The sequence below is a fragment of the Vipera berus genome (genome assembly GCF_964194415.1).
Source record: "Vipera berus genome assembly, chromosome: Z".
NCBI lineage: Eukaryota > Metazoa > Chordata > Lepidosauria > Squamata > Viperidae > Vipera > Vipera berus.
This window is the reverse complement of record NC_138205.1, coordinates 70,604,495-71,181,210: the sequence shown is the minus strand read 5'-3', so window position 1 is coordinate 71,181,210 and position 576,716 is coordinate 70,604,495. Positions and strand designations below refer to the sequence as shown.

General features: G+C 39.2%; 5 protein-coding genes across 8 annotated transcripts; 3 read left to right on the top strand and 2 right to left on the bottom strand.

The window, feature by feature from the left end:
• Positions 1-50,832: 50,832 nt before the first annotated feature.
• On the bottom strand, positions 50,833-56,850 carry YAE1 (YAE1 maturation factor of ABCE1). Of its 2 annotated transcripts, XM_081345174.1 has the most exons (4): positions 56,835-56,850; positions 56,378-56,581; positions 55,801-55,922; positions 50,833-55,436 (listed from the first exon to the last, which is right to left on the bottom strand). In XM_081345174.1, the coding sequence occupies exons 2-4, from the start codon at positions 56,492-56,494 to the stop codon at positions 55,040-55,042; spliced, it is 636 nt and encodes a 211-aa protein (XP_081201300.1). In that variant the 5' UTR covers positions 56,495-56,581; positions 56,835-56,850; the 3' UTR covers positions 50,833-55,039. The 2 variants fall into 2 exon arrangements, with proteins under 2 accessions (XP_081201300.1, XP_081201299.1); XM_081345173.1 differs by lacking the exon at positions 56,835-56,850 and having other exon boundaries at positions 56,378-56,820.
• A 55,301-nt stretch (positions 56,851-112,151) lies between these two features.
• On the top strand, positions 112,152-118,141 carry RALA (RAS like proto-oncogene A). Its single transcript, XM_081346497.1, has 5 exons — positions 112,152-112,347; positions 113,531-113,678; positions 114,891-115,099; positions 115,524-115,698; positions 116,416-118,141. Exons 2-5 carry the CDS (start codon positions 113,565-113,567, stop codon positions 116,536-116,538), a joined length of 621 nt encoding a protein of 206 aa, XP_081202623.1. The 5' UTR covers positions 112,152-112,347; positions 113,531-113,564; the 3' UTR covers positions 116,539-118,141.
• Positions 118,142-130,625: 12,484 nt separating this feature from the next.
• Positions 130,626-181,004, top strand: CDK13 (cyclin dependent kinase 13). 2 transcript variants are annotated; one of them, XM_081345171.1, is made up of 14 exons: positions 130,626-133,040; positions 137,495-138,103; positions 138,467-138,637; positions 139,417-139,556; positions 141,639-141,809; positions 154,183-154,372; positions 155,506-155,562; positions 160,566-160,667; positions 164,331-164,408; positions 164,885-165,001; positions 169,547-169,678; positions 172,498-172,697; positions 176,734-177,327; positions 178,298-181,004. In XM_081345171.1, the coding sequence occupies exons 1-14, from the start codon at positions 131,803-131,805 to the stop codon at positions 179,155-179,157; spliced, it is 4,659 nt and encodes a 1,552-aa protein (XP_081201297.1). In that variant the 5' UTR covers positions 130,626-131,802; the 3' UTR covers positions 179,158-181,004. The 2 variants fall into 2 exon arrangements, with proteins under 2 accessions (XP_081201297.1, XP_081201298.1); XM_081345172.1 differs by lacking the exon at positions 164,331-164,408.
• Positions 181,005-187,653: 6,649 nt separating this feature from the next.
• MPLKIP (M-phase specific PLK1 interacting protein) lies at positions 187,654-193,949 on the bottom strand. The gene is made up of 2 exons (XM_081343597.1): positions 193,545-193,949; positions 187,654-188,437 (listed from the first exon to the last, which is right to left on the bottom strand). The coding sequence occupies exons 1-2, from the start codon at positions 193,899-193,901 to the stop codon at positions 188,231-188,233; spliced, it is 564 nt and encodes a 187-aa protein (XP_081199723.1). The 5' UTR covers positions 193,902-193,949; the 3' UTR covers positions 187,654-188,230.
• A 980-nt stretch (positions 193,950-194,929) lies between these two features.
• SUGCT (succinyl-CoA:glutarate-CoA transferase) lies at positions 194,930-536,585 on the top strand. Of its 2 annotated transcripts, XM_081345169.1 has the most exons (14): positions 194,930-195,243; positions 200,241-200,292; positions 201,296-201,369; positions 209,690-209,775; positions 216,397-216,447; positions 218,169-218,289; positions 228,825-228,916; positions 245,015-245,158; positions 261,976-262,071; positions 338,514-338,585; positions 339,701-339,798; positions 345,559-345,661; positions 491,176-491,239; positions 535,635-536,585. In XM_081345169.1, exons 1-14 carry the CDS (start codon positions 195,045-195,047, stop codon positions 535,796-535,798), a joined length of 1,416 nt encoding a protein of 471 aa, XP_081201295.1. In that variant the 5' UTR covers positions 194,930-195,044; the 3' UTR covers positions 535,799-536,585. The 2 variants fall into 2 exon arrangements, with proteins under 2 accessions (XP_081201295.1, XP_081201296.1); XM_081345170.1 differs by lacking the exons at positions 491,176-491,239; positions 535,635-536,585 and adding an exon at positions 352,492-352,718.
• The last annotated feature ends 40,131 nt before the right edge of the window (positions 536,586-576,716 follow it).

Sequence of the window (576,716 nt, the reverse complement as noted above, 5' to 3'; positions counted from 1 at the left end):
AAAAATTTATCTATATCTTCCATTATTTCATCTGCTGGTCGTCTCAGCACCCCTTCCAAAGCCTCAGAAACCATTTTCTTCAAATTTTCCTTAGGATTTTCTTTTAGGCCTCTAATCCTTAAAGCAAACTCCATCTGATAATACTGTGTCGAAATCAAATCATAATCAATTTTCTCTACCATATTTTCAGTTTCTGTCATTTTTGCTTCCAGTCTAATATCATTTTGACTGAGATCTTCCACTCTTTTGTCCAAATTATCAATACATTTAGCCATGCCTTGCAATGCAGATAAAATGTCTGCTCTCAGTTCTGTTAATTTCTCTGTAATCTTTTCATCCATAACCTTAACTAGTTTTTCTGTTAACTTCTCCTCCAACTTTTTGTCCATTATCTCAGCAAATTCTTGCATTTGCTTTTCCATAGTCTCTTGCAGCACGTTCTGCAAATCTTTTGCTGTAAGAGCTGATGCAGATACGGGTGCAGGAGACAATAAAGTTTTCAACGAAGACTGCTGCACCAGAGCAGGAACTTTAGAAGATATAGCCGCCATTTTCACCCACTATTGTTAGCTACACACTTCCACTTACAAGCTCAGCAAAGTCCATTGAGTTAAAGATCAAAACACCATCTTCACCAAACTCTCCTGCATCGCTCTGCCTGCGTCCTCGTTCTCAAAAGTTCTTCCTTGCTAGCAGGGATGGTTGCAAACACCCTGTTCTGCTCCAAAAAACCCGGAGCAGAGGCGCCTCGCAGTCCGGAGCATGCCCAGGCTTCGGGGGGGCCTCAATCCTTTAGCCGCCAAAACTTTAAGTTCTGGCGGCCCCGGAGAGCTCTACCCCTACCTGGGCGCTCACCCCCTCCTCTTCTCCTGAGGAGGGGACTTCCGAGCCACCGAAACAGCTGATCGGCGCTGTTTTCGGCGGCTCTACGGAGCTGCGAGGCTGACAGCCAAAAAATGGCTGCCTCCGGCGACGCCTTGCCATCCGGAAGTCCCCCGTCTGGGTAAGGTCTTGATCATCCTTGGGGATCAGTGATATAAAAGCCCTTCTCCAGGATGGAGGCACTTCCCCTCCAGCCTGGATATTATTAAATAATTCCTTTAAAGGTTCTACCATCTCTGCAAGTAAAATTTTATAATAATTTGCTGATAAGCCATCTGTACCAGGAGCCTTACCCACTTTTAACTGTTTAATTGCTGAGATAATTTCCTCAGAAGTAATTAAATGATTCATCCCTTCCCGTTGTTCATGTGAAAGCATAGGAATATGCGCTTCCTGTAAATACCTATCTATATCTAAAGCTTGTATATTCTCACTAGCATATAACTTTGCATAAAAATTTAAAAAACCCTTTTAAATCAGATTTTGTTGATATATTTCTTTACCTTCGCATATCGCAAGTTAGTTGCAACCTGATTCGCCATTAACATATTAAATTGCTCTTTCAACAAATTTATTGAGATCCTTAGTCTCTTGTCTGATGGATTCAAAATAAAAGCTTTCTCCTCCAATTTAATCTCTTCTTCCAATTCTTTACGTTTTTTCATCTGCTTATACCTATGACTATTATTCATATGAATCAAAACCCTTCTCATATAAGCTTTACTAGCATCCCAAACCATTTCAATCAATGTACCTTTATGCATATTCAAGACAAAAAATTCTTTCAAATAATCTCTACATTTCTCTGAGAGCACATCATATCTGAATACGTTTTCATTCAATCTCCAAGATCTTCTGATCCCATCTTCTCTAAACAACTCCATCCATACAGGACTATGATCCGACAAAGTCCTAGGAAAAATCTTGACATTCTTGACCCTGGAAATAAGATCACCAGTAATTAAGAAAAAATCAATTCTAGAAAACGATTGATGCCTGTCCAAGAAAAAAGTAAAATCTCTGTCCTCCAAATTTCGCTCCCACCAAGTGTCTCTTAATTCCAAGTCATCTTTCAAATCAAAAAAAGCTTTAGGCTATCTAGAATGATTAGGAGAATTTTTAAAAGAAGCCTATGGAACACCGCCTGAAGATCTGCCATTGGTCTCTTCGGTCACACCCCTCCCACCGGCTCCGTAGTAACAGGGCCTTGTATCATAGGCCCAGAATCTATCTTCTGTTTCAATTGCTCCTTCTTTTACGTTTATGCACAGCATGCGTCATTGGAGCAAGCGTCTTTTAATTTTGTGGCTACAGTCCCCATCTGTAGTGATCTTGGAGTCCAAGAAAATAAAATCTGTCACTACCTCCATTTCTTCCCCATCTATTTGCCAGGAATTGAGAGGGCCGAATGCCATGATCTTGGTTTTCTTAATGTTTAGTTTCAACCCAGGTTTTGCACTCCGGTTCTAGCTACTTTTTTGTTGCCCAGGCCCAGAATGGACTTCTAGAAGCAGCATCCACACAGAGAAACGGTTGTTCACACATTTGAATCCCACCACTGGAATACTCACCCCCCAAATGATTCAGCAAGCACTCACTCTTTTAACCTTTTGAAGGCTGTCAATACCTGGGCTTTTACCTACCGTATTTTTTGGCGTATAAGATGACTTTTTAACCCATGAAAATCTTCTCAAAACTCAGAGGTCATCTTATACGCCGGGTGCTGAAACTTTAGGGACAGGGCTGGCTGGAAAACCTGGAGCAGATCTCCCATTTGCTCTGCACAGGGAAAGCGGGACCAATTGGAGAAGAAGCTGCAGTCTGTGACTTCCGGTGGCTGCGCGGCGCCGGAGACAGCCTTCCCGGGCTGCCCGTGGCTCAGCTGAGTAATTTTCGCCCGAAACAGCGCCGATCAGCTGTTCGGGCGAATTTGAAGCCCCCTCCTCGGGAGAAGAGGAGGGGGTGAGGCCCCAGGTAGGGGTCGAGTTCTCCGGGGCCGCCTGAGCTTGGAGCTTGGGCGGCTGAAGGATCGAACTCCCCCGTAGCCTGGGTCGCTCCCAGCTGGTCAGCGTCTCTGCTCCGGATTTCTTGGAGCAGAGCCAGGCGTCTGCGACCACCCCTGCCTGAAGGAAGGACTATGGAATAAAAAGATCAGGCAGAGCGGTACAAGAGGAAAAGGTGAAGAGGATTATTTTATTTTACTCTCGAGCTTGATGGACTTTTTAAACTTAAAGTGAAAGTGCGTCACAATTGAAAGTAAAATATGGCGGCTAAACCTCCCCCTAAAACTCTTCGGAGTGGTGGAACTTCTCCGGTGCAACAATCATCATTGCAGGCGTTGCATCCTCCTGATGTATTGACACCGAAGGATTTACGAGATGCTCTTGAAAAACATGCCCGGGTAATTTTGGAATCAATGGGTGATAAATTTGCACAGATGGAGGAGAAATTGAAGAAGCTGGAGGAGAGAATGGAGGAGAGGATGGAACAGAAGTTCAGTGTGATGAAGGTAGACATTTTGTCTTCAGTGTATAAAGTGGCTGAATGTGTGGAAGATTTGGATGAAAAAGTGGAAGATTTGACTCAAAAGAATGCCATATTAGAAGCAAAAGTATTGGAGAATGAAGATTTAAGAGACAAAATGGATAGAGAATTGAGTCTTGCTCAATATTACCAGATGCAGTTTGCTGTTAGAATCAGAGGCTTAAAAGAGAATATTAAGGAAGATTTAAAGCAGCTGGTTTCTGAGGCTCTCGAAGTGGTATTGAATCAGCCAGCATCTGAAATAAAAGGAGGTATGGATAAAGTGTTCCGTGTGAATTCATGGATTGCTAGACAGAGAAAGTTGCCTAGAGATGTGGTGGTTTATTTTGCAAAAAGGGAAATTAGAGATGAAGTTATACAAGCTGCCTATGATGCTAAAGTTGTGATTGCTGATCAAGAAGTTTTGGTTCTAAAAGAAATTCCTCCAAAGATTTTAAGGAGAAGGAAGGATTTTACATTTCTTGTGCAAGAGCTCAAGCAACGAGATATAAGGTTCAGATGGGAGATTCCAGTTGGGTTGATGGTGATGCATGAAGGTAAAAGGTACCGTTTGGTTACTGTGATGCAAGCGCGTGATTTTTACAATAACGTTTTAAAAGCAACCCCATTAACACTTCTGGAAGCTGCAAAGGGATCTGGAGAAGGAGAATATGAAGAGGCTGAAGATGGACAGACAGAGGAGAACGGTGCTGGAGGAGATCAAGCTATAACTTCTTTGGATGATCCTAGAGAGCAAAGGGTGACGCGTGCTGCTTTAAAACGATCAAAAAAAATAAAAGAACAAGACCAGCAGAAGTCTTTGGTTCCACAACGTACTTACAGCCAAGCAGTGGGAGGAGCACGGCCTAAAAAAGATAGTCCTATCAAAGCAGTGCTCCAAGAGCTTTGGGATGATATGCATGGCAACTAAATTTTTAACTTGGAACGTTAATGGACTAAATTCACCACAGAAGAGGAAGAAAGTTTTTCAATATTTAAAACAATTCAAGATAGATGTTATATGTTTGCAAGAAACGCATATTAGGGTTGTGGATCAAAAGTATTTATCGAACTCAAGGTTGGGTACGCAATTTGTTGCTTCTGCAATAAATAAGAAAAATGGAGTGGTTGTTTATGTTAAAAGTGCTTTAACAGCAGACTTAATTGAAGCAGATAAGCATGGAAGATACGTTATGATAGAGCTGCTGCTAGAAGGTAAAAAGACGCTTTTAGTTGGATTATATGCTCCTAATCAACAACAAGCTGACTTTTTTTGTTTACTTCATACAAAGCTTACCCAGTTGGACTATAAATCTTTTATTTTTATGGGGGACTGGAATGGTGTTTTGGATGTACAGATGGACAAGGCTGGAGCTTTTAAGCGCGTCCCAAGTCATGCTAGACTGCCTAAATCCTTTTTTGAAATGAAGGATGACTTGGAACTGCGAGGTATTTGGCGCGAGAGACATTTGCAGGAAAAGGATTATACTTTTTATTCTGACAGACATCAATCTTTTTCTAGGATTGATTTTATTTTGTTGACTAATGATTTTTTTTTGAGGACTAAAAAGGTGAAGATTTGTGCAAGAACTATCTCTGATCATAGTCCAGTTTGGCTAGAGATTGACAAGGAGAATAGAGACAGGCGCTCATGGCGCGTAAATGAGAATTTGTTTAGAAATCAGAGAAATGTGGAAGAATGCAAACAGCGGATGAAGGATTTTTTTGAAATTAATATGAACAAGGGCACCTCTATGGATATGGTTTGGGATGCTAGCAAGGCCTATATGAGAGGGGTTTTGATATATATGAATAATAAACATAGACGTGCTGTGGAAGCTAGGAGGAAAGAACTGGAGAATGAAATAAAGGAAAAAGAAAAGGCTTTGATTTTGAATTCAGAGGATGTGAAGACTAAGGAGGCTATTAAATTGTTAAGAGGACAATTTGATAAATTAATGGCTGACCAAGTGGCAACCAATTTGCGGTTTGCCAGGCATAATACTTTCTGCAACGCTAATAAACCAGGTAGATGGTTAGCTTATAGATTGAGGAAAAAACAAAGGGCTTCTAATATAGACAAAATTGAGTATAAAGGAAGGGTTGTGTTTCAACAGGACCTTATCAAGGATGCTTTTGTGGATTTTTATTCTAAATTATATGCTAAGGAGAAGATTAATGAAAAAGACATTGATATACAGTATACTTGGAGAATGCTAGCATCCCGGTTCTTACGCAAGTACAAAAAGAGGAGATTAATCAATTAATTACAGAAGAAGAAATTTTTACAGCAATTAAGGAATTGAAGGTGGATAAAGCACCAGGTACGGATGGCTTGTCTGCGGCTTACTACAAAAATTTACAATTAGAGATGATGAAACCGTTAAAGGAATTGTTCCAGACAATCCAGAGGGGGGGAAAGGTGCCACCGTCTTGGAGAACAGCTTTTATTTCTTTGATTCCGAAGGAAGACCAAGATGCTACTCAAGTTAAAAATTATAGACCGATATCGCTTTTAAATACAGATTACAAGATATTTGCTAAGGTTTTGGCTAATAGACTGATGAGGGTTCTGCAACAGGTGATTCATGGGGACCAAACGGGGTTTATTAGTGGTAGGCAAATGAAAAATAATGTGAGGCATATAGTTGATGTGTTAGAGTTTTTGGAAAGGAACAACCAGATCCCTGCGGCGCTAATTTTTCTAGATGCTGAAAAAGCTTTTGATCAATTGAATTGGCAATTTTTGATTAAAGTTTTAGATAAAATGGATTTTGGGGGAAATTTTTTACAACCGATTAGGGCATTATATCAAAAACAAACTGCCCGAATTATAGTTAATAATAGTCTGACAGAAGCATGTAATATTGAGAAGGGCACAAGGCAAGGGTGTCCGTTATCGCCCTTGTTATTTGTGTTAACATTAGAGATATTATTGGTTAAAATACGGAATTCGGAAAAAATTAAGGGGATACAAATTAGAGATCAGGATTATAGATTGAGAGCATTTGCAGATGATCTGGTTGTTACAGTGACCCAGCCAGAGAACTCTGTTGTGGACCTGATGGAGATAATAACACAATATGGGAAGGTTTCTGGATTTAAAGTTAATACACAGAAAACCAAAATTTTGGGCAAAAATATGACAGTTTCGCAAAAGGCTCTCTTAGAAGGATTAACTGGATTTGAGATTGTTAAAAGGGTTAAATATTTGGGGGTGCTTTTGTCGCCCTCTAATACAAAGTTATATAAAAATAATTATGAAAAATTATGGGGGAAAATTCAAAAAGAATTGGAGAGTTGGGGAAAATTGCAATTGTCTTTGTTGGGACGGATCGCAGCAGTGAAAATGAATGTCCTGCCTAAATTTTTATTTTTATTTCAAATGATACCGATTTTTAAGAAAGATTCTAATTTGGAGGAATGGCAGCGAGGTATCAATAAATTTGTTTGGGCAGGGAAAAGACCACGAGTTAAACTTAAGATTATGCAGGATACTCGTGAGAGAGGTGGTCTCAAAATGCCTAATTTTAAACTATATTATGAAGCTGCTGCTTTAGTAGGAATAAGTGATTGGATTAATTTGACACAAGAGAGATTATTAAATCTTGAGGGCCACGATTTGTTGTTTGGCTGGCATGCATATTTGTTGTATGATAAGAAGGTAGACAACGTGTTTAGGGTGCATATTTTAAGACAGGCATTGTTGAGAGTTTGGAAGAAGTATAGACATAAGTTAGATTGCAAGATACCATTGTGGGCAATTCCAAAACACGCAATAGAAAATATACATGCTGGCTTCAAACATGATGTGACTACGTACAAGGAGATCCTAAGCTTGGAAAGAAATGTTTGGTGTTTGAAATCATATAGCCTCTTGCGAGAAGAGAAGGTTGTTCAAAATTGGTTTCAATATACTCAGTTACGGGCCAGGTGGAAAGAAGACCAGAAAAATGGTTTTAGAATGACTGATGAAAATTTGATAAAGCAAATCAGAAATCAGGGATCAGCACATATTAAACGGATATATCTTGCGTTGATAGAGATTGACTCAGAAACAGAACTTGTTAAGGATTGTATGATAAAATGGGCCCAAAACATCCAGGAAGTTATTACAATGGACACGTGGGAGAAGGTTTGGGTGAGGAATGTAAAATTTACACAAGCTCAAAATTTAAGAGAGAATTTTTACAAAATGTTTTATAGATGGCATTTAGATCCTAAAAAGCTTGCAAGTATGTATCCGAATTATCAGCCTAAATGTTGGAGGTGCAGTGATGAAGACGCAACATATTTTCATATATGGTGGACTTGTAAAAAGGTTAAGGCTTTTTGGATAAAAGTCTGGTGGAATATGCAGAAGATTTTTAAACAGAGGATAAAGTTTTGTCCGCAACTTTTTTTGTTGGGAATAATTATAGATGCTACAGTTGTGGACACTAATTTGATGTTGAATTTAATTACGGCAGCGAGACTTTTGATAGGCCAGTACTGGAAGAAAGAGGAACTGCCGACCATAGAAGAGTGGACTTTAAAGGTTTCCGACCTGGCTGAGATGGCGAAGATTTCGGCCGATTTGAAAGATCACTCGCAAGAACGCTATATTATGGAATGGAGAAAATGGATTGAGTTTATCCAGAACAAGTATAGGGTTAAGAAGTTTCATGTAGCATTTGAATAAGTCTTCTTTCTTTTCTTCTTTTTCTATTTTTGTTTTTCTATATATATTTAATATATATATATATTTATCCTATATAAGCTAGAGAGTGATGGATTTTAGAGTTTATGGTTGTTAGTTTATGGTTGTTTATGATTGTTTTTTTATATATACCTTGTATTTAGCTCTGGGAAGTCAGGGGGGGAGGGGGGGAGGGGGGAGAGGTAGGGGGGGAGGGAGAAGGGAGGGGGAGGGGGGATTTTTAAAGGAAAAATTGTATGTTAAAACTTTTTAATAAAAAAAAAGAAGCTGCAGTCTGTGATTTTTTACAGGCTGGGGTCTGGGCGTCTTTCCTTCTAAAGTTGAAGAGCAGCTGCAGTCTATCCCAACTTGAAAGGCAGGTGGGGAATGCAGCAGCCAGAGCAGCTGCTTAGCTCTAAGGACACATTTGACTCAGGAACTGGGCGGGCTGGCTGGAAAACCTGGAGCGGATCTCCCATTTGGTCTGCGCAGGGAAAGCTTTAGAGTGAATTAGGAAAAGTTTAATCCACTTGCACTGTTTTATGTTTACATGTTTGATGACAAACAGCCTTATGTTTATAAGTGACAGTTTTCCTACTAAGTACCTGCATGTCATAAGCATTTGAATTAAAATTACCATATTAAAATCAAATCTGATGTTTTTTAATTTTTATTTGGTGTGTGTTGGAAGAGGGGTAGTCTTATACAGCGAGTATAGCCCAAATCCTATAATTTAACAGGAAATGTAGGGGGTCGTCTTATGCGCCCAGTCATCTTATACCCTAAAAAATATGGTAAACTCTGAAATAATACAATGGGGGGAAAGATAAGTTTGTGTACAACAAAAGGCAAATTTCCATGGGCTTATTTTAACTGAACATTTAAAACAATTTTAAAAATGTAAATCAGGACACTTACTTGTTGAAAGCAGTAATCTTGAAGTTAACTCATGGAAAACCTTTTGTTCCACTAAGCTCCCTTCCAATTATATTTATCAGTGCTTTTTTCTCAAAAAAGGTGCTGGAACTCTCATCTTGGTGGGCGCAGGAGGCAGGGGTGGGTGGGGTGGGGTGACGCTGCTGTGGTCACGGGTGTGAGGGGTGTTGGTGGCAGGATCACCCCCGGGGACAGAGCTGACACAGTTTTTGCTGTGGGAGCAACAGGGCCCGCTCTGTTATCAGTTTTGGGAAGTGGGGGAGGGGGGCCTAAGGGGGGGTTGGGGATGGGATAATATTGTAACCTTTTATAAAACTTTTCAATAAAAAAACAAGAGACTGGACAGCCATTTGTCTGAAATGGTATAGGGTTTCCTCCCTGAGCAGGGGGTTGGACTAGATGACCTCCAAGGTCCCTTTCAACTTATTATTATTAAAACTCACAATGTGGATTGCATACAAATATTATATAATTGGTAAATAAAGGTAGAACATATGTTAAATATACATCAAATGATAATATGCTTCCCTACAAAGTCAATTCTTGCTCAATGACAGACCAAGGAGTTAACTCGCAAAGGCAAGAGGAAAATCTAGAACAGATCTGTGCAACTTGTAGAAGGGAAAGGCCCAGACTGATAAATTAAAAATCTTTGTGGTCTGCAAAGGAATGCTGCTGGGCTAATCAATGATTTGGTGACTAGAGGAGCATCTACAGTGTTGGAGCTTGTGGTCATGGTAAGCCATGGAGGCACTAGGCAACATGACTTTCAGGGCAGTGGTGGTGATTTTATTATTATTTTTTTAAAGTCTGTGCTCTGTCCATGGGTGCTTGGTAGGCTGCATGTACAAGCCTGGTCTAGAATTTATTTTGGAGCATTCAACTATCAAGAACAGGCACGTCAAACCCATTTTGTTTGAGGCAACTTCTTATAAAAGAATTGCCGTTAATTTGTTTTAATAAAATAATTTAAATTAATTTTTCACTTGATTTCAAATTAAATGAATTATATTGGTTGACAATGAGATTTTTTTAGTACAATTGCCAAATGCAATAAACTGGTTTTAGGTATATGTTACTGGAAGGAAAAAGCAATCCCTGCTGCATTACTGATCCCAGAGAAGCATTTGCACGTATGCAGGTATCCTTAGGGTGCCATAGTTATGGATGAGAAATATTGGTTGCAAAGTTGGCATTTCTGGATGTAATACAGATATTTTGGACTTATTTTTGTTTCTTTGCATGTTTGATATTTTTAAAAAGGCATATGCTACTGACTACGCTTATGCACATATGTAACATCTTTTGCTAGGATACATGACCATTGCTTGTCCAAAATTTTAATATACAGATATTATCACCAGAAATTATTTTAGCCTTTTTAATAAATGTTGTTATTGATGTTTAGCTCACCAGGGAAAACATCATATATTGTTATGTATATACTAGGTTAATTATTTAAAGACTGAAGTGCAATATAACTGGACTCTAAATAATCTATTTTTCAAAACACACAACAGTCCAAACAGTAAAAGTAAAGTCCAAATTAAGAATATTTCATTCTTAAGACTTTTTTAGATTCAAAATAGTTTTCAAGAGTGTACAAAAGATACTATTTTTTTAGAATCAGCTAAATTAAACATATTACATTGAGAAAAATGTTTCTCATTTCTTTCCTGTTACCTTTGATTTCATTGCAGAGATGTTAACATAAGAAATAGATTATTTTGTTATCTAATTTTACCTTCCAAAAGACAGAAGCAGATGAAAAATGTGGGGTTCTTTCCTGTTGGCTTTTTTGAATTAGCTGTTTTAGATTCTAAAAGTTTAGTTCCTAAAGAAGTAATCCTGTAAATAATTTTAATGTCCTCATCTAGTGCAGGCTCTTTTATGACTCAAGGACTTCAACTCCCAGAATTCCTAAGCCAGCATGGCTCAGCTTGGAAACCTCTCCCTTTCCCCTCAGCGTAGCTGGCTCAGGATTTCTGGGAGTTGAAGTCCATGAGTCATAAAAAAGAGCCAAGATTGCTAGCCCTGCAATAGGCTTAGGAAAGCCAATAATAGAACTGCGGGGGGGGTTCCTGCAAAAAAGGGGGCGGAATGCTGTTCTGAGTGTTCTATGAGAATAAAAGCCCTATCCATATCTATGGCACCCTAAGGATACCTGCATACATGCAAATGCTTCTCTGGGATCAGTAATGCAGCAGGGATTGCTTTTTCCTTCCAATAACAGATTGCTGGGAAATGCCAAACATGGCCTTAAGAATTCCAATGTTTGTTACAAATTTTTCTGGATGTGGTTGGAAAGAGGCCTAGAAATGCTAGCACAAATACATCACGCTTGTTGAACATGTACATGCAACTAATTACAATCTTCAATTATATGTGATATATGAGATGTCTCAACTGCAACTTGCAAACTGTTCCGTTTTGTGGCAAAACAATCCAGGACAAGCTGATCAGCAGAGCTAAGAGATGACTCATTAACACAATTTCTGGGAAGGAAAGAAACAGAAGGACAGTTTAATATCTTCCAGTTGATGTTATGTTATGTAACATCTTCTGGGAGTTGAAGTCTACGAGTCATAAAAGAGCCAAGGTTGCCTACGCCTGGCCTACTGGCTTGCTGCTGAGTGTGCCAAAAGACCTGGCCAACAAACGTTGCACAGGCAAGTTGTCTGCAGCGAAGGCAGAAACATTGCATGCCTCCCTGCTGCCCAACTACACCATCTTAACTAGGTAAGTAAGAGAGGACAAGGAGTGGGAATTTACTCCATAGTACTTCTCTATTTACCATATCAAATGCTGCTGTAAGGTCTATGAAAGCAGCAAACAGTGGTCTCCTCTTATAGGCATATTTGGCAATTAGACAAAGCAGTTATCAATAGTAGATCTGTTTTGTCTAAAACCTGCTTGTTCTTCTGTGAGGATGTTGTTTTCCTCTACCCAGATTCAAATTCTGTTCAAAAGGTACCTAGCATATATTTTTGCTACAATGTCAATCAGGCTGATGGGCCTGTAATTACTAGGATCTTTTTATTCCCTTTTTTATATATGGGGACAACTATTGCCATCTTCCACCCATCTGGTATATGACAGGTGTTATTTATGTGTGTAAAAAGACCTGCTAATACAGGGCCCCACCAATTGGTTAATTTCTTAAATAATTCTGCTGGTAAAAAATCCTCACCTGGGGCTTTATTGCTCTTTAAGCTTTTAATGATGGACTGTATCTTCTTTTCTGAGACTGGTGGCCAGGGGGGGAGTTCTAGGGTTTGCTAAATCACTATTTAAAAATAGTTTCTTTACTGGTTTGGTGGGAGCAAACAAGCACTGATAATAATTCTCCCAGTCCGCAGCAGAGATTGGTACGTTGAATGCAAATCTCCGTTCCTTCAGGATACCTGCTACAGAGTGCCAAAATAATACTGAGTTATGACTTCTGGCAGCCAACTCGAGTTCTGACCAGATTGAAATGGCAAAACTTTTTTTCTTTAATGTTATAGGGTTTTTTATTTTCCCTTGTGTGCAGCATTTTAGCTTGTATATGGGCAGTAGGATTCCTCTGGGCAAGGCTCATGGCTGCCCTCAATTTCTTTTTCAGTTGCTGGCAATCAGGATCAAACCAGACAGGTCTACCCACTCAGGCTCTTTTTGTAGCAGGTTTAGCTGTTAGGTGTTTCTTCAGTATGTTACAAAGATTGGAGAATGAATTGAAGGCTGACATCCAGACAGTAGTAGATGACTGGATTGTTCTAGCCCACTTAGTAGCATTCTCTGTTTTAAGGCATTCTAATATTGCCTTAGTATCAACTTTGGCCCAAATTAACCTTTTATTTTGGGTCTCCTCTACCTTTTTGGTGAGCCATCTGTCAGCCATGTTATATGGTCTTAAATCTGAGTGGCCTCGCAATGTCACACTTACAGGCTGATGGTCGCTATTGTCATTAAGGTGTACTGTGACCTCCGAAAAGAGAACAGCCTTATCTCTAGACACACAAAAGAGATCCAGCACACTACTTGAATTGGCTGAGTGGTATGTATAAGGGTATGTGTAATTCCTATCCTTACCTCCCAAAATTTGGAGATTACCCTTAAAAATTAAGGAGACTAGGAGCAGTCCAGCGGCATTACTTTTACAGTCTCTCGAGAGCCACTGAGGATGAGTATCAAAGAACTCCCCTGGGATTCCCTTCTTCTGGGCAAGCTCATACAGAGAGGAACCCAGCCTAGAATTCAGATCTCCTAGTAATACCATTATGGACTGAGGGTACAGTACAGATATATCTTCTAGGATAACTTCCAAGCCCATCCAGTATTCGGAATTGTAGTGCTGGGATATGCTTGGAGGAATATACACATTTACCAATATTAACTCAAGCTGGTCATATTCAAATTTGATAGCTAGGAAGTACGAATACTTATCTTCGTTATATAATTTCTCCCCCTGCCATTGCAACTCTTGCTTTATAAGAATGCATAGCCCACTAGAGGGTCTCCCTTTGTTCTTTGTTTTTTGGGCTGTGGAGGCCCATCCCTGAAAGCCTGGCAGTTGTACTGGTTCATCCACTTTGGTTAGCCAGGTCTCTTGAAAGGCTATTACGTCAAATCTAGAGAGAAAGCTCATTAGTCCACTATCAAACATCTGTTTCCAACCAGCTATGTTCCAGGTCATCAACTGTATGGGGTTCTCAGAAGCAAGGTGGTCTAGCTTGGTTGATTGGTTAGATCAGGCATGTCAAACTCACGATGTCACATGACGTTGCGCGATGTATCGGAGCTTTTTCCCCATTGCCGGCAATGGGGTGGGCGCAGTTTCATTGTGACGCCTCTGGCCCATGGGCCGGCAGTTTGACACCCCTGGGTTAGATGGTGAAAATGCCAGATGTCAACTTCACATTGGACCCGGGTCGATATCATCTATGCTTCCCATATAAACAAAGTTGTTGTGAGGTTCGATATTTCTCCTCGTGGGTTGCAGAACTTGTTGTTGCTCCTCTATATCTCGGTTGCCAGTGTGCTCCTGCTCTTGCTCCAAGAATGATTTTTTTTCAATGGGCAGGTACTCCAGCTTAAGTCTACAAATGTAGATTTCTGTCCATTTTTGGAGGGGCATAGCTGAGGATTCATCTTGTGAAAAGATGTTGTGGCAACTTCTAAATCAAATGAGGATGGAAGCTGGATTATATCCTTAGTGTTTGTCAGCTTAGGGGGCACTGTATGATGAAGCCCTTTCTCTTTCAGTTGTTTGCCCTCCAGTTGGGTTTGTAAGTCCCATTCCAACAAGTCACATAAATTAAATTTATCTGATAAGGTACCTGCGAATAAGTTACTTACTGGAACAGACTGTCTATTTGCAATATAATCTTCCATTTTCTGCTGCTTCAATTGCTTGGATAAACTCTCTGCTGCAGAGTGCTGTCTCTTCCTCCTTTTCCCCATTCAGGTATGTTAAAACAGGTTTAAAAATAAGTTTAAAACTAGATTTAAATAGGTTAAAATGGGTTAAAAATGAGTTTTAAAAGGTTTTAAAAGGTTAAAATAAATTTAAAAGGGTAGGTTAAAAATACAATATTAAAAGAGGTTAAAAAGTTAAAATAAAAATAAAGTAAAATAAAATAAAGCTTTTACTTTTGGAGGAGCTCTTTACATCCTTTGCTGCCTGTCCACCATCTTGGCTCCTCCCCCCTCTATATAGTAGAACACACATCTATTTGCCATGGAAAAACGGACTTCCCAAGATGCTTTGAAGGAAGTCATGGCAGATGAGGCTGACAGAGGAGCAATGTAGGTTCTCTGGCCACCAAAAACACACACCAGTCCCACGACGATCCACCACAAGACCACAGATGGACCGGGGAAGACCGATGAAGTTGATGAGATTGATCGGTTGCAAAGAGAGCCACTCAGACGGCAATGCTCAACAGAGCAAACAACATCTCCACAAAACTGCACTAGCTGCAGGAGACAGCATAAAAGATCAAAGGGCAGATTTCATACAGCTGTTTGCTGCACCTGTGGGAAGCAAGGCCACATCGCCAGAGTCTGTAGAGGTCGCCAACAAAATACACGAAGTGCGGCTCTACAGCAGAAAGGTAAATAGGCCCCAGGGCAGAACAGGGTTGGATACTGCTCAGGGAGGCGAAGTATCTAATGAACAAGAGCCCAACGCCCGCTCAAGGAGAAGTTAAAACTTGAAATTAGACTTCAAGGGGTCCTATGCTCCATGCAGCTAGACACTGGTCAGCTCTATCAATTATTTCATACAAGACTTTTCATTACATTTGCAGACAAGGCAAAGGGTGAGTTCCGCTCAAGCCATCAAGCCTCATACTAATCAACTTCCACAATGGTGGTGTTTCCATAAGAGGGGAAGCCACCATTAGGTTTAGGTTCAAGGAGTTCGAGGGTCCCCTCAGCGTTCTGGTTGTAGATGGACAGCGCACCAGCCTCATTGGACTGGACTGGTTTGAAGCCCTGGACATCACACACAGAGGGGCATTCAGAGTGTGCCACCTGCAGTTTGGGGTAAGTGTAGTCCCAGGTTGTTCCAAAGCATCATGGAACAGACACGTAAAAACATACCCAGTGTCTGTCCATACCTTGATGATGTCCTGATTGCAGGGGAATTGGCGGCAATCCTGGCCATTCCTGGAAAATGCCTCACCCCACATCTTAGTTCCCAGGTATACCTTTTTACCCCTTCATGGTTTACTGCCTTGTGGTGAAGGGGCTTGTGTAATTCAATGAAGCTATGAGCTATGCTGTGCAGGGCCACCCAAGACGGAAAGGTCATAGCACAGAGTTTTGACAAAACGTGATCCACTGGAGAAGGAAATGGCAACCCACTCCAGTATCTTTGCCATGAAAACCCTATGGACAGTACCAAAAGGCAAAATGACATGACGCTGGAAGATGAGCCCCTCAGGTCAGAAGGTGTCCAATATCCTACTGGGGAAGAGCAGAGAGCTAGTACTAGTCATGCCAGAAAGAATGAAGCGACTGGGCCAAAGCCAAAAGGACGCTCAGCTGTGGATGTGTCTGGTGGTGAAAGGAAAGTCCGATGCTGTAAAGATTTTTTCTCCATAGGAACCTGGAATGTAAGATCCATGAATCAAGAAAAGCTGGATGTGGTCAAACAAGAGATGACAAGACTGAACATTGACATCTTAGGTATCAGCGAACTAAAATGGACAGGAATGGGTGAATTTAATTCAGATGACCATCAGGTATCCTACTGTGGGCAAGAATCCCTCAGAAGAAATGGAGTAGCCTTCATAGTCAATAAAAGAGTAGAAAAAGCAATACTGGGATACAATCCTCAAAATGACAGAATGATCTCAGTTCGAATCCAAGGCAAACCATTCAATATCACAGTAGTCCAAGTCTATGCCCCAACCACCAGTGCTGAAGAGGATGAAATTGACTGGTTCTATAAAGCCAAAGAGGCAGAGGAACTAGAGATCAGATTGCCAACATATGCTGGATCATGGAGAAAGCTAGAGAGTTCCAGAAAAACATCTACTTCTGCTTCATTGACTACGCTAAAGCCTTTGCTTGTGTGGATCATAACAAACTGCGGTAAGTTCTTAAAGAGTTGGGAGTACCAGACCATCTTATTTGTCTCTTGAGAAACCTATATGCGGGTCAAGAAGCAACAGTGAGAACTGGACACAGAACCCCTGATTGGTTCAAAATTGGGAAAGGAGTCCGGCAAGGCTCTATACTGTCGCCCTGCCTATTTAACTTATATGCAGAGCACATCATGAGAAAGGCAGGGCTAGATGAATCAAAAGTTGGAATTAAGATTGCCAGGAGAAATATCAAACACCTAAGATACTGTATGCAGATGATACCACTCTAATGGCAGAAAGTAAAGAGGAACTAAAGAGCCTCTTGTTGCGAGTGAAGAAGGAGAGTGCAAAACTTGGGTTGAAATTAAACATTAAGAAAACCAAGATCATGGCATCCGGCCCTCTCAATTCCTGGCAAATAGATGGGGAAGAAATGGAGGTAGTGACAGATTTTATTTTCCTGGGCTCCAAGATCACTGCAGATGGGGACTGTAGCCAAGAAATTAAAAGACGCTTGCTCCTCGTGAGGAAAGCCATGGCAAATCTAGACAGCACACTAAAAAGCAGAGATATCACCCTGTCAACAAAAGTGCATATAGTTAAGGCTATGGTCTTCACAGTTGCAATGTATGGCAGTGAAAGTTGGACCATAAAAAAGGCTGAGCGCCAAAGAATTGAGGCCTTTGAATTATGGTGCTGGAGAACACTCCTGTGAGTCCCTTGGACTGCAAGGCAATCAAACCGTTCAGTCCTAGAGGAAATCTACCCTGACTGCTCTTTAGAATGCCAGATCCTGAAGCTAAAACTCAAAAACTTTGGCCACCTAATGAGAAGGAAGGACTCACTGGAGAAGAGCCTAATGCTGGGAAAGATTGAGGGCATTAGAAGAAGGGGACGACAGACAATGAGGTGGCTGGATGGAGTCACTGAAGCAGTAGGCATGAACCTAAATGGACTCCAGAAGATGGTAGAGGACAGGAAGGCCTGGAGGAACATTGTCCATAGGGTTGCGATGGGTCAGACATGACTTCGCAGCTAACAACAACAATGCCTTGTTAAGTGGAGCGGGATGCTCTCCTCTCGAGCAATTGAGCCTGCCTCCGTTGTTCTCTCCTTCTCTCTGCTCTCCTTGGTCTAGGATCGGGGGGGGGGCTTGCTCCTCACCTGCACTATGCCTTTCCTGTTCCGAACCTGAAGGGCCCTGGCCTGCCTCAGCCTGATAATAATAATAATAATAATAATAATAATAATAATAATAATAATAATAATAATAATAATAATAATAATAATAATAATAATAATAATAATAATAATAATAATAAAGTTGGAAGGGACCTTGGAGGTCATCTAGTCCAACCCCCTGCTCAGGCAGGAAACCTTATACCATTTCAGATAAATGGCTGTCCAGTCTCTTCTTGAAAACCTCCAGTGTTGGAGCATTCACCACCTCTGGAGGCAGGTTGTTCCACTGGTTAATTGTTCTAACTGTCAGGAAGTTTCTCCTTAGTTCTAGGTTGCTTCTCTCCTTGACTAGTTTCCATCCATTGCTTCTTGTCCTGCTTTCAGGTGCTTTGGAGAATACCTTGACTCCCTCTTCTTTGTGGTAGCCCCTGAGATATTGGAACACTGCTATCATGTCACCCCTCACCCTTCTCTTCATTAAACTATACATACCCAATTCCAGCAACCGTTCCCTATATGTTTTAGCCTCCAGCCCCCTAATCATCTTTGTTGCTCTTCTCTGTACCCTTTCTAGAGTCTCGACATCTTTTTTACATCGTGGTGACCAAAACTGGATGCAGCATTCCAGGTGTGGCCTTACCAAAGCATTGTAAAGTGGTATTAGTACTTCACTTGATCTTGATTCTATCCCTCTGTTAATGCAGCCTAGCACTGTGTTGGCTTTTTTGGCAGCTGCAGCACACTGCTGGCTCATATTGAGGTGATTGTCTACTAGGACTCGGAGATCCCTCTCACAATTACTACTATTGAGCAAGGTACCACCTATACTATACCTGTGCATTTGATTTTTCCTGCCTAAATGTAGAACCTTACTTTTTTCACCACTGAATTTCATTTTGTTAGATAGTGCCCAGTGTTTGAGTCTGTCCAGATCCTTCTGTATCTTAAGCCTATCTTCTGGAGTATTGGCTATTCCTGCCAGCTTGGTGCCGTCTGCAAATTTGATGAGTTCCCCATCTATCCCCTCATCCAAATCGTTAATGAAGATATTGAAGAGCACTGGGCCCAGAACAGAGCCCTGGGGCACCCCACTACACACTTCCTTCCATGTAGATGCAGTCCCATTGAGGACCACACGCTGAGTATGGCCTGTCAGCCAGCTACAAATCCATCTGGTGGTGATGCTATCTAACCTACATTTTTCTATCTTATCAAGTAGTAGGTTGTGATCTACTTTATCAAATGCCTTACTGAAGTCCAAGTAAATTATATCTACAGCATTGCTCTGGTCCACTAGTTTTGTCACTTGGTCAAAGAATGCAATAAGATTTGTCTGGCATGATCTGTTTTTGACAAACCCATGTTGACTTTTAGTGATAACTTTGTTTGCATCAAGGTGTTCGCTGATTTGTTGTTTGATTATCTTTTCCAGAATCTTCCCTGGTATGGAGGTCAGGCTGATAGGTCTGTAGTTTCCTGGTTCTATTTTTTCCCCTTTTTTGAAGATGGGAACTACATCAGCTCTCTTCCAGTCCTCTGGTAGTTCCCCAGTGCTCCAGGATCTATGAAAAATATAGTTCAGTGGTTCTGAGATCACGTCTGCCAGTTCCTTGAGAACTTTGGGGTGTAATCCATCTGGTCCTGGTGATTTGAACTCGTCTAGGCTGGACAGGTGTTCACTTACCATTTTTTTGCCTATCTTAACTTGCGTTTCTATTCTGTTTTTTATGGCAATGGTTTTGGTAGGTTACTTACACCAGCCAAAGCATTATTATGGAGCCTTCCCCTTTGAGGGGCATCTATACAAGCCACTTTCTTTTGTCAGCATTGCATCACAAACTCTACTCATTTTGTGCATATATACAACATCATGATGCACATACAAAAGGGGTGGGGCTTGTCACATCATTGCTTTAGACATTCTGCCCCCAAATGCTGCAGTCTGTTCTGTTTGCAAACTCCCTGGGGCTCTACAACTAACACATTTCCGACCCAAATTGTTTCTCAACAGGTTCTCTTATTTCAGTTGTTATAATAATATATTAAGACAGCCCAGTGTTTGAGGAGCGGCACACATTGCGTCAGTTATCAAGCATGAGAACAAAGAAAAATGGAGCCTTGCTCTTATGGGGAAAAGTGAAACTGAGCCTAGGGTGCAGACTTTGTTAAGTATATGCAAATCTGCATATATAACACAGACACACATTCATTGCAGTTTAGCTGAAACTTGCCCAACCTTCATTTTAAGAAAGTAATCTACAATGAGGTCATACGGTTTGTAACTCAGGCTGTTATATGAACCCAGACAATTGAGCTAATTTAGTAAAGAGTTAATTAACTATGAGCTATATACTATATACTATATATTATATGCTATAGAAAGATAGCAATAAAGTCCTAAGGATACAGTCTCCTGAATTGAACTTGACTCTTGTTGACTCAGTTTTCTTAGCAACAATACCAAAGTACTTTGCCATTGCCTTCTTCCAGCATATTTTTCCATTTTCCAAGCTAGCCTACAATCCTGGGTTTCCCTGCAGGAATTCCATTCAAGCACGAAGTGGACCTGACCAAATTCAGTTGAGATAAGCCAAGGTCAACGGGATGCTCCCACCTAGCTGGAGCAAAGAAAGAAATAGGAATAGAATAGAATAGCAAACCGTTTCTTCTGCCTACCCAGAAATGGAAAAATATTGGTGATGGTTTGTTATTGTATTGGGCAAGAAGTTATTGTCTTTCAACAATTCCAATTAATTGTTTAGGGAAAATGGTTGATCAGTAATATTAATATCATATCATGAAATTATATATTATGTTATATATTATATATTATTATGTTATATAATATTACATTTGTAACTATAGCAAGATTATTGTAAGCAGAAATAATGAAATAGCCACAGTAGAAGATTGGATTATAAAACTGACAGAGCATGAGGAAGTGGCAAAGCACCAGTTTAGCCAGAGAAAAAGCAATAAAGATGTTTTTGAAAGCCATAAATATATGGACTTTTTGATGAAAGAATAAAAAACTGAATTGAAGATATATGCTTCTGGGGATTTTAAAGATCAAAAAGGAAGAGAAAGAATAAAATGGCTGTTGCCTGATAGAAGGGCAGAAGTAATCAATTTGTTTTTATTTTATTTTTCTTATTCTCTATATTTTAGAAAAGATTTAGAAAAATTATATCTTAATTTTTTTAAAATTTTGTATATGTTGTATTGAAGAATTCTAATAAAAATAGAATATACACTTATATTTTACAATGCTAATAAACGTTTTTTAAATAAATGGTCACTCTTCATAATTCTTAAGAGCAATTACAAGCAGATAAATATGTTCTGTAAAATAAAATATATAAAATAATTAAATAAATTACACTCAAATAAAAAGGTTCTAGTCTGCACCAACACATGCTGCAGTCATTTTTATTACCAACTCAATGTGTAAACTGTGTTTAGTGGACCTACTAGTAAGTATTTTGAAGTTGCAAGCCTGTGTTCTAAGTATGCTGGAGGGTTTGGCAACAGACAAACTATTAGTAAAAAAACTTTCCTCAGTAGTTGAAAACTTATTTTTTAAAAATACAATCCAATCTATATTTGTTGTTAGCTCATTGGGTGTCTTTTTAGCCTTTCTAGAATACATTCATGTATGTTTTTTTAAAAAAATCTTCATAAATATATTCTCTGAAATGTATCACTTCAAAATAAACTGCATTAGCTCTACTTCAGAAAAATAATTGGAACACAAACTGACTGAGTCATCTCCCAACAGACTACAAGTATGAAAGCAACTTAAAGTTGTGGGGCTCAAACTTGTTAAATATCAGGAAATGACTGTCCTAACATCACTTGATTTCTTTCCAGTACTGGCACAGTTGTTTTTAATTAGTTTGAGTTTAATTTAAATGTATTTTAAAAAATAAAAGCTAATTTTGCATGCCTCAGAAAAAAAGAGGGAAAGGGAATAATAACAGATAAAATTATTGCTGAAGTAAAATTAATACAATGAAATAATGCTGGAATAATTGCTTTACTTTTATTAAGGAGCCTTCGTATGTTCCAGAAAGCTTGTGCTATTTATGAAGATGATTTCTGACATGTGAAAGCCATTAGAGTTCTCCCTTTGGGAGATCATATAATGACTTTTGGACACAGGCCAAGTTGAAGTACTATTCACCAGTCCTTGAGTTGGTAGGAAAATACAGTAGCATAAAATTTGTGGCTTCAATTAACAAATTCTATCCTGCTATATTAATGAGGCTGGTGATTAGTACTGTTCTTACTGTTTTAATAAGGGGCAAGTTAAGAAAAGCAGTTAGTAGATTTCCCCAGCTTAGTTCCCCTTCTAACCAGGCATTGGCTGTGCGTAAGAAAATAACAATTAGTGGAATGGAGCAAGGTTGGATGAATGTAGACAGGTGTTTGCGATGGCATGCTAAGTTTTAGGTGTGGAAAAACTGCATACCTGTAATCTCTCAGTGTGGGTTTCTCTGAACATGGGTCTAATGCTTTTCTAGAACAGCATAGAACCTGCTATTTTTTGAATAGATGGCAGGTATGATAGAGGGACACAGAATAAACTGACAGTAATAAAGAGAGGGCTAGTACTGTTTTACAAGATCCAATACTGTTTCAAAAAAGGATTAAGGTAGCTTAGAAGTTGCCTGCATAAGATCTGATAAGGTGTCTAGTCTCTCCTATGATTCAAGCCAAAATAGTATGAAGATCAATGTAAGGAGAGAGAATCTTAAGAACTGCAGTAGCCTTGAGTGGATAATATGAGATGGACAAATCCCGCCTCTGGCTACATAACTGATTGCTAGATTGTCTTCATGGAAAAAATGGTGTCAAGGGAAGAGGGAAAATATTATAACTGGAGTGGCTAAAGACAACTTTAGGCTGATAGCTATAGGAAGGGTGGTTCAACAAGATTTTAAGCATATGGCAGACATAGTCCTTACAAGGTTTTTTTGTATCATGTAAGTGCATAGCTGTTTGCTGGGATAAAATATGATTGGTTACTTGTTCATTAACAATCTGATGCATTATGCCAGACATGTCAAACTCACAGTGTCACATGACGTGCAACGTATCGGGATGTATTTGCCATTGCTGGCAATGGGGGTGACGTATCCGGCCCAGAGGCTGGCAGTTTAACACCCCTGCATTATGCAAATCCAGACAATTTAGCTGACAGATCATGGTTCAGTTAAAATATGTTAATGATAATGATAAAAGCAAGTTTGAGACAGAGGAGAGAAAAAGGCAGAAATCATCTGAAGTCTGAAACCAAATCTCATAGGAGAAAATCATATTTATGCCAAATGAGAAGCCTTCTTTCAAAATGAAAGATAATCTTGGAACTCTATATGGTTGGTGGCTTCCTTCTTCTTTCTATATATCTGTATATTTCTGTTCTTTCTATCTGCATTATTTTTAAAAAGCAATCAAAATTTTCCCCACAAACATATTTGCATGGCTTATTCTTTGGGTTGGGCAATGACATCTTTTTATTCTGACCAAGGAAGCTGGACTGAAAAAACGGAATCTTTGGCTCTCTTTTCCAGTTGGCTCTCTGGTCAGAAAAAAACTAGGGTGCCAGAGACACAATAAGACTAATGGACATCTGATTATTATTGGGGGACACTTGGAAAAAAGCGGTTGTGAGTAGGGAAACCACTCCATCTTGCCAGAAGCTTCACCCTGAAGTAGAAACCCCAGGAACATACATAGATGGATTAGATTAAATACAATCTTCAAATTAGTAGGAGCAGTCTGGAAGCTTTGTGTTATATATTATTACTGTTATCATTACATTATAGTTAAGCATTATAAACCGTGAGGTAAACCAATAAGATTCAGGCACCGGGGCAGCCGTTTGACAGCTGACAGCTGTCAAAGGCTGCTGCCAGCCAATCGCGCATGTGCGGTGGCCGGCCGACAGCTGACAGCTGTCAAAAGCTGCTGCCTGCCAATCATGCATACGCGACAGCCGGATGACAGTTGACAGCTGTCAAAACTACCGACCGAGTCACGCAGGCGCAGTTACACGGAGCTGTCAAACCTGCCAGCAGCTGATTGGCTGCCGCAACAGTGGTGGGAGAACGCACCACGGGGATTGGGCGAACGTTTGACAGGACCTGTATAAAAAGAGGATTCCTTCCCGCTGTCAGCTGTCCGGTGTTCCCCCGAATAAATGCTTCATGAACCAAGCCAGCTGTCTCTAGTGATCCTTATGCGCTGGACTTTTCACCTGGCGATGAAGGTGGGATACGCGGTCACTTCAGAGCTAAGTCACTGAGCTAAGTCATGAGCCAAGGAAGGAAAACCGATTCTGCCAGCCGCTGTAGTCACTTGCTGAAGTCACTGGCTGGAGAAAAGGAACCCTTCACTTCTCTCAAAGCTGAACCGCGGACCCAGATAGCATGGCTAATCTCGGTCACATTCGGGAGTTTGACATCAGGCAACGGGAAGGCTGGGAGTCACACTGGGGGCAGGTTGAAGGCTACCTCCTAGTGAATAAGATCACCGAAGACCGCCTTAAAGCCGCGGCATTGCTATGCCTCAGCGGACCAGCGGTCTACGACATTGCTGTTGGACTCTGCAGCCCGGACCCGGTCGCCACCGTACCATACACAGAACTGACTGAGCGCCTCAGCAAACATTTCATGCCTAGGCGGCCAGAGTTATACTGGCAGTTAAACTTCACCCGCCGATGTCAGCAACCAGGCGAGTCAGCTACCGCCTTCATCGCGGGGGTGCGTCATGCCGCCCGTAGATGCCAGTTCCCCGACCTAGAGGACTGGATCTGCAACCAAATAATAGCTGGGCTGCGGAACGAACGGTTGCAGTGGAAGATAGTGGCTAAACCAACAATGGACCTTGCTGAAATCACTCTGGAGATCATGGTGTATGAGGACAGTCACCGAGAAGACTTGTCCTCGCCTGGCCATGGCCCCAACGGATCGGTCCACCAAGACAGCATAAAAGAACATGACAACAGGGATCGTGAGGACGACACTGGAGTCGATGCCATCCTCCCAAGGTTCAACAAGCCCCAAACACGTCGCAACGGAAACAGAAGGCCAGACAGACCTCGGGCCGCAAACAAAAACCTCAACCCCCCCGGCGCAAGGTCAAGGTGTGCCAGCTGTGGCGGGTCCCACGCCAGAGCCACCTGCCTTTTCAGAAATGCCAAGTGTCACGGATGCGGGAAGACTGGACACATCAGCACCGTTTGTCGCAGCCAGAACCAGGAGAACCTCCACGAATTAGAGGCATCCCCGCCAGGTAGGACAAAACCACCACCCCAGCCCAAGGAGTTCCCCTGGCCCTCAGTTCTAATTGTCCTCTCAGACCAGGGTTCCCTAGCCACCCACCATTTAAGGCCAAAAGTAAAAATTTGGGTCAGATTGCAAGGGGTCCCCTGTGAAATGGAGGTGGACTCAGGGTCCTCAGTCTCCATTATTTCGTGGGACACCCTCCAGGGAATTAACAGCCACAGCAAGCGTCAAATTCCCCTTCAACCTTTCTGAATCCTGCTCACCGATTTTCAAGGGGCTCCCATAAAGCTAAGGGGGCAAACCAATCTTAGGGTAGAATTCAAAACGTTCCATGGGGAACTCACTGCCCAGGTCACCAAAGGGACACGGGCCAGTCTCATTGGCCTCAACTGGTTTGAAGCCCTAGGAATTCGATTAGAAGGCACAAACCTTACACAAACCCGAGCCCTCAAAGCCGTCTGCAAACAATTTGCAGACGTGTTTGACGGCTCTTTAGGCAAATACTCTGGCCCCCCAATAGACCTAAAACTAAAACCTGAGGTCTTACCGGTCAGGATCAAGGCCAGGAGGGTTCTTTTCACTCTCAAAGGGAGCATTGAGAGCGAACTGGACCTGCTGATTAAACTAGGGGTGTTAGAACCCACAGATGGGGGAACCTGGGAAACCCCTATAGTTACCCCAATTAAGCCAAATGGAGAGGTGAGGGTCTGCACTGACTACAAGGCAACCCTCAACCGCGTATTAAACCCCCACGCTTACCCGGTCCCCGCTGTTAAGGACGTCCTCTCCGAAATCAAGTCAGGCACCATCTTTGCCAAGCTTGATCTGGCGCATGTGTTCCTTCAGCTCCCAGTCACCAAGGAAACGGCGGATGCCCAAACAATTGTAACTCACCACGGGGCTTTTAAAGTAACCCACCCGCAATTTGGCATCTCAGTGGCTCCTGGCATATTCCAGGAAGTCATGAAAAAAACACTTAAGGGAATCCCTGGGGTTTGCCCCTATTTCAATGATGTATTAATCACAGGAGAAACCGAAGATGTTTTAGCTGAAAGACTGCAGGAGGTGCTAAGCAGATTCCGCACCACTGGTCTTAAGCTAAAACAGGAAAAATGCTCCATAGGGGTGCCTTCCACTGAATTTTTAGGTTACAAAATAGACGCTCAGGGAATCCACCCCACCGATTCAAAAATTCTAGCCATCAAAGCTGCCCCAGCCCCCAAGAACAAAACAGAGCTTCAAGCCTTCCTAGGGCTCCTGAATTTTTATCATGCCTTCCTCCCAAAAAAGGCAACAATCACGGAGCCACTTCACAGATTGCTGGACAAAGGAGCCCCATGGCCGTGGACCACAGTCCATGAGAACAGCTTTAGACAACTTAAACAATTACTTTCCAACAACTCCACAATCACCCATTATAAGGAAAACAAACCCCTGTGCGTAGCTTGCGATGCCTCCCCATATGGAATTGGAGCAGTTCTGAGCCACCTGCAAAAGGACGGAGCACAATCACCTGTCGCTTATTACTCCAGAACTCTCTCAAGGGCAGAACGCAACTACGCACAGATTGATAAAGAGGCACTAGCAATCATGGCCACCGTAAAAAAATTCCATGACTACCTATACAGCCGCCCATTCACAATTTTCACTGACCACAAGCCCCTGTTAGGACTGTTTACTTGGGACAGGCAGACCCCTCAAATCCTGTCTCCCAGGATGCTGAGGTGGACCACATTCTTATCTGCCTACTCATTTAAGCTGGTCTATAAACCAGGGAAGAAAATGTGCCACGCAGATGGGCTAAGCAGACTGCCTATACCCAGCACAGACCCAGACCCAGACCCAGACCCAGCAGGCCACATCCTAGCTATCCAGGAACTACCAGAGTGCCCCCTGTCAGCAAAAGATATTGCTGCAGCAACAAGCAATGACAAAACCCCCAGTAGAGTATTGGCATGGGTCACATCAGGGTGGCAGGCCATCAGCCCTGGCGCAGAATTCCAGGCTTACTTCACAAGGCGACATGAATTATCCTCCCACCTAGGCTGCATACTGTGGGGCAGCAGGGTAATTGTCCCACACAAACACAGAACAAGGGCTTTACACACATTACACGATGGTCACCCAGGCATTGTTAAAATGAAGGCATTGGCCCGGAGCTACATCTGGTGGCCTGGCCTGGATAAGGACATAGAATCACATGTGGCTGGGTGCTACCTATGCCAACAAACCAGACCCTCCCAACCTCAGGCACCTGTACACAAGTGGGAGGTGACTCAGAACCCCTGGTCCAGGGTCCATATACCGTATATACTTGAGTATAAGCCGACTCGAGTATAAGCCGAGACCCCCAATTTCACCCCCAAAAACTGGGAAAAGTTGTTGACTCGAGTATAAGCCGATCCGCCGTTCTGCAAGCCTCCGCTGCCAGCGGAGGCTGGATCCGCGCTCTGCAAGCCTCCGCCGCCGGCGGAGGCTGGATCCGCGCTCTGCAAGCCTCTGCCGCCAGCAGAGGCTCGATCCGCCATTTTGCAAGCCTGAATACACAGGAATACCCTGTGTGGCCGCGGCTCTCGGGGAAGCCCTGGCTGTCCGCTTCCTCGCTCCACGCTGCCATTCGGGGCCCGCGCGTTCCCCGGGCAAATCGCGGCGCCCAGCAGGCGAGGAAACACGCCCGCTCCAGTCACCCCCCCTTCCCTCAGGAGACGCGAAGCAAGTGACCGCCCGGAGCTTACCGAGGACTTGCGCGCGGCCGAGGCTTCGGTGCTTCCAGGATCGCGCGCACCTCTCCCAAGCCGTCGCCGTCCGGAGACCTGCCGAAGTTTGGGGAGGTTTGGGGAGGTGCGCGCGCACCTCCCCAAACCTCCCCAAACGTCGGCAGGTCTCCAGACCTCCGTGCCCTGCCTGCCTGCTTCTTTCCGCAGCGGAAATAAGCAGCCTGCCTGCTTCTTTCCGCTGCGGAAAGAAGCAGGCTGCTTCGTTCCGCAGCGGAAAGAAGCAGGCAGGCCTCTGTCGCCGGCGGCTGGATCCGCGCTCCGCGGAGCACGGATCCAGTGGGGGGGAAAAGCCCTTTAGCAGGATTTGCCTGCATGCCGGCGGAGGCTGGATCCATGCTCCACAAGCCTCTGCCGCCGGCTGGATCCGCGCCCTGCCGCCGGCAGAGGCTTGCGGAGCGCGGATCCAGTGGGGGGGAAAAGCCCTTTAGCAGGATTTGCCTGCATGCCGGTGGAGGCTGGATCCGTGCTCCACAAGCCTCTGCCGCCGGCTGGATCCGCGCCCTGCCGCTGCGGAGCGCGGATCCAGCCTCTGCCGGCGGCGGAGGTCTAGGGGTAGTGGGGGGGGGCTCGCGGACATAGATGGGCTCAAGTGGAAGCCAAGCAGCCCTCCCGAATCTGGGCTTCTGGACGGAGCAGCCGGTGGTGCGTTTCAAAAAGCCAGATAAGGCAGACAGGGAGATGAAGAGTTCAACCGAGTTTCCTCTTTTGTTCAGGCTCCCCGATCAGACAAAGAACTACCCAGCGGCAGGTTTCTCCCCTTTTCCCTCCCATCTCTCTTCCCCCAACCCTTGGGTCCCACAGCAACTCAGGAACTCCAGCCGCCCCTTCTCCTTCGAAAGGTCTAGATCCCGAGATAAGATATATACAGAAATATACATAAAGAGAGACGGACGCAGGCTGTTGGTTTCTCGCCTCATCCCACGCACGCACGAGGGGGAGAAACAACACTCTGGGCGGCAGAGTCCTGGAGAAGGAAAAATCGGCCGCAGCCTCGGGGTAGGCTTCTCCGGGGGCGCCGCCGCAATTCTGCAGGGGCCAGGTAGGGAAAACTCGCCGGGGAAAACGGGTGCCGTTGCAGCGCCCGGCGAGTTTAAAAGCAGCGGGTGCAGATGCCTGAACAAAAGAGGAAACTCGGTTGAACTCTTCATCTCCCTGTCTGCCTTATCTGGTCTTTCAAGAGGAGGGTATTCCTTTCACTTCTTGAACTTTCCCAAAGACTTGCAAACTTTTCCAACCATTACTTCCAAGGATCTTTGATTTTTATTTTTCCCCTTGCAACCTAGAGGAAATGAAGGTGAGCTGTTGATCTAAGTTTCTCTCTTCTTCCTTTGTAATTAAACTGGAAGTTTTACGTGTGGAAGGGGTAATCTGATTTTTCCTTCTCCAGGCCTCTGCCGCCCAGAGCGTTGTTTCTCCCCCTCGTGCGTGCGTGTGTGTGTGTGTGTCAGACAGAAACGGGCGGCAGAGGCCTGGAGAAGGAAAAATCGGCCGCAGCCTCGGGGTAGGCTTCTCCAGGGGCGCCGCCACGATTCTGCAGGGGCCAGGTAGGGAAAACTCGCCGGGGAAAACGGGTGCCGTTGCAGCGCCCGGGGAAGCGTAGCCTGCTTGACCCACGGCCTCTGAAATGTTCAAAATCCAACTTTTCTGCTTTTTGAAACGCACCACCGGCTGCTCCGTCCAGAAGCCCAGATTCGGGAGGGCTGCTTGGCTTCCATTTGAGCCCATCTATGTCCGCGAGCCCCCCCCCACTACCCCTAGACCTCAGCCTCGGTCCCCTGTCCGACCCGGAGGAGTATTTTTTTAAAAAAAACTTCCATCGGGATTTGTTCCTGGAGTTTAAATCCTTGCAGTCCGAAGCAAGAGAGAAAGCCGCGACCTCCTCCTGCGGGAGATTCTCTGCCGGCTCTGAAGAGCTCGACCACCAGAGGCTTGCAGGGCTGGCAGAGGTGGCGGCAGTCCAGCGTTGTTTCTCCCCCTCGTGCTCCCCCTCGTGCGTGTGTGTGTGTGTGTGTGTGTGTGTCAGACCCGCAGGAATGGCTAGTAAAGGTGGCGGCAGTCCGGCATTTGCGTTTCTCTGTGTGTCAAGCCCCGTGGGCTCGACACACAGGAAGGGGGGGAATGCCGGAATGCCGCTTCCCTACCAGCCATTCCCGTGGGTCTGACACACACACGCATGCACGAGGGGGAGAAACAACGCTGGACTGCCGCCAGCTCTGCAAGGCTCTGCCGCTCCCTTCTCTCAGCAGCCTGTTCCGAACGAAGGGACAGTTCTTTTTTTTGTTGACTGGAGTATAAGCCAAAGTGGGGTTTTTCAGCCCGAAAAGTGGGCTGAAAAATTCGGCTTATACTCAAGTATATACGGTAGATTACGCTGGGCCCTTTCACGGACAAGTATTCCTCATAGTTGTAGACAGTTTCTCTAAATGGCTAGAGGTTATCCTGGTTACCAGCATGACTACAGCTGCCACCATACAGGGGTTGAGAGGAATTTTTGAAACGCATGGCCTCCCGGACGTCCTGGTCTCTGACAACGGCCCACAATTTACCTCTCACGATTTCCAGATTTTCACCAGGAACAACTCTATTAGACACGTCACATCAGCCCCTTTCCATCCATCTTCAAATGGCCTTGCAGAGGTCATGGTAAAGACCACCAAAGACGCCCTCCGCAAAATCATCACAGGGGACTGGCACTGCTGTCTGGCCCAGTTCCTCCTGGCCCATCATTCCACACCCTGAACAACTACCAGGAAGTCTCCTGCTGAACTGCGTTGGGGCCGCCGGCTAGTAACAAAATTGGATAGACTGCACCCAGACAGGGCAGCGGCCAAAGAAGAGCAAACCATCACCCCTAGAACATTTGCCACCAGTCAACTCATCTGGGCAAGGAACTATGGGGGAAGGGACAAATGGATCCAGGGAGTCATCCTGGAACAAACCGGGCCCATATCCTATATTGTGGACTTAGGGTGTGGGAACCTCATCAGAAGACATGTAGACCAGCTCCGATCCAGGGGGATCCAGAACCACCACCCCATGACACGTCTCCTGTTCCAGGTTCCAACAGGTCACTAAGGCATAAGGAATTCACTAAGGAATTTTTTTTACATATTTTCTTTGTCCTCCCCTTTGTCCTCCCTCCCCCCACCCAATGACTGTTTTCTTCCTCAGTTTTTTATACATGCTATAATACTGTTTCTGTGCTGGTCAATCTGCCTAATGTTAAGTAAGTATAATACTATTTCCTGTCTCTTTTAATTACTTCTGAAATGCTTTGTGAAATTTCCTTCTGAAATGTTTGTCTTTCTTGATTTTGGCTTCTCTTCTCTTCTTAGCAATTTTTTTAGTTGATTCTAACATGCAGTTTGCTTTCTTCTGCTTCTTGGTCTTTAATAGTGTCTTTTCACATTTATACATAACAATTTCAATTTATTTTCATTGCATATCTCCTTTGGTTTTCTATCAATGAGATTCAGGATGGCTAGAATGGCTACAAACCACTCTACCTGCAGCATTACTTTCTTCCTTTAAAAATAAAACCAAATCCTTCACAGTTCTATAGGAGATTGATGTGAGGGGTCAAATACCTCCCCTCCCAATCAAACATCAGTTCCCAAATTTTTATATATTTAAACTTTAAATTAAAAAGTCACAGTAAGTGCTAACAAGTCATGCACTACAAAAATATTTGACCTATGGGTCAAAATAGCTATTATCCATGGTTTGGAATAAACCTAACTAAACATGAAATCATACTTACAGAACTTCATTATGACTTTTGAGGGATTGGCTCCCTCTGGAGGAAGAACAATGAACCTGCTTTATGCGCATTCTATCAACCACGAAAAATCAGTTGCTGAAACAGTGGCTCTACTGTACTCGTGATACAGAATATAGCCTAGTACAAATAATAGATAAGATGATTAGCGGTTTTGATGTAATAATGGGGTTGGTGTAGTCATGCATTATGGTACTGGGAGTCCTATTTGTTTTATTTGTGTTTGGGTAGTATTTTTTATTTTAACTGTTTTTATGAATTGTATACTTTTGCCACCATTGATGTTGGGCAGTTAATAAATTTGAACAAACAAACAAATGAACAAATGAATGAAGTGTTCTAGTGGCAAACATTTCTTAAACCCAATGCCTAGAGAGCAATTATTTTGGAACATATCCCAGCCACGTGCAGTAACTGAATGGCAATTCTTTCACCATTAATAAACAGCAAACAATAATTCAGAGTGACTTCAAAGTTAGATATTAAACACCACAGAACTGGGCAAGATCAAGAAAGCAAGTTAGAAATATTTTTAATTCTACTCTTATTGTATGTATACATTTTATTCAAATTGTATCTATCAGTGTCATTTGTTTATAATGTATCACACATAAACAGGTGAATTGTAGTTTATTATGTTTAAGAACTATTCATATCTCTATCAGAGAGGGTGCTATACAGTAAAATATTAAAATCATAAAAATATATACAATTTAAAAGAAACAAGGAATGTTAAAAATTAATTAAAAGCAGAAGGGGACTTTCCAGGGCACTAACCAGCCCCACAGCTGCATGCTTCTTTGTGTGACCCAAGCAAGGTCGCAGAACTGTATTTTTACCTTTTACAGAAGGCCAAGAGAGTGGGGGCCCATTTCAGCTCTGGGGAAGTGCCCCACAGGTTGGGGACAACAGTAGAAAGGTCTCCTTTTCCAGACCCCACCAGTTGGATTTTTTTTGACCAAATGGGTTTGCACCATATCTTTCCTGCCTGATCGGGTGGGATGGGCTGATGTAAAGGGATGAAGACAGTGCCACAGGTAACTTGGTCCCCTGCCATGTAGGGCTTTAAAGGTCATAACCAACACCTTGTATTGGACCTGGAAGCAGACTGGCACCCAACACAGCTCACACAGAAGAGATTTACATGTACCAAAGTTCCTGTGCAGTCGCATTCTGTATCAGCTGAAGCTTCCGGATACTTTTTAAGGTCAGCACCATATAGTACATTGCAATAGTCCAAGCAGGAGATGGCCAGGGCATGAATGACCAAATAGACAGCCTCCCTATCCAGGAAAGGGGGCAACTAGTGCACAACACATAATTGAGCAAAAGCCCTCCTAGACATAACTGCCACCTGTTCTTCAAGCAGGAGTCATGATTCCAAGAACCCCAGAATACCCACCAGGTCCATCTGGGTTGGTGCAAGCCTATCCAAGATGCCAAGCTCCTGGATGCAGAAGCATGCCCTACTCACAGCCACTTCGTCTTTCCAGAGTTCAGTCTGTTGTTCCCTACCCAGATCCTCACAGCCACAAAAACTCAATTGGGTCATGAATCTGGGAAACACTACAGCCAACCCTGAGATGGCCTCCAGCAGTTCAGGCACGGACGGCACAATAGCAACAATCCCAACTTCTTCCATGAAGCTAACTTCAGAAATAGGGTATTATAACTGGCAACTTGTGGAGCAATGCCCCTGACGGCTGCCTGTGTTTCAGACCTTTCCTCTCCTGCCTTTCTCTGGAATCTTGGGTGGTGCCAAACTCTAAACCCAGTGGAGCATATGAGAGGGGGCAACTTCCCTCTGAGTTCAGCCAGCTCTTGTAATACATAGTAACAATCCCCATCTTGACTTTTTTTACTGGTAGATATGCAACAGATCAACTTCTCTGGTAAAGCAATTGTTGAAGTAAGGGTGCTCTAACCTCTGTATAGCTTACCCTATTTTACCTGCTTGGTTGTGCAAGACATAGACAGCCCTCAACTTACAACCATTTGTTTAATGAGTGTTCAAAATTACAGTGGCATTGAAAAAAAGTGACTTACAACCAGTCCTTGAATTTATGACTGTCACGACATGCTAGTCATGTGATCAAAATTCAGGTGCTTGGCAATCAGCATGCATTTATAATGGTTTCAGCATCCTGAACTCATACGATTGTTGTTTGCAATCTTTCCAGCTGGTTACTGACAAGCAAAGTCAATGGGGAAAGCTTGGATTTACTTAATGACCATGTGATTCACAACAACTGCAATGATTCACCTAACAATTCTGATAAAAAAGGGTCATAAAATTGGATGTGACTCACTTAATAATTGCTTTGCTTAGCAATGGAAATTCTGGGCTTAATTGTGGTAGCAAGTTGAGAACTATTGAAGCCAAAATGAAACAGAAATAAGACGAGTGAGAGCAAAGCCATCTCTACCAGTTTTTAGCGATAGACCACAATATCTCCTTGCCAGCAATTAACATCCAGATTAATAACAAGATTAATATTAGACCAACAATATAATATCCCAATATCCCAATCAAGGAACTACCACTCAGATAAACAATCAAACAGTAAACAGCCTAATCAAGGAAACACCAAGAACACTCTCACTAAAACTGAAAGGGCAAACTATTTGTATATAAAATGATCAAGCCCATTTCCCTCTAACACTGATAATGTTTCCTAGTTGGATAATTAAATGTCTGCAAGAAAGCAAAAAAGCTGAGAGAGCACCAAAGACCCCTCAGTCATATATCTCTAGCTGTTCAGTCAAGAGTAAGCTTCACTAAATTCATTGGGATTACATTCTGCGTAAATGTATAAAAGATTGTCAGTTTCTTCTACAGCAATGTTTCTCAAATATATTTTTAATGAAATATTTTATTATTTAATTAATTTCTTTAGTATCACAATCTGTGATAACACCCAATAAAATAATTGTGGGGTAAACTTTATCTTTCTCTTAAAAAATTTTTGAATGTTCCACCAAATTTTAATCCAAAAAGCTTTTATATTTCTACAAGTCCACCAAATATGAAAATAAGTAGCATCCAAACTACCACATCTCCAACATTTGTAAGTTGGGATACATACAAGACAGCTTTTTAGGATCCAGATGCCATCTATAAAACATTTTATAAAAATTTTCTCTTAAATTTTGAGCCTGGGTAAATTTTACATTTCTAACCCAAATTACCTCCCATGGGATCGGTTCTTGAATATTTTGAGCCCACTTTACCATACAATCTTTAACTAATTCCATTTTGGAATCCAATTCTATTAAAGCATTATAAATTCTCTTTATATGTGCACGATTTTGATCTTTAATCTGTTTTACCAAATTTTCATCCATTAATGTAATACCAACCTTTTGATCTAACTTCCACCTAGCTAGCAATTGAGTATACTGAAACCAAGACTGCACAATATTTTCTTGCTTTAACTCAACTAACAATTTTAATTGCCAATCATTCCCTACCAATCTAAGTAATTCCTTATAAGAAATCCTATCCAAATTCACACCCATAGATACACTCTCTATCGCGTGTCCAGGAATCCCCCAAATTGGTATTTTGTATTTTGTAATTCAACTTATAATAATACTTTTTCCAGACACACAATAAAGCACTTCTTAAAATATGGGATTTAAATACCTTGTCAACTTTTTTGTTATATATTAAATATGCATGCCACCCATATAATAAATCCCATCCCTCAAGATAAAGTATTCTTTTATTTGTTAAATTAAGCCAATCACTAACCAATGTTAAAACCACCGCATCATAATATAATTTCAAATTAGGCACCTTAAGTCCTCCTGTTTCCTATGCATCTTGTAAAACCTTAAGTTTAACTCTTGGTTTTTTCCCTGCCCAGATAAATTTATTAATACCCTTCTGCCATTCATCCAAATTAGCATCTTTTTTCAAAATAGGTATCATTTGAAACAAAAAGAGAAACTTTGGTAAAACATTCATTTTAACAACTGCAATTTTCCCCAACAAAGATAATTGTAATTTTTTCCAATTGTTTAAATCCTTTTGTACTTTTGACCATAACATCTCATAATTATTCTTATATAATTTCACATTAGAAGCTGTAGGAACGTCTTTGAGTTCCACCCACTTTGTGGTGTACCAACTTATCGGGCACACCAGGTGAGTTCGTGCTCTCCTGTGCTGGAGAGTCTGAGGATGGAGGATTGCTCTGGCTGGCCTCACCCGGTGGGCCCACCCCAGAGTCAAACCTTGAAGCAGAGTGAGCATAGTGGTCACCAGAGTCTGGCTGATCCGACTGATCAGGGGTTCCATGTTGCACCTCCATGCTGTCCTGGTCCTCTTCAGGCTCGAAACCTGCTGTGTACTGAAAACACTGATAGGGAGGATAAGAGCTAGCTTGTGTGCCAGCTTGATAACTACGAGAGGGACTAGTACCCCCATACTCACTTAGTGACCGTTCTGGAAATCTCTTCCTTAGTTGGTCCACATGCCGTCTTACCAGACGCCCTCCCTCCACCCCTACTGTGTAAGATAGGGGCTCTGATTTGTCAACCACCTTCCCCGGAACCCACAAATGTCCTGGCCCATAATTTCTGGCCCAGACCAAATCACCAGGTTGTAGCCCCCTCAGGGGTTTGGGTTGAGCAGCATCTGACGCCACTCTGTCAGGATGAAGTCTGTCCAGCTTAGTGATGAGGCGTCTGCCCCAGCGAAGCTCCGCAGGACTTTTTCCAGTGGCTGTACAAGGTGTGGAGTGTTGACAAAGTAAGAAGTCTGCTAGTCTGTGGTGCCAGTCACCTGTGACGATGCGCTTGAGTGCATCCTTGGTCGTTCTCACCATTCGTTCTGCTTGTCCATTCGACAATGGATGAAATGGTGCAGATGTGGCATGTCTGATCATGTTTGCTCTGAGGAAAGCCTGAAACTCAGCAGCAGTAATTGAGCCCCATTATCTGAAATCACGACATCAGATAATGTGAAGCAAAAAGTTTCCTCAGCACCTGGATGGTCCTAGCAGTAGTCATATTGGGGACTGGAACTACTTCCAGCCATTTTGAGTGGCTATCCACTACAACTAAGAATAGCTGTCCTTGAAAAGGCCTAGCATAATCAATATGAATCCTGGACCAGGGCGTGTGAGTTGCCTCCCATCTATGGACAGGTGCCTGAAGCATTTCAGGTCTTGATCTTTGGCATATATAGCAACCGTGTACCTGCTCCTCAACAGCCTTATCTAAACCAGGCCACCACAGGTAGCTTCTAGCTAATGCTTTCATGCGCACTATACCAGGGTGTCCCTCATGCAAGGACTGTAGTACTCTATCCCTCAAGACTGAGAGAATAATGACTCTATTACCCCATAACAAACATCTTTTGTGTACAGATAACTCATGCCTACTGATAAAATAACTCTGGAATTCAGGACCTGGACTTCTGTCTTGCCATCCCGTGAATACCCATGACAATACTCTGCTTAGAATTCTATCTGTAGCAGTTTCAGCAGCAATGTCCCCAGCATGGAGGGGGAATTCAGGTAACTCCTGTATGGACAGTATTTGTGCAGCAGGGGCTGGATCAGGATCTATAAGAGCTAAGGGTAGCCTACTGAGGCCATCTGCATGGCCCATTTCCTTTCCAGGTTTGTGAATCATCTTGAAATTATAAGCAGACAAAAATATGGACCACCTGAGCATTCTAGGTGATAATATGTGGGGGTTTGCTTATCTGTTGTGAATAAGCCCAAAAGAGGTTTGTGATCAGTAAATACAGTGAATTTTCTTCCATATAAATAATTATGGAATTTTTTGACCCCAGCCACTATAGCTAAGGCTTCCTTATCAATTTGTGCATAATTTCTTTCAGCAACAGATAATGTTCTAGAATAATATGCTATGGGAACTTGCTTCCCATTTTTCTCTAAGTGGCTTAGAACAACTCCCACTCCATAAGTAGATGCATCACAAGCAATGCAAACAGGTTTAGATTCTATATAATGTGTGACAGTAGATTTGTCTGACAACAGGCCCTTAAGGTCCTGAAAACTCCTCTCATGTACATTAGTCCAATTCCAGATAGCCTTCTTGTCAAGTAGCCTGTGGAGGGGCTCTGCTATAGCTGCCTTATGAGGCAGAAATGTATTATAAAAATTCAATAAACCCCAAAATGCTTGTAATTCTGCTTTATTCTTGGGACTAGGAGCCATTTTGATGGCCTTTACCTTTGATTCTGCAGGGTGGATTCCACTGGCATCTATACGGAATCCCAAAAACTCTGTTAAAGTGACTCCTATACTGCATTTGTTTCTTTTCAATTTAAGGCCCGCGTTGCGTAGCCTGTGCAATACAGCCCTGAGCCTACTGGCCAAAACCTCTTCTGATTCTCCTGCGATGAGAACATCATCAAAGTATGGGTAAACACCCTGAATGCCCTTGAGTGTGCATTCCATGATTTCTTGAAATATGCCTGGTGCAACGCTTACGCCAAACTGCAACTGTTTGACTTTAAAAGCTCCTTTGTGTGACTATAGTTTGAGCAGCTGCTGTGGCCTCGTCTACTGGCAGCTCCTGATATGCCTGCACCAAATCGAGCTTAGCAAAAATGGCGCCTCCCTGTAAAGAGGAGAGAATATGGCTCGGGTAAGCATGCTGGTTTAAAGCTTTGTTTAGGGTGCACTTATAGTCCGTGCAAATATGAACTTCTCCATTTGGCTTAAGTGGGGTAATGATAGGGGTTTCCCAATCCCCCCCTTCAACAGGCTGCAACACTCCTTGTTCCACTAATTTGTCTATTTCAGCTTCAATTTTGTGTTTTAATGCAAACAGAACTCTTCTTGGTTTTATTCTGATTGGCATTACATTAGGGCAGACATGTCAAGCACAAGGGCCGGGGGCCGGATCCGGCCCGCGAAGTGGTTTCATGTGGCCCACGAAGCCATCCTGGAAACAGTGAGGGAACGGCCCCCACTGCCTTGGCCCTGGCCCAGAGACCCTCCTTCTGCCAGAGACCCTCAGATCTGTCCCACTCCTGCCCAGGCCCCCATAGGCACCCTTGATGCGAACGATGTAGAGCTGGCCACGCCCACCCAGTAGGCCATACGCACTCTAGCCACGCCCACCCAGTAGGCCACGCCCACCCTGGCCATACCCACCCGGCCCCTTGAGGGCAACCACAATGCTGATGTGGCCCTCAATGAAATTGAGTTTGACACCCCTGCATTAGGGTCTAATTTAAACGAAAGAGGCGGCCCTGTGTAAGTTCCCAACTTAGAATCGAACACATCTGCAACTTTCTCACACACAGTTCTGAGGTCAATACTTTGTGTTCGATTTATGCCTGTTATCTGGATTCCCAATGCCTCAAACCTGTCAAGTCCTATCAGACTTGTTCGTTGGCCCTCTACCACTATGACATCCAGGTGTCCTAGAAACTTTTTAAGTTTTACTGACAGGGTGGCCTCCCCCTTGATTTCAACATGGGCATTCTGAAAGTCGGTCAGAATAATGCTTGAGGGCCTCAATTTCACCCAGTGATTGCTGTGGCTGTAAACATAGTTAAATGTCTTTGTGAAATGATCGAGACTGCTGAGCCAGAGTCTAATTCCATTTTACATGGAATGCCTTGTAATTCGATTGAAAGTTTAAGTTTGGATTTAAGGGGACGACAAGCCCCTGTGTGGCAAATACTCCTCCGGCTTTTAAAAAACCCCACACTGGTTGGACCTGGGCCCCGGTACCTCTCCTTGTCGGCTCCCCTGACTGCTGCTTGTTTGAACCTCTCTTTGACAAGCTCGGCAAATGACCGCGATGTGTCCAGTCCTTCCACAGGCCTGACACATGGCGCCATCCGGAACCTGCAGTTCACATGAGCATGGTTGCCGCCACAACCCATGCATCTAGGGAAGAGAACTGCCTTATAATTGTTCTCTTTTTGTTGAAGTCCGCGTTCTTGTGTTCCTGCTTGCTTCTGCAGCTTGTCTACCTCTGTTTCTTCCTCAGCTGTAGTTTCGCCGCCATATTTTGCAACATCGTGGTGAATTGACTCTTCAGTTTTGGAAGGTTTGGTTGTTTGTACTACTTCTACTGCGCCTCCGGCTGCTTCATCAGCCATTATTTTGTCTTGTGCCTCCAACAGTGTTAAATTTGGTTTTGCGAATAGTCTTTGTTGGAGGGCTTTATCTCAAAGGCTGCATACTAACCGATCTCTCAGGCGTTCTTCCAAGTTGGAGAATTTGCAAAGACGTGCAGCCTGGAGCAGGCCTGTGATGAACTCCGACGCCATTTCTCCTGGGCGTTGCACTCTCTGATCAAATTTGAATCTTCACGCCATTTTGGACATTCTTGGTTTAAAATGTCCATTCAGCTTTTGCTTGAGGTTGGTAAGCAAATAGGCTCTCCGCTAAATCAAACATTGCAGGTCCGCATATGCAGAGCAGTGTTGCTGCCTTGAGTCCTTCTTCAGTGATTTGATTTGCCTGTAGGTAATTTTTGATCTACCCGAGGTACGACGGCCACTCTTCAGGATGGAGGACGTCGAACTCACGGAGCTTGCCGACTTTTGGCATCTTCTCAACTTCCTGCATTCTGGATCCTGCTTCATGAGCTCAGACGGGTAATTCTGAGCGTGTGGCCGCTAGCGTATTAATACTAGCCGGCCAAAAGGGGGGGGAAAGATGCCTCTTTCCACCGGCATGTAAAGCCGACCCCTTGTGACTTCAGCTCTTTGCGAAGCAGGATCCCACCTTCATCGCCACTGTATGTGTCAGTTTTGGACGAGCAGGAAAGATGCCAGGCAGATGAGTACAGAAGAATGATTGCTTTATTCATACGTATAACTGTACTGAGGTTTAGGGGTATCCATGCAGTCTTTATATAGTTTCACATAGTCTGGACAACCAATCAGATTGAACCTATCATTCCCACCAAGTTGACTGTAGCCCGGACTGGAAAGTCCCATCTGTGTTACTGGAGAACCATTAGCATTCCAGCGTACACGTGATAAGGTCTTCCCAAAAGCTCAATACATAACAAGTTCCATGAGACTTTCTAACTTTCTTCCATGAGATCTCGCGAGAAGTTAAAAAGTCTGATGGAACTTTTTTTCTTTTTTACCGATAGTCCCATAAACACGTGGCGAAGGCAGAGAAGCAGAGAAATGGAATGCAGCTAACAGCAGGTTAGTAAAAAAATGCTTGGGGTGGTGAGGGCATCTGGGCGGGGGTGGGGGCAGCAACCTTACCCTGCATGGTGGTGGGTTAATGGCAGGCACGAGGGATCCAGGAGGAGCTGCATAAAGCAGGCAGAGGGGAGGGAGGGCAGTTTGCAGGTGCCGGCAGGGTTGGAGGACAATTTCACACACAAATGAGAGAGCTGTACGAGGCAGAGGTACTGCCCAGGGCGGGAGGGGGGCTGAGCAGTTTGCGGGCGCCTGCAGGGTTGGAGGACCATCGCACATGTGAATGGGAGAGCTGCATGAGACAGAGGTGCTGCGCAGGTAACCTGCTGGTCCTGGGGCTTCACATAGCAAGCAGCAAGCAGCCGGGTGTGTTGCATGGCTGGCAGCTTTGCGCGGCACTGCAAGGGTGGTGGCCAGGCAAGGGGGGCTTCTCCCTATGGGGGTGGGGGGAGAAAGATGCATTCTCCAACCGGCTCTTCCTTCCTCTTCTCTGGGCTGGGCTGCAATCTCTCCCGCTGCTTCTGCGCCTCCTCCTTCCTTCTCCCCCCCTTGCAGAAAGAAAGAAGACAGGTGGTGGAGCAGGGGGTTTTCCCATCCAGGATACTGTCTTTGCAAGAGAGGCAGAAGTGATTGCCCTTTTGTAAGCAGGAAATCTTGCATGGGAATTGCAGCTGGGGATTCTCCCCCCCCCCCACACACACATACAAACTCTTTCCCTGACTTGCTCCGCATCTGGGGTTTTCTTCCTTGTGAGGAGACCCAGGGTGGTTGGCTGGGCATAACCATTAACTCTCTGAGCGGCACTGGCTAAGTAAAGTTGGCGATCATGCAGTTGGGAAGGTGGACAATCGGAGCCTTCAGCAGCTCCACTCTTTCTCCAGGATATTTGTTCGTCTGTCTGGGGCTCATTGCCATGCAAAGTGGCTGACATCAAAGCACCTTTTGTTGCTGCAAGCTTTTTTTCCTGCAGAGAGCCCGAACTAGGAGTCATGTGGAGTTGGGAGAGTCCATGTTGGGAAAAGGGCAGAAAGCGAGAGTCACAGTACCGACAAGTGGAAACCTAACGCCTAGCCGGTGCCCAGTTTCAGCTGGCAGAACCTGGCTAGGCTTGTTCCATTCATCCATCCAAACGTCTTTTGCGCTTGCCGAAAAAAGGGAGGGAGCCTATCTTTCCTCCCGAATGCTCGAGTGGGGTTTCTACGATCACCCCTCCACAGAAAGCAGGTGGTTCGCGCCTCGCTGGGCTCTGCCATCCTGTTGCTTGGCCGTGGAAAGTAGTAGACAAAGTTTGTGCAGGACAGGGAGGCCCTACGAAGACGGGAAAAGTGACCTGCATGGTGCGCCAGGGGCTTTGGCATCCTCTTTTGAAAGGGGACACTTGGGGACAAAATGGGCCATCCCGAAGAGTTGCCTTGCTGGCGGGAGGGGGCTGCTGGTGGGGGGGGTTGGATCGGGCGCACTGGTAGGGGGGGGATGTTTGTCCAGAAGCAGCACCTCTTTCTTTGCATGCCAATGCTGCTTCTTGGCCATCTGGATCCTGCTTAGCTTGAGCAACCCGCCCAGGAGGGTGTTGGGCGGGTTAGGAAATCCTGGCAGTTTGTTTTGTTTTGGTTCCCAAAGCCCCCATTCTTGTTCTGCAATGGAAGAGGACAGTTTTGGGCGGGTTGAATGTATACGCTGAATGTATAAGTTTCAACTTTGCACCAGCATTAAAAAGGAAAAGGGAGGGAGGGAAGGAAAGAAGGGACAAAGGGGAGGGAGGGAGGGAGGGACAATGGAGAGGAGGGAGGGACAAAGAAAGAGGGAAGGAAGGAAGGAAGGAAGGAAAGGAAGGACAGTGGGAGAGAGGGAGAGAAGGCACCCACCCCAGTCCCACCCCCCCTCCACCAAAGACTCACGGATTTCCCCCACATACATAGGAACCATGCAACCTGAGTGAAGAACTGGCCATGCCGCCCCAGCCATTGACTTTGCTTGTAAAAAAGTTGCAAACGTTGATCACATGACCCTGAGACACAGAACGTCATAAGTATGAATCAATTGCCAAGCATCCCAATGTAAATCACATGACCCTGGGGATGTTGCAACAGTCATAAGTGTGAAAAATGGTCATAAGTCACTTTTTTCAGTGCCATTGTAACTTCGAACAGTCACTAAGCGAATTGTTGTAAGCTGAGGACTACCTGTACTTTATCATATTTTCCTCTTTTTTTTGGTCAAGTTTTTGACACCTTGCTGGGTGACTGGTGATACTCGGACATTACCTTATCCTAAAATTGGAGAGATGAAAGGAACGTTTCATGCAAAAATGGGCATGATAAAGGACCAAAATGGCAGGGACCTAACAGAGGCAGAAGAGATTAAGAAGAGGTGGCAAAATTACACAGAAGAACTATACAAGAATGAGCTTAACGTCCCTGATAATCACAATGAGGTGGTCACTGACCTCGAGCCAGACATCCTAGAATGTGAAGTGAAGTGGGCCTTAGAAAAGCTGAGCAAGTGGAGGTGGAGTATTCCAGCTGAGCTATTCAAAATCTTAAAAGACGATGCAGTAAAAGTGCTACACTCAATTTGCCAGCAAATTTGGAAAACTCAACAGTGGCCACAGGATTGGAAAAGATCAGTTTACATTCCAATTCCAAAGAAAGGCAGTGCCAAAGAATCTTCAAACTATCGCACCATTGCACTCATTTCTCATGCTAGTAAAGTTATGCTTAAAATTCTACAAGCTAGACTCCAGCAGTATGTGGATCTAGAACTACCAGAAGTACAGGCAGGATTTCGAAGAGGCAGAGGAACTAGAGATCAAATTGCTAACATACGCTGGATCATGGAGAAAGCTAGAGAGTTCCAGAAAAACATCTACTTCTGCTTCATTGACTATGCTAAAGCCTTTGATTGTGTGGATCATAACAAACTCTGGCAAGTCCTTAAAGAGATGGGCATACCAGACCATCTTATTTGTCTCTTGAGAAATCTATATGCGGGCCAAGAAGCAACAGTGAGAACTGGACACGGAACCACTGATTGGTTCAAAATTGGGAAAGGAGTCCGGCAAGGCTGTATACTGTCGCCTTGCCTATTTAACTTATATGCAGAGCACATCATGAGAAAGGCAGGGCTAGATGAATCAAAAGTTGGAATTAAGATTGCCGGAAGAAACATCAACAACCTAAGATATGCAGATGATACCACTCTAATGGCAGAAAGTGAAGAAGAACTAAAGAGCCTCTTGTTGCGGGTGAAGAAGGAGAGTGCAAAACTTGGGTTGAAACTAAACATTAAGAAAACCAAGATCATGGCATCTGGCCCTCTCAATTCCTGGCAAATAGATGGGGAAGAAATGGAGGTAGTGACAGATTTTATTTTCCTGGGCTCCAAGATCACTGCAGATGGGGACTGTAGCCAAGAAATTAAAAAACGCTTGCTCCTCGGGAGGAAAGCCATGAGAAATCTAGACAGCACACTAAAAAGCAGAGACATCACCCTGTCAACAAAAGTGCGTATAGTCAAGGCTATGGTCTTCCCAGTTGCAATGTATGGCAGTGAAAGCTGGACCATAAGAAAGGCTGAGCGCCAAAGAATTGAAGCCTTTGAACTATGGTGCTGGAGAAGACTCCTGCGAGTTCCTTGGACTGCAAGGCGATCAAACCGGTCAGTCCTAGAGGAGATCAACCCTGACTGCTCTTTAGAAGGCCAGATCCTGAAGCTAAAACTCAAATACTTTGGCCACCTAATGAGAAGGAAGGACTCACTGGAGAAGAGCCTAATGCTGGGAAAGATTGAGGGCAATAGAAGAAGGGGACGACAGAGAATGAGGTGGCTGGATGGAGTCATTGAAGCAGTAGGCGTGAGCTTAGATGGACTCCAGAAGATGGTAGAGGACAGGAAGGCCTGGAGGAACATTGTCCATAGGGTCGCGATGGGTCGGACACGACTTCGCAACTAACAACAACAACAAAAAGTGGCACAATGGGTGAAAAGGTTGAAAAGCCCTGGTATAGGGTTTCGTGCCTAAGCAGGGGGTTGGACTAGATAACCTCCAAAGTCCCTTCCAACTTTATTATTGTTATTAAAAGTTAAAATCAATTCTTTTTACTATTTACCCATAATAACTGATTGAAAATGGCCTTATAGTGGCTATTTGTTCTGTTTAATTAAATACTTAATTTTTAGGACTTTTGCATCCCATTTCACAAATTAAACTACTATAACTGTGAAATTAATTTAAATTAATTGACTATGTATGTGTCCTCTGTAGCAAAATAGGAGAATTTGAAAACATGAAGGTTATTCCATAGGGGTGTAGTGATCACCAGCTTATTATATTCCAATCTACTGGCTTTGAAGATAGTGGAATGTTAAAAATATATAAGATCACATACCTACTCTAAAACTTTCAGGCTCAAAAGAATTAAATGGTCTGTTAATTTATCTGATAAAATCACTACAATATTTCCCTCAAACCATCTAGTGCAGGGGTGTCAAACTGCTGGCCCACAGGCCAGACGCATCATCTGGAAGCCACACCCACACCATTGCTGGCAATGGCAAAAATGCTCCAATACGTTGTGCAACGTCACGTGACAACGCAAGTTTGACATGTCTGTGTAGCGCATATTCAACTTAATTGATTAATGCTGATCCAATTCTCCCAATTACTCTGAGCCAATAAATAGTTGAAATATTTAAAATCAGAATTAAGGCGGGACATCTGTAATTTATCAACAATACAGCCACAGTTTGATATGGAATGTAGAACTACATATCGAATGGTTAGGAATTTGGCAAGGAGAGCAAAGATTAGCCGCATGGACAATTACAAAAATGTTTAGAAAGAAAACTTTTTCTAGAAATTTGCTTCTGATCCCAATCCAGTTAAGTATTTGTTTGTATCCCACTTTTATCATTTTTACAAATAACTAAAGCCACTGAACATATCCAACACACCTTCCTCTTGTAATTTCCTCACAACAACCCTGTGAAGTGTGTTGGGCTGAGAATAACTGATCCAAGGTCACTCACTGGCTTTCATGGCTAGGGTGGGACTTGAACTCATGGTCTCCTTTCTAGCCTGGTGCCTTAACTACTATTATTCTGCTAGTTGTTGATATTTGCTTCACTCTAATTTTATTTGTGTTTTCATTTTTGGTAGTCATTGACTGAATAAATATTGACTGACTGACTGATCCTTCAATTATCTACCTTTCATATTACTTTGCAAGCAAAACTAGACCTCTCAATGCCTGAAAATTGAAATTATTCTATTTTTCTACCTTCTTGATATTGTAAATTTCAGTCACAACTATAGTATATTAGTGTATTTTTTTTAATCCCATTTATATCCCGCCCTTCTCTGAAGACTCAGGGCGGCTTACAATCTAAAGCACAAATCAATGTGCTTAGCAATAGCCTTTATTCTATGTATATGCCTGCATATTAGGGCTTTCGCGCCCCCCCCAAGTGGCATTATTACAAAGTCAGCTTATTGCCCCCAACAATCTGGGTCCCCATTTTACTTACCTCGGAAGGATGGAAGGCTGAGTCAACCTTGAGCCTGGTGGGACTCGAACCTGCACTAATTGCAGACAGCTGGTGTTACTTAAGGAGGCATTAGCCCACTGCTCCACCAAGGCTGTTATAGTTTGAAAAACTATTAAAAGTATAAAATCCAAGTACTGCTCCTTGCCAAAATCAAAATTAAAACATCCCAGACAAATGCTGAAGCATCCACTAGAACAGGGGTCTCCAACCTGTGGTCTGCAGCTTGCTACCAGGCCGTAGCCTGTTGGCCATCAGGCAGTAGGAATGGCTGGCATCACGTGGGTGCTAGAGGCCCATTTCGTGTGCGAGTGGGCACTAGCAGCCCACCTGCACATGTATGCATGCGCGCAGGTGTTAGTGCCGCTGCTGTGCACATACCTATTTGTGCTTGCACACATGCACATTTCCCTGCTCTTCCCTTTCCCTCCGGGTTGCCAACCCAGAAAGTTTGGGGAGCTCTGCACTAGAAGATATCTAGTAAAGGGAAGCCCATCAGAGTAACTGCTGTCAAAATGCTCCTTCTGTTAGCACTTTTCCCCTAATATTAAGTTAGAATCTGCTTTCCTGTAATGTAAATGTGTTATTCCTTATACAGTACTCCTGGATGACAGACATTCTGATTGCATGATATCCTTTTATATATTTGAATAATGCTATCATTTTCCCCACATCCCCAGTATTATTTCTTCAGAACTAAACATTCTTATTGCCTTGAATGTCTTTTCATAGACTTGCTTCCAATAAACTTATAGAATATATTGGAAAAATGAAAACTTTCATGCATAAAACTGTTATGAAATGTCTTTTTATATCTGGACTTGATAAACTTTACACTTTAACAAAGTGCAAAAGAGTAAAGCTATTTTTAAACTTTCAATTATTGTCAAGACTGGTTTGCACCTACATTCACCTACATTCTGCTCACAGCCCGACAAAGAAAAGGGAGGAGGTGGGATGGAATGCAAGGGTGGGGGGAATTGCATCTGAGCATCGTCAATTCCCGTAAGCCAGTGCTTCAAGCCAAGGACACGAGCAGGTGTTTTAGCATAGCTCGCTGCTTCCCATAACAAAATGAACAGAGGTGATTGGTGGACATAATGGGCGGTGGGCGGCCCAAAGGGAAAGGGGGAATTAACCATCCTAGCTTTTGCATGGGAAACCAGAGTTGGTTTCGCTTTGTCTGTGCCAATATAGTTTATTCAATAAAGTATACTCTTGATAGAATAATGTCCCAGGAATTTCTTTTTCTGGATCCACCAACCATACAGCTGACAATTATATTTAACTATAGAATCATTTGCTGACACTGGTGGCACTGAAAGCAAATAAATAATTTTTGATCTATTCTGCTTGCATCACACACACCACACACACACACACACACACACACATATATATATATATATATGTGTGTGTGTGTGTGTGTGTGTGTGTGTGTAAATTACTAACAAAGAATTAAAGGAGACTGAGATGCATTTCTGACTCTTTAGTCTTCATCAGTCAGCCATACCCTTCTGAGATTCGAACCTGGGCTGATTGCATATTAGGCAGTGTTATTTACCTCTTGAGCCACAGGATCTCTCTCGCTCTGTTAGCTTTCTGCAAGGGAAGATATGTGTCGAATGTTAACTATTTAGATTACCTATCCTGAAGGCCATCGACAGGCAGTAGTCACACCAGTGACAGCTCATATTTGTGTAAATTTTTAAATTGCTAACAAAGAATTAAGGGAGACTGATATGCATTTCAAACTTATTTACACAAATATGAGCTGTCACCGGTGTGACTACTGCCTGTCGATGGCCTTCAGGATAGGCTGACACAGGAGTTAAAGATTTGTCCCATGTTTGGGGCCTAGCAAGGTAATCTAATAGTTAACAAGCATTTGTCATATATCTCCCCTTGCTTCTCTGCTAACAAAGCGAGAGAGATCCTGTGGCTTAGAGGTGAAAACAACTGCCTAATGTGTAATCAGCGCAGGTTCGAATCTCGGAAGGGTATGGCTGACTGATGAAAACTAATAAGTTTGAAATGCATATCAGTCTCCCTTAATTCTTTGTTAGCAATTTAAAAATTTACCCAAATATGAGCTGTCACCGGTGTGACTACTGCCTGTCGATGGCCTTCAGGATAGGCTGACACAGGAGATAAAGATTTGTCCCATGTTTGGGGCCTAGCAAGGTAATCTAATAGTTAACAAGCATTTGTTATATATATATATATATATATATATATATATATATATATATATATATATATATATATATATATATATATATATATATATATATATATATATATATATATATATATATATATATATATATATATATATATATATATATATATATATATATATATATATATATATATATATATATATATATATATATATATATATATATACACACACACACACACACATACACACATATATACATGTACATGTGTATGTGTGTATATATATATATATATGGAACAGATATAACCTAATTGATTGAAAGAGTTGTTGAGTAGAGAAGGATTTTTCAGAATCCTTTTAATCACATTACTCATGCCCCCAGAAATCCAATGGTGGTAAATCATGTCATAAAAGAAGGAAGAAAATAGATGAAGTTCCCTGGATGTATGAAACCTCTAAGGATGTAGGCACAGAATTCCAATTGATGCTAGTTGTTAAATTTTAACTTAAACAGGGAAAATGGAAATGTTGTTTCAGAAATAATCTGAATTATATTAAGCACTCAATTTTTGTTGTTATTTTATCCATCCAGTCGTGCCTGATGCTTTATAGGCAAGAGCTCTCCATTCTACCCTATCAAACAGTTTTAGTTGTTGGATGTTCATCATTTTATCAGTTTTGATGTTACCAAGCCAGTCTGTTCTTTGTCCCTTGTTCTTGTTCCACTAACCATGTCAACACTGCTAACATCAGATGTTCTTGATTTGACAATAGATGGAAATGCAGCCATTTTACTCTTTTGCTTTTAGAGTTAGTTGATGCTGGAAGGGAGAATGTGAATGAGAGTCCAGTTAGTCATAACAATAATAACTCAGCTGTGGGAATCCAAGGTTATTGATGATGATGATAACTTTATTGTCACTTTGAATGTACACCAATCGGCATACATCAAAATGAAATTTCGTTGCATACAGCTCTCAAAGGGTCACCACCTCCAATATATACTCCTTGTAGAATCGTGGCCCGCTCAAATTTCACATTGTCCATTTTAGTCTCTAGGGAGTGAACGATGGCACACAGGACCTGACAACCTCGCCTTCTTTCCTTTTTCTGATCCTGACTCTTCCACCTTTTCCTTTAAGAGGCCTTGCTTCTTTTCACCCCTGGAGCATGCTGCTGCCGCCGCCACCAACTCCTCCAAAAGCCTCTCTCTCTTCCTCTGGGCCTGCCAACAGCCTCATCCAGTTCCTTCGCTCCATAAGCTCCAGGTCCTCTCCTCCTCTGGAAACAGCCCTGATTTGCAATACAATCCATCACTAGGCCAACAGTCAGATCTTGCTGCTGGTAGAACAAATTCAAACAGTGCCAACGACTTTTAACGGTCTCACCAACAGTTCCAAAACAACTAGAAACTCGCCATGCCAGCAAAGATTGTTGGTCGTATGTCGTATGTTACCTTAGTTCCACCATGTTGCTCAAACACATTAAAATCTTCCTGATCATGTGGCCTATACTAGCCCTTAATATCCCTCCCAAAACTATTCGCCTTCAAGAGCCAATGCAGCCACAGCCATTCCAGGCGCCGCCACCCAGAGTTGATAAAGATTTGGCGGGCTGGGGAGAAAACTTACACTTCAAGCTAATTGGGAAATGTGATTTATGACTGTTAATTCAAGGAGGGAATTGTGCTTTGTTACTTTGTGCTCAGGGGAGGGGAATTCAGTTTTTGGCTTTAACTATGTAGTGCCAATACTTGTTTCTCAAATAAAAAATTCTTAAAGGTAAACAATGGCTCAAAGTTCTTTTGAAGAGTTTCATCTGTCGGAACCATGACAAACCATTCCTAGTATCATTGACTTCTCCAATGAATTTGCATGCATGACATGGCCAAAGTAAATCAGATGTAGTCTTCTTTTGGGTTTTAGTGAAGCATCTTCACAGAGATCCTTATTTTATATTTATTCAAAACTGGCAAACTCTTTTCTCATTGTAACTCCCAGATTGTAATAACTTCTTTAAAAATTGGATTATTAAATATTTTGTGGTATTAACAGCTTATGTGTATTCTGAAATGTGCCTACTAGGCAACAAAATCCCAATTTTGAACTGAACTATTCTGGAATAAACAATCCATAAAATTCTGAGTATCCTCTCAAAATTCTTATGTTCCTTTGGGATGCAAAAAATTGTAGGAACTACCAAGCAAAATGAAAGAAATGAATTGGGGTAGGACTTTCATCATACAAGCTGAGTTTTGCTTCTCTTCACTAAAAAATACAAATAAGTGCAAAATTTCATTTTTATTCACCACAGAATTTTGAGGATTGCTTGAATATGTAGACATATGCAGACACTTTGAATAGAAGTTTAGTTTATTCAAAATTGGTAGTAAATGTTCAAAATAACAAGCACATTTTAGTAAATTATGCATCTTGTCTGAGCCAATTCTCAATATGCAGAAAAGCAGCAAAATAAGCTAATGAAGCAATTGAAAACACAGAATCTTTGAATAATGCTAAAGCTGAGAATAACATTAAGATTTTCTTTATAAAATTTACAAGTTTTTTTATAAACCTCTTGAATAATGCTGAACAATTTTTCATTTGCTTGTAAACATTAGAAGAAAAGACAAAAAATAACCTGTAGCTAATCTTAACATTTAGATGACACAAAAGAAATTACATGTATGTAAAGCAATGGGATCTCAGTAAATTAAGACAATTAGATATTGCTTCTGCATGGATTTCCCATAACAGTAGAAATAAAGTGTCCTTATTGCATGAATGTATAGACTGTATTCATTAACCCTGTAATCTTGTAATAATCAGTTATTACAGACAGGCTACTGCTAAGCTTGTAAGCCGCCCTGAGTCTTCGGAGAAGGGCGGGATATAAATGGGATTAAAATAAATAAATAAATATACTAGTCAAAATAATTAACTCTATTTTTATTTTCTATGATTTTTGTTGTTTTATGTATGGAAAAACATTGTTCATTTTTATTGGAGCACTGAACTAAAAAATTAGCATTGTTTTTTATATTAATGACTTTTCAAGATCTCTCTTAGCTCCTGAAAGGATAGAGAATTTTGAGCTTCTATCTATAAAGAAGCAACAGCTTCTTTACAAACCATAACTCTTGAAAGTGACCTATAGATTAAGAATTCATAATAAAAATATAAGTATATCAGACAAAAAAGGATTTCAAGAATTTTTAATAATCCATGAATAATATAGTCTTATATATAAATATGAAGCTCTTCAACCATGATCTTTTGCATTTGTGGGATAACTGCATAGTTATTTAAGAACTATACAAATAGATGTATTTGCAAATAGCAAACACAGTATATTCACATGTTCACAGTATAAAATTGTTTCAGTTTTGTAAAATTTCAGTAGAAGCTGTAACCTAGGAAATCTCTAGTTAAAATGCTTTTAATGTCAGAATATTTTCTGAATGAGTTTGTTTCAGGAAAATGGAATTCTAAGTCCTTATATGCTTTTTGCATAAAAATGAAAAGAAATGAATTTGTGATTTATAGCTTTGATGGATGGAAAACAATTTTAGAAATCACAATCCATGTCAACAGTTTCTACAGCAACATTAATAGCATCTACATGATATCTAATGTAATTAATGTAGGATATATTAATATATATAACATAATATATATAACATAACACCAGCTGCCTGCAATTATTGCAGGTTCGCATCCCACCAGGCTCAAGGTTGACTCAGCCTTCCATCCTTCCGAGGTAGGTAAAATGAGGACCCAGATTGTTGGGTGCAATAAGCTGACTTTGTAATAATGCCGCTTGGGGTGTGTGTGAAAGCCCTAATAAGCAGGCATGTACATAGAATGAAGGCTACTGCTAAGCTTGTAAGCCGCCCTGAGTCTTCGGAGAAGGGCGGGATATAAATGGAATTAAAATAAAAAAAATAAAATAAAAAAAATAATATATAAAAATAAGAAATTAGAGGAAGGAAAAAGGGGAGAAAGAAAATGTGGACTGGAAAAAAGAAAAAGGCTTTGACTTCTGACTCTTTAGCACAGTACAAGAACGCTCCAGCTCAACTTTTTGCTTTTATACATTAGTATATAACTAGCCATTTCTGTAACAACAAATCTAATTGACAAAACCAAAGTCAAAATTTCATTTTTTTTCATCACAAGCACAAAATCCAGAAGTGATATTTAAGTGAAAAACATAACTTAAATGTATTTTCCTCTTTGAATAAAATGTTCAATTTAACCATTCCTGCTGGATCCTAGCTCCAGTTAACTCATTAAGTTTAAGTCACTCCTTCCAGCTTGTCTTCATGGAGTAAAATCTTTTTCTTCACTGGAAAATTTATTGTAGTTTTAAGACTCCCTTTTTATCAAGGATTTCTCGACCTTGTTAATGACCTAAAGAAAAAGTCCCAAACTTGTCTTTTTAAGAGTTGTAGATTTTCTTGAAGCTCTTTTTTCAGTTGTGTTGAAATAATAAAAGTTAGTGTCAGTCAGGTTTATATTCCAAAATTGCAGTTAACTTCTTTGTATTTTCAACTACTTGCAAAGTTGCCTCAGTAATTTGGTAATTTTCTACACATTTGCATCTCTAAAGTAGTTTGAGAAGGTTTTTTTTAATCATTCTTGGAGCACAGATAGTCAACAAAGTGGTGGATTTTATTTAGAGAATTTTTAAACCTATTTCTCATAATTTGCTCCTCCATCTTGATTCCCTCTTTAGTCAAAGAATAGCTTTTTTTGGAAGTCACTTAGGAATTGCTAGCAATTCAGGAATCATAAAAATCATAAGAGTTTTAGTCACCCACAGCAAAGAGACTAAGCTACAAGTTACTACAACTAAAACTACAGCTTTAAGTCTTTGTTTCTCCATCAGCTTTTTTTCTTTAATTGCTCCACATTTTGTTTTGGCTTGCCTTAGCAGCCTTCTGCTTTGTTGTGCGAGAAATCTCCAAAATGGCGCAGATCTTCAAAAAGGCGTAGCAGGCTGTGACGAGAGCCTTTTTTAACTTAACTTAGTAAAGATTAATAGTTCTTAAAGGTGATTAAGAAATGCAAGGCACAGCTTACTATTTGAAAGATAAATTTCCAAAATGGTGGCTTGTTCAACAACAGATTGCAGCCCCTCCCCCCCAGCATTTGGCATGCAACAACTTCAAAGTGCAGCTCTGAAGTTGCTTGCAGACATCAGCTGTTTCAGAGGCTCTTGAAGGATAATTCTTAGATTTTCTCTGACACAGTGGGTCATAGAAACCAAAGGAATGTCAGTCTCTTCAGTTAGTAGTTGAAGAGCTACAGCCCAGGGAAAAACCTTCAGGGAACCCTCCCTGAGCATGTAGTTAGTCAGCCATCTTCATCGGAAGTGGACACAAAAATTTCTTGAAATCATTTTTTATTAAATTTATATGCCACTCATCTTGCTGTCCAAGGCAACTCTGGACAGCTTTCAAAAACAGGGATACAAAACAATTCTAAACATAAAACAAATTAAAAATACAAAAGATTAGATACAGACTAAAAGACTGGCTCAAAGCTGTAGTAGGTGGATGATGCAGTGTCACTGCACCATCCACCTTTGGTTTTCAGATCTCCATCAAGGCTCCATGGCAGTCTAGTTTTAAGATCGTTCCAGAGAAGTGGGGGCAGATCTCTCCTCCAGTGGCAAGATACTTCAAGGGAATGGCTAGGAGGGTCTGCAGTAAGGAATTTCTGCCCGATCAAATGGGCAGACCAGTTCCATTGGGGCAAGGCAGTTCCTCAGATATCCTGTGGGCTTTAAAGATGATAACCAACACCTTGAACTGGACCCAGAAGCAGCCAGTGCATCTTGCATAACATTGGTTTTATATGTGCCACCCTAGGGCCTCAGAACTCTCCATACTAATGCAGTCTGGGCCAAGTGTACCTTCTGAATACTCTTCAAAGGTAGTCCCATGTCAAGTGTGATGCAATAAGCCAAACAAAAGGTGACAGGGCATGAGTGACTGAAGACAGGGCAGGGCCTCACAATACAGAAAAGATCAGTTTGCACATAATATGAAGCTACATAAATGCTCTCCTAGTCATGACTGCCACCTGCTCTTTAAGCAGTAGTTGAAGTCTAAGAAAACCCCCAAGCTATGCAATGGGTCTGTCTGGAATAGTGCAACTCCAACCAGAACTAAAGATAAAGCTCTGGATTCCCAGGCTCTGCATATCCACAAAAATTCTTATCAGAGTTTAGCTGCAACCTACTGTCCCTTATCCAGCCCCCCACTCCACCCCCAGCCTCCAGGCACTATGAAAGAGCAGCATCAGGATTATTCATAAAAATAATAAAGGTGAAATATAAATAATTACCATCATCTGTTGAAACCATACAGTCTTACCAACTGCCTTGTGCAATGACAGCTTGAAATTAAGACAATATTAACTGTCCAATTCTTGTATTTATGACCATTGCAGTGTCCTGTGATTGCCAAAAAGGATATTAGAAATAAATATAATTTAAAGCAACACATTTGTTTTGCAGCAGCTATATAAGTTTAACTCTGTCTGGAGACAACCCAAATTGTTCCATGATATTGACAGTTCTTTCTTTAAGCCAAGAAAGAGTTGGTCTTTCAGAACCTTTGTAACTTTCTCTCCTGCCACAATATTCATTTTGAAATGAATCTGTTCCATTATTTCGGCAATCGTTTTTAGTAACCTCAGCACAGGTTCTACTACATTGTTCAACAGCACAGCATTTATGATCAAGATCCATGTCATTAAGAGTATGTAGCAAATCCCCAACACTGGGTTGTAGGTTTACACAATTTAAATTCTTAAGCATATGTTCTTCATATATTCTTAATTGATTCAACAGATCAGTCATCTCATTCAGCACCGCAGGGCTGTGTTTACTGTGATGATACGAAGACAGAAGAGCACTGCAATGTGGATATTTGAAACAACAAAATAAAACAATGTTTACTTTCAAAATGCTAAAATAGACTGAATTTATAAATCACCATTGTATCAATAAACATTTCAGAATGGATTCTATTTTCCAAAAAATGAGAGGTTTAAACAAAAGCCCTAGTGTTTACTGTGGCATGGCAATCCTTAGTGTTATTCAGTGGTTCCAATTTACCACATTTTCCACCTCTTACCTTGCAAACTACAGAGTTGTCAAAGATTAGTTCTAAGTTATTCAGGCTATAAAAAAGATGACAGTTATACATTTAATAAAACTCACTATGAAGGTTGGTCTCGGGGTGGGAGTGGGTAGGTTATCTTTATTTTTCCACATACCTTATGGCTCCTTTGAGCTGGCCACATTCAAACATCACCCTTACTGCTTCTTTATAACCCTGATTGAAGCCTTGTTGAAGTGTTACCACTTTCCCAGCTTCAACACCTTCCCTATAGCCCTCCTTTAAGTAAAAAAGATAAAGTACAGTTTGTTAGCATTTGTATTATTTAAATATAGCACCAACTAAAATAAGTTAAAACAAAGCTAAAAGAATATATCCTTCCAAATGATTACCAAAAAGAAGAGAAATGAAATTTAATTTCAGAGCCTGACTCAGAGCACTTTATTTTAAAGAAGGCTCAGTCATGTGGTAATATATAAGTGTTCTTGCTAATTACAAAATCAGTTTTGTTCTATAAGGTCATTACCAGAATACATTTCCAAAATTCAATTCTGAGATAAATTCTTACACCTGGCACCTAATTTTTAAGAATCCCTTTAAAGAGAGAACAAGGTTGATTCTCCTGATTCCTATCAAGAATTAGGTCAGCATTCCATTTGCATCTAAGTTAATACAAAAGAGACAGAGAAGAGGTAATAACATCAATATTATAGAGGTACCCCAATTACTTTTACCTTGACTCGTTTCTCCATTGCACTCTTCCATTCTTTCTGGGCTATGTCCATCTCATCTGCATTTTCATCAAATACATCTTCACTGTTCTGGCTAACTGCAGACTGTAGCCATGACATTTTGTTTGTGCTACTGACCCAAAAGAAGCTAAGAATCAAAGCAGCGTAAACAGAGCATAGTAGGAAAGCAGGGCGAACGGACTAAACCTGAAGAGAAACAAGAATGATTTTAGAAGCACTGGAGACATTAAACTCTGCGACGAAATGAATCGACTCAGAAAGAAAACGGTATTAAGTTCTCTCCTAGCAACTAGCGAACGAGGAAGGCAAAACAAATCGGAGATGTGTCCGTTCTACAAAAAAACCCACTGCTTTTCCCTAAATGACATAACGCATTTTCCTCCTTCCCTTCAATCACGGACAGACCCGAAGACAAACTTAGCGCTACCCCTTCACTAACCTTCCTTTCTCTCTCGCCAGACAACAATCCAAAGTCTGCTTCCGGGGTCGCAGAAGAAACAGCGACACGCGCGAGGGAGACGTCGGTAGCAGAGATGGAAGTTTGCGCCTGCGCATTGACTACATCACCTTTTGTTCTAAGGTCGGGATTGTTGAGAGCAGGCGAAGAGAAAATTGCCCACCCCCGAAATAGCTGCAGATAAAACTCTGAAGTTGTTGGTGTCAGGCTAGCAAATGTTCAGCTGCTGAATGTTCATATCGCCAAAAGAGAAGGCCGGAACTGCCATCAATAAGCAATGGCAAACTATAAAGACTCCGTGGGACCGAATTCGGCTCCCAGCTGATCATGAGTATATCCTCGTGCCTTCTGGAAAACAGTAGAGAAATCCTGTGATATTTGCCTTCCTCCAGGATTTAAAAAACTTAAAGTTGACAGTATTTATACCATACTTGGCCGACTACCACGTAAAGATTTTCGCAGAATGAATGCGATAACATAATATGTTGATGGCGTGCAAAAATGGAAACGGACCCTAATTATTGAGACTGTTTTTATCATTTCGGCCCCATTGTTTATGCCTCCCCTCTGTATGCTTTACTTTGTGTGGGATAAATGCAGCTGATTTATTATCCTCTCCAGAAAATATGCATTCTAAATGAGTATGAGAAAGAATGTATGTTTGGGTAGAAATGGTGTTGCTTAATAGAAATTCAGTAACAAATCTCCATGGATAATTGCCAAGTCATTGTTTTTAAACCCAAGCATTAAATCACTAAATTTAATGGACTTGGTGAGTATATATATCTATAAAAAGCAACTTTTTCATAAAAATATAAGAATGAGTTACAATTCCACCAATAGGATTAGAATTCTTGTTTTCCAGCGAGTCCTGAACTTCAGACGCAAATCAGAAGACTTTAGAAATAAAATAGTTGTCAATCCAAAACAGTAGTTTCTAAGGGGCTTATATGTATGTTCTAAATTATTTTTAAAAAATTTTTGGTTTGCTAACTATAGCACAACAAGGTGGATTCATATATCCATTCCTAAGTGGTATCTCTAGTAAAATTCTTGTTTTTAGATAATAAATGAGATGTATCCTCTGCCCAAAATCTAGCAATTTATGGCCATATAATGTTGCCAAGATTAAGATTTTCTTATTGATTTTTATATATAATAACTGAATTTAAATATCACACTAAGTCATAAATCAGATTTTACCGTACTGTGGTTAGGTTTATACATTATTTATGCATTTTACTACTGTGGTTAGGTTTATACATTATTCTAGTCTAAACCAAGTTCAGCTGGTATGGTTGATCTTGGAGTTTCCTGGATTTGTGGAACTTCCACAGGGCAACTGCTTTGTGCCCTGCTGTAGAAGCTTCCTAGCTGTTCAGCCCTTCATAGAAGGGGGTGGTAGCTGATTCACACTGTGCCCTTGGAACTTCCCCAGCATTTAAAGGTATATAAACAATACCCTTCCAGGCATGTCAAACTCACGGCATCACGTGATATCACATGACGTATTGTGACTTTTTCCCCATTGCTGGAAATGGGGTGAGCGCAGTTTTTGTGTGATGCATCTGGCCCACAGGCCGGCAATTTGACATGCCGGCTAGACAATGCCTGAATGTGGAGTGAGTTATAGTGGCAAGTTGTGAGTCAGGGGTGTCAAAATTTCATTGAGGGCTACATCAGCATTGCGGTTGCCCTTGGGGGGTGGGGGTGTGTGGCCAGGGTGGGCATGGCCTACTGAGTGGGCATGGCTGGAGTGCGTATGGCCTACTGGATGGGCATGGCCAGCTCTACATCATTCGTATCAAGGGTACCTATGGGGGCCTGGGCAGGAGTGGGACAGATCTGAGGGTCTCTGGCAGAAGGAGATGGGACTGGGGCAAGTGCCAAGGCATGGTCCACTGGAGGAGCCTCACTGTTCCTCTCAGGCCATGCAGGGAGGGGGGGCTGGATGGTGGCGCGGTGGTCAAATGCCCAGCCCAGCCCTCAAGCACCCACAGCACTAAGCCCAGCCCCACTTCCCCAAGGGGATGCCTAGCTGCACTTACCTCCTCCTCAAGGCTGCTGCAGCTGTGTTTGCTCTCCTTAACCAGGTTGCTCATGATGGGTACGAGGGCAAAGCTTCCTTAGCAATAGGATGGGAGACCCCCCTAAGATAGGCCAGGAGGAGGGGGCAAGCGGATGGTGAAAAGGCAGCAGTGAAGGACTAAGGCAGGACTTCTCTCAGACCTTCCTTCCTTCCTTCCTTCCCTCCTTCCTTCCTTCCTTCCTTCCTTCCTTCCTTCCTTCCTTCCTTCCTTCCTTCCTTCCTTCCTAAGAACAGAGTGGTGGGAAAATATTTGAGATGAGGGAGGGAGAAAAACAGACAAGAAACACAGCTGGGGAAGTGTCCTTCCATCACCTGGAAGTGGCCAGCATATGGCCCTCGCCTACTTCACATATCTTGCTTGGTGGGAGGAGATGCCATGAGCAGTGTGAGAATCGATGTTACCTGCACAATGCTGCCCAGCCCCCAGCCTGCCCAGTTTTGGTAGGCAGCGGGTCGCTCTCCTCACAGTGCCGAGAGGCTGAGCTGTTCTGTACCAGCCTGCTACCGGCCCTGCAGAAAAGGCAGGGACAACCCCTTTTACAAGAAGGCAAGAGGCTGTAACTAAGCCTGCCAAATTTATGGATACAAAAGCAAACAGAACAAGACACGAACCATGAAACAGGAGCTATTCAAGCAGTTGCCTTCAGCAAACCAGCCCTCCCACGCATTCCCCTTTTTATACAGTTCAGGGTGTGGCTTCTGTCTGCCTCCTTCCGAGGTGCCCCATTGCCTTCCTCTGTTTACTCCTGATTGACTGCCTCCTGCGTCGGACGTCCTTGAACAGGGCCAGCTGTGGGTCATCTTCATCCACGCTGTCAGGCTCACACAGCTGGGTCTGCATCGTGACCAGGTGGGAGGGGCCTGGCTGAGGGCTCTGTGGAGCCTCAATATTATTCTCAGCAAGCTCTCCAACACCCCCCTCCTCCTCCTCTGAATCGTCCGACCCAACTGCTGAACCCACAGGCTGACCCTGAATCACAACATGAGCTGGGTGGCATGAATCTGAAGAGAAGCGCAACGCTGCCCAGCCCCTAGCCTGCCCGAAGTAGGCAGGGCCATGTGCTGGCCACTTCCAGGCGATGGTGCATTTCTTTATTTCTCACAAAGGGTGATACCTCCCCAGCGCGCCCGCCCAGTGGGTAGGGCCGACGCAGCATGGGCCGGTCCCTCACTGTTTCCAGATGGCATTGTGGAGCTAAGACTGAATGTATTTCAGCATACATGACCACCATGAAATTGTACATTGGCTCCTAGCCAGCCAGGGCCAAGGCAGCGGGGGCCGTTCCCTCACTGTTTCCAGGATGGCTTCACAGGCCACATGAAACCACTTCGCGGGCCAGATCCGGCCCCCAGGACTTGTGTTTGACATGTCTGTTGTAAGTGGAGGCGGGCTGCCAAGCACCCAAACTTTGATCATGTGTTTGTGGAGAGGCTATAATTATAAGTACCTTTGTTCAGCACCAACTGTTGTTAAGTGAGGACTACCTGTAGTAGAATGTTTCCATGCAAAGAGGATTTAAGGCCAATTACCAGTCCTCATATATTATGTGCATAAAAGCTACTCACAGTTGCTGAATTTTTCTTTTTGGAAAAAGAAGTGAAAACATGTTGCCACCTAGCAGTGATCCATATATATGGCTATTAAGCAGCAGTTAATAGCTGCTTCTCTTGTTACTGAATAAATGTGTTGCTGTTTCACCATTCTGCCTAGTCAATGCCTCACCAAACCAGGAACATAGCAGTGCCGACGAAGGTGGGATGTGTTGCTTAAAGAAGAGAGCCAGAAATCACTATGTGGTGAGGCCAGGCATCAGAGCCCTGGCAGGAACTACGTTCCCCCCCTCTGTTCCACCCCCAGATCCTAAGGATCCGTCCTAGGGCCAGCACAGAAGCATAGCAGCACAAGGCATTGCGAGGACGAAGAAAACTCACCATGGCCAAAGTTGCCAAATTGGCTGAATTCAACATGGTTCATCCCAAGAGGTGGAGTTCTTTCATCTCCTGGGTCGAGAACTATCTGTGAGCTAACCAAGTTAGCGATGATGGCTTGAAGGCCACAATGCTCCTGTGCATGTATGGCCAGGTGACATTCAATATAGCCAAAAACCTAGTTGTTCTGGCTACACTCGAGTCGGTCACCTACGCAGATCTTAAGAAGAAGCTCAAAGACCATTTTGAGCTGAAACTCTCCGTCATTGCATGGAGGCATGCATTCAAGCAGAGAGAGCAGCAGCCAGGAGAGTCTGCTGCTAAGTTCATAGCCGTCCTACGACAGGCATCCCAGCTTTGCAACTTTGCAGATCTTGAAGAAAGACTGAGAGATCGATTGGTTTGTGCGTTGAGGAACTGAGATCTCCAGCAGAAGTTATTTGCAAAAGAAACTCATGTTCCAAGACACCCTGAAGTAGGTGATAGCTGACGAAGCCTTTGGAGAAGCCGTCAAGGCCTTACAGCCCTCTAAGAACACTCCCAGCCCAGAAACTGTCCACCACGAGGATGCCGAAAGAACAGAAGACTCCGACACAGACCTTGAGGTCGATCAGCTTCAAAAGCACCCACAGGGGGACTTTCAGGGTTAGGCACCTACAATTCAGGGTCAGTGTAGCCCCAAGGCTTTTCCAGGCAGTGATGGAGTGTACGCTCAAGAACATTCCAGGTGTGTGCCCCTACTTCAATGATGTACTCATTGCTGGGGAGTCAGTGGAGATTTTGGCAGAATGGCTCAGAGCCGTCCTTCAGCATTTCCACGAAGCGGGGCTGAAACTAAAAAAGGAAAAATGTAAGATTGCGGTAGGTTCAACCGAGTTCCAGAGGTTTCTGCATAGATGCTGCAGGCATTCATTCGGCAGACTCCAAGCTCAAAGCAATTCAGCAGGCTCCCAGCCCTAAGTCTAAGGGGGAGCTTCAGGCCTTTTTGGGACTATTAAACTTTTACCTTGCCTTCCTTTCACCCAAGGCTGCTGTGGCAGAGCTGTTATACCAGCTCTTGGACAAAAAGGCACAGTGGCAGTGGACGAGTGTCCACGAGAAAAGTTTCTCGGCAGTCAAATCTCTGCTGTCTTCGAACTCAGTGCTCACCCATTATAATGAAAAGCTGTCTATCTGCATCGCTTGTGATGCATCTCCATACGGGGTAGGGGCTGTGTTGAGCCATTTGATGGCTGACGGGAGGCAGGCTCCCATCGCTTATTATTCTAGGACTCTGACTTCAGCGGAATGCAATTACACACAAATAGACAGGGAGGCATTGGCCATAGTGGCTGGGGTAAAGAAGTTTCATGACTACTTGTATGGCCATCACTTCACGGTCTTCACGGACCACAAGCCACTTCTAGGGTTGTTCACCACGAACAAGCAGACACTTCACATTCTATCTCCACGAATGCTGAGGTGGTCTATCTTCCTTTCAGCCTATAGCTATAGGCTGATTCATGAACTGGCTGCACACATCCTGGCTATCCAGGATTTGCTGGAGTCTCCCCTTCATGCTGGAGATGTGGCTGCTAAGACAGCCTCTGACAAGATGCTTAGTCGCATGTTGAACTGGGTGCACACAGGATGGCTGGACAAATGTCTGGGGCCAAATTTCCAGAGTTTTCACATGAGGAAAGATGAGCTTTCAGCTCATAAAGGTTGCATCTTTTGGGGGAGTCGGGTCATAGTCCTGAGCTCTTTAAGGCCCAGGGCTTTAGAGTGTCTGCACAAGGGACATCCAGGAATAGTCTGGATGAAGGCACTCGCGAGGAGCTACCTTTGGTGGCCTGGGCTGGATAAAGAGATTGAGGCCCGAGTACATAGCTGCTTCACATGCCAGCAATCTAGGCCTGAAATGCTTCAAGCCCCTGTCCACAGATGGGAAGCTATGCATGCACCGTGGTCAAGAATCCACATTGAATAAGATTGGAAAAGAAATATTTCAAGGGGCTTAATAAAATAATCCAGAAGTACATTTGGCAGGGGGAAAAAAGGCAAGCATTAATTTAAAAATGTTACAAGTTACAAGTCCCAGAGGTGGGTTTGGTCTACCTAATTGGGAATTTTATTAACAGGCTGCAGCATTATCATGGATGAGAGAATGGATCTTACTGAGGAACATGAGATTATTGACATTAGAGGGACATGATTTGCAGCTGGGATGGTATGCTATCATGTGGTACGGGAAAAATAGGATACATAGCTATTTCCAGAGACATCATATAAGGAATTCTTTATTTGTGGTTTGGGAGAAAATAAAGAGAAAGCATTATTTGAAGATTCCAAATTGGCTCTCAACTATGGAAGCACTATTACACCCCAATATGTTTAATATAGGAAATATTATAAGATATAAAGACTTACTAATGGACACGGGGGAGCTGAAAACCAAACAACAATTAGAGGAACAAGGAATAAAGATGGATTGGTACATGAGAAAGCAAATACAATCTAGATATGAAAAAGATGTTAAAATAGATGGTTTTAACTTGGGGACAACAGAGTTAGATGAAATACAGGAACTGAAGAAAAATGGATAAAAAATGTATAGTTACTTATTACATATGGAGTTAGAGGAGAAACAAGTAAAAGAGACAATGATAAAATGGATACGAAATTTTGGATATACAATTGAATTAGATAGATGGCAGAAAATATGGGAAAGAAACTATAAACTGACAATGGCGACAGCGTATAAAGAAAATATATACAAAATGTTTTATAGATGGCACATGTCTCCAGAAAGATTAGCTAAAATGTTTAAGGACAGATCTATGAAATGTTGGAAATGTCATCAAATACCAGGCTCTTTTTATCATATGTGGTGGACGTGTGTAGAAGCTAAAGCGTATTGGAATACAATTAGAACAAGGATAGAAAAGATGATACAACAACGTATAGAACTAAGACCAGAAACATTCCTGTTGGGTATTTTACCAGAGAAATATTATAAAGAGAAAACATATTTGATTATTCATATAATCACCGCAGCTAGGATTGTGTTTGCACAAAATTGGAAAACACTGAAAGCCCCCCCCCACAGGGAGAGGTGATTGGGAAAATATTGGAATGTGCGGAAATGAACAGATTAACAATGATGATTAAAGATAAGACAGAGTCAGAGTATTATGAAATTTGGGGAAAATTTTATGATTGGGTGAAAAGAGAATATGCTTAAAAGATAGCTAACACTAATTTAGATAGAAGAAAAAGGAAGAGATAAGGAGGGAGACCCAGGCAACAAAGTATTGAATAACCGGAGGTCATATAAATATTTATAGAAGTATATACTGAGAATGTCAGACTAATAGAAGTATTAACATAATAGAAAATTAATCTTATTATATGTAATATAGATATTGAAAATCTAGGGAGAGGAGATGCTCAGACATTAACCCTGAATTGTATCTGAAGAGGAATGAAAGGGAAGAAAGGAGAGAAGGAAGAGAGTAGAGGAAGAGGGAAGGAAGTAGGAAGGTTGGAGGAGAAGAGGAGGAGAAGTGGAAAGAAATGGAAGGGAAGCAATGAAGGAAAGAGGAGAGGAGAGGAAGAAGAGGGAAATAGGGAAGAAAGAGAAGAAAGGGAGAAAGAAGGTAGAGAAGAGGGAAGAAAGAGAAGGAGTGTGGATACATTGAAAGGGGAAATGGACGAGCAACACCAAAATTTATGTGTATGTATTTATTTTATTAAGAGTATCTGATAGATAAGAATGTAAAAAGAATGTATGTTAATACTTGATAAAATATTACGGTATATTTGTTGATATGTATGGGGCAGATTTGGAAAAAGTAAAAAAAAATAAAAAGGGGGGGAAAATCCACATTGACTTTGCCGAGCCATTTCAGGGACAGCTGTTCCTCACTGTGGTGGACAGTCACTCCAAATGGTTACAGGTTGCACCAGTCCCAACTATGACTACTGCCAGGACCATCCAGGAACTGTGCAGGATCTTTTCAACACACAGATTACCTGACGTGCTAGTCTCAGACAATGGGGCTCAATTTACCGCTGCAGAATTTCTGTCCTTTCTGAGGGCTAACTTGATAAGGCATGCCACTTTGGCCCCTTTTCACCCAGCCTCAAATGGCCAAGCAGAACGCATGGTTCAAACAACCAAAGAATTTTTAAAGCGGATTGTAACCAGCGACTGGCAGCACAGGCTGGCAGATTTCTTACTCTGCCAACACACAACACCCTGCACTTCCACGGGCAGAAGCCCAGCTGAACTTAGATGGGGATGGTGATTAATTACTAAACTGGATTGGCTGCATCCTGATCAAGCTGCCTCAGACACAACACAGCCAAAACCACCGTGAAGTTTGCAAGTTGGTGACCAGGTTTGGGCCCGGAATTATGGTCATGGGGCATTGTGGGTGGTAGCTGTAGTTGCTAAGGTGTCAGGTTCACTCTCATACAAAGTGGTCCTGGAAGATGGGCAAGTAATTCATCGGCACATTGACCAACTGCATTGGAAGCTAGCAAACCAGTTGCTGGCTAAAGGCTCTAGTGAGGGTCAACCACAGGGGCGGGTGACAGCGGACCAACAGTGAAGTCTGTATGCACCGATGAGATTATCAGCCGAGGAGATGGGGGGTTAGCTGTAGGTGATTTCCCCCTGGAAACAGATACTGCTCCCACTGAGTGGAACTGGCAAGCGGCTCCAATTTCCAGCCTGGCAGAGACTGTGCCCCCAATAGACTTTGGCTTGGGTCTACCAGGACAGGCCAGCCAAAGGGACTTGGGTCAGCTCGAAACAATCGAGTCTCAAAGTCCTGGTCTACCCAGCCTGGCAGGCAAGCAGGTAGACCAGGACCCTCCAGCGGCTCCGAGACATTCAGAATAGTCATGAAGGCTGCCTAAGTATTTATAGGACTATGTTCAATACTTGAGAACAAATGCACTGAAAATATTTAGTTTGGCTAAATCGGAGGTGGGGGAAGAAAGCCCTAGAAAATTAATTACTAATGCTTGTGAGCGAGGGAGGCTAGGTCTAGTACTTTTTTTTAAAGGAAACTTCTTTTCAGTGAGAATGAACACTGTCACTAAGTTATCTTTCCCTCCTTCTTCTGAACCATTGACAGGACCACCACAAACTCTCCATCATCTTTACAAAGCTCTTTCCCTCCACAGATAGACAGAAACGCAATTCTGGAGGAACATTTTGGGTTACATGGGAAGTAGAGAAACCTAAGGATTAGTTCTGGAGCAGTTGGGAGAGGCAGGGACATGGAAGTTGTGCTGCGCATTGACTCAATCACCTTTTTTTAATCTTGAATTTGGGAATTGGGATTACTATGAAATGGTGCTATTGTACATTTTGTAGGTTGGATCAAACAGGAATACTATAATTTGGGGGGCGGGGTTTAATGGAAATTGCTCATAGGTAGGAATGTAAATTTGTCAGCATCAAATTAGCAACATTCCTTAGCTATTTTTGTTTTCAGCATCGTGGGCCAGGTGAGTAAGCCACCCTTACCTGGCTTTTGTGGCCCTTGTTTTCAGTGTTGTACAAAGAAAGCTTGGTTTTTGGTTTGCTCATTTCATAAAGTAAGCCAACAAACATACAATGTGTGCAGCTTTCAGTCTTAATATTATTTGTTCAGAAACTCCCTTTACTGTTAGTAAGATCAACACAGTTCATATTAAATAACATTAAAAAAGACCCCAAAGAGAATTAATTACTTTTACATAAAGTTGCATATGCTTTTTTTTCTTAATGTAGTAAACATTTTGGCTTCCTGAAAATTGATAAAGAAATTTGCGTATACAAATAGTCCTTGACTTAAAACCATAATTGAGCCCAAAATTTTGGTTGCAAAGCAAGACAGTTATTAAGTGAGTTTTGCCTATTTTGGTATCTTCCTTGCCACAAGTGTTAAGTGAATCATTGCCGTTATTAAGTTAGTGACACAGTTGTTAAATTAATCTGGCTTTCTCATTTACTTTACTTGTCAGAAAGTGCAAAAGGGGATCACATGATCCAGGAGACTGCAGCCATCATAAAAATGAGTTAGTTGCCAAGCATCTGAATTTTGATCGTGTGACAATGGGGCTGCTGCGACGGTCATAAATGTGAAAAATGGTCATAAAGCACTTTTTCAGTGCCATTGTAACTTAGAAAGGTCACTAAATGAAATGATGTAAAAAAAATTAAGAAAATTTTATTAAATATACATTTAAAAACAAAAGTGGACATGATTCAACTTCCCTAGCTACTACACTACTATTAGTATTACCTTATGTTACAGAAAGAAATAACAAAAACCTAAAATACAGTTAGGACAGAGTATAACAAACTGTACATATAACATCTGTCGTTTTTTTTTAGTAAACTGTCATTCAGTCCTCAGCGTTATATTTACATATCTTTTACTTATGTCCATTATATAGATGCAAATAAGAAATCTTTACATTATCAACCAATCAAACAATGGTCATCTCAGCAATCCTCCTTAACTCTAACCAATTGTACAAATTTTGCCAAATTTCATAATACTCCATTTTGTTCTTATTTTTGATCTCTAGGGTTAACCTGTCCATTTCAGCGCAGGATAAAATTTTATCTGTTATTTCTTCTTCAGTGGATGTTTCCTTTCTTTTCCATTTTTGGGCATATGCCAGTCTTGCTGCGATTAAGATATGTACTAATAAGTAGAGAGATGCTTTACTGAGATTATCATTAATAATCCCTAATAAAAAGATTTCTGGTTTGAAATTAATTATTTGTTGTAATATTTCTTCCAAGCAATTTTTTATCTGCTGCCAAAAGTTTTGCGCTTCTGAACATTCCCACCACATATGATAAGAAGTCCCTGGAAGCCTTCTGCATTTCCAGCACATTGGTGAGATTTTTTATCTATTTTTGCTAACCTTGTAGGGGGAAGATGCCATCTATAAAACATCTTGTACAAGTTCTCTTTATAGGAGGTGGCTAGCGTTAACCTCCTATTTCTATCCCATAGTAATTGCCAATTATCTAAGTCAATATTATAACCAAAATTTTTACTCCAGGTTAACATTGTTTCTTTTACTTGTTCTTCTAACAAATCCTGTTCTAATAAATATTGATATATCTTTTTTATCATTCGATCTTCTGTTCCTAGAAGAATTTTATCTAATTGTATGCTCTAATTTTATCCCTGGTTCTTTTTTATCTTTTCTGTATCGTGACTGTATTGTATGCCCACCATTCCAACTCTACACCATCTTCTGATAATCTTTTTCTTGTTTTCAGGTCTCCATTTTCGTCTAAGAGATCTTTATATGTAATTACACTTCCTAGATTTATAAATTTGGGGTGCATAAAAATCTCTAATATAGATAGCCAGTTGGGAATTTCTATATAGTTAAATTTTTTAATTTTTATCCACACATCTAATAGTGCTTGTCTAATATGATGATTCTGAAAGTACTGATGAGCACTATGTTTTCCATCCGACATTATAGCATGCCACCCAATTTGCATGTCATGACCTTCTAATGCTAGTAGTCTTCTGTTCCTTAAACGAATCCAATCCTTTATCCATACCGCTATTGCTGCTTGATAATATTTTTCCCAATCTGGGAGGCCGAGCCCTCCTCTTTCCTTTGCATCCTGTAATAATTTTAACTCGATTCTCGGTTTTCTACCTTGCCAGATAAATTTAGATGTAATTCTATTTAAATTTTCAAAAAAATCCTTACCTAATTTAATTGGTACACATTGGAATAAAAAGAGTAATTTGGGCAGTATATTCATCTTGATTGTCGCTATTCTTCCCATAAAAGAGAGCTGCAAGTTTTTCCATCTATCTAGGTCTACTATAATTTGGTCCATTAACTAATTTTCTCTTTTAAGTGTAGTACATCTTGCTGATAGTTGGATCCCCAAGTACTTTACTCTTTTAGATGTCTGGATGTTAATTTTTTCTACTAGCTCAGTTTCTTGTAAGTTGGACATATTTTTAACTAGCATTTTAGTTTTTTCCTTGTTGATTTTTAATCCCGCAACATCTCCATAATTTTCCAGCACCTGTAATAATCTTGTTCCAGATTCTAAAGGGTCTTCCAGAATGAAAACTAAATCATCCTCATAAGCCTGTAATTTAAATATATCTTTTCTGATTTTTAATCCTTTAATCATCTTATCTTTTCGGATTATTCCTGTGAGTGCTTCTAAAGAAAGAATGAATAATAAAGGAGATAGTGGACAGCCTTGTCTCGTACCTTTTTGTATTTGAATGCTATTTGTTAATTCTCCATTTATGATTACTTTTGCCTCTTGCTTGGAATAGATTGCTTTAAACATATTTATAAATTTTTCTCCAAATTCCATCTGTTTAAGTTGAGTCAACATAAAATTCCATTTGACATTATCAAACACTTTCTGAGCATCAACAAAAATTAATGCCACTTGTTTTTCACTATGAAATTCATAGTATTCTAAGATGTTTAGTATGATCCTGATATTATGTCTAATTTGTTTTTTAGGCAAGAAGCCGTTTTGGTCAGTATGAATAAATTCAGCTAAATATTTTTTAATCTTTCTGCCATTATAGTTGTGAAAATCCTGTAATCCGTGTTCAGTAAAGAAATGGGTCTATAATTTTTAATACATGTCAAATCCAAGTTTTCTTTAGGGATTAGTGAGATGATTGCTTCTTTCCATGAGTTTGGAATTTTTGCTGTGTTTAGTACCTCATTAAATAAATCCAATAGGGTTGGGACCAAAAGTTCTTGGAGGTTTTTATATATTTTGGACGGTAATCCATCAGGGCCAGGTGATTTATTACTTTTTTGTTTTTTAATAGCTTCCATAATTTCCTGGACTGTTATATATTTATTTAATATATTTTGAAATTCTTCTGAAACCTTCAGTAGGTCTGCTTTCATAAGATATTGTGATATTCTTTCCTCAGTGATCATTTCCTCCTCTTTATAAAGATTTTTATAGAATTCATACATCACCCATTTTTTCCCATCATTTTGATGTACTATCTCCCCTGCTTGATCACGTAATTTACTAATCCATCTATTATCTTTTTGTTTTTTCAATCTATAGGCCAGCATCTCCCAGGTTTATTTGCCTGCTCAAAAAAAATTTATCTAATACTTTTTATTTTTTGTGCCATTTCTCCCTTTTCTATAATATTCAATTTATGCTTATTTAAATCCAACTGTTGTTTTAAATCTCTACATTGTGGGTTTTTTGTAGTTCTAATTCTAATTTTTTATGTTCATCCTCTAAACTTTTTCGATATTGCCTTTCTTTTTATATTCATTGGCCATATACGCAATTGCAGTTCCTCTCATAACTACTTTGGCTGTATCCCATAAATTTTGAGTGCTAGTCTCCTCTTTCTTATTTATCTGGAAGAATGTCCGCATTTGTTCCACCATCTTATGCTTAAATTCTGTTTAGTTTAGAATTGCTTTTTAAGAGTCCACCTCCTTGTTGTTGTCTTCCATTCTTTCCATTTAATTACAATGGGATTATGATCTGCCCAAGTATTAATATCTATTATTATATCATCAATATCTGAATTTAGTTCTTTTGTTGTCCAGACCATATCAATTCTGGACCATGATTGATGCCATCCTGAATAGTATGTAAATTGCTTTTCATTCAAATTTCCCTCCCTCCAACTATCTTGAATATTTAATTCCTCCACCATTTTAAAAAAAGTACCAGGTAATATTCTCCTGGTTCGTTTCCTAACTTCCTCACTCTTATAATCTAATTCTCTGTCTATAATTGCATTAAAATCGCCAATTATACAAATGTTCTCATATTCCATATCAGCAATAACCTTATGCAATTTCTTATAAAATTGTCTTTGTTTTTCATTGGGTGCATAAATTCCTACCAGGGCGACCTTTTTTTTATTCAAGGAAATTTCAATAATCAATATTCTACCTTCCTCATCTCGATAAATTTGTCTTGCTGGGATTCTTTCTTTAACGTATATCACAATTCCTCCTTTCTTCTGCTGTGAAAGCGATACAAATTTAATTCCTAACTTAGGGTAGTTTAATAGATCCTGATCTTGAGTCTTTATATGTGTTTCTTGTAGAATTGTTATATCTAAATTTTTCTTACTGAGCTTATTCAAAATTATATTTCTCTTAGCTGGGGAGTTTAGGCCATTCACATTTAATGATAATACTGTTAATATTTCTATATTACTGCCTCTGTTTTGATCTTGTTGCCCTTGTCAGTCTATCTTCCTTAACTTCTTTGTGTCTACTCTCATCATTGTTGTCATGGTGCATTCTCATTTTTTCTCTTCTCTCTGTTTCCTGTTCTTGTGATTCCCATCTCTTTTTATTATATCTCTCTGCATTGTTCCCTGTTTCTTCTAGTTCATCTTCTTTGCCTAGATGCTGCTGGAAAAACTCTTCTGCTTTATCAATCGAATCTAACCTATATCTTTTTTTTTTTTTGCCAGGTCACCACAATCCCTTCCGGCATCAATCACCTAAAATTAATATTTTGTCTTATTAATTTTGATGTAATATGTTGGTAGGGCCTTCTCAGATCTCTTGCCCTCCTAGGGACTTGTTTAACAGGGGTTTTATATTTTATTCAAGGACTAAATTTAATTATTTTAATTGTTCTTAACTTTTGTAATTTGTATAGTTATTTTAAATACCTTGTGAACCGCCCTGAGTCCTATGGGAGAAGGGCGGTATATAAGTCCAATAAACATAACATAAAAATGATCACAATTAAGACTTACTACCAATTGTCCTTGCTTATCAGAAACTGGCAGTGAAGGTTGCAAAGGTAATCATGGTTATGGAGGTGCTGTAATTGCCACAACTTTGAGGACTAGTCATAAGTCTCCAAATTCAAAGCTATTATAACTTTCATAGTCACTAAATCAATTATTGTTAAGCGAGGACAAGCTATATTCACCTTAAGGCTTTCCTAATAAACAATCTTAACCAGTCAATGATTTTCTGTCAGGCACAAAAAAATCAGGATAGCTGAGAAAGCCGATCAGAACAGTATACTTATTGCTATTTGTCATTGACAGAAATCTCACCAAATTAATGTACTCACTATGGTTGCAGATAAGAACTGCAAGATTTGTGGAGGATCTGCTTTCTACTACTTCCTGAGCTACAAATATTACTACTTCTACTACCTCCCACCCAAGCTACGAATATTTTCCATCATGTCTACTACTTCCTCCCTATCAGCTATCCAGTGTTTTAACTGCTCCTCTCGCTTCTGCTCCAGGTTCTACCACATCTTCAACAGTGTGGGATTTATGACTAATCATGAAAACAATTCCATAAAAGTGCTAGTTCATAAAACATGCTACTAAAAAGCATGATGGTTAGGATTATGCAATGTTTTGAATGCAAAAGTGTTTTAGTATAGGGGTACATCTTGAAGAAGCTGCATCTTTTCCTGGGCTCACATGATGTAGGCAGTAAAGAAGATAACTTTGATATTAGTTGCATTCTCAGAGCAACAAAACAAAAATTGCAACTCAAGCCCGCAACAATATGAGGGGAGAATTTGTTTGTTTGTTTAGTCACCCATCTCACTGCAAGGCAACTGGTCATATGGCCAGCATGTCTATATTCACATGGAACACTTACATCAAAATAAAACCATAAACATAGATACATAGATACATACATTTATAATCACAATAAAATACAGTTTATAACTAAAAGATGGAGAAGAAAGGAGGAACATGTACCGGGGAGAACAGGAACTACGTGTTTCCCCAAAAATAATCAGATTTGCAAGATTCTTTTACAATAGTTCATTTTAATAAAAGTAGTTTTAGATTTCCCTGAACTCTGTTCCTAGTTTGAATCACTTTGTTGGGCTGTCACATAGGTGATTCCAAATCCAAAATAAAATGACTGTTTGGAAGCAGCTTGTTGCATCCTGCGACCTTCTCTTTAATTAAAAAGACTCATTTTCTGAGATTGCAATTGATGTGCAATTCCAGGAAATGAGGCAACTTCAATAAGATGATGACAAGCGTGGCCATCATATCTATGCCTATTTAAGAGTATCTTTCTTGCATCATATATCCTTTATAGAGTTATTGATAGATTAGATGATAATAATGATAAAGATATATGGGTGTAGGTGTGCACATACGGTACTTACTATGCAGCAAATTTTCTGTGGTATTAAGAATGGCTTAATTGTACCATTGAAGATGTAACTAATAAAACAGGTCGAGAAACCAAAAATTACTAGGCAAGATAAACCATTACATCATTGGGTTTCTTTCAGTTTCATACTATGAAGAGAATGGCTATATATCTGTTGACTCAAAAGGACAGGAGAAAACAGCATAAAATTTAAATACTGGACAAGACATATAAATATTGTTTCATTTTTGCATATTACAGTAGGCCACTCTTCTGCTGTAACCAAATACTTGATGTTTGAGAGGCATGTCTTATGTTGGAAATTGTGTAATTGGGTAAATGTGATTTTTGTTTGAGTAACAATATACAAAGGCATTGCCCAATTCAAGACATTTCAATTTTCTTAAGTGTTTTATCCAGATTACCCAAGTGATTTTGAGTGATGAAGGAAAATCTTTGGGGAGCACTGCCTTAAATGATTTAAAATAAATAAATTTTGATTTAAAACAAAAACACAAAGACTTGCAACCTAAAAAAGAGAGAGAGAGCTACAAACAAATATGACCAAATCATGAGAGTCAAAGAGTCCTCAAATTCCTTGCAATGCCGATATATATTTTCTATGGTGGCACTAGGGATACTTCTAAAGCAGAGTAATATAGCCATCAGCAAAGTGGGCAACTCACAAAAAGTATTGAAAGCATTGCTAGATGTGATATAACTCTTGCAGATTTCATTAATTAGTATTAATTTTCTTAGAGTAAAAGAACAGGTACCAGTACTTAAAAATGGGACTTATTTCCTTCATATTGTAGCCCAATTCTTTTCTGCATGTTAGGTATTTATATAAATAGTGTAACAGAACTCTAAGGTGATCTAGAATGCAATTTTAGGCAAACTGATCTGAGAAAAAGTCCGTTTGGGTTTAATGAGATTTATTTCTGAATATACTGTAATACTGTAAATGTTCAAGCCTTAATAAAATGTCAATTATCTTCTAGCTTCAGAATCCTAAAAAACCACTTCTGTTGTGGAAATGGAAGTGTTGCCATTAAAAATTCATCATTGGTTTAAAATTAGACTATGCTACTTCAAATTTACTATGTGCAGTGCAATAAGGAAAATAGCAGTTATTTATACTTAGCTTTCTGTTTGTGGTTATAGAAAGTGAAGTACAAACATTTTAGAAAAACCAATTCAAACAAATATATAATAGAAACAATATTTGAAAAAAACCAACGGAAACTGTTTTACTAGAAATATGAGAATTGGGGGGGAGAAAGTTACAAATAAATGTTTGGCTGTAATCTTATATGCTTCAAAATTACATGAAAATAAGCTCCATAAAGCTCAGTGGATCAGAGTACACATAGTCCTTGACTTATCTCCATAATTAAGCTCATAATTTCCTAAGCTAAGCAAGGCAGTTGTTATGTGAGTTGTGTCCCATTTTGTAATTTTTTTGCCACAGCTGTTAAGTGAATCACTACAGTTAAGTGAACCATGTGGTCATTAAGGAAATCTAGTTTCCCCCACTGACTTCACCTATCAGAAGCTCCCTGAGAAGATTAAAGATGACAATCCCAGGACCCCAGGATGCTGCGGCCCTCATAAATTCATGCTGGTTGCCAAGCATTCGAAGTCTGATCAGGTCACTGTGGGAATACTGCAATGGTTCTAAGTGTGAGAACTGATATACCGTAGTTTCCGGCGTATAAGACGACTTTTTAACCCATGAAAATCTTCTCAAAAGTCAGGGGTCATCTTATACGCCGGGTGCTGAAACTTTAGGGACAGGGCTGGCTGGAAAACCTGGAGCGGATCTTCCATTTAGTCTGCGCAGGGAAAGCGGGACCAATTGGAGTAGAAGCTGCAGTCTGTGATTTTTACAGGCTGGGGTCTGGGCATCTTTCCTTCTAAAGTTGAAGAGCAGCTGTAGGCAGGTGGGGAATGCAAGAGCAACTTGAAAGGCAGGTGGGGAATGCCAGCCAGAACAGCTGCTTAGCTCTAAGGACACATTTGACTCAGGAACTGGGCGGGCTGGCTGGAAAACCTGGAGCGGATCTCCCATTTGGTCTTTTTTTTTTAATCCCATTTATATCCCGCCCTTCTCTGAAGACTCAGGGCGGCTTACAATTTAAAGCACAAATCAATGTGCTTAGCAATAGCCTTCATGCTATGTATATGCCTGCTTATTAGATCTTTCACCCCCCCACACACAAGCAGCATTATTACAAAGTCAGCTTATTGCTCCCAACAATCTGAGTCCTCATTTTACCTACCTCGGAAGGATGGAAGGCTGACTCAACCTTGAGCCTGGTGGGATGAGAACCTGCACTAATTGCAGGCAGCTGGTGCTACTTAAGGCTCTGCGCAGAGAAAGCTTTAGAGTGAATTAGGAAAAGTGAAAAAGTGAATTAGGAAAATAGGAAATGGTTGCTGGAATTGGGTATGTGTAGTTTAACGAAGAGAAGGGTGAGGGGTGACATGATAGCAGTGATCCAATATCTCAGGGGCTGCCACAAAGAAGAGGGAGCCAAGCTATTCTCCAAAGCACCTGAAAGCAGGACAAGAAGCAATGGATGGAAACTAGTCAAGGAGAGAAGCAACCTAGAACTAAGGAGAAACTTCCTGACAGTGGAACAACCTGCCTCCAGAAGTGGTGAATGCTCCAACACTGGAGGTTTTTAAGAAGAGACTGGACAGCCATTTGTCTGAAATGGTATAGGGTTTCCTGCCTTAGCAGGGGGTTGGACTAGATGACCTCCAAGGTCCCTTCCAACTTCTTCTTCTTCTTCTTCTTCTTCTTCTTATTATTATTATTATTATTATTATTATTATTATTATTATTATTATTATTATTATTATTATTAAGTTTAATCCACTTGCACTGTTTTATGTTTACATGTTTGATGACAAACAGCATTATGTTTATAAGTGACAGTTTTCCTACTAAGTACCTGCATGTCATAAGCATTTGAATTAAAATTACCATATTAAAATCAAATCTGATGTTTTTTAATTTTTATTTGGTGTGCGTTGGAAGAGGGGTAGTCTTATACGGCGAGTATAGCCCAAACCCTATAATTTAACAGGAAATGTAGGGGGTCGTCTTATACGCCCAGTCGTCTTATACGCCGGAAAATACGGTAATTGATATGTTCATTAGTAGGTAAGTGTCTTTTATAGTCATAGTGGCAGTTTAATAGTTCAGAAATTTAGAAGGATACGGTATATAAATAACTAGTATGTCATGGTTCCGTTAAATGAGGCCAGTAAAAAGAACTCCAAGGCAAAGAAGTTTCCTTAAAGAACATATTTATTTGACTACATAGTAACAGCACAATCAAAGGTGAACCCAAGACTGATTTTTCCCCAAAGGTTACAATGTTACAAAGTAATGTGTCATAAATCACAATCCCCAATTAACTACTTGTGCGGGCTTTCTAATGGAAGCTTTAGCCCGCCAAAATGCAACCAGCAATGACCTTGCTAACAGGCAAATGTAGACATCTGCTGTTTTCTGCAGGTGGAAGAAGCATTTTCACTTAATAATATAAATAAAATGCTTAAGGTAGGAGCACTTTCTGTTTTTGTGTAAACAACAATTTGAACTTCTAGAAGCTACCCAAATAACTGCAGATTTTGGGAAGTAAACATAAAGACATTTGGGAACCACAGAACACAGGGAAGCAAAACAACAGGGATGAAAATAGATTCATTGTACTCTAGGCTATGTCTTTAAGAATGGAAGGTGGTCACTGGTCTCAGAGGAGAAAAAGTAAGGTCTGATTCCCTTTTCCTGCTGTTCTTAAAAACTCCATTTCTTGACAATCAGACTTTCAGAGTCAAGTAAGGCTAAGAAGGAGTATGGAAGGAGACTATGCTGATTGGGAATTATGGGAACCATAGCAAAATTGACTCAGCCTTCCATCCTTCTGAGGTAGGTAAAATGAGGACCCAGATTGTTGGGTGCAATAAGCTGACTTTGTAATAATGCCGCTTGGGGGAGGGGCGAAAGCCCTAATAAGCAGGCATATACATAGAATGAAGGCTATTGCTAAGCACATTGAATTGTGCTTTAAATTGTAAGCCGTCCTGAGTCTTCGGAGAAGGGCGGGATATAAATGGGATTAAAAAAATTATCAAGCCATAATAGCACATTTTCTGACTAACAAAATATATTAAAACGCATAGGTTTTCAGCAGCTAAACATACTTGGAAAGCATTAAGTTGTGAGTTGGTATGCTTACTTAAAATGGGGACAAGTATGCAAAGAGTAGAAGGGATTATAAAAAAGTGAAGGAAGAAAGAAAACTCAGGAAAAACTGGGTTTTAACTATGGGTCACTTATGAACATTCCTTCAGATCCCAACTCTGTTATTCCAGATTTCTACGTCACTTCCCAAGTATCTTAAATAGAATTTAGTCAATGATTTAGATTGCTATCCAGATTGAAAAAATTGGGGAAAAGGATGCCATGTAATTTAGGAATAACATATTATGATGCTAGATTACATTCATCAAACTGATTATTGGGAATACATTTTTCTTTTTCATGCAGAATAAGCCAGTGGTGGGATTCAAATATGTGAACAACCGGTTCTTTATGTGGATGCCACTTCCGGGAGTCCATTCTGGCCTGGCCAACAGAAAATTAGCTACTGTTTCTGCCAAACTGGTGCAAACTGGCTGAATCCCACCACTGGAATAAACACTGAGAAAGGCATGACTTTTGCCATGAAAAGCCAAATTATTATATCTGAAGCTGGGAAAATGAGAGAATATATGGTATTATCTCCCAACAGCTCTAATAAACAGCTGGAATTATGGATATTTGGGGGAAAGAAATATGGCCCCAAGATCCAGGCTGTTTCTGAGGAACAGGTAATTGTTTTTGTTATGTACTGTATTGTAAATATGCTAAGCCATTGACCTCTGCCTATTGTGGAGAAGCTAAGTGGGTATTTCCTGCCAAGCCGAGGCTAGCCCACAGGGGACCCTGACGAGTAGTCCCAACCATTTCGGTGGGAACATTCATATTTGGGCGAAGATTCCAGGTAGGTAATTGGGTGAACAACTGAGGGCTTAAGTGTATAATACCGACCAGTACCTGTCGCTCTTTCAGTTTTGTTTCTGTTGCCATAAAGCTATAGTATGACACTGTGTTGCTCCTTGCCTAACGAAGTAATACACTACATAAAACTGGCAGTGAGGGTGGGATTCTGCAGGGAAGAGGCTGCTGCTGATTAACGGACCAGTGAGAGATCAGGCTATGAGCCCTGGTGGGACCCACTCCCACCTGCCTGCCAGTAAGACACACTGGAGGCACAACAGACCTGAGGATCTGTCCCCATGACCCCTAGGATCAGCAAAGCGCGTGGCACTTTTGGACGCACAGGAAGAGATCTCTCCCTGCTGTCCGATCCTTCTTCATTGGAGGACCCTGAAAAGGGTCGAAAGTCCACCGCAAGGAGGCCCTCCTGTGATTGTGGAAGGGTGGCAGCCCTCCGCTTGAATCTGGAGCAGCTCCTTTTGGCCCGAAGAAGAAGAGACCGGCCATCAAGATGGCTGATCATTAAGCCATTCCCTGCCAAAAGCCAAAAGCACTACCTAGCACAACAAAGCAATCTGGAGGACCTGGGTGAGACCTTACCTTTCTTATCCCATCTGCCTGCCTGTGGGACTTTTCTGAAAATTTTCTCCCCCCTTTTTTTTGAAACAGCAGCATTTGTATACTTGGGGAATAACATTTTAAGCCTTAAAGTGTAGAAGGGGAAAAATCATCTGATTAAGCAAAGAAATTAAGCAATCTTATTTTTACTCATTAAAAAGCTCCTATTTTTGTGGGGATCTACTACCCTATTTTCTGTTTAAGATGTGAATTAAAGAAAAAAGAATGGACTAATTATACAAAAGCTTTATATTAATTTGGGGGGGAAAAGAACTTTACAACTTATTCTATATGCTATTGATGACATCTTGTAGCTAAACCTGGAATTGCAAGTAAACCTTTTGCTTATTGTGAGAGCTGACTGAATAACAGAGCTGTCCTTGATACTATCTTCAAAGATAAGTGTGGGAACACCTGGCACTGAAAACAACTTTTAGGAGCATTGGAGGTGGAAAATTATTGACTCTTATTAAAATAGCCTCCATGGAAGACTTATCTGTAAACACCAACGAAATGGATGACTATATCCCACCACTTAACTACAAATTGATATTGGACACAATCTTGGCTATAACTGAGCAAATTAAAGCCAAATTGCATGATAAACCTGACAACTTAAAGCCACTAAACCAAACTTTGACCTTAAATGATGAACTGACAATTCAAAAACAAATAGAAGTGGAAATTAACATCAAAATAGGAGACTTCAAAGAGCAACAAACACAGCCTACAGAGAACCTTGTAGTCCAAACTCCAACTTCAACTACAAAACTTAAACTCAAAAAACAACACCTGAAGAAAGCAACATTAAGAGTGAAAATATCAAAAGCCTTCAAATACAGTATGTTGAGGATTCAGCTAATCAAACGATAACAACATTGTTGTTGTTGTTGTTAGCTGCGAAGTCATGTCCGACCCATCGCGACCCTATGGACAACATTCCTCCAGGCCTTTCTGTCCTCTACCATCTTCTGGAGTCCATTTAAGCTCAGGCCTACTGCTTCAGTGACTCCATCCAGCCACCTCATTCTCTGTCGTCCCCTTCTTCTCTTGCCCTTGATCTTTCCCAGCATTAGGCTCTTCTCCAGTGAGTCCTTCCTTCTCATTAGGTGGCCAAAGTATTTGAGTTTTAGCTTCAGGATCTGGCCTTCTAAAGAGCAGTCAGGATTGATCTCCTCTAGGACTGACCGGTTTGATCGCCTTGCAGTCCAAGGGACTCGCAGGAGTCTTCTCCAGCACCATAGTTCAAAGGCCTCAATTCTTTGGCGCTCAGCCTTTCTTATGGTCCAACTTTCACTGCCATACATTGCAACTGGGAAGACCATAGCCTTGACTATACGCACTTTTGTTGACAGGGTGATGTCTCTGCTTTTTAGTGTGCTGTCTAGATTTGTCATGGCTTTCCTCCCCAGGAGCAAGCGTCTTTTAATTTCTTGGCTACAGTCCCCATCTGCAGTGATCTTGGAGCCCAGGAAAATAAAATCTGTCACTACCTCCATTTCTTCCCCATCTATTTGCCAGGAATTGAGAGGGCCAGATGCCATGATCTTGGTTTTCTTAATGTTAAGTTTCAACCCAAGTTTTGCACTCTCCTTCTTCACCCGCAACAAGAGGCTCTTTAGTTCTTCTTCACTTTCTGCCATTAGAGTGGTATCATCTGCGTATCTTAGGTTGTTGATATTTCTTCCGGCAATCTTAATTCCAACTTTTGATTCATCTAGCCCTGCCTTTCTCATGATGTGCTCTGCATATAAGTTAAATAGGCAGGGCGACAATATACAGCCTTGCCGGACTCCTTTCCCAATTTTGAACCAATCAGTGGTTCCATGTCCAGTTCTCACTGTTGCTTCTTGACCCGCATATAGGTTTCTCAAGAGACAAATAAGATGGTCTGGTACTCCCATCTCTTTAAGGACTTGCCACAGTTTGTTATGATCCACACAATCAAAGGCTTTAGCATAGTCAATGAAGCAGAAGTAGATGTTTTTCTGGAACTCCCTAGCTTTCTCCATGATCCAGCGTATGTTGGCAATTTGATCTCTAGTTCCTCTGCCTCTTCGAAATCCTGCCTGTACTTCTGGTAGTTCTCGATCCACATACTGCTGAAGTCTAGCTTGTAGGATTTTAAGCATGACTTTACTAGCATGAGAAATGAGTGCAATGGTGCGATAGTTTGAACATTCTTTGGCACTGCCTTTCTTTGGAATTGGAATGTAAACTGATCTTTTCCAATCCTGTGCCCACTGTTGAGTTTTCCAAATTTGCTGGCAAATTGAGTGTAGCACTTTTACTGCACTGTCTTTTAAGATTTTGAATAGCTCAGCTGGAATACTGTCACCTCCACTAGCTTTGTTGTTGCTCAGCTTTTCTAAGGCCCACTTCACTTCACATTCTAGGATGTCTGGCTCGAGGTCAGTGACCACCTCATTGTGATTATCAGGGACATTAAGCTCATTCTTGTATAGTTCTTCTGTGTAATTTTGCCACCTCTTCTTAATCTCTTCTGCCTCTGTTAGGTCCCTGCCATTTTGGTCCTTTATCATGCCCATTTTTGCATTAAACGTTCCCTTCACCTGTCCAATTTTCTTGAAAAGATCTCTGGTCCTCCCTATTCTATTGTTTTCTTCTATTTCTTTGCACTGTTCATTTAAGAAGGCATTCTTATCTCTTCTAGCTATTCTCTGGAATTCTGCATTCAATTGGGCATATGTATGTTTTTCTCCCTTGCCTTTCGCTTCCCTCCTTTCCTTAGCTATTTGCAAAGCTTCCTCAGACAGCCATTTTGCTTTCTTGCATTTCTTTTTCTTTGGGATGGTTTTGGTTGCTACCTGTTGTACAATGTCGCGAACCTCTGTCCATAGTTCTTCAGGCACTCTGTCTATCAGATCTAATTCCTTAAATCTATTTGTCACCTCTACTGTATATTCAACAGGGATATGATTTAATTCATACCTGAGTGGCCTAGTGCTTTTCCCTACTTTCTTCAGTTTAAGCTTAAACTTTGCAAGGAGAAGCTCATGGTCTGAGCCACAGTCAGCTCCTGGTCTTGTTTTTACTGACTGTATAGAGCTTCTCCATCTTTGGCTGCAGAGCATATAGTCAATCTGATTTCTGTGATGACCGTCTGGTGATGTCCATGTGTAGAGCCGTCTCTTGGGTTGTTGGAAAAGAGTGTTTGCTATGACCATCGTATTCTCTTGACAAAATTCTATCAGCCTGTGCCCTGCTTCATTTTGTACTCCAAGGCCAAACTTGCCTGTTATTCCAGTTATCTTTTGGCTTCCTACTTTAGCATTCCAATCCCCCATGATGATAAGGACATCATTTTTTGGTGTTAGTTCTATAAGGTGCTGTAGGGCTTCATAGAACCGGTCAATTTCATCCTCTTCAGCACTGGTGGTTGGGGCATAGACTTGGACTACTGTGATATTGAATGGTTTGCCTTGGATTCGAACTGAGATCATTCTGTCATTTTGAGGATTGTATCCCAGTATTGCTTTTCCTACTCTTTTATTGACTATGAAGGCTACTCCATTTCTTCTGAGGGATTCTTGCCCGCAGTAGTATACCTGATGGTCATCTGAATTAAATTCACCCATTCCTGTCCATTTTAGTTCGCTGATACCTAAGATGTCGATGTTCAGTCTTGTCATCTCTTGTTTGACCACGTCCAGCTTTCCTTGATTCATGGATCTTACATTCCAGGTTCCTATGGAGAAAAAAATCTTTACAGCATCGGACTTTCCTTTCACCACCAGACACATCCACAGCTGAGCGTCCTTTCGGCTTTGGCCCAGTCGCTTCATTCTTTCTGGCGCTACTAGTACTAGCCCTCTGCTCTTCCCCAGTAGCATATTGGACGCCTTCCGACCTGAGGGGCTCATCTTCCAGCGTCATATCGTTTTGCCTTTTGGTACTGTCCATAGGGTTTTCATGGCAAAGATACTGGAGTGGGTTGCCATTTCCTTCTCCAGTGGATCACGTTTTGTCAGAACTCTCGGCTATGACCTGTCCGTCTTGGGTGGCCCTGCACGGCATAGCTCATAGCTTCATTGAATTACGCAAGCCCCTTCGCCACGACAAGGCAGTAATCCATGAAGGGGGATAACAACATTAGCTACTACTTTTTACCTAATCCAGATGGAAATGGAAGAAGAAAAAGATCAGACTGAATTAATGACAATTATATTGCATCAAACATCAAAAACTGAGCTATTAAAGCAATATTTCAATGATTATAAAGGGGACACAAGCCTGGCAAAACTGTCATTTGGATGGTCTCGCTTTCAAATAAGAGGTGGAGGAAGAAAGGGAGACACATTTAAAAATTCAAAGGCACTAAGATGGAAGCCTGATTGGCACAAAAGGAAGGCGAGAGTTAGATTTAAAAATTTAGACTTATCTCTTTTTGGGGATTTGCAAGGACAGAGCTTAAAAAATCTCTTTTGATGGACTAAGGCAGGGGTGTCAAATTGCCGGCCCGCAGGCCGGAGTGTCACGGAGAAACCGCACCCATCCTATTGCCGGCAATGGGAAAAAGTTCCGATATGTCGCATGACGTCACAGGTTTGACATGTCTGGACTAAGGGGAATCTTTAAAAAATATATATAAACTGATTTTGCATTTAGGTTTTAGATCTTTAAAGGAAAACAAAATAAAGCTTTTAGAATAAAATTTTGAACTATACTATAGAATTTAGAATCTTATAACAAAAGATAGTATTTTAATAATTGTTGAACAGTTAAGACAAAAAATATTTTTTTAATAATTGGTGATTTGTTAAGATGAAAATTAGACTTTACTGGTAAATCATAAGAATGTTTTGTAATGAACAATGTAAGTTTTGTAGACAAGAGAATTATTCATTATTGAAATAGGGAATTGTGGGTTTCCCAAAAATTAAGCTTTTTTCTGTATATTGTAGGCTACTTTAGAGTATTTTATTGCAGTTAGGTAAAATTTAAAAACCGGATTTTGATATGTATTAGTGAAATTATATTGAAAATTTTGTTAATTGACTAGGTCACAACTAGAAATGTATTAACTTGATTACTTTGACTATGTGAAAACTAAGGGAATCAGAGAGGTGATGCAACCTGAACTATTTACAAACAACTTTTTATTTGTTACTTTTGACTACCCAACTACTATATTGCTTCACAAATACATGTATATGTAAATATTTAAAAACCAATAAAACTTGTAGCAAAGCTCCAACCACAGTGGCACAGGCAAGACCCCACACACGCAACCTCCCAAAAATGGCCAAATTGGGAAGAATTCAAGAGTTCAACATAACCCACCCAGAACAGTGGAGCACATATATCTCCTGGGTGGACAATTATCTCCGTGCAAACCAGATCCGGGACGATGGGCTGAAGGTGGCAACTTTGCTGTGTGTCTGTGGGCAAGACACATTTGATGTTGCGGAAAACCTAATAGCCCTAGCCAGCATAGAAACAGTCACCTACACCAACCTAAAAAGAAGACTCAGAGAATATTTTGAGCCCAGTTTATCAGTCATCACCTGGTGCCATGCATTCGAGCGACATGACCAGAGATCAGGGGAGTCAGCAGCGGAGTTTGTGGGAGACCTTCGCCAAGCTTCACACAACTGTGAGTTCCCTGACCTGGAAGACCCTCTCTGAGACAGGCTTGTTTACGGGTTGCAGAACAGAGAACTGCAACAACGACTCTTCACCATTAAAAAATTGACCTTCCAAGATGTGCTGGAGGAAGTCATGGTAGACGAAGCTGCTGGAGGAGCAATGAAGACTCTCCAGCCACCTAAAACACACACCAGCCCCGCAGTGATCAACCACGAGATCTCTGAAGTCTCTGCGAAAGCCAGCGAGGATGAAGAGATCAACCAGCTGCGATAAGACTCACCCCGATGGCCATGATCCATGGAACAAGCAGCTTCAGCACTGAACTGTGCAAGCTGCGGGGCCCAGCATGAATGGAGTGCAGATTCCTCACAGCTGTATGCCGTGCCTGTGGAAAAGATGGCCACATCGCCAAAGTTTGCAGAGGCCAGTGGCGGGACACAAAAACCCCAATGCAACAGCCAAGAGGGAAATGGTCCCCAGGGCAGACCCGAATCGAATACTATTTGGGGAGACAGCGGATCCAATGCAGAGGAGCTAAATGCACCCTCAAGAAGAAAATCAGATTACAGCCAAGGCTGCAAGGCGTCCCATTCCCCATGGGAATGCCAGAATCCACCCATCAGATGCAAAGCTGAAGGCGATTCAACAGGTCCCCAGACCCAAGTCCAAGGGGGAGCTGCAAGCATTCCTGGGCTTGCTGAATTGCTTCCATTCATTTTTGCCACATAAGGCTGTGCTGGCAGAACCACTTCACCACCTATTGAACAAAAAGGTACCCTGGTTCTGGTCAAGCACCCACAATAGGGCATTTAAGGTGGTTAAGTTGCTGCTATCCTCCAGCTCCATGCTGGCCCACTTCAATGAGAAGCTGCCAGTAACATTAGCCAGCGACACTTTGCCATACGGCATTGGGACAGTGTTAAGCCATCAGACGCCAGATGGTCATGAGGCCCCCATTGCATACTATTCTAGAACCTTATCATCGGCTGAGAGGAACTACGCACAAATCGACAAAGAAGCTCTCACCATTGTTGCAGGTATTAAGAAGTTCCACAACTTCTTATATGGGCGACCCTTCACCGTTTACACAGATCACAAAGCGCTGCTTGGCCTTTTCACGGATGACAAGCAGACTCTGCAGGTCCTGTCACCAAAGATGCTGCGATGGTCAATCTTCATGGCTGCCTACTCATACAGGTTAGTCCACAAGCCAGGAAGGGAAATGGGCCACACCAATGCACTCAGCCAACTGCCCCTACCACAGATGGATCCAGACCCAGCTCTGGCATCGCGTATCCTGGTAATCCAGGACTTACCAGAAACCCCGTTACATGCAGGGGATGTAGCATCTGAGACCGCCACTGACAGAACACTCAGTCGTATTCTCAACTAAGTGTTGAGAGGATGGCCAGAAACCCAGCCAGGCCCCAAGTTCCAGCACTATGCGTACAGGAAAGACAAACTGCCAGCTCACAAGGGTTACATGCTGTGGGGGAACAGGGTCGTCATTCCACCCAACCTGCACTCCAGGGTGCTGGATTCCTTACACGAAGGGCACCCCAGAATCGTGAGGATGAAGGTGTTAGCCAGGAGCTACTTGTGGTGGCCAGGCCTGGACAAGAACTTTGAGGACCGAGTTAGGAGTTGCCAGGCATGCCAAGAAAACCGACCAGAGATGCCACACACACCAGTGCATTGCTGGGAGACCACACACACACACCCCATGGTCTCGCATGCACAGACTTTGCGGGCCCGTTCCAAGGGCAGGTATTCCTCATCATAGTGGACAGCTACTCAAAGTGGCTGGAAGTGGTACCAGTCTCATTGATGACAACGACCAGAGTCATCCATGAGTTGCTCTGATTGTTCACCACACACAGTCTGCCATATGTGATTGTGTCCAACAATGGAGCACAATTCACAGCAGGAGAGTTTCAGGCTTTCCTAATGCCAACATGATCCAGCATGCAACATCTGCTCCATTCCTCCCTGCTTCCAATGGCCAGGCAAAACAGATGGTCAAGATGACAAAGGAGTTGTTCAAGCATATAACCATGGGGGACTGGAATCAGTGCCTGGCAAATTTCTTGCTGTGCCAACACACAACCCCCTGCACCACAATGGGTCGCAGTCCAGCGGAGCTAAAGTGTGGTCGCTGGCTCACGACAAAGCTAGATAGACCGACTTCATCCAGATAGAGTAGTGGCAGAGATGGCTCAACCCAAGCCACCCAGGAACTTGCAGCTAGGTGACTTGGTCTGGGCCAGGAACTACAGGGGTGGGGCAATTTGGGTGGCGGCCAGGGTGACCAAGATAAAGGGGCCCTTGTTGTACGAGGTCATGTTAGGTGATGAGCGCATGGTTAGATGCCACATGAACCAGTTACAGCATCAGCAAATGGAGACCACTCAGGGGGCAGATTCTGAGGAAGTGCCAGATATTTCCTCAGACACCCAGGGTGATGTTTCCCCAAAACTGCCCCGGTCTACCATGGCCGCCTCTGGCGAGATGGAGGCACGAGGGCCAGGAGAGTCGTTGGCAGATGAGGGTGACTTGAACAGACAGCATGAGTCTGTTAGACTGGAGCAGGATCATACCCCCACCAAGATGGATGCCTCACAGATATTGTACCAGTCCACCAGGATGCGAGGTCCCCCAGCCTACCTCAAGGACTACAAGTGCTGAATAGACTGAGGATGACGGCCATATAAGGGGAGAGGGGTGTTATGTACTGTATTGTAAATATGCTAAGCCACTGACCCCTGCCTATTTTTTTTTATTGAAAAGTTTTACAGTACATTTTATCTTTAACAATCCCCCCCTCCCCCACCCCTACCTAACCCTCCCTATCCCTCCCCCCCATTCCCCCCTCCCCCCCGACTTCCCAGAGCTAAGTACAAGGTATAAAAACAAAGAACAATCATAAACATCCATATGCTAACAACAATAAACTATTAATTCTATCGCCCTCTAGCTCATATAAAATGACTACAAGCAATACTAATATTACATATAAAAAGAAAAAAGAAAGAAAAAAGAAAAGAAAACTTATTCAAATGCTAAATGAAACTTTTTAGTCCCATATTTGTTCTGGATATAATCAATCCACTTTTTCCACTCCATAATATAACGTTCTTGCGAATGATCTTTCAAGTAAGCCGAGATCTTTGCCATTTCCGCCAGGTCAGAAACCTTTAGAGTCCATTCTTCTATAGTTGGCAGTTCCTCCTTTTTCCAATATTGACCTATTAAGAGTCTTGCTGCTGTAATTAAGTTCAACATCAACTTAATGTCCACAACAGTAGCATCTGTAATTATGCCCAGCAAAAACAATTGCGGACAAAACTTTATCCTTTGCTTAAAGATCTTCTGCATATTCCACCAAATTTTTATCCAAAAAGCCTTAACCTTTTTGCAGGTCCACCATATATGAAAATAGGTTGCATCTTCGCCACCACACCTCCAACATTTAGGTTGATAATTCGGATACATACTTGCAAGCTTTTTAGGATCTAAATGCCATCTATAAAACATTTTATAAAAGTTCTCTCTCAGGTTTTGGGCTTGCGTAAATTTTACGTTCCTCACCCAGATCTTTTCCCACGTGTCCATTGTAATAACTTCTTGAATATTCTGGGCCCATTTTATCATACAGTCTTTAACAAGTTCTGTTTCTGAGTCAATATCTATCAATGCAAGATAAATCCGTTTGATATGTGCTGGACCCTGGTTTCTAATTTGCTTTATCAAATTTTCATCAGTCATTGAGAAACCAATTTTCTGATCTTCTTTCCACCTGGCACGTAATTGAGTATATTGGAACCAAGTTTGAATGATCTTCTCATCTCGCAAGAGATTGTACGGCTTCAAACACCAGACGTTCCTTTCCAAGCTTAAGATCTCCTTATACGTAGTCACATCATGTTTGAAGCCAACATTTATGTTTTCTATTGCATGTTTCGGGATTGCCCACAACGGCATCTTGTAGTCCAACTTATGTCTATACTTCTTCCAAACTCTCAACAATGCCTGTCTTAAAATATGCACTTTAAATACATTATCTACCTTCTTATCATACAACAAATATGCATGCCAGCCAAATAACAAGTCGTGGCCCTCAAGATTTAATAATCTCCCTTGTGTCAAATTAATCCACTCACTTATTCCTGACAACGCAGCAGCTTCATAATATAATTTAAGATTAGGCATTTTAAGACCACCTCTTTCACGAGTATCCTGCATAATCTTAAGTTTAACTCGTGGCCTTTTCCCTGCCCACACAAATTTATTGATACCCCGTTGCCATTCTTCCAAATTAGAGTCTTTTTTAAGGACCGGTATCATTTGGAATAAAAATAAAAATTTAGGCAGGACATTCATTTTCACTGCTGCAATTCGCCCCAACAAAGACAATTGCAGTTTTTCCCAGCTCTCCAATTCTTTTTGAATTTTTCCCCATAACTTTTCATAATTATTTTTATATAACTTTGCATTGGAGGGTGACAAATACACCCCCAAATATTTAACACTTTTAACAATCTCAAATCCAGTTAATCCTTCTAAAAGGGCCTTTTGCGGTGCTGTCATATTTTTGGCCAAAATTTTTGTTTTTTGTACATTAACCTTAAATCCAGAAACCTTCCCATATTGCATTATTATCTCCATCAGGTCCACAACAGAGTTTTCTGGCTGGGTCACTGTAACAACCAGATCGTCTGCAAACGCCCTCAATCTATAATCCTGATCTCTAATTTGAATACCCTTAATTTTTTCCGAGTTCCGTATTTTTATCAATAATATCTCCAATGTTAAAACAAATAATAAAGGTGATAATGGACACCCTTGTCTTGTGCCCTTCTCAATATTGCATACTTCAGTCAGGCTATTGTTAACTATTATTCGGGCAGTTTGTTTTTGATATAATACCCTAATTGGTTGTAAAAATTTATCCCCAAAATTCATTTTATCTAAAACTTTCATCAGAAATTGCCAATCCAATTGATCAAAAGCTTTTTCAGCATCTAAAAAAATTAGCGCCGCAGGGATCTGGTTGTTCCTTTCCAAAAACTCCACCACATCAACTATATGCCTCACATTATTTTTCCTTTGTCTACCACTAATAAACCCAGTTTGATCCCCATGAATCATCTGTTGCAAAACCCTCATCAATCTGTTAGCTAACACCTTAGCAAATATCTTGTAGTCTGTATTTAAAAGTGATATTGGTCTGTAGTTTTTTACTTGAGTAGCATCTTGATCTTCCTTCGGAATCAAAGAAATAAAAGCAGTTCTCCAAGACGGAGGCACCCTTCCCCCCCTCTGAATTGTCTGAAACAATTCCCTTAATGGCTTTATCAGCTCCAATTGTAAATTTTTGTAGTAGACCGCAGTCAGACCATCCGTACCTGGCGCTTTATCCACCTTCAATTCCTTAATTGCTATAAGAATTTCTTCTTCTGTTATCAATTGATTAATCTCCTCCTTTTGTTCTTGTGTAAGAACCGGGATGCTAGCATTCTTCAAATATACATCAATATCTGTTTCATTAATCTTCTCCTTAACATATAATTTAGAATAAAAATCCACAAAGGCTTCCTTGATAAGATCCTGTTGAAACACAACCTTTCCTTTGTATTCAATTTTATCTATATTAGAAGCCCTTTGTTTTTTCCTTAACCTGTAGGCTAACCACCTACCTGGTTTATTGGCATTACAAAAAGTATTATGCCTAGCAAACCGTAGGTTAGTTGCCACCTGATCAGCCATCAACTTATCAATTTGTCCTCTTAGCAGGTTAATGACCTCCTTAATCTTCACATCCGATGGATTCAAAATTAGGGCCTTTTCTTTTTCCCTGATTTCATTCTCCAGTTCTTTCCTTCTAACTTCCAAATTACGTCTATATTTATTATTCATATATATTAGCACCCCTCTCATATAGGCTTTGCTAGCATCCCAAACCATGTCCATAGAGGTATCCTTATTCATATTAATTTCAAAAAAATCCTTCATCTGCTTTTTACATTCTTCCACATTTCTCTGGTTTCTAAACAAATTCTCATTTACGCGCCAGGAGCGCCTATCTCTATTGTCCTTGTTGATCTCTAACCAAACTGGACTATGATCAGATATAGTTCTTGCACAAATCTTTATCTTCTTAGTCCTAGAAAAAAAATCATTAGTCAGTAATATAAAATCAATCCTAGAAAAAGATTGATGTCTATCAGAAAAAAAAGTATAATCCTTTTCATGTAAGTGTGTATCTCGCCAAATGTCTCGCAATTCCAGGTCGTCCTTCATTTCAAAAAAAGATTTAGGCAATCTAGCATGACTCGGGGCACGCTTAAAGAAACCAGCTTTATCCAGCTGTACATCCAAGACACCATTCCAATCTCCCATAAAAATAAAAGATTTATAATCCAACTGGGTAATCTTTGTATGTAGTAAACTAAAAAAATCAGTTTGTTGTTGATTAGGAGCATACAGTCCAACTAAAAGCGTTTTTTTGCCTTCTAACAGCAAATCTATCATAACATATCTTACTTGCTTGTCTACTTCAATTAGTTCCGCTGTCAGAGTACTCTTGACATAGATAACCACTCCATTTTTCTTATTCATTGCAGAAGCAATAAATTGCGTGCCCAGCCTTGAGTTCAACAAATACTTTTGGTCCATAACCCTAATATGCGTTTCTTGCAAACAAATAACATCAGTCTTAAATTGTTTTAAATATTGAAAAACTTTCTTTCTCTTCTGTGGTGAATTTAATCCATTAACATTCCAGGTTAGGAACTTAGTCGCCATTCTTGGCATCCCGAAGCTTCTGGAGCACGTCTGCCAGGACCCCTTTAACTTCTTTAGGCCGCACCCCTCCCACAGCTTCACTGTGAGTACACTTTGGAGGTTCCATAACTTTCTGATGATCTTGCTCTTGCTCTTGTCTCACTCGTCTTGAGGCGGCACGCGTTATCCTCTGCTCTCCAACAGCTGCCGATAAAACTGTAATTTGATCCCCTCCAGCGCCATTCTCCTCTATCTGTATTCCTTCAGCATCTTGAGGCTTTCCCTCGCCATTTCCCTTTACAGATTCCAGAAGTGGTAGAGGGGTTGCTTTTAAAACTTTACTGTAAAAATCACGTGCCTGAGTCACTGTAACCAGACGATGTCTTTTACCTTCGTGCATCACCACCATGCCCACTGGAATCTCCCATCTAAACTTGATGTCACATTTCTTAAGTTCCTGTGCTAGAAAGGCAAAATCTTTCCTTCTCCTTAAAATCTTGGGAGGAATCTCTTTTAAGACCAAAACTTCTTGCTCAGCAACCACAAACTTAGTATCATAAGCAACTTGAATAACTTCATCCCTAATTGCTCTCTTTGTAAAGTAAACCACCACATCTCTAGGTAGCTTCCTCTGCCTTGCAATCCATGAGTTCACACGAAAGATTTTATCTATACTTCCCTCAATTTCAGCTGCTGACTGGCCCAGTACCACTTCCAAAGCCTCGGAGACCAGCTGCTTTAAATCTTCTTTAGGATTCTCTTTTAAGCCCCTGATTCTGATAGCAAACTCCATCTGATGGTACTGGACGAGGCTCAAGTCTCCATCCATTTTATCCCTTATATTTTCATTCTCTAGTACTTTTACTTCTAATATAGAATTCTTTTGACTAAGATCCTCCACTTTTTCATCCAAGCGTTGCACACATACAACCACACCTTCAATTGTAGACAAGATGTCTGCCCTCATTGCTCTAAACTTCTCTTCCATCTTCTCCTCCAGTTTCTCCTCCAGCTTTTCCATCATATCTGACATTAATTGTGAATGCTTTTCGAAGGCATCCTGTAAATCCTTAAGCGTCAATGCTGGAGCAGGTACAGGAGGGAGCAAAGCTTGCAACGAAGTCTGTTGCACCGGGGAAGCCCCCGCACTCCGAAGAACTTTGGAGGCTTTCGTCGCCATCTTCCCCTACTTTCACTTGTTGCGCACTTTCACTTTAAGGCCATAAAATCCATTGAGCTAGAGAGTAAAGATAAAAGTCCACTTTACCTTGACCTCCTGTACCGCTCTGCCTGCGTCTTCATACTCAAGAGTCTTTCCTTCTGGCAAGGGTGGTTGCTAACGCTTGGCTCTGCTCCAAAAATCACGGAGCAGAGACGCTGTGCAGCCCGGAGCAAACCCAGGCTTCGGGGGGGCTCGATCCTTCAGCCGCCCAAACTTAAAGCTCAGGCGGTCCCGGAGAGCTCAACCCCTACCTGGGGCCTCACCCCTCCTCTTCTCCTGGGGAGGGGGCTTCCGAATCACCAAAACAGCTGATTGACGCTGTTTTCAGTGATTCAACAAAGCTGCAGAGCGGACAGCCCGGAGATGGCTGTCTTCAGCGTCGCATCACCACCGGAAGCCTCCTCCACTGACACCTGCCTATTGTGGAGAAGCTAAGCAGGTATTTCCAGCCAAGCAGAGGCTAGTTGTTCTGTACCAGCCTGCTACCGGCCCTGCAGAAAAGGCAGGGACAACCCCTTTTACAAGAAGGCAAGAGGCTGGAACTAAGCCTGCCAAATTTATTAACATAAAACATAAACAGAGCAAACAGAGCAAAGAGAGCAAACACGAACCATGAAACATGAGCTATTCAAACGGTTGCCTTCAGCAAACCAGCCCTCCCACACATTCCCCTTTTAAACAGTTCAGGGCGTGGCTTCTCTCTGCCTCCTTCCGAGGTGCCCCATTGCCTTCCTCTGTTTACTCCTTATTGACTGCCTCCTGCGTCGGGCGTCCTTGAACAGGACCAACTGTGGGTCATCTTCATCTACGCTGTCAGGCTCACACAGCTGGGTCTGTGTCATGACCAGATGGGAGGGGCCTGGCTGAGGGCTCTGTGGAGCCTCAATATTATTCTCAGCAAGCTCTCCAACACCCCCCTCCTCCTCCTCTGAATCGTCCGACCCAACTGCCGAACCCACAGGCTGACCCTGAATCACAACACTATCCCAAACCCCAGGGCCCTTCTCCCGGGTCTGCCGATCCGGATGTGGTCGGGATGGAAATTTTTCATGAAAAGCGGACACCAAAGCAGGGGCATGAACGGCGGTCGCGTCCTCCCAGGTGAAGTCCTCTGGTCCGTAACTTTCCATTCAATCAGGTACTGGAAATGACCTTTCAACCAACAGGAGTCCCTGATGCTGGCGACCTCGTACTCGGGGGTGCTGTCTCCATCACGAAGTCCTGATGGGGGAGGTTCTGCTCGGTGGAGTGGACAGGCCGGTTGCTCGGGGACCAACAGAGACTGATGAAAGACTGGGTGAACGCGCAGGGAACGTGGCAGAGTTAAGCGATAGGCGACCGGATTGATGACAGCCTCGATTGGGAACGGTCCTAAATATCGGTGATCTAACTTTCTCACCGGCCGTGTTGACGGTAGGTTCCTGTTGGACAACCAGACCCGATCTCCCAGCAATAGTGGAGGCGTATCCCGTCTTGACCAATCAGCAAACCTTTTGTAATTGGCCTTGGCCTTCTCTAACTGACGTCGCACCAATCGATGGATCGCCTGTAACTCTGCCATGAAGTTGTTCACTGCCGGCTCCAGTGAGAGGGGAAAAAACCGAGGGTGATATCCCACATTGGCCAAGAATGGTGTCATCTGTGTGGAGGTGTGCTGAGAATTGTTGAATGCAAACTCAGCTATGGCCAGATAGTCCACCCAATTGTTTTGCTGCAGATTGACGTAGCAGCGCAGATATTGTTCCAGAATACCGATGACCTTCTCGGTTCCCCCGTCAGTTTGAGGATGATGCGCGGACGAGAGGCAAATCTTGATATCCAATGCATGCATCAACTCCTGCCAGAAGCGGGCTGTAAACTGGGCCCCCCTATCAGAGACGACTCTATCAGGGAGGCCGTGCAGCTGAAACACCTGCTGAATGAACATACGACTAGTGGCGCGGGCTGACGGTAAGCCGCAACAGGGGATGAAATGCGCCATCTTGGTCAGCATGTCCACCACCACATACAGTGTCGTAAAACCAGAGGATGGGGGTAAATCCATCAGAAAGTCCATGGACACAGCCCCCCAGGGTCTTTTGGGTGTCGGCAAGGGCTGCAGTAATCCAGGCGGGGCCCCTGTCGCTGACTTGGCCTGCCTGCATGGGATGCAGGAAGTGACATAGGACTGGACATTGTGTCAGACTCGGGGCCACCAGAAGGTACGGGAGACCAGGTTCAGGGTCTTGAACAGGCCAAAATGCCCCGCCGCCGGGTTATCGTGACACTGGCTGAGGATGAGTCCCCTGAGTGGCCCTCCCGGAACGTAGAGCCAGTCACGATAATACAAGAGTCCATCCGTGACCGTCCAAGGAGAATCTGGCCCCACCTCCTCCTTCCGCTGAGTCACCCACACCTCCTGCTGCTGTGCCTCCCGGATCCGAGCCCGTATATCAACCAGCTCCCGCACCGCAGCAAAAGACTCGACGGGGATCACTGTCCTGGGCAGAAGCTTGTCTTCCACTTGGGAATATTTGGGCTTCCTGGACAGAGCATCCGCTCTTTGATTGTGCCCGCTAGGTATGTACTGAACTCGGAAGTCAAACCTCACAAAGAAAAGAGACCACCGGATCTGGCGTTGGTTCAAATTCTGAGCGGTCTGCAGGCTTTCCAAATTCTTATGGTCCGTCTGGACCTCGATTTGATGCCGCGCTCCCTCTAGATGATGCCTCCAGGCCTCGAATGCCACTTTGATGGCCAGCAGCTCCTTCTCCCAGATTGTATAATTGCGCTCCGAAGGGTTCATTTTTTGTGAATGGTACGCGCAAGGGAAGAGGGTACCGCTGGGCGTCGTTGCCTGGAGTAACACCGCCCCAATGGCAATGTCGGAGGTGTCCGCCTCCACAACAAATGGCCGTTGCGGGTCAGGATGCTTCAAGATGGGCTCCTTCATGAAGGCTTCCTTCAAAGTCTGGAAAGCCTGTTGTTCTGGAGCGTTCCACTGGAACCGAGTCTTCTTCTGCAGGAGCCGGGTGAGGGGGGCTGTCAAGGCAGCAAACCCAGGGATGAAAGTTCGGTAATAGCTGGCGAACCCAAGAAGTTGCTGAACATCCTTCACGCGACGCGGGGGTTGCCAACTCTGCAAAGACTCGACCTTACTCAGCTCCATGGCGATGCCCTCAGGAGAAATGTGGTGACCCAGGAAATCGATGGTCACCCGGTAGAACTGGCACCTCTCCAACTTGGCAAACAGCCGATGTTCTCAGAGTCGCTGCAGGACCTGATGGAGATGTTGATGGTGCACTTCACGCGATGGGGAGTAGATCAGGATGTCGTCCAAGTAGATCACGACAAACTGATCCAACAAATCCTGGAAAATGTCGTTCATGAAATGCTGAAACACGGTGGGGGCATTGGTCAGGCCAAACGGCATCACCGTGTACTCAAAATGTCCATAACGAGTACCAAACGCTGTCTTCCACTCATCACCCGGCCGAACCCTGACAAGGTTGTAAGCTCCACGCAGGTCCAATTTCATGAAGATCTTAGCCTCCCAGAGTCGGTCCAAGAGTTCGGAAATGAGGGGCAGTGGGTAACGATTGCGCACCATGATGGCGTTGAGTTTCCTATAATTGCAGCAAAGCCGCAATTCGCCGGACTTCTTTTTAATGAAGAGCACGGGTGCAGACACTGGCGAGGACGAGGGCTGGATGAAACTGCGAGCCAAATTCTTCTCCAGAAAGTCCCGCAATGCAGCCAACTCGGGGTCCGACATGGAGTACAAACGCCCCACTGGGAGAGGCGCATCAGGGACTAAATCAATGGGGCAGTCATAGGGCCTGTGCGGGGGTAATTGATTCGCCTCTGTCTCGCTGAACACATCAGCAAAGTCGGACAGTTCGGGAGGCAAGGAAACCCCTGGGGAACCCTCCACCTGGCTGGCACAGATATGGCAGGTGTGGTCCATGCACTGCAAGCTTGGGAAGGTGACCAGGTTCTGTGACCAATAGATCTGTGGATCATGTGCCCAGAGCCACGCCAGTCCCAAGACCACGGGGAAATGCAGATCTGAGGTGATATAGAACTGGATGGCCTCCACATGGGAACTGATGGCCATACATAATGGTTGCGTGGCGGCCATAATTGGCCCAGACAGGAGCACTCGACCATCGATAGTCTCCACTAACATGGGCGGATCCACCGGGCACTAGGGAACAGCCCATTTGGCCACAAATGCTGAGTCCATAAAATTTGTGGTGGCCCCTTTGACTTGCCAGGAAGGATCAGACGTGCCTCCAATATCAGATGCTGTGGAGGTCCACAGGCAGCATCGGAAAGATGTCGCTCAGTGTTGTTGTGGGACGCCCGATCTATCACACCGTCTAGATCGGGCTCGGGGCATTTCCCAACAGAAAAGTAGGGGACTTTCTCGGGGAAGACTCGGTCACTGATGCCCGCTGTCGCTTCTTTGAGCAAAAAGCAGCCAAATGCCCAGGGTCCCCGCAGTAAAAACACAACCCCCCCGATCGTCGTCTGTTCATTTCAGTCACCGATAGACGAGACCTGGCGGCACCCAGCTCCATTGGCTCCTCCCTTTGAACTGGGGTCTCATGCACAACAGGGGCTGCAGGGGTCTGTGGGGTGGCACGGCGACTCCTTCGCTGCTCCAACCGAGCATCGATCCGCAGGCAGAGATGGATCAGCCCATTCAGGTCTGAGGGAATATCCACACGGGCCAGCTCATCCAACATCTCCTCCGACAATCCATCCTGGAAGGCATCCACAAGCGCAGCCTCATTCCAGGCGGAATCCTGGCTAAGCAGCCAAAAATCGCTGATATAGACCTGTAGGGGGCGTTGACCCTGCCTCAGAGTTTTCAGGCGTCGAGTAGCAGTCTGCGTCTTTATAGGGTCCTCATACATCAGACACATATGATCACAAAACCCCACAAAGTTGTCCAATAATGGACTAGGTTGAGCCAGCAGAGGCGTGCCCCAACGACCTGCATCTCCCGAAAGAAGGCTTAACACAAACCCCATCTTATCCCGGTCAGTGGGGAAATCAGCTGCTCTCACGCTGATAAAGAGCTGGCATTGTCCCAGGAAAGCAGGAAACAGTTCTGGATTTCCAGTAAATTTATCCAGCATCGCAACTTGGCATTTTCTCCTGGGTGGTGGTGATGGTGGGGGTGCAGCATGGACCTGAGCTTGCAATTGAGCCACCTGAGCTGCCAACAAAGTGAGTTGCTGGGCGAGCTGGGCATTCTCAGCACGTAGCTGCTCAATAATAATAGTAAGGGGTGGGAGTCTGAAGGCAAACTGTTCTGTACCAGCCTGCTACTGGCCCTGCAGAAAAGGCAGGGACAACCCCTTTTACAAGAAGGCAAGAGGCTGGAACTAAGCCTGCCAAATTTATTAACATAAAAACATAAACAGAGCAAACAGAGCAAAGAGAGCAAACACGAACCATGAAACATGAGCTATTCAAACGGTTGCCTTCAGCAAACCAGCCCTCCCACACATTCCCCTTTTAAACAGTTCAGGGCGTGGCTTCTCTCTGCCTCCTTCCGAGGTGCCCCATTGCCTTCCTCTGTTTACTCCTGATTGACTGCCTCCTGCGTCGGGCGTCCTTGAACAGGGCCAGCTGTGGGTCATCTTCATCCACGCTGTCAGGCTCACACAGCTGGGTCTGTGTCGTGACCAGATGGGAGGGGCCTGGCTGAGGGCTCTGTGGAGCCTCAATATTATTCTCAGCAAGCTCTCCAACACCCCCCTCCTCCTCCTCTGAATTGTCCGACCCAACTGCTGAACCCACAGGCTGACCCTGAATCACAACACTAGTCCTCAGGGGACCCTGCTGGGTAGTTGCAACTGTTTCAGTGGGAACATTCATATTTGGGTGGGAGATTCCAGGCAGGTAATTGGGTGAACATCTGAGGGCTTAAGTCTATAAGTACCAGCCACTACCTGTTGCTCTTTCAGTTCTGTTCTTGTTGCCATAAAGCTATGCTATGATGCTGTGTCACTCCTTGCCTATCGAAGTAACTCACTACATAAAAGTTTTAGCCAAGAATCTGTTTTAAACCTTTAATTTATTTTGCATAGCATGTACAAGCATTCTGGGTTTGCTGCTTGTACCCTGTATCACCTGAGATTGATCAATCAGTACTGTAACTGAGGTCCCACTTTGCTATTGATTGTCCTCTTTTTCTCCTTCCTTCCTCCATCCCCAGCATTAGAGCCTTCTTCAGATGGCTACGTCTTTGCGTAATGTGTCCAAAGTAGCTTAATTTGAACCTGGTGAGAATGTGGGTTGATTTGTTTTCTTGGTTGTCCATGGTATCCTCAGGAATATTCCCGACACCAGAGTTCAAAAGCATCAATGTTCTTCTTCTTCACATCCAATTTTCTCTACCATAAGTGTCACAGGGAATATCATTGCTTGCATGATTCTGATCATCAAAGAACAATGTATAATTTTCATATTTATTAAAAATTTTGGATTGTGATCCTAAAAATATATCATTAGAGTCTTTATGTCATTGTTTTACTTAATAGATATGGAAGTTGGTAAAGTCCTGAACAAGTAAAGATGAACACTTAATTTTGCTGATATTGAAGAGAGTTGGATTAGGTATTTTTTGTGGTCCCTTCCAAATTTATAATTCTCTTGATTCTGGATATAGATTTTTTAAAAATCTTTTTTGGAAGAAGCTTTTTTTGAGAAAGGTCTGCTTTTCTTTTCTTTACTAGTATGGAGAGAATTTATCATAATTCTAGTTTAAGGTGCGCTGATCCATGGTTCCTGATAATTCTACTTTACTTAGAGCTTAATTTTTCAGTAATTCATAATCAATCAGTGATATACAATTGGTTTCAAATATGGTTTGCTGGTAAGTCATAGTAATTTGATTCATAAACAAATATAGCCTCAGTAATACAATCCATATTCACTGGCATCACAATTTATACTAAATTAACCAACCAAAATTTTAACAAATGAATCATTTTATGATTTAGTAGTGTGTGAATGTTGGTAATTCTTCCAATGAGTGATTTGCTTAATTCTTTAGATAATTTTGGCTTTCCTTTTCTGCACCTTTTTCAGATCCATAGTATCATTTCTGAGGTATATTAATTTGACTACACATAGAATTCTAAGTACAGATAAATAATAATTTATATAAAATCTTTATGATATTGCAGGGTTTTTTTCTTATCCATGTAATGATTCTTTTTATAATAATCAAAGAGTTTATATTTTTTAATAGTAGCTGTATACTGAGTCAACATTTCCGTTGAGTTTTCTATCACTTCTCTGATTTTTTCCTGATCCTTAACTAGGTGGAGTTACATAGAAATAAATGCATATGTAATAGCAAATTTAATGCACTCCTCCCTGGCTTTAGCAGAAAACTGGCTTTTGTTATTCCTGTTTTATTCTTTCTGCGTGTGTATAAAGAAAACAGGATGGAGAAGAAAGTCTTAGGTCAAATCCACTCAATTTTATATCAGCAGTCATATGATGCTGGCACCTGATTGAGTAGAAGGCAACTGATTTTTCATTCATCTATACAGTGTGTTTGACACAATATCAACATAGAATATGAGCTCAATGTCCCTGCTCAAAACACCATCCTTCATTTTAGATTTCCAGATGCTGTCCATTGTATTGTATGAGAATCTTTTCAGAAGATTAGTGAATAGTTATCACTGTGGACTCTTGTACAAAGTGTTCTATCACATAACATAATCGTGTCAGTGTGACAGTATTCATTCCGAAGATGCTTTAGGGACTGGGAATTCATACACCACATGACTGCTAGGACTTGTGTATGCCAGTGATTTGATGAGGTGAAAGTGATGTTGTAGTTTATTTTCCAGTTGAGCCACATGGTAACTCTATTGGACAGGAGTTGCCTTGCTTCCTCTTCAGTTGCTGTTGTGTTTTGGGAAACCTAGAAAGGCAAGGCTATGAGAACCCTGGCCTATAATTCAAAAGAGTCAAAGGTGATTTCTACAAGCCTCCTGGTCCTCAAATATGAGGAGGTTATAGGTTATATAGGTGACTATTGACTGATCAAGATAAGCAGACTACTCAGCTGCAACTATGTACACCTGCACATAGTGCTGATTTATGGCTTAATAATGGGGCTATGATGCCATCTGGCAGGTTACAGTTTTAATGCTGCACACTACATGTTGATGTAAGTTTTTATTCCCCAATTGTAGCAATGTATCCTGTGCAAATTCTCCAGGATTTGTTTCTGGGCAAAGAGATAAGGCTTGTGTTATTTCTCAATTTGTGGAATTTATCTGGCAATTCTACAGGACTAGGATAGTAAGCATGATTTTTTTCCTTAAAAAAATTAAAGCAGCATTCACTTTTCTCAATTCTTCCGGCATTTTCCTCTTCTAGACATTCTCAAAAATTGGAATCAATAGTTCTGAGGTCACATTGGCCAGTTGTTTTAACATCCTGGAATATATCGTAACAATCTAGCATCTGCAATTTGAATTCATTTATTCAAAGCAACTGGATGGTCTCTCCTTACTTCTTTTCTTAATTTGCCCTGAATGTCTCTTCTGCATCCCACAGTGCAGTTTCTAGCAGGTCGGACTTACTTTTTTTATTGGAGTATTTTCAGAAATAGAAAGTAAACAGTTTAGCCTATTTTCTCTCCTAGATATGTCTGGACTACTGATTCCTTACTCTGCTTTTCCCAGCAGTGAGTGAGCCATTACCACCACATGGCATTTCCTCTCTGGGGCAAGTGTAGGATCTGAAACGATTGTGCATTCCAGTGATAGGAACTTGGTCCTCAAAGTTACATGCTCCCAGTATTGTACACTTTGTGTTTCTTGCACTGTTTAAAAATCCAGCTATTCTTCTCTGCACATGTTTGTGCAGGGGCGGGGCACGGGGGGGGGGTTAAGATGGAAAACAAAGACATTCAAAATATACCAAGTAAACTGACTACATAATCCAGTAGCACAATCATTGGTTGTAGGTTTATTGAGAAATAAACCTTACAAAGTTCAGTGGGAATTATCCTACAAAAGAACATTGTAGCAAGCTGAATAAATTAGTTTCTCTGCCATGGGAATTTCATTTTAATATTCTCTTATAAAAGACAACAGTTTAAAAAACAAACACTGAGATAATCAAATTACACAAACCTATACTAAGCTTTTAGGATAAATAAGTTCATAAGCCTTAACCTTTGAGAGCATCTCTAATATTCCAGATTTTATGGGGTATGGAAATGGATGTCTATTTTGCTAGGCAAAAGTGTCAATATTCTGCATTTTCTCACATGCCCTGTAGTTCAAGCTGTTCACCCCAGGTTGATTATGATTGGTTTGAATGGACAACAATCTAACTGGGGAATTAGGAGTTGTGAGTATGCTTCATAGTTGGGGATATTTAAGACTCTAAATTTTATCCTAGTGAATGATTTACTTTTCTATTTATATAAATGTGTGTTCTGCCAAATGTCGGGGCAATGATCAGAAGCCTAAGCAATTGGTTCTTCTGAATCCAGAAAAACCCCAGTAAATAAAGGAATTAAGCTTTATTATTAATTTGAGCATAACAAAAAAAGCCATATATACCAAGTGAGATGATATCCCAACATCTCTTATATAAGCTGCCAGCAGTTTCATCATAATGACAGTCGATGTACCCCAAGAGTGGACAGTTTCCACAGTACCCATTGTTAGGTTCCATGTAGAAATTCCCAACAAAAACAATCCAAATGGATTTTTCTGGCATCATGTGATCAGGAGCCTGCAAGATCTGATTTGACTGGGTGGCACAGAATTATGGTAAGGGAATTGAAAGTCTAAGACTTTCACAGTGAGAAAACCTTTGAAACTATATGAAAATTCTCTCACCTTCTCCTTTATTTAGTCAGCAAGAGTGAAAAACCCGAGGTAGCTCAGAATGACTTGTAAACTTCTAGACTTTTCTTATGAAGGAGAAATCAAAATACATCATTCCTCAAAATAACATGGTCTGCATTCCATCCCTGATAAAATATATAAAATATATTAAAATATAATATCCCTTCATATTTTTCCTCACGAGTTTCAAGTCTTCAAGTAATAAATTGCACATTAACAAACATTTAATTTTAACATACAAAATAGACATCATTATAGTTATTGGATGCTATACCAAATTTAAAATGATGATCATAGTTGTGCTCCATCCTGAAAATACTAAACTCCTTCAGCAACTTCTTGGTGTATGGCCCAGCTCTGTTTCCTTAAACTGTGAAGCCATTAGTAGGTAGACTAGTTGTGATTGCTTTGTTTTCCTCCCTATTTTGTAGTAAACTATCAGAATATTTTGAACAGCTGTGAACAAAATCCTATGGCCACTTTTTTATTACAGTCAGTTCATGACAGATCCCAATTAAATTCATGCTCTATGACTTCTATTGCTAGTTCTAAAAGTTTCCCTCATTAGAATTCATTGGACTCATTAGAATTGGTGCACACCCTCATTGCATTCTCTGTTTAGATAAAGATAACATTATACAATTTAACTACAAAAAATATTAATTCCCCAATAATTTTCCAAAATTAAAACTTATAAAGGTGGGAAGAAGAAAAACTATGCATATATCATGCTTGAACTGTTTCTATAGCAGACCATACCAGTCCTCAGAGGTTCTAAATATATTTTATTTTCAATAATAATAATAATAAAGTTGGAAGGGACCTTGGAGGTCATCTAGTCCAACCCTCTTCTCAGGCAGGAAACCCTATACCATGTCAGACAAATGGCTGTTCCAGTCTCTTCTTAAAAACTTCCAGTGTTGGAGCATTCACCATTTCTGGAGGTAGGTTGTTCCATTGGTTAATTGTTCTAACTGGCAGGAAGTTTCTCCTTAGTTCTAGGTTGCTTCTCTTCTTGACTAGTTTCCATCCGTTGCTTCTTGTCCTGCCTTCAGGTGCTTTGGAGAATAGCTTGACTCCCTCTTATTTGTGGCAGCCCCTGAGATATTGGAACACTGCTATCATGTCCCCCCTCGTCCTTCTCTTCATTAAACTAGACATACCCAATTCCAGCAACTGTTCCTTATATGTTTAACCTCCAGTCCCATAATCATCTTTGTTGCTCTTCTCTGTATTCTTTCTAGAGTCCCAATATCTTTTTTATTTCATGGTGACCAAAACTGGATGCAGTATTCCAAGTGTGGCTTTACCAAGGCATTATAAAGTGGTATTAATACTCCACGTGATAATAATAATAATAATAATAATAATAATAATAATAATAATAATAATAATAATAATAATAATAATAATAATAATAATAATAATGTTGGAAGGGACCTTGGAGGTCATCTAGTCCAACCCCCTTCTCAGGCAGGAAACCCTATACCATTTCAGACAAATGGCTGTTCCAGTCTCTTCTTAAAAACTTCCAGTGTTGGAGCATTCACAGCTTCTGGAGGCAGGTTGTTCTACTGGTTAATTGTTCTAACTGGCAGGAAGTTTCTCCTTAGTTCTAGGTTGCTTCTCTTCTTGACTAGTTTCCATCCGTTGCTTCTTGTCCTGCCTTCAGGCACTTTGGAGAATAGCTTGACTCCCTCTTCTTTGTGGCAGCCCCTGAGATATTGGAACACTGCTATCATGTCCCCCCTCATCCTTCTCTTCATTAAATGAGACATATCCAATTCCAACAACTGTTCCTTATATGCTTAACCTCCAGTCCCATAATCATCTTTGTTGCTCTTCTCTGTATTCTTTCTATATCTATATCTATATTCTTTCTATATCTATATCTTTTTTATTTCATGGTGACCAAAACTGGATGCAGTATTCCAAGTGTGGCTTTACCAAGGCATTATAAAGTGGTATTAATACTTCACATGATCTTGATTCTGTTTCTCTGTTAATGCACCCTAGCACTGTGTTGGCTTTTTTGGCAGCTGCAGCACACTGCTGGCTCATATTTAAGTGATTGTCCACTAGGACTCCAAGATCCCTCTCACAGTAACTACTATTGAGCAAGGTACCACCTATACTATACCTGTGCATTTGATTTTTCCTGCCTAAATGTAGAACCTTACTTTTTTCACTATTGAATTTCATTTTGTTAGATAGCGCCCAGTTTTTGAGTCTGTCCAGATCCTGCTGTATCTTAAGCCTGTCTTCTGGAGTATTGGCTATTCCTGCCAGCTTGGTGTCGTCTGTAAATTTGATGAGTTCCCCATTTATCCCCTCATCCAAATCGTTGATGAAGATGTTGAAGAGCACTGGGCCCAGAACAGAGCCCTGGGGCACCCCACTACACACTTTCTTCCATGTAGATGCAGTTCCATTGAGGACCGCACACTGAGTACGGCCTGTCAGCCAGCTACAAATCCATCTGGTGGTGATGCTGTCTAACCCACATTTTTCTATCTTATCAAGTAGTAGGCTGTAATCTACTTTATCAAATGCCTTACTGAAGTCCAAGTAAATTATATCCACACCATTCCTCTGGTCCACTAATTTTGTCACTTGGTCAAAGAATGCAATAAGATTTGTCTGACATGATCTGTTTTTGACAAACCCATGTTGGCTTTTAATAATGACTTTGTTTGCATCTAGGTGTTCGCTGATTCGCTGTTTGATTATCTTTTCCAGAATCTTCCCAGGTATTGAGGTCAGGCTGATAGGTCTGTAGTTTCCTGGATCTATTTTTTCCCTTTTTTAAAGATGGGAACTACATCAGCTCTCTTCCAGTCCTCTGGTAGTTCCCCAGTGCTCCAGGATCTTTGAAAAATATAGTTCAGTGGTTCTGAGATCACATCTGCCAGTTCCTTGAGAACCTTGGTGGAGCAGTGGGCTAATGCCTCCTTAAGTAACACCAGCTGCCTGCAATTAGTGCAGGTTCGCATCCCACCAGGCTCAAGGTTGACTCAGCCTTCCATCCTTCCGAGGTAGGTAAAATGAGGACCCAGATTGTTGGGGGCAATTAAGCTGACTTTGTAATAATGCCGCTTGGTGTGTGTGTGAAAGCCCTAATATGCAGGCATATACATAGAATGAAGGCTACTGCTAAGCTTGTAAGCCGCCCTGAGTCTTCGGAGAAGGGCGGGATATAAATGGAATTAAAATTAAAAAAAACAAAAACCTTGGGGTGTAATCTGTCTGGTCCTGGTGATTTGAACTCGTCTAGGCTGGACAGGTGCTCACTTACCATTTTCTTACCTATCTTAACTTGTGTTTCTATTCTGTTTTTATGGCATTGTTTTTGATAGGTTGGACTGTTTTTTCCCTTTGTGTAAAGACAGATGCAAAAAACCGAGTTAAATAGTTCTGCTTTCTCCCTGTTGCTTGTCACCTTCTTGCCACTTTCCCCCACTAACGGACCAATTATTTCTTTAACTTTTTTCTTGTATTTTACATGTTGAAAGAAGCTTTTTTTGTTATTTTTAACTTTGGTCACAAGCCTTAGTTTGTTTTGAGCCTTAGCTTTCCTCACTTTAAGGTTTAAGATTTAAGGTGCTGGTACTTACCTTTAAAGCCCTACATGGCCTAGGCCCGGGATATTTGCAGGACCGTCTGCTGCCGGGAACAACTTCCCATTGCCCAGTGCGCTCACACAGAGAAGGCCTCCTCAGGGTGCTGTCGGCTAGACAATGTCGGCTGGCGACCCCCAGGGGGAGGGCCTTCTCTGTGGGAGCACCAGCCCTGTGGAACCAACTCCCCCTTGAGCTCTGGATGGCCCCAGATCTCCGGTCCTTTCGCCGCGGCCTTAAAACATTCCTTTTCCATCAGGCTGACCTGGACTGACAACAGTGATTTTTAAAATGTTTTTTAATTTTTAATTTATTAATTTAAATTTATTTTATTGGGGCTGTTAATTTAATTCTTTTTAACTTTTGTATTGCTGTATTTTATTGTTGTTAGCCGCCCTGAGTCCTTCGGGAGATAGGATGGCATATAAGTCCCAGAAATAAATAAATAAATAAATAAATAAATAAATAAATAAATAAATAAATAAATAAATAAATACTTCATCTTTGCAGGCTCAGACAATTTGTTGATATTCTGCTTTAGTTATGTGCCCCTCTTTCCCCTTTATTATACTTGTCCTTTTTATCTTTCAATTTATCAGAGAGTTCTTTATGCAGCCATGCTGGTTTCTTTTGAGAGCTGTTATTTTTCTTCTTTGTTGGTATTGTCCTAGACTGGGTTTTTATTATCTCACTTTTCAAAATTTTCCAAGCTTCTTGAGTTGTTTTCTCTTTGAGGATTCTCATCCATGGAATCCTTCCCAAGCTCTAAGTTTATTGAAATTAGCTCTCTTAAAGTTCAAGATTCTAGTTTGACTGTGTTCTAGTGCTTGTGCTTCCATAATGTTGAATTCCAATATTGCATGATCACTTCCCCCAAGGTTCCTGGGGCTTCAACACCTCCTATCATTTCATCTCTGTTAGTGAGGATTAGATCCAATATGGCTAATCCCCTAGTTCCCTTCTCTACTTTTGGTGAGACAAAGTTGTCTGCTAGGTTTGTCAGGAATCTGTTTGATCTTCCATTTGGTGCAGAGTTTGTCTCCCAACTGATGTCAGGGTAGTTAAAGTCCCCCATTGCTATTGTGATGTGCTTCCTACATACCTTAGTTAGCTGATTAGCAAAAAGTTCATCTATTTCCTCTGCTTGGTTGGGTGGCCTATAATATATACCTATGGCAATGTCATTTCCCCCCCTTTTATATTGACAGAAATGCATTGAAGACAGTTTTTATCATTGTTGTGCTCTATTTCTCTAGAGATGTAGTTATTTCTTATATGGAGAGCAATTCCACCTCCTCTTTTATTTGGTCTGTTTCTTTTAAATAATTTAAATCCCTCTAGCTGTGTGTTCCATTTGTGGGTTTCATCCAACTATGTTTCCGTAATGGCAATAATAACATATCTGCCCTCATTTACCTGAATTTCTAATTCACTGTTCATATTCTGTGCATTGGTATATAGACATTTGAGTCCTTTATGACTGACCCTGTGTTTACTTTCTACATAACCTGTGTGATGCCTGAGTTCCCCTATTTTCTTACCACCTGTTTGGTTAGTGCACTTTGTGTGGCACTCACTATTAAAAGCTTGATTTTGCTTGACAGCAAGGTTGATATTCTTGTCCACACACACATCTATGTTACATGCACTGTTAACTCTATAATTTTTGCTTACTGGGGACAGGGATGTTCTGTATCAATTAACTCACTGTCCCCGTTGTTTAGTTTAAATATTCCTCCAGAAAATCTGTGAATTTATTGCCAAGTAACTCAGTCCCTTTCTTTGATGGATGCAAACCATCTCTTTTGTACATTTTTTCATTGGACCAGCTACAGACATCATGACTAATATAACCAAAGCCTTCTCCTTTACACCACTCCTTTAGCCACATATTGAATTCTGCTATACGCTGGCCTTTTCCATTTTGCTCCTTATACATTGGTAAAACCTCTGAAAAAGTAAGCCTACAGCCTATCCTGCTAAGTTCCTGCTCCAAGCTCTGGAAATCATTCTGTACAGAGAGTACGTCTTTTTGAGAAAGATCATTAGTGCCACGATGTACAATAGCATCCACATCACAGTCCTTGCTAGCATTTTTGACTATTTTAAAAATACACTTCTTGTCCCTACTGGCAGTAGCACCTGGAAGACATCTGACCTCATTCGAAACCTCTGTGTCCTTTCCTAAATTTACATCCCTTTTAATTGAATTTTATTCATCATTTATTCATCATGTGCCATGTTGAGGGACAAATTAAATCCAATAAATTTCTTCTTATAATCCATATAGCTTTTGAAAGCTAAAACACATGACGCCATCACCCTTCCTTCCTTCCTAATTTACTTTCATTCATCAGTGAGAATTTTCTTTTCTCTTCCTTTCAAAACACTATGGCAGCTGTAGGTCTCTGACCCCTACACTGAATAAGATTGCTGACCTCTGCTCTAAACTATGCTGTATCATAAACATGGTCCTGGAAATGAATAGTAATTGTCCAGTTGACTTTCCATGGAAGAGCAATAGAATAGGAATTGTCAACATCAATGAAATGAAATAAATGTATAATGTTTTTGTGGAATTTGCTTTCTACCAGTCAACCTGAGTATTTTTTTAAAGAAATAGTAGTAATAAAAAGACCTCTGTAGAAATGATTCCTTAACCTGGCTCTTGCCTAGATAAAAGCAGAATGAGTGCATGGACTGGGATTGGGAAAGGAAGTTATCTAAAAGCCCAGTGATAGAACAATTGAAGGCACCAGCATTAGTTATTAGTAGTCACCATACTGCACAGGAAAATCATTGTATAAATAATTTCAGCAGAAGTCAAACTGTGACTAAGGTGACCAATATTCCAGCTGAGCTATTCAAAATCTTAAAAGACGATGCAGTAAAAGTGCTACACTCAATTTGCCAGCAAATTTGGAAAACTCAACAGTGGCCACAGGATTGGAAAAGATCAGTTTACATTCCAATTCCAAAGAAAGGCAGTGCCAAAGAATGTTCAAACTATCGCACCATAGCACTCATTTCACATGCTAGTAAAGTTATGCTTAAAATTCTACAAGCTAGACTCCAGCAGTATGTGGATCGAGAACTACCAGAAGTACAGGCAGGATTTCGAAGAGGCAGAGGAACTAGAGATCAAATTGCTAACATACGCTGGATCATGGAGAAAGCTAGAGAGTTCCAGAAAAACATCTACTTCTGCTTCATTGACTATGCTAAAGCCTTTGATTGTGTGGATCATAACAAACTGTGGCAAGTCCTTAAAGAGATGGGCATACCAGACCATCTTATTTGTCTCTTGAGAAACCTATATGCGGGCCAAGAAGCAACAGTGAGAACTGGACACGGAACCACTGATTGGTTCAAAATTGGGAAAGGAGTCCGGCAAGGCTGTATACTGTCGCCTTGCCTATTTAACTTATATGCAGAGCACATCATGAGAAAGGCAGGGCTAGATGAATCAAAAGTTGGAATTAAGATTGCCGGAAGAAATATCAACAACCTAAGATACGCAGATGATACCACTCTAATGGCAGAAAGTGAAGAAGAACTAAAGAGCCTCTTGTTGCGGGTGAAGAAGGAGAGTGCAAAAGTTGGGTTGAAACTTAACATTAAGAAAACCAAGATCATGGCATCTGGCCCTCTCAATTCCTGGCAAATAGATGGGGAAGAAATGGAGGTAGTGACAGATTTTATTTTCCTGGGCTCCAAGATCACTGCAGATGGGGACTGTAGCCAAGAAATTAAAAGACGCTTGCTCCTGGGGAGGAAAGCCATGGCAAATCTAGACAGCACACTAAAAAGCAGAGACATCACCCTGTCAACAAAAGTGCGTATAGTCAAGGCTATGGTCTTCCCAGTTGCAATGTATGGCAGTGAAAGTTGGACCATAAGAAAGGCTGAGAGCCAAAGAATTGAGGCCTTTGAACTATGGTGCTGGAGAAGACTCCTGCGAGTCCCTTGGACTGCAAGGCGATCAAACCGGTCAGTCCTAGAGGAGATCAATCCTGACTGCTCTTTAGAAGGCCAGATCCTGAAGCTAAAACTCAAATACTTTGGCCACCTAATGAGAAGGAAGGACTCACTGGAGAAGAGCCTAATGCTGGGAAAGATCGAGGGCAATAGAAGAAGGGGACGACAGAGAATGAGGTGGCTGGATGGAGTCACTGAAGCAGTAGGCGTGAGCTTAAATGGACTCCAGAAGATGGTAGAGGACAGGAAGGCCTGGAGGAATGTTGTCCATAGGGTCGCGATGGGTCGGACACGACTTCGCAGCTAACAACAACAACAGGGAGGACAGTCCTCCTTTTGTAAGTTCTGTCCTCTCTCAAAAAGTGTCCTCCTACATGTCCTCCTTTTTGATATTTGAAGACTAATCCAGGGCTTTTCAACCGATGGTACGCGTACCACCAGTGGTACGCAAGCCCCTGGCTGGTGGTACGCGAGCCTAGCCTAGCTAATTACAGTGGGGGAGGGAACGAGTCAAAACGGAGTCACACAGACCTGGAGATCAGCTGGACCTGCAGAGCTTGCCAGAATCCCCAGGATCTGTGGCGACATGCTAATTGGAGCTTCCGGTGCACCCGGAAGAGAAGAGGAGGGTGGAGAGAAGAAAAAGTATAAAAGGGGCAGACCGGCCTGTTTTCAGAGGAACAACGAGCGGAGCAGTGAGCGAGGAAGGGTGAGTGAGCAAGTGGTGTGTTTTGGGGGGAATTGCTAGCAAGCGAACAGCTCCTGCTCAGCTCGCTTGCGGAAAACATACTGCTTGCTAAGTGAAGCCCCAGGATCAGCGCTGGGTAGCCCGCTGATCCTGGGGCTTCACTTAGCAAGCAGCCTATTTTTCTGCAAGCAAGTGAGCCGGGCAGAGTCAGAGTGCAGCTCAATTGAAGCCCATTTTGCAAAGGGGAAAAGCGAGATCTGGAAACCCCCCCCCCGGGGGGGGCTCGACACAACCATTGCCACTGCCTTCCCCACTTGCCCTCTCGCAGGACCCGGACTGCCAGGAAGGAAACCTCAGATGCGGGGGGAAGCCAGGGAAAGTGTGTGTGTGTGTGTGTGTGTGTGTGTGTGTGTGTGTGTGAGAGAGAGAGAGAGAGAGAGAGAGAGAGAGAGAGAGAAATCCCCAGCAATTCCTGTGCAAGATTTCCTGCTCGCAAAAGGAAGGGACAAAGAGGGAGGGAAGAAAGGAAGAAAGTAGGGACAGTGGGAGAAAGGGAGAGAAGGAAGGAAGGGACAAAGAGGGAGGAAAGGAAGAAAGGAAGGAAAATAAACACATTGAAATTGATAAAAGATGGGTGGAAATATTCAGCCATTTCAAAAATGAACATATTCCATGAGAAAATTTATTTATTCTTGTTCAATTTACGTTGTGCTGCCCTGGAACTAATGCAGCAGTTGAAAGGGTTTTTTCAATTGCTAATGATTTTTTGGAAAAGTGAGAAATCGAGATTGAATGTTGATACTCTAGCTGCAGCACTTGCCGTAAAATTCAATATGAAGGATATTTCTTGTTCAGATATTTCCAGTATATTGTTAGAAGATGACACATTGACAAAAATATTGAAAAGTACTCATTTAAATAATAATTAATAGGCATGTAAGCATAATTACAATATAAATGTTATTGTTACAAATGTTTTTATTATGCATTTATCATATTATAGTGTATTTGTTGCAATGAATAAATTGTTTCTTTTATTTACTTTTTTTCCCTTCAATTTATTTGTGTCCTCCTTTTCATTGTAAAAAAACTTGGTCACCTTAATGGTGACAGATAATTGGCAAAATAGTATTCCTGAAACTCCAGCAAAGTATTCAGGAAGAGTGGCTGTAAAGTATGAGTGGTGGCATTTGACTTTGCATTCTGGCACTGGTTGTCCTTGCATCAGGGTCAGGAGAGGTTAGTTGCCAGTAGGAGCCATTAGTGAAATCTTTATGAATGTTAAATTGAACTAGTGATTTTGCTTTTAAGATGGGAAGGGAGTTACTCGCTTTCTAATTTAGAGATTATTTCGAACTTCTCAGAGTCATTCCCAGGCGAGAACAATTGCCTTTTGCTCAATCCCAGGTGAGAACAATCACATCGAAGAGTCCTCGGCTCCGAAATTTCTCTTGCGCTGTATAGGGCATTCACCATAGAGATAAGGGAGAAAGAATGACATCACCATGTCCTCAGGATGTATAACCAATGGAGGCCTCTTAATTTAAAAGGCACTTGGGGCTCTTCGCGCACCACCACGCCCTTTCTACATTCGCACCCTGAATCATCCTCCTCTCTCTTCGGAAAGCACGTGAAGCCCATTTCAGGCCCCGCCCACCTCCCTTCCCCCTTATCTTTCTCCTCTGGAGGAGGAGCCGACTGCCTGATGAAACGCGTCTGCCGAGCAAGCGCTTGTGGTCTGTGTCGCTCTTAATCCAGCCGTCCCGGTCTCGCCCTAGCGGGTCTGAAGCTGAAAAGGCAAGCGGAGACAGCCTCTGCAAGCCCGGTGATTCCTTCTCCTACCTTAGGTGGGCCTGACCCATCCTTTGCAGGTAAGTATGTGCTTCCTTCCCCACCGCGGTCAGTTGGAGGCTGCCTAGAACTGGGCGGATGCGACCTGCTGAGCCTTTCAGCTTCTGAGCGGGGAATGGGAGGACCCTTCCAAGCCCAGGGCGGTTTTATGGGAAGAAGGAGGCCTAGGGTAAGCGTGGCTTGGCGTGCCTTTGGAGGCCGACGGCGGAGCCCTTGCTTTAGGAAGAGCTTTTCCGGAGCTCTTGCCTTTCTTTCCTGCTCGCTTGTTCTTGCTTTTCCCTCCTGAACTGGCCGCCGGGGCGCTCCCTTTTCCCATACCTTGAACGCAATGGGCGCGCCGCGCTGCTTGTGTGGGCGGGTAGCTGGTTGGTCAGTTAAAGCAGCTTCAGGCTGCTTTGCTCTTCGTTATACTGAGGTGCATCACTGAAAAAAAGTGATGGAAGCTTTTCCGTGTAAGGCGCTCGTTTTTCCCCTGCAGTGCTAAACTTATTCAAAGCTGGATATGCTGGGCCTACCTGGAACTCCATCATATTTATTGAGTCCAGACAGACCTGTGATTGGCCTTAACTGGGAAGGGGTGGCAATTCCAGTAAAGAGAAGAACTTATCTGGCCTTATTGAGATGAAGCACTAAGCAAATCGCTCTGTGGGACTGTCTTCAGATTTCTGAAGTCAGCAGCTTTCTTCTGTTACATATGCTGCCTCTAAATAAGGTTCTGTTATTGGTTATGATGGATGCTTATACACATTGCTAGATCTGTTCACCACTTGAGAGCCAGTGTGGAATAGCTGTTAAGGCACCAAACTAGAAACTGGGGGATCCTGAGTTACTTCTTAAGTGCAAAGCAAGCTGGGTGACTGAGCCAGTCGTCAGCCTAAAAAGGGAAAGGTAAATCACTTCTGAAAATTGTAGGGACTTGTTCAGCTGTTCACCCAGATGACTTACTTGAAAGTGCACACTCAATATTCTCTACTTATTCAATTCTTTTGAAGGTTATTTAGTTGTGCTATTTATACATTTAGGAGTTAAAATTTGGTAATACAAAGCAACAATTCTTCAGGAAAGTGTTTAATTTGCTTGTGTGTACAGCATTTATCAATTTACTAATTTGAAGGTTCTTTTATAACTGTCAATCTGAGTTGAACAGAAAAAAACCTGAATAGTTTAAATCCTTATTAATGCAAACCATTTTTCTTGTTCTAGGTCTTACCTCTGTGTGAAATATCTGCAGATAAAAATGGCAACAAATAAGCCTAAAAGTCAAAATTCTTTGGCTCTGCATAAAGTAATTATGGTAGGCAGTGGGGGAGTAGGAAAATCTGCATTAACTTTACAATTCATGTATGATGAGGTAAGAATTAAAAATGTTTTTCAATTTATATATATATTTTCAAGGTATTTGTGAAAGCAACTGAAACAATATTACAAAACATTAATCAGCAGTACTTAATACACTGTTATATCAGTGGTTGAAGCAGTTCAGATACAATCTGAGAGAATTACTTAATAATTAAAAATAGCTGAGGGGTGTGTGTTATATTTGGAAGAGTTGAAATTTAAAACAAAATTGGTATCTTGTTTCCAGTTGCTAGGTTTAAACAGAAAATATTGTGATTAAAAACTTTTTTTTGCATAGGGCAACTATACAGGTTTTGGTTTAAGACTGGCTAAGGGTTTTAAGTCCTCCCCTTCCCACTCAAGAGATTTTCCATCTCGAACACTGCCTTGGAGTGCAGTTTCCTAATCAGAATTTGTGCACTACTTCGGAGTGTTCCCAGACTCGTGGCATCTGCTTAAGGAACAGGTGCAGCTGTGGCTAACAGATCCTTTTGCAAGTCCATTTTGTGCATTACTTGTGCCTGTTTTTGGACTGAGGTCTTACAGCTGTGGCTCATGGCTTAATAATCCCCATTTGGGTTATTGTAATGCACTATGGAGCTGTTTGAAGCTGCCACTGGTCCAGAATACAACGATGCAGGCAGTTTTTGGCTTCTCTCACTAAGCCTAATAATACAGCTGCTCTGAAAGCTGCACTGGCTCCTTGTAGGCTTCTGAATGAAATTCAAGGTGCTGGTTGTCATCTTAAAGCCTTGCACGTAGGCCAAGCTGTTCATGAGATTGCCTTTCTCCAATTGTTTGTCCTACCAGATCTTATAGAATGGGAAAACTCCAGTTTTTTTCCATGAAATTCATTTTGTTGGACTTGGGAGTCCTGCCTTCTCTGTCATTGCCTGCCTTGTTGAACAGCATCCCACAGATTGCTTTGGCTCTGTTGGTCTTTTATAAGACTCTGGCTCTTTCTCAGGTGTTTGGGTTTGTAGTGGTTTGAATTATTAGGACTGGAACATGGTACCTCTTGTGTGATGGGTTATTTTTAACTGACAAGTTTTTAATACTTGTACACATTGAGTCACTTCTATAAGATAAATGGCCTTATACATTTCATTATACAAATACCATATTATCTCCCACCAGTGTTAAGGTATGGCTGGACAAGAAATAATAGTTTTTGAAATGACTAAAATTTTGTTGTTTAGAATGGAATTGACTATTTTATTAACAGTTTGTAGAAGATTATGAACCTACTAAAGCTGATAGTTATAGAAAAAGAGTGGTCCTGGATGGAGAAGAAGTTCAGATTGATATATTGGATACAGCAGGACAGGAAGATTATGCTGCAATTCGTGATAACTATTTTCGAAGCGGAGAAGGTTTTCTCTGTGTATTTTCAATTACAGAGCTTGAATCTTTTGCTGCTACAGCTGACTTCAGGTAATTGCATGTTTTAATATTTTGACTGATGGCAATTTTTGTCTCATAAGTTCCTTGCCTTTTTATAATGGTAATTCTATAAGCATCCATCAACTGATAAAAATCATATAAGAAAGCTACATGTAACTGAAATGCCTAATTAATGCTCCAGATAACCATGTGTAACCTGCTGTATCACTTCACAGATCTGGTGAGAAATGACTGTTTAACAATTTGGAATTAGGATGGCTTTGGAAAGGATGCTTTATAATCCGTAAAGCTCTTCTGCTGTGGCAAAACATTGCACTACCACCCCGTGATTACATGATGATCTACATGCTTGGCAATTTGTTTACATTTACAACAGTATATTTAGTTCAAAATGTTATCACAGATAAATAATTCATGAGTGTATAGATTAAAAGTGTGTGATTTTTTTTCCTAGAGAGCAGATTTTAAGAGTAAAGGAAGATGAAAATGTGCCGTTTTTGCTTGTTGGCAATAAATCGGATTTAGAAGATAGAAGACAGGTTTCCGTAGAAGAAGCAAAAATTAGAGCTGATCAGTGGAATGTTAACTATGTGGAAACATCTGCTAAAACACGAGCTAATGTTGACAAGGTAAAAGCTATTTCCCATTTTGCATAATCCTCTTCACATAAGATTTGCCAACACAATGTATTTCCCACAGTGGCTAGAAAAAATCCCTGTGCAGTTTAGAAATTTTAAAATCTGAAAGATAGGTTAAAAATATGGATAGAAGTAATGAAAACCTGTAATTCCACTTTTCAATATTACATGCTTTATTTTCTGCTGCAGTTGTTTCCTTCCAGAGCAGAGTTTGGGAAATAAATAACAACCTTAGCATGGAAGAGAATAAAACTAATGGTGCAGATGGTCCATTCTCTTCATGCTTAGATCACCATTTTCCCCCCACATCTGACTTTCTGAGTTACTCTGCTCTTCATTGTCCTTTGCTGTGCAGTTAGTTGCAAAGCAATTTCTGTCCTATGCTCATATGGAAGAGAAGGGAATATTTGGGAGTGGGAGATGGAGAAGTATGGCCCTTTCTCTTTCTGGCAGCATGTGGCAACAGCCCGTTTTCTGTTTTTTCTCATTAGCATCTTTTTAATACAAGGAAAAAATAAATTTAGGGAAAGGAGGAGCAAAAGAAGAAACTTTGTTTTTGCTGTTGACACATAACAAAAATAATTTTCTAGGTTTCAGTATATTATTTGGAATTAAAGATACATCACGGCTTAATTAACAGCTAAATGAAATTAAGTACGTTATATTTAAGCATTCAATCAAATGTATTGATACTAATATTTCTCCTAGGTATTTTTTGACTTAATGAGAGAAATCAGAGCAAGAAAAATGGAAGACAGCAAAGAAAAGAATGGAAAAAAGAAAAGGAAAAGTCTAGCCAAGAGGATCAGAGAAAGATGTTGCATTTTATAATCAAAGTTTCAAACTCTTTTCCTACTTCGTCCATAGTAAAATCCATTAACATAGAGCATGCTATTTGGAGGCTGTTATGGCGGAAATCACTCTTAATAGTTGGGGAATTCTAATATACCACTTAAAGCATGGTTGGGACAACACTGAAAACCTTCATTGAAAAAAATAGTTTCAAGAAAAGCAGAATTCAATCCACATAACTTGTTTTCTTTTACCATGATTCTTCTGAATGTAGAGGATTCTTTCCCCCCCATGGGCAGTTTCTTGAACTGTGAATGAAAAAGCATTACTTTTTATGTTTCTCTTTAAAGCATATACTTTTATATCAAATTTTTACTTTATATGTTACTGCCTTGAAAATTACAGTGGTGATGAAAACTATAGTAAATAAGCTTTCCTTTTTGCTGTTAAAAATTATGCAAATTAGAGAAGAGAAACTATCTTCTCTGCTTCTATTGGAATCATTTATACATGGACTTAGATTAATGGTATAAACTTATGACAATATTTGAATATGCCTTAATTTAAACTGAGAGTTTAACATAGTTAAGTGTATATCTTCCTTGCAACACAGTAAATTGTATGTGTGTATCATTGTGAAATAATACCTTGTAATGCAGTTTTTGAGTATTTTTACCAGCCAACTAGCAGTACAGTTAATCAGAAAAATGTGCCATACTCTGGATCTTGAATTATCCAGAATGTACTGTGTTTCCTTGTTTTAGTGAAAATTGCTTAAGTAAAAGTCAGCTGATATATTAAATTTAAAAATGAAGTGGGTGGAACACATTTCAATTAGAAATATTAATTCAGAGATACTGACATTTACTTTTGTAAGTACTTTATGTTTTCCTATTTGTGAAGGATATTTTCCTCAGGTAGGGTAGCACTATGGATTTCAAAAGCACAAATAAGGTTCCATTCTGAAAAATATGTAAGTTAAGAGTTTTTTTCTTTTCTAGGTTTGAGAACATTTACTGTATAATGTTTAATGGAAACGTACTCTTCTGGTTTATATCAGTCAGTTAACTATCTTCCTTTGCAATATCAAAATACTGATTATATGCTTCCAAAATTCTCATTAATGTATTAAAAACAGATTGTCTTCAGTTCTTTATTGTAAGGAATATCACCACACCACTGACGTGTAAGTGATCTAAAGATAAACCTCCATCTGAGGCTTTTAGGAAATTGGGGTTTCAATATAAAAGATGACTTCCAAAATGCTTTTTAAATATATCTGTAAGCCTACATCTGAACAAAATAGACAGCACATGTATGTAATGTGCTAGCTGATAGGCTTTATTGATATGACTAGAGAACATTTGTTCATCAAGAAATTTTGTTTGTACATCCTGCAGTAGATGTTATCATGTGCAGAATTAGTTCTTGATGTGGCTGCTAAAGCATATTGGCCCTCATTGTGTATTTGTTTTAGTCTGACTAACCAAGGGAGTTCAACCACTAGCATCCTGTTTGTGTAATGGGAATCAAGGTGTTATGAAGCCAATGGACACATATAATTGTCATAGGCGGATGCCTTACCAAAGTTTTTATTTGCTATTTGAGCCATTGAATAAAGTTTCATTTTTTTAAAAAAAAACCTCTTGTAGAACATTAATTATAAAACATTGTTGCAGAATAATGATCATTATTAATTTTTCCATTAATGTGTCTATAAACTGATAGTAAACAAAGATTTTCTAATAGAATTCTGAGTAATTTGCAATAACGTTTTCCCAATTATTTAGTGAAGATACTTAATGAAAGCTTTCCATCTTCAAGAAGGATGCTCTAGAGCACAGGTCGGCAACCTGCGGCTCCGGAGCCGCATGCGGCTCTTTGAGCCGTCTCTTGCGGCTCCCAGCCGCCCGGTGCGCACGCACCTCTTCCAACGGGCAGTGGTGCGCGCGCACCTCTCCAAATGGAGAGTGGCACCGCCCGTTTGGAGAGGTGCACGCGCACCTCCCCGAATGGGCGGAGGTGCGCGCGCACCTCCCCAAACCTTTGGAGAGGTGCGCGCGTACCTCCGCGCGAATGGGCAGCGGTGCCGCTCTTTGAGGAAGCTGCTGCGGCCCGTCTACGAAGCTGCCGCTTTCGGCAGCTTCGCAGACGGGGCGCGGCAGCTTCCTCAAAGAGCGGCGCCCCTGCCCATTCCGAGAGGTGCGCGCGCACCTCTCCGAACGACCGGAGGTGCGCGCGTACCTCCGCGCGAATGGGCAGCAGTGCCGCTCTTTCAGGAAGCTGCCGCGGCCCGTCTGTGAAGCTGCCGAAAGCGGCAGCTTAGCAGACGGGCCGCGGCAGCTTCCTCAAAGAGCGGCGCCCCTGCCCATTCCGAGAGGTGCGCGCGCACCTCTCCGAACGACCGGAGTTGCGCGCGCACCTCCCCAAACCTTTGGGGAGGTGCGCGCGTACCTCCGCGCGAACGGGCAGCGGTGCCGCTCTTTGAGGAAGCTGCCGCTTTCGGCAGCTTCCTCAAAGAGCGGCGCCGCTGCCCCTTCGCACGGAGGTACGCGCGCACCTCCCCAAAGGTTTGGGGAGGTGCGCGCGCACCTCCGGTTGTTCGGAGAGGTGCGCGCGCACCTCTCGGAATGGGCAGTGGTGCCGCTCTTTCAGGAAGCTGCCGTGGCCCGTCTGTGAAGCTGCCGAAAGCGGCAGCTTAGCAGACGGGCCGCGGCAGCTTCCTCAAAGAGCGGCGCCCCTGCCCATTCCGAGAGGTGCGCGCGCACCTCTCCGAACGACCGGAGGTGCGCGCGTACCTCCGCGCGAACGGGCAGCGGTGCCGCTCTTTGAGGAAGCTGCCGCTTTCGGCAGCTTCCTCAAAGAGCGGCGCCGCTGCCCCTTCGCACGGAGGTACGCGCGCACCTCCCCAAAGGTTTGGGGAGGTGCGCGCGCAACTCCGGTCGTTCGGAGAGGTGCGCGCGCACCTCTCGGGATGGGCAGGGGCGCCGCTCTTTGAGAAAGCTGCCGCGGCCCGTCTGCTAAGCTGCCGAAAGCGGCAGCTTTGCAGACGGGCCGTCGCTGTCGGGCAACCGGGAACCGGTTCCATCTCATTTTTAAAAAAATGGCAGCCGCGTGCGTCCGCGCATGCGCAAAAAACCTTTTTGCGCATGCGCGTGCATGGACACACGCACGCGGCTCCCTCTTTTTTTAATTTGTGATGGAACCGGTTCCCAGTGGCTCTTTTTCTTTTTTAGGTTGCCGACCCCTGCTCTAGAGAAATCTTGAGGGAGACTTGCAAATGAAATTCGTATAAAATTGTTCTGAATCTAATAATGAAACAAAAATGTTATTTTAAATGGATGTTTGGGTCTTCTGAGCTATTGTGTACTGAGCTATTAATTTCAGGTTCTAAATCTAATTCTGAAAAAAAATCAGTTTTCCTATAAACAAACTATTTTTGCTTATTTACAATGCATAATGAAATTCCAGGAGTGTTCACAGATAGAAGCTTTCAATCTATTGCAATGTATGTAGGTAACATTTGTGCAAAAATGTGCTAATAACATTTCTGATGAATAATGTTAACATAAAGCTGCCTAACTCCCTATTTCAACATTCATGCCTCAAACCTCACCTCTTCAGCCGTTCATCCCTCATAGCCCTTGCCAAAATTGCATCTAAGTAGGGAAAAAAAGCTAGTTAAATATAAGGTAATTTTTTAAAAAAACAATCCAGTTTAATTGTATTGCTGTAAACATTTATGGCTAAACAAAATATTCATTTTGCTTGAATTATATTCTTAGCTGAGTCAGGTTATCATAATGCTGATGTTTTCCTCTTTAGCCATGCTCCATGCTATAGTTTTTATTGCCCTGACATTAAAGCTACAAATATTTTTCTCCAATCATATTCTATAGTACAGCATTAATTGCCTGAATGAATGATATAGCTTTATGGTAGATATTGTTTCTATTAGTAACTTATTGGATGTGCCTCACTGATTCTTTCCCCTTATGCCCATTGTTAGGCTAGATAGAATGATAGTTTAAAAGCTATGAAGATTCATGAACGTGTGGCTGACTGATGAGAACAAGTTTGAAATAGCTATATCAGTCTCCCTTTAATTCTTTGTTAGCAATCCAAAAAATTTACGCAAATAATGATTGTCGCAGTTGTGACTGCCGTCTGTGGACGGTCCGAGTTTGGGCTGATACAAGCAAAATGACTTGGCCCATATTTGGGCTGACAAGGTGTTCAAAATACTCAAGACATATCTCCCCTGTCTCTTCCCTTCCCAATGCAGGGAACACACACACACACACACACACACACACACACACACACACACACACACACAGAGGAATCTCTTCATAGCTTTTAAACTCATTCTATCTAGCCTAACAATATATAAACATTAGCAATTATATAGTCTTCTACAGTTTGTTCAGAGTTATAAGTGTGAGATAATAAAGGTTAACATAAAAATAATTTGGGGCTACAAAGTACCCATCCTTTTGTGGGTGCAGGGAGAGAGCTGTTTTCTGATGGGCTTCTTGACTTGGGAATATTCCACCTAAAGATAATCTAATATTTTTAATGCTAAATTACAGCAATGCATTTGTCCTGACATTTCAAACATTGTTTCTGTAATTTGTAATAATTTAAATTTTGTTGTTTAATATTGTTATTCAAAGTTTGACATGTTCTATTGTACTTATTGATACCTTGGTAATCAGGATTAAAGCAATTTAGATATTTTTGAAAATGGTAATACTTAACAACTGTATTTTTCAAAGCCAGATTTGTAAATAGATATTTATTTAGTCATTAAGAAAACTAAATCTTGTGCCAGATAAAGGCAAAGAACTTGCACGTTATACAGTAAAGCTGTAATATTGTTTGCTTAGTTTTGACTTAACTTGTTTTATAAACTTAGCCACTGCAGTTTGTGGTTTATTGTGATATATGAACTCTAAAAATATATACTTACACTTTCCTATTGTGAAAGTTTATTTATACAACAGTAATAGCAGTAACAATAGTATTATTTGCCAATTGTATAATCTAGGAGTCTTCAGCAATCAATTGCACAGTGTAGGCTTCATGTCAAAAAGATTTTTACAACAAATTATTTGCACCCATGCTGCCACTATAGATTTTAATTACCTATGGCCATTCATTCAGCAACCCTGTGGATATTATGGTGTTGAACAAAGGGATTTAACGACTGAACGCAAAATTGTGCTGCTGCAGTAACTCAAATACTTTGGCCACCTAATGAGAAGGAAGGACTCACTGGAGAAGAGCCTAATGCTGGGAAAGATTGAGGGCAAGAGAAGAAGGGGACGACAGAGAATGAGGTGGCTGGACGGAGTCACTGAAGCAGTAGGCGTGAGCCTAGATGGTAGAGGACAGGAAGGCCTGGAGGAACATTGTCCATAGGGTCGCGATGGGTCGGACACGACTTCGCAACTAACAACAACAACAACAAGTAACCTTGCACTCACATGAACAAAATTTGAGTACTTAGTAATCTGCCTACCCTTACAAATGACCATAGGGATCCTGTAGCTGTCCCCACCCATCTATCTTCCCCCTCCCCCATTCTATCCACTGGACCTTTTGGCCTACCTCCCTATTCTATCTTGGTAAAAGATAAGAGGCATGATGGGGAGGGGTGAGGACCACAGGGTGCCTCAGGAGGGAGGGTTGTCTTCGCAAAAGCCATTTTAAGAACAATTTAATGACCATAATTCTGGGCTCAACTGTAGTTGTTTATTGAGGAGTATCTATAGCTAATCTTTGTTAAGCAGTTTTTATATTTTCCATTATTTTCTCTGAATTATGAAGGACCTGGCACATGGGCCATCAAAGGGCTACAAGATCTGGGTAGCACAACTCCAGTGGTTCAGGTGATGTAGCTGCAAAAAGATACAGAAAATTCTTTTATTTTTGTGGTTATCCAATTATTTGCAGCCTAGATAAGGAAGACCTACTCTAAGGTATATGACAAGGCTTGATTTTGGACAAGATTTTGAAGAATTCATAAGCTTGTACAAAATGTATATATTAATTCTCTGACAAAAAGTCCAGATTTAAGTGAGTAGTAGTGTGGAAATAGAGATCACACTCTAATCAGAAACATAGTGAATAGATAGCAGATAAACAAAATGCTTGGTATGAGTAACAAGATTTTTAGCTTGTCTTTTGGGGAGTGTAAGTTATGTCTGAAAGAAGGCTGGGCAGCACAGTGCTTTCCTTATCCACCTTATATATTGGCATCCTTCAGTCTCGAGAGACTATGGTATCATGCTCTGGAAAGAGGTCCTAAAGCAGCATCTAGTGTGGCAGTTAGGATGATATGGGAAATGTTAAATAGAGCAAGATGCCCAGGAGTTGGGAGGGGGACAATGTATGTATCCAGTAACTGCTCATCAACTATTCAATTTTAATGCAAAAGACATTAAAAAAAAATTACATTATGTATTTTTTAATCTCACATCCATTCTTCATTTTTACCATTTGCCTGTTCATATGGTCACTGTTATATGCATATGAATCTAAAAGAACAAGGGATTTTGACCAAACTCTTGATTCTTTATTGTGGGAGAGGTTTTATTTTTTTGCTTTACCCTCCTACATCTTTTATATCTGACACACTGGTGCAGCAAAAACTATTATGAATTGTTTCTTAATTCCAGTATGCAAGATGTCCCCTTTAGTATGACATCACTTTAAAATTTTGCATATCTAACAGCTCACTGACATCCCCAATTTCATTTGCTAGTTTTGAATTTCTCTTATAGAAATTTATGCAATCCTGTATGTCTTAGGGAGAGGCCCATTGCACTGGATTGCAACTTGCAGCGCTAACTAGAATAACAACACTGAAAAAGTATAAAAATCCAAGGATTCTATCTTTCTATTTGTTGTAATTTAAGAAATTATTTCTAAACAGGATTTCACCTCTGAAGAATTCTAAAAACATTTGATAACTTGAAAAAAAATGGATGGTTAAAAGTGGTAGAAAGGAAATGTTCAATGAATCATATATAGATAATCGTCAATTTATGATTACAATTGGAACTAGAAATCTGGTCATAAGTTATTGCAATTGTAAATATTCCACATGGACATTTTTTGCTGCAAACCAGCAAAAAAGTTGCAAATTCTCTTTATGGAGCTGCAGGATGCTGCAAAGGGTTGTAAAGAAGTGTAGTTATGTGACTAGGGAATCACAAGAAGTGTAGTTATGTGACTAGGGAAGTGGAGAAGATATTCTTTAACAGCCTGAACTGCTTTGTCATAAGGCATTCGTGAGGCCATCAAAACTCTGATCATAAAACAAGTGGACATAAGTTGAGGACTACCCATATATTGGTAGATGTACATTAAGGATGTCTATCTGTTGGTCCACCCACCCACCCATTCATCCATCCAGATTACATACCGGTACTTAATTTTGGAACCTATTACTGGGTAGGGTCCAGATAATTACTCCAATAAGATGTTAGCAATAATTCCCTCTCCTTTTATAAGTTATGTACACAAATGGATTCCTATGTTTTGCAGGGGCAGCAAGATTTGTACTGTTCAACATTTTACAGTAATATGAGTAATCTTCATATATTAGATTTATGCATTTCTATAAATGAAGTTACATTTTATGATATGCTAATATTGAATATTATAACTAAGATCATATAGTTGCTAATCAAGCAAATGGGTTTACTGAACTAAATTAACTGCCTAGATTTGACAAACACATTTTGCATAAACTAGCTAACTGTTGCTTAAACGGAGCCTAGCTAGATCTCTACATGCAGGTTTCACTGAAATCTGTAATTCTGTGCTCCATTGTAATTGTCTAGATAGATAACTAAACTTAGATATTGGTGAGTGATGACACCTATGCTAACAACCTATAGGACTGGAAGCTGTTCATGTGTAACAAATAAGTTAATAGCTTCATATGGAAAATACAGAAATCATACATATTAATGAATTTGTTTTTAAAAGTGATTCAAATACAATGGCAAAAATAATATGTTAAAATAAGAGAAAGATGTATGTATGCATCTTTTTTCAAATGGAAAAGTGATTGTTTTCTCAAAGTAACATAGAGACTTTGCACATCTATAGAATGTATTTTTCACCAACACTGCATGCTTGTTACTAGATGCATATCAGAAACAAAAAATAAACAGCTTAATAAACAGAAGACTGAATAGTATTCATGATTAAAATTCAGAGTTATGTATGCAACTGTTTTTAAAGCTGAAATAGGGCCTGCTATTATCTTCTGCTTTTATCTTTTTCAACCATTTTTAAAATCTGAGATGGTAATAGAGTGCTGAGGTGGATTTATGTGTTAATAGCTCATTTCATGTAGTGGATGTTAGATTATAAATAATACTTATTTTTCCATAGTGTGAAAACTGGATGGGTAACTTTGTGTTATATATTTCTATTCCACCTTTATAATTTTTACAAATAACTTAAAGTGGCAAACATACCGAATACCCCTTTCTCCTCCTATTTTCCACACAACCACCACCGCTGAGGTGGGTTGATCTGAGAGAAAGTGCCTGGCCCAAGGTCACCCAGTTGGCTATCATGGTTAAGATGGAATTTAAACTGTATCCCAGTTTCTAGCCGCTGCCTTAACCATTGACTAGAACAAACTGGCTCTCATACCCTTTCTTAGGCCTGACGAGCTCACAAGGTTCTTATTGTGTGGAAAATTGGGGCATTATATATGCTGCCTTGAATTTTACAAAATATAGGCAGTATAAATGTAATAAACAAGCATTATTAATCATATACTTCTCTTTTTCTTTAGTTCTTAAGATTTGTAATCTGTCTTGGAATTGTAGTTTTGCCATGCATTAAATAAATAAAATTGTAGTTTGGTATTTAATATTTATTTTTTTTAAAAATATTACATTTCATAAAATAAAAATAGTTAAAATACAAAATTACAACAAAAAGGGAAAGATGGGGAGGAGATAGATAGATGATAAATAGATAACCTTTATTGTCATTTTTTACTGTGGGCACAATGGCACACATTAAAAATGAAATTTAGTTGCTTGTTCTCAGAGTGTACACTTACATAACACACTACTAAACATGCTATATACAACATATGTATAGACCTACACCCTTACATATAAATATTAATCACTGTCCCTCTTGAATACATAACAGAAGGAAAAATTTAAAAAGTGACATTAAAAAAATCAAAAACTAACATTAAAATTACTTCCAACTCTCTCAATACAAATAGTTATGTAACAAAATAAGCTCGTTTTAAGAAAAGAAAAAATATATAAAAGTATGAAGATATGTACATCAAAAAACAAGAGCAAAAATATATATCACAATATCAATCTAAATAAACCATCTAAACCATAAATGCATATCAATTCCATTAAAACATATATTATTAAATATTTCTGTAATCAAAATCAATAATACAACATTCTCTACTTTAAATTTAAACAAATTATACAAAAACCTAAGCTAAAAATGTATACCTGTTTAAATCCAATAGTACAGGCATTTCTAAAATTAAAACATTTAATTATTAAATCTAAGATCAAAACTTAGTTTTTTTAACCAAGCAAGAAGTCCAAAAGTGATTTACAAGTACAAAGAAAAGCAATTGAGCTTTTATCTTTAATTAAAGTAATTTTGGCATCACATTAATTTCATGATCCATTCATCCGTTTTGGGAATTTGTACTCTCAGTCTAAAACACCTCACAGGGTTGTTGTTGTGAGGAAAATAGGAGAAGGAAGTTGTGTTGGATATGTTCTCTGCCTTGATTTATTTTTAAAAAAACAAAGATGGGATACAAATAAAATAAACAAATATCCTTTTATTTCCGTGCATATAGAGGCCTTGCAGCAGTTATAATATATAAAAACAAAATCCTGTATTTTCTTTCAGTCTGTTTATCCATCAAACCTAAAAGGAAAACTTCTGGTTTCAAACTTTAAGAGTCTTCTGTATTAACAAATATATCTAGCATTAGTTGGTAAGTATTTCTTAGCACTTGTACAAGTTCACCATAGATCAGGGGTCCCCAACCCCCGGGTGGTGGACCGGTACCCGGCTGCAGCATGCCAGAAACTGGTCCGCACAAACAAGGAAAGCCCCATCTGCGGGATGCAGGCAGCACACAAAACCACACACTCTCTGGTCCGCGGAAAAACTTTTCCCCACAGATCTGGTCTCTGATGCCCAAAAGGTTGGAGACCTCTGCCAAAGTTGATAAAAAGTATCCTCAATCCATTTATTCATATATTTACTATTATTCAAGCATAATTATCACATCCATTTTTTGTTCTTTTAACCATACATTCTTTAATATATTCATCTATATTCATCTTCAATTAGGGATTTTATATATTTTAGCAATGTACCATTGTTCAACGTTGGTACATAGATGGATCTCAAAATCAGTTCTTTCATGTGTAAAAGAACTGTCTTTTGAACAGTTAGCACAGGTGAAACCGCCCTGAGTCCTTCGGGAAAGGGCAGTATATAAATCCAATCAAATAAATAAATAAATAAATAAAACCATTGATACATAAAATCTTCCTGCTTCAGATTTTCTCTTGTTTTTAAGATAGATTCTCTTTCAACAAATGTTAGTAGCTTGATATAAGTCAAGTAAGTGATTTAATCATCATTTCTCTTCTCTGCTAAGCTTGTAAGCCGCCCTGAGTCTTCGGAGAAGGGCGGGATATAAATGGAATTAAAAATAAAAAAATTAAAAAAAAATAAAGAAAGCCTCCTCTGGTGAGAACCATAGAAGAGATTTTGGATTTTTAATCTACAAACTCACAATATGGCATGTCTAAAAAACTAATTATTAAAATATATATTAAACTTCAACTTTATCATGCCATAAATACCTGTGCCATCCAAAACTCAAGAGATGACTTCTAGTTCCAATAAATTCTATTTTGAGGGGTCTTGTTGCTCTCTCAGCTTGGTTATTTTTTTAGACATTTCATTGCCTAAATTAGGTAACCTTATCAGTGCTAGTGATAGCACCACTAGCACTGATGAGGTTACCTAATTTGGGTAATGAAAATCTGTAAGAAAACAACCAAGCTCACAGAGCACCAATGACCCCTCATTTCAACCCTGAGCTACAAATATTCTGTTATTGGTAATCTCTTTTTTATCAAGTTATCTTTTGCTGCATCCATACCAAGGAACCTACCTCAGGATATAGTTTTCAATTTGATTTATTTATCATATGGCATATCATAATGGACTAGCAATATATATTAACAATTCACCTAGATAAGTAAAACAAATGAAATATAAATGTTAAAAATGCCAATGTTCAAATACCAATGCTTAGGCTATCTAATCATTGAAGCGTGCCATCATTTTATATTTTTTTCAAAAAATCAGAAACTGGACCAGTGTATGCCCTCAGCTTATAACCGGTCACAATGTGATCTACAGTTTAACGTGGGACTCTGCAGTCACACTGAGGGGAAGATACTATGCTCCATTTATACAGAGATGCGAATCTTATTCAGGATTGTCCACTGCTGAGGGGCGGTCATTTATGTCTTCCTATATCTGGGCATTCAGCAACTCATTTGGCTTTCCATTGGGAATCGATGTTAAAATTGTAGGAAAGACATCGTACAGGTGCCTGTGGCGGTTTCCTGAATTTGAGTCTTCAACCTGATGTGAAAAATCGGCATGCACCAGTAGGAGTGAGTTGTTCATAATTTTTCTGTGTTCTCTCACTAGTGCACCCTGCCTTCATAAAGCTGGTGGTGCTACCAGGTTTCCCTGAAAGTAAACTCTACTCAAAAAGCTCCAGCTGATTTTCAGGGGGGGGGGTGGACCTAGCATGGAGCGGGGCGAGTCCGACCCAGGTCTTTCGTGTAGCTGCCAGAGTGCCCCCCTCACCGGCGGAACCGACTGCTGCCAGCCCCTCTCCATCCCACCACCTGCTTGCTTGTGGCCACAACGAACCAAACCCTCAGCGAGTCCGGCCTCTGCCCACCCTGTCTGCTGGCCCTGCAGCTGCTGGGACATTTCTCGGCTGCATCAGGTCCCATGCAGCCACCAAGTGGCTGCCCGTGCTGCTGGCCTCGCGGGGCTCTTTGCTCTCCTGGCTATAGTGCTCTGGGCTGCTCCTGCCTGGCACAGGGTGAGTCGGCCCAGATCTTCCGTGTGACTGCTGGAGCAAAAAAAAAAGTTCAATCAGACTTTCTAACTTCTTGAGATCTCACGAGGAGTTAGAAAGTCTGACTGAACTTTTCGGGTTTTTTTGTCCCACAAACATGTGGCGAAGGTGAGAAGCGAACGGAGAAACACAATACAGCTGAAAGGCAAGTTATTAAAAAATAGCTTGGGGAGGCAAGGGCATCTGGGCGGATGTGTGTGGCAACCTTACCCTGCGTGGCTTTGGCAGGTGTCCAGCAAGCAGAGGGAAGCAACTCCACACATACCCCGCCACCTGCTTCACCTCTTTATTTCATAGTGAAATAAAGCTGATCTGGTGGGAGCAGCCAGTAGAGCCCAAAAGCACCCACCTGGTATGAGAGGTGCAGTGCCCGCCAAGGCCCGAAGAGTGCCAGGTTCAGCCCTTAGTCTGGCACCTGCAGCACCAAGTAGGCACGCAGGCTGGTGGCCCTCATCAGCCCAAAGGCAGAGGCATGGTTGGCACAGTCTTACCAGCGGCTGCTAGCAAAGGGCCCTGGCAGGCCGGCAGTGTGTGTGTGTGCTCCGGCAATTGCACAGAAGATCTGGGCCGACTCGCCCAGTGCCAGGCTTTCTGCCACTGCCTATCACGACCACACCGTACTGTACCTGGTCTGCCACCACACTCTTGCCGAGTTGCTTCTCCACCGCATGCATAGGCCCTGCTCAATCCTTGCGCGCTTGCAGCCTACTAGTGCGAGTATCAGCAAGAAGCCCTCCCCGAAAATAAAACTTTCTCCTTATTTCATAGCCAAAAGAAAGTAAGACAGGGTCTTACTTTCGGGGAAACATGGTATATGGCTGAGAACAGGAAGTCAGGAAATTGGAGTGATTTTAATACATCTCCATATAATTCTGATAGTGTCATTTGCTTGGCGTCTAACTTACTAGTATGACAGCTGTTTAAGCCATACAGGGGAATAGATTAACCTTAGTGCTGATAATTGAGAGTGGGAGCTGTAGCTCCCTATTTAATTCCACAAAATTTTTGGAGTAGTTGTTCCTAGTATTGATTTTTGATGCCATGTGTTAGAGAGAGAGAGACAGAGAGATTATCCTTATAGATAATCCCAAAAAAGTTTAATTCCAATAGCTTAGCCTACATAGAAAATTATTGAGTCTATCACTTGTACTTCTGTAACTGGTTTGATACAGCAACCAAACAGGCAAGGTACAGACTTCAACTTATAACTAGATTGCAGAAAAAAACCAATTGCAACCAGCCTGCTTTTCATTGATGACACACTGGGTCAGCGCTGAGAAAATATCTATTGATCCCTCACATCCTGGACATATAAACTGTTTCAACTCCTTACCTCAGGACGCTGCTGCAGAGCATTGCATACCAAAAGAACTAGACACAGATAGTTCTTTCCCTCGTGCCATCACTCTGCTGAACATCTAATTCCTTAGTCTTATGTCTAAGTATGTAGTATGTAACAATGTTAACAATGAATATTTTTAACTCTGCCATTTTTCGTTTTTGGATTGGAGAGGCTGATTTAAAGCAAATTAAAAGTCTCCGCCACCGTTTCCCAATTACACTTTTCCCCTTCTCTAGCGTTTTTCTTGCAAATAGGCTTCGCTGCCCCCCCCCCGCCCCAAATCAACCGAATGTTGAACCCTTGGTTGCGTAGGAATTAAGCGATTGCTTGTCCCCGAGTCTGACGTCCTAGACCAGGGGTAGGCAACCTCGGCTCTTTTATGACTCATGGACTTCAACTCCCAGAATTCCTGAGTCAGCTATGCTGACTCAAGAATTCTGGGAGTTGAAGTCCATGAGTCATAAAAGAGCCGAGGTTGCCTACCCCTGTCCTAGACTGAGAACGAGCCAGTTTTTATGCCTAAACCAGGACTACCGCTCACTATTTCCTGGAGCTTACAATCAACTGGTTTATAGCCTGAAGTCTTAAACAAACTGTCTCTCCCTCCCAAATTCCATAGATGCGTACGCTAATTTTTACTATTCCCATTAAAATAGTAGCTTTCTGGAGAACAAGGTCATGTAAGGTGCTACTTAATGCAGCAAAGAAATAATAAAATAAAAATAGCACTAACAAGTCATTCCCATTCAGTTTCCTTTAACTATCAAACTTTATAAAAAGAAATGACTTCATTTCAGTGCTTTTCTTGTAAAAGAAAAAGGTGCCGGAACTCACACGTCATACAACCCTCCTTGCCTACCCTTCAAGGTTCCGTCCAAAAAAGGTGCCGGAACTCCGTTCTGAGTGTTCTATGACAAAAAAAGCCCTGCTTCACTTGATATGAGTGGCTCAATCCATATAATACCGCCTCTCTTCTCCGCACATGAAATATTGAACTATCAATGCAAACCGGAACACTCGCGAGATTACCACCTAGGATTGTAGTATCTCTCATCTAGAGAAACAAGGACACGTTCGGGAAGTTGCCTGTCGAATGTTCCGGTATAGAGGGGAGAAAGACGTGTGAGAGAAAGTCTCGCGAGTTCTTGTTGATTGCGTTTGGAAAAGGAACAAACCGAACTCTCCAGCTTAGAGATAGGCTCATTGCTTCTTACTTCAGCGCAGTGGCGCACGCGCAGTTGTACTGGCTGCGCCGGCCGTCTCCCTTCTGTCTCTTTCTGTGTGCGCGCCAGTGGGAGAGAAGCGAACGCAGAGGACGACGGAGACTATTTAGCAATTGCTCCTTCTCATCCCTTATTCGTTCTCCTGGATACGGAGCGAACCAACGAGCCGGGGAAAGCAGAAGGAGCGGTGGGACACGAAGCGTTCGGCACGGCCTTGAGGGACCGTTTGGGCATAAGCACCGAGAGGGAGGCGCGCAGGCCTAACTCGGGGCCCAGCCGGGAAATGGGGCCGGTTTGTGTCAGGCGAAGAGGCAGCCACCATCTCTGGTTTTAGGAGCTCGTGGAAGCTACAGCTGACGGTCCCAGCCTAAGGAACTGTCTGTCCTTCTATGTGAGGAGACAGAGGACGGCAGGAGAGACTCGTCCTACGGAGCCGAACCTGGCAAAGGGCCCCAATGGCGATTGCTTCTTTCTCCTCCACCTCTTGGGCGCCTTGACGGATTCTTGTTTGCCAGAGAGAGATCCCGATGCCGAGTACCTCAGAGGCGGCGACGTCCGGAGGCGGGAGCGGTATCCGGGCCTGGGCTGGCGGCTCCGAATCGCCAGCGGCAGAAAAAAAGCGTTTGCATCACCGGAGGCGGAAGCGCTACGCTTCGGCGCAGCAGCCGCCTCCATTGCCTCCGTCACCTGTGGCGGGCCCTCCGGCACCTTCGCTGCTGTTCCCGCTGCTGCAGCCCTCGCTCCTGCAGCCGCCGCTGCCGCCGCAGTCTCTGCTGTTCCTGGCGGCCACTGGCGGCGCCGCCTCCTCCTGCTGTGGGGAAGGGGGGGAGCGGAAGCGACCGCGAGGCAAGCGGCGATCGGGGAGTCGGGCCAAACGGCGGCGCGGCAGATCAGGGGGTGCAGGTGGAGGTAACTCAGGGGCGGCCCTCGCAGCCTCGGAGCGGCGCGGGACTGGGGCGGGCTTGGGGCCACTAGTGGAGGGGGCGGCCGAAGAATACGACGACGTAAGCTCCCAGTCCGAGGGACCGGTGGGATGCGGGACGGCTGGGGTAGGGAGCGGCGGCGGGAGTCCGGCGTCCTCCGGTGGCGGCGGGGGCAACCAACAACGCTCAAGTCGCGGTGAGGCGGATCGGAGCATCCGGCGGCCGCGCAGGGAACACCGCAGCAGCAGTGGGCGTCGCTCTCGGGAGCGGCACCGGGAACACCACAGGCGGGGGGTGGACAAGGACAAGGCGTCGCTACAGCAGGAGGGGGTGGCCCCGGCTGCCAGGGGGGGAGCCGAGGCCTCCTCTTCTTCATCCAAGTCTCGCAGCCGCCACAATCACAGCGGTGGCCAGGACCGGGATGGCTCCCGGGGCGGCGGCGGTGGCGGCAGCGACGGCCGCAGGAAGGGCTCAGCTGCGTCGCCTAGTAGCAGTCGGAAAGACCGGGAAGCTAAAAGCCACCGGAACCGGACGAAAGCAGGCAAAGAGCCTCCCTCAGCTTACAAGGAACCGCCTAAAGCCTACCGGGAGGATAAGACAGAACCCAGGGCCTACAGGCGGCAACGATCGTCCTCTAGTCCTTATCGAGATGACAGCCCAACTAGCCACAGAGCTTCACAAGGCCAACGGAACCGCAAGTCCCCCAGTCCCCGGTCTTCTCTTAGCCCTTATTGGCGTCGGTCACCCAGCTACAGCCGGCACAGTTCTTTCGAGTGTGGTGGGGATGTATCACCGAGTCCTTACAGACGTCGCTCGCGCAGCCCTTATAGTCCAGCCATCAGGTAATCATAAGGTTGAAGTTTCTTTAAAAACGCATTATTTCAGGCTATACTCTCAAAATAGAATAGTCCGATAATAATGTGTGTGTTCCAGCTGGTTAATCAAATATAAGAGAGTGAAATGGGGTGAGATGGAACATAAAATAATGCATTTTTGAAAATTGGGCAACTTCTGAAACAGAAAAATTCTGAGTCAACCTATTTTATGCATATGAACCATTGATCACAATGACATTAGAAATGGGCATTTTTAAAATAAGTTGTTCTTGCATTAGCTATTGCAGCTAGAAATGAATAGTTATCTTGGAATTAGGCAGTGTTTGAGGAAATACAGCCTTTACAGTGATGTTCTGGTATTTAAAAAATCTTTGCAATTAAATCTCTTCCCAGTTATTGGCTAATACTATAAATTTGAATATTGGAGTATAATTTTCAGATTAAATTGTGAGTTTTGAATAATCAAGCTCTAGAGCAAAATCAATATTTGAGGAATATGTACACTTAATCAGTTGATTTTACTTGAAAATACAGATTTGAGAATTGTTTCCTAACTACTGTACATTTGAGTTTGCATATGTATATGGACAAATACTCAAAAGTAAACGTTGGGCTCAATAGGATTTCTAGAAAAAAGTATGTATTTCCTAACTGTATTCAACTCTGCACATTAGCTTTCAACAAATAAACACATGATGGAACACTCTATCACTAGATAAACAGAATTATTGAAAATAAGTAAGCTGGTATCCAGCAGTTTAGCTCTAAAAAGAGCTACAAGGTAAAATAAAAAAAATAATTGATTACAAGGAGAATTAGATCTCTATTTCTCAAAGATAATATAGGTTTCTCCATAAATATCTTACAAAATTGTAAGGGCTACAATATAAATAATATAAAATGAAATAAATTATTATAACATAATATAAAATTAAATAGTAATTAAAACATAATGAATAAAAACCCACAGAAGCTTTGTAAAATTATGCTCAATTAGTCAGTTAAGTAACCTGGGAAAATAAAAAAGGAAGTGGCTTATTTGAATAAAATAAAAAGTAGCAGCAGTTAAATATTTTAAATGCAATTTTAGTTGAAAAGTGATTTTCATTTGTTGGTAATTTATCTTGTTGAGATCCTGGTGCATAGACACAGGCCTTATAAAATGAGGTTAGTATATGTAAATTTCATTTGGAGGATTGTTTCTTCACGTGTTTTTGTTGTATGCTATAAGTAGTTTTACTTCAAATGTTAGCAGCACTTTGAATTATGTTTGGATAAAACTAGGAGCCAGGGAAACTTAGATGATTAAAGTAATAACATTTTGGTTTTTAAGGGTCATATTGGGGTCATTGAACCTTAATTTTATTACAGGATATGGGTTTTTTCTTTTATTCAATTGTATTTGATTCTTAGAGACTACATGGACCAATCCTTGCTGTTTTCTTGGCAAGGATTTTCAGTAGTGATTTGCTTTCATCTTAGGACTGAGAGAAACTAACTAGCCTAAAATCACTGGTTTTGTGCCTAAGGTGGGACATAATGGTGTCTTTTTCAGAAACCTTAACCACTACTACAAGCTGATTTGACAGGATAGATAATTATGACTAAAATTTCCTTGTTCAAAAGCGTCTCAGTTTTTGAATTTGATGAAGGGTATTCTGCAGATATTCTTGAGCATCCAGTGAGAAATCTGAATACAAAGTACTTGCTTTGATGAAATATTATGATAGTCTCTAATTTACTTGAATCTGTTAATGATTCTGAAAATAATTCAGATAGGATTACTTTTAACAAAAAACATTTCTTAAATAAACTGGATTTGATTTAAATTGCTAGTCAGAAAGATTTTAGAATTTCTCCTTTTGACGTATAACACTTTGGTATTTAAAATCTGAACTGATATTTTTCAGTACTTTGATATTGTTATTTTGTGAGAGTATAGAAAGTTGAGGTAGTTCTCACTTTATGACCACAGTTGATCCCAAAACTTCTGTTGCTAACCAAGACAGTTAAGGGAGTTTTGCCCAATTTACCACCTTTCTTGCATAGTTAAATGAATCAGTGTAATTGTTAGTAACGTGGTTATTAAGTGAATGTGTTCTTCCCCATTGAAGACAACCTTGTCAAGAAGGTTGCAAAAGTTGATTACGTTACCCTAATACAGTGCAACTGTCATAAATACATGCCAGCTGCCAAGCATCCAAATTTTGATCACGCAACCATATATATGCTGCAACAGTTGTTAGTGTGAAAAACAGTCATAAATAACTTTTTTCAGTACTGTTGTAACTTCGAATGGTCAGTAGATGAATGTAAGTTGAGGAGTACCTGGTCTCTTTTGTTCCAGATTAATTTTTAAAATATTATATAACTATATTGATATATCATATTACAATTATATAAATATTAGTAATCATCAACAGTTCAATTAACTCAGTGAACATTTGGAAACATTTTTCTATGTCAAGAGTAATTATCCCAAACAAATAATAAAATAGTTCATTAATAGAAAATATGCATTTGATTTTTGTTTCTTAAAAATAAGCAATTTCAGCCAGGTTAGTACTAGTAACTTATATGTTGTTATAGTTAATGAATACTTTGTATCTTTTTTCAGTATCCTGTGGGAGAGGCAACTTTTCTGCTTTTTTACTTCTTAAATTGCTTTTCAGTTATGAATCGGTTATTCAAAAAAAATCTTCTCAATCAGTAAAAGAAACAATTGTGGTTAATAGTTGAATTAGTACTCAAAAGATTTTCAGTTTAAATTAGTGCCTTCTACCAATATGATACAGTTGATATACCTTTAGCAAATATATGTTTAATAGTCTCACTCTTTGTGCTGCAGTTGATCATAATTAGTATTATAGAACAATGTAGATGGCCATTTATTGTAAAGCCCTCTTTAACAATCCAGCAATAATCCTGATGCTGAATGTTTGCAAGGAAATAAGGTGGTTCAGGTTACTATGCATTTTTATAGTTGAATTGTCATTGTTTATATCTCTTCAATTTTAAATTCAGCTTCTCCCAAACCTCAACAGAAAGAAAATGATTGCTTCTTTGAACTTTTTTGAAAACCGTAGAAAAGATGTTGTGATAACTATCAAATATCCATATTTTATTTTTTTGGACCAGTATTGAGAATCTTGTCATTCTGACATTTTCCATGATGATCCATTTTTCCTTTTAAAAGTGATTTGAGAAGATCTTTGATAATATTTACACTTTATAAACATTATTACCCAAATCATAAAAATCCAAATCATATCTATTCTTGAAAAATCTATGTTTTTCATAAAATAAATATATTCTTTTCAGCAACCATTTTATATCTCTGGCAAACAAAATGCTCCAAGTAATCTATTAAATTAAAAAAGGGTTAATTTACCCTCTGTATCTTTAATATTTTTAAAGGTTCTTTTTGTGGAGAAACTATTCGATTCTAATCCCCCAATTTTTATATGTAAAATCCAATAGTTTAGCCATGACCTTTATCAAATGCTGTTTTAGCTTCATTTGGGACATAAGTTTCCCGTATCAAAAATTTAATCTACCTGTTTACCATGACATATGTGCCATAATCAACAGTCAGTATAAGTTTTGGATATAGCTGCAGATTTATATACAAAACAATTTTTTTTCAATTCTGCTGAAATAGATTCAGATTTTTTTGACTTAATATATTTTATATTTTTTCCCAAATAAGTGTTTCTTGTTAAACAAATTACATCTTGTTTTAAATTTTTAATGATTTTTTTTCAATTTTGAGATTTTCCCATTTATATTCTACACTGAACATTTATAATTCATGCCAAGATTTTAGAAAAGTAAATGCCTATAAATCTAACTTGAAACCCTCTTTATGTCTTATATCTACTATTACGTTTGCCTGGTCATTTTTGCAGTTGTCACTCTCATTTGTATTTCCTCCAGTTATATAAAGTTTTTCAAAAGATTTCTTGCTTTCTGCACAGAGGTCAAATTTAATCTCTATTGTTTAAAAGTAAAAATCACCCCTTCTAACCTATCCCGTCTAAATCAAACTTTCTTCTGTTTAACTTTGTCTACTCACCCCCCCCCAACTCTGTTCTTCTGTTTAGTGTTGTAATTGGATATCAAAATGAAGATTTAATTTTAAACCTTAAATCTTTCACTAACAAATCATTTCAAAGCTTATTTCAATTTTTTTTGGTTGAAATCTTAGCTTTGGATGATATTCTGAATCAGTAAGTATTCCGATTTATACAGTCAAAATTTGCTTGAAGTATTCTGAAATATAAACACACATTAAAAATTTGTTAGGTAACATAGCGACCTCTTGCTGTTATTAAAGCTTTTTGATTAAAAAAAAGCCACTTAACCAGTAAAAATATTAATGGAATGGCTGTAAAAGGTGTTCATTGTAATTTAGCACTATAACAATATTTACTCACTAAAACTTGTATTTTTGTAAGCAGAAAATCAGCAAAATCCAGAAGCAGAAGTCCTTACTCATCAAGACATTCAAGATCTCGTAGTAGACACAGATTGTCAAGATCCAGAAGTCGGCAGTCCAGTATTTCTCCAAGTACTCTGACTCTAAAAAGCAGCCTGGGGGCTGAGCTGAACAAGAACAAAAAAGCCAGGGCAGCAGAGGCAGCTAAAGCCAATGCAAAAGTTTCAAACACCTCTACACCTACTAAGGGAATTGACATAGGAATTGCTGTACAACAAGTGAACAATGTAAAGGAAGTAAAAAAGATAAAAATAGAAAATATATCTTCCTCTTTAAATAGTTCATCTTTGAAAAATGATAAAACAAAAACAAAAGTTTCTATTCAGGAAACTAAAGTGAAAAACAATGTGACTGTAGAGAAAGTGGCTAAACAGAAAGTTTTAGAAGCAAAAGAAAATAAATCAACCCTTGTGAAACCAACAACACAATCTGTTGCAGTAAAAGAGAAGAATAAACCTCATATCCTAACTGCAGCATCTAAGGAGAAAGACTGTACTGTTGCGCCAATCACTTCCACTCTGCCACCCCTGCCTCTCCCTCCCATGCTGCCTGAAGATAAAGATACAGATTGGTGAGTTGTGAAATATAATTTTTAAAGATCAATGTCAACCTGCAAATGCCAGATGGGTTTAATGAAATTAAATACTTTTTGTTATGCTAACATTAACTTCTAATCTTGTGTATGCTTAAAACAGTGTTTGTAGCCAAAACCTTCACCAATCCATTTTGATGGCTACTTAGTAATGTATACAAAGTACATGGATTAGTACTGATGTTCACTGTCACTTGTATTTTATCAAAAGTCTAGGTTTAACCTTTCCCCTTATGTTTACATGAGTATGATTTTGGAAAAATGTGTTAGAACCTGATACTTTGTTTTAGTTAGAAATTTGTCATTTATGCTGACAAAAAACGTATTTTTATTTTGCTATAGTTTGCAAGGTAACATTTCAGTAAAAGCAGTGAAAAAAGAAGTGGAGAAGAAATTACGCCATTTGCTTGCAGACTTGCCATTGCCACCTGAGTTACCTGGAGGAGATGATATATCCCAAAGCCCAGAAGAGAAAAGGATACTAGTGCAATCACATCATAAAAAGAGACCGAAGTATGTGCATTTATTTTTAATATATAGATCATAATAAATATAAAGTACAAAAATCACTTTAAAATTCTTGTTTCAAGGAAATTGATAACTGATTCATTATAGAATTCTGTTAAGATTGCTTTTTGTATTTTGTGCACGAACAAGTTAGAAGAATTAGATTTTAAATTATCAGTATACTTGTATGTTCTTTAACAGATACATTCTCTGTACTCTCATTTTTGTCTTGCATCCAGAATTATAGTATTTGGGCAGAAATATACCAATCCATAGATAAATCATTATGTATTGTTTTAAATGCTAAAATAAGATTATGTCTTTGTTGTTCTCTCATTTATATGTTAATTTAAGAGTAATTTAAGAATAGTATTTGAATTAAAAAAACTAGGTATATTTAAATGTTTCTGGTTAGTATTCCAGATCATTCAATTTCCCTATTTTACGTGTAAAAAAATCTGCTCTATTTTATTTGAACCGTAGAAATAGGCAATCTTCACAGTATACTATAATCTGCTTTTGAATAATACATCCATGGAGGGGGGGAGGATTTAAGGGAAACATGAAACCAAAGCAGCCAATTATGGTGAAAATTGTTGCATAAGATTTGTAGCATAGCACTGCAAGGAGGATATAAAATGCTAATTCACTGTATGAGTGACTGATATTTTAAAAAATAATTTAATATGTAATGAAATATTTACCAAGAGAAATGTACCGAGAAGTAACATTTTTAGACAAAAATATATTCTTGTGGAACAAAATTTTATTAATTGTTTGGTTAGGATATGTGGACCACGTCATGGTGAAACAAAGCAGAAAGAAATTGACTGGGGGAAACGTTGTGTAGATAAGTTTGATATCATTGGCATTATTGGAGAAGGCACCTATGGGCAAGTTTACAAAGCCAGAGATAAAGATACAGGTAAGTTTTAAATTATGATTCACAACAAAAATGCTGATGTTATAAGTAATTGTTGCAGTCTCTACTAGTACATGGTCAGAATGCATACAAGTAGACCTTGACTTATGATCATATTTGAACCCAAAATTTCTGTTGCTAAGTGAGACAGTTGTTAAGTGAATTTTATCTCATTTTATGACCTTTCTTGCCACGGTTGTTAAATGAATCACTGCAGTTAAATTAATAACATTGTTATTGAATCTTAACACCCCATTGACTTTCCTTGTCAGATGGCTGAAAAGCCATCATAAATATGAGTCAGTTTGCAAGCATCTGAATTTTGATCATGTGACTTTGGGGATGCTGTAACACTTATAAATGTATAAAACAGTCATAGGTCATTTTATTCAGTGCCGTTGTCACTGAATTGTAAGTCAAGGACTATTTGTACTTAATTCTTTAACATAGGTATTTGGAAAACTTGTATTGGTGATTTTATGGTTTCTTCATTTGTTCCATTTTCTGTTGGGAAGGGAAATTCATATATATATAGTAGGAGATATTAAGATAAGCATTTGTGCTATCAAAAACTGGAGACAATTGGTTTGGCAATGCATGTACCTCATAAAAATGAATATATTCTGGAATTATGGTTCAGGGTATATCTGGAGACATGAAAGAAGACATGAAAACTGATTTAAGATGTATTAATTCCACTTAGTTAATTCTATTCAGTGCTGACTCCTGGCATTTTTCTGGACTACAGGTAGTGCTTAAAGCCATTTGTTTAGTGACTGGGTGCTTGGCAACTGGCATGTATTTATGACAGTTGCTCTGTCCTGTGGTCATGTGATCACCACTTGCAAGCTTTTTTGCTGGCTTCCAACAAGCAAAATCATTGGGGAAAGCCAGATTCCTTTAATGACTGCATCATTCACTTAATAGTTGCAGTGATTTGCTTAACAACTGTGGCAAAAAATGTACATAAGACATAACTCACCTCACAACTGCTTTCTTAGCAATGGAAATTTGGAACTCAGTTGTCATAAATTGAAAATTACCTGTAGTTTCGGCAGCTTACTTGGCAAAATTTTGGAAGGGGCTTGGCATTGTCTTTCCTCAGGCAGAGAAAAAAATGATTCGCCTAAGATCATCAGGTGTGTCATTATGTTTATGTTTTGATTCCTAGCCATTTGACTTAATTATTGTACTAAGCTGGCTGTCCAGACTTTTAAAGTTAAGTCAATCTTGATTAATTGATAGAATACTTGATTTGCTGAATCAAATTGAGCTTGGTCGCCTGCATTTTCTGCATTGCATGAGAAAAGTACATTTCCCTTCCCCTGTCCTTACCATTTTCTACAGAAGGATGATCAAGAGTATTGTGTCACATTGCATTACTGCCTGGTTTGGAAGCATTACTGCTTCAGATGGGAAGGCAGTGCAGAAAATGGTGAGGATGGCAGAAAAGATTATTGTCAGTTCACTCCCTTCTCTCCAGGACATAGCATATAAGCATTTCTTGAGCAGGGTCCACATTCTTTGGGATGCTACACATCTTCTTCATGACCTGTTTTCCTTGTTATCTTCTGGGAAGAGGCTTCATGGTATCTGAACCACAACATCCAGATTCAGTCACAATTTTTTTCCATACAGTATCAACCTTGTGAATTCTCAAACTTCCCCTTTCCGCTGTGTATTCAAGATGGATAGTGATTAATATTTATATGTATTTATATGTAAGGGTGTAGGTATATACATATGTATGTATACGACATGCTTATATGTCTTTTATATATGTGTACACTTGAGAACAGGCAGCAGAATTTAATTTTTAATGGGTGCCATAGTAAAATGGGTGCCCACAGTAAAAAATGACAATAAAGATTATATTATTTTATAAAATGAAAGGCCTTGGTGAACTTCACATTTTGATAAATATAGATCTTTGTAGAGATTTTTAATTCAAAATACTGTAGTTTATTAGTTAGCGACAAAGTGGTTTTTTCTATTTCTATATTCTATATATTTATAATATGAAATTTTCTGTATATGTCAGTATTTTAGTTTTTGCTAATAATAGTTTGACTAATATTTTCCTAGGGGAAATGGTGGCATTAAAGAAAGTACGGTTGGATAATGAAAAAGAAGGTTTTCCCATTACAGCTATTAGGGAAATAAAGATTCTTCGACAACTAAATCATCCAAGTATAATCAACATGAAAGAAATAGTGACAGATAAGGAAGATGCTTTAGATTTCAAGAAAGATAAAGGTATGTTCATAAGCATTATTTTGTCAGTACATAATTGTAGAGTAATTTATAATTTCTGGAAAAAGATAGCTGATTTTAAAACACAGCATGTTTTCAATTGTATTGTTTTAATTCTTATATATAAAAGTAATATGTTAAATGCATTTAACCATTTCCTGCATTAATTCTATTTGCACCATGCTAGTACATGGAAGACCATGAGTTGTGTTCCAGGCTGCCTAGGTAACGTTGGTCAGTCACTCTCTTTCAACCCACCTTACAAGGTTGTTGTTGATGGGAAATAGGAAGATAAAGGAGTATTAGCTATGTTTACTGCCTTGAGTTACTTATAAAAATGGGGATAAAATAGATAAATCTCTCTAGTTTCTTTCCTTTTTGTTGGCCCTATTTGTTATACATTTTATATGAAGTTCTTGACTTATGAGGAGTTGCATAGCTCCCTTTCAAAGTTATGATACATACCCCCCATCTCTGAAAGCTACTTATGACCAAGCTTCGAAGTTACAGCCACTGTAGTGCCCTTGGGTACATTCACCTTTACCACCAACTGTAGGGATGCTGTAGCAGCCCTTCCACTTGTCTCTCCCCCCCCCCCGTCCTGCCCTGCTGGGTCCCCAGAAACCTTGAGTCTGCCCCACTGGGTGCCCCACCTCCTGTCATGGATAATTGATTTACCTTTCAAAGATCTCCAGAGTTTGTTTTAGGAAAGACAGGCAGGCATTCTTCCCCTCAGCTTTCCTGGACCTTATGGCTATATCCTGGAAACAACTACTATTTTTGGAGTGGTTGCAAGGAAATGTGGCTGCTCTAAAACATTGCAACTGCTTCCAGAATGAAACCATGCAACCTAGGAACAGACCAAACTGCTCTGTTTCCTCAGAACATCTCTGGATATTTTTGAAGCATTCCAGAGATCATGTTAGAAAAACAGAGTAAGCTGTGAACAGAGTGATCATCTTTGCTTTCCTGATGTGAGCTCTGGAGCTCTCCAAAACACTCTGGAGACACATTAGGAAAGCAGAGGTGACTGCAAATAGGGGGTGGGGCGGAAGGAATGGGGCCTGGTGGGATGGGAAGGAATACCAAGGTCTGTGGAGATCCAGTGGTGGTGCTCGGGAATGGGGCAAAAATCAGGCCTAAGGCTTGTGAGGTCCCTGAATGACAGGAAGTGGAGCACAAGTTGCCTTGGGTTTGGGGTTATGCCTTGGGAGGCCTGGGACAGGTGGGCCTGGGCTTGTGCTGGGACTTCCAGGGGTTTCCTTATCCCTGAAGCACCCCATATTCTGCTTAATGATCTGTGCAGTTGCTTAATTACTTTATCAGGGAGAGCAGATGTGTAGGCCATTAAACGAGGCAATCATATGGTCACCTTGCTTACTGACCATCACGACTTGCAATTGTAATGGGCAGGTTCCATTATGATCATGAGTGAAGGACTAGCTGTATTGAAATATTTTTTATCTTACTATGCCAACTGGAAAGGTATTTTTAAAAAAGAAAAAGATTCACAGATACATTAAAACTTCCAAAATTACAGTTTATAATAATAATTCATAGTACAAGAAAATGACAGAAAAATGTCAAGTTAGTAAAAGTTGATATACAAAGAAAAATGATTAATTCATAATTCATAAGGATTTCTTTGCTGCAGTAAAATGTGTTTTAATATTTTAAATAGAGCATAATAGGGCAACTAGACAAATGGTTGTATACTTAAATTGACATTAAAATATTTCTGGACTTCTTCATAAGATGCAAAGAAACTCTGGAATTAAACAAATGACATGATTCTGCCCATTTGGTGTTCTTATCATTATTATTCTGCTTAACTATGGTTCACCTTAGAAGTATAGAAATGCAGTAACAATGATATGGAAACAAATGTTAGTTTATGAATAATGGTGCAACTTCTGTTATCACAGTGCTAGGATTTTTAACTCTGGCTTGCAAAATGGCTAGTTTAGATTGCAAGACTAATAAATGGCCATGTTAGAATTAATCATATAACTGAAGATTTAATGGTATGCTTAATGGATCTCATTTTTATGTTATTTTTACTGTATAAATTTGTCTTTCTGATATAATCCAGAAGTAAGTTAAACAGATTTTTATCATAGGTTTATAAAGTAGTTTGGGATAAGCTTTAGCAGAACTAATTTAAAAATATATTCCAGAAGAATGGAATGGCAAACCATTTTTGTACTGTTATTGAGAAAACTATGTGGAGTGTCCCTGTAATAATATTTAATGGACAATTTCCTTTTATCCTTCATAATAGATTTCCAAAAGTAAGATAAATTAGACTTTAAAAATTTTCCAGAGAAAAAGTAGATACAGAAGATAATCTATATATGTGTCAATTTATGTATAGTAGTTATCAGTAAATTTGTAATCCTACTGATTTTGGAGAAAAAAAACCCCATCACCTTCTGAGGTATAAATTATTAAATTTAATAAATAATTATTAAACAAATTCTATGGGTAGCTTAAGAAAAAGTAAATTGAAAAATGCATAAGTATTTAAGTGGTTGAATTAAACTTACTTGTTTAGTACAAATAATCTAAGGAGCTTAGGAAATAAATAATAATAATAATCGCCTGATGGATTAGTAACTGGCTGACCAACCATTCTCAACAAGTCCTTAATGGAACTGTATCTTCAGGCAATGAGGTATCACAGGGCTCTATTTTAAATCCAGTACTTTTTAATATTTTCATAAACAATTTTGATGCGGGGATAGAAGGGGAACTCATCACATTTGCAGATGACACAAAGCTGGCAGAAATAGCCAGCGTTCCACAAGATAAGCTCAAGATACAGAAGTGCACACTGGGTCCTATCTAAAAAACGAAGTTCAGTGGTGAGAAACGTAAGATTCTACAATTAGGCAAGTAAAACCAAATGTACAGGTATAGAAAGGTGGTACCTAGCTCACTATAATAACTGAGAAGGATCTAGACATTCTAGTACAGAGGTCCCCAATCTTTTGGGCAGTAGGGGTCGGTTCCGCGGAGAGAGGTTTTTCCACGGACCGGAGGGTGTGTGGTTTTGTGTGCTGCCTGCATCCCACGGATGGGGCCTTGCTTCTTTGTGAAGACCGGTTTCTGGCATGCTGCGGCCTAGTACTGGTCCATGGATTGGGGGTTGGGGACCCCTGTTCTAGTAGACAACCACTTAAATTTCAGCCAGCAGTGTGCTACAGTTGCCAAAGAAGCCGAAATAGCCCTAGGGCATAGGTCTGCAACCCGCGGCTCCGGAGCCGCATGCGGCTCTTTCAGCCATCTCTTGCGGCTCCCAGTCCTCTGCCATATGCAGTCCAAAAAAAAAGTGGGACTAAAAAAGTTCAACCAATCAATTCAAATATGCAGGGTAGGTGCATATCTCACCTTGGCTCCACTCTTCAGTCAAACCCTGTTCTGCGCATGCGCACATGTACACGCATGTGCACACATTTTTTGTGGCTCCCAGTTTTTCCTTTTGTGAGGGAACCGGTTCCGAGTGGCTCTTTCACTGTTTCAGGTTGCTGACCCCTGCCCTAGGGTGCATTAACAAAGGGATAGGATCCAGATTATGTGAAGTGTTTTAATAAGCACACTTGAAATATTGCATCCAGTTTTGGTCATCATGATATAAAAAAAAGACATCGAGATTCTAGAAAGAGTGCAGAGAAGAACAACAAAGATGATTGGGGCTGGAGGCTAAAATATGAAGAACAGTTGCAGGAATTGGGTATGTCTTGTCTAGTGACAAGAAAGAGTGGGCTAACATGATAGCAGTGTTTCAGTATTTAAGGGGCTGCCACAAAGAAGAGGGGTCAACCTATTTATCAAAGCAGAACAAGAAGCAATGGTTGGGAACTAATCAAGGACAGAACCAACCTAGAATTAAGAAGAAATTTCCTGACAGTTAGAACAATTAATCAGTGAAAGGGCTTGCCTTCAGAAGCTGTGGGTGCTCCATCATTGGAAGCTTTTAAGAAAACATTGGGCAGACATTTGTCTGAAATGTTATAGTCTCCTGTTTGGGTAGGGGGTTGAATTAAAATACTTCCAAGGTCCTTTCCAACTGTTACTCTGTTTCTGTTAATAACTCTCAAAAGTTATGCCTTGAAAAAACAGTGTCATTTTAAAGGCTCTGGATGTGGAAAAGAGAATTGCTTCACTATTATGGCTAATATTTAAGTACAAGCTTCTAGTTTTTAATGGCCATTTGTTCTGATTTTGTAAACAGCTGTAGATAGAATGCTCTATCTTGAATATGTAGAGTATCGTCTGTTGGATATGTAATGCATGCTATTGTCCATCCGTTTTAGTACATAATTCAAGTTGTTTGGAAAAATGGATCAGTTTACCCCCATCCCTTAATCTCCTGAGATTCCTGCTTGTCTGTTGCGGTGAGATACTGAAATATGTATATTTAATTAAACATGAAATAGTTGACATTTGCAATAAACAAAATAACATTTCCCTTGAAAAATATTGACATATGCATTTGTGTGATATCATTATGTCAGTGTTTTCCTCTTGCAACCATGACTACTGATTTTTTGATATTTTCCCTTACCACAAAAAGGAGTTTTTAAAGAATGCAAAGAAAACAATAAAACAGAAAAAACTTTAAATAAATTGTCATAAGAAACCTATGTATAAAATGTCCCTTGTTATAGTCTGAAATTAGGTGGAGATATTCAGAGGTCAGCAACCAAACTGTGGTAGTTCAGTTACTATTTGTTTTTGTTCATTGTGAAATTAAGCATTCAGTAAGTTCAATATATCTATCTTAGATAAAGCAAACATTTTTTTACCTGAAGATGCTTCAGAAATGAAAAACATGAGATAAAATTTTATCCATAGTCCTTTAGTGATACTGCTTTTGTACATCTAAGTACGTAGCTCTCAGCTGAAGATATAAAAATATAACTGAGAGCTAGTTTGGTACAAGGCTAGAAATCAGGAGCTTGTGGGTCTCATCTTAGGTATGAAAGCTGCCACAGGGACTTTAGGCTACACACACTCTCTCAGCCCAACTGAGTTCAAAGGGTGGTTGTTGGGAAAATAGGAGGAAGGAATATTAGATATGTTTGCCATCTTGAGTTATTATAAAAATAATAAAAGCAGGCTAAAACATGTTTTTTAAAAGTGCAATCCATGGCCATAATAAGGTTTTCCATCTCTGTAATAAATGAATCTGCTGCCGGCATCAACTTCCCTTCGTCCAGTGCGCTCCCACAGAGAGGGCCTCCTTAGGGTGCCGTCGGTCAAAGAGTGTCGACTGGCGGCCCCCAGGGGGAGGGCGTTCTCTGTGGGCGCGCCAGACCTTTGGAACCGTTTACCGGTGGAGCTCCGGACGGCTCCCGACCTTCGCTCCTTCCGACGTAACCTAAAAACATATTTATTTGAACAAGCCGGCCTGGTCTGATGGGTTTAGGGGTATTTTAACATTTTGTATTAATCTATTGAATTGGGCTGTTGTATTTAATATTTCTTTTAATTTTTATATATTGTATTTTATTGTATTGCCCTGTACACCGCCCTGATTCCTTCGGGAGAAGGGCGGTATAAAAATTAAATAATAATAATAATAATAATAATAATAATAATAATAATAATAAATAATAATAATAATAATAATAATAATAATAATAATTATTATTATTATTATTATTATTATTATTAATCCATTAATAAACGTATATGCTATTAAAGGTACGCTCCAAATTTAATAGATATGAATTCCAGAGGCTTAAGTTTCTGAACAGTTTCAAGGGATGCAGGAATGCACAAGAGATAATATACAAACAGCAAGCATGCACCTAAGAAAGAAATATATGAACAGTACTGCATTCCCAGCACACTTGGTTTTATTCATATCTAATCTATCCCTGTGTCTAGATTTTTAATATTCTATGCTATGGTACTCTTGTATTTAACTAAAAGAATTATTTTGCTGAAGTGAAGGCAAAATACAATCAACTTTTTAATCTCACTATAAAAAAACCTCCCACCTTTTCCATGATGTAAACATAAACATAGCAGTATTTATTTATTTGAACATACTAATACTATGATTTTAGAGATTTTACAAATTACAGGTTAACATTGGAATAATATATCTTCAGCCCTTTGAACCCAAACCAGAAGACTGAAATATTACTGATTTTGCTTATAGAAGGGTTTGAACATTTTCTATATGAATTAAATTGAAATGTCATTCTGTAATTCTTCTTGTTTTAAGTGGTAGGTCCGGCTTCTGCCCATGATGTCTTGAGTGGAAACAGTGAATCAGGAAAATGAGGTTTAAGAGATCTAATTAATAGTATTAATTAATAGTATTAATGGGGATTAAAGTTATATCACAGAAATCGAATGCACACTCTAACTTCAAATTAAATCAGGGTGGATTTGATTTAAATTAAGTTGATTTAAACCACAATTTAAATCATGATTTAAATCACTAGTAAAAAGGCTTGATTTAAATCAACTCGATTTAAATCATAATTTTAAAGAGCAACTGTCATCTCTCTCCTGCAGTGGCTCCTCCTCTGACCTGCTGTTGACTCACCAACAGTCCCATTCACTTTAATGGGATGGCAGTGACACAACAAGGTGAGGGACGGAGTGGGCAGCAGGTGAATGGATGCCATGATGGATCTGAAATGACAGGTGCTTTTTAAATATAAGGACTCAATCTTGCTGGTAGTTAGAATCTTTAATATTATTTGCAAACAAAATGAAGGTTTCCTATTTAAAATAATAAGCTGTCAGGTTAGTAAAACAGCAATATCAGAACCGATTTTAGGTGAATAGATTAATCACACATAGTTGGAGAACTACTCAAATTCTTTTATTTAATTAAAACAATAACATATTACATATTCTTGTATTTGCTTAAACAGTGTTTAGTAACTGAAGTGCATAAACAATATTTTTGAAAAAAACACAGAAAAGCTTAAACTGAATAGATCAGCTGGGTCCACATTAAAAAAAAGCTTCGAACACGGTCTTCTGCAGCTCACTCATTTTTATCTTCGTTCTCTTGTTTGTTCATGAGCTGGAAATAAAAACAAACTTTCTTGGTTTATCGGGTCCCAGACGATTTCTCAGTTTAAAGTGAACAAGTCCAAAGGAAGAGAATATTCTTTCAACGCCTGCAGAAGAGGCCACTGTGGTTAAAGTGAAATCATTACTTCAACACTTTCTGAATCCACGTTACCTCCATCAGCAAACATATATTTCTTGAATGATTCCCCCTTAGCTCTGAAGCTCATTGTAGTTGGCCCTAGAGATGGATGGTTGCTGGATACCCATGTCATGGCTAACTCCTAAGCACCTACGGTTTGACCCTGGTACTGGATATTGACAGTGTTTGCGAGAAAATGAGCTGGAGACAGTGCTTGTCCCATTTACTTTTTAAAATCTTGTAATATCTGCTTGTCAAGTGTGTAGTTCTGTTTTTAAGTGATTACTCAGTTCCTTCCAAATTTCAGCATCCTCAGCAATAAAACAACTGTTTTTCTGGATTTTGTTTAAAGCTTCAGAAACGGGTTTCAGGATGCTCAGCATATGGTCAACGTTTCTCTTAAACCCAATGTTGAGGATTTTGCTCACAAACGATAATCAGAATAGGCCAGTTTTTTATATATTGTTCAAAACAGTCCACTACAGAATTCCATCTAACAATTTGTGGGAGTGTTAGCTTGGTTGTATTATTTTCAGAGCTGATGCTGCAAAATGATTGTTACAGAAGTTTTTAGCAATTTCAACATTACTTTTTATTTCTGGGACACAGAAATCTTTGGCTAGGAGGTGTATGAAATGAGTGCTACTACCATATGTTATTAGTGTGGTAGTTTCTTCATGTTGCTCTAAATATCTTCTCATATTGGACACATTTGCAGCATTGTTTGTGACCAAACTGTGTATTTGACATTTGATTTTTTTCCTGCATGATATGGTAACTTTTGCTGCTACTTCTTCTAAGTATGCTGAAGTATCAATTGTTTCTCAAGGAATACAGATTATGCAAGTATCCATAAAAGCTCTGATGCAACTGAAAGCTTTTTGTCTTTCCTTATCTCCTAGCAGCCAAACTCAAAAGTTGACTCCTATCTTGTGGTTTCCTCATGAGAGGAGGCAATCTCTCAACCTCTCCTTACCTGGAGCAGTTCAAATCTTTTTGAACAAGTGTGTTTGTTCCAAAAAAAAACAACCTATTGTTAGAGTTCAAAATGTTTTACATATATCTACTTTTTATTCACTGTAATTTATTATGCTATCTGTGCTAATATACTTGTTTCATACCAGTCAAAATATAATCAGTGGAACTGCCTTGTGTGTTGTATGTTTCAAGTACAAAAAACTCAAGAGTGTTTCAAGTATTCTATCATAGGAAATCTGTGTGTGTTTAAATAATTTTGGTTAAAATTAATTGTATTTTATTTTCCAGACCCAGAACAGTTGTTAATTAAGAATGGAAGTGAAAGCTTCCAGTTGCCTCCTCTTGGCCATCTGGAAGGAGGAGGATAGGACTGTGCAAACCTGAAGTTTGCTATGGCTTGTTTCTTTTTCATACACATGTTTACAACAGAGTACTCTGAAGTTGGAATACAATCTTGATTGTGCCTCCCAGATCTGTTTAATGGAAATAGAAAAGAAAATAAAAGGTGCAAAATACATGTAGTGGACTATCTTAAGTGAGTTTTTTAAGTATGTATTTGCTGATTTACTGTCTGGAAGAACTTATTCTATTTTACTATTTTGATGAAATTCTTGGGTTTGTCAAAATACAGTAGCGTACACTGAAAGCATACGTTGTTAGGTTGGGCTTATGCATCTGTTTTTGATTAAATGAAAGATTGGCAAGGAGCAAGGAATTGTGGTAAATACTTATTTATTTATTTTATTTATTGTTGCAATAGCACTTAGACTTATATAGCGCTTTACAGCCTTTTCTAGGCAGTTTACAGAGTCAGAATATTGCCCCCAACAATCTGGGTCCTCATTTTCCCACCTTGGAAGGATGGAAGGCTGATTCAACCTTGAGCCGGTCAGGATCGAACCCCTGGAGTGATCAGTGAGTTAGCCTGCAATACTACATTGTAATCACTGTGCCACCACAGCTCTGCATTGGTACATATACATTGTATTTAGCATATGGCATCTATAGTGATCATGCAATCACTGATACACAAATTTAAGTAAGGCATCAGCATACAGATACAGGTAGTCCTTGACCTATGACCACAATTGAGCCCAAAATTTCTGTTGTTGAAGTGAGACACTTTTAAGTGAGTTTTGCCCCATTTTACAATCTTTCGTGCCTCAGATGTTAAATGAATTACTGCAGTTGATAAGTTAGTAACTTGGTTGTTAAGTGAATCTGGCTTCCCCATTGACTTTGCTTGTCAGAAGGTTGCAAAAAGGGGATCACATAACCTTGGGACAGCAACAGCCATTAATATGAACCAGTTGCCAAGTATCCGAATATAAATGATGGGGATGCTGCAAAGGTAACTGTGAAGAACGGTCATAAGTCACTTTTTTCAGTGTTGTTGCAGCTTTCAACAGTCACTAAATGAACTGAGGACTACCTGTACATATACATGATATGTGGATAATACAGTATAGGAGATAAAATACTAAATTAAGATAAAAGGTAAATTCATAGACTTATTTTTCATAAAATAGGAGAAGAGAGTGATGTTTTCAGATGACCTAGTATTTGTCCCCCAAACATTTGTCTTTAAAATAATATGTGGTGATCGTACAGACAGGAGTGGGGAGAATCTTGGATCTTTCTTGATGCATGAAGAAAGCAGTTAATCCTAGTTCCTAATATTGTTTGGATTGGTTGAACTATTTTTGACTAAAATATCCAGAATTTAAAATTACAGAAACCTGTAATTACAGATTTTGAGTTTTTATTCAAACTTGAAAATAATCCTCATATATCTTTTTATTTTCATATTGCAATAAGGACTGTTCTCCAGATCTTGATAAATTCCAAGGTGGAAAGTGGGCTGGAGAGGAAGGGGTATAAGGTAGAATTTATTCTTGTTTAACCAAGGGATAATGATAAAATTCAGAATTATTTTTCTGGAACTTGAACATATAAATGGTGATGATGCAGTAGCTGCTCTGAAATGAGAAAAATCTTATGTTTAAGTAAAACTTGAAGTGGAGGTTTTTTCAATTTAGTGAACAATTGCTTTATCCTCACATGGAGGCAAAAGATTAATACTGTCTGAAGAGAACTGGATTGCCTATTTTTAAGGTAAAATAATATAGTTAATATTTTAATTTACAAACTGATAGATCTAAAATTGAAAGCTATACTTTAGAAAATGTTTACCTCAGTCCATTAGCTATCCCCAACTATATAAGCTACTCTGTCTCTTAAATATAAAGGATATAATGCAATACTGTTGAAACTTGCGAAAGAGCCATTTAAGTAATATTTTATGATTAGACATTATGGCCGATTTTCTAAGGTAACCACTGAGTCAATATTTCATAATCTGCTGCATTGGGTATTATGCTAGGATTTGTAGTAAGTTTGGATACATTCTTTTCCTGATGGCCGTCATACTTTATTTGGAGACATCTCCACTGAAATCTTTAACAATGTGTTAAATATTGATAAATTTTTCTATAGTTAAAGTCAATAACTTTAAATTTAATAGTTGTGCAGTTTGTTTTTCAGAGACTGTAAAAGGAGAGGCTACTTAGTTTATTATCTTGCTATTGCTCTATATGAATCTTATGTGTGTATAAATACAGGTGGTTCTCAACTTATGATCACAATTGAAGCCAGAATTTTTGTTGCTAAGCAAGATAATTGTTAAGTGAATTTTGCCTTATTTTATGATCTTTCTTGCCACAGTTGTTAAGTGAAATCACTGCATTTTAAAGTTAATAACATGGTTGTTAAGTGAATCTAGTATCTGACTTTGCTTGTCAGACAGCAAGGTGGAAAACGTGATCACCTGATCTCAGAACACTGCAACTATCATAAATGTGAGTCAGTTGCCAAGTATCCAAATTTTGACCACGTGACCATGGGCATGCTGTTATAACTTTGAACAGTTACTAAATTAACTGTTGTAAGTTGAGGACTACCTCTACCCATAAACATTATTCTATTTGATATTATTTTCCAGGTAGTCCTTGGGTTTTGATGGCAGTTGGCACCAGAATGTACATTCACAATGTCATGTGACTGTATAGCTTAGTGAGAGAAGTCCCAGTTGCCAACTCATTAAGTATGAAGAGGCAAGAGCCCTAGGTGAAGTGCACCAGGCAAAAACTATGGAATGGAGGGGAATGCATGGATGCCAGTTATAGTTGCTGTGAAATATGGGTGGGTTGGGGGATAACAGGCAAGTTGAATATATGACTCTGGGATCTCATACTCTGTAATAGGTTCCTTAGAAATAAAAATGGCAAAAGCAATTTACAGGAACAACTTGCAGCCTTATCTGCCACCTTTCCTTTTGACTTTGCTTGTGGGAAACCAGCAGGGAAGATTACAAATGATGTCATGTGATTGTGGGGCAGTGCAATCATAAGTCTGAATTGGTTGCCAAGTGCCCAAATTATGATCCCATAAATATGGGAGTATTGTGATAGGCAGAATTTTGAGGACTGGTCATAAGTACTACTGGCTCAGTCCCTTTGTTAACTTTGGATAGTCACTAAATAAGTGGTTGTAACTCGAGGACCACTTGTGTTTTCCTTGTTACTTTATCTCAGTTTTCTTCCATCAATCCATCTTAGAAATACTTATTTTCCTTTTCTTTTTAATTTTTTTTAATTTATTTTAATTCCACTTATATCCCGCCCTTCTCCGAAGACTCAGGGTGGCTTACAAACTTAGCAGTAGCCTTCATTCTGTGTATATGCCTGCTTGTTAGGGCTTTCGCCCCCCCCCCCCAAGCGGCATTATTACAAAGTCAGCTTAATTGCCCCCAACAATCTGGGTCCTCATTTTACCTACCTCGGAAGGATGGAAGGCTGAGTCAACCTTGAGCCTGGTAGGATGCGAACCTGCACTAATTGCAGGCAGCTGGTGTTACTTAAGGAGGCATTAGCCCACTGCTCCACCAAGGCTCATTTTGTTGTGATTTTATAAATAAATTCTTAAATCAGAATATATTTTGTATTGTTTTTAAGATGATTGATAAGGATATTTAAAAATTACATGTCCTCTCTTTTCCTACAAAGTATTCAGGGAAATTATGTTGCATATGGATTAAAAAAGTGGTAATATGTATATGAATTGTGATAGCTAAGCAAGATTTACAGCTATCATCTCAATAAACAGTGACATTCTTTAAATAAAACTAGATATATAAATTATCTTAATTTCTTCCAGGTGCTTTCTACCTTGTATTTGAATATATGGATCATGATCTCATGGGGCTTCTGGAATCTGGCTTAGTTCATTTTGATGAAAGTCATATTAAATCTTTCATGAGGCAATTGATGGAAGGCTTAGATTACTGCCATAAGAAGAATTTCTTACATCGAGATATTAAATGTTCTAACATCTTACTAAACAACAGGTAACCATCGTTTTTAAAAAATATATTTCCAAAATTTAGAAATGAAACAAAATGTAGTTTGTAAATTCATTTTCCAATACTGAAATAACATTTTATTGGCACATGTGGTGCATTTTTTTGGTTAAATATACTGGAGATATTGAAAATTATTAATATTGACCAGCATTTCATTTATTTGAATGCATAACTAATATGAATTAAACAATCAGAATACTTTTAGGCTAAATCCAACCGGTAAGTCTTCTACAGAAGCCTTCTGCTTTAATTTTAAGATTAGAGATGTTAGGTATCTTCCATAGGATCAATAAATTATGACAAAAATAAGACATTTCCCGTGTGTACTGAATCGCTGGATTTGAGTAGTAGGATTGTGTTTTTCATTTCCCAAGAAACCTTTTTTTCCCACCTGTACATAGTGGTACAGGCACATAGAGCTAGATTAATGACATACCATATATATGGTATTGGGATGGTTTTGCCATTGCCGGCAATGGGGTGGGTGCAACTTCTGGATGACGCATCCCACCTGCAGGCCGGCAGTTTGATACCCCTGCCTTATAGTCCCCCAGTGTTCACAGTAGGATGCTAAAGTGCCATTCCTGGTGTTGTTCAGCAATACCTATTCTGGTAGGGACTGTTGGATTTAACTAGTTTACCATCCGTGTAAATTCTATAGTAATTTTTAGAAACTTTTTTCTGCTCTACTGTGAATATTTATTATATTTGTATTTTATGTGCTCTTAAAATATTGTTTTAAGTGTATAGCAGTTTGAGAAATAGTGAAAAAGTGGCATGTAGTAGGTGTTAAAAATATTGATAATTGCAGCATTAAGTTATAGAAATCAATGGATATTTAATCTTATTACAATAAAATGTTTTTAAGTATTAAAATGATTTGTTACATTGTAATGCTTTATTTTTCTCATTTTTGACTGCATGTTTGTAGCATCTAAACCATGAGAAGCAGAATTCATGAGTAAAACTTAGGTTTTGAATTTTATGCATGAGGACTGTATTGCAAAGAGTTTTGTGTGGGTCCAAGGCAAAAAAATAATTCCTTAAAATTGAATTAAATATAATTGCTATGGATATTATTCAATTGTACATCAAACAAAATTTACTGTTTCCACTAGAGGGCAGATCAAGCTTGCAGATTTTGGTCTTGCTCGACTGTACAGTTCTGAAGAGAGGTAAGTTTAATATTAATCTAAAACTATGTGTCTCTGTTTTGGAAGTATTCTGAAAATATCGCATAAACAAAACTTTAAAATGTAATAAAAGATGCTGAATTAAAAAAAATATTCCATGGCCTTTAAGGATGTGGTTATACTTATTATTTTAATGTTTTCTAATCTGAACTAAAATTTAACATTTAATTTAAACATTTTAATTTTAAGTTGGTTTACACCAGATTAGCTTCAAACTTATACTTAAGGTAGCTAATTTCAATCAATGGGTTTAAATTAACAAACATTAATTTATAGTTCTTTTTATAGGATTTGTTTTTCATAATATGAAAAGGAAGCAAGAACAACATGAATTATTTCAAAGTAGTTTCTTTATTGCTGTTTGCCTGTAGACATAAATTTTGCCAGATTAAAACACTTATAACTATTAAATACCAAAGATTTCATGCTTTTTAGCTGGAAAAGAGTCCCACCTTCCTGCGACTGGCATGTGTTCCACCACAGTGATATCTTTGTTCAATATTATCTAAAGTGTATTGCACAGTTTTGTTTAATTTATTGTAATGGCTTTGAACAATAATTTAAAAATATATACCTTTTTGGTAACGGTACTTCAGATGCAGTGTAAAAATCTGAATAAAACTGGAAACATGAATCTTTGATTCTTGTAGAATTTAAATGGAGATAATTAGTTGGTAGCACCAGTGCATTAACTCAAATCACCTAGTTATCATGAAGATACAAGTAGTCCTTGTTTAGTGACTGCCTTGGACTGTGACCTTTCACAGTTGTGACAGTCATGAAAAAGTAACTTTGGAACCAATGCCTGCATTAATGAGGAATACAGTATCTCTCTTAATTATGAGTTTTCCATTATAACCAGTTAGTACCTGTTGTCCTATGCATAATCTCTTTTGTTTTTCCTTTACTCCACTCTCACAGAGTGGGGAGATTACCTAAAGAAGCTATCATTTCCTGAGCTGTTTTTCTCTGCAGTGCAGCACATCCCTAAAACATGCTAATGGCAAGTTAACCAGCTCAGCTTTGTGACCTTATATAGTTGATTAGAACAAAACCAATTTCACACCAAGGAGTAGGGGTTTTTTTTGCTCCTAAGGCAAACAGTCTGTACCAAAACCATTATTTCAGTGTATATTCCTCATAGTTTGCCTGTTTACTCTCTTGCAATCCCTTCATCTCTAATAAATATAAATAAGCATACCAGTGCCAGCATGATAATTCCAAAGGTCAGGGGAGATTTGCTCTTTTACTCTGCTTCCTTGTGAGTCTAGTTATGGAAATCTTCCCTACTGCTTGGGTTCATTTGGCTGTTTGGGTTCATATCCTTCTGATTCTCTAAAGGAAAAAAATTATAAGCACAATAGCGATTATGTTATTTTTCACTTAGTGATTGATTTGCTTAGCAAGCAAGTTGTGAGTCCCAATTGCACTTTCTAAATGAGGACTGTAGTAAAAATCTTTCTGCATTGCACCACTGTACTAAATGTACTACATTCTATTTTGTAATGAAATATTTTTCTATGCATCATAATATAAGGCTATTTAGGTGCAGTCTTCTACATAAGATACCATGTGCTAAGAGAAACAGTGGCAAACCCTTGAAGAATAGGGGCTCATTATAATATAGTGGTAGCTTCATTTATATTTCCTAAACTTACTTTTGATCTCAGTGGTTGGTGTTAGGCTACCCTACAGTCATTGTTGAAGTAAAATATGATTTGACAGGCTGACTGATTTATTACATAGCATAGCATGCCATATTGGCTTTTGCTTTGGGCAGCAAAAATTGATTCAGCCCCAATCTTAGTTTGAAAGGAAATCTGACCTAGCAGTGACATACTAAGACATCATTTTCTGAGGTCAGAATTACTCTTCCATGGAAACTGATTAAGGAAATATTACCAATCATAGGTCACTCAATTACTTTGTGTAAAAATGTAATTGTATTTGAAGAAAGTGCTATTTTTTAAATTCTTTTTTTTATTGAGCTTTTATCCTTGTAAGTCATCCAGACTCACTGAGAATCAGTTGGGTGGCCATATAAATTTATCAAATAAATATAAAGGGGAAAATGGTGAATACTGAAACAATCAATTCCTTATGGAAATAACTTCAAGAATCTGGCTGAAGACAGTCATTACAAATACCTCGGTATTCTTTAAGTTGACAATATTAAGTACACTGAAGTCATATAGGCCAGAAATGAATACAACAGTGAGACTGAGGAAGATCTTAAAATTCAAACTCATAGGAGGAAATACTATCAAGGTGATTAACATCTGGGCAATTGCAATATATGTGCAGATGGAATAGGAAGAATGAGGAAGATCTTAAAAGTTCAAACTCATAGGAGGAAATACTATCAAGGTGATTAACATCCGGGCAATTGCAATATATATGCATATGGAATAGTGAACTACATTCATACAGGGGAAAAAACCCTGGGAAATAATAACAATGAATTATGCCCTTTGTCAATGCAATGATGTTGACAGATTCAGCTTTGCAGGAAAAGATAAGATAATCTTTATTGTCATTTTTTACTGTGGCCACAATGGTGCACATCAAAAATGAAATTTAGTTGCCTGCTCTCAAAGTGACACACATACATGACATCCCCCAAAACATTCTACATACAATATATGTATAGACCCACACCCCTACATATACATAACAATAAAATATTAAATGCTGTCCAACTTGAATATATAACGGAAAGAGGAAGACTGAGAGTTCACAAGGTTAATGCTGTATGGAATGAAACTATGGCTGAATCTGGATGTTCTGCTACGGATACCACAAAGCCTCCTCCCAGAAGGTAACAAGGAAAACAGGTTGTGAAGAGGATGAGTAGTGTCCCAGACAATCTTGTGGACCCTGTTCAAGCAACGCTTCTGTGCTATGTCCTGGATGGGAGGAAGGGAACTGCCAATGATCTTTTCAGCCATCCTCACCACTCTCTGCACCGCACATGGAATGTTGCAAGTACACTAGAGAAAGTGCTTTGGAAGAATATCTGAAGGACAGTGAAGAAGATGTACTGAAGGTAGTATACCAGGAAGGCTTGCTGAGGCCAAACTGGCCTAAAGGAAAGACTAAATGATAGAAAATAGCCATGACAAGGCAAAGCATTACACGGCCATTATAGAAAAAAAAAATAGGCATAGCAGATAACAACACATGACAATGGCTAAGAATAGCGGGGGGGGGGGGGAGATGGGATAATTCTGGCCACACAAAATGAAACCTAAAGAAAAAATGCATGCAAAGCCAGAATTGAATAGACAGCCACAGACAGCAAATGAAGCCTCTGCACAGAAATGGAAGAAACAGTGAACTATCTAGTTTGCTGTTGCAAGAAGATCACAGGCTGATTACAAATAAGACAGAAAATAAGAAAGACAAAAAAGTTTGGATAGTGGACATGGAGACAATAGAAGAGAAGAGAAAGAACGGGGGGGACGGACACAAAGTACAAAAGCCTGTAAATAGAAGTAGAACTGTGGCAAAAGAAAGCAAAGGTAGTACCAATAGTAATAGGCGCCCTGGATGTAATCCCAAAATAATTGAAGCATCACTTGAACACCATCAGCATTGACAAAGTTACCATTGGCCAGTTGCTAAAGATTTATGTGGATCAGCTAACATCCTTTGACAGTAACTTAACACCCTAAAACACCAACACCTGGCCATCCCAGGTCCTTGGGAAGGATTCAATAGGTGGATAAAAATGCCAATTCCAGTATAAACATCTGGCTGCCTGTGTGATTAACTATAATACATTTACTTAATGTCAAACTGTCAATTACTTCATGTCAAACTGTTGAATAAAAATGTAAAATACGTAAAAGTTAGTCATGAAGCATTGATGCAAGTTAAAAACTTTTGACGTACAGAAAACAAAAAGTGTATCAAAATAATTTAATGAAATGAACAAAATTCTGGCAAGCAAAAGTATTACTTGTAATGTAACTTACGTTACATCTACAAAGATCATGGGGAAAGTAGATAAAGATAAATCCTGACAGTGACTTAGAACTGGAAGATTAAAAAAGAAACTGAAGGCTTTGAGTATGTTTGCTCAAACGCAAGTTCTTTAAATTAATGTTGTCAAGGCCAGAATTGAAAAATTGTCAAATGGCTCAAAGTACAAATTATGTAATAGGCAATAGATGCAGTAAAACATATATCTAGCTCAAATGATCTGTGATCACAGTTATAATAAATGACATAAGATAGTTACGAAAATTATTTACTGGAACACCTTCAAAAATTATCATGTGCCAGTAATGAAAAATTAGTGGGAAAATATAATTGAAAAAGTACTTGAAAATAGCAGATTAAAATATTGTGGGTTTTCAGAATACAGACTGGTGTGTTATCTGGCTCATAACATATCAGATATAACTATGGTTGCAAAGAAGAAACTGGAATAACCGATGTAGCAATACCAGGCAATAATAGAACAAAGGACAAAAAATTGGAGAAGGTCACAAAAGTATCAAGATCTGAAAATCAAAACGGAAAGCTTATGGCATAAATGGGCTGTGGTGGTCCTAATGTTTATTGGCATGCTGGGTGGCGTACCAAGAAATCTTGGATGGTACTTAGAGAATTTACGCATTGACATTTAAGCATTCAATCTGTCAGTTACAAAACATCATACTATTTGGATCTTGCCAATATATTACGGTATCCTAAGTTCTTGTGAAGAACTTGATTCATATAAAGATAAACACAAGCTAAAAAAATGGTTGTTTTATTTAATGCTGTTGTGTAGAAAATAATAAAATGTATATTTCACTTGACTCCCAACAGTTCAGTACCAATTTAGGAAGATAAATTTTGGGAAAGAAATCTGTAATTCTATTGAAAAGTAAGCTTGAAGACCATAGGATGATTTAATTCTTTTTGATATTTGGAAAAATGTTTAATGGGAAATTATGTTTGAATACAAATGCAAAAATATTCTCTTTTTTCCCCAGTCGCCCATATACCAACAAAGTTATCACTTTATGGTACCGTCCCCCTGAACTTCTGCTAGGAGAGGAACGATACACACCTGCCATTGATGTTTGGAGCTGTGGGTGAGGCATTTTTTGCTAATGAACTTTTTGCAGCAAAGTAATTTGGAAAAAGGTACAGATAATGTGGTATAATGTTTTAAGGGTACATTTGAACCAGAGACCAGGATACATTACACCGTAGCAGCAATTGTTTTATTGACAGTTGCTGGAGATTATCTCTAGATTGTCCTGAAAAGGAGTGCAGTCCCTGTTTATACTTATGCACATAAAATGTGACTGGATACAACAGCAGTACCATATTTCCCTGAAGATAAGACGTATCCCGAAAATAAGCCCTAGCATGATTTTTAGGTGTGTACTTAATATAAGTACTACCTCAAAAATAAGCCCTAGTTAAGACTCTGCCCATTCTGTCCCATCGTCTGGTTGCACAAGGTGGGACGAGAAAAGGGGGTGGGGGTGAAGCTGCCCCATGTCCCTGCACCTGTTTACCTCGGGGCCCATGCAGCCAGGCCTCCCATGCCCTGAACCTTGTCTTGCCTCACAGCAGTGGCACCAACAGCCCCGTCCAGTAGGAGCCCATGTGGTGCAGCATGCTAGTGCTGCCACCATGAGGCAAGGCAGGTGGGGGCTGCCCCATGCACCCTGCAACTTCTTACCTCAGGGCCCCCTTAGCCAGGCCTCCCACATACCACCACCTGCCTCGCCTCTTAGAATTCCAGAGCTAAATAGTACAGAGGCAAAGGGGCAGATGGGGCAAAGCTGGTTCACCAGATTTATTTTTTTAAAAAGGTGGGCGGTGATTCCCTTTCTTCTGCACAGGAATTTGCAGAGCAGTGGCCCAGGCCGAGTGTGGTGCTGCAGCCCTTTGTTTACAAAACATACCACAGGCAGCTTCCTGAAGTGGCCCCTGCTTCTTCCCACTTATAGCTGGCAGCCAGCTGGGTTTTCTTTCATCCTTCAGGCCAGAGAGAGCGGCGTCACAGACCACAGCCATTCACTGGCAGGTTCCATTCACCCTCCCTGCTTGTCACCCCCTCAACACACCCACGTCTGTCCTGCAAAGCAGCCTCAAAGTCACCCTACATATTTTGTTTGCAGGGTTCAGGGACTGAATCCGGGTTTTGCTCCTAAGCTAACATTTCCCATGCCCAATAGATCTTGATCTCTTGGGAAGATGTCATGCTGCCATCCCCCTTCATCTCCCCCCACCCCAAATGTCAGCATGCATTTGCCTACCTTGGTGACAATGGCTGAGATTGACATTGAGGCTAGGCTCCAGGTTCCCAGAGGAGAAATAGAGCAGGGCCTTGAGGTGATAGCAGCTGCACCGGCTCTACACCTGCCACCCACTGTGCTTCTTCAGGGGGATGTTAGCCTTGACCCACACCATATTCAGTTTGGTGTTAGTGGGTACCCAGCACAAGTGCTCAGGAGTGGCTGCCAAGAAAGACAGCGGACAGCCCCATGTAGCTATTGGGAATGATGCTGGCGCTGAACAGAAAGATGAGGCTCTAGAAGGGGCCCCACTCACCTAGGAAGGCGATGGCCTTGTCATAATTGAACATAATTGGTGACAGGCAGGCAGGGTGAATGCAGAATGGGGAAGGCAAGAGGAAGGGGGCCGGCAGCATCACAGCCTCCCAAGAGATCAAGAGCAACTGGGCATGGGAGATGTTAGGAGTGAAACTCTGATTCAGTCCCCGCATAGCCCAAAATTTGTAGGAGGACTTCAAAGCTGCTTTGCAGGGCAGATGTGGGTGTTTTAAGGGGTGACAGGCAGGCAGGGCGAACAGTGAATGGGCTCAGCTTCCAAGGAATGGCCATTGCCCGAGACATTGCTCTCTCTAGGTGTTGTGGTCCATCGGCTGGCAGAGGAGGAGGAGGAGGAGGTTAACTTAGAACCTTTGGAGGGCTCTGATGAGGAAGCAGAATCAGAGGCAGATGTAGAGCCTGGGCCATCCATCTGTATCCAAGGGGAGAGCTATCTTTGGGGCCTGAGCTGAGTGAGGGGGAGGAACAGATGGGTGTATGTGTAGAGAGGAGAGGGGAGGAGAGGAGAGGAGAGCAATGGAACGCAATAAGCTGGCTCTCAGGAAAAAGAAGTCGTAGATGCTAGCCAGTTCCTCCCTGGCTGGGAAATAAATAGGGGTTTAGGAGTGGCCTGTTGTCACAGAAAACTGATCATTTTCCCGGGTACATCAATCAAGTCCGATTCCTTTGCCAGAACCAGGTTTGTTGGGAGTACTTGCTCTGTATTTGAGGCTCCATTGAGGCTCCCTGCTGGGAACTATTAGGTAGTGAATTTTCCTCAGCCAGTGTGAACAGGGACTGTTTCTGCTTGGCTTAATATTTGAAAGACTTTCTATCTAGAGTTCTCAAGTGAACAGAGACTGTTCGTGCCCTATGTCAGAAGGGGAGAAGACTTTCCTTTATGACGACTTCTTTTTGATTTTGTCTACCCAACGTGAACCCTATTTACTTGTGAGTAAGCGGTTTCTCATTACCTGCGAAGGCTGGGTCAAAACAGTAGCACATGCAACAGTTCCTGCTGGCCTGGGCGAAGGAAGGCCAGAAGAAAACCCAGCCGGCTGCCGGCTTTAAGTGAGAAGAAGCAGGGGCCACTTCAGAAGATTGCCTGTGGGTGTGGTTTGTATACAAAGGGCTGGAATGCAACACTTGGCCCGCCGAAAACTCCGGACTGTGGCTCTGCAAGTTCTATGTTGGAAGAAAGGGAATCACTGCCCACCTTTTTTTAAAAAATAAATAAATTTGGTGAACCAGATTTGCCCCATCTGCCCCTCTGCCTTTGTACCATTTAGCCCTGGATTTCTAAGAGGCAAGGCAGGTTGGGAGGCCTGGCTGAGGGGACCCTGAGGTAAGCAGGTGCAGGGTGCCTGAGGCAGCTCCGCCCCCACCTGCCTCACCTTGTGGCAATGGTGCAATGCACCATGTGGCCCCTGCCACAAGCGTCTTTGAACAGCCACAGAAGGGCCAGCGGCAGCGATGCTCACGCCTGCCGGATGGGGCTGTTAGTGCTGCCACTGCAAGGCAAGGCAGCTGTTGGGATGTGGGAAGTCTGGCTGCGTGGACCCTGAGCTAAGTGGGTGTGGGGCACCTGGGGCAGCTCCACGCCCTCCTTTACCTGCCTCGCCTCGTGACGGATTGGGGCGGCACACCTCACAGCTCCTGCCGTGAGCAGCTACAAGCAGCCGCAGAAGTGGGCTGGTTGTGGCCACACAGGCTCCTGCATGATGGGACTGTTGGTGCCACCACCATGAGGCAAGGCAGGTGTCAGGAAAAAAAATAAAGGCATTCCCCGAAAATAAGACCTAATGCATCTTTTGGAAGGAAAAAAAATATATAAGTCCGGGTCTTATTTTCAAGGAAAAATGGTATGTGCCTAATGGAGTTAATGAGGCCATTAAAATGTACTTGCAATGCAGTTAAACAGGACTACAAATAAAGTAGGGTTTTCAAAGATTTCAAAATATTTTCTGAATATAGTTTTTTTAGGAGTTGCTTCTGTTTTTCTCGAACTTTTGGCTTTCTACATATTTTAAGCTGAGAGTAGTTTTTCTAGGAAAGTGTTATTAAGGGTAATTGCATAATTTGATACCATAAAGCTGAGCAGTGTTTCGTTCCCCTAAGAAAATGTATTTGGGTTAGGGACATTTAGTTTGGACCCATAGTTTCCTAGAATTATTTGCTCTGTTTTTGTAGATGTATCCTGGGTGAACTTTTTACTAAAAAGCCAATATTTCAAGCAAATCAGGAACTTGCTCAGCTGGAACTGATAAGGTCAGTATATCCTAGGTCTCTGAAAAATGTACTTTTCAGCAAATAGCCTCCAATTATTTCTCCCAGTCCAGTTAAAATATATTACTTGCCATATTTTACAAAAATAAAAAGAACTTTACACGAACAAATTATTGTTTAAAAAGTGAGGAACTGGAGTTGCAACAATGTAGATTATAGATTATAGATTTCAACTCAGAAAATTGAATGGTGCTTTTAAAGTACTTACAATTTTTGTCTTCTTTCTATCACAGTACTTTTTAATGAAGAGAAAATATTGTAGCCAACAATCTATAGTTTTACTAGGCAAACATAAATTTTTTACTGGTGGAATATTCTTACAATTTAATGTTAATTTGGTTTTTTTAAGTATCTCTAATTGTGTCGATTTGAGTGGCATTGTTTTAATTAAATCTATGTTCGATTCAATAGCCTTTGTGGTACTTGTTTATTTTATGACATATATTGTTTTTACATAGCCGCATATGTGGGAGTCCTTGTCCTGCAGTATGGCCTGATGTTATAAAATTGGCATATTTCAATACCATGAAACCAAAGAAGCAGTATCGTCGAAGACTGAGGGAAGAATTTGCTTTGTAAGAATTTAACTATTTAAATATAATATGTTTTCTCTCCTATTCTTGAATTTATTCTGTTCTTTATGATCTTTGTATTCTGTATCTATGTATTATCGAAGCAGAATTTATAAACATTAAAAGGTATTCCTGTCTTTATTGACAGCCCTATAAAGTAGATTAGATCAGGAAACCACAGAAAGATTGGAACTATCTTTTATTGGGATAGGCTATAGTAATACAATCTTGCACTTCTGCTTGTGTTTTATGTTCTCTTTCATCCAGTTGAGGCTTTTCCCAAGCCTTCTCAGAGATTAAGGAATGTTTTAGTCTTTATTTTATGTGGGTTGTGAATATTTACTTTAAACCATTTTCTTAGGTCTCTACACATATTTCTGTATGATTCAAAAACAATTTTGAAAAATGGTCTTTATTTAGTTGATATTCTCTGAGACAAACACTATTTTATGTGTGTTATGTATGCTTCCCAGAGTAACTTTTGAGATGGGTAGCCATATCAATTTGATAAATAAATAAGGATATTTTAATGCATGTAACAGGAAAATAATTCTTGAAATCAGCCGTTTATTTATCTGTATTTACTTATCTACATAATTCCATCATTTGTTACACACTTCTATCAGTGATGGATGAGCATCTTAAAGCCACTGCAAAATAACTCCATATCCTATCTCTCCAATCTGTAGTCCATTCTGCCTCTGAGTAAAAAAAGATGTAATAAAATATTCCTTCTATATTGAGAAAATATGGCATTTGCAATTGCTTCTTGGCAAAATATCATAACAAAATTTCCTTCTTTTACTTCTGAACTGTTTAATGGATGTTTTGGGTGTTGGTGACAGATTCCAAGAAATCTATGTGATCAAATGTAAATATCATTTACATCCCCCAAAATGGGAACCATGAATTTTCTGGTCCAAATTTGGGTTTTGAATTTATTCCTCATGAGTGAAGTTCTATATGATACTGCTTTGAGTAACAATGTGTTTCTGGATCATAATTATGAACCCATATTTGATCTGCTGTTACAGTGTTGTAAAGAATTTGAAATTCCTGACTTCTATTCTTATAGAATAGTAATAGTTGCTGGCAAATCTCAGTTCTTATGGCATTCATCTCTGCCATTAAGCATGAAAAGAACCTATCTTGCATAATCGTTTTTTAAAAAAAGTTTTATTGATTTTTTACAATAACAATCCTTAGTGCCTGGTGTACAGTGTGTTGTTTTGGTTCATAATTTTTTTTTAAAAAACACACAATTTTTATACTTCTATAATTAGTATATTGATTAATAGTATATTTCTTTGATCTTCTCTTCTCCCAAATGTATTCTCCTTCTTCAACCTTAAACAAATATAATTTTTAATATTTTCAATGCATAAATGATTAAATATGAACATTTTCTTCCATGTTTGTACCAACAATAATAGCGTCCATATGTGACATTTTTTCTTATCAGCTTGTGTTATTTTTATAAAAATCATCTTATTGGTTCACCATATATCCTATTTTCATAAATCTTATTTAAGTTTAATTTCTCCTTAATTTTCAAAAAAATTCTTAGTCATAATTTTCTCAGTATTTAACACCTAAATATCCAAATTTTCCATTTAAATACATCGTCCTAATGTTTTCATAAAGTAGGGGACGCGGTGGCTCGGTGGGTTAGGACGCTGAGCTTGTCGATCGGAAGGTCGGCAGTTTGGCGGGTCGAATCCCGAGTGCCGCGTAACAGAGTGAGCGCCTGTTACTCGTCCCAGCTTCTGCCAACCTAGCAGTTCGAAAGCACGTAAAAATGCAAGTAGAAAAATAGGGACCACTCCGGTGGGAAGGTAACAGCGTTCCGTGCGCCTTTGGCGTCTAGTCATGCCGGCCACATGACCACGGAGATGTCCTCGGACAAGCGCTGGCTCTTCGGCTTTGAAACGGAGATGAGCACCGGCCCCTAGAGTCGGAAACGACTAGCACGCATGTGCGGGGGAACCTTTACCTTTACCTTTTTAATGTTTTCATATTTCATGTTATAAAAATACTATACTGCTTATCTTATGATATCTACCTCTAACATCTTTTTTGATCAGTTTATATTTCACTTATATTTGTAAAAGTTAATTTGTAAAATCACTATATATTCCTTTTTTCAAAGTTCTTATTTAAGCTTAATTTCCCCTCAATATTTCAATCATTCCTTAATCCTAATTCTTTTCAAACTTAATTTATCTTTGAATTTCAAAATTTTCATTCACATACATCATCCCAATATTTTTACATTTTATGTATTATCAAAAGTACTAAGTTACTTGTATATCTAATCCCTCTTATTGTAAGGCTCCTTGATAGCCAAAGTTTTCTGTTCATTTAACTGTATTCAAACAAGTATTTGCTTGTGTAATACTCCACCTGTTAGGGTGAATCAAATCTCTTGAATCTGTCTCTGGCCTTCTTCTTTTGCCAAATAAGTTTCCAAATTGATATTTTCGGCTTGCCAGGAAGTTCTTGTATTTTTGTAAGTGTTGCGAGTGGAGAAGACAGTACGTAAAATATATGCTTTTTGTCTCCCAAACAATGATTCCCCTGGCAGTGTCCATTTTGTTAAGTCTTCTTTCTTATCCTCAGGTTTATTTTGACGTTCTAATAAACAAGGTATTTTTTCCATTTTTGTTGTTATGTCCAAGTCTTTTAAGTTTTTTCCTGTTTGTATTAAATTATAATTCTCTTCACTTGTAGCTTTGCTGATTAAGTCATTTTTTTCTAGTTTAGTTCTGTTATCTGATTTGTTTGTTCATTCTTTATCATTTTCTGGGTATTTTTTGATTGTGAGTTTAGATTAGAAATGCGCTCATTTATGTCGTGTTTAATCTCCTTGTGGTTTAAGGCTATTGTTATTTGTATCTGTCATAGCATTACATAAATTTCCTCTTGGAGAGTATTTGAAATGTTGAAATGTTGCTTCTGGAGGTCTTTTTGATATTCCAGGCTGAGTCCTTCAGGAGTAGATATTAAATGTGGTTTTCTGTCATTTTTTTGATAACTATGCCATATCCATGTTGTCTCCCCCTTTCAAATAATCCATCATCAGTACCGTAGTCTCTGTAATTAGCCTTGCCAAACCAGCCAAACTCAAAATCCAAACAGTATAGTTCTTTATATATAGTTTTTAATAATCCACTGCATTTCCAATTCTCAAGGCTTCAGTAAAATAAATGTTTTGTAACAATTCTTTCATTTGGGGTCAGTTGTCAACCAGTCAAAATTGCAGTTGATATATTTAGCCATCTTGAATCCTTCCTGTAACTTTCCCCCTAAAAGATTAGTCAAAAATCAAAAATGTTCTTTTTCTTGAGTTTAGACGACAATCAGAGTATTTCTTTTCCTTCAGACACTTTCTAATCTTATATCTGGCCCAGTATGTATTCTTTTCTTTGTTCCCAGCAGCTGTCTTCTTAAAGGGAACAGATTTTTCTTTGTTTCTTGAGTGTTGTTGTTAATGTGCTATATTCTAATTCTCCACTAGGTATCAGTAGTTGTTTGCTTTCCAGCTTTTTCAGGCAAGAAATTATTCTTATTTTTTTTAATAATTTCATCGAAACCCTTTAGAGTATAATCTTAGCATTTTTTTGTTTCTAGATTTAGCCAGACTGTAGTATTTTAAATTTGATTTCTGTATGTTTCTTTCCCCCTTAAAAGTTAATTCGCCATTTTTGTCTATGGGGGAGTGGGGGTGTAGTCCCCTTCCCTCACTTTTGGAGGTTTTCTTACTTTGGGGATCTTTCCCAGGGACTTAATTGCAGAGTAGAAAAAGAAGATTGATACTCTCACCAGTTCCAAGCATGCTGTTCACTGTTATTCTGGCTTGTGCTCTTGGACTTAGGCTGCAAGTAGCTTGGGCTAGACGCTGATGTGCAGCTTGCTTTTCTCTTGCCGGGTCAGAGGGCTTCCCCCAGATTGAACGGAACGACCGCTGTCATTCTGTGATCAATGGAGCACCCCTTTTTCTATGCTGCTTCTCCGGGGCGACATCAGACCCATTTAGGGTCCCCTGGCAGGACGAAATCAGCCGTGGGATGCGGGGCTCCATAATCCTGTGACCATTCACTATGGCACAAAAACCAGAAATCTTGTATAATCTGATAATGAAGAAATCAGTAACATGACCCATGTATTCCTGTGAAATGTCATGTTTGAGAGCAATTCCCCTTTGAGTGTCTGCTGATTATTCATCAGTTCATCTACATTTCTCATATGAAATTCATTAATTGTTCAGTTCAGGTTGTGCTGTTGGTCAAGCAAATCACTTTTGCCCAGTATACCATTTTTACATTTTTTTGGTCCATAGTTATCTATGGCATTGTATAGATAACATGTATGGATTCTTATAGTATAGCATTAAAACTGAACATATTAGTTTATGTGAAAAAGGTCAGTTTTTTTTGAGTTAATGAAACAATATAACTCTAAATGCTAAGTCTGAAAGGGAGGACAAATTTTAATGTTTTTGAATAAACATTACTTTGTTTTCTTGACTTCCATTTATTTTTTTTACAGTATTCCTGCAGCTGCACTAGATCTCTTTGATTACATGCTTGCTCTTGATCCCAGCAAACGCTGCACAGCAGAACAGGCACTTCAGTGTGAATTTCTGAGAGATGTGGACCCTTCAAAGATGCCTCCACCAGAGTAAGTGTTTCTTAGTTGAGTTTATTTTTCACAAAATAAAATTCGTTTCTACTAGCAGAAGTCAGATGCTACATATACAGGTGAAACTTGAAAAATTAGAATATCGTGCAAAAGTTCCATTTATTTCAGTAATGCAACTTAAAAGGGGAAACTAATATATGAGATAGACTCATTACATGCAAAGCAAGATAGTTCAAGCCGTGATTTGTCATAATTGTGATGATTATGGCGTACAGCTCATGAAAACCCCAAATCCACAATCTCAGAAAATTAGAATATTGTGAAAAGGTGCAATATTCTAGGCTCAAAGTGTCCCACTCTAATCAGCTAATTAAGCCATAACACCTGCAAAGGGTTCCTGAGCCTTTAAATGGTCTCTCAGTCTGGTTCAGTAGGAATCACAATCATGGGGAAGACTGCTGACCTGACAGTTGTGCAGAAAATCATCATTGACACCCTCCACAAGGAGGGAAAGCCTCAAAAGGTAATTGCAAAAGAAGTTGGATGTTCCCAAAGTGCTGTATCAAAGCACATTAATAGAAAGTTATGTGGAAGGGAAAAGTGTGGAAGAAAAAGGTGCACAAGCAGCAGGGATGACCGCAGCCTGGAGAGGATTGTCAGGAAAAGGCCATTCAAAAGTGTTGGGGACTTTCACAAGGAGTGGACTGAGGCTGGAGTCAGTGCATCAAGAGCCACCACACACAGACGGATCCTGGACATGGGCTTCAAATGTCGTATTCCTCTTGTCAATGTCAGAAGCGTCTTACCTGGACTAAAGAAAAACAGACCTGGTCTGTTGCTCAGTGGTCCAAAGTCTTTTCTCATGAGAGCAATTTTTGCATCTCATTTGGAAACCAAGGACCCAGAGTCTGGAGGAAAAATGGAGAGGCACACACTGCAAGATGCTTGAAGTCCAGTGTGAAGTTTCCACAGTCTGTGTTGATTTGGGGAGCCATGTCATGTGCTGGTATTGGTCCACTGTGCTTCATTAAGTCCAGGGTCAACGCAGCCGTCTACCAGGAGATTTTGGAGCACTTCACGCTTCCTTCCGCAGATGAGCTTTATGGGGATGCTGACTTCATTTTCCAGCAGGACCTGGCACCTGCCCACACTGCCAAAAGCACCAAAACCTGGTTAAATGACCGTGGGATTACTGTGCTTGATTGGCCAGCAAACTCGCCTGACCTGAACCCCATAGAGAATCTATGGGGCATTGCCAAGAGAAAGATGAGAGACATGAGACCGAACAATGCAGAAGAGCTGAAGGCCGCTATTGAAGCATCCTGGTGTTCCATAACACCTCAGCAGTGCCACAGGCTGATAGCTTCCATGCCACGCCACATTGAGGCAGTAATTGCTGCAAAAGGGGCCCAAACCAAGTACTAAGTACATATGCATGCTTGTACTTTTCAGAGGTCCGATATTGTTCTATGTACACTCCTTGTTTTATTGATTGCATGTAATACTCTAATTTTCTGAGATTGTGGATTTGGGGTTTTCATGAGCTGTATGCCATAATCATCACAATTATGACAAATCACGGCTTGAACTATCTTGCTTTGCATGTAATGAGTCTATCTCATATATTAGTTTCCCCTTTTAAGTTGCATTACTGAAATAAATGAAGTTTTGCACGATATTCTAATTTTTTGAGTTTCACCTGTATAGTCATTTTTGTCACACATTGGATCAAAGCTTACTACATATTATGACTGCATTGTATGAGCATACTGTTGAAATTGCATTTATTAATTTCCTAAAGACTTTACAATACCAACAACCATAGAACTGAGCCTAGTGAAGGAATAAACATTCTCAGTAGGTTAACCTCAACATATCACATGAATTTAGCAGCAAAAATATATCTGGAAAATATTTCAAACTTTATCTGAAAAATTCTACAACCTAGCAGTGGGTTGTAATATGCATTCTCTACCCAAGGCACACCTTTGTATTTGTCAGCCTTCTTAGAAAACATAATTCACACAATTCTGAACTCTTAATGACTCAGTAACAAAGGATTTAAAAACAGCAATAAGTTTAGCTAACAAATAGCAGTCTTTTGGTTTTTGCCCACGTTTTATTTAACTGAAAATGATGGAATCAAGATCAGCTCCATTTGTCTCCAAATTTGGTTTTGGAGTGGTGGAATTAGTTTTCTTCATCTTACACAACTAGACTAGTTTTATGAGTCCTACTTATAGTCAAGCACTTTATTTTCTCTGATGTTCAAGGATGTGCTCAAGTTTCTCCCATTTGCTTTGAGCAACTTAGTGATTGAGTGCCTATTTTGCATGGTTGGAAAAAAAGATGAGATTTTATGATAAGACAATACGCACACATCATTTAGTGGAATTCCTTTTCCTAATTTTCTGAAAGTAATAGGTAGTAGTAGAAAAGTGTCAGAGAGTGATCAGGTGCCGGGGTAATTAGTTCTTTTTGATCCAGAGACAATGAACACTTCAGTAAGTAAGGGTTTTTTAAGCATTATTAGCTAAAAGCATACAGAGTTAAAAGCATACATATTAAGTCTTTTATAGCTCCTTAGTAATAACAGCAGAGGTACCCCCAGGATGTCAATATCCATAGTACTTAATACTAAGTTCTATGCATAAGCTGCAACAAACAACAACAACCTTACAGTTTTGACCAAATCCTGGTTTGGTCTGTCAGCTGGCTGATAGGTTGACATGCCCCTCTTGTTTCCAGATAATGGCTTCTTGAGCTCTCTTTCATAGTTGGCTCTTTTAAGTTTTGATACTCAAGGTCCTTGTGGTTACTATTCTGTGCTGAATAACTGTAATTTCTTTTCTTGATAGTCTTCCTTTATGGCAAGATTGCCATGAACTGTGGAGTAAGAAACGTAGAAGGCAAAAGCAAATGGGCATGACCGATGAAGCAGCTAAAGTTCCAAGAAAGGATTTATCTTTGGGGATGGATGATAGCAGAGCCAACACCCCCCAGGGTTTGCAGACCTCTTCACAAATGAAGATGCAGAGCAACTCTAATATAGCTCTTGGTATTTTTTTTCATTTTTTAAATCAAATAGGTAGTCCTCATTTAATGACTGCTTGCTTAGTGACTATTTGAAGTTACAATGGATCTTCCAAAAGATACTTATGACAGAGTTCTGATGTTCTGTTGGCAGCATCCCACTGCAGTTATGTGATCACATTTTGGATGCTTGGTAACTGATTTCACCTTTGCAGCATTTCATTGTCACATGACACAATCTGTGACAGTTTTTGCCATTTTGCCAGAAGCTGGCCTTTCCAGTCAATTTCTGGGGAAAAATTACTCATAGAGTTCATTGACTCACTTAGCAACAACTACAAAAAATGTTCTGAAACTGGTCCACGTGAATGCATCAACTTATGACCATTATATGCTATGATGTAAATTCCAGGCTCCCTTATGGTCATAAATAGAAAACTTCCTGTAACTTCAAGTTGGACATGATTTTTTTCTAGGAGAGGTCATTTAGACCAAAAGAAGCACTGGAAAAGAAATAAATTAGATAAAGTACAAAAGGATCCAAAGATCTGGCTTTCAAAACTTAGAAGTTGGCCTGAAGATTAATTACTATATACTATAAGATATTTGTCTAGTTTATGTGATACTTTTTATAATAGGAATCCTGTTTTATATAAATGCCCTAACTGGATTTTTTTTCTTCTATTTTCCTGTCAGTTACTTCTTCACTTTATTTTATTCCTGTCCTAGATTTCATTTCTCAGTGCAATTAACTACTATTTCCTCTTGCTACTTTATAGTAAAAGGAAGGAGAATATGTGATGAGATAAATTGCTTGATAAATGGAAATTAATGTTTAAATAGGTAACTTTATTTTAGAGGCAAGTAATATTAAGCACTAGTTATTATTTCAATTAATGTACATTTATTTATGCTTGCTTGCTCCCTTTCTTTGCATAATACTATCAGTACTCCCTTCTTTCCTTGGTCTTCGCTTTATATTTTTTTAGCTGGTACTGTTGATATTGCGTTTTCCCCATTATCTCCCATCTCAGAATATTCCTGCCTGGAATATATTTTCCAGGTAAAATCCAAATCTGGCTGTTCTTTGCACCTGTAAATAATATATTTTGACTTGAAATTAGATAAATCCTTTTTTTCTCAATAGTTGTGATGCTGGAAAAGAATCCATTAATTGCTGTTCCTAAGACATTATCAAAATAGGTTATTTTAGATATGTGCAGTATCTTCCCATTCTTAATGATGAATCCCCAAAATAAAGAATTGTAGCATCTATTTCTTAGGGTTGTCCATAACATTTCAGATTCAAAATACATTCAAAATAACCATTTAATAATTTAAAAATATCCCAAAAGTGATTCTGCCTTGGAATAGCTATTTCAATTTTATATCATTTTTATTAGTTTATCATAATATAAAATATAAAGGAAAATGAAAATAATGGGAAACTAGCAGAGTTAAAAAGGAAGAGGAGAAAGTGTAGGGTAAAAGGGAAAAAAGAAAAGCATTGACTTCCAATGCTTTTTAGCACAACAGAAAATAGTAACATTAAAGCCTCAACTTGTTACTTTTACACAGGACTATATATTAGCCACTTCTATAATAACAAACCTATCTAATCAATTAAATCCTAAATTAAAGTTTCATTTTTTCCATCTCAAACACACAATCCAGAAGCAGTTTCTAAATAGAAACAAAGTTAGATTGTTCTTTTCTTTGATTACAACAATCAGTTTAGCCATTTCTGCTTTTTTCCTGTTATGGGAAGTAATAAATAGTTCTATTTACACTTATTAGTCTTCGCAGATTATCATCATTTATAGTAACAAAACTCATTATACTCTTTCAAATTCTTTAACCTTAATGAGAAAACTTATTTCTGTATCTATGTTGAAACTCCAAACTCTTCTTTAAAAATATTTCTAAAGTCATTGAAGTCTAATACATCTTTTAAAAACTTTTTTTAACATGCATACTTTAAAATATACTTTCAATAATATTTTACAAACTTTCAAAATTACTCAAACATTTCAAGAGAAAGTAAGAAAAATCCCATTTTCAAACCCACCACATAAACACAAAACTATAGATTAGAATTTTTGATTACATATATCAGATCAGTAAAAATTCATCCTAACTCCTCTTAAGTTTACGTAACTCCTCCCAATTTGTCCTTATAGAATAAAATCTTTTTCTTCTCTGAGATGTCTATCAAGTAATATAAATTTCACTTTTTCTCAAGAGATTCTCAACTGAGTATCCATGAAGAAAAAGTCCCAAACTTGTTCTCTTAAGGATTGTAGATTTACTTGAAACTCTTTTTTCAATTGTGCTGAAGGTTTATGTGTATTTATACCATTGGTGACACGTTTATATTCCAAAATTGCAGTTGTCAAATACTTGTGGAATTGCTTCAGTGGTTTGGTAACTTTCTACACATAATTGCACCTCTGAATTATTCATCTTTCTTCTTGAATTTGTTTATCTTGCTCTTTTTTTGTAACATCCTTAGAAGATAGTTGATTTATATTGTTTTATTTAAATATTTCTCACAACTCTGGCAGTCTGATACATTCAATATTTCTTGGTTTCATTCATCTTCTATTTCTTTAACTCCCTCTTATGGAATTTTTTATAAATCAACTGTTATTTCCTGGCCAATCAGAATTCATAAAGATTGGGATTTTAGCTACCCACAACAAAACAGACCAAAGCTACAGATTACATAAAAATGATAAAATAATGCATTTTTTTAGATTCTTAGGTTCTCTATCAAAAGTTAAAGAAAGGGACTATGTGCTTCTTTATTTTATTTCTCCTCCAGTAAGCCTTCTTCCTTGACATTTAGCAATAACAAAGTCTAAAAATGGTTCAGATCTTCAAAAAGGAGTAATATGTTGTGATTTAATAAAAATAATAGGGTGTTTAAGAAGTGGAAGGTACAACTTACTGCTTGGTTGAAAAATAAATTCCAAAATGGCTGCTTTTTCAACAATGAAATGTTGCAGCCCTGTCTCCCAGCTGAACAGCTCACTGCAGAAACGAGGTCTTACTGCAGAATTTAAACAATATTTTTTTCTTTTGTAATAGGGCCATTTTCAAGCTTGAAATGCTATCATTATGCACAGAATAGCCACCTGCAAACTTAGGATAATTATTATAAACTCAAGATGATACATCCCTAATATTTCAGAACAGGTTGATGTTTATATTGGATCTGTAATGTAGTAATTGTAAAAGAAATTTTCCTGTAAAGCAATTCCCCCCCCTCGTAGTTTCAAAAATATATTAATTATTTCTTTTTTCTTGGGTTTTCCCTTCAGCCTCTTTACTCAGGGTGCTATACTACTTTTATTTAAGAAAGATTTGCAAAGGATGCAACTTAGGGCATCCCTTCTCCTTGTTTTTAATTCTTGTTCTGTCTTACCTCAGACATTTTTTTTATTATATTTATGTGCTGCCCATTCTTGTATAAAGGTAGCAACCTTTAGTTTCAAACAGTGTTCCTCAAAAATGTATCTTTTCTACCTATTGTACATATACATTTGAAAGGTTTTTTTTAGTTTGCTTTATTTATTTGCTTTATTTTTTCAAATATATTTTGCCAGATTAGCCACCCATAGTCACTCAATAGTGAGATGGGCAGTATATAAATTTAATAAATAGATAAAATTTAAAAAACAAACAAATAGTTCACTTTATTGCCTGGAAAATATAATCTATGTGATAGATATATACAATCACTTTATTTGTATTTTAATTGATTGCAAAAAATATACAGAACTTTCCATTGAAGTGGAAGACAGTAACAGTGGTTCTCATTTTAAAATAAACTTTATTTTTCCAATTTTAATTTGAAAAACAAACAAAAATATGTAAAAATCTGCCTCTAGGATGAAAGCAGAATGTTCATTCTCCCACACTGAGGAAAAGTCAAGAATATCCTTCATATCTAACCACTGTTTAAGTAATCATTCAAATGGGTCATAGTCAATTGAATTTTGCTTTGGACCTTAAATATGAGCATACTAAGTGCTTTATGTTTTTCTTGCTACTTTCAGTGAAAGCAGGCAGTGGTCAGCCACTAAATCAAAATGAAGTGGCAATTCTTCTAAACCTGCTCCAGTCTAAAACTAGTATTAGTATGGCACAATTTGCTCAAGTGCTGAACATTAAAATGAATCCTGAGACTGAGCAACAACTGAATAAAATAAACCTTCCACCCGGCATTTTGGATGTGGCTGAAAAACAGCCTGAGCAACAAGAACAACAGCAACAACAACCGCCACCGCCACCACCACCACCTAAGCCACCACTGCCTCCCTCACCAGATCAAGAGCCTTTAAAACAAACAGCAACACCACAGCTTTCTGTGCAAGCTACACCATTGACCCAATCTAAAGTTGACACAGAAGTTACCCAAGCAGCTGTGCAGAGTGCATTTACAGTTTTGTTATCTCAGTTAATAAAGGCTCAACAATTGAAGCAAAAAGAAAATTTCCTAGAAGAAAAAGAAAATGGATCAGGACATGACATGTCATTACAACCAAGACAGCCTCCAGAGCCAAGTACACCAGCATCTGGCAATTGGGAAGATGCTGAATCACCGGCATCTGTTTATCCCCATCTGATTAAATCATTATACACATGTGCAGGTATGAGTTTTGATGTTGGGAAAATTAAATTTAGGCAGGTGGGTAATTTATATGATTGAGAATGTCAGTCTTATTGCTTCTCTCAAAACAGTTGGAGTAGAAATTATTTTTTGGGTAATTTTCTCCTTAGGTTTACAGACTGCTTCAGTTGCTAATGACTTAAGTGGCATGTTAAAGTATTATATTCTGTAATGAAGGTTAACTTATTTTTCAAAAACTCCTGTGATACCAAATGAAGAATACATTAAGAATTTATAGAATTTCCTTATTTTTGTTTCATTGATACATATACTTTCCTTTTAGTTATAGTTATTTGTAATCATCATACAAATATGTTTTCCAGAATAGAGGATCAATGTATTTCTGTGTTCACACACTGAATTGGCTCTAGAGGAAATTGAGCAGAATGGTATCTACACCTTGCTGATTCCTACCCTCAAATCCCATGTGCTTTTTCATGGGAAGTCTAAAGTCTCAAGAATAATGTGAGATAGGGCAAAAAGAACTTCGAATAGAACGTTGGAGAAATTTGGCAGATGCATTTCCCATGTATTTATTTTAAAATTCATAAGGCTGCCAGATTCCATTGAGACTTTGGGCAGAGTGTAATATTAAAACAATTAAAAATGCAATAATAGGGATCTGGAAATAACCCTAGCCCCCCCTTCCTCCTCTCCCCAACTCTAAAAATAGTCATACAATACTCACTTTAGTCTAAGACCAGAGAAAAGATCTTTTAAGACAAAAGTCAGGATGAGGCTAAATGAATTTTTGGGAGAATATTGATTTGGACAGCAGGCGCACACTTAGATAGAGAAGCATACTTCTAGAAGTAATTTTGTTCAAACAACTTTGCTTGATCCAGATTTTTAACACTTAATAAATATTCTGTATTATTAACTGCATATTTAATCCTAAACTGTAGTTCTAGCTGCATATTTAATTCTTAACTATTTCAAAATTAATTTAGAACAAGATGACTTGGTGAGACCCCCTGAAATGAAACCTCAAACCCCAGAAGAACATCCTCGTATCTTGCCACCAGACCAACGACCCCCTGAACCACCAGAACCACCACCAGTTACTGAAGAAGACCTTGATTATCGGACAGCAAATCAACACTTACCTTCAATTAGTAGCTCTTTGGGGATGGATCCTCATGCTGGAGTAAAAGCAGCTCTTTTAGAGCTGCTGGCTCATCACCAGGCTCAAACATCTGAGAAACCAGCAACATCTAATGTGGAGTTCCAGCCAAGAGACTCCTTTGTGGCAGGTCCAGACTATAAAGATAGTTTTGCATCTACTACATTCTCTTGTGCCCACTATAGTGGTAGTGATGGAATAGGAAATGTATCATCTGGGACATTAGAAAGGGCAAATTTTGTTGGAAATTCAGATATTCAACCCCTGGAGAACTATAATATTGCTTCATCTCATTCAAGTAGTGCCCTTCCAGCTCCTGCCTTTTCAGAACCATTTCATAGCTCAGTAACTCGTTATGGAGACATTTACCTCAACACTGGTTCCATGCTATTTAGTGGAGATAAGGATCATAGATTTGAATATAGCCATGGTCCCATCACAGTACTGGAAAACAGTGGCAATTCAGTTGGAAGGTCTGGGTCTGAAAGTACTCATTCTCATTCTTTGTCTTCAAAGATGCAGAACTATAGCTATGGAAGTAATTTACAAGAACCTCCTGCCAGTGCCAGCCACATTCATGGACAAACTTGGACTTCTCCTGCTCAAGGACCTGGATATTCACAAGGATACAGGGGACATATTAGTACATCTGCAGTCAGAGGTCGAGGCAGAGGATTGCCATTCTGAGCTGCTGTTCTTTTCTCCTTCCCCCTTGCCCTCAGGCACGTGATTTGTATTTGGAAATACTTTTTAGCTGTGATTTCAAACAGCAATCCAACAGACTTGAATAATGTTAATTCAGCAGCTTTATTTTTATTCAGAAAAGGATCTTGCATACAGTAGGAAATTGCTTACAACTCATGCTGTTCTGAAAATCCAGATAATTATTCATCTTTCAAATTCTAGCTATAAATTTTATATTTTGGCAGTTCTAAGTCAATGCTAAATTTAGGGACATCAGCTTTTTAAGGCACACTACTAAGATCTGAACTATGCACACACTTTGTGCTTTTTTTTGTAAGTTTGGACCAACTTTTATGTAAACATTTTACAAAACCAAAACAGGGCACTGATTTATTTGGTATTTCTTTTTACAAAACTACCTTTAGTCAAGAAGTCACTATCAGTCTTTGCACTGCTTTCAGTGTTATCTGTGGAAATGTTTGTGCTCATTTCAGACAATAAAATAGTCACTCTTGATACTGTTTATACATACTTTGACGTTGAGTTGATTTACTTTCAAAGTTGTTTGTTTAGTAAAATATCCAGTCCATTTTCCCAACATTTGTATAAATATCTGTTTTACTTGAATGGTAAGTGCCTTAATGATGTAATCTTAAGGTCTGAAGAACATTTCATTAAATTCATAAGGCTGTTTGAAGATAATTTGTATTTTGGTACAAAGTATTAATATTTACACTACAACGACACTAACTTAAGGACAAATGGGACACAATAGTGTCTTAAGAATTTTCATATCCTATTAGGTGAAACATTTATCTTGTTTTTCCAAAATTATAACTATCCCCATATTTAATTAAATGAAATTACATGAGAATATATGGACAATAATGAAAAAGGGTAGGTTTCCTTCAATTTTCTGTACCTTTTAACTACTTTACCAAATAAAAATTAGTGTCCTGTTTTATTCAAAACAGTTTTTTTAAATTAAAAATAACATTTTCTCACTATCTTCTAATAAGTACTTCGCTCATTTTAAATGCAGCTGCTGTAGAATGTAACTGGTTATATAAACAGCAATCAATGCAACTGAAATTTAAACAAATTTATGGAAATGACGATGGTGCCAACCAGTTCTGTATTATATTATTCTACTAGCCTATTTTCATTTCATTTCATTAGGTTTTTAATTCATTGTATGTTCAATTGCAAAGGAAGGGGAAAACAAGTTTCTTGAAAAATCTTATTCTGGCTTCCGAAGATGCTTTATGGCTTTCTGCCTTAGTTTCTTGAGGAGGAGGAGGAGGAGGAGGAGGAGGAGGAGGAGGAGGAGGAGGAGGAGGAGGAGGAGGAGGAGAGAAGCCCCTCCCTGTAGACCAGCCACTGGTTATGGTTTCCTGGTACTGAAATGTTTTTAAATAGCCATATTAAAAAAGGCTTCCCAACTGACTATTCAGTTGACAAGCTAGTGCATATATGTAGCTATTTTCTAAAAATGTAATTACATGTAATTTACATGTATTGTTCAGCTGAAACTTATTAGAAGCAATTCAACCAAACATTGCTTCTTTTCTGAGTGAGAACTGCATTTGTAGACTGTCAAATGTGTCTGAACTCCCTGTAAATACAACTATAGTCATCCTTTAGATAATTCCTGACTGAAAATAAAAACAGCTAAACTGAAATAAAATATTTTGTAATTTTAGCTGTTAATATTGATATTTCAGATAAAAGTATAGTGGCCTGAAATGGGTATTTCTGAATAATCCTGTTTAGTAAAAGTAAAAATTAACAATATCACTGATAAAATTTATTTGATATTCAGATTTGAATTAAATTCCTAGTGATCCGTTTGATTGTTTATTAGTGACTATTATATATTACAAGGACTGTGTTAAGAAAACATGTCAGAGGTTCCAGACCAGACAAAATGTGCTGTTTTTTATTTATTTATACAGTATTGGTCCTATATAATAGTGCAGCGCTAACAGGAAATTCAGATGTTCTAACATAGTGCATTTCTTAAAATATATTAAAATTAAGGCCAGTTTCTCTCACAATACATTACGTAGACTATTTCCATTTTTAGTGCCCTGTTACAGCCTTGTTCTAAACAACATCAGATCCCTACTGTCTACTTGTGAAATAAGTAGGTTGAATCAACAAATACACTATTTTTATTTAAGGAAAGACATAGTTTTTACCTCTTACTGATCAGATCACTTGGTTTCCTATTTCAATGTTTCAAAATTCAAAGCAGGTAAGTGCAACAGAACGTAAGGTAGAAGATAGAACAAACGGGCCTAAAGGTCTTCATCTAATAAAGTTATTTTCTGTGTTCAAGACAAAATATTTTAAGATATTCGTGTTCACATAGATAATTAGAATCATTAGGAAATGGCCTGCCAAAACTTGTGATTTTACAGTGTTGTATTTTAGTCATTTCTCTGACTAAAATCCCTGTTTCAAATAGTTCAGGGCTAATTTCCATTATTTTCAGTGGATCCATTCTAAATAGTAATGCAAAATTAAAGATGCAAGTTAGAATTTAAAAACTCTCTACAGACAAAAAAAATCCTATTTATAGAAAAATGTTCCACGATAATTTCCCCCCTCTTCTGCAAGCATGAGAGCCCTCTGAAAAACTTTTAAGACCCTTTGGAAAACCTAGGGCCCTAGTATTGGAAACTATAATTACAAGGAAGAGTTGATAAGATAACACCATCCTCCATCCTTCTGCAAAGTCCTAAACTTGGGGCATATATTTATCTACTAATAGGTAAAAAGCTAGATCTATTCTATAATTTGGGATTCATTATTTTAACTTAATGGGAGGAAACTGCTGCTTGCAATATGCCATTTTTGCATCGAGGAAAAATACATGACAAATCGTTTTTTCAATATTTATAAAGTATCCTTATTAAAGAATTCAATAGCATTTTAAATTCAGAAAAAATAATGTTGCAGCCTTGGCACTCATTCTATTTTACTGAAGAAAGTTACTGAATTTTGTTTAATAGGACAGGAAATTAAGGACTGAATCTCGTATATTGTCTACCAAGTACACATACCATGCAATCATATATACACTTCTTTAGCAGAATTAAAAGGACTTCTAAATCAGAAAGTTGTTTTAAGACCTCAGCCTTCTATGTTCTCTTATTTCATCTTTTACACATATCTATTACTGGACTTTCCCACATAGAGACTTAATTTATGTAACCTAATTGCCTTTTTTGGAAAAAGATTAGCAGTTGGAATTTTGTAATTGCAAACCACTGCTTTGTTTTCATTTGTATCCTCCAAAACAATTCTGTATCTTTAAAAATAAATATAATCAACTGCTTGACTTCAAGAAAATACATCTGGCTATTGGGGAGAAGCCCTAGGTGATGATAGAGAATAGTACTTGGATCCTTAAGGACACATCCCTTGGTGCCAACGAGATACCATTTTTGAGTTTCAGTTAAAAGGTATCTATCATTTTTATTTCCATGAATATTTCTAGGGTTTCCGATCGATTGCAGGAGAATAAAAACAGTGGTAGTTACAATCTAGTGCCATGGTGATGAACCTATGCCATGTGTGCCAGAGGCAGCACGCAGAGCCCTTTCTATGGGTACGCGCACCATTGCCCCAGAAGGACACTCCCCCTCTTCACATGCGCCTGACTAATGGGAGCAGGAGAAGGCAGGGAAACCAAATCCAGCAGCACTCTTGCTCTTTCTCTACACTGGGAGTCCAGGAACAGCTGTGAGAGCTGGGTGGGGAGATGGGAACCTATAAAAGGGTTTGGCAAGAGAAGTGTAGTGAGCAAGTGAGAGTGGAGTTTGGGAAGGCGAGCAAGAAAATTAGGACGCGCAAATTTGGAGTTTGGGAAGGCGAGTGAGGGAAATAGGATGCGTGAGTTTGGAGTTTGGGAAGGTGAGCAGGGCCTTAACATAAAAAGCTGGTTCTGCTTTCAAAAAAAGAGAAAGGAGAGAAGATTATTGGGCTCCTTGCATTATTCCCACTTGAAGCCATTCTTTGCAAAAATCCAGTCTATCCAGCACTATCAACATTTCAAATCTGTGTGCACTGAGAGGCCAGCTATTTTTAAGGTGCCAGTCCTGCACATCTATAAGAATCTCATTAAACTCATGAGGCTGTGAAACACAGAATGCAAACACACACACACACACAAAACACAGAGCTTCCAATTTTCTGAGCAATTCCAACAGCTAAACTAGTCTGAAGAGAAATTCCAAATCTTCTCTTGCTCCCTTGAGAGCATCAAAAGAAGAAACTGGAAACCGACCAAACCTAGGGAGGCTGGTGCAAGACAGCCCTTGCTTATTCGTTCCCGCTCTTTTCCACAGACCACAGGAAATGGGAGGCGAGATGGGCACGCAGTTTCTTTCACACACACACACTGACGTGAATTCACTGAGTGAAGTGGGGACATTACATTGCTATTAAATCCCAACATGACTCCCATGGAAGATGCACAATGGAGGGGGGCAGCAGGGGTCTGTTGCTGCGCGGAGTAGGATTAGAGAGGGAGATCCAGCCTCCTCCTTCCTCCTACCAAACTCATTCGTGATAAGCATGCACACCCACCAGCTGCTGAATGAATCTTGGTCTTCCTCTGCAGAGACATCTTCAGCGCCTTGTTGAGGCCGCGGGGGGTTTGTCATGCTGCAAGTCTGTTCTCTGCTTGGTGCCTGCTAAGGGCTGGCCAATGGCAAAGTGTGCAATAGCCTTGCCATGTGCTCCTTGCCTGTCCGCTCCTGCACAAACTCTCCCGTTGAAGGCGCCGAAGCAGCAGTCACCTCACCAATGCGACTGGCATCCTTGGCTTTCCTGCTCTTTGCAGCAGGAGCCGAGCAGCGTGGGGGCCCTGTGCTGAGTGGACTTCAACTCTCAGCTGCGAAACTCCGGGGATTTTATCTGCGGGATGCAGCGCAAAACAGAGTTAATAGGCCCTGCTGAGAGGGAAGACTGTCTGGGTACCTGGTGCATCTTGTCCTGTAGGCTGGGCTAAGCACTTGCTTTGGCTATCCTAGACCGACTCTGTTCAAACTGGTTCCCACAATCCACGAACTGGCCAGGCCTTGTTTAAAGGCAGCCCTTTAAACATGGCCTGCAATTCCCAACCTGGTCTGGGAGTTGTAGTCTATGACAAACCAGGAATTGGTTTGTCAAACCACAATTGTTTTTTGAATTTTGGGAATATAATCACTATTCCCACAGAGTAACCCTTAAGAGGAGAACAGATCTATGGCTGCTGTGGAGAAGTGGTGGGATGTAAGTCATCAAAAGCAAGTGTGCAATAAATTGTACAATCATTTTGATTGGCATTATGCAGTAGTGCCTTCAAGATGTCTAAGATGGCTAACCTCTTTGAAAGACTGTTTAAATCCAGAGTCTATAATTATCTAAAGACATGACTTGTTTTAGTACCAGTGGTCTACAAAAAGAATCTGTCTGTTGGCCCATGAACTGTGAAATTTCTTATTACCTTCTATTTTCAAGAAGTGATAAAGGAGCAGGAACGTATTCAAGCAGATCCAACCTGTTCATACAAAATCAAGAGTAGCACTTCCTGAGCTCAGTTTTTGGCTACATCCTTAGAAAAATATCAATCTTTTCTGCTGGAAGATCAGTACTACCACATAGTGATGGGACATGGGCAGCCCAAGAGCCAAATAGGAACAGTAAATTCAAGAGTAGGTGCTTGCCAAGATTTTCAAAACCAGCAAAGGGATCAGTGTCCCATTACCTTGCACACACTGTTTAAAAAACCAGATGCCACTTAAGCGAGCCTTTTATGTACAAGTTTATGCATATTGTTATTTACTTTATTGCAGAACAGGAAAGAATGACTGGGCCTGTACTGAAGGACCAATGGAGATGGATTTTTCCTTAATTTAAAATTAATATCCATCTCCATTGGTCCTACACTTGGAGATGGAAAAGATGAATTTCCTTACAGATGAGCATTTGGAATTTTCTCTCTCTCTCATCTTTTGCAAAGTGGAGTCTTCTGAAGGGATCTAATATTATCTTCTAGGCAACCTGCTGCTTACTTTGGATTGGTTTCCCTATGTGTCTAGAAAATTAGTACAGGTCCTGAAATTCAGTATTTAATGAATGAATTTTTATTTTTATTTATATCTCGCCTATACTATTTTTACAAATAGCTCAAGGCAACGAACATATCCAACATACCTTTCTCCTCCTATTTTCCTCACAACACACCTGGGAGGTGGATTGGGCTGAGAGAGAACGACTGGTTATTTAATCCTGTATCATACATAGAGCCCTTTCTGTGGGCACGTGCGCTGTGAACAGGGCTAGCGAGGGAAATAGCACACACGTGTTTGGACTTTGGAGAAAGGGGGAGAGAAAGGAGGAAGGAGATGAGAATGAAAAGGAGGAAGGCAAGGAAGGAGGGGAGGGAGGATGGAAGGAGGGAGGGAGATTGGAATGAGAGGGAGGAAGGGCCTGAGGGAAGTCCTGCTTTAGCACTTGGCCACCAGCAGCGCTTTGGCCCTTTTGCCATTCCCTGGTGGTCTCCCATCCTATTGCTTAGGATGCTTTGGTTACAAAGCCAGGTCTCCTCGCATGGATAGGGAGTGGGCCTCCCTCTGACCCACGCACTTTGCCCTCCTGCACTCACCATGCCTGCACAGGTACCTGACATGACATTGAGCTGGCCATGCCCACCCCAGTCATGCCCAGCCACTGGCTCATGCCCCCACCTCTGAGGGCACCTTAATGCTGATGTGGCCCTGGCACTTTGCGATAAATAAGTGGGTTTTGGGTTGCAATTTGGGCACTCGGGCTCTAAAATGTTCGCCATCACTGATCTAGTGCTTCTGACAAGTGAATTCTTTTCAGGTAATCTTGCTTATATCCATTGTTAAAATGACATCACTTTCATCAGTAATGCCAAGAATGATAGTGGTACAACGGCTTATGTATTATTGAATCAATTTTTATCTATCAGTATGTGGACAAGATGCTTGGATGAGTTTGGGCCTAGTTCCTGTTTGAGTAATAGTAACCAGGAAAGTTTGGTTGAAGGATGCGTTATTTTTGATCAACAGTGCCTCCCTCAGTAGGTAGAAAATGCCATCTATGTAAAAGATTTTAAGAAATGTTTGTCCCTGAAAATACAATCAATAGATTCTCCATGTCTCCACATTAAAATACCTTTAGACTTGTAATGAATTATGAATGTATCATTCCTCATCAATGTGGTTGAAACAATGGCAGCAGATGGACTCTAAATGTTCCCAAATGAAACTGTTTCTGGAATTGTTCTATTCAATTTCAGACCATGTCATCCTATGGTTAATGAGTGAACAGGATAGTCTTTCCTTATAATCCTTGATCTCAGCTTTTAACACTGTCAACTATAACATTCCCAGATCATTCTAAAGATAGTTGGGAGGCAGGACCATAGGTCTATGGTAGTTTTGTTCTATCTTAAAGATAGAACAGAGGGATTCCTTTTTTAACTTGCAGCCCAACATTTCATCTTGTGCATCTATGGCACAAAATTCTGTTGTAGAGGTAGTCCTCAACTTACGACCACAAGTGAGCCCAAAATTTTTGTTGCTAAGCGAGAGTTAACTGAGTTCTGTCTCACTTTATAACATTTTTTGCCACAGCTGTTAAGTGAATTTGGCTTCTCCATTGACTCTGCTTGTCAGAAGGTTGCAAAGGGCAATTACATGACAGAGGGACTTTACCACCATCATAAATATGAATTAATTGCCAAGCATCTGAATTTTGATCACTTGACTATGGAGATGCTGCAAGACGGTCATAAGTCACTTTGTTCAGTGTTTTAACTTCAAAGTCACTAAACGAATGGTGGTTAAGTCAAGCAGTACCTGCATTGCCATGATGCTCAACATCTATATGTAGATACTGGAAGGCTACCAGCGATTGTAGGATTGGGTGTACATTTATAACAATGACACTCAGGATTACTGTTCTTTTTCATCAATTTCAAACTCCTTGACTTTACTCTTATTTGGACCAGACTGCATATTGCATTCGACCAGTATGATGAAACTAACAGGTCAAAGGAACTGATAAGTAGGGATGTCTCAAAACTGAATAGAGATTTTCTTGACTTCAATAGGGTTATTTTTCCCAAAAGGATTAGGTACCTAGTTTACAGGTGTATTTTGATCGTGTTGTCCCTTTATTGCTTATGTAAGTGCACTGGCAAGTGGACATGATTTATCAGATGCATCTCTTAGGTATTTCTATTTGAAGGAACAAGATTTTTACTGTATTCACCAGAAAATCTTTTATATATTCCAACCAGGAGAGGTTTAAGTGCAGTCAAGTGGTATCACCTTTTTTGGTGGTGCTTCCAATGCTGGGGAATTCATTCCATTAACAATTTGATTAGACCATTCTTAGGAAAAATGTGAAAATCTACCACTTTATGTTTCATGCTCTTTGTTTAAATCAGCTATCTTGAACTATTATTATTGCTATGTTTCTGCTTTTTTCTTTTCTGATTGCATCATATACCTATGATGTATATTTTCATATCTATTATTAGGATATAGATTATAGATTTCACTGTAGCTTAGCTTTCTTGGGAGCATGCAATGTACAAAAATGTTAAATATTTCATCACTCACAACTATAAAAAAACCCAACCCAAAGGATTTTAATAATGTAGGTTGAAGTATGATTAACAAAAACTACTAAAATATTTGTAATACAAAATGATCTACTTTACTTTAAAATTCTCCTTGTTTTGACATTTTTTTCAAGAAGCTTACAATCTTAAAATTTGCCAAGGAAGACTCTTAAAAGTCTCAAAACAATTCAATGATCGCTAAGAATATACTCTTAGTATTTCTCTTTTGTATATTCAGAAATGTAAAGTATCTTCTTTCTTTTAGTATAAAAATATTCAATCTTGTCAAAATGACAGAGCAAAAATATGGAAATTAAAAATATACCCCTTATACTTGCGTAATGATCATCTTAAGAAAGTCAATTCTATTTCAGTTTCTCACAAACATATCAGTATCTCACAAATATTATTTAACTTGTAAGTTCTTTAACTGAAATATCTTCCTTTTCTACCACAATGTGTTGCTTGTTCAAGGTTGAATTGTTGGTTAACATCAGTAACAGACACAGGTTCTAGGCCTGCCCATGGGTCCTCAAGCATTGAAGATTTATAATAATTCTCCACATCATCATTGGACAGTGTTTTCTCTTTCCCATGTGGTGTACCAAATGGAGTCAATATTCGGGGTGATCCCTTTGAGAAAAGTTATGAAGAAAAAGAAAAGAACATGTATATGTATATATTTTTCTCATTCAGTATTAAGTTCTTCAATACTTCCATCTAGCCTAAAATATGTAGTTTCTACACAGTTATTACCTGTTTTTTTATATTCTCACTTGAAAATTATAACCAAACAAAAATACTGAGATGATGAATGCCTAAAGGACATATTAAAACAAGAACAGAAAGTTATAAATACCTCTATTTTTAATATTTCAAAACTAATTAGTTGATATAAAGATGTATATATTTTTCTGGTTCCCTCATATTCCTCCTTCCTGATGCTGCTCTCATTTGGCACCACTACAGTGATCTGGTCCTTATCAATTACCATGTCTGACAGATTGGCTAGTCTGAAACTGGAAGTCCCACAGGATCTTAGCCTTCTTAGTCTCCACAGCCTTCAATGGAATTTCCCATCTGGACTTGGGAAGATCTAGCACTGTTTATATGTGCCTGTACAGAATGCATTATTTTACGTGCCTGACCAGAATGTACAACAGAGTGAGAATAACTTTCGCATAGCTGCCTCTAAATGAGATGGCAGCAGCTTGGGATCTTTGCAGTGTCTCCTTCAATTGTGTGTTTGCTTAGCAACCATTCTGATTTAAGAATTGGATTGTTGTCATTAAATAAGGAAGGTTGTACAGGTAGTCCTTGAGTTACGAATGAAATGGAGCCTGCCCATTCCATTCGTAACCCGAGAATTCATGGGAGTGAATCTCGTATCTTGAACAAGATCACTCCCTGCTTGTTAACACTTGCATGGCTCGTTAAGTGAACATGAGGTATCTCAGGGTAGGGAAGGCCATGGGGGGGCATAGTGATGGAACAGGCCCCCAAGGCCTCCCCGACTATGATAAAATATCTCATGCTTCCCACTCCTTTCCTGCCACGCCGGACTCACTTACCTTGAAAAGGTCCATCTTCTCTCTGTCACGATTTCTGCCTTTGAGGGAGAGGAGAGTCGATGGAAGTTTCTGGGTGCCCATAATATCGTGCGAGTTCAGGCACCCATCCTCTTTTGCAGACAGTGGCAACCTGAACTCTTGCCGTGTTTTCAGTGCCTATGTTCTGCTCCCGCCCCCAACTCCTTTCCGCCACTGCCAGAATAATTTTCACCAGGACAGAGATCTTGGGGAGACTGAAAGCTCTGTGAGCATGCAAATGCAGCCAGGTGGAGCTTCCAGTGTCTGTCAGGTCTCCATCTAGGTAAAAAGAATTTGAGTGCCTGTGGAGTGCTTGGAAACGAAGCATCTGCTTCATTTTCAAACACCCCACAGGTGCTGATACACTTTTTATCCAGAGTCCTGATTACAAGGAGAAGAGTGGCCAGATTTGTGCCAGCCAGCCGGTCAGGCAAGGAGTGGATCGGGTGGGGTGGCTGGCTGGGGAGATGGGATCATGGCTGTTCAGATAGTCACTGCCGCCAGCAGCGGCTTGGACGCATGTACAAGGGGCCTGGCTCTGCGATGCCTCCCCCCTCAGCTGAAAGCTTCATTTCTGCCCACAAACTAAGGCCAGCGCATGCGAGAGAGCAGCACACCCGGGCAATGGACAGCATTGTTTCCTGCACCCGGCCAACTCCGATTCCATGCTTTGCCCCACAGGCATGCAAACAAAGAATCCCCCCCCAAGAATGGGAGCTTCTGGGGGGCATGATGTCTTTTGCAGAGAATTTGTGTTTGAACGTGTGCAATATTACGGCACCCAGGAGCTTCCATTGTCAGCGCAACAAGCATTTCCAAGCTGACTCTCTTTTCCCTGAAAGGGAAAGAAACTGCAAAAGAGAAAAGACAGATTTTGCAAGGTGAGTGTATCTGGTGGGGCTTGATGGGAGGGTGAAGCAGTTGTGAAGAGTGGAAAGGAATAGGATGAATGTTGCAGAGCAAACAACTGCTGTGGTGCTGCAATATTCATGATTTTGGGACTTGCTCATAAATACTAGGGGGCGCTTGTCATGTAACTTTGAATGAGTGTTAAGTGAATGCTCGTAACTCAGGGATTATCTGTATTGCGGTCTGTATGGTTTTAATTTATTGTGTTCTATGAAGCCAATCATTAGTTGGAATAACATACTTTTTGGCTGTGGATAATATTTTAGCTCAGACATTATGTTGATAAGTCATAGTTTATGGTAACCATGATATGGTAACCTAGCACCTATATTCAACTTTTGCCATTACTAGATACAGCACAAAGTACTCCTGAAATATTGTATGTTGTCTCATAAAACAGATCGAAGTAATTTCCTGTATTTCATCTATATATCTGCATACCTACAATATTTAAACAAAACAATAACTTTTTTAGGTAGAGGATTCAGAATCTTTGCTGCCTTTCAAAAACAATGATCCTATTCACAATTATAGAGAATAATGTTTTAAATAAATTTGTGAGAAAAATGACCTTGGTTTAAGGTTTATTTTTATTAATCATTAAAAGTTGTGTGCACTAAAATAATATGAAATGTCCTTCGCATATAGTATCAACTCAACCTAATAAGTATCTTATTTTCCTTGGGTTTAATTGCATAATACTACTGCCAAGACATTTGATGTTTGGTTATTAAATGAACAGTTTTGAACCCTTTAGAATTATTACAGTCCTGCACTACTCTGATCTAGAATATGATGATAGCTTCATCTAAATATTATCTACACTTTATTTAAACTTAGGGCACACTTAACACCATGTACTCCACAGATAGTCATAATAGGATTTGAACTTTTAAGTTAAATTATAATACCTCCTTATGTATTTTTCTTCCTTATCAATGCATCATCATATATGTCTAGTTACAATATTAAATACAATTCCATGGATTTTTAGTATTTGACTTTTGGGTCAGTAATTTGACTATTCCTTTATTCTAAATAATTAATCTCTGTCGTGGGGAGGTGTGTGTTTTTTTTTTAATTTTCTACACTGCGTTTTTATTGCTTGTAGGTCACCTAGAGTAGCTGTGAGTTTGTGGCCATATAAATTTCCTAAATAAATAAATTTAATTGCCTTATTACACTGCGAACATATGCTGGATCATGGAGAAAGCTAGAGAGTTCCAGAAAAACATCTACTTCTGCTTCATTGACTATGCTAAAGCCTTTGATTGTGTGGATCACAACAAACTGTGGCAAGTTCTTAAAGAGATGGGCATATCAGACCATCTTATTTGTCTCTTGAGAAACCTATATGTGGGCCAAGAAGCAACAGTGAGAACTGGACACGGAACCACTGATTGGTTCAAAATTGGGAAAGGAGTCCGGCAAGGCTGTATACTGTCACCCTGCCTATTTAACTTATATGCAGAGCACATCATGAGAAAGGCAGGGCTAGATGAATCAAAAGTTGGAATTAAGATTGCCAGAAGAAATATCAACAACCTAAGATATGCAGATGATACCACTCTAATGGCAGAAGAAAAACTAAAGAGCCTCTTGTTGCAGGTGAAGAAGGAGAGCGCAAAAGTTGGGTTGAAACTTAACATTAAGAAAACCAAGATCATGGCATCTGGCCCTCTCAATTCCTGGCAAATAGATGAGGAACAAATGGAGGTAGTGACAGATTTTATTTTCCTGGACTCCAAGATCACTGCAGATGGGGACTGTAGCCAAGAAATTAAAAGACGCTTGCTCCTCGGGAGGAAAGCCATGACAAATCTAGACAGCACACTAAAAAAGCAGAGACATCACCCTGTCAACAAGTGTGTATAGTCAATGCTATGGTCTTCCCAGTTGCAATGTATGGCAGTGAAAGTTGGACCATAAGAAAGGTTGAGCGCCCAAGAATTGAGGCCTTTGAGCTATGGTGCTAGAGAAGACTCCTGCGAGTCCCTTGGACTGCAAGGCGATCAAACCGGTCAATCCTAGAGGAGATCAACCGTGACTGTTCTTTAGAAGGCCAGATCCTGAAGCTAAGACTCAAATACTTTGGCCACCTAATGAGAAGGAAGGACTCACTGGAGAAGAGCCTAAAGCTGGGAAAGATTGAGGGCAATAGAAGAATGGGACGACAGAGAATGAGGTGGCTGGATGGAGTCACTGAAGCAGTAGGCGTGAGCTTAAATGGACTCCAGAAGATGGTAGAGGACAGGAAGGCCTGGAGGAACGTTGTCCATAGGGTCGCGATGGGTCGGACACGACTTCGCAGCTAACAACAACAATTGCCTTATCCAAACTGCATAATGACCCACCACATTAATTTTTACTTCCAAAATTTTTATAATTTTAGACGTATTGCTATATACTTTATAGTTTGTTTAGTCAATTTCTATGTTGTCTAGGCTACATTGACACTGGGCCAGATAAATGTGACTTTTCAAAAGATTTGTGCTGCTGAAATAAAATGACAGACTGAATAAGACGGATTATTTTAATCTCTTCTATAGTAGTCACATACTGTAATGGAATGTGGGAATGACTTTGGGACACAGGAGGAAGTTCTGCAGCCTACGAGAATGGTCTGTAAGAGGCAGCTCGGTCTGCAGGTGGGGGGGAAAAACATAGGAAGCCTTTTGGTCACAAAATGGAAGTGATCAGAACCTTATACCACTGGGCTGAAGGTTTGCCTACCAACCAACAGGAAAAAGAAAAAGAATTAAAACACATCAAAGAAGCCCTCAGAACTTGTGGCCATCCCAACTGGTTATTACATATTTTATGGAATAGATTGCCTAGGTTTGTTCTTTATATCTATTTATATCTAATGGACAGATCCTCCAGGTCTTGAGAGATCAATAAATACGGTGATTCTCCTCAGTTTTTTTGCAGAGCCCCAGCTTAACAAAAACCCGTTTATTCGTAAAGACGGCTTACTAAGTTCCGGACTTTTAGAAGTCAGCTTTTAGAATGACAGTAGTTGGAACAATTGCGATCTCATGTTAAAAGGCGTCATTGAATGTAACATGTCTGCTGACTGGAAATTAAACAGGCGTGCAAAAAGGGCATGTTTAATTCTACGCGCAATTACCAAGCTCAGAGAGCACCAAGGACCTCCTCACTTCAGGCGCGCAGGGCCCGAACGGCTGAACCGTGAACGGCCCCGGTTATGTCTACCCCCCCCGCTCCCCCACAGCAAATACCTGGTTGTATCTCTGGTAGCTCCCCGAAGGCGGCTGCTTGAAGAGCTGGTGGTGGTGAAACGCTCCTCCGGGGGACCTGCCGCCACTGTAGGGAGCCAGGTACCTGGGGCTGGTACTGTGGGGCCTACGGGGTGTGTACGCCGCAGCCGAACCTCCAAACCAGCCTCCACTATCCCCGCACGGTTGGAAGCGGGGAGAGCGAGGAGAAATGTCGTACGGCCGCGAGCGGGATCCGTAAGGCGACCTGTGGCGAGGGCTTTGGTAGCCTTGTGGAGAAGCTCCTCCAGAGGAAGGGCTCAAAAACCCGGAGCCACCCGAAGACGGCGGGGTGGGAGGCCGGAAGCCCTGCCGATACATGGCGATCTCGGGAACGCAGTTACAGCAACCGCCAATTTCCTTCGGCTAGTAAACTCCAGAGGACGAGGAGTTCCGGGTCAATTCGATTGCTGCTCTCCTTCGAAACTGCTCCGCCGAGAGTCTTCCGTTTCGTGTGTAAGCTTTACGTCACTTCCGCGTAAATTAGAAATCGAGACCTTTGACTTGCGTGTTCTTACTATATTGTAATACGTAGGATGTATTAGTCGAATCTAGATGGGTTTACGTTCATTCAATGAAATTTTTTAGTATAGGCGTGCAGTAGAAATCTAAAGTTTCAATATAATTATATTACAATTTATATATTCATTTATTAGAATAGAATAGAATAGAACAGAATAGAATAGAATAACTGAGTTAGAAGGGACCTTGTAGGTCATCTAGTCCAGAGATCCCCAACCTTTTGAACACCAGGGACTGGTTCGTGGAGAGGTTTTTCCACATAATCTAGAGTGTTTTCTTGTAGAGAATTTCTCTTTAAATTATTCAATACTTGGACCTCGCATTCCCAATCTACGCACTTGATTTTGGAACGAAAGTGTGGATGATGGAGGGATTAGCTTCCAAGTTGCCCGTGTGTGGGCTATAAGTTCCGTTTTGCATGTTTTGCTGCTCGATCAGTCTGGAAGGAAAACTACAAGGGGACGACAAAACTGCAACCATATTTTTCTATTTTTCTTCGTTTCCTTCTAAGCTCCCCTTTATACTTTGTCGTGGGTGATGGGTATAAGGCGCGGATTGTTCCCGATTATGGGGAAACTTGATGGAGAAACAACCTATCTGCTTTGGCATGCAGTTGCCTCAAGAAAAAGTAGCATTTTTTTCTCAGGCTTGCAGGCTATTCCATCCTAATGGTACCTAAAACGGATAGATCTCCAACGATGTTTAAAAAAGGAGAGGCGGGAACCATTTCTTAGCAGATAGCTTTCTAGACACAGCTTGAAAACTCGCGCTTGCGTCGTTTCACTGCTCCCTGTCTTGCTTAGTTCAGCTGAGGCTGAAACGAGGTATCCATCACGGCTGCGCAATGCATGCCTCTGAAGACTTGGTACAAGAGTCCAAAGTTTATTGGAATGCTGATGTCCGCCCTCCTGTAGCCCTGCGAGTCGGTTTCAGCAGTGGCCAATGTCAGCTGCCGGCATGTTGGGGGCTAAGATGGGAAGAAGCAGCCGCACTATATATCATCTGAGGAAACGCCTGTGCTCGCCGCTGGCTAATGGCGCTGGCTCCTTTCTCGGTCCCTTGGGCTTCCCTCAACTCTTGCGACTTCCCTCCTGTCCTGGCATTTTCAGGGGGCTGCAACAGAGAAACTGCCCCCATCCAGGTAGCTTTTTTCCTTAAACATATTTAAACATTCCAGGTAGCATTAACATTTTTCGTTCAGTCAAGCCATTGCCAAAAGTTGTGACACGATCATAAGGAACTGTACACGGCTGCAGAGGAGAGCTTAGAGAAAGCATTCAGGAGAAACCCCATTTCAGAACGTTTCATTTGCAACAGAATATAATAAATTGAAGCAATTCATGAGGAAAATCTTAGCTGTGTGGTCCCTAGGGTCGGAAAGGACTTGATGGCGCATAATTAATCAAATTCAAACGAGATCATAATTGTTGCAAATTTGGGGGAAGTTGAGCAAACCTTATTTTGGAAATGCAAATCGTCGGGCTAGTCCTCTGTCAGCAAAAGATAGGATTTCTATAAAAAAGAAAGGGTTCTCTTTGCTTACATTTTGTAGATTATCATCTCTGAAATGTGTGCTGAGGGTAACTGGATATATTGAATAGAAAATAATGCTTTACAGTTGCTACCTAAAAAAACCCTGCTTTATCTGGAGAATTATTTCCAACTAAATTACAATGTTTTTACAAATTACATGAAATGGCTTAATTATTCATTGCAAGAAAACAAATAATTAAATAATAACACAAGTTTATGCCCGATTAAGTCTCAGCATAAAGCTAATCTTGACTGATCTAAAAAAGCTAAGCAAATACTTGGCTTTATTTGGCTGGAAGATCTTTAATGAGATCCTAATGTTGTACAGAAGTCTGAAAGCTGGAAAAAACATCTGAAAAGAAAGCAGTGGCAAGCCACTTTTGTAAGATGTGTCTATGGACTTATGCGACCTTGAAGTCATCAGGAGCTGATTTTGACTTGTGGGAATCTTTACAGCACTGCACTTTGTAATAGAGACTGACATTTTCAACATGACTTGTTTATTAATTTTATTATTTTATTAATTCTTATTCCCACTTTTCCTATAGAAATTTAAGCAACTTTCTTTTAGGCCTCTATTTTATCTCTCTCCAGAACACTGAGGCTGGGGCTTCTCTTGGCGAGAGGCAGAGGATAGCAGTAGCAATAGCAACAGCACTTAGACTTACATAGTGCTTCATAGAGCTTTATAGTCCTCTCTAAGCCATTTACAGAGTCAACATATTGCCCGCAACAATCTGGGTTTTCATCTTACCGATCTTGGAAGGATGGACGGCTGAGTCAACGTTGAGCCGGTCAGGATTGAGGAAATTGAACTCCTGGCAATATGAGCAGAATTAGCTAGTAATACTGCATTCTAAGGGATGCGGTGGCTCAGTTGGTTAGGACGCTGAGCTTGTCGATCACAAGATCGGCAGTTTGGCGGGTCGAATCCCAAGTGCCGCGTAGCAGAGTGAGCGCCTGTTACTCGTCCCAGCTTCTGCCAACCTAGCAGTTTGAAAGCACGTAAAAATGCAAGTAGAAAAATAGGGACCACTACTGTGGGAAGGTAACAGCGTTCCGTGCGCCTTTGGCGTCTAGTCATGCCGGCCACATGACCACAGAGACGTCCTCGGACAAGCGCTGGCTCTTCTGCTTTGAAACGGAGATAGCACCGGCCCCTAGAGTCGGAAACGACTAGCACGCATGTGCGGGGGAACCTTTACCTTACTGCATTCTAACTACTGCATCACCATGCTTGATAATAGATTTAAGTGGTTACCAATGCTGCAATTAAACCGATTCATTTACAATACATGAAATTTGCCTTATTGAATCAGAAAACTGGTTTATCTAAACTGATACTCCAGTAGAATCAGAAAAGCTGTGCAAGTCCTATGGCAGAGGTCTTTATTATGTCTCCTACATACTATCCTTATAATACAAAACTACATAATCTAAGGCCTCCAGGTTTCATGTAGTCTCAAGAAATGTTAGGTCTTTCCATGGAATTCCTTCAAGAGTTTCACTGAACTGAGATTTTCCAAATGTAGTAAAAAGTAAAGATTTATAAAATATGGATAGAATACCCATATTAGCAATACTTAACTTTAAATATATTTAAATTAAAAGCAATTAAAATTATTGTCAATTATTTGCCATGCTCTTGCTCCCAAGCATGTAACTCAAAAACTGTATGCATCTCTTGGCTTTAGAAATGTTGGCTGATCTACATTTTAACAGTGGATCCAGATCTAACCATTCTTATACAAGAATCTACAAGGTAGATTCTTCCGATCTGCAATGTAATGCTAGACCACTTACCATTCTGGAGAAACAGGAATTGATGACATTTTCCACATTCTGCCCTTAAGCTGCTAGAAAGATGATCTTCTCTGAAATTATATTACTTTTTTCCCCCAACAGTAGTGTTTCAATTCTTTCCACTGGCATAAACAGGGCAGTTTGGTCCTCTTATACAATTCCCACTTTCACCCCGTTCCTTTTCTGTGTTCTGAATAACATTTTATACTGAGCTGTCAGTCTTCTTTCCATAAAAAGCTGGATCTTTTCTTTTTTAAAAAATTGCTTGGTTTAGTGAAATGCTGGCTATTTCTTTGAGTATTTAAGTATAGTAGAACTTTGAAATACCTTTTTTTTTGCTTAAGCTGACAAAATCAACAAGAATACTGTCAAGTTTCTCCTTTCTTTCAGGTGACCTAAAAAACTTTTTTTTAAAAAAACCAGTCTTCCAAAAATCTGTCGTGAAAAAGGGAAAGCAATTAGCACTTGATTTTTTGGCATATGGGGGAGGGGGTAAAATCAGGAAAGTCCGTCACATGTGTTCTCTGTTAACCATGGTTCAGATACAATAACTTGCCATTGTTGTTGTTAGCTGTGAAGTTGTATCCAACCCATCGCAACCCCATGGACAACATTCCTCCAGGTCTTCTCTACCATCTTCTGGAGTCCATTTAGGCTCACGCCTAATGCTTCAGTGACTCCATCCAGCCACCTCATTCTCTGTCGTCCCCTTCTTCTCTTGCCCTCAATCTTTCCCAGCATTAGGCTCTTCTCCAGTGAGTCCTTCCTTCTCAGGTGGCCAAAGTATTTGAGTTTCAACTTCAGGATCTGGCCTTCTAAAGAGCAGACAGGGTTGATCTCCTCTAGGACTGACTGGTTTGATCGCCTTGCAGTCCAAGGGACTCGCAGGAGTCTTCTCCAGCACCAGCTTGCCATTACTAAGGCCCAAATAAAGGAGGAGGTTACAACCCAAAAAGGATTTCTTAACTTTGCTTCTTCTAGCATGAACATTCCATCTTTCAGTTTTTGAAACTTTTTTTTTCTGATTTGAAGGAAATTTTCTTCAATCCTTGAAAAAAGACATGTTAAAAAGTTAAAACAGTTATGAGTTTAAGAAAAATCTATATGAGAGCAATACTTATAGATTAGCTCAAGGTTCACAAAAATGTTTAAACTTTTACAACAGGGGTGTCAAACTGCCGGCCTGTGGGCCGGACACGTCATCAGGAAACCATGCCCGCCCCATTGCCGGCAATGGCGAAAAAGCTCCAATACATTGCGCGACATCATGTGATGTTGCGAGTTTGACATGTCTGTTTTACAACTTTCAGATTTGTTAATCAGATAGTATGTTACAAAAAGGAGGGAAAGCAGAGGTAAGGAAAAATGATAATGATGTTTGCAGAATTTGGATTTCAAAGTGGAAATTATGTACACTGGTTAAGAGGAAAAGGCAGTTCTGTTTTTTTTTTCAAATGAACTGTATGTGTATAATAGAATAATTAAACTATAGAGTACCACAGTCTCAGTTTCAGTTGGCATCTAGAACTGCCTCTGAATTACTAACAAGAGCAAGTATTCTTGGATTTTATCAAAGATATGACACAGAATTATGCAATGGTTCCGCTTCTAAGGGAAAAATGTACTTTGTAATTGCAACACAATTTTACCAGAAAAATGTTTGGTTTAAGAAGTTGACATGCATGCCTGTAACAGATATGTCAAACACAGGGCCCGGATCCGGTCCGCGAAGTGGTTTCATGTGGCCCGTGAAGCCATCCTGGAAACAGTGAGGGAACGGCCCCCACTGTCTTGGCCCTGGCCTAGAGACTCTCCTCCTGCCAGAGACCCTCAGATCTGTCTCACTCCTGCCCGGGCCCCCATAGGCACCCTTGATGCGAACGATGTAGAGCTGGCCATGCCCACCCAGTAGGCCATACGCACTCTCGCCATGCCCACCCAGTAGGCCATGCCCACCCTGGCCATACCCATCCGGCCCCCTGAGGGCAACCGCAATGCTGATGCGGCCCTCAATGAAATTGAGTTTGACACCCCTGCACATTCCAAATTATCTTTTTTTCCCTTCAGATTTCTAGTCCTGAAAAATCCTGTTTCCTAATTTAGATCAAATACAGTACTACTGGAACCCATCTCTGTGCTTAGGTGAAAGACATGGTTTTAGATTTTATCCCTAGGTTGCAAAAAGAAATGTAAAGTCTGTATCTCCGCCCCCAAATAAAGCTACCTGTTTCAGCTACTCTTGGTTTTCTTCTTCCTATCAAAAAATACTCATTTTTTAAATCTACAATGAATGTGGATTTAAATTTTCCATTTAAATTTTCCAGTTAAATTTTCCATTTAAAAAAATGTTCATTTGCTGATACACAAATGTTTAAATGTAGTAAACATTCTACTTTTTAAATCATAAATCTCTTAAAAGTCTTTGATAGGTTAGCCAATTTATACTCTTGTGCTAGAAAAACTATTTTGCCTCCCCTAGTAAATAAGGCGCTCAAAATATTTAAACAAAAGAAAGCCTGACGGTAGATTTAACATTAGCACATGTAACAAAAGCATCTTTCCAAAGGATGGCAGAATTGGATTAAAAATCAAGTTTTCTCTCTAAAAGAAGTAAGTAAGTTTTTCAATACAAGAGACAATTGTGGTCCAAATTGATAGAGGTTTTCCCTGCTTCTGGTCTTTGAGGAAATTTGCTCTTTTGCAAATTATGCTAATTAAGGTAAACAATTTCCCCCCCTGAAATATGACCTTTGCCTGACAATGAAGTGATGATTATAATAACATTTTCCTATTCATAATCAGGTGCTGATACAGTGAAGCCACTTGATGGTGTAAGAATTCTTGATCTAACAAGGTTTGTGCTGCTTTGGATGCAGTTCTGAGAATTATTTAAATTGCCTCATGCAAAGTCTTTGACAAAAATGACATTTTTAGGGGAGGGACAATAAGATTGTAATTAACTGCTGAAATGAGGTCAGAAGTTTTTTCTTTTTTCTTCATTTCTTGTATTTTTTTGTTTCTTGTTATTTTTCTTACTTTCCCCCTCTATTTTTTATTTTTGAGAAAATTCTTGATTTTTTTAAAAAAAAGATAATATTTTTGCTATTTTCTGGATTGCCTAGGTCAGTGGTGGCGAACCTATGGCACGCGTACCAGAGTTGGCACTCAGAGCTCTCTCTGTGGGCACGTGCACTGCCGCCACTAGCAGCTCGTGCAGGTCCATTAGGCCGCCGCCCGGAGCAGCAGCCCCGCCCAGCACAAAGCAGGCAAAACGGCCGGCTAGCAAGCTCGAGTAGAGGTATTAGAGCATCAAGATGGCCATGCCTACCTGGCCACACCACCCAGTCTGCTGTGACCACCCTGGCCATGCCCACCCAGTGGGCCACACACCCCGCCCTCTCTGAGGGAATCACAATGCTGATGCGGCCCTGGCACTTTGCAATAAATAAGTGGGTTTTGGTTTGCGGTTTGGACACTCGGTCTCTAAAAGGTTCGCCATCACTGGCCTAGGTTAGATTGAATGGATGTGTTCCACGTATATTCCCTTAAATGTTGCCATTTGATGAGATCTCAGAGATGTACCTTGGTGGCTGCTGCAGGCCTTTGGAACAACCTTCCACCTAAGCTCCCAAGGATCTCTAATGAGGAGGGCCCTGGGCACCTGGCTCTTCCCCAAGTATTGGGTTAGGATGTGAGAGGAGTCTTGATCTAGTGTCGGGAAAGGGCTCTTATTTTTAGACATGTTTTATGTATTGTTATCAGCTGCCTAGAATAATTATATGAGATAGATGGCCATATAGATCCTATAAAAATAAATGTATACATACATGCATAAATTTCATTATTAAATGTTGCAGAGTACTTGCAGGACCTTTTGCCACTATGAACCTCGGGGATCTTGGAGCTGAAGTAATCAAAGTGGAAAAACCAGGTAAAAGTGGTATATTTTTGTTGTGAAAGACACTTATTATGGGGTAACATTTTTTTTACAAGTTCTAGACCAGGCATGTCAAACTGCAGGCGAGTGGGCCGGATGCATCACACCGAAACCACGCCCACTCCATTGCCGGCAATGGGGGAAAAGTCGCAATAAGTCACGTGACATCACGAGTTTGACATGCCTATTCTAGACTAGTTTCTCAAGAGAAGCATATTAAATAAAACTAATGTTAGAGAAGGAGGGAAGAGTAAACATAAAATTATGATAGTAATATTGTATGGAAATATGAATAGGGATTTTTCATCCTGTCTCAAAATTGGAAAACATGGGATCATACAGTGGTCACAGTTCCACAAAGACATACATTTAAGATATTTTATCTCAAGGTTTTAAATATGCTTGGTTGTGGCAATAGATTTCTCTCAAGGGTGAGAGCCTTGGTGGAGCAGTGGGCTAATGCCTCCTTAAGTAACACCAGCTGCCTGCAATTAGTGCAGGTTCGCCTCCCACCAGGCTCAAGGTTGACTCAGCCTTCCATCCTTCCGAGGTAGGTAAAATGAGGACCCAGATTGTTGGGGGCAATTAAGCTGACTTTGTAATAATGCCGCTTGGGGTGTGTGTGAAAGCCCTAATAAGCAGGCATATACACAGAATGAAGGCTACTGCTAAGTTTGTAAGCCACCCTGAGTCTTCGGAGAAGGGCGGGATATAAATGGAATTAAAAATTAAAAAACATACATTGGGGGAGCCTGATTTTACAATATTTAGATATACAAAACAATATTTAAAATAAAACCAAATAAAGAGAAATGAAACATCCTTCAAATTCTTGAAACATAACAGGATGATGGGAAGATGACAGCCCTTGACTAGGACCCGTCAAGTCCAGAAAAGCTTGCTAGAACTTAGAAGTGAATTAAACCCCTCTGTCTGAAATTATGCATTGTGGGGCACCATGAAATCAATATACGTTTTGCACAAAGAGTTTAGCTAAAGTCTTTGCAGTTGGGATCTTAGGGCATGGAATGAAATGAACTTGTCTAGAGAACAAACCCGTTATGACACAAATTACAGTGTTTCCAGCACTTTCAGGCAATTCCACGATAAAATCCATAGAAATCTCTCTCCAGGGTGTTGACAGACTTGTTACTGGTTGTAGCAGTCCTGAAGATTTCCCTTGCCAGCATTTAGCTGCTGCGCATGTGAGGCAGCTGGCTACATAGCTTTCTGTGTCCTTTTTTAAAGCAGGCCACCAAAATTACTTCTTAAGAAGATGTAAGTTTTAACAAATCCAAAATGTCCAGCAGTTTTCAAGTCATGCCCTGCTTGTATTACTTTAAGTCTTAGGGCATCTGGGACATAAAGCTTTCCTGCAATCCAGGCTAATCCATCTTTTAACAGACACAGGTTATTCTGGTTCCGAAACCAATCATCGGTCTCTAATGCAGTTTTAAAGTCCTGCAACAAGTTTTTCCGATAGGAGCCACAGGTCTTGACTAGGCCTTGGTGGTTACAGGGGCTGCTAATTGATGAGGATGTAAAAATGGTTTAGTCACTTCTGCTTTATTGCTGTTATGTTGTAGTCTAGACAATGTATCTGCTAAAAAATTCTTTCCCCCAGGAGGTAATGGATAGTGAAATCAAAACAATGAAAGTGTTGGGACCACCTTGCTTGTTTGGGTGAGAGTTTCCTGGGAGTTTTCATCGCTTCAAGATTCTTATGATCAGTCCGTGCTTGAAACGATATTTTATTCCCTTCCAGGAAATGCCTCCAAGTGAGGAGAGCCCATCGTACAGCATAGGCCTCCTTCTCCCAAGCTGCCCACCTGTGATCAGTCTCTGATAATTTCCTAGAGGTGTAAGCACAAGGTTGCAATTGTCCCTCTTTATTTCTCTGTAATAAGACTGCTCCTACAGCCACATTGCTGGCATCAGCTTGAATTATAAACAGTTGTTCTGGGTTCGGGTGTTTCAAAACTGGCTCCACAGAAAAAAGTCTCTTTAAGTCTCTCCAAAGTGGCTTCACATTCCCCGGTTGACTGGGCTTTGGTTTATCCCTCTCTCTGGTTTTTAACAAGTTTGTAATGGGAAGGGCAATTTGTGCAAAAGACAGGATGAATTGTCTGTAAAAATTTGCAAATCCTAGGAAACATTTGAGTTGTTTCCTGGTTTTTGGAGGAGCCCACTCCAAGACTGCTCACACTTTCTCTGGGTCCATCTCTACCTCCTCATTAGATATACAATAGCCCAAGTAATCAATACAATCTTTGACAGTTTGGTGTACAGTGTGGCTGAGCATAGTTTTTTCAGTACTGCTCTGACTAGCTTAATGTGTTCATCTTTAGTTTCTGTGTAAATAAGGATGTCACCAGGTAAACCAAAACCTCTTATACAGGTGTTCATGCAGAAGTTCATTGATTAATTCGATGAATACTATAGGGGCTGCTTGTAGTCCAAAAGGGAGAACTTTAAATTGGAAACAACCCAATGGGCAGTTGAAGGCAGTTTTCTATTCATCCCCTTTTTTATTCGTATGTGGTAATAAGCTTCTCTCAAGTCTAGCTTGGAAAAATTTTTTCCTATTGACAAATGTGCTAACGTATCTTTCATTAAAGGTAGTGGATACAAGTTTTCCACACACACAGTGTTCAGACCTCTATAATCTACACACAGATGAAGAGAGCCATCTTTCTTTTCTCTGAATAGTACAGGGGCTGCTACCGAGGGTCTAGCCGGTTCTATAAAACCCTGCTCTAAATTCTTTTTGATAAACTTCCCCAGTTTGTCCAACTCCCTGGCAGTCATGGAGTACATCTTTGGCTTTGGCAGTTTCACCCCTAGAATGATTTCAATAGCACAGTCTGTAGGTCGATGAGGGGGGAGTTTGTCTACTCTTTCCTGGCTGAATACCTCAGCCATATCTCGGTATTCCATTGGGAGGCTCTGCAAGTTTGACTCAGAGGGCAGAGTCAAGTTCGCGGTGTAATCCACATCTCCCACCATTTTCTTTATTTTCTTTATTATTATTTTTTATTGAAAAGTTTTACAATACATTTTTAAATACAAAAAACTCCCTCCTCCCCCTCCCCTCTCCCCCACCCTCCCCTCCCCTCCCCCCTCCCCGACTTCCCAGAGCTGAATACAGGGTATAGTAATACAAACATAAGCTAAAATATGCTAACAACAAAAATAAGACGTTAAATTCTATCGCACTTTAACTCTCCATAGTCATAATTATATTACTAACAGATAACAACTAATAATACATCATATAAAACCACTACTTATTGAAATGCTAAATGAAACTTTTTAGTCCCATATTTATTCTGAATATATTCACTCCATCTTCTCCATTCCACAATATATCTCTGTTGCGATTGTTCTTTCAAATATGCTGAAATCTTTGCCATTTCCACCAAGTTAGAAACTTTCAAAGTCCACTCTTCTATAGTCGGCAGTTCCTCCTTCTTCCAATATTGCGCTACTAAAAGTCTTGCTGCCGTAATTAGATTCAACATCAACTTAGTGTCTATAACAGTAGTATCTGTAATAATACCCAATAAAAACAATTGCGGAGAAAACTTTATTCTTTTCTTAAATATCTTTTGCATATTCCACCAAATTTTAATCCAAAAAGCTTTAACCTTTTTACAAGTCCACCATATATGAAAATACGTTGCATCCTCACCACCACACCTCCAACATTTGGGCTGGCAATTCGGATACATACTTGCTAATTTTTTAAGGTCTAAGTGCCACCTATAAAACATTTTATAAAAATTCTCTCTTAAATTTTGGGCCTGCGTAAATTTTACATTTCTAACCCAGATCTTTTCCCAAGTATCCATTGTTATAACTTCTTGAAAATTCTGGGCCCACTTTATCATACAATCTTTAACAAGTTCCGTTTCTGAATCAATTTCTATCAATGCATTATATATCCTTTTTATATGTGTTTGACCTTGATCTCTAATTTGTTTTACCACATTTTCATCAATCATCGAGAAACCAACTTTCTGGTCCTCTTTCCATCTTGCCTGTAACTGCCCATACTGAAACCAAGTTTGTACAATCTTTTCTTCTTTTAAAATATTATATGGCTTTAATTGCCATACATTCCTTTCTAAACTTAAGATCTCCTTGTACGTAGTCAATTCTTATATAACTTCACATTTGAGACTGACAGATAAACCCCCAAGTATTTAATCTTTTTAACTATTTCAAATCCCGTTAGCTCTTCCAGAGCAACCTTTTGTTCTATAGTCATATTCTTAGACAGTATTTTAGTTTTTTGTGTATTTATCTTAAATCCAGAAACTTTCCCATATAACATTATTATCTCCATTAATTCCACAACTGAATAAACCGGTTGAGTTACTGTAATAACCAGATCGTCCGCAAACGCCCTCAATCTGTAATCCTGATCTCTTATTTGAATTCCCCTAATTTTATTTGAATCTCGTATTTTAATCAGTAATATTGGCCACCATTTTCTTTAGACATGGGCAGAGCTTCCCCTGTGGGAATTTTAGCCGTCTTTTCCTCTAGTTGATCATGGGGCTCCATTTCTTTAGCCAAGCCTGTCCCAAAACTAACAGGCACTTCATCCCTGGGGCTAGAATAAATGCTAGAGTCCTCCAAGTCCTCCAAGTCAATATGTAAAGGTCTGGTGGGAAAACTGGCAGACGCCCTCCCTACAACCGAGCCATCCGTTTGACAAAAAGTAATAGGAGTTTTTAATCTCCTGAGGGATATCCCCATTTTCCCCACTAGTTTTAGGCTGATCATGCATCGGGTGCACCCTGAGTCCAGCAAGGCTGCTAATTTTACTGCCCTCCCAGTGCCAGGTATGGAAAGTTCTAGCGGCACTGTTATGGGGTTAGTTGGCCCACTCACTAATGGCTCATTTTCATAATCGCTTTCCGTCCCTTCTGGGTCATCACAGCATGAAGTTGGAGTTCGACCCTCTCTGTCATGACCATGGGGGAGCTGTACAACTCTTCATATCTTATCGCAGTCTCTCTCGGATGCGGTGAGGTTTTGGGGGGTCTTCCAGCTGGTAGACGATCCCATTTCTTGGCAGGTGTCTTGTGCGGCAATCCATGGGTTGATGTCCTTCTTTACCACATTTGAAGCAGGCAGGTGAAGCTCAAGTGGTCTTCCCCTCACTTATCTCACTGCAGTCTGAAGCTTGGTCTCACCGGGCAGTGTAGGTGCTTGTGTTGAGCGATCTCCACTTCCTCAACTAGCAGGCACCAATCATACAGTCATCCCGGGGCTCCACAAACTATGCAGGCATTGTACAACTCTTTGTTGAGCCCATCCTGAAAACAGCTTATCAGGATGTCTTCTGGTCAGTTTAGATGGCTGGTCAATTCTCTGAACTGTTCAATATACTCAGCCACCAGTCTTCTTCCTTGCTTCACCGTCTTTATGCGTTCCCGGGCTCTCTTGTCTGCCAGCCAGTCTTCGAAAGTCTGTGGAGAGCAGCCATAAAGCGGTTGAAATTCCTCAATTTGGGTGTGCTGCAGTTGTACAGGGTCACCATCCAATGGGCTGCTCCTTCCAAAGTTAGGGTAACTACCCGAAACTTTTATACATCGGTAGACAGTATTCTACGATAGATTTGCATGTAGGTGAACACTTCTGCCAAGAAATACCCCAATCGCTTCAGATCTCCATCAAACTTCACTCCGATCAGAATTGGCTTCACCTTGGCCAGTTTAGGTGGTCTACCCCTGGTTTCTTGAGATGGACGGCCTCACCACAGTGCTGCTGCTGGGGCTCCAGCCGCTGCTATCTCTTAGACCACAGGTCTGCAACCCGCGGCTCCGGAGCCGCATGCGGCTCTTTCAGCCGTCTCCTGTGGCTCCCAGTCCTCTGCCATGTGCAGTCCCCCCCCAAAAAAGTAGGACTAAAAAGGTTCAACCAATCAATTCAAATATGCAGGGTAGGTGCATATCTCGCCTTGTCTCCACTCTTCAGTCAAACCCTGTTCTGCACATGTACGCGCATGCACAGACATTTTTTGCGGCTCCTAGTTTTTCGTTTTGTGAGGGAACCAGTTCCAAGTGGCTCTTTCACTGTTTCAGGTTTCTGACCCCTGTCTTAGACCTTTGATTCCTCTTTCTCTGATTCACCCTCCGACTCTTCCTCCGATTCAGAGTGCTCTTTCAGCTGCACCTTGAATTCATCGAGGGTCTTTTTCACATACTCCATCACCTCTTCCATTGTCTCCGACTTCGATTCTTCCTTTTCTCTATCTTTATCAGGAGGGGCAGGTTCTTGATTTTTCTTCTTCACCTTTTCTTCCCTCCACCTCAAGTAAGGGTGACTTTTGGGGCTTTTTCTTCCCATCCTTCTTTTTTCCTGACCCTGAGTAACTATCTGGCTCAATCTTCTTTACCAAAAGGACCAGCTTCTTCCAGATCCCTGGAGAGGCTCTCATCGGGTTTCAAACAGAGGAGGTCTTTGGCCCATTTCTCTGCCTATAACTCCTCCATGTGGAATTCAGTTGCGACTCCTCCAGCAGAGCAGCAGCTTCTCCACATTGAGTACTATGCAGATTTTTCCCTATGTAAGGACCCACCTCAGCTAACCACCCAAGAAAGCAGAACTCTTGAAACAGACATTGTCTTTAAAGGAACTTTTATTAGGGGTTAGTGACAGTAGGGAAGTCGAGGTGAGATTTGGGGAAAAGCCTGCCTAAATGGTATAGTTAAACTAGCAATTTTCCTCCTCCCATCAAAATCATATTGTCCATTTGAAATCCAGCCAATCCACAGGTGTTATGATATTTGGGTAACTGGCACAGTTGACGCACATCTCACGGTCTTCTCCTGTTTCTTTTCTCCATAGCTGCCTCCCTGATAAGGGAGACACAGTCTTTTCTCAAGTGGATAGAGGTGGGAGAGGAAAAGCAGAAAGTGAAAGTTATCCCAAGCGAAAGTAAATTACCACCAAACCCACCTCCCCAGCAGAATGGCAGGCCCCAACAAGAGCGCATATGCAGAGAAAACAATAAGGATTTGGGGACCTAACAACTGAATAATATTAACATCCACTTTAATTTTCTCTAAAAAAGATTATAAATATATGCATACATGTTATATATTTATCTGCAGCTTATAATCAGTGTAGCACAGATTTTTAGATACGTACATACAGCTAAGTAGGATAGATATTTATTAACAGCATTGGTCTGCAAATTTGCTTGAAGTTACTATAGATCCAAAATTAGCTATAAATATTGTTAGAAAAACATAAGAAAACCAGTGTCATTGATAAAAGAAATTAGTGTTGTGTTAAGTTGATAGTGCTTAATTTGTGTTGTCTTGTATGAGAAAGATTTCTATGCTTCCCCAGGCAATAGATGACTATACAAACTCATTTAACTTCTGAAAAGGAATACAGTACCTGTTTTTAGTTTTCACATCTGCGTTCCAGACTTCTGCTCTGGAATGATAAATGTGCGTGTGTTGCTTATCAGAATTCCAGATGTTGAAGTAATTGCTATAGGTGTTTATATTATGCATATCTATTATTGTAGAAGATTCTTTGCCTCTATCTGTTTATGTCTGTTGGTGTGTTTATATGTTAGTCTATCTGTCCATCCATCCATCTGTCCTCTATCTATCTATCTATCTATCTATCTATCTATCTATCTATCTATCTATCTATCTATCTATCTATCTATCTATCTATCTATCTATCGTGTGTGTTGCCTGTATAAGTGATTCTCTATATAAATTAGTTTTTGCACAATAGATAATTTTCCAGATACAAATCTAAAGATTCAATATGTACCTTTTAGAACTTAGCACTTCAGAAATATAAATGATTTCCTAATTTAGAAGTTCATCGTTATTAGAAAACAGCATATCAAAGAAGGCCTTTAATCAAGTTTGATCTTATTTTGCATAGGAGAATTTTGTGTGGGTCTGGATTACTTATAAATGCATAGTCACCAATACATATTGTAGTGTAATCTTGAGGACTTGAATCATAAGATTGTGTGAATGCGGAAATATTTTCTTACATATAGTTGCATGCTTTTCTAAAGAAGTTGTAATACTTTTCTTTTATATTAATAATATTTTCATATTGCGTTAATTTAATTGGACTGAATCCTATGCAGCCATAGTTGTCAGTACTAAAACTTTTGACATTTAAAAAGAATATTTTTATAGGCCACTAAAGGTTTGAAGGCTATAATTTAAGCTGGAATTTGGGATAGCAATGTGATTTCTAATCACATAAGTATACAGAATGTTTCTGGAAATTTGTTAATGTTAGCCATTCTTACTTTTAGGATCTGGGGATGACACTCGATCCTGGGGACCACCATTTGTTGGAAATGAAAGTGTTTATTTTCTCAGTGTAAACAGAAATAAAAAGGTAATAAAAAGTACTCCTTGTAATACTAAATGTTTTAAAGTATACAATTCATTGTTTCTACTTAGGCAGTTGCATTAGTAATACAGATGTGGGCCTTCTGGTACACTTTTGAGAATTAGCCCCTTCCACAGATGAGTAGTAGAGATGTGAGAATTAGCCCCGCCCATCATGGGATATTCCCACGCCCTGCACACGAGTGCAATTCAGTAGTAGAAATGTGGGAAGTCCCCATGCCATATTTTTTTCTTCTATCTACAAAAATGCAATTCTATCCATTCTTTATGAATGGATAGAAACCGATATTACAAGGCAGCAGCAACTGCATAATTTAGTATTTGTGTAGAGGAGCCTTGATATTTTGGCAAGATATTTTGCATATTATCTCTCTTTAACCAAACATGAGTTTTACATTCCTAAAGAATACACCATGAAAGTTCACACTAAGCTTGTTGACATTCTTTGGGATTGTAAATCAGAATACAAAAAACTTGAGCATACAATGGTTAAAAAAACCCATCATGTTGCAAACAGTAGAGCCCTAAAAGGCATTAAAAGAATTTCCATGTAAAAAAATGTCCATCGACAAATTTGAATGAAAAGATACCGGTGTCTCACAAAGAATAGTTTCCAGAGGAGTTACTTTATCACAAGTTCATAATAGTTTCTAAGATTATTAATGTAGCAGATCCAATCAATGCACAAGATGTCGCATCTAAGAGCTGTATGGATGCTACTAACAAAGTGACCAGTGACCTGCACCTGAATATTGGCTCTGGCATAGTCAGGTGTCTGGGTTGTACAGATCTCACATCTGGGAAAAGATTTGCCTTTGCGCTGGGAAATTTGCAAAGCCAGTTGCACTTTACTGTTGCTGTTGTTCTTTACCAACAACGCAGATGCTGGTTACTCTGGAAACCACACAAGGATTTCTGGTCCGAGCTGCTGACCAACTGCTGTGCCAGCTCGGTACTACCACAAGAACATTAGCATGACCAGTCACTTGTCTCACTTTCCTCCCGGAGCCTAGTGACAGTTAAGATGTGGCAACAAAAAACTATGTGGAGACTTCGCTCATATGCAACATCTACACAGGCAGTATTGAATCTTCTAGCCTGCTATCAACCTGGCAGTCAGTCAACTTAAACGCCACTTGCAAACTGTGCATTAGCTCGTTGTTTGAACACACTACTGATATGATTGGCTCCTGGAGGCTTTCGCTTTTCGGTAAAACAGCAAACCAAGAAACTCATCACAATAGTTCATGTGACTGTATTGAGTTTAATTGTAAATTTTATTAGAAATCAGTTCAAGTTTAGCCACGCATTAAACCTATTCTATCATTAAAGTTATGGAATGGAATCATAATGATGCTGGTAATTTGAACCTGATTGTCTCATTATTGATTGAGAAACTAATGTTTTCAAACGCTATTTAGGTTTGGAAACCAATAACCATAACAATCAGTATACTACCAACATCTTTTACCCATCAGACTGAAGGTTTAGCATCCTGTCTGAAATAACCACCACAAAAGCTTCTGTTGCAGCTGGTACCTCCTCATAGAATGTCAACTTGATTTGAACATCTACAACCGACAATTTTAGTCTGCTTACATTGAACACCATGATTAGGAAGAAATATTTGAACTCTGCCGGGGAGATGTTGCTCTGCATAATTAAGTTGATCCATCCCATAGTAATTCTCTTGCCATCTGACGGGCTGGCAGAGGACACTTGTATTTGTGAATAAACATATATTGTCATGCCATATTATCTCGGCATTTTATTAATATTAGATTATCATTACAAGCAGCCATCCTCTCAGTGGCATGTTCGAAGTAGCTCTTGAAATTTGTGAATCACTGGTTATCAATCCAGATGCAGTAATTGGAACAAAACTGCCGCTTCCAGATTTGAGGAAGAGTCCATAATCCATTATTTCCGATCCTTTCTGGTATGGTCAAAGATACAATCCAGAAACATGTGGGACAATCTTATATACAAAACTTCCCTTTTTGATGTAAATTGCAGATCCATTGATGAGTTTACTGCCACCAGCACCTCCTATACCTGTTAATGTCTCGGTAACGAGTGATGGTAATATGCTTGATAGAAGGAACTTGCCTGCGGAGCTAGCATGGGCAAAATAGCTCCAATAAATCCTTCCTCAACTTTTGCGTTGTGCTCTATACTTCTTTGGTATGCCTTTGCCAGTTTGTTAACGGGTTTGAGTTAATGCCAACACATGCTCTTCTGACAAATTGGAATGCAAAAGGTGAATAGACACCGCCGATCCTGATTGAATAGCACATTTGATCTTGTCCTTTTGTCCTTCACTAACATTTACTTTCACGTTTACGTATCCACTCATTTTGTAGGTGATTTTTTTCTCTTATGTGAAACCTTATTTATTTTTTATTTTATTTTATTTTAATTCCATTTATATCCCGCCCTTCTCCGAAGACTCAGGGCGGCTTACAAGCTTAGCAGTAGCCTTCATTCTATGTATATGCCTGCTTATTAGGGCTTTCACACACCCCCGCAAGCGGCATTATTACAAAGTCAGCTTAATTGCCCCCAACAATCTGGGTCCTCATTTTACCTACCTCGGAAGGATGGAAGGCTGAGTCAACCTTGAGCCTGGTGGGATGCGAACCTGCACTAATTGCAGGTATAGTTCTTTGCCTCATAGTTTGATAAGTTTCCCATCTTGATCAACGAGCTTTGTTTCCATCGCTGAAATCGTGCTCGTGATTGCAAGGTAAACCAAATTAGCCGTTTCTTCGATGATCTCAGGAAGAAGTTATATATAATATTTTCTGTTGTGCTATTGGTCTACGGTGACCCAATTATATCTTTGGTTATTCTCATGCTGCTTATATTAACTATGTTAACGAAGTTCTCTGACTTATATCCTTCTGTGTACAAGTTGCAAGTTAAAGCCTAATACAGATTTAATAAAATTTGCTGTCATAAAGTCGACTCTGTATTTAAATGCTCTTATCATGTACAGACTTTAGTGTGTTGTTTTTTGGCTCTATGGATATGTAATAATTGTCTGCAACAGAGTTATAGTGTCCTTTTTCTTTCACAATTTTCTGTATGTAACCGTTTATGTCTATAATTTTGTATGACCCTTCCGGCATGTTTATCTCAAGCCACGTTATACTGTTATATGGTGATTACATTACTTGCGTCAATGTTTGGGAACAAATTATATGTTTCGAGATTCACTAGAGCCATTTCATACTTTTTGTTTTTATCTAACTGGGCAAGCGGTCTAAACTTGGTTTTAATTTTAGTGATTTTTTCACTCAACAATATGAAGAATGAAGATTTTCGTTCGGTGTTGTGAGCTGTTCTTTCTGTATTCGATGCAGTTCTTTCCAGAAGCGATGTATCCATTTTTTAATGGGGTATATAAAACTTGTCAAATCCTGATCTTGTTGTGATTCAGTGTCAGCCTGTGCTCCCAGCAGCTGAGTCCAATGAATCTGAGGTGTCAGAGGGAGGCGCTGGTGCACTGCAGGACTCTCATCTGGCCCCTCCAGTCATGTTCCTCATGATGCTCAGCTGTGTGAGCACGAGGTGTCGAACTCAGAAGAGTCACAGCTGAATCTGTTCAGAGACGCTAGAAGCAGAAGGCAATCCAGCAGAGCAGAGCAGAGAAAATCAATGAGGCAACTCAGTGAGAGGAGGAGAAGGCAGTGAGAAGCCATGCCTTGGGACTGATAATAAAAGTGGAAGGTGTGGGCGGGGCTGGTTGCTGAAGGCAACCATTTGGAGACATTCTAAGAGAATCCTGGTCTGTTCTTGCTACTTCTGTTTAACTCTTGTTTGTTGACTCTTGTTTGATATTTTGATTCATTTACTGAAGGAAATATTCTGTTGCTTTTTTGTTTGAACTATAAATAAATTTGGGTTGGGTTTTTCCAGCCTGTTGACTGTAAAAAGGAAAACGGGGTTGTTCCTGACACACAAACAGGGCCGGTCGTAGGCTGGAACAGAACAGATCTGTATTTACCCCTATCTTTCTTGCTCAATAAATCTATAATGACAAACCCATGCAGCTGCTCCCACGCGGTTTCACAAAGCCTTCTAAACTGTGATCATAATAGATATGAGTAACACTTTTTTGTCTTGTGGAAATAGATGAAATTTGCATTACTTCTGATGGTTTGTCTTGGAAGTTCGAAGTAGTCTTGTGCGAGGTAAAAGCAGTCTACATTGCTATGACACCCCCTCGTGTAATACGCTTCACATTTGTTTTGCTTTTCCAGCAGAAGATCATAAAACATCGTTTGTACCAATTAGGTCTCCTGGGTCTGGCACATCATCCGCCATTTCAAAGAACTTGCATTCTATTTTGGCCAATCTAACTGAGTCTTTGGCCATTTCTTCAATTAGTCATGATGGGGATAGATTAAGACTATCGATCTCATCTTGATTAACAAACAATCTAATGATTTGTTCTTTTGACAGTTTCTCTTTGAATGCTTTCTTGATGATCCTGTACTTTGGTTGAAACAGAAATGTGCCAAATATTTGTAGGTTATTGTAGTCTTACCATCTAGGGCATAAGAGAAGATTCAACATACCGGTAAGAATTTTTTCCCCCACAGCTGCTCCTTCCAATGATGAGACCTCTTATCAATCCCGGAAGAAGAGGACTGTTAAGCCTTTTCGACTGTCTAGCACTCCATGACAGACCTATTAGTTACATTTTACATATAAAATAAATTATATTTAAAATGTATTGTATAAGGTGTAGAAGCAAGACTGCAACAAACGACCTTCAAAACAAAAACAAAAAAGACAAAAGACCTGGTTTTAGTTGCTACCTCTTGTACAATGTTGCGAATCTCCGTCCATAGTTCCTCAGGCACTCTGTCTATCAGATCTAATTCCTTAAATCTATTTGTCAATCTTATTTCTGTGTTGGCCGTCTGGTGATGTCCATGTGTAGAGCCGTCTCTTGGGTTGTTGGAAAAGAGTGTTTGCTATGAACATCGTATTGTTTTGACAAAATTCTATCAGCCTGTGCCTTGCTTCATTTTGTACTCCAAGGCCAAACTTGCCTGTTATTCCGGTGATCTTTTGGCTTCCTACTTTAGCATTCCAATCCCCCATGATGATAAGGACATCATTTTTTGGTGTTAGTTCTATAAGGTGCTGTAGGGCTTCATAGAACCGGTCAATTTCATCCTCTTCAGCACCGGTGGCTGGGGCATAGACTTGGACTACTGTGATATTGAATGTTTTCTTTGGATTCGAACTAAGATCATTCCCTCATTTTGGGGATTGTATCCCAGTATTGCTTTTCCTACTCTTATTGACTACGAAGGCTACTCCATTTCTTCTGAGGGATTCTTGCCTGCAGTAGTATACCTGATGGTCATCTGAATTAAATTCACCCATTTCTGTCCATTTTAGTTTGCTGATTCCTAAGATGTCAATGTTCAGTCATCTCTTGTTTGACCACGTCCAGCTTTCCTTGATTCCTGGATCTTACATTCCAGGTTCCTATGGAGAATAAATATTTACAGCATCGGACTTTCCTTTCACCACCAGACACATCCACAGCTGAGCATCCTTTCGGCTTTGGCCCAGTCGCTTCATTCTTTCTGGCGCTACTAGTACTAGCCCTCTGCTCTTCCCCAGTAGCATATTGGACGCCTTCCAACCTGAGGGGCTCATCTTCCAGTGTCATATCTTTTTTCCTTTTGGTACTGTCCATGGGGTTTTCATGGCAAAGATACTGGAGTGGGTTGCCATTTCCTTCTCCAGCGGATCACGTTTTGTCAGAACTCTCTGCTATGACCTGTCCGTCTTTGGTGGCCCTGCACGGCATAGCTCATAGCTTTATTGAATTACGCAAGCCCCTTCACCACGACAAGGCAGTAATCCATGAAGGAGTGCTTCAGGGTAGGAAGTGAATATTTCCTTTTAAGGAACTGATCCTTTGGGTTCACAATCTTTTGTGGCTGTTGCGGCTTTGTGAGAGCTTCAGCGGCAACAAGCTTTCTTTCAACAAGAAATTTTAAGATCTATGGTTTGTTCATAGTCTTCATGCCTTTGATCTTGTTCTTTCATTATCTTCTTCAACTTTGGAAGCAAATTTTTCTTTACCATAGACATGTCTCTTTTGTTATATACAGAAATAGATTTTAATGCATTTCCCTTTTTTATGGCTGGACAGCACAGAGTTTTCTGGTGTGGGGATTTCTCACATTTCTACTACTCATCTATGTTTGTGTGCGGATGGGTGAGGGAATTTCTCATGATGTCATTGGTGGGTGGGTAGGGGATTTCCCATGATGGGCATGGTTAATTCTCACATCTCTACTACTCTACTACTCACATCTCTTGTCTGCGCTCGTGCATGGATAAGCGAATGTGGATGGGGCTAATTCTCAAAAGTGTGCCAGAGGGCTGCTATCTGTATTACATGTATGCATACACACAGCATTGTTTAAAGGTGTAACAGTTATTAGATGTGATTGATTCATTCTTTCATTAATGTTCTATCTAAGTGGATTTTCCCTCCAATGTTCTGAGTTGATAACTGAATAGAAAGTTGTTTTTATATTATTAAGAGAATTACATTTTTTCTTTTTACTAGAGTATAGCTGTTAATATGAAGAAGGCCAAGGGAGCAAAGATAATTAAAGAGGTGAGTTTAAATTGAAAAATAAATCCTTGCATATCAAAGGAAAGTTTCTGAGGGGGAAAAAAGGTCAATCAATTCCAACTTCTCACACACAAAAAAAGAACTTGCAAAGTTGGAATTGATTGACCTTTCCCCCCTTCTTTTGTTTCCCTGCATGCGGCGGCGGATCATGAAGGAGAAATGGCACAGGGCTGGGAGTCAGATAAGAAAAGGCATGGGTGCTGACGGCAGGATGCCTGCCTGTTTCACCACCCTCTCTCACCCAGCCTCTGGCACTCCACCTGCCATCTCAGTGCCCTTCCTGCTGCCACCCAGCATGGACGCCCATGGACTGCAAGGGCTGGCCTGGCACGGGAAGGGCACGTGTGCCCCGCCTGCCTGCTTCATCACCCTCCTTCCCTGAGCCTCCGGCACCTACCACCTCAGTGCTCTACCCACTGTCACCCAGCATGGCCACCCCAGGGCTGCAGGGCTGGCCTGGCGTGGGAAGGGCGTGCGTCCTGCCCGCCACCCCGGTACCGTACCTGGTTCGCCACCACGCTTTTGCCACTACATTGCTTCTCCAATCCATGTATAGGCCCCGCCCCATCCTCACGTGCTTGTGACCTACCAGTGTCAGCAAAAAAGGGAGCCCTCCCTGAAAGTAAATCCTAGTGCTTGCTTCAGAGCCCAAAAGAAAGTAAGACTGGGTCTTACTTTGGGGAAACACAGTAGATTGTTGTCAGACCTGCCCCAGTTTTCTCTCTCAGGAAAGTAGGATTTGCGACTCCATGTAATTGAAACAGAAACTTTTACTGAAAGTAAATGGTTGCAGTAAAGTCAGGCAGAATATGGTGTTCCTGCACAAAATGCAAAACTATTCTTTCAAGCTCCCAATCCCTCCTCTCATGACTAGTCCCGTGGCCAGCCAATGTGATACTGGTAAGGTGTTTTGAGAAACTCTGAGATGTGAAACTGATAACATTCTATTCTCAGAGCAAAAGGCCTTGAAAATCCTGGTATGAGCCGGTTTGGTCTTGTCACTTCCCCCTCCCCATTTCTCCCCACCATCTTCCTATTTCCAAACATTTAATGCACAGGTGTGGATTGCCCCAAATGCTTCCCCCCTGTCTTCCCCTTTTATGGCAGGAGCCCAGGAAGGCGCCAGGCCAACAATGGAGATCTTGACAATTGTGCCCATTGTGAAACTTTTGAATCACTAATGCCGCTGTTCAGATATTAAAATAAAAATAAAAATATACCGGTACCTTTAGTACATCATGAGTGGCTATCCAACTAACTCCAAAATTCACAGTAATGTATATAGGTTAATTCTACCAGTAAAAAAAGAATACCATTATAATTATAGGTATAGTTTTTTCAAGCATCCTGGAATTAGAATATTCTCTAAGCTGCTGCATACAGGATCTATGGATTAGAAATTGTTTATGCCTTGGTTCCATAATCACAGATTAAATGTGATTATTACAATGTAAAGAAATAATTTAAATGAGCAAACCAGTCAGCTCTGTTAGGCTCTTCTTATTCTTGAGTTTCAGTTTCAGGACTGATATTTTAAGAACTAATTGCTATGTTTTATCTCCATAGAGATAAATTGGACTCTATAGAACACAGATATGCTAAAACTATCTCATTTACTGAGATTTTAAATTTATGGTTTGTTATTGCTGCTGAATGCTTGGAAATTTGTTAAGAGTCTGACTCATTTCCACTTTAAATTTCAGCTAGCAGCTATCTGCGATGTGCTTGTGGAAAACTATGTCCCTGGAAAACTGGCTGGAATGGGTCTGGGCTATGAAGACATCAACAAAGTTGCACCTCAGATTATTTACTGCTCAATAACAGGTATTTAATTTCAGTAGTACAGTATTCTGTCATTAGCTTTATTTTCTTTGAAATTTTATATGGTTTTATTTTTAATTGTTGTTATGAAAAAATGAGATGATATTCCATTCCCTATTCCCAAAATGTCAAATGCAGGAAAGAGCAGGAAAATATAAATAAGTTTTAAACTATAAATTATTTTAAACTATGATTTTAGACCAAATTTGTATTATACTTATACAGGTAATCCCTGAGTTATGAGTGTTCACTTAACGCTCATTCAAAGTTATGTGATGAGTGCCCCCTAGTGCTTACAAGCAAGTCCTGAAGTTATGAATATTGCAGCACCACGGCAGTCATTCGTCCTTACGAGCGACCGCAATGGATCTGCAACATTCAATCTGGATATTCTCTCTCTCCTGACCCCTGCCCTGGGTCTCCTTAGGCACCAGGTTTTCAATACTCACCCTGTGAAGTTTGAAATCCTTCGCTTTCTTGGCTGCTCTAGGCCTTCGGTGCATTTGCAGAGAATGAAGGCCTAAAATAACATAAGATCATGCAACATCAGAGGGGCGAAATCTCATGCTACTGATCTTGCATGATCTCATGGTACTTTAGGCCTCAACAACAACAAAGAATGGAACCGAAACTAGGGGATCCTTCCATGTACCTCCAGAGGCTGGATTGGGGCCTTAGAGGCATTTTCCAGGCCACTGACACCCAGATCTGAGGCAGGGGAATGTTTCCATGCCCCTTCATGGCTCGATCTGGGATCTGGAGGCGTTTTCCAGGCTGCTGCTGCCTAGGTCTAAGGCTGGGGAATGCTTCTGCACCCTCCAGGTAACCCAATCCAGGCTCTGGAGGCATTTTCCAGGCTATTGCTGCACTGATCTAAGGCCAGAGAATGCTTCCACGACCCCCCACAGCTCAATCTGGGCTCTGGAGGCCTTTTTTGAGCCGTTGCCCCCGGATCTAAGGCTAGGGATTGCTTCCGTGACCCCGTGGCCCAAACTGGACTCCAGAGGCATTTTCCAGGCCACTGCTGCCCAGCTCTGAGGCTTGGGGGACACTTCTGCTCCCCACCATGCCCTGATCTGGGCTTCAGAGGCGTTTTCCAAGCTGCTGCTGCCTGGATCTTAGGACAGGAAATGCTTCTGCAGCCCCCCTCCCCCCCGTGACCTGAGCCGGATTCCAGAGACCTTTTCCAGCCTGCTGCTGCCTGGATCTAAGGCCTGGGAACTCTTCTGCACCCTCCTCAGCCCCGATCCAGGCTCCGGAGGCCTTTTTCAGGCAGCTGCTGTCTGGATCTAAGGCTGGTGAATGCTTCTGTGCACCCCTGCGGCCCAATCCGGTCTCCAGAGGTGTTTTCCAGGCCTGATTGGGCTGCAGGGGGGGGCTGCGGAAGCATTCGCCATCCTCAGATCCAGGCAGCAATAGTCTGGAAAAGACCTCCGGAGCCTGGATTGGCCACAGGGGAGGCTTCGAAGCATTCCCCGGCCTCAAATCAGGGCAGCAGCGGCATGGAAAACGGCTCCAGATTGGGCTGCAGAAGCGTTCCCCAGTCTCAGACTGGGAGCAGCGACCTGAAAGAGGTCTCAGCAGCCCGGATCAGGCTGTGGCGGGGCCGCTCTGAAGCATTCCCCAGCCTCAAATCAGGGTGGCAGAGGCCTGGAAAAGGCCCCTGGAGACTGGATCGGGCTGCCGGGGGGGAGATGCGGAAGCATCCCCTGGCCTCAGATCTGGGCGGCAGCAGGAGCTGTGGCAGAGAGGAGACCAATCTTTTTCAGGTGAGTCCAGCGTGGCAGGAAGCGAGGGGGAAGCATACGGTAAGTGGGTTGGGGAGGCCTTGGAGGCATGTTCCATCACTAGGCCCTCCATGGCCTTCCCCACCCTGAGATACCTCATGTTCGCTTAATAAGCGGTGTGCATTTTAACGAGCAAGGGAGTGATCTCGTTCGAAGTATGAGATTCACTCTATGAGTTTGCAAGTTATGAGTGGAATGGGCAAGCTTCATTACACTCGCAACTTGAGGACTACCTGTAACACATTGTTCATTTAGATATAATACAATATTTTTAGATATTGAGCTTCCAGTTTCATGGAAATATTAAAGACTCTGTAGGACTGATGCTATAATGGGAGAATCCTTGTTCATACAAATTAGATCCCTCACTTAAGTGACTCGGGAGAGTCTTAACAGCTTCAGTTTGGGTTGTGACTTGACAGCATTCATCTTAAGCCATATATGGGTGACAAATGGCCTCTGTGTGAGGCCTATAATATTTCACTTTGTACGAAGTGAATTTAAACCAGTGTCTCCTTAACATTTTTCATTTAAATGAATATTCTTTTGTTTGTGTAACAATTTTTATAATTCCAAAGAAATAATGCACATGTTGCAAAGGAATGTACTTATTTATAAAGAAAGAAAAATAATTTTAAATTGCTTGACTACCAATTCATGAACAATTTTGATTGCCTCTTTTTCTCCTTTGGCTCAAATGGTTAAGTATTTGTATATACTTAGTTTGCAAATCTGAATTTCTACTGATCCTGGGGAATCAACAAGAATCTGTAATTCAATTCATGTGTAAGTTTTGCTTCTATACTTTTTGGGCTCAGTGGCCCTTTAAGAATCTGAACTTTGTTGATCACCAGATAACATTATGACATTAGAGATGGAACATAGCCATGATATTGCTCACTGTTATTACTTGCCACCACTAACTTTGATTCCTATGTGTTTTATATTTCATTCCTCTGTTTTCCATGTGGTTGTCTTTGGTGCTTTATTAGCCTGGTGCCAATGAATTATCTATATATGAAAATATGTTTGTTTTTTTGTCTTAAAACAAATGTTTCATCATCTGACACACATATTGTGGTCTGGCTGCTTTCCCCTCCATATATATAAAACATGCATTCGTAATTTCAGCTTCGATTGCTTGTCTTGCATTGCACAATCTGTGCAATTTTGGAATATACATGTTGTGTACCAAAAAATCTAGTCTAGCTGCTGTTTAAATATCCCAAAGATTGTGGCTGTTCCAGGAGCTTATGCCAGCCTAAAGGATTTTTTTTATTATTTGAACGACTGGATTCATTGCATGAGTGTAAGAAGTTGTATAGGGCCTTGCTAGGCAGTTCTAAGCTGTTTTTGAAGTTTATGCAAATTTTCCATATTATTCAGTTATGTTTATTGGTTCTGTATTTTTTCCAATTCTTTTCTTTATAGACCTGAAATATTTTAATTCTATCTATATGTTGGCCTTCTCTCAGATAGTTTATCTTATTTCTATAATACAGGTAATCTTTGATGTATGACCACAATTGAGCCCAAAATTTATGTTGCTAAATGAGAAATTGGTTGTGAGTTTTGCCCCATTTTATGACTTTTCTTGCCACATTGGTTAACATTTAACAAATGTGCAAGAAAGTCATAAAATGGGGCAAAACTCACTTAACAAATTTGCAGTTGTTAAATTAGTAACTAAGAGAATCTGGCTTTGCCATTGACTTTGCTTGCCAGAAGGTCACAAAAGGTGATCACACGATTCTGAGACACTGTAACCATCATAAATATGAGCCAGTTGCCAAGCATCCGAAAGTAAATCACATGACCATGGGGATGCTGCAACAGTCATAAGTATGAAAAATGGTCACAAGTCACTTTTTCCAGTGCTGTTGTAACTGAATGATCACTAAATGAACTGTTGTAAATCAAGGACTACCTGGGTATGGAATAACAAATAGACTTGTCTCTTTTCAAAAAATTTTACAATTTTTTGTGTGACATTGCGCTAGATATTCCATTATGTAAAAACGCTAATACCCAAGGTTCAAGGAGCAATAGCTTACAATGGATGATTAAGCGATTATTTTGGAAGGTGAAGGAGGTAACACATTGTGCTTATTATGGATTTAAGTTAAGCTTTCTTAGATTTTTATATTAAAATTCTCTTTTTGGTGTGCAAAACTTCCCAAACAGCTTTTCAGAAGGGTCCAGCACTCAGAAGAGGGATCAGTTTTGAGGCTGTATTTATGAAGTTGGGATTTTTTTCTTATGACACAATCAATACCTGCTTGTAAAGGAAGCTGAAACAAGGATTTTTTGTTAAGTAGCTATATTAGTTGAATGCCCAAGAGAGCTAATAGTTTATTGTGATTAAAAAGAGGATTTCAAACTAGATGTTGAAAAACAAATGGAATGGAAAAGAAAGAAGAGGGAAGTGGATTTTGTACCAAAATAAGACTTTGAAGTAAGAAAAATATAAATTTAGAGGTATAGTTTAAAATTTCATGGTCAGGTATTTGAGCTAGAAAGGTATTTGTGATTTGGGCACAAATCCTTTGATAAAGGAAGGAATGGAGATAAAAATGAAAGATATTTCATTGCACCAGAAGAGAGGTGGATAACCCCATCTTATTTTTTCAGCCATCTGCATGAACATCAGTGACCAATTGGGAACCAATAGGTTTCTTAGGATTCAGAGGGAAGAAGCTTGAACCAGAGTAAAATGCCAAAAAAAGATTTTATTGAATAAATACTAAGAAATGTTATGTAGACCACATCCCTTCAGATTTATATTTTTTTCTCCTAAGGGTCATAGAATATAAACAATAACAATTGTAGATGGCTTGGTAGCCCCTGTTATCAGTGACTTGGCCACAATTTCAGATAGTTGACCTTCTGCCAGATATATTAGTACTATTATTACAGTTGTGTCGGTAACACCAAAGTGCTCCCAGGTTAAAGGGATTAGCTGGTGGCATCAGCGTTGCCTGGGGGATGCCCAGTTGGGGACTCCTTTTGTGTCCCTGTTGAGCTGCCCACTGAAGTGGTATCATTTCAGCCATTTGTCTGAAATGGTATAGGGTTTCCTGCCTTAGCAGGGGGTTGGACTAGATGACCTCCAAGGTCCCTTCCAAATTATTATTATTATTATTATTATTATTATTATTATTATTATTATTATTATTATTATTATTATTATTAATCTACTTGCGGTTACCCGCTTTCGAACTTCTAGGTCAGCAGGTACTGGAATGAATGGAGCTCACCCTGCCATGAGCAGCAATTGGAGCAGCTTGCTGACCATCAGCCCAATGTACTAACCACGAGAGTCATCTGCTCAACCAGAGATATTAAATAAGATATCAATTCTAACAGACAAAATCTAGAGTAATCTGATGCTGTATCTTGTCCATAAGTAAGGAAATCAGACAGTTGATCCTGTGCAAAGATATTTTTATGGGAAACATTTCTAGTATATAATCATTTGCTCCCTGCCTTCTTGGCAGGTGCTAGAACTCATATGTCCTTTTTATCTACAAGTGGAAATAGAGATATAAGGCTCAAAGTTGAGAATGATTTGCAATAAAATGATGCATATTCTACAGTGAGTATAATTAATAGTAATTAATGCTTAATTTATGTAAGAATAATTGCATACAAATTGTCTCAGCTGTCTAAGTAAACCTTTTGATGTATTTTATATGTAGAAAAAGGAAAAAAATGTCCTCTACAGGTAGTCCTCGATTTACGACAGTAACAGAGCCTGTCCATTTATGTTGGGAATTGAGGGCTATATTAAATGAAGCGCATAATTAAAGACCACCCTGTCCGTTTCCCCCAGTGCATTTATTAAATGAATGCATGGGTCAAATGCATGGGTCGTTAGATAGAGCATGGAGTGATTCAGGGATGGGGGAAACTGGGAGGCTTAGTGCAGGCACAGGCACACCCAGGAAGTCTCCCCACCCCCCGTGGGATATCCCATGCTCTACTTTCTGCCCCTTTGGTTCCCCAAAAACCTATGGGCTTCCTCCCACTCCCTTGTCATTATTCGCTTACTTACAATTCCTCCATAGCTACCCTGTCACAATCGCAAATTTATCTTTTGAAGATACCATTTTGCAGGACTTCTTTATTTTATTTTTAAAAAAGGTTAAAATACAAAATTCCAGAAAATTGAAAAGAAAAAACAAATAAAAAACACAAAAGAAGCAAGGCATTAAAAAGTGCATTATAAAACAAAGAAAATCAATGTATTAATCAGTATTCAAGTAGTGGGGATAACATTTGTATAGGTGTTGGGTTTTTTTTCAATGCACTCTTTTAATGCCATGTTTATTTTGAGCAGGTTTCCTGTTCATTAAAAACTTCTTAAAGATGGGAAGAAGGTGGAAGGCAACAATGCAAGAGAACGCATCTCACTTTCAAACTTTTATTGATTTAATAAAATATAAAATACAAAGAGAAATTCAAAAAAGTAATAGAAAAGTAGGAGGGGAGAGAAAGGGAAAAAGAAGATATAGCGCAAAAAAGGGAAAAGCAAAGAAAAAGACACCAACTTCTGACTCTCTTTAGCACAGTGGAAGGTAACAACATTACAGCCACAACATTTTACTTTTACACAGCAATAGGTGCAAGCCATTTCTATAATAATAAACCTATCTAATTAGTAAGAACAACATCAAAGTTTCATTTCTTTTTTCATTGCAAGCACAAAATCTGGAAGCAATTTCAAAATAGAAACAAGATTAGATATATTCTCTTCTTTGGATAAAAAAATCAATTTGACCATCTCTGTTTTTCTTTGCTGTGGGGAATAGTATGTTTCTGTTAACTCATTAATCTTTATCATAATTCATATTAAGAAAATCCTCTTTATTTTTTATTTCTTTTTAATCCTAAAGGGAGGAAACACTTTGTCTAATTTTGATATTTTACTAACTTTAAAAAATATTCAAGTACTCCCTTCATTTTAAACCCAGAATCCAAAACACAATATTACATTAGAGCTTTCATTCAAGTATATATATATCATACCAATATAAGTCCAGTTATCTCCAATTAGCTCAGACATGTCAAACACAAGGCCCGGGGGCCAGATCCGGCCCACGAAGTGGTTTCATGCGGCCCGTGAAGACATCCTGGAAACAGTGAGGGAACAGCCCCCACTGCCTTGGCCCTGGCCCAGAGACCCTCCTTCTGCCAGAGACCCTCAGATCTGTCCCACTCCTGCCCAGGCCCCCATAGGCACCCTTGAGGAGAACAATGTAGAGCTGGCCATGCCCACCCAGTAGGCCATACACACACTAGCCACGCCCACCCAGTAGGCCACGCCCACCCTGGCCATACCCACCCGGCCACCTGAGGGAAACTGCAATGTTGATGCGGCCCTCAGTGAAATTGAGTTTGACACCCCTGAATTAGCTCATTGAATTCAAATCTCTCCCTTGAGTTTATCCTCATGGAGTAAATCTTTTTCTTCTCTTATTTTCAAATTTAATCAATAGTACTTTACAAACTTTGGGAATTATTCAGCATTACATAAAAGGACAGAAGACATGCATTTATAAACTCATTTTATATATACAAAACTACCTTAAAGCTTTCTTTCAATACATATATCAAATTTATAAAAAAAATCCATCCTAACTAATTACAACCTTAAATATAAGCCACTCGCTCCAACTTATCTTCATAAAATGAAATTTTTTCTTCTCAGGATTTCTGTCTTTTTTTCAAGAAATTTTCAGCTTTATTTATATCCATGAAAAAATATCCCAAAGTTGTTCTCTTGGAGATTAACCTGGAGCAGATCCTTGTAGAATAAACTTTCCTTCTCTAAGATGTCTAACATATCTTTTTTTTCCTCAAAGGTTTCTTCTTCTTGTTAGTATCCATGAAGAAAAAGTCCCAAACTTGACCTCTTAGGAGTTGTAAATTTACTTGGTACTCTTGTTTCAGTTGCACTGGGAAGGTTATATTCAAACCATCATTATAATAAAAGCGCACATATTTTTTGAGGCTCCCAGTTTTTCCTTTTGTGAGGGAACCAGTTCCGAGTGGCTCTTTCACTGTTTCAGGTTGCTGACCCCTGGTCTAGACCAAAGACAATTGTTTTATAAAAATATTTATCAAAATATGAACTACCGGTACTTACATTTCAAATCTTTGGGACCAGAGTCAAAGCAGAGCTGTTCAACCTACATATCTCTTTTCATTAATGATTACTTTTATGTTCAAACTGCCTATATCCAGCATAACATTCTTGCTGTTTTCTGAATGGTTTCAATGTTCTATCTGCCTGTTTTGCTTACGGTTTGGCTCAGAAAATAATGAAGTAGTATTACTGTAATCTGTAATTTAGAAGTAAAATTACTGTAATCTGGTTTAAATTTATTATATTTAGTTTCTCAAACAGGCACTGAGAAATGAACTTTTATGGATATTTAATATGGTCTGGTTTAATTGGAAACTGAACAAAGAAAATGGTCTTCCTGCTATACTCTGAAGAGTAACCTTTGTATGAACAACTGCTATTCCCATGAAACACTGATGGATATACAGTATGTATAGACTTTACAGGGTGGATGAAGCTCTAGAGCAGGGGTGTCAAACTGCCAGCACGTGGGCTGGTTGCATCATACGGAGGCCACACCCACCCCAGCTCTGGCAATACAAAAAAAAGTTGTGACATGTGACCTGACGTGGCGAGTTTGACACCCATGTTCTAGAGATTTTGTGGTATCACATAGTGAGGACCAGTGCAAAAATATAATTTCAAATATTTTATGATTCCTAGCTTATAGTGCTAGCAAAAGTAGGGGAGCAAAATTAACTGTAGCTCCAAAGGAGTAAATCTACAGGCCTTTACAGAAACAAATTGGCTTAAAGCAAACAAGTATTTTCAGTTTTGAAATAAGGTGAAAGAGATATATAGAGAGTTATTCATAACAGCTTTCTAAAAAAAGAAAATAAATAACTAGAATTTACCAAATAGCATATTTGATGCTTTTAATCCTTGTAGCTTGTCTTGCAGATTTAGTGTGAACTTCTGCAACTGATATTCCCCCCACCCCCCATCCCGATCACCTTTGGAGCAGGTTTAAGCAAATAAAAGCTCTTAAATAATTTTGTATTCCATAGGAATAATATTCAACCTCATACTGATAGATGTCTTTACCAATAACCCTACAAATGTTCCTCTGATTCCTCCATTACCAAGAAGGGACTGAGTCATCTAAATAGGGTCTCTGAATTGCTATCCATGGACACAAAATAATCCACAAAATATGGCAGAGAAAGAAATACATTTCAACCTCCTTATTGCCACAATGTAGTCATTAATACAGACTTGTACATTTCCTTGTTGAACTTGTGGCTAGTGGCAGAATTATTAGGTTATATTGTGGGAAGCCACCCTATTTTCAAGTAATTGAATATTTTTATTTATATTTAAAAATATTTTTAGAATAACAAGTAACTTTGTTGTGGAATTAAATTTTCATAAGATATATCTTGGGTTCAGTAAGCTGGTTTATGTGATGCTTTTCAGTGTGCAGGGAAGTTATAATGGAATAACGTATTTGAATGAAAATATGCAAAAAATTAGCTACCTTGAAGAATTAACGAGCATTTCACTTCAAATAAACTATGTGCAATTTGTATTTATTGCAAGCAAATAAGACAGCATGGAAATTAAGTTGAACAAACTTTATTATTCATATTCAGCTGCTTTTGTTCCCTGTATTGATTTGTTCCTTTTCAGCTTTAAATGAAAGAGTACATCTGGTAATATATATTGGCAGAGGGAGATAAACCATATTCCTTTGCTGCTGAAGAGCCAACTTGCTTGACATTCAGCAGTGGATTTCAGTACAGCTGTTCTGTTTCAGGGTTACTAGAAACCAAATGTCCTTTGATATTTCTGATAATAAGCAGAATCAGTGTCTGACGCCTATGTATCACGGCTGACTTGAGAAGCAACTGAGAATCATGTTTTCCATTTTTATTATGCTTTCAAGGAATTGTATAGATACATTTTTATTTCCTAACAAAACATTCCTTATATCGAGAGAATTGACATCTGACTTAAGCCAAGAAGCCAGGCATTGATAAGTCATAAGGAACCCTCTTTTGCAGTTTATTGAGTAGTCATCTGATGTTCTCTGAAGCAAGGAATAGTGCTAATGTGCACTATACTTCCAATTCAGTAAAAAAAATTGCTATGTTTTCACTTTTTAGGGTGAAATTGTGATGTGATCAATTTGTCTAGGCAAATGAATGTAATTGTTATATGAGCTTGTGTCGTGTATTAATTCAGTGACCAAAAAAAAATTGAAAGCCAGCTGTTGGAATGTAGTGGTGAAATTTGCACAATTTTCAGATAGCTTAGACCAGACATGTCAAACTCGTGGTGTCATGTGACGTATCAGAGCTTTTTCTCCATTGCCGCCAATGGGGTGGGTGTGGTTTCCTCGTAATGCGTCCCGCCCGCAGGCCGGCAGTTTGACACCCCTTCCTTAGACTTTACCTATTTCTAATTCTTATGCTATTTTGCTGTATTTGCTGACTACAAATGAAATTATATACAGATCTAGTGTACATTCTGTTCTGATTAATACAGAGGAAAAAGCATGTGGTCAATATAGCCTGAATATTTATAATTGAGATAGCATAATGCTTCTATTTAGTTGCCGCAGAGTTCACTGCTACTGGTAGCATATTTACCTTCTCTTTCTCTCTCTTTTTGCAATTTTTAAGGCTATGGTCAGACTGGTCCAAAATTTCAACAAGCAGGTTATGACTCAGTTGCAGCTGCTGTTTCTGGACTTTTGCATATCACAGGGCCTGAGGTATGTTTCTGCAAGTAAAATAAAATCCTGTTGTTAAAACTGAAAATTTCATTAGTATATATCATAAGGCATATAGTAATGAGCAGAATTAATAAAGTTAGGAAATAAAAATCAATGGAAAGAACTTACAGTAAATATATAAGTACAAATAATCTCAGGTGGTTTGAATTACATAAATTATAATTGTTGCATTGCTTTCAGATTATCAACAATTTGTAAGATTGTGCTACTAAGAAAAAATGCTTTCTTAGCCATAAGAATTACTTCCAATTTGTTCCTATAATCATTTGATTCCTGCATATACAGAGCAAACTATATTTGTTAGCCAGTTTGAAATTAATTAAGTAATTAATTACAGCATACAGTATATTCACTACCTATTTCTAACAGAAGAAAAATAAAATCATCAGCAAATAAGGACATGAGACGGTAAAAACAATATACTTCTAAGTATAGGTAGCCCTAAAAGTATAGCCTTAATGCAGTCGGCCCTTAGGGTTGTAAGGCAAAACTGTCGTAACATGAATTGGCCTCATTTTTATATTTTTAACCACACTTTGTTAAGTAAATCAACCAGGTCATTAAGTCAATGAAGGTCAGTTTGCTGTTTGCTTCAGTTCATTAAATGACCTCCACAATTGTTAGGTGAACCAAGAGGCTTGAGAATTTGCAGGGTTGTCCAGCATGAAACCTCCAGAGGGAATCGCAGCCACCTCCCATCAGGTGTTCTACAAACAATCTACAGTAGTACATATTAATCCATATTAACTTTACAGGATTAATCTGCTTTCTGTAAATACTGGCTAGTATTTCTGCAACCAATTCTAAGGTAAAACCAAACAAGCATAGTAATGAAAACACTTTATTTCTGTTAACTCCTTACAAACAAGCATAGTAGTTTATAAAATATTTACCAAAAAGCACAGTATTATAATGAAAAATCATATTTTAAAGTACTTTCAAGGATAACTACAGTATTCCAGTCATCAAAGTAACAGCAATCAAAGAAGCAACAAAGGCAGCAATGAGAGTTTCACTCCTTTAGTCCTTTTCCCAGCAGCAATAAAAAAAAGCATACAAGCTCAAGTACTAACTGTACAGGCCAGGTTAATCATCTGTGCCAAAAGCCTATTGCAATAGGATTATCATAGCTGTTTTGCCAAATGCAATCAAGGTGAGAGCATCCTAGTACATCTAGGAATAAAGTATTTCATAATATAGGCTTCCACAGGAAAAGAACACTTCTGTACTTCCTCAATTTATATCTTATAGGAGGTAGAGACATAAAATAGTCTGTTTTGCAACAAACTCACAGGGTGCATTGATTCTGACCAGGAGAGAAACATCTTGTAAGTAAATAAATACCATACTTTTAGAATTTTAAGATTAAAATCAGCACCTTGAATCAAGCCTATCAGCTTATGGGTAACCAAAGTAGTGTTTCCAGCATAACATTTATGAAATCTATTTTCTTTTGTTAGTAGTAGAGTGCAATATTTTAGCTAATTGCATCTTCATTATCTTGAAGTGTAGTTCACATTCTAAAGTGTGTTGTAATTGTCTAATAATAATGACGACAAAAATCTGTTTTTTTTCATTTTCTATCAATTATTGTGAATAACTCCTGTCACTAAAATAGGGTGAACCTGTGGCTGCTATAGGTATCAGCATAAATATTTGGGAGTACAAGAATGCTTGCAGGTCCTGTATTGGAGGTTCTGAAGCTAGAGAATAGTTGTAATGAATTATGTAAGCTACAGTTGTATTTTTCTTTACCCCAAAATTCATTCTTAAGTAAGCCATATATCTCAACATCTCATTTGCAGGACAAAGACAATAAGAGTTTGTTTTGTATATCAAAAAATCTTCATTTTTAAAAAGAAAGATATATCTACGAAGTTGAAATTATATGTGATGATCGGACATTCTGATCCTTCTAATTTTATATATTTCTCCCTCTCTCTGATTTGATTGCAAATAGCTTGATAAATATTTTTTAAACCAACTTATTTTTTGTTGGAACAGATTGCTGGGAATAATTTAGGGTTTGCAATATGATATGGAATGCTGAAAAATAGAAAAATGTTACTTTTAGAGAAATGTATAAAAACCCAAACAGTATTCATAAATTAAAAGATATTTAAAAAGCAAAGACCCCTTCATGGATTACTGCCCTGTCGTGGCGAAGGGGCTTGCAATGAATGAAGCTATGAGCTATGCTGTGCAGGGCCACCCAAGACGGACAGGTCATAGCAGAGAGTTCTGGCAAAATGTGATCCACTGAAGAAGGAAATGGCAACCCACTCCAGTATCTTTGCCATGAAAACACCATGGACGGTACCAAAAGGCAAAAAGATATGACGCTGGAAGATGAGCCCCTCAGGTCGGAAGGCAATATGCTACTGGGGAAGAGCAGAGGGCTAATACTAGTAGTGCCAGAAAGAATGAAGCGACTGGGCCAAAGCCGAAAGGACGCTCAGCTGTGGATGTATCTGGTGGTGAAAGGAAAGTTTGGTTCTATGAAGCCCTACAGCACCTTATAGAACTAACACCAAAAAATGATGTCCTTATCATCATGGGGGATTGGAATGCTAAAGTAGGAAGCCAAAAGATAACTGGAATAACAGGCAGGGCACAGGTTGATAGAATTTTGTCAAGAGAATACGATGGTCATAGCAAACACTCTTTTTCAACAACCCAAAAGACGGCTCTACACATGGACATCACCAGACGGTCAACACAGAAATCAGATTGACTATGTGCTCTGCAGCCAAAGATGGAGAAGCTCTATACAGTCAGTAAAAACAAGATCAGGAGCTGACTCTGGCTCAGATCATGAGCTTCTTGTTGCAAAATTTAGGCTTAAACTGAAGAAAGTAGGGAAAAGCACTAGGCCACTCAGGTATGAACTAAATCATATCCATGACGAATATACAGTAGAGGTGACAAATAGATTTAAGGAATTAGATCTGATAGACAGAGTACCTGAGGAACTATGGACGGAGATTCACAACATTGTACAAGAGGTAGCAACTAAAACCATTCCAAAGAAAAAGAAATGCAAGAAAGCAAAATGGTTGTCCGAGGAAGCTTTGCAAATAGCTGAGGAAAAGAGGGAAGTGAAAGGCAAGGGAGAAAAAGAAAGATACACCCAACTGAATGCAGAATTCCAGAGAATAGCTAGAAGAGATAAGAATGCCTTCTTAAATGAACAGTGCAAAGAAATAGAAGAAAACAATAGAATAGGGAGGACCAGAGATCTCTGGAAGAAAATTGGAGAGATGAAGGGAACGTTTCATGCAAAAATGGGCATGATAAAGGACCAAAATGGCAGGGACCTAACAGAGGCAGAAGAGATTAAGAAGAGGTGGCAAAATTACACAGAAGAACTATACAAGAATGAGCTTAACGTCCCTGATAACCACGATGAGGTGGTCACTGATCTCGAGCCAGACATCCTAGAATGTGAAGTGAAATGGGCCTTAGGAAAGCTGAGCAACAACAAAGCTAGTGGAGGTGACAGTATTTCAGCTGAGCTATTCAAAATCTTAAAAGACGATGCAGTAAAAGTGCTACACTCAATTTGCCAGCAAATTTGGAAAATTCAACAGTGGCCACAGGATTGGAAAAGATCAGTTTACATTCCAATTCCAAAGAAAGGCAGTGCCAAAGAATGTTCAAACTATCGCACCATTGCACTCATTTCTCATACTAGTAAAGTTATGCTTAAAATCCTACAAGCTAGACTCCAGCAGTATGTGGATTGAGAACTACCAGAAGTACAGGCAGAATTTTGAAGAGGCAGGGGAACTAGAGATCAAATTTATTTTTATTTATTTATTTTATTTAACTTATATACCGCCCCATTCCCATAGGACTCATGGCGGTTTACAGGGCTATTAAAATCCTACCATACAAAAGTTAAAAAAATTAAAATAGTTAATTAAAACAGTTAATTAAATTAGAGCCCAAAATTTAAAAGTTAAAACATTAAAACCCAATTAAAACCCCTCAGTCTAGGCCCGACAGCTCAAAGAGCCAAGTTTTCAGGTCCCGGCGGAATGAGCGGAGGTCGGAGGCAGTCCTGAGTTCCAGAGGGCAGGCGCACCTACAGAGAAGGCCCTCCCTCTGGGAGTCACCTGCCAACATATGCTGCATCATGGAGAAAGCTAGGGAGTTCCAGAAAAACATCTACTTCTGCTTCATTGACTATGCTAAAGCCTTTGATTGTGTGGATCACAACAAAGTGTGGCAAGTTCTTAAAGAGACGGGAGTACCAGACCATCTTATTTGTCTCTTGAGAAACCTATATGCGGGTCAAGAAGCAACAGGGAGAACTGGACACGGAACCACTGATTGGTTCAAAATTGGGAAAAAGAGTCCGGCAAGGCTGTATACTGTCGCCCTACCTATTTAACTTATATGCAGAGCACATCATGAGAAAGGCACGGCTAGATGAATCAAAAGTTGGAATTAAAATTGCTGGGAGAAATATCAACAACCTAAAATATGCAGATGATACCACAGAAAGTGAAGGGGAACTAAAGAGCCTCTTGTTGGGGGTGAAGAAGGAGAGTCCAAAAGTTGGCTTAAAATTTAACATTAAGAAAATCAAGATCATGGCATCCGGCCCTCTCAATTACTGGCAAATAGATGGGGAAGAAATGGAGGTAGTGACAGATTTTATTTTCTTGGGCTCCAAGATTACCGCAGACGGGGACTGCAGCCAAGAAATTTCCTGGGGAGGAAAGCCATGGCAAATCTAGACAGCACACTAAAAAGCACAGACATTACCCTGCCAACAAAAGTGCATATAGTCAGGGCTATGGTCTTCCCAGTTGCAATGTATGGCTGTGAAAGTTGGACCATAAGAAAGGCTGAGCGCCAAACAATTGAGGTCTTTGAACTATAGTGCTGGGGAAGACTCCTGCGAGGCGATCAAGCCGGTCAGTCCTAGAGGAGATCAACCCTGACTACTCTATCAAAGGCCAGATGCTGAAGTTGAAACTCAAATACTTTGGCCCCCTAATGAGAAGGAAGGACTCACTGGAGAAGAGCCTAATGCTGGGAAAAATTGAGGGCAAGAGAAGAACGGGACTACAGAGAATGGATGGAGTCACTGAAGCAGTAGTTGTGAGCTTAAATGGACTCCAGAAGATAGTAGAGTACAGGAAGGCCTGAAGGAACGTTGTCCATGGGGTTGCGATGGGTCGGACATGACTTTGCAACTAACAACAACAACAAAGCAAAGAAAGGCATGGTAAAATATTGTCTAGTATAAGATGGAGATTTACAGTTCTCAGATATTTTTAAACTTTCATTGTTGGCTTTATCATTTGGAGCTTCCAGAACATGTAATTCAAAAACTTAAAGACTCTGAGCTTGTCAGCTAGAAAGCTGACAGCTCCGGTTTGAGACCTGAGCACTGCACGCCATGGTGAGGTCCCATTACTTGGCTCAGCTTCTGCCAGCTTAGCAGTTAGAAAGCATGCAAATGTGTAGGTACCATTTTGGTGGGAAGGTAAGTCATGCTAGCTACATAACCATGGAAGTGTCTTCGAACATCACTAGCTTCTTCAGCTAAGAAACAGAGATAAGCATCGTTTCCTGGAGTTACATATGACTGGACAGGGAAAACCTTTACCTTACATTTCTTTTAATTTCTAAGTATATTATGCATTGTAATTGTAAACTTTCCAGTATGGGATTTTTCCCCAGATGATTAATATTCTTTGGCTATTATGAAAAAATGTAAATTTTTATTCAGCTAGATCATTCTGTAAGGTGAAGATATGAGAAACAGTCTGTTGACCTACAATTTAGTCTTTCAGATAGAGATGCTAGCTTACATATAGTACAGTAACAGAAGCATATATGGATTAAAATTGATTGCATTTGTAGTATGCTAGCCAAAATGTTTAAAAGTGGACTGGAACATTCCTTATCATTATTAGGGAATTCTGCAGAGGATGACTAAAGCTGAACTTTCCCTAGCCTAGTAAAGTTTTATTGGCCAAATCCTTGATAGGGGGTGAAGATTATGGTCTGCAAGTGAGTGTATGAAAAATTGCAACTTGAAGTGTAAGATTAATACATTATAAAAAGTATGAATTAATGACATCATATAATCACAATTTGCAATCTAGTGTCAGCTTCATATTGACTTCCTTTGTTGAAGCCAACTGTGAAGGTGACAAAAAATGATCATATAACCTGGGATGCTTGTGACCATTGTAAATGGATAATGATTATCAAGTGCCCAAATTGTGATAATGTGACTATGGGAACATTGCAATGGCCAGAAGGTTGAATACTAGTTATAATTCTACTTTTTCAGGATCATTGTAAATTTGAATAGAAGCTAAACAAGGCAGTAATTAACTTAGGACTACCTCTAGTTAATTGGTGACATAAATGGATGAGTGAGAATGAGATGATATCACCAAACAAGTGACTGGACCATTCAGACATTCAAGAATAAATGTGAACATGACTGGTGTTTAGAAATAAATCTGTTTCATATAAACAATTAAAAATAAGATTATTCTTATTTAAACTGGGTAGAAGAATGAATATAAATCTAAATGCATGATAGATTTACTTGTTTGTAATGAATGTTTGAGAGGAATATTGAATAAATGTTCTCAGTGTAGGAATGCCAGTTGTTGTTCATTTAAAGATTGGATCTTGGGAAAAAGTGGAAAAAAAGGAAAGAGGAGACATAAGCTAGGGTAAGAGTATAGCAATTATAAGAAAAGAAGTATGAGTGTGGTATGAAAAGTAATATTACTAGAAAGTGAACATAAAATGCTTGTGCAACTGCTTGGAACAAATACAACTATGTTGGAGAGTGCTGCAAAATATGATGAATTATGCTAATGGAAGCATGATAGAAAGAATTCTTAATAATAAAATAGGTGACAAATGAGCAAAAAGTGAACATTTGTACTCAAAAGAAGCTGTATTTTGGGTTGACACTCAAGTATTAGAAGCCAATGCCAAATAAATTGTATGATACTATGAGGAAAATAGACAGGAATCAAGACCAAGATAATTCTATTTGATAAGGAAAACAGAGTGAAAAGTTGTAAGTTGTATATAAATGGCAAAAAAGTGGAGCAAATAAATGAATGTATATATTTTTAACAGAATGTCTATTAAAAGTGGAAAAATAGAATGAGAAATGTTAAGATGTATAAATGCTCATAGAAAGGTAGTAGTTAATATCTATCCTTTTGTGAGAGTGAATGTCAGTTGAAAATGGCTACATATACTGTAAGAGTGTTCAGGCCACTTCATTAAATGGAAGTGAGCATTAATTACATTAGGAGGAACATAGAAGTACGTTGAATGAAATAAAGTATGTGCAGTAAAAGAAGGGATAAATGGGTGCTGAGTGAATGTTAATTGAAAACAAACATGAGCAACCAGTACAAAAAAAGTTTGATGAGATTGTTGAAATAATAAATGACGATTGCAAAACAAATATATCAAGTAACAATTAACGCTGGAAGGAAGGGGAAAATGAAGATTATTGTGATTGGATGGAGTTAAAGGATCTTTGAAAAGAAAGGTGAGAATTTACAAAAGAAATATTAAGCAATGTATGGACGTGATGGTCAATGCTAATTGCAATGGCAGAAAGATATACAGTAGTTAATGGCATAGGTGAAAAGTCATTTTAGTTATGCTTCCTTTCATTATCTGATGTCTTTAATTTCTTTGGTTTACTATCACTCTATTTCTGCGCTTTGCATAACATTGCTTTACCCTGAAAGAAATAATGTGATGGATGTGTATGTGTATATGTTGCACATGGACATTTCATTTAGTTATATATTTGCCTGCAAAGCTTTGATCTCTAGCCAACACATTTGGATAAAGATTAAAGCCAAAGGGTCTGTATTGCCTGAGTAAGAAAAATGGTGGCACATTTAGTGAATAAATCCAAGAGAAAATTACTAACAGTATCCAAATCTGTTCCACTCCCCGCTCAATTCTTTTTAAATGTGTTACAATTTAAAAATATAATTTTATTACATAAGATTATTATCATTCAGTGGTTAATTCAGTATTAATGTATGTGGTTTGAAATATTTACATAGCATAATTTTAATGGATTATTAATGTTGCTTAATTATTATATCCAATATAAGTGAACTAGATTCTTTTGTCTGACACTTGGTCCTTTAGAATAAGTCAAAATGCTTCCCAAATGTGCCTGAATACTGGAAGCAATTTTAAATAATCCTAAATGACTGTTCGTTAGCAGAGAGGTCTGAAATTAATAAGAAATTGGCTTCTGAACTGACATGCTAGATAATGAGTTGGGTGTCAGATGATGGCATTAAATATAGGCAGCCTTTTCTGCAATATATTTGGTTTAATCTCATGGTTCATATGTCTAATGAACCTTGAATAATATGCTTCATTTACTGTGCAATTTTATATATGCTTGCTTAGAAGTAATCCGTACTTTCAGTGGGATTTACTCTAAGGATTGAAACCATGCAGATATTCAATGCCTTTTTATTTATTTTTTGCATCTTTCTGCTATCTTTCATCTTCTCATTAAAGAACAGGGTTTATAAACTCTATTTGTTGTTATGTACTGTTAGGCATATGGTGTTAGCCTACAATGTTGGGTTGAAAATATATTAACCATAATGCTATGGCTTTAAGAAGTTAATTGGCCAATGGGTGTGTAAGTGTTCTCATGGCCATAAGAGGAAGCTAGGAAAGTAGCTTCTCTCTCTCTCTGAATTCACTGATCTCTACTATTACTGTTTTTGCTCTGCTGTTGGTTTACTACTGTTGTAAACCTGAACTGTGTATTGACCTCTGGACCGGTAAGAAGACTTTGTAGTTTGGATTACTCCTTGGACTGTTGCTATTGTGTATGACTTGGACTGTTTATTTTTGACTGTGCATTTTTGTTTTTACACCACCTCAAAGTAAAATACTTTTTGCTTTTAGAACTCAGTGTATTTCTGTGTGTGATTTTTACTGCTCTCAGTGCCCTTCCTTGTCTGTGCAACTCTTTGGTAGCACAAGGAGACCTCTGCACAATAAATTCCATAACACTGGTTATGGGCCCAGGCCTGTACTGAGAGTAAGTACACACAGTATTCCTAGCTGAGTTTGTATTTGGTGTAAAATGGCACAGGAACTGTTGTCAGGCATCTCCTGGATAACCCGGTTGGATGGGACAAACTATGTTTCCTGGTCCACAAAATGCTGCTTGCTTTTGCGCAAGGAAGGACTATGGGCTGTTGTAAATAACCCACCAGATACTACTGCTTGGGATCCAGATGATGAAGAGGATGCAAAGAAGTTAGACGACTTTAAACGAAGCAACGAGAAAGCTCTTTGCATTATTGGACTAACACTGAATGACCAGCAGCTTGTCCATATTCGTGGTGAGGAGTCTGCTGCTAGGTGTTGGGATGTTTTGCGAAGGCTTTATGTTCGTGACAGTGTGGGTGCACATATACACCTTACACGTAAGCTGTTTAGGACTCGTCTGCAGAAGAATGGAGATATGCTGACCCATTTAAATTACATGAAGGCAACTTTTCAAGAGCTTCATGAAAAGGAGCTGATTTTTTCAGAGTTGCATCAGGTCTACATTATTCTGTCATCTTTGGATGAGAGTTATGATGGATATGTTTCTTCTTTGGAAGTACTGACCAGAGAGGAACTGACATTGACTAACATTACTGGGAGACTGCTGGAAGAGTCCAGAAGAAGGCGTGACAGAGACCAGCTGAGAGAGACACAACCACGAGAGGAGCAGCCATTTACTACTGCTTACAACGTCAAGAAATGTTATTCTTGTGGGGCTAGAGGGCATATAGCCAAGTTCTGTAGAAAGGGTAAAAAACAGAATGTGAATAGCAGTGGGAAGGCTAAGAAGGGCATTGGTTTGGCTATTTCTGGTGAACCAACATCCAGAAACAATGAATTGTGGGTTGTTGATAGTGGGGCTTCACAATGCATTACTAAAGTGAAAAAGAGGTTTGTTAATATGAAAAACAGCAACCAATATGTTTCACTGGCCAATGGTTGGAGGATGAAGGCCTCTGGTGAAGGTAATTCCTATTGTCCATGCATTGATGAACAGTTACCTATGTTATATATACCTAAACTAAGATTCAACTTGTTATCTGTAAGGGAATTGGTTAAGGTTGGGTTTGTGGTAACATTCAGAGGGGAGCAATGCACTATTGAGAGAAATGGAACCTGTGTAACTGCTAATTTGAAAAATGGTTTATTCATTCTCACAAGTAACCAGGTTAGTACAGTAAAAGCTAACTCAATATGTGAGAACAAGAAGCCACATGATGGATGTATACATTTATTGCATAGGCGGTTAGGGCATGTAAACTTTAACTCACTACGTAAAACAGTGGAATTAGTAGAGGGAGTTAAACTGAAGCCATGTAGTAAGTATTTGAATTGCAATGCCTGTAATCAGGAAAAGAGTAAGGCAACTCCTGCACACAGGATAAACAGCTTCAAAACAACTGTTCCTTTGGAAGTTGTGTTTGCTGATTTAATTGGACCCATGAAACCAAGTTTAGGAGGGTCATGTTATGTTTTAAGTATATTGGACCACTACTCTCGTTATGGTTTTTGTTATCTGCTTAAGTCAAAAGCAGACACTTTCCAACAATTTGCAAACTGGCTGAAGTTCGTGGAGAGAAAAACAAAGAGAAAGGTTCAGTGCATAATTACTGATAATGGTACTGAATTTACAAATAAGTGTTTTGTTGATATGCTACAATCAGCTGGCATTGAGCATAAACATTCAGCCCCTTATAGGCCTCAACATAATGCATTTGTTGAGAGACGTGGGCAAACGTTACAAGCCATGATGAGAACTATGTTAAGAGATTCTGGCTTAACAGATAGACTGTGGGGGGAGGCAGCAAAATGTGCAAACCATGTTCTGAATTTAGTTGTTAATACTTCTACTGGTAAAATACCATATACAATATGGCATGGTAGAAGACCAAACCTTGATTACCTGCACACGTTTGGCACCCCAGCTTGGGTCCACATTCCTGCACAACTCAGGAGTAAAGGCCAACATAGGGCTAGGCAATTATACTTCGTAGGTTACGAAGCTAACCACAGATCCTATCGTTTCTGGGAACGAGGCACAACTAATGTATATAACAGTGCGAGTGCAAGATTCCTTGAGCACGTTGGTTGGGATAGGTTAGAGCAAGAAACTGTTAATACTGATCCTCTAGTGTTTGAGGACTCCTCTGATAACGTAACTAGTAATGATAATACATCTCCTGTAAATATAAAAGATGAAGAGGAGATAGGGGAGATAAAAGATGAATCAGAGGAAGAAAAGGAGCCAGAAATTCAAAGCCCTGTAATTCCTTGGCGTTCAACACGCATCAGACATCCACCTGATCGCTATGAAGCTAGTATATGTCAAGTTAATGTAGAGCCTTCTAACTATGATGAGATCAGGATGTATCCTGAAAAAGAACAAGCATCATGGAAAGCTGCAATGAACAGGGAGTTGAAGTCTTTGCAGAATCTTAAGGTTTATCAGAAAGCAAAACTGCCACCTGGTGAGCAAGCTATAGGTTGTAAATGGATATATAAAATAAAGAAGGGAGTAGATGGAACTATAACCCATAAGGCACGTTTGGTTGCACAAGGTTTTGCCCAAACTACTGAGGATTATGACGAGGTGTTTGCACCCAGTCTAAGGGCAACTACTTTAAGAGCAGCTTTAGTATGGGCGGCTAAAAACCAATATATGGTTAATCATGTAGATGTTGAAACTGCATATCTACATGCTCCATTGCAACATACTATTTATTTAAGAATACCACCAGGATTGACCAGTGATAGAGACCATGATTGTTGGGAGTTAAAGAAAAGCCTCTATGGATTGATACAATCAGGCTATGAGTGGAACAAATGTATAGTAAATGAGTTAAGTGCAATAGGTTTTGTAGCCAGTAATGCTGATCCTTGTTTGTTTAGAAGAGAACACAACGGAGCATTATCTTTTATTTTATTATTCACAGATGATATTGCAATAATAACAAAAACTGAGTTAGAAGCACAAACTATCATTTCAAGATTGCAAAATAAATTCACAATTAGAAATCTTGGAGAAATTAGCCACTATTTGGGGTTAGATATTGTGAAAACAAATAGGGGTTTTAAGGTGTCGCAAGCCAGTAAGATATCTCAGTTATTAAAGAGATACAATATGGAAATGTGTAAACCAGCAAAAACTCCGATGGCTATGGATTTTAAGGACACTAATGTTGAGAGTCCTGTATTTGATAAGACTATGTACCAATCTTTGATAGGAAGTCTTATGTATCTGAGTAATTGGACTAGACCTGATATTTCTTACTGTGTAAATCAATTAGCTAGGTACAACAATAATCCAACTGTTAGACACTGGCAATCAGCTAAACGGGTATTAAGGTATTTGAAGCAAACTATTCACTACTCGTTATATCTAGAGCCAAATCGTGAGTTAATCCTTACTGCATATGCAGATGCGAGTTTTGCCTCTGATTCAAACACTCGTAAATCTACCTCAGGGTTGGCTATAATGTTGGGTGATTCTTTGATTGGATGGAAGTCCATTAGGCAAAAACACATAAGCTTGTCTACAATGGAGGCTGAATTTTCATGTCTATCAGTGTTATGTACAGAACTGCTAGTGTACAAACAACTATTGTTAGATATGGGTTTAAATGTAAATGATCCATTTATTGTATATGAGGACAATCAAGCTGCAATAAAGATGGCTAATAATGCTGCAGTAAGAACAAGATCTAAACATACTGATCTTCGTTATTTAAATGTCAGACAATGTGTCAAAGATAAATTAATACAGTTAGAGTATTGTCCATCTGATGTAAATATTGCAGACCATTTTACGAAGGTACAAAGTGCTGTGAAACACAATGCTAATTGTGAAAGAATGTGCATAAGATTGTAAGAGTTATATATTATTCTACCCAAAGGGGAGAATGTTAGGCATATGGTGTTAGCCTACAATGTTGGGTTGAAAATATATTAACCATAATGCTATGGCTTTAAGAAGTTAATTGGCCAATGGGTGTGTAAGTGTTCTCATGGCCATAAGAGGAAGCTAGGAAAGTAGCTTCTCTCTCTCTCTGAATTCACTGATCTCTACTATTACTGTTTTTGCTCTGCTGTTGGTTTACTACTGTTGTAAACCTGAACTGTGTATTGACCTCTGGACCGGTAAGAAGACTTTGTAGTTTGGATTACTCCTTGGACTGTTGCTATTGTGTATGACTTGGACTGTTTATTTTTGACTGTGCATTTTTGTTTTTACACCACCTCAAAGTAAAATACTTTTTGCTTTTAGAACTCAGTGTATTTCTGTGTGTGATTTTTACTGCTCTCAGTGCCCTTCCTTGTCTGTGCAACTCTTTGGTAGCACAAGGAGACCTCTGCACAATAAATTCCATAACATGTACTATTCCATATAGACAAATTATTATGATTTAAGAGATGTTTCCTGCAAATATCCCATTGAAGAAAGTATTCTATGTGATTTGAATATTATTTCTAGCCTACTGAAATAAGAATTTCAGATGATTCAAACAGAGCATTATTATTTAAATCAACATATTCCCAAGCACATCACTGATAAATTTCGCAAAGTTTGAGAATATGACAAGAAAGCCTAACCTTTTGCAATTGTGCTGAAGCTTGGATAATATTTACGCTTGGAAACTGATATCAGCACCTAGCATCTTTGGAGAGATTCTAGTGCTGTTGTCAGTCTTGGATCACTTATATTGATTTGTGGTCCAGCTTGTCAAGTGGCAGATACAACAGGTTTTTATTTTTTCATGTGAACTGATTTAGCATCATGTTGAATATTCAGAATGACTGATGAAGGATGGGGAAGCCAGACAGTATAGTTTTCTGGGCTGGTTTCTATACTTTATACTACCTTCCAATGAAAAAAAAATATCATAGAGTCCCAAGTAGGAAGGAGCTAAAAATGTTATCTCATCTCTTGTCCAGTTTGGTTCTCTGCAGTGAACTGAGATATTCTGGATTGGCTAACATTAAAAGGATCAGCATTTAGAAGTCCATGGTGGAATAGATTTGATAATCCAAAGAATATGAAATAAATGAAAAGTGCAAATAGCAATAGTGGTAGCACTTAAACTTATATACCGCTTCACAGTGCTTTACAGCCCTCTCTAAGCGGTTTACAGAGTCAGCATATTTTCCCCAACAATCTGGGTCCTCATTTTACCGACCTTAGAAGGATGGAAGGCTGAGTCAACCTTGAGCCAGTGAGAATTGAACTGCTGGTAATGGGCAGTCAGCAGAATTAGCTTGCAATACTGCATTCTAACCACTGTGCCACCACAGCTTTTCTAAATCTTAAGTATATTGTTTTTTGTAGAAGTATCTTCCTCATTTCCCAGAAGATAAACAATTCTGAAGTGCAGAAATAGACATTCTTTTTCAGATGCAATAGAGACATAGAAGAGAATGTATGCTTAATCTTTCTTGATCCTTCCTCATTCGTATCCTAAAATGCCTGCAAACATAGATGATTTTTTTTCCAGCAAATATCCAGCCAGAGAAGGTATATTATGTAACTTTGATGGTGCTTCTGGAATCTTGAAATGGGAATCAGATAATGCATGCATTTCTTTGCCTAAACTATATTGTTTATCTAAGCCAGGGGTCGGCAACCTAAAAAAGCAAAAGAGCCACCGGGAACCGGTTCCATCACAAATTAAAAAAACTGGGAGCCGCGTGCGCGTGTCCATGCACGCGCATGCGCAGACGCACGCGGTTGCCATTTTTTTAAAAAGTGAGATGGAACCGGTTCCCGGTTGCCCGACGGCGACGGCCCGTCTGCAAAGCTGCCGCTTTCGGCAGCTTTGCAGACGGGCCGCGGCAGCTTCCTCAAAGAGCGACGCCGCGGCCCGTTTGCACGGAGGTACACGCGCACCTCCGCCCATTCGGGGAGGTGCGCGCGCACCTCTCGGAACGGGCCGCGTCGTCGCTCTTTCAGGAAGCTGCCTTGGCCCATCTCGGCAGCTTTGCAGACGGGCCGCGGCAGCGTCCTCAAAGAACGACGCCGCGGCCCGTTCGCTCGGAGGTACGCGCGCACCTCTCCAAAGGTTTGGGGAGGTGCGCGCGCAGCTCCGCCCATTCGGGGAGGTGCGTGCGCACCTCTCGGAACGGGCCGCGGCGTCGCTCTTTCAGGAAGCTGCCTTGGCCCATCTGCAAAGCTGCCGCTTTCGGCAGCTTTGCAGACGGGCCGCGGCAGCGTCCTCAAAGAACGACGCCGCGGCCCGTTCGCTCGGAGGTACGCGCGCACCTCTCCAAAGGTTTGGGGAGGTGCGCGCGCAGCTCCGCCCATTCGGGGAGGTGCGCGCGCACCTCTCGGAACGGGCCGCGGCGTCGCTCTTTCAGGAAGCTGCCGTGGCCCATCTGCAAAGCTGCCGCTTTCGGCAGCTTTGCAGACGGGCCGCGGCAGCTTCCTCAAAGAATGACACCGCGGCCCGTTCGCGCGGAGGTACGCGCGCACCTCCGCCCATTCGGGGAGGTGCGCGCGCACCTCTCCAAACGGGCGGTGCCACTCTCCATTTGGAGAGGTGCGCGCGCACCACTGCCCGTTCGAAGAGGTGCGCGCGCACCGGGCGGCTGGGAGCCGCAGGAGACGGCTCAAAGAGCCGCATGCGGCTCCGGAGCCGCGGGTTGCCGACCTGTGATCTAAGCAAAGATACCATCTCAACAGCTAGTGCATACATACTGAGAATTACCCTTCATAATACAGTGGTTTATTCAAATTGCTTCGGCTTTTTTCAACTTTTTTAAGTTATTGAAATGGTTAAATAGCTAGTTTAATTAATTAATTAATTTAGCAAATGTATATAATTGCCCATCTCATTGACTATGAAGTTTGCTTCTAAAGAAGTTTCATAGTTAAATGTTGTAAGAAGTGTTGTTCGAGTTGTAGCTTACAAAAGAAAACATTTTGGGAGTGACACAGGTATGATATATCAGTTTTATTGTCCTGATATTTCTTTTTCCTAGGGTGGTGAGCCAGTTAGGCCAGGCGTAGCTATGACTGACCTTGCTACAGGTTTATATGCATATGGAGCAATTATGGCTGCACTTCTTCAACGACATAAAACAGGGAAAGGAATGCACTTGGATTGCAATCTGCTTTCATCTCAGGTAAAGATTTACTCAATGACTGAATAATAATAAGCATATTTTGAATGGTTTTTTTCACATATTAACTTTTCTCCATCTTAAAGGTTATTGTATGTATAGGTAGTCTTTAAGACCATTCGTTCAACAAATGTGCAAAATTACAACAATGCTGAAAAAAGTGATTTATGATGGATCCTTACACTTACGACTGTCACTACATTTGCACAATCACATGATCAAAATTTCCAGCTTGGCATCTGGCATGTATTTATGATAGTTGCAACATTCTGAACTCACCATTTGTGACCTTTCCAGGGGACTTCTAATTAAGCAAGGTTGATGGGGGAAGCTTAATGACCATGTGATTCATTTAATTGGTGATACACTTTATGACCATAGCAAAAAAGGTTGTAAGATTGAACACATTATAATTGATGATTATATTGCTTAGTGGTAGAAGCTTTGGTCCTAGTGGTGTTCATACATTGAGAATTACCTGATTTCTTCAGTCCAAAGAAGAATGCTGCCTCCATAGGAATGAAGATTTTATGGGTTTAAAATCTCTCAATGTTTATAATATTATCCAAATGATCATATATGAGAATTTGTGTCCTAATGATTGTCAATCTGCTTGTCATAATAACAGTATTTATATATCTTCAGTTGTGGTAAGAAGTCTGAATTGAACTCCAAAAGAGCCATTTCGATTCAGGAAGGTTGAAAATAGTAGGACAGTGAACTGGGCCTTGTGAAATCCTTGTAGGAAAGTTTGGCATATGTTCCCCTCCATTCAGCTACCTATATATTTTTTACTTTTATGATTCATGATAAAAGTCTGAAAAGAGCTGGCTTAATCCTAGGCTTTAAGTTTTTTTCAGTTTTGAGTTTTCTGAGTCCGGTGAACTTTTTCACAAGAATCTAGCAAGAGCTTTCTTTTTGAATGCTATATATAATTGTATAACTGTTCTCCCCCCCCCCCCCCAAATTCCTATATTTTAAAGATGTCGGATCCAATTTGGTACTTTTTCTAAACTTATAGGAGTAGATAACATCGTGGTCATAGACCTATAGACTTATCTTCCAAAATGAAAATTAAAGTAACATTTTAAAAATCTCATAATTTGGGATATAAGAAGAGAAGGTGAATCACCAAAGTCTTGCCACATGTTTTGATTTTGTGAAGTTAAAGGTAATCTGTAGGGAACATTTTGGATTAAAAATGTTGTTAATTTGTAAGTTAAGATTTTTTTAAAAAATATTGAAATAAAACAAATAAAAATAAGGCTTTGCTCTCTAATATGTTCTGGGTTATGCATCTGAAGCTGCAATAAAATATGAATTTAATATTTTATATTTTAGAAGCCAGTGTGCAGATGTATAAAATTTCCAGCATTTTTAATTTATCTCAGTGCACCCTGTTTAAAAAAAGAAAAGCTACACTACATGATATTCATAGTAGGTTCACAAACTGCAGTTTCGTTTTGGCTTAGCATAAAATATGAATCTAAGTTCTGTAGTCTATGCTTAAACATTATCTATTGAAACAGCATCACTAATGCCAGTAAAACAGTCTATAAGTTTGCACAATGTGCAAATATTACTTGTATCTCTTAATATTAAAATATGATGAAGTATTCTAGAAGCAGAATCCAAAATATTGCAGACAATTCAGACTCCTGTTATTAAGGGTTTAAAAGCTCTGTTCCAGACATTAGTCAGCTTAGACATCCTTGGATTGTTTGACTCCTTCCTATCCCTTGTTATTTTCCCAATACTGGTGCTATTTTTAGAGAGCTAAAATATGTGCTTATATAATTTCAATTTTGGTAGTTTGTTTAAAAATATCAGTCCATGAACACCTGAACTCTCTGACTTTGGTAAAGAGAATAGTAAGTAGTCAGCAAGAGAGTAGTAAGTAGTCACTACCTATAAGCAGTGTCTCATTTGCAAGAAAACAAAATCAAAATCTCTCTTGAACATGTATCCTAAATTAAGGGATGTTGGAATCCAGCATGAACTTACATCCAATTGTTCTTTGTGTATGAACTTTTTACCCTTGATACGAAATGTCTTTGAACTTTTTCCTCACTTGCATGATTTATAATTGTCAATTCCCAGTCTTTTTAGCTTCAACATATAAACAATAGTTTTAGATGATAATAAATAAAAAGAAATGGTTTCTGGATGTGTTTCCATTTATGAAACTGATCTGCATCTTCTATTGTGGCTTGAAAATATTTCTTGAAAATTTTTAATATCATTCCTGCCTCTAATTGTAGTCAGTTGAGAACAAACAAATAAGAGACTCAGGTCATTCCAAATTCTGCAAGCTGACATTAAGCAAGAAACTTTACTCTTTGGCAATTTTTATTGCACATTTTTTTTCTCTTTTTGCACAAAAAAAAGTTTTTTGCTTTGATCAAGAGGTTTACATGAGTAATCTTGGGTTCTTATTTTACTGCTGTTCTGCTGGGGAATCTACTTAGGAAACTGAGAACTTCAGCTTTGCTATGTAATATGGGACACTGTTCTAAATATAATCATATGTACACATACCTTCCTGAACACACATTTGTATTTTGTGTGTCTAAAGAAAATCTTGGATTGTGTGCTGTGGTCAGAATTCTTTATATTCCAAGTTTGCTGTTAAGTTTCTTCTCTGATTTTGATTATCCAGTTTAACGTTTATAGTATCCAGCATTTCAAACAAAGTGGCAACACCGACAAAGAGTTTATAAAACTCTTTATTTGCAAACATCATGGCTGCAGTCTTGAAGCTAGTGGTATAAATACAGTCAAGGTAGAGCAGAAGCCACCTAGGAGTCTGAAGACCCAGGGGGCCCCAGCCAAGCCTTTAAACCTGTAAAAAAAACCTGATCGTATCTTGCTGCAGGGATAATACATACCCATAAAGTAGCAAAGGCAATTGCATAAGACAACTTAATAGTGAGTGTAGTGCAATCAGCAGAGACAGGCTGTTGGTAAGCACAGCAAACCTCTGTCTTCACTATGACTATATGATAGCAGAGTTACAGAAAAATGCCTTGTTGCTGGTACTTTGCCAACTAGTCCTGGAATTCTAAAATTATAAAAATTCTCTTCATCCCCTATATCTTGAAGGAAATAGTATGTTAGAAAACTCCTTTTTTCTAAAACTGAATTAAAACCCACTCCTTTGTATGCACATCAAACATGGATACATATAAAAAGGTCTAGGACAACTCGTCGCAGCTAACTTGCTACAGCCAGCCAATTTGCCACAGCCAAGTCACGACAGGACAACTCTCCATGGCTAAGTTGCCACGGGACAATTCACCTTGGGTCAAAAGTTATACTAATATTGAAGAAATGATGGAATAGAATAATATTTAAAAGGATGCAAAAGAAGGGACAAAATTAAATATGAATGACAAAAATTGAAATATTTTTAAATTATTTTAAATAATTAACTTAAATTGTTGAATCGTCCCATGCCAAATTGTCCTGTGGTGACTTGGCCACAGTGACTTGTCCTGTAGCAAGTTGGCATTGCAATTCAACATTTGTTCATCTTTCTTCACAGTTCTTTGCAATCATAACAAAATGAATATTGTTTATTTATGTTTGAGAATTTCTAAAGTTTGTTGATAATACTGATTTGGGTAAGATTGATATGAGTCACCTTGTGGGGGAGATGGGTGGCATAAAAGTTTAATAATAAATAAAAAGCATAAAAGTTTAATAATAAAATAAATATGGAGCATCTCAACCCCTATTTCCATTTAAAAAGATAATGAACAAATTCTTAATACATAGTAATATTCCTTGAAACAGCATAGCCACTGAGGAGGCTGCTGACTTACACAATGGTCCTGGAGTTATTCCCCCCCCCAAGGTACAGAATACTGTGCCTTGTTCCAGATATATTTCATGAATTTTGCGTGCAAAAATTCATTAGGTAAAAAGGTGATAAATTTGATATGTTGTCTTGCTACTTTCTTGTTTCATACTATACACACAACTCTTGTTTTAACACTAATATATATTAAAATGTCTGTGTTCAATTATTTACTGAGCATGAGGGAAAAATGTACAGTTCATCCTATTGAGTAGTGGGCTTCAGTAGGCAAGGAGCAGACCAGCATAGTTACAACATTATTTATTGACTCAAACTAGAACTGGAGAACTGCAGGCAATTGCCTGTAATTTATACTCTGAGCCCACAGGGCCTTAACCAATCACAATACTTGAAAACCCCACCCAAATATGAATGTTCAAAAGTTCCCTCCAAAACAGTTGGAGTTAACAGTCAGGGTCATCTAAAAGTTAGTTTCATTTTAGCTTCACAAGCAATTGGAGTAAAGTTAGTTTCACTTTAGCAGGGATTAACAGCTTTATATATATTCAATACATAACACATCCAGTATGTATGTATAGCATTGCTATTTTTTTTACATACCCAGTAGTTATAATTGACAGTTTTAAAGAAAAGACTATTTGGAATGAATCATAATTTTTAAAGACATTTGGAGATACTACTTACATTCCTGTGCACAAGTAATTACAAAAAAGGAAATGATGTGAATGAAATAATTTCCCCATCTTACCATGGGTCTTTTACCACTAATGCCTGTATGGAAGCTTACACATGAAATCAACAAAGTTGGTTTAATTACATAATAATACTGAAAGAATTTTAAAAACCCGTTGAAACACTGCTCTGACTTTATTGTCTGGTCTTACCTTCTGGCACTCATAGTGTTTCACCCAGGCAGTTTAACAACACAGTATAGAATTTAATTTGATAGGTAAAGCTGAATATGCGACCTATTTTAGTAAGTAAAGCTAAATATATGAATTATGTTAATTTAAACACAGAATAATTCAAATTATATGTTCTCTTCAGTTCTTTGAGAAAAAATGTTAAGGGAATGGAGGCAGACATAACAGGCATAATGTCTCTCTCTCTCTCTCTCTCTCATACACACACACACACACAGAGAGAGAGAGAGAGAGAGAGAGAGAGAGAGAGAGAGAGAGAGAGAGAGAGAGAGAGAGAGAGAGAAGGCACATTTTTATGTACAAATGAATGCATGCTGAAATTATACCCAGTATATTTTCAAATCTGAATAGTGTTTGATAATGAGTTGTATTATTTTGTCTTCCTGCTTGAAAGGTTGTAAAAGATTAGTCCGTTAATGGTATTTCCACTGTGATGATTCCAAAAGGCAAGGTTCTCAGAATCTAATGGGAGCATATTCAAACTTTTTTCCAGTTCTCCTTTGTATCTACACTGCAGAGATAATTTTAATAATCACAGACAACTTATCTTTTTATATCTTAGCTATCATTGCCAATTCTGTTCTTGGAAAAATACTGGAAACCTTTCATGAACTGTGAAAGCAATAATTAAAAGTAACTGATTATACATGTAATTATATTTCACATATGCTTCACTTAATTGACAAACTAAAATTTGATTTTGCAACTATGGGTCATGATTACTGATAAATTCTCTCATTTCCTAGCTCAAGAAAATTGCTATTATATTTAAACAAATAATATCTTTGCCCTTAAAGAAAATGATCTCGGTACATGCATTATAAAAAGTCATACTCACTTAGCCATAGTTCAATGAGCACAGCACAATTAGTTGGTTTTATATCATTGATTTACATAATTATTTTCAAATCAGAATGATTGGCTTATGATTCATGCTAAACCACAAATGAATAAAAAACATTCTGGCTTATTGTAATGTGTGATCACAATAGAAAATATAGCTCAGAGTTGAAATAAGGGGTGCACTCTGAGCTTCGTTGTTTTTTTGAAGACATTTCTTTACTCAAACTAGGTACCATGATAATGATGATGTCACCTAATTGGATAATGAAACACTTGGAAGAAAACAGCTAAGCTCAGAGAGCACCAGTGTTTGATTTAAAACATGAAATCCAAGTTTGGTAGAACATCAGCTAATCATTTCTTTAGATCACATCTTTAGATCTTTTAAATGTTTACATAGTAGACCCCAGAAAATGGTGTAGCAACATTTATTTGATTTGATATAGTCATATCACAGAATTATCTATAATTATTCTGATAATTCTTAGACTTTGAGCCACAGAAGATAAGGGCAAAGAGATTTCTTCTCTTATTGGGGCTGATGACAACAGAATACTAAGGCATTACCTTCATAAATCCCTTGTATGGAAAACACTTTTAACTGCTGTTTTGCCCAGCTGCCCAATGTTCAGTGCATGCTATGCTGACATTCAAGATAGTTTGTAACCTGCATTTAAAGTATTTCAAGACAAGTTGATAGTGCAGATGCTGTATGGAGGAGAATGGGATGACAAACCTATTGTCAAATTAAACAATAATAATTGACTTATCACTTCATTAGGAACTGTATCTGTGCTGCTTATCTAAGGGTGGAAATAGCCTTCCATCACTATTGGAGTACATCTTGCATTGTTGAAGCAGTGTAAGAAACTGGAAAAACTTTCAGAAATTCTACCTTGCCAAATTATTTTCTTCATGGAAATCAATGGATTTAACGCTTATCACCCATTTTACAAATGTTTCCCCTGTAACTGTCTGGGGGAATTTGCCTCTTGAAACAGAGAACAGTTTTTTTGAAAATGATGCCAATAAATTTGCCAGTGTAGTAGTAATCCAAATTTTTATCTTGGTTTAATCATCATAAAAAACAGTGAATCCTCTCCCAGTATCTAATTAATATTACCAGTGTATCACTGAAGAAGGGGTTATATCCTTTTGCTTGCAGACTATGCATTTGGCAAACCTTGAAGGAAAATTTGTAAATGCCTTGTTGAACAGCATCTCTGTCCTCATAGTGTCAGTCAGGTGGAGAACATTGTTCACTGTATCTTCCACTGTTCCACTTTCCATTTGAATTAAGGGATAAGCTGTTTATGGTAGATGATTTCAAGAACTTGGACAATAAAATTGTTTTCTATGCTCTAGATTCTGTTAGCAAGAGAGTGTCACCTGGTGGGACCAGAAGGAAAACCTAACCATGGAGCCCACTCTCTGGAACATCATCCCTCTTGCTGGTGTTTCACAAGTCATGTAAACTAGCTTTGCCTCTGATAATATGGGTGAAGCCGCGTCATGACTTGCTTGAGTGCTTACTAATCTTGGCTATTATTATTATGTCATTTTTTCCTCAATTTTTTATTGTATTAATTGTAGCCAGCCAGAATCATATATTATTATTATTATTATTATTATTATTATTATTATTATTATTATTATTATTATTATTATTATTATTATTATTAAATTTTTATACCGCCCTTCTCCCGAAGGACTCAGGGCGGTGAACAGGGCATATAATAAAAATACAAAAGTACAAAAGTTAAAAAAGAATTAAATTATTGCCCAAAATAAAACAGTAAGAATATACAAATATTAAAACCCTAAGTTGACTCCCCATCAGGCCAGGCCAGCTTGTTCGAATAAATGGGTCTTTAACCCGCGCCGGAAGGAGCGGAGATCCGGTGCCATCCGGAGCTCAACCGGCAGTTGATTCCACAGAGCCGGGGCGCCCACAGAGAAGGCCCTCCCCCTGGGGGCCACCAGCCAGCATTCTCTGACCGGAGGCACCCTGAGGAGGCCCTCTCTGTGGGGACGCACGGGGCGGAGGGGAGTCGACGCCGGCAGCAGGTGGTCCCCGAGGTATTCCGGACCCATGCCATGTAAGGACTTAAAAACCATCACTAAGACCTTGAACCTCACCCGGAAGACAACTGGTAACCAATGCAGCTCGCGGAGCAAAGGTGTAACATGGGAGTACCGGGAAACTCCCAAGACAACTCTCGCGGCCGCATTCTGTACCAGTTGGAGCCTCCGAGTGGTCTTCAAGGGAAGCCCCATGTAGAGAGCATTGCAATAGTCAAGACGAGAGGTCACGAGCGCATGAGTGACCGTACACAGGGCATCCCGGTCTAGATAGGGCCGCAACTGACGCACCAGGCGAACCTGAGCGAAAGCCCCCCTAGTCACGGCTACTATATGATCTTCTAAGGTAAGCCGTGAATCTAGGAGGACTCCCAAGTTGCGAGCCCTATCCACGGGGGGTAAAAACTCACCCCCATAGAAAGCGATGGAACATTTTGAATGTCCCGGGATGCCGGAATGTACAGTCACTCAGTCTTGTCAGGGGTGAGTTATCCTCCCAGATAACCCAATCCCCTGAGACGCCGCAGCAGGATACCATGGTCGATGGTATCGAAAGCCGCCAAGAGGTCTAATAGGACTAGGACAGAGGTATAACCCCTATCCCGGGCCCTCCAGAGATCATTCACCAGAGCGACCAATGCTGTACCCGGGCCTGAAACCCAATTGGTACAGGTCCAGATAATCCGCTTCATCCAGGACCAGAGGGAGCTGATGCGCCACCACACTCTCAACAACCTTCGCAAGAAAGCGAAGGTTGGAGACTGGACGAAAGTTGTTCAACACAGCTGGGTCCAAGGCAGGCTTCTTGAGGAGGGGTTTCACCACCGCCTCCTTCAAGACGGTGGGGAAATTACCCTCACTCAAAGAAGCAGATATAACCGCCTGGAACCAGCCTCGTGTCCTCTCCCTAGCTGCATAAACCAGCCAAGAAGGGCACGGATCCAATAAACATGTGGTGGAGCTCAACCTCCCCATAATCCTGTCCACTTCATCAGGGGTCACAGAATCAAACTCCTCCCAGATAACATTGACAAGACCGCCCGTGTCCTGATCGTCAGACTCTGCCCAGCTGGAGTCCAAACCGGTCCGAATCCGAGCGGTTTTATCCGACAGATGTTGACCAAACTCCTCGGCGCGACCCTGCAAGGGATCCTCCCTCACCTCCTGATTAAGGAGGGAGCGAGTCACCCTAAACAGGGCGGCCGGGCGATTATCTGCGGACGCGATGAGGGCAGAGAAGTAATTACACCTCGCCGCCCTCATCGCTGCGAGATAAGACCTAATATAGGTTCTTAACCGCAACCGGTCGGATTCGGATTGGCTAGACCTCCAGCAGCTCTCTAGGCCCCGTTTCCGACGCTTCATCTCCCGGAGCTCCGCGGAAAACCATGGAGCTCGTTGGGATCTGCACCGGGTCAGCGGCCGCAAGGGTACAACTCGGTCCAGTGCCTCAGTGGCTGCCCTTTCCCAGGCTTCCACTAAGGCATCCGCCGAGTTGTGAGCGACGGAGGCAGGTGGGGATCCCAGTGCTGCCTGGAACCCGTCAGGGTCCATTAAGCGCCTGGGGCGGTACCATCTAGTTGGTTCCGCATCCCCACGGCGGGGGGTGGCAAGACGGAAGACCAGCCGCAGGAGGTGATGATCGGTCCATGACAGGGGCATAATAAATGGAGAGCCCCCACCAAGATCATCCAACCACCATCCAGATAAAAAACCAGGTCAAGGGTGTGGCCTCCCTCATGAGTTGGTTCAGAAATTACCTGCGTCAGGTCCATGGCCGTCATGGAAGCCATGAACTCCCGGGCTAACTCAGATGACCCTCCCAGGGATGGTAGATTGAAGTCACCCAAAACTAGAAGTTTGGGGAACTCAATCACCAAACTGGAGAGGACATCGAGTAGCTCAGGCAGGGCTGCCGCTGTGTGACTAGGCGAAACGTACACCAGCAGTAAGCCCAACTGCGCCCCCGGACCATTTGATATGGGTGGTCATTTGATTTGATTTGATTTGATTTAATAAATAATGTTTGAAAATTTTATTTTAGTTACATTTCTTACGGATATTTTTGTTCTTTAGCACAATAAACCCTGACAAGACTGAGTGGCTGTTCGTGCCGGCATCCCGGGAAATTCAGATTATTCCATCTCTTGCCATGGGGGGTGAGCTATTACCCCCCGTAGATAGGACACGCAACTTGGGGGTCCTACTAGACTCACAGCTCTCTTTAGAAGAGCATATTGGAGCTGTGACTAGGGGGGGCTTTGCCCAGGTTTGCCTGGTGCACCAGTTGCGGCCCTATCTGGACCGGGATGCCTTGCTTACAGTCACTCATGCGCTCGTGACCTCTCGTCTGGACTACTATAATGCTCTCTACATGGGGCTGCCCTTGAAGACCACTCAGAGGCTCCAACTGGTGCAGAATGCAGCCGCGCGAGTTGTGTTGGGAGTCTCCCAATACTCCCATGTTACACCTTTGCTCCGTGAGCTGCATTGGCTGCCGGTTGCCCTCCGGGTGAGATTCAAGGTGTTGGTAATGACTTACAAAGCCCTACATGGCATGGGTCCGGATTACCTACGGCAACACCTGCGGCCGGCGTCAACTTCCCTCTGTCCAGTGCGCTCCCACAGAGAGGGCCTCCTCAGGGTGCCTCCGATCAAAGAATGTCGATTGGTGGCCCCTAGGGGGAGGGCCAGACCTCTGTGGGCGCGCCAGACCTGTGGAACCGCTTGCTGGTCGAGCTCCGGATGGCCCCCGACCTTTGCTCCTTTCGGCGCGATCTAAAAACTTATTTATTCGAGCAATCTGGCCTGGTTTGATGGGTTAAGGGTTGGGGTTTTAACATGGGTTTTTAATTACTGTTTATATTTGGGCATAATATTTAATTGTTTTTTAACTTTTGTACATCGTTTTTATATTTATTGCCCTGTACACTGCCCTGAGTCCTTCGGGAGAAGGGCGGTATAAAAATTTAATAAATAATAAAATAATAATAATAATAAAGTAATCTGGTAATGAATGAAACTAATCTTAAGGATTGTTGCTATATGAGATTAGATTTTGTTTGCGTTATTTTGTACCTTCATAAATACCTGTCAAATATAAACATTCTGATTTACAATATAGATAATTAAATTGCTAATGAAAAACTAAGAATACAAAACAGATATATTTTCCAAATGTTCTCACACTAGTTTATTTATTTATTTATTTATTTATTTATTTATTTATTTATTTATTTGTTTATTTGTTTGTTTGTTTTTATAAACCGCCCTTCTCCCGAGGGACTCGGGGCGGTGTACAGAATAAGGTAGGTATACAGATTGAACAATAGTGAAAAAACAATAGTAAAAACAAACTGGGACCCCAATTAGAGCTATCAGGCCAGGCCGGACTGCTGGAACAGGTACGTTTTTAAGTCGCGCCGGAAGGTGCGGAGGTCGGGGGCCATCCGGATTTCGGTTGGCAAGCTGTTCCAGAGGGCTGGCGCACCCACTGAGAATGCCCTCCCCCTGGGGGCCACCAGCCGACATTCCTTGAGCGGTGGCACCCTGAGGAGGCCCTCTCTGTGGGAGCGCACAGGACGGTGGGGTGCTGACATTGGCAGAAGGTGTTGCCGTAGGTAATCCGGACCCATGCCATGTAGGGCTTTGTATGTCATTGTTAGCACCTTGAACTTCACACGGAAGGCAACTGGAAGCCAGTGCAGCGCACGGAGGAGAGGTGTGATATGGGAGTATCGGGAGGCTCCCAAGAGTGTCCGTGCCGCTGCACTTTGCACCAGCTGAAGCTTCCGAGTGGATCTCAAAGGCAGCCCCATGTAGAGAGCGTTACAGTAGTCTAGGCGAGAGGTCACAAGGGCATGGGTGACTGTACATAAGGCATCCAGGTCCAGATAAGGCCGTAATTGGCGAACTAGTCGAACCCGGGAGAAGGCCCCCTTGGTCACAGCTCCTATGTGATCTTCCAGGGAGAGCTGCGAGTCTAGGAGGACACCCAGGTTGCGGGCCCTATCAACAGGGCTGTTGAAACAGTTGCTGTTTCAGTGTGGTTATTCAGTGTTGAATAGTTGCTGCCTAGCTCCAGACAAACCTCCAGGCTCCAGGCAGGATTCCAACCAGGTTATGCTGCTCACCATAGCTTGTGGTCCTGTCAGTTGAATGAAAGTTCCCTTTCCTGCTTGTGATAGTTACCAATCTGTAGTCACTTTTCTTCAGTAGGCCATTTTCCTTTATCTTTTCTGCACACCCCTTTTTCTACTCTGTTTTAGCATTTGCTTTTGTAAGCTCAAAAGATTGGCTGAGGTGAAGCTGCCTCTGGACACCAGAAAGTCCTTTAAAATGTGAGAGTGTGGTTCAGTTATCCAGCATCTAGAACACTGGATGCTCTGAGTACAGTTCTGAGGGAATGACTAAATGCCTGAGGGCAGGGGCAGGGAAACTTGTCTACATTGCTGCAGCTGCTTTTGAAAAGAGCAGCCAGCAACCCCAACTTCATTCCCTCATATATATATTTTTCCTTTCATTCTGTAAGAGAAAGAACAATGTTTTGATGCATTGCTTTTTAAAATTTTAAACAACAAATTTTGTTGTTGTTAGTTGTGAACTCTTGTCCGACCCATCGTGACCCCATGGACAACGTTTCTTCAGGCCTTCCTGTCCTCTACCATCTTCTGGAGTCCATTTAAGCTCACGCCTACTGCTTCTGTGACCATCCAGCCACCTCATTCTCTGTCGTCCCCTTCTTCTATTGCCCTCAACCTTTCCCAGCATTAGGCTCTTCTCCAGTGAGTCCTTCCTTCTCATTAGGTGGCCAAAGTATTTGAGTTTCAACTTCAGGATCTGGCCTTCTAAAGAGCAGTCAGGGTTGATCTCCTCTAGGACTGACCAGTTTGATCGCCTTGCAGTCCAAGGGACTTGCAGGAGTCTTCTCTAGCACCATAGTTCAAAGGCCTCAATTCTTGGGCGCTCAGCCTTATGGTCCAACTTTCACAGCCATACATTGCAACTGGGAAAACCATGGCCTTGACTTTAAGCACTTTTGTTGGCAGGGTGATGTCTCTGCTTTTTAGTGTTCTGTCTAGATTTGCCATAGTATTCCTCCCCGAGAGCAAACGTCTTTTAATTTCTTGGCTGCAGTTCCCATCTGCAGTGATCTTGGAGCCCAGAAAAATAAAATCTGTCACTACCTCCATTTCTTCCCCATCTATTTGCCAGGAATTGAGAGGGCCGGATGCCATGATCTTGGTTTTCTTAATGTTAAGTTTCAACCCAAGTTTTGCACTCTCCTTCTTCATCCACAACAAGAGGCTCTTTAGTTTTTCTTCACTTTCTGCAATTAGAGTGGTATCATCTGCATATCTTAGGTTGTTGATATTTCTTCCGGCAATCTTAATTCCAACTTTTGATTCATCTAGCCCTGCCTTTCTTATGATGTGCTCTGCATATAAGTTAAAAAGGCAGGGCGACAGTATACAGCCTTGCCGGATTCCTTTCCCAATTTTGAACCAATCAGTGGTTCCTTGTCCAGTTCTCTCTGTTGCTTCTTGACCTGCATATAGGCTTCTCGAGAGACAAATAAGATGGTCTGGTACTCGCATCTCTTTAAGAACTTGCCACAATTTGTTGTGATCCACACAATCAAAGACTTTAGCATAGTCAATGAAGCAGAAGTAGATGTTTTTCTGGAACTCCATAACTTTCTCCATGATCCAACGTATGTTGGCAATTTGATCTCTAGTTCCTATGCTTCTTCGAAATCCTGCCTGTACTTCTGGTAGTTTTCAATCCACATACTGTTGGAGTCTAGCTTGTAGGATTTTAAGCATAGCTTTACTAGCATATGAAATGAGTGCAATGGTGCAATAGTTTGAACATTCTTTGGCATTGCCTTTCTTTGGAATTGGAATGTAAACTGACCTTTTCCAATCCTGTGGCCACTGTTGAGTTTGCCAAATTTGCTGGCAAACTGAGTGTAGCACTTTTACTGCATCGTCTTTCAAGATTTTGAATAGCTCAGCTGGAATACTGTCACCTCCACTAGCTTTATTGTTGCTCAGCTTTCCTAAGGCCCATTTCACTTCACATTCTAGAATATCTGGCTCGGGGTCAGTGACCACCTCATTGTTATTATCTGGGACGTTAAGCTCGATCTTGTATAGTTCTTCTGTGTAATTTTGCCACCTCTTCTTAATGTCTTCTGCCTCTGTTAGATCCCTGTCATTTTGGTCCTTTATAATGCCCATCTTTGCATGAAACGTTCCCTTCATCTCTCCAATTTTCTTGAAGAGATCTCTGGTCCTCCCTATTCTATTGTTTTTTTCTATTTCTTTGCAGTGCTCATTTTAGAAGGCATTCTTATTTCTTCTAGATATTCTCTGGAATTTTGCATTCAGTTGGGTATATTTTTCTCTTTCTTCGCTTCCTGTTTGCAAAGCTTCCTTAGATAGCCATTTTGCTTTCTTGCATTTCTTTTTCTTTGGGATGGTTTTAGTTGCTACCTCTTGTACATTGTTGCGAATCTCTGTCCATAATTCTTCAGGCACTCTGTCTATCAGATCTAATTCCTTAAATCTATTTGCCACCTCTGCTGTGTATTCATCAGGGATATGATTTAGTTCATATCTGAGTGGCCTAGTGCTTTTCCCTACTTTCTTCAATTTAAGCCTAAATTTTGCAACAAGAAGCTCATGATCTGAACCACAGTCAGCTCCTGATCTTATTTTTACTGACTGTGTAGAGCTTCTCCATCTTTGGCTGCAGAGCACATAGTCAATCTGATTTCTGTGTTGGCTGTCTGGTGATGTCCATGTGTAGAGCCGTCTCTTGAGTTGTTGGAAAAGAGTGTTTGCTATGACCATTGTATTCTCTTGACAAAATTCTATCAGCCTGTGCCCTGCTTCATTTTGTACTCCAAGGCCAAACTTGCCTGTTATTCTGGTTATCTTTTGGCTTCCTACTTTAGCATTCCAATCCCCCATGATGATAAAGACATAATTTTTTGGTGTTAGTTCTATAAGGTGCTGTAGGGCTTCATAGAACCGGTCAATTTCATCCTCTTCAGCATTGGTGGTTGGGGCATAGACTTGGACTACTGTGATATTGGCTTGGATTCGAACTGAGATCATTCTGTCATTTTGGGGATTGTATTGCTTTTCCTACTCTTTTGTTGACTGTGAAGGCTTCTCCATTTCTTCTGAGGGATTCTTGCCCGCAGTAGTATACCTGATGGGCATCTGAATTAAATTCACCCATTCCTGTCCATTTTAGTTCGTTGATTCCTAAGATGTCCATGTTCAGTCTTGTCATCTCTTGTTTGACCACGTCCAGCTTGCCTTGATTCATAGATCTTACATTCCAGGTTCCTATGGAAAATAAATATTTACAGCATCTGACTTTCCTTTCACCACCAGATGCATCCACAGCTGAGCTTCCTTTCGGCTTTGGCCCAGTCGCTTCATTCTTTCTGGTGCTACTAGTACTAGCCCTCTGCTCTTCCCCAGTAGCATATTGGACACCTGACCTGAGGGGCTCATCTTGCAGTGTCATATCTTTTTGCTTTTTGGTACTGTCCATGGGGTTTTCATGGCAAAGATACTGGAGTGGGTTGCCATTTCCTTCTCCACAGTGGATCACATTTTGTCAGAACTCTCTGCTATGACCTGTCCATCTTGGGTGGCCCTGGACAGCACAACTCATAGCTTCATTGATTTATGCAAGCCCCTTCGCAATGACAAGGCAGTAATCCATAAAGGGGTAAACATCAATACAAATACACAAATTTATTCAATCAATTGTCGGAACAATAAAAGAACTGGGCAGCAAAATTACATTACAGTGATATAGCATAATAAAAACCTATTTAAAACCCTAACGCTGCGTAAAATTCAAATAGTAACATGTAACAAAATTCAGCCTAGGCTTAATATTTATTCTTTGTTATAGTAAATCTAATTTTTTTAGTAGTTTGTTTAATAGCTATGACAAAATGTAACTACATTATGCATAATGTTAGGCTAATTGTTGAAAAGAGCAAAGTAAGATGAAACATCTGATTATCTTGTGTTATGTTCTAATAAAAGAAAGATGAAAGAGTGATGGCTACTTTAATAATACTGTATAAGCAATACAACAAAACATTTTGGGTAGTTTTGAATATGAATCACATGGAAAGGGCTTCTGGATAAAAGAATTTTGGCTAACTTGCAGCAGATAAAAACTTTTCAGGTTCTGAAAAATGCTTGTTGCTGAATAGGGAATATCAGCATGGTTAAAAAATTACTTGAGAGCCATTTGGTGTAAGGATCAGGCACAGAAGAAACTTCCTATAGAAACTGACATTTCCCCCTCACCCCACTCATATATCAGAGAGATTGGAGAGAGAGGGTTTACAAGAGAGTAAGCACACAACAGAATTCACATAACAGTTTACATAGGTCTTTTAGGGCTGCTTTGCATCAGCATATTGGTTCTGAAGTATCTTCCCTATTGTGTACCTGCTCACTATCTTGCAATCCCACTGTTGTCAATGATTGTAAATATAAACAATTTCCTTTTGCTAATTATCCCACTGCTAGGATGAGCTGCCAAAGGATATGGGAGTGGGGGAAAAAGAAAGCACAATTGTGGTCATGTGATTTCCCACTTAGCGACTAGTTCACTAACAGTGAGCTGCTGATCCCAATTGTGGTTGCTAAATGAAAGCTACCAGTATTTGAGTCATAACCTTTGTCTCAGACAGTTTCAATTTTTCTTCCATTCATTGCATTGGACATGAAAAAACTCAATATTTTTATGAGTTCCTCAGTGCTAATTGTTTCATGAATCTATATGAGTTTTCCAAAAGCCAGTAGCATGGAGGACCATCCTCATTTATTTGTTGCTTTATCTTGTTCAGTTTTATTTCCTGAAATGTTTCACTTATATTTTTATGCTTTTTAGCAAAGACTATACTTTAGGGTTGGGGGTTTTTTTGTAACTAATTGCCAATTGTTGAATTTTTCAGTAATCGGCTACTATTCTAAGAGACTGTTGAAGGCTGAGATTTGTGGGGTAATGTAGTTATGAATTAATAATACTAAATTCGCTGAATATACACACACGTTTATGTCTATAATCTCACAATTTCACATTTGTGCTATTTCAAATCTTTGCAGGTTGCCTGCCTTACTTATATAGCAAGCAATTTTCTAAACTGCAGAACAGAATCCGTACGATGGGGCACTGCACATGCGAGTATTGTACCCTATCAGGTGAGTTAATGGCTTGTTTAAAGCTAATCTGTTTTCTTCATTTTCTGTTTATGTTACAGTTTGAAATCAGTTTCTTGTCTGAAATTGTTGCTTATCGAGTTGTACATATTGAGATTGTGTATATGCACACATTGTAATAGATTACTAAAAAGAACATGAATTTGAATGACTGAAATGGTTAGGTGTAGTGAGATGAAGTTTATGATCTTTGATGTCTTTATGCCTGTATAAAATTGCCATACTTTACATCTTATTTAAGTAGTCATTTCCATTCCATATGTTTGACAAGTAGTGTTGTGGCCCCGACCCCCGCGCCTGTCTTAACTGAGGAAGAGGACTCTGAGGATGATGGGGAGAAACTGGCAAGGCCTCCCTCTCCGGGGCCCTCCTCTCTGGCAAGGCCTCCGTCTCTATCTGGAGGCCGAGAGGAACAGCCAGGGAGCAGCCAGGTTGGGAGGGTGCTCAAACAGCTGCAGCAGTCTAGCGAAGATGAGTCATGGCTATACCCTCGAGAAAGACGCAGGGCCAAGCGTCTGCAGCAATGTAGGTTGGGTAGGAGGGCCAGGGAGTAGCTGCTCTGAACTTTGTGATGAACAATAGTTTAAACAACTTCTGGTCACATCTTTGGAACTCTGCTTCGTGTTTGAAACCCTGGTCTGCATTCTTGGCAACGCTTCTGTACAGCTGCTACTGGACTGTTTACTTGGACGTTATCTCATTCCAGCTGAAGTTTGAGGTAACGAGCCTATTTTGCTGCCAAGGCCTTATCAGAAGGCAATTAACTAAAGTCTGTAGAAATAACTCTTGCTAGTCTTGTCTGTTTGTACTCCGGGAGGGGGGAACAGAACATGGCACAAAAAGGAGGCTTAGGGATTTTTTATTTAAACTTTTTAATGGGTTAGGGAGGGGGGAGGGATGTAAGGCCCAGCAGAAAGATGGGGGGATTTTGCTGGACCTTTCTCAGTCCAGGTTGGTAGACAGTCGCGGCGATGGGGGGGTGCGGGGTCTTTGGGCCCGAGGGGACGCGGTGGGGACAGCGATCTCCACAGTGATTGGGAATGGCAGCAGACGGATGAACAGAGGGCCATATCGAAATTTGGGATCGCGCCCCCACTATCTTCGAGCGGTGGTGCGCTGCGACCCTCTGGCTTCATCCTGCTTCTCTGGGGGTAGGGGATGACAGGTACCTGAGCTCAGGCTGGTTTATTTGAATGCCAGGTCTTTGGTGAATACAGCTCCCCTCATCCGGGATTTGATTGAGGAGGAAGGCGCAGACCTGGCATGCATTACGGAAACTTGGTTGGGCCTGGAGGGAGGAGTCCCTTTGATTGAGTTATGCCCACCAGGTTTCCGTGTGCTTCACCAGCCTCGGGCTCAGGGTAGGGGCGGGGGGGTGGCAGTTGTCGCCAAAGGGTGACAGAGGCCCTTTGTTCGCGGGAGGCCACTGCCCCTCAGATAGGTGGATGTGAGTCCCTCCTGAGATGGGGCCCTGGGGGTCAGTTGGGCCTGTTGCTCACGTACCTTTCTCCCACCTGCGTGGCAACAGCCCTGCCCGGGCTACTTGACGCTCTCTCGGGGCTGGCGATTGAGTTTCCCAGACTCATGGTTCTGGGGGATTTTAACCTGCCTTCCCTGGGTGGTGCGCTGGGAGTGGCCCAAGAGTTCATGGCTTCCATGATGGCCATGGACCTGACCCGGATTATTCAGGGTCCGACTCATGAGGGGGGAAACACGCCCGACCTTATTTTTTATCTCTGGGCAGTGGCTTAATGGTCTGGGTGGGGTTACTCCAACCTCTCAACCCCTTTCATGGACAGACCATTATCTCCTACGGCTGGGCCTCTGTCATGCCACCCCCCGCTGCTGGGAGGCGGAACCGACCAGGTGGTTCCGCCCCAGGCGCCTGATGGACCCGGATAGGTTCCAGACGGCGCTTGGACTGATTCCTGCCTCCCTTTCCCACAGCCTGGTTGAGACCTTAGTTGACGCCTGGCAACGGGCTGCTTCGGAGGCTCTTGACCGCGTTGTGCCTTTGTGGCCTCTGACCCGGCATAGATCCCGGTTGGCCCCTTGGTTTTCCATGGACCTGCGGGAGATGAAACACCGGAGGAGGGGCCTAGAGAGCATTTGGATGTCCAGTTGGTCCGAGTCTGACCGAACACAGTTAAGATCCTTTTCTAGATCTTACCTTGTGGCAATGGAGGTGGTGAAGCGTGCTCACTTCGCCACCCTCATTGCATCCGCAGATAACCGCCCGGCCGCCTTGTTTAGGGTGACCCGTTCCCTTTTAAATCGGGACGGGGAGGACCCCTTGTGGGGACAGGCTGAGAAGTTTAGTCAGTATCTGGTGGATAAAATCGCTCAGATTCGGGCTGGTCTGGACTCCGACTGGGTAGTATCTGACGAGGGGGAAGCGATGGGTTTGGCTGATAACATTTGGGAGGAGTTTGATCCTGTGACTCCGGATGAAGTGGACAGGATCATGGGGAAATTAAATGCTGCCACGTGTTTGTTGGACCCGTGTCCCTCCTGGCTGGTTTATGCGGCTCGGGAGGTTACACGAGGCTGGCTCCTGGCAGTTATTAATGCTTCCTTGAGTGAGGGGTGCTTCCCTGCCGCCTTGAAGGAGGCGGTGGTGAGACCCCTCCTCAAGAAACCTGCCTTGGATCCAGCTATTTTAAATAACTTTCGTCCTGTCTCCAACCTTCGCTTCCTTGTGAAGGTTGTTGAGAGCATGGTGGATCGGCAGCTCCCTTTGGTCCTGGAGGAAACTGAGTATCTGGACCCGTACCAATCGGGTTTCAGGCCCGGGTACAGCACGGAGACGGCATTGGTCGTGCTGGTGGATGATCTCTGGCGGGCCCGAGATAGGGGTTATTCCTCTGTCCTGGTCCTATTAGATCTCTCAGTGGCTTTTGATACCTTCGACCATGGTATCTTGCTGTGACGTCTGGTGGGGTTGGGAGTAGGAGGCACCGTTTTACGGTGGTGCTCCTCCTACCTCTCGGGCCGTTCGCAGACGGTGTTGGCAGGAGGGCAGAGGTCAACCCCGAGGCCCCTTAGTTGTGGGGCGCCTCAGGGGTCGGTCCTCTCGCCCCTCCTGTTCAACATCTACATGAAGCCACTGGGTGAGATCATCCGTGGTTTCAGGGTGAGGTATCATCAATATGCCGATGATACCCAGCTTTTCATCTCCACCCCGAACCAACCCAGCGATGCCCTCGACGTGATGTCCCGTTGCCTGGAAGCAGTACGGATCTGGATGGGGAAGAACAGGCTCCAGGTCAACCCGGCCAAGACTGAGTGGCTTTACGTACCGGCATCTCATTTAGTCCAAGAGGTTCCATCTTTGGTTATGGGAGGAGAGATGTTACCTCCCGTTGATAGGGCGCGCAACTTAGGCATCCTCCTGGATACACGACTCAGTTTTGAAGATCATATAGGAGTTGTGGCCAGGGGGGCATTTGCTCAGGTTCACCTGGTGCGCCAGTTGCGTCCCTAGCTGGACCGAGATGCCCTACGTACGGTCACTCACGCACTCGTTACCTCCTGTAAAGATTACTGCAATGCTCTCTACATGGGGCTGCCCTTGAAGACCACCCGGAGGCTCCAGCTGGGTGCAGAATGCGGCCGCGCGGGTAGTGATGGGAGCATCCCGATACTCCCATATTACACCCCTCCTGCGTGAGCTGCATTGGTTACCGGTTGCCCTCCGGGTGAGATTTATGGTGCTGGTACTTACCTTTAAAGCCCTACATGGCCTAGGCCCGGGATATTTGCAGGACCGTCTGCTGCCGGGAACGACTTCCCATCGCCCAGTGCGCTCACACAGGGAGGGCCTCCTCAGGTTGCCATCGGCTAGATAATGTCGGCTGGCGACCCCCAGGGTGAGGGCCTTCTCTGTGGGAGCGCCAGCCCTGTGGAACCAACTTCCCTTTGAGCTCTGGATGGCCCCGGATCTCCGTTCCTTTCGCCGCGGCCTTAAAACATTCCTTTTCCATCAGGCTGACCTGGACTGATGACAGGGATTTTTAAAATGTTTTTAATTTTATTATTGGGGCTGTTAGTTTAATTCTTTTTTAACTTTTGTATTATTGTATTTTTTATTGTTGTTAGCCGCCCTGAGTCCTTTGGGAGATAGGGCGGCATATAGGTCCCAAAATAAATAAATAAATAAGTAGAAAAGGTAATTATATTCCATAAAGATTTTGAAAGCTTCATTAAGAGTTTTCACTGAATCATTTCACTGACTGTATACTGTAAGATTTTTTTGTGGCAGGGTTATCAAAATAATAGCATCTCTTAAAAAACACATTTTTATAGGAGTAAAACTTTTGTCTTTATGTAAAATATTAGTATTCAAAATTTTAATTAATCTTTTATTTTAAAATTATACTTCCATCTCTATAATTTCATTGTTCTCCTCCCCCCCCCCAGTGTCATACCCTTTCCCTCCCATTCCTATGTGGAAGGTGTATGACAAAAAATAAATCTAAATTGTCTCCTGATGATATACAGATGAAAAATCTGCATTTAATTAAATTGCTTTTAATTGCAATTTTGATTTAATTGTAAACATACCATGTAGTATACAACTGGGTGTCATCCAAAAACTAACAAAGTCCCTTGACATCAACCAGCTGTCTGGAATTGATTGAACTGAATTTCCAAAGGTTTAGAAGACATCAACTTGGCCTACCCCTGAAATAATTTGATCTCTGACATATAAACAGTTAGAAATATTATGAGGTTCATGATGTAAATGCTTAAAAGAAAGACTTACCTGAAGGTTATTGAGTTAGTAGATTTATATTCCTGTGGAGATGACAGCATTTAGCATCTTGGTTTATTTTAAGAACTTAAACAGTATTATATCTGATTAATATTTGAATAGGGAATACTAGAAAATCTCAAATATGTACACTAGACTGGAAGGTTAAAAACTGTTTCTGGAAGGAAACAGTGGTAAATCATTTTGGTATCATTGTGGGGAAAAAACATGAATGTGTCCATATAGTCACCAGAAGTTGAACTCGTAGCCTTAGAATGATAATGCTAAATTTTAAGATCACTTGCTAGAATTGACAGGCAACCTTCTACAAAATTCCTTATTTGTTTTGAATTGTCTTGCTTCAATCTTCTAGTGTAATTAATTCTAAATACAAAATCTGTTGTTAGAAAATTGAAACAGAACATAATAATTTGAAAGGTTTTGAGCTTTCCTGCACTCTTCATCAGATGTAATTATTAAAAAGGAAGGACATGGAAAGGGGAGGGAAAATTTTAAAAATCAGGCAAAATATTGTAGTAAATATCTATGGCCTCTTCATTTTCATAACTGTGGAAATAGAAATAAGGACTAATCACTATTCTTCATCTCTTTAACCTGATTAAATACTGCCAAAAACATTCTCCATGGGAAATTAATTCTGGTGCAAAATTTAGCCACTGAAATGTATTTTTTGACCTAAAAGAGCTATATTTGAAGTCTAAAGGATGACTGTGTTCTGATTTGTACCTTAATTCAGGAGGTGCTGATTGAGTTAGTATGCACTACATTGTGTGCACAGTTATTAGGCAAGTGACTATTTTGACCATATGATCATTTTCATGCATATTTTCCACCTCCAAGCTGTATAAATTTGAATGCTTAGTGGATATTAGCATATCAGGTGATGTGTATTTGTATAATGAGGAAGGGTGTGGCCTAAGGAGATCAACACCCTATATCAAGGTGTGCATAATTATTAGGCAGCTTTTCCTCAGGAAAATGGTCCAAAAAAGAGATTTAACAGACTGAAAAGTCAAAAAATGTAAAAAGTCTTTCAGAGGGATGCAGCACTCTTGAAATTGCTAAGATATTGGGGCATGATCACAGAACCATCAAATGTTTTGTTGCAAATAGTCAACAGGGTTGCAAGAAATGTGTTGAGAAAAAAAAGACGAACATTAACTGTCAAAGATTTGAGAAGAATGACACTTGAAATACTTAGGAACCCATTATCCTCCAGTGCTGTCATATTCCAGAACTGCAACCTACCTGGAGTGCCTAGAAGTACAAGGTGTTCAGTGCTCAGAAACATGGCCAAGGTAAGGAAGGCTGAACCCCGACCACCACTGAACAAGTCATATAAGTTGAAATGGCAAGACTGGGCCAAGAAATATCTGAAGACAGATTTTTCATTTTTATGAAGTGATGAGATGAGAATGAATCTTGACGGACCAAATTGATGGCCCCTGGCTGGATCAGTAACTGGCACAGAGCTCCACTTAGACTCAGATGCCAGCAAGGTGAAGGTGGGGTACTGGTATGGGCTGGTATTGTTAAAGATGAGCTAATTAGACATTTTTGAGTTGAAGATAGACTCGAAATCAACTCCCAAACCTACTGCCATTTTTTGGAAGACATTTTCTTTAAGCAGTGGTACAGGAAAAAGTCTGCATCTTTCAAGAAGACCATGATTTTTATGCAGGACAATGCTTCATCGCATGCATCAAAGTACTCCACTGCATGGCTAGCCAGTAAAGGCCCTAAAGATGAAAGAATAATGGCATGGCCCCTTTCCTCACAGTACACCTCTCTTGAACAGTGTCTGGGATGCTGTAGTTGGTGCTGCATAAAACATCGATTGTCAACAGATCAAGAAACTGACAGACCCCATGAAGGAAAGCTTATGACTGTTATTGAAAAGAAGGATGGCTATATTGGTCACTGTTTTTTTTTTAAATGTCAGAAATGTTTAGCTCATTCTGCAGCCCCATTTATACTTGGATGAAAAGCTGAGCTAAATCCCTGGAAGGATCCAAACATCCTTACAAACTCTTTCCAGAACTTAGCTATCAATTGGACCTCTCAATCAGAGATGATGCACTTAGGCTCTCCGTGCAGCTGATAGATGTGTTTTAAAAAGATCTTTTCTAATTTCTGGGCTGAGGGGAGTCCAGAGCATGCGATGGAAAAGAGGTCCTTTACAGTTCAAGTCACAATGTTTCCCCCAATCTTTGGCAGCTCCACTATAAAATCCATAGCTATCTCCTCTCCAGATCTAGCCGGGTCAGCCACCTGCTGCAACATTCCTGGGCTTTTGCTTGCTAGTCTTTTACCGGCTGCACAAGTAGCACAGCTCCTCACATAAGTCTCAGTAAGATGTCATAGAATTTGTCTGCATAACAATGGTAATGTCATAGTTCCGGTTGAAAAGCCCAACGAAGTAGACACCCCAGATACATTGCGATCTCTAATGTACCCGTATATACTTGAGTATAAGCCGACTCGAATATAAGCCGAGACCCCCTAATTTCACCCCCCAAAAATGGAAAAAGTTAGTGACTCGAGTATAAGCCGAGGCTGGGAAATGCAGCAGCTCATCTTATGCTCCTCTCCAGAGATCTTCCCTCAGCAGCGGCCGGCAAAGTAGCTCGCACGCGAAACAAGCCTGGCAGAGGAGCCGGAGCGGCGAGCAGAGGTGCCCGGCCCAGATCCTGCAAGGCCCGGCCGAGACGCGCCCCCAGCAGCGGAGCTGCTCCGGCTCCTCTGCCGGGCTTGTTTTGCATGTGAGCTACTTTGCCTGACGCTGCTGGGGTCGCGTCTCGGCCGGGGCCTTGCAGGATCCGGCCCGGGCGCCTCTGCTTGCCCTCAGCAGCACCTGGCCCGGAATCACATGCGAAACAAGCCCGGCAGAGGAGCCGGAGCGGCGAGCAAAGACGCCCGCCCGGATCCTGCAAGGCCCCGGCCGAGACGCACCCCCAGCAACGGAGCCGCTCCGGCTCCTCTGCCGGGCTTGTTTTGCATGTGAGCTACTTTGCCTGACGCTGAGAAGACCCGCTTGGGCACTCGGGTTGGTGTCAGTCTCCGCAGGCCCTTCTCGTTTCCAGGAACGTCAAGCGCGCTTGGCTCCCCACCCCCACGGCAGGGCAGGGCAGGGCAGAGACTTGCTCGCCCTTCTGACGGCCCTGAAGAGAAACGAAGGGCTTGCAAACTCCCCGCAAGAAGCTGGGCGAAGTGCGCGGCTGGGCGAGTGTGTGCCTGCGTGCGTATTTACGAAAGAAACGCTCCGAGAGTTCTTCTTTCTCCGCCCCCTTGGGGGGAACTCTAGCGACTGCTGTAGCCGCACTTCTCTTCTCGGCTCCGAAAATAGGGATTTCTACTCTCTCTCTCTCTCTCTCTCTCTCTCTCTCTCCCCTCCCCACCCCTCATTCTCCTGCCTCTTCGATTGCGACAATAAAAGGGCGAAGGGTGCGTTGGTTTCTTCCTCCTTCCTCCCCCCCTCCCCTCCCCTCCCCGATTGTCAGGTGTGGCTTTGACTTTAGTTTTTGCCTACGGTGCTAGGGAGTTGCCAGTGGTGGGATCGTTTTCGGAGTTGCGTGCTTGGCCCAGAGGTGCAAACAAAATGTTTGGAAAAAGGGGGGTGAGGTGGGGTGGGGTGGGGTGGAGGAAGCAGTTTGCGAAGCAGCCGAAATGGGGGTATATAGAGGATGGGAGGTTCCCACCGAGAGAGCCAGCAGAGTTGTTGTCGAAGCGCGTCACACGCCTTTCCAACCACCAGAGAAGGGAGGAATAAGAAAGAAACACACACACACACACACACACACACACACACACACACCAGGAAATCGAGAGCGCCGCCTTAAGTTAAAGGTGGCGGACGGGCCCGAGAAAAAAGGCTGCAAAACTCCAATCTTTTAAAGCGTGCGGTGTTGTTGTGGTTTTTTTTCCTCCCCCCGAAAGTGAACGGCAGCTTTCCGTACTAGTGTATTTGTACTGCCGCGAGTGACAACTGACAAAGCTTGCCGGTGTGATCTTGATTTTGGAACTGATGAAGTCTGTTAACTAATTGATTGGCACTCCGGTCGCTCATCGCCGTGAAACTAGACCTTGTTTTTGGTTGTGTTTTTTTGTACTTTGGGCTGATCAAATGGAATAAATGGAATAAATAAAAACACTGGCATGTCAAGACACCAGCACAAAGACCAAGGTACAAGCAGCTCTCCTTCAGTCATTATTGAAACATTTGATCAGCCCAACTTCTTCTTCTTATTATTATTAAATCTGTTTTTTAACCAAGCGTGACTTCACTGAGCTGAATAGTGCAGGGTTGCCTGCGTGTTTGCTTGTTCCGGGTAGAAAAAACGCTGTCGACCCTGGCATCTTTTGCGGGGAGGGGTGAGGTGGGGTGGGGTGGGGTGGAGGAAGCAGTTTGCGAAGCAGCCGAAATGGGTGTATATAGAGGAAAAAACTGTAACATTAAAGAAAAAAGGTTTTGCCATTTCAATCTGGTCAGAACTCGAGTTGGCTGCCAGAAGTCTAACTCAGTATTATTTTGGCACTCTGTAGCAGGTATCCTGAAGGAACGGAGATTTGTATTCGACATACCAATCTCTGCTGAGGACTGGGAGAACTATTATCAGTGCTTGTTTGCTCCCGCCAAACCGGCACAGAAACTATTTTTAAACAGTGATTTAGTAAACCCTAGAACTCCCCCCCTTGACCACCAGTCTGAGAAAAGGAGACAGTCCATCATTAAAAGCTTAAAGAGAAACAAAGACCCAGGTGAGGACTTTTTACCAACAGAATTATTTAAGAAATTTCCCAACTGGTGGGGCCCTGTATTAGCAGGTCTTTTTACACACATAAATAACACCTGCCATATACCAGATTGGGTGGAAGATGGCAATAGTTGTCCCCATATATAAAAAAGGGAATAAAAAGGATCCTAGTAATTACAGGCCCATCAGTCTGATTGACATTGTAGCAAAAATATATGCTAGGTACCTTTAGAACAGAATTGAAATCTGTGCAGAGGAAAACAACATCCTCACAGAAGAACAAGCAGGTTTTACACAAAACATATCTACTATTGATAACTGCTTTGTCTTGAACTATCTAATTGCCAAATATGCCTATAAGAGGAGACCCCTGTTTGCTGCTTTCATAGACCTTACAGCAGCATTTGGTATGGTAAATAGAGACGTACTATGGAGTAAATTGACATCTCTTAAAATAGAACTCAGACTCCTGGCTTTGATTAAAGCCCTTTACACAAGTACCTGTTTGAGGGTGCGGTATGGGGTTAATGGGGCCCTGACTAACAGGATTCACACAAATAAAGGGATATGGCAAGGATGTATCCTGGCCCCATTATTATTTAATTTATACATCAATGACTTGCTAGGGTTAATGAAGGATACCATGGTACACATGCCGATGATCCTAAATACTTACTGTAACAGCTTGCTTTATGCTGATGATATGATTTTATTATCATACTTACAAGTAGGATTACGGAGGCTATTAAGAAGATTCAGCTCTTATTGCCAGGATAACTCCCTAATTATTAGCAAATCTAAATAAAAAATAATGGTATTTGGAAGAAACCATCAGAGACATAAGTGGCAATTAGATGGTGAACCAATTGAACAGGTTAACACCTTTGTATATTTGGGCGTAACTTTTTCCAAAAATTAGATGATGGGCCTGCCATCATCAACGGAGTACATTTAGAGCAAAAGCCCATTTGAATTTACTGCTCAAACCAAAGAACCATAGTTACCCAGGGTCCCTAGCCCCATTAATCAAGGTTTATAAGGCTAAGGCTACCACAATGCTCTTGTATGGAGCAGAAATTTGGGGTCTTTACTCAACCACAGTCCTAGAACAAACACAGTCCCAGCATCTGAGATGTATTTTGGGTGTAGATCCAAGAACATCTGCTGCAGCAGTTAGAGCTGAATTGGGAATTCATACAATTCAGGCATTATCTAAAATTAGAGCTTATAACTACTAGTGCAAAGTTAATGAAATGGAGACTCGGTGGGAACCTCCCATCCTCTATATACCCCCATTTCGGCTGCTTCGCAAACTGCTTCCTCCACCCCACCCCACCCCACCTCACCCCTCCCCGCAAAAGATGCCGGGGTCGACAGCGTTTTTTCTACCCGGAACAAGCAAACACGCAGGCAACCCTGCACTATTCAGCTCAGTGAAGTCACGCTTGGTTAAAAAACAGATTTAATAATAATAAGAAGAAGAAGTTGGGCTGATCAAATGTTTCAATAATGACTGAAGGAGAGCTGCTTGTACCTTGGTCTTTGTGCTGGTGTCTTGACATGCCAGTGTTTTTATTTATTCCATTTATTCCATTTGATCAGCCCAAAGTACAAAAAAACACAACCAAAAACAAGGTCTAGTTTCACGGCGATGAGCGACCGGAGTGCCAATCAATTAGTTAACAGACTTCATCAGTTCCAAAATCAAGATCACACCGGCAAGCTTTGTCAGTTGTCACTCGCGGCAGTACAAATACACTAGTACGGAAAGCTGCCGTTCACTTTCGGGGGGAGGAAAAAAAACCACAACAACACCGCACGCTTTAAAAGATTGGAGTTTTGCAGCCTTTTTTCTCGGGCCCGTCCGCCACCTTTAACTTAAGGCGGCGCTCTCGATTTCCTGGTGTGTGTGTGTGTGTGTGTGTGTGTTTCTTTCTTATTCCTCCCTTCTCTGGTGGTTGGAAAGGCGTGTGACGCGCTTCGACAACAACTCTGCTGGCTCTCTCGGTGGGAACCTCCCATCCTCTATATACCCCCATTTCGGCTGCTTCGCAAACTGCTTCCTCCACCCCACCCCACCCCACCTCACCCCCCTTTTTCCAAACATTTTGTTTGCACCTCTGGGCCAAGCACGCAACTCCGAAAACGATCCCACCACTGGCAACTCCCTAGCACCGTAGGCAAAAACTAAAGTCAAAGCCACACCTGACAATTGGGGAGGGGAGGGGAGGGGGGGAGGAAGGAGGAAGAAACCAGCGCACCCTTCGCCCTTTTATTGTCACAATCGAAGAGGCAGGAGAATGCGGGGTGGGGAGGGGAGAGAGAGTAGAAATCCCTATTTTCGGAGCCGAGAAGAGAAGCGCGGCTACAGCAGTCGCTAGAGTTCCCCCCAAGGGGGCGGAGAAAGAAGAACTCTCGGAGCGTTTCTTTCGTAAATACGCACGCAGGCACACACTCGCCCAGCCGCGCACTTCGCCCAGCTTCTCGCGGGGAGTTTGCAAGCCCTTCGTTTCTCTTCAGGGCCGTCAGAAGGGCGAGCAAGTCTCTGCCCTGCCCTGCCCTGCCGTGGGGGTGGGGAGCCAAGCGCGCTTGACGTTCCTGGAAACGAGAAGGGCCTGCGGAGACTGACACCAATCCAAGTGCCCAAGCGGGTCTTCTCAGCGTCAGGCAAAGTAGCTCACATGCAAAACAAGCCCGGCAGAGGAGCCGGAGCGGCTCCGTTGCTGGGGGTGCGTCTCGGCCGGGGCCTTGCAGGATCCGGGCGGGCGTCTTTGCTCGCCGCTCCGGCTCCTCTGCCGGGCTTGTTTCGCATGTGATTCCGGGCCAGGTGCTGCTGAGGGCGAGCAGAGGCGCCCGGGCAACCCCAGCAGCGTCAGGCAAAGTAGCTCGGCCGCGCGCAAGTCCTTGGTAAGTTTTTTTTGTTCACTGGAGTATAAGCCGAAGTGGATTTTTCAGCCCAAAAAGTGGGCTGAAAAATTCGGCTTATACTCAAGTATATACGGTAATCCTTTATTAGGCAAAGCATCCTGGCAAGATAGAAGGGATTTCATGTGATTCCCATTTGCTTATGGGAAGCCATCAGGGAAAGTATCAAATCATGATTATGGGACCATGAAATATTGTAACAGTAATAAAGAAATATAACTTTATTGGGCATTTTTTGCTTCACACTTAAATGGGAGATTTATGTGAAGGAAAACAGCACACCTCTCTGAACAGTGTCTGGGAGGCTATGGTTGCTGCTGCACCAAAACGTTGATTGTCAAGAGATCAAGAAACTGACAAACTCCATGAATGGAAGGCTTATGACTGTTATTGAAAAAAAGAGTGTCCATATTGGCCACTCATTTTTTTTTTGAAATGTCAGAAATGTTTATTTGTACATTTTGAGTTGTTTATTATTCTCACTTTAACAGATGCAATGGCAAATTTTCATTTTTCATTTAGAAAATTAATCCTCCATTGCCTAATAATTGTGCCCACAGTATAGAATTTGTAAAGGTAAACAACATTATTTCAACAGCTAGTTTATTCAAAGTTGAGTGTATTTGTGACCAGACAAACTACAAGCAAGTCTGATTGATGTCTTTGCAGTACAATCCCAATATACTTGAGCTATAATTCCCAAAGATATGATTGATTATCTTTTTGCTTCATGAAATATGATTCAATGAGAAAATATTTTCTTTTCTTTTACAGTCATTTATTTGCAACATTTTGCAGTGGTTCAGCATGGCTTAAAATAAATCTATAAAATAAAATTATTTAAATCACTTCTCATCAAAATTCTTTCTAGAAGAAAATTAAACTGTTTTCTTGGCCTGGATTTATACTGACAAGATGTGCATTCAGAGAAGCTTTAAATATTCTTTTTAAAATAATAATAAAGTCTTTATTGATTAGCCCTTGGGCCATATCAAAGTGCAAAGTTCCAGCAACAAATTGTTACTAAAATTTGATAAAAGCAATTTAAAATGGAATTTGATAAAATACAATTTAAAATGAAATTAGAATAAAATACGATTTAAAATGAAATGGTAATAAAATACAATCTAAAATGAAATTTTAATAGTGTACAATAATTTAAGATATAGATAAAATATGATAAAATTATATTTCGGAGTTGCCCTTTCAATCTACCCGAATCAGTCCCACATATGCAGATCTCAACTGAACCATTTTGTTTAAGTACTGTGCTACGTTAAATGTTATTTTCAAGTTCTGGCCTGACATAAGGTAAGTTATTTTGATATGGGGATCCCAATGGGTCATTCGTTTGGTATATAGACCAAGATACCTGTCTCTCACCCTCTTATAGCAACAGTCATAATAGGATGTGGGCCACGTCTTCCACCTTTGCCGCTCCGCAAATGCAGAGATGCTCATTGTAGGGTATAGCATGAAATCTCCCATATCTGACCATTGTGTCAAGCTGTTCGAATCTCACGTAAATATCTCCCTAAGATGTTTTGGGAGTTGTAACTTCAAATAACTGTCTACTTGAAAAGTATGTTTGTATTTACTCAGCCATTTCAAGTACCCACCTTACTAAGGATAGCTATATCACTTTGTGCTTCTGTATCCTTAATTCTTTGGGCAACTCTTTTTTTGGATTGTTCTCCTGTTACGCAAGAGACAGGAAAGCCACAGCTTCTTACAAAATTTGTTAGTTTGGTGATCCAGGAGATTTGTGATTGTAGTTTTATGTGCTGTAGTAGGCATAACTTGGGGAGTCTATCAGTCTCCATTTCATTAACTTTGCACTAGTAGTTATAAGCTCTAATTTTAGATAATGCCTGAATTGTATGAATTCCCAATTCAGCTCTAACTGCTGCAGCAGATGTTCTTGGATCTACACCCAAAATACATCTCAGATGCTGGGACTGTATTTGTTCTAGGACTGTGGTTGAGTAAAGACCCCAAATTTCTGCTCCATACAAGAGCATTGTGGTAACCTTAGCCTTATAAACCTTGATTAATGGGGCTAGGGACCCTGGGTAACTATGGTTCTTTGGTTTGAGCAGTAAATTCAAATGGGCTTTTGCTCTAAATGTACTCCGTTGATGATGGCAGGCCCATCATCTAATTTTTGGAAAAAGTTACGCCCAAATATACAAAGGTGTTAACCTGTTCAATTGGTTCACCATCTAATTGCCACTTAAATACCATTATTTTTTATTTAGATTTGCTAATAATTAGGGAGTTATCCTGGCAATAAGAGCTGAATCTTCTTAATAGCCTCCGTAATCCTACTTGTAAGTATGATAATAAAATCATATCATCAGCATAAAGCAAGCTGTTACAGTAAGTATTTAGGATCATCGGCATGTGTACCATGGTATCCTTCATTAACCCTAGCAAGTCATTGATGTATAAATTAAATAATAATGGGGCCAGGATACATCCTTGCCATATCCCTTTATTTGTGTGAATCCTGTTAGTCAGGGCCCCATTAACCCCATACCGCACCCTCAAACAGGTACTTGTGTAAAGGGCTTTAATCAAAGCCAGGAGTCTGAGTTCTATTTTAAGAGATGTCAATTTACTCCATAGTACGTCTCTATTTACCATACCAAATGCTGCTGTAAGGTCTATGAAAGCAGCAAACAGGGGTCTCCTCTTATAGGCATATTTGGCAATTAGATAGTTCAAGACAAAGCAGTTATCAATAGTAGATATGTTTTGTGTAAAACCTGCTTGTTCTTCTGTGAGGATGTTGTTTTCCTCTGCACAGATTTCAATTCTGTTCTAAAGGTACCTAGCATATATTTTTGCTACAATGTCAATCAGACTGATGGGCCTGTAATTACTAGGATCCTTTTTATTCCCTTTTTTATATATGGGGACAACTATTGCCATCTTCCACCCAATCTGGTATATGGCAGGTGTTATTTATGTGTGTAAAAAGACCTGCTAATACAGGGCCCCACCAGTTGGGAAATTTCTTAAATAATTCTGTTGGTAAAAAGTCCTCACCTGGGTCTTTGTTTCTCTTTAAGCTTTTAATGATGGACTGTCTCCTTTTCTCAGACTGGTGGTCAAGGGGGGGAGTTCTAGGGTTTACTAAATCACTGTTTAAAAATAGTTTCTGTGCCGGTTTGGCGGGAGCAAACAAGCACTGATAATAGTTCTCCCAGTCCTCAGCAGAGATTGGTATGTCGAATACAAATCTCCGTTCCTTCAGGATACCTGCTACAGAGTGCCAAAATAATACTGAGTTAGACTTCTGGCAGCCAACTCGAGTTCTGACCAGATTGAAATGGCAAAACCTTTTTTCTTTAATGTTACAGTTTTTTTTATATTCCCTTCTTGTGTGCAGCATCTTAGCTTGTATTTGGGCAGTAAGATTCCTCTGGGCAAGCCTCATGGCTGCCTTCAATTTCTTTTTCAGTTGCTGGCAATCAGGATCAAACCAGTGAGGTCTACCCACTTGGGCTCTTTTTGTAGCAGGTTTAGCTGTTAGGTGTTTCTTCAGTATGTTACAGAGATTGGAGAATGCATTGAAGGCTGACATCCAGTCAGTAGTAGATGACTAGATTGTTCTAGCCCACTTAGTAGCATTCTCTGTTTTAAGGCATTCTAATATTGCCTTAGTATCAACTTTGGCCCAGATTAACCTTTTATTTTGTATCACCTCTACCTTTTTGGTGAGCCATCTGTCAGCCATGTTATATGGTCTTAAATCTGAGCGGCCTCGCAATGTCACACTTTACAGGCTGATGGTCGCTATTGTCGCTAAGGTGTACTGTGACCTCCGAAAAGAGGTGAGCCTTATCTCTAGACACACAAAAAAGATCCAGTACACTACTTGAATTGGCTGAGTGGTATGTGTAAGGGTATGTGTAATTCTTATCCTTACCTCCCAAAATTTGGAGATTACCCTTAAAAATTAAGGAGACTAGGAGCAGGCCAGCGGCATTACTTTTACAGTCTCTTGAGAGCCACTGAGGATGGTTATCAAAGAACTCCCCTGGGATTCCCTTCTTCTGGGCAATCTCATACAGAGAGGGACCCAGTCTAGTGTTCAGATCTCATAATAAAACCACTGTGGACTGAGTGTACAGTACAGATATATCTTCTAGGATAACTTCCAAGCCCATCCAGTATTCAGAATTATAGTGCTGGGATGTGCTTGGAGGAATATACACATTTACCAATATTAACTCAAACTGGTCATATTCAAATTTGACAGGTAGGAAGTACGGATACTTATCTTCGTTATATAATTTCTCCCCCTGCCATTGCAACTCTTTCTTTTGAAGAATGCATAGCCCACCAGAGGGTCTCCCTTTGTTCTTTGTTTTTTGGGCTGGGGAGGCCCATCCCTGAAAGCCTGGCAGTTGTACTGGTTCGTCCACTTTGGTTAGCCAGGTTTCTTGAAAGGCTATTACGTCAAATCTAGAGAGAAAGCTCATTAGTCCACTACAACCATCCCTTTCCAACCAGCTACGTTCCAGGTCATCAACTGTATGGTGATCTCAGAGGCAAGGTGGTCTGGCTTGGTTGATTGGCTAGATGGTAAAAATGCCAGATGTCAGTTTGACATTGGAGCTGGGTTGATATCATCTATGCTTCCCATATAAACACAGTTGTTGTGAGGTTTGATATTTCTCGTGGGTTGCAGAATTTGTTGTTGCTCCTCTATATCTCGGTTACCAGTGTGCCTCTGCTCTTGCTCCAAGAATGATTTTTTTTCCCAATGGGCAGGTACTCCGGCTTAAGTCTATAAATGTAGATTTATGTCCATTTTTGGAGGGGCATAGCTGAGGATTCATCTTGTGAAAAGATGTTGTGGGAACTTCTAAATCAAATGAGGATGGAAGCTGGATTATATCTTTAGTGTTTGTCAGCTTATGGGGCACTGTGTGATGAAGCCCTTTGTCTGTCAGTTGTTTCTCAGAGGCTGGGTCAGTCAGTGCAGTTACCCCACTGTCAGCCTGTGTGACAGCACCTTTTTTTACTATTGAGGTAAAGGTAGATTGTTGATTAAATATATTGTCACAAGGGTGCGTGATTAGTGGAGCCAAATTAAATAGAGGCTTTGCTGTAGATTGAGTTGTTGTCAGTGCCTCTTTTAGGTCATCCAATCTTTGAATGATATTAACTTGCTCAGGTTCCGGCAATGCACTGAATAGGTCTATCAGCATTTCTTCTGGCACATCCTCAGCAGTTCCTGCAGCTGTGGGTCACACAGTTTGTATATTGCTCCTTTGCCTTCTCAGGGTCAGTTCAATTGCAGCAGCCTCAGGCTTAGTAGTGTGAGGGCTGTTGCAGCCTGGATTTAAAGCGACAGTTCCCTCTTGGTGACGCTGTTTCAGGAGTGGGCACACTTTTTCTGAGCAAAAGACCCTTATTGGAAATATTGAGAAGGTGCTCAGAAAGGGCTTCATTCTGAAGAGCATGGAGGGAATTGTGGGCTGCTTGAACGATAGGAGAATTCTCATACATTCTGTTCTTGCTGGCAGCCACTCTGCATGTAGTAGATCTATCAGAGTGAATTCACAGCGGAGCAGCTGGCTCAGGGACAGCCTAATAGCCTTTCTATTACTCCAACGCCCTCTATTTACTCTCTTGTCATAAATTTGCAAAGTAACCTGGTTAGTTTGCAGACTGTAGTTATATTGGTCATCTCTTAGGCCTTTACCTGATTGAGTGTTTTCTCTGTGGGTGTTCAAATTTTTGGAAGGAAGACAAGGTCCTTCTCTACTTTCATTTTCTGAGTTAGCCATCCCATGTCTATCCATGGTTATCCTCCCAAGTTCTTCTACAGTATTTGGGTGGCTCCTAACAAACTTTGCGAAAGATTCTTTCAGGCAGTCGACCTTATTTATGACAATTGACAAAAGATCATATATTGAGTTTACAGTTTGAGCTGTAAGCAAACATTGTCTGGAGAGGAAGTCTGTCGCATTTTCCCCCTTTAAATTTGTTACATCTCCCTCCTGTGCAAAAAAGGCTGTTGCTGGGCTCCAAGGAGGGGAGCCATTCTCCAAGAGGGAGGAGGACAGCTCTACACGCTGTTTGCTTTCCAGTTCGGCTTGTAAGTCCCATTCCAATGAGTCACATAAGTTAAATTTATCTGACAATGAGTGCCTGCGAATGAGTTACTTACTGGAGCAGACTGTCTGTTTGCAATATAATCTTCCATTTTCTGCTGCTTCAAAGGCTTGGATAAGCTCCCTGCTGCAGAGTGCTGTCTCTTCCTTCTTTTCCCCATTCAGCTTTGTTAAAACAGATTTAAAAATTAGTTTAAAACTAGGTTTAAAAAGGTTAAAATAAGTTAAAAAGGGGTAGGTTAAAAATACAATATTAAAAGAGGTTAAAAAGTTAAAATAAAAATAAAGTAAAATAAAATAAAGTTTTTACTTTTGGAGGAGCTCTTTACAGTCTTTGCTGCCTGTCCACCATCTTGGCTCCTTCCACCTAGCTAAATATTCATTATGAAAGATAAGGATTTTGTAATGATACTTCAAGTATGTCTGTGTATCATTAAATCACAGACGACTGAGAAACGTGGAATTTTTTTAACAGATGTTGGCAGTTGTAAGAAAATCAATATTTACAACATCTGTACATGGCAGTGCTCAAAAGGGTTGTACAAGAAAACTGACCAATATCCTCCCCCTTTGTTTACTTTTTAAAATATGTTTCCAATCAGCAAATGTATTTTTTCCTAAATTATTCTTAATTTTAATGGATACATTTATTTTACCCAGAAAATGTTCTCTTATATATATATATATATATAAGAGAACATTATATATATATAATTTTATTTTAATCCCATTTATATCCCGCCCTTCTCTGAAGACTCAGGGCGGCTTACAATCTAAAGCACAAATCAATGTGCTTAGCAATAGCCTTCATTCTACGTATATGCCTGCTTATTAGGCCTTTCGGCCCCCACCAAGCGACATTATTACAAAGTCAGCTTATTGCCCCCAACAATCTGGGTCCTCATTTTACCTACCTCGGAAGGATGGAAGGCTGAGTCAACCTTGAGCCTGGTGGGATGCGAACCTGCACTAATTGCAGGCAGCTGGTGTTACTTAAGGAGGCATTAGCCCACTGCTCCACCAAGGCTCATATGCTTTGTGGATTTTTTGGCTAGGTTTTTACAATGCTAGTTTGTACTTTTGTATATGATTTTAGTAGTATTTCTTCCCTAACGTAACTGTGCAGTAGTACAGCCTTACTTATTTGATAGTGCAATTATAGATACTGTGAGCTATTTTTAGAGTAATAGTAAACTGAAATTAATTACACCTAAACAAAAGTCTCTTGGTAATAGGTAAGACTGTCCATATTTGGCTATACCCTAGCATTGGATGGAGTTGTTCTTCCTCTCAATGTGTGAATGCACTACTCAGCTTTCTTTGTTACTATGACTGCAAACACATCTGGAACTTTCTTTCAATTGCAGCTGCAGTACCATGACTAGACTGATTCCTTGTTTTGTCTTCTTTAGATTATGAGACACTGTTTACATTGTGATGTTTTGGAAGGCCTCTCAGACATAGTAGTTGGTCCAGACTAGATTAGTTAGATTTTGGCTGGCTTTAAAAGATCAAAACATAAAACAAACTTGCATTCAGGGTATATTGATAGCATTGAATTTACATTGATTCATATCCCACATTTCATTCAGGAGCAGAAGACAGTATACATAGTGGTCCTTTCCCCACAACAATACTGTGAGGTAGGTAGGGCTGACAGGGTGATCCAATGAGCTTCCAAGTTGAGAGTGGATTAGAATCTGGACTAATGCCTTACCTCTACATAGCAGCTATCAATTTATTTCAGTGTGTGGCCCAAACTTTGACTGTTAAAGCCCCAAATCATTTATAACCAAAATATCTACAAAACCACTAAATTCTCATTAACCATTCTGATCTAAGAGTAAGAACACTAGAAATTACCTTTCTACAGCAGACTTGTATCCATTCCTTCACAAGCTGTTGCCTTTTTGTGGAAATCCTTACTGTCCAGGCTGATTTCTGTCTTTTTAGGGATAAAGAGGAGACCTGGTTGTTCCCACAGTGGCTTCTGATTTTATTTCAGTAGATTTTCTCCACTTGCTGTCATATTTCTACATGGATTTTTTAAAGTGGGTCTTTGCAGTAAGCAAATCCATACACTGTGGTAGTTTTTCATCTTGATTTTAATACATTCAAAAAAAATCTTTATTTTTTTCACCCTTCTCTTTAGCCATGCTAATATTTCCTTACCTCTCCTGTAGAAGTATACATTCCTTGGATGACCCGTTTCGCATATTTAATTTATGTGTAAAACAACTGATCTTAAAAATAAACTATGGAATATGCCTAAACTTCTCTCACCAGTAATCTCACTCTAAAGAGAACTGATGACTTCCGTTGGAAGATTTCAGTTACAATGCTTACTTTGTTTTATTAGGAGATAACATCACTCTATATATTTCTATAATAAGCTTTTCAGACATTGCCTGAAGAATAGAGTCTTCTATCATGTTCTTTTTCCACTTCAGACCTGAAGTACCCTGAAGTGGCTTGAGCGTAAGGATCATGCGGAGACAGCAGGCTTTGGTTGCATGTTTATTGAGGTACACCCAGCAAAACTCTGCCGGCTTCAGCTCTTTTATAGCCAGCTGGTGGTCGGCTGAGCCAATCAGACATTCAGCTTTCTCCCGCCTGAAAGCTGGACCAATCGGCTGCGTCTGGATTTGACAGCTCGGGAATCCTCATGGCGGTCGCGCCTGTGTGGTCGGTGGTTAGGCTGGCAGCTGAGAGCTGTCAGCTGCTGCGCCTGCGCATTTGCCGGCGGCAGTTTGACAGCTGTCAAACTGCCGCATGTGTTTCTGTCAGCCGTTATTTACTTCATGCAACAGTTGTAAACTTGAACTAATATAACCATAACATTAACATATCTAACGTTAATATATAACATACCCCATGTTCTTTTTATTACAAAAACTAGGAAGAAGATATGTAGTTGATAGGAAAGTGAGTCAGCTAGAGACTTAGGTTGCCAGATAAAGGTGGAAAGTACTGTTGGTTTTAATCTAACAGTTAGGTCCCCATTAACCATTGTTCAAAGAGTCAGTTCATTCATTTGCTTTTTACAAGAGAGAAACATTTCCTTTGTTACGTAAGAGCCCACTTATAAGCAAGCTTTTTCGTTTTCTTCCAAGTGATTTGCTTCTCCTTTACAAATTTTTAAGGGGAAGATGATACTTGCAATATGACGTACTTTTGTACTTATTAGTAATGAATTAATCTATTATGATACTGTATTCGGTTTCTGTCATTAGTAGCAAGGATAAAGAGCAAAAATAATAAATAAAATCGAACATTGCATAGTTGTCCTTATGTGGAGAAGTGGAAAAATGCAAAATATAATACATGGTTAAAACCGTGAATATTAGAAGATACTTTTTGGACCAGTTAAAATATGATTCTGGAACAGATCAAAAGTTCTTCTGGTCTGTTTCAACAATAACTAGTCAGATTCAAAGGAACTTGGGAGTTTGCCAGGCAGAAAATAGCTCTCTCATTTGATTGGTTTTCTTTTTTCTCCTTCTGCAATCACGTTATCAAAATATAAGCTTTCTAGTTAATATATATTTGGAAAACTCCAGCACAAGTTAAACTTCAATGTTTAATTCTATGTTAAATACAAATAGTACTTCAACCAAGATTATACAATTATAAATATTTCTCTGTAACAATACCTTTAACCTTGAGTGCTTTTTGAGTACATACATATATTCTGTAAATTCATTACATTATAATCTACAAATATGTGTTAGCTTTGAACTATAGAAGTAGGCCTCTATCTCATCTTCGGTCCTTTCGCTGTGACCTTAAGACATATCTTTTCCCACAGGCCAACATGGACTGATGATAATGGGGTTTTTAATTATGATTTTAAATGTTTTTATTGGTTTTAGTGGGACTTTGACACAATTTAATTCTTTTTTAATATTTGTATTCATTTGTATTTTATTGTTGTTAGCCGCCCTGAGTCCTTCAGGAGATAGGGCGGCATACAAGTCTCATTACAAATAAATAAATAAATAAATAAATAATAGTTACTTATGCTTGAATAGTAAAGAATAAATGCTTTGAGAAAAAAAAAGACAATTTTGTTATGATGGATGATAAAACTGATGCAGAGTAAGATGAAAGAAATTATTTTCAAATAAAAATCCCCTGCCTGTTATTACTTGAACATCTTTTTAAAGCAATTTTTCTGAAATATAGTGATATCTCCATTCTGTCTGGCAGTTAATATACTAAAAACAATGTAAAATTTAAACAGAATTGTTTCAGTTATTAACTGATACTGAAACAGATTATGATAATACATTATTCTTGCCCTGTACACCGCCCTGAGTCCTTCGGGAGAAGGGCGGTATACAAATATTAATAAATTAAATTAAATTAAATTATAATAGATAACTTTATTTGAATTATCAGGTTTAAAGATACTGTAAAGAGAGCTTTCTGAAAGATGTTCAAAAGTATTTAAGGTAGCATTGTTGTCTTTATTGGAGTTATGTTAAGCCATGAGTATTGAATCACAGTAGAATGTCTTCCCCTGTTTGCACTCAAATCTATTTCCAACTGTATCTGTTATCCATGGAATCATAACGATACACTATGTTTATTTCTCATTCAAACTTTGCTTTCCCCAAGCCATTGACAAAATCTCACTTTTCATGAATGCTGTTATGTATAATAACATAATCCCCTGTTAGATTTACTGTTACCTTAACCTCAAGGGGGAAAAATAAGCACCTCTCAGCAAATTCAGAGTATGAAGCAGGAATCCCTTGGTTTCAGAAATTAGCCACTGCATCATGAGTGTTATTTCTGAGATGGATCTAGTGTATATATTGACTAGTGTAAAGATCCCTAGCCTCTGGACCATGGCCCACTACTGGGCCATGAGCAGTTTGCAACCAGGCTGCAGAAACAGGAGGGAGCACTCACATCCCCATTTGGACAAGCAGCGGGTTAATGTGTGCATGTGCACTTTATTTGCATGAGCAGTGGATGTGAGTAGATGCCACTTGTGCAAATGGAGCTGCCTGCGTGTGCTGGCCAGCCATTCGTGAGGAACCATCCCTCTCCCACCCCTGCTGGTGGACAAAGCTGGAAAGGTTGGGGAATTCTGGGTTAGTGAATTTATGGTAGTTATTTTGAAAAGAAATATCTGAATCCTAAATTCTAAATAAATTTCGGGATTTCCAATTCAAAATCATATATTCTGAGACAATATCTTGTCAATAAATTAGTTTCCATTTATTTATTGAGATCTTTAGAACATTAAAACTCAGTAGAATTATATGAAAGTTTGCATTTCCTTGATTTGTTGGCATTTAATCCTGAATTAGATCTCATTTATGACTATCTTATCAAAAATGGATGATACTGTTTATTTTTTTTCCAAGATAAATTCAGCAAAGAGCAGAAAATAACAAAGTAACTCTTTACTCCTACAGTACATGATCAGTTACTTTTCTCCAAAAAGGTAAATCTTATTCATTATGTCCTATTATTGTTTATAAGAATTTGTTCATTATATTGGGGTTGTTTGGGGGGTGGGGGTCACGGAAAGGGCTAGTATGCCTATATCTCATCTGCTGTATGATAATAGCTGCAGTGCCCTGTTTTTTACATGTCCAAATATGGCTTTTTTTCCCCATGCATCTTTTCCATGATGGTATATATTAAGGGATTGGGGAGAGATGGGATTGTAACATTAAGCCCAGATGCATAAGTGAAATCTCCTACCCAAGATACCAGTAGCTTTACAGTTTAAAGATTACAGTTTATGCCTAAACTATTACTATTTTAATTATATTTCTTTTTGCAAATATCTTGAATAACTAGAATAGCATATATTGAATGTGAAAGAAGAAGATATTATTGAATATGTCAATCGACAGTATAAATATATAAAACTGATACAAAAATGCAAATAGATACAAAGAAAACACAATTTCATAATAAACCATCACCTTTCAGTTAATTCCAATCTGATCTAGGTATTCTCCTCTTTGAGATGGTCTTTGAAAGGAAGAGCACTCTTGAAGGCAAAGGAGAATTTACCAAGTGCAGTAAAGGAGGCAGTTCTCTCAAAGGGGCTGCCATTTCTGGGTTTATGTTTTCCCTTCCTTTTCATTGAATTGTTTTCTCAGTCTATTCTCTTACCAATAGTGGTGGTGGTCTTACTTTCAGATGCTGGATAAACTTTTTAATTTTATATACAGTTTTTAATTTTAATTTTTATATACAGTTTTTATATTTTGATGTTTATTGTATACAGTCCAGAGTCCCTCCTTGAGGGAGATAGGTAGTTCATAAACCAGGGCTTTTCAACCTTTTCACCCATTGTACCATTTTTAGGGTATGGCAACATCCCAGTACCACCAGTCGAACTAGCAAGGTGTCAAAAACCTAATGACCAAAAAAGAAAAAGGAAAAAAAAGTGATGTACAGTAGTCCTTGACTTACAACAGTTCAGTTAGTGACTCTTGGAAGTTACAATGGCACTGAAAAAAGTGCCCCCAAGCCACAGCCGACCAAGACACCTGCCTGCCCGCCAGGCAGCGCTCTTCCTTGTGTCTGAGGTTTTCATTGTTGTGATCATTTCTGTTGAGGATTGACAGTGGGGGTGCGGTGGGGAGTGTTTGGTTTTTATTCCCCCTGTCTGCTGGGTGGCTGCAGCAGGTTTTGGTCACTTCACTTGACCCTGGGACACTGTGACCATCATAAATATGAATCAGTTTATTTATTTATTTTTATTTATTTAATTCCATTTATATCCCGCCCTTCTCCGAAGACTCAGGGCGGCTTACAAGCTTAGCAGTAGCCTTCATTCTATGTATATGCCTGCTTATTAGGGCTTTCACACACCCCCAAGCGGCATTATTACAAAGTCAGCTTAATTGCCCCCAACAATCTGGGTCCTCATTTTACCTACCTCGGAAGGATGGAAGGCTGAGTCAACCTTGAATCTGAATGTAAATCATAAGATCCTGGAGATGCTGCAACATTCCAGCTGATTGGCGCTTCTTCTGGGCTAAGCAGACGTGCCAGGATCCGCCCCGAGCTCCAGCTGGAGCCTGGTGCTGATCCTGGCACTTCCACTGAGCCCTGACAGCCCTGCAGCTCCAGCTATCTCTCGTTCAGGCTTGTGCAGTGCTGCCACTGGTTCAGCTCAATCCCCTCCCCCGCTACCACTTCTCTAGGATGGTTGCGTACCACCTGCCAGGTGCCAATGTACCACAGGTGGTACCCATACCACTGGTTGAAAAGCCTGACATAAACAGTATAAATAAATAAAATATTCTGCCATAGAAAATGACTAGCAGAAAAAGGTTTCATGCAAGTTATGATACTTTAGAACAGGGGTGTCAAACTGCTGGCCCGCGGGCTGGATGCGTCATCCGGAAGCCATGCCCACCCCATTGCCGGCAATGGCAAAACAGTCCCAATATGTCTCACAATGTTACGTGACGTCGTGAGTTTGACATGTCCACTTTAGAAGGCAAGCAAATTTATGAATTTGGATGGTAAATAATGGCTAAGAACAAGAGTCTATACTTGTATTTATTTAAAATGTATCTGCCCTATCCTAATTCAGAATATTGTATTTGCATAACAACAACAACAACAGACAATTCCTTCATTTAGACTTGCAGCCTAAAAAAGCAAGATTCAGAAGAAACTGGGATGAGAAGGGAAGGGAAAAAGGGTAAGGCAAAACATCTCTATGGTTGTTAAGAGCGTACATCTATTTGATGGCACATTATCAGTCATGTCTGTATTGGCTAATTATGAAACGTTCAGAAAGACTACAATGTGGAGAACACCCTTCCCCAGTCCCCCCTCTCCATTGCTTACACTCTCTTTCTTTTGCCTTCTCTCCCCTCAGTGAACAGTTTGACCTGATGGCTTGTGTAAAAAGGAAAGTTGTGTTCAAGACAGTAATAGTGAAGAAAGTTTGCAGGTCCATAAAGTCTATTGTCATCACTAATTATGGATTAAGGAAGCACTGTACCTGTTCAGAAGAAGTGAATAGGAGAAACTTAGCATTATTTAATTGGATTTTAAGTGTAATTTATCAACAGTATGTAATTATGAATGGAAACATTTCTGAAAGATTGGAGTGTCATGAAACAGTATGCCCACTGGATGTCACTCTTGTAATCTAGTAAGGTTAACATCATTTAAAAATCAACTATTCAGAATTGATTTTTCCTTAAAAAAAAGCACAGCTTGATTTTCTAAACAATACACAAATATATATTTAGAGCTTCAGCAAATAAACTTTTTCCTTATTTTATTATTATCAATGCTAGGGTGTTGAATAACTATATTTCTGTAAGTGAACAATAGCATTTTAGTAGTGTGCGATTTTACCCATAGTGTGATTGTTAAGCATTTGAATTTGAAGATTTCATTTTTGGTGCTTGCAAGAAATCAATAGAAGATGGATGCAGAATCAACTTAAAATGACTACCTCAGTGATTTATTAAAAAGAAGCTTTATTAACTTAAAAAGCTTTATTAACTTAAAGGCAAATGTACTGCTTGTTTAATCAAAACCTCATTGATAACTAAATGGAATAAAATTTTGTTAAGCATAAGGCACTGCATTTTTGATCCCAACGTTGTGCTTTATTATGCATTTAGCTAAAAACACCCCACAAATAGATACATTCTGGAAACTTTATTGGGTTTTTTGTCCCAAGTAAATCTGTAATTTAGAAATGTTGGCGATAACAACAACAACTGCTTTTTATATTGATTCTCCAGATTGGAGTCTGGAAATCCAGTGTAAAGAAACAAATGCAAGTCCACTGAACCTAATATAAAGAAAGCTCTAAGGATAGGTACTTTGGATAGCCCTCTGAGCAACTGTAGATTTTCTCACAAAACAACTGGATTTTCTTTTCTTTTTTAATTACCTGTCAAAATTTGAGGGAATTAATGAGTGAATACTTACAATAGAATAGGAACAAGCAAGATACAAATTGGTCTATATATCTCTAGAAATTACTTCATGTTTTATCTCATGGTCTGTTAGACTTTTTCCAGCATTCCCTAAGAAACTCCTGCTGCCATCATTCACATCCCTTCATTTTCTTTTTAAAAACAGAGAGATTGATTGTCTTTTTCTTTTTGACAATACAAGTGAGAATTAAAGATTACTCTGATCAATTAATTTTTTTTATGGAAAACCTTGTTTCTGACCAGTATTGTATGGGATGGGATGACCTAGTCATGAAGAAGCTTGCCTCCCTTTCGGAAGGTGAGAGTTCAATCCTAAGTAGTTGCAGATATTTCTTTCCTAGGGCACAAAGAAAAAATATCTGCTGTGAACTCATTGTGTCAGGAAGGGCATCTGGGCTCAGCTTCATCCAGTTGCCCTGACTCTACCCCAAATTAAGGGATTACAGGGTTGTAAAAGGGAGTTTATTGTAGGAGGATGTGAAGAGGGATTACCAGTATAAATTCTTAAAAGAGCTATATGCCCAAGTATGTTTTCTGGCCTCTTTGAACAACAACCTTCTGATCCTAGTTTTTAACCATGGGACCAGTGTAGTGTTTATATTAGTCTACTAACATTATTTGCTACAAGGAGATACAGGAGGTGTTGCTCTCTTTGTATCTCCTTTCACAATGCTTTAATTTAGAAATTGGCCAATGATTTTTTTCTACTGAAACATACATTGGAATATGGGCAAGGAATCCCCTACATCTTCCATCATCCTTAATCATTGCTTGCCCTAGCTGAGGTGCTAGAAACCATTCAGTAGTATATGGTGAAACAAGTTTTGCTTTTAGCTCCTGAAAGTAAGGTAGGTAATGATCATCATTTTATTGTTTAGACTTGAAAATATAACTTGAAAATATTTAAAGTATTTTTTGTTTGTGATAAATTAAAAAGTTGATGCAATCCACAAAACATTTTGATGATCTATTGTGTTTGCCACATGTGAGTCAATATATTACTATTTCAGGTTAGTTTTCAGCGACTTATCACTGTTTTAAAAATATTTTGAATTTGGAATTCAGCTAAAATATTGTAGATAGCTGCAGCTCCTTCCTTTGCTAGGAATCATTAGATCAAAAATTATAGGTTCATAAATTAAATATGTTTTTTTATGAACTTTGATGAACAAGCTATGATGATTACTGATAAAAAGTGGAAAATTGAGGTGTGTTTATTTGCCTGAATTTCATAAGAGTTCTTAAAATCATTTTTGTTTATTTGCTTAATTACACTGGTCTACAAATTTGGGGAAATTATTGACCCCCAAGATAAAATGTGTTAATTCTTACATATTTTGATTAAATGAATTAGAAAACAGATGGTAAAGGTGCTGGTTGGCTAAAGTTTTCACAATAAAGATTTATACACAGGCAAGTATATTTGCCTACAGGGAGAGAGATATCTAATAATCATGGTGCCTTGTAACTTCTCAACAAAGTATGGTAGAACAGTGAAAATGGTACCACGTGGAAGTGTATGAATTGATCTTCACTTTGAGATTAAAGATTATTACCTAACTGTAATTTATTGTTCTTTTATTGCAAGTTACATTTGTCTTGGTTGGATTTATGCATCATATAGTTACATCTGGTGGCTTGTGAAAGTGTCATTGCCTAATATTTCCAAGGAACAGTTGTGTGATATGTTCCCTCAGAAGCCAAGATGCCTTGAAACTGTGTAAACTGTAACCTGTGGTGAGGTTACATTTGCATCTCAAAAGTGCAGTATGATGGCAGTGATAAAAAAGGCATACCACCTATATCTTGGATGGCAAAATAGGGAATAGGACATCTTATCTGGCTAAACAAGAAGAAAAAGTCCATGCCTTTCACAGTCCTAATAGTATGGAGGGAACCCATCAATCATAGTAGTGACTGTTATTTTTTCCTGGTTCCTCCAATTGCAAAAGGGATCTCAAGAAAGAAGCAGTGGACCATGGAATATCCAAGCATTCCATCCACACTGCATTCTGTACCCCATGGTGAGGACTTGCCAATTCCAGATCCACCAGAATTCTATTCTCTAGACTCAGATGATGATAAAGACATCATCTGGTTGTAGTTATCTTATATGAGCTAGAGAGTGATAGATTTATGAATTTATTATTGGTAGCAAATGGATGTTTATGATTGTTTTTTTTGTTTTTATACCCTGTACTTAGCTCTGGGAAGTCGGGGGGGGGGAGGGGGGAAAGGGGGGGAGGGGTAGGGAGGGATAGGTAGGGGAGGGGGAGGGGGGATTGTTAAAGATAAAATGTATTTTAAAACTTTTCAATAAAATAAAAAAAACAGTGGAACCTCTTGCAGAATGAAAAAGCATGAAAATGTTACATAAAAACCAATAAATGAATGGAAAGTTATGTTATGGCTATCAATAAAAAGATAAATTGATAATGATTGGTGTTGCACCATTCTCATTGCTATATCACATTTTGTAGAAAAGTTATACACACACCCCTCATAATTTTGAATTATTTGAGGCAATTTTGACCTGAAGCTGTATCTTGGAAACTAGAGCCAATTAATACTCAGGACTTAATTTTCCTTTATTGGTGACCCAATTCTGGTAAAATTTAGTTATTTTCATTTTCGAGGCTTTCTCCTTGTAGACCATTGTTATGAAGTCCTATCAATTCTCTTACACATCAAAGTTTAGAAGCAGATTATATATTTATTTATTTATTTTATTTTTATTACATTTATATCCCACCCTTCTCCGAAGACTCAGGGCGGCTTTACAAACTTAGCAGTAGCCTTCATTCTATGTATATGCCTGCTTGTTAGGGCTTTCACACACACACCCGAAGCGGCATTATTACAAAGTCAGCTTATTGCCCCCAACAATCTGGGTCCTCATTTTACCTACCTCGGAAGGATGGAAGGCTGAGTCAACCTTGAGCCTGGTGGGATGCGAACCTGCACTAATTGCAGGCAGCTGGTGTTACTTAAGGAGGCATTAGCCCACTGCTCCACCAAGGCTCTTTTGTTCCTATGCTGTTAGGGGGTTTCCTTTGTGTTCAAGTGGAAAGAGCTTGCTTTCAACTAGATGCTGTTGGACTGCATTAGCTGCCAACCAGTTAGCAATTTTACTGATTTTTCATTTTCAGGTAGGTTTTATCAGATGTTAACTGGTCTTCAATCTTACACCTTTAGTATATTGTTAAACTGCTTGACAATGAGTGGATGCGGATCAGTCAGATGTTTCAATAAAAAATTCATGCAGTTCATTTTTACCTAATGCTGACCAATTCTGGGGCTTCCTTGCCTTTTTCTCCACCATTTCTGCTGTTATTACAAGTTCTTTAATTTAGGCTCCCCCCTTTCACCTCCTTTATCCAAGCTGCCATCTTGTTGTATTTCTTTTCGTTGTCCCATAGCTATGCACACAACTACATCGTGTTTTCTTTGTCAGGTGTTGGTTGGTTCATTGTAGCCTCTCTCCACTGATGAAATAGAAATGTTTCTGATTTGACCAAATTTGCAGATTTTGACTAGAGTGTACAATTTCACCTTTGCAGCTGCCGATTTTCTTGGTTATGGCTTTTATTTGGTGCTTTATTATTTTGTCCTACATCTTCCTTATTTCTACATGGTATTTCTTGATCAGGTATTTTTTGGTCCTATTGTTCTTCAGCTTCTTCCTTTTTTTAATCTTAGTTTGCTGGCAATTGATCTCAGCTTGCTGATCTTACTTTCCAATTTGTTCTTCTATTTTAATGATGTACTCTTTGTCTTTTTACTTTTTTAATTAATTTTGCATTCCAAATTTCCAACTGTTGCTATCTTGTACGTCAGCTGGTATGTTTTTGGCAGTGAACTATTGATTATTTTCAATATTACAGTATTAGCAACTTCTATATTACAATACTGGCATAATATTAATTAATTCTTGGCACAATATTATTAATTAATATTGCATTATTGTGGTGGCTGGGTTTTTTTGTAACAAGCTTCAAGATAGGCGACCTTATTTTGTATTTTGTTTTGCTGTACTAGATGCTAAGTTATTCTGTGTTTCAGTTTCTCTTTTTTTCAATTAAAGGACTTTGTTCTGTCTGAGGAGAAGGCAGAGGAGAGTACCTGGTTTAGGAATGAGAATGTTTCAATAGCAATGTGGCTCTGTCTTCTACAGGCTCCCCCTTGTTTGTCTCCACTGTCTGGCAAGGCTTTCAATTTCTGGGTAAACCTTTGCCATCCCTCTTTTCAGATAGCCTCTTTTCATTGGACTTGATTTGTAATAGTAAGTCATTGTTTTAGTCTTTGTATATTTGTGAACGGTATGCTACTTTTCTTCAGTAGTCCTGTAGCTGCTGGCCCTGGCTGTCTAGCCAACAGTCCTGAGTCCTGTAGACCACTTGTCACCAAATGTCCAGGTACTCTAATACTTTGTGTAGTCCTTGACCCTGGTGACGACTGATCTGTGAATTATGAATTATTTCTCACTGTATTATTTATGGTGGAGGTTCCCTTAAGTCTGGTTCCGCTGATGAGACTGTCCAGTAGAATAGAAGAGGAGAGGAGAGGAGAGGAGAGAGCTGGAAGGGACCTTGGAGGTCTTCTAGTCCAGCCCCCTTCTCAAGGAGGAGGACCTATATCATCTCAGACAAGTGACTGTCTAGCTTCTTCTTAAAAATCTCCAGTGATGGGGCGCCCACGATTTCTGGGAGTAAGCTGTTTCACTAGTTGATTGTCCTCACTGTCAGGAAGTTTCTCCTTAATTCCAGGTTGCTTCTCTCTTTGATCAGTTTCCACCCATTCTTTCTTGTCCTGCCCTCTGGTGCTTTGGTGAATAACGTGACCCCCTCCTCTTGGTGGCAGCTCCTCAAATACTGGAATACTGATATCATGTCCCCTCTATTTCTTCTTTTCTTTAGACAAGCCAAACCCAAGTCTCACTGCCGTTCTTCATATGTTTTGGTCTCCAGGCCTTTGATCATCTTAGTTGCTCTTCTCTGAATTTTTTCCAGACCCTCAACATCTTTTTTGTGATATTGTGACCAAAATTGACTGCAGTATTCCAGGTGTGGTCTTAACTAGGTTTTTATAAAGTGGTACTAATACCTCGTGTGATCTTGATTCTATGCCTCTGTTTATACAACCCAGGATTTTGTTAGCTTTTTTGGCGACTGCTGCACATTACTGGCTCATGGTTAAGTGATCATCTACTAAGACTCTAAGGTCTCTCTCACAGTTACTGTTTGTATAGTTACTGTACAAAGATGGGTGCACTCTCACCATTCAGATCATATGCCGATCCTGGGGCCTCAGCAGAGCTCTGGGAGTGCCGTAGTTCCAGCTGACTCTTCCCCCAAGGCCTGTGTGCTCTTGCCAGCGACAGTAGAGGCTGCTGGAGCTCTAGACTTATGCATTCCACCAGCAGAGGCACAGAAGTCTGGATTTGCAATGCTGCACCAGCAGAGCTCCAGCAGCCCCAATGCTTCAGCTCACCTCCCGCTACAAAGGTTCAGGAGAGAGTACATTAGGGTCTCCTTCAAGGCACACAGCACCACACCACTGCTCATAAAGTATGTCACCCAGATTCAAGTGCACATACCCTGTCTAGATGTCCAGAAGAGCCAGAAAATACATGAGTCAGATCTACAGTTGGTAACATTCAAACCACAGAATATCCTGTCTACTTTCTTAGTCTCTTCAAGCTCAAAAGTATCCAAGATAATTCTACAAACATTGTCCTGCTCACCACTGTAGACTTTGTCCAATGGGATCCAAGCCAGAGCTATTATGAGTGACTTTTATCTGTAAGAAACCTGCAGCTTCATCAAGTGTGCTCTTGGACTTGTGATTCTCCTGTTCTTTTTCAAAATGTCCAGTTTAAAATATGGCTGCTGATGAAGAGTCTGCAGATGCAATAAGCATGAAAAAGTATTAACACATCACCACCCTTATCACCACTATGTAGGCTTGAATTTTTGCTCTTACCAGTCCTCAGTGATGTCTTCTTTTATCTTTACATCAGTGGCTCCTCATTAAACCAAAGAGTTGGCTGAGATTGGATGATAATTGACAAAGTTTCCATTGCTTTTCAATATTTTGTTATTAGCTGGTTGCTGCACAGTGAATTGATAGTTTCAGTTTCTTGCTTACTTGTTATAATCTAATTCTGATCTAATTTGAGGCCTTTGTGATATAGAAGTTCAATTCTTCACTTGCTAAATTCTACTTTGGCAACCAAGAATGATTGATTAGGTCATGTTATTTTTCATTTTTCATAATTAAACTTTATAGCCTACTTTAATTAAACAGCTATTAAATATTTTGTCCATTATGGTGACTGTAATACTTTACAGTATGTAAGAATTAAATATTATACATTCATACTCTAGAGCTAAATTGTTTTCTCTTCTACCACTCTTTTCTATCTCTTTTCCCTTTCATTTCATATATTGATCAAAACATAGGTTATTTTAAGTTAGTTTAAGATCATGGTTGATAAATTGATTCTAGCCAGTTTCCTCTTTTGGACTTAATGACTTAATGATTATTATAGTAGACGTTCCAAGAGGATAAGAATGGAGTATCCTCCCCTCTTGCTTATTATTGGCTGCATAATACCAGGTTTGAAGTAGGTAAATATATCTGAGAGGTGAGGAGGTATGTATAGTTCCAGTTTTTAGTTATATTTCTCTACCTAATGTAAGGTAGCCAAGACCTCAGTAGATGAACGATGCTGCATAACAGTAGGGCTTGTGCTTTCAAGACATAATTATATCTTAAGATATCACTCTTTTAATCTGTAAGACAAAGAACATCAGTTTACAATTAGGGACTCCCCCCCCCTCCCCAACTACTAGCCTGATATCTAAAGAAGAAGTCACAAGGGGAACTAGAAACAAGATTGAAAGTCAAAATGGAATGTAATTTTAAATAAAGGCTGCCTTGAGCTGTCCAAGGGTCCTTGAATACTGAATTTGTGCAATATGTAACTTAATGTTTTAATTTAAGTTGTAGTATAATTCAGCTCTCTCTCCTGGACACCGTACAGTAGGTAAGAATTAAATATACTTTCAGACTGTAGAGTTAAATTGTTTTCTCTTCCCCCTCCTTTTCTCAGGTAAAGGCATTTAGAGAGAGATGTACCTGGAAGAACTCAAAATCATGTAACATTTAAGACAATGGTAAAATAGACAAAATATCTATATATTCAAAATTTCATAAAGTAACACTAGCTTTTATTATTTTATATCACTATTTAAATTATGGGGGATATTACCACAACATTGCAGGTTGCTTGACAAATGCAAAGTTTCAAAATATATTTTTAACTGTGTAAGTCTCCTCCTCCTTCTCCCCTTCATCTGCCCCTCTTAGTTTCCTAATTGTTGTCTGAATGAAGATAAGAAATCACAGATTTTATCATTATATAAAATGATTTAACAGTCAAATCTACCATATTTCCTTTGCTTAAGGAAATGGAGAATCTTCAGATTGCTTTGTTCTTTCTTTGAAAATTAGATTTTGAGAAAAACAGTCGTAATTATCTTAAGTAAACAGGAAAGTGGTTATTTGCTTGGAGGTGCATGTTTATAGTAGTACAGGATAAGGGAATAGATGTGTGTTCATAAAAGGGGATCCTGCAGTTATGAAAAATATGGTTTGAATAAAAATGTCTGTGGCTCATATGATGGTCTCACTACTTCAGGGCATTATTATAATTTAAATTTAAACACTTTTAGAAATCTTTTAGCATTTTTTTCTCCATGTATTTTAAATGGATATATCAATATCCATAATGATTATCATTCTAAGGAGAGAGTGAAGAATAAGATACAGATCTAGTCTTATGGACTGTTGATCATGACAACAAAACTAGGAAATGATAATTGTCAAAAATAATACAGTAACATCCTTGAAAAAGCAACTCTGGGTGGACTTTTCCCATAATTTTTTTCCCTTTATTTTTCATTCATATAAAAAAAATTATTGTTAGAAACATGTATTTCTTTAAACATTTTTCCTGTGCTAATAGCTTGAATGAATTTATATAATTTTGAAAAAATGCAGATGTTGGTCAATGGAGGAGGCAAATACTTTTTCCATAACTTGTTTCTTGGTATCAACTAAGAACCTTCAAATTTATGCTCCAGTCTTCTGATACTTTCCTTCTGTCATGCACTAACTAGAGTGTTTACACAACCCTTATCTAACACTTGTTACCAAATGCTAATTTGAGGTACATACCTGCATAGTTAAATTTCAAACTTGATTAAAACAGATTTTTTTTCCTGTTCAATCACGTCTGATTTTGGGGGATGGCCTATACAAGTCCTTGCTGTTATCTTAGCAAGTTTTTTCAGAAGTGCATTGCTATTGCCTCATTTCTGGGGCTGAGAGAAAGTGACTTTATGCCTAAGTGTGATTAGAACTCACAATCTCCTGGTTTCTAGCCTGATGCTTTTACCACTAGTACCCATCTGGCTACAAAAATGGTGAAATGTAAAAGAAATACAGACTCATTAATTATAGTGCCATTTTTGTTCTAAAACATTTAAAATTGTTTATATATTTGATAGCATTTAGACATTGTTGCGTTTAGACAGTGCTCAAGTCTTTATTTTTCCCTGTGACCCATTAAACAGTTATATTTCCAAACTGCTACCCTTTAAAAATTTGCCATGCTAATTTTTCATATATTTTTTAATTTTAATTCAAATTCTTCTCAAGCATACAGTCATGTAGTAACAACCAAAGATATAGCAATACTACAGTAAGATGTCTGGTTTTGAATAGCCTGTCATAATTTCTTTGAGTTTTATAATAATAATTCCCACTTTTTTCCACATACAGTAAGATCTTGTGCAACAGTCTAGCTTGAGCACATGAGAATGCACCGCAAATAGAGGTTTGGTGAAATGATAAAACATCTCTTTCAGAATCACAGAGTGCATCTCATGGTGCAGGTACAAAAGGTATGGGCTTGTGCCACAAAATCATGATACATTTTTTGTCATTAGTCTCCCCTTGCCTCCCTGCTAATGTCTGCAAGCGTGAAGTTTATTGAAAGAACTTTCTAACAAAAGTAGTCTTGCCTTTGACAGCACTATTCCCTTTTCTTCTCCCAAATCTCTTACAGAGACAGACATTTTCTGGAGGTGGGTGGGTAGTTCCTTATTAAATCCAAGAGAGAGAAAAAATGCTGTCTAGAGAAAACCTCATCCCTGTGCAGATTTTAATTGTAATCTACTGTCTTCAAGTCTAAAGAATTAAATCATCTAAATTAGAATCAACTAAAGAAAGAATTGTGTAAGAGCAAAATCTGTTCTGTCCTCTCCAACTTTGTTGGCACATTAGAAACACATTAGAGATGTGTTAAAATATGGAAACATTTTTCCCCTTTGGAAACTGAAGATAATTGGCCTTCTTGAAACATTGCTAATATTTTTCTCATTTAATACAGCTGTCTCAATGCAAAGAAAGCAAAATACTGAAAGAGAATATATATAAACATTTTATTTATATATTGTGCTTAGCTTTATAGCTTTCAGTTTGAAATTCATTTTTCCTAGACCTGTCCTTAACATAGGCTCCTTTTGGTTTTCAATAGAAGTTGAGAATTTTGCTAAGTCAGAATTTTTCCTTGGAAAATATTTGGGCTATGTGAACATTTGTCCAAAAGCATTGCTCCCCATGGTTACATTGTTTTGGTACGTCTTCTTCTTCTTCTTCTTCTTCTTCTTCTTCTTCTTCTTCTTCTTCTTCTTCTTCTTCTTCTTCTTCTTCTTCTTCTTCTTCTTCTTCTTCTTCTTCTTCTTCTTCTTCTTCTTCTTCTTCTCCTTCTCCTCCTCCTCCTCCTCCTCCTCCTCCTCCTCCTCCTCCTCCTCCTCCTCCTCCTCCTCCCTGGATGATTACATGATGACTCAGCTAACACTGTGAAGAGAAAATATATGTAACTGAGATTTTATGTTTGATGATATCCTTGTCAGCAAGATTAGGGCAGCCAGACTACCACAGCAGTTAGATATTGCCTAATAACTACGAAAAGAAAAAAATGCTGCCTACCATAGTTGTTGAGCCAGAATGGTCATGTGGATTAAAAGTAAATGAATCTCAATTGTTTTATTAGTAAATGAGACAGCTAACATGTTGTCTTTAAAAATAACTTCCCATCCCAAGGTAGTTTTAATTTAGGTTGAGCTTTATGTTTTATTCCATGTATTATGGCATGAATCTATTTAGTCTTCCAGGGACAGGCCCCAATGAAATCAATCTGATTTATTTTAAAATAAATGATTTAATCATTTCAAAATATTTCTCAATGTGCCTAAACTTCTGGAATATATTATTCTTAGAAAAAATGAACATAACAAATATGGAAGATGCCAGATGAGTTGAGAAAGAGGAAAATAACTTCTTTCCTTGTAGTATGTTCATTTATGCTTATTGATAGACAAAAATTATATTCATGCAGCAAAGTGTTTACAAATAAGTTATAAAAGAAGTGCTCACAGTGCGGGAAGTACAAGTAGAATTACAACTATTTTATCATAAGCAGCTGCACATCTATGTTTTAATATCTGTTTATCCTTTCCCTGTTGATTAGTGATGTCAATTAAACAACAAAATATGCTAACTAATTTTCATAGAAAGCTTTACAAATAATATTTGGATATATCAGAATCTTCTATCTAATGCCAAATTATTTTCTATGTGGTAGCCCCCTTGGCTGCAGCAATATATCTGAGAAGAGAACAAAATATTATTTAAGCAAGAAACATGGGATTGCAGAATTTGGAACTTGAAATGATTAATGTAAAATGAACTGGTTTTTATAATATATGTCATTTAAAAAATTAGTCTGCCCTTGAAGACAGGTGCTAATGCAAGTTCGATTGGCTAAAAGAAGTAGAAGATACTGAAATTATCAAGAAATACATGAATAATAGATTGTATGCTTTCTATGGACATTTTTTTGGCAGATAGGATAAATGTGCTCCAAGTTGTCCATTTTCATGGATTTAAATCATTTGTCTTTATAAAATATGGCAAATGCATTCTGAAGTATGGGATCTAATGAATCACAAGTAGGAAATTTGTTGTTTATGGACACCACTTTTTGTATTTATTAGTTTCTTTATTCCATCTAACATTTCTGTCACCTTAATTATCTGTAAAATATTGAACAAGGATCCAGCATGTATAAAGCAAAGTACAAGTTTCAAGCATCTTTCATACAACAGTATTTCTGGGTATGCATAAGTCTTATTAGTATTTTTAAAAGTAAAAATTAAAAAATCCCACAGATTTGCAGATAATATTTCCAGAAACTGATAAAAAGACAAGGTAAGTGGAAGAAGAAGAATTCTAGGAGATACAGATGCAACAAGTAGAATACTCATTGGTTTAAACTGGGAGCAGCTTCTACCATTTTCTCAGAATTTCATATTAGTTTTTGTTTTATCTCATTAATATACTGATGTTTCATTTTTTATTTGCCTTCTGATTTTGGATTGGTCTACCAGCAGCTTTGATTGCATGAAGTTAAATCTTGTGTTCTTTTTATGATATTTGTATTCTGAATAATATATGTCCAATTGTTTTAGGTAGCAAGTCCTGTCTGGTAGAAACTCAGTAAAAGAGTCTTGGCTTTCATTACTGAAATATTAATTATATGCAAGCAGTAGGAAAACACAACAATTGGGGAGATTGGGGAAAAATGTCATAGAACTGCTGCAGATTAGGGTAGATTATATTGTGCTTGAAGGACAAATGGTAAAGTCTGATTTCCTGATCCTGTTCTTTTGATCCAGAATACTTTTAATTAATTTAGACTTAGAGAAATATTAAGAGATGTTCTGTGTTTAAAAACAAATGTTATTATTGTATTTTACTTTATTTATTTATGTATATCCCACCATTATTATTTTTACAAATAATTCAAGACAGTGAACATATCCAACACATCTTCCTCCTCCTATCTTCTCCACAACAACAGTCCTGTGAGGTTAGTTGGAGTGAGAGAGAATAACTGGCCCAAAGTTACCCAGCTAGCTTTTATGGCCAAGGTGGGACTTGAACTCATAGCCTTCTGCTTTCTAGCCTAGTGCCCTAATCGTTAAACCAGACTATTGCATGACAAATGCAGAGTAGAATGCTTATCAACACAATTAATTTCTTACATGCCTATAAAAGACGTAATAGCTTGAAGGCAATATTCTGATATATTCTGATATAAGTTCAAAAATGTTTGAACAGATAGTAAATAAAAAAATATTGCAGAATAACAGAATTGGAAGGGACCTTGGACATCTTCTAGTCCAACCCCCCTGCTCAAGCAGGAAACTCTACCATTTCAGAGAAACAGTTATCCAATTTTTTCTTTAAAACCTCCACTGTTGGAACACTTAATTAACTGTTCTAATTGTCAGGAAATTTCTCCTTAGTGCTAGGTTGGTTCTCTCTTTGATTAGTTTCTGTCATGGATCCGCCTCTGAACCCCTGTCTGGATGCAAGTTCAGAGGAGGAGGGTAAGTTTGAGTTGGATAGGAAAGCATGGAGCCGAGTGCTGGTCAGGATTAGGGCTCAGAGAGTGCTTGCCTGACAGAGCAGTCTCAGCTGGGACGTTTGGACAATTGACAGGCTGAGGCTGTGCAAGGCGAGCTAGAGCTGCAGCAAGTTGGCCAGGAGGCTCCAGGTGAGGAATGCAAGCAACTGCCACCCATCAGCAATGAGGAGGAGGTGAAGTCTAGACCTCCTCCTGATCCAAGGACATGTAGAACAGAGATGACACAAGCACAACACCAGTCATCTAGAATACTCATGAGGAGGCAACTTTGTCTTTCATGAAGGGCTGCACTGGTGTTGCCTACTTAATTCTGCCCTGAGGACTTGAGTGTTTCTGGAGCTTTGTGTGCTCCTGCTGTGTATCCTGACCCATTCGAATCATGGACTCAAACTATTCAGACTATTAGCAGAGTGCCTTGAACTTTAACTTTGCTGTTGTTTAACTGGTTGACTATTTTTTCCTTTCATATATGTGAAGTATAACAGATCAGTTGGGCTGCAAATAGATGTAGAAGCATCTAAATTTTGTCTCTGCTTTGTAAGGAGGAAACTATTATTGTTGCAATAGATTTGTCAGTGTTCACCTAGGACAGGGGTAGGCAACCTCGGCTCTTTTGTGACTCATGGACTTCAACTCCCAGAATTCCTGAGTCTCAGGAATTCTGGGAGTTGAAGTCCATGAGTCATAAAAGAGCCGAGGTTGCCTACCCCTGACCTAGGAGAAATAATATCCGTCTTTGTTCTTTTTAATTCACGTTTTTAAAGTTCTTACCTAGTTTTGTTTTAATTTTGTTAATTTTTTTTCTTTTGGATTTTACATTTTAATCTTCTGAATAAAATAAAATTGAAACAAAAAACCTATCTTAGCAACAGAAATTTTGAGTTCGATTTTGGTCGTAAGTCAAGGACTACTTATAAATTTACAATTTTTCATGTCAGAAGAACACTGATTAGAACATACGTAAGTAGAGATAACATCAAATATAGATTTTAAATTTATTAGCTACGATCATGATCCACAATGAAGTTAAATATGAAGAATACTCTTTAATTTTTATCTTTTAATACTTTGGATCTTTTTCAGAGTGTTAACATATTCTCTATACAAAACACATTGAGAAACATGATGTTTTGTTTTGAATCAATTGCATCTGCTTGCAACATTTAAAAAGGGCTCGGTTAACCTATCATTTTGATTTGTGATTGTGCTATGTATTTGTTATCCATTTAATAACAATTTTACATTATGGTTTTGTTTTTTTTTTTTGTTTTTTTAAATTCCATTTATATCCCGCCCTTCTCTGAAGACTCAGGGTGGCTTACAATCTAAGCACAAATCAATGTGCTTAGCAATAGCCTTCATTCTATGTATATGCCTGCTTATTAGGGCTTTCGGGGGGGCCCCCAAGCAGCATTATTACAAAGTCAGCTTATTGCCCCCAACAATCTGGGTCCTCATTTTACCTACCTCGGAAGGATGGAAGGCTGAGTCAACCTTGAGCCTGGTGGGATGCGAACCTGCACTAATTGCAGGCAGCTGGTGTTACTTAAGGAGGCATTAGCCCACTGCTCCACCAAGGCTTATTATTTTATTACTTAGTCTAGTGATGGCGAACCTTTTAGAGACTGAGTGTCCAAACTGCAACCCAAAACCCAGATGTATTGTCGGGTGCCAGGTGGGCGTGGTCCATTGGGTGGGCGTGGTCCATTGGGTGGGTGTGGCCCATTGGGTGGGTGTGGCCCATTGGGTGGGTGTGGCCCATTGGGTGGGCATGGCCCATTGGGTGGGCGTGGCTGCAGTGGTAACGGCAGAGTGGGACTAAAAACTTCAATCAATTCCAACTTTGCAAGATCTTTTTTTTTCCTATGAGAAGTTACAATTGATTGAACCGTTGTTTTTTTTTTGCACATGGCGGTGGAGGCCTAAAGCGAAAAGGTTTTATAAGCTGAAGGCCTAAGACTGGGGCGACGGTGCATGTGCCCACAGAGAGGGTTCTGCGTGCCACCTGTGGCATGCATGCCATAGTTCACCACCCCGGACTTAGTCTAAGGACTTTCTGTATATTCTCTTTGCCAACATGAATTAACTTTCTTTGAAGCTAAGTTTTTGGCTAATATTTGGAATAATAGAGCACATCATTTTAAGAATAATTTCTATGTTGTTTTTTTAATTTGAGGATTTTTTGGCATTTCATAGCCAAACCTCAAGAAAGCAAACTTATTTATTTATTTATTTGTTGATTTGTTTATTTGTTTATTTATTTATTTATTTATTTATTTATTTATTTATTTATTTATTTATTTATTTATTTATTTATTTATTTATTTATTTATTATGGGACTTATATGCCGCCCTATCTCCCAGAGGACTCAGGGCGGCTAACAGCAATAAAAAACAACAGTACAAAAGTTAAGAAAAAATTAAATAACAGCCCCAAATATTAATTACACAGTTAAAAATTAAAACTTTTAAAAACCCATCATCAATCCAGGTCAGCCTGATGGAAAAGAAACGTTTTGACGTCGCGGCGAAAGGACCGGAGGTCCGGGGCCATCCGAAGCTCAAGGGGGAGTTGGTTCCACAGGGCTGGCACTCCCACAGAGAAGGCCCTCCCCCTGGGGGTCGCCAGCTGACATTGTCTGACCGACGGCACCCTGAGGAGGCCCTCTCTGTGTGAGCGCACTGGGTGATGGGAAGTCGTCCCCGGCAGCAGACGGTCCTGCATATATCCCGGGCCTAAGCCATGTAGGGCTTTAAAGGTAAGTACCAGCACCTTAAATCTCGCCCAGAAGACAACTGGTAGCCAATGCAGCTCACGCAGGAGGGGTGTAATATGGGAGTATCGGGATGCTCCCATCACTACCCGCGCAGCCGCATTCTGCACCAGCTGGAGCCTCTGGGTGGTCTTCAAGGGCAGCCCCATGTAGAGAGCATTGCAGTAATCTATCCGAGAGGTAACGAGTGCATGAGTGACCGTACATAGGGCATCTTGGTCCAGATAGGGGTGCAACTGGCGCACCAGGCGAACCTGGGCGAATGGCCTCCTAGCCACGCCTCCAATATGATCTTCAAAACTGAGTCGTGAATCCAGGAGGACGCCTAAATTGCGCGCCCTATCAACGGGAGGCAACACCTCTCCTCCCATAACCAAAGATGGAACCTCTTGGACAAGTCGAGATGCCGGTACGTAAAGCCACTCAGTCTTGGCCGGGTTGAGCTGGAGCCTGTTCTTCCCCATCCAAATCCGTACCGCTTCCAGGCAACGAGACATCACATCGAGGGCATCACTGGCTTGGTCCGGGGTGGAGATAAAGAGCTGGGTATCATCGGCATATTGATACCTCACCCCGAAACCACGGATGATCTCACCCAGCGGCTTCATGTAGATGTTGAACAGGAGAGGCGAGAGTACCGACCCCTGAGGCACCCCACAACTAAAGGGCCTAGGGGCTGACCTCTGCCCTCCTGTCATCACCGTCTGCGAACGGCCTGAGAGGTAGGAAGAGAACCACCGTAAAATGGTGCCTCCCACTCCCAACCCCACCAGACGTCGCAGTAAGATACCATGGTCGATGGTATCAAAAGCCACTGAGAGATCTAAAAGGACCAGGACAGAGGAATAACCCCTGTCTCGGGCCCGCCAGAGATCATCCACCAGTGCGACCAATGCCGTCTCCGTGCTGTACCCGGGCCTGAAACCCGATTGGTATGGATCCAGATACTCAGTTTCCTCCAGGACCAAAGGGAGCTGCCGTGCCACCACGCTCTCAACAACCTTCGCAAGAAAGTGAAGGTTGGAGACAGGACTAAAGTTGTTTAGAGTAGCTGGATCCAAGGCAGGTTTCTTGAGGAGGGGCCTCACCACCGCCTCCTTCAAGGCGGCAGGGAAGCACCCCTCACTCAAGGAAGCATTTATAACCAGCCTCGTGTAACCTCCCGGGCCGCATAAACCAGCCAGGAGGGACACGGGTCCAACAAACACGTGGCGGCACTTAATTTCCCCATGATCCTGTCCACTTCATCCGGAGTCACAGGATCAAACTCTTCCCAAATATTATCGGCCAAACCCATCGTTTCCCCTTCGTCAGACACTGCCCAGTCGGAGTCCAAGCCAGCCCGAATCTGAGCGATTTTATCCACCAGATACTCACTAAATTCCTCGGCCCGCCCCTGATTTAAAAGGGAACGGGTCACCCTAAACAGGGCGGCCGGGCGGTTATCTGCGGATCCAATGAGGGTGGCGAAGGAAGCACGCTTCGCCACCTCCATTGCCACAAGATAAGATCTAGAAAAGGATCTTAACTGTGTTCGGTGAGACTCAGACCGACTGGACCTCCAAATGCTCTCTAGGACCCTTCTCCGGCGCTTCATCTCCTGCAGGTCCACGGAGAACCAAGGAGCGAGCCGGGATCTGTGCCGGGTCAGAGGCCGCAAAGGCACAACACGGTCGAGAGCCTCAGAAGCCGCCCGTTGTCAGGCATCAACTAAGGTCTCGACCGGGCTGTGGGAAAGGGAGGAAGGAATCAGTCCAAGCGCCGTCTGGAACCTATCTGGGTCCATCAGGCGCCTGGGGCGGAACCACCTGGTTGGTTCCATATCCCAGCAGCGGGGAGTGGCATGACGGAGGTCCAGCCGTAGGAGATAATTGTCTGTCCATGAAAGGGGTTGAGATGTTGGAGTAACCCCACCCAGACCATTAAGCCACTGCCCAGAGATGAAAATAAGGTCAGGCGTGTTTCCCCCCTCGTGAGTCAGACCCTGAATAATCTGGGTCAGGTCCATGGCTATCATGGAAGCCATGAACTCTCGGGCCACCCCCGACGCACCACCCAGGGAAGTTAGATTAAAATCTCCCAGAACCATAAGCCTGGGAAACTCAACCGCCAACCCTGAGAGACCGTCGAGTAGCATTTCACCAATGTTCTCCCCATTTGCTGTTAAAACTGTTTTCCATTTTTGCATATTTGCTTTCAAAAATGTACAGATGTTTTTGCTGATTCCAAAGTTTTCCAAACACGCATTAATCCAACTGTGGGGTAATGAGTCAAATGCTTTCTTGTAATCAATCCATGCCATATTTAAATTTGTCTTTTGTCGTTTTGCATTTTTAAGTACCATTTTGTCAATGAGCAGCTGATCTTTTGTTCCTCTTGATTTTTTTATAATTTCCTTTTTGTTTTGCTGGATACAAATTGTTTTCCATCAGATAATTGAATACTGAATTTGCCAGTATTCTTGTAAAAAGTTTGAACGTTGTTGGGTGGTAGTTGCTTGGTTCTGTGCTCTTTTCAGGGTCTTTCATTATCAAGTATGTTCGACCAGCTGTTAACCATTCTTCACTTGTGGCATTTGAAGCCTTTCATCAAATTGAGTGGCCATGCGGTGATGGAGGCTGGTGAGGTGTTTCAACCAATATCCAATGCAGCTCGTCCAGGCCAGGTGCACTGCAGTTCTTGACCTTCTTTACTTGTTTTGCAACCATATCAGTGGTTATTACAATATTCTCTTTTGTTTTGTGTTGCTTGTTTTTGGATATCTTTGATCTAGGAGGCAGTTTTATTATGTTCCACTGGGTTTTCCCACAGTTCTTTCAAAAAGTTTAAGGTTTTTTCTTTACATGGTAGAACAGTAGTTTGGACTTTATTTTCATCAAGGGACCGATAGAAGAGGTGCTGGTTTCTTCTGAACTGGACATTTTTACGATATTGTTTCATTCGTCCTTCATATCTTTCAATTTTCTTTGCTGTTGCTATTACACGCTGTTTTAAGTTTTCCATGATTTCTGTTATTGTTTTTTCCTCCAGGTTATATTTTTTGTATAAACTATTTTTCAGCTTTTCGTTCTTTAGTTTTCCTTCTTTCAAGTATTTCAATTTGCTGACATCTCCTTGTAGTTTTTTTGTTTTATTTTCAAGTCGAATTTTCCACTTTGGTGTTCCAGTGGTTTCTTTTTTGGCATTTTATAACCCAATTCTGCAGTTATATTGGCGGCTGTACTGTACATTAGTTGGTTTGTTTCATACAGTGTGCTGGATGGGATGGAAGTTAAAATGTTGTTCACAGCATTTAGTAGATCTTTCACTCGTTTGCTATGCACTTCACGGATGGCAGGCAGTCTTTTTCTTTCTGTGTTTTCTTTGCTGTGGTTTTCAAACTTTTCTTTCAGCATTTTTGCTAGATTACTTAGTTTTACACTTTCGAGTTGTTGCACAGGGGAATCTTCATCCTGTGTGGTGGCTTCTTCCTCTGGTTGGTCAGTTTGTTCAGGTATTGGAACAATTTCTTCAGCCTGTTCATCATCATTGCTTGTTGTTTTCTTTTTAGCCAATGTTCCTAGATGTTGAATTTCCACATCTGTAAATCTTTATTATGGATCATAAAATGTCTTTGATCCATTAATTGTTGTTCGGTTACATCACTTTCCGGATGCTTTTCCTTCCACAGTTGCATCATTCTTTTTTGAAATCCCCTGGCTGTTGGCTCTGCCTGGTAGTAGCATTGGATGATTTCTTGATTTTCTTCGGTTGTCCAGGTTTTGCGCTATTGTTCCAGTTGATTTTACAGTTGTATGCTCTAGTTCCCCAGCAGTAGCAACTGAGCCCCATTTTTTGACAGATGTCCAGGAGCCATAGCATCTGACACGGTCCTTGTTGACCCAGGCGACAACCGATCCGGTATGGATTTTTTTAATTTGTTCTCATCATTGGTGATGGAAGGTGCCTGGGTTGGTTCATGGTGGCTAAGCCACTACCAATCAGAAGACCGGTAATCCCATAACCATAGGGACCGCACCCGATAGCTGTCCATAGTTGTCCAGGCCCAGCCACGGGTGGTGGTATTATTATTATTATTATTATTATTATTATTATTATTATTATTATTATTATTATTATTATTATTATTATTATTATTATTATTATTATTATTATCTGTTCCACTTACCCAATTTCCATTATCAACCTTGTTGCTAACTTTTGGAGGAATGGAGTACAGCAGCTGTGCAGCAAATTAACATGCAAGGTCTTCTTCCCTCCCTTCCCTCCCCCCATGGAATTCTAGTTTGTGAACCATCTACAGTTGACAAAAGGTTCTACTGGCAGCTTCATCAAGAGCTGATTTTATTTAAAAGAGATGTGAGGGTGTGTTTAGTATTCTTGCATTGCACCATCTGATCCATCAAATTATTAATAGAATTCCTTCGGTCCCAAACAAGCTGAACTGAAAACATATTTTTCTTCTTCTAAATCAATCAGTTATCTGGCTTAATTTTGTGGTAGAAGTATTAGTTTATTGATTTTGGCAGCAATATAAGGATGCTATTTTCCACACAAAACTCCTCTCCTTATATTCAAAGTCCCTCATTAGATAGCAGGGATGGGCAACTTTTCCAAGTCCAAGGGTCACACTTGGCTGTTGTATGGTATCCCAAGGGCTTCACTCCAAATAGTAACTGGACTAAAATAAAAATAAAATGTTATTTATACGGTATATAATTGAAACTAAATCTAGGCAATATTCTTAATCTTCAGGCATTATCCTTTTGTATCACACAGAAAATTAGTTTGATAACATCCTGAAGTCTGTTATGTAAACAGGATTGTACTTGTTTATGTAGAGTAATGACACGGGGAAAAAGTATAGGTACACATAATGTAACCTTAGTTATTATTTTTCTTCCACTAGGAATTGTATTTTCATGTTTCAGATTCTTGAACTATATAGGTAGATCTCTCTCTCTCTCCCCCTCCCTCCCTCCCTCCCTCCCTCTCTCTCTCACACACAAACACACACACACACACACACACACACACACACACACACACACACACAAATCTAAGTAGGAAAAACATGTGGGTTATTAATTACTGCTTAAATGGATGTGGAAATGAGATTAGCAGAGAGATGGAAATAAAAGTCTTATTAAAATGTCCGTAAAATTCTTCACATTGAGTCAGCAAATTCAACAGGATGCACTGCTTTTAGGGTGAAAGAAAGTTCAATTTCTATATAGCTTAAATTCTATCTCTTTTGCCCAACAACTTCCAACTTTGTAAATTATGTGTGGTTATAGTGACAATATCTACTATCTTTTAATGACTGAGGTGCAAACATCAGTGTTTGCAACAGAGACCTCCAACCATTACTCCATAACTTAGCGGAAACTATATTGCAAAAGCTGTCACACAACCAATAAATGAGTTCACAAAACTCATTTTTTCCATGCTCTATATAATTCAGAATTATTATTTTTTCCAACGCGCTTTTTTATTCTTTCAACAACTTCATTTTTACATCCAGATTTCTATTTCCCTTTGGGCTATGCTACATTCATAAATTATGCTTTTTGGGCATTAATTTTCTCTTTGCTATCATTTTCCAATCTGCATTATATTTTGAAAAAAAATTCTAAGCTACTGCAACCACTAGTCTGGCAGAAAATAAAAGATGAAGTTAAGACAACAATATTAAAGTTTCCTTGTCCAAAACTAAAGGATGCCTGGGTAGTTTTATTCATTAATAAATTAAATCATGTCACAGTTAGTTCAAATGAAGGCTATGTGTAAAACCTTTTATCTGCCATGGAGTTGTTAAAATTTTTTGAGTGATGCCCATTTATCATTTTGTACCATTGAAGAGGTAAAACATACAAAGAAGACAGACTAGATTAATCTGAATTATCAGATTAACATTTAGAATGACTGGTAATTACCATAGTTGAACTATAAACATGATTAAAAGTCTGCTTCTGAAACTGAAGAGGGTATTTTTATTAAGGTTCTGGGACTTAGATTTAAAGGTAAATATTCTGCAAAGATATCTGGAAAGAAGCATTGTCGATTTAATTTTAACATACTTTCCCCAATCTGATTTTTTTCTTGAGAATCAGTCTGTAAAAGGAACATGACAAGAGAAATTAACTGTACCCTGATTTTTTTCTCAACTGAAAAAGTGTTTTAAATACTGAATTGTTATTACATCCACTTTGTGGTATACTGTACAATTGTCTATGCATAGATGTATTTATTATCCTGTATGTGCAGTCTAGAAAAAAAAGAGGAATGGAAGAGACAGTTGGGATGGAATTAACTGTAAAATTCAAACCAATTCTTCTATAAAGAGTTTTTCCCTCTTTTTAAATACAGTATGCTGTAATCTAAACCTTCATTGTACCTAGAGAAAATAATGAAAAGATGGATTTTAGTGGAAAGTGACTCCAATATCACTTGTATTATCCCAAACTAGACTTTTATCAACATATGATTTTTTTAAAAAAATATTTCTAGACTCTCACAATAGTATGATGATTCTTGCATTCCAATTCTGATGGTTCTATTAAAGTTGTATATTGACAATCATTAACCCATTCTTTGCTAAGCATTTCTAAGATGATACCAGAAAGAATTGTGAAGGATTCCATGGTTTTGAACTGGTTAATAATGAAAATACATAGAAATAATTTCTTTTCTTATTCTTTTTACTGCCACATAAAATGACAAGGGAAATTATTCGTATTTCTGAACATTGTAAAAAATAATCCTTGGTTGAACACTGTTCCTTCCCTTGACCTGCCTTGCTTTATGAAATTCTGTCAAACATTCATCCTTCCCGAACCATATTCCTAATTTTGGGTAGTGTTATTCTATTTATACTCTCCACTGTGGAGCTGCTTGTTTGGAAAGGCCAAACTATTTTTTCAAGCAAAAAAAGCCAGCACATTTTTTTTTAAATTAGACCAAATGTCTCTAGATTTGAATGTTAATTTCCAGCATTGACTAGCCACAAAGCTCAAGAAAGGTCACAAGCAGCATTAAAAATCCTTTATTTATTTATTTTATTTTTGGGACTTATATGCCGCCTTATCTCCTGAAGGACTCAGGGCGGCTAACAACAATAAAAAATACAATAATACAAAAGTTAAAAAAGAATTAAACTAGCAGCCCCAATAACAAAATTAAAAACATTTTAAAAATCTCTGTTGTCAGTCCAGGTCAGCCTGATGGTAAAGGAATGTTTTAAGGCCGCGGCGAAAGGACCGGAGATCTGGGGCCATCCGGAGCTCAAGGGGAAGTTGGTTCCACAGGGCTGGCGCTCCCACAGAGAAGGCCCTCCCCCTGGGGGTCGCCAGCCAACATTGTCTAGCCGACGGCACCCTGAGGAGGCCCTCCCTGTGTGAGTGCACTGGGCGACTACTCTTTTGCCTCTATTTCCTTGACTATTGTTCCTTTTCAATATCTTTTCCCAAGATATCCCCAAAGCAGTAGAAATAAATGAACACTAGTGCTTATGTTGCAAAGAATATTCTTTGCTGAGTTATAATTCTGTGCCTTAAGAAAGAATACACAATAATATTGTGTAATTTCAGCATCTCTCAACATTACCTCAGGGGTAATTCACACAAATTGATCATATTTGGATTGGGTTCAGTATCATACAATGTATAAAAACAATGAATTATATGGAAAGTAAAGAAGAAATGTAATAATAATAATTATTCTGGAGGCAGGTTGTTCCACTGATTAATTGTTCTAACTGTCAGAAAATTTCTCCTTCTAGGTTGCTTCTCTCTTTGGTTAGTTTACATCCATTGCTTCTTGTCCTGCCTTCAGGTGCTTTGGAGAATAGCTTGACTCCCTCTTCTTTGTGGCAGCCATTGAGATATTGGAACACTGCTATCATATCATCCCTTGTCCTTATCTTCATTAGACTAGACCAGGGGTAGGCAACCTTGGCTCTTTTATGACTTGTGGACTTCAACTACCATTGGCTCAAGAATTCTGGGAGTTGAAGTCCACCAGTCACAAAAGAGCCAAGGTTGCCTACACCTGGACTAGACATTCCCAATTCCAGCAACCATTCCTTATATATTTTAGCCTCGAGTCCCCTGATCATCTTTGTTGTTCTTCTCTGTACTCTTTCTAGAGTATCTTTTTTACATCATGGTGACCAAAACTGGATGCAGTATTCCAAGTGTGGCCTTACTAAGGGATTGTAAAGTGGTATTAACACTTCAGGTGATTTTGATTCTATCCCTCTGTAGTGCAGCTTAGCACTGTGTTGGCTTTTTTTTGCAGCTGCAGCACACTGCTGGCTTATATTTAAGTGATTCTCCACTAGGACTCCAAGATCCCTCTCACAGTTGCTACTATTGAGCAAGGTACCACCTATACCGGGGGTAGGCAACCTCGGCTCTTTTATGACTCATGGACTCAGGAATTCTGGGAGTTGAAGTCTATGAGTCATAAGAGAGCCGAGGTTGCCTGCCCCTGACCTATACTATACCTGTGCATTTGGTTTTTCTTGCCTAAATGTAGAACCTTACTTTTTTCATCATTGAATTTCATTTTACTAGATAGTGCCCAATGTTCAAGTCTGTCAAGATTCTTCTGTATCTTAAGCCTATCTTTTGGAGCGTTGGCTATTCCTGCCAGCTTGGTGTTGTCTGCAAATCTGATGAGTTCCCCATCTATTCCCTCATCCAAATCATTGATGAAGATGTTGAAGAGCACTGGGCCCAGAACAGAGCCCTGTGGCACCCCACTACACATTTCCCTCCATGTAGATGCAGTTCTGTTGAGGACCACATGCTGAATACGGCTGGTCAGCCATTTACAAAATGATTAGCACTAAGCTACCAGCAGGGGAGATTTGAGGAATAGGGTAAGGCATACTTTTCTTCTTTATTCCCCATAAAAGATTGGTAAAGGGGATACATCCTTTAAACTTCATGTTTTCTTTCAATCCAGAATATTACAGAAGCTTTATTTATAAATAGTATGCATTTACATTTCTTACAAGTGTTATCAGGAGCAGAGAAAAAGAGAAAACACATTCCTCTATGATTTTAGTATTCCCTTGGGATAAAACCGCACCTTTAGGATTCTGTGTAGTGTGATAAAAGCCTACAGCATCATGGAGTAAGAAGTGGAACACATACTGTAATTTAGAGATAAGATTAGCAATTGTTTATTGTTTAGGGTGTTTTTTTATTTTACTCTTTCTTCCCAATTGGTGCTTGCCTTTAATATTCAATGTCTTTCAAAGAGTACTGAACATGTTCAAACCAATCATGATTTTTTAGCTAATGAATAAAGAGAAAGAAAGAGAAAATAAATAAAAGGTAACATGTCTGAATAAGGCCTTACATTTGATGATATTTAACCTTTTAACCATTTAAAAATGTAACTATTGTTTTATTGGAGTTTAATTTTCCAAGATAAATTATTATTAAAAATTAACCTTTTTCCCAGCCACCACAACATGATTTAGCAACCACACAGTTGAATAAAATGTGCAGAAAACCAGCTGGAATAATTGCAGCAAACATATACACAGAGATCACATTTGAATGTATTATAAACCGGTGGAGCAGCTGGGGATAGTTTATTTTACTTTTAGGTGGAACAATTACTATTCCTTTTAATACTCAACTGCCAGCACACATTCAAGGAAGGATAGAAAAAGAAAGCAAGAGCTTGCCCATTTTTTTCAATGACCGTACAAATATGGATATCAAGGAAGGCCTCAATTCTATACACTTGCTTTAGTGAACAAAGAGTGCCAAATGCTCAAATGGCCTTAACACAACCTAAGTAAACATTTAAACATTGAGTGGAGTGGGGATAAAAAAATGAGTAAAGTAGTTATTACATAGGAACAATTGACATATAACAATGAAATACAAATTCCATTTCTTAATTAGATTAGATTAGAACTTCATCCATGTGAAACACATATTGTGTTTTTGAATCAAGAGATTAGCAACTGCCTCCGCCAGGAACAACTGACTCAGTGTTTTTCATAATTAATGAAACTAAAGGCACAAATCTGTTTGATTCAGTTCTTGTTCTTTAAGCTGCATAAAAAAGATCCTCATGATGAAATGGATCTTTGCTGTGCTTTCCTCACTATGGCTCTATAAATTGAAATTTTTTTGCCACACCGTAAAGTTGGATTCCACAAATCTCAGACAGGATATATAAAACACTGATTATGTATTTTGGTCTAGAGGTCCAATCCAGAATGCATTATTGGCAAGTTCTTATAACTAGGACTCCCCCTGCCCCCAGTAATCTATTCTCAAAATATAATAACTAATCTTCATGGAAGATAAAGTTGTCAATAGCGACTATTGATGATGGCTGTATATTTTTTTCTAGCATCGAAAACAATATGTTTGTAGAAGCTGGTTTACCTAAATATATGATCAAGAGGCTCCAAGAAATATTTAGTTCCCCAAGGTGAATACAAGAGTGCTAAATTGCAAGGATCTTGAGTAGCAGGGCAATGTTTTCTTGCTTTTAATCTGAATTCTTAGGAGGTATGCCTGGACATTACTAATTCCCAGCATTTATTATATTTCATGAAATAACTAATATAAGTCCTATGATGCTTAAAAATTAAAAAAAAAACAAAAATTGACTCTGACTTTGATACTTTGGGATTCTGCTATTTCAGTAGATGCAAAGTATATCTAAGACCAATGAAATAACATGTTTTTTGATGCATCTGTTCTTTTGCCAGATATTAGAGAAATTGGCTTCCAGAGGAGTATTTAGGCATGTCCAATATTTATGAATATTGGATATACTAAAGATGTGGGTATTTTTCTAAAAGAAAAGTTTGAATGGCTATCTGGGTGTGTAAATCATATTTTTGTCATTTTCTAAAAAATGTAAATAAAACGAAATGGAAGTATCTTCTTTCCTTAAGTGTTTTCTCTTCATCCTGACCAATGAACATTCATTTAGCCTTTTATCTCAGTAAAATAGAATGAATTTCAGACATTCCTGCTGGTTCTTTTTTAATACGACATGTAACATGCCTGTTAGGAATAATGCCTGCACAAAGCTTTTTCCTGAAGTGGTTTTTAGGAAGAGAGGCTGTGTTAAATTAGAAATGATTTGCAAGATGTTGATCCCCCCTTTACAGAAACATTTTCTTTGTTTAATTTAGTTTATGGGTATTAAATATCAAATTACAGTATTTTGAGCCACAGCATTGGTAGGATTTGATATAAATATTTATATAAATTTTCATTGGGCTTGATACAAAACCAAGAGAGTGTGTTGAGATATTTGAGGGCTTCAACACTAAATGCAGGACACATTGTAGCTTCTCTGAAATCTCCTTAACATTTGATGCAGAATGATCCAGGGTGGATAATGTCTTCTGATTGCTTTATCAGTATCATTAAAGGGAATTAGGTTGGTTCAGAAATATGGAAAAGCAAGCATTGTTTTTTATTATTATTTTTCTAATGCTGCTTTTGAAATTTGAAATTCTTAGGTATGTTCCATTTCTGTCTTTTTACTGATATGTATGCTCTTAGAGTTTAAGGATACTCCAAAACTATTAATTTGCAGATATACTTCAGATTATATCTTTGTGCCATTTACCTGAAAATATTAAAATGCTATCTGAAATATATATCATGGAAATTTTGAACCAGTATGATATTGTCTTTAGATTTCTGTGTTTGCTCGTAAGATGCATGATTTTTTTCTTTTATGTTATGTCAACCTTTGTGTTTATGATGAAAAATACCTGATATATTTTTGAACATATTAGTAAAAATCTCAGTGTTCAAAGACTACAAATTGCTTCTGAACCAAGTCTAGATATAGAATAATTATTGAAGAAAAATGCCCTTCTTACTCATTGGAGAAGTTAAGTAATAGATGGGAACAATTTTATTTTTATTTGATTTTTCATTCATTTAAATATTCATATATTCCTGTATGTTTACACAGAGGAATGTGTGACACTTGTGTATGATCATTCTAGAAAACACCTTATTTTACTTAAGAGTATCACTAGCATAATCATGGAAGAATTTAAATGCTAGAACATAATTCAAAGAATTTGAATGAGTCATCTGTAGATTCGAATATTGTTTAATACAGAAATAAGTTAAAACACAAAACACCAATTTTTTTTAAAGAAACAAACAAAAAACAAAACAAAAACATTAAAGACATTAAAAAAGAAAAAAGACTAACACATAGACTCATACTGTCTCTCCTAGATGAATGCGATTAATATATTACAACAGTATTAGTTTCCCACCCCCTAGCGAAACAGGCCCAAAGAATTTTAAACTATCAACTAAACTGTCATCTATATACTATATTAGTAACAAAATAGCTAGCAGGAAGAACAATAATAATAAAGACAACATTAAAATTCCAAAACCCGCTTTTAACTATTATTGAAAATTTCCCATGGCTTCTTAAATATCCCAAATCACCCCCAAAATTAACACTAATTGGTCCGGATCAAATATCCACATTTGTTTCTTCTTTTTTCAATTGTTGCCTCATTAAATAAGATTGGATAAGTCCAATCTCCAAAACCAGTCTATCTTCCCAAAAAAGTCCAGATGAAATTGTTCCCCAATTAAATGTGTTAAATCCATTCCCAGTGAATCTACTGATTGAAACCTCATTCCTTTTGTGGGTTTAATTTATTTACAGTCACTTGCATCTGAATGTTTTCTCCAGCCTTTTTGAATTCATCAAACTTTTTTAAAAAGATTTCAGTTAAGAATTACATGTTGCCAAATAATCTTTTTTCTAGTGTCCAACTCCTTCCCTTGTCTGTAACCTGATACGTTGTTGCTTTATGTAATAGGGTTCTTTATGTAAGAGAGTTCTTCAAAGCAGAATAAGAAAAATGACAGGGAAAATATTTTCTGGATATTTTGATACAAAATTAAAAGAAAGGTTAAAAAAACTTTAAAGTTTTTGCAAATTGATAAAATACAAAATTCCTGTAGTGAATGGCCAATAAAAATGTAACTCAAGTAAAAGCACTTTCATTATGCACGGAGACATCGTGTTTCCTTATGGAAAGTAAAAGTTATTCAAAACAACAGCATGAATCAAAGGGAAAGAAACAGAGTTCAGCAAGGGGTTAAAATAAATTTAGCATTTAGTAAACTGGTCAACTTTTAAAGATTAAAAAGCAAAATAAAAAGAGGATTCAAAAAGTGAAGTTAAAACCCAGGCATATTTAAGAAACAAACTGCCAAGAGGAAGATGTATGCCTAGTGGTTTTCCGACTGTTCCCAAAGGGAACTGGAATGTACAAGACTCCCCTTTTCAGGTGGTCATGGCCATCCAAATTCTGTCTTGGTCATTCCTAAGTGCTCCCATTCAAATCCAGGGAGTAGCATTGCCAAAGAACCAGTTTTGGTAGCAAAATCGGCAGTTAGTTGGCAAGAGAGGAAAATTCCCTTACCATTCAGCAGCCATCTTGGGGAGGAGTGCAATGGAAGTTCCTGTCCCAATTGTGGTTATAATTTGGGGAATTCCTGTAGCAATATTTGTGAACGTGTTATAAAATCAGGGTGTGAAACTGGTGAGCAACCAGAATATGCCACAGCTATGAACAATCTGGTTAACTTCCACAACCTTGTAGAAACAAATTAGTTATAGCCCAATATGAGCAATGTACTGTTTATTGAACAGTCCTATTCAGCAAAGATTATTTCATTTATAACTTTTGATGCTTTTACTCAATCATTATTTCTAATTTAGTTTGCTTTAAAGCAGTACCTCTGTAAAATGCCTTAAAAAAGCAAATGCTAAAATAATATGATTGGTCCTGGATCAAATATCCCCAACCCACTTAAAAAGCTGCTACTATTTCCCTTGCTACAGGCCTTTAACTTAACTATTATTAAATTTAGGCCTATACCAAGAGAAATAATTGCAGCTTTGTAAGTTTAAAAAAATCACAGTGAATGAGTTTTGAATAATTCACTTTGGGTGATGGTTATTATGTATATTTCTTGGAAAGCACCCAATATATTGCTGTGCTTTCTTTTTTGCAAGATTATATTGTGCGCAGCATTTGGTAGGTGGCCATGGCAAATTAGTTTTGAATTTATCAAACATATCAAAGCTGTGCAATTGGTTCAAAAGATGCAATATACAGAAATATATATGGAGCAGTTTTCTGAATCAATAAAGCAGTTGCATTTCTTTTGAAACGGTCATGTTTCTTCGTAAACTGTTTACAGGCATACCTCCATATGGCTAGTGGTGGGATTCAAATATGTGAACAATTGGTTCTCTGTCTATGCTGCTTCCGGAAATCTGTTCTGGGCCTAGGCAATAAAAAATTAGCTACCGGTTCTCCCGAATTGGTGCAAACTGGCTGAATCCCACCACTGCATATGGCCATAAACATGCAAAACTAACTTGCTTTACATTACTTTAATTTTTTCTTGGATACATATTGCTGAGCAACTGATGTACTAGCATTCATCAGCAGAAAATAATTTATTCAGTTGCATAGGCTGAACTGATTCAGACATAAGAGCCTTGGTGGAGCAGTGGGCTAATGCCTCCTTAAGTAACACCAGCTGCCTGCAATTAGTGCAGGTTCGAGTCCCACCAGGCTCAAGGTTGACTCAGCCTTCCATCCTTCCGAGGTAGGTAAAATGAGGACCCAGATTGTTGGGGGCAATTAAGCTGACTTTGTAATAATGCTGCTTGGGGGGGGGGGCGAAAGCCCTAATAAGCAGGCATATACATAGAATGAAGGCTATTGCTAAGCACATTGATTTGTGCTTTAGATTGTAAGCTGCCCTGAGTCTTCGGAGAAGGGCAGGATATAAATGGGATTAAAAATATGAAGGAGGCAGGGAGATTATTACCTTTGTTTTTTTCCCCGGCCCTTCATTAGAATCATTAATCTCATAGTGGCATTGTTGGAGTTTTCCCCATTCCCATTTTTTTAATCCCATTTATATCCCGCCCTTCTCCGAAGACTCAGGGCGGCTTACAATCTAAAGCACAAATCAATGTGCTTAGCAATAGCCTTCATTTTGTCTCTTTTCATCTCACTCATGAGAGATAAAAATGAGATGAATAGTTTACATTTTCACATGGCTACTCTAGGACTACATCTGTGTTTTGGAAATGAGAAAGGAGAGTTAGTCCTTTATTCACTCTATAATCATTTTGCATGACTTAGTTAATAGTGGTGGTTAGTTTAGTTAAGTATCAAACATTCTTGTATTAGGATTATTATACCATAATGTAATTCTCCTTTAATTCTGATATTTAATAAGCCACTGGCCCAGAGCTAGGATTTAATCCATTCACATTGACATTTTAATAATAGATGCTCAAAATAAGGACAAAAGGAAAAATTATTTACTTGAGACAAAGACTGGAAATAAAAATGATATAATTGATATGATGTGTAGTTTTGTAATATCTGTTCAGCCATGAAGTGTAAATAAAGTAAAAAGCAGAATTTCATAAGTCCAACACAGTGTTATCTTAGTCACAGAAATTTGCCTTAAAAGCCTCTTTGTGACTCCCAGATATTGCTAACCAGAACCTCAGCCTGGGTATTTGCATGAAAGAGATAGGTGGGTATAAGGAGCAAAAATATGTGAAGGCAATATCTTGCAAATGCAGTGACTTATATCCTTGTGTAAGACTTGAGCATGCTATGGCTCCATTTGTTTTATGATGTTACCATATAAACTTTTGTCATTTTGTCATTAATGTGGTTTATTGTAATTGATGTTGAATATGAGGTATATTGTGAGTGGTATTTCAATAATGTCCGGGTAGATCACACTTCTGCTTAAATGCTTCTACTCAATGAGAGTTTATCAATTGAAACAATTATTTACCATTAGAAGGTTTTCCTGTTATTTAACCAGAACTTGCTTTTGTGCGATTTCTATTCATTTCTTTCTTTTAATTTTGCAATGCAGGAAAATTTTACTTCTACATGAGATTTCTTCTTGGAATTTTATAGTTCTCTTTAGTATTCCTTGCTAATATTGATCAAGGTCAATGTGCTATACAAAAGTCTTAAGAGAAGTTCTTTTTTTAAATGGGCAATAGACACAAAGCTGTTACACAATATAACATATTTTGAAAGCAAGAGGTAGAAAGAATTCCTTTTTCTTATTGTGGAGTTTTGTGTTGCCATTCCAGTTAAAATTTGATTATTTAGCTTAGAATGATATCATAGCACGTATGCTAAGCAGATGGAATTAGATTTATTATTTAGTCCCATCACTTGGTGCTACATAATTCTGTGTAAACAATTGAAAAAGCCCAAAGAAATTAACTGAAGGCAAGATTAAAATCAAAGAATTACTCTTTGGCTTAAGATCATAAAAGAAAGACAATTCAAAGCAAAAATAAATAAATAAATCAAAACCTCAAATATCTAAATACTTTGTTATGCCAGCCTTGCGTTTAAACAAATGCACCCTGTTGTGAGTTGATATTAGAACTTTAATTCTGAAATTTAGAATTTTATTGCTTTTAGGCTTAAGTCAGAACAAAACAGTAAAGTTTTTTTTACTGATCCTTTTGCTTGATTAAGTGCTTTCAGAAGTATTTTAATTATTTTTACTTATCAAAATAAAGTATATGCCTATTAAATGACACAAAATGATTTTGCCATATTGCTATGTGAAAATTTGTGAAGATGATAAAAATTGCATAACTATTTGAAAAAATGTATATACAAATTTAGTGCTTCAAAAGATTAATGGTTGGCAAATGGAGATATTTGTATTCTTTCCAAGGTAAGTTAATGGAAACTTCACAAAATCATTATTCCATTGACATCCTACCCAATTCTTACCCAAACTGTTGAGATGGGAAAATGGAATGACAACAAGCAATACATCTATCACTGTGTTAACTTGGATAAGTACAGTAACATATATTGATGAATGTATCGTAAGGTCATTGAAACAAAGATCCCAAACAAAGAGCTTGCAGCAATTTCACTGAAGCCAATGCCATAGAAAATTAGGAAGTATTTTGCTCCTTGATGCTGATTTGCATGTCCTGTTTACAGAAATATGGGATAGTGCGATAGTATCCTGTATCAGGGTTTTGAAATCTTTGAGGTTAAAGTAACTCTTCTTGATGTTATTTGCACATAGCATAAGAAGCTTTTGTTTCTTTGTGCGTTGTATAAACATCTATCTTTCATTTGTTTCTTTTCATTTAGTTTTAATTCAAAAATCAAAAGAAACAATAAACATTAGCAACTTCAAAAAAACATATCCATAGGCCCACTGTCCTTTACATAGGGACAATGACAAATTTCATTTGGAAAGAAGGTCAGCCATATATTTGGTGATTTTCAATGTTCTAGATTTATCTCAGAATACCATCTGTTAAGAAACCTAATCTCTATGAAAGCAATGTTAAGGGGTGAGTGGATGAGTGGACTGAACAAGCAGTGATAAGGCCTGACTTCATGCATTCATTCACACTTTCGATGTGTAATTTTTGGAAGATGTATAACTACTCTTTTTTCTCTTTCTCATATGCTACACTTTTGCATATGAGATAGAGGCCCCCAAAATAGAAAATCCACCTTTGCTTTGGCAGCTTCTGAGGGTGATTGGTGGCGATATTTATTTTTCTATAAAACTGTATAGGATTCTTTAATTGGTGAAGAGTTAGACTCGCTCATTCAGCCTTACTGATTAGGAAAACACTGATTGTTCTGAATCCATGTTTCTACTCTATTGAGCCATGAAGAAGACTAAAAATTTAATTTGAAATAGACTTCTAATATGACTGCATTGAAGAAATGGAGGTAATTTTATTTATTTACATAATTTTTTCATAAATTATATTCTTAAGGCTTGAGATAGGATTTTTATTTTTGATTCATTTAAAGTGTTTCTTCAAAACAATGTTATCTAAAATTTACCTTAGGCAAAATGAATCTACAATCTAGAGCAGGGGTGGCGAACCCACAGGCGGCATGCGGAGCCATCCCTCTGGGCACGCATGCCATCACCCAGGAGGGAGGCGGGGCCAGGCTGCCCCGTCCCCTCTCCACATGCTCCTGCGCTCTTTCTCTCTTTCTCTCTGCACTGAGAGTCAGGGAGCAGCTGCAAGAGCTGGGCAGATCTGGGCTGGATGGTGGAGGTAGCTGCAGCATGAGTCCAGGTAAGCCTCTGGAACCATTTCGCGCCCCCACCCCACCCTGGACGACCATTTTACGATGCTCCAGAGGCCCGATCTGGGAATCGGAGGCCTGCAAAATGCTTCTGCTGCCCAGATCTAGGGCTGCAGAGCAATTTCGCTGCCCCCCCGGGCGATTTTGCAGGCCTCCAACGCCCGTATCTGGTCGCTGGAGCATCGCCCACTCGGTGGCCATGCCCCTAGCACCCAGTGATGCATAAGTAGGTTTGAGGTTGCAGTTTGGGCACTTGGTCTCAAAAAGGTTTGCCCCCACTGATCTAGAGGGTGAGAGGAACAATTAAAATCTATATGGGAAAAGCCCCACTTATCAAGCTATATCATGTGATATGAGAACAAATGGGAAAGAATGAAATATTTTCTACTGCGTTCTCATCTCCCATGGCTAATAATAGCATGTCCAGTTGCAATGAAACAACTGAGAAGTAAAGTTGAGGGTTTAAAATCTTCAATTATATTATTTTTGGAATCTGGATATTAGCATAATGAACAGATATTTCTGGGCCAAAACACATAATTGTAAATTATAATGGTGACTATGTATATCCAGAATGTCTAATAAATTTTTCTTCTTCACAAAATTGCATGTCTGTAAAGAACCAGAGATTCACTTTACAACAACCTCACCTTTCAGCACATTATACATAAAAATGTTCTTTTAAGCTGGCTGCTTGTCTCATTTTTGCCAGAAGATAATTTGGGCCTGTGAAACAATTAGTTCATCATCCCAGTTGAGATAGTATTGCAGACCAAATCTGTCTTGTAAATGTGAACATCATTCTAAAGTGAATGGTACACTCTGTACCAGGAGAATAGATGATCAGAAAAATTGTATATTTGATTGTTTATAATCTCATATGGTCTTTGTCATAGATGAAGATGAGATCTCTTGATTGTTCAGTAATAGAGTGAACCTTCTAAGAGCAGGGGTATGTTATCTGTCCAGTATGGTTTACTAAGCTCTCTGGAAAAGGCTCTAATATTGTGAAAAGCAGAAGGTGGAAAAGAAGAGATGACCAACACAGGGTAGACCAACTTATTTACAGAGACAATGTGTGAACCATTGGACAACCTGAAATATTAGGTTAGGGGCAGATCATCTTGGAGAAGATCTATGTGATCACTAAAAGTTAACATCATCTTGATTGCCCATAATCAGCTAATAGTTTGTTAAAGATGTGAGAAACAAAATTTGCAGTATAAATTTGCTGTATTACTATAAAAAAGTTTCTAACCAGTACCCTGAAATTAAGCCAGAGACATGAAGAAAGTATATTTACCATATTTTCAATGGTAAATCTTTTACAGACCAGACTGTATACATAGCAGTTAAAGATGCTGAGCTTGTCAGCTGGACAGCTGATAGCCTGGGTTCAAGACCTAAGCGCTGCATGATGGGGTGAGCTCCCATTACGTTCCCCAGCTCTTGGCCATTTAGCAGTTTGAAAGCAGGCAAATGCAAATAGACAAATATACCACTTTAGTGGGAAGGTAACTGTTCCATATACACATCGGTGTATGGCCATGCTGGTCACATGACCATGGCAATGTCTCCAGACAGCTAAGAAATGGAGATCAGCACCGGCCCCTAGAGTTAGACATGACTAAAAGGGAAAAACCTTTGCCTTTACATTTTTTAAAGTCAGGATTTGTTTAAATATTTTTGTATATGTATGGGTACATGAAAATTGAAAGAAGATTGTTGTATGTCAGAAAAATACTTCTGGAATGTTGGCTTTTACTAGACTAGACTTGGCCATATTACATCATTCCCTATTTTTTTGTTACTGATTTTGTTTCAAATACTGTTATTTGGAGCAATCTGCATAATTGTAGTTGGCCAATGTCATGATTGTACTATATCAGCACTGCCCACAATGCCACTTTCAATGTGAAGCAGGATTAGATGGATTATACCAAGGGGTAGATTTTTCTGGCTAATAAAACCTTGCATAAGCTTGTAAGCCGCCCTGAGTCTTCGGAGAAGGGCGGGATATAAATAGAATAAAAATAAAAATAAAATAAATAAATTGTCAGAAAGTATAGTTGATTTACTTTTAACAAGTACTGTAGTGATATCGGTAGGGGCAAGGGCTTTTACAAAAAAAATTGAATCTGGCATCTTTCAGTTTCAGTCCCACAACAATTGTAGATCTATATTGCCTATTGCATATAATGTAACAGAAGCTGTATTTCTTAGTTATTAGAAATGACTAGTTACTATACTGATACTTGATAAGAATCAGTGTTCTTATCCCACATCATCTGGAGAGTGGAAGTAAAATGAAGCATGCAGCACAGGTGTGGTTATGGTATATATTTCAGTCATGTCTCCAGCTATAAGGTAATGCCTTAATTTGCACAAAATTTATAATATATGGTAAAGAACATTGGAATCAGGTGATTTACATTTATACATTTTCTCAGGGCAGAAAAAAAATGTTTGCCCTTGAGATAAAGTATGCATGTTTGTCCAGGGTTTTTCATCTATTTTCATTAGCCAAACCACAAACAAACCACTTCTTAAACTTTCTCAAGCTTAGAAAGAAATTTGGCAAGGACACTTGCTGAAGGAAAAACACTTGCACACATATATCCCAGAAAATGAAATAAGGGAAAAATCCAGGTGTTTCCATCCACATATGGCACTTGGGGATTGTGGCCATTGTGCATGTCAACACACAAAATTAATTGCAATGACCAAGTAACCCAAACTTAATAATGCATGATGTAAGTCCAAATATATAGGATATACCTGATATACTATAGTTTCAGAAGAGCACTGGTTCAGTGCCAAAACCTCTGATTATTTTTTTAATAAAATTATTAAGTCTATTATATTCTGCCCTGATTAATTTAAACTAAGCAAATGAATAATCTGAAAGGTGGTAGCAATCTTTTAAACAACTAGCAATGAAACACTAGTAAATATCAGCAAAATTACTAAATCAACAACAGCAACATTTTGTTATAATGATTCAGCTACTACATAAATGATAAAATATTATTTGGCTTGACAATTATGATTTCTCCTTTCATATGGACCATCCTGGAATTGATCCGTAATTCATGGGATCCTGCCTTCTTTCATTTATTATAAGCAGGATAGAAAATCAAACCAGTGTTCTCAGTCTCTCACCAAGTTAGCTGTAATCAAGCAAAATTTCCTATGGAACACTGTATTGTCCATGATTTAATTAAGCTATAAGGTAGTAGCTGGGGATTATGATTTGTCATCTGAAAGAATACCACATTCTACATACTATATTCCACATTTTACATAAATTTAAAACTCTTTGGATTAATTAAAAACAGAAAAGGACAGATCAGCCTTGTATTCAAGTTCATGGGCATTAAAATTTGAACATCCATCAAATCTCAGTAGAGACATTTATAATGGAAATATATAGTTTGAGCATTTTGAAGAAATAAGGAGAACTACATAGTGAAATGGCAGGGACAATGCAAGAGATTCACTGAAATGGATCATGGCAAGGAAAACCAGGATCAAAGGGTTTTTTATATCAAATATTATAATTTAGAAAATATAAATAATTCAGAAGTAGTGATTGAATATTACAGATCTCAGTGAGATTTGTAGTGTGATTTCTCCAGAATCCTTACCAGAAATGGGGAACATAACAAAGCAGTAATTACTAAGTTCTTCCACCCAACCCTTTAAAAAAAGCAAGAGGAGAGAAATAAGAATTATAAACAAAATCCTTTGATCCCACTATTGAATTGCACATTCAATCAAGATATGTAACCTCCACAATCAAGGAAATAATAAACTATAGATTCAAGGAAGGCTAATGACAAAAGTTATATAAACTATTTTCCTGAATTTCACATAAACATGAATAAAAAGTATATTCTGTGGAGGGAATCTAATCAATGTAGAATTCTTACATGTTATGAACATTAACATAGCTCTGATCACTTCTAGTGGTAGCCTGTACCAAAGTTCTAGATAGAACTTCTTTAGTAAAATGAATACACACACACACACATACACAAACACACACATATATATATGTGTGTGTGTGTGTGTGTGTAAATTTTTTAAATTGCTAACAAAGAATTAAGGGAGACTGATATGCATTTCAAAGTTATTAGTTTTCATCAGTCAGCCATACCCTTCTGAGATTCGAACCTCAGAAGGGTATGGCTGACTGATGAAAACTAATAAGTTTGAAATGCATATCAGTCTCCCTTAATTCTTTGTTAGCAATTTAAAAAAATTACACAAATATGAGCTGTCACCGGTGTGACTACTGCCTGTCGATGGCCTTCAGGATAGGCTGACACAGGAAATAAAGATTTGTCCCATGTTCATGGAAATACTGACACAACCTTAATTACATTGGCTCCAGCAAAATACTGATTAATATAAAAAATGGGTGTGTGCGGAGCAGAGAGCAGGGCTAAGGGAGGTGGAGTTTGCCGTCAATCTAGAATTGAACTCCAGAACTGAACTCCCACAGTGGATTTCCAGACCAATTTGCAGAACCAAGTCTTCAGACTCTTACGGAAGTATAGGAGGTTAGGGGGCAGTTCTCACTCTTGATGGCAGGATGTTCCAAAGGGGGAGTGCTGCGGTAGAGAAGGCTCTTATAGATCCTGACAGTCTTTGACTGACAGGATCCACAGTAGGCCAATAGTAAAGCTATAATTCATGTTATGCTATACTTTTTCTAAATTAATACGTTTCTTTTTCATATTCATTTTTCCCCCAACAACAACTTTAGAACAAAAATCTGACTGATGCCTGGTACATTGTGCTTCCCAAATATTTTTTTATTTTTAAAATCCCGCTAATCTTCTTAGATGCTGAAAAAGCTTTTGATCAATTGAATTGGCAATTTTTGATGAAAGTTTTAGATAAAATGAACTTTGGGGATAAATTTTTGCAACCAATCAGGGCATTATATCAAAAACAAACAGCTCGAATAATAGTTAACAATAGTTTGTCAGAAGTATGTAGTATTGAGAAGGGTACAAGGCAAGGGTGCCCGTTATCGCCTTTATTATTTGTGTTAACATTGGAGATATTATTGGTAAAAATACGAAATTCGGAAAGAATTAAGGGTATACGGATTAAAGATCAGGATTATAGATTGAGAGCGTTTGCAGATGATCTGGTTGTTACAGTGACCCAGCCAGAGAGCTCTGTTGTGGACCTGATGGAGATAATAATGCAATATGGGAAGGTTTCTGGATTTAAAGTTAATGTACAAAAAACTAAAATCTTGGCCAAAAACATGACAGCATCGCAAAAGGCCCTTCTAGAAGGGTTAACTGGATTTGAGATTGTCAAAAGGATCAAATATTTGGGGGTGCTTTTGTCACCCTCTAATACAAAATTATATAAAAATAATTATGAAAAATTATGGGGAAAAATTCAAAAAGAAATGGAGAGTTGGGAAAAATTGCAATTGTCTTTACTGGGAAGAATTGCAGCAGTGAAAATGAATGTCCTGCCTAAATTTTTGTTTTTATTTCAAATGATACCGATTCTTAAGAAAGATTCTAACCTGGAGGAATGGCAGAGAGGTATCAACAAATTTGTTTGGGCAGGGAAAAGACCACGAGTCAAACTTAAGATTATGCAGGATACTCGTGAAAGAGGTGGTCTTAAAATGCCTAATCTTAAATTATATTATGAAGCTGCTGCGCTAGCAGGTATAAGTGATTGGATTAATTTGACACAAGACAGATTATTAAATCTTGAGGGCCACGACTTGTTGTTTGGTTGGCATGCATATTTGTTGTATGATAAGAAGGTAGATAATGTGTTTAGAGTGCATATTTTAAGACAGGCATTGCTGAGAGTTTGGAAGAAGTACAGACATAAGCTAGACTGCAAGATACCATTGTGGGCAATTCCAAAACACGCAATAGAAAATATACATGCTGGTTTTAAACATGATGTGACTACGTACAAGGAGATTTTAAACTTGGAAAGAAATGTCTGGTGTTTGAAACCATATAGTCTCTTGCGAGATGAGAAGATTGTTCAGAATTGGTTTCAATATACCCAGCTACGGGCCAGGTGGAAAGAAGATCAGAAAAATGGTTTTACAATGACTGATGAAAATCTGATAAAGCAAATCAGAAATCAGGGTCCAGCACATATTAAATGGATATATCTTGCATTGATAGAGATTGACTCAGAAACAGAACTTGTTAAGGATTGTATGATAAAATGGGCCCAAAATATTCAAGAAGTTATTACAATGGACATGTGGGAAAAGATTTGGGTGAGGAATGTAAAATTTACACAAGCTCAAAATCTAAGAGAGAACTTTTATAAAATGTTTTATAGATGGCATTTAGATCCTAAAAAGTTGGCAAGTATGTATCCGAATTATCAACCAAAATGTTGGAGGTGTGGTGATGAAGATGCAACATATTTTCATGTATGGTGGACTTGTAAAAAGGTTAAGGCCTTTTGGATAAAAATTTGGTGGAATATGCAGAAGATTTTCAAGCAAAGGATAAAGTTTTGTCCGCAACTCTTCTTGCTGGGAATAATTACAGATGCTACGGTTGTGGACACTAAGTTGATGTTGAATTTAATCACGGCAGCAAGACTTTTAATAGGTCAGTATTGGAAGAAAGAGGAACTGCCGACTATAGAAGAATGGACTTTAAAGGTTTCCGACCTGGCAGAGATGGCAAAGATTTCGGCTTACTTGAAAGATCACTCGCAAGAACGTTATATTATGGAATGGAGAAAATGGGTTGAGTACATTCAGAACAAATATAGGGTTAAGAAGTTTTACGTAGCATTTGAATAAGTCTTCCTTCGTTTTTTTTTCTTTTCTATATATATTTGATATTATTAAGATTTGTATTATCCTGTATAAGCTAGAGAGTGATGGATTTTAGAGTTTATGGTTGTTAGTATATGGTTGCTTATGATTGGTTTTTTTTTCTATACCTTGTATTTAGCTCTGGGAAGTCGGGGGGGGAGGGGGGGAGGGGTAGGGAGGGAGGGAGAGGGGAGGGGGAGGGGGGACTGTTAAAGATAAACTGTATGTTAAAACTTTTCAATAAAAAAAAATATTTTTTTATTTTTACTGTCATATCCTTTTAATCATAATTCTGCCAATCACCTTCCCAGGCACACTTAACAAACCAAATGCTTTCCTGCATTTATTCTTGTTATCCATCCCTTTGTCTAAAGGAAGAGCAATAATGGTCTTTCAGTCAGTTACAGAAGCGGGCCACAAATGCTAAACAGGTCACAAAATGCTCTATACTAGTGGTTCCCAAAAAATTAAATTGGGGATGTGGGGAGTTACAGAGTTACAGTCTAGAGCAGGGCTTTTCAACCCTTTCACAGATTGTACCACTTTTAGGACATGACAATATTTGAGTACCACTAGTGTTTAGCAAGGTGTCAAAAAATTGATGACTAAAAAATAGGGGGATTTTGGGTTTTACTGATTAGAATCATTTGTTGTTATTGAAATGGCTAGTTTATAATATTATGGAAAGTAAAAAGTTGAGGTTCAATGTTAATGCTTCCTTCTACTGCAACAGAGGAACTCTGTTCTTTTTCCCTTCTCCCCCTCACTTTTCCCCCCTTTTCTCTCCCCACTGTGTCCTACTATTTGCTTTTGTATTTTATAATCTAATGAAGTATTACAAACTGTAGAAAAAAAGGAAAAAGTACCAGTTTTAATTTCTTTGGTGGATGTTCTTTTGCTGTATCACTTTCCCTTTGCACTGACAAATGTATGATGAATTTATTCATGTTTATTAATATGCAACACCGTCAGCTAGTTCAGGGGTCTTCAAACTTGGCACTTTTAAGACTTGTGAACTTCAACTCCCAGAATTTCTCAGCTCTCATGGCTGGTTGAGGAATTCTGGGAGTTGAAGTCCACAGGTCTTAAGTTTCTAAGTTTGTAGACTCCTGAGCTAGCTGGTTGGCCCTTCTGAGCTCTTCCACATTGGATGTCAAAACCCATTCCTATTTTATTTTATTTCATTTCTATTTCAATCCACCTTTCCTGTATTTTGCCATACTTCCAAGGGGGAGGGGAGATGTACCTGCAGGGCTATTACTTTCACTTCCTCCATTTGCTAAAATGTAATCCTTTATTTTGTTTATTGGATCTGTATCCTGTTTCTTGCATTATCTCTCTCTCTCTTTGAACTCTATCTTTTAAACTGTCAGGAGGAGGAAATAAGGAATGTAGCTTCAGTGCCTGGTTTATGTCTATGTTCTCAGAGAAAGGTGTGAAGAACCCTCACTGCATGAGCTGGAGACGGGCCAATGTTATCTCCCCAGTTCCCACAATGGACTTAACACTTGGGGATTGGCTATCCCACATCAGATGGTTTATCTATGGGGTGGGGTCCTGCTTGGGGACACTATAATCTGCTGAGTTGTGTGGGAAATCTCAGATCCTGTCTATTATGCCTGCTATCACCTACTCTTAATAAAAGTTCCTGCTTGGAAGAGTTCTGCTTTCTTAAGATGTGGGCTTGAAGTAGGTCCTGACAGTGTAGTAAGAATGCACCCCCCAGTCCCCTCCCTGTACCCTTAAAGACACAGTAATCAAGTGAAAAGCAATGGCAAAAAGCTTTAGCTTTAAATTAAGCCAGTTTACCTTCAAAGAAAACTTTCTAAAAGCCACAAACAGACTCAATTAAAGGGTGTAAAACAAATTACATTTGTTTAAAGGGATTAAACCTTTCCTGTTGTCTTTTTCCCCTTCCCCCACCCAAACCACGTTCTTTTATAGCCTCTCCTCTCTCCCTCCCCCCATTTTTCTTCAGTTCACCTCCAGCTCTGAGCTGCTTGTGGAAGCGCCAATCAGCTGGAGCCCTGCCGGCTCCTGGGGCTTCTGCCGAGCCCAGACCGTCCTGCAGCTGCAGCTGCCTCTCCCTCTCCCTCAGGCTTGGCTCGCTTAGGCTCATTCCCCTCCCCTGCTACACTTGGCTAGCAATCATGTACCACCTGCCACGTGGCAAAGTACCACAGGTGGTACGCGTACCACCAGTTGAAAAGCCCTGGTCTAGAGAAGATATGAAGATTTTAGTTCTACCTTTCCCAAAGTTTCATTGTATTGTATTGTATTTTTTATTATTCATTTGTGTTTGTTTTGCATTGAAGTATTTATAATTTATACAAAATTATGCTAGCTGACTCTCTTTAATGATTTCCCCCATTTTAAATATATGATGTATAGCCTTGGAACTATCTTTATATGTACTAATTTAATTATGTATATTACAGTGTGTGTTTATACTTTCCTAATCAATTGGATTCTAGGTGTAATAAATAAAACAATAAAAAGAATTTAAAAATCCAATGTAAAATAATCTTTAACATAATAATAGTCACCCAACAATTATGTCATGAATTGTTTGAATAAAATAATTTTAATATATGGTGAGAACATGACAGAATAGAAATAAACATAAAATTAAAAAAGTTTTCCTTTCTAAATCAAAGGAAAATACTAGCTATCTATATTTCTGTTGGTGAAAAATTACTGATTGTGAAAGCTGTTCCTGAAAAGGTTTTTAATCTTGCTTCGGTTTTATGGACTTCCCAGGGATTCTCTATAGGAAATTAAATTTGGTAAGGTAGATCCTGATATCTACTGGCACCAGTCTATACAGGACTTTAGAAGTAATGATAATCATTTTGACCTGAACCCATAGTCTATTAATAATCACTGCAGCAATCTAACAATAGGTATAATCTTACAAGATTGTTTTCTTGTCTAGCAAGGGTGCTGTATTCTGTACAAAAATACTATGATTCCTTTTCCTAATGGCATCTTTCTCCTTCCCTCCATCCCTCTCTCCCTTTCTTCCTCCTCTCCCCCTCACACACACACACACATTTTACAAAAGTGGATTATGCATACAATTATTTCTGGCAACTATTTTTTAAAAGTGTTTATTTGTATCTTGCTTTTATTATTTTCGTAAACCACTTAAGGCAGAGAACATACATCCTCCTCCCATTTTTCTGTGCGGTGAGTTGGGCTTACAGAGAATGACTGGCCCAAAGTCACCAGCCAGCTTTCATGCCTAAAATAGGATTACAATGTAGAGTCTCCCGAATTCTACCACTTGACTAAACTGGCTCTCTTTTTTCCTCTGTGACATCATTTCCTGCAATATAATATAAATCTATAAAAAGTTATGATTTGTTCAATTACAAAGAAACATTAATTTTTATTAAAGAAATTGAATGTTCAGCACTGTGATTGTTCAAAAGAATAATTTTCCACAGAGCTTTTTAAAAGAGGTTGGCTAGACAGTGATAAAGATTTTTCCCCCCTTTTCTTCAGTATACTGTAGATTACTGTTCTACAATTATCTATAAACTGAAAGAGGATGTCAGAGAACTGTATCCAGAGAAAAACCTGCAGAAATGAGTGGAAGGAAGATGACTGTGTTCTGTCATCTGTTTGGTCACCCATTCCTGTCTTCCCAATAGTCCCCTAAGAAGTGGGTATTCAGCAAATGAACTAAGTTGTAGCAAAAAAGTTTTTCCCCAAGCTGAAAGAATAATAGGAAAATAGACGTAATAAACCAGTTACAACTTTAAAAATAATTTAGTAAACATAGCAAGAATCTCTATATATGTGTGCAATAAGTCAGACTGTAAAACACAAGCTGTCATTGGAGCATATGTTAACCAAACTCAATGGGATTGTTTCATTTCCCACCTTTGCCTTTTCTTGGCAGCAGTTTGTCTCGATGGCACTACATTTCATCTCTCTCACTGTTCAAGATATATTTCAGTTCAAAAATGAGACAAAAAACCTTCAACCTTTGTGATTATCCAGATGTGATCCAAGTCTAGCTGTGAAATTAGCATGCAGAATAAGCAGTAGTAGTATTGTACTTTTAATACAGTGGCTGAATTGCACCTCTAGTGTCTTGTGTTTGCATTAGTTGTTTTTGCAAAATTTAATTCCACTAGAAGTGCTGTAGTTAGGAGAATCTGCTAATTGTAGACCCTGAAATATTGGGTTATCTTTCTGTTCTTGGAATTGCCTGTTTTACATTGTTAGAAGCAGTGAAGTCTCAGATTGTACTTCTCTGTGGGAAAACAGCCAAGGTTTTATATAATATCACTTTTTAAAAAAATACTTTGATTCTGTCTTAAATTTTTAATTTTTGAAACTCTGTATTTATTATTATGTAAACACCCATGATAAGATATACTACAACACAAGAAATACTACAGGAAATGCTGTTGGAAGATCTTTAAAAATACAGTGTAATAATTCTTTGAACTTCTGGTTCCAAGGAAACCATTCATAGCTTCACAACTTATTATAGAATTTTGTTGTCCCTGACATATATTTGAATTCACCACATGTTCCTTATCTATTTTAAACATTTCCTTCATAATATAAGTTAGATATTATTTGTTTTCAGACTACTTCTACATTTTATATATGTTCATACTCAAGATAGGAATATTGAGGTCTAGACTCGAAAACAATTTGCAGTGAATTTCCCTCTCAAAGAAAACAGAGGATTTATTAGTTGTTATGGCTAATTTTCAGATACAAAAGTCTGTCCTTTGGAAATAAAGATGGGGCTGGAATAGATGGTAAAGATCTTAATGATTAATACTATTTAATTATGTCTGAAAGATCGACTGTTGGGAATCTCCAAACAAATAATGTACTATGTGATCATTTTGAAGTGATAATAGTAGGAAGAAATTGAACATCTAATTTTGTGAAAATGCCATAATTGCATTCTATATGCCAAGCAAATAAAACATAAATACATTTCCTACATAATATATATTGAGTGAGGGGGATGTTTTATTCCATCCTAATGGACTCTAATGGCAGAAAGTGAAGAAGAACTAAAGAGCCTCTTGTTGCGGGTGAAGAAGGAGAGTGCAAAACTTGGGTTGAAACTAAACATTAAGAAAACCAAGATCATGGCATCTGGCCCTCTCAATTCCTGGCAAATAGATGGGGAAGAAATGGAGGTAGTGACAGATTTTATTTTCCTGGGCTCCAAGATCACTGCAGATGGGGACTGTAGCCAAGAAATTAAAAGACGCTTGCTCCTTGGGAGGAAAGCCATGGCAAATCTAGACAGCACACTAAAAAGCAGAGACATCACCCTGTCAACAAAAGTGCGTATAGTCAAGGCTATGGTCTTCCCAGTTGCAATGTATGGCAGTGAAAACTGGACCATAAGAAAGGCTGAGCGCCAAAGAATTGAAGCCTTTGAACTATGGTGCTGGAGAAGACTCCTGCGAGTTCCTTGGACTGCAAGGCGATCAAACCGGTCAGTCCTAGAGGAGATCAACCCTGACTGCCAGATCCTGAAGCTAAAACTCAAATACTTTGGCCACCTAATGAGAAGGAAGGACTCACTGGAGAAGAGCCTAATGCTGGGAAAGATTGAGGGCAATAGAAGAAGGGGACGACAGAGAATGAGGTGGCTGGATGGAGTCACTGAAGCAGTAGGCGTGAGCCTAGATGGACTCCAGAAGATGGTAGAGGACAGGAAGGCCTGGAGGAACATTGTCCATAGGGTGGCGATGGGTCGGACACGACTTCGCAACTAACAACAACAACAACAATGGACTTAAGGCATAATTTCCACTCCCAAACAGGGCAGTTATTAAGTAAGTTACACTCAATTTTTACCATCTTTTTTGCCAGTTAAACAGATCACTGCAGTTAAGTTAATCACACAGTTGCTAAGCAAATTCAGTTTCCCTCATTGAATTTGCTTCCTGGAAGCTGGCTAGGAAGTAAGTCATAAAGGATGCTTAAATGACCCAGATGTTGCAACTATCATAAATACATGCTTGTTGTCAAGTGCCCAAATTTTTAATCATGTGACAATGTGGATGCTATGACAGTATGAAGAATGGTTATAAGTCACTTTTTTTTAGTGCTGTTGTAACTTCGAATGGTTGCTAAATGGAATATTTGTAAGTCGAGGGCTATCTGTATTTTGACTTAAATTATCTAAAGCAAAAATTGCTTGAATAGATTTTTATTCCTGAAGTTGGCGTCTATTAATCTCTATGCTGCCCTTATTTTCAAAATTCTTTATTTCCAGCAGTGAGTTTAGCATAATACACAAAAGACACATTTAACAGTGCTGTTGAACAGTAATAATGTTGAAGTAAGCAATGGTTTCCCTATATAAAATGGTTCATATTTAGAGTAGAGTGGCATTTCAATGAAAGAGAAGCAAAAGCACCTTACAGCAGTTTTTTCTTTCAGCTGGTTTGTGGTGCAGATACTATCTGAAACCCTGCTCAGAGAATAGAACTATATTGGCTCTAGAGTAACTTGGACACAGTGGGATAGGCTAATCATGACATCTTGCATCTTTTTGAGATAAATGGATACTAATTTCAACAAATTTCATTGGTTTAAACCAATAAATGTGAGGAATTATTGTATTAAATGGGTCTTCTGTATCTTAATCATAAACAGTATTTTCAAATGAAAACTACACAAAAAAGGACCACATGGCTTATAAGAGGAAATATTGTATTAAGTTAAAATACTTCAGTGTAATTGGTAGCAATTTATTGAATCCATCGGTACGTTTCCCTTATACAACGAAGTTTCTATAACTTAGAGGGTCATGTATGTGGATGACAGGCTGTTTCTATGTGTGTATACATGGGATGTGATTGAAGCTATTATTTGTATTTCTAAATATTATCAGTGCTATCCCAATAAAGTTGCTGCTTTATTAACAAATATCTGCTTTTGGCAGGGGTCTGATCTCCAAGCTTGCTGTTTAGCTCCCTGATGTTTCATTATCAAACTACGTAACATCTTCAGCAGGGTTTTTTGAGTGAAGTTTCTTGTTCATTTACATAGGTCCAGAATGGTTGATTGGTCTTGTGACTGGTTGAATTTTAAGACTGATTGAATCATAAGACTGATTCTGGTCTTGTAACTTTGTGACTTCTGACTTGTTGCTGTCATCGGTTGGTGGTTTGGATGGTCTACTTCCTTATTGGTTCATATGCTGGTTTTATGTCAATGTGTTTGTTGATGGACCCATTGGTAGAATGTCATGTTTCATTAAACTTCCATGCCTGATGAGTTTTGACATGGCCAACTACTTTGGCTTTGTCTCAGTCAAACTGGTGTTGATTGTTGTCAGTGTAACTGGTAATCAGGGACTTTGGGTCATGCCATTTGATACCCAGCTGGTGTTTAAAACCAAAATCCATGATGAATTTATCACAGTTTAGAATTTAGTCATTTAAATCTATTCTTGTCCCAAAATCACCAAAGCGGAAAAACCCTTAAATGCTTAATGACACCAATATTGGTAGCATAAATTCTAAACATAAACTGAATTCTGCTGTTTTATCTGCCCAATATTTATGAAATAATTGTCATAAGTAAACATTGTATATTAACTTTAGTGAGATTATGGAGTTTGTCCATAAAGAATATTAGCCATACATGTTTTTGTATTTCTCATTCTGGAAACGAATTTCACAGCTTACTATCTATTTTATTAAGCAGTTATTTGTATTTTTGTTTTAAACCTCTCAAAATACCCATTTAATTACTAGTGATAGTGCAATAAGACCAATCAATATTGAAAATGTGATTCTGAAATTATATTGTATGACAGTTTTTCACCCTATATATCTTAAGTTCAAAGAGTTTTTGAATTTAAGGATCTCATTCAAAATGTGACTGAAGAGTCAAATGGGAAAGAGAGAGACAGGTCCCATTCTCATTTGTTTGTCAATGAATAATCACTGGATCACAACAAGAGTAAAAAAAGAAAATCCCATTGAATCAGTAACTCTTGCATCACACAGATGAAATAATGATATATTAATCAGCATATGCTACCATATGAACAAAACCACTTAAATTTATTATATTTAACTATTAAGTGGTGTGAAAACTTTACTAATTGTAATGGACAAATTCTTAGACAAGTTATCACAAAGCCTCATCAAGTGATGCATATGCATACATGGACCTTCTTTTAGTGACTCTAAATTTCAGTATATTTATATATCTGCACAGTTTGTAGCACTGATGAAAATCTCTTAACCTGAAGTAGCATAATTTTATTGACATATAAAATAATAAAGTTGTTTAAACTTTTTTTGTTCGTAGGAGCTAAACCAAAAAAGTTATTTAAATATTTGAGATATGTTTGGAGAAATTGTTTATAATGATTTCAGAAAAGAGTAAACCAGGACATAACATTTCATTTACACTTTATATGAAAGTGCATGTAAGTAACTGATGGTTAGGAAAGTGGAAAAAATATTAATGCAATGTGTGTTGATTATTATTTGATCTGCCTTTCTGTTTACTAGGCTTTCAGAACAAAAGATGGATATATTGTGGTAGGAGCAGGAAATAATCAACAGTTTGCTACTGTTTGCAAGGTATGGTATTCAGAAAACAAAACAACTTTAAGTAAGCTGTTTCTCTGACTTACTAGCAAGTAGTAAGTAACTACTAGGAGCTCTGGTGGTACAGTGGTTACAATGCAGTATTGCAAGCAAACTCTGCCCCAATCCTAAAGTTCAATCCTGACGGGGCTCAAGGTTAACTCAGCCTTCAATCCTTCCAAGATCCGTAAAATGAGGATCCAGAATCTTGGGGGCAATATGCTGAATGTTACCATTGGAAATTTGTTGTGAAACTTTGCAATTGCTAGCCTGGACTTTGCATATCTCTTTTACCTTGGTATGCACAACAAAACATTATCTGGCTGATGTTTGATCTCTGGTTGCCTAGCCACAAGGGAGATAGCTAAAGTGACAATAAGCCATATGTAGTTTTTAAAAGATTACTGTAGGATGAAAAAAATATTTTCACATGGAAATCTAGTGGTGATTGTAACTGTATCATTTAGGATTAGAAGTTTACCCAGAAACCTACCTAAATCCCAAAATTTGGGGGAGAAAATGGCCAATTTCAGGTTAATAGGTTTATTCTATCAGACTAAGTGAAACTCTTAGTTCATTACTTTTAACCTAATTTGTAATTTTGTTATAAATTATGAAAGAAGAAAGTAGATTATTTAGCAATTGACCTAAATGTATAAATGACAGATTGGCTACAGATACAAATACCATTTTTCATTTCTTCAGAAACATAGTCTTTTGTTCTGTGAAATACTTCCACAGTAGGCCAAAGAAGTTGGTATTGCTTAAACCATTAGCAGAATAAAAACATAGTAAATCAAAAATTATCAGCATAGTGGCAAATATAATTAATATTGTTATCTACAGATTTCTAGAATTATTTTCTTTGACATGTATAAATGGTTTTGTAAATGCAGAGTGAAATTTCATGGTAGAAATATTTGAAATAACTAAATGAATGAAATATAGATGTGGTGTTAAAATAACCATACATATAAATATATTTTTAAAAATGTATTATTTATTAAAATAAGTTATGTTCAATAAATGATAAATTTACATTAAAGACCAAATCTTAGAACTTCCTCTGGCATTATGTTCCTGAATGTATTTTGTCTCATTTGATTAAGATTCTCAATTTGCCTGAAATCATTCATGACCCCAAATACAAAAATAACCAGCAGCGAGTGGTAAATAGGAAAGAACTTATTGGAATATTGTCAGCCAGGTATGTCCTCAACATTTAATATGTCTATTTGCAGATTTATTTCTTAGGTTTATCATTCTGGACATTCTGTATATGTATATCATGTGTAAATGGTTAATATCATGTAAACAATATTTAAGCTTTTTTGATATGGCTAGTATTAATGGCAGGGCAATGTGTGCTAATAAAACTGTCACATATCAAAGATTTCTTCCAAGCAATGCCACTGAATTAATCTTCTCTTGAACAAGTTTGCATATAAGACATAATAAAAGAAAATTATTAAAAATAGTAAAAGGAAAAAAGGAAAGAAAACCAACAAGAAAGAAAAAACAAATATTGGAGTGTGTATCCATGCGTGCATGCACGCCAACACATACAGATAATATAGTCTAAAGGAAATGTATGAATTACATATTTATTAAAAAGTGGATAACTGGAGATATTAGGTGAGTAAATGCTTGGTTAAAATGGCTAAGAATTAAAAATATAAATAAAACAGCTTAATTATAAACTTCAGTTTGGTACTACTTTAATTTTTAGCCAGTGCTTTCATCTAGTTAAAATACATTAATCTAAAGGAAAAAGAACTCTCTGCTATGACCTGTCTGTCTTGGGTGGCCCTGCACGGCATAGTTCATAGCTTCATTGAACTACGGAAGCCCCTTCGCCACGAAAAAGGCAGTAATACATGAAGCAGAAAGTTCTGACAAGTTTGCATATAAGACATAATAAAAGAAAATTATTAAAAATAGTAAAAGGAAAAAAGGAAAGAAAACCAACAAGAAAGAAAAAACAAATATTGGAGTGTGTATCCATGCGTGCATGCACGCCAACACATACAGATAATATAGTCTAAAGGAAATGTATGAATTACATATTTATTAAAAAGTGGATAACTGGAGATATTAGGTGAGTAAATGCTTGGTTAAAATGGCTAAGAATTAAAAATATAAATAAAACAGCTTAATTATAAACTTCAGTTTGGTACTACTTTAATTTTTAGCCAGTGCTTTCATCTAGTTAAAATACATTAATCTAAAGGAAAAAGAACTCTCTGCTATGACCTGTCTGTCTTGGGTGGCCCTGCACGGCATAGTTCATAGCTTCATTGAACTACGGAAGCCCCTTCGCCACGAAAAAGGCAGTAATACATGAAGCAGAAAGTTCTGACAAAACATGATCCACTGGAGAAGGAAATGGCAACCCACTCCAGTATCTTTGCCATGAAAACCCAAAGGGCAGTACCAAAAGGAAAAAAGATATGACGCTGGAAGATGAGCCCCTCAGGTCGGAAGGCATGCAATATGCTACTGGGGAAGAGCAGAGGGCTAGTACTAGTAGCGCCAGAAAGAATGAAGCGACTGGGCCAAAGCCAAAAGCACGCTCAGCTGTGGATGCATCTGGTGGTGAAAGGAAAGTGATGCTTTAAAGACTTTTTCTCCATAGGAACCTGGAATGTAAGATCCATGAATCAAGGCAAGCTGGACGTGGTCAAATAAGAGATGACAAGACTGAACATCGACATCTTAGGAATAAGTGAACTAAAATTGACAGGAATGGGTGAATTTAATTCAGATGCCCATCAGATATACTACTGCAGGCAAGAATCCCTCAGAAGAAATGGAGTAGCCTTCATAGTCAACAAAAGAGTAGGAAAAGCAATACTGGGATACAATCCCCCAAATGACAGAATGATCTCAGTTTGAATCCAAAGCAAACCATTCAATATCACAGTAGTCCAAGTCTGTGCCCCAACCACTGGTGCTGAAGAGGATGAAATTGACCAGTTTTATTAAGCCCTACAGCAGCTTGTAGAACTAACACCAAAAAATGATGTCCTTATCATGGGGGATTGGAATGCTAAAGTAGGAAGCCAAAAGATCACCGGAATAACAGGCAAGTTCAGCCTTGGAGTACAAAATGAAGCAGGGCACAGGCTGATAGAATTTTGTCAAGAGAATACGATGGTGATAGCAAACACTCTTTTCCAACAACCCAAGAGACGGCTCTACACATGGACATCACCAGACGGTCAACACAGAAATCAGATTGACTATGTGCTCTGCAGCAAAAGATGGAGAAGCTCTATACAGTCAGTAAAAACAAGACCAGGAGCTGACTGTGGCTCAGACCATGAGCTTCTCGTTGCAAAATTTAGGCTTAAACTGAAGAAAGTAGGGAAAAGCACTAGGCCACTCAGGTATGAACTAAATCATATCCCTAACGAATATACAGTAGACAAATAGATTTAAGGAATTAGATCTGATAGACAGAGTGCCTGAACAACTATGGATGGAGGTTTGCAACATTGTACAAGAATTAGCAACTAAAACCATCCCAAAGAAAAAGAAATGCAAGAAAGCAGAATGGCTGTCTGAGGAAGCTTTGCAAATAGCTGAGGACAGGAGGGAAGCGAAAGGCAAGGGAGAAAAAGAAAGATACACCCAATTGAATGCAGAATTCCAGAGACTAGCTAGAAGAGATAAGAATGCCTTCTTAAATGAACAGTGCTAAGAAATAGAAGAAAACAATAGAATAGGGAGGACCAGAGATCTCTTTAAGAAAATTGGAGAGATGAAGGGAACGTTTCATGCAAAGAAACAGAAGAAAACAACAGAATAGGGAGAACCAGAGATCTCTTCAACTGCCAACGGAACTCCGGACTGCCCTCGACCTTCGTTCATTTTGCCGGGACCTAAAAACCTGGCTCTTTGAGCTATCTGGTCTGGACTGAAGGGTTTAATGTTTTTAAATTGTGATTTTAATTTTTGTGGCTAGACTTAATTTAATTTAATTTTAATTTTATATTGTATTGTTTTTACATTTTGCCTTGTAAACCGCCCTGAGTCCTTTGGGAGTAGGGCGGTATATAAACCAACCAACCAACCAACCAACCAACCAAACAAACAAACAAACAAACAAACAAATAAATAATAAAATTGGAGACATGAAAGGAACATTTCATGCATGATAAAGGACCAAAATGGCGGGGACCTAACAGGCAGAAGAGATTAAGAAGAGGTGGCAAAATTACACAGAAGAACTATACAAGAATGAGCTTAATGTCCCTGATAACCATGATGAGGTGCTCACTGACCTTGAGCCAGACATCCTAGAATGTGAAGTGATGTGGGCTTTAGGAAAGCTGAGCAACAACAAAGCTAGTGGAGGTGACAGTATTCCAGCTGAGCTATTCAAAATCTTAAAAGACGATGCAGTAAAAGTGCTACACTCAATTTGTCAGTAAATGTGGAAAACTCAACAGTGGCCACAGGATTGGAAAAGATTAGTTTACATTCCAATTCCAAAGAAAGGCAGTTCCAAAGGATGATCAAACTATCGCACCGTTGCACTCATTTCACACGCTAGTAAAGTTATACTTAAAATCCTACAAGCTAGAGTCCAGCCTCCTGTTACTAGTGAAGAAGGAGAGTGCAAAAGTTGGGTTGAAGTTAAACATTAAGAAAACCAAGATCATGGCATCCGACCCTCTCAATTCCTGGCAAATAGATGGGAAGAAATGGAGGTAGTGACAGATTTTATTTTTCTGGGCTCCAAGATCACCAAAGACGGGGACTGCAGCCAAGAAATTAAAAGACGCTTGCTCCTGGGGAGGAAAGCAATGGCAAAGCTAAACAGCACACTAAAAAGCAGAGACATCACCCTGCCAACAAAAGTGCATATAGTCAAGGCTATGGTCTTCCCAGTTGCAATGTATGGCTGTGAAAGTTGGAACATAAGAAAGGCTGAGCGCCAAAGAATTGAAGCCTTTGAACTATGGTGCTGGAGAATACTCCTGCGAGTCCCTTGGACTGCAAGGCGATCAAACCGGTCAGTCCTAGAGGAGATCAATCCTGACTGCTCTTTAGAAGGCCAGATGCTGAAGTTGAAACTCAAATACTTTGGCCACCTAATGAGAAGGAAGGTCTCACTGGAGAAGAGCCTAATGCTGGGAAAGATTGAAGGCAATAGAAGAAGGGGACGACAGAGAATGAGGTGGCTGCATGGAGTCACTGAAGCAGTAGGCGTGAGCCTAAATGGACTCCAGAAGATGGTAGAGGACAGGAAGGCCTGGAGGAACATTGTCCATGGGGCCGCGATGGGTCGGACACGACTTCGCAACTAACAACAACAACAACAAAGGAAAAAGTAATTCAGCCTTGAATTTTTTCACAATCATACATCTGACCGATAACTTAAAAAATATCTATTAATTTCTGATTTCTTCAATTTGTGAAGTATGAGTAGTAACCATTAATTGAATATTCCAAATGTGCTCTTTTCCAAACAGCTTCTGGATTTCCTTGATTTTTTCTTGAAAACATTTTGCTTCATTCAAGAAGCTTCTTCAGTTCAATTTGCCAATTAATTTTTACAAGACCATATGATTTTCTGATCTAAGCCAGCAGTGATAAAACCAAAAGTGCTAAGTGAAACATTTGTTAAGTGAATTTTGCCCCATTTTATGACCTTGCCATATTTGTTAGGTGAATCACTGCAGTTGTTAATTTAGTAACAAGGTTGTTAAGTAAATCTGGCTTTCACATAAGGGCGCAAAATGTGATCACATGACCCGGGAACACTGTAACCATCATAAATATTAGTCAGTTACCAAGCATCTGAATTTTGATCACATGATCATCAGGATGCTGCAGCAGTGATAAGTGAAAAATGACCGTGAAAAACAATCATGTCACCTTTTTCAGTGTTGTAAGTTTGAACGATCAATAAATGAACTGCTGTAAGTGGAGGACTACCTGTATATATATCTGTGTATTTTGAACTGTTTTTCAGTTATTCCATGGAAGTCCAGGATTTTATATTCATTTGAAAGCTATTAGTCATCCCATTTAGAAATTAGTAAAGTTTGAACATCTCAAGCTTCATTCAGTGTAATTGCAAAAAGCAACAATTCTGGCTTTTCATGAGGTGCAAACTGGGTTTTCTGATTGTAAAATATTAATCTTACAGACATACTCTAAAATAGATTCCTTTAAATTCAGTAACATTAACATGTAGGATTGCAGTCATAATATTCTTTCATGTTTGTGTTTGTTCAGAACAGTGCATGAATTGCTGCTACCAGTAACTCTATCTCCCAAGGATAAAGTCACAAAACAAAAACAGGATATCTCTATCTAACAATGTGAATATGATAATAAAGTATAATTATATAAGTGGTCCTGAGAAGGCAATTCAATAAAAGAGTGGAATTTTGGTTCAAGCAGGATAAGGCTAATGTATCTGATTTGCAACCGGATGACCTTGGGACAGATATTACAGTCATACAACATATAAACACGTAATCAATATTGTCATCTGACCAACAATTGTGGTTCTTAATTGGGACATGTGTTTCAGATGTAGCAGAGGAAAACACTTTGTGAGGCTTTGAATTGGAGCATTGTATTTAAAAATAGAACCGTTTTTCATGTATGTGGCTCTTAACCACATCACATCTATCTCTTCTTGTTGTTGTTGTGAAAAACTAAAAACATGAAATAAAAATGTGAAGCTCATTACTATAATTAAGATTGGGAGGAAATATACCGACTTCTATTTGAAACTTCTGATAATTTTGGTTTGTATCACTGCTGGCTTGCATCAGAAAATCAGATAGGATTGGAAGTCAGTCTAACCATGATTTTTGCCTCCAGGCTTGGTTTTCTCCATTTCTGAGGAACATGTGCAGAACATTTTTATTGCATTATTGACTGCTGCTAATAGCTATTTTTTTAAAATGCATTTTACTCTTTTTCCCCTCCTGTTTATTTTTAGATTCTTGGAAGAGGAAACCTCTAAATGGCTAGACCATTTTGAAGGCAGTGGAGTTCCATACGGTCCAATCAACAGTATGAAGCAGGTGTTCTCAGACCCTCAGGTCAGTTATCTTGGAAACAATTTTAAATGCTGTATGTTTTTTAAAGTATTCAATTACTATCACTGGTACTATTCATTAAGTAAAGTTTCATATATATTGCATCTTTTCTCTGAGAATTAAAAGCAGCTTACTTTTATTCCCTCATGAAGATAAATTAGGCTGAGAGCAAATGAACTACTCTAAAATTGCCAAATAATCTTTGTAGCTGACTTCCCCAGGTTAAATCTAGCACCACCTTTACAATAACCTTTTATAAGCATTGTGAAAGTCACTTTAAAAAATGCAGATTCATGTATTTTGTATCACAGGATAGTTTATAGAGTCCTAAAACACATTCTAATGACTTGACATTCAGATCTTTGCATTATAAACATTAGGCTGTTGGGTCTTGTTCAAGTGTGGACTTGCCATTTTAAATCCAATAATGTAATTCATCGTCATTGTTGTCAGCTATTCAGTTGTGTCCAACCCTGGGCCACTCAATGGACCAGCATTTTCCATGCCCCTCTGTCCCACACCACCTCCTTCAGACCCAATCCAACCCAAAGTGTTCAAATTTGCTGCTTGTCAGCTGCTATGCTAATAATGGTAAACATGTAAAACGTAATTATTTTCACAGTTAACTCTTATTTGAAAAGCCCACATTTAAATATATTAATGTATTTATAATGGACAAACCAGAAGTACAGGCAGGATTTGGAAGAGGCAGAAGAACTAGAGATCAAATTGCCAACATACGCTGGATCATGGAGAAAGCTAGGGAGTTCCAGAAAAACATCTACTTCTGCTTCATTGACTATGCTAAAGCATTTGATTGTGTGAATCACAACAAACAGTGGCAAGTTCTTAAAGAGATGGGAGTACCAGACCATCTTTTTTGTCTTTTGAGAAACCTATATGCGGGTCAAGAAGCAACAGTGAGAACTGGACACAGAACCACTGATTGGTTCAAAATTGGGAAAGGAGTCTGGCAAGGCTGTATACTGTCACCCTGCCTGTTTAACTTATATGCAGAGCACATCATGAGAAAGGCATGGCTAGATGAACCAAAAGTTGGAATTAAGATTGCCGGGAGAAATATTAATAACCTAAGAAATGCAGATGATACCACTCTAATGGCAGAAAGTGAAGAGGAACTAAAGAGCCTCTAAAGAGTCTGGCAAGGCTGTATACTGTCACCCTGCCTGTTTAACTTATATGCAGAGCACATCATGAGAAAGGCATGGCTAGATGAACCAAAAGTTGGAATTAAGATTGCCGGGAGAAATATTAATAACCTAAGAAATGCAGATGATACCACTCTAATGGCAGAAAGTGAAGAGGAACTAAAGAGCCTCTTGATGCGGGTGAAGAAGGATTGTGCAAACGTGGGCTTGAAACGCAACATTAAGAAAACAAAGATCATGGCATCCGGCCCTCTCAATTCCTGGCAAATAGATGGAGAAGAAATGGAGGTAGTGACAGATTTTATTTTCCTGGGCTCCAAGATCACCACAGACGGGGAATGCAGCCAAGAAATTAAAAGATGCTTGCTTCTGGGGAGGAATACTATGGCAAATCTAGACAGAACACTAAAAAGCAGAGACATCACCCTGCCAACAAACGTACATATAATCAAGGCTATGGGTTTCCCAGTTGCAATGTATGGCTGTGAAAGTTGGACTATAAGAAAGGCTGAGCGCCAAAGAATTGAAGCCTTTGAACTATGGTGCTGGAGAAGAATCCTGTGAGTCCCTTGGACTGCAAGGCGATCAAACTGGTCAATTCTAGAGGAGATCAACCCTGACTGCTCTTTAGAAGGTTAGATCCTAAAGTTGAAACTCATTTTGGTCACCTAATGAGAAGAAAGGACTCACTGGAGAAGAGCCTAATGCTGGGAAAGATTGAGGGCAAGAGAAGAAGGGGACGACAGAGAATGAGGTTGGTGGATGGAGTCACTGAAGCAGTAGGCGTGAGCTTACATGGACTCCAGAAGATGGTAGAGGACAGGAAGGCCTGGAGGAACGTTGTCCATGGGGTCACGATGGGTCGGACATGACTTTGCAACTAACAACAACTACAATTAATGGAGAAAAGGAAGATTTTATCCACGGATGTATCACAAATAGGAGTAACAAAACAGATTCTTTGTAATACTTTCATTTTACCTAAAATTGTATTAATAACTGTACTTTCATACTTTAAAAATTCAGCCTTATTGTCTAGAGGAGTCTCATTTGATGCTGATACTAATTTTTAAATTATGACAAAATGCTGCATCTTTAGAGATTATTCCATCCCTCATTGTTAACATGGTTACATTAGCAAGGCAGTGATTCAGTTTTTTCTCTTTTATATCTTATATGAGAAGTAACTATTACTACTAAGAACATCCCAGAAATCCTGTTAGATATGTTGTTCTAAAACCAGAAATTTTGTTAACCATATTGTTCTCAGATTACTCAGATCTTAACAGCACATTGCTTCTTAATGTGAATATTTTATGACAACTTACCAGCTACAGTAAACAGTGAGAACTAAAGCAAAAAATAGTACATTTAAAACTAAATAAAAACGCCTTTTTCTATATTCAGAAAACAACAAAAATACATAATGGAAAAAAGCTAATCAGAAATGGAATTGTTTTGGAATAATAATAATAATAATAATTATTATTATTATTATTATTATTATTATTATTATTATTATTATTATTATTATTAATTCATTATTATTATTATTATTATTATTATTATTATTATTATTATTATTATTATTATTATTATTATTATTCAATAAGAATCCCACAGCCAATAAAAATAAGATAGTAATCATTAAAGAGAAAAAAGATGATTAGCTATCATATTTTAGAACCTGCCCTACAAGATAGGTGGCAGTAATTAAAAATTACAGTGTTTGTAATTTCAAAGACAAGAATAACATGACATTTTTCTTTTATTGGCTGTAGGTATATTATTACCTTATATGGCCAAGTATTACCTTGTTGCAACACTTTCCAAATAATCATTAAGAAGGTGAACTGCTGTTATAAAAATGCTGACTTATCATTTTATCCAATTTTGAAGACCCTGGCTATCTGTACTGAATTTGCAGCAGTTGTTTTCCTGTGTGTAACTTGCTTGTCTGGAGATAATGTTGAAGGGCTTTTATTGGTTACAATTTATTTCTATAGAAATAGAATATTATTGGTAGATACTGTATTGCCGTTTATGGGAAGAGGCAGGGCAGGGAGAATACTGCCTTCATCAGTAAGAAAGCCAATTTTTTACACATTATAATTTTCCAGATATTTAAGCCTCAGAATATTGAATACTGATATGCAGATGATTTTACAAGTGTTTATATCTACAGTTATGCTAAGCAGTGATTAATTATGAATGCAACAGGCTGAAAAAGTAAATATTGGTAACTTTGTGAAAGGTGAAATTCAAAAATTAAACAGAGTAAAGATAGCTTCTTTCAGAATTTCTTCAGTTGTAAACGATAGATACTTTCTATACTGACTTTATTTAATTATTATTCATTCAACTTCTAAATTTGTGTTAAAAGCTCTGAATGCCTTCAATCTGTACTCCCACCTCCATTCCACCACTTGATGCTCTTCATCATCAGGCCTTTTACCTGTCCTAACATTTACCATGGTTCGTCACACGGTTAAGGCTGTGGTGGGATTCAAATATGTGAACAACTGGTTCTCTGTGTGGATGCTGCTTCCGGAAGTCCTTTCTTGGCCTGGGCAACAAAAAATTAGCTACTGGTTCTGCTGAACTGGTGCGAACTGGCTGAATCCCACCATTGGGTTAAGGCTGCATCTGAGAAAAGAAAACATTTGCCTACCAGATTGTCCAAATAAAATAGTCACATTGGTATGCGTTATAATTTGAAATAAAATTGTCTCTTTATATTAGATAACACAAACATATGCACTTATTTCTTCTCAGTGGGAAAACTGTCCTATGGCACTTTATAGCATGAAATACAATAAAATTAAATTAAAAATCCACAAATCAGTACAGTTAACAGTTTAAGTAGCTAGGGAATCCAGGTTATTAACAGTGGAGGCCTTCTGATATGTGACAGTTTTAGAAGCTGGAAAAACAGGAACAAATTTTTCTACCATGTCAGAGAGTGGTAATACTGTATTGGTTACTACCTGGTGTAAATAGCCATCTACTATAACCACATCAGACAGCAGGGGAGAGACAAATGCTTTAGTCACAGTATTTACACAAATAGGTATTCTGTGAGTTGCGTTTAGATTAAATTACCTATGTTTTAGTTAAAAAGAAGTAAAATTTAGTACAGTGTACTTTTTTGCCTTTTTAAAAATTGACATAGAAATTTCTATACATTGCTTTAAAAACTGAGTGACTTTCACATGAGTGTAGGGATTCAAAATGAACTTACCACATTTTAATGGCAAATTTGACTAAGTAGAAAGTAATAACATTTACATATTTAAAGTATTTGAAATGAAAAATGAATGGATCAGGAACATATGCAAAATATATTTCTTGATTAAATTGCATACAGTTAACTGATATAGTGTATCTGCATATATCTGATTTTAAGTATAAGGCATGATTTCCTAACCCATTTGATATTTCACTGATTAAAAGAGAAGTCTCCCTTGAGTTGCACTTACTTCTTAATAGTCATGTTGTAACTGGATTTTATTTTGGAAGAGATTTGGGAAATGCTTTCAAGACTAATAATAACATTTACTGGTTTTTAGTTCAGTTTAAAGTTACTAGGAATCTTCCCTGAGACTCCTGAAATGTTTGCCTCCTTGCTTCATTTCTGTCTTTTGTTTTTGAAACTAAGTTTACTATCATAAATAGGATACTTAAAAATCCAACAACGTTTTGTTTATTCTGTTTTAGATTTTTTTTTCTTTTGAAGCTTGGAGATAAGCAAAAATCTCACTGCTTTTTTTAAAAAAACCATTATTTTCTGCGGTATTATCTTGTAAATGTGACAGAGATGGACAAGAATCTAGTGAGAGAATAAAAAAGGACATAATGTTATTTATATCTTTATAACATTACTTCTTACCTGTTGAAGTTTTACAGGGAAAAAGGACTTTGTAGTAGTGAAAATGTCATCTTTAAATTGTGCTTGTATACTATATATACAAGGGATATTTAAAAACTAAAAAAATGAACCCTAATGAACCAGAGAATTGGCTCTGATTAATACTTGTACATGAAAGCAAAAAAGAACAGAAAATGAATCCAGATATCAGTTCATTGTCAGAGTTCCGACTGATGAACCCAATGAGATGATCCAATCTCTAATGCAAAACTTTACTGAGCAAATCATTTTGGCACAGCTGAAAGGAAAACCAGCTCAGGTTATTTCACGCCTAAATTGCTATATGAAAATCATCGAAACCTCCCTTCCCTCATTAATCCAGGTTACATTATCCAATTATAAATCAGAGAATTATTATGAGAGAATGTCCTTTGTTCTCAGTAAACGAATCTTGAAAGTCCTTGGTTCTAATGAATGGGCCTCTTGATATCAGCAGTTTGAATTCCATTCCCCCCACCCCCAAGTTCATAGGCAAGCTAAGAAGCAATAATGGCTGGCACAGCATAGGCATTCTTCATGGCTTGACATTCATCCTTACAGATGGAAAGCTGAATAAAAAGAAAGTAGATTTATGCTTTTCTCCTTGAAGAAGATAAATTCTCTCCTGGACTGTCATGTAATGGGTGTGGGAATGTTTAGGGCATATTTTCCATGTAGTATCCAACCTTCATCCTAAACTAACATAGTAGTTTACATACACGTACACTCGGACATACATGCATATACATGCATGCATCCATCCAAATGTTTACTTTAAGCATGAATATTCTGGCTTTTATCAGATTGTATTGGGTTATAGCATAGACATTGTTGGTGGATTGGATTTTTTCTTTCTTTTAAATGATATGTATTTCAAGATTTGCTACATAGTTTTAGTAAACTTTTTCAAACAGTTTTGGAAGTTGTACCAAACTGAAGGAAAATCGTAAAAAAAGGAATGATAGATTTGAATTTTTTAATGTGGAATTGAATATAGTCTTCAGTTGCAGAAAGAAATAATGAACATATTAAATGAGGGCAATTTAACAATTTTACATGTTTGGTTAACATATAAGGCACATATTGTGTAGAACATTTTTCAATTAAGTAAATTACAATGATGCTGGTCATTTTCATGTAGTTGTTTTTAATAAGTAGGCATTTCCAAACTTTCTTTTTTAAACATGCCTTTAATCACTCCAAGATTTATGTACAGCATTAAAAGAATTTCCAACAATCTTTAAATCAGACTTGTTCAACCTGGTGCTTTGCAGATGTGTGGGTACTATAATTTCCAGAGTCCCTGCCAGCATGCCTAGAGTTTATTGTAATCCAAACACACCTGGTATGGTATGGGGTTGGAAGTCTAGTTTAAACATTCAATTGCTGTCAGACTGAAGCAACCAGAGCCACTCATGTATAGTTAAAGTCAGTTACTGTCTACCAGCTATGTTATAAGAATCTCAACAGACTGCTTGCCTTCCTTCAGGAATGACCAGATAAGGCTTGATGGAACTTGAGGAAGGTCAAGCTTATGCTCCTTGTGGCTGCACAATGACTCCAAGCTAGGTACACACTTGATTCCTTCTTCCAGCCTGGTTTGCAGTTTTCCAACATCTCCTGATATCAGTATGGTGGTCTACCTATTCAAAGGAATCTGTGATGGAATTCAGAATTTGGAGCATAAGCAAATTGTGATGTATTTCCTTTTTATTGTGGTTTAAACAGTCCCTATTCTTTCTTTCCTCTTCTCGCAGGAAGACAACAAATAAGCAAGGCAGGATATATTAAACTTCAAAACATGTTTTCTTACATATCAGTTCATACTCAGTGAGTACTAGCATTTTGGAAGAGCCCTTGGAAAACTAATTTAGAAAGTGGCCCATGCTAGATTGACAGGATGTATTTCCTGATGCAGCTATCATAACAATATGCACTATGTACAGTATTTTTACACAGCCATTTCCAGCTGACTGTTGCAAGTGCCTTTTATTTCCCTTTATATAGTATAAAATGCAAAGACTTTCTGTGACTATGTAGTTAGGCATGCCACACAAGTAGAAGATACCAGGTATAAGACATCATCACACTACATCACTTCTGAGAAATATTGGGAGGGGAATAGCAGATCTGAACTATCACAGCTGTCCTTGTTTCCTCTATGTGCCAAACACCTGCAGACTCTAAAAGGATATCAAAACAAAACTCCACCCTGTGGCAGGCAGCCAGATTTAGTAAGACTTCTCCAAATTTACTTTGCCATAAAAATAAATTTTATTTTTTTTGTAATATAGAAATCTTTTCTTCCTCTCCCAGAAGTCCAGTTCAGTTCCTCCTCTCTTTTCTTCCAAAAAGGACAATTACACTACACTCCAGAAACAAGCACAGAGCTGAAATAGTGAAATGTTTGGTTGGGAAAAAAATCTCCTTGTTTTTAATTTAGATTATTCTTGGGATGTTATGAAGTTGGCTTTGCTAACTCTGAATCACCTGTTTCTTTGTCAGGGCACATCTGTATGGCAGCTGCCCATACAGATGGGAAACATGGGATGTAGCTGTGGAAAAAAGAATGCCGCTTCTCTCCCTCTGATTGTTCCCATCCTGTCATGGGATTTCTTTTACAACCTTTGCTGATTCCACAATTGGTTTCACTGGCTGTGTGAATAGACTGGCTCATATGCAGTACACATGCCATCCTCAGTTACAAGCACAGATGTTGTTCCCTGCAGACTAAAATAAGAATCTTTCTCACTGGTGCACCCATGTGCATTGCCCAGTACTAGGGTTTTTCCCCCCTCTCAAGATAAAAAGACTGAAATTTCTGCAGCAGCTGCTTTACATGTTGTTCAAAGTCTAAAATATAACTATGGATGTTTGCAACCAAAATGAACCTGGGAAGCAAGATTGGAAGAGATCTTTACCAATCTTGGCTATGTCAGGAGTGCAGCTGAAAGGTCACAGTATGTTTTGCATAACATGTTGAGCACTACCTTATAAAAGTAACAGGGCCAAGACCTGCTTTTGAGAATGGTTCTTCAGTTCAAAGATATGCAATGGGAGTTTTAAAGCTGTTCAGCACTTGGGATTCACATTTTTCTCTTTAAGGCCCTTTCAAAATATCAGAATTTGCAAAAAGAAAAGGGCAGATGTTTTTAGTCTATTGACATTGATGACTGCAGTTGGAATGCTGGCAAGAACAAATGGCCTTAGGGCTGCATTTTCTATAGCAATGGACTAGATCAGGCATGTCAAGCTCGCGATGTCATGTGACATCGCGCGACGTATCATGAGTTTCCCCCCATTGCTGGCAATGGGGTGGGCACAGTTTCAGCTTGATGCATCTGGCCCACATGCTGGCAGTTTGACGTGCCTGGACTAGATGGATGATGATTCTGCATGCATGTATATGTGTTGTTGATGTTTCTAAATGTGTTTCTTCTGTATTATGTAGATTTGTTCAGTATCATTAATTTTGAACAAACCCAAGTTAATAAGGCTTGATTGGCATCATATTTTAACTTGTGTTGGAAACAGACAAAATTATAATCATTCTCACAGTTTTTATAAACTATGCTTCATATGATTAATAAACTTTTTTTAACAGTGTTTTAGATCAACTGTTTGTGGCTCCATTAGTTGTGACAGGAATTGACTCACTCACACAGTGTCACGGCTGAGAGAAAGTGATTGGCCCAAAGTCACCCAGCTGGCTTTAATGCCTAAAGTAGAATTATAATTTACAATCTCCTGATTTCTAGACTTATCCTTTAACCACTAGACCAGGTCTGTTGAAGTTATCATATGCTATTATATGTCAGGCATATAATGTTTTCAAAAGTGGAAAGAGACAGGCAGAAAAATCCAAATGATCTAATTTGGATATAAAATTAAGGGAAAATAATAAAAACTGAAAAATAAGAATAATCTTATTGAATCAAGTCAATGCTCATCTTAGTCCAGTCTCTTTCTCACGGTGACTGGCAAGATGGAGACATACACCTCTTCCAACCTTCCTCCCCTGCGATTGGGGGTTTGAAGGCACATTAATGAACACTACCATATTGCTTGACCACGAATTCCACTGATTTTGTTCTATGTGAAGTACTTTTCTCTATTCTAATATTCCTTCAATCAGTTTTATTGGGGGAATACTAACTTAGGGTTTGGAATAAGGAAGAAAGGGAAGAAAAACATCTCATCTATTTTCTCTTTGTCTTTCATTATTTGTTATATTGCTGTCATCTTTTTTTCCAACCTAGGAAAATTAAACATTCAAACCTTCTCTCATATAGAAGTTTTCTAAAGCTCCTAATAATTCTGACTGCCTTGCCCTGTACTGTTCCCAGCTGCTACAAAGAGAAATAATAAATTTTTCACAATTGCCCCATAGTGAGTTGAGACCTAACCCTATAACCCAATAAGTTTGACCTAACATACAGAAGTCTCCTAGTGCAGGGCTTTTCAACCAGTGGTACGGGTACCACCTGTGGTACATTGGCACCTGGCAGGTGGTATGCGACCATCCTAAAGAAGTGGTAGCGGGGGAGAGGAATCAGCTGAACTGGTGGCAGCACCGCACAAGCCTGAATGAGAGTTGGCTGGAGCTGCAGGGTTGTCAGGGCTCAGTGGAAGTGCCAGGATCAGCACCAGGCTCCAGCTAGAGCTCGGTGCTGATCCCGGCACGTCTGCTGAGCCCAGAAGAAGCGCCGATCAGCTGGAATGTTGCAGCATCTCCAGGATCTTATGATTTACATTCAGATGCTTAGCAACTGATTCATATTTATGACGGTCACAGTGTCCCAGGGTCATGTGAAGTGACCAAAACCTGCTGCAGCCACCCAGCAGACGGGGAATAAAAACCAAACACCCCCACCACCACACCCCCGCTGTCAATCCTCAACAGAAATGATCACAACAATGAAAACCTCGGACACGAGGAAGAGTGCCGCCTGGTGGGCAGGCAGGCGTCTTGGTTGGTTGTGGCTTGGGTGTTGTGATTCAGGGTCAGCCTGTGGGTTCGGCAGTTGGGTCAGACGACGACTCAGAGGAGGAGGGGGGTGTTGAAGATCTTGCTGATGATAGCCCTCAGGCAGGCCCCTCCCACTTGGTCACCATGGAGATCCAGCTGTGTGAGCCTGACAGTGTGGATGAAGATGACCCACAGCTGGCCCTGTTCAAGGACGCCCGACGCAGGAGGCAGTCAAGTAGGAGCAAGCAGAGGAAGGCTGTGGGGCTTCTCGGAAGGAGGCAAAGAGAGGCCACGCCCTGAACTCTTTATAAAGGGAATGTTTGGGGAGGGCTGGTTTGCTGAAAGCAACCGCTCCGATAGTGTTTCAAAGCTCCTGTATCTTGGTATGTGTTTTGTTTGTTTTTGTAATAAATTTGGCAGACGTATTCCAGCCTCTTGCCGTTTATAAAGGGGTTGCCTTTTCTGCAAGGCCGGTAGCAGGCTGGTACAGAACATTGGGGGCACTTTTTTCAGTGCCATTGTAACTTCGAACAGTCACTAAGCGAACTGTTGTAAGTCAAGGACTACCTGTACTTCATCACTCTTTTCCTTTTTCTTTTTTTTGGTCATCAGGTTTTTGACACCTTGCTAGGTGACTGGTGGTACTGGGATGGTGAAAAGGTTGAAAAGCCCTGTCCTAGTGCTCCCTCTAAAAGCATTCAGATAACAAGAAAACCATTACAGACCAGGTCTTTGGACTCTTAGCTTGCTCAAAATCTTTAATAATTGGTGCTGTCAATACTATCGAGAGAGGAGGAGTATCAATATAATCATATTTTCCCCTTTTCAATAGATCATATATCAGTGAATGTACAAATGGAGAAAAAAAGACAGTTGCGAAGAATATAGTCAAGAAGACTAAAAGAGGCAGAGAAAATATTGGCTGGTTTTTTAATTTGGAAATTTTTTTAAAAAAATGGAATGGATGATAAGACCTAAACAAGGACTTTCCAGCAATGGGGATCCCACTAAAGAAAACTATTACTCATTTTTTTCTATTGCTTTACTGCAAAATAAACTCTATGCAATGTATAGATATTAATGATGCAAGAGCTGTTTATAAATAATAATGCTACATTAGGAGTAGAAATCTTCCGATAACATAGTTGTTGAGACAGAAACAAATTGGTTACACCAAAATTAAATACCCAGTTAATGCATTTTGTAGTTTTCTGAAGATAAAATTGGCAAACCACAGGTATATCCTTCTCACTTCTTTGGTGAAAGCATCCGTGCCCACCTGAGCCACAAACATACAAATTAATCAAAATTGGCACCAACAAAATGAACAAAGAATAAGGAAATTAAGGCTACAATCCTATAGCAATCAGTTTTAGGATTTTAATGGTTTTTAATAGGTTTGCAATCCAACCTTCTTATTCTTCCACATCGAACAGTCAATCTTAATCTCCTAAGCAGACTTCAGAAATGTAAATTCTTGGATATGGTGTTAGTTCCACCATAATCATGCCAGCCCTTCTCCCCAAGCAACATGATTGCTGTTCTCCACATATTCTCTGTAGGTATTTTCACCATTAATGATACCACCATACATTCCTCACCCTTGATTTCTTCTTTGAAGCTACCTTTCTTACCATATATTTTATTGTAGCAGATTCTACTTGTTACTGATGTTACAATTGTAAAATCAGTAATGGTATGCTTGCAAAAGCAGTGTTTGGAAAAATGTGATGATTTCTGGACTCTAAATAATCAGATCCTTATTCAGTTCCATGGTCACTGCCCCTTTGGTGAGTAATGAAACCAAAGAAAAGTGCTTTGAACTGAGGAGACAAGGCTTGAGGATTTCTTTTACCTGTCTATAAACAAATATACATGGTGACTGAGTGGTCAGTATGCAGTACTTCAGGCTAACTCATTGCTTACTCTAGGAGTTTGATTCTGAGCGGCTCAAGGTTGACTCGGCCGTCCATCCATCTTTCCCAGGTTAGTAAAATGAGGACCTAGATTATTGGGGACAATATGCTGACTCTGTAAATTGCTTATAGAGGGCTGTAAAGCACTATGAAGCGATATATAACTCAGTGCTATTCCTATTTGTCCTATATATGTTAATATAAGTCACAAATAATTTTTAATGCGTGGGCTATATAAATATTAATTGGATCTTTCAAAAATATATATTATTTGAATTGAAAGGCCACAAAAGATTATGCTTGTATGAATAAATACAACTGTATAAATGCACAAATACATAGATATCTATGGTATTATTTTTAACTTTACTGCCATCAGTTATCTAAGTCCATAATTTATTGTGCTAATTCAGTCTTTCCTAATAGGTTGTCCTTTAATTTGTTTTGTTCTTAAAGCCAGAGTCCAGGATCTTGAAAGAAGTGTGGTTGGGAAAAGAGGTCTTGTTATGTTCTCTTCATGGAATTCATTGGGATGAGTTCCTGTTATATTTTAAACATTTAAGTTTATGTTTTTAATTATAGACTAAGTGCTTATCATAGTTCACAAAACAAAAGTTTAAGTTGAAAAATAATATTCTTTGATATTCTTTTTTAGAAGTGAATGGATAGTTAATAAATACCATTGTATAATATACCTGTCTTTAAATAGTGTTTATTTATCCTACATCTCTGAGGGCATATCTTATTTTGGATTAGCAGCATTTGAAGAGGAAAAAAAGGAATTTACCAGGAAGCTTTCCAAAGTTTGTATGAGAGGTCTATAATCTCTGATTAAGGGATTTTAAATTATCTTTTGAAAAAAAATCTCAATTTTTCACTTGGATCATATAGGTAGAATTTGAACACAGTTTTTTAGAGCTGGTAGACTCATATCTTGGAAAAATGTCCATACATTTTATTAGTTTTCTATTGTTGAGAAATCATAATTTTAATTTAGACTTAGAATATAGTAAAGAAGATGCTGGACTTGTGTTCAACTGCAAGCTTGATTTAAAATTTCGTGTCTTGCACTGTGGAGATATAATGTAATTCTAGTTTCTTTGGAAGATTGTTAACAGATGTCATAAATAGTACTGATGAAATTAATTAAGATTAAACACATTTAAGAAAGTTTTCAGAGAAGAAAAACCTACAGCACTCCCAAACGCCCTAGCCAGCATTGCCAAGAAACAGAGACAGAGATTTCTTCACCTGTTTTACATAGCCAAGAGTTATTCTTGCTCTTGCTCTTGCTCTCCTTTCCTCCTCACCTTCCCCTTCTACATTGTTTTTCCTGATAATATGTTAAAGGCCTCAATAGTACTTTGAAGAACATTTTTAGCCTTTGAAAATTGAAAAGAGATTTAGTCCTTCAACTTAAGAATTCTTGATCAGTGATTAATGAGACCTTTGAGATAGCCCAGATTAATTTAACATATTTAGAGATGACACAGGAGATGGAAAAGAAGGAGGACATTGGCCAGGTGTTATGGTTTTCCATATATTTGCATTACTTGCAGTAATCACAAACCAAAAAAACCATAAATCACAATGAACCCTACTTCAAAGAAATATGAAATAGCCCCTGTAATCACTAGAGAAAAAATAAAATAACCATATCCAGCTTGGCATTTTTCTGTTACTTTTGTTTTGCAATTCCCAGAATTCCTTTCTAGTTATTTCAGCCTTGACACACCTGGAGAACACCACTCTCAAGACTAAGTTAGAGAATAGCACTACAGGTTTATAAATATAATCAGGTTAGCAATTTCTCATCTAGGCACATTCTAGCATTGCTTGAAAATTTGCAGCTAATTAAAGATAGAAATCTGGTATGACTTTGCTCAATTCACTGAAAAGTAAAATGTATTTCAATAGTAGAACATATGCTTTGCATTAATGAAATAGTTTGGCCGTTGACATCCCCAAATGTCTGTCTGCATGCCATTATCAGATTTCACACAACAACCATAGAATAAATCATTGCTTCCCAGACATTCAGCCTCACATTTAGTTCTTAGTAGCCGAAGCTTCACAAGCTCAACACGCTACATAACTATTTTAGATAGAAACTATGTATATTAAAGATCTGCATACAGCAAAACATAAGAATCAAAGCCTATTTATATGCAAGCCCCATCCTAAGCCTTTTTCTCCTTCCTTTTTGAGTCAACAGATGTTTGACTACTTAAAAGTTGGAGGAAAAGGTTCAATGTTTATATAATTATTTCATACAATACACCAGATTAAGCTAAGATGCATTGGGAAATTTGTGCTTTGACATATTTTGGAAACACAATGTTTAAGCTTAAATATATTTTAAGCTATAAAATGATTTTATTTGGGTGTAGCGTTTACATAAAACACATGAATTGTGCTTTATTAATTAGAGTTTAGGGTTCAAAATAGTGTGTGAAGCCAAGCAATATAAAGAATGTGTACCAATCATCTATGAGTATAGACTCTAATTAGACACTATTTTCTTGACAAAGCCAGATGGTCATCTACTTATGCTACACATTGAACATTTTGAAACAAGTCAGCCATGCAGGATGGTTTTTATAGATGAAGCTGATGGAGAAAATAGCCCTAGAAGAGGTAATTCCTTTTTTAGCATTTTTTCCTACTCTTTTCAATCCCATCCATTCTCTATCTTCCTTTTGTTCACAATATTGATTTTCTTTATTGATTCTAGACCACAGGTCTGCAACCCGCGGCTCTGGAGCCGCATGCGGCTCTTTCAGACGTCTCCTGTGGCTCCCAGTTCTCTGCCATGTGCAGTCCCAAAAAAAAGTGGGACTAAAAAAGTTCAACCAATCAATTCAAATATGCAGGGTAGATGCATATCTTACCTTAGCTCCACTCTTCAGTCAAACCCTGTTCTGCACATGTGTGCATGTACGTGCATGGGCACACATTTTTTGCGGCTCCCAGTTTTTCCTTTTGTGAGGGAACCAGTTCCGAGTGGCTCTTTCACTGTTTCAGGTTGCTGACCCCTGTTCTAGACAATAGTTTCACTTGTACTCTTTAGTGGATTTATTTATTCTTTACAAACCATTTAGTATTATTAGCTTCTTTTTCACTGATTAATAATGAATAATAGTGAATAATTGCCAGCAGTATCTTTTTGTGTACATGTCTTTTTCCCCTTTACTGCCTTTACAAACTTTATTTTCCCAATCCCATTTTGATTGTACTCATAGATATGGGCAGAAGCGTGTTAGTTTATTATATACACTAAAAAAAAAGAAGACAGTGGTTGTCTGAGTATCTTGTAGTGTGAGCTGGAAAAAAATAATTGCAAGTACTGCAAAAGTGATAAAAGCAAAAAATTACTAAAATCAGACTAAATAATTTGAAAACCCCAAATGATTTTATACAGAATTTAGTATACTTGATTCTCTTGTGTTTTATATATACATCATTCTGTTCTAAAAGTTTAATGAACGCCTTGATAATAAAATTAAAAAGGAATACCGGTAGTTTGAATATCAGATACATTCCCTAATAATGGTTTATCTTTCTTGCATTTTTAGCATTTTTGATAACAGAATACATACAGGTCCATTTTTATAAGTTAATATTTTCCCATGTCAACCATCTCCCTGGTTTGTTTGCATGTTCAAAAATGGGTTGTTTAGCTGCCTTTATTTTCCTTGCCACCTCTTCATTTTCTATTAAGTTCATTTTATGCTTGTTCAACTCCATTAAATTTTTTATCTTTTTGTTTTATGTATCTTTCTGTAATTCAAGAGTCTTATATTCTTCCTCCAGTTTTTCCCTAATTTGTCTTTTCTGTTTATTCTTTTTCCCCATATAAGATATAGCAAGTCCTCCTCATGTACGCTTTCGCTGTATCCCAGACATTTTGAACTGAGGTATCTTCTGTTTTGTTTTCCTTAAAGAAGAAAGTCATTTCTTTTTCCATATATTGCTGGAAGTCTTTTTCATTCAATACAGTTTGATTTAATGTCCGTCTTGTTCTTTTTTTTTGTCCTTTCCATGTAATTGTGACTGGGTTGTGGTCCGCCCATGCGCTTGTTTCTATGTTTATATTTTGTGTACCTGTAAATAAGTCTATTGATGTCCATATCTTATCTATTCTCGACCAGGACAGGTGTCTGTTAGAATAGAATGTATATTGCTTCTTTTCCAGATATTTTTCTCTCCAAACATCTAGTATATTTAATTGGTCCACCATATGAAAAGATTTTGGAAGTGTTCTCCTTAGGGTCTTTTTTGTTGTTGTTGTATTATAATCCAGCCCGGCCTTTACAATAGCATTGAAATCTCCAATCATACATATGCTTTCGAATTCCAATTCTATTATTTTCTGGTGTAATTTTGAATAGAAATTTTCTTGGTTTTCATTTGGGGCGTAAATCGCTACCAATAAAGTGTTTTTACAATTCATAATTACTTCCACCATTAAAATTCGCCCTTCTTCATCTGAATATAACACTGTAGTTTGTATTGCTTTTTGAATATATAATACCACTGATCTGCAAGTGAGGTATATACCGTAATTCTCCCAATTTTGGATATTCTAGTAGATTTTTATGTTGTTTCTTAATATGAACTTCTTGTAAACAAATTATATCCATTTTTAATTTCCCCAAATTATTTAGTGTTCTTTTTCTTTTTATAGACAAATTCAGTCCGTTTGCGTTTATCGAAATTGCTTTTATTTCTTCTTCCATGATTATTTATTCGAAGTTTTAGTTGCTCTCATTATTCTCATCTCTCTTTGCTCTTTTGCCTCTTTTGCTCTTGTCCCTTCTCTCAATATCCTTTCCTCCTGTTCTATGCTATACTTACTCCATTGCTTCTCTGTCTTGTCTCCTTGCTGTCTGATTACTCTTTCCCCTCTCAGCCTTTCTTCTTCTTGCTGCCCAAAGTATTGATCATAGAAAAGATCTGCTTTCTCTGTTGTGTCCAGTCTATGTCTCTGTTCTTGCCAATTTATCATTACTCCTTCTGGTATTAACCATCTAAAATTTATCCCTTTTTTAATTAAGCATTTTGTCAGAAATTGATATTCCTTTCTCAGGTCTCTCACTCTTCTTGGGATCTGTTTTAACATCACTATCTCTCTTCCTTTATATTTTATTTTAACATTTCTCAGCTTCTGTAGTATATCTACCCTTAATGCTTTTTTAGTAAATCTTATATGCACCTCTCTGGGGAGAGTATTTCTCGTTGCATATCTAGTATATATTCTAAATATCTCATCTGTATCATTAATTATCTTTTCCTTGCTTTTCTACAATGCTTCTGCTAATATTCCCGCCATTACATCTGCTAGGTTCTCTCCCTTTTTTTCTTCAACATTTTGGAATCTTAAATAATAATTAGCTCTATTCATCTCTAAAGCAATGATCATTTTCTCCTGGTTCCTGTCTGTTAATGTAAGTTGGTTATCAATCTCCTCTAGTCTCTTATTTAATTTAATTTAATTTAATTTATTATCATTTCTATACCGCCCTTCTCCCGAAGGACTCAGGGCGGTGTACAGGGCAAGAATAAAACACAGAAATTTACAAAAATTAAAAGATAATTAAATACATGCCCGATTAAAATACAATAGATACATAGTAAAAACCCCAATAAGAATGATAAAAAACCCCACCAATCCCCCCTCAGGCCAGGCCGGCTTGCTCGAACAAGTATGTTTTCAGATCGCGGCGAAAGGAGCGCAGATCGGGCGCCGTCCGGAGCTCAACCGGTAACTGGTTCCATAGCTCCGGGGCGCCCACAGAGAAGGATCTCCCCCTGGGGGCCACCAGACGGCATTCTCTGACCGGTGGCACCCTGAGGAGGCCCTCTCTGTGGGAACGCACAGGGCGCAGGGAGCTTGATGCCGGCAGCAGATGTTCCCTGAGGTACTCCGGCCCCATGCCATGGAGGGCTTTGAACACCATTACTAGCACCTTGAATCTCACCCGGAAGACAACTGGCAACCAATGCAGCTCACGGAGCAGAGGTGTCACGTGGGAGTATCGGGAAACTCCCAACACAACTCTCGCGGCTGCATTCTGTACCAGTTGGAGCCTCCGGGTGGTCCTCAAGGGAAGCCCCATGTAGAGGGCGTTGCAGTAGTCTAGACGAGAGGTCACGAGCGCGTGAGTGACCGTGCATAAATCATCCCGGCTTAGATAGGGCCGCAACTGGCGCACCAGGCGAACCTGGGCGAAAGCCCCCCTAGTCACGGCCACCATGTGATCTTCCAAGGTAAGCCGCGAATCTAGGAGGACTCCCAAGTTGCGAGCCCTATCTACGGGGGGTAATAATTCACCCCCCATAGAAAGAGTTATCTGTTAATTCAATTCTTTCTTCCGCTTGTTGCAATCTTTGTTCATTTTTCTCCATCAGTTCTTTAACCTCTTTTAGGTCGTCTTCTAGTTTGCCAATCCCTTCTTTGAAGTCTGTGTGTAGAGCCAGTATCATACTTTTCAATTCCATGTTGGATCTATCTTGCTGCGTTGTGTTGTCCAGTGATTTCTGTGCCACTGGACTCTGTGATATTAGGGCAGCTGTTGCTGGGTGTGTTGTAGTCTTCTTCATTTTCTCCAGTAGTTTGTAATCCAAATGTTGATGGGGTATTATAATCCAAATGTACTCCCCCCAAAAAAAAGAGTACAAAAAATTTCAGCGACAAGTAAAGGTGAGTACAAAGGGAAAAGGAAAGAAAAAGAGAAGGAAAAAGCCAAATATCCTTATATCTAAAAAAACCCAAAAAAATAAATTAATCCATACAGGTTATGCTCTTTGTTCGTTTCAGAGTCTCTGTGCCTTAGTCCAAAAGAAAAAAAAATCAAAGTAAAAAACAATCCAGCATTCCGCAAATTAAAAAAACAGACTCTGTAAACTTCTTATCAGTGAGTTCAGCAGCTGTCATTCAAGGTCACTTACTCTCCCTTTTTTTCTTAAGCTTCAAGGGTATTCTCAGCCAAGATACTTGATTCATTTTGCCTTCCATTGTTATCCGCCGCTGCAGTTCCAGGAGAGGAGAAGTTTAAAAATCCTCTCCCTTCCCCATTTCTCCACAGCTTCAAATTCTTCTTATTCCCCCCCCCCCCAGTTTTCAGCATTTAAGGATTCTCAATCTTCTCACCCAGGCAATCCTCCAAACTTACTTTCAAGATCTTCCAAGTGGCCACCCTGGCTTGTGACGGCTTGCAATGGCCATCTGACAGCTGCTGGTCCGGGAAGCTTCCGTCGGCTCTCCAGGAGGTTGCAATCCCTCCTGTGCTGCCAAAACTGTGCCTCCCTTCTTCACCATCCCTACAGGACATCTCAGACAGATCCCTGAAACAGCTGAAAAGCGACAATCCTTCGGGAGCATATAAAATTAAAAAGGAAAAAGAGAAGAGATGGATTAAACAACTGGAAGATGCCGAGGGGACTTTACAACATCAGAATGAAGAAAAGAAAAAAAATAGCTTGGGAATATTATGAGAATTTATATAAGCAACAAGTAGTTTCAGATGATAGGATAAAACAATTCTTGGAAAAAACAGAGATACCTAAAGTACTGGAGAAATTTAAAAAGCTACTAAAAGAGAAAATAACAATGATGGAATTAACAGAAGCAATTAAAAAACAAAAGAATGGCAAAACACCAGGACCAGATGGGCTACCAGCGGAACTATATAGAACATTGCAGGAACTGTTAGGCAATGTAATGCTGGAACTCTATAATGAACTCCTCTCTGAAGCTAAGAGACCAGATTCGTGGTCGGAAGTACTTATTACCCTGATACCAAAGGAAGAAATGGAAATGCAGAAAATGAACTATAGACCAATTTCCTTGCTGAATGTGGACTATAAAATATTCGCATCAATCATGGCCGAAAGGCTTAAAAAGTTCCTAAACGAATTTATGCATTAGAGACAATATGTGAATTATATTAAACACATTAGAATATTATGAAACACATCCCAAAAAACAGATGGCATTGATGTTTTTGGATGCGCAGAAAGCATACGACAATGTGAATTGGCAATTCATGATAAGACAACTACAGATTATGGATTTTGGGGGAAAATGTATAAATGTAATTAAAGCAATTTACAATAAGCAAATAGCCAAAATAATGATTAATGGAGATATGACTGAAAAGATTAACATTATGAAGGGAACAAGGCAGGGATGCCCTTTATCCCCATTATTGTTTGTATTGACACTAGAGATACTATATAGAACTATAAGACAGAATAAGGATATAAAAGGTATGAAAGTTAAGAGAGAAGAGTATAAGCTACAAGCTTTTGCAGATGATTTAGTATTTATCTTGGAGGAGCCACTAGAGACAGGACCTGTATCAATAGAACAAATAGAAAAATATGGTGAGGTAGCAGGTTTGAAGATTAATAAAGATAAAACAAAAATGTTAGTGAAAAATACTACTGAAAAACAAAAAAAGAATTGATGGGAAAGTTAGAGATACAGATTGTAAAGAAGGTAAAATATCTGGGGATTCACCTGACAGCAAGATGTACAACAATTAAAGAAGATAACTATTACAAATTGAAAAGACAAATCAAAGTAGATTTGGATAAATGGAAAAAGGTACAATTATCATTAATGGGCAGGATTGCGATAATCAAAATAAATGTATTACCACGATTGTTGTTTTTGTTTTCAACAATACCAATAAGATTGGAAAAGAAATATACTGCTCAAAAAAATAAAGGGAACACAAAATAAGACATCCTACTATTAAATACAGTACATTGTGTTGTTTAAGTGTTCCCTTTATTTTTTGAGCAGTATATTTTGAGGGGCTAAATAAAATAATTTTGAAATATATTTGGCAGGGGGAAAGGGCAAGGATTAATTTAAAAATGTTACAGGATGCAAGACTCAGGTGGGTTTCGCTTACCTAATTGGGAATTATATTACCAGGCTGCAGTAATGTCATGGATGAGAGAATGGATTTTACTGAGGAATACTAGATTATTGACATTAGAGGGACATGATTTACAGTTGGGATGGCATGTGTTCATATGGTATGGGAAAACTAGAATACACAGCTATTTCCAGAGACATCATATCAGGAATTTTTTATTGATGGTTTGGGAGAAAATAAAGTGGAAGAATTACTTGAGGATTCCAGATTGGCTCTCAACGATGGAAGCGTTAATACACCCCAATACATTTAACATGGGAAACATTATAAGATATAAAGACCTACTAACAGACACGGGGAAGCTGAAAACCAAACAACAATTAGAGGAACAAGGAATAAAGATGGATTTGTACATGAGAACGCAAATACAATCTAGATATGAAAAAGATGCTAAAATAGATGGTTTTAATTTGGGGAGAACAGAGTTAGATGAAATACGGGAACTGAAGAAAAATGGATTTAAAAAATGTATAGCTACTTATTATATATGGAATTAGAGGAGGAGCAAGTTAAGGAGTCAATGATAAAATGGTCAAGAAATTTTGGATATATGATTGAATTAGATAGATGGCAGCAATTATGGGAAAGAAACTATAAACTGACAATGGCAACAGTTCAAGATGTTCTACAGATGGCATATGTCTCCAGAAAGACTAGTTAAAATGTTTAAGGACAGATCTATGAAATGTTGGAAATGCCATCAAATACCAGGCTCTTTCTATCATATGTGGTGGACGTGTGCAGAAGCGAAAACCTATTGGAACATAATCAGATCATGGATAGAAAAGATGATACAACATATAGAATTAAGACCAGAAATATTCCTGTTAGGTATTTTGCCAGAGAAATATAGCAAAGAGAACACATATTTGATTATTCATATAACCACTGCAGCTAGGATTGTGTTTGCACAAAACTGGAAGGCACTGAATGCTCCTCCAGAAGAAGAGGTGATCAAGAAAATAATGGAATGTGCGAAAATGAATAGATTAACAATGATAATTAAAGATAAGACAGAGTCAGAGTACTATGAAATTTGGGGAAAATTTTATGAGTGGGTGAAAAAGAATATGCTTAAAAGACAGCTAACACTAATTTAGATGGAAGAAAAATGAGGAGATAAAGCAAATTTCTAAACTGATGATTTAAGTAAGATGGTCCTTACTTATAGCTCTGCCAAACACTGATTCTTCTAATTCAAATGCTTCTTTAAAGATATAAAGCAATTTAGCACACAAGAACTAGACTGAAGATGCAGCTTATTAGAAAATTATCAGAAAAAAAAGGTTGGCTGTATTGATAAGGATTTTTCGAATTGAAGTCAAATATCTGGAACCATTAACTTGAAGAGTCTGCTCTATTGATTGTAACAACAGAATAGCAACAACAAAACCCAACCTAAGAGACAAAAGGTCTTTGGTTCTACTTTCAAATGGCAATTTGAATATTTAAAAAGAAGGAGAAGAAGAAGAAGAAGAAGAAGAAGACTGTGGCATAGTTTGAAATTTGGACTCTGTTTGGGAAATATTCTCTTTGTGATAAGCATGTGTTTTCTTCTTTGATATACATAACAGATGGTTCGCTTAAGCTCATTGGCTCCTTCAACTACCTGTTCTTCACACAGTCTTCCAAATACCTAGTAATTAATCTAAGCTAAAATGGTGTCACTTAACAAAACACCTGAAATGATTTAGAGTCATAGCACTCAGCTGCCATGCTGTGCAAGCTTAAAATACTTGGTTCTTAATATAATAATCACTCATTCCTTCAGTTCATAAACTCTTCAAAATATAAAAAATAAAAATTCATTGTGTGATCAAATAAATTGAAATCTTCTTAACTGTGAATCAAAGGCATGGCATTAACAAGCAACTTATATTGAAGAAAATATGTTGATCTGTTTCATGTGTTACTTTGTCATTTTTTAAAGGGGGCAAAGTGGTTCTTTGAGAAAGAGTTTGATCCTCTTACAATAGAGTCAGTTATACTGCAACTAAATACAGACACTCTCACTTTCATTGTGCAAAGATTGCCTACCTCTGGAAAAACAAACACTGACTAAACATATGGGGATGGTTTATTTCTTTACAAATTTACTAGGAGACAATGTTGGGTGGATTTCACCAGACCAGATACTGCTGTCATTTCACAATACAGGAAATTTGGAAAAAGCACTGCAGCTGTTTTAAATAACCTTTAGTTCTTATAATGGCAATTGTGGGTAAAACTGTCTGACAAAATGGGAGGGAGGAACTCATTGTAGCTAAAATTCAGTGAACTTCATTGAACACTTTTGAACTGTGTGAACAGCATATTCTCTATATTGTCATATATTTTTGGCCATTCCCTTTAAAGATATAAATTATTTCATTATAGACCAGCTGTATATTTCAGGATACTCAGTATTTGCATAAACATAGTCATCTACCCTAATCTGTTCTCTCATTTTGGGGTTTGCAGGGCCTAAAGTGCCCTATACCCCCATTCCATTTCAGGTAACAAGATCTCATGGTTGACAGGTTGCTTTTCCAGAACAGTATTGGTCCTTTTCCCAATGTGCAGATAAATGATAAAAATATGTATCTTTTTGCCAACTTTTTAACTGTCTTTCATTTTGCCTGGTTTTAATTTCATTTTAATACATTGAAAAGGAGGGAAGGAAGGAACTGTAGACGAATAAAGAAATTCCTAATGGCATACAAACATTTTTTTGGGTGTGTGTGTGCTCATTGCCATATTCATGGGAGAGAGATATTTATAAGTATGTTTTTGCCATAGTGCTCTACAAATACTGAGAATTTGCAATGATGATCTACTCATTCTACTACTTTTTATAATACAGCAAACTTAAATTTGCCTCTTAAAAAGGCTAAAAGAAGTAATGTACTTCATTTGGATTTGATTTAGCATATTGTGAAAATACAGCCGTTGTAGGTTGAAAACCATGGTGTTTATCCCCAAGGATGAATTCAGCTGAAGTCTTTCTTAAGAAAAAAGCTTATGTTGAATTTAATGTTTTGCTAACATAACAGATTGATATGTAAATGAGAGTACAGGAAGTTTATCAATGGCGTTTCAACTTAAGTCAGCAGAACTAAATTTTTGGTGTAGGACTTTTAAGTCTAGCAGTGTCTGAGGAGCAGGGGAAGGAGGGCAGAATGATTCAAGAAAAATGGCATCACAGTGTAAACCCTGTTCTTTTTCTATCTGCATTGTAATTCACATGCTCCAAAAGGACAGATCTTATGGCAGAGCAACATGATGCTTTTTCTGTCATTCTATTGAAAGCAGTGATATATTGCAGACACTGTCACTGAAATTCATTTTTAATATTTTGTGCAATAAAAATTTCCCTGATGAATTTTTAGTTTGAATAAAAACATTTTAAAAAAAGCAAGCATATAAAATAATTCAAAGAGGAAATGTGTATTTTTTCAGAGGCTTTTGGGTGCAATGTACATATTAAAAATTAATGTACCTTTATTTTAATTTGGGAGAATGGGATGCATTTGTACAATATCCTATGATTTTAAGTATTAAGTAACCTCTGATATCTGTTCCAGAATTTCTGATAGAAGGATAAAAGTTTTCGATATTATTTACAGACAGAAGGTTCCTCTGCTAGACAGCCCTTCTTTATTAACCACTTCATATTGTTGCTTGTATTTTTATCTAACAATTAATTGTTATCCACAATTGTTATATGATTAACATATTCTGTTGCAAGTACTGTTTTATTATAGTTCATTATTATTATTTTATCAAACAGATAGGTTTTATATACTTAGGAAGCACACACACACACAAAACAAACTTAAAGACGGAAAAGGAAACATTTAAGGACTCAGAGGAAATAATCAAGCACTAATTCCTAATGTTACAAATCTTTATAAAAGTTAATTTTCTACAGTTAAATAGCTCTTGAAGTTGCCCAACAACTGAGCCTTTCTAAATTGGCTGTAACACTGCTGAAAGATGCTGATATAATAGATTTTGCTCTTCTTCCTCACAAGGCTGTTGGTAAATGTGATATTTTTCTACTAGCAATGGTTTATGTTGTCCATCTTGGCCATAGTTAAAGGGAAAGAAATGCAGAAAAGAGGCCATGGATATAGTACTTTGCCCTACTGAAGCAAAAGTGCCATAATGTGCTCTTAGTATTTCATGTTTTGTTTATCATCCCTATGTCACATTAGCTTTGTTTCAATGCAACATGGAAAACTTCAGTTTATTTCATTTAGAAGAAAGAATTTGGAAGGCCATATTTTAATTTCTTTCTGTAAGTAATTAGAATAATATAAAAGGGTTTTGAAAATCTACTTGGTGCCAAGTGGATGAATGCAGTTTTGTTGGATGATGAAAACCTCCCAGCACATGACACTTGAGCAAACAAATACTAAAGAGGAATATACTCAATCTTTTCTTCATAGAGAGGGCTTGCACTTCCAAGTCCTTTTCCATTGGAGGCTGCAGTTCACAAATTTGATTGGGCAAGAGAGAAGAGAGTTCTATTAACATTCTCTTAAGGACCTGGTTGAACATTCCATTCTTTGCAGCCCTAATTGCATCTTTTCTTTTCATTATTCCCATGTTCCACTACATATTCTAGTATCCGTAGCAATATTAGTGCTTTGAACTGCCCTACTCTAAAATATAGCTGTCATTTTATAGACTGTTCATGAAATATTTCTCCTGAACATTCCTATTGTTCTATGCTTAACCATAGGAAAGCATAATTAATGTCAACTTGTCCAAGATGCTGAGTTGTTACTTCCCTCTGGAAAAAAAACCCTCTGGAAGCTTCTCAAATATTTTGGAGAATCTGACTATAAATTGAATGGAACAATGCATTATGAATAAAGGAACAATCTGTTGAGGGGTTAGAGACAAGTTCTCAGTGGAACCAAAAGAAGATAATCCATGAAGATGATAACAGAACAAAAAAAGGAAGGAATCCATCCTGCAATATGAAATTAATAGATTTTTCGTGATTTCTTTTATTGTTTTATTCAACCAAGTCAAATCTGTCAGCTTTTTACAGCAGTATCCTCTAAGATTGGTCTAGTGTAGCATTTCAAAAATGCAAATATTTTGTTGACTGTTATTAAAATGAGTGGCCTTAAATTAAAGTCTACGAAATTTAAAAGCAAGTTTCCAACTCCTGGCAATTTATAGGCTAAAACATAAGCATGACTTCAGTATGCATTGGATTCTTCAAATTCCTGTGGGACTGTAACACAAAGAAAAAAGGTGAGTTCTCTGGTACTGCAGATTTGATTAAGATTCAGACAGGAAAACATTAGAAACAAATGAGAACCTACACGAAATTTGCATTGTGGAAGGGTTTTGGCAGATTTCTATTTGTTTCCCTAAAATTGAGCCTGCCTGCCTTCCTTCCTTCCTTCCTTCCTTCCTTCCTTCCTTCCTTCCTTCCTTCCTTCCTTCCTATTTTGTTACATGGGGATATCCATTTGGAGAATAAGTTTTCCACTTCTATGTATGTATTATTGATTGGTCTGTTCATTTATCTATAAGCATGTTACCTTGAGGTGACAATTATAGGTCTAATTGCTACAATGATACATGGAATAAGATTAAATATAGTATTTGTTGCAATATTTTAATACAGTATAAAAAGCAATTATCATTAATATGAATATAATCTCCAAAACTAAATCTACTTTGATTTCCTTTATCAGTTTTCATTCTATCAACTTTACAATATTGTTCAACAATGCTGATTGCACAACTCATCTAATTTATTTTCTTTTAATAAAAAGAAATTTCAGATTTGCTTCAAAACTTAGAATTCAGGAATTAAAATTATTCAGAGTATTTCATGTACGTTTAGGGTGATTGGCAGAGAATAGTAAGTGGCAGCAGCTCCATTTTAAGGTGATCTTTCATTTATTTCTGTCAGCTTACTGTTCATTTTCTTCATATATATCCAATCTCTGGATATGTCTTCTGTCTTGAAATTAAAATACTAACATCAACGTGTTAGTGGATAATTAAAGGTTTTATTCTTCTTTGCTCTTTAATACCAAAGCTACAATCATTTGTTGTTTTTGCAAACAAGGCAAAATTCATTGTTTCTCCAGCTAAGGCTGAATTTCATTTAGTTTTGCTAATTTTTGTATTCTCATTTTATTTTTAACGTATTTCTCTTTGCATAGTTTCTGTTATTAATGATTGTTGAATTAGTGTTCACAATCCCTTGTTCTTTGTTAGATTTCTCAAATTATAAGCATTAGGTTCCAAGGATATTTACATTTAAAGGGAGAGTATATTAAAAATGACTAGCATATAATCAAAAAAACTGGTTCAGAGTTTTTAAAATTCACAAAGTCTGTAGGTTCCAAACTTAGCAAAATAAATATAAGCAGGGCTTTTTTTCTCATAGAACACCCAGAACTGAGTTCCGGCACCTTTTTTGGATGGAACCTTGTAGGATAGGCAAGGTGGGTTGTATGACATGTGTAAGTTCCGGCACCTTTTTCTTTTACAAAAAAAGCACTGAATATAAGACAATAATATTCTATGCTGTCTTAGAAAATTTTTTAGTATCCATTTGTACATTTTGAATACTTTTAGAATTCTTTTAACTTAAGCTAGACAAAATTGATTGCTTCTCTGATTAAAACTTTGAGATTGTTAAAAAACAATGCGAACGTCATATAAACAGAAAAGAAAGTCCATTCTGGGTATCATTTACATTGCTTCTGAAATTCTCTATGAGCCCTTTGTTGAAGATTGTAGAAAAAGCATTTATGCCATTTCTTACCTGTTTTATTAGTCTCTCCTCTATCTCTGTCTATTCATACAACAGTAAATAAACTTGGATGTTGAAATGCAGTTTCTAGCTTCAACATTCCTTTATATAAATTCTATTCTGAAATAGGTTTTTCAATGTGCATTGTTTCATGGCAGCTGGTACCACTAAAACAAAGCTAATCTTTGGTTGCATGATAAAAGAATAAATAATCGGATGATAAAAGAATGAATAATCGGATAACTAATATATTATTATATTAATGCACAGTTGATGTTTCATATTCAGTATTATTATGAGATTCTGAAGAAAAATTTGGTGGAAGTACAGTTATTGGCAATCTGGACCCTAGATTACAACATTATCATCTCACATATGGTTACCAATTAGTTTTGAATGATTTTTTTTGTAGTTGGGAATGTGCAAACTACTGCCAAATTACTGAGATTTTTATAGACTGCATTGTCAGCAGCAAGAAGGTGTGTGAAAGTTTGTTTTAATGTTTCCTTTCAAGAAACACACAGACACAAATACATACTAGAGAAGAATCTGCTTTTCACAGAGCTGGTTGCAAGGGATTTTCCACATGTTTTTCATTATGGCAAAAATACAAGTGGTGACAAGCTCCATATTTAAGTAACTATCTCTTCAAAGCTGTTACGTTTTATTCCCTCTGTAAGAAAAGTGACATAATTCTGTGTTACTTGGGTAAACAAACATAGTCAACTGCATGATGCCTTTGTTTGGAGATGATCTTCTCTCTGTCCATTTCAAACTTCTTTCAAACGTATACTTCTGTCATGATTTAGGGACAAGTATATTCATATTTGCTAAATTCTAGTGACCATTTTCACCAAGGGAACAAAACCAGTATTCTGCTAGAAATATTGGGGGAGGGGGAAAGGGAAGGTGGATCATGATCATGCTGTGTGGGAGAGAGAAGAACATAAATAAAATGTTCAGATGCATAATATGGGGGAAAAACAGATGGACCTCATTATCTGTATAAGCAGGAGACATGGCTTATTTTCTCTTAGGAATGGAGCTTACAACATACACACACACACACACACACACAGAGAGAGAGACAGACACAAAGAATCAAATCAAAATCTTATCCTATAACTATGCCATGCTTTTTGGCTCTGCATGTATGTGAAGAATATAGACAAATGCATATGGCTACAATCCCTCGAGGTGTAAAATGTTGATTGCGCTAACACTAGCAGTAAACATGCCTGCAAGTTTACTGAGTTGAGAATGCACTGGAAGAATTATATGCCTCAGGACACCCTTTTAAGTAATTTTTAATTGTTCTTCTTTTTCTTATCTTTCAATTGCCAGCACTTATAAAATAATGATATGTTGTTAGAATGAATAGCACAACTGAATCTTTCTGTAATTGTGCTGATTATTCTTAAATAGAAGCTTTTTTTATGGATAGTGTTTGCTTGTCCTAACGTGTGCAGCCTGCAAGCCTCTGATTCACCCAAGCATCTCTAGTCAGTCTTCCATCCATAGATCTTAGGGAAGAATACAAACAATAAACTAATATTAAAAATTATAAAATTATGATATACCACCAAATAAATTAGATTAACAGAATTTGCACAGAGCCCAAAGCCTAAAATCCATAAGCTTTTCGCTCAGTGCCATAATTAAATTAAAGTGAATGTCAGGCAGATTTGTAGGAAAGGGCTTTCTGTTATTATAGCATATCAGAGAAAAATTCTCTTCTACGATTTGCTTATTTAATTCCCATTCAACTTTTGGTTATATCCTTTCACTGAATATGTTTAAATGGAGACTAAAGAGGCTTTGGGGGATGTTTTAAAAAATGACTTTCTAATGATAACTTTATTGTCACTTTGAATGTACACCAATCGGCATACATCAAAATGAAATTTTGTTGCATACAGCTCTCAAAGGGTCACCACCTCCGATATATACTCCTTGTTCGTGGCCCGCTCAAATTTCACATTATCCATTTTAGTCTCTAGGGAGTGAACGACGGCAAACAGGACAGATGGAAATGGGTCTCCATGTGGATTAGCCCTCAAGTTAGCTTGTATTTTGACAACCTCGCCTTCTTTCCTTTTTCTGATCCTGACTCTTCCACCTTTTCCTTAAAGAGGCCTTGCTTCTTTTCACCCCTGGAGCACACTGCCGCCGCCACCAACTCCTCCAAAATCCTCTCTCTCTTCCTCTGGGCCTGCTGACAGCCTCATCCAGTTCCTTTGCTCCATAAGCTCCAGGTCCTCTCCTCCTCTGCCTCCTCTGGAAACAGCCCTGATTTGCAATACAATCCATCACTGGGCCAGCAGTCAGATCTTGCTGCTGGTAGAACAAATTCAAACAGCGCCAACGACTTAACGGTCTCACCAACAGTTCCAAAACAACTAGAAAGTCGCCAGGCCAGCAAAGATTGTCGGTCGTATGTCGTATGTTACCTTAGTTCCACCATGTTGCTCAAACACATTAAAATCTTCCTGATCATGTGGCCTATAGCCCTTACTATCCCTCCCAAAACTATTTGCCTTCAAGAGCCAATGCAGCCGCAGCCATTCCAGGCGCCGCCATCTTATACCATAAATAATCTCTATTTAAACATATTCTTCCAATCACAATATATTATTCTTTTATTTTTATTTTTTACTATTATTATTGTTTTAATGCTTTTATTTGCTGGTCTATGACCATAATAAAGATTGACTGATTGAAAGTATTGTACTCAATAACCTAGTACACAGTTGGTTATTCTGACCAACACAGAATAAACTGGAAATGTCATTTCCTTAATTAGAAACTATTTATTTAAATTTATATAACACCCATCTCATTATCAAGTGACTCTATTTAAAACTCTCTAGCTATATCATGTTGCTAATTCATACTCATTTTTTATCAGCCCTTAAGGCAAGTAGGCCTTAAAACAGCGTCCTTTAACAACAGTGAATGCAATTTTATAATTTGTTGGCATGGAAGGATTCTTTATGGTTGCAGTATTGAGAAAGGATTTGAGAAAATGATAATTTCTATCTCCCACAGTAACAATTATTCCATCTCTCCGTGTTTTTGCTATATAACTGTGTTGTATTGTATAGCATCTCCAATAACAACAGTGGAAGCTATTTTAAAGCCTACTTGCAACTCTCTAGAAATTACTGTCCTTATCCATTTTCATGGAGCTTAGTTTTTAAATAGCCTGATTTCAAAGAAAATTTTAAAATAACATTGAGGAGGGGAGAAAAATCTAATTGCCATCTAATTGTTTTCCTTATTATCTTCAAGTGAGGGAGAAGTTGTGAGGAGAAGAGATGAGACAGACAATGAGTTTTGGAAAGGGGCTTTCAAAATAAAGGTGGAAAACCTGTGGGCATATTTAAGCTAAGACTAGTACCGTAGTTTGAAAATCTCAGTTATCAGAAGGAGAGGTGATTCTTAGACTCTGTCAACCTTGTCTCTATAGAGTTATGCACATTAAACATCTGTTTGGATTAAGACTTGGAAGTAAGACAGTACCAACTACAATTGTAGAAACACATTTATTTCTGTAAGTGACATGAGTTGAAATACAATACAAAATGCAACATTTATCTGGGTGGTTTTTTTTGGCCCTAATGAATTGCAAACAAGTTGATAAATGTAATTCTTTTATCTTTCCTTGAGCAGAGAAAATGAAAGGGAGTAGTAATGCTGGAAAAGTCAGTACTTGGTCTTTTGATGGCACATCATACTACAAAATAATGACACTCACCCAGATGGAAGTGTTCAGTTTGTTGGTAATTCATCATACTTAGAATTTTCATAGAGGCTATTACGCTTGCATAATTTATCAATATGTTGTAAGTATGCATGAATTATTTGAACAGTGATAACATGCACAAAGATCACTTAGAACCGTTACTTACTTACCCAGTGAATTCTTGCTCTGCCAAAGCTTCAGAATATCAAAAAACATTTCTTGGGCAGAGTTTCAGTCACATTGTCATTACAGTATACCCTTCTGCAGAATATTCATGTAAAGCAGATAAGTCAAGCTCAAGGCCCGCTAGCCAGATTCAGCCCGTGATGTATTTAAATCTGGCCCACAAGCAGACTAGTAGGAGGACGCGATTGAGTATGTAATGGGGGGGGGGGAGTGAGCTGAAGCGATGGCAGCACCAGAGAGGCCTGGAAGAGTCAATGGAGCTGTGGTGTTTCTGGGGCTCTGCTGAGACCTCAGGATCGGTGCACGCAGCTCTCTCTGATTGGGGCTTCTGGCAGCTTCGGGGGTAGCTGGCAGCCACAGGTAATCTTTAGAGGAAGAGTCAGCTGGAGCTGCAGGGCTGCCAGGGCTTGGTGGAGACCCCAGAATCAGTGCATGCAGGTCCAGCTGATGAGCACTGCGTGAAAAGACCAGCCAGGCAGTGAGTGAACGCATGGGGGAGGAGAGGATATAAAAGGAGGGGGTTTGGCGGAAGGAGGAGGAGTGAGGGGAGAGAAAATGCAATACGGAGGAAAGGAGCGATGTCAGTGGGGCAAGCCTGAAAAAGAGAAGGGATAGAATAGGAGAGGCTTCTGTGGGACAAGCCTGAGGAAGAGAAAGGGACAGCAATTGGACCGTTGAGAGCAACCATAATGCTGATACAGCCTTCAGTGAAATTGAGTTTGACACCCCTGGTGTAAAGAAATAAAAATTAAATGTCTTTGCCTTGCTTTCAGACATTGTCTCACTTGTACAACTTATGTTGCTTAGCATGTCTCCCACATCTCTGTCCCAAGATATCAAAAGGGTATAATGTTCCCTTTGTAGCTTCATGTATTACTGCCTGCATCTGCCATTGTTCTTCCCAATTTATTCTGCAAATGGTTTAACTCAAATTTTGATTTATGGTTGCTCCTATCTAATTCTAAATTCATTTTCTGATAGTATTGCACAGATAATTGGGAGGCTTCATTAAAGAGCATAATACCCCTCCTCTCTGTTTTTTCACCACTATTAACAACTAATGTTGAAAATAAAACATAGTTATATGACAAGTAACCCTAAGTAATATCATCTCTAGAATATTTAGAGTAGTTCATACTTACATAAGGAACCAAACTTCAGTAAATGTTATGAGATGAAAAATAGCTGTTCTTGGGGAATTTGGTTAAAAAGTAAGTCTGCACAATACTCTGGATTAGGCTAAAATACAGTAACATTTTCTTAATGAGTTGTATACACCATGGCATCATATTAAATTACAATATAACTTTATTTGTTTGGACATAGCATTGCATAAGACTATCACAATTATGTTTCATTAATGCTACTATTCAGTAGGAGATTATCAGATCTGTCCAACTTGATCCTTTAGTCCAGGTAGACCATTTGTAGTGAAAGGTATGCTTTTACTGAAAGCCAAGTGGATTACATTAAAGTCAGAACTGACAGTTGCGCGCCAGAATTTCCTGGTTAACTTTCCCTGTTCAAATTACATTTGAATAAATTGTTTTGAGAACAGTCTCTTCAATGGCAGGCTGGTTGTTGAGCCGTTGCATTCCATTCCCAGGCTTTGACCTTGAGATGAACGTCTCTGGAAGGTGCAAGGAGTCTGTAGCCTTCCCATCCAGCTCCCTCTCCCCCAGCTCATGGCAGACTGAAAGCTAGTGAATGCGAAGTTCAAGAATATGATGGCAGCTCTGACAGAGATACAGTTTGGTAAAGTGGTAAGCACACCAAACTGGAAACCAGGAGACTGTGAGTCCTACCATAGCCATGACTGACCTTGCATCAGTCATTCTTTGTCAACACTAAGAAGCAGACAGTGCCAAATTAGTTCCAAATTATTGCCAATATAACTTTAGGGACTCATGCAGGCAGTCATCAGGAATCAAAACTGACTCAAATTTTCCTCCTACCAAAAATACCCCCTATTCAGAGGAGTTGTGCAGTGTGCTGATTTGAATATATGCATGTGATCTCATAACATCTATCAGAAACTGTTTAAAAATATCTTCTGATGCATGGTCCTAGGAACAGGTACATTTGAGGAGGCACACTCTTGCATGCTCTGAATGCTGTTCCTCATTTCATATCTGGAACATTGGGCAGCCATATTGTTTAACTTATTCTTTAAATCTAGCTATTTATAGTGTAAGTATTGTGTTATCAGGCATATAGCACCCATCAAAGCAAAATGCTTGAGATAATTCCTACACTCTATGAAGTAGGCTTCCCCAAGGTGGCATCCTCCAAATGTGATAAAACTAAATTTCCCAGAATTCCCAGCCAGTGCTAGATGGACCAAGGGAAAGATGCAGAGTTAGAGAGCAGACAGGATAATTCCCTGACCAGGGCTCAGTCAATAAGGATATAAGGTTAAGAAAAAGAGAGCAAGAAAGCAGAAGATACTTTAGAATGTATGACAAACATCTAAATGTGCTAAAGATGTATTAGTAAATCTTCAGCCCTATGATCTGTCTGGATCCACAGTCTGCTCCAAAGGATCTCTATGTGATTCACAAATCCAGTGAGACAATTTTCAGAATTCTTTTTTGGCCATTCTTGTCATCTTCAAAGATGTTTCTGAATTCCCTGGAAAGTCAGCTGAAGAATGTGAGATGGAAAGCTATACAAAATTGATAAATAAAGTGACACACTGGGTAAAACAGGCTGTAAGCTAAAGGTTTGTGACCTGTGGAGATGTTACCATTTGTTCTGGGAGAATAAGGATTTAGAAAGCTATTGTAAAATGTTGGACAACTAATCTGTGCAGTTCAGAAGTGTCTACATTGGTTGACAGAAGCTTTTTAGTCTTTCCCACTGTCCTAGCAGTCTTGCAAAATACCATACCACTGCTCTTTTAAGGTAACAAAGCACTGAAAAATGCAGTCACAATTACTGAACTAGATGTGTGCTATGTAATCTCCTGGCTCTTTGATTATGGCTGACTGGTGTTAAAAATTCTGTTGCAGTCTTTTTTCTGTTGCTGTATCTTGCACTTATTTGCCATAGCTGGCTATGACTGGGCCCATAACATGTTAGAAATTCTGAATAAAGTTTCCTCTTCCTGTCACAGTAAAGCAGCAGAAATCCCCAGTGGACTTTGTTCTATAGGGCTATATACAGAATTTCTAACAATTGGCTACTGTTAAACTGATTTGACTATAGAACAACAATGTATTTCCTGCAATATCATACCTATTTTGGAGGCCCAGGCAATCTTCTTTCTCTTATTTGAAAATTAAATAAAAGACACAGTGACTCAATTATTTGGATCTAGCACTGTTACTGGACTGACAGCTATAAGTTGCCCGTCTGTTTGTCATAGCTGTCCCAGATAAATAACATTTGGGTGGAATGGATGTCTTGTTCCCAGGCTTTGTGTGTTGTAACTCCACTTAAAAGATCTGAGTTAAGCATAAGCTTGGAAACCTAAAGGCAGAGTACACATATTAAATTACATATATTACTCATTTGATTTGGAATGTCAGCTTTTTATGTTACATTAAGTACAAAGAAATCTATCCACCACTGAATTAATAAGTTTTATATTAAGTCACCCAAAATGGTGGAATTCACTGCATTTGTCTTATGTTTTGGGAAGTCTTTTGTTACCAGCTGCTTTTGGGTAATTAAAGAACAGCAAAGAGTTATTTGGAACATTCTCTAATATCAAACTGCAATTCAGTTAAAAAGATAGAAAAAGCAAAAATTGGAACTAATTAAGGTTTGTGGAAATGGTTTAGATTGTGAAGGAATTTTTTATAATCTGCTAATGGCAACAAATGATGACTAGATATGGAAAAAAGCAGTTTACTTCATCTTTGTATTATTTGTGATTCCTTCAAAGCATTTCTAATAGCAATAGCAATAGCAATAGCACTTAGACTTATATATTGTTTCACAGTGCTTTACAGCCTTTTCAAAGCAGTTTATAGAGCCAGCATATTGCCCCCAACAATCTGGGTCCTCATTTTACGGAACTCGGAAGGATGGAAGGCTGAGTTAACCCTGAGCTGGTCAGAACTGAACTGCCAAACTGCTGGCAGTCAGCAGAATTAGCCTGCAGTACTGCATTCTAACCACTGTGCTACCATGGCTCTTATAGGCCCTCTTGGTCTAAATTTGTAAGCAATTTGATTTGCTACAAGATACTCCATTGTTTTAAGCTCATACCTCTATAAAGTCTAATGTTGTCCCTGAAGCATTTTTATCCTTCCACCTTAAGTTTATATCTGTCAGTTCAAAATAATAGCAATTTAATGTTTAAAAAATAAGGTTACAAACATCTATTGTTTTAGCTTTCCAGCTGCTGTGTAATGCAATTGCTTGAGCATTCTTAGACTGTTATATTAGCAACCAGATTAGATGGCATCTTGATTAGTCTCTCTCTTTTTCTCTCCCTCCCTGCCTCTCTCTCTTCTCTCTGTGTGTAAAATATGGAAAGTCATTCTTGTCCACCTCACAAAATTTACAATTAAATTTCTGCCTATCTTAATAATGCAACTTGATGTCTTGTGAGACCAAAGAAACATTCTGTCAGTCACACCAGCTAAATAAATAAATAAATAAATAAATATACTTAGAGATGACTGATGTGGATCTCACTTATAGGTATAGAGTTTATGTAAAAAAAAGATCAAATCCAACTACCTGAATCCTTGAACTTACAAATACCAATGCTGAACTTTAGACCATCCACATATAAAACTAATACTCTAGAACTGATGTTTGATTCCTCTTCAATGTGTAACAAGGATAATATGTTGCTAAAAATTGGCTGATTTGTAAATAGAAGCTGATATGTTTATAATTTTCCACTGTATAATAAATCCAGAGTGGAATGTATTTAGTGATCCAGATACCTGTAATCTAGTATTTAATGATATAGATTGTGAAAGACTACAAGTAGAGGAGCTGAGACTAAATTAGTCCATTACAGTAACAGTGCACAAGCACCAACCAGAACATATTACCACCACAGCAGTACACAGAATATATGATTGGGAAGACTAAATCTTTCAAATATACAGGCTATCCCTATTGGTTGCAGTAGATGTTTTATGGAAGAGGCAAATGGAATTCATCCTTATACCTTTTGATGAGCTGTAATTCTCTGGAGGAAACATTCTGGCCTTAGACTGGGTTGGAAGCTTCATGCATTTGTTCTTTTGTTTCTTCAATTGTTACTTTGCTTTTTTATGTAAGAATGAGAACCATGATAAACAGAGGATTAAAGATTCAGTAGTAAGAATAAATAGAAAGATGCAAGATTGGAGTTAATTCGGACTCTGCAGGATAAGGCTATCATCATTTTCATTTTAAAAATTTCCAGTACAAAAAAGGCTTTTAGACATAACATTAACTATAGCTAAATTGTATTTCCATTCCCTGCCTTTTCCAGTATGGTAACAAGGAGAAATTGAATAATGTTTGATTTTCATGTCAGAACATGTGTTGAATTCATGTTTGATAGAAGCCAACTAAATTGTGTTTTATGAAACTGGTTAATTTTAAGCACACCTAAAATCAACCATACAATACTTTAGGATTTGATTAACCTCAAATGGAAATATAAGTATCTGATCTCACAGAAAAGGAAGATAATGGGCATTAAACAAAAAATTTAAAAGAATATTAAGCCATAGTTTGGCACTGACATTTAATGTAGTCTTTGTGGAAATAAATCACTTGATAATCTTATAGACATATAGAAAAGGAATTAGATCTTTTTGCAGACTTTATTCCCCACAAACATGTTATCCTGTGTACATTTTGACAGTTATGCCCATGAACCAGAATGGTATTTGCTTGGCTGTTGTAATTTCTCATTTGTGTTCTCTGTTCATGGATTTTTATGTGACTTTGCAGTTATTTGGATGGGCCTGTAGTTTCTCAAGCGAATGTGTTTATGTAACACTCCTCAGTCTAATCAAACAACATTTGTTAAATAAAATGTGCAACAACAAAGAAGTAAATAATATTTTAAAACTAGTTAGCCAGGGGGAACAAATTTGTGAATTATTAAACACATTCCAAAAATGCCTTTGAAACTTTTATGTGGTTTGTGAAAATATTTGATAATGTGCTAAAAGCAAACAAGTAATAATTCTAGTTGATGTATTATTTGCACAGAGTTGTTTGCCTAAATTTTCAGTATAATCCAATTTGTTCTTTCGCCATGCACCTTCCCTTTCTGTTTGTTTCCATTGTTTGAAAACTCAGTTGTCATAATAATTTTATTTGGCTTCGAGCATCAAACATTTGTTCTTTTATGTTTTACATTATATTTAAGATGAGAATAGACCGTCCATAAAGCCACTGATATTTAGGATGAAAAGTACATAATTCATTTTATTTCATCCTCTGCAATCTGTGATTATAGGATATCACATTCTGCATTGTCTATTCATTGCATTGAAGTTTTGATTCTGAATCTTTGTGAATAGAATAGAATAGAATAGAATAGAATAGAATAGAATAGAATAGAATAGAATAGAATAGAATAGAATAGAATAGAATAGAATAGAATAGAATAGATTTGGAAGGGATCTTGGAGGTCTTCTACTCCAGCCTCCAGCTCAAGCAGGTGATTGTCTAGTCTCTTCTTAAAAATCTCCAGTGATGGAGTGCCCACAATTTCTGGAGGCAAGCTGGTTGATTGTGCTCACTGTCAGGAAGTTTCTCGTTAATTCCAGGTTGCTTTTCTCTTTGATCAGTTTCCAACCATTATCTCTCGTCCTTCCGTCTGGTGCTCTGGTGAACAGTGTCACCCCCTCTTCCTTGTGGCAGCCCCTCAGATACTGTAGTACTGCTATCATGTCTCCCCTATTTCTTCTTTTCTTTAGACTATCCAAATCCAAGTCCCGCAGTTGTTCTTTGTATGTTTTAGTCTCCAGGCCTTTGATCATCTTAGTTGCTCTTCTTTGAATTTTTTCAAAACTCTCAACATCTTTTTTGTGATATGGTGACCAAAATTAGCTGCAGTATTCTAGGTGTGGTCTTATTAGGGTTTTATAAAGTGATACTAATACTTCATGTGATCTTGATTCTATGTGTCTGTTTATACAACCCAGGATTGTATTAGCTTTTTTGGTCACTACTGCACATTACTGGCTCATGGGTCAAGTGATCATCTACTAGCACTCCAAGGTCCCTCTCAAAGTTACTGTTTTTAAGCCAGGTCTCACCCAATCTGTACTTATACCTTTGATTTTTCTTGCCTAATGTAAAACTTTGCTTTTCTCCACATTGAAACTCATTTTGTTGTATAGGGCACATTGTTCAAATTTGTCTAGATCTTTTTGGATCCTGAGTTTGTCTTCTGGGGTGTTCGCTACTCCTGTCGGTTTGGTGTCATCTGCAAATCTGATGAGTTCCCTTTCAATTCCTCATCTAAGTCATTTGTGAAGATGTTGAAGAATACTGGACCTAAGACGGAACCTTGTGGTACCCCACTGCTTACTTCTCTCCATGTGGATGTAGTGCCATTGAGGACTACTCGTTGAGTATGGATTGTCAGCCAGCTACAGATCCATCTGGTGGTGATGTTCTCTATTCCATCTTTTTCTAGCTTAGCAAGGAGTAGGTTGTGTTCTACTTTATCAAATGCCTTAATGAAATCTAAGTATACTATGTTCACAGCATTTTGCTGGTCTACTAATTTAGTCACTTTATCAAAGAATGAAATAATATTGATTTGGCATGATCTGTTTTTTACAAACCTGTGCTGGCTACTGGTTATGGCTTTGTTGCTTTTAATTGTTCGCAGATCTGTTTTTGGATTATCTTTTCATTGTGGGCTGTCCCCTGACACCACTGGATGACATTGCCAGGGCCCATTGCCTTGGAAGAGTGAGGAAAATTCTCAGGGACTACTCACACCCTGGTCAGTATTACTCTCCTACTGTCGGGTAGGAGATATAGAAGTATAGCCAGCCGCACCAACAGGCTAAAGAACAGTTTCTATCCAAGGGCTGTCAGGCTCCTGAATGGGAAATAGCTTTATGTATGATAGACTTGTGAGGCCGGCGTGCTGTGCAATTAGCTCACATGGTGTAACAAGATGGTGGGGTTTGTTGTCACTGTGAGTTGTGGTGGGGCCCGAAATCTCATTGTATACATGTTGTACTTTGATAATTAAGGTTCATTCATTCATTCCCAGGTATTAATGTTAAACTGATTGGTCTGTAGTTTCCTGGGTCCCTTTGCCCCCACTTTCTTAAAGATGGGAACCACATCAGCCCTTTCCAATCCTCAGGTGCTTCCCCGATCCTCCAGGATTTATGAAAGATGTGGTGCAATGGTTCTGAGATAACATCCACCAGCTCTTTCAGGACTCTGGAATGTAATCTGTCGGATCTTGGGGATTTATATTTGTCTAAGTTGGATAGGTATTCTCTTACCATTTTCTTGTTTATTGTAATTTTTGTTTCTAGTATGTATTTTGCAGTGATTTTTTTGGTATGTTAGGGTATAGTTTCTTTTTGTATGAAGACTGATACAAAGTATGAGTTAAGCAGCTCTGCTTTCTCTTTGTTGCCTGTTATTTACTTACCATCTTCTCTCTTTAATGGGTCTACAGTTTCCTTGACTTTTTTTCTTCTTGTTAATATGTTGGAAGAAACTTTTTTTATTGTCCTTGATTTCTGTTGCAAGTCTTTGTCCATTCTGAGTCTTTGCTTTCCTGACTTCATCTTTGCATGTTCTGGCTGTCTGCTGATAATCGGCCTTAGTTATGTGCCCTTCTTTCCATTTTTTTGTATTTGTCTTTTTTGTCTTTTAGTTAGAGAGATTTTTGTGTAGCCATGCTGGTTTCTTCTTGAATTTCTTGTTTTTCTTTCTCAATGGTGTTGTGCTGGTCTGAGCTTTTATGATTGCATTTTTCAGGGTTTCGCACGCTTTTGGGGTTGTTTTCCCCTTTAAGATTTTCATCCATGGGATCTTTCCTAGGTTCTGTCTGAGTTTGTTAAAGTCAGCTCTTTTGAAATTTAAGACACTGTTTGGATTGTTTTCTATTGCTAGTGTTTGCATTCTATTAAATTCCAGTATGACGTGGTCACTTTCATCCAAGATTCCGGCAATTTCAATTCCCTCTATCACTTTTTCTCTATTTGTAAGGATTAAGTCCAGCATAGTTTTATGTCTAGTTCCCTTCTCCACCTTTTGGGTGACAAAGTTGTCAGCTAGGTTGGTTAGGAATCTGTTTGATCTCCTGCTCACTGCAGAGCTTGTCTCTCTGATATCTGGATAGTTGAAATCTCCTATCACTACTGTGGTATGCTTCCTACATACATTTGTTAACTGGTTGGCAAAGAGTTCATCTATTTCTTCTGATTGGTTGGGTGGCCTGTAAAATACACCTATGACAATGTCACTTTTTTTTCTCTTTTATATTGACCCATGTGCATTTCTGTAGATATGTAGTGTTTTCTTACATAAGTGCCCCCTCCTCTTTTTATAGACCTGTTTCTTTTGAACAATTTTTATCCATCCATCTCTCCATTCCATTCATGGGTTTCATCTCACCAGGTTTCTGTTATGCCAACTATGTCATATCCTCCCTCGTGTACTATTGCTTCTTTTTTCGCCCTGTTTGTTCCCCAAGCTTTGAACATTTGTATATAAGCTTTTAAGACTTTTATGCCTTTCCGTGGGTATGTTTCCTGCATCTCCTGATTGTTATTTGAGTTTTTCTTTTTTCTCATAACTGCCTACCTCATTGTTTGATTTGTTTTCTTGGAATTTGTGATTTATTTTGGGTTCTAGAGATTCTAGAGATTGGTCACCCTTTCCCCTCAGTTTTAGTTTAAAGTTCTCCTGATGAGTTGGGCCAGTCTTTTTCCAAGTACACTTTTGCCTGTTTTCGTGAGGTGTAGCCCATCCCTTGCCAAGAGTCCTTCACATAGGAAATGCAGTCCATGATCCAGGAAACCAAAGTTTTCTTGGCGAACCAACCCTTTCATTGGGAGTACTGATGAGAACACTAGTTGTGCCCCTAGCTTCTTAACTTTCTTGCCTAGTTGTTTGTTTGTAATCTCTTATTATTGTAGTCACGTTGTTTGTTGTGTCATTCATCCCAATGTGGAGGAGGAGGAAGGGGTAGTAATCTGTAGGCCTAATTATTTTGATTAGGTTTTCAGCCACATCTTTGTTGTTTGCTCCAGGGAGACAACATACCTCCCTAGATTGTATGTTTGGTCTGCCGATGGATGATTCTCTTTCTTTGAGGATAGAATATCCTATTACCAGCACTAGCCTTCTTTTTTGGGGGCTGCAGTCTGGGGTGCTTTTCTGTTTATCTCAGGAGTGTTTGTTGATGTAGCTTTTTTAGGTATATTTGAGGTGACTTTTTTAGGGATATTTGAAGTTGTTTCTTTAATAGGTGTCTGAATGTTGTCTTTGAGGGGGAGATTATGGGCCTGCGTGTTTCCATCTAAGGGGAGAAATCGATTACCGTATTTTCCAGCGTATAAGACTACTTTTTAACCCATGAAAATCTTCTCAAAAGTCAGGGGTCGTCTTATACGCCGGGTGCTGAAAATTTAGGGACAGGGCTGGCTGGAAAACCTGGAGCGGATCTCCCATTTAGTCTGTGCAGGGAAAGCGGGACCAATTGGAGAAGAAGCTGCAGTCTGTGATTTTTTACAGGCTGGGGTCTGTGCGTCTTTCCTTCTAAAGTTGAAGACCAGCTGTAGTATATCCCAACTTGAAAGGCAGGTGGGGAAGGCAGCAACCAGAGCAGCGGCTTAGCTCTAAGGACACATTTGACTGAGGAACTGGGCGGGCTGGCTGGAAAACCTGGAGCGGATCTCCCATTTGGTCTTTTTTTTAAAATCCCATTTATATCCTGCCCTTCTCCGAAGACTCAGGGTGGCTTACAATTTAAAGCACAAATCAATGTGCTTAGCAATAGCCTTCATTCTGAGTATATGTCTGTTTATTAGGGCTTTCACACACCCCCAAGCAGCATTATTACAAAGTCAGCTTATTGCCCCCAACAATCTGGGTCCTCATTTTACCTACCTTGGAAGGATGGAAAGCTGAGTCAACCTTGAGCCTGGTGGGATGCGAACCTGCACTAATTTCAGGCAGCTGGTGTTCCTTAAGGCTCTGCGCAGGGAAAGCTTTAGAGTGAATTAGGAAAAGTGAATTAGGAAAATAGGGAACGGTTGCTGGAATTGGGTATGTGTAGTTTAACAAAGAGAAGGGTGAGGGGTGACATGATAGCAGTGATCCAATATCTCAGGGGCTGCCACAAAGCAGAGGGAGGCAAGCTATTCTCCAAAGCACCTGAAAGCAGGACAAGAAGCAATGGATGGAAACTAGTCAAGGAGAGAAGCAACCTAGAACTAAGGAGAAACTTCCTGACAGTTAGAACAATTAACCAGTGGAACAACCTGCCTCCAGAAGTGGTGAATGCTCCAACACTGGAAGTTTTTAAGAAGAGACTGTCCAGCCACTTGTCTGAAATGGTATAGGGTTTCCTGCCTTAGCAGGGGGTTGGACTAGATGACCTCCAAGGTCCCCTCCAACTTATTATTATTATTATTATTATTATTATTATTATTATTATTATTATTATTATTATTATTATTATAGTTTAATCCACTTGCACTGTTTTATGTTTACATGTTTGATGACAAACATGACAGTTTTCCTACTAAGCACCTGCATGTCATAAGCATTTGAATTAAAATTACCATATTAAAATCAAGTCTGATGTTTTTTAATTTTTATTTGGTGTGCGTTGGAAGAGGGGTAGTCTTATACGGCGAGTATAGCCCAAACCCTATAATTTAACAGGAAATGTAGGGGGTCGTCTTATACACCCAGTCGTCTTATACGCCGGAAAATATGGTACTCAGTTTTAATGGGGCTGCTTCTGGTTGGGTTGGATTGGATAAAAGGTGTTTGTTAGTTGTATGCTACTTCTTTCTTTGAGTATTGTGTTTCCTTCTGTGTGTGACATACCTCCATTTGTCTTCCTCCAAGGGTTTATCAGTAGGGTCAAATCCTCTGTGAGTTATTTGTGCATTATTTGGTTCGGTTTGTGTGGAGCTTTCTTTCGTATGTTGGGGTTTGGCTATAGTTGCCTAAATTCCTAACTTTTTCCTGTAGTAGTTCACATAATTTGCATCTAATGCATGTATAGTTTGGGTGTGAGTGCATACATGGAAAAATGTATTGCATACCACAATAGTATCAGTCACCTATTCCATTAGTTTGTTGTTTGAAAATCCCTCTTTTTGGTTGGTGGATGTGCTTTGCTCTTAGGCTTGTTTCTAACGTCTCTGTTCTGGGTAATATTCCTATTTTTCTATCCTTTTTTCTGCCTGTTTGTGCTACCTTGTTATTTATTTATTTAACCTTCTTATTATTGTGTTAGTTTTATTTATCCTTTTCTTCCATTTTTAAAAAGGTTTTTGAGTTCCAATTCCTTTTTGTTCTTTACTGGGGGTCTGCCCTCCCTTCCTAATGGGACCTCAAACTTACTTGTTGTCTTCACTTCTGTTGCTTGCTGCTCTGGCCTCTTGTTGTTTTCTCTGTGAGCTCCCGTCTGTCTTTAGTGCTCGTCTCTGCTCTTGTCAGGCCTCCATTCAAGTTTCCGGTTGGCTCATCTGCTCTGTCTGATCTGCTCCTCTCAGCAGGCCACTCAGCTTGAGAAATCAGAGAGGTCTCTGGCTCAAAGCTTCTCTGTTGCTGCTGCTCCCCCCTCAGTTTTTGCCACCTCCTGTTCTTCACAGCCAAGGGATTGCTGTAGGCTTGTCCTCTGCCAGGCCAGGCTAGCAGGGGTGGGGGAGGGGGCTGCTGATCTTGCTAGGGAGGGAACACTGATCCAGTCCCACACCTGAGGCAAGTCTCCCCTGGGGAGGGCTGCGGGGCTGGAAGGAGGCAGGGAGAGGGCTGTGGGAGGTGGGCTGTCTCTGCTTTGCTTGGACCTGGGTCAGGCTGCCTGGCTACCCCCTCAAGCAGGGCTGACTTGATTGGGGTGTGGGTGGGCCTAGGCAATTCCTGAGTCAATGCTGTGACCCAGTGGCTCGCTGCTTCCAACAGTCTCCCTCCTTGTCTGCTGTTCAGATGCCAGTTCGCTGCTCTCCGTTTTTCCCCCCAGTATTGGGCTGCTTAGCTGTGCTCCAGAGCTTGCTCTCTTGTTCTGTGTTGCCAGCTGCCTCCGACTCCACATGCAGCCATTCATTTGCTGCACTCCTTTTTGATGGTGTTTTCCTCCTTTCCCCAATTTCTTCTTTTCCTTTATCCTTTCTATCTTCCTTATCTAACTTTCTGCTTCTTTTTCCTCCCCCTTTCCCCCCCCCTTCCTAGTACCTTCCTACTTAGTTTGGCTACTTCTCTTCCCGTGATCCGATAGTGCTTCCTACTCTGCCACCATCTTGGATCTGATTCGCATTGCAAATTCACATTCGCATTTGCATTGTATCTCTTTTGATTCTAGTAATATAGACCTGAACCTAAAATATGATCATATCCATGAAGTAGTACAGATCTAGTGCGCACCAGAGCATATTTTCAAGATTAGCATAGCCGCCACATTTTATTGTTTAAAACATCTAAATTTCCAGTCTTTATTAACAGAATTTTCATTGTAATGTAGAGATATAGTCTACTGTTGTAGCCTAATCTTTCTGCTCTTTGATACCAGTAAGAAGTACAAATAAATTTGGAATATTGAATATTCTTGGATTCAGCTATGTTGTAAACTTTTCTCCATGATAGAAAGTCTCACAGGTATTGCAGTTTTCAACATCTGTGATATCCCTGCATTATTTTTTCCTTCTAGAATTGTCAAGTAGACTTGCTCCTAAAGATCTCCCAATTCTTTCTCTGATTTATGTTTTTCATAGTCTGGATCAAGAATGAAACTTTGGCAACTACGTGCCTCTTCATTTCAACTTGCCATTAGAATAAGAGACAGGGAGGTGTTGCTTTAGAATTATTTAGATGGAGAAACAAAACCTCTACGATTCTGCTCTACAATCTATGATCTACGATTCTGCTGTACAGTCGCATTTGAAATGTGGACGGATCATAAGAATTTAGAGGCTTTAAAGACCCCAAGAAAATTGTCCCCTAAACAAATAAGATGGGCTCAATATTTCAGTTAATTTAATTTTAATCTATATTATATACCAGCAATGTCTATGGAGATTCTCAGTCATCCAGGTCATAGATACAATCTACAACAAAGTCCTTTCAACAGTTCCAAGAAGGTTGCACACCCATTTGCACTACTCAGGTGACCCTGAAGACACAGCTAAGCCTCCAGGTAGCATTAACGACTTGTTAAAAGAATGCAAATGAACAGCTGTCTGCAAGGAATATAAATCCTTTCATTCACCATTATCCAGTCAGAGCTGAAGAGGCTTCTTGGCTGAGAAGCAAAACGTCTTCAAAGGAAAAAACAAAAAAAAATTGAGCTGCCTCATGAAAAAGCATCTTGGGGATACATACCCAGGAGGGAAAAAAAATTTTGGCTGATGCTTTTTCATGTATGCCTCAGTATAAAAGTACCAAGGAAGAAGTGGTAAATTCTATAATTCCTTCCAGTCAGCTTGCAGTACCAGTGCAATGGGTTCCTCACATAGAAAAAACCCCAGGTTATAGTTAGAGTCACTGAGGCAGAAGTTTAAAGAGACTTTGGAACAAGATACTTGGTTCCAGAACCATAAAGGTGGTTTATGATAAAACAAAATATGGCATGAAAAGGGACTAAACTGTACATCCTGAGTAGTGAAAGGACACCAGTGTTAGAGCACATGATGCAAAATCAGCTGGTCATTTTGGATTTGTAAAAACACTTCATTTTTTGAAAAGACAGTTTTGGTGGCCAAAAATGGAAAGAGATATAAAAGAATATGTTGTTAGTTGCTCAGTTTGTGCTTACATGAAGTGATTGCCTGGGATGTTTATTACATCCAGTGGCTAACCTAGGATACCATGGGAAGAAATAGCAATGTATTTCATTGTCGAATTGCCTGAGAGTGCTGGAAATTCTGTAATATGGACAGTAGTTGACTTATTCATTGTCGAATTGCCTGAGAGTGCTGGAAATACTGTAATATGGACAGTAGTTGACTTATTCTGAAAACAAGCACACTTTGTAGCTTGTCCAAAGCTCCCCTCAGCTAAAAGCTTGGCCTACATGTTTGTACAGCATATTTATAGACTGCATGGAGAATTATTTCAAAACGAAGGGTGCAATTCACCACAAAATTTTGGATAGAGTTCATCCGATCAATAGGATCATCCCCAGAGCTCAGATAAAAATGACTTCAATTTTCTGGGGAAAGAGTCTAAATGAGAATGTTGAAAACAGGACATATAACACAACAAGTGCCTTGGTGGAGCAGTGGGCTAATGCCTCCTTAAGTAACACCAGCTGCCTGCAATTAGTGCAGGTTCGCATCCCACCAGGCTCAAGGTTGACTCAGCCTTCCATCCTTCCGAGGTAGGTAAAATGAGGACCCAGATTGTTGGGGGCAATTAAGCTGACTTTGTAATAATGCCGCTTGGGGGGGGGGCGAAAGCCCTAATAAGCAGGCATATACACAGAATGAAGGCTACTGCTAAGCTTGTAAGCTGCCCTGAGTCTTCGGAGAAGGGCGGGATATAAATGGAATTAAAATAAATAAATAAATAAATAAATAAATATACATAGAATGAAGGCTATTGCTAAGCACATTGATTTGTGCTTAGAGTGTAAGCCGCCTTGAGTCTTCGGAGAAGGGCGGGATATAAATGGGATTAAAAAAATACAACCAAGAGGACTAACTAGAAAAGAAGTTCTATATTGATGCTATTACTAATTGGATAAATGTTAAAAAAATGTTTATATTTAACCTCTTTGTTACTAAAATAACCTAATATTTGCAAAAAACCCCAATATCGAATATGTGACTGGGCCTGAGTTCCCGCAAAAAAAATCCCTCTTCAACAACATTAACAGAGAGGATGGACAATATAAAGGACACTTGGGTTGGGGTACGCAATGCTTTGGAAAAAGCACACAAAAGTAAAAAACCCATGCAGATAGGAAAAGAGCTACTCAAAAAGAGTTTAAAGTTGGAGACAAGGTATATTTGTCCACGAAATATTTGAATCTTAAAATACCTTGTAAAAAACATGTTCCTAAATGTATAGGTCCTTTTATTTTCACAACAGTCATCAATCCAGTTACTGTAAAACTGCAATTGCCAAGCTGTTTGAAATGGATTTACCCAGTGTTTCATTGTAGCTTATTAAAGCCTGTTCAAGATTCAAGAATGAGGCCAGTAGAGAAACCACCTCCACTCCCAATTCTAGTTGAGGGAAAGAGGCATTACGAAACTGAAGAAACTTTGGATTCTAGACAGTGTAGAGGAAAGCCGCCCTCAGTCTTCGGAGAAGGGCGGGATATAAATGGAATTAAAAAAACACCCTGCAATATCAAGTAAGGTGGTAAGGATACCCAGCTGCAGAGGAACAATGGGAAGCAGTGAATAATGTTAGAGCCGCTAAGCTAATAAAGAAGTTCTATTCTAGATACCCTGAATGACCCCAGTGAGGGGACAGAGTAGGAAATGAAACTCCTAATCAATGTCTACCAGTATGTATATTTGTTTTTTATGTATTTCCAGATTCATTATTCTTTAGGGGGGGGGTGTCAATATGTCAAGAATGAAACTTTGGCAACTATGTGCCTCTTTGTTTCAACTTACCATTAGAGTAAGGGGGGGAGGTGTTGCTTTAGAATGGGTTAGGTGGAGAAATGAAACCTTGACGATTCCACTGAAGACCTTGAGAGCCTGAAACTTTTCAAGGACATTGCAACAGATATGGAGAGAAAGCAGATGGTTCCCATAACAATTTAATTTAATTGTAATGATTTTCAAATCTTTCAACAGTACATGAAAACCTCAGTCAGTGTTCTGATTACTTTATGTTTCTTAGATTTGGACAAAGGAAGCCTTACATATTTTATTAGCAAAATGTCAAAAAGTGAAACACACTCTTGCAGGTGATGTACCCCTTTCCATTGGCAGGGTCTGTTTGGCTTTAGGGGGTTGGTAAGAATGTAATTACTTTTCATAAATGATAGATTTGATTCATATTTATGGCATGAGAGACCCTGGTGCATGTGTCAAGCTACATGCCTCCAAATTATAAGATTTTATTTTTAGCACTCCCTGAACAATATTTGGAAGCTGAAGACATTTGCTGCTTCTCTGGATTTTGAAGACATATTGTTGTTATTTTGAAATGCTGCACTATTGAATAGGAACAAATAGTATTAGCCCTTCAGCCCAAACACCAACTCTACCTATTTCCTCCAGATTTAAAAAAGCCACAGCTAAGAAATATCACAAAAGTAAATACACAATACAGATATTTGCTTTGCTGTATCAAAGATTAACATAGACTGTTTCAATTTATAATTGGAACTTGCATAATACATATTGTACATCTGACAAAATCCTGTTTGGCTCCTATAAATATTGAAGTCTGATAAAAGTCTATTGGCTTTTCTGTCATTTCCTTAAATTGAAAGGGTTTGAATTAAAGCTCAATTGGGAGAGATTATTTTTTTAAAGTACAGACAATCTTAGTGAATTTGTTGCAATCCAGGGTTTACTGCTTTTCCCTAGAAAATGTATACACAGTCTTCCGTTTTCATTTTAAACTGACAATATAAAGAAAAGAATCAATCCATCCTTCCTTCCATCCATCCATCCATCCATCCATCCATCCATCCATCCATCCATTCATTCATTCATTCATCCATTCAGTTATTTGACAATATTTATAACCTTCCCCAATACTTATAGATTCTGGATGGTACAAGTAAATCTAAAAAATACATTAGACATATATAAGAATCAGAAAGCAACAGTGAAAATACTAGTACATTAAGGGCACCTTCCACTTACTGCCCATTGAAACAGTATTGCTTTTCCTTATTTTTTATTTTCAAAATACTTAAAAGATGTACACCTCAGGGAGTAGGGAGAAGAATGTTCCATAAAAACATTGAAATTTGAAATTGACTGGATCAAATAAACAAGTTTTACTTTGGCAATGTGTTCCCTGTTAAATCCTAGTGCTACAGTGTAAAACACTTAAAAAAGAGATAACTTGCATTTTGACTTGGCTTCAGAAACTATAGTCAAACAGTATAGTGGCTTCAAATAAATATTATTCTCATTAACCAGATTGATCTAGTGAGCCTAGTGGCAAACTATTAAAAGACAGGAATATGTCCAGCTGAAAAAGTGCCCACTTGGAAGGAATCAGGTAGTTGAAATCTCTCTCTCTTAAAGAGAGATTGTCAGATTATCTATTTAGCAATAGCAACTACACTTACTGTATATATCACTGCACAATACTTGATAACCCTCTAGGCGATTTACAGAATCATCATATTGCCCCCAAGAATCTGGGTCCTCATTTTACTGACCTCGTAAGGATGGATGAAGGCTGAGTCAACCTTGAGCCGGTGAGACTCGAACAGCCAAACAGCTATTAGTTGGCAGTCAGCAAAATTACCCTGCAGTACTGCATTCTCACCACTTCATCATCACAGCTCATATGTGCTCCACTGATGGCAGGAATTCTTTTTGAGGTCAGCTTTTAATTGGCTTAGAATTGTGTGGTTCCAGTGTACTTATAACTAATGGACTCCAAGTCATCTTTCTTTCTTTCTCTCTCTCTGTAAATTCTTTGACTTTTTAAATATCTATGGAAATTCTCATGGTTGTCCCAAAAATACTTTTTCTAAAGGCTACTGGACTTTCTTTTTTTTTTAAGATGTTTTTCTCCTTATCCAAGAAGCTTCTTCTGCTCTGACTGGATGATGGGGAATGGAAGGTTTTATATTCCTTGCAGACAGCTGGTCATTTGCATTCTTTCAGAGAGTCATTGAGGCGACTTGGATGTTTGTTAGTGTCCTCAGGGAAAGCACAACTTCACAACACTGTTATTTCAGCAATTCCAAGAAGGCTCCACACCCGTTTCCATGACTCAGGTGATGCTGAGGACACAGACAAACCTTCAAATGGCCTCGATGACTCTCTAAAAGAATGCAAATGACCAGCTATCTTCAAGGAATATAAATCCTTCCATTTCCCACCATCCAGTCAGAGTTGAAGAAGCTTCTTGGATAAGAAGCAAAACATCTTCAAAGAAAAACAAAGCCAATTGCTCTTGAAAAAGCAGCTTTGGGACTTGGCTTTTTAAAATTCTTTTTTATATTTTATTCTTTTCAATTCTTGGTCTTTCTTGAATAATTAAGAAATTTAGATTGGGAAGTTTTATTTAAATCATTGGGGGAGTGTCCTTCAATTCTTTAAAAATAGTTTACAGATTTCTGTATTTGGAATATATGGAAAGGGAATGATTATTGTAAGCTTTGGAAAGTTTCACACGGATTAGGGGCTCCAATGAAGTTGGTTAAGATTTTGATGTTGATTGAAAGGATCCTCTCCCATGATTAAAAGTAAGGTTTTTCCTGCATTTTTTTTGTTTTCTTTAATATATATCTTTATAATTATATAAGTTTTACTTGTATAAAATAATCCCTAATAAACTTATTGTAAAAATAGGTTTATCTATTAAGCTGTAGCACTACATAAACTTACAGTTGAAATAATACAGTGTTGTTTGTTACTGCTCCTTTCCTGACTATACTGAAATGAATAGACTTCTAAGATACCACCTAGGAAAGCAGAAGAGTATTTAACTTGAAGTATTTTGGGAAGTTTTAATCTTCCAATAGCTCAGCACAGATTTTTATCCTTTTCAATTTGTCTGTCAAATATAGTGGCTTAATAGTAGGCTTTTTATAAAAATAAATGGTCTGCACATTTAGAAACTGATATTGGAAGAAACTCTGTGAGTCATCTACAAGATAGTGTTTCAGCATAGTCCAAGTATAATTTTAAATTCCAAAATATGTGGCTGTGAGTGTGGTTTAGCTTGATACCTAATTTAATCACTAGGGATCTTCAAAAAGTAACATCTTAAGAAGTCTAAAGTGCATACAACTTTTCAGGCTTGCATGAAAGTCTAAATAAAGACTGTGCTTTAGTGAATAGCAAAGAAGTGTACTTGCAGTTATGAATGATCCAAAATATTTCTATTTCTATAAGTGTGTATAGTCTTGTTAATCACTATACACATACTAAGACTATGCCTTGTTCAGTTAATCATGTTTAAAATAATTCTGACTTCTATCATGTATGAATTTATATATTCAGCCATGGTTTTGGAAACCATAGTTTAATAACCCAGAAAATATACAGAAGACCTGACCACCTTTCTCCTTTTTTCCTCCTTTTCATGCACACTGAGTAACATATTTGAATTCTCTTACTGAATGTTCATATAAAAAATTAAAATACAAATAGTGTGTCGAGTCCCGTGGGCCCGACATTCAGTGGGGGAGGCGGCCTCTTGCGCCGGCCCCTCTCCCCCAGTTCCTGCCTTGGACAGTCTCCCCGTGGGGCCTACCACCAGACAGCCGTGTCTATCTCCCATCCCTACGGACGCCACCGGCCTTCCCAGGCGTCCTGCTTCTTCGGCTGACTGCCAGCTGCTTCCTTGGCCGCCTGTCAGCTGCTTCTGGAAATGCTGGCAGGCGCGCCTGCGCAAAAAGGCCTCCCTGCCTTCTCTGCCGCCGAACAGCTGATCTGGGAGGCGATGGAGGGTGCTGCTGCTGAACGGCTGATCCAGGAAGCGTTGGAGAGGGCTACGCGGCTTCTGGAGCTTTCCGGTGGCTTTGCTGCCAACCAGGTAGGCGTGGGGACTTCGGGGGGGGGGCAGCAGAGTGTTTAGGGCTCCCTATCGGGATGGCTGCCAGCCAGAAGAGCCCAGGGACAGACTTCCTTGGGTTTGTGGAGGGTAGTTTGGGCTGCGGCATTCCTTGTGCAGCTGGGCATGGTGGAACTGGGCGTTTAGGAATAAGGGTGGGGGTTACTTGGTCTACTTACCTGGTTGGGGTGGGCTGCTGGACAGGGGGGAGACAGGCTGACGAACGCGCATGGGGTTGGCGTCTGGAGACAGCAGGAAACGGAGCTGTAGGGGGGAGGAGCGATTATATAGATGTGTGGACGGATGTTGGTCTATGGATTGAGGGCGAAGCCCTGTACCTGGTGACTATGTAAGTGTTGGGAGCGATGTGCTACCAATGCTGACTTTGTTTTCACTCATGAGGCCCAGCTGTGTGAGCATGACGTGTCAGACGTAGATGAGTCACAGCTGAATCTGTTCAGAGACGCTTGAAGCAGAAGGCAATCCAGCAGAGCAGAGAAAATCAATGAGGCAACTCAGTGAGAGGAGGAGAAGGCAGTGAGAAGCCACACCTTGGGACTGATAATAAAAGGGGAAGGTGTGGGCGGGGCTGGTTGCTGAAGGCAACCGTTTGAAGACATTCTGAGAGAGTCCTGGTCTGTTCTTGTTATTTCTGTTTATCTCTTGTTTGATATTTTGATTCATTTATTCTATTGCTTTTTTGTTTGAACTGTAAATAAATTTGGGTTGGGTTTTTCCAGCCTATTGACTGTAAAAATGAAAAAGGGGTTTCCCTGACACACAAACAGGGCCAGTCGTAGGCTGGAAGAGAACAGTTTGCCTTCAGCCTCCTACCCCTTACTATTATGGAGCAGCTACGTGCTGAGAATGCCCAGCTCTCCCAGCAGCTCACTTTGTTTTCAGCTCAGGTGGCTCAGTTACAGGCACAGGTCCCTCCTGCTGCTGCTGCACCACCACCATCACCACCACCCAGGAGAAAATGCCACGTTGCGATGCCAGACAAATTTGATGGCAATCCGTATATGTTTTCTGCTTTTTTGGGACAATGCCATTTGTATATCAGCGTGAGAGCAGCTGATTTCCCCACTGACCGGGATAAGGTGGGGTTAGTGTTAAGCCTTCTCTCTGGTGATACAGCTCATTGGGGCACACCCCTACTAGCCCAACCTAGTCCATTGTTGGACAACTTTGTGGGGTTTTGTAATAATATGTGTTTGATGTATGAGGACCCCATAAAGATGCAGACTGCTACCCGACACCTGAAAACTCTGAGGCAAGGCCGACGCCCCCTACAGGGCTATATCAGCGATTTTTGGCTGCTTAGCCAGGATTCAGCCTGGAATGAGGCTGCGCTCGTGGACGCTTTCCAAAATGGATTGTCAGAGGAGATGTTGGATGAGCTGTCCCGTGTTGTTATTCCCTCAGACCTCAATGGGCTGATTCATCTCTGTCTGCGGATCGACGCTCGGCTGCAGCAGCGAAGGAGTCGCCGTGCCACCCCAGAGACCCCTGTGGCCCCTGTTGTGTGTGAGACCCCGGTTCAGAGGGAGGAGCCAATGGAGCTAGGTGCTGCCAGGCCTTGTCTATCGGTGGCAGAAATGAACAGGCGACATTCGGGGGGGTTGTATTTTTACTGCTTTGTCCCGAAAAGTGAACTAGCAGGAAATGACAGATACAGTTTTCTGTGGGTTTATAGATTTATTTTAGTAGTCTGTTTTCAATGTATTTAACTTATTGACAATGAAAGGGAGCAATTTCACTTTTAATAATGTCAGAATTATCTTGCAAATACAGACACCATGCAGAAAAGATTTTAAAAACCCGAGATAAAATTAGAGCACACAGAATTAGACAAAATCCTATTAGGAACAGAAGACAAAACGATAAAAAAGATATATCAATATTTATTAGAACAAGACATGTTAGAAGAACAAGTAAAAGATACAGTGCTAATCTGGAGCAAAAACTTTGGCTATACCATTGATCTAGACCACAGGTCTGCAACCCGCGGCTCCGGAGCCGCATGCGGCTCTTTCAGCCGTCTCCTGCGGCTCCCAGTCCTCTGCCATGTGCAGTCCAAAAAAGGACTAAAAAAGTTCAACCAATCAATTCAAATATGCAGGGTAGGTGTATATCTCGCCTTGGCTCCACTCTTCAGTCAAACCTTGTCCTGTGCATGCGTGCACATGCGCACACATTTTTTGCGGCTCCCAGTTTTTCCCTTTGTGAGGGAACCGGTTCCGAGTGGCTCTTTCACTGTTTCAGGTTGCTGACTCCTGAATTCTAGACAATTGGCAATCACTATGGGACAAGAACAGGAGGCTAACGCTAGCCACCACCTATAAAGAAAACTTATACAAGATGTTTTATAGGTGGCACCTTCCCCCAACGAAGGTAGCAAAAATGGATAAAAAAACCTCACTGACATGCTGGAAATGTAGAAAGTTACCAGGGACGTATTATCACATGTGGTGGGAATGTCTAAAAGCTCAAAATTTTTGGCACCTGATAAAAAATTGGCTTGAAGAGATAACATCATAGAAAATTGAACTAAAACCCGAAACCTTCCTACTAGGGATTATTAATGATAAATTCAGCAAAGGATCTTTATACTTACTACTGCACATTTTGACTGCAGCAAGATTGGCTTACGCTCAAAAATGGAACAGCAAAGAAACCCCTACCGAAGAAGAATTAATAAGCAAAATCCTATCCTGTGCTGAAATGGATAGAGAGAACAAAAACAAAACCGAAATGGACTATTATGAAATTTTGAAAAATGTGTACAAATGGCTAGAGTTAAGAGGAATGCTGGGATGAATACCGATTGATTAGTTGATAGTTTAGAAACCTTTTACAGGATAGAATTGAAAGATACTTAATCACAACATAGATGAATGAAAGAATGTTCACTAGAAAACTCATAGATGTTATATGCACATTTTGTTACAATGTAACTCCCCCCCCCTTTTTCATTTATTTCTTTATATAAGTTAATACTAATAGCAATGTTGAAGCAAGGGAAGTTGTAACATTTCCACTTTTGTTTTTAATTGTATATTCAATAAAATTTGTTAAAAAAAATTTTTAAAAAATCAACTGTTCTTAAAGAAGTAATTCTCTCAAGTAAAAGTGTCAACAAACTCCAAAACATGTTTTACTTTATGAATGGGAAGAAAAAAAACCTAGCATCACTTTGTAGATCAGAGATTTGTCTCAACCAGCTCGAGTAGGACCTAAAATCCAGAACATTTTGGTTGTTCCAAATTTCAGTCAAGGCAAAATCCAGATATTTACAAATGGGGAGGGGAGCACAAAACAAGTAAGCCATCCCATCCAAATCTGTGGGGCCTGTACACTAGGCCATCTATGAGTCTTTCCAATTCCACCCTTTCTATTAATCACTGTTACATTTGAATGCAAAGATGGCATTACCAACTCTTCTCCCTGACCTTTTCTTAGTTTCCTTTAGTCATCCCAGATATGCCATTTCTTCCTCCACCCCTTAACAGCTCCTTTCCTTCCTCACTTTCCTTCCCACCTTTGCCTGGAATACGCATTCTCTGGGGCTTAATCTGGGCCAAATATTGATGTTCTGGATCTATTCCCAGACCAAAACACAACACAGATTGCCCCATAACATTCCTTCTCTCAGGCATATGGGATCTAGAAACTGATCCTGAATTGTTGCATATGTAAGTCATGTACTTGTTCACCACAACAAAAAAGCTCTTCTAAAACTTTTTCTAATGACAAAATGGAGGAGGGTTCCTAATGCAAAATTCAAGCTATGAAAAGTCCAGAGATTTGCAGAACAAGATTAAGATATTAGCCCAAAAGGTGACTGACATAGCAAATCTCATTGCTACAGCTGATTTTTAAAAGGAAACTTTTCTCTCTGATTCACTCTCTTTCCTACACACCTGGCTATGTATCCAATACTGACCAATGAACTGCAATGAGAAACATGTGTGTTGTAAAAGTAGTTCAGGATCTGTTTGCTATTCTCCTGGGATGCTTTAAAATGGGATAGACTTCTTTTTTGCCAGCATATTTTTGTTTCATTTGAAATTATTGTCTTTCTGTTTAACTTCAGTACTTTCACCTCCTCCATTTTCCCCTAAAGTTTCAAGGAACTTGAGTTTTATACTTGTGGGAGCTTTCTCTGACCTAGTGCCCTTTGAATGAATTAGACCATATTCATCCATTAACTCCTAGCAAGTGTGATGAGAATTCTAGTCCAATAAATTTGAGGTTATCTAAATGGGTTCATTTCTATTTTATAAAGTCTGCTTGCAGATGTTGTACAACATGTATTTTAGATGCAGTTGCACTTACTGAATGCCCTTCTGCAAACATCTTGTAATATTTTACAAAAATGTGAAAAATTAAAGCAAACAGGATATGAAAATATAATGCCAAAGGAATGAGTCCTTAGACATGATCAAAATTTAGCTAATAACATCAAGAGTTTAATCCATGAAAGGAACTAAATATCCAGGTTAAAGGGGAAAAATGGAACTGCTAAGCCACAGTCCACAAACTGCTTAAAAATTGAGCTGTCCTGAAGTCTTCCCTTGGACTACACTGGACTTGCTCAGAGTCTTTTCTGGATGAAAATGTTTTCTAAAATTTAGTCTATACTATAATAAATTAAAAGGCCATCTATACACCTGCTTTTTTCTGCTGATAAATTTTCATTTGTAGTTTTTTTTTAAAAAAAGATATAAATACATGCAAATAGATCAGGTTAACTAAAATATATGAAAGTAATCTCACTGATTGTTGTAAGTAATAATAAGTGGTAAGAAGCATTTTTCATGGGAACTGCTCTTACTTAATAACTAATTCAGCAATTATAGTTTATGTTAAAATTCCTTTGCTTTTACTTCAATATTTGAATGTCATTACAGCCAAAGCTGTCAAGACCTATTTAAATTATTAAGATTTTGTTTCAAAGATTTCAGTTGTGAACTGAGTAGAGAGGATGTAAGATCCTGCCTTAACTAATTCTCCCAAGAAAGTAGAACTCTTGAAACTGGCATTGTTTCAAAAATAATTTTTATTGAGAGTAGTGAAAACAAGAAAGCTAGGCAAGATCTGAATAATTCCTGTGTGAAATGTTACATTAAACCGCTTTCTTCAACACCCCTCCCAAGTGTCCAACTGCCCTGTCCAAATCCAGCCAATCCACAGGTGTGAAGTTTTTATGGGAACTGGAAGTTGAAAGAGTGGCAAAACCTTTTTTTAAAGAAAATTTTATTGGTTTTCTGGTTTTACATTTAAATATTTGAAAAGCAGTGTGGCAGCTGAGTTGGTCAATAATTCAGTAACATACACATAACAATAACATACAGATCTCAAACTATTATATTAAATGTTTCCTCTCTTTTCCCCTTTGTATTTACTGTCTCATATTTAAATTAATACAATTCTTGTATCAATTAAATAAAAAATAACTTTCTTACATTTATCAATATTTTTTAGTTTATACATATTCTAGTTGCTTTAACATTCAATATTTTTAGATAATCATTGTCCTGGTTAATTTTTCCAATTTTTAGTTTCCCTTTAATATTTATGTAGCAGAGCTGGCTGAAGGGCTTTGCAGGAGCCTGGCGGGGAGAGGGAAGCTCAGACAGCTGCTGCTGGTTTTGGGTGCGGCAGGCATGGATCCGGTGGAAGGAAAGAAAAAGGAGGAAAGAAAGGGGTTGGGGGAGGTTGCTGTTGCTGTTTGTCGGAGAGGGACCAGGTGAAGTCAAAGTGAGGTTGCAGGTTTTAAGTTGATCCCTTTCTGTGAAGGAGAGGGAAGAGGAGAGAGAGAGAGAGTGAGAAGGTGGAATTTTACTGCTTTCTTTCACAGGGTGGATTTTCCAAGTGGAGACAAGGGAGAGAGTGAGGAGAGAGAAAGTTGCTGGGGTTGCTAAATTCAGATTTTAAAAATAAAGGACAGGGTGGATGAGTTTGACACCGACGAGACCTAAGGCTGCAAGCAACAACAGAAGAGAAGGAGAAGCTGGTCATTGCTGCTTTGGAAACTAGCAGCCATCCGAACTGTGATGACTATTGCTGCTTGTGCAAGTTTTAGACATTGTGAAGAGTTGCCACAAGGGACAAGCTGTTACTGTAGAACGTTGACTACTTTTGTTCATGTTCCTATTGCTGCCTGGAGCCACCCACTCCACTGGTTTCCAAACGGCCACTGGGAAATCATTGACTATTGCTGCTATGACTGCCTGTGGCTGTTAAACACCACAATGTATTGACTGTCAGGGCTAGGGGCTGGCAATCTTTGTTCCTTTGTTCCCCCTTTTGACAACAAGAGTATGCCGCCACCTCACTTTGTGTGAGCTTCTGCTAGAAGAGACACTTTACTAACACCTAGAGAGCGCAGCTGCAGAGCTCAATGGAGGGGAGCGGGACTAGGCTTTGGAGGCCTCTGAGGGGGTAATGCTACATTTATATTTAACATTGATATTTATAATTTCCAAGTTTTAAATAACCCCAATTCCCGTTATCACAATTCATCACAAAATCTAATATTCAGGATATAGGTCTTATCTCTTTGAATTCTCACCATCTTACATCAACATTATTAATATTATCTAGACCCATACCAATCGGGCTTCAGGACCAGGTACAGCATGGAGACGGCATTGGTTGCGCTAGTGAATGATCTCTGCCGGGCTCGGGACAGGGGTTGTTCCTCTGTCCTAGTCCTATTAGACCTCTCAGCGGCTTTTGATACCATCAACCATGGTATCCTACTGCGACGTCTCAGGGGGTTGGGAGTGGGAGGCACTGTTTTGCGGTGGTTCTCCTACCTCCTGGGCCGCTCGCAGTCGGTGTTGACGGGAGGGCAGAGGTCTGCCTCGAGGCCTCTCGTTTGTGGAGTTCCTCAGGGGTCGGTCCTCTCTCCCCTCTTGTTCAACATCTATATGAAGCCGCTGGGTGAGCTCATTCGTGGTTTCGGGGTGGGGTATCATCAGTATGCTGATGATACCCACTTTTTCTTTCCACCCTGAACCAACCCAGTGATGCCCTCGACATGATGTCCCATTGCCTGGAAGCGGTCCGGGTTTGGATGGGGAGAAACAGGCTTCGTCTCAATCCTGCCAAGACTGAGTGGCTGTGCATACCGGCATCTCAGACTAACCAATCTTTTCCATCGTTAACTATGGGGGGTGAGGTGTTACCCCCTGTTGATAGGGCCCGCAACTTGGGTGTCCTCCTGGATTCACGGCTCAGTTTGGAAGATCATATAGGAGCCGTGGCCAGGGGGGCTTTTGCCCAGGTTCGCCTGTTGCGCCAGTTACGGCCCTATCTGGACCGAGATGCGCTACGCACAGTCACCCATGCGCTCGTGACCTCCTGGCTAGACTACTGGGGCTGCCCCTGAGGACCACTCGGAGGCTTCAGCTGGTGCAGAATGCAGCCGCGCGAGTTGTGATGGGAGTCTCCCGATACTCCCATGTAACACCTCTTCTCCGCGAGCTGCATTGGCTTACGGTTGCCCTCCAGGTGAGATTCAAGGTGCTGGTGATGACCTATAAAGCCCTAAATGGCATGGGCCCGGATTATCTAAGGGAACACCTGCTGCCAGCATCAATTTCCCATCGTCCTGTGCGCTCCCACAGGGAGGGCCTCCTCAGGGTACCGCCGGTCAAGGATTGCCAACGGGCGATCCACAGGGGGAGGGCGTTCTCTGTGGGCACGCCTGCCCTATGGAATCAACTGCCAACGGAAATCCGGACTGCCCCCGACCTTCGTTCATTTCGCCGGGACCTAAAAACCTGGCTCTTTGAGCTATCTGGTCTGGACTAAGGGGTTTAATGTTTTTAAATTGTGATTTAATTTTTGCGGCTAGACTTAATTTTAATTTTATATTGGATTGTTTTTAAATTTTGCCTTGTAAACCGCCCTGAGTCCTTTGGGAGTAGGGCGGTATATAAACCGAATAAATAAATAAATAAATAAATAAACATTGGTAATACAATATAATATTTTTATTTTCTAGTAATTCCAGATATCTTAAATTTAGTAACCAAAATTCCTCCTATTTCAACATTTAATACTTCCTCTCTTTTTCTCTTGATATCTACTATCTCATAGTTAATCTAATAATTTTTATTATTACCACTAAATAAAAACATTACATTCATTGATAGATTTTTAGCATATATATATTTTAAATTAGTAAGGGACGCGGTGGCTCAGTGGGTTAGGATGCTGAGCTTGTCGATCAGAAGGTTGGCAGTTTGGCGGGTCGAATCCTGAGTGCCACGTAACAGAGTGAGCGCCTGTTACTCGTCTCAGCTTCTGCCAACCTAGCAGTTCGAAAGCACGTAAAAATGCAAGTAGAAAAATAGGGACCACTACGGTGGGAAGGTAACAGTGTTCTGTGCGCCTTTGGCGTCTAGTCATGCCGGCCACATGACCACGGAGACGTCCTCGGACAAGCGCTGGCTCTTCGGCTTTGAAACAGAGATAAGCACTGGCCCCTAGAGTCGGAAACGACTAGCAAGTATGTGCGGGGGAACCTTTACCTTTACCTTTATCTTAATTACCTTTACATTTAACCTTTATAAGCAAATCAATGTTCAAATTTAACTATTAATATTTATACTTCTAAGTTATAAATGATGAAAGTTTTCTTTATCTCATCTTATAACAATATCTAGTATTCAAAGTACACATCTATTTGAGTATATTCTCTTTAATGGTCATGAATAAGTCAAAACCCCAATTTTCTTCAGTTATATTCTGGATTTCTTTGCCAAATCATCTTCCATGCCCATGTTTTTGAGTCATCAAACAAATCTCCCTGTGTTGTTATGTAGATTGTTTGATGTAGAAAAGACTATCCAGCTGCCATTTTTTTGAAACAACTAACAAATCATCTCTCTATTTTTCCATCTCAATGTAGTGGTCCTGAACTGTTTATCTTCTCTTCAATCTGTTCTTCTTCTTGATCCTCAGGTTCCTTCTGATTTATATAGAAAGTTTTTTCCTTTTTCCATATTTTTAGTCCATTTTCTGGGTTTTCCATTAACTGTATTTGTTGATCAGTTGAATCTTCTGTCATAATCTTTAATTGTTTCACTTTTTCTCTTATATTCGGTGTAGTTGATTTTTTAGTTGTAATCAGAGTTTGAGTTCGTATATCTGGGCTGACATCTTGTTTTTTCTGTAACCTCTTATTTCATCAGTAGCTGTAAGAATAGTTTGATGAATTGCTTTCAACTTAGAGAGAATCTGTTCCTGATCTTCATCCATAATCTCTTACTAGTTTATTATGTTAAAAGCTTTACAATTGGAGAATACAAAAAAAGATTTTGTCACTAAATAGGGAACACAGCTGGGCTTCTCACAGCTGATGTCTCAAGGTTACATAAGTCTTATCTATTGTCTGGGCTGCTGGCCAAGTCTCTTTTAAGCAATAACAAATTGTAGTATCAGGTTTAGCCACAAGATGTCACCCCTACCATTTAAAGTTTTCTTTTAAATCCAAAATTTTTATAATCTTTTCAATTTTGCTTCTCTTTATAAGTAAAAACCCCAATCTTCAGTAAGTATAGAAAATCTTTTAGTTCACAAACTTTAAAAAATAGAATTCCAATTAGGATCAAGTTATTCTTTCAATGTTTTAAACTCCCCTGGATAGTTAGTTGCCACTGTTTCTAGAGGGATGGATAAAATCTCCCTTCCCTCTCCACAGGGGGAAAAGTAATTTAAGCAGCTTATGCAGGTAAAAAAAATAGTTAGGATTTAAGAGTGATAGATCTCACCCAGTCTCATCTGCGCTGCTTTAAAATTGCCTGGTGCTAAGTGTGACTTCAGCTGTCTGCAGCCTAGTGATGAGCCATATTGCTACAGCCAATCTTTTGTCTGCCTATTTGGAGGGCTGCCCTGGATCAAGTGTAAGGTCTACCACCCTCCCACGATCCAATAGGGATCTCCTCCTTGCTGGTTGCCCCAACAGGGCAACTTTCGACCCTTTCCAGGGTCCCCGAGCAAAGTGAAATTGGACATCAAAGACGGAGCTCGCCTTCCAGACGTCCATGGCAGCCGTGTCTGCAAACTGGAAGTCTAAAGAGTGATAAAACTCTGTTCCCAGGCATTGCATCCTCTTCTCAGTGGAGCAGAGATAAGGTAGATGGCCTCAGGCACATTCCTCCTCCCTTTCACACTCAAAGAGATACATCAAAGGTTGAGAGAACAAAGCAAACAAAACACATCTCAGAGCCCACTACCTCCCCCCTCCCAACAGAGGTAAAGCCTCCCACCTCCCAACAGAATGGCAGTGCCCCACAAATAATTTGTCGCCCCCTTAAAAGATGGAGAAGTCCACCTGGAGAAACATAAAATAATAAAATGGGAGAGAAAGAGAATTCACAGATTAATCAGATGTATCTGGATAACATGATGGGATGGCTTTTGATTGCGCCCTTGTGGCTACTGGGGCTGCTAGCTGCTACGCTGAGAATAGAGGCTTAACTATTTCAGCCTTTACACTGTTGTTTTGTGGTAGCTTGGATAGGCCATCTGACAGGAAGTTCCCCCCCCCAGAAAATAGCCGAGGGTAAAATTGAAGTGTTGGAACTGGCCTTCCTTGCCACATTTGAAGCAGGCAGTTGAGTGTGGTGCTGCTGTTAGGGGTCTTGCAGCCTCCCTCTTTCCCTCTGGCAGGGATTGACTCCACACTCTACCCTAGCAGTGCTGGTTCTGGGCTTGGCCAATCTGCTTTGGCCAAGATGCAACAGCCATGGAGGCAGGCAGGGGCTTCTCTGGCAATGCAGGCATGGTATAGGTATTGAGCCCATCTTTGAAACAGTTCACCAGGATGTCTTATGGACAGTTGAGGTGGCAAGCTTGCCTCACCATCTTAATGTGGTGTTGCACTTTTTGATGAACCAGGGATTTTCGAAATGCTGCCTCAGCACTGCCATGAGGTGGTTGAAGTTCCGGAGCTCTGGAGTATCAGCATTGTTCAGGGTCACCTTCTAGGGCTAGGGTGACAACTCTGACCCTAGCTCACTCGCTGGGGAGTTCTCACCTATATTCTTGCATGTACATGAGGACATGGGCGAGGAAGAACCCCAACTGTTGAGGGTCCCCATCGAATGTGACATGGGGGGTGCCTTCCGCTCCAGCCACAGGGCTCCCCTTCCACCATTCCCCTGACTAGGACGACCTGAGATGGGGTAGCTGGGGCAGTTGCCGCCCTTTCTGCAGAAGCTGAAGTGCCATCTGATGTCCTTGGGATGAGAGACCCGCTTCTCCCACACGCGGGTTCTTCCACTGGTTCCTCACCCCTTTCCCTGCAGCCACCGGCTTCTTGTTCTGGAAGGCTTCCACATGAAGTGTATAGTGCATTTCAGGAGTCAGTCAGCTGGGTTCAGCTCTTTGTCTAGCTTGTCATCAGCATAGAATAGCTCCATCTTGTGCTTCTAGCCCGGCTTCTTGCTGCCACAGGGTGAGAGTTATCCTCTGTGTCCTCCCTTCCCAGTCCTCCTTTTTCTCTGTGCCAATAGACCATTTTGACCTCTGGGGATCTTCCATGGCTACAGCTTCCTCCGTCTACTTGAGGTGAGTCTTCATGGAGGCCTCTGTCCAGCACTCAGCCTCCTCCTGCTCACTGCCATGGTGAGACATTATGTGCACAATCCCCATATAGGGCTGTAATCCCTCTGGGTTGACCACTTTGCAGATCTTGCCTAATCAGCTTCAGTTAATTCTCCCAAGAAAGCAGAACTCTTGAAACTGGTATTGGTTTAAAAGGAACTTTTATTGAGAGGTAGTGAAAACAGGAAAGGTAGGCAAAATCTGACTAATTCCTGCGTGAAATGTTATATTAAACCCCTCTCTTCAAAGCCCCTCCCAAGTGCCCAACTGCCCGATCCAAATCCAGCCAGTCCACATGTGTGAAGTTGTTATGGGAACTGGTAGTTGAAAGAGCAATAAAACTTTGTTCCAAAGCATTGCATCCTCTTCTCAGCAGAGCAGAGATAAGGCAGATGTCCCGGTGCCTGGAGGCAGTGTGGGTCTGGATGGGAAGGAACAGGCTCAGGCTGAACCCCTCCAAGACCGAGTGGCTGTTGATATTGGCATCTCGTACTGTCCAACAGGTTCCGTCTCTTCTGATGGGGGGGAGCTATTGCCCCCCTCAGAAAGGGCCCGCAACTTGGGTGTCCTCCTGGATTCACGGCTTAATTTGGAAGATCATCTAACTGCCGTGACCAGGGGGGCTTTTGCACAGGTTCGCCTGGTATGCCAGTTGCGCCCCGTTTTGGACCGAGATGCCCTATGCACAGTCACCCATGCCCTTGTCACCTCTCGCCTGGATTACTGCAATGCTCTCTACATGGGGCTGCCCTTGAAGTGCACCCGGAGGCTTCAACTGGTGCAAAATGCGGGTGCTTATGGGAGTATCTTGATACTCCCATGTTACACCACTCCTGCGCGAACTGCATTGACTTCCGGGTGCGATTCAAGGTGCTGATAATCACCTTTAAAGCCCTACATGGCTTAGGCCCGGGGTACTTGCAAGACCACCTGCTGCCAATGTCAACCTCCCATCGCCCGGTCCGCTCCCACAGAGTCGGCCTCCTCAGGGTGCCATTGGCCAGGCAATGCCAGCTGGCGACCCCCAGGGGGGGAGCCTTCTCTGTGGGCGCACCGACACTCTGGAACGAACTGCCCCCGGAGCTGTGGATGGCCCCTGACCTTTGGTCCTTCCGCCGTGACCTAAAGACCTGGTTATTCCAACAAGCAAGCCTGGACTGATCATAGTTTTTAAATTTGGTTTTTTATTGGTTTAAATTGTTCTTATTTCTTATATTGTTTAATCCTCTTAATTTTTGTATTTATATCTTTTAACTTTTTATTGTTGTGAGCCGCCCTGAGTCCTCAGGGAGAAGGGCAGCATATAAATTTAATAAAACTAAACCTAAGGCAGATGACCCAATAGCACATTCCCAAGAATGTGCCAGATGACCCAAGAAATACATCCCAGAGCCCACTACCTCCCCCCAGAGAGGAAAACTCTCCCCCCCCAACAGAATGGCAGTGCCCTGAAAATGATTTGAGGGGTCTGACAGAGGGAGAAGAGAACATCTTTGCAACATACCAACCTAGGACTGTAAAGAAACTACTTGTTTTTGAAACAATTATGAAAATAAAAGTTGTGTCTTCTGATGATCTCATGAAATCTACTATAAATAGGAGCATTCTATGTGATCATTCATTTATATAGTTGACTTTGTATTAATACTGAAAAACTAACTCAGTAATAATGCTAACTACAACTTAAAAAATGTTATGCAAATTTCAGTCTTACCCAGGGCTTTTTTTCTAAAAAGAAAAGGTACCGGAACTCTCATCTTGTTAATCTTTTATTTATATAATTTTATTTATATATTTATCTATATAATTAAACAATTATATATTCAATTCTTAACATACATTTAATTTATTGTATTTAAGGCAAATGTTCATAGAAAATTCCAAACTTTTGTCCAATTCTTGTCTGGCAAATCTCCTTGACTCCTTTCCTTGCTCTTAGTATCTATGGCCGAATGTCGTCCTCTGAGTAACCACAGATCAACGTACTTTGAAGGATTGAAAAGTCTCAGAGGTGGTCCGACAAGTTTGATGAACAAAAGTGCTGAAATTGTCTTAGTCTTTAACGAAGCTCTTGTTGGGGTGGCAATTATATTCATCTGTGAAAACCCACATTCACATTCACTTGAAGAAATAGGGATGGTATTCAGAGTCCGTATCAAATGCAACAGTTTTTCTGGATATGTCTTTTCGAGAATGTATTCCTGGAATCCATGAATCATTTCTCTTTCATTTAGTTGCAGTCTGATTGATAAGTTTCTAATTTCCACTTCTCCAAATGTCAGTTGAGTATTAACATCTTCAGGCCAATGTTTTTGATCAAGTACGCGAGACCAATACGCCAACTCATCGTCTTTGCTATCAAGTAATCTTTTTTCAATTGACACTTTTAATTTTGTATAAAATATACTTGGGTCAATGGGAGGATCCTTTCTTGAATCTCTTTTGTGAAGTAAAACTCCACGAAAGCGAAGATCACTTACAGCAGCAACAGCACATTTATAATAGGGCCCAAAGTTCTGTCTTCTTTCTTCAAAAACTTGTACCAGTATTTTTATTTTCTTATTGCGGTCTTGTAGATCCAAACTTAAATCTGACAATTCTTGGAGAGCATCACACATCAATCCTAGGTCCAATAAAAATTCTGTAGATGTTATTTTTCTTTTCAAGCCATCATAAGTGCATTTATCATTTTTATCTCTTGTAAGGATCATTCATTGCTTGTTCAAAATAATACACAAGGGATTCAAAATTATTCCATATAGCCAAAACTAGATGACACCCATCGGGTACTTAAACTTCTTCCAATTTTCCGCAGCTCAGTCCCCAGTAATTCTGCACATGAATGCAACTCTCTGCTATTCTTTGGTGAAGCATGGTATATGACATACAGTTTATCAATAAATGATTGGAATCTATTTATTCCTGAAGTTTCCTTGGCAGCATCACCTACTGATAATTCTAGTCTGTGATTAGCACAATGCCAAACTATAATAGAAGGAAAACGTTCTGACAGCAATTTTTTCACTCCACTTTTACATCCCATCATCATAGCGACGCCATTGCATGCCAGAGAAATCAAATATTTTTTCAAATAATCTTCTGTCATCCCATAAGAGTAAAGACATTGGAGTAAGGAATCAAATATTCCTTCTGCTGTTACTTTTTCAAGTTCTACCAAGTCCAAAAACAAATTTACTGGTGAATTCATTCCCATACCTTCGATACAGCATTGAACAAATACTATGAGGGTAGTTTTTTGCTTATTGTGGTTGATTCATCAATTATCAATGAAATTTTATTATTGGATCAAACAATTTCTTTAACCATAGTTTTCCTCATTTCTTCACTTATATGATTAACATTTCTTCACTTATATGATTTTCTTTAATCTTAAAGGGCTTGCCATTGTGATAGAAGATTGCTACCACTGCTCCAGAGTTTGGCTAACTTAAATATGCATAGCATAATTAGATTTATTATTGCTGCTAAAGATATTGATTATGGATTCACATTTTCCATGGATTGTCTTCTGTCCATGGGGGGGAAGCTTGGTAGATTCTAAATTTCATAATTTTAGTTATTCCTTTGTGGCAGGATATATATGAGAACAAGCTGCAAAGGTCTTTAAAAACACGTTTCTCACATATTTATATTTTTGAATCATAAATATTAAATCTTTTTTCTTTCCAATGATCCAAACTAATGCTTTAGAAATATAATTTCCAGTTTTAGCTACAGTAAACAAGCAAATTACACTAAAGCTTAACGTTACTTGTTAAAGATATTTACTATATTTCAGAATTAGTATTCTTTCAGTCACAATCTTATTCCTATTCAATTTGGCTGATTTTAAAATGTGATGTAAAATCATAAGCACATAAAAAGAAAACAGTGGAAACAGCTGCAAATTAACTCAACAGTTCTATGCTTAGCAACATTTCCATTTAATCAAAGTCCTTGCTCTTTCCAAATCTATTTCAGGTTGTACTTTCTATATACACAAACAATGGGAAATGAGTTTCTGGGCTGGTTCAAATGTTTTACACATTCCAAAAATTTCAGGTAATGTATTTGTTCCATATAAATATAAAAGCATGATAGGCTCTGTATTTGTACAATGGCCGATTATCTTAGTGTGCAGAAACATGGATAACTACAAACAGAAGTTGCAAGCCCTCTCCTTGAATTCAGAGTCATCCTGGTGAGATAGTCAGCATATAAATTTAATAAATAACATTTTTTTTCCAAATGCCCCTATCAGGAATTGAATTTGAATGAAGTTTCAGAAAAGCAAATATTCTGTGCTGGTGGTACTAAGCTCTTAAAGATCTAGCATGGCATAAATGAATTCTTCCTAATAAAAATAACTTCCTTCCTTTTTCTAATCATTTCTTCCCTAGAGCAATTTGAAAAGTAAAACAAAATGAAAGAAACCACTACTCCCTCCATGCAGGGAAAATTTCCTTGAATCATACTTAGATATCCTATTTGCAAATAATATCTTACTTACCTAGTTGAGATGGTGTAGTTGGGGAGCAGCTATCTATTTTCTGTCTGCCTTCGCTGCAATTTGCCTGTGCAACATTTGCCTGCCGGGTCTTTTGGCAAGCTCAGCAGCAATTCCTATTGGCTTCCAAAAGCCAATAGCATAGCTGACTCAGGAATTCTGGGAGTTGAAGTCCATGAGTCATAAAAGAGCAAAGTCTGCAATAGGCTTAAGCCAATAGCAGCACAGCTTGTGCAAAACCTTTTTTTTTTTTTTTTTTGCAAAAAAAGGTGCCAGAACACCGTTCTGAGCGTTCTATGAGGAAAAAAAGCCCTGGTCTTGCCTGTGTAATTTTTCCTTTGATGTATTGAAATTGTTGTTTTATTTGATTGTTGTATGCCTCCCAAAGTTGTTTTGGTGAAGTGGATGGCTATATAAATTTGATACATAAAATTTAGGTTAACTATCTAGATTGTTTTGACCTTCTAGGAAAGAGGAGAAAATTTGTAACCTAGCTTTTTATTCTATATAGTTCTCAATCTATTTGAAAATCAGATGGCTAAACACATTAGATGAAGTTTTTAATTGATTTTAAAGCTTCTAATGCATCCATGAAACTGCACTCTCAGTTGATAATACTTGGTTTCCAATAATTAAACTATGCTTTTTGTATATAATTCATTCTCAGCATACAGATTTTATCAGTTTCTAACTTTCTGGTAACTCATCTAACTAATTTTAAGTTCAAATATTTGAAGATAGTAATATATAAAATGTATAAATCATACTGTACTTTCTAAATTTAATTCAAAAATTAAGTACTAAAATATTTAATAGATAAATTTATTGATTTTATGTACAGGTATAGTCTTCAATTTATGACCATTATGACAGAGCATGCAAAAGGAATTTATGACTGCGATTTACGCAGTCGTGGGATTCAAATATGTGAACAACCAGTTCTCTGTGTGGATGCTGCTTCTGGAAGTCCATTCTGGGCCTGGGCAACAAAAAATTAGCTGCTGGTTCTGCCAAAGTCGTGCGAACCAGTTGAATCCCACCACTGGATTTACAACATTTTTGCTGGAAACTGACATTGACTTATGGTTTCCAGCAAAGACCCCATCACATAGGAAACAATGAGTTTGTATAACGATCATGGTATTTACTTAACAGCCACCACAAAATAAGTCATAAACTTGGGTGTAATCACATGATGACCTGCTTCATAACCATCACAACTTAATGACTGAAATAATGGGCGTAACTATGGTTGTACTACTTATGTTGCAGAATTTGTAATATTTGTGAGTTTTTAGGATGGAAAATACACACATATACATACACAACTTGCAGTCATTAATGTACAAACAAGATAATATTACTGGAGAACAATTCAACATCAGAGATAGGCTGCTGCCTGATTAATGGCAATATTCTTATACAACTTAAATAGCATTCTGATAGAATAATAGTTCAACTAAAGACCTTAGGGAAAAAATAACCTTGCATTGGCCAAACTTCAGTTGTTCAGTATGTCCATAGTCTTTGAACTCCATTCATTAAATCCTAATAATTTAGGCTGGAAATTAGAAGAGATTTTAAATTCTGAAGTAACAAAGTGCTGGAATGAACTGCCAAAGAGATCCTTCAGATCCCATTCCTTAGAGGATTTTAAGAAAAGTTTGGACATAGATCTGTGAAGGGATGTGTATCATATAGAATGTCTTGTCTCTGGATAGGAGATTTGGAGAACAAAATTCTTTGTATTATTTCCAGCTCTGTGATTTTTTGTTAATATATTTTCAATAATTAGTCTGCAGCATTTTCCCTTTCTTCTCCTACAGCAGAATTCAAGATTTTCCTTTTCCTTTCTCCTTTGAACTATATAACTGTGATAATTCTCATGAGAGGAAACACAATACATTAACATTACAAATACTTTTTCTTTAACACTGGAAAACCCAGAATCCCAGTGAAGAAATTTCAGCTGTGTTCCTTTTCTAAGAGTGTGATACATATCTGGTCATCATCACTTCTATTATTGTACACACTAAAGAAAGAAATGGCCAAAGTTCCTATATGACCTCTTTGACAACTTCCAGGACTAGAAGCAAGTTTGGCAGGCTAAAACATTCTCTGTTTTAAAATATTTTAGAGGATTTTAAAAAAGAATATATGATGTTGATTATACTGAATTTAGTTCACCTTAGTTATATCTGTTAACAATGACTGATTTGATGAAGGGGAAAATTAAAATGTTTGGCACCTGTAGAAAAAAAGAAAAAAGTCAACCCTATGATGTGAATGAAGCACCAATTCATTTGGATGGAATTTTATTTTGCTTTTTTCCCTGATACCTAAAAAGTATTGTGGATAAAAATTTCAGATTCTGAAAATTTTACAGTCTGATTTATATAGAATTACAGCTTCCTTAGTATCCATGTGAGGGGGGAAATACTGAGTCAACTAGCCACACAACTTGTCATTTAAACCAATAATGCTGTATAGAGACTATAAAATCATATGTGATAATATTTCCTTTCCTTTATATTTTTGAATTCTGTAGAATGCTATACATTTACATGCATCAAAATCTCAGTGGATGAAAAACTATTCTGCTGTTTAGAATGAAACAGAAGTTATGTTCTTCAGTTATACAGAACAGTACAGAATAGATATCCACACTCCCTACTCAGTGTTTTAGGGAATTTTAATAGTGCTAATCTAATTCAGGAGCTGCCAAGATACACTTAGCATGTCAACTATCTCACTAGAGGAAAAAATATTTTAGACCATTGCTACTGCACATTAAAAGATGCTTATCGCTTCTACCAAGAGCAACTATAGGGACTCTGATCTCTGTATGATTCATACACATTTATAAACAGAAACGTAAAACCATAAAACCTGTGGTTAAAACAGTGAAGTCTTGGACCTAGGAGGCAAAGTTACCTGTTTGCCTTGATTGCACAGACTGGAGTGTTTTTGAAGCTGCCTCATGGATCTTGAATCAACTCACTGATATTGTGACATCATACATTAGTTTTTGTGAGGACGTGTATAATGACCAAAAGCTTGCACATTTACAATAATAACAAATCTTGCTTCACAGCTAAGCTCAAGGAGCTATGTAGTGCCAAAGAGGAAGTTTACAGGAATGGAGATAGAATGCTGTACAATCAGGCCAGGAATGTATTAACAAGGGAGAGCAGGGCAGCAAATAGAAGCTACTCTGAAAAACAGCAAATGTGTGGAAAAGCCTGAAGAATATTATTGGTTACAGCAGATCTCCCTTCCCTACTGAAGGGAACTGGCAACTGGCAGATGACCTGAATGTGAGATCACTGTCAACTATCACTATCCTCCCCATCTCAGACACACCAACAGTAGCCAAATCATCTACACTAACTCCACTCTTCTAGACTCCTCATCTCTGGTGATCCTAGAAAAATATGTACAAGGTCTATTTCATAGACAAAAGATAGGAAAAGTGTCAGGCCCACATGGAATAATTCCTCCTTGCTTGAATGACTACAGACCTGTTGCTCTGACATTTGTAGATATATGAAAACCTTTGAAACGTTAGTGATGGACAAACTGAAAATCATCATGGATCTTGCAGTTCACATACCATGCAAATAAACTGGCAGATGATGCTATCAATATGGCATTGCACTAAATCTTCCAACATCTTAAATCTCCTATGCGTGGGGCCTTTTTATTTGACTTCAGCTTGGCATTCAGTACCATCATTCCAGAAATCCTTCACTCTAAACCAGGGGTGTCAAACTCGCAATGTCATGTGACATGTGGCAATGTATCATGACTTTTTTTACACTGCCAGCAATGGGGTGGGTGCAGTTTCGCCATGACGCATCCAGCCCATGGGCCAGCAGTTTGACACCCCTGCTCTAAACTGATTCAGTTAGCTGTGCCTATCCCTACTTGTAGGTGGATTATAAGTTTTCTGACAAATAGAAAGCAGCAGGTGAAGCTAGATAAAATCATATCAAATACCCAAACAATTACTATGGTAGCCCCCCAGGGCTGTGTGCTCTCTCCATTACTCTTTTCTCTCTATAGCAATGACTGCATCTATAAGGATTCCTCAGTTAAGGTACTGAATTTTGGAGATGATACAGCAATCATTGGTCCCATTTGAGATGGTGACGAGTCTGCATATAGATGGGAAGTTGAACAACTAACCCTGTGGTGCAGTTGGAATAATCTGGAGCTGAACACACTTAAAACTGTAGAGATGAGAGTGGATTTTAGGAGGAGCCCTCCTATTCTACCACCTCTTTATATAATAGACAACACAGTAATAACAGTAGAGTCCTTAAAGTTTGGGGGATTTATAATCTCCTAAAATGGACACCTAATATTAGAACCATCATTAAAGGTACAACAAGAATGTTCTTCCTGTGTCAACTCAGAAAGTTCAGACTGTTGATACAGTTGATACAGAAGAATGATTGAGTCTGCCATTTGTACTTCTATAACTGTCTGGTTTGATCAAACAGGACAGGTACAGATTTTAACTGGTTGCAGAAAAAATAATTGCAGCCAGCCAGCTTTCCATTGAGCACCTGTATACTGCATGGGTCAGAAAGAGACCTGGCAAAAATATCTACAAATCCCTCACATCCTGGACATAAAATTGTTTCAACACCTCCACTTGGAACACTAATACAGGATATTGCATGTCAAAACAACTAGACACAGAAACAGTTTTTTTCTTCATGCCATAACTCTACTGAACACGTAATTTCCACAGTACTATCTTATGTCTAAGTATATTTACCCTGTATGGCTGTGTTGCTATTATCCTTCACATCTTTTCTACTACCTTTTCTTATTGGTATCATTATTATGATTATTATTACTTTGTTGTTTTGTATGTACACTGAGAGTTTATGCACCAGAGACAAGTTCCTTGACCAAATAAAGTATTCTATTCTATTATGTAAAAAATAAGGACAACAAATGACAGAATCCAAAACTGGTTTTAGGAGGATATCCTGAATGAGAGATTTGGTTTTACTTAGTCTGCAGGGTCATCCTGAACTTCAGTGGTATATTCTTATTCTTGTCAATGATTTTTTTCTCCCTTGACTTAAAAACTTTTATCACTTCACATCTGTTATCACTCAGAAGAAATACAATTTAAACTTTGGATAAATCTTAAACATGGCTGAATCAGCTTAGGGATCATCAGAAGTGAATCCATATTCCTATCAGATCGTTAGTATTTAGTATTTAAATTATGTTCCATTATCTCAAGACTCACTGGAGAAGAGCCTAATGTTGGGAAAGGTTGAGGGCAAGAGAACAAGGGGATGACAGAGAAATGAGGTGGCTGGATGGAGTCACTGAAGCAGTAGGTGTGAGCCTAAGTGGACTCCAGAAGATGGTAGAGGACAGGAAGGCCTGGAGGAACATTGTCCATGGGTTCACAATAGGTCAGACACGACTTCGCAACTAACAATAACAAACTCAAGAGACACACCCTTACCAGAATTTGGAAACATACTGGTACATTTTAAAAAGATGACAAATATAAAATCCCCAAAGCTGAGTATCTACAAAATTCACATGTGATCGTTCAGACTTATACTTACAGTTACTGAAGCTTACAAGTGTTAAAATGGCTTACTGCTTGTTGTCTGGTGATATTTTTCCTCCAAAATTTCTTGATGTTGAAGCTACAATCTCTCATTGTTTCATTGAATCACTGTAGATATAGAAAATTAAAAGAGAATCCAAGTTTCAGGTAAGCTGAAATAATAGATTTGTTATCCCCTATTTTTTCCATGGTTCAAAAAATTTAGAAAAATCCTTAGGAATATGAAGAAAAAGTTGACTATGACAAGACACTGTGTTGCAGATAGAATTGGGAAGCAAAATATTCCAAGTGACAGATATTATGCTTGGTATTTCTAATAAGAGGTTGGACATGGATATATTCTGTTCTTAATTACCTTTCTTAATTTAAATAAACTAAAAATTATTTTTATACATAGTGAATAAAGCTGAGACTTCTGAAGCTCAAAACAAGTGACATGAAATAAGACCACTATCAAATGCATTCCAAATGCATTCCATACCCAAACAGAGAAATGAACTGCAAGAAGTCTTTTACTGTATAAGGGGAGAAGAAAAAAAAATTAAGAGTTAAAGCCTACTCTGTTACATATAAAAGTTGGATTGCTAGAGTCTTCAATAGCTAAGCTTCTTTATAATTAGGTTTTTTACAATCTATAATAAAAATAACCTATAGAGCGTTTGCTTATTATTGATTCTTGTATGATTATTTCTGAGAAGTGATATTGTTTCTAAGAAGATGTGAATCTTTGGACAAAAATGTGACATACTGAAAATTGTTTAGTAGCCTAATAATATTATGTTACCTTTATCTCTTTAATTTTCAAGGAACACAAGTCTGCAAAAACAAATGTATCTCACCAAGCATCCCCTATGATTTTGGACTACTATGGTCATTTAAAATGTTTGGTTAGATATGTTAAACACTGATGGATTCATCTTAAAATAAGTTAAATAAGCCCCCATCCTCACCTGTCTTGCTAAACTGGAGGAAAATAATGTTCAAAAATTGGCATGACAAAGACCTGGAAGCCATTTAAACCCTTACTGAACGTTGGGAATCCATAATGAAGGATAAGTAAATTGGCAAATAGAAGATAAGGAAGTATAGTGCAGTGCAGTGCAGTGACCCAGATCAGTTGCTGGAGCAAATACAATGGGTCCAGCCAAATATTTTTACTCTGGAAAGCTATGTGCTATAGAGACACTCCTTCTCCTGAAAAGAACAGTGTGTAAGCTTTTCTGCTAGGAACCAATGATCTCATCTTTTATCATACAATAACTGCTCTAGGACCTGGAGAAGCAGTAATGAAACTTTCAGATTAAGCCTGGTTCTGATGCTGTACAGGCTTTGCTTCTTATATTTTAGTGCCTATGAATTTAATTGTAAAACAAAGTCCTTCTAGTGGAAAGGTTAGATGACAGTCACAATTTGGGGAAAATTTTCCTGTAATTATTGGAATTCGGCAAGAAATATTCTACTTCTCCTAAAGCCAGATGATAAAAATTACAGGTAGATGAAAGAGAATCCTTCAATTGTTATATGAGGATTTCCAGGTTTTCAGTAGCGTAATAGTCTCTTTCCAAAGTTTCATGTGGACCTGTGTTTAATGATGTAACTGCTCTAATATTTAAAAGGCTAATTTAGAAGAAATTCTCTTGATATAGATGGAAAGTATAATACAGTACAGTGGAACAAGAAGCAGCTATCTTCAGACATTTGTAAAATAATGTATTTCTCCACAACAACTTTATCGCTACAGTGAGGGGAAAAATATTTGATCTCCTGCTGATTTTGTATGTTTGCCCATTGACAAAGAAATAATCAGTCTATAATTTTAATGGTAGGTTTATTTTAACAATGAGAGATAGAATAAAAAAAATCCAGAAAAATACATTTCAAAAAAATGTTACCTTGGCCTTGTATTTTGGGTCATTGCCATGCTGGAATACCCATCTACAACCCATTTTCAATGCCCTGGCTGAGGGAAGATTTGATAGTACATGGCCCCATCTATCATCCCTTTGATGCAGTGAAGTTGTCTTGTCCCCTTAGCAGAAAAACACCCTTAAAGTATAATGTTTCCACCTCCATGTTTGACGGTGGGGATGGTGTTCTTGGGGTCATAGGCAAACATTCCTCCTCCTCCAAACATGGTGAGTCGAGTTGATGCCAAAGACCTCTATTTTGGTCTCATCTGACCACAACACTTTCACTTTCCTGACAAACCTAGCAGACAACTTTCTCTCCCAAAAAGTAGAGAAGGGAACTAGGAGATTAGCCATATTGGATTTAATTCTCACTAACAGAGATGAAATGATAGAAAGTGTCGAAGCCACAGGAACCTTGGGTGGAAGTGATCATGCAATATTGGAATTCAACATTATGGAAGCACAAGCAATAGAATACAGCCAAACTAGAGTCTTGGACTTTAAAAGAGCTAATTTCAATAAACGTACAAGAGACCTTGGGAAGAATTCCATGGATGAGAATCCTAAAGGGGAAAACAACTCAAGAAGCTTGGGAAATTTTGAAAAGTGAGATAATAAAGGCCCAGTCTAGCACAATACCAACAAAGAAGAAAAAGAACAGCTTTCAAAAGAAACCAGCATGGCTGCATAAAGAACTCTGATAAACTGAAAGATAAAAAGGACAAGTATAAGAAGTGGAAAGAGAGGCACATTACTATCAGCAAACAGCCCGTGCCTGCAAAGATGAAGTGAGAGAAGCTAAGGCTCAAACAAGAGCCTTGGTGGAGCAGTGGGCTAATGCCTCCTCAAGTAACACCAGCTCCCTGCAATTAGTGCAGGTTCGAGTCCCACCAGGCTCAAGGTTGACTCAGCCTTCCATCCTTCCGAGGTAGGTAAAATGAGGACCCAGATTGTTGGGGGCAATAAGCTGACTTTGTAATAATGTCGTTTGAGGGGGGGGGCAAAAGCCCTAATAGGCATATGCATAGAATGAAGGCCAATGCTAAGCACATTGATTTGTGCTTTAGATTGTAAGCTGCCCTGAATCTTTGGAGAAGGGCAGGATATAAATGGGATTTTCAAAAAAAATGAACTAAGGCTTGCGACCAAAGTCAAAAATAACAAAAAAAGCTTCTTTCAACATATAAGAAACAAGAAAAAAGTTAAGGAAATGATTGGTCCATTAGTGGGGGAAAGTGGCAAGAATGTGACAAGCAACAGGGAGAAAGCAGAACTATATAACTCATTTTTTGCATCTGTCTTTACACAAAGGGAAAAAACAGTCCAACCTACCCAAACCAGTGCCATAAAAATCTTATTGCATTCTTTGACCAAGTGACAAAACTAGTGGACCAGAGGAATGCTGTAGATATATTTTACTTGGACTTCAGTAAGGCATTTGATAAAGTAGATCACAACCTACTACTTGATAAGATAGAAAAATGTGGGTTAGATAGCATCACCACCAGATGGATTTGTATCTGGCTGACAGGCCGTACTCAGTGTGTGGTCCTCAATGGAACTACATCTACATGGAAGGAAGTGTGTAGTGGGGTGCCCCAGGGCTCTGTTCTGGGCCCAGTGCTCTTCAACATCTTCATCAACAATTTGGATGAGGGGATAGATGGGGAACTCGTCAAACTTGCAGACGACACCAAGCTGGCAGGAATAGCCAATACTCCAGAAGATAGGCTTAAGATACAAGAGGATCTGGACAGACTCGAACACTGGGCACTATCTAACAAAATGAAATTCAATTGTGAAAAAAGTAAGGTTCTACATTTAGGCAGGAAAAATCAAATGCACAGGTATAGTATAGGTGGTACCTTGCTCAACAGTAGCAACTGTGAGAGAGATCTCGGAGTCCTAGTGGACAGTCACTTAAATATGAGCCATCAGTGTGCTGCAGCTGCCAAAAAAGCCAACACAGTGCTAGGTTGCATTAACAGAGGGATAGAATCAAGATCGTGTGAAGTACTAATACCACTTTACAATGCCTTGGTAAGGCCACACCTGGAATACTGCATCCAGTTTTGGTCACCATGATGTAAAAAAGATGTCGAGACTCTAGAAAGAGTACAGAGAAGAGCAACAAATATGATTGGGGGACTGGAGGCTAAAACATATAGGGAACGGTTGCTGGAATTGGGTATGTGCAGTTTAATGAAGAGAAAGGTGAGGGGTGACATGATAGCAGTGTTCCAATATCTCAGGGGCTGCCACAAAGAAGAGGGAGTCAAGCTATTCTCCAAAGCACCTGAAAGCAGGACAAGAAGCAACGGATGGAAACTAGTCAAGGAGAGAAGCAACCTAGAACTATAAGGAGAAACTTCCTGACAGTTAGAACAATTAACCAGTGGAACAACCTGCCTCCAGAAGTGGTGAATGCTCCAACACTGGAAGTTTTTAAGAAGAGACTGTCCAGCCACTTGTCTGCAATGGTATAGGGTTCCCTGCCTGAGCAGGGGGTTGGACTAGATGACCTCCAAGGTCCCTTCCAACTTATTATTATTATTATTATTATTATTATTATTATTATTATTATTATTATTATTATTATTATTATTATTACTCAGTTCTCCTCTGAATTATTCAGATGTTCATTGGCAAACTTCAGAGGGGCCTGTACATGTGCTTTCTTGAGCAGGGGGATCTTGCGGGCATTGCAGGATTTCAGTCCTTCATGGCGTAGTGTGTTACCAATTGTTTTCTTGGTGACTATTTATTTATTTATTATTTGGATTTATATACCGCCCCTCTCCCGAAGGACTCGGGGCGGTGTACAGGGCAATTAAAACACTATATACAACACATAATATACAAAAATTAAAATAAATTAAAGCAAGTAGCCCTAAACAATAAAACACATTCTAAAATGTAAAATTTAAAATCTAAAATCCCAGTCCCTCAGACCAGGCCGGCAAGTTCAAATAGCCAAGTCTTCAGGTCGCGGCGGAAAGAGCGAAGGTCGGGAGCCATCCGGAGATCAACAGGGAGCTGATTCCGGAGGGCAGGCGCGCCCATAGAGAATGTTCTCCCCCTGGGGGCTGTTCTGAACCAGCCAACTACCGGCCTTGTAATAAGGCAAACCCCTATTCACAGTAGAGACTGGAGAGCGTCCAAGGCTGAAAAGCGTCTGCCAAGATTTATTAGTCAATTAACAGAACAAGAAACAAAAACACGGGAACTTGAATCTTCAAGCAGAAGGGTTGCTTTCAGCAACCAGCCCCTCCCCAAACACTCCTTTTATTTAGAGTTCAGGGCGTGGCCTCCCTCTGCCTCCTCCCGAGGAGACCCGCAGCCTTTCTCTGCTTGGTCCTGCTCGACTGCCTCCTGCGTCGGGCGTCCTTGAACAGGGCCAGCTGTGGGTCATCATCCTCCGCACTATCGGGCTCACGCAGCTGAGAAGAGGGCCCCGGCTGGGAGCTCTGCCAAGCCTGCAAGCCATCATCAGCCGGTTCGTCACCCACACACACCTCCTCCCCCTCATCTGAGTCATCCGATACATCTGAGCCGGGTGCCGAACCCACCGGCTGACCCTGAGTCACAACAGGGGCCACCAGTCGATGTTCCCTGACTGACGGCACCCTGAGGAGGCCCTCTCTGTGGGAGCGCACAGGACGATGGGAAGTTAATGCCGGGAAAAGGTACTCCCGTAAATAATCCGGACCCATGCCATTTAGGGCTTTATAGGTCATCACCAGCACCTTAAATCTCACCCGGAAGACAACTGGAAGCCAATGCAGCTCGCGGAACAGAGGTGTTACATGGGAGTATCGGGAGACCCCCATCACAACCCGCGTGGCCGCATTCTGCACCAGCTGGAGCCTCCGAGTAGTATTCAAGGGCAGCCCCATGTAGAGAGCTTTGCAGTAGTCTATCCGAGAGGTCACAAGCGCATGAGTGACTGTACGTAGGGCATCTCGGTCCAAATAGGGCCCCAACTGGCGCACCAGGCGAACCTGGGCAAAAGCCCCCCTGGTCACAGCTCCTACATGATCTTCTAAACTGAGCTGTGAGTCAAGGAGGACACCCAAGTTGCGAGCCCTGTCTACGGGGGCTAACACCTCACCCCCTATAGATAAAGATGGAATAGAGTGGACAACCCGAGATGCCGGTATGCACAGCCACTTGGTCTTCTCGGGATTTAGACGAAGCCTGTTCCTCCCCATCCAGACCCTCACCGCCTCCAGACAACGGGACATCACGTCGAGGGCATCACTGGGTTGATCTGGGGTGGAAATAAAAAGCTGGGTATCATCAGCGTACTGATGATACCCCACCCCAAAACCACGAATGATCTCACCCAGCGGCTTCATATAGATGTTGAACAGAAGGGGCGAGAGGACCGACCCCTGAGGGACTCCACAAACGAGAGGCCTCGAGGCCGACCTCTGCCCCCCTGCCAACACCGACTGCGAACAACCCAGGTTCCAGCTGCCTTGAGATCATTGACAAGTTTCTCCTGTGTAGTTCTGGGCTGATTCCTCACCATTCTCATGATCACTGAAAGTCCATGAGGTGAGATCTTGCTTTGAGCCCCAGACCGAGGGAGATTGACAGTTATTTTATGTTTCTTCCATTTGCAAATAATCACACCAACTGTTGTCACCTTCTCACCAAGCTGCTTGGCAATAGTCTTGTAGCCTATTCCAGCCTTGTGTAGGTCTACAATCTTGTCCCTGAGATCCTTGGACAGCTTTTTGGTCTTGGCCATGGTGGAGAGTTTGGAATCTGATTGATTGATTGATTGCTTCTGTGGACAGGTGTCTTTTATACAGGTAACAATTTGAGATTAGGAGCACTCCCTTTAAGAGAGTGCTCCTAATCTCAGCTCATTACCTGTATAAAAGACACCTGGGAACCAGAAATCTTGCTGATTGATAGGGGATCAAATACTTATTTCACTCATTAAAATGCAAATCAATGTATAACTTTTTTGAAATGCATTTTTCTGGATTTTTGTTGTTGTTATTCTGTCTCTCACTCTTAAAATAAACCTACCATTAAAATTGTAGACTGATCATTTCTTTGTCAGTGGGCAAATGTACAAAATCAGCAGGGGATCAAATAATTTTTTCCATAACTATACACAACTTCTTAATTTTCAGTGATGTTGTTTGTACTTACAGCAGCCTAGCCAACGGTAAATGTTCTATTACACAAATTCTTTCAGTGAACCATTTGCTGGTGATAAATAAGATTTCAGTTTATTGCTTTTTTGATTAGTAAAATAACCACATCAAATAAGAGAAGAAATAAGGGGACTGTATGTTACATTTTTCGCCCCAAGCCCTTCAGATTTGGAGAAATAACCACTGATACAGTATAATCAGTAAAATGTTACCATAGGTACAGCATAAAGTGATCCTAAAACAATACCAGACTTTATTGGTTTCAGTACTATTTCCTACAAAGTATTTATAGCTTTTTATTTTTACTTGGATGTTGCTGTTTATTGCTTTGTAATATAATGCAGGTATTGATGGCTAGATGGCTTCCAATAGATTTGACAATTCCATGGGTTTCTCATGCCAAATGTTATAAAGTAAAACCTATGAAGCAGTCTGTTAAAATTGCACTAATGAAGCAGTCCCCAATAACTTTTTAACATTTAACATTGCTCCAATAACTGTCAAGCTAAAATGAATGACCTAAAATTTGTATCAGTTTAAGAATAACTACTTTCCCAGACTTAAAAAGAGCTAAAAATGTGCATGTATTATAACTACTTTTAATCTTTATTTGAATATTACAGATTGTCTCTGTCTTTTTAGGAATTCTTTCCATTACAAATAAAACTTTATGAGCAGTGTATAATTAGGAATGCTCACATTTTGGAACAAAACTTTTTTCTTCAGTGTATTCATTTTTAATGAATATCAGAAGAACTTTTATTCAAAGTTATAAAGAGTTAATGTCATTTTGCAGCAAATTCTATTTTCTTTTAAGTAGTTGTTTATATGCTTGCACTGTATTATAATTATAAGTTACATTATATTTGGGAACAGTATTGCAAGAATGCTGCTATCTTATATTATTGACCCTGGGAAGAAAAGAAAAAGTTTTCGAATGTGCAATATTCTCTGATTTATCATAAGGTACAAATATAGCCATTTTCTTCAACAAAAAATATTTTAAAAATATTTTTTAAAAATCCCATCATTGCATTAATAAAATGATCTCATAATAGCTGAATATGATGTTATTCCTGAAAATAAGGGTTGCGAGAAATTCATAGGTAGTAAATAGAATTACCTTTTAAAAATATTATTGTTTTATACTTTATATTTTAAATTATTTATTACAAAAATTTGTCTGCTCTATCCCAGTTCTATTTTCTAATTAATTCAGTGTGGTTTTGAAGAATCAGTTATGACATTGTCTTACACTGTATTTTTCCTGCTTGACCAGGCAGAGTAGGAAGAAGTCCCACAGCAGATTTGACAAAAATTGGGATATGCACCCTTAGGCAAACTCACAACTCTGACAGGGTTGTGCTCCAGCCACCTCATTTATACAAAGAAGACAGGATGGAAGGTTTTGGCTCAATTGTTCTAATTATATTGAAAATACTAGGACTTAAATATCTAATAAAATATTAATCTTCTGATTATTCCAAATTAACAAAAAGAATGTGCATAATTAATTAATTAATCAATTAACTAATTAATTTGCCACCCATCTCACTACAAGACAATTTTGGGCAGCTTACAATATTGAAATGAAACCATACAGTTGCAAGAAAAAGTATGTGAACCCTTTGGGATTACGTGGAGTTTTGCATGAATTGGCCATAAAATGCGCTCTAAACGTCATGTAAGTCACAACAATAGAAAAACACAGTCTGCTTAAAATAATACTACTGTTGTCATGTTTTAATTGAACATAACATGTAAATATTCACAGTGCAGGGTGGAAAAAGTATGTGAACCCCTAGACTTCTCCAAGAGCTAATTGGAGCCAGGAGTGAGCCAACCTTGACTCCAATCAGTGTTGGATGTGCTGCTGACAGCTGTCCTGCCCTTTAAAAACACACACCTGTTTTGGGTTTACTGGTCTCAAAAAGCACTGTCTGATGTGAACCATGCCTCGCAGAAAAGAGCTCTCAGAAAACCTACGATCAAGAATTGTTGACTTGCATGAAGCTGGAAAGGGTTACGAAAGTATCTCCAAAAGCCTTGATGTTCATGTGTCCACGGTAAGACAGACTGTGTACAAATGGAGAAAGTTTAGCACTGTTGCTACTCTCCCTAGGCGTGGTGGGTCCTGTAAAAATGACTGCAAGGGCACAGCGCATAATGCTTAATGAGGTAAAGAAGAATCCTAGAGTGTCAGCTAAAGACCTACAGAAATCTCTGGCACATGCTAACATTTTTGTTGACACATCTACAATAAGGAAAACATTAAACAAGAATAGAGTATATGGGAGGACACCACGGAGGAAGCCATTGCTGTCCAAAAAAATATTGCAGCACGTTTGAAGTTTGCAAATGAGCACCTGGATGTATCACAGCACTACTGGCAAAATATACTGTGGACAGATGAAACCAAAATTGAGTTGTTTGGGAAAAACACACAACACTGTGTGGGGAAAAAAGGCACAGCACACCAACATCAAAACCTCATCCCCACTGTAAAACATGGCGGAGGGAGCATCATGGTTTGGGGCTGCTTTGCTTCCTCAGGGCCTGGACGGATAGTTGTCATTGATGGGAAAATGAATTCCAGAGTTTATCAGGACATTTTGCAGGAAAACGTACGACCATCTGTCTGCCAACTGAAGCTCCGCAGAGGATGGGTGATGCAACAGGACAATGACCCAAAGCATACAAGTAATTCAACAAAACAATGGCTTCAACAGAACAGAATACGCCTTCTGGAGTGGCCCAGTCAGAGTCCTGACCTCAACCCAATTGAAATGCTGTGGCATGACCTTAAGAGAGCGATTCACACAAGACATCCCAAGAATATTGCTACACTGAAACAATTTTGTGAAGAGGAGTGGTCCAAAATTACTCCAGATCGTTGTGCAGGTCTGATCTGCAACTACAGGAAACGTTTGGTTGAGGTTATTGCTGTCAAAGGAGGGTCAACCAGTTACTAAGTCCAAAGGTTCACATACCTTTTCCACCCTGCACTGTGAATGTTTCCATCTTATGTTCAATTAAAACATGACAACAGCTAATGTTTGTGTAGTATTATTTTAAGCAGACTGTGTTTTTCTATTGTTGTGACTTATATGACATTTAGAGCGCATTTTATGGCCAATTCATGCAAAACTCCACATAATCCCAAAGGGTTCACATACTTTTTCTTGCAACTGTAAATATCTTTATAAATGTGTAAAATCACATTAAAATTGCAATAAAATAAAAGTTATAATGAAAAATGGTGAGGGTGCAGGATATACAGGGAGGTGAGGTGAGAACTGCTATTTGTCAATCAATCAACTCAAGTGTGGTGGTCCCCCCATTGGGGCCCTAAGCCAACCGGCAGAGCCAAGTCTTCAGGCTCTTGTGGAAAGTCAAGAGGGTGAGAGCCAATCTCGCCTCAGAGGCAAGATGTTCCAAAGAGCTAAAGCCACTTTAATAAAAAAAGCCAATTATGTTTTATTGCAACAAAAATATTTATTGCTAAAAAAAATTCAAATATACAATTACATTCCATTAATTTAGTTTGAAGCAGAAATTTAGCCATTGAATTTAGGATTCAGCTGATAACCTCTGAAATAGTAAACACATAAATCTTTTGATCATCTGCAATATTAAAATGCAAAATAATCAAAAGTTAAGCACTCATTTTTAAACATCTTCAATAATTCATTTCTCCTTATATCTTCATTTCTCAAACAATCAGAAACAAATTTGCAGCAAATATATTTAACAAACAAAAAAAAATAAACAGACAAATAACTAAAATTAAAGGGTAGAGAGTTGGTGTTAGCCATTTTGGCAAGTTTTTTAATTGTTTGATTTATATACCATCTTTTTTTCCAGGGTTTCACCTAAGCACCCATAGCATTGTTCCTTCCAGTTACAAAACTTGCCTTGATAGATTGGCTTTAGTGAAATTGACTAGCCCAAAGACCCTCTGTGACCCTTCCCAATTCTGCTTGTGTTTTAACTTTGAAAAGTTAGGTGTTGTGTCAGGAAATGTGAGATTTCATATTCCTTCCATTTTACTTATATACAAACGCTCGAAGCTTGGGGAACAAACAGAGCGAACTAGAAGCAATAGTACATGAGGGAGAGTATGACATAGTTGGCATAACAGAAATCTGGTGGGACGAAACCCATGAATGGAATGGACTGGTGGATGGATACAAATTGTTCAAAAGAAACAGGTCTACAAAAAGAGGAGGGGGAGTTGAACTATATGTAAGAGAACACTGTATATCTACAGAAATTCACATGATCCAAGACAAAATCTCTCCAGAATGTATATGGGTCAATATAAAAGAGAAAAAAATGTAGGTGTATATTACAGGCCACCCAACCAATCAGAAGTAAAAGATGATCTCTTTGCCAACCAGTTAACAAATGGATGCAGGAAGCACACCACAATAGTAATGGGAGACTTCAGCTATCCAGATATTAACTGGGAGACAAACCCTACAGTGATTGGGAGATCAAACAGATTCCTAACCAACCTAGCTGACAACTTTGTCACCCAAAAGGTGGAGGAGGCAACTAGAGGTAAAGCTATACTGGACTTAATCCTAACAAAAAAAGAGGAAATGATAGAGGGAAATGAAATTGCTGGAACCTTGGATGAAAGTAACCACATCATAATGGAATTTAATATAATGCAAACACTAGCAATAGAAAACAATCCAACCAATGTCTTAAACTTCAAAAGAGCTGACTATAACAAACTCAGAGAGAACCTAGGAAAGATCCTATGGATGAAAATCTTAAAGGGGAAAACAACCCAAGAAGTGTGGGAAACACTGAAAAATGTGGTCACAAAAGCCCAGACCAGCACAATACCACTGAAAAAGGAAAGAGAAATCCAAGAAGAAACCAGCATGGCTGCACAAAGATCTCTCTAACAAAGTGAAACACAAAAAGGACAAATACAAAAAATGGGAAGAGGGGCACATAACCAAGGCCGATTATCAGCAGACAGCCAGAACATGAAAAGAAGAAGTCAGGAAAGCAAAGGCTCAGAGTGAACAAAGACTCACAACAGAAATCTAGGACAATAAAAAAAGTTTCTTCCAAAATATTAACTACAAGAAAAAAGTCAAGGAAACTGTAGGCCCACTAAAAAGTGTAGATGGCAAGGAAATTACAGGCAACAGGAAGAAAGCAGAGCTGCTTAACTCATACTTTGCATCAGTCTTCACAGAAAAAGAAACTAAAGCCCAACACACACACACAAAACACTGCAAAAGATACTAGAAACAAAAATTAAAATAAGCAAGAAAATGGTAAGACAATTCCTATCCGACCTTGACGATTATAAATCACTGGGACCTGACAGATTACATCCCAGAGTTCTGAAAGAGCTGGCAGATGTTATCTCAGAACCTTTGCACCCCATCTTTCATAAATCCTGGAACACTGGGGAAGTACCTGAGGATTGGAAAAGGGCTGAGGTGGTTTCCATCTTCAAGAAAGGAAAAAAAACAGACCCAGGAAACTACAGATCAATCAGTTTAACATCAATACCTGAGAAGATCCTAGAAAAAAATACTAAAAAAACATATGTGAACAACTAGAAACAAACAAAGTCATAACTAGTAGCCAGCACAGGTTTGTAAAAAACAGATCATGCCAAACCAAACTTATTTCATTCTTCGATAAAGTGACTAAACTAGTAGACCAGCGAAACGCAGTGGACGTAGTATACTTAGATTTCAGTAAGGCATGTGACAAAGTGGACCACAACCTACTCCTTGGCAAGCTAGAAAAAGGTGGAATAGAGAACATCACCACCAGATGGATCTGTAGCTGGCTGACAGACTGTACTCAAAGGGTAGTCCTCAATGGCACTACATCCACATGGAGAGAAGTTAGCAGTGGGGTACCACAAGGTTCCGTCTTAGGCCCAATACTCTTCAATATCTTCATAAATGACTTAGATTAGGTAATTGAAGGGGAACTTATCAAATTTCAGATGACACCAGACTGTCAGGAGTAGCCAACACCTCAGAAGACAAACTCAGGATCCCAAAAGATCTTGACAAACTCAAACAAATGGCCCTATCCAACAAACTGAGTTTCAATGCAGAGAAAAGCAGGATCTTGCACTTGCGTAGGAAAAACCAAACACACAAATACAGATTGGGTGAGACCTGGCTTTAAAAAAGTAACTGTGAGAGGGACCCTTGACTATGAGCCAGCAGTGTGCAGCAGCAACCAAAAAAGCTAATACAATCCTGGGCTGTATAAACAGAGCATAGAATCAAGATCACACGAAGTACTAATACCGCTTTACAAAGCTCTAGTAAGATCACATGTGGAATACTGCAGCCAATTTTGGTCACCATATAACAGAAAAGATGTTGAGAGTTTGGAAAAAATTCAGAAAAGAGCAACTAAAGTGATCAAAGGCCTGGAGGCTAAAATATACAAAGAACAGCTGCAGGACTTGGGTTTTGCTAGTCTAAAGAAAAAAAAGTAGGGGAGACATAATAGCAGTGTTCCAGTATCTGAGGGGCTGCCCAAGGGAGAGGGGGTGAGGTTGTTCACCAAAGCGTCAGAGGGAAGGACAAGAAACAATGGCTGGAAACTGATCAAAAAGAGAAGCAACCTGGAATTAAGGAGAAACTTCCTGACAATGAGGACAATCAACCAGTGGAACAGCTTACCCCAAGAAATTGTGGGTGCTCCATCACTGGAAAGAAGAGACTAGATAACCACCTGTCTGAGATGGTATAGGTTCTCCTGCTTGAGCAGGGGGCTGGACTAGAAGACCTCCAAGGTCCCTTCCAGATTCTATTCTATTCTACTCTACTCTACTCTACTCTACTCTACTCTACTCTACTCATGAGGCTGGAAATAGGTATCAGCAGATTGTTTATGCTCTGGGACCTATTCTGGTGAGATTAATATTGTTATCTGAAATTAGACAATAGTGTGAAATCTCCAGATTGCCTTGATTTTATGTAAAAAAAATCTATCTCACATTGCTTTGTCAACCAGTCAGTGTTCTGCATTTTACATATTAGATTCATTTAAGCTCTTTTGAACTCCATTACAAGACTAAATTTCTCTTGTGATGGTAACAACTGAGACCATGGACTATTTATGCTTGAGCCACTTGATGGTATCAGTGATGCTAACACAGAACAATGTGTGGTTGAACTTATCTGGCCTTCACAGAACTTTAGAGGGTTTTAAAGTTATTTTAGCCTCAGAAACAGCTTGCTCTGTAGTATTTGTATAATGTCATTTCAGTAGTTTGCACCACAGTGTAGATGTGCAGTCACTGACTAGAGTTGCTTTTCCTTTCATGGAATATATGGTTTTAATGGGTTTTTATAAACAAAATGACTTTCACATGCTAAGTCTTCTGAGTTAATAGCCAAAATATGCAATCTTCTCTGGGAAATATGTTTCATAAAGGAATCTTTACACTGGCTAGATAAGAAGTGCTATTACTTCATAGCCTTGTGAGATATGAATATGTAGGACAGCATTATCAAAGCTTGAATTATTTCACTTGCACAAACTTGCCTTGCCAATACTTATGTAGTGCACGCCAAATTAGTGGAAACCAAAAGTCAATCCCCAGTAAAATTGGGAGAGAACACAAAGAAAAGGAGAAATATGCCTTGGCTTAATGCATTTTGTTCAGTTGATTTTTATTATCAGTACTGCTTTTTTATATGAAGGTAAATACTTAAATCTAGGGACGCGGTGGCTCAGTGGGTTAAGACGCTGAGCTTGTTGATCAGAAGGTCAGCAGTTTGGCGGGTCGAATCCCGAGTGCCGTGTAGCAGAGTGAGCGCCTGCTACTCGTCCCAGCTTCTGCCAACCTAGCAGTTCGAAAGCATGTAAAAATGCAAGTAGAAAAATAGGGACCACTACGGTGGGAAGGTAACAGCGTTCCGTGCGCCTTTGGCGTCCAGTCATGCCGGCCACATGACCACGGAGACGTCCTCGGACAAGCGCTGGCTCTTCGGCTTTGAAACGGAGATGAGCACCGGCCCCTAGAGTCGGAAACAACTAGCACGCATGTGCGGGGGAACCTTTACCTTTAAATACTTAAATAATGAAATTGCTTGTACTGTTAAAAACATGAAGTTTACTAATATTCTGTATGTTTTAAAATAAGGTGCTGAAATAAGGCTGCTGCTGGAGCCCATCTTCAGGAAACTTCGCTCTAGCACACAACTGGCTAGAGAGAGGTTCCCTGAGGATGGGCTCCAGCACAAGTCCCGAAAGCTTGGAAGACAAAAACCTCTGGTCCCAAATTGGATCCTGCTACAAAGAAAGTAAGGGACGCGGTGGCTCAGTGGGTTAGGACGCTGAGCTTGTCGATCAGAAGGTCGGCAGTTTGGCGGGTCAAATCCCGAGTGCCGCGTAACAGAGTGAGCGCCTGTTACTCGTCCCAGCTTCTGCCCACCTAGCAGTTCGAAAGCACGTAAAAATGCAAGTAGAAAAATAGGGACCACTACGGTGGGAAGGTAACAGCGTTCCGTGCGCCTTTGGCGTCTAGTCATGCCGGCCACATGACCACGGAGACGTCCTCGGACAAACGCTGGCTCTTCGGCTATGAAACGGAGATGAGCACCGGCCCCTAGAGTCGGAAACGACTAGCACGCATGTGCGGGGGAACCTTTACCTTTACCTTTACAAAGAAAGTGGTCAATTCTCTTAACTTTTAACTTCTCTGGCACCTTCAGTATACATCTCACATGTAAATTAAATAGTTCCAAAGTACACAAACTAAAGCCTAACTTTTTACTAGCTATACATAAAAGGGAGTATGGGTGGTTGGACTCTACAGGCTCGGTGAGGGAGATAGGCAGTTAATAAGTTTGATCAGTAAATAAGTAAGTAAATAGGATGAATTTGCAGGGCAGCAATGACTCTGTGTCCCTCATCCTTATGGGAAGAAGACTGAAGCCTCTTTTATTTCAATTGATTGAGAAAAGGGAAAGAACCTGGAAAGAGCAAATATAGAACAAAACCTTTAAGGAAAAGACAGTGCTGATGATGAATACAAAACAAAAGACTAACTGGGAAGGAAATACAAAGGAAATAGTTACTTACCATTACAGGGGGAGACGCACCCAATGTTCAGTATCAGTGATGTGTTCTAGGCCCCCAAGCTCATTCTCGGTTCCTGGACAGCATTCCTTTAGTGGTGCAGAGCTTTGGTTGCTGTGGCTGAATGCCATGTCAGTCAACAACAAGGTTCCCCCCATTCAAGACTTTATTGAAGAGGAGCATGCTGGCCTGACATGCATCACCAAGACTTGTTTCCAGAGTTCCTCTCTCTGAGATGTGTCCAGCCGGGTTTAAGGTTTGGCACCAGGGGAAGTAGAGTGGCAGTGATCATCAGAGAGCCTTTTTCTGTCTTCAAGGGCTGTGGTCACCATGTTTCTGGCTGTGAGATCCTGTTTCTGAAACTGGGTTCGTGGGATTGTTGCTATTGTATCAACCTCCCTGCTGCCTAGCAACTCCCCTGCCTGAACTGTTGGAGGCCGTTTCTGGATTGGCGGTGGAGTTCCCTAAACTTCTGGTTCTGGGTGACTTCAATTTTCCTTGAGTTTGGCCCCAGAAGTGGCTCAGGAGTTCATAACCTCCATGACAGCCACAGGCTTTTCCCAGATTGTTGTAGGTCCAACTTGGAATAATGGTCACACACCAGATCTAATATTCTTATTGGAGCAAGTTCAATATGATCTACAGTAGTGGAGAATTTAATGTTAAGCCCTCTGTCATGGCCAGCTCATCCTTGAGATTCTCTTACACACACACCCCTCTGTAGGAAGACAGGTGGTGGTCCTCCCCAAAGACTGATGGACCCAGTTGGATTCTAGAAAGAACTGGGTCATTTGTTTCAAAGTCCTGTTGAAGCCTTAGTAACAGCCTAGAATCAAAAGAATTGTCAGTTCTGAAGAGATGCTGGCGAAAGATGGTGGATTACTCTGACTGGACACGTCTTAGAACAGCCTTTCTCATGACGATAAAACTGGCAAAAAAAAATATTTCCCCACTTTTATTGCATCCAAAGAGTGTCACTCCTCAACTCTGTTCTGAATTGCTCAATCCCTCCTAGACTAAGGAGGTGAGATCAGTTGATCATCTGTAGGGACAGCAGAATAACTGTCAGATAAAACAAATCGGATTCATTCCCAGTTGGAATCCTTGCATGGTGCAGGTCCTTATGAGGAATGGAGTTGTCTTGCCTAAGTATTTGGGATCAGTTTGACCCCTAAGAAAGTGGACAGGATCCTCTGTGTGTCAATGAAACTACCTGTCCTTTAGATTCTTGTTCCTCCTGGCTTATGAAGGCCTCCAGGAGAAGGACCAGCAGATGGGTACTTGCACTGATAAATTCCTCACCGCAAGAAGGATATTCCTGGGACCTTTTAAGGAGGCTCTGGTCTGTCTTGTCCTTAAAAAACATCACTCAACTCACCTGCCTGGACAATATTTGTGCAGTTTCCATCTTCCTGCTTTAGGAAAGTGGTAGAAAAGGTGGTCGCAGGCAGCAACAGAGAGTCCTGGATGAAATAGATTTCCTGTACTCCTTTCAAAGTGGTTTCAGTCCTGGCTATGTAAAAGAGACACTCTTGGTTGCATTATGGATGATCTCTAGTGAGGATGAGATAAAGGTAGTGCAACCATTCTTACCCTTTTTGATCTCTCAGTGGCCTTCAATATCATCAGTGTGTTATCTTTGGGGCCAGCTTCAATACTAAATTGTTCACCAGCTCTATGATTCTCTGATAGATATAGCATGCTGCTTTATACCAAAAGAATAATTATTATTTTTCTGTGTGAGAAAAATCTTTAATTCTAAAACTTTGCCTGAAACAGGCCAGTTATATATGCTATGTCATCATAAGTAAGGTGTCAATGCTGCAAACATTGACAGGTTTTTGCACTGACAATATAAGAGGCAGCCTTTTGCTTAACTGTTTGGCTTTGAATCACTAAAAAGCGGGAGGAATTCAACCCAGATGTTTTGATAAGATAGTGTGCACTTCAGAAGGGAAGTGAAACTTCGTGTGTTAAACTAATTGGTGAATGTGATTCATGACATGTAATTAAGGGAGGGAGATTCTGTATGATCTGAGGAGGAGAATTCAGAGTCTGGCATCCACCCATGGGTGCCGATGCTCCGTTTTCATTATTATAGACTTTTTTTGGAATAAACAATCATGCAGTGTACTTTGATCTGTCTCATTAATCGGAACTATGATATAAGGAGGACCAATAAACAGGAAAAAACAGAAGCTTTCAATGAAAATTTGCAGAGCATACCCATCAGATCCAAAACAAGAATAATTTGCAGAGATTTGCTTCATTATATGAAGCATATTTCTTCAATCTTAACTTTTTAGGTTTATTTTAAAAAGTGAGACAGGCTGTCAGTTCCCAGAAACTTGGTGTTATGTAATTGGATTCGATCTAGTTTTGATTTAATGGCTGAAATCTCACCCAAGTAGTTAAGTGAAGTGACCATGTATAAGCTATGTGTCCTGGTGAGAATAAATGCATTTCACCTGAGCTATTAAAATAATTGTCTTGCTTAGCAGTAAAGGTAACAGTTCTCAACCCAGTACAAAATTCCAGGTACTTTTAAGAATTTTCTGGTCATGGTGAAGAATAACATTGTCAAGGTGGTTATACACTCCTGGGGTTAATATTATCTCATGAAAGGAAAGTTTTGAATTTACTCTTCTTGACATGCATGCCAATACCAGTCAAATGTATTATTTTCTTAAAGAAAGGTTTCTGATTGACTGCTTTATTGGTGTACTATGATATTTAGTTGCAGCTGTCTTGAGAGGCCTTCAACAAAATTGCAGGTGTTCAGTTTTAATAAATAGTTGTTATTATATAGTTCAACTCTTGGCATCTAGTGTGATGTTTCCTGAAATTAAAAAATGATTTTCTACCTTAAAGATGGTTTTACATTACTAGAACATTGCAAGGGGTGGGGGAAGTGAGGAAGAATAAAAATAAAACTGAAGTCTCTCATCAAGACATACTGGGTATGTTTTTGTTAGTTGTATATATTTCCCGCTTTTGTATATTTTATTGTACAGTATATTTTTCTTCTGATTGATGTGGTTAGGTGTGAACCTTTGCCAAAGCAGCTCAAACTATGATGAATGAAAAAAGCATCAAGAATAGATTACTTGCTTCACCCCAACCCCCACCCATCTTTCTTTTAACAGAGAGCCGGTAATTGTGGTTTGCTTAAACATTATAAGGAATGTTTGTATTTTACTATGTTTTGCTGGGGGGGGGTTCTTTCTTTCTTTCTTTCTTTCTTTCTTTCTTTCTTTCTTTCTTTCTTTCTTTCTTTCTTTCTTTCTTTCTCTTAGAATTTATTGACTGTATTTTAAAAAGGTTTTTGTATTGTTCTGAGAGATATAGATGACTTATTAACTCAAATCACTATGATAATGTTTACTATTTCTGAATATGTTTTCACAAAAAGTATATCTAGAGACATTCATTAATTTAAGACGTCCTTAATACATTTAATGCACAGCCTGGGATGAATCCTGGTACCCATGTTCTAAGCTATATACAGATGACAGGTATTAAGAATATATATGAGCTGTCCTAGATCATAATAAAAGTTCATTTAGCATCTCATCTAAAAAGTTTGTTCATAACCATTTGCCTGTTAGATTCCCTTGATCAGGAGATGGGGGTAATGGCCTTTCTCTCACTCTTGTTCACTTGCAACTAGTCTTCAGAGATGAATAACCATTTAAATGTTAACATACCTATGCTTTTTGTCTGGCAAATATAAAGGCATTTGGGGGACTGTGTTTTTAAAGATCATTTCTACTTATCTCATGTTGATTCTTCCCTCTCAAAGATGCAAATTACCCCCAAAATTTGATTATTACCAAAATATTCACTGTAGAAATTTTCTTTTATCTCCTTATCTAGCTATTTCTCATTCTCATTTATAAAAAGCTTTGCAGTTTTACTTCATTGTTTGCTTTTCACATTGATGTCAATCTCATCAGTTAAAACATGACATAAAACCCAGATGCATAGTTTTCTGCTGTTCAGGATTGCTTCAGTGTGTTTGTTCTCAGGTAACTTCATCAAAAAGTGCCTGACCACTCACTCCAATATCAGAACCAACACAAGTCTTAAAAAGGATAATACTGCTATATATTAAAAACATCTCAAAAACCACCAGCAGACTATTACAATGTTACTATTAACACATGGAATCAGCATAACAAACTAAAGCCCTCCAAAACATCCTAAGTAAACCAAATGACCCAGAAGCCCCAGAAGTAAATACATATTGTGTAAGGACTGCAATAGCCTCTAAGTAGGACAAACAAGTAGAAGACTAGCAGAACACATTCATGAACACCAACTAACAGTCAGAAGACATGATGAAAACTCTTTAATTTCACAATATATTATAAAATGATGTACTGTTGGAATATTATTCCAGAAAAATTGTCTTTAATGTATAAAGGTACTTCAACTTTATGTTGGAAATGTGGAGAACATGAAGATTCATTTTATCATGTTTGGTGTACTATTAAAAAAAGCCAGAAATTTCTGGGTTCAAATGCCTATAATGATATAAAGAATTTTAAAGATTAACATTCAGTTGAAACCAGAATTTTTCTTTCTTGGATTAATGAACAGTCAATGAGAAAAGAAAAATGGACAATCATTTATATGTAAAAGTATAACTGTAAAACTAGTATATGTGCAAAAATCAAAACATTCTAAAATGCAATGGAAGAACAAGCAGAGATGGCAAAATTAACTTGCTTGATTAATGAAAAATCAACAATTACATTTATTAGCAACTGGAGATTTTAGTGACTTTATGGACTTTTTTGTTAAAAAAAATAAACCCGTGATTTATGGTTTGGAAATTAGAAATAATGGACTTATAATTTAATCTTACAAAGAGAAGATAACGTATAAATACAGGTATAACTGCTGCCAAAAAGATTGGAAGCTCCCCTCCTCCCCTCCCTTTTCTCCTCCCCCCTCCACTCCTCTTCCGTCCGATGACTTGAGATTTGGGTATAACAAGATTAAAGTTAATGCAGATTTTAGAAATCATTTTAATAGAAATGTCATTTTAAGTATTTGGAATAAACATAAATCTACAATATATACAAAAATACCTGTGTGGCTATCCTCACAAGAAGCATATTATGGAAAAGAAATGGCAACTAATCAGAGATTGCTAAGATTTAGTGAATTGCTAGAATATTCACAAGGTGTGTTTAAAATCAAATCAAAAGAAGATCATATCAGCTTATATATCAGTGCTACATATTTATATTAGAAGGATATAAAAGTCAGTGATTTTATATGTATCCAACTCTCAGAAAGACTTGATAAAAGAATTTATGGTTTTGACATGATAGGACTACATTGGAAATTGAGTTATATACTAACAACCAACATATTGCTGAAATGTGTAAATTTCTGTTGAGATTGGAGATAGAGAATGAACCAATTGAAGTCTTTCTGAGAGTTGCATGCATATAAAATCACTGACTTTTATATCCTTCTAGTATAAATATGTAGCACTGATATATAAGCTATTTCTCACTGGTTTCTATTCTGGCTTCTATTTTCCCTGTTGACTATTATATATGTTTTTAAAAGATGAAAATCTGATATTGTTATAAGGAAATATTATAATATAATTTAATCAGTTGATGAATTCCCTATCTTTCCAATGTGATATCAACAGCTGTTCTCATCTGCCTTTGGAACAATACAGTAGTATATTTTTCATTTTTTTGTAAAGATTTACCCATGATAAGCTTACCAAAGTTGGAAATTGAGAACAAGGACACATTAAGCATAGCAAAAGCTTGTGCATAGGATTTTTTTGTTGTTGTTATTATTCAGACAGCTGGAATGTTTATAGTCAGAACAGACTGTAACAAGAGCAAATTCTGAACCACATCAAGCAGTTCCCATGTTGTGCTTGTCATTTAAGTATCAATTCTATAAGGGCGTTTGCTATGTTCTTCACACAGACAAAGACCACAACTAAGTGCCTAAAAATATCCCAAGAGTTTTTAAAAATGTGGACAAACAACCCTTTCCTTTTGATAATTGAACTGTATTGTTTCGCTCGAATGGCTCTGCAACATCTGGTGTCCCAGAAAGCATTTTAAAATGTCATTTCTCCTTTCCCTTTGCTGTTCACCCTTTTGAGTGCACTTTTTTGGTGATGTTTGAAAAATATCATGGGGAGAAGAAACATATCCAAACCCAGAATGAAGGACATATGAATAGCTTTTTTTCTATGATTTAATAAAAGAAGGAGTTGATGTCTATAAAGAAGTACAAGTGTACTACTAAATCTCTTTAGAAAGGCTATTGCTCTGTGTCCCAATTATGAACTTCATCCATATTACATCCCGAACTTAAAATGTATAAATAACAAAAAACACTTTTAGTTTAAACATGAACTAATTAAATAAATCAAATCCTTAAAAATAAACTAATCAAATAAAAATCTACTTTATTTGTATGGCTACCAAATTCCAAAGTATTTTGAGATGCGGTGGTTCATGCTGTCTTCTCTTTTTATTTTATTGCTATTTTTCAGTCATGTCACCTATTAACATTAAAGTGGTCCTGATTGGAAATTATTAGGAATTTAGTTTTTGGAAGTAAATTCTTATGACTTTCACTTTTGGAAGCTCTTGAAGAAATAATGTGTTGATAATTTCTCTTTATATTACCTGATCACTAATTGCAGCTATGATAGCAATTTGCCTCATGTCACAGAGTAAAGGAGGGAAAGAGCCACTTCAGCTTCTCCCCACTTTCATGCCTGGGAAAAAAGAAAAGGCAGAATGTGAAAATTTTTCCAAGTCAGATTTGTCAAGTCTATAATGCTTGCTTTGCATTTATGAGAAAGTCAGAAGTGCATGAACCATTTAAGAAACGTGGATCTCAGCAATCTTGTTCTTATATTTGAAATAGATTCCTTCTCTGATGGAAGCCTATATTTCTAAATGGCTTAACCTAATCACAGGCTTATCCATCTCAGAACCTTTAATGTGGTGAGGATATACCCATTTTTATGGTCCTATGTAAGGAAGTAAAATTCCCATCTTGATTATTGTTTCATTGCATTGTTAGATGTTGAGACTGGATTTGACATTTTTATCCTTCTATCAAGTCTTTCCCAAGGACTTGGGATAGATAGATGGTGTGGTTTGATGGTGTTAAAGATATTGTCACAGGATATAAGCTGTTCCATGAAAAGCTGCTTTTTTGCAATTGGCTGATGATGATTTTGTCAGTGCTGATGATGTTCAAGTGATGATCTTATTTTGAGACTGCATTCAAGACGGCTGTTACTATTGTACTTTCTTTGGGGTTTTTTGCCTCGGTTGTTGTTATTCAATTTGCAGGTCTTTGAAATTTGTGGTTTGCTCCAGTTCTTTCTCTTCTATCTGCTGTCTCCAGGTGCTGTCATGTCTACCATTGACAAGCAGCTGTGTCTTGCATTGTACCCTTGATTTTTGCACAAAGCTTCTGATATTTACATTGACTCGTGTTATTTCTAGGAACATAATTATTCAATCATATGAGCCTTTTTTAATCAATAGAAGTTACATTCAAGTTGGTTTTCCTTCTCTTACAGTTTTCCAGAATTGTCAGTTAGTAGCTGATCTGCTGTTTGGTGAATTCTGTTCTGCTCAGGTGGAAAGAGCTGGTTTTCAATTACATGCTTTGAGACTGCATCAGATACCACATTAGTTAGCAATTTGAAACCTATTGGTATGTAGGTAATTGGTCTGTACTTGTCTAGTGCTGCCCTTTTTACTGGATCTTTCATATCAGGTAGATTTTTCAGGATGTTGTTAAATTGCTTAGTAACAAGTGTTGTAGACTAGTCAAAATGTTACAATAGAAAACCATGCAATTAATCTTCATCTGGTGTTAACAGTTATTGGTCTTACTTGCCACTTTCTCCATCATTTCTGCTATTATTACAAATCCTTTCATTTCAACTTTTTTCATTCTTGTACCTTGTATAGCCAAGTTGCATTCTTCTTGTTGTTGTTTTTTCGGTTGTCCCATAGCTGCACCCCAGAACCCATGAATAAAACTGTCACATATTTCCACATTACTCTTGTGGAATTAAAATTTCCATGATGATCAAACAAATTTTATTCACACGATCATGATTTCCAACACTTCCTGCCAGCTTCCCATATGCAAAGTCAATGTGGAAGCAGTCAGGAAGTCAGAAGTTTCTGCTTGTGCTGCTTTTGTTGCCTGCCTATGGTCTTTTTCTTTATATGTTTAAGTAAGTAAATATTGAGTTGTTATTGAAGTTTTATGCTGCTATAATTATTTTCATATTTATGATATATATTCTTTTTAGATGTTCATGGGATTGTCCAGTACTGGGGTAACAGAAATATGGTCAACCTAAAAATTTATTGTTCACTCTGATCAAATCTTGGCTACCTTTCTCTCAAATGATGATCCAATGGTACTAATGCTAGCATAAAAGAGTGTTTCTGTAGTAAAAATGTAACATAGAGAGAAATGTTCGCATGCCTTTCTAGGACTCAGTAAATTGTTATCTAATCAAATAAAAAACGGATGCTTTCTTCTTTATTTAGAGGCATAAGCAAATAAAACACAGATATACGGTAACATTTAAAATGAAAAAAAAACCTTTAAATTTGAAACAATAATGAAAAGAGGATACCAATTAGGTTTAGTGGTTACGTTAGCTAGACCAACTTTAGTCTAGTGGTTAAGACAACAGGCTAGAAAGCAAGAGACTGTGAGTTCAAGTCCTACCTTAGTCATGAAAGCCAGCTGGCTGCCTCTGCTTTCTAGTGTACCTCTTTAGACTGGTAGCCTGTGATGTGAGAGTTTGTTTAGTAAGTCTCTAAGGCTTCAGGTGAATTCAGACCATTGTACTTTTTCAGAGGCCAAATCTAATGGTACTTCTCCACTGAGCCTTGGTAATTGGTCTTAAGGATTGACTGTAGCTAATTTATCCTGGGTTTCATATCAGCTGCTATGCTATATAATGGTGGTGGTGATGTTCCAGTTTCAGATGTTGGCTATACATACAGTTGTTATTTTGGGTCTTCTTGAGTTTGGGATATAATATATAGTTGGTCTATCACAGCATGTCCCTCTTCACTATATTGAAGTGTTAGTTAACTAGTTGAGTGCGAATGTAAATCTTCTGTCCATCCATAGTTTTTTCCTATTTCATATATTGCCTCTCATTAGGTCCACTGTCATAATAGCATTCATCAATTTTAGCTTCATTTTTCTCCGTGTACGCATGTTTTTTTCCCAACAGACCACGTATTACCACATTTTACTAGTTCACCAATATTTGGGGGAATATTTGTTATTTGTTAATCAGTGCAATATCTAAACTGTCATGAAATTTTTAGTTCATGTAACTGACATGTGGTGAGGTAGGCAAATAAATTGTTAAGAGATCTTTGCTCAAGGACTCCTTCTGGTAAGGTAGGTACTAGTTAGGAATCAAACCCCAGTCTCCTGCATCAAAGGTCGGGAGGCATACCTTTTATGACTTAAAACTTGTATGGACCAGAAACCCACTGCAGAAATGGATTTAATTACATTTTCATTTCCAAATATTGTAAAATTCCATTTGTATTTATTTGTTTCTTATATATACCATTGTTAGGCAGCAAAATTATACCAAGTACAAAATTTTGCCTCCCAGAAAATGACCAATTTCTCAACAAAAAAGATATATTAAATAGAATTCTTCCTTTTTCAAAATGAAATTCAATCCATATTTATATGTTACTTAACAAAGACTTGATTTAGTAATTAAGCACTAAATTGGATTATTTGTGAAGAATTTAGCATCACAATTACATTTTAAAATCCTGCGAAGTATGTTTTGGAATAAAAGTAGAAATTAATCAAAATGGTGTGAAGTAATAATAATAATTACTTTTGGCAAATGAATTCTTAAAAAGTTAGTCCGAAAGGCAGATATATTTTTGCATGAAATCAATTTTATATATGTTTGGCAACCCCAAAAGTGGGAAATTTCCTCTTTATTTTATATGCTGACAAACTAATTCAAATTTTATTTAAAACTCATTGCAAGATTTTGTAAAGACCATAAACTGTTTTAATACATATTCCATCTGGTATTGCATTTTTTTCCTCCCTGGTTGTATTCATTTTCAACATACCAAATAACTGAAAATCCTGTTCCAGTAATTTAAGATTCATTATTGGAAGTTCAGATGTGTATTTGAATAGCAAATAATCTTTTCAAAAACATCCAACTCAACTGGTACACTGTGAAGAGTAGAATAATTAGATGAAGTAATAATTTCTTTTAGCTGTTTTTTATGTCCAATTCAGCACAGAAACAGAAATTTCATAGTATTTTTAGTACCCTTCTAAGACATAAAAAAAATAGTTTGGATGGAAGGAAGCTCCAGGGACAGGAAGCTCCAGGGAGAAATGGTGGGAATGCCTTCTGAAGTCTTTTTCACCTACCTGATTCCATATTACAATATTAATTATAAGAGAAACAATATTTATTTATTTATTTATTTATTTATTTATTTTATTGCATTTATATACCGCCCTTTCCCTGAGGACTCAGGGCGGTTTACAGGGAGTTAAAAATCAAACATACAAAAGTTAAAAACCAAGTTAAAAAATATTAAATCAACCCTGTGCTATTAAAAACCCCAATTAAAATAATTTTCTCCTCAGCCTGGGCCCAAGAGCTCAAAGAGCCAGGTCTTCAGGCCCCGGCGGAATGATCGGAGGTCGGGGGCAGTCCTCAGCTCCACCGGCAGCTGGTTCCAGAGGGCAGGCGCTCCCACTGAGAAGGCCCTATCCCTGGGTGTCACCCGCCGGCAATCTCTTACCGGCGGAACCCTGAGCAGACCCTCCCTGTGGGAGCGCACTGGGCGAAGGGCGTTTGAAGCCGGCAGCAGGTGTTCCCTCAAGTACCCCGGACCCAGGCCATGTAGGGCTTTATAGGTAATAACCAGCACCTTGAATTTCACCCGGAGGGCAACCGGAAGCCAATGCAGCTCGCGGAGTAGAGGTGTTACATGGGAGTATCGGGAAACCCCCATTACAACTCGCGCGGCCGCATTCTGCACCAGTTGAAGCCTCCGAGTGGTCTTCAAGGGCAGCCCCATGTAGAGAGCGTTACAGTAGTCCAAACGGGAGGTCACAAGCGCATGAGTAACTGTGCGTAGGGCGTCTCGGTCCACATAGGGACGCAACTGGCGCACCAGGCGAACCTGTGCAAAAGCCCCCCTGGTCACGGCTCCTATGTGATCTTCAAAATTGAGCCGTGAATCCAGGAGGACGCCCAAGTTGCGAGCCCTATCAACGGGGGGTAACACCTCACCCCCCATCGTTAAAGGTGGAATAACTTGGTTAACCCGAGATGCCGATATGCACAGCCACTCAGTCTTGGCGGGATTGAGACGAAGCCTGTTTCTCCCCATCCAGACCTGAACCGCCTCCAGGCACCAGGACATCACGGAGAGGGCATCACTGGGTTGGTTCGGGGTGGAAAGAAAAAGTTGGGTATCATCAGCATACTGGTGATACCCCACCCCGAAACCCCGAATGATCTCGCCCAGCGGCTTCATATAGATGTTGAACAGGAGAGGCGAGAGAACCGACCCCTGAGGAACTCCACAAATGAGAGGCCTCGGGGCGGATCTCTGCCCTCCTGTCAACACCGACTGCGAGCGGCCCTGAAGGTAGGAGGAGAACCACCATAGAACGGTGCCTCCCACTCCCAACCCCCTGAGACGCCGCAGCAGGATACCATGGTCGATGGTATCGAAAGCTGCTGAGAGATCTAATAGGACCAGGACAGAGGAGCAACCCCTGTCCCTTGCCCTCCAGAGATCATTCACCAGCGCGACCAATGCCGTCTCCGTGCTGTGTCCGGGCCTGAAGCCCGATTGGTACGGGTCCAGATAATCAGTTTCCTCCAGGAACAGAGGGAGCTGATGCACCACCACACTCTCAACAACCTTCGCCAGAAAATGAAGGTTGGAGACTGGACGATAGTTGTTTAAAGCAGCCGGGTCCAAAGCAGGCTTCTTGAGAAGGGGTCTCACCACCGCCTCCTTCAAGGCGGCAGGGAAGACACCCTCCTTCAAAGAAGCAGTTATTACTGCATGGAACCAGCCTCGTGTTCCCTCCCGAGCCGCATAAGCTAGCCAGGAGGGGCACGGATCCAACAAACAGGTGGTGGTGCTCAGTCTCCCCATGATCCTGTCCACATCATCAGGGGAAACAGGGTCGAACTCAGTCCAGATAACGTGCTCAAGACCGCCTGATTCCTCCACATCAGACTCTGCCCAGTCAGAGTCCAAGCCGGTCAGGATCCGAGCGATTTTGTCCGCCAGATGATGACTAAACTCCTCGGCTCGTCCCTGCAAGGGATCCTCTCTCACCTCCTGGTTAAGGAGGGAGCGAGTCACCCCAAACAGGGCGGCCAGGCGATTATCTGCGGACGCGATAAGCGCGGCAAAGTAGTTAGACTTCGCCGTCCTTATCGCCGCAAGATAAGACCTTATAAAGGTTCTTAACTGCAATCGGTCGGATTCGGATTGGCTGGACCTCCAACCGCTCTCTAGACCTCGTCTCCGACGCTTCATCTCCCGGAGCTCCACAGAGAACCATGGGGCCCAACGGGATCTGCGCCGGGTCAGAGGTCGCATGGGTACAACGCAGTCAAGTGCCCTGGTGGCAGCCGTTTCCCAGGCCTCCACCAGAGCATCGACTGGGCTGTGGGTAAGGGTGATAGGTATAGGCCCAAGCGCCCTCTGGAACCGATCCGGGTCCATTAGGCGCCTGGGGCGGAACCACCTGGTCGGTTCTGCCGCCCAGCGGCGGGGGGTGGCATGACGGAAAACCAGCCTCAGGAGGTGGTGATCTGACCATGACAGAGGGGTGATGGACGGGGAACCCCCTCCCAGATCATCCAACCACTGTCCAGACAGGAACACCAGGTCGAGAGTATGATCCCCCTCATGAGTCGGGCCCTCAATAACCTGGGTCAGGCCCATGGCTGTCATGGAGGCCATGAACTCCCGAGCTAACTCCGATGACCCTCCCAGTGACGGCAGGTTGAAGTCACCCAGGACTATAAGCCTGGGGGACTCCACCGCCAACCCTGAGAGGGTATCGAGCAGCTCAGGCAGGGCTGTGCCACACAGCTGGGCGCCAGGTATGTAAGCAACAAGCCCAACTGAACCCGAGGACCACATCTCAAGAGGAGGGATTCACTCCCGGCCATCTGGACAATGGTGGCCTCCCGGGGACACAAAGTCTCCCGAATAACCACTGCCACCCCACCACCCCTGCCCTGAGCCTGTGGCTGGTGCAGCACCCGGAAACCTGGCAGGCATAACTCGGTGAGAGGCACCCCTCCCTCCGAACCCAACCAAGTTTCCGTGATGCACGCTAGATCCGCACATTCCTCCTCGATCAGATCATGGATGAGGGGAGCTTTGTTAACTACGGATCTAGCGTTAAAATAGACCAACCTGAGCTCAGGGGCCTGATCACCCTCATCCCTGGGTAAGAGGGTGCTAACCGGAGGGTCGGAGCGCGCCACCGCTCGGAGATAGCGGGGGCGCGATCCCAGATGTTGGTATGGCCCTCCGCGCAAACACCTGCTGCCATTCCCTATCGCCGTGGGGATTTGAAGCCCCACCCCCACATTCCCAGAACCAGCAGCCACCTCCCCAGACCCCGTCCCGTCAGGACCTCTAACAGGACCAGACTGAGTGCCGGTTAAAGATTCCCTCCCTACCCCCCCTCCCTCCCCCTCCCTAACCTTTTAAAATAACCGGCTAAAAATTTTATCAGGGGCCTCTTAGCACGTCTTAACTTGAGGCCCCTATCCAAGCCCAGCCACCTCTCGGAGCCCCAGCGCTTGGGCTCGTCATTAAGGGGAGTATGGAAACAGGCGACAGGTCGCGCCCATGAGGCAGGAACCCCCCTAAGGGCATACAAGTCCGCTTCGGAGTAATGATAAACCATACATAAGGATAGTCTCTTAGGGCAGATGTTGTAAAAATGTCCAAAGGATCGCTCAATGATGGTGTATAGCTGGAAAAGAAAGTCCAGTAGGCATATCTCTTAATCCGCAAGGCCATCTCAGCTCTCACCTGAGATGGTAATCCAAGGGACAACCTCAGTCGTCCTCTCACTCCGGCTGAGGAGTCCAATCTGGAGCAGAAAGAGAAAGGGGGGTCCTGAGCCAGGCCCACCCCAACTGGTCTCTCACACCAGTGAGGTGGTCGCTGACCAGTCCAAAACCGTCCTCCCACCACGGTCAGGTCCCAGCCCCACTGGACTGTCAATAGGGGGATCTTAATTCCCATCAGGCATGGAGCTAGCCATAATGCCTGCCTGTCAACAGAGAAAGTAAAGAACAGGCAGGCCAGGCCTCTGTCGATCCTCGCATCACCGGCCAACGCCGCCAGTCTGGGGGGGGAGGACAAAAGCATTCTCTCCCCAACGCCCGTCCGCCAGTCCAAACGATCTTCCAGCGGCGGAGACAGGTAATCCCAGCAGCTGTATTGAGTCCGGGAATTCGCCAACATGTCCACCGAGGCCGATGACCAGGCCCATAGTCCGCAACCACCATCCGGAAGGAGAAGAAGGCTCCGCACCGCCGAAAACGGCGCCAGCCAGCTGATGGTCATAGAAAAGTCTCTGACCGGTGGGATCGTCGCCGCTGCCCCTCCGACAAGCAGAGGGTATCCACGGCGAGCAGGCAGAAGAGGAAAGGCAGGGCAAGGCGTCCCGGGCTTCACGGCGCTGTAGCAGTGCTCGGCGCCATAGCGGAGCTCGGCAGATCGGCAGGCCGGCAGTTCTCAAGCGCCGCTAGTTCGGAGGGGGGGGCTCAGCGCCGCAAAAAACAGCGCCCAGCAGCTGTTTTTAAGTGCCCCACCCCCAGAGTCGCCTCAGCATACCGTGGGCCTCCCTGAGCAAGTTCCTTTGGAGCCCTCGAAGAGCACCCGAAGCTTAGGTTGCGGCCGTCGCCATCTTGGGCAAAAAAATAATAATAGTTAAGATAATTTACAAAGTGCTTGATAATCATACACGCTCCATACTGGCTATAGGTTCAGAAGTAGTATACTGCTTTACCAATTCCTAAAGAGTAATGCTGGTGTGTTTGTGTGTTTTTTTGTGTGCGTATTCTTTCTATGTCTGATTTATGGATTTTCTAGTTAAAAGATGACTGGAATACATATAAAAGTATTTGGATTGACTACAAGTAGATGAATCTACTTGTGGCATTATTTGGTTAGCAGGGTTTAAAGAAATATGATATTAAGAAAAGAGACATCACACTTTAAACCTGTTGTGATTCAGGGTCAGCGTGTGGGTTGGGCAGTTGGGTCGGACGATTCAGAGGAGGAGGAGGGGGTGTTGGAGAGATTGCTGAGGGGGTTGGAGAGCTTGCTGATGAGAGCCCTCAGCCAGGCCCCTCCCACCTGGTCACGACGCAGACCCAGCTGTGTGAGCCTGACAGCGTGGATGAAGATGACCCACAGCTGGCCATGTTCAACGCAGGAGGCAGTCAATCAGGAGTAAACAGAGGAAGGCAATGGGGCACCTCGGAAGGAGGCAGAGAGAAGCCACACCCTGAACTGTATAAAAGGGGAATGCGTAGGAGGGCTGGTTTGCTGAAGGCAGCCGCTTGAATAGCTCCTGTTTCATGGTTCGTGTCTTGTTCTGTTTGCTTTTGTATCCATAAATTTGGCAGGCTTAGTTCCAGCCTCTTGCCTTCTTGTAAAAGGGGTTGTCCCTGCCTTTTCTGCAGGGCCAGTAGCAGGCTGGTACAGAACAAAACCGTAGAAGGTAAATCTCATAAAGCATTTGCCATTTCTAGCAATAGACTCATACTTCTTGTAATGTGTATGGAGAAAGTGGATCTGTTTAACTCATTTTCTGCATCTGTCTTTGCACATAAGGAAAAAACAGGCTAACCTATAAAAACAGTGTCATAAAAGACAGTTTAGGAATGAAATTTAAAATAAGGAAATGGGAAGGAAACATCTATATACTCTAAATGAGTTCAAATCACCAGGTCAAATGGATTACATCCCTTGGTTCTGAAGGAGCTGGCAGATGTAATCTCAGAACCATTGAACCATATCTTTCAAAATCCTGAAACAGCAGGGAACTACAAGAGGACTGGAATAGAGCTGATATGGTTTCTATGTTCAAAAAAGGAAAAAAATGAATACAAGAAATGACAGGCATATCAGCCTAGGAAATATATCAATATCAATACCTAGGAAAATAAGCAATGAATCTGGGAACACCTAGAGGCAAGCAAGATTATAACCAGAAGCCAACATGTTTTTTTCAAAAACAGTTGTGCCAGACAAATCTTACTGCATTCTTTGACAAAGTCACCAAATTAGTGGATCAGCAAAATACTGTGAACATAGTATACTTGGACTTCAGTAGGGTGTTTGATAAAGTAGACCAATGGATTAGGCAGCATCACCAGATCAATTAGTAACTGGCAGACTAATCACACTCAACATGTAGTCCTTAATGAAACTTCATTTTCATGAAGGATACTTCAAGGTTCTATCTTAGGTTCAGTACTCTTCAAAGTCTTCATAAACAATAAGATGAATGGGCAGAAATCATCAAATTTATAGATGACACCAAGCAGATGGGAACAGCCAAATTCCAGAATGGTTTTGGACTGAATTGGCAACTGAACTGGATATTTTATTCCTTACAGACAAAAACTATAGATGCAGCAATTTATATGGCACCATCTCATTGCAAAGCCTAGAAGGGTGGAATTGATACAGACCAATAGACTGTTGTTCGGGAAAGTGTTGCTATAAAATAATGCATACAGATTTGCTATACTATCCAGTATTGGAAAATGGGGAGTCCTCACAGAAGTAAACATGTGAGAATAAGGAGCTAAAAGTCTGTTTCTTTTGGGCAATTTCCATTTATTCCTTACTTTGGGATGGGCTGGTCTGTCCAGGGTGCTCTCCTCAAAATACTAGCATTTCTCAAAATTGCCATGGAGTCACGGACTAAATCACCCCCCATTCTACCGAAGTGACAGTGCAGATAAACTATAGTTTTATTTGACTATGCTTTTTCCTAAACACATAATTGCGGAAACAGTTTTGAGAAAATGTAATCTTGTAGACAAGAATGATGAAAACTTGGACATCATAAGATGAAAGCTGTCTCACTAGTGATAACACTCAAAGTTACTAATGACCACACTCTTCCTGACTGAAGAAAAGCAGCTCCCCTCATTGTTTATATACTTGAATACCTAAAGAAGATATCCTGAATCTTTCTGGTTGATGAGTAGATTAATTCAGATTAATTAATCAAGCACAATGGAGATTATGGAGCAAAAGCAATATTGTAATAGTTGCTTTCTAAAAATATTAAAATAAGTAGATGAAGCAGAATGACCAAAATTTGACCCCTAGAGAAGAATGTAAAAGCAAGCAAATGAAACAAGATAAGGAAGTCAGTTCTCAAATCAGGCAGGGACCAGAGGTAAGAATGTTTTACCTTACAGCCCAACAAGTCAATGAAAGGAGAGCTAAGGTGTGATAAAATGCTGATGGATTGCCTCTGTCAAAGGATAAAAAGGCTAACTGTCAGGGCCTTTTTGGAAGATTTTATTTTATTTTTTTATTTTTTTGTATATATATTTTATTTTTATTCTTTACACACATATGTTAATTTTCCAAACAACGTGCCAACTGAGTTCATGATGCATTGATACATATACAAATTTCACTCTTTGGTTCTTTTTTCCAACCATTTATAAAATAAATTCCAGCTTTCATAATATTCTGTTTCTTCTTTGTCTTTTAGTCTCATAGTTAGTCTGTCCATCTCTGCGCATTCCAATATCTTCTTTATTAGCTCTTCTTCTGATGGTACTTGTTCATTTTTCCAGCATTGTGCATAGCTTATTCTTGCTGCGGTTATGATATGTAGAACCAAGTATGTATTTTGTTTATCAGTCTTTTCTGGTAATATACCTAATAAAAATAATTCAGGATTAAACGCTACATGTTCTCCTAATATATTTTCTAGGCAAGCATGTATTTTTCTCCAATAAGCCTTTACTTTATCACATGTCCACCAAATATGGTAATATGTACCTGTTAGGCATATGGTATTAGCCTACAATGTTGGGTTGAAAATATATTAACCATGATGCTATGTCTTTAAGATGCTAATTGGCCAATGGGTGTGTAAGTGTTCTCATGGCCATAAGAGGGAGCTAGTAACGTAGCTTCTCTCTCTCTCTCTGAATTCACTGCTGTCTACTATTACTGTTTTTGCTCTGTTACCTGAACTGTGTATTGACCTCTGGACCGGTAAGAAGACTTTGTATTTTGGATTGCTACTTGGACTGTTGCTACTGTGTATGACCTGGACTGTTTATTTTTGACTGTGCATTTTTGTTTTTACACCACCTCAAAAGTAAACTACTTTTTGCTTTTACAACTCAGTGTACTCTTGTGTGACTCTTACTGCTCTCAGTACCCTTTCTTGTCTGTGCAACTCTTTGGTAGCACAAGGAGACCTCTGCACAACAAATTCTTTAACACTACCTATATTATGTTTACATTTCCAACATTTGCCTGATACATTTTTAAACATTTTTGCTAATCTGGCTGGAGATAAATGCCATCTATAAAACATTTTATACAGATTTTCTTTATATGCAGTTGACATTGTCAATTTATAATTTCTCTCCCATAATTTTGCCATTCTTCTAACTCTATAGTATAACCAAAATTCTCCGCCCATCTTGTCATTGTCCCTTTAATTTGTTCACTTTCCATCTCTAAAGTTAAGAAAAAATTATACAATTTTTTAATTAATTTCTCATCAGACGTTAGTAATATCTTACCAAACACGTTTTGTTCTTTATAAAATCCATACATTTTCATATCTCTTTTGTATTTGTAAACGTACCCACCATGACATATTGATACCCTGATGTTCCAGTTCTTGCTTCGGCCTTTTTGGAAGATTTTAATCTGGGCATGGTGTTATCAACTTCTGCTAGCTGATCCAGCCCCAACTCCCATATATCATAGCACTATAGCAGAGTAAATGAGTACAAATGATTGTATATTTGTGGGGGGAAAAGCTATAAACTTTTGTATGTTAGGTGTTGTGTTCTTCTATGAGCATTTCATTACTGAATGAGATTTCACAGTTCAAATTTTTAGCACAATTGACTCAGATATTGGCTCCAAATCAAAACCCCAGGTCCAAGTGGACTTGCAATCCCGGTTCTGAAATGGGACTGCAGGGAACACCATTCTTTTCCACGATGCCAGTGGGTATTTATATTATCCCAGACTCCAAGATGATTTTTTCAGCACCTCACAGACCTGATGGTAACTCTTGCTGCAACCAATCTGCCATGAGTTAAAAAAGCTTCTTCACCCATTATTTAAAGAACTGAGTTTTAATTGCCAAAAACAACTTCATAGCTATTTGTTATTACAAATGTGCATGAGAATATTCAGCTCCTTAAAATGTTATAGTTTCTGACAGCACTGATTTTTAGTATCAACTATTGCATTACTTCAAGAAGAAAATTTCTTCCCTTAAAGTGCTGTAGAATCAGTTCCACTTTCTGAGATCAGTGCTGGGTTTTATTCTAACAATAATTATAAAAAATATTCTAGAAATTATTCTAAAATAATTGGTGGATTGATCTAACAGAAATTAGTTTCTATCTTTTCTATTTTAGATTCAGAATTGTCACAAGGAAAATCATTGCTTGGGTGATTCTGACTCTGTAGGGGTATATTGTACATATCATGATAATTGAATATCTTTTCTAAGTCCTTTATTGATACTCTCCCAGCTTTGAATGTATAACATATTTATTGACCATTTGTTGAGTTGTTCTTAATATTCAAATAGCAGGTGCTATTCATCACTTCAATATTTTCATTTTTCATTTTAAAATTGATTTGTGTATTTTATTAGCTTGATTTCTTTTATATTTAATCTTAGTTTCCTTTTTTCCACTGTGCTTTGTCTGTATAGTAATTTAATTTGCATTCTTAAAGTAATGTCATCTGCATAGTGCAAGTTATTAATGTCTTACATACATACATACATACATACATACACACACACACACACATATATATATATATATATATATACATATATGTAAATTATTCAAATTGCTAATAAAGAATTTTAGGGAGGCTGAAATTCTTTATTAGCAATTTGAATAATTTACACAAATAATGAGCTATCATAAGTTGTGACTATATACTGTGGATAGCCTTGAGTTAGGCCAAAACAGGAAAGAAAGAGGACACGGGCGGTCTTGTCGATATTATCTGGGAGGAGTTTGATTCTGTGACTCCGGAGGAAGTGGACAGGATTATGGGGAGGTTGAGCTCCACCACATGTTTATTGGACCCGTGCCCTTCCTGGCTGGTTTATGTGGCTCGGGAGGGGACACGAGGCTGGTTCCAGGCAGTTATATCTGCCTCTTTGAGTGAGGGCAGTTTCCCCGCCGTCTTGAAGGAGGCGGTGGTGAGACCTCTCCTCAAGAAGCCTGCCTTGGACCCAGCTGTGTTAAATAACTTTCGTCCGGTCTCCAACCTTCGCTTTCTTGCGAAGGTTGTTGAGAGTGTGGTGGCGCATCAGCTCCCTCTGGTCCTGGATGAAGTGGATTATTCCTCTGTCCTAGTCCTATTAGACCTCTCAGCGGCGTTCGATACCATCGACCATGATATCCTGCTGCGGCGTCTCAGGGGATTGGGAGTGGGAGGCACAGTCTTTCAGTGGTTCTCCTATCTCCTGGGACGTTTGCAGTCGGTGTTGGCAGGGGGGCAGAGGTCGACCTCGAGGCCTCTCGCTTGTGGAGTTCCTCAGGGGTCGGTCCTCTCGCCTCTCCTGTTCAACATCTACATGAAACCGCTGGGTGAGATCATTCGTGGTTTTGGAGTTGGGTATCATCAGTACGCTGATGATACCCAGCTTTTTATTTCGACCCCAAACCACCCCAGTGATGCCCTCGACGTGATGTCCCGTTGCCTGGAAGCGGTTCGGGTCTGGATGGGGAGGAACAGACTTCAACTCAACCCCGACAAGACTGAGTGGCTGTGCATACCGGCATACCGGGATATTCAGAATATCCCATCTCTTTCTATGGGGGGTGAGCTATTACCCCCCTGTAGATAGGGCTCGCAACTTGGGAGTCCTCCTAGATTCACGGCTTACTTTGGAAGATCACATAGTGGCTGTGACTAGGGGGCCTTCGCCCAGGTTCGCCTGGTGCGCCAGTTGCGGCCCTATCTAGACCGGGATGCCCTGCGTATGGTCACTCATGCGCTCGTGACCTCTCGTTTAGACTACTGCAACGCTCTCTACATGGGGCTGCCCTTGAAGACCACTCGGAGGCTCCAACTGGTACAGAATGCAGCCGTGAGAGTTGTGTTGGGAGTCTCCCGATACTCCCATGTTACACCTGTGCTCTGTGAGCTGCATTGGCTCCCAGTTGTCTTCCGGGTGAGGTTCAAGGTGCTGGTATTGACCTACAAAGCCCTACATGGCATGGGTCCGGAATACCTTGGGGAGCACCTGTAGCCAGCATCAACTTCCCTCCGCCCAATACGCTCCCACAGAGAGGGCCTCCTCAGGGTGCCACCGGTCAAAGAATGCCGACGGGTGGCCCCCAGGCAGAGGGCGTTCTCTGTGGGCGCGCCGTATTTATGGAACCGTCTTCCGGTTGAGCTCCGGATGGCGCCCGACCTTCGCTCCTTCCGGCGCGATCTAAAGACGTATCTCTTTGAACAAGCTGGCCTGGCCTGATGGGATGGGGTTGGGGTTTTATTACTTTTAAATGTGTTTTAACTTATTGTAAGAGTTGTGGGCATTTTGTTTAATCTTTTTTAATTTTTGTATTCTGTCTTTTTAACATGTATTGCCCTGTTCACCGCCCTGAGTCCTTCAGGAGAAGGGCGGTATACAAATAAAATTAATAATAATAATAATAATAATAATAATAATAATAATAATAATAATAATAATAATAATAATAATAATAATAATAATAATTAATAATAATAATAATAATAATAATAATAATAATTAGCAAGGCATATTCAAATGACTTGACAAATATTTAACACATATACATATATATATATATATATATATATATATATATATATATACATACATACATACTTATGCATACATACATACATACATATATTGTTGTTGTTAGCTGCGAAGTCGTGTCCGACCGATCACGACCCTATGGACAACGTTCCTCCAGGCTTTCCTGTCCTCTACCATCTTCTGGAGTCCATTTAAGCTCACACCTACTGCTTCAGTGACTCCATCCAGCCACCTCATTCTCTGTCGTCGCCTTCTTCTATTGCCCTCAATCTTTCCCAGCATTAAGCTCTTCTCCAGTGAGTCCTTCCTTCTCATTAGGTGGCCAAAGTATTTGAGTTTTAGCTTCAGGATCTGGCCTTCTAAAGAGCAGTCAGGGTTGATCTCCTCTAGGACTGACCAGTTTGATCGCCTTGCAGTCCAAGGGACTCGCAGGAGTCTTCTCCAGCACCACAGTTCAAAGGCCTCAATTCTTTGGCGCTCAGCCTTTTTTATGGTCCAACTTTCACTGCCATACATTGCAAACATACATATACATATACATATACGTGTGTGTGTGTGTGTGTGTGTGTGCACTTTCATTTCAGGACATCATTTCATTTTATCCATTTCTGAGAAGACAGGCTGAAACTAAAAGCTTGATTTTATGGCCAAATTTGCAGGTGTTGAGAGTTTGCTACTAACTTTGTCAGCACCATTTTACCTGGCCTCATAATGATTACTTGAGAAACCAAAATTAGAAAAAAAATATATACTAGGTTTTTTCCTACTGTAATTCACATAAATAACAAGACAAAGTTTCTTTATAATATTAGAGAAAGAGAAATATCTGATTGTTTATTACAGAAGGGAAGAAGTAATGTATAATCAGGGAGTTAGTTTTTCCATACTTTTATTGTTCCCTATATATTATTGTCTTCCTTACTAGATCATGATCTGCCCCTGGCCTTATTTATTTATTTATTTTTATTGATGAATTTGTTTTTTGAATGTCTGTATATTAACAGAGCAACATATCAACATCACGTCTTTTCTATATAATGGTTCTGTGACTTGATAAGGATATTCTTGAATATTCAAATGTTTATTAAAAATAATCATTGTCTTTTCAGTTCTATAGAAGTAGCTTTGAATTTCTGAAAATTATTGTTTTGATATTGTTAATAAGATATAAATTACACAATTAATAAATTCCAGACTTCATTAAGCTATTATTGTAATATAATTTTGGTTGTTGTTTTAGTGTGAGAAATATTTTTTGCCTAATAGTTGATTAGGGGCTTCAGGGCTGGTCGTGGGATTACCTATTCCCACGACATCAGGGAATGGCAGCAGATGTAGGAGCAGAGGGCCGTATCAATCTCAGGGAAGGCCTCTCCGCTGCTTACAAGCGGTGGGGCACTCCGACCCTCTGGCTCCGCCGCAAGGTCCCGGGAGTGAGGATGTGCAGCCTCCCGAGCTCCGGCTGGTGTACCTGAATGCCAGGTCTGTCGCTAATAAGGCTCCTCTCGTCCGCGACTTGGTCGAGGGTGAGCAGGCGGACCTGGCTTGCATCACGGAGACTTGGTTGGGCCCAGAGGGCGGGATGGCCCACCAGGTTTCCGGGTGCTACACCGGCCTCGGGCTCAGGGTAGGGGTGGGGGTGTGGCTGTTGTTATGAGGGAGACTTTGTGTCCGCGGGAGGCCACCGTTCCCCAGATAGTCGGGTGTGAGTCTCTCTTTCTGAGATGCGGCCCTGGTGCGCAGTTGGGCTTGCTGCTGGTGTACCTTTCGCCTAGTCACGCAGCAGCAGCCCTGCCTGAGCTTCTCGATGTCCTCTCTGGGCTGGTGATTGAGTTCCCGAAACTTATAGTTTTGGGGGACTTCAATCGACCATCGCTGGGAGGATCATCTGAGTTGGCTCGGGAGTTCATGGCTTCCATGACGGCCATGGACCTGACGCAAGTAATTTTGGGACCGACTCATGAGGGAGGCCACACCCTTGACTTAGTTTTCTTATCTGGACGGTGGTTAGATGATCTTGGTGGGGGCTCTCCAATTACTATGCCCCTGTCATGGACCGATCATCATCTCCTGCGGCTGGTCTTCCGTCTTGCCACCCCCCGCCGTGGGTGTGTGGAACCAATTAAATGGTACCGCCCCAGATGCTTAATGGATCCCCAGAGGTTCCAGGCGGCGCTGGGGTCCCCACCTGCCTCCCTTGCTCATAGCTCGGCAGATGCCTTAGTGGAAGCCTGGGAAAGGACGGCCACTGAGTTGTACCCCTGCGGCCCCTGACCCGGTGCAGATCCCGTTGAGCTCCATGGTTCTCTGCGGAGCTCCGGGAGATGAAGCGTCGGAGACGGGGCCTAGAGAGCGGTTGGAGATCCAGCCGATCCGAATCCGACCGATTGCGACTAAGAGCCTACATTAGGTCTTATCTCGCTGCGATAAGGGAGGCGAGGTCTAACCACTTCGCCACCCTTATCGCGTCCGCAGATAATCGCCCGGCCGCCCTGTTTAGGGTGACTCGCTCCCTCCTAAATCAGGAGGTGAGGGAGGATCCCTTGCAGGGTCGTGCCGAGGAGTTTAACCAACATCTGTCGGACAAAATCGCTCGGATTTGGACCGGTCTGGACTCTGACTGGGCAGAGTCTGACGATCAGGACACAGGCGGTCTTGTCGATATCACCTGGGAGGAGTTTGATTCTGTGACTCCGGAGGAAGTGGACAGGATCATGGGGAGGCTGAGCACCACCACATGTTTATTGGACCCGTGCCCTTCCTGGCTGGTCTATGCAGCCCGGGAGAGGACACGCAGCTGGTTCCAGGCAGTTATATCGGCTTCTTTGAACGAGGGTAGCTTCCCCGCCGTCTTGAAAGAGGCGGTGGTGAGGCCCCTCCTCAAGAAGCCTGCCTTGGACCCAGCTGTATTGAACAACTTCCGTCCTGTCTCCAACCTTCGCTTTCTTGCGAAGGTTGTTGAGAGTGTGGTGGCACATCAGCTCCCTCTGGTCCTGGATGAAGCGGATTATCTAGACCCGTACCAATCGGGTTTCAGGCCCGGGCACAGCACGGAGACGGCATTGGTCGCGCTGGTGAATGATCTCTGGAGGGCTCGGGACAGGGGACATTCCTCTGTTCTAGTCCTATTAGACCTCTCAGCGGCTTTCGATACCATCGACCATGGTATCTTGCTGCGGCGTCTCAGGGGATTGGGAGTGGGAGGCACGGTTTTACAGTGGTTCTCCTCCTATCTCCAGGGACGTTCGCAGTCGGTGTTGGCAGGAGGGCAGAGGTCGACCGCGAGGTCTCTCGTTTGTGGAGTTCCTCAGGGGTCGGTCCTCTCGCCTCTCCTGTTCAACATCTATATGAAACCGCTGGGTGAGATCATTCGTGGTTTTGGAGTTGGGTATCATCAGTATGCTGATGATACCCAGCTTTTCTTTTCGACCCCAAACCACCCCAGTGATGCCCTCAACGTGATGTCCCATTGCCTGGAGGCGGTTCGGGTCTGGATGGGGAGGAACAGACTTCAACTCAACCCCGACAAGACTGAGTGGCTTTGCATACCTTCATCCCGGGTTTATTCGGACATTCCACCTCTTGCTATGGGGGGTGAACTATTACCCCCCGTAGATAGGGATCGCAACTTGGGAGTCCTCCTAGATTCACGGCTCACCTTGGAAGACCATATAGGAGCTGTGACTAGGGGGGCTTTCGCCCAGGTTCGCCTAGTGCGCCAGTTGCGGCCCTGTCTAAGCCGGGATGATTTATGCAAGGTCACTCATGCGCTCGTGACCTCTCGTCTGGACTACTGCAACGCTCTCTACATGGGGCTGCCCTTGAGGACCACCCGGAAGCTCCAACTGGCACAGAATGCAGCCGCGAGAGTTGTGTTGGGAGTCTCCCGATACTCCCACGTTACACCTTTGCTCCGTGAGCTGCATTGGTTACCAGTTACCTTCCGGGTGAGATTCAAGGTACTAGTAATGGTGTTCAAAGCCCTACATGGCAGGGGGCTGGAGTACCTCAGGGAACACCTGCTGCCGGCATCAATCTCCCTGCGCCCTGTGCGTTCCCACAGAGAGGGTCTCCTCAGGGTGCCACCGATCAGAGAATGTCGATTGGTGGCCCCCAGGGGAAGATCCTTCTCTGTGGGCGCTCCGGAACTATGGAATCAGTTACCGGTAGAGCTCCGGATGGCGCCCGATCTTCGCTCCTTTCGTCGCGATCTCAAGACGTTTTTGTTTGTACAAGCCGGCCTAGCCTGATGGGCGATTGGTGGGGCTTTTTATTTTTGTATTCTTAATATTATCTTTGGGGTTTTATAATTGTAATATATTAATTGTTTTAAAATCGGGCAATTATTTAATTTTCTTTTAATATTTGTAACTTTGTATTTTATTCTTGCCCTGTGAACCGCCCTGAGTCCTCCGGGAGAAGGGCGGTATAGAAATATTATTAAATTAAATTAAATTAAATTAAATTCCTTAATGAGATCTATTGATTACAGTTAATGCTTCTAGTTTTCTTACAAGTGAATGATTGCTATATTATTATTTTAGTAATTGATTATTCTATATATGTGTATGTTTCTTGCATTGTATATAAAATTCTCAGGAAAATTAATAGTATTTTTACTACAACATGTGGGCCTCTATTGGTCGCAATAGTTTTTCAGAATGTTCACTGATTAAAAACTGCCCGTTATATACCTTTGCCGAGCATACAACAGGTGGCACTCTTGATGAAGAGGCATCCAAACATGGCATCAGCATATGCTCACAAATTTGAATGATATAACATAGTAAAAAGCTGGCTTATTTCATCTCGAAAAATGTATAATAATATTTTAGCTGATTTTGAATCTACATTTAGTTGAAAGTATTCATTTGAACAATACTTATTGTTGAGTGAGTCATTGCCTCTTCCCCTTTGGTGTGTCAGAGGAAGTATCTAATTAACTTTAGAGGAAGTCTACACTTTTCTTTTGAAATCTATTTTAATTAAACATTTCATATTACAAAAGAAACATGGAAACAATTAGGCATAACCAGAATGCCTGACTAATAATCTCTACACTCTGCTGTTCCTTAAATTACACAGTTGATCTTGCAATTGTTATTATAGAAAAAAAATGTTTCTAGTGGAATAGTAAGATTTTCATATCAAGGAGATAATAGAATTTCATCTGGAGATCCTCCTAATTAGCAGAATACAAATGAGATACTTGAACCTTTAAACCAGCACTTTGGCTGATCACTTGGAGTTATGATCCAACAGACTTAACAGGATTATTGTTGTCTTCAAGTTCTTTGAATATAGCTTTACAGTCTGCCTAGAAGTCAGAATAATGTTCCATATTCAGCATTTGCTGTTATAAACAGTGCATAGGAAGCTTTTAGATATGCATACATGGAGAGCCCTTGATCTTCCCTATCAGTTGTAAATACCAAGGAAGCAGGGTTATAAAACTAAGAATCTGATCCAGGCTACATTAATTATGCATTTAATTACTTTCACCTAGATGCTGCCCCACTCCTGATTCTTTCCAGTCGGTTCTCTCCAATTTCCATATTGTTTGATTATTTGCTATTAAGGTGTTTTTGACTGTTATTTAAATTCACCCACACTCCTTTATTTCTTGTGGAATTTTACCCACTAGGACAGGGGTAGGCAACCTCGGCTCTTTTATGACTCGTGGACTTCAACTCCCAGAAATCCTGAGCCAGCTGGCTCAGGAATTCTGGGAGTTGAAGTCCACAAGTCATAAAAGAGCCGAGGTTGCCTACCCCTGCACTAGGAGGAAAACCTCTTATAGTCATTGTGAAGAAGCTTCAAGGATTCCTTCCAGAAAATTATATTTAAGTATGACATATTGTATCCACTCTTTATTCCTATTTTTGAAAACAGAAGTTAAAATAAAGTCAGGGGCTGTCATGTTTCATTTGTTCTATAAGTCTGGCTTTTTTCCACATTATCTTAATAGTAATATTAGGAATATCAATAGAACTATAACTTTTACTAAATAATTTTAAACCCCCTTATTTCTATGTGTGCCCAGTATACAAGCTGGAACTGCTTTGTAGCAAAGACAATTGACATAACTAGTCAGTCCTTTCTGATGCATAATGGTATATTTGGAATTATTTAAACATTATGGGATTATATTGTACTATGAGCCATTATTTATTGGAGGAGGAAATAGTGAAAGAACAAAATATACAAACATATAAAATGGAAAATAAAAAATGAATAAAATTTATTCTCCAGACATGTTTTAGCTTTGATAATGCAGAAAGCAAAATTTAATTTGAATGTGCTTATAAATACTACTACTCATGCGGTATTGTGTAGATTTTCTGTTAACATAGTCACTCATTTTATGTCTTAAATGTTCAGTACATTTATATAACAAATTGTCTATAAGGCTTGACTTTTGGTACACCCTTTGTATATCATATATATAGTATACTATATCTGTACTATATAAAATAATACATGGTATATATTTTATTAACTTTTCCCAACTTGATTCTTTCCAGATGATATACTACATTTTTGACTTCTAGAATATGGGTGTCAAACTTGATAGCGTCACGTGACATATCGTGACATTTTTTGCCTTTGTGGAGATAGGGTGGGCATGGCCTGCGTGTGATACATCTGGCCTGTGGGCTGCCAGTTTGAGTTCTAGAATGATTACCCATCATGTTGTGACAGTTCAGTTATGCACATGAAGATTGCATGATATACAAACATGTAAACATACCAGATTATGAATGTCTGTTTTGAATTGGCAAGGCAGTGTGGAATTCCTTAGCCTACATTCATATTCATCCCTCTCTCAAAAGAAGGGGAAGAATACGACACCACCCATCTCCTGATTACAATACAGTCCTTTCAACAGCTTCAAAAAGGTTCCACACCCATTTGCACTATTCAGGTGACCCTGAGTACCCTCAATGATTCTCAGGAAGAGTGCTAATGACCAGATGACTTCAAGGAATATAAATCCTTCCATCCTCCACCATTCAGTCAGAACTGAAGAAGATTCTTGGCTGAGAAGCAAAACGTCTTCAAGGAAAAACAAAGTCCAGTTGCCTTTTTAAAAAGCAGCTTTGTGTTTCGGGGAAAAAAAGATAGAGATCATTACAGTGAGTATTTGTACAATAAGGGATCTCTTTTTATAATGAGGCCTAATTTGAGCTTTTGCTTGGATTAGGCTTTTTCCCCTTTTAAGTACATCACAATTAATTTATCTTAACTAGCACTATAAAGATACATGGAAAAACTCTTGAAAACTAATAATGCAATAGAAGAAAATAAATGTTTCCAGGGTGGTTGGAATAGAATTCTTATGAAAAATTTAACACTTAAGAATGATGGAATAAAGAGTTCAGAAAAACTTTGTTCAGAGTTGCTAAGGATTTAGCATGCTTCAAAATCTGGCTAATTATTTACAATTCTAAATTTGGAACTTCCCCTTGAAATCTTAATTCAACTGATTTATAGCCACAGGCAATTATCACTTAACTCAATAAATCTGTTGATAGATTTTGTGAAGACTTGGGCTCAAGTCTTAATCAAAATGTAATATTTTTTTTTATCTCAACACTACATAGTCTTCTGTTCCTAATCAAAATAAATTTGCTCTCACTCTACAGCCTTCAGCATATAAGAAAAAGAAAATGCATACAACTGATTGCATGGAATGCAATGATACTTGCTCATCATTATGCTGAGGGTTTTTGGTTTTTTTGTAATCTGTATTTGAATTGTTCACAAACAAAATTAGAAACCATATGGTAAAATATTTACAGTCGTATAAAAAAAGCAATTATTTGCAAGGAAGATTTTTAAGATGATATGCCAATAGTAACATCAACTACATTTTTTTTGCTATTTTTATATAAATCTTGGCTCTGATGCAGACTAGACTTCAGAACTAGGTGGAAGTTAGTCTCAGTGCCACTTCAGTATATACACCCTTCTTTTCAAGGAAATGATGTCATTCTGTAGCTCGCCCTTTCCTACTTGCAAATCAGGTAACAGAGTTATTAAGTATTCCAATTATGAAAATTAAGTAGCCCCTAAGTTTTAACTAACAACTGATGGTTGCTATGTTTGGTCATTTTTTGGGGAATAAAACCACCATCAGGCTCAAATCAAAACCAAGGTATTTCTTGGTTCTTGAGCCATTCTAGTGGAACTCCTAAGTAGTCTACAAGTGGAACAATATCATTATCAGTAAGATTGCAGAGACAGAAAAAAGGCCAGACACAGAGAACCATTGAGCTATGAATGCCCACCATTATTTTAGTATCCCTAATAAAATATAAAACATGTAACTACCTTTAATGTCAAACAAAGAGCTTCATTTACATAGGGACTATCTATTCATTTAGATATGGGATGCATACTATATGAAATGTTTTTAAGAAGAAGGAAATGTCACTCTATTGCTTTATATTAGACCCCATGAATGGGAACTCACCACAGTAATATTTTAACAGACTAGAATGCCACAGAACATATGGCTAGTTACTTATAATATGGATGGTTCTAAAGGAAATACTGCCTTTAAAATCTTAGACTTCCATGAGCATATGATGTCATAAATATCCCCATGGTTTAATTTGTTACTGATTCCCAGCATTGGAACCATAGAATATAAATTTTGCAGGCTCTGCACTCACTGATAGGTCTCTGACTACAATTTAAGCTGTTGTAATTAGTGTGTTAAACCATTTATAGCTTTGCACCTGGTATCTCCAAGACCATCTTCTTCCAACTATATCACCCTAATTTATGAAATTTTGTTGGGAAAGTTTGCTAGTGGTTCCACACTTCAGGGAGGTGAAGATTGCTTAGACTAGATGGAAATGCTTCTATATTGCGTTACCAGTACTTTTGAATGGTCTCAATTGGAGTTCAGACATGTGTCCTTCCTACTAGGCTCTCTGATTCTAGAGAGCATTTTCATTATTTTGTTGACTCAATTTAATACATGTGTTTATTATTTATTCTCTTTTATTTACTGTTATTGTTTTGCACAGATTTTTAAATTGTCCATTTGTATTTTATTGCCAAAGTTTGTTTGATTATGTCAGGGAAGGGAGAGAAGGAAGGAAGGGGAAGGAAAGGAAGGAAGCAAGGAAGGAAAGGAAGGAAGGAAGGAAGGAAGGAAGGAAGGAAGGAAGGAAGGAAGGAAGGAAGAAAGATAAAATAGGAAGATCAATACTTCTATTATTCATTTCCATGGCTGGAGGATATAAGAAAAAGAAATTGTTTGGATTATCAGTAGCCTTGCTACCATAGTTAAAGTTAAATGGAACAATATGATCAATGGGTATATAAAAGCAAGGCATGAAGGATACCTCTATTGCTGAAATTGTAAAACATGTTTCCATTGCTGACAGAATTTGATTTTGTTAATTTAATTATCATTAAGTTAATTAATTCTTTTTCAGAGAAACTAGAAAAATGATATATTGCTTGAATTCTGAATTGTTGCCGAAGAAAACAACATTGAAGTGTTTCTACAGCCATCTAGATCTAAGCTCAATTCTTTGCGTTATTGAGCATTTAAAAAGAGTCTGAGGATACCTCTTAAATTATGGTATTTCAAAATATGAATTGAATATGTTTCCATAGTCAGGACAGATGGAATTCTGTGTGCCTTGTTTTAACTAATTGAGATAACTTTGGAGATGGTCTTCCTATAACAAGTGACATTGAAATCCCTTTTGATTATTATAAGTTGGGAATCTGTCATTGGGGTATTTAGAGTGGCTGAACTATATGGCTGTTATGCTCAAACTGGCAGGTGAAAAATTTACTGTATAATTCTTTCCTTTAAAAAAAATTCAGAAGCATTAAAACCTAGATTTTCTTTGATAATATTAAAAAAATGTATAAAAGGAATATAATATTTTTGGTTGGCATAAAATAAATCATTATTTTATGGCCTCTTTTTCTTTTTCTTTCTTTCTTTTCTTTCATTATTCTATGTTTAATTTATTAGATTGCATTGCCCACACTGATTTACTGTTTAATCAATTCAGAGGAAGCATTAGAAGTTCTATTCAAAGTTTGTAAAACATCAGTTTTCAGGTTCAAGTTGTACATTATACATTACACTGTTTGTAACAGTACAAAATAAAATATGTAATTTTATACAAAGTCTGATTTCTTACATTTTTTATAATTTTTACATTTACATTACAATTTGACATAGTTCTGAAGCTTCTTTAAATTTGCTTTTGGTTTTATTTTAAATTTATTTAGTTTAAATTATGTCCTCAAGTACCTTCATATGTGACAGTGGGTTTTGTTTTATTTTACTCTGATAATGTCATCAAACATAGTTTTAGAAATTTTGTTGTAATTTTCTTTTAAAGATTTCTGGTATACAATATGTATATATTTAGGCTAAAGCTGTAGGAATTGATTTTCAGTAGAGAGTAGCAGTCAAGTATAGGCATGGTGAAAAAGAAGGTAACAAAAATTGTTTTCTCTGAAAGATAATCTTTTAGCATACATATCATTTCAAATATCAGTACAGTCCTATTTTAAGCATGGTATATTTTGGTATTTTATGCAAAAATGAAAGGCAACTGGAATTTTGATCTTTTTATTTAACTGCTAACTTCTAACTTAGGACTATAAGCATTCATGGAAAACTGCTTCTTTGCATGCATCCATATAGTCATTACAAAATAGATCTGAATTGAAAGGGACTTTGCCTTTTCTTTTTGAAATAAATATACAGTAGGTTTGGGATCCTTGGCGATCTCTGAGCTAGGTTGTTTTTTAGATGTTTCATTACCAAACTAGATAACATTATCAGTGCAAAAAGGGGTGGGATTTCTTCCAGTGGTGGGATTCAAATTTGTGAACAATTGGTTCTCTGTGTGGATGCTGCTTCCAGAACTCCATTCTAGGCCTGGGCAACAAAAAATTAGCTACTGGTTCTGCTGAAGTGGTGTGAACAAGCTGAATCCCACCACTTTCTCATTTTTTATATTAGTGGCTTGCCCTGTCAGTGTTGGTGGGAGTGGTCTTGGCAGTTCCCTAATTAGGTTGTTGTTTACCATTAGCTTCTTTGTCTGCCTTTGTAGTTCCTTGTTTGAGGTATTGTTTCTTTTTTATGGTTGGACCAGTGTTAATCTTCTTTGTCTCAAAGGTGTTTTTCAAAAGGCAACTGGATTTTCTTGCTTTTTTCCTTGAATACATTTCAGTTATCATCCAAGAAGCTTCTTCTGTTCTAGTAGAATGGTAGGGAACTTCCCATTCAATAAGAGCTATAAGAGAATCCCACCATTCATTCAGAACTGAAGAAGCTTCTTGGATGAGAAGCAAAATATTTTCAAGGAAAAAAAACAAGAAAGTCCAGTTGCCTTTTGAAAAGCACCTTTGAGACAACCATGACCTGGATGATTGAGAATCTCCCTACACATTTAGACTGCTAATCTTAGTATTAATTTGTGATCATCTGGGTGTTGATTGCTGGTGAGGTGTTTGGGTCTTTTTGTTTCCTTTTTGGCTTTTCGATTGTCCCTTTTGAATGGAATTCTCTAATATTTTTGAACTTAGTTTGGTCTAGGATGCTCACAATTTCCTAATTAGAATATGGTTGAGTCTATTTGTGTTGTGAAATTTTGGAGCTTTTATCATGTCTTCTGATTGCAGGTTAGTAATCATGGATACACTCTGTTAGTCTTCTTTCTGTTTGTCATACATAGTGGCTGTTACAGTCCTTACACTGTATATTGTAGATGACTGGTGGGTTTTTTTGTTTGTTTGATTTACTTCTGGGGCTGCTGAGTTGTTTGGTTTACTTAGGATATTTTGGAGGATTTTAGTTGGTTTGTATCCTGTGGGGATTCCATGTGGTTGTAATAATCTATTGATGATTTCTGAGATGTTTTTACAGTATATGTAAAGCAGTACTATCCTTTTCACAGATTGTGTTGGTTGCGCTATACTAGGTTGAGTGGTCATGCACTTTTTGAAAAAGTTCTGTAGGTATTCATCTCGTTGGAAGGTATTATCAGAAGTCTTCAAACTCCGCCCTTTTATGACTCATGGACTTCAACTCCCAGAATTCCTCAGCCAGGCATGCTGGCTGAGGAACTCTGGGAGTTGAAGTCCATGAGTCATAAAAGGGCCAAGTTTGAAGACCCCTGGCATAGATGATCTGAACCTTTTTTCAGATGTTCAGGGTTGCTGCAGTGCATTTGTGCTCATCTAAATAATGTTCTTCTTGTGGGAGATTGGGTTGTTACTTTGGTAGTGGAGCACTTGGCTAGTGTGAGTAGTTTTATGACAGACATGTGTTTCCAATCTGCTATTTTTGCTTTTGCTGATGAGGATATCCAGGAAGGATAGTGTGTTGTTGTTTTCATCTTCTCTTGTGAAATTTATTTCTTTGAAGATGTTGATTATTTTGTGTGTTTTCTCTAGTTGGTCATTTTATAATACAACAAGGAATCATCTACATACCAGATCCATACTTTGGGTTGTATACATGGGAGTACTGTGGATTCCAGGCATTGCATTACAGTCTCAACTATGAACTCATAATTTGGTCCTTCTTTACATTTTGGCGGACTGCTCAGTCCTGTTCATGAGATATGATTGTTTGTCTGATGGTTTCTTGGCTCTCTGTGGAAAGTTCTATGGTTTAAAATACTCCTTCTATGGTTGCAAAGAATTCTAGTTGATTCATCTACGTATGTTGAAGTTGAAGCCTTTCTATAGAATATTGCGTTCTGCAGTAGATAGTGGGCATCTGGACATGTTGACTACCCATTTGGGCTCCAGTGCTTTTCATTCTGGGATTTAGTGTGAATAGTTTGGTTTATAGATTAGTTTTAGTTTTTCCTGCATGTCTCTGGGAAATAGTCTTATTGGTGGTTGTTAGCCTCTCTATGTGGCCTGGTTTGATGGTTTGTTCTAGTTACTCCTTCAGATTGTGCTGATATTCACACTGATATTCAGGCTGAGGTGTATATCTGTGATCATGAGCCCTATCATTTTCTGCTCATTTGCTTAGGCTATTTTCCATCCAGCTATGAAATAAATAAAATATAAATAAATAAAATAAAATAAATGCCATGCATGATTTGTGCAGAAAGAATAGTTGCACCTTGATATAAATGTGCTTACATGCTTTCTGAAGCCTTTGATGTCCATATGTGATATCAATAGAAGAGAATATTTGTAGTTCAGGGTTGAAGTAAGGGGTCCTTGGTGGTGTTTGAACTTGGTTGTTTTCTTCTTAATATAGTTTTAGTTTAGTTTTTTAAAAAGAGGACTGTTTCCACCGTGTTTAGGTAATGTTAAGGTGACCCTAGTTTGTTTTTAATAATCTAGAGTATGAAGGATGCTTGTGGTCCATCTTATAGCAGGTTTGACTTATCAATTTATTAGTTGTGTAGTCCCTAACTGATTAGATCTTTTGTAACTTGTAGACTTACCCATATATGGTGGTTTCTGGGTTAGACAAGAGATAAAGCTATGATTAAAGTTGGCTTAATAACTTATTTAGAGCTCATCTAATATTCCAGTTTGGACAAAAAGGGAAACTTTAGTTAACTGATATTTTATGTCATGTTTGCCAGCTAAAAAGAAACAAAATGAGGACATATGCATAATTTATATTTCCGATTATTGTAAGAGATATGATCATCTGAGATTTATACTTGAGAGCTTAGTTTTAGTAAGAATTGAGGACATGTTGATTACTTTTCAGTTATGTTTTTAATATGAGATTAATGGATGAACTGTACTATTCTATTTGATCCATGAGTTTTATTTAGATTTTCTTGTGTGAAAGGTTTCTACTTTCTTGTTAGTGATTTTTCTTACATTGCTTGCTAGCAGAATTAATATCAATTTGATACAGATTTTAGACGCATGCATCTTGTCTTCATTAGGCAAAGATTGTCATGATGATTTAGGAGAACATTTTAAATTGTTGTACAGTTAAAATAAGGAAAAGACAGAACAGGTACACAGTATAATTTTTCAGTAATAACATATGTTTTCTTTTCAATTCATCTGAAATTTTTGACATTAATTAACATAAAGGGGGGAAAAGCATGTGTTGAAAGTCATTACAAGCACAGAGGAGTAGCTTGAGACTGATGTACTAGTGTTTGTTTTGTTTCCTTGTATAAACATGTACATTTTCAAAATATAGTTGTAGCATTTCTCCAAATTGCAATCCATCAAAAATGATATGTTTTATTCTCCCTTCTCAGAAATGAACTGTTAACATTTCTGGCTTGTTTCCTGAGACTGAAATAAGGGAAGAGACTGGTGCTTCAGATTATCTAGCCACATTTGGGCTGTAGTCACTTAAGAAATAGTCGCAACACTCCTATATATATATTATCTAAGCTATGGAAGTAAATTCATTTGACATTTTGATTCTTATCATTAAGATTAAGATCTTCCTTATATTTTGCTATTTATAGAAAACTGCTAGAATGAACATGTGCTGTTATTTGGAAAGTTGTATGTATGATCATAAACATCATAAACACTTATTCTTAGTAGATGCTACTGTATATGACCATACATGCTCTTCTTGAACTCTCAGCAGGTTTCCATACCATGGACCCTGGTATCCTTTTATGCTGATTTAGGGAGTTGGGGATGGATGATACAATTTTGTGCCAGTTCATCTCCTTTCTCTGAGACCAATCCCAGGTGGCACAATAGATCCAGTTCATGGCCATCCTCTGTTGGGGTACTACAGTGCTTAATGCTCTCTCCATTTCTTTTTAACATTTACATGAAACCACTGGGTAAGATTATCCATTACCATGAGACACCAATTTGCTGATGATACCCAACTATATATCTTTGTCCCAGGTGAAGTGAGTAATGCAATAGACAACCTCTCATTGTGGCTAGAGGCTGAGGAGGGTCTGGATGGGGAATAACAAACTTCAGCTGAGTCCTGGAAAGAGGGAGTGACTGTAGGTGGGCCAGTCTGTATCCAGGAGTTTATTATCTTTGGTCCTGGATGGGGTTGCACTATCCCAGACAAATCTGGTGTGTAATTTGGGGGTCCTCTTTGATTCACAGCTCCTGCTTGAAGAGCAGATGGCAGCCTTGGCTAGTAGGGCCTTTACCAAATTCTGCATTGTGCATGACTTATACTCCTTCTTGGACTGGGAAGCCCTTCCTTTGGTCAGTCATGCCTGGTCATCTCCTGATTGGATTATTGAAACATGATGTACATGGGGTTACCATTAAAAAGTATCTGGAAGTTTCATGTTGCAAAATATGGTTGTGCAAGCTACACTGGATGCCCAAAGAAGGGCACATATAACACCTTTGCCCCATGAACTGCATTGGTGCCAGCTTGCTTCCAGGTCCAATTCAAGCTGTTGGTTATTACCTATAAAACCCTACATGGCATAGGGCCAGGCTATCTACAGAACCAGGTTTGCCTCATCACATCAGCCATCCCACTTGTTCAGGCAGGGAAGGTAAGCTGCAGACCTCATCAGTCAAAGAATTTTGACTGGCATGATCTAGGAAGAGGGCCTTTTCTGCCATTGCTTCTGCACTGTGGAACACCTTGGCCTCAGAGATGAGAAAAATACCCAATCTCTTGGCCACAGCACTGTGTGGCAGCAGCCAAAAAAACCGTATACAATATTTGGTTGTATAAACAAAGGCATAGAATCAAAATCATGTGACGTATTACTACTGCTTTATAAACCATTAGTAAAGCCCACCTGGAATACTACATCCAGTTTTGGTCATCACATTACAAAAAAGATGTTGAGACTTTTTAAAAAAGTACAAAGAGCAACTAAGATGATTAAAGGCTTGGAGACTAAAACATATGAAGAATGGTTGCAGGATTTGGGTTTGGCCAGGCTAGAGAAAAGAGTGATTGGGGGGACATGATAGCAGTATTCCAGTATTTGAGAGGCTGCCCCAAGGAGGAGTGGGTCAACTTATTTTCCAAAGCACCAGAGAGCAGGATAAGTAACATTGGATAGAAACTAATCAAGGAAAGAAGCAACCTGGAATTAAGGAGAAACTTCCTGACAGTGAGAACAATTAACTAGTAGAACAGCTTGTTGTCAGAAATTGTGGGTGTTTCCTCACTGATTTTTAAGAAGAGACTGGACAGTCACTAATCTGAAATGGTATAGGGTTTCCTATTTGAGCAGGGGGTTGGACTAGAAGACTTTGAACGTCCCTTTCAGCTCTATTCTGATTGATTGAAGGGGTCAAAACCTGGCTGTGTAAACTTGCATGGGGGAAACAAAGGCCCACACAACCGTGGGCTGGTTGGCCCCTATGAGACACCTCCCCCCATCTGTATTAACAACTGCTAAGTCTCCATCTTGGAACTTTTCACTTTTTGAAATTTTATAATAGTATTTTTATAATTTTAAAACTTTTTAATCTTTAATTCTGATTTTAATGTTAATTTTATTGATTATATTGTACATCTCCAACAGCCTTTCTCTAAGCGACATGGGAGTTTGATAGATCTGTATTATGCTAAATCAGCAGCAAATACAGTATGTTGTACTTTTTTCATTGAAAAAAATCATACTTCACTACTCCTCCTATATCAGGAGTGTCAAACTGCCGGTCAGTGGGCCGGATGTGTCATCGAAAGCTGGCCCCACCCCAATGGCAAAACAGTCCCGATACGTCTCTTGACGTCATGTGACGTTGCGAGTTTGACATGTCTGTCCTATATCAGACTTCCCCAAATCCCCAAACTTATATTTGAAATTGTAATATCAATGTAAACCCATTAAGCATAATTTTGCAATATACAATAGATTTGATTGGAAGACCATGCATACTTCTGGACAAATGCTTTCTGGTACTGCAGTTCACAAGTCATTCTGAAATAGTCTGTTCTTTCACATAAGAAATAGTCAATTAAAAGTACCAGATAGTTATAAATGGAAAATGTTATTAGGATAGGATGACTGTGAAATAAAAACTATATTTATCTAACTTTGTAACTAAAAGTTGTAGCCCATCCTTAAAAATTACATTTTGAATGTTCTGATTTCCTTTGACTAAGCAAAAGCCTCTATTGGGAATCTGGGAATTTGCCTTTCTGTCACACTCTTTGGAATCATGTTGCTTCTGAAATCTTTCTGATTCTCATTCTGATAGGGTTCCACAGGATTTTAAAGATCTGGCTTTTCTTCCAAGGTTCAGGGTAGGATGCTTGGAGCTCCTTGCTAAGGTGCTTTACATATTTTGATGTGATTGGCTGGATTTACCATATTGTTTCACATTTATGTTCTTTTATTCCAGTTGTATATTTTTATGTTTTTATGTTGTGTGCCACTCAAGAGTTAATTTAGAGGCAGACGGTGATTAAAATGAATAACTCAGATTGAACAAAGTTCAATACATATCAATTTCACCTACCTGAAACAGTAATAGAAACTTCAGTTGTCCAGCATAAATAGCAATAGCAGTAGCAGTAGCACTTAGACTTATATACTGCTTCACAGTGCTTTACAGTCTTCTCCAAGCAGTTTATAGAGTCAGCCTATTGCCCCCAACAATCTGTTTCCTCATTTTACCGACCTCGGAAGGATGGAAGGCTGAGTCAACCTTGAGCTAGTGAGAATTGAACTGATGAACTGCTGGCAATTGGTAGTCAGCAAAAATACTGCATTGTAACCACTGCACCACCACAGTTCTTAAAACAGCTGCTAACAATAATACTCCAAACCACAGTAAAAATCAAACATTAAGGTAGATCCAAATGTCAATTCTGGTCATAATTATTCTGAATACTATATTTTAGGTACTAAAATCATCACCCACAGTGCACTTCTTCATTCTCCCATATGAGATATGCCATCATCTAACAATTATACTTCAGATACTGAACAATTTGGCCGCTAGCAATGTATCCAATGTAAAATATTTCAGCTTCCTATGATTCTCTGTTATTTATCGCAAGGTAGCCATCTTTGAGAGAGTGGATTATTTTGAAATAGGTTTAATGCTGTTTCTCACAGGTTGTATACATATTTCCTATTACATTATGCATGTTAACTAGCTCAGTAAGTTAAAAATATGCTATACAAACATACAAACATATGATTTAGGATATTGTATTAGTTTGTAAAATATTACACTTATACAAACTAATAAAATAATATTGTTAATAAATATACCACAAGGCATATAGATCAAGACCATAACATACTGAGGATCACTTAGCTTAATGCATTTCAATGACTTTTACAGTTTTTAAAACTGGTTTATTTCATAGGTGAATCCTAAATTAGCTTTGTGAAGGATAGTGATTCCTATACCCTTCTGGTTGATCAATTTTACAAATCAAGCATAGGGATGCTATCAAGTGTGAAGGACAATGAAATGGTCTTCCTATTATTCCATTTTGCATTATCCTGTAAAACAAGAATCCTACTGTTTATTATTATTAATGATGATGGCAAGTTGGCAAACTAAAAACTAATGTTAAGATCCTGTTCCACTATCTCAAAATCTTAATGTATTGAAAACCTCTACCATGCCTGATCATTTCTTATAACAGGAATTTCCCCAAATGTGTTATAATTTCTTTCAAATATGGTGCAGCCTGTTCAAATAAACTTGGGTACAGAAGAAATCCATGGAATGAATCCAACCCATATTTATCTTACTGTGTCAGGATTCTGAGCAGAATTTTGTTCTCCCTCATTTACATCTAAACACTAAATGCAAAAAATGGTTTTCAGAAATGTGCCCACAAGAGACTAATATATGAAACTTAATATATCGTGGAAAAGGGAAGTATTTACTGATATTTCATTTTCCCCACTCCAACATATACAGTATTCTCATGCATCAAACTAAATATTTCCACTGGTTGCTGAAAGCTATTAAATATATTTAAATTGCATGTTCTCTTATTCCTGACACTTAACCAGAAATCTATATACATTCTTTTCTTTCTTTTTCCATAAATCTTTGAGTGTAATTTTATATGAGTGGCTGGAATTTTGTCTTTTCAATCAAGTTCATGAACATAAATTCTGACTATATAGGGATAAAAAAGAAACAAAATATCAACTACATTTTACATCAAATTATTTACACTCTTGCCAGATTAGGTCCATTTTGCCTTACTCTAATGTCTTTAAAAATTGCTTTATGAGAACAGTATCTTTCCAGAGTTATATTAGATGTGTCAATGAAGCTTTGTTTCTTAAAAACTAGTTAAAAATCCAGGAAATGTATCACATGTTAAGAGAAGAAATTCTACCTTGTGCAAACACTTGGCAGAAATATATATAAAGGGATATTATTTATATAGTAGAACTGAGTTTAAAAATTAAAATAAAAGTTGGCAATATTGTGGATAGGAAAAAAAAGAATTATCAAGCTTCCTCCCCTCATCCAGCAACAATTTTGCAATGAGTGTTCTTAAATTTGTCTATCTCTGCTATACTTTTCAGGTCTTCCTCATGATATGAATCCTTGCTGACATTTGCTGGCTTTATTTCATGTTGAATTCATTTATAAAGAGAAAATAATCAGGAGAAAAAATGCTGAATTCACTTACATTATGATAAGCCAAGTGCAACAATTTTTAACTGTACCAGGGCACAGCGATTTTGGTCCTAATCTCACTGAAATTAGTGATATAACATTCTTTTGCAGCAAGTGTTAAGTATCTAGTATGGTGATTGACATTGGACAGAGATAGTTCCAACAAAATTGTTTTTTGAAATAGTGTGCAATGTTCACATTTGCAACTATTATAACTAGCAAGTTCTTCATGAATTAGTCTGCATGCTCTCATGAATTAGGTCTGTGACCAAAATTGTGGATTTTGAGCATTTTTCTAAACTAAGCATTTGTAAATTGGTATGTTGTTGTTGTTGTTAGCTGCAAAGTCATGTCCGACCCATTGCCACCCCATCTTCTGGAGTCCATTTAAGCTCACGCCTACAGCTTCAGTGACTCCATCCAGCCACCGCATTCTCTGTCGTCCCCTTCTATTCCCATCAACCTTTCCCAGCATTAGACTCTCCTCCAGTGAGTCCTTCCTTCTCATTAGGTGGCCAAAGTATTTGAGCTTCAACTTCACGATCTGGTCTTCTAAAGAGCAGTCGGGGTTGATCTACTCTAGGACTGACCGGTTTGATCGCCTTGCAGTCCAAGGGACTTGCAGGATTCTTCTCCAGCACCATAGTTCAAAGGCCTCAATTCTTTGGCACTCAGCCTTTCTTATTGTCCAACTTTCACTGCCATACATTGTAGCTGGGAAGACCATAGCCTTGACTATACGCACTTTTGTTGACAGGGTGATGTCTGTGCTTTTTAGTGTGCTGTCTAGATTTGCCATTGCTTTCCTCCCCACAAGCAAGTGTCTTTTAATTTCTTGGCTACAGTCCCCATCTGCGGTGATCTTGGAGCCCAGGAAAATAAAATCTGTCACTACTTCCATTTCTTCCCAATCTATTTGCCAGGAATTGAGAGGGCCAGATGCCATGATCTTGGTTTTCTTAATGTTAAGTTTCAAGCCAACTTTTGCACTCTCCTTCTTCACCCGCAACAAGAGGCTCTTTACTTCTTCACTTTCTGCCATTAGAGTGGTATCATCTGCATTTCTTAGGTTGTTGATATTTCTCCCAGCAATCTTAATTCCAACTTTTGATTCATCTAGCCCTGCCTTTCTCATGATGTGCTCTGCATATAAGTTTAATAGGCAGGGTGACAGTATACAGCAGGCATGTCAAACTGCCGGCCCACAGGCCGGATGCATCACAACAAAACCCCGCCCTCCTCATTGCCGGCAATGGGGAACAAGTCATGATATGTCGCACAACGTCACATGACATCGCTACTTTGACATGCCTGGTATACAGCCTTGCCAGACTCCTTTCCCAATTTTGAACCAATCGGTGGTTCCGTGTCCAGTTGTCACTGTTGCTTCTTGACCTGCATATAGGTTTCTCAAGAGACAAATAAGATGGTCTGGTACTCTCATCTCTTTAAGAACTTGCCACTGTTTGTTGTGATCCACACAATCAAAGGCTTTAGCATAGTCAATGAAAGAGAAGTAGATGTTTTTCTGGAACTCCCTAGGTTTCTCCATGATCCAGCGTATGTTGGCAATTTGGTCTCTAGTTCCTCTGCCTCTTCGAAATCCTGCCTGTATTTCTGGTAGTTTTCGATCCACATACTGCTGGAATCTAGCTTGGATTTTAAGCATAACTTTACTAGCATGTGAAATGAGTGCAATGGTGCGATAGTTTGAACATTCTTTGGCACTGCCTTTCTTTGGAATTGGAATGTAAACTGATCTTTTCCAATCCTGTGGCCACTGTTGAGTTTTCTAAATAATAATAATAACCACAATTTGCTACATTGCTGCTTAAGTGAATAATGAAGTATGAGACCCTAACTTTAATGTTGCAGCATAAATTCATTGTTATGTTACTGAACTCTATTTAATTGTTCTGAATCTCTGCTTAGTTGTTTCAAAATGGCAATGGTGGAAGAGATAGGCTGAAATATGGTGATTATGTGGAGAAATAAACACAGATAATGAAATAATTCATTTCAAGGTTTATTTTATAATTTATTAAAATGTGCTTATTTAAGGTTATTGTCAGGACTCACCTCAATCCACATCTTAGGAAATAAGAACTCTTGGATGCAAGTTTAGTCCAAAAGGAAAATGTTTACTAGGATGGAATCGATTGTGGCAATACAAGACGGAATCTAACAAAGTTACATTTCAATCCTATATAAAGCATTCCCATTTCAGCCCCTCCCCTCATCCATTTGGTCAGGCTCTCATCATTTGCTTAGGTGTCAGGCCCTTCCATGGGAAAGGGAACTCTCCTTGGTTTTATGGTTATTGCTTTCCTTTTCAGTTGTAAATGAAGATGCAATCCAGATCTGTCTCTCCCCCTCCCTCCCCCAGTTCAAATGTTCCCTGTTGTTTGAAGATCGCCTTAAGTGACCATCCTTTCTCCCCCCCCTCGGAGAGATGGCAGAATCCCCAGAATAAGCCCAATGTTCTACCTATACATTTATGAAATGTGATATAAATGGATTCTGACAGTTATTGTGGTAGAAACATTCCCATGTTTCTCTATTTTACAATACAGTAAAATGCAAAAACCTTTTAGTGAAGTTCCAATATAAATGTAAATCAAATGAAAACATTTTCACTACCCCAGAACATGCCATGTTTTCCTTACAAAAAGGCAAGAGGTTATCCAGAACATTATTAAAAGGGAAAGGGGAGGGGGACAAATAAAGTCTAGCAGAGGTTAAAAAAATCAGCATTCAACTAGCCAGTCAACTTTTAAAGATAAAAACAAAACCTTCGAAAAGTGAAGTTAAAAACCATGGCATGCTTAAGAAAAAAAAAGCTGCCAAGAAAGAAGGATGGGCGTGACTTTCTGACTGCTCCCAAAGGAAACTGGAATCTTCAAGCCTAATAAAGTAAAAATTTTCTCTTTTTTTCGTAGTAAAACATTTATCTGCAACCATAGCCTTGAGCAATATCTATATATTAAAGTACAGCAATCATATCAATTCAATACATCCTCTCTAATATTAACTGTACTATTTATTAGGATGTGTTTTCGTATCTTTCTTGCTGCCTTAGCAAACAGTGCACACTTTTTCACTACATGTTTGTCTTCATCAGGCATTTTTTTCTTCTAGACTAGATTGATTCAATCAGATTAATAAGAGTGTAATAAATCTAGTTCTGTGTTTTCTATAGAGTTTGCAATATAATAAGTAACAGATCAGATTTTCCACCTGTAAGATATTACAGATGCATAAACATAATGCAGTTGGTAAGCCTTTATATCTTTCATCCAAATAAATTATTGGCATTGTTTTAAAGTAAACTTTTTTAAAAGCTAATTCCAGGCAATGGGATATAAGCGAGTATAAATAATATGTCCTTTAAAGAATGATTACCACTTAGCTAACTTAGGCTTACATATCTACTCTCTATCTTGTCTGAAATCCTTAAAAAATAAGTAGTCCCTCAATAATGTATGATTATTTATGTTATTCAGAAATTCCTGATCTAGAAAATGCTGTGAGAGTAATCTGTTTCCATTTGGTTTTTCATGAAGGCATTGTTTTGCTGAATAAATATCAGGTGCAAGGGCTAGTTTCCTATTATATGACTATTGCTTTTTTACCATTATGTTTATTGATATAAATTTCACTTTAATTTTAACATTGCCATTGGTACACATGGGGGTAAAGCTAAGATAGACCTTAATAATTTATTCCGGATCACTTCTAGATCGTCTAGTTTACTGAAATCCCAACTTTGGCCCCCATGTGTCAACTGTGATATTATTTTCCCCTGAAAGATCTTATATGTTAGCTGTACTAACTGTTCTCCTTTTGAGTAGAAGAAAGAGCAAATGGCTTTCATTGATCTCATGGTCTCTGTTCTTGTGGATGCTGTATGTGTTTTCATAATATTTTGGCAAATGAATACTTCCTTTTGTTCAAGTTAGTGTGCCATACAATTGTAGACTTGGCTATAGATAAAAAAGGCCCAGATTCCCTCTCATTTTTAAATTAATTTAATTTCAGCTAAATCATCTCTTGGTTTAACCTACCTTCTAGATTGCTTGTGAGAAAAATATGAGTGCAAAAAGAATCATTTTATACCACAAGAGCACTTTGGAAGAAAGTTAATTTAAAAAGTCAGTACACAAATTTAAAAAAATGTTTGCATAACAAAGTAATTGGGATGACGCATATAAGTGGAAATAATAATAATAATAATAATAATAATAATAATAATAATAATAATAATAATAATAATAATAATAATAATCCCATATTACTCAGAACTCCCTACATATTCAGATCTTACCTTAATAGTTCCTAAGTCCTTGGCTAGGACTTGAACTTGAATAGCCCCAGACTGTGCATCGAAGATTAATAACAACAACAACAACATCAGTAACAAAATAAAACAAAAGCTGAATTGAGTTCACTCCTGAGAAGCACTAAGGAGTGCAACAGCAACAATTGCTGTTAAGGCAGGAAAAATAGTTGAAGATGATAGATTCAAACTTGATAATGAAGACTTGATAAAAGCAGTAACACCAGAAGAAGGGTACAATTTCTTAGGAGTTTTGGAAGCTTCTCACCTGTTGCACAACCAAGTCAAGCAAAATACATAAAGCGAGTCCGGAAAATCTTGAGATCAAAGCTAAATGGAGGAAATATCATAGAGGCAATTAACACCTGGGCAGTGCCTATAATACAATACTCAGCTGGAATAATTGATTACACTCAGCTAGCACTTGATAACTTGGATCAAAAGACTAGAAAACTAATGACAAAGCACCATGCTCTTCATCCAAAAAGTGATTGATCGATTGTGCTTGCCTAGATCTCAGTGTGGCATAGGACTCTTACAGTGAAACAAACTGTGGAAGAGGGAAAACACAGCTTGAATAACTACATAAAAAGCAAAAGAGCCTCCGCTGAAGGAGGTGAACAAGGAAAACCTCTTGAAAACAATGAGATTGAAACCAAAGTATCAAAAAGAAACAATTGAGCATCAAGTTTCTGACTGGAAAAAGAAGCCTATGCGCACTGAATACTCAAGGACATTGAAGGAAAAGTAGATACAAAGCTGACATGGAGATGGTTGAGATCTGGGGTGCTGAAGAAAGAAACGGAAGGCTTCATTTTGGCTGCCCAAGAACAAGCCCTGCAGGCCAATTCCATGAAAACAAAATTTAGCATGTCAATAACAAATATACTCACTGTATAACAAATATCAGTTATACAGTGAGAAAGATGAAACAGTGGATAACCTTATTAGTGGCTGAAGCAAAATCTCACAGACTGATTATCTACAACATCATAATCAAGTAGCCAAGATCATACTTGAAAGCATTGCCAGAAGTTTGGGTTTGAATGCAGCAAAAATCATTGGGAATACCAAATTGACAAGAGTTCTTGAAAATGAACAGGTCAAGATCTTATGGGATTTTTGAATCCAAACAGACAGACATCTGGCTCACAACATGCCTGATATCACTATTGTGGAAAAGAAAAAAAGTCTGCTACATTGATATTCAATACCAGGTGATTCATGAATGGAAGAGAAACAACTAGAAAAAAGAACGAAATACCGTGATCTGCAAATTGATGTTGAACAATTGTGGAGGAAGAAATCAATGGTTGTACCAATAGTAATAGGAGCCCTTGGAGCAATACCTAAAGAGTTTCCTAGATACATGGAGCTTTTGAAATTATCAGATTTGAATATTCTGACTTTACAAAAAAACCCACCTTACTTGGAACTGCTATATACTTAGACATTACCTTAACAGCTCTTACGTCCTTGGTTAGGGGTTGAAATATTAAGTTTTTACCAGTCCCAAACTGTGAATCAAATTGAAGATTAAATCAATGACAACAACAATAGCTCTGTTCTTGAAATGTAAACAGGTGTAGTTTCTTGGCTTTTGAATAGTAGTTAAAGCTCCAGATTGGGAAACAGGAGAGTCAGCTTAAGTTCTGCCTTAATCATGAAAGTTTGCTGGGTGGACTTTGGGCCAATCACTTTCTTTCAGCCCAACCCACCTTCTCAGGCTTGTTGCTATGGGGAAATAGGAGGAGAAGATAGATTGGATATGTTCACTGCCTTGAATTATTTGTGAAAATAAAAAAATAATAAAAGAATAAAAAATAAGACATCATTGCCCTCCTGTTTGTGCCCATGTTTCAGTGATATGGAAATTTACTCATTATTAATTAATTAATAATGAGTAAATTTCCATATCACTGAAACATGGGCACAAACAGGAGGGCAATGATGTCTTATTTTTTATTTAAACAAATTTATATAGCTGTTCATCTATATATTATGTTATTGCCCAAATGACATTCATTCACATTATAAAATGACTGACACAAATGACATAATTCAACATAAGGATATTTACAGTATCATTGTTTCTGTTGCAAGACTCTTGTAGTGGAAATGAAGAGTTAATGTGTTTTTTTAAAAACGAACATGCTTTGTTGCACTATTATTTTCAGACATGCTTTTTATCTTTGCTCATTTTGGAATATTGCTGGTCCACTATAGTAATAGACCACATAAAAATGATATTCCAAAACTTCTATGAAAAAATACTAAATGAAACTAACTTCATTGGGAAATTATTTCTTTGGAGATTAATTGATACAGATTGAATTATGACTGTAAATGAAAAAGTCTTGCCAACTCATCTAGAAACATGGAAATAGTGCATAACAATAATTAAAGTACTCAAATGTAGCAGCAGATAAGGTGCTATTTCACATTATTTCTTTTCATACTTAATTCAATCAGAGCTGGAGCTGCAAGGGACCTTGGAGATCTTCTAGTCCAAACCCCTGTTCAAGCAGGAGACCCTTTAACATTTCAGTGGTTGTCCAGTCTTTTCTTAAAAACTTCCAATGATGAAGCACCCACAACCTCTGAAGACAAGCTGTTCCACTGGCTGATTGTCCTTGCTGTTAGGAAGTTTTTCCTTAATTCCAGGCTGCTTCTTTCCTTGATTAGTTTCCATCCATTGTTTCTTGTTTCTATACCAAATTCCTGCAAGTTTTCTTCATATGTTTTTGTCTCCAAGCCTTAATCATCTTAGTTGCTCTTCTTTGCACTTTTTCCAAAGTCTCAATATCTTTTTTGTAATGTGATGACCAAAACTGGACAGTTTTCCAGGTGTGGTCTTATTAAGGATTTATTACTTCATGTGATTTTGATTCTGTGCCTCTGTTTATACAACCAAGGATTGTGTTAGCTTTTTTGGCTGCTGCCACACATTGCTGGCTCATGTTTAAGTGATCGTTCATTAGGACTCCAAGGTCCCTCTCACAGTTACGTTTTTTGAGCCAGGTTTTGCCTAATCTGTACCTTTGGTTTTTCCTGCCTAAGTGTAAAACCTTGTGTTTCTCCATATTAAATTTCATGTTATTGGCTAGGGCCCATTGTTCAAGTCAATCAAGATCTTTTTGGACCCTGAGCCTGTCTTCTGGGGTGTTGGCTACTCCTGCCAGCTTAGGGTCATCTGCAAATTTGATGAATTCCCCTTTTATTCTCTCATCTAAGTCACTTATGAAGATATTGAAGAGTACTGGGATGGAACCTTGTGGTACCCACTGCTTACTCCCTCCATGTAGATGTATGGCCATTGAGTTTGTCAGCCAGTTACAAATCCATCTGGTGGTAATGTTGTCTATTCTACATTTTTCTACTTTACTGAGAAGTAGATTGTGGTTTACTTTGTTAAATGCCTTGCTGAATGTCCATAGCATTTCGCTGGTCTACTACTTTAGTCACTGTGTTAAAGAATGAAATAAGATTGGTTTGGCATGATCTATTTTTAACAAACTTGTGCTGGCTACTAGTTGTTACTTTGTTTCTAGATGTTCACAGATCTGTTTTCTGATTATTATTTTCCCAAGTATTGATGTTAGGCTGATTGAGTCTATAGTTTTCTGAGTCTGTTTTTTCTTCTTCCTTTTTTGAAGATGGGAGTCACATCAGCTTTTTTCCAATCCACTGGTAGTTACCTGGTGCTCTAGGATTTTTGAAAAATATGGTACAATGGTCCTGAGATAACATCTGTCAGCTTTTTCAGAATTCTGGGATATAATCAATCAGGTTTCAGTGATTTATATTAATCACATTCAGACAGTCTCTTACCATTTTCTTGCTTATTTTAATTTTTATTTCTAGTCTGTCTTTCACAGTTACATTTTTGATAGGTTGTTTGCATTTGACATACCAATCTCTGCTGCGGAATTATCAGTGCTTGTTTGCCCCCACCGAACCGGTAAAGAAATTATTTTTAAACAGTGATTTGGTAAATCCTAGAACTCTCCCCCCTTGGCCACCAGTCTCAGAAAAGGAGATACAGTCCATCATTAAAAGCTTAAAGAGCAATAAAGCCCCAGGGGAGGATTTTTTACCAGCAGAATTATTTAAGAAATTTCCCAACTTGTGGGTCCCTGTATTAGCAGGTCTTTTTACACACATAAATAACACCTGCCATATACCAGATGGGTGGAAGATGGCAGTAGTTGTATAGAACCCAGACTCCTGGCTTTGATTAAAGCCCTTTACACAAGTACCTGTTTGAGGGTGCGGTATGGGGTTAATGGGGCCCTGACTAACAGGATTCACACAAATAAAGGGATATGGCAAGGATGTATCCTGGCCCCATTATTATTTAATTTATACATCAATGACTTGCTAGGGTTAATGAAGGATACCATGGTACACATGCCGATGATCCTAAATACTTACTGTAACAGCTTGCTTTATGCTGATGATATGATTTTATTATCATACTCACAAGTAGGATTACGGAGGCTATTAAGAAGATTCAGCTCTTATTGCCAGGATAACTCCCTAATTATTAGCAAATCTAAATAAAAAATAATGGTATTTGGAAGAAACCATCAGAGACATAAGTGGCAATTAGATGGTGAACCAATTGAGCAGGTTAATACCTTTGTATATTTGGGCGTAACGTTTTCCAAAAATTAGATGATGGGCCTGCCATCATCAACGGAGTACATTTAGAGCAAAAGCCCATTTGAATTTACTGCTCAAACCAAAGAACCATAGTTACCCAGGGTCCCTAGCCCCATTAATCAAGGTTTATAAGGCTAAGGTTACCACAATGCTCTTGTATGGAGCAGAAATTTGGGGTCTTTACTCAACCACAGTTTTAGAACAAAGACAGTCCCAGCATCTGAGATGTATTTTGGGTGTAGATCCAAGAACATCTGCTGCAGCAGTTAGAGCTGAATTTGGAATTCATACAATTCAGGCATTATCTAAAATTAGAGCTTATAACTACTGGTGCAAAGTTAATGAAATGGAGACTGATAGACTCCCCAAATTATGCCTACTAGAGCAAATAAAACTACAATCACAAATCTCCTGGATCACCAAACTAACAAATTTTGTAAGAAGCTGTGGCCTTCCTGTCTCTTGTGTAGCAGGAGAACAATCCAAAAAAAGAGTTGCCCAAAGAATTAAGGATACAGAAGCACAAAGTGATATAGCTATCCTTAGTAAGGTGGTAACTTGAAATGGCTGAGTAAATACAAATCTACTTTTCAAGTGGACAGTTATTTGAAGTTACAACTCCCAAAACATCTTAGGGAGATATTTACGAGAGCGAGATTCAAACAGCTTGACACAATGGTCAGATATGGGAGATTTCATGCTATACCGTACAATGAGCGTCTCTGCATTTGTGGAGCGGCAGAGGTAGAGGACCTGGCTCACATCCTATTTGACTGTTGTCTGTATAAGAGAGTGAGAGACAGGTATCTTGGTCTATATACCAAACGAATGACCCATTGGTATCCCCACATCAAAATAACTTATCTTATGCCCGGTCAGAACTTGAAAATAACATTTAACGTAGCACAGTATTTAAACAAAATGATCCGGTTAAGATCTGCATATGTGGGACTGATTGGGGTAGATTGCAAGGGCGACTCCGAAATATAATGTTATCATATTTTATCTATATCTTAAATTTGTATTTTATTACTATTTCATCTTAAATTGTATTTTATCTTAATTCCATTTTAAATTGTATTTTATCAAATTCCATTTTGGATTGCTTTTATCAAGTTTTGGTGACGGTTTGTTGCTGGAACTTTGCACTTTGATATGGCCCAAGGGCTAATCAATAAAGTTGTTGTTAGTACAGTCTTACACAGATAGGTTGTGCTATAGTTTCTTTTTCCATGAGAATAAATAGGACAAATACCGCCCAATAGCTTGACAGAAAAATCAGGCATCTAGTGACATGAATTTATTTTTAAATAGTTTAAAATCCTAGGAGGAAAAAAAATGATTTCATGGTTGTAATGTTTAAAATAATTATTGGTGTTTATATATTATTGAAACTATTGATTATTCTAATACCATACATTTTAGGCAAATGAAAGTAAGATATGCAATAATAAAAAAGAACATTGTATTTTTATATCAGTTAAACAAATTATACAGATGCCAAAGTTTTAGTTTAATAAAGTTGACTAAAAATGCTATAAGATAACAAAACAATATTGCTATAAAAATATTAATGAAATATTAATGAAATGTTTCAGAATAAAGTGAGAAAATTTCCAGCAATAAAAATTTCAGAATAAAGTGAGAAAATAGTCCATCAGAGAACAAAAGTATGGGGAACTGACTGCACATTAATTTTTAGTTCAGAAATTGATTTGATGAAAAGCACAATTTCATTTCATTTACTGGTAATAGTAACTAATGAAAACATTATTCATCTAACAGTTTCTAGAATATGTGTACATTTGAACATCTGCCTGACAGCTGTTTCATATTTTAGTATGAAACTAGAGAGTGTGGGATTGTTGTTTCTAGATGAGCTTCAACTGGGTGGTCAACATGTCCAGCCACCCACTATCTACCGCAGAACACAGAAAGGCCTGAACTATAACACAGATGATGCTAATCAACTAGAATTCTTTGCAGCCTTAAAATGAGCATTTAAAACTAAGACCTTCCCACAGAGACTGAAGAAAGCATCAAACAATCATACCGCAAATCAGAAGAAGACAAGACTAAAACCAACTCAAAGCAGAGGACAGAGTAGCCCTTAAAAACCCAAAGAAGGACCAAATTATCACCATCCTATCAGCAGACAAAGCTCCAACACTGTTGTCATGAACAATATATACAAAAAGTGAAAGAATTATTAGAAGACAAAGAACTTTCATTCCAGTGAACATCAACCTAATACAGAAACTTGATAAATCTTAGTTACATCACCAAAAATGGTGAAATCACCAAAGAAGACTAGTGGCAGATGAAAAGTAGTGGATCTATCCTTCCATACTTCTATGGATGCCCCAAAATACACAAGCCAGACATATACTTCTCCATTCAATTGTATCATTACCAGAGGCCTCAACCTATAACATCACTAAAAATTGACAAAAAGGTTTGCCACTCAGGGCAGCAAATTGCCCACTGCAGTATATCCAAGGAATAAAACGTGTGAAAATAGAAGATGAAATCATGGTCTTATTTGATGTCATATTCATAGAGCTAGAATTAATCAAAGAATCCATGACAGTACTGCTACACAGTACATTTGACCTAACCAAGTACACCACGATTGAAATACCCAGAATCATGGATCTTATTAATCTTTGCCCAACCACCTTTTTTTTACAATTTGATGGGGAAATATATTAACAAATCAAAGGAATACCCATGGGATTACTGCTTTCAGAACTAATAGAAGAAACCGTAATGTAACACCTATAGTATTCTTATGCATGAAACCCAAAGTATGGTTCTGGCACATACATGACCTTTGTCATAATGAAAAAGGACCAACTAGAGAACACACATAAAATCATCAACATCTTCAAAAGAATAAAATTCACTATGGAAAAAGAAAACAAGAACTACCATTCCTGGATATCCTTACCCCAGCAAAGACACATGCCTATCCTAAAACTACCCACACCAACCAAATGTTCTACTACCAAAGTAACAACCCAACCTCCTACAAGAGAGGAGAACACCATTTAGATGAGCACAAACTCTTCAGCAACCCTGAACATCAGAAAAAGGAAACAGATCATCTTTACAACATCTGACTTTTCCAAAAGTGTCTGACCACTCAATCTACTACAGCACAACCAATACTAGCTGTGAAAAACCTAAAAGGAAACAAAAAGACCAAAACATCTCACAGCAATCAACACCCAGATGAGCAGAGATTAACATCAAAATTAATACCAGATCAACAATCAAGAATGAAACAATATCTCAAGCAAGGAACTACCAATACAGACAAATGAGCTAAATGTTACACAACAGTCTAATTAGGGAACCACCAGGACCTAATGCTAATGCTAATGCTGTCTGGTCAAGCCACTAATATATAAAATGAGATCAAACCCCACTCCCTTCTTGCACTAATAATGTTACCTAATTTGGTAACGAAACATCTGCCAGAAAGCAAGTTTAAAAAGCACCAAGGAGTCCACAATTCAATCCTGTCGAGAATATTTACAAATACTCTCATCTACTGACACAGTTCTTGACATGAAAAAAGGAGTGCATATTCAGGGTTCGTTGTATTGTTATATCATTTTGTAGGGATAGGTAGTGATCCAGATCTAAAGGATTTAGAACACATGAGCCTAATGAGTTCATGGATGTAAATCTTTAAAGAAATGGAAGCACATGCAAAGTATATATTCAAGCAAACTTAGAATTGCCTGTTCCCCTTCAAATCTGGATCATTGTGCAGTCTGAATACATCTTGGTATTGAAGAGACTCATCTTTTGCTTTTATATATACAAAATGTACATCTGCCTATGTATATCTGGAACATATGCTAGTTAGTTGAATTACTTATAAAATCATTTAAAATGTGGACATAATCCAAAAAAGAAAGTATTTCTGCATTGCACAAAAAAATAGCCAAAATTGTTATTATATTAAAACTCAGTTCCAGCCCTGTTTGGCATTCAGTACAAAAATGCAAATCAGCTGTTCAAAGATGCCATGAACTGAGAAAACAGAGATGCATGTGGCTGTTGAATTTTAATTATGTTAAATATGTCAGTTTGGAGAAAATTTATGATCTTCCCTGTTAGTTACCCACTTTCTTTAAACTATACACCTACTAAGTCAGTTTTATGTTATCAGTAAAAATTATTGAAATAATTGAGAAATTTCCTTCCAGAATCCTCTATGGGTAGTCCTCAACTTATGACCATTTGTTCAGTGGTTGTTATGACGATGCTGAACAAAGGAATTTATGACCCTTGTACAAAGTTCTAAGTGTTGCAGTGCCATATATGTAATAATGGTCTTCTATATTATTGACTTTAAAATGTTTTTAAAATCACCCTCATTATACTGTTTTTATTTTTATTATGTTTTAGGTTCTGCACAATAAACTTATGATGGAGATGGAGCATCCAACAGTAGGGAAGATTACTGTTCCAGGTTGGCACATTTGCTTAAGATTGATATTACTCATCAAAGTAAATCAGTTTTTAGAAATACTTCATACATGGGCTTCAATGAGATTCTGTGGCTGCGTTTATACAATATATTAAACCATGAATCAATAAAGTAATTGATGATACATGAAGTGATAGCTAGATACATCAAGATTAAGTTAGCATAGTTTTGCATAGTGAGTGAGTGAAGCTGCTAGGTCTTTAACATATACGATTAAGCATGTTGCATAAGCCCAGTTTATGTATATAATTTCCAAAGCTAAAGATCTACCAAGCATTCAGGTTTCAGAAACACCTGCAGATACAATGCAGACAATACTGGTTGGCACTTAAAACTGGATTAATCCCATATTCCTCAAAAAATCAGTTGCCCATCCTCAACATAGTTCACTTTGAAAGCAGTTAATTAATCATGCCAATGCATTTGTGCTGGCTAACATAGGGAAATCCCATGGTAGTCCATAAACCAGCCCTGAAGGAAAAAAGAGAACCACTGCAACATTGTATCTCCCAATCCCAATCCCTTGATCTAACCAGAAGAATACCATGATAGATTAGAACAAATGCCCTTGCCGCCCCTCCAATTCCAATCCCACCATAGACCATCCAGAAACATGACTGATATTATGAGGCCTCCCAATATCATACATCTGAGAAATTTCACTCGTGGTGGCGTGTTGCATTCTGGTGCAGAGGCAATATTCCCATCTGCTTCCTATATAGCCCAATCTCACAAATAACTTCTCAGTACCTCTGCAAGCTGGAAAGATATTCTGAATGACAGGAGCCATCCATCTGGGATGACAGTTGGTGCTACATGTGAAACCTAGGTGGACACATCTCCAAAAGGAGTACATACCCATCAGGGCTCATTTAAATTTTGCTTATAATAGTAATCAAAATGGGTTAAGGTCAGTCATCATTTGCCTTACTCAAATATTACCTTAAAAAGAATGTAAATTAAGAAATGCAGACAGTAGAGGTTAGATTGTTGCTACTATTCAGGGCCTGGCTGCTTCTGAATGAGAAATACTCCAGGTAGAGGGGGCCTTCTGTATGTTTTGGTTATCCTGAAGGTAATGTGGACACATTTGATAGTTGGAAGGAGGAAAATGCTTTACATAAAGCCTCAGAAGGAAAATATTTAAAGTAATTTATATGATTTCTATAGCATTTTTTTCATGTGAGTGTGTGACATTCTCTATTTCCTGTCTCTGATTTCTGGGAACATGATGGAAGAGGCTTTCAAATCCTACCTCTTGGCTTATGGAAAGCTCCAATGAATAAAGAAAAAGTACTCTTAACTTGAAAAAACAATCATAAGCATAGGTTTGATGAAAGGTTCATTTTTGTTTTTTTACAAATGTTTCTGTTAAACCATCTATGAATGGCAGTCCTCAAATCACGTATTCTACAGTAGTTCCTTTGAAGTTAATTGCTTACCCTGGAGTCAGTTGAACTAATCGGTGAGGTGGGGGGAAGCTATATATATTTGGACATCTGTGTTTGTTTTAGGTTTACCTTGAGCCTTACATAAATTGTGGCCGTATGTGTTTGTATGAAACGTTAAAATATGGCTGAATCAGAAGGACAATATTTTCCCCTTCCATAGGAAGAAGAAAAATCTCTTGAAAATAGTAGTTTTGTTTATATATTGTAACTGTGTGAGATGATTTAGAGAGATACAGAAAATTAATTTGTAATGCAGAGCAGAAGTGAGGAAACAGTGAACTCTTACAGTGTCTTACCTTCTCCTAGCTTTAGTTTGATAATCAAGTTACAATACTAGCTTAAGCACATTAAGAGGAAGAAAGCAGGAAGGAAAAAGAAAGAAAAAAAGTAGCACTGGCTTAACTACTGCTAAGAGGAATAGGTTCCTCCCAGGAAGATATATTGACAGTCAGAAGTTCTGTTTTAAATCTTTTAAGGGAGGTGATGTACTCTTCTTCTTTAAATAGAATCTGATTAATCAGAAATATGCTTGTAATTTTCTAATATCCAAGCTAGATGGATGCAACCTGTTATAAATGGCTGCATTTGAAGACAGTGATATAGCTTTAGTTACTTCAGAAGAAATCTCCACTGATTCCTATGGACCTGTAACACACACACAAAAAGCCCTGCTGGATCAGCCAATGGAACAATGCATTCTGCATCTCATGGTGCCAACTAGATGGTCTTTTGCCACTCGGGTTAGAGCGGACCAACTTAATTTTGAAACAGCCCTTTCAAATAGCCCTTTTTGTAGAGATCTAATTGGATTATGTAACTTGTCCCCACGATGTATTTATTAACAACCGGTTTCCAAATTTTATTTTATTTTTTTATAGTAATATTATTAGAAATTACAGTTAAAAAGAATGTAATACAATCAAAAAGAAATAAAAAATAGAAAGTGAAGAAAAAAATAGAAAGATAGAAAAGAATGTAGTAAAGAAAAGAAGTATATAAATAAATAACTTCACCCTTTACACAACAAGTATAAACAATTTTAGTAACTTACCACTTTCTGTTGAAACACAACAAATAATCTCTTTTTCCCATATCCCTTCTCTTTAGGCTATAAACAAAGCCTAAAGCCTTGTTCAGACCTGATTAACAAAAGTCTATTAAGGGTTACCAGAGATAACAACATATCTTAAAAAATGTATCTATTTTGACCTTGATCAAATAAACCAAGTTCATATTCTTTCCTTTTATTTGTAACATTTATCTTTAATCCGATTAAATGATATCCTAGAACTTGAGTTCTCTTCATTTTTTTTCTTTGTCCCTTCTCATAAAATTTTTCAAAGCTTTAACATGGCTCTTTTGTAAATCCAATATAAAAAAAGTTGTCCGGATAATGCTGTTGGTTTGTTATTTCTATATCTTTTAAAATTATAAACACATCAGACAGTTGTATATCTTTGCCCAATGTAGCACCTTTTTCCATATCATTCTTATCCATTTTTTTATTTATTTTTATTTTATTTTTTATTACATTTATATCCCGCCCTTCTCCGAAGACTCAGGGCGGCTTACAAGCTTAGCAGTAGCCTTCATTCTATGTATATGCCTGCTTGTTAGGGCTTTCACACACACACCCCCAAGCGGCATTATTACAAAGTCAGCTTATTGCCCCCAACAATCTGGGTCCTCATTTTACCTACCTCAGAAGGATGGAAGGCTGAGTCAACCTTGAGCCTGGTGGGATGCGAACCTGCACTAATTGCAGGCAGCTGGTGTTTTCAGATTGGTCTCATTCATTTTAATGTTGTAAGCTACCCAGCATCACCTTGGTAAGATGGGTAGCAAACAAATTTAATAAATAATAAAATAAATAATAATACCCTAAAAATTATTTGTTCCATTCTGTATTAGTAAGTCAAATTTAAGTGGTATTCTCCTTTAATTGTAATTTTTAATTCCTTCTAGTTTTCAACCTTCCAAGTATCCAATCATGTTTTTTTCTAAATGTATTAAAAACAAATGGGCTTTCCATACCAAGATTTCTTATAATTAATTCTAAAATTGTATTGCATTTAGTCCATTTGTAATTTCCCAAAATCAAAGTTCTAATCACCCATTTTCTGTTTATTCCTAAAGAATTTTTAAGTCCTTAAACCTGTTTTTTAAAACTTTTTTCACTAAGTATTGAAGGAAACAAATCTCATGTTGTAAAACTTGTTATTCTTAAAAATTCCATTAAAATAAATAAAAAAATAAACAGCAAGCGGGTAATTTAAGTGTTGATTTTGGAAAGTTTAACACTGGATATTTTGGAGGAAATTTGAACAAAGTTTTTTAAATGTTTGCTATTATAGACAGATTGTGCTTGGAAGCTTATAAAGAAAGGGAGCAAATTTTACTGGAGAAAACAGTCAAATTTGAAAATGGATATAAAAATGAGAAGTATGGTGTGGAAAGAGCTCTTACACTGGATAAGCAAATGAAAACTTGACATTTTATCAAATCAAAACATTGAACTAAATGTTAGTCTTATATTGGATTTTAAAAAAAGATCTGTTTAAATTTTGTACAATTTATATGACATAAATTTTGTACAATTTATATGAAATAAAAATGAGAAGTAATCATGTCCAAGGACTTTATTTTAGGTAATTAAGGATCCAGACTGTTAAAAGTAAAGGCAATGGATATAATACTGGTTTATTGAACAAGGCTAAAATAGATATATTATTATTTCTGGTAACTCTTAATGGACTTTTGCTGATCAGGACTGAATGACAAAACTTTAAAGATTTGTGTATAGGTAAGATATGACAAGGGACGCGGTGGCTCAGTGGGTTAGGATGCTGAGTTTCTCGATCAGATGGTCGGCAGTTTGGCGGGTCAAATCTCGAGTGCCGTGTAACAGAGTGAGCGCCTGTTACTCGTCCTAGCTTCTGCCAACCTAGCAGTTTGAAAGCACATAAAAAATGCAAGTAGAAAAATAGAGACCACTATGGTGGGAAGGTAACAGCGTTCCGTGCGCCTTTGGCGTCTAGTCATGCCAGCCACATGACCACGGAGATGTCCTTGGACAAGCTCTGGCTCTTTGGCTTTGAAACGAAGATGAGCACCGGCCCCTAGAGTTGGAAACGACTAGCACTCATGTGCGGGGGAACCTTTACCTTTACCTAAGATATGACAAATAGAAAGGAAAGATAATTTTTCTATCATTTTTTCTCTTATTTTTTTTAGTTAGTATTAGTTTTCATGCTTTTAGTTAAAACACTAAAATAAGTTTAAAAGAAATATAGAAGAGCCATGATTTTAGCATTCCCACATAGCAATACTGGAGGGGAAATATAGGAAAATTGGTAAACAACAATGTCCCTCAGAGGCAGATATAATAGAAATTACAGCCCATGTTTTGTTATTCTGCCAGTTTTACAGAGAGTCTTGATTTCTCATTTCCTTTCTATATTCCTTAGTATTCTGACTTATTTTGCTTCCATTACTTATTAGACCACAAGACAATTCAGTTTCCTTAAATGTTGCTTGGTTTTGTTGCTCTGTATAAACCCAGCTGTAATTGACAATGGTTATCTCATGTTTTACTGTGGTGTCTTTTTTCTTTTGTTCTATGGCTGTAATAAATTTTCCATTCTCCCCTTCCCCCTTCTCTATAGCAGAAGATATTTAAGGCATTCTGGCTATAATTTAGGGAAGTGGATATATAGCTATCAGGACAAGTAGGTCTTGACATCTAATCCTGTTTGAATTTTCCCAGTTCCCTTTTAAAATCAATCTAAATTGGTGGCTGTCATCAGATCTGATGAGAACAATATGTGTAAGGAAGTATTTTTTTTTACTGATTCTGAATGTTTCTACAATGGAGAATCCCAGATTTTAACATTGTAGGAATGGGAGAAAATTGAACAGACCGTGGAATTTTACATTCTTTTCATATCTTTTCTTACTCATCCTCACTTTAAGCAAAAAAGCCCAAACTTTATAGTTCGTATTTGCATAGGAACACCTCAAATCCTATCATTTCATTTCTCCTTTTGTCTCTTTTCAATTTTTTGATGTGTGGTCATCAGAAATGTACACAGTATTCCAAGAATTATATATAAAATGAATATGTTTGGCAGTTTTATTTTTAATTCCAGATATTCCAAGGACAGATTTCCCCCCTTTTTTATAGCACACTGTTGACAATTTTTGTTTAACTGTACCCCAGGGCTTTTAGTTTTGATCCTATTAATGGCTAAACAACATTTGGGTTCTTAAAACAATATGTGTCACTTTGCATTTCCTTACATTGAACTATATTTTCAATCTCAGGGCCTATTTATTTTTGTCTACCTCAAAGTCTTTTTACTTTTTTTTATTGAGTCCATATTTTTTATGCCAAAGTTCCTTTTTGCTTTCTTTGTTTGGAAAAGTCTTCAGTTTTTAAAGAAAGACGATTGGAATAGCTTCCCTAACTTAGCTTATTAACTATTCAGGAGTCCTCTTGATAGCACCTTTTTTGATCTATACATTCCATCTAAGCTTCTATTAGTTATCAATTTATAACTATTTATTTAATAACCATTTGGAGTTATAACAGCCTTGAAAAGAGTTATAAAATATCATGCTGCCTATCCCCCAGTCATATGACTGCATTTTGGGCATTTGGCAACCAGCTCACATTTATGCCTGTTTGCCGGTATGCTGTGGTCATACCAGTTTTGCCAATTTCCAGCATTTTTTGTCAGCTTGCAGAAAAAAACCAACACTCATTTGGGGAAATGGGTTTATACATATGACCTCATGATTTGTGTAACACTTAAGCAAATGCTTAAAAATGGTTGCAAGATCAAGTTCAGTGCCCCCGACCTCCGTTCATTTTGCCTAAAAACTTGGCTCTTTGAGCTGTCTGGCCTAGACTGAGGGGTTTTTAATTGGGTTTTAAAGTTTTAACTTTTGGGCTTCAATTTAATTAATTGTTTTAAATTTATTTTAACTTTTGTATTGTATGGTTTTACTTGCCCTGTAAACTGCCCTGAGTCCTATGGGAATAGGACGGTATATAAGTCAAATAAATAAATAAATAAATTCTTTGTCATTGCCTTTCTTGGAATTGGAATGTAAACTGATCTTTTCCAATCCTGTGGCCACTGTTGAGTTTTCTAAATTTGCTGGCAAATTGAGTGTAGCACTTTTACTGCATCATCTTTTAAGATTTTGAATAGTTCAGCTGGAATACTGTCACCTCCACTAGCTTTGTTGTTGCTCAGCTTTCCTAAGGCCCACTTCACATTCTAGGATGTCTGGCTCAAGGTCAGTGACCACCTCATCGTGGTTGTCAGGGACGTTAAGCTCATTCTTGTATAGTTCTTCTGTGTAATTTTGCCACCTCTTTTTAATCTCTTCTGCCTCTGTTAGGTCCCTGCCATTTTGGTCCTTTATCAAATCCATTTTTGCATGAAACATTCCCTTCATCTCTCCAATTTTCTTCCAGAGATCTCTGGTCCTCCCTATTCTATTGTTTTCTTCTATTTCTTTGCACTGTTCATTTAAGAAGGCATTCTTATCTCTTCTAGCTATTCTCTGGAATTCTGCATTCAATTGGGTGTATCTTTCTTTTTCTCCCTTGCCTTTTGCTTCCCTCCTTTCCTCAGCTATTTGCAAAGCTTCCTCAGACAGCCATTTTGCTTTCTTGTATTTCTTTTTCTTTGGGATGGTTTTAGTTGCTACCTCTTGTACAATGTTGCGAACCTCCATCCATAGTTCTTCAGGCACTCTGTCTATCAGATCTAATTCCTTAAATCTATTTGTCACCTCTACTGTATATTCATCAGGGATATGATTTAGTTCATACCTAAGTGGCCTAGTGTTTTTCCCTACTTTCTTCAGTTGAAGCCTAAATTTTGCAACGAGAAACTCATGGTCTGAGCCACAGTCAGCTCCTGGTCTTGTTTTTACTGACTGTATAGAGCTTCTCCATCTTTGGCTGCAGAGCACATAGTCAATCTGATTTCTGTGTTGACCATTGGTGATGTCCATGTGTAGAGCCATCTCTTGGGTTGTTGGAAAAGAGTGTTTGCTATGACCATTGTATTCTCTTAACAAACTTCTATCAGCCTGTGCCCTGCTTCATTTTGTACCCCAAGGCCAAACCTGCCTGTTATTCCAGTTAGGAAATATAAAATATAAAATATAAATAAATAATATTATTGGTAAAGTATGAGATGTATGACTGTATAAATTGAAATATATTGCAGTTGGGATAGAGAAGAATAATTTGAAATGTGCCATTCTCCACTTAAAGTACAAGAAATATATATATATATATATATATATATATATATATATATATATATATATATATATATATATATATATATATATATATATATATATATATATATATATATATATATATATATATATATATATATATATATATATATATATATATATATATATATATATATATATATATATATATATATATATATATATATATATATATATATACATATTACTTCAAAAGCATTTTTTAAAAAGAAACCATTGCTTATTCCCAATTTACATTCATCCTATGGATTATGTATGCAGATTTTTAGGTACAATGATTCCTTCTCTCAGGTTTATGTCAGATATTCCCTTGCATCTCAGTATCACAGACACTCCTCTATAATGATTCATCAGAACTCTGAGCCAGCTCAGTGCATCTCACAAATCACATTGTTTCCCCCTTCTCCACTATTATTAACCATGCTTTCATCTCAGTCTCCCTTTAGGATTGGTTCTTTTTCCCTATTCATTTTTCCCTACTTTTTCTGCTGATGTATTCCCAGTTATCTCATTAGATAGTTTTCTAGTTTTCTTAGTTAATGCCACTTTTATTTAGTGTTGGCTTAGTGTTCATTTTCTAGGATATGTTCCATTGTCTAAAACCTAGGATTTACATAAAATGTCAGCACATACTCTTCAGCTAATACATTCTCCCCACAGCATCAATTCATGGTAATTGATGTTAGAACCAACCCTGCATTATATGCAATGCTTGCTTAAGAAAATAGGGGGAAATTGTTTCTGAAGTACTAACATGAACTCCACAAATGTCAAATAAAATTACCACCTTTTATTTTATTCTTTTTATTTTCTCCTTTTATTTTATTTTATTTTATTTGCTCTTTTTATTTGTTAGTTGAAATGGATTCGCATGCTTTTAAAAAAATAATAAAGCAACAGTGTTGACCACACAAAGTTTTCATAAACTTTATGGATCACTGACCTCTGCCTTCAAGCTTGCAATATTAATAATAATAAAACAGAGATGATGCAAAAAAAAGGATGGGAAAACAAAAAAAATGAAACTTCTTATTGTTATATGATTTTTATGTATCCCTTAATGAAGGAAACAGACTTCTGACTATTTAGGTGTACAGTTCAACATGCCTCCTGGGAAGAATATAGTGAAATTTCTAAGATCGCAATAATGCAATGGGCAATATGTACTCTTACATACTGAGGCATTGATTCCTGGAATCTACTAGCTTCATGTCACTTTATCTGTTACTACTGTGGGTAAAAATTTCTAGTCCATAAATGAGAATTTAAGAACTGTCAAAAGAAGTGATCACACAAAACGTCATACAAAAATCTACATTGGATGATGCATGTATAATCAGATGTTCATGTTCATCACACAGGTGACAGAACATAGCCTGGTTGGGGAGCTTCGTTAGGTCAAGGAGATGGTTAATGATGCAATGTTAATGACTACTATATTCCTTTGAACAAATTCTGGAAAGTGTGGTTTCCAGACGTTAATCAAGCTAATATATGCCTGCTTTTCAGATGCTATGCTGAAATTTGATTCCAGGGGTGGTGAATGCTCCAACACTGGAGGTTTTTAAGAAGAGACTGGACAGCCATTTGCCTGAAATGGTATAGGGTTTCCTGCCTGAGCAGGGGGTTGGACTAGATGACCTCCAAGGTCCCTTCCAACTTTATATTATTATTATTATTATTATTATTATTATTATTATTATTATTATTATTATTATTATTATTATTATTATTATTATTATTATTATTATTATTATTATTATTATTATTATTATTATTATTGGCACCCTGGATTCTTACCATTATTAACATTTGTCTTTTTTTAGTCAGCAGTGCTGTCTGCTTTTAACAAAGCTGATTTAAATTTTAAGGAATCCAATAGTTTTTTAGGAATTTATCACAAGTGATACAATGACTCTTTTAGAGCAATTCATTCACTCTAAAACTGGAGAAAGGAGAGGCAGAAAGGACGATTTTAATACATGTGTAGTAAGTTATTTATTTTATTTAGTATATGGCATCTACAGAGGTCATGCAATCACAGATATACAGCACTAATAAACACATTATTCCTACAATCACAAAAATAGGTTTGAATAAAGCATCAGCATATACATGTGTGAAAAACGTATGGACAATGAAATAGATGAGATAAAACCAGGATAAAATCACCATAATATGGTGCCATACAGTCTTAATAGGATAGATGTTATAGTTCAGTATCTAGGAAAGCTAACCATCTAATTGCTTCTGGTATGACTGTGATGAGATCATCCCAGGTGCCTTGAAATTCCCTGAGTAGACATTATAGAGCTATGTATTTTATCGTTTGTTCCGGTGCATCACAGTCACATTGCAGGCTATGTCCTGAATCTATTCAGGTGGCTCCATATTTTTCAGGGCAACTGCATTCCAGGGAGTGGTTTTGTTGGATTTATGTCATCTGATTGATTATGGTTATTAAAGGCTTATTGCAATAAGTTGACTAATACTGATTTTTAATAATAAATCCAAAACTAGAAAAAAAAGAAGTAATAGAGCCAGACTATAATGTTTGTTTGTTTATACTGTTTTTCTACTTTCTTCTGGGTAGATCATGGGTGTCCAATCTTGCGTTGAATGAAGAGGAATTGTCTTGGCCACATATAAAATATATAACAAAGTTAATATATATAAATCATATAATGTTAAAAGTTTACAATCTTGTGGGGCTACATTACTAGCTGTCCAGGGATACATGTGGTCCATAGGCTGTGAGTTGGGGATGCCTGTTGTAGATCATTTCAATATAGTTACAACAAGAGCAACAAGCTTTTTAGATGAGTTATCTACTAGAATTTATACTCTCACTTAATGGCACATAATCATAAATCAAATTGTGGATTAGAAAGAATATAGGATAAGTTGTTGTTTCTTCTTTGGTTTATGTCCCAAAACTGTGTGATGTAGTAGAACATTAGGTTTCTTGTTAATCTAGTGTGGTTGTTCTATAATTCTCTTTGTAATTTTAATTTAAATAGGATTGAGTTCTATTTAATGGTTGGTAATTTATTTATATTTGTAATGCCAAGAAAAATTATGTAACTGTGTGTGTGTGTGTATGTACACACACAGAGACACAGTGGTTATATATTTGTAGTCAAGGAGAAGCTAAAATTATAAATAATTATAAAATGGCTTGAGGGGCTGGGAGTGGGAGGCACCGTTCTGTGGTGGTTCTCCTCCTACCTCTCGGACCGTTCGCAGACGGTGTTGGCAGGAGGGCAGAGGTCAAGCCCTAGGCCTCTTAGTTGTGGAGTGCCTCAGGGATCGGTGCTCTCGCCCCTCCTGTTCAACATCTATATGAAGCTGCTGGGAGAGATCATCCGTGGCTTCGGGGTGAAATATCATCAATATGCTGATGATATCCAGCTATTCATCTCCACCCCGAACCAACCCAGTGATGCCCTCGATGTGATGTCCCGTTGCCTGGAAGCGGTACAGATTTGGATGGGAGAAAACAGGCTTTAACTCAACCCGGCCAAGACTGAGTGGCTGTACATACCGTCATCTCGTTTAGTCCAAGAGGTTCCATCTCTGACTATAGGAGGAGAGATGTTACCTCCCATTGATAGAGCACGCAATCTGGGCGTCCTCCTAGATTCACAACTCAGTTTTGAAGATCATATTGGAGTTGTGGCTAGGGGGGCATTTGCACAGATTCGTCTTATATACCAATTGCGCCCCTTTTTGGACCGAGATGCCCTACGTACAGTCACCTACACACTCGTTACCTCCCGTATAGATTACTGTAATGCTCTCTACATGGGGCTGCCCTTGAAGACCACCCGGAGGCTTCAGCTGGTGCAGAATGCAGCTGCACGGGTTGTGATGGGAGCACCCCGATACTCCCATATTACACCCCTCCTGCGTGAGCTGCATTGGCTACCAGTTGCCCTCCGGGTGAGATTTAAGGTGCTGGTACTTACCTTTAAAGCCCTACATGGCTTAGGCCCGGGATACTTGCAGGACCATCTGCTGCCGGGAACAAATTCCCATCGACCAGTACGCTCACACAGAGAAGGCCTCCTCAGGGTACCGTCAGCTAGGCAATGTCGGCTGGCGACCCCCAGAGGGAGGGCCTTCTCTGTGGGAGCGCCAGCCCTATGGAATCAGCTCCCCCCTGAGCTTCGGATGGCCCAGAACCTCCAATCCTTTCGCCGCGGCCTCAAAACACTCCTGTTCCACCAGGCTGACCTGGACTGACAGGCATTTTAATTAATTATATTTAGAATTTTTAATTTATTTTTTTTAATCTTTAATTTTAATTTATTGCACAGATGATTTCAATTTTATTTTTATCTTGATTTCTGTACTTATTATATGTTTTGTTGTTAGCCGCCCTGAGTCCTTCGGGAGATAGGGCGGGATATAAATCCCATCAATAAATAAATAAATAAATAAATAAATAAATAAATAAATAAATAAATAAATAAATAAATAAATAATTTACCTATATCCTTAAAATTTTATTCCACAATATGAATCTTTTCAATTCTTGAATAGTAATTTATTTTTCCATCTTGTTTTCTTTGCTTTTGTTTTTATGTTTTGGTTAGGATTATGTTAATAACAAAGTATATGGATTGCATAGTAGAAAGAATTTATTTCATCAAGCTTCTGAGATGTATTCAAGTATGTTCTAATCAAATATTTATCTTCAGTTATCCAATTCTTGTAGAATTATTTTATTTTTAAAATAGGCTATCCTCTTGATTCTTAAAATATACGCTGTATTGCTGTTAATGATGTTAATTGCTGATGCTTGACTGTTAAGTAAGAAAGAACATTGCTAACATTGCCATCCCTTTTAGCACACCTTGTGGTGTATCAACATAAATAGCCATTACATCTTCTCCAAGTTCTTAATTTGCTTTAACTTTGTATTTGTAAGACTTCATCAAACACTTTTCTTTTTTGTAACAAATTTAGCCAGGTGCTTGAATAATACTTAAAGTATTGTAATAATTACTCATAATTAATGGATGAGAAAAAGATTTTCCAGTTGCTGTAAATGAAGTTCTTTGCTATTAGAAGTAAAAACACATTTTAAATATTTAGATAATTTCACTTAGCCATTATTAAAGTCACTATAACTTGGGTACAAGCAGTGCTTTTTTGTAAAAGAAAAAGGTGCCAGAACTCATACATGTCATACAACCCGCCTTGCCTACCCTATGAAGTTCTATTCAAAAAAGGTGCCAGGACTCCGTTCTGAGCATTCTATGAGAAAAAAAGCCCTGGGTACAAGTATTCTTCGCATATTTCTTCCTAATAGAGCCTAACTCAGCCTCTTATTTTCCCAAGAATGAGAATCATCCACTATAATATACTGTACATACATATTTATGTATTTGCAAAACCTTGTATTAGTTTCCAATTGTATTCTCACCTTTTTTCCTTTATTCATTTCCAAGATATAAGCAAAAGTACAATATAAACCAAAGGTATGCTATTCAGTGCCTTAAAATTAATCCTGAATTCAATCTATTTCCTCCAAGCAGTGCTGCCCTCAAAAATAAACATCACATAAACATACATATATCACATACAGCAAAGAAAAATGTCTACAATAGTTGAGGCATTCAGTTCCATAGCATAGTTAAGATATGTTTCTATGTTTAGAAACTTTGAGACTTACATAGTGTATAGAACTTAAGAATGTTTAAATCCTAATGTATGCTTGTATGAGGGCTAATAAAAAACCATGGATGACATATGAGGTTCACAAGATATTGAAATCATGGAATGTGGCTTTTAAATCTGGCAATATGCTGGCACTTAAAACAGCCAGAGCTAATTTGAAAAGTGTCATAAAAAGAGCAAAGCAAGCCCATTGTCAGAAAGTTGAGAACTTTTTTCAGGACACAACGAACACGAGGTGTATGTGGCAAGGCATCTAGGCCATTATAGACTATAAAGTGGCTCCATCATGTTGTAAGGGCAACAAGCTGAACACATTTTTTTTGGAAGATTCGAGGTATCAGATAGCGCCCTTGTGAGGAAAGCTGTGCCCCATTCTGAGGAGGAAGTACTTAGCTTTAATATTACTTCTGTCTGGAGGACATTGCAAAAAGTTAATATTTGGAAGGTAGCAGGCCCAGATAATATCCCTGGGCGTGTTCTTAGGGAATGTGCAGATGAGTTGGCTTTTGTTCTTAGATATTTTCAATCTTTCACTGCAGCAAGCAGTGGCCCAATCGTGTTTTAAGACAGCCATTATTCTACCAGTGCCACAAAAGTCTACAGTTATGGCTCTCAATGATTACTGTCCGGTTGCACTTACACCCATCATTATGAAATGTTTTGAGAGGCTGATAAAGGACATTATTGTATCTAGTCTCCCTCTGGCATTTAACAGTAAGTTTGCTTACTGTCCAAATTGCTCTACGGAGGATGCTATTTCTTCTGTTCTCCATCTGAGCTTGTAGCACTTAGAGGGAAGAAATACTCATGTGCAAATGCTGCTTATTGAGTTTAGTTCAGCATTTAATACAATTGTTCCTCAGCATCTAGTAGACAAACTGGACGTTTTAGGCTTTAATATTCCTTTGTGCAACTAGATCTTGATTTTCTTACTGATAGGCCCAGTATGTGCAAATTGGAACTAACATTTCTAGCACCATTTTCTTGAGCACAGGTTCTCCAGAGGGCTGTGTCCTTAGTCCGCTGTTGTTCACCTGTGGACCCATGACTGTTGTGCTAGGTTTGCCACCAATCGTATTGTGAAGAATGCAGATGATATAATAGTAGTGGGCTATATTCAGGATGGCAATGAGGGTGCTTACCGCAAGGAGATAGAGGGTTTGGTGAAGTGGTGTAATAAAAACAGCCTTATTTTAAACATTGGAAAAATTAAAGAGATCATTGTTGATTTCAGAAAAAGCGCAAACAGCCACATATCTCTGGGTATTAATGATTCACCTGTGGAGGGGGTTAACAGCATCAACTTTCTGTATGTGCAGTTAATGAGTAGGCTAGCTTGGTCACTCAACAGCAAGACACTGGTGAAGTAGGCAAAGCAGCGCCTACATTTTCTGCGTCACATGAGAAAAGTACATCTTCCCCTGTCCTTTCCACTTTCTATAGAGGGACAATTGAGAGCATCCTATCATACTGCATTACAGTCTGGTTTGGAAACATTACTGCTTCAGAGAGGAAGACAGTGCAGAGAATGGTGAGGATGGCAAAAAAGATTATTGGTGGTTCACTTTCTTCTATTCAGGATATAGCATATAAATGATGGTTGAGCACGGTACCCAGTATTGTCTTTGATGCTGCACATCCTCTTCACAACCTGTTTTCCTTGTTACCTTCTGGAAGGAAGCTTCATGGTATCTGTAGCAGAACATTCAGATGCAGTCACAGTTTTGTTCCATATAGCAGCAACCTTGTGAACTTTCAAGCTTCATCTTTCGCTTAGTATTCAAAATGGACAGTGATATAATATAAGCCCTACCCCCAAAATAAGCCCTAGTTAGGACCCCACCCACTCCATCCCACCTTGCTGCCGCAATGGGCAGGAGAGTGCGTGTCACACCGCTGCCACCACATTGAGGCGAGGCAGGTGGAGAGGGTGGAGCTGCCATACACATGCCACACCCACTTAATTCCGAGCCTCCCAGCCAAGCCATTCCTTGCTCAGTGACCTTCCCTTTCACTCCCCTCCCAAGCCAGACTGCCATGCTACAGAGACCCAATCCCCCTCCGCCATTTCAGAGTCAGGGGAGAATGATGGCGAAATGCTCTGCTGATGCTGTGCGCCGCTGGAGGGGCTTTCTTTGCCACTGCCAAGTTGCCTCTGCCAACTCACTGTCTAGTCGCCACTGGACAACTCTACATGGCCAACTCACTATATGGACAACTCACCACGTGACAGCTGGGTGGGTGGGCCAACCATTGAGCAGTGGAGGTATCTGAGGGCTTCCTAGAAGAGGGAGAGTTGGCTAGGCAGGCAAGTGAGCAGGTGGGCAGAAAGCAGAGTGCTGGTGGTGGCCAGCCCTTCCCATTTTCACGCTCAATGTCAACATCATTGCTGCCCCGCCAAGCTCCAGACTGTTCTGTGGCAGCGATGTTCAGGTGGCAGTGATGGTAGTGGGCAAGGGAGGTGGCAACAGATGGGCACATCCCAATTTTATACTCCCTCTGCCATTGCGGGGATGCTGCTGCTCTGCATTCTCCCCACCTGCTTGTTCACTTGCTTGCCCATTTCTCCCTTTGGCTGCCCACAGCAAGTTGTTCACATGGTAAGTTGGCCATTGGCTACCAGTTGGCAGAGGTGACTTGGCAGTAATAAGATGGCCAGGACAACCTGGCTGCACTGAGCTGGCCATGCTGAGTTGTCCCATTCTAGGTGTAAGAGGCTCAGAAAAGATCCTCCCTAGTTTTTTTAAGTATATAGGAGAAGTGTGGCAGGATTGTACATTCAGCCTTGGAATATTCTATCATTGTAGTTTTACAATAAGGTTCAGTTGGCTCATCTGATTGTGATTACTATTTCATTTGCCCTGCAAAGCAAACAAAAGCCCTGTGCTATGATGAAATAATTAGTGATGCTGCTTGCATGTGGAACAGCTTCCATACTTAGCATGTCTGAGTGTCGTGACCAGAATTATCCATCGGTAGACTGATACTTCCTCCAACTTACCACATTTCTCAAGACTACTATGCAAATAGTAGTTATTATCAAATTGCTTTTGCTCAAAATATACAACACTTTAAAATATATTATTTTGAAAAGAAATATGATTGGAAATATGAATTTTGACAAAAGTATACATGATGTTTAAAATACACATTTATTTTGGAGCAGATTTTTTTTAATGAGAAAATAAGATGAAAGTAGGATATAATACACTGTTGGTATAGATCAGGGGTCAGCAACCTGAAACAGTGAAAGAGCCACTCGGAACCGGTTCCCTCACAAAAGGAAAAACTGGGAGCCGCAAAAAATGTGTGCACATGCGTGCATGCGCAGAACAGGGTTTGACGGAAGAGTGGAGCCAAGGTAGGATATGCACCTACCCTGCATATTTGAATTGATTGGTTGAATTTTTTTAGTCCCACTTTTTTTTTCTTTTTTCTTTTTGGACTGCACATGGCAAAGGACTGGGAGCTGCAGGAGACAGCTGAAAGAGCCGCATGCGGCTCCGGAGCCGCGGGTTGCAGACCTGTGGTATAGATGAAAGCAATGTGGACCACAATTTGTCCATCCCTACTTTGAATTCCATTCATAGACTAAATAAATACAGATATACCAGTGACTGTGATAGACTGACTGGTATATTTTAAACTCTTAGTTTCTAAATGGTGCTGTAGTGGCGCAATGGTTAGAATGCAGGCTAATTCATTTCACTGCCAGGAGTTCGATCCTCACTGGCTCGAGATTAACTCAGCCTTCTATACTTCCAAGTTCGGTAAAATGATGACTCAGATTGCTGGGGGCAATATGCTGACTCTGTAAATTGCTTAGTGAGGGCTGTAGAACGCTATGAAGTGGGATATAAGTTCTATTGCTATTTAAATCACACACATCCCTGATTCCCAGAAACATTTGGACTCAATAAGTTTGAAAATAAATAGGTTCTGGCAAACATTCAGATTTCCATGTTTATGATCACTCCTGGGAAGCCGAGGATAAGACATCTGATTTACCAATAGTAATATGTATACTTTTGTACGTTCCTGGGCTTGCTAGTCAAAGTTTAATGGCTTAACTTCTGAAAGAGAATTTTCAACTTGGCTTTTGTTTCACAAATCAAAATTCATATATGGACTTTGATTCATTTATCATATTTTAAATGGATCATATTCTATGATCCATTTATCATATTTTAAACAAAATTATTTTAATAGATAGTTGTTCAGAATCTCTTTCTTAGGATTCCCTGAAATATGTTATTTTCCAAGTATTGCTATCTTCTTTGTTGCCTGAGTATGCTTGTTAAGGTTTTACATATGTATCAAGAACCTAATAGAGAAATTTTTCTCTATTAGGTCTTGATACATATGTGAAACCTTAACAAGCATACTCAGGCAACCAAAAAGATATATTTGGCAATTAACAAAGAAGATTACTTTGCATTGAAATGATATTTTCAATTAACTTGTCACATTATCCCAGTGAGGCATTTATATTTAAAGCAATGGTTATTTTTGCAGAGAGTAATATAACTTGAGTACTATTTACGCAGCCTTTGAAAGGCAAATAAGTTCTGCTTATGTGCTGATTTATTCCAGCAATCTCAGGTTTCCTAATTTTTTTCTAAATACAATCACTGTGAAATAGAATGATATGTTGGCATAAAACACTTTATTCCTAACTTCCAGATATAGTGGTTATATAACTTTTCTGCTGACAATAGTCTCCCACTTTGCTACATCAGCTTTTAGCAATATGAAAACACACATTTACAAAACTTCATGAATAAAATTGCTGAACATACACACATACATATTTAAACAACACATTGCACATACACATGTACGCATATACACACTCTCTTTCACACACATCTACATACATTTACATACAAACAAATTAACATGCTATTATATATAGTTTGTATATGCACACATGGACATGCACATCAAAGGTTTGAGTAGTTCATATTTTTCCAGGAATTTAGAAATATATAGTTAGTATACTAACTACAAATGCTTGACTGTTTAGACATTTTGAATTTCCTTCTGATTGATGTAATTGATGTAAATGGGATTGGTATGAGGAATGTAGTGATATAAATTACAAAAGTATCTGCTGAATAGTATAGACAATATATTGGGGCGGGGTACCAGGTGTATAAATATGTAACAAAAAGATCTATAGAACAGAATGCTAGTAGTCTGAAATTTCTTTCAGTAGAGCTCTTAGAGCTGCCACTACCTAGCTTACAGAATATAACACTTTTCATATTCTCCTTAACCCAGTGGGTAACACAGGAGTTTCGTGAACTATACTGCATTTCTGGCAATTAAAAAGTAAAAAAAATGTTTTTGTAGTTTTAAATTAAGAAAATAGCTTAAACCAGGGGTGTCAAACTCAATTTCATTGAGGGCGGCATCAGCATTGCAGTTGCCCTCAGGGGGCCGGGTGGGTATGGCCAGGGTGGGTGTGGCCTACTGGGTGAGCATGGCTAGAGCGCGTATGGCCTACTGGGTGGGCGTGGCCAGCTCTACATCGTTCGCATCAAGGGTGCCTATGTAGGCCTGGGCAGGAGTGGGACAGATCTTAGGGTCTCTGGCAGAAGGAGGGTCTCTGGGCTAGGGACTAGGCAGTGGGGGCCGTTCCCTCAGTGTTTCCAGGATGGCTTCGCGGGCCATATGAAACCACTTTGTGGGCCGGATCTGGCCCTCGGGCCTTGTGTTTGACATGTCTGGCTTAAATAATGTTACTGCCTGACTGTGTAGCATGTCAGAGATTTCCATTCTTCCTTACCTGCATTGAGAAATACACCAATTTCCCCACACATAAATAAAATAAAACTTTATTAACAAATACAAAATAAATTATATAATTCCATTTGTAATTTAAATACATGTAAATGTAATTCCTGAACAGAGGAAACTCTTTCCTATAATCTCCATAAATAAGAGATAAGATATACAATTCCAAATTTATTTATTTTTTAATCCCATTTATATCCTGCCCTCAGTTAAAAGTTTTTATGGAAAAGAAGAAAACTGTAGAACATAATGTGAAGTACAAATACAGATAGTAGTTTAACCATCTTTATTTTATATAAAGAAACCAGAGTCTTATAACTGAACAGTATAGAAAAAGTGAATAAATTCTGGCTGGACTTTTACTTATTTCTACTGAAATTTCAATATTTAAATTTCCTTGAAACAAAAGTTCTCTCTGTCTCAATTATCTGAACACCTTTCAGATTCCTGGAAATCTAAATTAGACACTACTGGGAATTATCTTATTAACTATTTGTCAAACAGGGTGAAGCCAATTAAAGCTCCTGCCTGGATACAGTTGTATTTTCCAATAAAACAAAACAAAACAATGATTTTTTTCTCTTTTACCCTAATGGCAAAAATTTCTTTCTTGCTCCTAATGTGAAGAGGTCTGTTCCAAAGGTCAGATTCTGCCCTTATTTAAGGATCAAGGCAGTTTAACGCTCTCCATAATGATTTGTCTGTCATTTCCAACATTGACCCTTGGGTGAATTTTCTCTGATAGTATGTATATATTTCTCAGTTTCATAAAACTACCAGTTTTCTATTACATAACAATCAGTATTACCTTCAAGTTGAGAGAATTTCTCATGCATCTTTCTGGATCTAGGGCACTGTTCATAAAACAAACCATTGTTCATAAAATGAGGTGGTATTCCATTTAATAGATATATTTGAGTAAACTGAGCTTTTTAAGAAGGTAAGGAAAATGTAGTGTATGATTGTGCTTGTGTTTCAATCAGCTGACAACCACAGTACATACATACTGTACATACATACATACATACATACATACATACATACATACATACTATGTATGGTAGGTAAGTTTGCATCTAGCTCTAGTTCTAGTCAGTACTGAACCTTGAAACATAGATGCTAGCTTGGCTTCCAAGCAGTGGCGTAGCGTGGGTTGTCAGCACCCGGGGCAATTTGCGCCCCCTAACCCGGTGACGTCATGGCACCGCCAAAAAGACGCGCCCCACAGCGGCGTAGACTTTCCAAGAAGAGTCGCGCGCATGCGGGATGCTTCCGGGTCCCTCTCGAGGGCGGCTGGGCGGGGCTCCGACCTGCAAGAGCCGCTGCATTCAAGCTCGCACGTGAGCCCCGCTAAATAAAGCCACGCATGCGCACGAAGCTAGGCCAGCCGGCCGGCGGGTCCATCTTCGCTCGGCCAAGCCTGCCGGGGCACCTGCGGGGCGCTTGCGGTTGGCCTGAGCCTGGGCGGAGAGTTGGGCGCTTCTATTTATTTTATTCAGTTTATGTGGCCACCCATCTCACCTGCCGGACTTGTTTCGCTTTGCAAGAAAGAGCAGCTCGAGAGCGGAGCCAAGCCGACTCTGTGCAGCCCTTGGGGCTCCCTGAGCAGCTCAGTGTGAGCGCCCCCCCCAGATGTTGCGCCCGGTGCGGCCGGGCCCCCCTGCACCCCCCACGCTACGCCACTGCTTCCAAGGGCAGGGATTCCCTAAGAAAAGGGAGGGCATTTTCTTGCATCTTCAGATTTTATGCTACCCAAAGATGGAATGCAGGTCACAATTTCAAGCAGCTGTATTTAGAAATAGCTGTTCCCCTGAATATCATCGACCAAGCATGTGGAAATTTGAATCAACTGAAAAAAATACTGTCAGACAAATAATGGGAGTTCAGTTGTTGATAGTTTTAAAAAGTTGTTCTTGTACATTTCAGCTAATAGAAAAGAATCATCTTAAAAATACTTTAGTTCTATAATATTCAAAGTAGTACAGATTTCCCATATTGGACTGGGAATTGTATACATAGACTGTTTACTGTTATAAATACAGACAGCACAGATTCAGACAAACTTTGTCCCTCTGAAAAAGTGGTTGTTATAGAGTATGGCACTATTTGGGCAGAGCCTTTTCAGTGTGGAATGGGATGTTTAGGCATGGATCTTTGGCCATGCCTCCTTCACCTTGAGCCTTCTGCCTCTGCCCATGTACAGGGAGCATTCCTCCTCTGCTGGCCCTCCCCCAGCCATTCTCCAAAGCCAATGGGCTCTTGCCCTCCTCCCTGTGCCCTTCAGGCCAGCCCATTCATCAAGGTCCCCTTTGTCCTGGGCCTTTGGCTGCACAGGACAAATAGCTGCCAGCCAATCAGGTGGCAGGCAGAAGCCAAGATGCTGCAGGGACAGTGTGTGATTGCTTATATTTGATTGCAGGGACTGTGGGGGAGGGCCTTCTGGTGTTGGGGGGCATGTCGGGGTGCTACCTGGTTATCTGTCAAAGACTCCCTAACTTTAAAACAGCTCTTGGGTGGCAACAGTTACCTAATACGAGGGGCTCAGGAGAGCACCCTGACACATCCCCCCTTCAATGCCAGAAGCTGCAGCACCTATAGCCCCTGCATTCACCTATATTTATGATGCATACATACACACACACACACACGCACACACACCTCTGTTATTTAGTGATCAAATAACATTATGAATAAAGAGGGAGAGAGAAAGAATTTGTTCTCATGGGTTTTAGCTAAAAGTTGCCAGTTCACAAATGAGGTAGAGAATATTCATTCAAAAGGCATAGCATAAGTACTTTATAAATATTTTTGAAAGAAATATATCCTAGAGTCAGATGTTATGCTTCACATTGAGTGTCCTACTTGGAAAAAAATCTAGACTAAATCAAAGATTATCAACCTTTTGGTGGCCAAAAGCTGCATATATGAGCAGATTTTAGTTAGAAGCATGGCAGACAGAGGACTTGAGGTCTGGAGATAGTTTTAGTTCAGATCAGTTCAGGTTAGATGGCTTGAGTTGGGTTTCTTAAGCTGTTCATGTACATTTTTGTATGAGTGTCTGCATGAACTTGCATGTGATATTGTGGTCATAAATAACTATGATTATTACCTTCTCATGCTTCATCATTCAATCTATGCATGCAATATAATTATTTGTATCTGCGATACAGTTGCAAAACTCTACTTTTGTTTCTTAGTGGGGGTTGATAATCATTTGATAGTGATTATGTTGGCAAACATCTATTTAATTTTCTTGAGTGGCTTCAATAGACCATGTTTTACATATGACGGTAAAAATACAGGTGGTTGTGATCATTACCACTGAGGAAAAAAAGAAGGAAAGTCAATGAATCTTGTTCTAGTACTGGGTCTCCAAGAATTATCCAGTTATAAAGTCCTTGGAAAATTTTTATGGGAGAAATTTAAGGAAGGGACTTAGTCTCCTATTAATATAATGGAATTGATTGCTTTAGTTAGATCATTCCAGTATTTTATTCAAGAGCAATTTCTAGTTTTTATGGATTAATTTTTCATAGATTTCAAATATCAGCCTTATGCTGTATGATTTCATTCTTTTCCTTGAAATTTCCTTAACCTGACTCTGAGAAAAAGAATAGCAGAAGTCCCTATATGTAATGTTAAAATATCCACATTTATAAACAACATTCTTAGATTTTTTTTTCCCAGAAGAAATCAGTGAGGGATTTCAGCAGGAGACCTTTCATTCGAATTTAGAAGTACTTAAAATCTGGGGGGAAATTCAATTTTCCCTATTTTTAAAATATGAAATATCATAACTCAGCTAAAAGCACAATGTGCTTTTTCAGTGATAATGGATAGTTTGGACCCAGTATTAGCCTATGGTATAATGGTGTAACTTTAATGGTTTAATTTTATTTCCATTCTCATTCATTATTTTTTATTTTGTTACTTGACTTCAGATCAGAAAATACCTCCTCTGTAGAATGGCATCAGAAAACCAGAGGAAAAGGAGTAGTCACGTGTTTGAGATGCTAGGCTTACTCTTATAACGCTAAGCTATGGTTTTGCATTCTATCCAGCATTTTTCTTTTTTGGAATTTGGGTGTCATATAGTCGTTGTCATAGTGTCATTGTCCTTCTGAAAGAGCTTGAAAACCTGTCTCTGCCAGTTGGCCTGAGGCCCAATGGAGTACATCATATTGGAGATGGCTAATGGACTGGGATAACTTCCAGCCCATATACATCTTGCTCTATTCTTTCTCATCCTTGATGACTTTAGTCAATTTTAATATTAACATTTATTATTTTATTATTTTGTTTTTCTTGTTTTTACTTGGTTGGAAGCTGCCATTGGCGAGATTGGTGGCCTACAAAATAAGTAAATAAGTAAGTAAGTAAATAAATAAACTTTATTTACTATCATGAACTGAAAATGGTATGATCTTTGAAACTAATTTGTTAAATTGCAAATGTATGTGCTGTATGTATGTATGTATGTATGTACATATGTACTTTTTTGGCTTCATAGAGAAAAAGATTTGCCATCCTTTATTCTTGGATTTTTCTACTTCCTGGTCTTGTACTGGATTTCCAAAATATCTTTCTATCCCAGTACTTATTGGCCCTGATGCTTTTTGGTTCAGTTTAGGACAGCTAAGTGCTCCCACTAGCTGAGGTAACTAATAATAGAATTTGTTCCTGTCTGTTTTTAAATTTCCAAATTGCCTCTTTGGCTTTTCTTCTTTAGTACAGTACAACATTTGGCATGAATACTGGAAACTGGTTCCCCTTTCCATTTATGAGCATTCTGAATTTCCTATAGCAATTCCCACGTCTGTTACTATAGAGTTGTGGAGTGCAGATCAGTTCTGTTCAGTATTGGTTATCTTTGGCCTTGGCATGTAACTTTCAGGGGAAAATGGACTAATTTTGGGGACATGCTTTCAGTTAAATGTTCTGGAAAATTATCTTTCCTGATAAATCTTACAGTTGGCTTACTTTGATAGATCCTAATGTAGCATAAGAAATAAATTCAACCTTATTGTTGCTAGGTTTATTACTGCAAAGCATTGGAAAAGTAAAGAGTGCTTTTTGTTATATCAGAAATTGTAAAAATTGCTTTGACTGAATAATTCATGGAACAACACAAAATTATGAAACTTTCTACAAAAAAGAAATGTAGCTGTTTTGGCCATCATATTAGCTGTATTAGTAATATTTTTCCTAACAAATTGCCAGCATCTGTACAAATGTGTGGAGATAAATATAGAATAAATATTTTTAAAATGTTTGTGTTTCTTCTGAAGTTCAAATTTTATGTGTGGAATAAATTAGTATTCTTTATTTTAACACAGTCTTAGTTTTATTTTGTAATACTTTCAATGTTCAATTCTGCATTAATTTATTGTAATCAACAATAACATACTTTAGATCTTTTATTTATTTTAACAAAATAACATTAAGAGAAAACTGTAGAAGCTGTGAAAAGAAAAAGTGAAACAATAGAAAAGATTTAGATCCCCATAAGTGACAAAATAATGTTAGATATTTTACTCTGGAACTTGTTACTAAGTTTTCAGATTGTCCTTATGGTTAAGGAGCGCATTATCTATTATACAAGTAATACTTTAATATCTCAATTTGTGTTATTTGTGAAATGTGCACAAATAATAAAAATAATAGTTATAATAAATAATTAAATTATGTCTGCAAGAATGCAATGTATGTATGTATAAAAATGTGCACCAGGTACAAAAGAGCTGTAATAAATATTGAAAGCTTTAATGTTTAGTAATTTTTAATCACTTTAAATTTAGAATTTATTATAATTATAATATAATACCTAAAGCTTTAGAATATTTAGTAAAAAATCTATTGAGCAACAGTTGTCCATGTAAAGAGTATATATTAATAATGCATATAAATATGCATATAAACTTTCAAGCATACAAGCTTCAAGCTGATGTGGAAATTGAATAAAACAGTTTAAGACTGGTGAAAATGTGAAATCAAATTTAACAGCCTGAAGAATCAGAGTATTATTAAAATTCCCATAGGAGCAATAAACTCTTCCACCAAAGCGATAATAAATGGAAAAGCATTTGCAAAATGTTCAGTTTTCTAATCAAATGCCATCAACATAGAGCTCTCAGAAGTTCTATTCTTCCTTATATAGAATTTTACTAGGGGACAAGATACAGTTAATCAAAATCAAAAGGATAAAGAGAATCAGAAAATAGATCTCTAGCGCATACATACATATTTTCTAATCAACCATCTGTTTCATGAAATGTATGCTGTATGCTGATTAGAACTGGAAAGAATCTGAGAAGAATTTCATACATTTTTTTGCAAATTCTAATCACAGGACGTGCAATTTTGAAATCATTTACAAATATTATGCAGATTTTGCAATTCATGTTTTTCTTCATGTTCAACTTGTGTAAAATAATGCACATTTAAAGGAAATAAATGAATGCTGGATGCAAGGATTAAGCATGTAGAAAAGACATGGTTAATTACTGAGGTAAAGGGAAAGAAAAAAATTTATAGATTGTTATTGTTGTTAATATTATTAATATTTTATACTTTTTAGAGACAAACTATGCTATATATAGATAATCTTTGACTTACAACTCACTGAAGTTGCAGTGATGCTGAACAAAACGACTTATGCTCTGTGCACAAAGTTATGACCATTGAACCGCCCCCACATTTAAATAGTCAAAGTTTGGATACTTGGCAGTCCTCTCATATTTACAGCCACAGGATCACTGCAAAAAAAACAACAACTAGGGCCTGACTTTGCCACTCTTTTCTAGCCCAGAGTATTTCTATCTGTAAAAAAGCACTTGTAAAAAAAAGTATCTTTAAAAAGCAGCCACAGTTCAGCTTCTTCAACAAATGTTTATTACATGTGGCTCCTTGGGCCATCCCCTGGATTTTCCCATTGGGAAAACTGCTACTAGTGTTCCTGATTGGCTGGTATTCTTATTTGTGCCAGTCTGTGTCACAAACAGTCCTTTTTTCACAGTGTAAAAAGACACCAACATACTTATCCTGGGAAGTATTTTGCAGAAATCGAACCCAATCCTTGGCCACGCCTCTGCCCCAGCCACCCACCTCAGCCTTCACAGCCAGCTTTCCTTCTCTGCTGGCCCTCCCATGGCCATTCTCCATGGCCAATGGGCCCCTGGCCCTCCACCCCTGCCCATTCGCTTGGACACAGTTTGACCTGGGCCTTTGGCCGCATGGGACAGATAGCCCCCAGCCAATCAGTTGGCAGGCAGAAGCAATGGTGCTGCAGGGGCAGCATGCAAATTTGTGATGGGTGATTGCAGGGGCTGTGAGGGTGGCTGCTCCACAAGTTTTTTTTTTTTTTAAGGAGAAGGTGCTGGAAATGGCAAAGCTGCAGTGCAAAAGCATACCACTGCTTGGGGCCTTGCAGATTGTTACCAGGACCAGAGGGGAGTGGGAGTGACAGTGAGAGAAGCAGCAGCTGGGGCCACTGGGGTTCACATAGGTGAGAGTGTGTTGGGGAGACCAGGAAGGGAGGGACGGGCGGCTCTAGGGGGCTTCACAAAGACAACTTGATTCACAACTCAATCAGCTCCAATGAAAGGGAGGAGGAGTAAGGCTGGTGGGGCTCCTGGCTTTGGGGAGATGGGGGCATGGCAGGCTAGTGGCAATGGTGCATGGCTTCTGGCATTGCAGAGGGCAAGGGGGGCACAGCAGGTTAACAGCAATAATGCAGTTTCTGATATTACAGATGAGCTTGGGCAAAGCAGGCTAACAGCAATGGCGCATGGCTTCTGACATTGTGGGTGGTGTGGGAGGGTGCGGCATGCAAATTGGTTGTGCCTCCCCATGCCCCTGCAACCCTAGACCCCGTGTGCAGTGCCATTTGCCTGCAGCGCCCCTCCATGTTCCCCATGTCCCTGCAATGCTAGAAGCTGCACACCAGTGCCGTTTGCCTATCATGCCCTCACATGCTCCCACAACACCAGAAGTCATGTGCCACCTCCATTCGCCTTCCACACCCCTCACACACCCTCTGCAACACCAGAAGTCACATGCTAGTGCCATTTGCCTACCATGCCCCTGCAATGCCAGAAGGCATGTGCCACCTCTGTTTGCCTGCCATGCTGCCCTCCACGTTCCTGGCAATGCCAGAAGCGATGTGCCTCCTCCTTTTGATTGCCAGGCCTCCCTATGCCCCCCACAACATCAGAATCTGTGCAACACCTCCATTCTCCTGCTACACCCCTCACTTCTTCTGCAACTCCTGAAGCCACATGCCACCTCTGTTCACCTGTTGTGCCCCCTGCCAGAGGTCACACACCAGTGTTGTTCGCTTGCTGTGCCACCCACACCCCACACCCCCTGCAATGCCAGAATCTGTGTGCCATTGCCATTAGCCTACCTTGCCCCCATGCCCCTCTGCAATGCTAGAACCTGCACTGGCCTTGCTCCTCCTCCCTCCCTTTCTTTAGAGTTGATTGAATTGCATGCCAAGCTGGCTTTGTGAAGCCCCTTAAAGCTGCCCCTCCCTCTCTTCCTGGTCCCCCCAAATACACTCTTGCCTTTCTGCCTCCGGTGGCCCCAGCTGCTACTACTCCCACAGCCCTGCCCTCCAGTACTGGTGACAGATCTGCAAGGCCCCAAGCAACAGGATGCTTTTGCACTGCAACTTTGCCATTTCTGGCACCTTCCCCTTTAAAAAAATCTTGCAGAGCAGCCAGGGCATTTTTTAAAAAAAAGTCTTGCGTTGCATGCTACTCCCCACAGCCCCTGAAACTGCCCATTACCAATTGCATGCTGCCCCTGCAGCATCATTGCTTCTGCCTGCCACCCAATTGACTGGGGGCTATTTGTCCCATACAGCAAAGGCCCGGGTCAAATGGTGTCTGGGCAGAGGGCCAGGGGCCCCTTGGTCATGGAGAATGGCCAGGGGAGAGCCAGCAGAGGAGGAAAGCTGGCTGTGAATGGGCTGAGGGGGTGGCTGGGGGAGAAGGAGGCATGGCCAAGGGTCTTTGCCTAAATGTCCTAGATGCCCTGAGCATAATCTTTTAGGGACAGATGCCCTCTCCTAGGACAGGGAGACAAAGAAAATGGCAGTCCTTGCAGATTCTTGCAGAATCAGAGCCTACCCTGGGAGACTACATTTGCTCTGCTAACAAGCCTAGGCTGCATGCTTGTTGGCTGTGATGAATCTGAAGGCCAAACACTTTTTGAGATCTTTCTTCCAAATTGGAGGGTTGGAGGGTGCTACATATCATCTTGGTTTTGACTCATGATTTGACAGCTCTGATCAACAGTTTGGAAATAATTAGGAAAACATTCAAATCACTTTTAACTAAACACTGAGGCATCACAGGTTTACACAGAGACCCAGCGACAGCAAAACTTTATTGGTTACAATGCACATGTGATCTTTTCCACATGCTGACACATACTCATTCACACCTATCCACACCCTTCTCAACTAGGCTTCCAGGCACTAGCCAGAGGGATGGAAGCTTCTAAGTCTGGATCCAGGACTCCTTTTATTCTCAAAATCCTTGCTTTATTGATTCACAGGACTAGCAGCTGCATTTTTAATATACAAAACCGGTACCTGTTGATGAGAATTGGGAGCTTCTGCCCAACTTCTTTTGTCTGGTTCAGATGACTTTTTTTCCTTGTTTTTTTAACAACCCGATTCCTTCTTAGCTACTTCCCCAAAGAAACCTTTTAGATATAATTCTTCAATTTTTTCTAGCCTGCATACTGTACGTGCCTACTTTAAGTATGGTAGCTTTAGTCTAGTTTCACAATGGGACAGAGCTCAGACTCCCATTCAGTTTGGTTCATTCCTTCGGGTCTTTCTTTGACAGCAGAGGTTTTTTAAAGAGGAAAGCTGACAATAGGCTTGGGTGTCTGTGTGTGTGTGTGTGTGTGTGTGTGTGTGTGTGTGTGTGTGTGTGTGTGTAGGGGTAATTAATTTTTAATTTTCAAATGAATATAATGTATAATAAGTCCATATATTTGAGATGAAGTAATTTTTGGCAAAGGTGGATTAACAAAGTATCTGAAAAACTGGGAGGAAATACTTTTGAATTGAAGAAGTCAAATTAGAAATTTTCATTTATATTTTCCCTGTTCAAGTGAATGAGTAAGTATTAGAAACGTGCCTTCATACCTGTTGTATGAAAGGTAACTTGGGAATAGAATCAGTGCATTAAAGTGAAAAATGAGTATTAAATTTTGTGGAAAAGAGATGGCAGAAATCACTATGAGAATCAACACAATCTGAGGAAGATATTCAAGTTCATATTAAATATTTGTGCATACTTGTGGAACAGAAAGGTATTTCTGAACTTGACATATTTTCATATACAGTTATTATTTTTTACAGAAACTCATACATGCATGTACATGAGCATACACAGAGAACTTTCTGGAAGTAATTATTCATATTGAAAAATACTAATTGAAACAATTAAGAAAAATAATAAATTTGTATTCCAGAAGTACAACCACTTCAACTTCCACATTTGGCTAGATTGAAAGAGTAACGTGTTCCATGCTGGAAAAGTTGATTCTGATTGGAAAAGTGATTCTAGCAGAGATTTAAGTGTGGATTATCAAAGCAGATTAATGATAAATTTATCCATTTAAAGGTGAAAGAGATGAAATTGGAAAGTAGAATGGTCAGAAAAAGGCCCTTCAGAACCCTGGACAGGTCCCAGAAACCAGGCTTCTTTTTCAGATAAGGGTTTGGTATTCACTGAGTTCTCTTTTACTCCTTAGGCCTTATTACAGTTCCCAAATATGAGCAAATCTTCAAGTCCACCAATCTTCAAGGAGTCATTTTTGGCACCTAGAGCCTGATCTTCCTCTATTGTGTTGTATTTCTAAAATGGTTGAGAATCTCAAGAGAAGCATGCATTCATTAAGTGGAGGCAGCAATACGTAGGTTTAGCTAAGGCCGGTCCTTTTTTTGCTAAGATTTATATATAAATGAATCTCCTTTTCCTGAAGTGAACACAGTGTGTGTGTGTGTGTGTGTGTGTGTGTGTGTGTGATATTATAGAAATTTCCATGTGGTTTGTTTCAGATGTTTCCCAAAGCTGGCAGGATGGAATTTACATTTTATCAGGCGCATCCCAGTAAGAAAATAACCATTTGTGGTCCTTCAGACCAAGGAGGGGAAACAATATGGAATGTGCAGAATGAAGTTACAAATCATCTGCTGTTTAGATTTATCAAGTTGGGTGGGGAAAACATTATTTTGGAACTGTAATGAAAATTGCCATTTATTTCTTGATGCCAGAGTGGACATAGCAGGATTAATAAACAGAAGCACAGCTGAGAGGGTCACAGCACAGCAGAAGATTTCTATAATGAAAAACATGACTGATAGTGGTGAATGGGACTAACCTAACCATTATTTTATTTTTATTTATTTTAATTCCATTTATATCCCGCCCTTCTCCGAAGACTCAGGGCGGCTTACAAGCTTAGCAGTAGCCTTCATTCTATGTATATGCCTGCTTATTAGGGCTTTCACACACCACAAGCGGCATTATTACAAAGTCAGCTTAATTGCCCCCAACAATCTGGGTCCTCATTTTACCTACCTCGGGAGGATGAAAGGCTGAGTCAACCTTGAGCCTGGTGGGATGCGAACCTGCAATAATTGCAGACAGCTGGTGTTACTTAAGGAGGCATTAGCCCACTGCTCCACCAAGGCTCATTATGACTTTGGAGCATACTAGTCATAGATTTGTTAGTGCTAAGACTCTTTCTGATATAACATTTGTTTTTTAAAATGAAGGAACTTCTTGTACCTCTTTCCACTAACATTTGCTCATTTGTGACCATTTGTAGTAAGTTGAATCCAGGAACATATCAATATAAAAAATAGTCACATGTGATCTGCCAAATGCATAGACACACTTGTCTGTACCAGATGTGATTGCACAAACTGAAAAATACTCTTGTCTGACTCCAGGATAATTTTCAAATAGTTGTAGTTAATTCTGGGTCATGCATTATTGTCCTCCATTAGAAAGGATATCAAGAAGAATTAGATTGTTGAAATTTGAACTGATTTTTTAGTTAAAAGATTTTGAGTCATTAGGAAAGAAAATATTTCTGAAATAGAGATGTTTGCAGAATTTTGTGTTAGAATACAGCAGCCAAAGCCTTTACACAATATATTTTTATCTGAAAAAGTATGAGCAAAATACTTATTCTGAAAGCTAATAGTCCTTTCATACATTAGTGACTATGTAATTACTCTAAACTTCTTGATTTAACAACTAACGTAATTTCAGTAATGTGTGTATATATGTGTGTATATGTGTGTTCGTATATATAGTTTTTGTGATTATGATTGCTCGGATGAATCAATGTTGTTATCTTTCAGTATACCATCAATATTTTTTTATCTAAATTTGGATCCTAAGCTGTTGAAGTAGCAGCCATGTTGATCTATGATCAGCACTTCTTTCTCACTTGCAATTGTATTATTTTCTAAGCAATTGGCTTAAGATTGATTTTTATCTTAAATGTTGGATTTCTCATTATTATTTTTATTGTTGTGTTGTCTTTGAAATATATAAGAACATTTCATATAATTGTGTAGAGCAGAACCTTGAGAAATAGTATTGCTTTGTTAAATGATTCCATTCTGTATATATGACTTAGCCTGTGTTATCAATAGATTGCATTTAGACTTTTTCAACTCTCAGTGCACGTTATTGGCTACAGTGATGGCCTGAAACAAATCAATCAGAAGGTAAGCAGTTATGTCCCATTATGGGAACGTCAAGGGGAAACCGAAAACTAGAATGCTGTTTAGATCTTTTACATTCACTGACCATGAAGATCTGTTATTTAAGCCAGAAAATATTTGTATTGTCCTTGAAGATAATGTAACCATTTTTACTACAGCACTATAGAAATAAAAGCTTGAATCCAGCCATCCTAACAAAAGGAAGATGCCGTAGCTCATAGGTAGAAAGCAGTGCAGGGGAAAAAGACATATTGGAGAGCAGTGGGTGGAAATAGTCAAATCCAAAAGCCACAATTGCAAATGGCAAAGGATAAAAGATTATGGAGTGTTTGAGAGGAGACACTGTTCATCTCTCAGAGACTCATGATGGAAATATTGTATTTTTTTTTAAAAAAAGGCACCTGCTGCTTACGATTAGAACTTCAAAACTGCTAACCCAAGGAAGTTAAAGCATTTTTCTCCAGTGGTTAAAAGAATAAAAAAGGAACTAGTCCAAAACATCAGGAGGTGGAAAAAGTCAGTGAGAGTGTGGAATTGCTTTAATGAAATTGATCTGTGACATTTGCAATGGAATATTGCTTATGCGTAGCTGGTTCCAATCTGATTCTAATTTATGTCCACAGGCTTTTTAGTTGTCTTCTTGGAGGAGTCCCACCTCTCTCACAAAACTCATAGGGGGGCAGGGAAAGTAAGAAAAGAGGGGGGGATTTGGAAAACATCCTAGCCTTATGGCTCATTCCTCTTCATGGGTGTACTAATTCTTCTATTTCACTTATGAAATAGATCAGTGGTTCCTGATCTGATGTTCGGAGGTGGGACATAAATTGGTCTTCCTGGAACAGAATGAAAATCTTTAATACTACTGAAAACTGCAACCACGACACAGGCCGCTCTACTTTGCTCATATAAGCACATCCATGCAACATAAACTAAAGGCTGTATGCCTGTTTTAAGAAACAGAGATACTCCATATTGCTTTGATATTTGCAACTCTGTTGAGCTGAATATCACATGACCAGTATTGGCAACAGACAGTGGAAAGCCAACACAATTGCTTGGCCTTCATACTGAGTTGGTATTGAACAAATTGTCAGTTTGTAAATTTGTCTGAATAGGGTCCAAATGTGGAATTTGCTTTCCTTTAACTCCTGCTCAAATCCTAATGCTGAGTATTCTTCAAAGAATTCAAAATTAAAATAAAACAGATGCTTACTTGAAAAGGGAGACAGCAGCAGAAAGTGCGGTTTGACAAATGGTAGCCCAGTCTTGTGATGGCATTTCAGTTGTCCCATTTGCAAATAAGAGCTTCCACTAGAGCAGCTAAAGTAGCATTGGGTACAAAATTAAGGCACAGCCATGCACATTTGCCCAGCTCAACATATACTTTTCTGCTAAATTCCCATAGAAAGCTCCTGCATATGATTTCATAATAATGCAAAACAATGACTGTGTCTTAAAATTAGCTAGATAAATAGGGGACATTCTTCAGTTATTTCCTTGCGCTGGAAATTCACCATCATTTGTACAGTATGTTTGCATGTCACAGAATCAACTATGGTCCACAAAGCTTGGTTTTACCTATGACATTTGCAAAATCTATTGCCCAGGATAATTTTGTGGTAGAGAGCATGTCTGTGAAGGCATACCGGTATTTACAGAGCTTTTACATATTTGTTTATTTATTTATTTCAGCTAGACAAAACATTTCAGAAAAATAATACTAGCTGCATTAAGAGTTTCCTTTCTTTAAAAAAATAACTTCTTATTTTCATCTACTGAAGTTTTATAATCATCTTTGATAAAATACCACGGAGAAGTGAATTATTTTAGGAGTTCTCTTCATAAAAATGTCCTATCAACTGAGTAAAACATAACACTACTGGGGCTTCTTGTAATTCCTGACTAAAATTTTCAGTTGATTCTGTTTTTCCTCTTTTCCACATATTCATTTTTAATTTATTGTCTTATATTTATATCCTTGATGAGTTCATTTCATAAATCAAGCACTTCAAAACTAAGCTTCCTTTCACAGATGGGTACATGAAAAACAAGGAAGGAGGTATCCAGCTGCAGGACTGGTACATATAAAAGAATATTTTTAGTGGATATCCACAGGCCAGAGAAGCAGAACCTAGTAGATGCCAAGCTCTGTTTGGCTGACAAGACCAAGGAGGTGACAACAATACAGAAGGTAGCTTTAACCATTACTGATATTGATATGCTTATGTAAATGCAGAATATTGAAAACTAGTTGCAAGAGAAATTTCTAAGTTTCAGTTTTAGTGACTTAATTATCTCTGGGAAGCACCTTTTCTCGTGTCTCAGCAGTTGTTTTTTTTGAAATAAACATTCAAATACATTGTCCCTTGCTTTCCCACAGTCTGTCATAGTAGAGGACTGAGTTGTATCTTGTCAATCTTTCACAAATAATGGTGTACTGAAAAGCTTTTACAACTCATTTTCAAAGTTTGGCTTCCTAAACATATTCTTTCAACTTCCAGCTGAACCACCATTCCCAAATGTAATGGTCTGATTCTATGTACTCTTTTTGAGATCAGGCAAGATCAGAGAGATGCTGGTATTTAACATTAATTAGAGATTTGCAGCCTTATATTTGTCTCAGCAGGTGGCAGCACCTAGCCAAACTTGACTGAACCTGAAGCCAAGTTAGACCAGTTCTGATTAATATTTGGATGTAGAACTGCCTAGGAATTCCAGGGCTGCTGGCTGGGTTGGAAAGCTGAATGTATCAGAGGAAGCCAGTGAGCCAATCCCCCTTCTTAACTCTGCCAAGAAAACTTCATGGATACAATTACCAGGAGTTGAACTCAGCTTAAGGGTGTGTTTTTTTTTAACTGCTGCTGCTACTATTATTTTAGCTTTTCAGCCAAATAATCTTACTCTTATCATTAACCTTACAGACTAATAATTTGTCCATGTTTAGTTAGAAGTTATTCCTTCTTTCTTCATAAGCTCTGAAAAACCTTTGAAAGTTTTTAGCTAACTTATAGCAGGATTTTGAACATGTTTTCTCAGAAGTAAGAAACTCTTCCTTAGTTCAGTTCAACTTTTAGGTGAATGTGCTGATGACTGCATTGATCTTATATTTAATATAATTGTTTCTTGCTTCGATGGAGTAAGTTACAATGCTTCCTTCTAGCATATTTTTCATATTTCCATATCCAGGTTTTCTCCATGCTTATAAGAAAATCTTTTGAACCATTGATACTCTGTCCTTTGCAGCTATGAGTGAAAAGATAGATCTCCTTATAACAATAATTTCAGCCAGAAAACCTAACAGAATGGATCTTAGGACAGAGACATATTAGTCTGTATATTTACTCTCTACATGTACATGTACAACAGAAAGATAACAACAGGATTCTAAATAGTTAAAACAATTGATAGAAAATCATTTTCACCAGAGTAAAAATATAAAGAAGCAGTGGCTTTTGAGAGATATATCTGAAGGTTTTGCCACATCAAAGTGATAGGTCTGGATGCCAGCAAAGAAAGTATCCAGGAACTGTTATAGTGCCTTATTTATTTCTGAGTGGGATGTTGTCAGGAATTAGCACACCAGAGGTCTTTTATGTTCCACTCCTTAGTGAAAATTGTAGACAGCAGCCAGATGAGAAAGCTGCTTTCTTTTTTCCCCTCATCATGGCTACCTCTCCCTTGAAACACTGAGAAAAGCAAAACAGTAGTTTTAATACATTCCATCAGTATTGTCCATAGCTTCATTTTGATCAAAATACAACACAAAACATCTAAACAAGAAGGAAGGAAGGAAGGAAGGAAGGAAGGAAGGAAGGAAGGAAGGAAGGAAGGAAGGAAGGAAGGAAGGAAGGAAGGAAGGAAGGAAGGAAGGAGAGAAACAGGAAGACTATTTCTATCTACCTAGGTCAATACAACAGCCTTTTTACTTAATTTTTTAATACACTCTTTGGTGGGGCTTTCTAGATTGCCCATTCTCTAGTTGCCAAACTCATTAAAGAATTAATGAATAAAATCAATTCAGAATAACAATAATAAATCAGAATACTGATTCTACTATTCATCATTAGATCTACCTGCCCCTCCTCCCTAAAATCGACTTAGTGAGTGTACATGCATCTGTTCATCTCAATACTCATGTGGAGTCAAGGGTATCTCTAGGTGTTGAGCACATCTTGCAGTATTTGTCTGGTATCATTTTCATATTAGAAATTCTGCATAACAATTTCTAGATTATGTGTCAGCTCTGCCTGGCTTGGCTGGGGCCTCACCGGCATCCTGCCATCAAAGGAAGAGGGGGGAGCAGAGAATGAAAGGGGGAAGAAGGGTGGGAAGGATGAAAGGGCAATAAAGCTTTTGGGGTAGGGGTGGGGAATGACAGGTGAGAAGGACCAGAGCAGCTAAATCCTGTTTGTATCATCATCCCACAGCTAGGCATCCTGAGAAATATGTGGATTACCCCCAAACATTTCAGAGTTCTCAAAACATCTTGGTGAGCTCCAGTTGGCTGAAAATGGACTGGTCATGGGGGAAGAGATAGGCTGGGGGCAAACCTGCACCTTATTTTTGTATCCAGTGAGCACAGTAATTTCAGAGCTGGCTTGACTTTACTGCAATCAACACTCTTAGAAAAAGAACCCTTTGCTTTAACTGAATGGAGTTGAAGGCTTTTCTTTCCTAAGGGATCGGACTGGGGCAGATCTGACATTAAGCCAGCTCTGTAGTTGGGAGTCAACACAGAGAGGAAACTGCTTCTATCGTGTGGGCTGTGCAAATGATGTTCACTCAGGGGAATGATCAGGAAGAGATCAAGGCCTGGGGGGAAACATCCTCAAAACCCTCTCCTGGATGTCTGGATCTATCCAGATGGCTGGGAGAGGATGTCCTACTAAGACCCTTGGGGTCAGAAAAAAGGAAGAATGTGAGAAGAAGAAACCCATGGGAGTACATTCATCCATGGGGGCCATGGCAGCTGCCAGCAAGAGACCTGAGTAGAGTTGGAGGAACTGGAGGAAGAATTGAGTGCAAGAGAGTTGGAGAAAGAGGACTGGATGCTGGAGCAAGCCATAAAATTCCTGAGGTGGGCTTTTGGTAGTTTTAATGCTCAAGAAGCCATAGCCTGGTGACCCATCCCACTGACCAGGCAACTCCAGCCACAACAAGCAAGGGGGAAACTATCTCTGCCATTGCAAAAGCGGCAGCAGCGAGCCCCTCGGCAACTGGCCCTGCAGCCCAGCCTGCACCAGCTTCAGGATCAGCGCCAGCAAGGTGGAGAGGACACAAGAAAACCAGCCTTGGGAGTAAAGTTCAATGGAGTCCCTAAGCAATTGGGGTTCTTCCTGGCAAAGATTTGGACATACATCAAGAGAATGGCCAAGAAATAGCCACTGAAGGTGCTAGGGTACGATGTGTGGTGCTAGAGGGGGTCGCAGCTAAATGGATGGTCACCCTGCACAAAGATGATGCCTCAGAGCTGAGAAACTTTGACCACGGCATGGCTGCACTTTGGAAGCACTTTGAAGAGTCTCTAGCTCAGGGTTGTCAAACTGCCGGCCCACGGCATGACACGTCACAACGAAACCATGCCCACCTCATTGCCAACAATTGTGAAAAAGTTCCAATACGTCGCATGATGTTATGTGACGTTGCAAGTTTCACATGTCTGCTCCAGCTGATTGCAAAGCCAGAGATCACATAAAGACCATCAGCCAAGGGTGCAGGGGAGTGGCCAAGTACACCCAGGAGTTTCACGACCTGGGTTACTGACTGACCGACTGGCCAGAAGATATCTTAATCAGATGCTTCCGAGATGGGCTAAATGACAAGGTCTACAACATTTGCATTTCCAGAGGGTCTCCCACACTCTATGGCTGGTATATCCTAACATAGGAAGTGGAAATCGATCCAAATACCGGCCAAGCCGTGGATGGCAAAGATTTCCCCCTCCCAAAAGAAAGAGACCCCAAAATTGGTGTCATGTGAGCAGACCCATCACCGAGGATCCACTTACTGCTTCTGATGTGGGAAGGAAGGGCATCGAGCTGCTGACTGCCAAGCTGTACACCCAGCCCAGAAGACGACTCAGGGTCCTGCCCAAAAAGCAGTGAAACCTAAACAGTGAGCCCATGAAACCACCCTGAAGGGAGTAGAAGTCATAGAGTTCACCCCATTCCCCCAAAGAGAAAGGCAGAACTCCTATTGATCCAGTGGGCAGCCAGGTGAAAAGTGAGGTGGACTACAATGATCATCCCTTGATAAATCACCCGGGCAACATAGTGACCATTCCCATAGAACTGGTTCAATCCTTGGGGTGAAAAGGGAGCCTAGTAGCCCTACTGGATTCAGGGTGCACCAGGTGCCTGGTCAACCCTCCCTGCTCAAGATACTAGGCCTGAGCCTCAAACAGCTTAAAGTGCCCATAGCTTTTCGTGAACTGGATGGCTCTTTGGGGGGGAGGGACAGCGACATTTGTTACCAAACCAATAAAGATGAGGATAGGCACACACATGGAGACCCTGAGCTTTATCGTAGTCCCTGGAATCGAAAGGCCCCTTGTGTTAGAACTGTCTTGGTTCCAGAAATGGAACCCCTGTGTGAACTGGAGGCTTGAATTGGAGGGGGCTGCTAAAAATCTGGCTTGCCAGCTGTGAAGGGGGAGAGGAAAAGGCTGTCAAAAAACTACCCCAAAGCTGCAGGGAGTAGCAACCAAAGATTGGCCCCAGGGTGACCCTTGGATCCCTAAGGGGTACTGGGATCTACAGGACATCTTCAGTGAGAAAGAATCCGATGCTCTCCCATCCCACTGGCCAACTGACTATGCCATAGAAATCCTATTGGGGCCAAACTACCCAAACCTAAACTGTATACCATGATCCCTAGGGAATTGGAATTACGGACTTTTATAGACAAAAACCTAAAGCATGGATTCATCCAACCCGCCAGACTGATGGTGGCTGCCCTGGTACTGTTTAGGGAGAAGAAGGATGAGTTCCTTCATCTATGCATTGATGCTGTGTGTGAGAAAAACATTTACCCAATCCCCCTCATGAAAGACGTGCTGGCCCATTTGGCCAAAGGAAAGGTCTTCACCAACTTGGATTTGCGGGAGGCATACTACCAAGTGAGGATCAAAGCAGGGGAAGTGTGGAAAATGTCTTTTAATTGCCTCTTAGGATGCTTCCAGTTCCTACCTTTTGGACTGCAGGGAGCCCCTGCTGTGTTTGTGCAGCTAATAAAGTGCTGCATGAACATCTGTATAAAGGAGTGTTAGTTTATCTGGTTAACATTTTAATCTATACTGAGACAATGGCAGAACATGAAAAACTAGTCAGAGTTGTGCTCAAGAAGCTTAGATAGATAGTCCGCTTCATCCAGGAACTGTTCTGTTCCAGCCTACGACCGGCCCTGTTGGAATGTCAGGGACAACCCCTTTTTTATATTCAATGGGCTGGAATTAAGCCAACCAAATTTATTTGCAAAAACTAAACAAAACAGTTCAAAACAGAGTTAAACAAATACAGACCGAGACTATATCAGAAGCTCTTCAAACGGTTGCCTTCAGCAACCAGCACCTCCCACACATTCCCCTTTTAAACAGCAGTCTCAAGGCGTGGCTTCTCTTTGCCTTCTCCCGAGGTGCCTCATTGCTTTTCTTTGTTCACTTCTGCTTGTCTTCCTCCTGCTTCAAGCATCCCTGAACAAACCCAGCTGTGGATCGTCTTCTTCCAATCTTTCAGGCTCACACAGCTGGGTCTGAGGAGGAACAAGACGGGAGGGGCCTGGCTGAGAGCTCTGCAGTGCATCAGAACTTTCCTCTGCAACCAAAGGCTCTCCAAACCCCTTCTCCTCCTCCTCTTCAGAATTGTCCGACTCAGCTGCCGAAACCACAGGCTGACTCTGAATCACAACACTATCCCGCACCGCAGGGCCCTTCCCCCGGGTCTGCCGATCCAGATGCGGTCGGGATGGGAATTGTTCATGAAAGGCAGACACCAAAGCAGTAGCATGAACAGTGGTCGCGTCTTCCCAGGTGAACTCCTCTGGTCCGTAGCCTTTCCATTCAATCAGATACTGGAAACGACCTTTCAGCCAACGGGAGTCCCTGATGCTGGCGACCTCGTACTCGGGGGTGCTGTCTTCATCACAGTGTTCTGGTGGGGGAGGTTCTGCTCAGCGGAGTGGACATGCCGGTTGCTCAGGGACCAACAGAGACCGATGAAAGACTGGATGCACACGCAGGGAACGTGGCAGAGTTAAGCGATAGGTGACTGGATTGATGACAGCCTCGATTGGGAACGTCAACCACAGGCTGATGCTGAATCACAACAGGAATTGCGGGAGCTGACGCGCCACAACACTCTCAACAACCTTCGCTACAAAGCGAAGGTTGGAGACACGACGATAATAATTCAACGAGGCCGGGTCCAGGGCAGCCTTCTTGAGAAGGGGCCTCACCACCGCCTCTATCTAGGTGCCTTTTCCGGTGCTTCATCTCTCGGAGTCCCTCGGTAAACCAGGAGGAGGGTGAGGGGAGGAGGGTGAGGGGAGAGGAGAGGAGATCAAGCAATCCAGCCATGAAGTGATCTATAACTTCTGTGCCAGCCATCTGTGCTGACAGTGACAAACCGGCAAGAAACGTGGGGGAGGGATCGCCCTCCACGAGGAATGAAGAAAGGCAGCATCGGCTGGAGGTGAGGCATGGAGGGAGGGAGGAGATGGCAATGAGAAAGTGGGAGGTAGACAGCAGGAGGGAGTGTTGGAAGAAAAAGCCCAGGACTTGCTTTCTAGCTGGGAGGCTATTCCTTTAAGTGAAAAGAAAAAATAGACCAGAGGAAACAAACCTCTGGCTGCTGCTGCTCTGGCTGCTCGAAAGGAGATGTTTAATGGCAGAAGCAAAGTGCCATTTCAGCTGAACAACAATGTAGAGTGGAAGGATTCTTATGTGCTTTTGTGACTTTGAAGTTCTGGGATTTGTGCAATGTGGGCTTTGTGTTCTTAAGGAGTGTTTCGTATTTGGCTGATGGTTGGATGTTAGATTCTATTGCTCTGCTATTGTTAGCTGTAACAATAGCAAAATCCTTTGCTGCAAGGGATTTTGAAGTATTTTTCTCCTGAATGGATTTTGCCTGTAGCATTCTTTTACTTATGAATGGAGCCATTTGGCTAGGCTGCCTTAGCCAGCAGCCAGTACTTACTACATTTTTTTTCTTCCTTAAGTGCCAGCTGTGGGCTCCTTAACTTTCCTTTCTAACCAGTAGCTAATTCTTAATGGGGAATGCACCCTTTTAAGCTAGTTCCCTCAGTGGCTTGTCTTTTCTGTCTCTGGAGGCTTTTCCTTGTTTGATAAATATATGGCAGAGGGAAAATATGGGGGGGGGAGTTTCAGATTCTTCCTTCAGAAGGAGGTGGGCATGAGAAGGAGGGAAGGAGGGAGGGAGGGAAGGAAGTCCCCCCTTTATCACTTGCCCACCAGCAGTCCTGCCATTGTCAAAAGGTTGCAAGAGGGGATCACATGACCTGGGACACTGTGACCATCATAAATATAAATCATTTGCCAAGCATCCAGATATAAATCACATGACCCTGGGGATGCTGCAATGGTCATAAGTATGAAAAATGGTCATAAGTCATTTCAGTGCAATTGCAACTTTGAACAGGGTTTTTTTTGTCATCATGTTTTTGACAACTTGCTAGGTGGTACTCGAATATTTCCATATCCTGAAAGTGGTAAAATTGGTGAAAAGGTTGAAAAGCCCTAGTGTATGTGATAGGAAATCGGAAGGGGGGCAGAATGACAGGTGAGAAGGACCAGAGCAGCCAGATCCTGTTTGCACCAGCATCCCATGGCCAGGCACCCTGAGAAATATGTGGATTACCCCCAAACATCTCAGAGATCTCAAAATATGTTGGCAAGCTCCAGTTGGCTGGAAACAGACTGGTCACCGGGGAAGGAATGGGCTGGGGGCAAACCTACACCTTATTTTTGTATCTGGTGAGAACAGTAATTTCAGAGCTGTCTTGACTTTAGTTCAACAAGCACTCTTAGAAAAAGAACTCTTTGCTTTAACCGAATGGAATCAAAGGCTTTTCTTTCTTAAGGGATCAGATTGGGGCAGGTCTGACATTATGACTTTTCAAAACAAAATAGCCGTTTTGTCCTTTGTTGACCTAATGTAACAAATGTTGCTTCCACTGTTTTATTTTTAATATTTTATCTTTTAATAAATCCTGCAACTTCTATATATTTGGTGCCTAAAATATTGCGGGAGAAAGTCACAAAATAAAATTTTAAAAAGTGATATGGGGTTAACTGCTACAGGGACAATTTGGTATTATAAGTGTAACTGTTTATTTTATCCCCTTTCAGACCTTGATGAGGAAGTAATATCTAGAGTATACTGTATATCTAACAACTTGCATGATATGTCATAATACATACATACATTGGGGAATAATTCTTTAGTTTTATTCTTTCAGCATCCTTTTTTAAGATTTTTAACACAGAGCCATTGCAGAAAATTTCCATCCACATCTTTATAGAAAGAAGGATTACATTTGATGATGTCAGAAATTGCTACAAGATTCAGAAGACTCTAGAGGGTTGAATTCCCGTACTTCTTTGCTAGAACAGATAATCCTACTATGCAATCAAAAAAGTTTCATTGCCAAAACTAGGGCTAAACTGGATTATTGTAATGTAACTTTCAATGGGGTCCTGAAAATAATCAAGGAGTTGCAGTTGTGCAGAACTCATTCCTATTTTTAAGTCAATATCAAAGTGGGATAATATATTTTGAATTATTGAACATAGTTTTAAAAAATGGTTGGTCATCTTATGCTGACTCTTCTCTGAGGAAAACTGGTGTAAAAATAAAAATAATATTTGAAAGTCAATTTAATCTTTTGGGGGAAAAATACATGTTTCAAATAGTAAATACACAACTAGTTTCCAAGATATTGTCTGGTCAATAGATTAAGTGATTTATCCTTTTTGTCTTCTTATTAATAGAGGTTCAGATTCCATTGTTCCAAAGAGGATTGGTGGAGGGGTTATCATGCCATATTCTTGAGAGACACCATACTAATGAAAGTATCCTGAGCAATTGGAAAAAAATCAGTCTCTGCTTCTCCCCACCCCCCGCCATAATCTCGGGATTCAAGTCCTCTGTGTGCTTTCTGCAAGCAAGAAAATGCAACTTTAGTGAAACCAAAGAATGCAGCTTATGTTCTAAACGGATAAATGTTCAATTTCAGAACAGTTTTAACTGAAGAGACAATGTAATGCAAGCATGCAAGCAGATGCTGTCCATGAGAAGCATCTCATCTGACCTAAAGCAAGTTTCTTCAATTGCAAATGAAGATATAACTAACACAAAGTTTGGCCTTTCCCATATTGTAAAAATTAACCTGTTCATTCTAGCTATAATGTGTGCATGGTATAACAATGGAGATTTGGTACATCTATTAATAGTCATACTAATGCAGGGGTGTCAAACTCAATTTCATTGAGGGCCGCATCAGCATTGCGGTTGCCCTCAGGGGGCCGGATGGGTATGGCCAGGGTGGGTGTGGCCTACTGGGTGGGCATGGTGAGAGTGTGTATGGCCTACTGGGTGGGCATGGCCAGCTCTACATCATTCGCATCAAGGGTGCCTATGGGAGCCTGGGCAGGAGTGGGACAGATCTGGGGGTCTCTGGCAGAAGGAGGGTCTCTGGGCCAGGGCCAAGGCAGTGGGGGCCGTTCCCTCACTGTTTCCAGGATGGCTTCACGGGCCACATGAAACCACTTCGCGGGTGGGATCTGGCCCCCGGGCCTTGTGTTTGACATGTCTGTACTAATGCATATAAATAAGGCTGAAAGAACTGAGCAGGTTGAACCTGCAACAGAACAACTTTCATAGGAAATTGATTGCTTTAAGGACAAGAGTTGACTCAATGAATTTGAGTTCCAAGAAAAAAAGTAAGAATCACATCCTGACAAAAAAAAATTTCAACAATGGGATAGACATTGCTGAAAAGTTGTCTCAGTTTTAGATATATTTTTAAAAATATTTCAGTATGGGTTTTTTTATCAGCTGAAAGTAGGAAATTCTGTAAAAGGTCTCTTCTAATATAAAGAATGAAATTGGACATTCTGGTACTCTGAATAAATGTATTCGGTTCTGATAGTCTGTTTACATTTCTACTATGTTTTGGAAATGGCCGCAAGTAACCAGAAAATAGAAAAATACCTTTAGGTGGATATTGCACCTTAATTATCTATTTCTGATATTAAATAATAGCAGAAGCACTTTTTGTAGCAATTCTGGAGGATATTACGCACAAAATTAATAATAGATTTCATATTTTTTTTCAACAGGACCAGCTGTAAGGTATAGCCAGTTTGAAGTGTCAGATCCTAAACCACCACCTCTGGTTGGACAGCATACACTGGATGTACTGAAGAATATACTGGGGTATAAGAACGATGTTATACAGGATCTGTTTGATGCCGGAGTAATAGCTCAGCATGAATTCAAGTGAATTGATTTGACTTCCATTGCTGATATGGATGAAGGTTTCATGAATCACGTTGGATATCTTCAGTTTGTACAGTGTATTAACTGAACTATGATTAAATTTTATATGTTGCAAAGCATCAGCTTTCACACTTTTTAAGAAATTTGATTTACTATCAGGAAATAAATATTTTTTAAAAATTCAGATACCATCACAGTATGGCTCATCACTCCCCAGAGCTTTTAATTGTAGGTAATCTCAACTTTACCGTAATTGTAATAATGCCAGATTATTTTCAAAATACATTTAAAGAAATGTAATACTTAAATGTTACAGTTGAAGGAGAATTTATTTTGAAAATATTTTAACATAATAATCATAATATTGAGCAAATAGGTAGTTTTATTTTTCATTTTAAATAGGAGCCTTATTAGCTTAGTAATTTATTACATGAGACCCAATGAAAGAGGCTTTTACAAAGTTAACTTAAATTTGGGTTACCAGATTTATCCTTATAAGCATTTGGTTTCCATTACAATACAATCAAATAGCAGCTACGTTGCACTTAAAAGTTACTTTGCTACATATCCTTGTGTTTCAAGACTATATTTAATCAAGCTATGTATTAAAGAGTGAATGAATAATGCTAGTGATTTTATTTTGTAGAGTTATTATATCCTGCTAAATTTGTTGTATGTGGACTTCCAGAATATAAGCAACAGCACTTTCCCAGAAATATGATTCTGTCTGCAGGCATTGGGACTTACTTGATTTGAGATACTTTTTGGAGTTCTCTTAACAAATAAATGAAAATTAAAAGCTAACTTTTGTTACGATTATGATTTTCCAATTACAAGAATAAAAATTAATGGGAAAAAAGGAACTTTGATTTTTTTTTCTTTCTAAATATAAAAACAGCCAAAAGATCTCATTCATCTTATTTTAACATTTAGAAGGTTTTGCATAGTTATAACAATGTTATGTCCCTTGTCTAATGCTTCCTGAAATGATGACCATTCTTTAACTTTATGAACTTTATTTCAATCGTTTTCTTACATTTTAGAAAGTAAGTCCAAGATCTGTCTATTCTAGAGATTAGGGAAAGGGAAAGGATGAACCATCCCATTATGGATTATAAAAGTTAAATATTGAAATTTACTGAAAGCAAGATATGTAGTGAAATTCTGGGTAATGACTATTACTGTGTTTTATAATTATTGAGCTAAATCAAGTTTGATTCATTTTGCTCCAAATTAATATGCTTAAATGCCATGATGTAATTGGGATAAGAACTGATTTCTTCATTCATTATGATCAGGATGCCTGGGGAAATCTCATTTCCATAGTTTCCAAAGTCATCAGAATGAGTCAGGAACTGCAAATCCAAAAGTGTTCAAGTCACAGGACAGGACTCTCTATGCCTGGCCTGAACATGGACATTAAAAAGTTCATTTTCCATTTTTCATCCAAGAAAGCCTTTCAACTGACTACTAGAAAATGTATTTACAAAGCACAAAGTTATAACTCATATGCACATCATGGATACTGATGTTGCAAAATAAAGCCCACAGTCTTCCCATCAGTTTTGAGTAGTGCCCTTCCTTGGGAATACATTGATGAATTTTAGAATATCTAGCTTGTATGCCAAGAGCAACTAATTGCATGAGTAAAGCTAGTAGAATCTGGACTATAATTAACAGCACGCGATACATGAAAGCAAAACCACTTTTGTATACAAAGCAATATGGCATTTCTTCAAAAGCATAGGGTGGGAGGAGGGCATTACTGTTCAATCTTGCAGGCATATAATTTAGATCAAACATAAATCCTGCATAAGAAGATTCCATGGGTTTTTTTGTCTGTGAGCATGTACTAAAATGAGCTATTGCTCTCTTTCCCCTGAAACTAAATAAGACTAACCCAAACTGACATTCAACAAATAATGACCATATTTCATTCAAAGGATCAGAAACAGGCTTCCTCATAAGTGGCCTGTCACTTTGTTTCTAGTTTAACAAGTAACATCCTCTGTGATAGATTTGAATTTCACAACTATATGTTGCTTTACAGAAAAAAAAATAAAGCAAGAATATTATTATATAATTAAGTTTAAATGGAACTGTTCTTGTCTTTGAAGTTATGTGGTAGTTCTTCCTTTGTTAGCTTAAATTGTGTATCATTATCTTCTCATATTTTTAGATTTACTACTAATGTTTTTTCCATTTGTGTGTGTGTGTGTTTGTGTGTGTGTGCGTGCGTGTGCATGCGCGCATGCGTGCATGCATAACTTATTTGTGCTTTTGCAGACTCAGTATCATTTGTCCATATGCTAAATCCGTTATGAAATTCTGATGCAGAAATATTTGTAGTTAAAAACATTTGGAGCAAGGGCCAGAAAGAATTAGCAGGGCAAAAATAGGTTTCAGGGTTGGAAGTACAATTATATAATTCAACTTTAATTCAAGAAGAGTAGCCAAGGTTAATGAAAGAAAGAGTGCTAGGAAGTCACTTTTAGATAACATCATCTGTTCCCTAACTGGCAGTTGTAGTAACTTATTCTTTCAAAATAATATTTAAAAATAGATATAATGATTTCATTCAGTGAAGGCCATCTCATCCTCATTTCCAAGAATGAAAATATTTAAATTAAAGTCAGCTTTGTTCAAGGTCTTTGAAAATAAACCATCTTTAGCTTAGGTCAAGGCTTCTGAAAGTATCTTTCAGTAGTTTCCCAGGCCCACTGATTTAATTTTTTATTTGGCTCAGTACATTTATTAAGCACACGCATGCAAAAATGATATCCACAGTTTTCTCCTGAAAATAAAGCTGTACATATACATATAGGCTGTTTGAATTGTAAGAACTTTCTATTTAGTTTCATCTAAAACAAATCATAGCTTGATTAAAGCTGTAAGAATGACTTGGAATTTATTTTCTGAATATTATTTGAACAATTTACTGTTTTCTTACAAATTTTGTTAATTTTTCCCTTTTCAAAACCAACAGCCTGGGGTCTTCCATAGTAGCTGCCATTTCCAAGCTAAGAGGTGATAGTTCCTTTCTTTGATAACTTACAAACAAGCCAAATCAGCATCCATTGAGCAAAACCAAGAATTTAATGCTAAGGTAAAAGCTCACTTGATCTGATCCCTAGTGAATATATGAGAAGATTATTTCAGATAATCTGGGTTGGTCCTGATCAGAGTACTTGGTTACAAGTGTATGAACCTTAAAGAGGAGTTACTACTGTGTTTTCCCGAAAATAAGATCTGGTCTTTTTTTTTTTTGCTTCCAAAAGTGGTGGTGGTGGTGGTGGTGGTTGTCTTTTCCACTCACCTTGCAGCGGCAGCACTCACAGCCCCACCAAGCTGGCCCACTTCTGCAGCTTAAGGAACAGCTTCATCTGCAGCTGAGAATGGAAAGGCCTCTGATTGCGAAATGCAGGCTGAGGAACACCACAGAAGAAGTGGGCCAGCAAGGAGAGGCAGGTGTTGATTCATGGGAGACCTGGTAAGTGGGTGCTGGGTGCATGGGGCAACTCCACTTCCCACCCCGTGCCCTAGTTTGATTGTTAGGTGTGCACCTCATCCCAAAACAAGGGCTTATTTTGAGGGTAGGGCTTATATTAGGCCCACTCCCAAAAATGAATCTTGGGTTTATTTTCAGGGTAGGTCTTACTTTCAGGAAACACGGTATATAATTAAGTTACCTGAAGATCACATGTTGAAGTCTCTTAGTAATGAAGGCTTGGCATATGCAGAAGCAAAATGAGGTAAGAATGAAGAGGGGAAATAAATAATATAAATGTAACTCAAAGCAGAGGAAGTAGTTCATGATTCATAAAACCACTAAACAAATCTGTAGAACAAAATGTTGGGCTATATTTTAATAGAAGAGACTATTACGAGATTCTTGTCAAGGACTCCACATGGAATGTACAGTACTTAAATGTAACTAGAAGAATAAGATGCCATGGGCATCTGTCTTAATTAAGTAGCATTGAATAAGCAGAAGGACATCTCCTTATATATGGTAATATATACCATATATTAAGTATACTGTGATATCAAACATTTACTTTTATCTTAACAAAGGAAAACCAAAGATTTGGCTCTTGGAAAAAAATGTAAGTGCTGCTGTAATGCTTTGATGATATAGAATAACACTGCAAAATTAACCTCAAAGAAAGCATTACAATTATTTTTAAAAATTGGTATTGCACACAAAAGTGATGTATTCTCAGATTGCAGATTATTGTGTAAGATGTGACCAATCTAATTATCTCAGTCCCAAACGTCAAAAACCACATTTTCCAAACCCTCCATTTACTGAAACTGAGCATAACTTTCTCAGTTGCCACATTGTGCAAGACTTCAAGAAATTGACCAAAACATTACTAAAAGCATTTAAAATATTTTTCAGCTTCCCTCCTCCCCACATATATATATTACACACACACAGAGACACACACACAGAGACACACACACACACACACACACACACAAACAAAACTGGAGAAGTGCTTGACCTGACAAAATGAATTCTGGATAAATATCTTATTAATTGCTCACCTGTAGTTGCTATGCTCTATATTTGAAAGGTTCTTTTACTGTTAATGTTTCAAAACAATTTACAATAAATGTATTTCAATATGTTTGCAAGACTGTGTCATCTACTCAAAGAATAGTGGGAACACTGATTAAGTTGGTTATTGCTTATGATAAATTCAAAGCTTCATAAACAAGATTATTTCACTATTACTTCTGAACCAGCTGTTATAGTGATCAATTTGATTGTTTTACATGTTACAAAAATGGCATATTACTAGCTGAATAACAGAAAAGAAGATTAAAGAAAGCAAGGAAAGTGCTAATTTCATCTGAGTATTATTTCATTTATGCATTCATTCCTGGCAGTAAGAAGAAGGAAAAATGCAGGATGTTATGAGGCTAATATGAATTGCTTAAGAATTACATACTTGAAAGAATCAGTAATCTAGAAATCGCTGGGTTTTATGAAACTGAGTTAATTTGATTTGTACTATTTTATGAAATAAACATTAGAAATTTTCTTTTGATCTCATTCAGATTAGAGAACATATCTACAATGGCAGGGCACTTCTCTAGGGTTACAGGTCCAAAGTGAAGATCTCAAATTAGCTTAAATGTTTTGTTATTTAGGTGATTTTATAATATTCCACATCCATCCAAGAGTTCATGTTCTTATCCTCATTCATATTCAGGCTGTTCATGTATTCCTTTTCAGTGTTTAAGAAGGAAATTTGTTACTTATCTATGTTATACTTCTTTGAATGGCCTGTGCTGAGAACCCAATTTGAAATCTTCTAAAAAGCCTTACAAAACATATGATCACTTACAGAAGTGTTTAACAGAAGCTTTAAATATGTTTCATGCTCTAGATATGGTAGCTGCTGACCCCCTTCAGTTTTTTACGATCATTACAATGGGATTAAAAGGCCAAGAATTTATCTGTAAAAAAGTAGAACAAGAGGGCAGTATTATGTTAACTCACAGATGGCCGCTTGGGAAAAGTTACATTATAAAGAAGTTAGGAGTTTTTATTGTGGCCTTTGTGATGCAAAAATAAGCTTAAGAAGCTTCTTTTATTGAAGGTGAACGTGATTGTCATATGACTGACAATTGGGTATTCTCTGAAAAGTTGCATCCTTATGGAACAAAGTCCAATATTTATAGGATATTAAGTAAAGGGCTAAGCAGCTATTACTATCATTGCTATTGTGAAATAATCATGGGTCAGAGGGGGAGATGACTCTTCAGCCAGTCTTCTAATAGAGTTTATGACTGCATTTTGAAAAATGATGAAGAAAACTCCCACAGTCTTCAGAGGGGCTTTCCTGGAGGAATGATGCTGTACAGTCAAGTACTAATCAGCCTAGCCTCTAGCTTTTTCATCCCAATGCTGCTACTAAATCTCCATTTATTAGTGCACTGGTTATAAAAAAAACCTCTTTTCAATCACTCCTCATCCTTCCACTGCTAACTGTTGCAAGCATAGTTTTTAATGCATTTCTTTTCACCAGCAGAGTGAGCTACTGGTTATAAGAATTCTATTTCAACACAGTCTCTATCACTATCATTCATTCATTAAAATCATAAGCTGTCAGTAATAGGGGCAGGTTTTTTATGAGCAACTGAATTTACTAAACAAACAGGTACAGGATGCAGTTTTCCTTATCAACTGGAAGATCATTTTGAAACTTTCTGACTCTCTCCTCTTGTGTGTTAGTAATTATAACTACATAGGATTCTGATATGCAGCTAGGAGTAATGGGTTTCAGAGGAGACTGACAGGCTTAGGTAATTTCCCTATTAGTAATTTACAGTGTTTTCTAGAGTCACCCAAGCACTGTCATACCAAAATAATAGTGATGAGGATAGGCTTTACGTCATTGCAACAGTGGTTGGGTGATGTATGAAGTTGCTGTATGTCACTAATGGGGAAATGCCCTGAGTACAGTAACCAATATGACCAAACCCACCTTCTTCCTGTCCTCTAGTTATAATTACTTTAACAATGTCACCCTCTTGATTTTACCTTTTTAAAGAACCACGTTCTTGTCTGTAATCCCGGTTCAACTGTTGGAAGAAGCACTTGGCTACTAAACTTTGATATCAGTGCTACCATCACTTTTAAACTGAAATTTATATCAGAAGGAATTATGTCTTCATGGCTTGACATCCAGCAACAAGGAAAATACAGTGGGAGAGGATAGCTTTATTTTCTCTTCTATATAGTTCAAGATGAGGGGATTTTTGTTATACCAGGAGCTACCATAATTTAACAGTTTAATGCTCATTTTTTTCACTTCTTATTGGTTTGCTTATGAGAAGCCTGATTGGTTCATGCTGTATTTTCTCTCTCAGTGCTTCACAAAAACGGATTGCAATGCTGTCTTCCAAACATTTTGGAAAATTTTGAAAGCAAAAATAGTACCATGAGGAAATATCCCACAGACTTGTAATTACAGTGCATTATTGTTATAGTTGGTCACACAGTCATATATTTAAATTGGGTTCAGCATTTTTATAAACTTATCAAGTTCTTATAAAATTTATTTGCTACCCATCTGATGGGTTGAGGTGACTCAGAGCAGCACAACATTATTATGAATAACAGGTGTGTTATTAGGGAAAGCAGAAATTCACTATTTCACATTCTTTTTCTTTCATTGAAGATACAAAGAGTTTAAAGTGATCATTTCTGTAACTTTTAAACACTTTTTTCCTAATTCAAGAAGCCCATGAAAATTCTTTGCATTTGTCTTTGAGCTTGTCCTTTTGCTCCTGAATGGAACATGTGAGAAAAGGTTGCCTTATTTTGGATATGTTTGAATTTAAGTTATTAAAAGTGTAAAGCAGAAGAGTGCCTTGATATGAATTTCTATTATTATTAGATCAGTAGTTACGGGAATATTGGTATCTTTTTTATTTTTCAATCATATTTCTCTTGGCTGACACAAATTCTGAAAAATCAGATAAGATACAGTGTAGAATGGAGATCATATAATTAGATTCATGGGAAAGTTGCAAAAGGATAGATAAAAAAGGCTAAATTTGACTTTTTGGCTGGATAGTTCAGAATTAAAAGATTCAAAGGAAGCTGTCATTTTATATATATTTTCTATTTCATGTAGCTATTCAAATACATAAACTTATAGTCAGTTTTACTTGCCCCACTTTAATATAATTCTTCACTTCAAAGTTTTGTTGGTGGAATAAGCTTGATGATTTGGAAGGGTTTACAGTAGAACATATTTTATGGTTATTGTTATTGAGATGTGTCCAATATAAACCACTTCAAAAAAAACTTTTCTGCAGCTTAAATTCACTTTTGCAGAATAGATGCTTTCTGACTGGCTGAACTGTATTATCTGTGAGGAATGTTGTTTAACTTAGTCTGTGTTGTATTTATTACAATTTTTCCTTCCCTCCTTTTAGAAGTACTTTGGAATGTACATAGGTCCACTTATGGTACTTATTTATCATTTCAACCATCCTGTGAGATAGTTGAGTAATAGATACTGACCTATTCCATCAATAGAGTGACATTCCTTTTAGAAAGGAAAAGATTCCAATCAAATCCTGACTGGGGGAACTTCTTCTGGTACAGACAAAGAGGGAGGGGTATGGCTAAACTCTTAAGATCCTTCAAACTGTTCTTCTCTCAAATGAATACCTGATGATCAGCAGATGATGGGGAGACCAAGGAAAAGAACAAGCATTAGAGCATCTGGGATAGTGCCAGCAGGCCAGAATAAACTCAGGCTGCTTCTGCTGAGGCTTTTATCTTTTAGAAGCATAAATAAAAAGTGAATTTAAAATACAAAATGGCACCTTGTCAGACTGTCTCTGCTGACATGTGAAAAAGAATATTAGTTTTTTGGTTCAACATAGAAGTAACATACTTGGCCATTGAAAATGTTTTTTCTGAACTTGAGAATCTTAAGTTACCTAGCTTTACCACTGGCCTCATTACTGTAACCATGAAAATCTTCTCAAAATAGTAGCTTGGACTTATAAACAGAAAAGAGAATTATTGAAAGTAATCCTAAACCAAAGAGTAGGTACAAAGTGGTTTAAAAACCACCAATTTGTGATTATTCATGTTGATGATTCATTATTCAAAAAGTAGGCAACAAAACTGACATTAATTTTTTCCTGGTTACATTCTTTTTTTTACATGCACTTACAATTTATCTTATGAAATGATATATAATATAAATGTCAAACATTAATAATGTAGTCTATTGTAATAATTTATAATTCATAATAATATAACCAGTTAGTAGTAACTGTAATAGGGATCTTGGAGTCCTAGTGGACAATCACTTTAATACCAGCAGTGGGCTGCAACAACCAAGGAGCCAACGAAGTCCTAGGCTGCATTAAAAGAGGGAAAGAATCAAGATCATATGAAGCATTAGTACTGCTTTACAAAGCCTTAGTATAATCACACTTGGAATATTGCATCAAGTTTGCAATATTTGCCACAATATAAAAAAGATGTTGAGACTCTAGAAATAGTACAGACAAGAGCAACAAAGATGATTAGAGAGCTGGAGGCTAAAACATATAAGGAACGGTTGCAGGAACTGGGTATGTCTAATTTAATGAAGACTAGGAGTGACATGCCCCTTCATGGATTACTGCCTTGTCGTGGCGAAGGGGCTTGCGTAATTCAATGAAGCTATGAGCTATGCCGTGCAGGGCCACCCAAGACGGACAGGTCATAGCTGAGAGTTCTGACAAAACGTGATCCACTGGAGAAGGAAATGGCAACCCACTCCAGTATCTTTGCCATGAAAACCCTATGGACAGTACCAAAAGGCAAAACGATATGACGCTGGAAGATGAGCCCCTCAGGTCGGAAGGCGTCCAATATGCTACTGGGGAAGAGCAGAGGGCTAGTACTAGTAGCGCCAGAAAGAATGAAGCGACTGGGCCAAAGCCGAAAGGACGCTCAGCTGTGGATATGTCTGGTGGTGAAAGGAAAGTCCGATGCTGTAAAGATTTTTTCTCCATAGGAACCTGGAATGTAAGATCCATGAATCAAGGAAAGCTGGACGTGGTCAAACAAGAGATGACAAGACTGAACATCGACATCTTAGGTATCAGCGAACTAAAATGGACAGGAATGGGTGAATTTAATTCAGATGACCATCAGGTATACTACTGCGGGCAAGAATCCCTCAGAAGAAATGGAGTAGCCTTCATAGTTAATAAAAGAGTAGGAAAATCAATACTGGGATACAATCCTCAAAATGACAGAATGATCTCAGTTCGAATCCAAGGGAAACCATTCAATATCACAGTAGTCCAAGTCTATGCCCCAACCACCAGTGCTGAAGAGGATGAAATTGACCGGTTCTATGAAGCCCTACAGCACCTTATAGAAGTAACACCAAAAAATGATGTCCTTATCATCATGGGGGATTGGAATGCTAAAGTAGGAAGCCAAAAGATAACTGGAATAACAGGCAGGTTTGGCCTTGGAGTACAAAATGAAGCAGGGCACAGGCTGATAGAATTTTGTCAAGAGAATATGATGGTCATAGCAAACACTCTTTTCCAACAACCCAAGAGACGGCTCTACACATGGACATCACCAGATGGTCAACACAGAAATCAGATTGACTATATGCTCTGCAGCCAAAGATGGAGAAGCTCTATACAGTCGGTAAAAACAAGACCAGGAGCTGACTGTGGCTCAGACCATGAGCTTCTCCTTGCAAAGTTTAGGCTTAAACTGAAGAAAGTAGGGAAAAGCACTAGGCCACTCAGGTACGAATTAAATCATATCCCTGTTGAATATACAGTAGAGGTGACAAATAGATTTAAGGAATTAGATCTGATAGACAGAGTGCCTGAAGAACTATGGACAGAGGTTCGCGACATTGTACAACAGGTAGCAACCAAAACCATCCCAAAGAAAAAGAAATGCAAGAAAGCAAAATGGCTGTCTGAGGAAGCTTTGCAAATAGCTGAGGAAAGGAGGAAAGCGAAAGGCAAGGGAGAAAAACATAGATATGCCCAATTGAATGCAGAATTCCAGAGAATAGCTAGAAGAGATAAGAATGCCTTCTTAAATGAACAGTGCAAAGAAATAGAAGAAAACAATAGAATAGGGAGGACCAGAGATCTTTTCAAGAAAATTGGAGAGATGAAGGGAACATTCCATGCAAAAATGGGCATGATAAAGGACCAAAATGGTAGGGACCTTACAGAGGCAGAAGAGATTAAGAAGAGGTGGCAAAATTACACAGAAGAACTATACAAGAATGAGCTTAACGTCCCAGATAATCACAATGAGGTGGTCACTGACCTCGAGCCAGACATCCTAGAATGTGAAGTGAAGTGGGCCTTAGAAAAGCTGAGCAACAACAAAGCTAGTGGAGGTGACAGTATTCCAGCTGAGCTATTCAAAATCTTAAAAGACAGTGCAGTAAAAGTGCTACACTCAATTTGCCAGCAAATTTGGAAAACTCAACAGTGGCCACAGGATTGGAAAAGATCAGTTTACATTCCAATTCCAAAGAAAGGCAGTGCCAAAGAATGTTCAAACTATCGCACCGTTGCACTCATTTCTCATGCTAGTAAAGTCATGCTTAAAATCCTACAAGCTAGACTTCAGCAGTATGTGGATCGAGAACTACCAGAAGTACAGGCTGGATTTCGAAGAGGCAGAGGAACTAGAGATCAAATTGCTAACATACGCTGGATCATGGAGAAAGCTAGGGAGTTCCAGAAAAACATCTACTTCTGCTTCATTGACTATGCTAAAGCCTTTGATTGTGTGGATCATAACAAACTGTGGCAAGTTCTTAAAGAGATGGGAGTACCAGACCATCTTATTTGTCTCTTGAGAAACCTATATGCGGGTCAAGAAGCAACAGTGAGAACTGGACACGGAACCACTGATTGGTTCAAAATTGGGAAAGGAGTCCGGCAAGGCTGTATACTGTCACCCTGCCTATTTAACTTATATGCAGAGCACATCATGAGAAAGGCAGGGCTAGATGAATCAAAAGTTGGAATTAAGATTGCTGGAAGAAATATCAACAACCTAAGATACGCAGATGATACCACTCTAATGGCAGAAAGTGAAGAAGAACTAAAGAGCCTCTTGTTGCGGGTGAAGAAGGAGAGTGCAAAACTTGGGTTGAAACTTAACATTAAGAAAACCAAGATCATGGCCTCTGGCCCTCTCAATTCCTGGCAAATAGATGGGGAAGAAATGGAGGTAGTGACAGATTTTGTTTTCCTGGGCTCCAAGATCACTGCAGATGGGGACTGTAGCCAAGAAATTAAAAGACGCTTGCTCCTGGGGAGGAAAGCCATGGCAAATCTAGACAGCACACTAAAAAGCAGAGACATCACCCTGTCAACAAAAGTGCGTATAGTCAAGGCTATGGTCTTCCCAGTTGCAATGTATGGCAGTGAAAGCTGGACCATAAGAAAGGCTGAGCGCCAAAGAATTGAAGCCTTTGAGCTATGGTGCTGGAGAAGACTCCTGCGAGTCCCTTGGACTGCAAGGCGATCAAACCGGTCAGTCCTAGAGGAGATCAACCCTGACTGCTCTTTAGAAGGCCAGATCCTGAAGCTAAAACTCAAATACTTTGGCCACCTAATGAGAAGGAAGGACTCACTGGAGAAGAGCCTAATGCTGGGAAAGATTGAGGGCAATAGAAGAAGGGGACGACAGAGAATGAGGTGGTTGGATGGAGTCACTGAAACAGTAGGCGTGAGCTTAGATGGACTCCAGAAGATGGTAGAGGACAGGAAGGCCTGGAGGAACATTGTCCATAGGGTCGCGATGGGTCGAACACGACTTCGCAACTAACAACAACAGGAGTGACATGATAGCAGTATTCCAATATCTCACAGGCTGCCACAAAAAAGAAGGAGTCAAGCTATTCTCCAACCACCTGAAGGCAGGACAAGAAGCAATGGATGGAAACTAATCAAAGAGAGAAACTACAAATAAGGAGAAATTTCATAACAGTTAGAACAATTAATTAGTGGAATGACTCACCTCCAGAAGTTATGGGTGCTCCAATACTGGAAGTTTTTAAGAAGAGATTTGACAACCATTTGTCTGAAATGGTATAGGGTCTCCTGCTTGAGCAGGGGGTTGGACTAGAAGACCTCCAAGGTCCCTTCCAACTCTGTTATTCTGTTATCTTTTACAATTATGTAACCTTTATGTTATCTTTTAAAATTATGTAACCTTGTATTTTAAAATATTGTGTATTAGTTTATTTTACTAATCACAAAAATTGGGATGCATATAAGCTATACAAAAATGTCACAGAGTAAATGTGATTTGAGTATAAATTCTGGAGATAAGCACTAGATGGCAGCAGAGACCCTAAAACTCAGCTCTGCCATCTAATGGTCTAAATCAGACATGTCAAACTCAAGACGTCATGTGACATTGCGCAACATACCAGGACGGTTTTGCCATTGCCGGCTATAGGGTGGGCACGGCTTCCAGATTGTCTGGCCCATGGGCTGGCAGTTTGACAACACTGGTCTAGATCCAGATCTAGTAGCTCTACTGCAATCTACATTCAGTTGTATTGTTTTTTGAGAGCTGTTGAAGAATGTCTAGATTTTCTGTCCTTTTATATTAACTTCTATTTTCTTACTTCTATCACTACTTGGATCAAGGATAAAAGAAACAGAAAGCAGGGCATCCATAGACACTATAAATCTCTTCTGTAAAATGTGGGAGAAATCGTGTGTTTCATTGAAGCAAGCAGCTAAATAGAACAACTAAGAGAAAACCTCTCAAATGTGTGCAGGCTTGGATCATGACCCACATCTTAATGTGATGCAAAAAGACATAAGGTAACTGATTTCAATGAAGTGTTAATCCAGTTCAATTTGGCAGAACCTTTCAGGCTGATTTGTTCTCTTCTTGCCCAGGCAATCTTTGCTGGGATGGTTAGTGCTGCCTCGCACTGATGACATTACATCCCTGCTGTTTACTTCCCTATGGTGATCACTGAAGAATGCTGAGCAATGACTGGGGTGTATGCCAGCTTGACCATGCATGGTTACCCTTAACCTTTCCTCCTTTCTTTACAGGCGTTCCTCTGGCAGCAGTCATCCTAGGAATTAATTTTTCATCCCAAAAGAGGGCATTTGTTTTCTGTAGCAATGTCGCAACGAAATCCAAGTGCAAGCAACTGGGAATTTAACCAGAAATACAGCTCCCCTGCATGAGAAATTAGGCCTCAAACACAATCCTGATTGTTCATTGATGTTAAATGACCACAGTATACGAAAGAGACCAATTTATGCTATGACTCAAGATATCGCTGCAATCCTGGGGAGATGTCATACTTTTTTACCATGCAGAAAGTTTGAAAAAGAAAGGTTATTGCTAATGAAGTAGAATTATGGTAGCACCAATGGAAAAAGCCTGCTCAGAAAGTGATTCAAGTGGTTGAGCTCTCACAGCTTTTCATGTGCTTCTTGAATTAACATTGCAAATATTTCCTTTGATATTTTTTATCAGATGACTGGACAGCATATTTTATTCTCATCATTATGTCCTTATGGTCCATTATTGTTAAACTGTGACTTTTGAACTTTTGAAAACAAGTTTTGGAGGAGTCTATAAAAGTAGCAAAGAGATCTAGCCCTTCATGATTTAAAAAAATCTGCAGTCCACCTAGAGAAATGAATGCAAAGTTAGAATCAGATAAACATAATGTGCCTTCCTTAGCTCCCCACTTTCAGATCTATCAGATAAAGGTAAACTAAAGGCAGATTACAACATGGTTTATATTCATAATATACATTCAGTGATGCCTTTCTCATATCTCTAAAAAGAATCTAATTTAAGTGTTTAAATTAATCTAATTTCATAGATTAACTACTATTTGCAGAGTATTAGTTGTGATTAATAGCGATTTTTCTAAAACATAAGAAAAGGCATCTAAACTTTCATGTCTGTTCTGACTGGGCATGGATGTGAGAAATAAATAATTTCACAATATGAATTATGAATTAGAATTATGTGCAAATAAGCCAAACTAGTATTAAATAAATTACTGTAGCTGCCCCACATTTGTCAGGATATACAATTTAGTGTTAATGTTTTAATTAAAGATAGAAAAGGCCATAGAACCAAACTTTTGATTCCTTGAGATGAAGCTAAGAAATGGTTTATTGGAAAAAGAAGTGAGAATTCTTATTTGCCCAAAAAGTGACTTCTGAACAGTTAATGAGATTATCCACTGCCAGAATCAGTGATAAAGAGTTTTGACTGGGGGAGCGGCTGATTGACTACAAAAGTTGTGGAAATAGGACTTTTTTGTACATACTGTAATTTCCATATAGAAACCTTTTCCAATCTGACATCCTTTAAATATAATCCCTATAATTTTAATTTGTGTAGGATTACTGCAGTTTCTTTAGTTTTCCTAGCATTATGTTTTTGATGAATATACAACATATCCACTGTAGAGCTTGTTTCTACTGCCATGTAATTCTGCAAAGCATCCAAATACTCGTGTTTTCCCCCAATATATAAATAATCAAATTTTGTTGATGCTTTAAATGAGAATTAATGCTATACATCTGATGTGATCAAATAAATATGGAAATATAGCATTCCTAAATTAATTTAAGCAAAATATGTGCTTATGAGGCTAAGGGAAGAAGACTACACTGGTATTTATTCCCATTAGTTATCCTGTTTTTAACTCTTTCACTACAACTGTCAGGACCCACCTCAATCCACATCTTAGGAAATAAGAACTCTTGGATGCAAGTTTAGTCCAAAAGCAAAATGTTTACTAGGATGGAATCGATTGTGGGAATACAAGACGGAATCTGAGAAAAGTTACATTTCAATCCTATATAAACCATTCCCATTCCAGCCCCTCCCCTCATCCATTTGGTCAGGCTGTCGTCAGTTGCTAGGTGTCAGGTCCTTCCATGGGAAAGGGAACTCTCCTTGGTTTTATGGTTATTGCTTTCCTTTTCAGTTGTAAATGAAGATACAATCCAGACCTGTCTGTCCCCCCTCCCTTCCCCAGTAAAACATCCCCTGTTGTTTGAAAATCGCTTTAGTAGCCATCCTCTCCCCCCCCCTCGGAGAGATGGCAGAATCCCCAGAAATAGCACGTTGTTCTACCTATACAATTATGAAATGTGATATAAATGGATTCTGACATTCGGCTCTCCTTTCAGAAAAAAGATGAGTCCATCTGTGGGGAAAGAAAACATATAAATGTTAGCCTGGTTTGTTTGGATATTCTGTATGAAACCTCTTAAGCAACTTAGGTGCTTTAACATGGAGTTTGTTAACCCACTCATTTTCTGAGGAGGGGAGGTGTTTCCATGCCACTAAATATTGTATTGTTCCATGGTGTTTTCTGGAATCTAAGATTTCTTTCACTTCAAAATGTTGTTCTCCTTCCACCATGATGGGGGGTGGTGGTGGTGGGATTTTTTCTCGTAGTGGTGATTGTTGTTCTCTCCTTAATAGACTGCAGTGGAAGGTTGGGTGTATTCGTCTAAGATTTTTGGGTAGTTCTAATTCAACTGTTACTGGGTTTATGATTCTTTTAATTGGAAAAGGTCCAATATATTTTGGTCCTAGTTTTTTACAGGGTTGGAGTAATTTCAGGTATTTTGTGGATAAATATACCATCTCTCCTACCCTAAATGGTGTGGGATCGGTTCTTTTTTTGTCTGCCTGTGTCTTGTATGCTTTTCTGGCATCTTCCAACGCTTTCCTAATGATTGGCCATGTATTTTGTAATTGAGCAATCCATTCCTTCAGATCAGGGATAACCGGTTCTTTTGGGGTTAGTTCTGGTATTGGGTTGAAACTCTGGCCTGTAGCTACTTGAAAAGGAGTGTAACCTGTGCTTGAGTGGACTGCATTATTATATGCTACTTCTGCAAAAGGCAGTAGGTCCGTCCAGTCGGACTGCTGAAAATTAATATAGCATCTCAGATATTGTTCAAGTATATTATTAAGTCTTTCAGAAGCTCCGTCTGTCTGAGGATGGTGACTAGATGACAGTCCTTGGGTGGTTCCGAAGAGGGATAAAAATTCTTTCCAAAATGCCGACGTAAATTGCACCCCTCTGTCAGATATGATGCGTTGTGGTACCCCGTGCAATCTGTAAATATGCTGTACAAAAAGTTTTGCTAATGCTTTTGCAGTCGGGATTTTTTGGCAAGGTATGAAATGTACTTGCTTAGAGAACAGATCTGTGACAGTCCAGACTACGGTGTTTCCATTACTTTCTGGCAGTTCTACGATAAAATCCATGGCTATTTCTTTCCATGGGGCTGAGGGGTTTGCCACCGGTTGTAACAGACCTGGCGGTTTCCCTTGCAGTCTTTTGGCCATCGCGCAAATTTGACAGCTACCCACATAGCTTTCTATGTCCTTTTTCATAGATGGCCACCAAAATTGCCTTTTAGTTAAGTGTAAGGTTTTTACAAAGCCAAAGTGTCCTGCTGATTTTGTATCATGGCACAGTTGCATGAAATTGATTCTCTGTGTGGCAGATATATATAGCTTCTCCCCCACCCACGGCAGTCCATCTTTAATTGTGCACACATGTTTATTTTTCTGGAACCATTCATCACTTTCCAAAGATTTCCTGAATTCTATTCCAGTTTGGCTATCTACCTTCGGCTTCATTTTTTCTTGTGCCCTGGTGGTGACTGGTGCTGCCAGTTGTTGTTCCGGTACAAGTGGTTTAAAGTCAGTAACTCTTGTGCTGTTATATTGGGGCATGCGGGATAATGCATCTGCCAGGAAGTTCTTTCCCCCCGGTAAGTGTTTGAGAGTGAAATTGAATCGGTGAAAATTTTGGGACCAGCGGGCTTGCTTAGGAGTGAGCTTCCTGGGCGTTTTTAGTGCTTCCAAATTTTTGTGGTCTGTCCAGACCTGGAAAGGTATTTTATTTCCTTCTAAAAATTGGCACCATGTTAGTAATGCCCACCTCAACGAGAATGCCTCTTTTCCCCATATTGGCCAGCGTTGTTCTGTTTCTGTGAGTTTTCTGGATGTGTATGCGCATGGTTGCAATGTCCCCCCATCATTTTCTTGTAATAGTACGGCTCCTACCGCTACATCACTCGCATCTGCCTGTATTACAAAAGGTTTGTCGGGATCTGGGTGTTTTAGGACAGGTTCAGCAGAAAAAAGTCTCTTTAGCCTCTCAAATGCTGCTTGACATTCCATTGACCATTTCAGAGGCTGGCTGGGTTTCACGGGTGACCCCCCCCTTCGTTTTCAACAAATTTGTGAGGGGCATGGCTATTTGGCCAAATGCGGGGATGAATTGGCGGTAGAAGTTTGCAAACCCCAGGAAACTTTGCAATTGCTTCCGTGTGCAGGGGGGTGCCCACTCTAGTACTGCCCTGACCTTCTCAGGGTCCATTTCGATGCCTTCTGGAGATATGCGATATCCCAGGTAGTCGATTTTTTCCTGATGGAATTCACACTTCGATAATTTAGCATATAAGTGGGCAGCTCGCAACTTCTTCAGGACTGCTCTGACTAGTTTGATATGTTCCTCTTTGGTTTCTGTGAAGATAAGGATGTCATCGAGGTAAACCAGGACCCCCTTATATAGGTGCTCTCTCAGCACATCATTAATTAATTGCATAAAGACTGCGGGGGCCCCTTGCAGTCCGAATGGCAATACTTTGAATTGATAGCACCCCATTGGGCAGTTGAATGCAGTCTTCCATTCGTCTCCTTCCTTAATCCTAATATGGTAGTATGCTTCCCTCAGGTCTAGTTTGGTAAAAATCTTTCCTTTCGATAGGTGGGATAACATATCCTTCATTAGGGGAAGGGGGTACAGATTACATTCACTAATTGTGTTCAAATTTCTATAGTCCACAACCAAACGAAAGGACCCATCCTTCTTCTCCCTGAACAGAACCGGGGCGGCCACTTTGGGTTTGGCAGGCTCAATAAATCCTCTTTCTAAGTTTTTCTTTATGAATCTCTCCATTTCTGCCATTTCCCTTGGGCTCATGGCATACATCCTGGGTTTTGGGAGTTTTGCCCCAGGTTTGAATTCTATGGTGCAGTCTGTGGGGTGGTGGGGGGGGGAAGCTCATCTGCTCTTTCCTCACTGAAAACCTCAGTCAGGTTCCTGTATTCCTCCGGCATCTCTGGTAATCCCTTCTCTTTCCCCACTGCTGCTGTCTCCTCCCTCTGGGTTGGGGGGGTGCTTTTGGAGTCTAAGTTCTTCTGCCCCCCCTTTGGGAAATTGAGTTCTGCTGACCTCCAGTTTATCCCGGGGTTCCATTTCTTCAGCCATTCCAGTCCTAGGATCATTGGGCATTCCATGCCTGGGGCCACTATAAACGTTATGTCCTCCTCATGGGGCCCCAGTGATAGGTGGATTGGTAAAGTGGCTAGGGTGGCTGGTCCTCCCCCTGCTATTGTCCCATCTAATTGACTAAAAGAGATTGGTTGTTTTAGCCTCCTCACTGGGATGCTCAATCTCTCCACCAGCGTTGGGCTGATAAGGCAGCGGATGCACCCAGAGTCTATCAGAGCTTTTATTTTGGCTGCTTCAGGCATAGGGGAAGCTAATATAGTCACTGTCTTAAGTATGGGTGGAAGGGGTCCACTTACCAATGGTTCTCCCTCTGAGCTGTCTTCCGAGTTGTCCACCGTCCCTGCGGTGCAGGCCGGAGACCAGTTCCAGTTCCTGGCAGGAATTGTGGACTCTACAGCCTCTGTCCCCTTCATGGAAGATTCTTTTGTGTTGCCTTGGGGCTTCCCCGGCTTCTTGGAGGATGATGCCTCTGGTTTTCGTGGGGGGGCTTTTGAACGACATTCTGCAGCACGGTGGCCCTCTCTCCCGCAGTTGAAGCAACTTGTTGATTTTTTGGCTGTGGCTGGTGGTTTTTCCCCCTCGCATGTTTGCTCGGGTGGCAGGCGGCCCCATGGTTTTCCTCTGCGGTGTCTCTTCAGTAGGTCTATTTCCACTTCCTCCGCCAGGATGTACCAGTCGTCAAGGTGGGGTGGGTCTCCTCGAGGCAGGCAAGCATCATACAGGTCGTAGTTCAGACCGTCTTTGAAGTGGCTAAGGAGGATGTCTTCTGGCCAGTTCAGCTTGCTGGCAATGGCTCGGAATTCTTGGGTATAATCAGCCACTGCTCGCCTGCCCTGCCTCACCGTTTTGATTCTCTCCCGGGCCTTACGGTCAGCCAAAGGATCCTCGAACCGTCGCCTCAAAGATGACATGAATCGGTTGAAGTCGTTGAGTTCTGGGGCGTTGGAGTCATGCAAGTTCACCACCCAGTCTGCAGCCGTCCCGTCCAGGGCAGATTGCACAATTCGGATGCGTGTTTTGTCACTGGGGATGTCCCGTCCGTACTCTTCCATGTAGCTGAGGACTTGGGTTAGGAAAAATCCCAGTCGTGATGGCTCCCCCTTGAATTTGACTTCCAGGGGCGGGAGTCTTTGGCTGGAGCGTTGTCTGCGCCGTGGCCGGTATCGCTCCTCATCCTGGTCCCCATCTGTGGTTCTGGGGGGGTGGGTACTGCTGAGGCAGCAATTCCTGTTCCATTGGATGGCCCCGGGGTTTCAGGTGTTGGATCCCTTCCGTTACCTTTCCAGTTGCGTCCCCAGGCGCTGCCTCGGTTGCGATTTTCAGCTCTCTCCTCCCTCAGTGAACTCAGGGTTGCTTTCATCAGATCAATGGCCTTTTCCAGGATCCGCTCCTCCTCGCTGGCGTGCAGGGAACTCTCCATCTCTTGCCTCCATTCCGGTTGGTGGTTACTACGCCTCAGGGTCGTTTTTCCCGAAGCCTTTTCCCACTCACTTTTCCTTCCAACGCCCATCGACCACCGGGGTTTTCGGTCGTACTGCTCCACCGCTTCTTCCCCGGGGGAATATGCTGCTTCAGCTTCCCATTGTCTCTGGGATTCCATTTGGGGGGAAGACTCCCCCTCCATGGGGCTTCCCTCCTCTCTTGCTTCGTCGCCAGACATTTTATTTGTTGCAAAGTCCCCCGGTAAGGTTTTCCCTTCCAGGTTGACTCTTAAAGCAGATTCCGTCTACTGTCAGGACCCACCTCAATCCATATCTTAGGAAATAAGAACTCTTGGATGCAAGTTTAGTCCAAAAGGAAAATGTTTACTAGGATGGAATCGATTGTGGGAATACAAGACGGAATCTGAGAAAAGTTACATTTCAATCCTATATAAACCATTCCCATTCCAGCCCCTCCCCTCATCCATTTGGTCAGGCTGTCGTCAGTTGCTAGGTGTCAGGTCCTTCCATGGGAAAGGGAACTCTCCTTGGTTTTATGGTTATTGCTTTCCTTTTCAGTTGTAAATGAAGATACAATCCAGACCTGTCTGCCCCCCCTCCCTTCCCCAGTAAAACATCCCCTGTTGTTTGAAAATCGCTTTAGTAACCATCCTCTCCCCCCCCCTCGGAGAGATGGCAGAATCCCCAGAAATAGCACGTTGTTCTACCTATACAATTATGAAATGTGATATAAATGGATTCTGACAACAACACTCAAGTTTACTTTTTAATACTTGTTGTGTCTTTATGTTTTGTCTGTTAAGCAATGGAAGTGATGAGGGGCACCATTGTTGGGTTGTGATTAGGAACACAGTTAGCTTTATTAGGAAATCAATTGGCTTTGTAATCTGTAATACGGTGCAAAGGTTTAACTCTGTCAGATGTTATAACTGATGTTAACTTTCCCTTGCTCTAGATAAATGGACATTGTTTTATAATTCTTTCTCCTTGGAATTAGAAATTAACTATACTGTTTATAACCGTCATTTAATAAATCTAGTAAATTCATATATCTGTCTTAAAAGTTCAGGCCATTTTATATGTAGGAATGCCATAGTAGAATGCCCTGCCTTTCTTCTTTTTGCTTTCTTTCTTTGTTGTACAGTAGGACCTCTGTCTATTCAGTTTTATAAAGTAGTAAGTAGTTTGAACTATGACTAATTCCTTCCTTTCAGCAAATTGCAGATGTGTATTTAGTTGGATATTGCTAGGTTGTTTTAAAAAAAAATCTTAAAAGAAAGTGTTTTACACCCTTGTAAACCTTTCTGGTGCCCTCATTTTGGAAATCTTTGGATGTTGTTATAGTCAACATTCAGGTACTCTTTTCTCTCCTCTCACACATTTCTTTCAAGGAGCTTAGATGAATCCTATGGTTTTTGTATCCCATTTTACCCTCAAAGCAACCCTATGATGTAGAACAGTGCATATAATTAAAAGTATTGTTTTTAACAGATCAACTCATTAAATAATGAGATAAGTGATATATGAAATTGATCAAGCAAGCAACCAGAGCAGAATTTTGATCCAATGTGTGAGGATGAGGGAGGCTAGAAATATCAGAGCTTTTTCGCCATTGCCGGCAATGAGGTGGGCGTGGTTTCCTGATGACACATCCAGCCCGCGAGCTGGCAGTTTGACACCCCTGCTCTAATGGATGAGGTTTTAGCATAAGCAGCTCAGATAAATCAATAAATAAGATGGGTTTCACTTTTTACATGTATGTAACCACAATACACAATTCTTTAATGAACTTTTTCTGATGTCAGTTTTTTTTAAGTTTCTATCTCTATCATATATGATCTTGTTTCAGACCACATTTTCAGACCTCATTTTGTGAATTTTTAGAGGGAGGGTTTTTCTTCTTGTTTTGTTCTTACTCTAATACCCTTGCTGCCATGCATTGCAAACAGAGTGTTCAAATTTATCTCAATAGAATATACAGTATAATAAAAATCTAGTTAGACTAGCCCAAAATTATCAAGTCAGAATTTCATCATTCTAATCCACCATTTAATTTCTTTAACATTCTGGATCTCCTTTATAGCCACTATTATTAAATTTGGGGATTTTGTAGCTCCCTTATTCTACTAATTCAAGGTAAGTAATAATAAAATAATGATTCTAACCTGATCTGTAAAAACATCTTTGCTTCTAGGACACATACAGGGTTTGACTAGAATTCTTGGAAAGACTTGCAAAATTTCCTTTCTCAATTAAGCTACTTGCAGCTCATGACATTCTTTTATTGCTGTTTGTTTATTTGTAGCTTCTGCCATTTCCTGTGTGTTGGCCTGTACTCCTTTTCTTGAAAAATAAGAGGATAAAAACATGTTTTGAGAAATGTAATTGAAAGGGTCTGCACGGAGAGATTGTTTCTATAATTAAGCTTTTCTCCCAGGTTGTTTTTAGATAGATAGAACCTTTACTATTTTATCAGGTTGCTTCTGGTAAGTGGTTCTGGCTGAAGGTCTCTCCTGGGTATATGCTGGGTCATAAGGTAATTCATTGGCTGATAGATTCATGTCTTGTTAATGTGAAATGGACTTGATGGTGAGGGATAACAGTTACCAGAATCACAGAGGATATCTTTGTCTTTATAATTTATAATTTTTTCTTTATAATTATATGAAGTTACTGAACAGGCTCAACTGAGAATCTAAAGTAATCAATGCATAGATATTCCCATTCAGCTTTATTTCTTTGCACTGATTTTAAGGAAGAAGGTACTCACCCAACTGTTTGTTTGTTTGTTGGTATAAAGGATATGGCCACCCATCTTACAAAATGTGACTGTGTAAGTGGCATAAGATTAAATGAAGCCAAGATTAAAAAAAAATAGAGAAGAACCATCATACCACAATATAAAACAAGATTAACATAGACAAAAACACAAAACATTCAAAATCCTAAAGCAATTTTGCAGATGTTATTTATTTAGAAAATTTATATAGCTACTTATCTTGTACATGATAATCCTAGGTGGCTCACAGAAAAATCCTACAACAGAATAAATACAAATCCACAATACTCCACCCCCCAAAAAATATTTCACCAATGTAATATATTATCCCATCATCTCTACATCTGTTGGGCTTCCATCCCTGTCCACTGCTGGGTGAAGAGCATTCTTCAAGGATACCTTCATGTATAGTTTGTTATACTAATCAAACAAGAGGTGTCTAACATGTGAGTGATTATTCACAAGGCTCTAAGTCTAAAAAAAGGTGCAATTGGTGCATAAAATGAACCTGTACAAAGGTCTCCTAGCCATGGCTGCTACCTGCTCTTTAATTCCTAGGTCCAAGAGTGTACCAATTGTGAAAGAGTGCTGTCCCATTAGGAGTCAAAGATGACAACTCATTGGACCCTAATGGTCAACTTCCCAAAGTCACCCTGTCTTGCCAATAGCAGAAACCAGTTACTCCCCATCCAGTTACTCTTTTAGCCTCCAGTTACAAAGTAAGTACTTTAACAACTTCAATTGCCCAGCATTATGTAGAAATGTATAAATGATGATACCATACCTATGCTGTTTTTTTTAAAATTCCATTTATATCCCGCCCTTCTCCGAGGACTCAGGGCGGCTTACAAGCTTAGCAGTAGCCTTCATTCTATGTATATGCCTGCTTGTTAGGGCTTTCACACACACCCCAAGCGGCATTATTACAAAGTCAGCTTATTGCCCCCAACAATCTGGGTCCTCATTTTACCTACCTCGGAAGGATGGAAGGCTGAGTCAACCTTGAACCTGGTGGGATGCGAACCTAAGTTAAATGACATAACTTAGTGTTCTCTTGTTGATGTTAGATATTAAATAGGACATGCAAGTGACTGGAGCACTAGTCACAACAGAAAGGCCAGGAGATGAACTTCTCTCACTCTACCAACACTGACTGGAATTGACATGGAAGAAGGATGAGAAATTGCAAAGCAATGTTCTGAACTCCCAGTCCATAAGGTGAATTTCCAAAAGATTCAAGTGGGCTAGGATGGACATACCATCCCTATTCTGAACCCTCCAAACATTTGACTAATCAAATACCATAATCTAGTGCTTGGAAAGAAAATCACATTTTAAAGCCTTTTGGAAGACCAGGATGATTGGGGCCACACAATTTTGGCGGATGTCCTTCTCCAAAGGGCAGGTCCCACAACAAAGAAAGGTCACTATTGGTGCCATTAGGAGTGGTTTGAGACCCATATATTTCAAGGAATGTTTTGTTTCTTTATTATTTCATCTCCATTACAATTGTTCTCAAGTATTATTTATGTATATGATGTGAGGCACATCATATACATAATCTTTATCTTTATCTTTATTAGACTTATATACTGCCCTTCTCCCGTAGGACTCAGGGCGGTTCACAAGGTTTTTAAAATAACAATACAACAATTACAAAAATTAAGAACAGTTAAAATAATTACATAATGATGTGATGTGCCTCACATCACATAGGTATTTATGTATATGATGTGAGGCACATCATATACATAAAAAGAGGCACAATCTTTTTACAATGGCGCTCAGACCTTGGCACAACTTTGGAGGGAAGTGCTATAGGAGCTGACACTATGTTTTTTTGGTCCTAGATCAACACTTTCTCTCTTCCCAAGGATTTTAAACAAACTCATTGCTTATATTATGTATGATAGATTAATGCTCACAGAGTATTCTGTTATTTGAAGGTTGACATATTATGTTATATTGTTTTTATTATATTGTACTTTAATTCTAGTACGTTCTGAAATAATAAATCAGGATAAAGGGAAAATTAGATGTTTTAGAACACAGGTGTCAAATTCAATTGTGTCACGTGATGTGATGTATCATGATGTTTTTTGACTTTGTGGAGCTAGAGTGGGCTTGGCCTGTGTGTGGCACATCTGGCCCATGGGCCGACAACTTGACACCCCTGTCTTAGAATAAAAACTAAAACTAGAACAAAAACTAAAACTAAAAATTAAAGCTACTGATTCTGCTGCTGAACTTGAAATTTTGATGAAGTTAAAAGACCAATATCAAAACAGCGATTCGGTTAGGTTACATATGAGAAAATATCTTGTCAAATTCCTGCAAACTGATTCCATCATTATAGCCTGATTCGACCTTTTACTGTAATGCTGGTCTATTATCTTAATAAATATTTGATTTGCACCTTTTTAATTTGCTTTTATTTTACTACACAACCTCCTGGAGTCAATTTGACAAAATGTGACTAACTATATTTTACCATAGACAGATTATTTTTGCAGGTATATTTGAGAACATATTAAAAGCATATCTAAAGATGTTTCCACATTAGATGGATTGTTATAGTTTTCTAGTTAAAATAACCAAAAATATATTTCATGAAGTGAAGTTTATTTTAAAAAGTATCTGGCTTCAAACATTTCTTATTATTAAATTTACATTATTGTTCAGTTGGGGAGAAATCCAGTTATTGAAAGATCGGTGTGCTCCTTTATCCACTGTTGTGCTGATATCATGCTGTTCATGTAGAGATTATCCATGTGGTATATAGAGCTTGTATTAATTATTAAGATCTTAATAGTGCAAGCAATGATATTCCCTATATCATTCTTTGAAGGAAAAGATGGAATTCAAAGAAGCAGTATAAAAGAATATTGAAGCCTTTGAATTTTGATATTGGGAAAGATTCTTGAAAATACCAAAAGAAAAAAAAAAGAAAAAAATGGATAATCAAGCAAATCAACCCTTGAAGCAAAAATGACCAGGCTGAAATAACATTGGATATATTGTTCAAAGCCTTTATTTGGAGAAAGTTCTATTGCTAGAAAAGATAAAAGAAAAAAGGATAAGTGAATGACCATCAACCAGTTGGATGGACTCAGTTACAGTGGCAATGGTTACACTAAAAGAAGATTTTAAGGCCAGGTTATAGATAGAAAGTCATGGATGAAATCTATCTATATAATTGCGAAGAACCAACACTAATGGCATCTAATTGATCAGTGGGTATTACTAATTATATAAATTATCTTCAAATGTTTTAATAATTTACCTTGACATTCTTACACAGTTTGTAACAATTTACTTAATCTTTACTGGATTGTTTTACTTTTCTTACAAAAAAAAGTCCATCAGCATAGTGTGCCACAAATGGACTGCAAAATAGCAATTATCTTTGCTTGGGATGACAAAAACTGAAAGCTTTAACTGATGATATATTTTTCATGTCAATGTCTGGCAAGCTGTAATACCTTGCTTCTCAGATGAACAGATTGCAAGCAACCAAACTGTGGAAAGGAATAATTAATTGATAGGATTCGCATTTTTCATACAGAGAGTCTTACATTCAGTGCCAACCATTTCCACTTAAAAGCACCTCCAGATAGGTAAGATATCTGTCTGAAAAATCTAGAAAAGCTGTACTTTTCCTGCAACCATAAATTTGGATGATATATTTTATAGACATTTCCAAACTTGATATTCTGTTGTAAAATCAAGATTTATTTGTCATTGTTTTCACACTTAGCTTTGGTTATTTGGGATGATAGATGCAGTAAATTTAAATAAATGAACCTATGAATGATGCTAAAATTTCCAAATCTATAATACTCTATTTTATATATTTATTAATTACCATGACAATTGCTCAAATGTCACTATTTGCAGATACCAACAATTCTGGTTTTATATTGCTTTGGTGCAATCAAGGACAGATTCTGCCGGGTATTGGCTTATCTTGAAGATACTGTTCCAGAAACTGCAGATGTAGACAGGGAAGCATCACAGGGAATATTTCATTCCTATTTTCCTATTTTGGTTGCTTATATAATCTAGGACAAAACTGAAAGGGCATTAAAGGTCTCCATGATCTGTGATCTGTGTATTTTCATGAATTCATCCCATGCTGTGTCATGGACAATAACCTTGATATAAACTGGAGCTAAGAACCAGTTGCCATTGGGCAAGGCAAAAGTCTGGGTCAAAGATAAACCAAAGTTTAGGAACACTTTTTGTTTAGATAAACCATACTTAAAACAGGAAATGTCCTTATACTACTTTCTTTTCACAAGATCTCATGGCTATTTCAGGACCTCAGGATAACTATCTTGCATCCTTCTATTTCACATGGTTCCAGCAGCACCCAAGGACTGATAAGTATTATTACATAGACTTAGATCTGTTAAAGTATATGCATATAGATAGGAAGTTTATTTTATCAAAGGACTTACTATAATAGAATTTTAAAAGGCTAGTGAATATTAAAAGAGAAACAGGAACTCCCTAAAATGAAGTAAGTCTAAAGGTAAGCAAAAAAGAGAAAAGGTAATAAAATTATCCTGGTGCTAGAGGCATATGGAGATAAAAAATCACAGTAAAAACAGCGCAGGTGAATTTAAAGCTATTCATCTGGGTCATCTTAAGGAATTTAGCCTCTATACAAAACATTGTTAACATTAGCATCAGCAATATTTAAATTAAATACCTGGCATAGAATAGTCTAGGAAATTGGATGAAATGAAAAGTGATGACCTGTAACTGTTTATTTCTGTGAGAATTTTGGGAAAATGGATTCACAATAAATAATTACATCTCCATAGAAGAGATGGGAGCAATCATATAAGATAGCCTAAAACTTTTATGATATGAGAAGCCTAACACAGCTAAGCTGTCTAGAGAAATAAAGAAATTCAGAAGAGGTACTGCCATTGCAAACTTTCAGTCAATATTTGAAGGCTCAACAGGAGGAAAACCAGTGTGCAGACATAAAGCATCATTTGATCATAAAATTTTAAGGCTCTATAATATTCAAGTTACATTTTGGAATTTAATACAACATTTAGGGAAGCAACATGGGAACCTCTCATTCCATGATGAAAAAGAACCAAATGATAAGGCCTTGGCCCAAGTGATGGCAGACTGAATTGTAAGTTCTATACAAAATTTAAGAAGCCAACAATTGAAATAATAGTTAAGGATTGGACTTCTGGAGGAATACATGGTGTATTGACGATGGCTCCATGAAAAGAGAAGCTGATGTGACAAAGATAGTAGACTGGCTGAATACTCTCCAAACAAGGAGAGGATGGGAATTCACCCACATGCATTCCGAGCAGTTGTTCTTTGTGAGGAGACACCAAGGTAGACAAACAAGTTCCATCATCTAATTCCTTAATTCTGGCTTTAGCTTTTTTTTTGCCAAACATTTTTTCTAATCAATATGTTCCATTGAACCCCAAGATCTTCCCATGGTTTTATAGATGTTGTTGTCAGTAGAAAAGATAAGTCAATTAGAGTGTTTTTGTGGGAATATTCCTCTGAGATCTTTTTCTTTCTTTCTCTCTTAGTTTCTCCCATCACCTTTTTTCTCTCAAGTTCTTGGAATCTTGATGTATAGGTTATCTTTTCCATGTCCAGTATTTCCTGGAAGTTTTTCTGCATCTGGATTAAATCACAGTTCCTTCCATTATTAAATTCCCTCTCTAAGTTTCTTTCCACTAGTTTATGTTCAGTTATCTGCTTTACTTGATCTCTATCTCTTTTTGTTTTCTGATCATTTGTTTGTTGTGATGTTAAATTGAAAATATATTCATTTAAATTTTCAAATGTATTTTTAATTTCCTCATGGTTTGAAATTAATATTATTTGTATTTGTTGCAACATAACATACATTTCCTCTTGAGAAGTATTTATTTGTTCTTGATATATTCTTTCTGCAGATCTCTGATGTTCCATAATGACCAAAAATCAAAGTTTTCCTTTCTCTGCCAACCACTTTAAATTCACAGTTTAAAAAGTATTTATAATCCAGGAAAGTCAATTTTTGTTTTAGGTTTCATAGTTCTAGCTTTGTAGATAGTCCACAATGTTTTCTTTTCTTTTATTGCAGCTGTTCTATGTTTAGTTAAAGCTTTCAAGGTCACAATAACACGTTTTTTCTGGGCTATATATTTAGGGCAGTATTTTCATCCACCACTAGATGTCAGCACCAGTTCATTTTTCAGTTTTCAAAACAAATAATTACTATTTATTTCCATCAATAATCTTTTATCAGGAGAATCTTAACATAATCCATTGATTTCACACTTCCCAAGTTTAAGTCTTATATTGTTTTCATTTCTGTATAATTCTATTCCCCATAAATTTAATTCGCCACTTCCGTTTAGAGGGGGGTGGAGCAGAAGCCCCCCCCCTTCAGAGGATTTTTACTTCTGTTTTTTTTCAGGAAATCAATCAGGTAGAAGAGAGAGAGAATTAGTATTCTGACTCAGTTCAATCATGCTGTTTATGATCATGCTTAATTTAGTACTTTTTGGCTTTGGCTGCATGTAGCTTGGGCTAGAGTCATGAATGACACTAGCCTTTTTTCTGCTGGATTCTGGAGAGCTTTCCCCCAATATCCGGATTGACCGCCATCTTTCCACAACCGGTGGGGCTTCTCTCCTTCTTTTGGCCCATTTAGGATCCCCAATCAGAGAGAAATCAGCCGTAGGATGTGAAGCCCCATGATCCATTGGCTGTTGCGCTAACTGCACAAATCCAGAAGCCTGTAAGACAGTGATGGCAAACCTTTTAGAGACCGAATGCCCAAACTGCAACCCAAAACCCGGGTGCCGGGTGGGCATGGCCCATTGGGTGGGTGCGGCCTATTGGGTGGGTATGGCTGTGGTGATAACAGCAGACTGGGTGGGACTAAAAAGTTCAATCAATCAATTCCAACTTTGCGAGATCTTTTTTTTCCTGTGAGAAGTTGAAATTGTTTGATTGATTGGACCTTTTTTTTTTTGCACATGGCGGTGGAGGCCTAAAGTGAAAAGGTTTTATAAAACACAGCTGAAGGCCTAGGACTGGGGTGACGGCATGCATGCCACCTGTGGCACACGTGCCATAGGTTCGCTACCACTGCTGTAAGAAATAAATGTTGTAAGTTAAACAATCACTTTCAGACCATACAGACATTGTTGGAAAGATTAAAATCAGATTAAAAATCAGCACAACATTAACTGATATGCTTTGTCATCTGGATAGATATTTATATCCTCCATATTTTGCAATTGTTTTATTAAGAATGATTACAACTAAATGTGCAATTAACTGATACAATCAGGCATCTTGAAGATTTGTTTTATATTTCTTTTATCTTCTATCATGTTGCTCAATATAATCCCCTGCATTCCGGGTAGGCTTTCTTGGCTAGTGTCAATCAAGCTGTGATATGTGTTCAGGTTGAATGGCTGTGATCTGATTTTCTAGTGAAAACACCTCAGACAAGCCCTTTTCTTCCAATTCTCCTGAGGATAAAAAAGTGAAGAATGAAGCCCATTCAGACTTGCAAGACAGTTCTAATAAAAGTAACTGTAAAATCTATACAAGCTCTGTTTCTTAATTTAATGTATTTGACAAAACCTCATGATTATCCACCTGATTATCTACCTACAATAATTAAATGGGCATTAGGAGATTGGATATCTAAATCAAACATATAGTCTTTTAAAGTTTTCCATTATCTCTAGTAAGAAATGAAATGTACACATTTATGTATAATACATAGATTTATCCAAATATAATGATTCCTGGTGTGAGTATTGACAATTGTATGATCTTAACAGAGATAGATTTTAAGGGAATAGGACAATTTGGATCTTCATTCATTTTTTTATGGTTAACAAACAAACTTTTAGCTCAATACTATGTAAGTTAAATTTCACACTACTCTACATTTTCATTTGTGTGTCTGTGTGTCTGTGTTCTGGACAGAGAGTTCTGATGTTCCTGGGATGTGTTAGAGACACTTTTTCAAATTAGGAGTCATACTCACACTATCACTCCGTGAATTCCAATTCCTTATTCCACTGAGTCATTATTGTACTATATCCATATTTTGCCCACTTAGTCATATAGTCTTACACATTCATCTTGCAAGTTCATTTTAAATAGAAATCTATACATCCTGGCAATATCATGCTTGTCATTAATAAGGTAGACCAGAAAAATAATGACAATAAACTATGCATGCAGTAGTATTGACAGACTCTACTTACCAAGAAAATATGGATATGGAATGTTGCAAACACACCAGACAGAAAAAGGGCATTAGAAGAAGGACAGTTAAGAAGATGCACTGAAGTAGTACACTACGAAGGCTTATTGAATACTGAAGAGACTAAACTGGCCTACAAGAAAGATCAAATGAAGAATAGACAAGCCAAGGCAAAGTATTATGTGGCCAGTACAAATAAATTAACTAGCAATATAAGCAGAAAGTTGCACCGACTGTACAAACAACAGCATGACAAAGTAGCAATAATGGTGTATTAGAATATCTGCAAGAAATACCATTTTCCTGCAAGCAAGAACTGGTGGGACCAAAAATAGACAAAGTAATAGAAAATAAAGAATCTAACATGTTCTGAAACTTTAGAATTTAAGTAGCCAATCTCCTGTCACCTAACACTCCAAACTTAACAATTGTTGATAAGAAGGATGAAAATATATGGAGGTTGACTTTCAGTACTTGAAAAAGGTATATAAAAAAGAAATAATAATAATAAAAATAATAATAAAATTAAATTTGTTAATTTAATAACTCATCATTATTGCACTGGTATGCTTCCATAATGGCTATATTCTTGTTTCTTGCTGGCTCAATATATTCTTTAAAAAGCAATGAGGTCCATTAAGCCTCATACAATGCTTTTGTAAAGTGTTATGTACTTTCTGTTGTCAGGTGTAATTGACCCAAATTTATATTAATCCCAAAATAAAAATTTTCAGTTAAAGATTTATTGGTTTCAGTGGTGTTTCTTGAGATGGTCTTATACTAGCCAGCATGTTAAAAAATATTTATGGTTATATTTGGGAACATGCAATACTAAACTGGATGATAAAGACAATGTGTCTGCTGATGGATAGTTATTTGCATGGAGTCTATTTTATTAAATGTCTCAGTCTATTCTCTCTTGCTACTTTTTTCCTGCCAATTCCTGCTGCCTTCAAATTCCCCTGCAACTTTCAATTCTTATCCTCAACAGTAATATATATTTTAAACATATGTTATCTTGCTGCATCTATCCTCTCTCTGTCTGTCTTTCTCGGTTTATTTATATATAGCACATTGTTTCCTCATCATAATGTCCAAGTACATCATAGCAGTAAATACACATTTCCAAAGTTAAAATAAAGCACATTTTAAAAAGTGAAAACTATACAAAATTACACAAATTAAAAATTATAAATCAAGGTCATGGAACAATAATTGAACCATAATAAATTTTCAGCATCCTTTTGTTAAAAATTAGGCTTCCTGCCAGTTATGACTAAAAAAGAGAAGTTCATAAATCCAATAGTTTGGTGTCAGTGTATAACTAATAATAAGGACACAATGCTTCCATCACATTGTTTTTATGTTGCATTGGTGTATGCAAAGGTCCACCATATGTTTTTTGGCTTGTGCTTCTGTGGGCCGCTTGCATTTAAAATAGTGCAGCTGATGAAGCTCATATTTCTTAATACCTATCAGACCCATATAAGGGAATTTATAAAAAATATTCAGTGTGAAATATGCCTATTTAAGATTTGGGAAAAGATGCACCTTTCAAAGAGATTTCATTCTGACTTGTGAATAATTCATTACCTCCAAAGTCAATCAGCATTCTCTGTTCATCAATTATGTTCAGTATTCACTGAGCAACTTTTCCCCCAAATTTGGGCTTCTCTCTCTCTCTCTATGCAAATATTTTGGTTCCTCCTACAATTTCATCAAGCTTTCTGACATCCTTCTGTGTTTAGTTGACAACCTTCTGGCAAATAAGGATCAGTATTCAGGAAAAGAAACATATAGCATCTAAGATTATTATTGCCTAATACAGAAAAGACAAAGAAAATGAAAAGGAAAGAAAAAAAAGAAAGCAAAGTATTTACCTTTCAGCTCAGAAGCAGGAAAAGGTCTAGCGTTATCTAAAGCTGTTATGTCAGAAATGCAGGAGCTAGAATGAGGAAAAAATATTAATTTAAATTGAAAAAGATTAAAAACTTTAATAAAATCATAAATTTATTTAGCTCTAGTCCAATGCTGGGCCACATTGATGACAGGGATATTTCCAAGCAGCAACTCATTCTGTGTGTATGTTGGTTTCAAGGGGCACTGTAAAATATGGATAATTATTTGAATACTGCCACATTCACTGTAAATATCCTTGTCCTCTGGGAGAAACCATTTTTCCATGTGGTCTTTAATTCTAGCCAAACCAGTGTAAAATCTATTTAAATATCTCCAAACTGTCCGCTCTTTCTCTAAACCTCCAGGCAATTCCTTAAGCAGATCTATCCAATTATGAAGATGTTTAACTTGAAGTTTCCATGTTTTTAATCATTCTGTTTGAGGTATAGTAATAATCTCCTTGGTGCAATCTGAGAAACTCCTTCTTGATTCCAATATTGTTGCAGGAGATACTTGGCAATGTAATGAGTGTGCCGGATGATGTAACATCTTATCATATTCCATGTCTTGTGCCACACTCCTTCTAACACCTGGCGGGACTGTTCCCACCAAGATATGTAGTTTGTCAAGTGGATGGGGCAGAGATACCAAGTAATGATGTGGCACGTATCACTAAGCTCTAAGCATCCTCTCCATCTGTGTAGAGTGTGCGGATTAGCCCCAAACAGAGCAGGCATATTCTCTCGCCAAATAATACAATACAAGGGTGGCCATTAGTAGAGAAATGGGGTGGGCACTCCAAGTAGTTCCAGTCAGGTTTCTGAGGAAATTATTTTGGGTAGAAATCTTTTGCTTTCCAATTGCAACAATGTCTTTTAAAAGTTAATGTTTGGTCTAGTGTAACACCAAGGTAATGTGGCATCTCACAATGTTTCAAACTCACTGCATCCCAGATAATATTGAGCCTACGTCTGGTCTGCCTGTATTTGAGGTGGAATGCACAGACATTAATTTTTGATGGATTCGGTTTGACTCCATTTTCATTATAGTATTCTGATATATTCTTAAGAGCTAGAGGAAGCTTTTCTTCCACCTCAGAGTTTATTTCCCTGAACATTAAGTGCCAGATGAAAGACAATATTATCTAAGGCTAAGAGAAAGTGACCAACAGAAAAGAACTTTTTTTAGGGCTAAAGAAGGATTACAATTCTGTGTTCTTTAAAACTGCATGGCTCTCAATCATAGTTTAAAGAAAGGCTTTAAATTAGCATTTTTCAGAAAGTGTTTGTAGGTACTGAAAAAGTTGCTGTGCCAGTTACATTTTCTCTTTATTATAGCTCAGAAAATGATTATATGCCTGCTTATTAGGGCTTTCACACACCCCAAGCGGCATTATTACAAAGTCAGCTTATTGCCCCCAACAATCTGGGTCCTCATTTTACCTACCTCGGAAGGATGGAAGGCTGAGTCAACATTGAGCCTTGGTGGAGCAGTGGGCTAATGGGCTAAGTAACACCAGCTGCCTGCAATTAGTGCAGGTTCGCATCCCACCAGGCTCAAGGTTGACTCAGCCTTCCATCCTTCCGAGGTAGGTAAAATGAGGACCCAGATTGTTGGGGGCAATAAGCTGACTTTGTAATAATGCCGCTTGGGGTGTGTGAAAGCCCTAATAAGCAGGCATATACATAGAATGAAGGCTACTGCTAAGTTTGTAAAGCCGCCCTGAGTCTTCGGAGAAGGGCGGGATATAAATGGAATTAAAATAAATAAATAAATAAATAAATAAATTATAGATAGCACTTTATCATGAAAAAATTGACTAACAATATATATGCATAAACATATATAATTTTTTAAATATGAAATTATTTGTGTACTCATCTTTAAAGTAATGTGCGTTCTGTTGCTACTCAGTTCTTTTATTTTGGGGAGTGGGAGCTACTAAATAAAACATATTTTTAAAATACTAAAGCTTACTGTCAAAAAGAATGAGACATTGCAGCCTTCCTCCCTTCTTCGTTTCTCATTGGGTGGCTTTATTTGTGCTTGCCATTTCCAGATTTTCACATTTGAGGAATGTTGGCATACATTTAGTTTAGGCAATCCTACTTGTGCAAGGTCACCCAAATATGTTTAATTCCAAAGCAGGAAGTGAACACATTGTTTGCATATTTGCCTAATGCACTGAGTAAATGCCCAAGCTGTCCATTAAAGATGGAACGCTTTGTACAGAAATAAAATTGACAAAAGAAAGTATGCATAAATAAAACAATTTAAGTCCTTTTTTATATTTTTTATTTTCTTTTGACTTTTTTCCATCCTCTTTTCTTATCCCAAAACCTTTTAATGTTTTCTTCATTTTAAAGTTTCAGCAGTGGCACATCTCATTCAGCTCTTGGGAAGATTTCTCCAAAATATACAAAATAAGGAATTTTGCACTATTTATTATTTATTTATTTTAAAAATCAGATTATTGGATATATGAAAAATAAAGAAGTATCCATGGTATTGGGCTGCAATTGACTTCACAGGTTTTTTACGAAATCCAACCAAGAACATGGGCTCTCATGAAAAAGTCAAAAGCTCAGTTCAGAATAATAGTAGGCTATCATCATACTAAGGGTCTGGGTTTTAAAAAAGGGCATTCATCAGCTGGATAGCCACATTTGAAATGAAAGTTTGCAATGAGAGCTTTTACTTCAGCACTAATTTAAACTCACATAGTTTTTCAATATAAGCATACTTTGGCTATTCAATCCAACTTTAGTTTATACTTTTACTCTGGTCAGTTACACCAATAAATGAAATAGAATAATCAGACTGGAGGGAACTGGTAGTTCATGTTCATTTTTTTAGCTAAAGATTGAATAAACTCATTAAAGCTTCTTTTGCTTCCTTTCGTCTTTTTCTCTGTCCTGAAACCACAAAACCCCAATCAAGAAAAGTAAATAAAGCAGAAAGCATGCTTAGGAATAGTTCCTGCTATATATATCAAGTGAATCTTACATATAAATATATCATTTCTTCAAGGAAGCAGTACAAGTACATAATTTCTCAAAAATATTATTTAATCACTAGCTTCTGTTTTTGTTTTTTTTAAAAACCAACTTCCAAGTACAGATGATTGGATTTGCTTGCCTTCATTGGACATATATTGCATTGGTAACACAAACACTTTTCCACCTGCATATACAGATGCTTCTTTAAAACAACTTAAAAAAATCAGTGGACATAACTATTGCTAAATTACAGATACAAAGGCCTTAGCTTGAAAAATGCTATAAAAGGTTGGATCAGTTACATGTACAGATTAATGTATCAGACTAGAAACTGAGAGTTCTAGTCCCACCTTGGGCCAGTCACTCTCCTTCAACCCCAGGAAGGAGGGAATAGCAAACTACTTTCAAAGAAAACTGTGGGGATTAGTTGCCAGAAATCAACATTGATGTGAAGGCATTAAAAAAAGGATGGCAGTGGTGGTTCAGCTTAGAACCTAGACCGGAATCTGTCACAACTTTCCCATGGTTATAGGTTAGAGGGGTATGTTTAAAAAACCTTCATGTGATCTTCAGGAGTTGAGCTTGATTTTAAGGTAGGTAGACCTTAGGTTTTACAGGTTCAGGATATTTCTGAAACATAAATTTGAAGATTATCTCTAGATAAGATGAAAATACAGAACTAAAGCAAGAGATGCATTTGGTCACTCCCCTACTAACCTCCAGATCTAAAACATGACTCTTCCCTAGATTGTAAGGGAAGTGTTGTGAGAGCCTGCCTTTTTTGGGGGTGGTAGTGGTGGTGTGTTGGTGCCTTGCATTGACTGTGCTTTTTTAATTTTATGGTTTTATTTTTCCTGAAGCTGCCCACAGTCATTTTTGGAGCTGGGGGTAAGATAGGTTGATATAGAAGTAAAAAAATCCAAAGCAAGGATGTAACCATTGTATAAAGGTTCAGCAGATGAAAAGTGCATTTGCATTTCTTAGCTTTTCAGTTTTGTTTCATTTTATTCATTAATAATCTTAAAATTTTGTTTTCTTCTTTATACGATGGAGAAGGATTTGATTAGTTGCTTTTATATAAGGTATCTGAATTTGGTTTCTTAGATGTTTCTCAGGGATATTCATTAAAGAAGTAAATGATCATGAAAAACCTCCTTGGACAGCAGATTTTCATTTACTATATGAGAGAAGCATTCCTATTTTGTGTAAATTGATGGTGTCACCCATGACCCTAAATACATATCTTTGAATCACATCTGCCACACAATAGTCTCCAGAAACCATTTGAAAACAAAAGATACATGGCAGATATGGTGAGGTTTCTTGGTATATGAACTGCTATGGAAAAGTACACCTGATTGCCTAATGCTTGCAAAGCCTTGCTTTAAGAGTCTGGGCTGTGCATCTCTCTAAATGCAAAAGGACAAAAACCACAATATTTGACTTACATACTTTCCCATGTAGGAAAGAATTGTCATCAATGTGAGACTTGCCATTTGTTATAGAAATGAAAATGTCTTCTTTACAGAAGACTGAACACACTTGGCCATTAGACTGCATTGTTATTTCAGATCTCATTCCAAAGAATTTATGGGATGTCTTGCTCTAATGATGATCAAATGGTTTCTTGCTTGCTTACCCACTGAACAGCAACTCTTTTATTACTGCAATATAACCAATAGATTTATTCCACAAAGTTTTGTCAATTTACTATCAAATTTAAATGTCACACTGGCCAGTATCCTTTAATAGGATTGTGATTATGAAGTGAGAAATACTATAGGAATAAGCCAAACTTCTTCATTCTTCTTAGGAGATGTTTGTATACCAGCTCATGCATAGCTTATTTGGATTCTCGTGACTGTGACATAATTGACCGTATTTCTTGCCAGTGCTTGTTTTCTGCCTTGGTTTCCCTTTAGTCTTGTGAGACAATCACCTCTGATTCATAATACCCTCTTCCTCTGAGAAGCACATCAGAAATAATTATCCTTCTCTTTTTTCTTCTGTTGAAATCCACAGCATGTTTGAAACTAGAAAGGATTTTGTAAACATACAAATATCTCAGTTATTGTAAACATTTTCCAACTGTTCTATGTGTCTAAGAAATGTTTGGGCCACTGCCTTCCATTCTGTCTGAACTCCACAGACATTGGGTTGAATCCAGAGAAAGTTCAGTAGACTTAAATCCCTTGGAAATCAAGAAGACTTATTCTGGGATAGGAGATTCTGGACCATATTTTGGATCTTTTCTTCATATGATTGTCTTTAACCTTCTTTTACTCTTCTCATTTCTTATTTTCAGGATTGGCCAGTTTCAAGAAAGCCAGTGATTAGGGAAAGCTAAAGATTGGTTCAAATTCACTTGGTGTGCTCCATTTTCAAAGGAGCATTTGGATCTGGATCTCACCAATCCTGAAGTTTAGCTACTACTGGATCAACAGTTCACAACATTATTCTACAAAGTAGGTAGATCCTAAACAATAAATAAATATGCTTACATTCATTTAAATCTGCTTTTAATTAAATTTGGCCTCTTACTTCAATTTTACCATCTTGTTGAGAGATTGTTTTTCATAAATAACACAAGGGTCTTTCCTCATTTCCTTCATATACTGATCATGCTGGAGGAAAATCAGATTTCCTAAAGCACTTGAGAATGCTTAGGAAATTCTTCATGGAAACCTGATAAATTTATCTCTCCAAAAGATTAATAGCATCATCTACATTAATTGGAAAAGGTGACGGTACTGTTGCATTTGTATGAGGGCCTTTAATGAGTTTTCAAGGCAGTCAAACAAAGCCTAAGTCTTTGGATTAGTTCTGTCAAACAATAAAATGATTTGACATTGGATAATTAAAAGCTTATGTGTAAATGCAGAATATTGAACAGCAAGTCTATTCTATGCTGGTAATGCAAAAAATATTTTTATTTTTGTGTTTCTTTGATCCTTTCCACAGTATATAACATTTTTGGAGGAACAGGGAACACTTTTTCTTTCCTAGAGGAATTTGCATGCTTTGAAAATGGAAGGAAGAGAGGAAGCCCTGCAAAAACCTGCTCTTTCTACAACCCCTTTTTGGGTGATGCATAATTCAAAATCATTTCTAAAGGAAACCTGGTAATTACACAGATTTGTCCCTTCCTTGTAGACTTATGTCAGACACCAAAACTTCTGAATGTAAGTAACTGAGCTGTAGTTTTACTTTTTCTTTTGAATGCATTTGATAGGAGATGTCATAAAGATGCAGCCAATTATTTATGTGTACAAATAGAGCTTTATTTATGGGCCTGTAGTAGAGAATGGAAGTTTGTTTTTTCCCGGTATTGCCTATCATTCAGGAGGTAATAAACTACCATCAGCCTTCCATCCTTCCGAGGTAGGTAAAATGAGGACCCAGATTGTTGGGGGCAATAAGCTGACTTTGTAATAATGCCGCTTGGGGGGGGCGAAAGCCCTAATAAGCAGGCATATACATAGAATGAAGGCTTTAAAATTGTAAGCCGCCCTGAGTCTTCGGAGAAGGGCGGGATATAAATGGGATTAAAATAAAAAAATATTAATACTGTCGATAACCTGATCATCCAGGTTTTTTACATGCTTCTGTTTCATGGCATTTCCAACACATTACTATGTGATTTACCTTGGAGATTATTGACAGAGTTGTGTACTACCTGTAAAACATTTTCACTAATTTCCTTTTAGACCATAGCTTAAAGCAGGAGTCCCCAACCCCCAGGCTAGGGCCACTACCAGGCCACAGGCCATTAGGAACTGGGCTGTGGAAGCGGCAGGTGAGCACATGCATGCAGCTCCATTTGTGCAAGTAGTGGAATGCACGGGTCTTCCACTTGCACAAATGGAACTGCATGTGTGCGCTTGCCTGCTGCTCACATGGAACCATCCCCTCTCCTCCCCCTGCTGGTCTGCAAAGCTGGAAAGGTTGGCTTAAAGTAAATTTTACGGATTTAATGCATAATACTTCCCACTGTTTCTTTTATAATTGCATCCAGTATATCATCCAGTTTTTTAATTTTTTCTGTTCCTCTGTCATGTTTAAGTATGAGTTTGAACAATATATCTATTCCAGTAGATGGTATTGGTGTTATATAAGTGTATCAAATGCTGTTATTTTTCTTAATATCCTCCCTTGTTCTTTCTGTGCAATTTCTAATCCTGATACTGATCCCAGGGGAAATCTCACTTTGAACCCCTTTCTAATGTGTCTTCCTTCCTAACAAAATCAAATTCTATCAGGAATGGAAACATGTTTCCCAATATCAGCAACAGCAGTATGCTTCATGATATGTCTTGCTTTTATACACCCATTGATCATATTGTTCCATTTAACTTTAATTATGGTAGAAAAGCTGACTGATAATCAAAACAATTCCTTTTTCTTATACCTTTCAGCCATGGAAATGAATAACAGAAGCATCAGTCTTCCTTCCTTCCTTCCTTCCTTCCTTCCTTCCTTCCTTCCTTCCTTCCTTCCTTCCTTCCTTCCTTCCTTCCTTCCTTCCTTCCTCTGTATATTGTTGCTTTAATAAAACAGTCAACCTTTTCCCCAGAACAGATGTTAGTTTAATTGGCCTTTTATTCTCTTTATCATTCCTTGATCCTTTTTCAAAATTAAGGTTGGCTATTTTCCTGTCCTTGGGAGCAGATGCAG

Bases quoted from the DNA above. Each gene is read 5' to 3' on its own strand.
- YAE1 (XM_081345174.1), bottom strand. From the start codon at position 56,494: ATGTCATGGCTACAGTCTGCAGTTAGCCAGAACAGTGAAGATGTATTT. The intron at 55,923-56,377 runs GTAAAAGTAATT...TTTTACTTAAAG, and splicing joins CAATGGAGAAACGAGTCAAG to GAGGGCTATAGGGAAGGTGT. The intron at 55,437-55,800 runs GTATGTGGAAAA...TCCACATTGCAG, and splicing joins CAGCTCAAAGGAGCCATAAG to TGCTCTTCTGTCTTCGTATC.
- RALA (XM_081346497.1), top strand. From the start codon at position 113,565: ATGGCAACAAATAAGCCTAAAAGTCAAAATTCTTTGGCTCTGCATAAA. The intron at 113,679-114,890 runs GTAAGAATTAAA...TTTTATTAACAG, and splicing joins TACAATTCATGTATGATGAG to TTTGTAGAAGATTATGAACC. The intron at 115,699-116,415 runs GTAAAAGCTATT...TATTTCTCCTAG, and splicing joins CACGAGCTAATGTTGACAAG to GTATTTTTTGACTTAATGAG.
- CDK13 (XM_081345171.1), top strand. From the start codon at position 131,803: ATGCCGAGTACCTCAGAGGCGGCGACGTCCGGAGGCGGGAGCGGTATC. The intron at 138,638-139,416 runs GTATGTGCATTT...TTGTTTGGTTAG, and splicing joins CATCATAAAAAGAGACCGAA to GATATGTGGACCACGTCATG. The intron at 165,002-169,546 runs GTAAGAATTTAA...TTTTTTTTACAG, and splicing joins CTGAGGGAAGAATTTGCTTT to TATTCCTGCAGCTGCACTAG.
- MPLKIP (XM_081343597.1), bottom strand. From the start codon at position 193,901: ATGTATCGGCAGGGCTTCCGGCCTCCCACCCCGCCGTCTTCGGGTGGC. The intron at 188,438-193,544 runs GTATTTGCTGTG...CTTTTCTCAAAG, and splicing joins GCTACCAGAGATACAACCAG to GGATCACCCCGAATATTGAC.
- SUGCT (XM_081345169.1), top strand. From the start codon at position 195,045: ATGTCAGCTGCCGGCATGTTGGGGGCTAAGATGGGAAGAAGCAGCCGC. The intron at 200,293-201,295 runs GTTTGTGCTGCT...TAAATGTTGCAG, and splicing joins AGAATTCTTGATCTAACAAG to AGTACTTGCAGGACCTTTTG. The intron at 245,159-261,975 runs GTAAAGATTTAC...AAATCTTTGCAG, and splicing joins GCAATCTGCTTTCATCTCAG to GTTGCCTGCCTTACTTATAT.